The sequence below is a fragment of the Aspergillus costaricaensis genome (genome assembly GCF_003184835.1).
Source record: "Aspergillus costaricaensis CBS 115574 unplaced genomic scaffold BO79scaffold_26, whole genome shotgun sequence".
NCBI lineage: Eukaryota > Fungi > Ascomycota > Eurotiomycetes > Eurotiales > Aspergillaceae > Aspergillus > Aspergillus costaricensis.
In genome coordinates this window covers 1-527022 of record NW_020291826.1, presented here as the reverse complement: position 1 = coordinate 527022, position 527022 = coordinate 1, and the positions used below count along the sequence as shown (strand labels likewise).

Sequence of the window (527022 nt, the reverse complement as noted above, 5' to 3'; positions counted from 1 at the left end):
TATAAATAAGGCCTCGTAACCTCCCTCTCCTGTATATTATAACCCAGCAAGATTAGACCAAGGTTCTCCCCCCCAGAGTATCCAAGTGACCTCAACCCTTGTCTGAGGGTTCGCCGAAGCTAGTCCGACAAACGAGCTTGAAAGCCTCATGATGTGTCTTTGAGATCCAAAAAGAATTCTTCATTCCAGGAATTATCAATTTTCTTTTTCAAGATTGCAGAATCTTTTGACAACTGATATCTGGATCCCGCTCATGCTGTTCGACAACATTCCCGAGTTACAACATGGGCATGAGGAATAGGATCGGGTGCACGATCAAATCTTAACTAGCCACTTCCACTTCCAATCCAGTAACGCCCAACGCGAAAGAATCATGCTAATCAACCCCACGAGCAATACTGCTGAATAGAATCCAATCAACACTTGGGGGCTGGTCGATTGCAGCAGTTGCCCGCCGACGGGCACCGTCAACAAAACTCCAAACGAAGCCACACTGTAAATGGTGCCATAGAATCGACCATAGTCTTCCGTGCGGCAGAGCTGCCCTGCACAGACAGGGGCCAATGATAACCACGCGCCGGAGCCAAACCCAAATATGGCAACCACAACGTATAGTGTCGCTGAGTCTTGATCCCCAATTGGAAGCCATACGGCCGCCATGACGATCAGCGTGACACATACCATTGACAAAAGCGTGTTGAATCTTCCAAGCTGATCAGCAGCAAACCCTGGAATAACCCTTCCGAATAGGCTCATCCCGTTTAATAGTGTCAGTGAATAGAATTGGACGTCCTCCGACATGCCTGCATAGCGCACATATGTGGGCAGTAATGCAGCGCAGCCAAAGATTATGAACTCAAAACAGAAAACTGCAACGGCGAGGAAGCAAAGTCGTGGGGAAGCGAATGCCTTGAAATCAATAGTTGCCTTGGTCGTAGCTTTGGTGGGGAGTCGCTCCTTTATCAGCAATACACCAAGCATATAGCATCCGAGGGCTACGAAAGCAACGATTCGTATGGACCATAGCCAGCCATATTTCTGGAAAAGAGAGCGAAGCATTAAAGGAATAAGAGCCCCGCCAGTTGATGATCCTGCCATGCAAATCCCAGATGCAAAACCACGGCGTCGATAAAACCAATGGCTTAAGACTGCGAGAGAAACCGTGGTGATGATAGCGGATGATATACCCCCCAGGATCCCCAAACAAAGCATGAAGTGCCAATATTGGGAGCACTGTGCCAGCAACATGTAACAGAGAAAGTTGCCTAGGCTCCCAACAATGATCAGAAATCTCGATCCGTACCGATCAAACAGAGGTCCAACTTGAACCCCAAGGAAGAGAGTCAGAAAGACCAGAACTGCAGTGATCCAGCCAACTTCACTGACGCTATAGTCTGCCAGTTGATGAGTATCTATATAGTCCTGAACAGATCCAACTTGATTTGAGTTAGCATCTTTGCCAGCCAGATAGGAGTGGTCTAGTGCATACTGGCAGTCTGAAAGCCAAATGATGGAAACATCATCAAAAACGAGCCTAGGAGGCATGACCATGCCTGTAGGCTATTCTCAGGAAATGAGCGCTTGTCATCTTCGTCATCGGAGGAGCCTGGGCCTTCTGTGGTCTCCGCAGACTTATCGCCGATCGGCTGCTGGCTTAAGGACGCACGAGACTCAAGCAACGTCGATCGCCGCATGATTCTTTACTTTTCCTATGAGGAATGAATGTGATAAGCAGGGCCAGTTCTGCATTGGCTTGGGGGTCCATTTGGAACAAAAACCTTTTGAGTTTCGTGACGTGAACAGTTCGGAAGGGCCGGCGATAAGCCTATACGGCCGGATTCGGGTCTCGCAAATGAGATCGCAGTGATCCTTCTCGCTGAATGCTAATAAGGAAGATACAAGGCTGGTCTCCAAATCGTTGACTTTGGCAATCGAATAATTTTGCTGGTGAGAAGAAATGAAGCGGCACAGACTTTCTGGACGAACGTTCGAAAACCTTAGAGTGGGGCATGTACTCAGCTGCGCTGTCATTGGTCTGGTCGGTCTTCTCGCCACGAAGCCAATCAGCGTGCATTGAGGGGTTGGGTGGATCGCGTTGTCGTGCTTGACTGTTGGCAAGCTCAGCCTGAGGGTTGCTCGGTCCCGATATGGAAGTATGGCCACAGTCAAAGACGCATCGAGAGTTCTCTCGTCATATGACTTGAAGCATCTGCCCGACAGTCATAGTGATCATGTGATAGGCCCTCCCTGACCAGATCGCTCTCCTTACTTTGACAGTCCTGTCTTCAATTCTAGACCAATGAACATCTTTCCCGACATCTACATCCTGGGTGTGTTGCGAGGATTCTATCATCTGCAAGTTTCGTTTCTATCACCATGCCTGCTGCGTCACCGAATGTTTCTCCTCGAGCTCCATGGAGGGATATTCTGGATGTTCATCTACACCAAACTCCGGGATATGAGTTTACAATCGCAACAGTCGGCAGGAATGAAAAAGGGCAGGCAGTGCCTCGCGTCCGTGTCTGTGGATTCCGTGGATTCTTCCCAGATCTTGACCTACATCCAAGTGGGAAGGCAGACTTGGACGAACAAGTTGCCAATGGCAGCAATCTGCCCTCTGTCGAAAGCGACATGTTCACTTTTACAACCGACTCTCGAATGGAGAAGTTGAAAGAGCTTCAGTCATCGAACCAGGAGATAGAAGCACTCTTCTGGCTCAAAGAGGCTTCGTCACAATGGGGTATACAGGGCAAAGCGTGGGTGCTCGGAAATCCGTGCGGTGAGATGGACGCTGCAGAGAAAGAATCCAGATCCGCGATCGAGAAGCAATTACAACCAACAGATCATCAAGGAGTCGGAGACACACCCTTTGACTGGGATTATGCCGTGACAAAGTACTTCGCCAACCACTCCCCGTTAATGAGAGGTAATGTTCTTACCGCCCACCAGTACATTTGCTGGCCAGAATTCCGTATCGGTAAAATGTCGTTTGTATTGACCAGAAGATTAGGCTCTTTCAGATCGCGCTCCCCGGGCAAGCCGAAGCACTCTTTGCCTGATGATTGCCCCGGGGCTAAGGGGCATCTTGTCACCGATCTCTATGACCCCGAGGCGCGAGAAAACTTCCGAGTCGTTGCCATTATCCCGGAAATCGTTGAATTGCTCGATTTGTCAGACAGTAGGAAACTGCAGAGGTGGAAGTGGACAAAGGACCATAGCCCTCACTCTCAGTGGATTCAGACTGAATTGTGGCCTTGAAGCATTTGAATTTGATCTTGAACATCCAACCGCATAAAAGTCTTAGGAAAGCCTTCTTTTGTTTCGCTGCTTCCTAAAATCGAAGGTTTTTCCACACTCAATATCAGTGCCCCGCAACTGATATCCAGAAATGGGATTTGCCTAAGGCTTGAAGTTGGCTACCACTTTGTCCAGCTCTTTCCTTTCTGTTACCGGGCTATCCATCTACCAGCCACATTCTCAAATCCAGCGGTCGTTTCCCTGTTTCCTTTCCAAGTCCATGATTCAAGTGAGTCGGCTTCTCAGCTTCTTCTGATTCAGTCAGACACCTGGGTGCCCGGAAGGATATAATTTTCAATCATTTTCTTAAAAGTGGTCTTCATACATCCATCTAAAAATTTCGTCACCAACGCCGGTTCGCCCGTTCGGCTAGATACCTAAAGCTCCGTGATTGGCTCTTGCTGTCTGGTTACGATCCAACCAATCAATCTACAACCAACGGTTCCACTCTCGGGTACCTGCACCCGGATGGAAATAGATCGGATCATAAATTTGTGCAATGATGCCTCGTAATCTTGACATGGCGTATACTCAAAAATATCCGGTTACGACAGAAATTTGTTAGTTAGGAGGTTTTTCCAACTTGACTCTTGGCTATCTTTAGCGGGATCAACAGGTTAGTGTACTTTCCAAATATACCATCCGATTGTAGATTCTAACTGTTTCATGGATCACGAGCCCTTTCGAACGCAGGCTATCAAATATGAAATCATCTCGTCTATCTTTTCTGAAAAGGTCGCCCTTGAAGACTGTCATACGCCTAACAAAGCAAGATGCAGAGGGCAGGCATTTTTATACCACAGGAGATCATATCGACGGAGTGGCTTCTGTGATCACGAATAAAGACATCGAGATTGAAGGCATACAGATATTACTACAGGGTATTTCAACGGACTCAATTAAATGCCGAATGAATATTGAGACTGAATTATTAACCAGGTGTTTCGCAAAACAATACTGGAGGTTCTGGGTCATTGTCAACGAAAGCGAAACATGTCTTTCTCTCGATGCACCAGCCAATGGAGAATATGGGAATTCCTATCCCTAAAGTGTTGAAGACTGGACGGGTCTACAGCTTTGAATTTCAATTCACCGTTCCCGATCGTCTACTTCCACATATTTGTCGACATATCAAACAGAACCGCCATGTCTCCGAGGCCCATCTTCTTCTACCGCCATCTATGGGAAAAACAAGGTCTAGAACGCATCCAGCTTCAAAAGACGGCCTGAGCCCCTCCAGCGTTGAAACGTCCTATTCCATTTGTGTCTCTTTATTCACGCCCTCCAAGAAAGGCCATCCATCTCATAGACTATCCTCTATGACCAAACCTGTTTGGATCATTCCAACGGTCTATGAACAGCCACCAATCGGCCATTCTGATAGTCTACTGTACTGTGTACACAGAGAGATTGTATTAAAGCGTGGACTTTGGAATGGTATTTCCGGGAGGCTTTTTGCCTCAGCCCTGCAGCCCAACTCACTTTCTTCATCGGCGACGGGGTTAGGAATGGAGCGGAAGTTTGAGGCTATGGCATCTCTGGAACTTGAATTCTTCTCGCACGCACTGCAAAAGCCCCCGGAATTGAAGTCAATGGCGGCAAAACTTGTGGCAATCACCTTTCACAGTTCGAGACAATGGGAAGACTTTCCCGATGCGTCATTTGGAGAAGATCATTTCGGCCTTGAGGATCGAAACGTTTATCGAAGGAGCATAAATCTCTCGGAAGTGTGTCTCAAATCCCAAAAGTGGGCCAAATCTACCGGCGACTTGTCTTCAAATTGTTACAAGACTGTCGTACAGATCCCTATTACAAGCCCACGAGATAGGCTTCTCACGCCAACATTTCACTCCTGCTTGGTTTCTCGCATTTACTTGATTGAACTGTCTTTGTCATACTATATACCAGGGGCAGTGGCTCTTACCTCCAGCCTCAACCTCCGAGTTCCCATTCAGGTCACAAATTAATTTGTCACAATTTAAAGTAAAGAGTGAAACATAACAAAATCTAATAATCACGTCTCCTTGTAAATGACAACCCCGAAGAGCCCAAAGATTAACTGATCAGTCTACGCGGCAACCTGATCTCTTTCCCAGGAGTACCAATAATTGAAGACAGGGGTATAAGTTTAACCCTCTTCTTTGTCAATAGATCGCAACAATTCCCCTTGATCTATTGTCCACGTGCATCACCGCCTAATCTAAATTATTTTCTGTTTCTTGACAGCTGTCTGTCGGCAACACTGAGATTCCATTATAGCACGACTCTTCCTATAATACCCCACTAGTCGCAAAGCTCAAGCAATTAAATATTGCTAGAGCAAGCCCAGCTTCCATGGGATGAGCCTTCTTTTATAGCTCGTCCTGACACATAGAGACCCATGCCGCACTAAACGCAGTTCACTGGTCAGTTTATCACTAGAGAACAGCATAGGCGACACATTCGCTTACAATTGCAAACGCGATGCCAATTATGGCTATATTGACCATCGTCAAGAATATTTTCGAAGCCGATGCGTTGTAACTTCCTCGATTCATAGATAGCCAGAAAATCGCAGGGAGTCCGTCTATTCCGGAAAAGAGTCAGTGCCCCTAATTCGTTTGTCAACTCAAAGTTGAGGGGTGTCGTTGGCTCACAGCTGAAGATACTTCCAAATAAGGAGCTCTGTGAAAGATTATCAATCGTCAATAATCATGAAGGCTGTTAAAATATGAGAATAGACCTACCACTAGACTGAGCAGATCGTTGAATGCCGGGATTGATTCGGCAATAATCCATGCAATGGTCCATATAATTAGAGCGATACCAACCCAAAAGCCCACTGATACGAAACTCCGTTCATGCATACGGTCAGATCCGCGATACATACGGACGTAAACATATTTTGAAGCGACGTGACCGAATACCACGCCAGAAATAATCACCTGTTATCCAGGGCAGATTAGTTCACTGGGATAAAGCTTCTGACAAGAGTAAGATCCATAAGGATTTGGAAAACAGAGAAAGCAAAACACACCGTCGGAATTGCAAGACCGTACGCGACCTTTCTCATCAAAGGGCCTGCTGATGAAAGGGCTGGAGACTGAACATCACGTCCAACGTATCTATAGATGAGAAGACCGGTAATTAGATACATGGCTGTGTCGACGATCTGGAGCATCGCCAGAGATTTTGGGAATGTGTGTGGCTCCTCCATCTCAGAAATGAACCCAAAGAAAGCAACATGAGCGACTGAATTGTTAGTTACGGCATTAATCCGCGAAGAATGAGTCTCACTGTAAGCAAAAATAATATTGGTGACAGCCAAGAAAGCCTTGTAAAAACTGACTTCACGGACAGAGTCGAGAGCAACCGGCTCCTTGGCTTCAATACCCGTTGCGATAATGGTGGCGATGGTAGCAACCAGAATACTGAGGAAAGCTAGAAGAAAAGAAAGTTCAGCTGCGATCTTTGAAAAGACAAAACCCCCCAATTTGAGGCATTTGAGTTCCTACATGCGATCGACATCCACACGACCTTTTCCATGGTGCGTGGCAGGGCGCAGAGAAAGCAGATAAACAACCCAATCAAACCAAATACTATGCTGCAGGTTCTGTGATTTGTCAGGGTATTCATCAATATCGTGAAAGTAACGATATGGGATCCCATGATGAAGATTAGAAGTAATAATTGCCCGATCCCAATAATCTCTCGTCCGATAGGGTCGAAGAGAACATGGCCAGCATCCGCCATACTGTGTACCCAAGGGTGACGTATCTTGAATTGTCCGATGATAATTCCAGTGTACCATGACAAAGCAGAGATGAAGACGACCAAGCCGGCAAACCTGGAACGCGGCTTAGTATTCGATCTCGATAGGGGGGTTAGCTCGAAGAAACGTACGGTACCATTCCAAGCGTCGCAACTGCAGATGGCAGAGAAAGAATGCCTAGAGATATGTTCTCCGCAACCATCACTATAGCCAGCTCGGTTAGAACATATAAATACCAGCGATTTGATGTAGACTGACGCGTGCCACATTGCCTGTATAAAATCAGAATGTCGTCCCTGGGAGGAAGAGGGTTGGAAATGTCATTTACCACCACTTCATTGTACGGTACTTGACTTCAGCCGTTTCTTCATTTCCAAATGGGTCATTGTCGGTGTTGATATCAGGCTGATTCTGGTTTTTCTTCTTGATTCCGTCCAAATCATGCTCATGTCCAAATTCCAGGTCCGCTGCCTGTTGATGAGATTGATCCGAAGTAAGCATGTTTTTTGCTTGGAACCCAAATCAGATCCTTTTGTGGGGGGGGGGGGGGGCGGTAGAGAGATATGTAATTAATTTCAAAAGTGATGACGGGACGAAGAACTTTGCTTCAACCATGAATTAGCCCAGAAAGCTTGAAGACAAATGATATGAAAATATATATGTCTTGGTGTCTTCTCAGAGGCCGGATGGAACCGTCCAGTTGTTTATATCTTGTCCATCGGGACACATGAGCAGCATGGCGCCTAGATTTCCCCGCATGATTAGGTACCCACAATGGACGCCCTTGGCTAGAGTCTCATGTTCCCTCACTGGTATTGTCCAATCAACAATTTGTTACGAGGTTGCCACCTGAAGTAGACCTAGACACAAGCGGCAGTTCGCCCACAAAATGCGTACCGGCTAACTCGGGAATCATGATACAAGAGATGCCTCTCAATATCCGAGATATCCCGTGCATATCTGTCTGAATTCAAAGATGGTACACAATCTAAATTTCTCAAATCAGCGGCGCCCTCGCTGGCTTAGTGGTGTTTATCAACGATTATGCCTTAATTCAGGGTAAGGGGTTATCATGAATATCGCAATCCACCTTCAGCTATCTTATTGGACTTTGTAAAAATAAACGAGCCAGCCAGTCAATGAAATGTTTAAGCTCATTTTGGAGTCAAACGCAGTGACTGGTTTCCACCCAAAAATCCTCCAGCTAGTCTGCATTGAATTACATTGAAGGGAGGGTTCATGAGATTTTCTGTTGAATAAAGATGGAATTTCCGAGTTGAGAAGGTATTAAAAAAAAACCATTGCTGGAAACAGTTGAGATCCCAAGCCAGGAAAAGCAAGGGATTTTTCACAGCGTTCAATCGCAGTCCTCTTCAACGTGGTTCTATCACACGGCCGTACATAAGATCGAAGGATTTCAAGTCAAAATATTGAGTTCCTCGAAATGAAAGTGTTGAGATGATTTGACTGATATGAAAGTAAATCTGGTTCTACACTCCACCCTTCGAAATGTGAATTTGAATCCCAAGCAAAGCCTTAATCAAACCCAAATATTTAATTAACGCTAGGTATAATGTTTTTTGAACTTACCAAAGCCTGATATGTGCTACTGTAAATGTCTTGCTGACTGATAGCACCCACGTGCATCATGTGCAGGCCTGATAACAATCATGCATGGATTCAACCGAGCTCAACTTGTGAATGCATTTGGTATCCCGCCTATAGCCATATATGCTTGGGATGCGGATTAAAGTGGCCGTCAATTCAGATCAACTAAAGCACCTAGGGAGTGAAGTGCCGATTCCAATAGTGTCAGTCTTAGGTATTGGGTAGTACTCAAAAGTACAAACAGCTATATAAGTTACCTCTAATTCTTAGATTGTACCTACACTACCTATCAGTCCTCTCCACAAACATGAATTTGCATTATCTAGGTTGTCCTGTGATATGGGGCCCCGCAACCACCATACCTCCAATACCACTAGCAGACACACTAGCGCCCGGGCTAACCAAAACTTCTCTTACCTATATTGATAAATTTAGTCGATTTAATAAATGATGTGATAACGATAGAGGTACGTAGCATTTTCATGTTCCCCGCGTTGTGGGATCACTAGCTTACCTCCACATCATGATCATGTTCGATATGGGTGGAGACCAATTGACTCAATATGTGATATGATTGGCTAAATATTTTCAATCCGAGCGCGCCAATCGGAAGTTGATCATTTTATGAGTAGGATCGGAGACCCAAACGGGTCGCATATACCAAATAGTATGTCATGATTCGAAGACTTATGACACCAGAAACCCTTGAATTCTGAGATTTCTTTTGCCCGTCCCATATCTAGATCCCGAGCGAGATCTCTGATTTGCTCCATAGCTGGTTTAGCGATCAAGCCAACAAACTCTCCGGTCATTGAGTTTTCCTCTGATTACATAGGTTTTTTTCCTTCAATTCGATCGGTTCCCCCGCGAGGTCTTTTTTAAAACGAAAGATAAGCAGAGGGGGTGGTCTCTTATTAACTCACACATTTCTATTACTCGGTCTACTGCGTATCCGCCAACCCAGAGTCAAACCAACCTGGCATCTCCATCTCTTTTCTCTCGCACAGGGCAATCCAAGCCCTGTTTCACGAAATGACAAAAACAGTCGGCTTAATCGGTGGGATGTCTTGGCAGACCACAGCGGTATACTACGAAGCAATCAACAGCCATGTCCGTTCTGTCCTCGGCGGCATTCACTCTGCCAGTCTGCTCATCAACTCTGTAGACTACGCCGACATTGGCCATTATGTCACCAGCGGAGACTTCAATGGTATGATAAAGATACTCTCCGATGCCGGTCAGCAGTTGCAAAACGGCGGGGCACAATCTTTGGTGTTGTGTGCAAATGTTGCCCATAAAGCTGTGGACGCTCTCGAGGACCGAACCGGCCTGCCAGTCTTACACATCGTTGATTTTACCGGGCGAGCAATCGTTGACCATGGATTTCGAAAAGTCGGGTTAATCGCAACTCGAGCTGTCATGGAGGAGGACTTCTACAAATCACGACTCGAGAAGCGATATGGACTGGAGGTGGTTGTGCCCCGCAAGGAGTTTCGCGATAAAGTTGATGGGTATATTTTCAATGATTTGAGCAAACAGCCAATTGAGGAAGAAGTGAAAGCTCAATTTGAAGCAGCTTATATCAACTTGGTGGAGGAGCACCAAGTAGATTGCATTGCACTGGCCTGCACTGAGCTCAGGCTTGTTTACAATATCGATGAGATGAGAGTGCCAGCCTTTGAGACTACCTCTCTCCATGCAAAAGGAATCGCGGAGTGGGCACTTCAGGTCTAGGAGAATGATATGTCTACTCTTATTCTCTACGTCTGTACTTGTCTTCGATTTATATTCCTGTTCCAAAGCAAAGTAGTCGTGTCATGACATGAGTGCCATGCCTGTCACTGAATGAATGTATGTTGGGACAGTAATTCTCTCCGTCGCTAGTCTGACTAGACGCGATATATCGTTTTTGGTCTAGCGGTTAGTGCGCCGACAATGTATATAATTGTTGACGGAAACGGGGCTCCTTGGTAGAATTTGCTAAATCATATTGTGTTGACTTTCTGGCTTCCGTTCTCGTACGTTTTCAGTAATTCACCTAAATAATGTCTCTTTGCATTGAATGCAAAATGATCTTATCTTTCGCCTAAAATATTTGGCGCTATGTCATGACTCCCTGCTGGTGGGCGCCAGTCTCGACAAAATGGCCCAAGGCCGAGACGAGGCTTTCCTGCGCCGTAATCAGATCACGGTCTTGGCATACGCTAATCATCCCCACGGAGCATTGCGATATTAGCCCCTTCGCAGCACGGCTTGGAGGAATTTCTATGGACTACGAACTTCCAAAACTCTGTTGTTCTGAGAAGCTTTCTCAACGCATAATCTGCCTCTTACCTCAGAATGACTGGTTTCTGTTATACCAGCCACTTAGAATATTTTTGTGTCAGAAATATAGATAGCTGAAGGCTCATACCTTCCAGATTGAGATAAAGCCATTAAGATCGAATATCTTGGTAGATGCCAACTCTATATTTCCTTGCGGGACATGCTACCACCTGCACTCTACTAGTAGACACTTGTCCCATCTACGATGGAGGATTCTGCTAATGCAAGCGGGAAGATGAAGGCTATAAAGGAAAGTCACATTATTCAGGCGATCCCTATGTACATTCGAGGCTCACGAGCTGTCAGACTTCTAAGAATTCTCAAATTGCCTAGGCCGCTCAAGCACAGCTCTGTGCTTAGTTTTGGACTTTAAGCCAAAGCAGTGACATCCATCTCGAATTCAAGGTTGAGAGGGAGTCGCGCAACCTGAACAGAGGTACGAGCCGGCTTCGAGGTAAAGAACTCGCCGAAAACCTTGTTAACAGCGTCGAAATCACGATCGATATCGGAGAAGTAGATCTGAATTTCATCATTAACTTTTATTTTTGATGACGGATTGGCACATTCCACTCACGGTGATTTTCAGAACTTTCTCGAGGCTGCTGCCAGCGGTCTCGAGCATAAGCTTGGCGTTCTGGCACATACGACGGGCCTTCTCGGTGGTGTTGTTTCCAACGGGCTTAGCAGCACTGTCGGTAGGGACCTGGCCGGCCAGGAAGACGAATCCTCCGCCACGGGTAACTTGGGACTGAAAGGCATTCAAAGTTAGGAGTTGATCTAAGAAAGAAAATTCCTATCATTGTAGGGTAATATGAGCTCACGTAAGGGCCAATGGCTATGGGATTGTTAGCAAATTCGAATTCCGAGCGCAGACAATGGATAAAATTGGATAACATACGGTGGACACCATCCTTGTTGAAGAAAGTCTCGACAGACATGATGAATAGAGAAGAGGTTGAAATTAGAGAATTTCTTGAGAAGAGAAGTAGAACAGATAAGAGTGATGAACTGGTTGATTGATGTCTCTATCTACCGAGAGCCGACTGCCTTTAAATAGACGATGCTGGACTGGTTGTGGAGTCACATCTGCGTAGCTTTTTATTGGCTACATCGCGATTTCTTGATGATAACCAGCAACGGGGTGCTCAATAATCATATCATACATAGTCTATGGATCGATTAGCATGCAGAAGGGCGATAATGGTCAGTCAACCTGGCCTGGACAAGCGGGGGATCCCCGCTCTAGCCCGAGGCTAAGGGAACCTAGATAATCATACAAAGCTAGATGTCACCGATTTGGACTCCGAAACACCATATCTCAGCAGCGGGGCAGCCTTTCGCTTTCGCCCCATGTGTCATTTGCTGATGCCACTCCGTCAGAGACTGAAGCTACCATTGGCCAGTGCGGAAGCTGTTGAATAGAACCTATGATTATTCCTTGGCCTGGGGTAGAGGACTCCACCTATGTCCATATGGGCCATTCACAATATTTACTACTACTCCCGTGGCCCATTATTACGATCACGGAAAATGCCTCATGGCAATCAAGATACTGCTCGCTCAAACATGGCATTCATGCAACCTCCGGCTGAATCCTGTGTTACCCGATCCATGATCAGCAACACGGAGAAGGCAAGTGAAATTATTCGAAAGCATCTCGGGCATTCTTTGATTGGCCTTGAACCTATAATCAAATCGCTGTCGTGGGTGCTCCCATTTTGCAGCGTCACCATAGGATAGAAATCTTCGCTACATAAAGATAAATTTGAAAAAGATGGTTGTTCCGCCGAGATACGACTGTGAGTGAATACTCAACAGTGGCATGATCTGCCAGATGACTGTATTCATTGATAGGCAGTGAATCCTTCAAAGTTCACCCGGGAGTGACCATTGCAGCAAGGCGACGAGCCAAGAGGGCGTTCGGCTGGGTGGCGAAGCGCCAACGACTCCGACGCCACGCGGAAGCGACGATCTCTGACCGTGGAGCTAGAGGACTGGGGTGCGAAACATTGTCTGTTCTCTGGATCTTTCCGAAAGCCTCGAATCTCCAGGGGGTGGTGGGTCTCGCTCCGACCCACCCATCGCCAATCCACAGAAACACCAATGCAGCACGAAGGGCGCGCAGCTTAATGCCCACCGCTGATAACGGCCGCTATCGGGCCCTCGATTCCCATTGGTTTAAGCTCTGTTTTAGCGAGGCATCGAACCGAAATCGCAAAGCGTCGGCCACACCATATCGATTGGCAGCATTGAGGCCCTCGTATATGAGTCCCGATGCTGCCAGGAATGGCAACGATAGGAACGATATTGTATTACTTTTTTGATCACCATTTTGTCTCAGGCTCATAATGTCGACTTCGTTGCCTTCTGAGATCCTCATCATTGGAGGTGGTGTTATGGGGCTAAGCACAGCCTGCGCCCTTGTCCAGCGTCCTCACTATGCCAACTCTTCCATCACCCTCCTAGATGCTGCCGCGGAGGTGCTAAATGGGCAAGGCGCGTCGGTGGACACTAGTCGTATTCTGCGCGCCGACTATGCAATCAAGTCGTACACTCGGCTTGTCTCAGAAGCTCGGGAAAAATGGCAGGACGTGTCGCCGAATGGGTGGGGTGGCCAAGGAAGATACCACGAGGCCAAACTCATCCTGACCGCACAGCCTGGGACTGAAGGGCATGTGGACGGGTATCTGGAGGAAAGTCTGGAGAACTTGAAAGAGCTTGCACGATCTGGGCAATACTCCTTCAAGCTGCAGGACCTCAAAGAGCTTCCCGACCGAGATGCGGTTGCCAGAGAAACCCTTGCTCCCGGGTCAAGTGGAGATTTTGGTTATGTCAATAATCAGTGCGGCTGGGTCAACGCTGAGGCCTGCGTCAAATACGCGCTGGAGAAGGCTCAGTACCTGGGAGGAGATCGGGTCAAAGTTCGAACAAATGCCCGAGTGAAGAGACTTCTTTACCAGACAAAGGCCAAACATCTGGGTGGCGGTATTCATTGCACCGGCGTGGAGCTGCTGGATGGTTCTCGCATGTATGCAGACCTGGTGATTGTCGCAGCGGGCGCGTGGACCCCTTCGCTGGTCGATGTCGAAGGGCGTGCCGCTGCTACAGGCCAGGTTCTAGCATATATGCCCATTAGCTCCTCCGAGCAAAAAGCCCTGGATGAGAGTCCGATCTACTTTAATGTCAGCCGAGGGATGTTCATGCTTCCTCCCCATGATAATGAAATGAAAATGGGCCGCCATGGATACGGATATCAGAACCCAACAAAGATGATGATTCCACGACCCACGCTAGATGCGCCGAATGCATCGACCGAAACCACCGTGAGCGTCCCGCGCACTGATCTGCCAATCCCCGCGGAAGCAGAGAAGGCTTGCAAAGACTTCCTCGTCGAGATGTTCCCGAGCTGGAAGGGTCGTAGCTTCTCCAAGACGCGAGTGTGCTGGTACTGCGACACGTAAGAATCCCTTCGCACATGGCTTGTTTTGCAGCTTCGAAATCTGATCACTTCACAGACCGACTGGGGACTTCCTAATCGACTATCTCCCTCATGCAAGTGGCCTCTTCGTCGCAACCGGGGATAGTGGCCATGGGTTCAAGGTTTTCCCAATCATCGGAGAGAAGATTGCAGATGCCATTGAAGGACATCTTGATTCGGAGTTGCAAGATCTGTGGCGATGGAAGCCCAATGCTCCAAGTACTTTTCAGGGGACGGACGATGGAACACGCGGTGGCAGACGTGGGATGATTTTGGAACAAGAGCGGCGAGATACCGGTCGCGTCACGGGGCGCCTTTAGGGCTGTTGAACGACAAAAAATTGTATAGCTATACGAATACCACCGGAATTTAGATCAATTCAACTCAGAGGGCTTCTCTGTTGCCATAATCAATCGCAAATAAACCGAGCTATCTCTTTTTCCCTTCCGCTCATTGTGTGAACGGAAGCTTGAGGCATTGTAGGCCTGACATGGTTCACTTCCTTCATTCCAGCTATGCAGGGAGCTTTGCGATAACACAAAGGTAAAATACGTTAAAACAATCTATAAGACTGTTGATTTTCAACATTTTATTTTCCAGTAGGCAGGCTCTTCCTGTGAGTCAATCAAGGCTTGAGGAGACCACGGATTGAAGGAAACTGAAGCAATAAGATTCAAAACCCCAGAACACAGAATCAGAGAGACAAAGTAATCTTCTATAATTAGTAAAATACAATTTCCAGCCACAGAAGGAGAAAGCGTTCGAAACAACCGGGAGATAACTGCTCATTGGCCGACCCGGACTATTCCCAGTCTGCCACTCGGGATTTGGCATTAGGCCGCATTTGTCGCTAAACGGCATCTAAAAGGTTAGTTGGGAGCTCGCCGAAGAGACATCGAAAGAAAGATAATTCCCGATTGGCTGGCTCGGACACCAGTTCCTTGCCCCAGCCAGCGTTATTCCAGTGGCTTATCTCGATCGCCGTACTGGGCGAAAACGGTACTTCATCTGCGAGCCTTGCCAGATAAGCCACTAATCACTCAAGTGCTGGCATCTTTGCCACTTTGAAAAGATTCCAGATTGGGACCCCGAATGTTTAACCTTTCGTTTGAATCGCCTTTTTTTATTGAATCCTTACCTGCGGAATCCCGAATTGTCGAGACTTTCCAACCCCACTCAGACTTGGGCTTTGATCAATGTGGAACCATTGTCATGGTCCACTATATGATATCCCGGTCCTTTCCGCAATGGTGCAGTGAGGTGTGCGACAGTCCACTTTATTAAGCCCCATTCAGCTAACTCTTGGTTCATTTGCTTTGACACTCTAAAATACGAAATATCTCAGGAATCTTGATCTTCGAAATCGAAATCTCCCAAAATGTCATTTCACAAGGAGCTTTTTATTGATGGACAGGTAGGAAACCCCACTGGTTGTTCATTTACACTCACTTACCGAATGCAGTATGCGCCGTCGAGTACAGGAGCAACAATGAGAATTTTGAACCCATACGATAACTCCGTGGCGGTGGAAGACATGCATGTTGCTAGCGAGGCCGATGTGGAGCGAGCAGTCCGAGCTGCTAAAGATGCCTTTCCTTCCTGGAAAGAAACCCCCGCCACAGTTCGAGGAAACGCAATGGTCAAATTTGCGGAACTTCTTGAGGCAGACGCAGAAAATCTCGCTCGCCTTGAAGCTATCGCCATGGGGCAGCCCATTTCGATAGCGAAGAGAATGATTCTTGCCTCAGCTGGAGTGTGGAGGTATTATGCTGGTTATGCAGGGAAAGTTGCTGGCGAAGCATACTCACCGGAAGGCGATGGGACATACAAGATCGTCCAATATGAGCCACTGGGAGTCTGTGCCGGGATTTGCGCGTGGAATGCTTCCCATATCCTGTCGGCATGGAAGATTGCACCTGCCATGGCTGCTGGAAACACCTTTGTCCTTAAATCGAGCGAGAAGTCGCCGATCTCTCTCGCACAGTACGGGGCTTTAATCCAGCGTGCGGGCTTCCCTGCAGGTGTGATTAATATTCTTACAGGAGATGGAAAAATCGGAGCGCTACTTTCCAGTCACATGGAGATTTCCAAAATTGCCTTCACTGGATCAACTGCTGCCGGGCGTGCGGTTCAGATCGCGGCGGCCAACTCCAACCTCAAAAAGGTCACACTGGAGCTCGGAGGGAAATCACCTGCGTTGGTGTTCGACGATGCCGATGTTCCAAACGCAGTTATCCATTGCTGCGACGGCTTTCTTCGAAACTCGGGACAGATTTGCTTCGCCTCATCCCGGGTTTTAGTGCACGCAAATATTGCCGTTAAATTTATGAAGAAGCTTCGGACGGCATTTGAAGAGGCAGCCCAGAGAATGGGAGATCCACAGCTTCTTGGAACCGATTTCGGTCCATTGGCAGACCAACTACACTTCAACCATGTCATGGAACTCCTTCATCATGGCGAACAAGAAGGCCTCGAGGCGCTTGTCGGGGGTGAACAGCAGGGGACTAAAGGGTTGTTTGTCCAACCAACTGTGCTACTTGGACCCGACCGGAACAGTAAACTCTGGAAAGAAGAAATATTTGGTCCAGTCATTGTCCTCAAAACATTCAGAACTGAGGAAGAGGCTATCGAGCTCGCAAATGATACACCATATGGTTTGGGTTGTAGGCACCATCTTCCTGTCACTGTGGCCCCGGCTAACCATTCTTAGCGAGCATTTACACGTCGGATATTGGCCAGGCACTTCGTGTAGCGGGAAAAGTCCAGGCCGGAGCTGTTGGCATCAACGGTGCATTTGCTACGAGTCAACATACCCCCTTTGGTGGTTGGAAGCAAAGTGGATACGGTCGCGAACTAGGGCTTGAGGGCATCAAGAACTACCTCCAGTCGAAGACCATTCATGTCAATATGAATGTTACCAAGAGATAGCTTAGAAGCTCCTTTGAAGATGGAGTAGACTTTGTCTGAGTAATTTACGCACTCGAAAATATTCTACGTCAACTGCTGAAAGGGGTTGACGGATATTCTTGCTCACAAAATCAAGTCATAATAGTGTCTTAGATTCATTTTTTTCAATTCTAATTAAATTTATGGCTGAGCGTAAATAAAGGATATTAATCAGGATAAGTCAGTGCAAGCCTTAGCATGGAAACGATCCTGGGCCTCAAAAACGGTAGTGGGTGATTTGCCCACGAGAGACTCGTATATATCGGGGTCGGTTGCGCCCTCCAAGCCGAAGATGATGACTTGACTGTTCTCGTCTAGGCCCAGACTTTCACGAAGGCTCGAATTTGAGACTGATTCCAGCAGCACACCCATACTGGCAGCTGACGACTCACCACAGACGACGGGAATATCACCCTCATCACCATTAGCCAACGCCTTCATACCCTCCACTGCAATGGAATCAGGAACCGCGAGGAAGTCACTAGCCAACCAGTTGAGGAGTTTCCACGCGGCTGGAGATGGTGCACGACAAGCCAGACCGGCCATCAGCGTACAAAGCGTGCCTTTGGACTGATAAGCCGTGCCATTCTTCGCACTCTGCAGGAGACAATCTGCCTCCAACGGCTCAACAACGACAAAGCGTGGCAGTTGAGCAGGTGTGTTCTTGTCACCACGAAGATGGGTGTAGAAGCCTTGAAAAATAGCAGCCGCAATACTACCAACACCACCGCACACAAAAACATGAGAGATGCGATCAAGTTGAGGGATCAGTGCAATCGCCTCTTCGAGGACAACCATGTAGGCGTTCATGACGTGCTGAGGTACGTCGTTGTCGAAGTCCGACCACGAAGTGCTGCTGACAAAGTACCAGCCATTCATGCGAGCATCCTCTTTAGCTCGAGCGACTGAAGTCTCGTATTCCCCGTTGATTCGAATTACAATTGCACCCAAGTCCATCATACGCTTGGCACGACCGTCGCTGACATGGTTGTGAATGTAGTCAACGCAGTGACAGCCGAAAGTCTTAGCACCATATGCTAACCCACGACCTTGATTACCGTCCGTTGCAACGCAAACGGTGACAGAATTTGTGATATCGCGGTATTTGTCGGTGCGAAGCTCGGCTGCCGAAGGCCAGACACCCTTTTTCGCATGTACTTCCTCTGCCAGGATCCTATACACTGAATAAGGTGCACCCAGCGCCTTAAAAGAACCCATCCCTGTTCCAAAACGTTTGCTTTCGTCTTTGACAAAGATTTCCCGGACTCCCAGTTTGTGCGCAAGGTTAGGGAGAGCGCGCAGGGGCTGTATGGTGTATTCTGGCCAGGTGCGGATTTCGTCAACAGCGGGCATCCAATTGGAAAGATTCCGCATACAGACAGCGGCAGTGGCCTCCGCCTGTGATGACAAGCGTTCCGTATTGTGGTGATATGAGTACTGCATTTTGACTAGTCGAGAAATCCGCATTGAGGAGGCCTTTGCTTCATCCACTTACCTGTGCCAGAGATATCGTTGTTTTATACTGCCCTTGTGAACTGGGTCGGCTAAATATCAATATCTCTCTTTAGTATTCAGATCAGTTATGTTCTATCACTCTCCACCTCAATTCGCTCCTCTCCACCGCTTCGGCCTCCCAGTTAGGGTCCCGGGCGGCATTCAACTTGCCAAGCCTCGCTGGCAAGCAGAAGGGGAATCTTGATATTACAAAGACCCACTAGAGACTGTGAAAATTTTGGTTCATCGGAAAACACCACTTCGATTCGCTTGATATCATACTAGTTCATACCATTATCAATCACCTTGTTGTCTGTCCCTGCTATATACGGCCCGGGCGGCACCTTCGTTCCAGACGAACCCACACGTGCAAGATCAGCCTGCATCAGCGGGTTCCACAATTCTATTCCGGACCCATCAACGATGGTCTCGGGATCAGCTCACCTACGCCGTGATTGGCTGTTTTGTCTCCGTCCCGGGTCGACCAATGAAATTCCACGTGCCCGACAACGAACCTACCTTATGCTGCCATAAGGGGTACATTACAAGATTGGGTGAGGCAATAAGATACTCGAACGTATTGTACAGAGTCCAATCAAAGATTTCACACTCGTGAAACTCAAGCCAGTTATTTTGCTCATTGATCTGTCACAAATGGCGAATTTAGGTCCATCAAAAAATATCACCTGTGGGCCAGTACAGCCCTTCCTGTCCAGTATGATCCCAAAACGCATTCAGCTGAGTCAAACTTTGTTCACTTTGGAGAAATGCCTCAATTGAAGGTTCTGCTAATGCCATGTCTGATGTCATCAAATATCGTGGCTGCAGGAAATGCTCTTCTTGAGTCGGGTAGGTGGTGGCGCTTGTGATATCGTGTTGGAAGCTTTGCGCTTCTGTACCTGGTAAGCCAGACCAGAATGAGCGAATATCTGCGTTCAGCTCTTCAACATGTCGACAGAATTCCATGGCAGTAAAACTCCCCGAGTCACGTAGCTTTTCAAGGAGTTCACCGGCGAACTCAAAATCCTCATAGTCCTTAGCGCCACCAGGACCACCGAGAAGACAAGAAATAGCCAGAACTGTAGCTGCGGAAAAGAGATTCCGGGTGTTAAAGTAGTCAAAGGTTCCGAAATTCCCTTCAATCCAAGATTCGACAATGGTAGAATAGGAGTGCCGAGCACACCTGATGCAGGCTTCTGCTAGACTTTGAACGTTGCTTGAAACGATTTGATCCGTTTCAGTGGGAGTTTCCCGATTTGAGTCTTTGTGCATTCGGAGTTTGTGAAGCAAAACGGGCCGTGTCGCAAGAATAACAGACTGCATCGGTCAGACGGGCCACAACTCCGGGAGATGAGATGGAAATACCTGATTGAAAGTGAGGTGGAGAGACTGAATTGGTCGTGGTTTCAAATGTGACGGTTGTGTACCCATCTGGATGTCCCTTGGTAGATCATTTAACCATTGCTTGAGGTCCCGAAGGGCATATTGCACCCGTTGCAAGAATGACTCCTTTTTTTGCCTGCGATCGTAGACGGACTCTACTGTTTTTCTTGTAATTCTTGCCAGGTGCACCCTTGCCAAAAACCACTCCGTATGTGCGAAATCACTCTGTCGTTCATGTGCTACGTCTGGGGTAAATGAGAGATCGACAAAGATGTCATTGTCTGAAATAGACACCAGTTGGCTGCTGATAGATGCACATAAATGATCCAGCACATATGATGTCCACCACAGACGTTTGATATGCTCTTTCAGCTCAGGGTCATTCAAATGAGGATTGGGAAAGTCGAAATGCAGCCCCATAACAACAGCACGGCGAATGGCTGAGCTTGCTAAGAAGTATGCTGAATGACGTCTATTGATACAAAGAGCGTATAGGCACTTTATAATTGTTAGAGGCGCTACCTTGAGGCTGCGAAATAGACGGCTCACCAAGATCAATGAAACCTCAATTGAGTCCAAAGAAGGTCGTTCTTCGAGCAGCCCATGAGCCCGACTGGCATGACTGCAGTACGCAAGGCCAGCTATTTGGGCTTCCTGATTCTGGAAACGGTTCGAGTGAAGCTCCCCTAGGGCAAGAAGTGCAAAGATTTTGCAGGTCGAAAGTGAATCGAGTGATTGGGGTGCATGGAGATATTTCTCTAACAGAGCACAAACAAGGCTTTTGCGAACAATATGGAACGATCCCTCCAAATATTCTAAAGCGACTCGGAGGAGAAATCGAGCACGGGAGGGTTGAGGTTGGGGAATTTCGGTCTTCGCAAGCTCTAAAATCTGGTCATGGCCCGGATATGTGACACGGGGGATATGGCTCAGAGTCTTGCCTGTGATGAGTTGGCGAAGACGGGTTGCAAACACAGCATCGGCAACTTCTCCTATTAGAATAGGGACCTTGGAGGAATGAACAGGCAGAAACCATGGTTGTTCATCCAGGAGAGGGTTCTGGGACGGCTGGGAAGCTTCATCGATAGCGTCAAGAGGTTGATCAAAGTCGATCACGGAGTTGTTTATTTCAGCAGCCTGTTCAGAGACTCGGTGATCACGAGCTTTCAATTGCTCAATCTCACGCAATAAACCTTCGACATAACTAGTGGCCTGATTAGTGTAAGCTTGGAATGATAGTAGAGGAAACCCAACCTCTGGTTCACTTTGATCTGCCGATCACGTTTTGGATACGTGCAATCGTCTACACATTCCAACTGAACGCAATTCCGACAAGGTTGGCCACCTGAGCATCTAACTTTTCTGGTGTGGCATTTTCGACAGCTGGCAAGGTTCAGCGATACAATGACTGTGACGGTGACGACTCAGGACGAACGCTATCGGTTTCGCCCGTATTAACTGGGGTGCTTGACTCATGTTGCTAGGTCTTATATTCCTCAGATGGGCGTCTTGCAGGCGAGTAAAGGCTCGTGCACCGGACGTTGCGGATGCACCGTCGGCACTCCTTCAGGTTGATGCGGGGATGAATACGGAGCCGGAAAATCAATTCTCCTGTGTGACTATATCACGTCGAGGCCATGTTTGTGTGATTCCAAGTCGCGTCTATTCCCTCCCTTGAATGTCTTTCTTGTGAGAATCCGTAACCATCATTCCAAGCCCCTATCCAGCCTCATGTTTCGAGCAAAATTCCACACAGAGCTATGTACACATTACAGAATGCGGGTGCTGCTTGAGATGAAGTCTACGGAGCCAGTGATTTGTCATCAATCATGATCATGACTCGATCCATCTAACTAGTTATCTGATAGTTCCTCTTTCCTTGCAAGTCTTTCATACGTTTCAAGGTCCCGTTCGCTGTTCAGCGGATGATCTATTGAGTCGACGAGGCGTTCAAGGCGCGCAACTGTCCGGAAATAGGGGAGAATGTTCATTCGTTGCTTGGAGGTAGCTGCAAATTGAATCGTATATTTCCTGCTGCACAGCTGCACAATCATTTCATGAAAGAAGGAGAGCGCGGCAAGAATTCCCTTAGGAGCTGGGATCTTTCCGTTTCGTGAGAACAAGACGGGGTTCTCCCCACACGCAACGGGTGGGAGAGTAAGTTAGAGGAGGCTTGAAGATGTTTTATCAGGAAAGTCTTTCGAGTAAACTACCTGTTTTGCGCTTCGGTTTGTCGTCTCTCTCCCTCAGCCCGTGTCCTCAAATTGTTTCCTCTTTCGAACGATTCCTTGTAATTGGATGAGTTGCTTTGATCATGAGCTTTCCAAACAAAGTATTGCAGCGGCGTTGTTACCATCTCAATACCATTGAAGTAGCGAAGGGGTAGGCCGGGGCTTGGGGACCGGACAAACTTACTGACCGAGGTCTCAGGGTCGTTTCTGACGGTCGATGACTTGCGACTCAGTTGTAGATCGCCTCTGGCTCGCGGGATCTGACCGTCAAGCTTTGGGATGCCACGATGGGTGAGTGTCAGAAGACACTGGCTGGCCACTCCCACTATGTCACCGCCGTGGCCTTCTCTCCGGGTGGAAAGCAGATCGCCTCTGGCTCGTGGGATCAGACCGTCAAGCTTTGGGATGCCACGACGGGTGAGTGTCAGAAGACACTCGCTGGCCACTCCGGCTCGGTCACTACCGTGGCCTTCTCTCCGGACGGGAAGCAGATTGCCTCTGGCTCGGACGACAAGACCGTCAAGCTTTGGGACATTGCCAAATCCCTGAAAGCCTCAAAACACCTTGGGCAAACTTTTGCCAGTCGCTTGAAGTTCCGTTCATGGCAGGAAATCAAGACATCAGAATGGATACGCACCATCAAATTCTCAGGAGACAGCCGATATCTGACAACCAACATTGGTACAATCAAGCTCGTAAACCCCGCGGATAGGCAGACGACTACCTTTGAGTCAGTACAGGATATCTATGTCAGAAATCAGTGGATATGCTATGTGGACATGCCTCTCGTTCGGATACCATCAGATTTTACCCCATCATGTGCTGATGCACAAGGCGATCAATTGACTATTGGATTTGAAAATGGTCGAGTTTTGTGCTTTAACATCGACCAAATTAGCTTGCAGTCCAATAATGGGAAATCACTCTAGACTGCTAAATCATCAAAAACGGCATTTTTTGTTTACAGTACTGCACCCGGGCTTTGACCACTGACGTTGTAATTGTGCCTATTTTCTAATATCTACTAAATGTCAAGGAAAAATATAGATTCCTCCAAGCTTGACCCATCTGTTCAGTCGCCAGAGATAATATACTTGCCTTGGGACACGCATTAGAACAGGTTTCCTTCAAATGATATTGCACATAGTAGGTGTCAATCATGTGCATTCCCTTCCTCCCTCTATTTTCTTATCTCTTTGTAAAGAAGGGCCTGGGAGAAGAACGCACTTGATAGGGCTCAACTCCACAAGGTTCCAAAATCCATATAGTAAGCCAGTCCATTACGTCGTGATTCCCTGGAGTTCCATATTGTCAAATCAACGGCTAGATCTGGAAGTTAAAGCGGGTAATTGTGCCTTTCTGCCCACCCAAAGCGGGAAGCGCTTTGGGAAGCGCTTTGGGTGGGCAGAAAGGCACAGATAAAAGGGAAATCATCCTCCACTGAAGGGCATCCATCGTCTTAAAAGTGGGTCCAAAAGGTGGCGGTAAGTTCCAGGCCGCAAGTCTTGCCTATTAACTTGACCCGAGATGGACCCCAGGGAAACACCAGACCCTCTGCAATGAAGCAACGAGGGATGGAGGAGGGAAGTTGACACCTTGCCAACGGTCACTAGTTTGCTCGGTTTGCATGGAGCCTTCTAGTTAGGGATGGTTAGTGAAATTTCAAGTGTATGAAATTTCACAAATTTTGGCTGAAATTGAAGTGAGATTTTTGAAATTGAAATCCACACCAGCTTTATTAGGCAAATCTAACTTAATAAGGAAAGGAATATGCAGATCAAAACTGAAATTGAAATCGATATTTTGAAACCATTTCGAAATGGGTTGGCCAATTTCGAAATTACACCATCCCTACTTCTAGTTGTCCATGCCCTGTGAAAAGGGCTAGGCCCTGTCAGCCATCTGGAATCGGAACATCTATGTTCTAATCTATTTGGTTCTAGATCTTGACCTGGAAATATCTATAAAAAAAATAGAAATCTCTAAAGTAAATAAAGAAGTTTATCAGAGTTATAAAGAAAAACTTTTAGAAGAGTTATCTATAAGAAGAACTAATCTATTTATAAATTAAATAATTTTTTCTTTAATAAATTTAATTTTTTTATTAATTATTATATTTTATATAGTCCTTCCGGCTTCTTAGTTTATTATAATTTTAAATTTATTTTTTTTTAAAGTATCTATCAGATAACAGACTGGTAATATATAATAATTATAATAAATTAATAAATATTTTTAGTTATTATAGAGGTACTACCCAAGCTGATATTATTAACTAGTTAATTAAATATATTAAAGAACTAATAATCTAGAGTATAAAAATATAATATATTATTTTCTAATAAAGTATAATAATAGATAATAAGATTAGAGCTAGTCTTAAATAAATTAAGTAATTTATTAATATCTAACTTCTATCTTCTCAGGTATTTATTATAGTATTTTTATCTATATTAATATTAATATCAATATTAATACTAGCTTAAGATTTAATTAATATAAAAAAATTAAAGTTACCAACACCTGTAAGCTTTAATAAAAAAAATAAAAATAAATTCCTGAGTTGGCTTAATAGTATATAAATAAAAATCAAGATTAACTAATAATTTATTAATATACTAACTAAATAAATCTAGTATATATTTATATTTTTAGACAGAAAGATTAAAGTAAAAATTAATTTATAAATAAAAATTAATTATAAGACTTTATTCTTCTCAGCTACAGTTTTAATTAATTATTTTAAATTAATTTATAAGAATTTAATTTAATAAAAAAAAGTTATCAGCAAGCTGTCTATTTTTAAATAAGAAAATTAAATAATTAATAATTTTTTAATAAAAATTAATAGCCTGCTAATCAAGGCCGGAGAATATAACTAAAAAAACTTAAATAAAAAAAATCTTTTATATTAAGTCCTGAATAACAACATCTGCTAATAAATAATAAATATTAAATAAAAATTAGATTTTAAAAATTTTTATTAATAAATTAAACAGGTAACTAATAAACTTATAAAAATAAACTAATTTTTAAGAAAATAATTAAAATATTTTAATATCTAAATAAGTAGCGCTCTTAAGAAAGTAATTATAAATAATATTATAAATTAAAAATTTATAACAGCAAGTACAGGACCTGCTTAATAAGTTTAATAAATATTAAAAAAAATATTAGTTAAATACCGCGAGACAGGATTCTGCTTATATTATAGATTTTTAAAATATTATATTATTAGATACTTTTATCTACTATTATAATATTTTTAAGACTTAAAGAGTAAAATCTATTAAACTTTATTTAAAGATAATCTAGTTAGTAAAGCCAGCTAAATATTAAAAAGCTTAATTATTTAATAAATTCCAGTCCTGGAAAAAATATAGCTTCTCTAGATTATTATCTAGAAGAATATATATTAGTTAATTATAATTATAAAGAATTTAAGAAAGAGATTTAAAAATTTAAAAATTATTATATCTTTTCTACATTAGAATTAGTTAATAAAATTTATTTTATAAATACTTTAATTAATATTAACTATATATTTTACAGGATAATCAGCCAGAATTTTATAAATAAAAATAAACTAGAGTATATTTCTATCAAATCCTGAAATATTAAAGAATTCAAGAAGAAAGAAGCCTGTATAACTGAATTAATAAAAATATTATTAAATATAGATAAAAATTTATAAAAGTATATATATCTCTATATTCTATTATATATATATAAATATAATATTATATTAAGACTTCCATGGATAAAATATTAGAATATAATATTTTAAATTAAAAATTTTATATTTAATATCTAGAGCACAGAAGTAGAAATATAATATAAGTAAAAATAAAATTATTTTTTAATATTATTTATAATCTTTACCAACGCGTGGTACACTTAGAAGAATTAAAAAAAAAAAAAAAATTTAATAAAATTATTTATAATAAGCCTGGTAGATATTAATAAAGTCTTTTATAAATTTAACTAGTTAAAAAATTCTATAAAAATAGAAAGTAAGCTACTAGATTTCTACTATAAGTACTTAGATATTTTTAATAAAATAATAATAAATATTTTATTATTTTATTATCTAAAAATGAACCATGCTATCAAGATAATCAAAAATATTAAAAAAAAAAAAAAAAAAATCTCTTAGAATTCTCTTTACTAGATAAATTAACTAGAACTCTTAATATTATAAAAGACTTTAATTAATTTCTTAAAAAAAAAATTTATAAAAATTAATAATTTTCCAGCAGCTGCGCCTGTGCTATTTACTTTAAAACCTAGTAATAATCTATATTTCTATATAGATTACTAAGTACTTAATTAAATAATTATAAAAAACTAATATTTCTTACTACTTATTCAAGAAACCTTTTAATATATTTTAAAGATTTACTATTATATTAAACTAGATATTATCCAGGTCTTTTACTGTATCCGGATTAAAGAAGAAGATAAATAAAAAACTGTATTTTATATTTATTTTAAATTATTTAAATAATTAGTAGTCTTATTCAGGCTTATTAATTATTTAAATATATTTTAATAATATATTAACTAGATCTTACAAGAATTTCTTAATAAATTTTACTTTATTTATATTAATAATATTCTTATCTTTATAAATAGAAACCTGGTTATATACTATATTCAGATATAATAAATATTAAAATATTTATAGAATACAGGCTTTTAAATAGATATTAATAAATATAAATTTAAGATAATTATTACAAAATATCTGGGATTTATTATTAAGATAAAGAAAGAGATTTATATAGATTCTGTTAAGATCTAGATTATATAAAATTAAAAAATATTAAAGATTATCTGTAATATTAAAATCTTTTTAAAATTTATTAACTTTTATTAATAATTCTTCAAGAACTGGAAGACCTATTTAAAACTTTTAATATAATTTATTAAAAAGAATATCAAGTTTAGCTAGATACCAGAGATCTAAAAAATATTTAAAATTTTTAAAAAGATTTTTACTACTGTTCTTGTTCTTATATATTGGGACTCTGAATAAGAAATACTAGTAAAAATTAATTTTTCTAGATAATATATAGAAGAAATACTGTTCCAGTAAGATAATTAAAAAATTCTCTATTTAATAATATATTTCTTAAAGAAAAACCTGCCCGTAGAGTATAATTACTAGATTTATAATAAAGAACTACTAATAATTATTCAAGTCCTGCAGGAATAAGAGCCAGAATTTATTAAATTTTTCTATTTTAAAATTTTTAGTAATTATTAAAATCTAAAATACTTTATAATCCAATAATAGCTTATAAAATAATAAATATATTAAGTCCAGTTCTTGAATTATTTTAACTTTATAATTAATTATTATCCAGAAATAATAAATACTTAATTAAATATTTTATCTTAAAAATTCCAGGATATGCTCAAGAAAAAAAATAAATATATTATAAATTAAAAAATCTAGTTATTTTATTCTATATCTGAAAAAGAGCTTATTTATATAATACTTATTAATAAAACTCCTGATAAAAAAATCTCTGTTAATCTAAAATCTAAAAAATTAATATTAGATAACTTATAGGAGCAAGCAGAACAGGTTAATAAAAATTTAAAAAAATATTATAAAATAGTAGCTGAAGACAGGCCTAAGCTTTTTAAATAATTAAAATTAAAAGTTTTTATTATAGAATACCAGCTGAATGTAAGTTAATACCTATTTTTCTAAAAATAAGTTTAAATTTTTAATTTAGAATTCTTATAAACTTAGATTATTTAAAAAATTTATAATAATATAATTACTGGATATCCCGGACAGGACTAGACTTATAAAATAATTATTTATTATTATTATTAACTAAATATAAGTAAAGATATCTACCAGTTCTACTATAATTATGATAACTGTAAAATTAATTATATTTAAAAAAATTATAAATAAGATTTTTTAAAATTGCTACTGATCCCTAATCAACTTTAATAAAATATTATTATTAATTTTCTGGTAGACCTTCCGGAGTCTTAAAATTATAAAAATATTATAATTATTATTAATTAGTTAATTAAAAATATTATTATTGAAGCTGTCCTGAGCATGGATATAAAAAATTTTATAAATATATTTATTTAAGTATTTTATAATTATCATAAAATATTCTAGTTAATAATTTCAGATTATAACTCTTAGTTCATAAGTAAATTATAGATAATCTTGTATAAGATACTAGATATTAAATAATATTTTTTTATTATTTATTATTTTAAAATAAATAATATAATAAAGCATTAAATTATAGTTATTAAAATCTTTTTATAATATTTTATAAACTAATAATAAATTAATTAATAAGAATTATTATCCCTGATACAGCTAATTTTAAATAATTAGAATTTTATATTAATAAAAATAAGTCTCTTCTTCTTACAGTATAGCTTTTATATAAAGTTCTTGGATTTAAATATTAAAATAAATTTTTTAAAATATAATTAAGCCAGGAATCTCTAAGAGTAAACTGAGATTATTCTCAGTAAACTCTAAGAAATCTAAGATATTATTAATTTAATAATAACAGCAGTATAAGAAATATAAGAATAATATATTAATTAATAATAAAATCCTGCTCCCTGCTATAAAGAAAATAATAAGATTTAATTAAATTTAAAAAATATTATAATTAATTAATTTAGTAAGAAATTAGACCAGCAGAATATAAAGTTTATAATATTAGAATAGATTAGAATATATATATACAGACTAGATATACTATCTAGAATTTATTTAATATTTTATATTAATTTATTTTAATCTACTGCTACAGATCCTTTACTTATCTAAAAAATAACTGATTAGTAATTGGATATTATTATTACAGAAAACAGTACTGAGAAATATATTATTAAAAAGATTATAAATAAGAAAAATATACTTTAAGAAAAATATAATTATAAAAAAATATTTCTAGTTAAATAAAAAAAATATATTAAATTTATATAAGAATTAGTAACTAAGCTTTATAATATTAAAGTCTATAAATATTAATATAATTTTATTTATTTATTTTATTTAAAGAAATCTACATCAACTCAGCTGCGTCACGGTGGGAAGAATAATAATTAAAAAAAATTAGATTTTATTAGTTATCTGGAATCAGAATATCTATATTTTAATTTATTTAGTTCTGGATCTTGATCCAGAGATATTTATAAGAAGAATAGAAATCTCTAGAATAAGTAAAGAAGTTTACTGGAGTTATAAAGAAAAATTTCTAGAAGAGTTATCTATAAGAAGGACTAATCTATTTATAAATTAGATAATTCTTTCTCTAATGAATTCAACTTCTCTACTAACTATTGTATCTTACGTAGTCCTCCCGGCTTCTTAGCCCATCACACCCTGGTTCTGGGTTGTTAGGTCCCCAGGTCGCCAGGTCATACGTATTTTTGGTTCTTACCAGTATAGGACCTGGTTATTACTAATACTGATTATTAAAAAAATGTGATAGAACAACCCAACTGTCAGAGCCTTGGGCATCGAAATGATGTATTAAGATGGTTATGAGAATCATAAGATTATTAATAATGGTTCTATATCTTATTAATACTTATAAAAATATTAATTCTTCTGTAAGAGATTACTGATCTTTTAAAGATTAATCTATTTTATAAATATAGACTACCTTTATCTTTATTAAATTAATTTATTATATTTTGTAGTAGATTTCTTATCTAGTTAATAAACTTTCTATTCTAATAAATAAATTTTATTATATTCTGATTTTTTTTTTTTTAATTATTTAAGAAAGATACCACTCCTTAAAGATAATAAAAAAAAAGATATTTAGTAATTATATTAATCCAGAATTATTATTAAATACTATTTCTACTACTAAGAAAATCTAATAATTAAAAGATCATGTTTATTAATTAGAATAGATTATTAATTTATAAAAAAGAATAACTTATTTCCAGAAAAATAATTCTCTGAATAAGATTTTTTCTAGATACTATTAATTCTTTTTTAAATTAGAAAAAGATAAAAAAGAGATTAAGTTTAAAAATATCTTCTATTTTATTTTAAATTTTAATCTTTAAAAATATTAAGAATAGATTATTAATCTAAAATATATATTTTAAAAAATTTCTAAGAAATATTTCTCTGAGAAGTATAAGATATTTATTATTATTAATTATATAGATTCTATATATAAACAGAGATAATATTATTTTATTAATAATAATAATCTAGAAATAAGATAATTTCTTAAGAAATTATAATTTTAATTTAAAAATTAGACTTTTATCCTAATCTAGAATATTATTATTTTTTAATCTAATATTATAGCTTAACTTAAATAAGCTTACTAGTAATATAATTAAAATCTAAAAAAATTTTATATTTATCTTAATATTTTAAAGTAATACTTCCCTTGTTAAACAGAGAAAGAAAAAATTTTATTATATTTTATTAAATTATTATCTAATTTTAATTATTATATTTAAGAATATGTTCCCCATCTACTAGAAAAATAAGATAAAATAATAATTATTATTATCTATTATTATAAATTATAAAGTAATAAACAGAAATATAAATAAAATAATAACTAATTTAATAATTATAAATTATATAAATATCTTCAAGGTCATCCTAATAAATTAATTAAAGAAGATATATTGAACTATAAGAAAAATCTTATTAAAAAAAATAGTAATTAATTATAATATTTTATATATAATAATATCTAGTATTTTATAAATTAATATTCTCCTAGAAACAAGAAGATTTAATCTATTAAAATCTATTAATATTCATCAGACTCTGAGGGAAAAGTAGAGAAATTAAAATAAATTCTATAATTTTAATTTTTTTATCTAAAGTAGGAACTATTTATTATTTTTATATTTTTATTTATATTTAAAATAATCTTGAAATATTTACAGACTTAGATAATTATATTAAAATAAATATTATTAATTATTAATTTATTAAGATATATTATCTTTAATATATCCTGGTTATTATATCTAGAATTAAAGCTATTAATTAAATTATTATTTTTATTTATAATATATAAAAAATTTTTATTATTATTACTGATTTGCAGGGGAGCACCTGTACTTTTAAATAATATTATATAAAAATTAATTAAGATTCTTATTTAGAAAACAGCCTGATCTTATTATTAATAATTATATTTCAAGATTTTTATATTAACTTATCAGTATAAAATTAATAATAATAATTTAATATATTATTTATTTATTTTTTATTATCTAATTTAATAAAGTAGTCTAGAATTTAATAAAAATATATATTATTATCAAGCTTCCTGAAGATATTTAGCTACTAAAAAAAAGATCTTATAATTTATCTCTAAATCTAGAAATAATCTTAATTAAATTCTAAGAGTTCTAAGATATATTTTTTATAAATTTTTTTTAATAATTTCTTTTTATAGCCCTGTAGACTATATTATTAATATTTAATTTAATAAAATATTTTCTTACAGATTTATATATCTTTTATTAGAAGCTGAACTCAAGATTTTATAAAAATATATTAAAAAGAATCTGAAACTGAGCTAAATTTAATTTTTTAAAAATCTTATAAAAGCTCTTATTCTTTTTATATTTAAAAAAAATAATAATTTATATCTTTATATAAATTACAGGAGTCTTAATAAGATTTTAATAAAGAATTATTATTCTTTATCTCTTATTTCAGAAATTCTTGATAGAATCTTAAATAATAAATATTTTTTAAAAATTAATATTAAGAATATCTACTACTGAATCTATATTAAGAAAGATAATAATTAAAAAATAGTATTTTATATCTAATATAGCTACTTTAAATATACTATTATATTATTCAGACTAACTAATATCCCTATTCCCTATAATATTCTAAAATTATATATATATAGTACTTTATAGACTTCTTAATAATTTTTATATAATATATTTTAATAATATCTTTATCTTCTTATCTGATAATAAATTTTATATAAAATATATTTATTAAGTGCTAGAAAGACTCCAAGAAGTTTAATTTTATATTAACTTATTTAAATATTTATTTTACTAATCCCAAGTTGAATTTCTAGAATATATTATTAATACTGATGGAGTATCTATAGATTTTTAATAAATAAATAATATTATTTTATAGTTAATTTCTAAAAGTTACTATAATATCCAGATCTTTCTAGGATTCTATAACTTCTACTATTAATTTATTTAAGATTATTTATAAATTATCTTATTTTTTATCTCCCTACTTTACAGAGTAGTTAATAGTTAAAAACCTGGAAAAATCTGTTTAAATTTATATAAATAGCTTGCTTTTTACTGTTTAATTATTATTTTTTAATAAATATCTTTATTAATATACTTTAATCCTATAAAATCCTGATATCTAGAAACTGATGTATTAAAAGAAGGAATAAATAATATTTTATTTTAATTTAATAATAAAAATATATTTTATCCAGTTACTTTTTAGTTTTGTAAGTTCTCTGGTACTGAACTAAACTATAATATTTTAAATTAAAAATTATTTATTATTATTTATTCTTTTAAACAGTGGTAATAGTATTTTAAAAATATTTTTTAAATTATTAAAGTCTTATCTAACTATTTAAACTTATAATCTTTTATATATTAAACTAGAATTAATAAAAGATAAGCTCAATAACTTATAAATTTAATTTCTTATAATTTTATTATTAAATATAGAATAAGAAAGTTAAATCTTATAAATAAACTTTTTAGAATATCTTTAAGATTTTAAATAGAATCTACTCTACAAGAAAAATTATTAATCTTAATTTAAAAGTAATTTATAGATATTTTATTCCTAATAATAAAAGACTTAGTTAAAAAAAAATCCTAGTTTAAATCTTGAGATATATAGGATTATCCTGGATTCAATACCTGTATTATATTAAGTTTAAAGGATTCTAATAATTAAGCTAGTATAAAAATAACTGACTAGACTATTTAAAAAAATATATTTAAAAAAATATTTATTTTTTAATCTATAATAATATAAGTATATACTACAGAAGTTTTATATTTAAAAAATAATAATCCTGAGTTATAAGAAATAATCTTATATTTATAAAATAAAGATCTAGAGATATAATAATAAAAAGCTGCTGTTTAATAAAGACAACTAGATTAAAAGTATTAGATAATAAGAACTACTAATTATCTATATTTTAAAAATTATTATTATATTTCTTTCTTTAAGATATTATACCAGGTGCTTATCTATCTATATTATAATAATCTATTAATAGAATATTTTAGAAAAATAAGAATAGAAGTATTACTATACAGAAAGTTCTACTAGAATAGATTATATTATAATATAATTGAATATATCTGAACTTATTTAATATATTAAGATAATATTACTCTAAAGTATTAATTATGTGGAAGCCGTTCAAATGGTCAAATTTGGTGTTATCTAACAAAAATTTCTAGTATGAGGAAAGAAAGGAAGAAGCTTAGAAAGAATATATAATTATATAAAAATAAATAAACTATATAAAATAAATAAATAAAATAAATAAAATAGAAGTTATATGATCCTGAGATATTATTTACTATTATATTATTTTTTTATTTAGATCTGGCTGTTCTTAGCCAGAGATAAATTATTTTTTTTATAATCTAGTATAAATTTATTAGTTTCTATAGTTATTAATTATTATAGAAAGTACTTGGGGGGTCTGGGATAAATAAAATATTTTATATAATAATTTTAAAAATAAAAAAAAATATTCTTGAAATTCCCTGCTGGATATTAAATATGATTAGTTATATTAAATACCAGCTATTTAATTTTATATTAAAAGTAACTATATTATAGATAACTAGTTAAAATATTTTTAATTTTTTATTTTATCTAATTATTAATTTTAATAAGTACAGCAGCGTTTTAGATCTGTTTTAATAATAAATTAAATATATTATATAGATAGAGCTTCTTGGGATAGAAAATAAAATAAATATATATATTTTTAAAAAAATAAATTTTATATATATTATTAATCTTATTAATAATAGATATAAAATTATATTAATTTTTTAATAATTTTTATAAGAGCTGGCCCTATCTCCAGTTATAAATATTAATAAAGATTTTATTACTAATATTGAAAATAACAGGGTGGTGGAATTAATTAATTTATTATATTTATTAATTTTATATTTTCTAGATTTTATCTTATATAAAGATCTAGATTTATTCTATATAATAAGTAAACTCATGGGCTTAATCTTAGATAATAATATATAATAATAAATCTACTAGAGAGATCTAGTTAAATAATATTTAGAATTTATATTTTTTCTTAACTATGAATAGAGATAATCTGGTAAATTTATAAAATAAAATTATAATAATAAAATTAATAAATAGTAGTAGTTCTGACCAGTTATTCTAAAAATAATTAATAAATAGAATAAATTACTAAACTATATATTAATTAATGATTTTTATTTACTTATTAGTCTGTGGATAATATATTATTAAAAATTTTAATTTAATCTATAAGATTTAGTATAGTTTATTTTAAAAATCAGCTATAAATTAATTTTTTTAATTAAAAATAATAATATTAGGGGGCCCTGTCCAGGTATAAACTTAATTAATAAATAAATAAATTATATTTTATATAAAGATTTATTTTATATAAAAAATAAATACTGTGTGCTTATTAAGATAATTTATTATTATAAAAATAATATTAAATTTATAATAGTTCTTTAGAAAAAAGCAGAAATTTATAAATATATATTATTATAATTAATCAGGGATTAGAAGGAGTTAAAATAATTTAAATAATAAATCTTAATATATATTTTTTCTTTTATAAATTAAATAATTATTTATATAATATTGGATATCTCTGTTTTAAGTATTCTATAAATATTATTATTTAATTAATATTATTATCTTTATTCACCCAGGGTGAGCTAGTGATGGTTATTAATAAATTTTATTTAATAATTAAATCTATAAATTATCTTTATTAAAAATTATTAATTTATTTTAATATAAAAATAATCTATTTTACAGGGAGTAGTCAGTTTCTTATTAATAAATTTATTTTTAAAAATCTTTTAAAAAGACATAAATATAATTTACTCTTAAAATATAATTAATAATATAAAGATTTTATTTTACAGGAGCTATCAGTACTAGAGTAAAAATTATATTAAATTTTAGAGACTTAGGCTTTAGCAGTATTTAATAATAATAATTATTAATTATTTCTAAGTTAGTCTTTTTCTATATAAAATAATTAGTTAGTATATTATTTTTTTCTAATTAATATTTAATAATAAAATAATATTAAAATAATATCTCTGCCCAGTGGGCCTACTAGATATTAAATTTTTTAATAATTATAAAATATTCTAGAACTTAGTAATCTGTGAGAATTATAAATTTTTTTAATTATTATAAATTTTTTAATTCTACTTTTTATTCTGTAAGAATATATATAATAACCAGTATTTTCTTATTATAAATATTATAATTATATTTAAATAAAAATATAATCTTTGAGTAATAAGTTACAGAATATTATATATTCTTAATCTATTAATAAAGAATTTCTGTAATTATTCTATTAGCTATATCAGTTTTAATATATATAAGTCTAAATAGATTATAATAGATTAATATAGAAGCTGATATCAGGACTTATTTTAAAATCTAGAAAATTATTTTATAAAACTAGTTCTAGATAAATAAAATATTCTTTTAGATAAGCTGATTTATAAATTTAATAATTTAATTATAGTTTCTTATAAAATATTAATAGAAATTATAGAATCTAAGAAATAATTAGATTTTTTTAATAGTAATCAGATACTGTTATTCTATAATTATAATAATTTTTATAAGATTAATCTAAATATCTATAGTAGTAATAATAAAATCTAGAAATCTAGTTTTTATTATATAGAACTTATATTTATAGATTACTACTTAAAATCTAGCTGTTTAAAAATATTTAAAGATTTAATAAATATAAAATTTATATTTTATCTTATTTTTACTAAAGATTAATATATTATTTATATATACTGTGATAAACTTATCCAGGAAATTTATAAAAATCTTATTAATAAAATACTGGAAAGCTGCTGGCTTATTTATAAATTTAAATAATAATATTTAATATTTAAAAGCTTTATAATAAATTTAAAAAATAGTTAAATCTTTAGATTTAGAATTTATATAAATATAATAAAAGTCTTAACAGATATTAAGCTTTATAAATATTTTTATATTTTAGAGATAGTCTATTATCTTATTAATTAAAAAAATAAAATAAGAATCTTTATAGATTAGAATATTAAGCTTTTAATAATTAATATATAAATATAATTCTTCTCTAGACTTTTTTATTATTAAAATAAAAAAAATAAACAGGACTGTATTAAATATAATAAATCTTTTTTTTAAATTTTTAATAATATAATTACAGATAGCTTTGAGTTTTTCTAAAATTATCTTATAAAAAAAAACTATTTTTAATAGATTATTTATTTCTAGTTAGATATGATAATCATGGAATCAGAAGATAGATAAAATATCTAATTTTTTTTAAAAAAGATATTTACTAGATTATGATAATATTTAGAAAGAGTCTATTTTATTTTCTCTTCTTTAATTAAATTAGATGTTTTATTATCAGAATCTATTTTTTCTGTAATAGTCTTTTTAATTATACTTAAAAATATAATAAATATTTTTAATTCAGAGTTCTGAAGATATTTATAAAAGATAGTAGTCCTGATAAGAATTATCTTAATTTTTTTTAAAATATTTCTTTTCTAGGGACTCCGGGGGGGCTAGAGTGGGTATACCTGACTGTTATACCTGACTATTAACCTGACCGTTAACCAGCAGTCAGATTAAGATATAAGAATCCCTTTAATTATCTGGTTAAGATCAGGTTATAATTAAGAGATTATCTTAATAATTATTAATCTTTTTTAATTACAGATCAGAAAGATTAGATATAATAAATAAATTAATAATTATAGATTAATTTATAATTTTTATATACTTCTTACAATATTATTATACTAAGAATAAAATTATATAAAATATTATATTTATAAGATATCATAAGTAATATATTACTTATTAATTATATCTGATATTATCGGCTAGTAAAAATAGTAAGATAGATTTTATATTAAATTTTCATAGAAAGTCTTAGTTTTTAAAAAAAAAATTTTATTATATCTATACCAGTTTTAGAATACTAGTAATATAATTATAATTATTATTTATTTTATTCTTTATATTGTCCAGGGCGGTAATTATAATAATAAAAATATTATATAATTTAAATATCTATCTGTATCTGGATATATATAATATTAATTAATTTAAATAAAAATAGATTTTTTAATAATTTATCTTTTATATTATTATTAAGATTATCTATATTCTTATTATTACTAATATATAAAATTATTGTTAGCTTGTTATTATTATTTTTATTAATTATAAATATTAGATCTGAAATATAATTATTCAGAATACTCTGATACTCTTAATTTATAATAAAATAATTAATATATATTGGGAATATAAGTATCTTAATAATTTTTAGAAATAGATAATTCTAGTAATAGTAACAGATATCTTGAGAATTATTAAATAAATATTTAATATTAATATTATTAATTATGACTGTTAAAAAGTCCCTGGTTATATAATAAAAAATAAAAAATTAATTATAATATAATTTCTAATAAAAAAGAATATTAGAATATTCTGTTATTCTTAAAAGAATTTAATATATTATATTTATATTATATAACTTATTCTAAAGTCTAGAATATTATTTTTTATATATTTTTAATATTAAAATAAGTCTTAAGTTTCTTAAAAGTCTCTATATAAAATAAAAGTTTCTAATATTTTAAAATATTATAAAAAGTCTTATCCAGGCCTGAAAGTATGCTAGAAATAATAAATAATATATTAATAATAAGATTCTATTAGTAATAGAAGTTAAAAATATATTTAAAAATAATTTAATAGTATTAATATTAATTAATATTATTTTTTAATTAGATACCTGTTCTGAATTTTTCAAGTTTTAATATAAAATTAAAAATAATTATAATTATATAAAAATAATTTTCAGGTCTGTAGATACAGCTATAATATTTTTAAAATTTTTTATATATTTTTTATAAATCTTGAAGAATCTTCTGTTTTCAGGATATTTATTTCTATATTAATTAATTAATAAACTAGTTAAAATAATTAAATAGATTATTATAAATATTATAAATCTTATAAACTGTAGGCTCCCTATTCTCTAATAAATATAAAATAAAAAAATAAAATAAATATAAAAGCTTAAGAAAATATTCTAATTACTTTTATTTTATTAAGATAAAATATAAATAATTAATATTATTATTCTTTTAGTATTAGATAAAGTACTTAATTTTCTAGTATAATTTAAGAGTATAATAAATTATTAGATAGATTAAATTTTATTAGGTCTTATAATTAAGGAGAAAAGAGTATATTAATTAAATATTTAATTATTAAATAATCTTGAACTTTTATTAGTATTAAAAATTAGTATTTATAAATTATACTACTTTTCAAATCTATAATTAAAGATTAGAATCTATAATATAGTTTTAGATTAATTAATTAGATTTCTAGATATTTTTTATAAAATTTTAATATATAATATAACACAGGGGGTTTCTGTATAAAATTTTTATAAAAAATATTTAAAATCTTTTATTTAATTATTCTAGAATATTCTAATATATATTTTTTTAATTATTTATAAAATTCTAAAAATAGCTTTAAGTTACTTATTACTATTCTTCTAGATATAATTAATATTTTTATTAATAATTTTAATATAGAGTTTCTGAAGTAAGATATTAATAAAAAACTGAATAATATAAATAAAATATAAAATATAATACTGGTTCTGGATGATTTTTATAAGATCAGGATTTATTAGAAATTTATTAAAGTAGGAATTACTATTAAATTAATCTTAGAAATTAAAGATAATAGTATAAAATATAATATTATTATCAGTTATATTATTAGTAATTATTTTTAATAACTAATAAATTAATTAATATTTTTATAAGATTTCTATGACTAATATAGCTAGATTCTTATTAATATAAATCTTTAATACTATTTAAAATTCTAGTAAAATTTTATAGTAATCCAGATCTTTTATCAGAAAATATTTAGTTAAAATAAGAAAATTTTTTTAATTAGAATTAATCCAGTAGTTAACTGTAATAGATATTCAGTTTATATCTAGAAATCTTGATAATAACTATATATATATTTTTATTAATAATTTTAAAAAATATTTTTTAATACTTTTTTAATTAAATATATAAGATTTTTAAGAGAGCACTGAAGCAGTAAAATTAATTATTTATTAAAATTAAATATATTTAACAGTATGAAATAGCAGGTGGTAGATAATAATAAATTATAAAATTTAATTAAAAAAATTCTGATTATTATAGATTATAGATTTCTAAAATCTTAACTAAAGATTAGCTTTTAAAATAACTGATAATAAGAAAATATTTAATATAAATATATCTGTATTAATTCTTCAGCTAATATCTGTTTAATTATTTATTTAAAAATAATTAATCTTAGATTTTTATAATTTTTATAAATATAGTAGTTTATAGAACTAGTTCCAGAGTAGTTAACTCCTGGATACTATAATATATATAAATATAAAATATAATAAATATAAAAAATTTTATTTAAAAATAATATATTTTTTTTAAAATTATCCTACACTGCTGTCTTCTTTTTATTTTAAAATTAAAATAATAATTTTCTGGCCTGTAAGTAAGCCTGACTAAAAAATATATTTTATTATTAATTATAAAAAATAAGAATCTTTTTCTAAAGGACTAGATATAAAATAATTTTATAATATTTTTTAATATTTTTAAAATTAAGATTAGAGAAGAGTACAGCATGAAATAAAATATTAATTATAATAGATAAATAATTAGTTATTAAAAAAGTCTGAGATACAGAAGAAGAAGATTTAATAAAATTTTTTATAAAAAATAAATTTAATTAATTTATTATATTAAATATATCTATACAGATAATACAGAAGAGAAATAAAAGAAAGAAAAATTTTATATAAATTATATAATATATATTAATAAATATCAATCTATTATATAATATCTTATAATGATATATTATAACTATAATTTAATTAATTATATTAGATTATTAATTATATAATATATTATATATTAACTTACTTCTTACTTTTATTTTAATTTTATATATATTTTATTTATTAGATTTTATTTATTATTCTCTTACTTTAACTTTACATGTGCTTTACTTAGTAGATCTTATTTATTATTTTTTTATTTTAATTTTATATATATTTTACTTAGTAGATCTTATTTACTATTTTTTTACTTTAATTTTATATATATTTTTCTCAGTAAATTCTATTTACTGTTCTCTATTTTCTAGAATTTAACTATATTTTTTTTTATTTTTATATAAATTTTTTTTTCTCTTTCTTTCCTCTCTCTTTTTTAATCTATTATTAATTTCTTATTTATTATTTCCTATATTCTTCTCTTATTATTTATTTTTTTATTTTATTTATTATTTTTTATTATTTATATTCTGTGCTTTTTCTTAAATATTTAATTTTTTATTTATTATTTTTTCTTTATCAAGCTTATTTTTAGTATTTTAAATTATATTCTTAAAGTATCCCATGTTCACAGAATAACTAAAATAAAGAATATTTTCTAGAATAATAGAATATTTAATTTTATAAAATATTTATAAAAAATTTTTAATTAATAAATAACAGGTCCAGGTTCATATAATATATTTAAAAATAAGTTAAAAAAACTAGATCTTAGAAAAAAAAGATCTGGTCTGCAGTATATCCTGTTTTTAATTAATTTTAAAAAATAAAAGATTTAATTAACTTCTGAATTAGTTAAACTATTCTAGATTAAATTTTAGAATACTGAATAACTATTTATTTTATATTAATAATTATAAAGATAGTAAGAAAAAAATTAAACTTAATTAAATCTAAGAATTACTACAGCTTAGAGAAAAGAGAAATTAATATAAATATTTTTAATCTATTAATTATAATAAAGATAAATAAAATATTAGAGATTATCTAGCTTGTTTTTTTTATTAAATAAAAAATAAAAACTTATTATTTAATCAAGATATCTTTTATAAAAGAAATATTTCTGACTCAGATATAGATCATATAGTTTAGACTTTAAAAAAAATATTAACTAAAATATATATATCTAGTTAAATTAATAAACTAATAGAAAATATAGCTATCTTTAAAATTTAAAAAAATAAGAAATAGCTTTAATTGGTATCTTTTAAAAAAAATTAATATAAAATTTTTTTTAATAGTTAATTCTAGTAAATATAAAGATAATACTTATAAAAATAAATATTAGATTAATAAATATTTTAAAGAGAAGATTGTCCAAGAGAAAACTGAGAAAAAAATAAATAAGATTATTTAATAAATATTTAATAAAAATCTTAATAAGTTAGCTGTATTTTTTAATAATAATAATATTATAAATTTATAAGATATAGCAGAAGATAGCTCTAGTTATAATTAAATTAATAAATAAACTAAAATCTTCTTCTGGCTTAATAATATATTTATATTAAAGTAAATAATAATATTCAACTATAAATCTATAATCTATAATTTTATTAAAATATATTAGAAAGTAGTGTATATTAATATAATTTTTTATTTAATAATCTATAAGAATAAAAAGATTAAGAAATTCTCTGAAAATAATAAAGTAATTAATACTGAGCTAAAAGATAAAATAATATAATTAAAGAAAGATATTAATAATTCTATTTTTAATAATAATATTTATAAGATTTTTAAAGACTTTAAGATTCCAGTAACTATGGCTCTTATTAAAGAGATTTTTTTAAAAATAATACTGGAGAATATTAACTACTTATATAAATAATAGAAATAACTAGATAATAAAGATTTCTAAGTAAATTATAATCCAGAAAAGCTTATTTAAATTAATATTAATAATATAGCTAATCTCCGGGTATTAAATATAATTTATAAATATATTTTAAAATTCTGGCAGAGACCAGCTATTTAAAGATTTTAGTATATTTAAAATAATTAAATAATAAAAGATATGATTTTTATAAATTTTATAAGACTTAAAAAGATAATTAAGATTATTAACTTTATTTTAATAGTAAATAAATTTTATAAAGAATTCTGGTATTAAATAAATACAGCTAATATTTAATAAATTATCTGAGAAAAAAGAAAAAAGCTGTAAGATAAAAAGAAAATCTCTAATAAATTAATATTAATTATTATATTTCTATATTTAATAAAACAGTAATTATCTGAGCTCTATAATTTATCTAGTAAATTAGATATATATATTTATTATAATAATAATTAACTATAAAAAAATAATTCTTTTTATATTTATAATTATCTCACCAAGGATTATTTAATATTTATTAAAATTAATAATTAATATTCTGTGGTTCTAATAATATATAATATTTTAAAAAAAAGATATAGATTTTTAGCTGTATCTGACTAGTTTAAGTTAAAATATTTATAAAAATTTAAATTAACTAATTCTATGCCAGCCAACTTTTCTTATAAGCTTAGTAAATATTTTAATTTAATTATTTATAATAAGATTTATTACTTAAGAAATAATATATTATCTCTTTAGCTGTAAAATAATTTAAAAATAATTTTAATTTATTAATTATTATTATTCTCTTTTTTAATACTCATAACTTAGATTTTAATAGTTATTTTTATTTATTATATAATAATAAATCTATTCCTGCCTATCTGATTGCTGAATAAATAATATTTAATTAAATATATTTATTATTTTTTAATTCTTTTTAGAAATATGTTTTTCTACAGATTATTAATAATATAATTAATATAATTTATATACAGGCTCTTCTAAGAGAGTTAATTATATATTATATAATAGTTTTAGCTATTTCTGTTAATAATAATTATATTATTAGATAGAATATCTTTCTGGTTATTAAAAAGATTTTTAAAGTCTTATTTTCTGAGGAAGAGCTAGAGGCTTATAAGATCTATTTAAAAAAAATAAAGAAATATTAATTTTAGATTATACAGATCTCCTGGTATCTAAGTTTTAATAAATTATATAAAATTTATATAAATTAATATTAAAAAACTTTTAATTAGAATTTATTATATTACAAGCTGAAGTGACTATAAAAAATATAATAAAAAATATTAATATTATAAAAAAAGAAAGCTTAATCTTGATTTTTTTAGTAAAGCACTAAAGCTTAAAAAGTAAGAGATAATAATTAAAAATAATAAAATATAATAATTTTATTAATAATTTATAAAACTATCTAAGAGTAATCTTAAGTAGGATATAATAAGGCTAGCTAATATATTTAAAAGATTATTTAAAATATAGTTTATAATTAAAATTTTACATGATTAGGTTTTTATATAAAAAAAGAAGGTATTAATCTAAATCTTCTTTTTTAAAGAAAAGATTTATATATATATAATACTGAAGTCTATAAGATTTGATTATATAATATTATATAATAACTTAGATAATAAGAAATATCATAAATTAATAATCAGTTTTAATAAAAAGTATGATTTTAATATAATACTTATAATATTATATATAATAAATTCTATTAGATTAAATCTATAAAAATATTATAAAAATATTTATCTTTTTTTAATGGCTCTTGCTCAAGCTATAATTAAATAAATAATTAATTAAATAAATAAAATAAGATAAATATAGATAGTACAGGTCTTTAATTATTAAGTATCTGATTTTTTTTAGATTATACTGAATGATTAAGTAATTTAAAAGACTTTTTTAGAAATAATAATAAATATATTATTCTTACTGTCCTCCTTGCTAGAACTGAAGAAGAATTTTATTAAAATTAATTATTAAATTATTAGAAATAAATAATTACTGTATTTTAAAAATATTAATAAAAAATAGGAAAATAATATTAATAATCTAAAAAATATCTTAAATATAATTATAGCTCTACTAAAAAATACAGAATATAATTTAGAAAAAAAATATTAATATAAGAATAGAAAGTCAAGATATTAGTAAATCTTATATAAGAAAAATATTTTTACTAAAATCTTACTAATTAAAAAAATCCTGATTAATACCTTGAATAAGATTACTAAAGATAAGATTATTAAAGATAAGACTTTTTAAAATAAAAAAATAAATAAAAAAACTATAGACAAGGACAAAAAAACTGCTGGAGAAGAAATATAAAAAAAAAATATTAAATTTTTTTAATAATAATATATATTTAGTTAAAAATAAATGAATTAGTATTTTATTATTAAATTAATTATATAAGTCTTTTATAGAAAGTCTTTACTTCTTATATATTAATATATATTGCCTTATTAAAGTATTATAAAATATTTTTAATTTAGAGAGAGTAAAATATAAATAAGATAATTTTTATATAAATAAAGAATATATATTAGAAAAATATATATTATCTTAATATCTTAGATAATATATTAGATATAGATATTACTTTATAGACTAGTTACTTAAAATCAGTAATAAAAATAAATAATAAATATTTTTTTTATTTTTTTATTTCTAGTACAGAGCAGGGATTTATTACTTATAATATTAATATTATAGATAGTAATATTATTCTCAGAAATTAATTAATAAGTATAGATACTTTTATCTAGATTTTAAATCTAAATATACTAATAAACTCACCTTGATTAAGATAAATTATAATATTATTAATTAAAATTTTATATATATAATTATACTGCAGGCTGCCTGTATAAGTATCCCAGATTTTAATTATATTATTCTTTAAATTAATAATTATCTACTTTTTCTTATAATAAAATATAATACTAATTATATTATTTATATAATTATTAAAGACTATGACTGGATTAAAATTAATAAATTTAATATTATATAATTTAATATTATTATAACCAGTAGCTGCTAAGTACTATTTATCAGAGATAATATATAAATAATTAATCTAGAAATTAGAATATTTTATAATATATAAGTATATTTCTAATAAGATCTTTTAAAAATTTAGTTAGATTAATAATAATAATTTAGAAAGTATAAATAATACAGTACTAACTAATTTTTTTAAATTATATTAAAAATTATATTTCATAGTCAGAGTTATTAATAATTAAAATAATATAAATCTAATATTCTAGTTTATAAAAAAATACCATCTAATAAAATAAATATTTAAAATAAATTTAATTTATAATATTTACTTTAAAGACTTTTAATACTTGTTAAAAGTATATGTTAATTATTATAAATCAGAAAATTATATAAAATCTATAATAAGTTAAGTAAATTACTTATATAATATAAAAAATATTATATAAAATATATACTGTCAGAACAGGATTATATATATATATATAATATAAATATTTTATATAATAAGCAGAATTCAGATCAGAAAAATTAATTTTAATTAATATTAAAGATTATTTTAGATTTATTAAATTAATAATATATAAAAATAGTTCTTCTGTTTTTATTATACAGATTTAATAAATTATAAATATTAATTTTAATATACTTATAGGCAAAGATATAAAAAGATAAATTAAATAAAGATTAATTTAAGTATATCTTAACTATATTAATATTTAAATAAATATAATGGACAGGTCTTGGCGCTAAGACTAGTTAAAATAATTAATTATTCTAATTTTAACTGTACTATAATCAGGTATAAGAATTCTCTTAATCTGATTATTAACCTGATGGTCAGATATAAGAATTTCTGATAACCTGACCTGACCTGGCTATTGCCCACTCTAGAAATTATAACTAGATTATTAAGTCCATGAATTAATTTATCCAGAAAAATATTTTATTTATCTAGAACTAATTTTATAAAATAGTTTTTTAGATTTTAAAATAAGTTCTAATATTAGCTCCTGTACTAGTCTACTATAATTTATCTAAATTTATATATATTAAAATTAATATAATTAATAAAATAATTACAGAAATTCTTTACTAGCAGATTAAGAATATATAATATCCTATAGTTTATTATTTAAAAATTATATTTTTATTTAAATATAATTATAATATTTATAATAAGAAAATATTAATTATTATATATATTTTTATAAAATAGAGAGTAAAACTGGAGAGCCTGTAATAATTAAAAAAATTTATAATTTTTATAAATTATTAAGTCTTAGAATATTTTATAATTATTAAAAAATTTAATATCTAGCAGGCCTGCTGGGCAGAAATATTATTCTAATATTATTTTATTATTAAATATTAATTTAAAAAAAATAATATACTAGCTGATTATCTTATATAAAAAAAAATTAATTTAAAAATAATTAATAATTATTATTATCAAGTATTACTAAAGCCTGAGTTTCTAAAATTTAATATAATTTTTAATCCAGTACTAGTAGCCCCTGTAAAATAAAATCTTTATATAATAAATTATATTTTAAAAATAAACTATACTTATCTTTTTTTAAAAGATTTCCGGGAGTGAGCCTGCTGGTAAGAAATTAATTATTTTTTATAAAATAAATTATTTTTATATTAAAATAAATTAATAATTTTTAATAAAGATAATTTATAAGTCTGGTTATTAAATAAAATTTATTAATAATTATTATTAGCTTACCCTGGATAAACAAAGATAATAATATTAGTTAAATAATAATACTTCTAAAGTATTTAAAACAGAGATATCTAATATTATATAAATAATTATTTAATCTATAAAAAAAAATATATATATTAAGATTTATTATCTAGATTATTTTAATCTCTTTTAATCTCTGATTAATTATAATAATATATATTTATAAACTTTTATTTCTTCTTAAAGGACTGTCACAGATTTAATACTATTTTTATAATAATAAATTACTTTAATAAATATATAATATTTATTTTCTATATAAAGTAGATCTCTATATAAAATATAATTTATTTATTTATTAACTGAGTTTATACCTGGACAGAACTTCTTAATATTATTATTTTTAATTAAGAAAATTAATTTATAATTAATTTTTAAAATAAATTATACTAAATCTTATAAATTAAATTAAAGTTTTTAATAATATATTATCTACAGACTAATAGATAAATAAAAATTATTAACTAATATATAGCTTAATAATTTATTTTATTTATTAATTTTATTATTACAGCTCTGGTCTATAAATTTACTAGATTATTTTTATTTATAATTAAAAAAAATATAAATTTTAAATATTATTTAATTAAATTTTTTTAATAAATTTATTATTATATATTATCACCTGAGATTAAGCCCATGAGTTTACTTATTATATAAAATAAATCTAGATTTTTATATAAAATAAAATCTAAGAAATACAGGACTAGTAAATATAATAGACTAACTAATTTTATTATTTTATTAATTTTAATATTAATAATAAAATCTTTATTAATATCTGTAACTGGAGATAGAGCTAATTCTTATAAAAATTATTAAAAAATTAATATAATCTTATATTTATTATTAATAAGATTAGTAATATATATAAGATTTATTTTTCTAAGAATATATATATATATTTTATTTTTTATCTTAAGAAGCTCCACCTGTATAATATATTTAATTTATTATTAAAATAAATCTAAAATACTACTGTATTTATTAAAGTTAATAATTAAATAAAATAAAAAATTAAAAATATTTAAGCTAGTTATTTATAATATAATTATCTTTAATATAGAGTTAAATAACTAATATCTAATATAATTAATTATATCTGGTATTTAATAAAAAATTTTAAAAATATTTTTTTTTATTTTTAAAATTATTATATAAAATATTTTATTTATTCTAGACTCTCTAAGTGTCTTTTATAATAGTTAATAATTATAAAGACTAATAAATTTATATTAAAATATAAAAAAAATAATTTATCTCTAGTTAAAGATAGTCAGACCTAAATAAGAAGATAATATAATAATAAATAATATCTTAAAATTATATAATTTTTATTTTATTTACTTTATTTGCCTGCCTTGTATAGCTTATTTATCTTTATATAATTATATATTCTCTCTGAGCTTCTTTCTTTCTTTTCTCATGCTAGAAATTCTTGTTAGATAATACCAAATTTGACCATTTGAACAGCTTCCACATTATATAAATATTTATATATCTATTTTAGAATCTTTGTATCTGCTGTAATTAGAATATATATATATTTTTATAAATAAAATATAATATAATATAGATTAGGTCTTGTTTTAATAATTAATTAATTTAATTTTTTTATAAAATTTTAATATTTATTAATATTAATTTTCTTAATTAATATTATAGTATAATCTGTCTTGGTATAGATAAATATTATAAATATAATAATACTCTGATATAATTATATACTTATAATAATAAAATATTTCTCTATATAAATAGATTACCTGAGTAAAATAATACCTGTCTTATAATTATATAAAATATTATAATTAAACAGAATTTTTAATTTGCCTAGTTTCTTAAATCTAAATATCTTATTAAGATAGTATTTTACTAAGATTAGATCTACCTGCTTAGAGCTAGTGATAATAGAATTATCTATATAAATAATAAATTATATTTTATTATTTTTATATATATATAAATTCTCTAGTAGAGATTTAAATCTAATTTTCTATAATTTTTTATTAAAAATATAATTTTACAGGTATACTACCTGCTGCAGACTGTAAAAAGTTATTTTAAGTAAATATACTTATTTAAAAGAATGTTTATAAAATCTAGTTAATTATCTTATATAACCCTGCTTATTTTTTATTTAAATATATAAATAAATAAAGATAATATTATATTATTTCTAACAGAGGCTCTTTATTATTATATTAATTATAAATATTTTAAGAATAATCTCACTTGCTACTGGAGTAAAGGATTTAATATAATTAATACTAGATATTTAATAATTACTGTAAACCATTCAGTGTATATAAAATTATATAATAATTTTTTTTATATTAATCTTCAGATTAAATATTTATTTATTTAAAATTATATGGATACCAGCAGGGCAGTTAACTATCTTATATATATTTATTAATTTAATCTTATTAGTTTATATAATTATAGTTGTTTTCCAGTACAGGATAAGCAGGGATAAGATGGCTTTTATATAAATATTTAATATATTAATCTTGTATTATTTAAAAGTAAATAAAAAAAAAAATCAGATTTAGATTTCTACTCTAATATAATTATTTATTTATTTTTTAATTATAAAGAATTTTTTTTTATAATATATCATAATCACCTCAGCACAGTCACTGTAGTGGTAGAAGGTTTAGATTTAATAAATTAAAAATTATATTTCATATATTTAGTAGATAATATCTTATAATTATAAGAATTTTTTATTAAATAAATTAGATTAGTAGATGCAGGAAGGACAGATATAATAAATTTAATTAATATAAATATAATCTTTACTTTTTTATATATGGGATTAGTAATGTTATCTAGTATAAGAAAAGCTTTATTATAATTAATTATATTCTATATATTATATATAATTGTTTTATTAAAATTGATCCTGGTATCTTGTATTAATATAATTAGACTCTTAAAAATAAATATAAATATAATAATTATATTATCAGGATCTTCATGATCATTCTTATATATATATTCTTTATAGAATATTATATTTCTTGAGTATTTAATCTTATTTAAACCAGGATATTATATTAGATATATATAATTATAATCTTTATTAAATCTGATAAAATAGCTAGTATTAATATAGAAATTTATTTTTTTAAAGATAATATAATTCTCTACAGATATATATTAATAGTAATAATATCTAAATATATATAGAAACTTAAGCAAGACATATAAATTCAGGAGGTTATAAAATAATCTACATAAATAAATAAATATTTATTTAATTTTACTTTCTGCAGGAACTAGACAGTTAAGGATTTATATAATAAATTTTATAGTAAATAACTAGAGTATTACAGATAAATCTAAATCAAAGATTATGATTTTGCTTATCTAATTAAATAAGCTACTATAATACTTAATAAAACTATTTACTTTAGATATTCAGAAAAATAATATAATAATATAAATTTCTTAATCTTTAGGATATATTTATTTCTTGAATCTATTAAACTTATAGTTTTTATTAAAATATCATAAAATAATATATCTATTAACTATATTCTTATATTTATTATTTATCTGAATTAGCTTTATAGAGATATTATCTTTCTATTTTAATATAATTATTCTAACTAATTAGATAATATTATTTACTATTACTAAAAAATATTTAAATTTTTTATAATTAATTAAGGTTACCTGCTGCATGTCTGCATATTAAAATTATATAAGATTAAAGATTTTTAAAATAAAATTTCTTAATACTAAATATTTTGCTTTTTCTAGAAAGCATATATTATAATATAGATTCTTATAATATTTAAGTTTAATCTGTTAATTCTTTATAATAGAGATAATTTTATAAAATTCTGCGTGCCTGTATTACTAATATAATAATAAAAAATAAATTATAATAAAAATTATTCTTATATTCTGAATATATATAAAAAGTATATTTTTACTTTCTTATAAATATTTTATTATTTTATTATCAGTCTTCCTGCGTAGGGTCAGGTCTAATATATTTATATATATTTTAAAATTCTTTTATAAAAGAATTACAGATAAAAAACTATAAATAAGATTTAATTAATAAAATACTTTAATTTTAATCTTATAATATTCATTATTTGCTGATAAGATTAGGATTTAATAATTAATAAATCTAGTAATACTGATTTTATTATTAACTATTCTGTATTTATAGTAGTTAGAAATATTTAATTTATAATAATAGTCTAGTGAAATATAGTCAGGTATAAGATATAAAGAATTATTTATATTATAAATCTAGTATAGTAAATAGTTAGTAATACTTTTAATTACTATTTTTAAAAAAATTAAAAAATATATATTTTTATTATCTGATCCTGTTTTATATAAAATAATATACTAAATAAATATCTCTGTTATCTGTTTTATAAATATAAATATTATTTTAAAATTATTTTTTAAATTTAAATCTAATTTTTCTTTATTATAATTTATACTAGTTGGTGCAGATCCTGAAGAACTAAATATTTAAAATATATAATTATTATAATTTTAGATATGAGATTATATTAATATATTAATATTTTATTTAATTATAGTTAGAATATTTATAATAATTATAAACTTTATTAATATATTCAGATATTATTTTTCTTATTCTAGTAGTGTACTTTTTATAAAAAATATTTTTTATAAAATATATAGTTTTCTTCTACTCTTCTTTAATAGTATTTAGCTTATATAATAATTTCTAATCTTTTTATATAATAACAGCTATTTTTTTCTTATAAATTTTATTATATTATTCTCTCACATTCCTACAGATTATATAAAAATTACTATTATTATAAATTATATTTTTATTATTTAATATTTTATTTTCTATTAAGATAACCTACACAAATATATTATTCTATAATTTCTGAAGAAGTAGTAATATAATTATAAAGAAAAATATCTTATAATATAAATTTTTAGAAAAAGTATAGTTTGCTTAGTAGTTATTAATATATTTAATTATTAAAATATATTTAGATTTTTTTAATTTAATAAAGTTATATACAATGCTCCCGCAAAGTATAATATTATTATTTAAAATAATTTTTTAAAATACTTAATATATGTTATCTATCAGTTCTTTTATATTAATATAATCTATAAATAAATTTAATACCTTGCTTGATAAGTTCTGGATTAATTATAATTATATAATTATTAAATAAATATATTAGATTTTATATTTTATATAATCTTTTTCAAGTCTAGTAAGTTTCTTATTAATTATATTTTATAAACTGATATTTTTAAATATCTGTTATACTTAGAAATTTTATTTTAATTAATTAATATATTCTTTTAATATAAGCAGCAGTTCTAGAATATTATTAAAAATATACTTAAATAATTAATCTACTTATATTTTAGCTGGAATAACTATTTTTTCTTTTAAAAAGAGATTTTTAAATAAGATTCTATATCTAATTTTATATATTATATTAGTAGCTTAATATACTTAATATAAATAGATAGATAAACAGGTAAGTATATTTCTTAATATAAATATATAATTTTATTAGATCTGTTAAGCTTGCCAAGACCAGTAATTTATAGAATATTATATTTAATAATAAATAACTAGCTGTAATAAATCTGAATAGCTTTATAATATAAAGACTAGACTTATAATTTCTTAAAAAATACTTCTACAGAAGCAGCAACAAAAGTAAAAATAAATAAATAAAAATAAAGATAAAAGAGTAAATTAAATTCAGCTATCTAGAAGAGCAAAATAAAGTAACTAGAAGAGGTGCTTTGTGGGCAGTCCAAGCACAGCATGTGACTAGCCTACATGAATGCCTCGACAAAAGGCCTAGTCGAATAGGTTGAAGGCTCATCCCTGGTCTTAGTCCAGATCTTCTTTATTAATGAAATGGGGCCTTAAATTCAACAAGGATAGCCCATATCAAAGAATTCCACATGAGTGCCAGTTTGCTTCTTAAGTCTGCGTTCAGGTTTTAAATGTGCTATCAGGGTTGAGTATCACAGGTGTTGACGGACTTGCGAAGGAGTGTAGTAGTAATCTCAGATTAAGTTATTGATACGAAACGAAACAAAATCGAGATGGGAACAACCATGTCATCCATCCCGGGTTAATGTTTCTGGTTAGAGGTTGAGTATGTTGGACGTTCGCGCGGTTATGTTCGTATCGGTCCTCCAATGCGGATTTATGTCGCAGGCCTGTCAGAAAGAGGTTTTGGAGATTAAGAGTCATTATTGCTTTCCCAGAGAACATCATATGGCGCGATAATTTAGGATATATTGAAAGTGTAATTGACGTGTGCACTTACGTTGCGCGCACCGTGGTTGCGGCCCTTACCTGACAGAACGGGCGCCGTTTGCGGACAATAACCGGAGGTCAGCGGGGCAAGATCCACGTAGCTATACGAAAGTTTGCCTAATCCCATTCATGAAGTTTTTGGCATAGAAAAATGCAGGATATGCTTATTTTGAAGGGCAGATTCTCTAAGTGCCTAGATGCTAATGGGCCAAAGTCTACCTCGTTTCCTGCGAGCGACCAAGTCTCTCGATATGATGCGTTCTAGGTATAATTTCAGTGGCATCGGGTGGCACAAAGTTCCGACAAATGCGGATGTCGATATTGTTTGAGAATTCACGATTTCGGCATGGCTATGGGCCTTTTACTTTTTGTAAATATGGTGTGTTATCACTTAATAGCTCGTTCGAACAGATGTCTTAGATACTAGACATACAGAACCCTGGTTCTTGAAAAATTCCAACTGACCACTGCTGTATTTAAGACAGGCCGGTTCTACTATTACTCTGGGGGCTCATGCCTTATTCAAGTTCGGCTCATGGGTGCCAGATTCCAAACATCTTTTCCTCGCGCCGCCCCTTCACTATGACCGGTATTGTAGACTCTGCGCTGGCAGAGCAAAATATGACGCCCGACTACGAGATCAGGCTCTTACTCAACCCAGCCAAGGTCCTAAACCCTGAGAATGAGCTAATGGGCACCGTCCTGTCCACCTTCGGTATACCCTCGACTGCCACTATGCCCCAAACTGCCACCAAGCTCAATGTCCAATTCCTCGACACATGCTCTAAGGAAATATACACAGCCGGCTGGAGCATTCGTATCCGCAAAGCTGAAGGCGACGATAAATTCGAGTTAAATTATAAGAGGCGGTATGCTATAACTGGCGGTGACATCGACACTGCTCTTACTATAGCTAATAACGATGGTTTTAATACCGGCACTACGAACTACGAGGCGCAAGTCGAATGGGGATACGAGAAGCAGACACTTTCTATCAGCCGTAAGAAGAGAGCGGCTTCTGATGATAGCGGAACAGACCTACCGGGAATAATTGAATCTCGAAGAATGCTTATTGATGAAGCACCGGACAGGTTTAACAACTTTAAATTCAATGAATGGGGCACTGAGGCAATAGCAGTGTCACGCATCTTCGGCCCAGTCCTCTTCAGTCGATATATTGGCTCGTGGAAGAGAATACCGCTATATATAGAGGTCTGGCCCCTCCTGAACTCCGAAGGAACGGACATCGAGCATAGCGTGGAGGCTTCTTTTAAGACAAAAGATCGTGCGACAGCCTCGACTGGGCAGGAAACGTTAGTCGCCTGCTTAAAGAATAATGGGTGGTTTCTCGCAAAGGATTCTCTCAAGACAAAGCTTATTATGGAGCGCTACTGATATGGACTGTGTTGAAGGGGAGCGTTACATTTCCTTGTTTTTTGTACAGTAATTTGGATTATGTGGTAACTTGGTAACCGCAACACCGGGTACCAGAGATAGTCACGGGGGACTTCAACCTCCCCCAGGGAGTGTGCTAGTTCAATTCAATTAACCATCTTATCCACTTAACGTTGGTTCTGCTTAATCTTATAGTTGATAACATATACTAAGCAATCCTGTATCAACTTCATCTGATTGGATGTTATTGGATCCACGAGTGGTTCCTGATTCGGCATCCGCAAAGAACCTTTGAAGCGATGAATTATTGGTTGTAGATTCAGTACTATAGCCACAATATATAAGTTCATGGGTGACACAAGGAACAGCTATCATACGACGCTGACCCCGAGGTATTGAAATGATCAACGAGATATATATACTAGTGACCTAGTGGTGGGTGACTGGGACAGTAGGCGATGGCCAGTGGGTCCCCAACACTAGTGGAGCTGCTGGGAGCCAAACATCCGAAGAATTTTATGTGTTAATATAGGGTACACCGTTTATATGTCATGACATGTATGCTCGAACTGAGGCATGATTGATCTTTGAATGGTAACTGCACTGGATATAGGGGGTTGAGAAGCTGGTTAGGAATGGAAGCATATATCCGTTGTCCTGTGGCGAGAGATCGATGTCAAAGATCAGAGGCCGTGCTGCTTCCAGGCATGATGGTTTTGTTTTAGAATCCTATTTTGCGGTATAGTTTCTCTTCTCCTCTTATTTAGATCTCACTTTTAAGGACCGCACACATCCGCACCACGTGGGTAAGTAGGTAGGCCCGCACACATGGCAATCGGTCAACACGGGCCTTGGCGGGGTTACAAGGTCTCTTAGGAGGTCGTAAATGGCACATTTGTAAGTGGAAATAATATCTAATCGTTGTAGTCTCCAATTGCCGTTCACAGTTAGCTTACCTAGTCGGACCGCAATACGGAATTGGACCCAGTCCAGTGGGTTACGGGTTATCATCGAGTTTTGATGAGGGCTCATAGTAAACAAAGTAATCCATCCGTCGCGCCGTATTGTATAGATTTTGTATCCATCAAGTTGGGGAAAGACAAGACAGTGCCAGAGGCCACTTTCGGCATGCAGGCCTGGTCGTTAGCCAGTAAGACACTATAACCTATCTCGTAAAAGTTTATATGAAACTGAAGGAGCAAAAGAGGGTAAGAGGCCGCAGTCTAAGATAGGGTTATTTTGAGTATCAAGGAACTCTAGATGGCACCTAAACCCAATCAATTTGGATAGATGACCAACGCCGATCATATATTCAAAGCTCACATCGGAATTTGCGACTGCATCGTGGTTATCACTTTTGCCGTGAAACATATCCTATGTCAGTTAGAAACAACACCGAGGCCAATGATATCAATATTAGGAGGAGCCTGGTCACAGTCTACTCTAACAGTAACGTTCAGGTCCCATTGTATCTCGGTAGGTGCCCCAGGAAACGCGAAACTTGCACTGGTGGTCGTTGTGTCTCTTTAATTAAAGATCCTGCTGCAGCATGAGCTCCGCCTATCCGTCCATAATCTGGACAAAATACATCCGTGACGAGTCGTAGGTGGTGAAACGCATGTAAAACTTGCCGGCTTTGAGCGGATGGCCATCAACCACCGTGGGCGTTGGAAATGGAAAGCGAAGCTGTCGCTCTCCATAATTCAACGTAATAAATGCGCAGTCATCCTTCGGTATGATGGCTAGGGATTTTTTTCCTGCTCGCACTGTGTCGCCGTGAACTTCGATTTCATGTTTGATATTCTGCTGAATAGCAATACTTGGAAATATTTTCCTGAAGTTTTATATTTATCTGATTGCTCATTTTATATTCATTAGACAATAAAAAGTCTATAGTTTGAAAGATCTATAGTATTTAATATTTATAATAATCTGTTCAATTATCTAGACTAGTTAATTAATCATCGAATGTAGAAGGCTAGTAGCGGATACTCTGGAAGTAAAGGATATTGTAAGAGTTAAACAAGAGTCAAGTTATGGTTTAGTTGAAACGTTCAGGTATAGCCACTCTAATCTAGAATATTATATCTATATTACATCTTCAAGCCAGTCAGATCTATTTTTAGTACAGTAGTTACTATTGCATCATTTGCCTAATAGATGGATCTGCACTGGCTTGGCGGTCATCGGGTAGGCGAATACCGGCATTATCTGGTTGTTCAGAAGAAATGCGGTCGAATGGGTCGCCACTATGGAGAGCAAGCTAGCTAGTGAATAGACATTGCTTCGTGGTTATTTTCGGTGGATCTCATTCTCTGTTTGTTCGGCATATGTTGATTGAAAGTGTATAAAGAAACTCAAGTATCGGGCGTATCCGTCCTCGCTTGCTGCACCAATCAGTCGTAATTGTCCAGTGAAATGTAGACTGTTTCCATAACAGCTTGTTCTCACAGTGTTATTCCGTATTGGAAATTGATGTTGAGGCATTGTGACGTGACGCATTAGCAGCTTGTTTCATTATTTTAGTGTTCATTTAGCATGAATATGCACTGCATTGGGTGTACAAGTTATCTCCAAGTACCCCGGCTCGGCAGTATTAGCCGACCCCGCTTATCTCAGTGGAACTTTTATGCACCCGAACCTGTGTATAATCACTTTATCTGAATCTCTGTAACCAACTCTATCGGAATCCAAGCCTGATCTGCACTAGGGGGTCACACTAATGCGCCGATAATGGACAGCATACCACGTAAGCGATGGATCCAGAATACAGAATACAGGATGGGAAAAAGAGAAAAATGCCTCAACGCGCCCGTCCGTACATAGCGCCCTGTCCCTCAGGTTATTTAAAGAGGCAGAAGTGCAAGTATCGATGCTATATCTTCCAACGATTATTTCCCTTTGTCATTCCTGTGTATAAGCACAGTCTGCAATCAAGGCACAAAGCTTCCATCCAATTGACGTCCGTTTCAAGCGACCATGGTCGGTATCACCAATTCAACACCAGGAGCATTCAAAGCTCCGGGAAGGCTTCTGGTGACCCACGTCGATACTATTGCCAAGCAATCCCCTAATAGACGATTTGGCCTGATTCCAAATGGCACCGAAGTCGGCCAAGGATTCCGGGAGGTGACTCTCTGGGATCTCTCCCGCGCAGTCAATGCCATGTCCTGGTGGATCGATGACACTCTGGGTAAGCCGCAACCGGGAGAAACGATCGCTTATCTGGGGAACAACGATGTGCGCTACATCATCTTTATGCTTGCGTGTCATAAGACAGGCTATACGGTTTGTTATCCGGATGCCAAATTTACGAGTTGCGATTAACCATCAATATTCGGATTCACTTCTAGATCTTTCTACCTTCCACTCGGCTGTCGGATGAGGCATATAACCATGTTCTCATGGAAACAAAGTGTTCGCACCTACTTTTCAGCCAAGAAAAGTCCCCAATTGCTTTCAGATTGGAAACATTGGACTGGAAGATGCAATTCCAAGAGGTGCCATCTGTGGCGGACATCCTCAGGAATGCAAGCGACACGAGTCACTTTGAGTTCTCCAAGACCTATGATGAGGTGGTAGACGAGATTGCCTTTATAATCCATAGTTCTGGAACAACCGGTGCGTATGAAGTGGCTAATCCTCAAAACAGCTTAAGAGATGCAGTACTAACGATCTCAGTAAGGCATGCCTAAGCCTGTTCCTCTCACCCATGGTTTTCTGGGCACGATAGATTTTGCCGCATCAATTCCTCGTCCTCCGGGGCGGTCCTCCGCTTTCTTAAATGACTTGGCTTCTGATGATCCCAACCCCAAGGACCTTGTTCTCTCATCCACACCGTATTTCCACTTGATGGGGTTGGTTTCGTTCTTTGAATCTATCTTCCACAACATCCCCTTTGTTGCGAGCCCTGAAAGGCTGCTTTCCGTGGGGTTTCTGACCGATCTAATTCGCCACACAAAGCCGACAGTCACAATTCTTCCACCATCAATACTTGAAGACATGAGTTATTCTGACGAGGCTCTCACGTGCTTCAGTACTCTGAAGTTTGTTTGTTATGGTGGGGCTCCTCTTTCGCCAGAAGTGGGCGAGAAGCTTGGTAGATACACCCAACTACGATCGATCATTGGATCCAGCGAGATGGGGGTCATATGCTCCATGGTCCCCGAAGGAGAGGATGCCTGGGGGTATTTCGAGTGGAATCCCTCCTATCCAATTGATATGCAACCGATTGGGGACGGGCTATACGAGCTGGTTATACCACGGGTGGAATATTCTCTTGTGGTGCATGGAATCTTTCACACGTTCTCGGGTCTGAAAGAGTATCGATCCAAAGATCTCTACACCCGACACCCAACCAACCCGAAGCTCTGGAAGTATCATGGACGCTTTGATGATGTGATTGTGCTCAGCAACGGAGAGAAGCTGAACCCGATCTCGTTGGAGAAGATCGTGGAAGGCCATCCTTTGGTTCATCGGGCTTTGCTTATCGGCCAACGCAGATTCCAGACATGCTTGTTGATTGAGTCGGATATCGAGAAGGTTGCCACTCCTATCGAAGAGAAGGAGTTTGTGAACATGATTTGGCCAGTGGTTCAGGCGGCTAACAAGACCGTTCCTGATTATGGCCAGATCCTGAAAACCATGATCCGCCTTTCATCTCGTGAGAAACCCTTCAAACTCACCGCCAAAGGTACTACACAACGGCATACCGTGAATCAGGACTATGCCGAGGAAATTGAGGAGATTTACGCTTCCCAAGATAGGCAACTGGTGATGGGCCTGCCACCAGCGATCACCCCGGACACTGTCTGTGAATATCTACAAAACATTATCTGCAAGCTCACTGGAAGGAAAAGCATCAGACCCAGTGACGACCTCTACAGCATGGGCCTGGACTCACTGCAGGCAATTCAGTTGAGCAAGATTGTAAAGAATTCGGTCTTCACCTACAATCCGCGGTTGAATACCGAGCATCTCAATGTCCAGCAGATCTATGCGCACCCAACTGTAGAGGGACTCACTAATCTGTTGTTAGGGATCCTTGACAAAACATCGTGTCCAATTACCACCGTATCTCGTTCTAATAAGATTGCGCAGTTGATCGCTAAGTATACGAATGATCTTCACAATCGGAAATCTGATATCCTTCCTCAACTGCCTGCCCTATTCACTGTCATTCTCACTGGATCTACCGGATCATTGGGCAGCTATATTCTTGACGACCTACTGCGCAATCCCCAGGTAACAAAGGTCTACTGCTTCAACCGAACCGAAGATTCTCAGACGCGACAGAAGGAAGGCTTCCAGGAAAAAGGACTGCAGACTTCTCCTCTGGACGATCCAAACAAGGTCGAGTTCCTGCATGTCCGCTTCGGAGAACCCCAATTTGGCCTCTCCGACCGACAATACAAGGAGCTCCTCGACACGGTTGATGTGATCATCCACAATGCATGGAAGGTCAACTTCAACCATCCCGTGTCTTCCTTCGAGGACCCGCATCTCAAGGGTGTCCGGGAGTTCGTGCGCTTCAGCCAGAGGAGCCGCTACCAGGCCCATCTTGCCTTTGTCTCCTCAGTCAGCACGATTGGGGCCTGGAAGCCCAGCGACGAGGTCACGGCCGTCCCCGAAGTTCCGATGGAGACGGCGGAAGCCGCGCTAGAGCAGGGATACGGAGAGTCCAAGTATATCGGGGAGAGCATCTGCGTGGAGGCTTCGAAGACGGCCGGCGTGCCGACCAGTATCCTGCGCGTGGGACAGATCGCTGGTCCCGACACGCGATTGGGAGTCTGGAATCCGCACGAGTGGATCCCGTCCTTGATCAAGACATCGAAGGCGACGGGTAAAGTGCCGTCTGATCTCGGGGGGTACCCCATCGACTGGGTGTCAGTGGTGCGCACCTCACCCTATCTCCTACTGTCTAACCCACCCGTAATGAATGTCACTGACTAAGTTAACCAGGATGCCCTAGCGCAAATCGTAAACGAACTCGTCCTCGGCCGCCGCGCCTCGCTCGCGGATACACGCAACGCAGTCTTCCATCTGGTCAATCCATGCCGGACCACCTGGGCTTCTCTCGTCTCCGCGATCCAAGAGCGATACGCCGTTTAGCCCGTTCCTCTCGTCGATTGGGTCGCCGATCTCGAAACCATCCAGGATCCGTCCGATCGCGACGTGCAAGATAAACCCGCACTGAAGCTTCTAGCCTTCTTCCATGGCCTGGCGGACAACGCAGATGTCTTGTCTGCGGACGTCAGCGTGGAACGGTCGAAGAAGGGGAGTAAAACGATGGCATCACTCGGTTCGGTGTCACCAGCTCAGGTGGTCAATTGGTTGAATCAGTGGAACTTTTAGATCTAATGCTAGGGTGAGATCGTGGGAATCAACTCGGCGATTATCTTGACATCCGTTGCTGCTTATGAAAAGATCAGTATAAGACAGACTAGGGCTAGAGTGACTTCACAAACGTCGGTGTTCTACGTTTTGTAAATAGAAGGCTTCCCCATACCTACATTCAGCGTGCTTGATTGGCCATATGTACCCACGGGATAACAAAAATCTCCAAATCAAACATTAGGGGTCTGTATCACCAATAATACACATACATGTCTCCAATTTGCTTTGTAACACTCGCTTCAACGCACCTCTTTGTTTTTTTTCCACCTTTGTCCCTGTTTCTCTCCAACACTTGCTTTAATATATCTCCTTAGATTCTTTAATCTTTATCTCTGGTTCTTTATAATACTTACTTCGATATATCTTTCTTATTTTCTTAATCTTTGTCTCTGTAACAGATGATATGTAAACCTTTTTGGATTGTTTTATATATGAAATAATATATGGCATAAATAATAAGTATATTTCAGACATGAAAAGTATGATAATACATACTATTACTCTATTGTTTCCATGTTTTTCTTAATTGTACGAAGAATCAATAGACTTTCACAATATAAATATCTCGAGTCTGGTAAGTCTAGTTCTGGTAAGATATCGGTTTATAAGATAACAAATACTTCAAAAAATGAAATGTTTTGAATGGATTACTTTTCTCCCTGAGAGAATTTCCTTTCAACTATTGGATGCTATTAGTATTATCCCTCTGGCACAGGCAGTATATTTAAGCATTTAATATATAATCTACAAGATTATACAGGACAACGAAATATAAAAGATAGCCCTTATATATAAAGAAAATCTTTATATCAACCCAAGGGCAATTTCAGGAGGCCGTCTATAGTCCTCCTCCCACCAAGAGCTTGCTCCCAAATGAGCGCAAGCATATACTTGAGCCATATCATAGCACACCTTCATCCAGCCAACATCTTCATATGTGCATCCATGTAAAGGCTCATAGTCATCATCCTCTATCTTCTCATCAGATTCCTCTATACTAGCCCGGTCCACCTCATGCCTACCATTAACAAGAATCACGAATCCGCTGTTATTCCATTTATTCAACGACTCAAGCGGGATGTCCAGAACAGACCTCAAAGATTCCTCATCCACCATGATGCAAAGTCCGTACCGTGCCGTGGAATGCCACCGGTAGTCAGTAAGTGGAACTCCTTGCTCAGCTTCACACGCGGTAGCAGACCACCTATTGAAATGATCCCGTACACTGTTCGGAGTCACCCCGTCGAACTGTGTCTTGTCGTCCATCACTGTCGGCCTGAAGGAATCAAGCAAGTCCAGACCATCGTAAGATTTTAGTGACGTCCGAACCTTGTGGAGAAAGCGAGACAAGAATTCTTCCCAGTCAGAGTCGCTCTTGTAAGTGCAACGGTAGATAACAATACCCCACGTCTGGAAGCCCAAATCATGCATATTCTTCTCGATTAAGTCGGCATCATTCCATCTAAGGGGCCACCATGGAGTACGTTTAGAGTCTTGAGGACCAAGACTAGTGCGCAGTAATGTTGATAATAAGAGCCTAGAAGGAAGTTGGAGCGTCTTCTTCTTCATGTAAGGTTGTGGAGTAGTGTTATAAAGTGATGACCGGTGACCATGCCAGATAAGTGGCAGGGAGAAAGATGAAAGAGTTCTCGAGAGGGGATTCGGTATTTGGTATGTATGCCTGTTAAGCATAATGCTAGCATGCCAATTAAGAAAAGCCATTTTAGCAATCTGGGCATGGGCTTTGTGATATAGGCTTAGCAGATAATGAAAGAAAAGTTGCGTGGAATGGAAAGGGGGTTCGGGTATGCCCAAGTATTGAAGTCACTCCGTAGTACTATTACAGTTCCCATCACGTGGTTACGGCCTAGTTTCTGAGTTGGTACTTGATTTAGAACTAATCTATTTTTTGGTGATTTCAGCCGAATTACGTGCTAGTTAAGTTTTGGAATCCGCTATATCTGGACTAAGTCCTGTGCGGCCGGGATCCCAGCGAAATGGATTTGGGTAGAGAGTGCGGTTAAGCGCCGTACTGGGGAACGGATATAGGATGAAGGCATTAGATGGGATTGTATAGGCGCTAATAGGCAGGTCAGGTCCAGTGTTGCGCGGTACCGCTGTATATAGCTGAGCTTGATGGAGTGTTTCGCGAATGTAGAGATACAGCTGTGGGATTTAGGACTCCCAATGCAGCAGGGGGGATGGATGATAGATCCTATTTATATCTTTCTTCCATAAAGCTAATATTTCTGCGTGCCTTCTAGGTATATGTCAAATCTTGGTATGTAATAATCTGAACCAGTTTGGATCAAAAGCCTGGTATAAGAGAAGTTATCTGCCTGCATTTACGACAGGTTTTGGCTTGTTGCTATTCGCCAATGGAATCCAGTCATTGTAACTGACAGGTGGTAGGAGAATATTTCATTTTAGACAGTTCTATAGCATATCAATTGTTCCTGTGGCTCGCGCTGCGGCCAATGGCCGGAGCGCGCCCTTGTGTACCAGGAATACGGCGGACGATAGCCAGGACCACACGCAAAGAGGTGACCATAATTCTAAGAATCGGAGGAGGCAATTACATAGATGATTCTCTATTTCGGGTTCACGTGTCATACCATTTTGGTCTTCTATTGGCGCAGGATAATGGAAAAGATAGACAGATCACAGCCACATAGTGTGCATGATGTCTAATGCTCACTACAGCACAATCATCCCGATATCACTATGCAATAAGATTCACAAGAGTCAGTAACATATGGAAAAATCACAAGTTCTCCCTCTCCCTTCGAACAGCTGTTCATGTCCGTAACACATCTCGAAAGGTCATAGATAATCGCTCTAGTTCCTTGATGAAGAGCCACTTTCTTAGCTCTGTTCACCGAACGGGGCTTGCTTTAGTAGCCTGTTATATAGGGGCTCAAATGATTCCACTATTACTTCTACTGGAAGCTGTAGAACACCACGTCTCTCCTGCCCTACGAATTTGACTAGACTGTGACCTGTTTCGTTGGCGCATCTCATACTATGTTTTACAACCATCTAGTATGTCTGCCGGTTCCATCAGGTTGTCTTGGCTGATTGGGATCGTTGTAGGAATATACTGAAGAGGGAACTTCAACAGAAAAAAAAAAAAGGGAAAAGAAAAAGAAAAGAAAAGAAAAAGAAAGAAAAGAAAGAAAAAAAACCACTCGCCTACCGTGCCTTAAATAAGACCTTTGCGGTCTAGTCACAAACCAAGTCCTGTCTAGTATCCTTTTTGGCAAAGCGGGAGTTTCCATCGGGGAAGCGCCAGTCATATTTCAGGGCAATGTGTGCGAGAACGATGTTGATCTAATGTGTTGCGTGAGACTTACCGGGACAGGCGCGTACCCCATGTTTAAATCTACAATTCTCTGCACTTGTCTTTAAAGTTGGTGTTTGCTTTCATGGCATAGATCTTGCCATATTCGAAAAGACTGGTATCTGTTGTAAATATGCGCAGTCGGATATGTACACTTTTCTTGTTAGTGTGGGCGGGGACAACGAGGGTGATCTTCTCCATCGCATAGCGGTGCAGCCAAGCGGAATAATTATAGGACAGTTAGTATTGTTTCCAGTGAGATTGAGTGTAGGTCGAGAGTGATAATGAGGAATGTAATAATCGTGGGGCTACGCACTCTGGTCCGGCAGATTCGATTGTTCACTTCCCTTTCTCAGACTATCCAGGAGCTTCATCTTGTTCAAGCTGGTCTAGTAAAAGCTACCGTCGGTCTAATACCAATGCCATCCCTTCGACAGAAGCGGAAGGTACTCCATATGTCCTGCCACGTTGCGAGTAAATTTTAGAACAGGGTTAGATACGTGGGGATTGTTATGAAACCTGTCTGCGCTGTAGCCATATGCAAGGGGTGACCAGCTGTAATGTCGTGACGCCATACTACTATATCTGGCTGCCTGGCCTTCTATTGCTCTTTCTCCTTTTTATTTCTTGGTGGATAACCTGGTGTTCTGCTTGTATACGCTGTCATAGCCTCTGAGGTGGTATTGAAATATAGTGAATCACAGGTTTTAAAATAGATAATTATCTTTTCTGTGCAGTTATTGCTCTAAAAATATCTAAGGTATAGTTTATTTATATATTATACCATTTTGTATCTTGATATAATTTCTTTTTTAAGAAGACTACAGTCTATAAGTGTATAATAATATAGAAACTTCGCTGATATAATAATAGAGCTTCCAGTCTATATTAGCCAAGTATTAGCTTATTAGGATAGGCGGCGAATATATTAATTGTAATGGTTAATAATCTGTGGGTTGGAAAATATGTTTTTCAAGTATTGAGGCTGTTTCTTTTACTACAGGAATTATGTAAATCTCTATAGAGCGATTTTGCTGTGGCTATGGAAGGCTACTGTGGCATCTCTTACTTAGAGTATTTCAGTTAATCACTTCCAACAGAAAATATTGGATTTCTCTGCCTTGAGAGGCCTTCAATCCTAGATAGCTCCCTACTGGGAGAGACTAGCAAGTGGCGTCAGAACACGCTCGAGAACCTGTTTGCTCCAAATATTACCTCACCAACTACTTCCTAACTTTATCTAAGTACTTTTGGATGAAGCACTGACATCGGCCCATGGATATAATGCCAAAAACGTTGTTACCCAGCTCTGGCCGCGAACATGTATTGTAGATTAGCCTTCTGGTCGAATAGAGGCCACATGCGCGAGCCAAAAGCGGTAATTCTGGAGTATGGGAGATAGGCAGAAGGTGTGAGCTATGTGTCGATATGCATCTGCATTGTCGGAGGACATGAACTCTTTCGAGAAAGGAACTACGTAAAAGGTGGCTGTAACTTGATCCACGCATATGGCCATGCCAAATGATAGGGCTATGGAGGACAATCTATGGGGGCCTGGAGAGGAATGTCCTCACAGCGACCGGCACTGCAGGGGCAAATAATACGCGGTTATGGCGGTTTTGAATGCGTCAGCTCCAACCACTCTTTAATCGATCTTTTAGTAATCTTTCATGTCACAATATCCTTTTGGTTCGTCGATACCTTGGGTCAGCATATTAGACTTGCTGGAAAACAAGAAGGGGGGTATCCAATATCTTTACTTTGGTCATGAACGCCTGTAGTTGCAATGCCGCTCCGGCGCGCCAATGCGCATTCTTTGTTGAGACTCTCGCGCGGATGATGCAACTGCATATGGTTGCTTCGTGGAGGGAGTTCCGTGCCCACCTTGTGCTATACTTCTATCTCAAATGATGTTATTTGGCGGCCTTGCAGCTTTTCAGGGATAACCTGCTGGTGGCACTCATTTAATAATACGAATTTCGCCGTGATAAGCACCCCACACTGGTATTGACTACCAACTCGACAAGCTCAGTGAAATGCGATTGCTTCTTCCTAATATTTATATGCACGCCAGCGGGCCGCAGTATTCGAAATACACCCTTGGCTACGCTGGTATATGTTCTTGAATAGTTTATCAGAGCTTATTTCACGACTCCGGACTTAAATTGCGGCTTCTGCCTCTCCTTTGCTTGTGACAACACAGAAAACCGACACATATTTTATGGGACTGACACGCCCAACGAACGTGGGAGAGGTGTGCTTAAGGAGTGTAAGTGTAACTACTTAACCTCTCGTGATTGATCAGTATTAGGCTTGTTTGCTAGAACAGTTTAAAAGGTCGCTTTTGAGAAAGGAAGTATGAATAACATGTATCTCTATATACATAATACTATGCCATCGCAAATATAGTCTTATTTATATAATATAGCCTCGCCTAGTTCCCTTGACAATCATATACAAGATGAATGTAGATCAACCAAACTTCTTGTAGCCTCTCTAGCTAGTGCTGCCGGAGCTTCTTACTTCAAGCAGAAATTCATGAATCTTAATAATTTCTTCCACTACTTCTACAAAAGTACAAGGTGACCCAGGAACAACTGCTATTATTACTCTACTCCTAGCACAGCAGGACATAGTCTCGTGAAACAGGGTGGCAGTTTGATATCTGAGTAATAAGCATGACAAACCAATCCACTGAAGATGCCTGCCCTAAATACAGATAGAATCATAATGAAAGACTGTATTAACTAGCATCCAATGTATGAGAACTCATAGTTCAGACATATCTAGTATGGACATATTCAACGACATTACAAACCAACGCATGTTAGGTTTCTTACTGTGTTCATTCGATCATGATTACCAGCCACTATGTCTGGGAGAATACTGATTAATAATATAAATTATAACAGTTAATTAGTATTTGAGTAAATGTGGACCTCATTCTTTGTCCTACACTCATCAATAACAAACCCCGAAAAAAAGAACATAATACATTACGGCAATGTAATACTAATACGTCTCGATTTAGACATCTTCGTCTTGGCTTGATTACCTCCCGTCAATTGGACATTGATCGTAATCCGGAATAGAGCATCAGACTTTGGGTGAACATTTTGAAGATCAATATTCTTCCGGGCACCCTTCTTTCTGAACGTCAATCGGGTCATACAATCTGATAATAAAGAGGAGATTGCCAAGACTATAGATATCCTCTTACCGTCCTACTAAAGGTAAAGCGTGCAGTATGTGATAAGTTTCAATACAACAGCCTCCATGGGGTCGCGTGTAAGTGCCTTATCGGAAGACTTAGCATATAAGGGATAGGTTTACCCAGCCCGAACGATCAGAATTTTACTTTTCAGTCTGAGACCGTAACTAGTAGGTAGGGGCATCTGAATAGGCATCTGAGCCCCCTGGTGGAAATCAGTGCTTCCTAGTATCATCTTCAAACAGGGTAATACTTGTATGTTAACCGGGCCTACATTCTTAGTTTCGTCTATTTCGTCTACCTGCAGCATAGCTTAAGGTAACAAAATGGTATTTGGATGGATGTATACCGTCACTAGCACGCGGAAAGCCTGCTTTTTTCTTACTTGTAGATTGGATGACACAGACTTCCTGGAATATGGCAGCATTTCCTGGTTTATATGGTTCCTCATTGACATCATTTCGCCGACTTGATATCACAAGGGACACAGCATGGTCGTCCATGGGTTGTACCACTAGAAAAGCAACCCATATTGGCCATCTGATAGTTTATAAAGACCGTGCCTTGTCTCCTTAGTTGCTAAGATTTGGAAGCCAGAAATCCATTGACGTTTGCTAGTGAACGTGTATTTCGATCGTCCATACCAGGAAATTGAAAACTTGCAGCTTCAATTTCTAATTTCAACTTTCCCAACGTACATATTCAATATGATCTTTAACATGACGCGAATGTATCTCCACTATATCAATCAGAATGAGGTCCCACAATACTAATGCATATTTCTCACAGGCCTGCTGAGGAATACCTCCTCTGCTCAATCAAGCAGCAAAAAAGCTTTGATTCATTGGAGCTACAAGGTGTCTTCGATTATCTACAAGCTGTAAAGCTGGAAGTCTGCTCGGTAAATGGGAGCTTTACTTACTCTGAACTGGATACCCTTCAGAGTCGGTAGCAGAGAGACTACTATCTCTTATCGAGGTTGTCCACTCCAATACGTCCGTGACAAAGTATTCACTGGATGGTGAAACAAGGAAGTCGCTTCCTGATTGGGGTGACATGTTTGTGAGTCTTCGCACCAATTACTGGTCCTACCCCTTACATGCCCCCTTTTGATTATTGCATCTTTCTTGACCTCAACTGATGTCTGAATGGCTGAAGCTGTCAGAAATCGTCTATCGCGGTGTTTGCTCTACGGCTATGATATATGATGATTATCCACGGATAGATTATCTTTGTTATGTTAATGAACACATTATTGCCGGTGCGCACTGGTCCAAAAAGGAAGACGAAGCCGGAGTGTTATATTTCTATCTCACCAAGTGTTAAGGGGTAAGACCTGAGCGTTAGTCTTTTTGGTCCAATTATCCTCGATATATCGTGAAACTCTAGTTTTATGGTTTCTTTCGCTTCACTTTACCATAGAATGGAAACCTGAGCTTGTTAATATTGCATCGGCCGAGTCATGTTCTTGTCTGTATTCTAATAGCCCCTTTTTTCCGCTCGAGGTAGAACATGCCTTCATGGCTTTGAAGTATTTGTCAATCGGTGAGGCTTGTATTGTGCCTTCTAGTCGTTTGCGCGTAACATGCCTAAACCATCTGATTGCTGGATGACTGGAGGGCGCTTTGCCAGTATTGCCTGGGGATATGAGCCATTTACGTAGTCAGCACACTGCAGACTTAGTGAATTACTCATTCTGAACCTAACCAATTGCCATGTTATATCCTGCAGATTATCTATGAGCTTCCCATTCTGGCCGGGTACATAGTGCAATACATGCAAGGCCTGGTCCTCCTGGCGTCCCGTGTCATACCCTTTCATACGAAAGTAGACCATTAATAATAAGATCTGCCAGTCTATGAATTAGGCTCCTATTTCACGTTCCTGATTTTACAGCAGTCTTATCTGCTATTCTATCATAGCAGGGTATCTTCTATCTATCTTAGTATTACAGGTCTGGCACAGACAACAAGTGGATAATATATATATCTGCTGGGAAAGTAGAATAATGTCATCCTATTGTCACCTTGGCCACATTTACTTGATCGGGCAAGGTGTAGCGCAATTTATGGCAACAATATTTCAAATGCTTGATATTTATATAGACTAGCTAGCTAGCTATGCAAGAAGGTGACTGGATTGCTAGATCCGAGATCATGTCATGTTCTTTTACATTATTAAAGACATACCCAGCACTGTGGTGCTCTAGGACACCAATAATTTTCTTAGAATTGCTCTAATTTCATCTTTATTTGTCTAAGGTATTGAGTAGGCTGAAACCACGTGACCAGCAGACTTGGCACTGACCTCAGAGGAGGATGGTATACCGCGTCTCCCTGGAGACAGTGGAAGAAACATGGTATGAGTATTTGCCACTGGCAAGATCCCAGGACTGGAATTTCCTTATTATTTTTATCTAGGTCTCGCGAGTTAGGTGGAGATTAGTTATGAGTTGAATCTCTATAGAATTCAGAGAGTAAGGTAGTTCTGGTGTTGGGTGCGCCTTTGGGGACTCAGGCATCAAGGTTGTGGGGATGTAAACCTTAAACTTACTCCAGTTGACCCCAGTAATTTTGTTAGTATGGTGGAGTGGTGCAGGGGGTTGAATCCTTCTAATTCTGCTATTTGTATAATTATTAATGATTATTAATACTTTATATGGCTATTTTCTATGTTAATTATTATCTGGTATCTTACAGGTATACTATTAATTAAATTATTTAAGAATATCTTTGGTAAAGCATCCTACACAGCTCATATAATTTCATATAATTAATTATATAATAACTATTTATCTTAAAGAAAATATTACTTAATCTAGTTTTTAATCCAGTTCCAAACAGCTTTAATTAGGTTAAGATCTAGTAAGAATACTAGCTAAATAATTAGAAAAATTCTATACTTATTAAATTTTTAAATAGTAGTTTTACTTACATGACTAGAAATATTATCTTATATTAATTAAAGTTATTATCCATTGCATTCAACCAAGTATATAAAACTATTAATAATAGAAAGAATATATTTAATATAGTTTTTAATATTAATATTTCTTTATTCTTTCTTTTAAAAGAGGCATAGATCTTTAATATTACTGTAAAAAGAGATTTAAAATATCTAACCATATTTATATAATAGATTTATATAAAAATAGATTTCATTAAGCTCTTCACCAGGCTTGTAAATTATATATATTTATTTATAAAAATCTGAAGTTATCCAGATTTTATTAGTCCAGAGTATTTAATTCTATTAATTCTATATCTAATATAGATGTTTAAAAGTCCAGACTAATCTTATTTATTTATTTACTGATAAAAGAAATAATTTTTAAAGTATTTTACAGCATATATAGCCTTGCTTTTTTAAAGAATATATTAAAATTATTACTCTAATAAAAAATTCAAGCTCTTTAATAATATAATAATATAGTATCCAATATGTATACTTTAAACTTAATATCTATTATATAATATAATTAATTTCTTTATCTAAGAGTTTTGGTGTATTACCTTTTACTTTTTAAAATATAACTTATTAATTTTAATATATATATTAAATTTAACAATAGCTAATCTATAACTGATTAATTATTTATTAATAGATAAAACTAATATTACAAAAAACAAGAACACGGATATAATTATTATGATTTAAATACTTTGAATTTATTGGTTTTAGAGAGGTAGGTTCAAGTATAGAAAATATCTTTAATCTTTAAAATATTAAGAATTAGTATACTATATCATATTTCTTATGTTCGTAGGCTTCAATTTTAACGCGTACTAACTGTATTAGACAGGCGGTGTTAGCTAGAAGACTTATTACTGGAAGGATTCAACCCCCTGCACCGCTCCACCATACTAACAAAATTACCGGGGTCAACCGGAGTACAGCTTAGCTTCTTAATCGGGTCTAGTGCAGTCATATAGTACTGTATTCATATTTATATTCATATTCTTATACCCGATTGAGCTGGTGTAGTGAGATGCTAGCTATGCAGGTGCTTCATTGTTTAAAGCAAAGAATATATTCTGTAGAATCTTCTAAAAAAGTATTTAGTATAACCATAGAATCCCTAACTATCAGGGAATATTATAACTACTCAAGTATACTCTTCTGTCTATGACAACAACTGATAGTTATGTAATATATAGCAGTCATAATATTATAATTACTCACTTCAATCTATACTATAAAATCGTCCAGAACCAAATTCATTGACTTTTTAATTATTATTATAATCTTTCCCTTTTAAATCTTACTAAGATATTATCCACAACTCCAACCGGCCTACAAGATACTGTATAAGTGAGGTATTTATTGTTGGTTCCGGCTAACCAGCAACGGTTCCCACCTCGCGGAATATACTGGATGTTCAATAACTTAAAATATATAAATTATATAGAAGCAGGTTATATAAAGTATTTAATACTGGTTACCCCGCTGCACAAATTATAATTAAAAGGAATATAATTATATATCCACATTAATTCAACATTCAGTCCGACTCTCAATATATTATCTGTATTGTATTAAGTTACTTGATTTTAAATCTATCATTATAAATCATTAGGCAGAGCAGCCAACTGCCGGCAGCTCACCCCAGCAGGTCATTATCCGATTATGTTACTGATTATTATCATTATGTAATCTTACCGCAATATGAAATTATCCCAGTGGGGCTTGCTACGCGACTGTCCCGAAACAACCTAAATAATGGTGAGTCAGAAGAGATCCTCTGGGTTAACTATCGCAAAAGTCTGCACTGTCTGTTGGTAGCTTCTCGCAATCCTGGTCTATTAATTTCTCCTTCTATTTCTGGGCATCCGGAAATCCTGAAAATGCCTCCCTCTCTTGCACCGTACGGCAAATGGACAAGCCCACTCACCGCGGACCGGTTGGCAACTGACAGCATTTCGCTGCACGAAGTAGTCGTTGATGTATGTGCTCTGTTCAATCAAGCTTACTTGGTCTGTCGCTAACAGGTACAGGAGTCAACTGGTACTATTTACTCGGTGGAGTGTCACCCTACCGAAGATGGTCGCTTTGCAATCATCCAACATCTCAACAGACAAAGCCGGGACGTCTTACCAAGAGATTACAGTGCACATGCAACGGTGCAGGAGCTTAGAGGCGGCTCCATTATGATGAGGCCAGATGGAAGAGTTCTCTTCTCAGACAAGAAATCTTGCAGTCTGTATTTATTAGACCCGGCATCAAGTGAAGTCGTTCTCGTGCATTCGACAGTCCAGGGCATTCAATATGCCGATTTCTGCAATCATCCCGTCGATACGCAGTGGGTGCTTGCAATCAAAGAAGACCACCAAGATGCAACCCCCGAGACCCAGGCAACCGACGTGCACAACACTTTGGTGGCGATTGACATTCTTTCTGATACAGAAGTCACCATTACTCAAGGCGATGACTTCTATTTGTATCCTAAGTTTGATCCGTCAGGCAAACATGTCTCATGGATCCAATGGAGTCATCCTGACATGCCCTGGACAGGAACTGTGCTTTACGTAGCCGAGTGGGCGGGTGGATCTCTGAGGAATATAACCAAGGTCGCTGGGGAGTACCAGAAAGAAAGCATCGCTCAACCGAAATGGGGGCTGGATGGAGCACTGTACTTTGCATCCGATTGTACTGGCTATCTGCAGCTCTACTCATATAACGTACACGATACTTCGGTTAGCGCTCTATATCTGGAGGGCCTGGCGAATGCAGACTTCGCCGCTGCCAAGTAGGAGCTGGGCAGGTAACTCTTCCGTCGTTTGTCAGTTGATCAAGGAAACTAACATTCACAGTTCCACCTATATATCACTCGACGAAAAGACTATGGTGGCGACAGCTATTACTCATGGCACCAGTGAGCTTGTTCTTATTGACATCCCCAAATTGTCGGTCCAAAAGCTGGGGCTTCAGTACGTGGACATCGGAGTTCGTGCCAATGGTATTTTCCGCGCTTCATCCAGCTCCTTCGTTGTCGTCGGCGCCTCAACGAAGTCTCCCCAGGAACTCAGTTTGATTTCGCTTACCTCTTCATTTGAACCGATTACAACCGTCATGAAATCAACAGCATCATTCAACCTGGCACCAGATTACGTTTCTGTCGCGAAAGAATACACTGCACCTCAGAAGTACGGTCCTAGATGTGACGGAAACGTACACATGTTTTACTTCCCCCCTTGTAATCCCGAGTTCGAGTGCGACGGACATCTTCCACCTCTTTTAGTGTACGTCCACGGCGGACCAAATGGATGTGTCACTCCCGCGCTGAACCTAGAAATCCAATACTGGACCACGCGCGGATTCGCCGTCTGTGCCCTCAACTATACCGGTTCGACCGGTTTTGGGCGGGAATACCGAGAACGACTTTCCGGGTACTGGGGCCTCGTGGACACAGGCGATGCAGTTAGTGCCGTGGAATTTCTGGCTAATGAAGGGTTGATCGACAAAGCCCGCGTAGGGATCTACGGCGGCAGTGCGGGTGGTTACCTTACGCTGCAGGCTCTGCACATGTATCCTGATGTCTGGGCAGCAGGAGTCAGCTCCTACGGCATCAGCGACATGAGGGCACTCCAGGCTGATTCCTATAAGTTTGAGAGTCAGGATGTGGACCGATTACTATTGTGCAAGACTGCAAAGGAAGATAAGGAGCAGGAGCTCACAAATCGCAGCCCATGCAATTATGCCCACAAAATGAAGGCCCCACTGCTGTTGCTGCAGGGGACGTCGGATATGGTGGTTCCTGTGGCCCAGGCAAGAATGATGGCTAACGCCATGCGTGTGCATGGACGTGTCGCGGAAGTGGTCGAATTCAAAAATGAAGGCCATGGGTGGGTCGGCGAGAAGACCATCTACGAGTCCTACAAGCGGAAGGAGGATTGGTGGACACGCCATTTAACTTGAGTTCAAAATATTGCGTGACATGCGATGAATCAACGGACTTATTCAGTGATGCACTTTCTGGGTAAAAATCTCTTTAACGGCCCTATCCTTATTATTGAGTGTGGCCATCACTAGTGCTGATAAGTAGAATCTCCATCTGGTGATGGGTACGATCAGCGGCTCCAAAGTACTACTCTTTCGATGAGACTATCAAGTCTGTTTTTGTCCACCTTCATATTTTCCTTCTAAAATTTCCAGGGGCCCTGAAGCATATATGTGACGAAGAATGTGCTCCAATCAGATCAAGCAGCTAGTAAAATCTCTGTCAAGACTATCAAGGCGAGATGCGCCGTCTCAAGATCGTTACACAGCCACCACCCTCTGACCATGACAATGGAATCATCAGCGTCATCCTAGGTAGTGAGAGAAGCCTTGATGACCCAGATGACCATAAAACAGGCCATGGGATAGGCCCAATCAGACGGATGCCAAGAAGCAGCCGCTGGATTAGAGGAAGATTGCAGCCTCCACAGTGAGAAAATGATACGCAGGGTCCAACCAAGCACTTTGCTGTTGGCGGAAACCTTCTCTCCAGGGAATCCATCCGAAATTGCCAGAACGCCAACACGGCGCTGCGAAGATCCCTTCAATATGAACAAATTAGTGAGCCCACCAAACACGGGGGCGGGAGGATTAGGCTGGCAATGGGTCCCTTGAGCCCCAAGAAGGTGGTCGATCCCAAAACTAGAACCTCTGATAGAGCCGCAATTTGCCTGGAGACAGTTGTCTACCGACAGCGCAACGTGGAATATGAGCTCTGGCAGCCGCCAGTTATTCTAGTGGCATATGGTTGGCTGGCCAAGAGTACCTCTTGCAGCCATGGCTTGCCTGGGCTCCAAGGTAAAGGATTGGGTGTTCCATGATATCGAGATGATCATAGGAATTGACGACGGAATGGATTGTCTTGGCGTGGAAGGGCAACACAGGATGGAGCTTGAATACCACACCTCCACCGCATAACATTTTGGAAATGATGGTATATTTTCTGTGTAGGTGCATCCTCTTCGTTATACCTCTCGTCTTCCATCTCGTCCGGGAGTTGAGACCACCGCAATTGTTTAAGCTCTCTAATCCTCACCCCTTTTCTCACCCCTTTTCTCACCCCTTTTCTCACCCCTCTCATTGATACACTCCCCAGCCTTGCTTGATGTGCAATTTCTGGACCTGCAATGCGCTTCTCCTTCTGGCAGGGGTCGTTCCGGCCGATATCTCCCAACGAGTGAATTTATTTCCGGCACGGCTCATTGAGCGCAGTGCGCGGTCGTCAGACAGAATGAGTTCCTCGTTCTTCGCGACGTCTGCCTGGGTTTAGGCGCCTTTGGTCAGCCGCTGTCGAAGAGACAGAACAACTGTCCATCTACCGGTGACACCTGGTGTAAGGATGACACCTGCGTTAATTTCGCTTTAGCGATGTTTGCTGTGGCTGATATTATTGCGATGCGGGCGAGCAGTGCAGTAACGACGGCTTTAGGATATTTTGCAATTGATTGGAGCAGACAGATTTCTCGCTTTATATCGCTTACATCTCTTCATACAATGTCCAGCGAATGAAGTTATTCCAGAGTCGTGCAGGCCTTTTCTGACTCAGGCATCAAGGCTGTGGGGATGTAAAGCTTAAACTTACGGCTTGGCTTCCTTATCGGGTCTAGTGGAATTGTTGAATATCGCATGGCATTACGATTACTGAGACGCTCATATCGAGGTGCGCTCCCATTGTTTTTGCATCTAGTCTTTTTGCCTGGCGAAGCGTACGCCTTTCAGTTTGATTGATATCTCCTCAAAATGATCAACCCTCATCTACATCTTGATACGCCCCAATCCCACATCATCTTCATCCGCCCAGGCACCGAACCTCATACATTGCCTTTGTCGGGTTCTCTTGGAATTTCGAACAAGGTTTTCTTAGACCTGACACATAGCGCACCCAATATAACGATTAGTCTTGTTCGGATAGTCAAATTCGATGATCATGGTTCATCTTGCACACACATCAAGGGTCGCCGGCGGAATCCTTTTCGACATGGAGAGTCCGCGACAAAGCAGTTGACAGTACCGGCTTACGAAGAGACGGTCCTTGATTGTATTCTTTGGTCTGCATCTGACAACATCGCGTCACGTTGGCCTACAAGCACGGGAGATAGCCTGGTATACTACTTTGATATTCCAGTGCCAAACTGCCTCCCTCCAACGATGAAAACAACTCTCGGTACCGTCTGTTATGATCTGAAAGCCACGATCAATCTTCCGTTTGGACGGACAGTGAGCATATCCAAGCCCCTTGCCGTGCTTTATCGTCTTATACCACCTGTCCTTCCCCCCGACAACTATTTTCGACGGTTTACTGCCTCCCCACTGGTGATCCAAACTACGATATCACAGCAACGACCAAAAGACGCGACTACCAAAGCCATGTTCTCCGTGGAGCTAGCAATTCGGAATTTGCTGACACCAGGTGCCCGAGATGGTGAAATGAAATATATAGCTATCTCAGCAATCAAGTGGAGGGTCGACGAAGTAGCTATGCGCCGTAATATAGCCCATTGTGAGATGCAGGCTCTTGCTAACACTACAACGACGTCGAAACGGTCATTGATAGAAGGAAAGCTCGAACCCCGATGCCCGAAAGTCATATTGAATTGCTCGGATCAGAGCTGCCTGCGTTATGGCTGCTTACGGGTCGACTTCGAAATCAGGATTCCGGAAAGTGCAAATGCTGCAGACGAAATCTGTGAGAGTTACTGTGGCGGTGACGATCCACGGAATATTTTTCCACTGGCCGATCTTCCAGGAATTGCTATCAACCACGAATTGAAGGTCGAGCTTATAACCCGGGAGGACACCTTTAGTGGTAGAACGAATAAGAAACTGGACCGGAAACCCATCGCTAAGTTGTACGGTGCAATATTCCCGCTGCGAATACACAAGCTTGCCAATGATGTCGACGCGATGGAGACATATTGTCTCGACAAGCCTCCGGCATTTGATGTGATCCAACAGATGCTACCCCCGAAATACGAACCATAAATCGATCCACAAATCGAAAGATTCTTCAAGAACCAGAGGGAGTTGGGGAAGTGGGAAGATAGAATACATGGATTGCTTCAGTCAGCTCAATAAAATTTCGAAGCATCCTGATGGTCATTGAGTAAGCACGATCGGATCCTCACCCTTTACAGACAACCTCAATCGCAATATACAAGGAAAAGTTACATGTCATTGCAAGAGTCATGAGCAGTTCTAATGCTGAAGTTCAATCCAGTGGGCCCCGTTGAACTCTCTAAAATCGCCCCTCAAGACCTCAATCCCATCGCGTCTTACTTCCGCTACCAGGTCCTTGATTTTAATGGCGATGCGATCTGGCACAAACCCGAAATGAGCATATGCATCCTTCGAAGGCAAACTCTTTCCAAAGTAGTTCATGGACACGGATGCATCAGCATAGCGCTCCCATCCGTTAGACGGGTAGGCCTCAATCACGACGGTTGGCTTGCCGGCGCGAGGCTTCAATACAGAGTGCTTGTATTCCCGAGATTGTTGCTCGAAAAGCCTTGTGCAAGGGAATGAGACAATCCGTGCGCGGAGACCATATTCCTTAATAAGTAATTCGCGGGTTTGCATCGCATATACCATTTCTGAGCCGACTCCGATGATGGTGACGTCAAAGTCGTCGCCCTCTGCCTCAGCAAAAACGTACGCGCCTCTGATTACACCTTCGCGTGAGGAGTATTGTGGATACTGGGTCAAACCCTGACGGGATAGTGAAATGACAGTCGGCGTCTCAGTCGCGCTAATGGCGGCGTTGTAAGCGCCTGCAACTTCTTCTGCATCGCAGGGGCGGATGTAGAGTAGGTTAGGCATAGCACGCCATAGCGCAGCAACTGCGATGGGCTGGTGCGTAGGTCCATTCTCGCCGACTCCGATGCTGTCGTGGGTGGCGATGTGGATCTGCTGGAGGCCTTGTAGTGCGGCCATGCGGATAGCGGCAGCGGCGTACAAATGGAAGACAAAGTATGTACTCGTCATGGGGATGAAGGTGCCTCTGTTAAATGCAGCAAGCCCGTTGGAGATAGCGCACATGGCATGTTCCCGGATACCATAGTGAATGTATCTACCGCTGTAGTCTCCGGTCAGACCACACACAGTTTGGAGGTCAGGCTGAAGTGCATGTAAGCAACCGGAAGTGGCATCGGGAAAGGAAGCTAGTGGCACCTACAGACTGGAAGTCGACTTTGTTCTTGTAGGCGACATTGCAGGAGGGCGTAAGATCCCCAGTCCCGATCAAGAACGAATTGATGTTCTTTCCCAGGGCATTGGTTATCACACCAGCAGACTTCCTGGAGGCAGTGGATGCAGTAGGCTGCTCTTCCTTGTTGGGAATGTACTTGTTCCAGTCTTCTGGAAGCTTTCCTGCAACACGGCGCGCAAATTCAGCGGCTAACTCGGGGTACTCTTCACGATACTTGTCAACAGCCGCATGCCAACTCGCTTCATGAGCCTCGCCACGGCCAGGGATATCACGGAAGAAGTCATAGACATCCTCTGGAATGTAGAAGTGTTCGTTAGGGTCGAGGCCAAACGATCGCTTTAGGTTAGCCACTTCGTCGACACCCAGGGCAGATCCGTGTACATCAGCCGTGCCGGCCTTGGCGGATCCAATACCAATGACGGTGCGGACGTTTAAGAATGTTGGCTTATCGCTATGGCGAGCGGCATTGAGCGCGTTCACGACAGCTAGATCGCATTAGCACGCCCTTCACATCAAGTCAAGGGTTTGGGAGACCTACCAGCAACATCCGTGTCCCCATTGTACACGTCTACCACATTGAAACCAGTAGCTCGCATCTTCATGTTCATATCCTCAGTGTTAGCAACATCTGCACTTCCATCGCACGTAACGTTGTTATTATCGAAGATGACACATAGATTGTTCAGCTTCCAGTGGCCAGCGAGTGAGAGCGCTTCAAGACCGACACCTTCCTGAAGGCAGGCGTCACCGACCATGCACCACGTCATGTTATTTACCACCTCGTGGCCAGGTCGGTTGTATGTAGCGGCCAGACTTTTAGTGGCCATGGCGAGTCCAACGGCATTAGCCACACCCTGGCCAAGAGGACCCGTTGTGACCTCTACGCCTTCAATCTCGATTTCGGGATGACCGGGGCAGAGCGAGTCAAGTCTCGCGGAGTGGTATGTCTTGAGCTGATCGTGTGTCATGCTCGGAACACCAATAAGGTGCATAAACAAATATTGCCATAGGCAGGCATGGCCTACAATAAATTGTTTTAGCCACAGTTTGAGTAGCGTCAGACAGCTCGGCCGGAACAACGCCCACAGACTTACCATTTGAGAGCACAAAACGGTCGCGATTGAAGTAGTTGCAGTTCTTTGGGGAATACTTCATGACATATTTATACAAGGCGATACCAATGGCAGCCATACCCATTGGGGCTCTGTTGAGCTTGGTTAGCGCCGTTCCCATGTTGTCAACTAAGATATACAGGATATGGAGCTGACTCACCCAGCGTGGCCTTCTCCATACTGCTGTGCAAGATCGGCAACGAAGGCTCGAAAGACATTCATCACACGCTGGTGCTTCTCTGGGCTTTCTAGTCCGATACCGACACCGCCTGAAGCTCCATTGCGAACACCAGAGACTGCTTTCGTGGGCAGACTTTGGATGGGCTTCTCTGTAAGTTCTAGTGCGGGCGCCATAGCCGGAAAGTGAAGGCTCTCTGCGAAATCAAGAGTTTCTTCTGCAAGAAAATGTTCTATGGTTGTGAATTTGAGATTGTTAGGCCAAAGACATCGAGATGGCGGTATTCTTATACCTCATGCCATTCATCCCGATATGCCATATGCCCCAGATTTGAGGCACTGACCAGGTAATGGGGCATGTTGATTCTGGATCGAGACGATGGCAGTCACCTGTCATTGAGGCCACTGACTATAGGATAGTCAGATGTTATTCGCAGTATCAGTATTTCCATATGGTTCTGAGTGCTGGCCATCGTCGGAGCAGTGCCTCGCTTCGAGGCCAGTGACCCTCGCCTCGATGACCCCTCGGCTGCGTTCCCGCGAGTAATGTAGTGCCCCCACAATGGTCATACTGCCTCATAAGCATAATTAGTCATCTCGACATATCTTTGACAAATTCACTACTGATGACTGTAATGTCTCGAAGAAAGGGTGTACTCCCACAGGTACAACAGAACATGAACTTGGTGTATACGTTTGGAAAAGAGGTGATATGACAAAGACCCATGAGTAGCTTATGGGGTAAACTCACTTCCTCTATTGTCTAACAATGTTATCTATGTACATTCCAAATATGAAGTTTCAGGTCTACGAGGCCCAAGGTTCCCGCCCTTCTCTGTCATCATACACCAAAGCTAGGCCATAATCATCAGTGACGCGGATAATATTATATGGAAGATGCATTTTCAACCATGTCGACTGTAGGAGCACTTTCCTTCCTTCCATGTAGAACAGCGTCAGTAAGCGCCGAAGCATCTTCGGTGATTTTGGCCATCTTCTTCTTGGACTGTGGGCCAATAAGCCATTTAGGATTGTTCTCGAACAAGACATCAATATCTTCAAGAGACGCCTTGCAGGTTTCCGGAACTGCGGTGTCAAGATTGTTAACAAAGGGTTCAAATTCGGGAATTCGGATCTGTAGCGTGCGCCGAAGGAAAGCTTACTGAAAAAGTATATCACTGGGATAAAAGACAAATTCGTACATGCCCACAAGATGTAAGTACCATACTGAATGCGAGAGATGAGCACTGGAGATATCATAACAACAAAAAAATTGCAGAGCCAGAAAAAGCCGGTGGAGATGGCGACGGATGTTCCACGCGTTTGCAGCGGAGTTAACTCCACGGGTAGCAAGAAGGCCAGCCCGTTGGTACCGATGGCACAGACAGTGTTGAAGATGCTAACATTCAGACATTAGCAATATAATAAAAGAACATTCTCTATAGACAAAATGACTCACAAAACACAAACTACGGACACGTATCCGCATGCTTTATTGCCTGGATACGCAACTGTGGCGGCGAGAACAGCCATGCTGACACACTGCCCGACCGCCCCGAAAAGCAGTAAGGGCCGACGCCCAAGTCTGTCGATGAGGGGTATTGGAATGAAGCTCGCAATCCAAAACTCCAAGCCGACAAAGCCGGACATCAGCAAACTGAGATGTCTGGAGAACTTCAGTGTATTCTGGAAGATAACGGGGCTGTGGTATTCCAACAAGATGTGGTAAGCGAGTGATCGTCAAGATATATTTCAAGAGGTGAGGGTTTCAGGACAACAGATCAACAGCAGGACTTACACATAATATGTGATAAGATTGACGCCAGTAAGCTGGTACATGCACATCACAAACGCAGATAAGATGAGACGCTGGAAAAATCGGGGCCTTCCCTGGGTGAAGATAGCCTGCCATTGGGAATCACTTTGGGAATCTTCTTGGAGTGCGTTCTCAATCAAAGACACGACTGTGCACTAGATCAATCCCATGACATTAGCGACTCCGTGTATCAAAGGATATTATCACTGCATGTGGTATACGAACAACTTCAGAAGCGCGTGTAGCAGGGTCTTCTTCCAACGACAACATATCAACAACGTCGCGTGCCTCATCAACTTTTCCGTTGCGCATCAGAACCCGCGGGGATTCTGATATATCAGAGAATTGCGCATTAGCCTTCCGATACACTGTTTGAACACGAGGCTATTACCACTTACCCGGAAGAAAGAGTGCCAGAACGATTGTCACAGCCGAGAAAGCAGACTGCAGCCCCAGTGGCAGCCTCCATGCCCAACCATTGTTACTGGTAAGAGAGGAGGCTGCCAGGCCATAGTCGACCCAGTATGCTAGGGCAATCCCGAACTGCGGAGATTAGCTGATGATTTCTTGGAAGGTGCCATAAATGCACCCTGACATACCAGGTTGATGTTAAGTTGCCACATGACGGCTCGACCTCTGTTGTTAGAACGAGAGCACTCGCCATTCCAAGTTGGCAGAATAGCAGCTGCCATACCATTTCCAAACCCGGCTGGGAGCAGAATGGATCAGTATTCCGCGATATTAGGCACTCGGAAGCAGATTGGAACATACCGACAATACGGCCTACTATCAATCGGGCCAAACTGAAAGAGGAAGCCTGAAGGATGGCACCGAAGATGATAATCAGCTCTCCCACCATGACGGTCAGCCTTCGGCCGAACTTGTCACCACTGAATATGACAGTCAAAGCGCCGGCTGCACATCCTAATTCATAGACCGCCACCTGTTCATGTTAAAAGCACGTCCCTGGTAGGTAATTTCCCTGAAGAGCCGAGCCCCATCTTCACGTACCGCGAAACCTTGGAGGGTAGAGTTGCCATTCGAGATGGAAGGGAATGTTGCTTCAAATGATGGGCCCGTGAGAAGACTACCCATGACACCTTGATCGTAGCCGAAGAGCATGTTCCTACATGCCGCAGAGGCGTGCGTTAGACTCCGTCTCGCGTGTAAGGCTGGGGGTCATACTCACCCAATGCCACATGTAGCTGTAATTAGGTACTCGATCCATGCTGATCTAGCCCCTCGGCCTCTTAGCCGCTTGGTGAGAAACGCATAGGGAGTTGTGAATGGTTTCATTCTAATTTTCGTCTCGCAACTGACTTGGCAACAAGTTTCAATGAGGAATCAAATCTCGCTTGCAGGTAGGTTGAAGAGAAATGTATTTCGCCAAGAACTCCATGAGACTAAGCACTGGGTTTGTTATAATGAATTTCTTTTCTACTGGATCGGCGATAAACAGCTTGGAGGATTGGGGTATCTCCGGATTCCCCGCATTGTGGGGGGTCTCCCTGATTATCGCTGCTGAAATTTGAGGCTTCCTAAAGCTACGTTTGCCATCGTCTCGGGACCGGCCCAGAATTGGACAATTGGTTCGAAACCTTAAACTGTCATTGAGCCACACGGATAGCCAGAATCTTAAGCTTCCCGCTGCATTCGACGGCGTCTGACCCCAGTAAGTTGCCGTTACTGGCAAAGCGAAGGCGATGAAGTCGCCACATGCAGGTTTTTAACCTTCCCAATTCTGGTGTTCCCGATGTGGTGTCATTGAGGGCTTTATCCCACCGGTCGCCAATCCCACCCGGTAGCTCTCGATGCGAGCCCCTCGCCCCTCGCAAGCCAACCGGGCCACATGAGCATCCTTTTGCCGGCTGGTCTCATCATCATAGATCCCATGTACCACTTGTGGACCCTGAACTAGCATCAGTATGCTGACTACTGTCTCCCTATGCGGCCGATAGCTCTGAAGGCCGGGGTAGCTATGGTACATCCGCCGACGGGGAAGAGACTCGAATCTTTTCTCCAGATTCTGGGGTTAACGGCAGTCCCACATCGCGGCAGCGCAACACATCCGCAAACCAAACTTACTCGGATCGAAGACCATGGTCTCGTGTTATCTCGTGTCTATGTGTTCTCTGCCTTTTCCATATGCAATCAACAGCATTCCAGATATTTGCTATTGCTTCTTGGTACCATTACGATGAAGGCCACTTTCTGTAAAGGGTCTCGAACAGTGGATCGGAGTCAGGCATCGCCCCAAGCTGACCATGTAGCCACCGGCAGAGTATCATACGATAGCTGCACATTCCAAACTATGATATCCACGTTCACATGATCTTGGATCGCAGAAATAGACACTAAGTGTAATTTGCTCGTCGATAGGTGGCTTCGTGACGAGAGTTAATTACCCCCTGTCCCATCACCATGACTCCTATTTATCGCACATAAGACTATAAATATAGCTGTGCCTGCCATTCGAGCTGATTACAGCATGATCTTACATGCAAGAGAATGTGTATATACTAGGTATTACTACCACTAAGCAATTTTCCTTCCAAGACAATGTCATTCAATATGTTCCCTTGTTCGAAACTGGATTCCTCCTAGCTAGCCAATGTCCGCTACGGTCAACTGCTATCCACCTCCACGAGTACTGCAATACACCGCCTTTACGAATGGCGTCAATGGCGCAAAGAAATGGTCCCGCAGTTGGCCTCGATGCGAAACCCTTCGACCCAATTGCTCATTGCTGTCCGGGGTGTGGGGAAACCCCAAGGGGCGCGGAGAAAGATTGTGGAGGCGGATACGGTCATGCTTAATCCGGGGCATGACAGGTGGCCTGATGGCCGCGGGTTTGTCTGACACCGAGAAACTTGGACATACTCGAAGTAGTTAGCTAGCTTTGTATATCTCGGGCACAGTGGTGGGACATAAACCTGACAAGCCCACTACTCCAGCCCTTGACGCCTTTTCTCTTCGACTACTGTCCTCGCTGTATTTACAAGCCATCATGGACACAGTCGACATTAACGAGGGACAGCTCAAGGATGCCTCATCGCACGAGATCGAAGATGTAGATGCGACTGAGGTGATTTCCTTCACGCCGGAGGAGGAGAAAGCGCTGGTAAGAAAGATTGACATGACCCTTCTACCTACCGTCTGGGTGATGTATCTCCTATCCTACCTGGACCGGACCAAGTAAGTGCGATTATGTTTTCATCTGTGGTTGACCATGTTTCAGGGGCTAATGGTTGTCTCTGTGCAGTATCGGCAATGCCAAAATCTCCGGGATGCAGGTCGACCTCAATCTGACCTCAAACGAATACTCCATTGCTCTAGTTGTCTTCTTTGTCGGATATGTGGTGTTCGAAGTTCCTAGCAAGTATGGCTTCTCTAAGCACGTGTATTCCACTGAAACTATAATAACCAAGTGTTGTTTGCGAACAGTTTGGCGTTGGGTCGGTCACGTCCATCCATCTTCCTCTCTACCATCATGATTCTCTGGGGCGCATTGACCTGTGTCATGGCTGTTGTCAAGGACTTCTCGCATCTGGTAGTCCTGAGAGTCATCATTGGGTGCATTGAGTCTGGCTTTGCTCCCGGAGTATTACTGGTCTTGTCATCATGGTACAAGCAGACCGAGCAGTCCAGGAGATTCGGCGTGTTCATCTCGGCGGCCGTTCTATCAGGTGCCTTTGGTGGACTCATTGCGGCCGGCATTGTCGATGGGCTTGAAGGTGTGCATGGTATCAGGGGCTGGCGATGGCTTTTCATCATTGAAGGTGTTATCACCGTTGGTTGTGCCCTGATATCTCTTTTCGTCCTGCCTGACTTTCCTGCTACAACGCGACGACTGTCCGATCGCGAGCGGCAGATAGCTGTGGCCCGACTGACCAGGGAGAACGTCACGGCAAGCACCGAAGATACCGAGCATTTGAGTAGCTTGGGGGCGTGTAGAGTAGCCTGCAAAGACTTCCGCACCTGGGCCTTTGTGATTGGATATATGGTTCGTTTTTTCTTTTGTTCGGCTTACATCTTCCAGTTTACCTCCACGATAAACCGGATTCTCTTACTAAATTTGTCTCTTGAGATTTAGGTCATCGTTGGGTCAAGCACTCTAACATACTTCTATCCTACCCTAGTCAAAGGGCTCTTCGGCGACGCGTCCACCGAGAAAGTCAACTTCCTGACCGTCCCGATCTACGGCGTGGCCTTCGTCGCCACAGGCATCACGTCCTACTGCGGTGACAGGTTCCCCACCTGGCGTGGGTTAATCATTGCTGGCTGGCTGGCATTTTCCCTGATCTGTTCGGTCATTGTCTGTGCCGTGTATAACTTCACTGCTCGATATGTACTCCTGGTTCTTATGGCCGCTGGGCTTTGGTCCACCAATGGCGGTACACTGGCGTATGCCTCCTCTGCCTTTGCTGGAATGCATCCGCAGGCTAGGGGTGTTGCTTTGGCGATGGTAAATGCGCTGGGCAATTTAGCACAAATTTACGGATCGGTATGTGTTTAACCCCAACGTTGATGTTCCCTAGTGCCAGAGCTGATTGAGATGTAACAGTATCTTTTTCCTGACAAGGACAGCCCGAAATACATCATGGGGTTCTCTGTGATCTCTGCCATGCTTGCAGTGGGCGTGGTTGTCTTTCTGGTCTTGCATATCTGGTTCCGTCGCCGTCTACGGTCGGGGAACATCCAGTGATGGTGGCGTGAATGCGGGCAGTTGATGAACGGCATAATCACAATCCATGGTTGTTGTGAAGTTATCACACCACTAGTTAAGGCGAACTCTTCTCACACAGTGTTCAATTATAGGTAGAGGTCGATCCACCGACTCATTGAAAGACAACCGTCTCCAACTGTAGTAGCTTTCCGTAGACTGGCTCATAATATGACAGTAAGCATGTCTCATCATGCTAAACACATTTTATATGTGTTGCGGAACTGATGTGGAGTATGATGTGAAACATAGGGTCACAACTCCTTTGGATAATAAGGCATAGAAAAATAAATACCGTCAATTGAGAGGACAATCGTGAGCATGATGTTGTCATCAATGCATATACATTGTTCTCTAGCAACAGGCCTGGGCGGAAACAGGAGAGAGCGTCGATAGTGTGGCCAAGGACAAAAACTGCAACAAGCGAGATACCGTGTGGAGATACCGAGATGCGCCCCGACCACCGCTGATCCGGGGTGGCCTCGAAGCGAGGCACTGAAAGACCCACCGGCCCATAGAATATTGCATGCAGATCGCAAATTGACTTGGACTCGCTTCGGCAACCGAAGACCATCGCAATTGTGTCCCATTGGCCACATTCTTCCCCAGAGAACTGAGGCAATGGCCAACCCGTGGCAGCACGAGCATGTCCCCAGAGAGCCATGCGACGCCTGTCTATCGAGCAGTGCTATCTTATGGACCACCAAGTAAAATTGGAGAAACTTAAAATAGGCAAGTCGCCCCCTGCGAGAGGTAGCCAACCTTCCAATAATCTTAACATCACCTAAACACATCTTCCACTATGCCTCCAAGTATGCTTGACACCCCAGCGACCAGCGCCAACGGCAATGCAACCGCATCCAACACGGCACCAGCTTTTCTCGACACCACCCCAGGCCCAGACTATGACTGGAAAGTGTCCTTGAAGGGAAAAGTAATTGGAATTACCGGAGGCAACAGGGGTATTGGGCTGGCTCTCGCACAAGTGTGTCTCGCCAACGACGCAGAGGCTATCTATAGCTTAGACATCTTTGAGCCCGGCGAGGAATTCGCTGCCCTTCAAAAAGCTCATCCCAAGCGACTTCACTACGTCCACTGTGATGTGACATCCGAGGAGAGCGTCAACACTGCCATCGACGCTGTCATCGCCGCACAAGGTGCCATCCACGGTTTCATTGCCAATGCCGGCATGACGAAACACCAGCCTGCCTTCGACTTCAGTCGCGCCCAGATCGATCAATTGTTCAACTTGAACGTCTTCGGCGCTTACTTCTGCGCTACTACTGTCGCTCGTCGTTTCATCGACCTCGGAATTAAGGGGTCTATTGTCTTCACGGCTTCGATGACTTCCTATCGCCCCAACCGTGCAGCTCCTTCCGCTCCCTATGGAGCCACCAAGGGTGCCGTGCGGAACATGACACACACACTGGCCATGGAGTGGGCCAAGCATGGGATTCGCGTCAACTCGGTATCGCCAGGGTTCATCAAGACGGCCATGACTTACTTTGTGGATCAAGCCCCGGACTGGGATCTCAAGATGCAGTATTATGGCGGTATGCCCAGGTTGGCGGATCCCAAGGAGCTGGGCGGAGCTTATGTATATTTGCTTTCTGACGGTGCGTCGTATACAACGGGCATTGATATTCCCGTGGCGGGCATTGTGGGGGCGTGGTAGAACTTAGACTCAGAGATAATCTCAAAAACATACTTTATGCATTGTGCGATCGTTGTACCTTGAGATGTTTTGTTTGAAATCACCAAGAACTTCATTGTAGTCTTTGAAGTTCTCTCATATGATACATGTGCTTATATGGGCTCTGTGAAATACATCATATTATATACAAACATCTTCCATCCCTGGTCGGGACTTCACTCCTGCCACACCCTCTGCAGTCGCGCAACAAGACCTTTGGCGGGAAACTTGCTTATCCGTAACATGTTGTCCAAAATGCGTAGCAGCTCCTCTCGCATCTCCGGCGACCGAACAAACTGGCCAACTTGTATGATGTTAGTCTTGAAACAGAACAGGATGGGTGTGACTTACCTCCAAATAACGCCTGGACATTGATGAATGCCATCGCGCAGTCATGCTCCTGGCACGAATTGGCAATCCCACAGACCATTTTGACACTTTCCGTCAGCTGCTTATCACGAAGCAGGTAGGCATTAAGTCCGCCCAGTGTGGGCTGGTTCAGCAGGACTGTCGCCTTGGCGAAATGATACATCTGCATGGCACCTGCATGATTTCGCGGATGGATCCATATCGGAGGAAAGACGACGCTTGAACCACCACCCCCAGCAACTGCCACGGGCTGGTACGATGCGGGCAGGATATGATACCACTCGTCGAGCGCACTCAGGAGTCGGTCACCCTGCTCAATTCGTTCTCTCGGATCCTGGTGTGGTGGGATTGCAGCCGAAGCGGCATATTTCACACACTTCCCGCAAAGGTAGACAATTCGTGTAGCTAGCTCGTCCGAGTTGAGTTCCTCGAGAGGTTTGCGTGCACGCCAGAAGGTGATGGTGGGCCGGCCCGCCTGAAAGGCTGCCCAAATGTCTTGTCGCAACCAAGCCCACCATACGGCCTGTCGCAGACCATCGGCCGACTCGCCATCATTATCCTGAGACCGCTGGATCCAGAACGAGCCGCGCAGATGCTGCTCCCAGACACTGCTATTCGCAGCGCTGTCCGCATCAAACATTTCATATGTGCTAATCATGGTGGCTGTCGCCAAGATCTCGTGGGAGTCGGCATAGGATGGATACAGTAGTGTTTGTGAGAGATAGTGAAGGGTTTCGTAGTAGTACTGGGTCGCCATGTGGGTTGGAGCGGAGTCTGATTCTGTCGACAGAACGGTTGCGGGCAATGAAGCTGGGGTACTCGCTACGTGGCCATCTGCTGCATCTCCATCCCCTCTATGCCGAAGGCATAAAGACATGTGCTTGGCGCCCACTGCAAGGATAGACTTCAAGAGCCCCGTGTTTCGTAGTGCTAGATGGGGCACAACATTGCTGAAATGGTGAGCGGGATCAAACAAGTCTAGAATCGGCCCAACCACCTCGATATAGTACTGAAAGAAGGTGAGATCGGTTGGCGATAGTTCTAGCCTACTTGTGGTGTTCCAAGGCTGGGATAACTGCTGATAATCTGGTAAGGGTGATCCAGTGCAGCCGTCTCCATGGGTCAGAGATTGTCGCTGCTGCTCATTGTACCTCGCCTCATGCTGAGGCCGAGCCCCGGGATGCTCAGGGGCGGGTGACTGCCTACGAGAGAGTGCAATCTCAGGAAATCGCCACCTGGGGTCGCCGCTTGACGTATCATTCAATCGTTGGATGTGGTTAATGGCATCCCGCGCTAGCAAGTCGTACCACTCGAAGGGGGAGATATTCAGCAGGGAGATTTGACTGAGCGAAACTGGCGACGTCGGGAACGCAGGGTCAAGGCTGGGCAATCTCTGCTCATTGTGTTCGTGCAAGGGGTCGAAGTGCGGCGACTCGAGTGAGCCGTCTGAATGCAGTGGTACAGCGGCCTCAGGGATGACCGAGGCGGTCGGATGAGACGTCGATGCTGCCGCAACATTCGAGAGATGTTCGTGGGGCTTCGGCGAGTTCTCCCCGACAGCATCTGGATTGCTTGCCCTGTTGCCCTCGGCACGGACCTCCTGGCCGCCCGTGCCTTTGGGACTCGAATGCGCCCTGGTGGGCTCCCGGTCGGCCGCAGGGGGAGCTGCAGCTGTAGCTGCATGTCTCTGATCAGAGTGTTGTGTCGCGTCTGAGGCATACCGACAGATGCGAGAAGACTTGGAGCATCGCAAGCACGTCGGCTTACCGTCATCGCACTTGACGCGTCTCTCTCTGCAGGTAAGGCTGTCTGGTGTGTAAGCGAGCTTGATGTTCGCTTAGGTGCCATTGTGAAGATGGCAGAGCAGTTAAACCAAGCAAGAGAGGGTCCACCTACCATCCTGTCTTTGTTCTCAATCCACGTGAGCGTGAGGGTCTGATGCGTCGATGCGGCTTCCCCGTGGCGCTGCCCCTCGTCGTTGAGCGTTGCGATGATGATTTGCCACCGACGTTCATGGGGATGCATTCTTCCACTATGGAGTCGCAGTTTTGCAGTTAGGGGAGTGGCTTTCGTCTCGAGGGCCTCCCGTCCGTTAAATACCCGCTCGTTACCCGGAACCATTCTTACCCCGCGTTTGGTCTGCCCCACTTCGATGTACGTATTGCAACAAAAGAAAAAAAGTGAATCTTTCAGCCACTATTTAGTGGAGAATGAAAAGGCAAATTCAGATTCAAATTGGCGATAAGATACTGTTTAACAAAATAAATTTTCGTATGAACACATCTTTGACGTCTAGCCAAGTTATATAGCAACTTCGTGCCTGAACAGGGTAGCTCAAGATCTACCATTTGATGAATTTTAAAAATATCCATCCCTTCTCGATTCTCCACTAACCGATCCCTATGCCTGGCTACCAATTTGACGCTTTATGAGGGAAGAGACCCAGACTTGTAATGTATGGCTCTTGTATAAGCATCTATTTGTCCATTAGAAATTCCCTATGTTATCTAGAACCTGGTGGCTACTGAGGGCTGAAACCCGACTTATAGCAAAGGCAGTTATTTACGTCAAGAAAAGTATTAAAACGACACGAGCATCCCAACTGCGCCCCAATACAGACATGGATGTTGGTCCTAAAGTATGTATTCTACACTAATTGTGTCAGTCGTTCGTCCTTGCATCCACGGGCTCATCATCGGCCGGCTCATAGTGGACGCTCACATCTACCATGACTGCTTTCTTGTCGCTACCAATACCTGGCATCCAGTGGCATTCATGATTCCTAATACCACGTGGCTCCCACTTCATAGTATGGACCTTTTCTGTCTGGATGCTTTCTCAATTGAACGACATGACATAAAGCCGCATTCAAACGCTGTTGCAGCCTAATAAAAGGCCCCACGATACGAACTCGGTGAAGTCCGAATAGTCGGCCTTGGAACCGCCGTGGCAGGCGTATATGAGCGTATAAAAAGCGTTCTTCTCGGTCGATGCACAAAGCATGGTGTATTATCCCCTTTACAATATTCACACAAGTTTCCAAATTCATTCTAGTGTTTGTCTGCTGTACCACGCAAGAGGGCTATGGTGGTCATTTCGAATAAATCTTGCCGTCCCACTGAGTACACTCGGAAAATGCTAGCAGATGTCGTTTTGTTGCCCAATAGACGTGTAATTCCTACGTAGGTGCTTGTTGAAGGGTTCAGAAAGCTCGGCTCAGTTTCGCCTAGTTTACTACGTACGATCTCAGGAAGATCATGCCACCATCTCGTGAGGTCTTTTAAAATGCGGACTTTAAGTTTCTTCTCTATGTGCGTTAAATTCAATGTGAAATATAAAAGGGTATTGAGCAGAAGGTGGCTGCGGACCAACGGTGGATATATCGAGTTGGCGGATGATCATGCATAGGGAGAACGAGAAAAATGGCTCTCATTCATTTCCTTAATTTCACCGAAGTTTCTCCATTACAGGCTGGTTTTCACGTCCTACCTGGTCCATGTCGTTGGTTTGGTTATAACTGCCGTGTAGCTTCTAGCCAACATTTGTTGTGATAATGAAAAAAATGGATTCTATACAAGGTCATTTATAGCATCACTTTAGCTAATGCTGCGTGGCGGTAACCATCGCAGGGCAACAGAAACATCGGGGTGAGCATCGATAATAATCCCCTTGTGGAAACCAGCCGGATGATGGGGTTTCAGCCACTCACAGTTGACCCGAATTTACAAGAAGGGTTTTGAGAAAGGGCCAAATCATCTTTACTTGTGACCGCCATTCCCGCATTTATCACTGTAACCTTGTTTGTCACTAATCTTAATTGCGGAAAGTCACAGTTGCCAAAGGTAAGGATGTCGCTATCTTGGCCGTCAGCCATGCGAATAGCGTTTTGTCATTGAGCGAGGGGTGCGCCAACCAACCAAACAAATTCTACATGCTTGGCGGAGGACAAAGGAACATTCATAGTACATATTGCACGAAGCGATACACCTTCATCCACACACTAGAACTCACCAAAAACTACTAGCGTTGTACGTAGTGGTGTTTGATTTTCGTCTTTGTCAAATGTGTATTAATCATTGATTAGGATTCGAGTTCATATTTGCCCTCCTGGGATTAAATTAACTTGATGTGACATGATGTATGTAGCCAGTCGTCACATAATTGTCCCCACATGTGGTGAAAGCTCCGCCTGAATCCACCTGAACAATCGCTCCTGGAGATCACGGTCGCGGCTCAGTTTGGATCCATTTTCGGCCTTGCCTATAGGGCCGTAATACTGCCCGTGCTTCGCTTCTGGGCTAACGGCCGCAAAGACTTGAGAGAGCGCGCCTTTTTCCACCGGCGTTGCAGCAAAGTGAACCGCAGCGTGGAGGAAGGGTCTAAGGAAGATGCCAGTGGACGAATGATGAAGATTGGTTGCCACCATCCCGGGATGAACCGAGATAATGTTCACCTTTGTTTCCCTCTCAGCCAACGCTCTGGCATAATGGAGATTGGCGAGCTTGGACGTGGTGTAGCGCTGAGTAGTGCGGCGGTTGGCAGCGTTCGTGCGAAGTTCATCGAAGTTGTACACATCACTGGGCGCCATGGCATGTGCAGCCGAGGAGAGCATAACCATGCGAGTTTGGCTATTGACCTCTGCTGTTTTGCGCAAAGTGGGCAGCAGAAGTTGGGTAAATAAAGCAGGACCCAGCACATTTGTGCCAAATTGGATTTCGTATCCGTCCGTGGTGACATCTTCTGGAGTCATCATTATGCCAGCGTTGTTTATGAGGATGTCTAGGCGCGTCTCTTGACGAAGGAAGTCTGCAGCAGCTTCTTTGACGCTCTCAAACGAAGCCAGATCCAGTTGGAGGAATCGGATCTCGGTGTGTCCTGGGTTTTCCTGATTAAGCTGGGTTATTGCTTGTTCGGCTTTGGTTCTAGATCGAGCAGCGAGATAGATGCGGCCTGGGTTGTTCTTGCCGAGCTGGCGGATGGTTTCGTACCCTAGACCCGCATTGCCTCCAGTGACAATAATGACCTGGCCGTGAAGGTCAGGAATGTCCTGGCTGCTGAACGTAGGCATCTTGTTATAAAGGCAGGTTTCACTCTCAGTTCTGTAAATACAAAGGCCAGGCTGATCCAAAATAGAGGCTTGCAAGATAGACCGGGGAAACAAGAGGGAGTAGCCTGATAACAAGACTTGGATCGAAGTCGCTAGTTGAATGAGAAGAAATGAGCCCTTATGTAGTTTCAAATTGCTCTGCTCAAAATTGACGAAGATCTTATGCCGACACGTTCTGTTCCCGTTGCCATCCAGGAAAATTGGTCTGATGCTTCATGGCTTCGATCATTGGTTGAGAAACCGTCATCGGGCTGTATAGTATGAAACTCTTGGTAGTCATACTAGACCCACTTTCACGATGAACCAAAGATCTGTAGTGCGGTAATTGGCTGTAAATCCGTCATCCATGGTCCACCCGCCCGGGCATACCCCTGCGATTGGAGGAGAAGTTGATCCCAACTGGAACAATAGCGTTTTAGCGCAAAGGAATTATGGTTATCAACACAGCCATTTACTAGATTTTTGTTCAGGACTCTCAGGGGTGGCTTCAACAATTTCTCTCAATCGTAGAGGTCTTGGCGCTGGTAGGCAGGTATATAAAGCACATAAAGTACCTCTAGCTATACCCACTTGTGTTTTCAGGTATCCTACCAGGTTAAAGGGAGTTCACTATTCCAATTTACGAAGGTAAGAGGAGTAGGAGACATGTCTCATAGTCAGACTGAACCACTCCTGACCTTCAATCATGCCTTCATGTCTCGCCTCGGTCAATGCTCTCTGAGGTCTGTAGCTTTCCCTAAGATCTGGATGCTTTCATTACCCTCTGGCCTCAGTAAAGGCCAGCTAGGTGGGACTGCTGCCATGGCTGCGCTCACCAATAGTTTCATTGTGTCGTCGAGCTCGTTATGAAATATGTCATTGAGAATCTACCGTGAGACAAGCTGTGGGATACTATACCAGTAAGCACTTCACCAATAGGGATTTGGCTATCTAATAGCGCATCAAGATATTATACTGGTATTTGTTGTGAATGATGGCAGTGCTTCTGGAGAATAACCGGCGACCTAGCGTTGAGTGCTTTGAGATTTATATATATATATATTCAAATCGCAGGACTGATGTAGATTTAGTGATATATATATTAGGTATGATAGGCTATGCTAGATCTACACGCAGAAATACAGGCCTGCAACGTTGTACGCGAGAAAGAAAGCATCGAAAATCCTGCACTAAATTTGACGGGGGCCGAACAGATCACGCCTGCGAAATGTGACTGAGGAGCAACTACGGACTAACCCTTACACATTTTTTCGCCTTAGGAAGTACAACTAATGTATGTTTTATCACATACCATTCTATTTTTGGTTCATCTAGGAATGTAACCCTGATCAGGCCTTCAGCAAGCAACTACAAGGGCGCCCGGATGGCATGACAGGACAGTGTGGGGTTGTCCAAGCCCAGCCACCTGAGCAGGGCCCATCAAGAACCTTGTCAGTGGGCGCTTCCAGCCGTCCCAGTAGATGTAACTGATCGCACAAATTTCCCCAGCGTGGTCAGAACTCGTGCTTATACTACATTCCATCTTGCTGCGGGATTAGCTTCTCATATTCCACCTCGCTTTATGGTTCGCGTTATTGTACGGCCAGAGGAAATAGTCCAGCGGTTCATGTTTATGACCGGACGCAATTCAGTGAAACGAGTGCTCCATGCCGCCCGTGTTTCTGTTTGACCTTTCATTGCTAAAGCATGAAACCGTCCTGTAGAAACAGGATTCTCTTACGCTGCCGCAATAGCACCAGCTGTGCGGGGGTAGACCCCGCCCGTGATGCAGATTCAGCTGGCGGTGGCAACACTAGTGATGCGGTGTCGGGTTTTATTTACGTCCCGCAGCCCTAGCAGTATCTGGGTAAGAAAGGAAGATTACTTGAAGGATCAAATAGCTGTTACTCTGCAGATCACATTGGCTGGACCTCAGCTCCCGCAGCCATGCTGTAAATATCCTTATTTGTTCAAGGATTTCTTAGTGGCATAAATCACATTTGAAGTCGAAGTTAGGGATCTTTGTTGCATTGCCCGTGTTATAACATTTAAAATACCATATCGCCTTCATCCCGTCTCAAAGCCCATGCTTGACGGTCTTCAATTAGTTTACCCTTGTTGCATTCAATTCAATTCAATTCATATTCTTATTCCCGATCGAGCTCACTAAGTAAGATGCTAGCTATACAGGTACTTCACCATTTAAAGCAGGAATATAGCCCCGAACACCATCAAATCCCTTAAAACTCACATTAAACATATAAAGCAACGCAATCCATAACATAGAAAGATTATTGCCGCGGTTAAACATAACTAAATATAATAAATACAAAGTAACATAATATAATATAAAGCAAAGTTATATAATAAAAATAGTAAAAGAGTATTATAACTAACTAATTAATTACTTATAAGCTACTATTTTTTTATTCTTTATTCATATTCTTACTTTCAATATATTTATTTCTTCTAGTATACTTGTCTTCCCTGCTAACTTATATAAAATATATATAGAATTTTCTATTTAGTATCTTCAATATCTATCTCTATAGTCCGAAGACCTACGTGTTCCTGGTCTAGATTAAATTCTAGTTTAAAATCAAGTTTAATCTAGTTAAACTGCCTGAGCAGACTTATCTATAATATAAATTTAATAATATAATAAATTATTTACAGATCTGAGATAAATAAATTATAATTAATAATCTTATCTTCTAGATCTGTGTATATGGTAATCTTATTAAATATTTAATTATATAATTTTATAAAATAGAAATATATAAAAAAAATATACTTAGAGATCTATAATCTCTTTCTACAGTTATATTAATTATTTTTTTATATCTTAATCTTATACAGAAAATAAGCTAGTCTGATTTTCTATATATATATCTATATAATTATAGATATATATATTTTAAATAAATTTTTATATAATTTTAAGATTTTCTTAGCAGAGATCTTAACTAGATATTTTATAAGTATTACTATATATTTTACTTTTTATTATTTAATCTATCTATTCAGAAACTTGCTGTAAATAGTTCTTTTAATAATAAAAATAAATTAGATTATTTATTATTTTAGTTTAGCTCTATATTTCACTACCTGTTTTATTTTAGAATTTATAATTTTATTTTCTTTTATCTTTATATAAGCAGATATCTAGTAAATTATAAGATTAAAATCTATATCTTACAGAACTCTGAATTTATTATAAATAATTTTTAAATAAAATTATTTAAAAGAATAGCCAGAAGCCTTTACTATCTAGATTATAATCTAATTATTAATAAATATATATATTTTACTAGAATTATATTTCAGCAGAATATTTTCTGTAAGAAAAAGAATTATTTTAATATTTTTTAATTCAGCTATATATATAATTAAAGCAGTCTTAGTACTTAAATATATTTTCTAGATTTAATTAATATAGATATTAATTACAGAGACTCTAATATTTCTGTAATAACTACTGCTATTTATATATAGAATAATTAAGTCTAGTTTTATATAATAAAGCTAGTTATATTTAATCAGTACAGCTTTATAAAATTAGATATTATACTGTATATATAGCTTCTAGAAAATTAATATAAATATATTATAAGCTTTTTATACTTTCTCTTATTATAGAATAGGGGCAAGGACTATATTCTTTATTTATTTAAAAATTTTAAATAAATTTATACTTTTTAATTTAAATATATTTTTCTAATATTTATATATTAAATTACAAGGTCAGGTGATTTCTAGTCTTATTTAAATTTTTAAAATAATCTTTTTAATTATCTGTTATATAAGTTACTTTATTAATAATAAATAAAGCTTAATATTAAGTACTATTACTATTATATTTTTAAAAACTTTATTAATTAGGATAATTATATATTTTTAAATTTTAATAAATTTTATTTTTATACAAGTCTACTACTTAACAGGGATCCATCTATTAACAGGATTATATTATATAATAATCTTATATAATAATTATAAAATCATGATTATATAATATATATAATATATAAAGATAACAGAGATACTTTATATAAATCCTATAATACTTTAAAAAATTTTAAGACTTCTACTAGCCTTAGCAACAGCCTTAGTTTAGTAAATATTAAATAAGAAAATCTTATTAAGTTAGATACTAAAATATTAGATTAATTCAGAGAGACAGATAATAATCAGCAGGCTAGTTAAGTCTAAAAAAATAAAGATTATTATTAATAAATAGTTATAGCCCTCCCACTCATAGTATTCTTATATATTAATAATCTCTGGCAGTTTATCTAGCTTGTTTAAATCAGGATTAGAAATATAAGAATTTCTAAAATAAATTAATTTAAATTTATTAAATATAAATTTTAAGACATGGTAGCTTAACCATATATTAATTTTAATAAAAATATTTTTAAGAAGCTATTTATTAATAATATAATTTTATAATATAATTAGTATAGTTATATTATTAATCTAGTTAAATATCTAGAACTCTTTTTTTAAAAATTATTTTAAGCAGCTGTAGAACAGAGAGGCATTAAATAATAAAAATAAAATAAATAAAATAAATAAGTTTTATAAAATATTATTTAGTATTAGTAACAGCTTATTTATATAATTCTATATTCTAAATTAAATTATATATTTATACAGAAATACTATTATCTATAAAACAAAGTAGTCTAGTTTTACTTACCAGAAATTATATAGGAAATAAATATATAATATATAATTATATATTTTTAATATATTTAATAAAAATAAATTTATAATATAATCTCTTCCCCAGGCATTATAGATTTTATTAAAAATTATTTAAATTATATAATTAACTAAGATATTCTTACAGTTTTTTAAATATTTATAAAAAAGTAAATTATAGTCCTCCACCATCCACATAATATATATAATAATAATTAATTTTAATATCTTATCCAGAATATTAAGTAGTACTATAGGCCTGTATAACTTAAGTAGATAAAAATCTTAGGAATTCTTCTTATAAAGAATTATTATAATTAATTTTTAAAAATATTTAAGATTATATCTGATCTGTACACAGGTATTAAAGATTATAATAAATATATTAATAAATATCTTTTTATTCACCAGTACATGTCACACGCAGTTAAAAATAATATTAATACTAAATATCTTATTTATTAAAATATATTTAATAATATCTTATACCTCCTGGCTTATAATCAGAAAAAATTTAATAATCTTAAACTTTCTGATTATATTAATATTAAATAAATCAGCTTTAAAAGACTCCAGAAAGAAGATATATTAGAAAATCTTAATTTTTTATTTTATAGTTTCTGTATTATTAGACAGATTTTATAAAATTAAAATAATATTATTATCTCTGTTTTTATTCCAGGCCCAGTAAAAGATTTATTAAATATTATAAAATCCTTTTTTATTAATTTTATATATAATATCTTAATAGATCCTCTGTATTACTCACTTAATAATCTTTATTTTTTTATTTTTTATTATTATATATTTTTTTTATTTTTTATTTATTTATTTCCTTTTATATATGCATCTTATTTTTTTTATTACTTTAATTATATTATAGTATTCCAGAATAAAACCAGAATTAATTTATTTACTAAATTTAATTTATAAGATTAATTTTATAATAGCATACTATACCATTTCCATGAGATAGTTTATAATAATATTAATCTGAGTAAAAATAAAATTTTTATTTATATATTATTATAGTCTTCTTTCTAGATTTATCTTTATAAACTTATATATTTTCTTTATATTTATAATTTTTTAATTTCTTCTTGGAATCAGCCTTACTAATAATATATCTAGATTAATAATTATAATTATTAGAAAGTAATCAGAATTAATATAAATAATTAATATAATTTTACAGATAATTATACAGCTTATAAATTTAAAGATATTAAAGACTAGATTAATAGTAATCTGTTATCCTGTATATTTCTAAATAATAATATCTAATTTAAGCTAAAAATCTAGATTAATATTATTTATAAGAATTAATAAAAAATTTATCTTAAAATCAGATTTAGCAGTTTTTCTATCTTATATAAAATAATAAAAATTAAAATTATCCAGTACAAGCTAGTCTTTATCTTATAATTAATTCTTATTAGATAATATCAGATTTATTATAGTAATCATGGCTGTCTTGTTATTACTATTATATATATTTAATAAATATAAAATCTAGTTATAGTTATTACAGAGACAGAGTTCCTGCATATTATATAAATACTTTATATATTATTATTTATTCTTATTAATCTTATTAAATATGAATATGCATATCTATACCCTGCTATCTATAACTACTAGATATAGTAGCTAGTGACTTTAAATTAGGCTATATATAGTATCTGAGAAAAAGTTCTCCTAGAATTTCTGAATAGTAATGATATCTACTATAAGAATTTAAGAATCCCATAAAAAATATACTATTACTTAATCTTTTGATTTATTTATATTATATTAAATAATCTATAAAAAGATTTTATTTATTAAGTATAGCAGAAGTATTCCTTAAATCATGATATTCTATAGATTATTTACTATTTAAAAAAATCTCCAGCTGGAGTATCTCTATATAGCATTATTTTTTTAAATATATTATTATACTGGGTTTATAGCTACTGCTAAATATCTTACTTAATAATAATATTAATAAAATATACTTTACCTGCTTTAATTAGAGCTGAAGCGCCTATTATAAAATATTTAGACTATTATTATATTATTTTATTATTAGCTATATATTCTCTAGCTGTGTGTCAGGGTCCCTGGGAGCTTATATAAAAATTAAAAACTCAGAATTACTGGAAGTATTAGTATAGAGAATTCTTTTTATACATGCAGATATGATACTGCTTATTTTTATAACTTATAATCTGGTATATTATATAATTAATATAATCTAATCAGATTAGAAATTAAATCATAAAAATACAGGCTCTGTGGCTTTTTTTATTATTAGAGATTCTGTATTAATATCTATGATTTAGATATCTTTTTCTATATTTTTTCTTTCTTTTCCTTCTTCTCTTCCTTCTTCTCTTCTTCTCCTGGCCTTGCTCATTACTTTTATCACTATATATACCTCCGCGGGCATTAGATTATCTATATTATAATCAGTCCTCTCAGTAGAGAATACAGTAGGATCTCCAGGGCTGTTACTCCCAGAGGCAGTCTCCCATGTTATTAGTTTGCTTATAAAGATTATTCTTATTAATAAAAAAGCTGCTCAGAAATAGAAAAAAATAGAATAAAAATAACCAGAAGATCTTTTAGCTAGTTTAACTAGAATTTATTATATTTTCTTTTTATAGACCAGGCAGCTTCTACTTTATATATAATATATATTTCTATAATTAACATACTTTAATTCTTCAAGAATATCTGTAATCTTATATAAATACTTATAAATCTAATAATATTCTATATAATATACACAGACTTTTTTATTAAAGTAGATACTTTCTATATAACTATACTATTAATAATTATAATATTAATATATTTATATTATTTAATTATATTTAACTGCTACCAGAAGCTCTAAATTCTATAGAATCTTATATTTAATCACTATATTTACAATAACTAAAAAAATAAATTCTATTATTAAAATAGATAATTTCTTTTCTTACAGACTCTGGGGAGGAGCTGCTAGTTATATTATATATATAATTTAAATATTATTTTAATAAAATATATTATTTATTAATAAGATTTTAATAATTTTCTTTAACTATGCTATATTAACTGATTTAATTTATATATTATAAATTATTATACTTTAAATTAAAATATAAAGAACTATATTTTTTTATAATTTATATATTTATATTAAATATAAATAAACAGTCTCTACCTCTACAGCAGAATAAAAATTAAAATTTAAATTATTTAACTTAAGCTGCTATACTATAATAAATTTTATAATAATTAAAAAAGAAAAGATCTTAATTTAATAGATCTAGATATATATTTTCTTAATTTTTATAAGAATATTCTTTAGAAATATCTTATAATATCTAGTTATATTATTTAAATTATTAAATTTAATAATAATCTAAGTCTCCTTCATCAGCTCTGAGAGAGAGATATTTATTAATATTAATTTTAATTATATTAGAATAGCTGACAGCACACTTTCTTAAATAGTAATATTAATTTAACTATAAATATTAACAGAGAAAATTAAGAAATTCTTTAAAATAATCTCTAGTAAGTAAAGACATTTCTTTATACTCTAATATAATATCTTAATTTTTATATAAAAAGCTTTATATTTTTACTACCAGGATTACTCCAGAAGATTCTTTAAAAGATTAACTAGAAATTCCTGTATATTCTTAATATAATTAATAATTAATTTTAATACCTGGAAGCTCTTATTTCCTTCCAGATATCTTAATAATATATTTATATTATATTAGAGATTCAAAGCACATTCCTAGAAATATTCAGATTTTCTTATAAAAATAGTTAAACTAGGCTAGTCAGTCATCTTCAATATTATTATTATAATAACTAATTAATATTAATATTAATTAATAGTGATAAGAGTTACAAGAAACTTATCAAAGTTTAAAGTCTCTAGGGCGTGGTGTTGCAGCATGATTTCAAAAATTAGATTCCTGTGCAAGTTGTTGTTTTACCCTCGTTGCATTAGCCTTGATTGATCGGCCGGCACTATGCATTCTCTGTCACCTGTGGCTCGTCAAGTACTCTCTACAAACTCTTGTGATAGAACCAAGTCTAACGATTGACATCCCTGTTAAGACCGGTTTAGGAGCAGCTCCGCTGCAAATAGGAAGACTCAACTCCATTTAGCACCATGCACAAAGCCAGCGTGCGGGGTTCATTCAAGGGCGGAAGTCCCAGTGAACTGCTCGAGGGGAAACTTATTTAATGTCCAACCCAAGAAAACTTATTCCGTCCTTGTGTAAATCAAGATTCTGTGTGCGTTCGGACGTTATATATATTTTGACTACTATTACTGTCTTATACGATGTCCATTGCTCGTGGAGAAGGTACGAGACTAGTTGTCGCGTCCGTCATACTCTGGACCCTGAGTACGATTGCCGTACTACTGCGAGTGGTTTCAATTCGAGTTCGCAAGACCAGCTGGAAGAACCATGATTATTTGACCACCTTGGCGCTGGTATGATGCCTCCGCCCTCCCTGTGCCTCAAGACTGCCGCTTCTACCTCACCAAAATATATTAGAGATATTGACAAATCATTTCTGCAGTTTGGTCTCACCGGTTTTGTGATAGACGACCTTGTTGGTACGCCAATACTCGGGAATCCTTTTAAACATTGCTTGCCATTTCTTGACTAATAGAGACTAGGGGTTTTGGCGGGAGCATATGGCTGGAACATTACCAGCGTCCCCATGGACAAATTGACGATTTCTTTGAAGGTCTTATTTTCATCGCAATGGTTCTTCTGTCTGGCGGTAGCAGCCTTTCGTCTGGCCATTCTGTGTCTGTACCTGGAACTATTCCGAGGCGACTGGTTCCGCCGGTGCACAATCGCAACAATGGCGCTGGTTACGCTTTACTGGATCGCATCGGTGTTGACGATCGCTCTACTCTGTCGGCCTATAAATGCCAACTGGGATATCACCATCAGTAGGACATGCGGAGACATAACCAAGGTGGAATTTGCCTCAGGGAGCTTCAATCTCACGGTCGACCTCTTGATCGTTTCGTTACCGATGCCGGTTGTATGGGGCTTGAACATGCCCAAGGAGAAGAAAATTGGTGTCACTACGGCCTTTCTACTGGGTTTGATGTAAGTACTGCTGTTGGCTTTGAGTATCCGTCCACCTTGCCTCTACACTGCTTCTCGTTTCGACAAAGAACCCTCATGGGAATTGACCTAACGCGAAGTATAGAACGGCTGGTGTGAACATTGAACGGATTATCCAAACCAAGACATGCGATGGGGCCAACATAACATATTGCGCACTGGATGCGTCGATACTGTGCATGGCCGAAATCACCTGCGGCATTATGGTTTCCTGCGCACCGACCTTGGGCCCGCTCTTCTTCCGGTCCCGCGTCCAGATCGCCAAGCCCCCCGAAGTGGCTCGGCGAGGCCTCCGAACATTTGGGTCTATTGGGCGATCTTTGTCACGTCGGAAGCAACGTTTCGATACTGTCGCGCTGCTCGGTTCACTAGACGATGAGCTCGAACGGGGTGGTGAAGGCATCCGCCCCCAGCAGATGGCACATCTTCCTTCTTCAGGTGTTTTTTACCAGACCAACCCGAGTCAAATCACGATGCCGAATAGCTTGTCGGGTTTGCCGAACGTTTCTGCAGAAATGTTGGTATAGTCGATTGATGAATCTTTTGCTGAAATTTCTCGCTGTATATGTGCTTCCTGCTCACTTAGGTCGCCGACAGGGATCTTGGAATTGGTACCCTTATAAGCCAGTGTATATATTTCTGCCGGACCTTTTGCCCTCTTTGGGAAATAAAAGACTTGAATTCTAGAAGGAAATGAGATGATTATTTTAGTGTAATGGACAATCGCCAGGTTGTTTTGTGCCCGTGATGGGACTGCAGTGGAACTAGACTGGGTTGAGCATGAGTTTATTAGTCTAACCCTCTCAGGTACCAATAATAATGAGTCCGAAGCTGCTTTTGTTGATAAAACTTCCAGTGACAGTATGAGGCTTTCTGATGTGGAATTGTGAGATCACGAAGACGTGCGGCATCACGTCGCATGCTTCATGTAATTTTCTCGTAATAAGCGACAGCACGGATACTTTGTTGCCGGTTGCCTCCCCTCGCCTAATGCTTCGGTGGATCATCGCACTAAAATCTGACATTGACAAGGCTGGGCCTACCTTGGTGTTGCCACCGTCTGACTCGGCTCAAGGCTCTATCGTTTGGCGGCAGGTGGAACGTACTGCATAGTCAAGACACTCTGACTTCATCTACGAGCAGAGCGCATAGAATTTTAGGCTGACGCGTATATAGGAGCCGCAGTTCTCCCCTATATGTATTGAAACCTCGGAAGACCCTTCGTTCCTGTTCACCAGCAACAGGATTCTCATCGGGATCACCGATCGGAATCACCGGAACGGCACGGTTCCTTCGACGTGTGGCTGAATCCCCCACCAGGAATCCTTCCTGGTCCATGCATTTACTCTGATAGTTGCAACGTCTCAGCTTCACAATTTGTGTTACCATCACTCGCCTGTTTTTGTGGGTTGGGGACGTGCGAGCGGCTGTGCCGCGTTGAAGTCAGAGATACTAAAGAACGGTAGGAGCAGGTGCACCTTTCGTCCGAAGCGGAGCAGCTCAATTCGAACGGCTGCCCCTATCTATCTATCTGTCTAGTGTCTGGATATAACTGGTCTACATCTGAGCGCAGCCACTGGCGCCGGTCGAGGTGATGCAGGGGGACTAATACTGCCTCACCAATCTGGACAACCCTCATGATGGGGACGGAGACATAGAGCCACGCGTAGTGGGGCGGAGCGCGAGATGGTCGCGGTCAAGGCGCTTCAGACAATTCTTACCATAGCTGCTGCTGTATCCACTATCCAGACTAGTATGTCGACAGCTGGGCTTACCATCGTCTCCACCCACATGTCTGGTTCTGAAAGTATTCGTGGACCTAGCTAGGGCACCAACCTGAAACTTTGTGATTATCTTTCTTCTCCTGGGCCACGCCAAACCAAGAGTCCGACATCTTGGGTGATCCCGCTCTTATTGTGTGCTCTTTGATAAGGTTCAGGAGTTACTCGGGTATCCAGTTATGTGATCAGTACTCCATAAAGGTGCTACTCGCAATCCAACTCTCATGGGGCCCGGGAGGTTGAGCCCCATTCCCCCAATTTAGTGATCATTACCAGACGTTGCGGCTAGACTTGGGGTATTCTTCCCACCAATGATCTGATGCACTGTGTACTAATTGTATCATTAGGTTCAACTGGCTTGAGAAATCAATCCAATTGGACAGAGCCTTGTGTGCTCTGGCCTGCTTTCATCGCACCAATGGCACTAGGAGAACAGGAGCAAATCAGCCTTATCGGATCATGACTGGGAAAATTTCATATTGGTGGGGGCCAAAACGCGCCACAATCTAACTATATATTCCGCCGTCCTTCCTTTGTCATTGTGCGATTAGTTATATTGTTCCCTCCCAATTATTTTGTTGAATCATCAATACATTTACATCCGCCTTGCACAACTAAACCAAATTTTTCGAGTAAGCCGGATCACTATGGCCACCAACGAGACCGCCAAATTAGCAGTCGTCATCTGCACAGGTTCCTATCATACTCCGGCCCCCTATGAGCTCTTTAGGCAGTCCCTCGAACGCAGAGGGTTCGAGGCTTATTGCCCCCAGCGCCCGACATGTGATCTCAGCCAACTCAACGTGGGGGATATTAATCACCCAGACTTTGACTTGGGTCCTCCGGTTGAGGGCTATCCCACTGACTCGGACGATGTTGAGGTCGTTAATCGGCTTCTTGAAAAGCTCATAGTCCAAGGGGGCAAGGATGTCATCATCCTCGGCCATTCGTCAGGTGGTCTCATTGCCTCTCAGGCTGCTGTCCCCGAATTACAGTACAAGTCTCGTCAAGCCAAGGGTCACAGGGGGGGTGTGATAGGGATCTTCTTTGAAAATGCCTTTGTGATACCTGTTGGGGAGTCCGTACATACCTTCTTCCAACCCAAGGAGGGCCCGATTGTCACGCCGCCATTCATGCGATTCCATGTAAGTTGTTTCTTCGCACATCCCATCTTTAAATCAACCATGATTGACGGTAAGGTTGTTAGAAACATGGAGCCGCTGGCTTAGGAACCATTGTGGAAGCCCACCGATTCATGTTCAATGACCTGGAGGCGGATGAAGCAGCCAAATGGGCCGCAACATTGACAGCATCGCCCATCAACACAGGCGTGTTGACCCATGACGTTTACTCATCGTTGCCCTGTGCATACCTAGTCGCGGATAACGATGCGACACTGCTTCCGCAATATCAAGAAGCGATGATCGCATTGCAAGCTCAGAGGGGAATCGCATTTACCGTCTATCATGCGCCTACGGGTCACTGCCCGCATCTGAGCTGGACGGAGCAATTCGTCAGCAAAGTGGAGGAGTTCGCCGAACAGTGCCGTCAACAGTGCCTTGCTTGACTACTGAAGTATGAGACATGACATGTATATAATCTCAAACTATGTTCTTGACTCTTCATATAGGGGATTGACTGAAGTATTCAAGGTTTCCGTGTTCACCACGATTTGACTTAGATGCTTAGCGAGATGATGCTATGTTTTCTTTCCATACCTCTGCCTAACAGATTTTACTCGCTGTTGACCCCATCACTGCGATGGCAAATTATCGGACTTTCCTATCTTATTGTATGATTGGTGTGCGAGAGTATCTTAAGCTCCCGGCAGAGGTTTATGAGTGTACATGAAAAACATCAACTTGCGCAGGAATCAAATTTTTGAAATCATACTGCAACACCACACCCCAGAAGCCTCAAATATTGATAAGTTTCTTATAACTCTCATCACTATTAATTAATACTAATATTAATTAATTATCTTAATAATAATATTAAAGATAATTAACTAGTCCAGTTTAATTATTTTTATAAGAAAATCTGAATATTTCCAGAAATATACTTTAGATCTCTAATATAATATAAATATATTATTAAGATATCTAGAAAGAAATAAAAACTCTCAGATATTAAAATTAATTATTAATTATATTAAGAATATACAGAAATTCCTAGTTAATCTTCTAAAAAATTCTTTAAAATAATTCTAGTAGCAGAAGCATGATATCTTCTATATAAAGATTAAGATATTATATTAAAATATAGAAAAATACCTCCACTTACTGGAGATTATATTAAAAAATCTATTAATCTTTTTTCTTTTTACTAATATCTGCAGCTAAACTAATATTACTATTTAAAAAAATATATTATCTATTATTTTATTATAATTAAAATCTATATTAATAAGTATATTCTTCTCTAAGCTGATAAAAAAGACTTAAATTATTATTAAACTTAATAATTTAGATAGTATGACCAGATACTATAAAATACTTCTAAAAAATATTATTATAAAAATTAAAAAAATATATATCTAGATCTACCAGGCTAAGATCTTTTTTTTTTTAATTATTATAAAATTTATTACAGTATAATAATTTAAATTAAATAATTTAAATTTTAATTTTTATTTTATTATAAAGGCAGAGACTGCCCGCCTATATTTTATATAAATTTATAAATTCTGGAAGAATATAACTCTCTGTATTTTAATTTAAAATATAATAATTTATAATATATAAATTAAATTAATTAATATAATATAATTAAAAAAGATTATTAAAATCTTATTAACAGATAATATATTCTACTGAAATAATATCTAAATTATATATATAATATAACTGGTAGCTCTTTTTTAAAACTTCTAAAAAAAGAAATTATTTATTTTAATAATAGAATTCTTCTTTCTGATTATTATAAATATAATAATTAAATATAAAATTCTGTAGGATTCAGAGCTCCTGATTATAATTAAATATAATTAAATAATATAAATATATTAATACTATAATTATTAGCAGTATAATTATATAGAAAGTATTTATTTTAATAAAAAAATCTATATATATTATATAAAATATTACTAGATTTATAAGTACCCATGCAGGACCACAGGTATTCTTAAAAAATTAAAATATATTAATTATAAAAATATATATTATATATAAAGCAGGAACTACCCAGTTTATAAGAAGAAAATATAATAAATTCTAGCTAGATTAATTAAGAAATCTTTTAATTATTTCTATTCTATCTCTTCCTGTTTCTAAGTAATTTTTTTATTAATAAAAATAATCTTTACAAGTAAACTAATAATACAAAAAATTATCTTTAAAAATAGTAGCCCTAGAAATCCCGCTATATTCTCTACTAAGAGAACTAAATATAATATAAATCTAATACCTGCTGAGGCCCACGGGGCAACACAGATAATAAATAAAATAAAAAAAGAAAGAAAAGAAAGAAAAGAAGAAAATATAGAGAATATCTAGACTATAAATATTAATATAAAGTCTTTTATAGAGAAAGAGACAGCAGGGGCCCCAGCTATATAAGATATTATATTTAACTTCTAATCTAATCAGATTATATAAACTATATAATATACTAAGTCATAGGCAATAAGAATAAGCAGTATTATATCTATATATATAAAAAGAATTCTCTGTATTAATACCTTCAGTAATTCTGAATTTCTAATTTTAATATAAATTCTTAAAAACCCCGGCATACAGCCCACAGATATATAACTAGAAACTATATAATTAACTAATATACAGCCAGCAGAGAAATAAGATAATAATTTTAATATTTTATAATAAATACTGTAACTTCAATCCAGGCAGATAAAATATATTCTGTTAATATTATTACTAAATAAAATATTTAATAATAATTATAAACCCAGTATATTAATATACTTAAAAAAATAATACTATATAAAAAAGACCTTCCGGCTGGAGGCTCCTCCGAATAAAAAAAATATATTTATTATTATTAATAAATATAAATAAGGACCCTCTGCAGATTATTTAATATAATATAAATAAATTAAAAAATCTAGTAATAAAATACTTCCTGCAGAACTCTCAGATTCTAGCTGCTAATATTATAATAATTCAAGAATTCTAGAAAAATCCTAATTTAAATACTATATATAATCCTGCCTGTAATTACTAATTACTATATCCAGTAATCACAGCAGAAAAATAGACACAGGTATATATATTTATATTTAAAAAAATTAATTTAAATAAATAATAATATATAAAGTACTTACAGAATATACAGAAACTCTGTCTTTGTAATAAATATAAATAAATTTTATATTTACTAAATATATATAATAATAAGAATAGAATAATTATAAATACTTTAATAAACATGATTCTCTCTAACAGTAAATAACTAAAGAATAAAGACTAGCTTATACTAGATAATTTTAATTTTTATTATCTTATATAAAATAGAAAAATTGCCAAATCTAATTTTAAGACAGATCTCTTACTAATACTTATAAATAATACTAATCTAGATCTCTGGCTTAAACCAGATATTATTACTTAAAAATATATAAAATAATAAATTATAATTAACCTAGTCTTCAGTATCTCTAAGTTTATAAATTATATAATTATCTATAAAATTACATCTATTATATATACTGATTCTGATTATTTTTTAATAATTATAATTATTAACCTAGATATACTATTAACAAGACTAATATTAAGGAGAAATTAGAAAACTATAAATATAAAGAAAATATATAATTATATAAAAATAAATCTAGAAAAAAATTTATAACAGTATTTAAATAAAAAACTAATTTTTATATAAATTAATACTACTACTAATTATCTTATAGAAATAGTATAATATATTATTATAAAATTAATCTTATAAATTAAATTTAGTAAGTAAATTAATTCTAGTTTTATCTTAGAATACTACAAGACAGTAAAAATAATAAAAAAAATAAGATATATATATAAAAAGAAATAAACAGAGGATAAATAATAAAAATATATAATAATAAAAAATAAAAAAATAAGAATTATTAAAAATATAATAAGAAAGATTTATCAGAATACTATATATAGAATTATTAAAAAAAGATTTTATAATATATAATAAATATCTTACTAGACCAGAAACCACAGTAGAAATAATAAAATTATTTTAATTCTTAAAAGTCTATATAATAATGCAGAGACTATAAAACAGAAAATAAAAATCTTTAAATATATTTTTTTTCTAGAGTTTTTCAAGATTAATTTATTTAATATTAATATAACCAGGAAATCTAGAGCCCTTAAATTCTTTCTAATTATAAATTAAAAAATAAGAAATATTATTAAATATATCCCAGCAGATAAAATACTTGATATTAATATTATTCTAAACTATATATAATATATGCTAGTTTATAAGCTAATAATTATTAAGATATTAATTATAATTTTTAATATCTATATATATACAAGACATAATCTGGACTACTTCTAGTAGTTAATTATAATAATTCTCTGTAAAAAAAGCCTCCATAACTTTTAATTATTTAAATTATATAGACTAATAGTACTACTCAACTTCCTGGATAAGCTTTTAGAATTAATTATTATTATATATATTATATAAATAATAAAGAATTATAATTTATTTTTCTGTAAACACCTAGAAGACTGCAAGAATATCTTTATTAATTATATAATCTAGATAATCCTGGACAGGATCCATGATATTTAAAAAAAAGATTATATTATAAATATATTATTATTAAATATGTCAGAGATATATAATTATATATTATATATATATCTTCTATATAATCTCCAGCAGATAAAACTAAATTACTTTATTTTATAAATAATAATATTCTTATATAAACATATAATCCAGCTTAGAATATAGAATTATATAAATAAACTATTACTAATATTAAATAATATTCTGCAAGACTTATTTATCTTATTTATTTTATTTTTATTATTTAATACTTCTTTACTTTACAGCTGCTTAAAATAATTACCAGAAAAAAAATTCTAGATATTTAAATAAATTAATAATATAATTATATTAGCTATTTCCAGAAATTATACTACTAATAAATAACTTATTAAAAATATTTTTATTAAAATTAATACATAGTCACACCACTACATATCTAAATTTATATTTAATAAGTTTAAACTTATTTATTTTAGAAATTTTTATATTTTTAATTCTAATTTAAATAAGCCAGACAAGCCACTGGAAGTTAATATCTGGAAGTATTATAAATAAAAAAACTATAATTACATATTTATCATAATTCCTATTTTTTCTAGATTAAAGTTAATTACTATATAATTCTCAGAGTTAGTCTGATATCTTAATATTTAACTTAATAAAATCCTCTTATTTAATATTTATTAAATTAAGATAGTCGCTAAAGCCAGCAGAAATCTTGAAGTTCTCTAAAATATTATAGAATTTATATAAAATATCTTTATTATCTTTATATATTATATATATTATATAATTATAATCCTATAATTATTATACAGGATTACTGTATAATATAGCTCTACTAATAAGTAGATTTTTATTAAATAATAAGTCTATATAAAAATAGAATTTATTAGGATCTAGAGATATACAGTTATCTTAATTAATAAAATCTTTAAAAATATAGTAATAATAGTATTTAATATTAAGCTCTATCTACTACTAATAAAATAATTTATATAATAAATAATTAAGAAGACTACTCTTAGAATCTAAATAAAATTAAAAATTATTTAACTCTGTAGTCTAATATATAAGTACTAAAAAAATATATTTAAGCTAGAAGATATAAATTTATTTAAAATTCTTAAATAAATAAAATATATAGTTCTTATTCTTATCTTCCAGTAAAAAAAAATATAGAAAATCTATAATATATTCATACTGACCTTCTGAAAATTATATATTTAATATAATATCTAATTTTATAAGATTATATTTACCAGACATAACTAATTTTATTATATATAATTAATTTTAGTTATTTTATATATAGACAGCAGTAACTATTATAAGAATATTAAAATCTTTATAATCAGTATTTATACTAGATAAGCCTAGAAAATATATCTAGATATTAAAAAAGATTTAACTATATATACAGCTAAATTAAAGAATATTAAAATAATTTTTATTTTTATAGAAAATACTTTATTAAAATACAGCTTTGAAAAGGTTTATATATTTATTAATAACTAGACTATAATTTAAATAATAAAAATCCCCGGCTGTCCTTCTAGATAACTTTTTTTAAAAATTATCTATAATAAATTCAAAGCTTTATAAAATATAGATCTTAATTTTATGATTTACTAGATTCCTGCTTATATAAAAATTAAAGAAAATAAGATTATAAATTTTAAAATAAAATAGATAGCAGAATATAGAACCAGACTAAAATAATAAATAATCTAGCTTATTTCTACTACCAAAAAGATTATTTATAATAAGTTTCTAAATAAATAAATTAAATAATAAAAAATAAAATATATAATAATATTTATAAGACACCTAGTCAAAGCCTTTTTAAGAAAGAAAATACTAGTATTCTATAAGAATCTGTTAAAAATATATATATTTATAATTATATAAATATATATATAGAGAATTAGTCTTATATATTTTCTTTATAAAATCAAGATACAGAAGAATAACTAATATAATTATAAAAAAAAATTATAAATTTCTAAGTATATCTTTCTTATATACCTCCACTTTATAAAACTATATAATTAAATATTTAATAAAATCACCGCACGTATAAATCTAAGAAATAAGATAATTAACTATAATTTATTTATATTAGACCTGCAGGCAGTCTATTATATTATTAAATTTATATTATAAATAAACCTACTCAAGCAGTTCAGCTAAATCAAACTTAATCTTAAAAAATCTAATCTAGATTAGAAACACATAGGCCTCAGGGCTATAAAAAATAAATATTAAAAATATTAAATAAAAGACTCTATATATATCCTGCAGGAGTCAACAGAAAAGATTATATATATTAAAAAAAATAGATATATTAAAAGCAGAATATAAATAAAGAACAAAAAAATAATAACTTATAAATAACTAGTCAGCTAGTTATAATACTTATTTATTCTTCTTATTATATGACTTTGCTTTACATTACTTTTATTATATTTAATTATATTTAGCTGTAATAATAATCTTTCTATATTATAAAATATATTACTTTGTATATTTACTGCAAGTCTAAGAAATATAACAATATTCAGAGCTATATTCCTGCTTCAAATAGTGAAGCACCTGTATAGCTAGCATCTTACTTAACAGGCTCAATCAGGTATAAGAATATGAATTGAATTGAATTGAATTGAATATGAGTGTACATGCTGGGTGAGTTCTCTATTCTTGCCAGTAACATCATTTATTCAGCTCGGATATGTAGGTCTTTCGCAAGTTTTCTTCATGGGATATTACATTGACCCGTCTTTATCAACATGGTGCTGGATCTTCCACCGTCGAGCGTTCCAAGAAAAGATCACATTTAACCCTCCTAAGCCTGTTCACTCGCATCTTCTTGTCTCTTCCTCTTCAGTACCTGGTAATATTCCTCAGTATACTCATCTGGGTCCCATGCCAATACCCTACTTTTCATCTCGGCAAGCTTCTTCACTACCAGCTGCTCCATCTCATCTCTTTGGCTTTCATCTAAGAGCTTGACCCTTTCTTTCCATGCCTCACTTACGTCGTCAGTCTCGGTGGGTCCATAATACCGTTTGTCAATCTCCAGCCAGTAAATCGCATCGAACGCAAAGCTATGCAAAACAGCATACACCACCCAGAAGTCGCCGGTGTCCCAACTCATTTTCATTTCATCCGATAGTCGAAGCCCACTGGGCAGACCCTCGGCATCCTCACAGTGCCGTAATGCCGAGAGAAATGTCTTGAGACGATGATCAAATATCCGTTTCCAGTCCTCGATCCCATCAGACCATTCGTCTGGATTCTCAATCAGAAGCCACCACGGCGGTGCGAATGAGAACTCGACCGGTGCTGCATAGGTAAACTCCCAGTCCACCACACCGGTCACTCGTTTATCGTCATTTAGAAGAATATTACCTGGTCGGAGATCATCACACCAGAGCCTGAATGGCCCATGCTCATGGCGTGCGCTGAAGAGCCTCTTTTCCTTAGCAAGTTTGTAGAACAGTTGCCTTGCAATGTACTTCCGCCGACAGTCGTCGGCGGATTCGACTGCATCATTCCTTTGATGGATTAAATGTTGGATGTTGAGCTGTGCTAACGCCTCCATGTACGACGACGTAGTCTTGAAAGTGGCGTCGGGTGGTGGAAGCTTTGACCGAGGCAATGTTCCCAAACGAACGAGCTCGTTCATGTTCATTGATAACGGACGACTGGCTATTTCCCAAGTACAATCATCTATCTGCACTAGCGACCCTATCAAGCTGAATTCTGGCTTGACAAGCTTGAGAAGAATTTTAGCTTGTTCGGCGTAGAGCTTCCAAAGAACTTCTTCATTGATGTCTGGATTAAGATACCCTCGCTTCTCCACCGGACAGCTCGGTGCATTCAATGCAGTATACATGTTTGTCGTGTGTTCAATATGGCTCATCATAATAAAAGGGCTGAGTCTGAGCGGACACTCATCTCGTGTCCCAGAGTGAAGAACAGAAGGGACCGGGATTGATGTCCGATTTGACAGGTATCGCATCAAAGCAATTTCGTTCCTCGTCTTTTCCTCGGGGAAAACGATTGCTCCAGGTTGCGGGAAGCGAATATCAGTCGCCCCTTGCGTGTACTTCATTTGCAAGATGATGTTAAACGAGCCTTTTCCGATAATACTGAATTCGGGGTCGTCGCCAGAATCATGTGTGAGAATAAAATGCGCAATTGCTTTCTTCACCTCGATGTTAAGGAATTTATTCACCCAAGTGTCCGAGATTTCGTCCGACTGCTCCCATGCCACATCGTCATAGCTCATTTGAGGCTTCATATTCGTAAATCCAAGCGGTATATTCGCTCCCTGGTAAGTCTGTCAATTCGGTAGGTTACGGAGTGTGGGTGACAAAGTTTTGCTTGGATACCCCATCTGGTACAATATATGCGAGCGTTACCCGACATCGGGGATGAACCTTTTATACCATTTGCAAAGTCGAGGGTTGGGGCAAGATTTCAAGGAATATGCCGTCGAATAAGCCACGAGAGACAAAGTTGGCAACGGAATCAGCCGTGGTTAATCTATCACAACATGACAACCTAGCAGTTCATCAAATGGGTCTGAATATATTCCTGATTCGCGGAGATTATCTACAGTGTATACGAATATTAATGCCAACGATCGGAGATAGCCCGGGCTATACACTATCTAAGTTATGTTACATGATCGGAAATCCGGCAATACTTGAAAGTAACCACTTCAATTGACCTTGTTTGCATTCAGAATCATCAAGGCAAGCTATTGAATTCCCAACTATACTCGGCATACATTACTCGTGGCTATTATCTGGGATGAGGATTCCGGAGAACAGGCTGGGTTATTCCGGTGGTGGCACCTTGGCTTTCTCCCCACCCTTTTCATAAATCTCAGCAGTTTGGGGCAGTCTTACCCTGGGCTTCTTGGTCACGAAGTCGAGTTTGGTTGACGAAGTCGCCTTGGGTGGTTTTTTCGCACTTAGTAAGGGCGGATTTTCGAAGCCCTTCGAAGACGGGGTTTGCGGGGCTTTTATACAAATGAGAGAGGTCCTAGCTGGTAATATGACGACTTACTCGTGAAATTAAAGACACTTGGGGTTTGCTCTCCGTGAAAGGGCTTTGTAGTTTGTGATTTAAGATTTTTCACTTCTTGCGGACTCGGAAACAGTGACGACTGAGTCGTCGATTTTGCCCCTGTGACTGGCGGGCAAATGTCCTGAAAGTCGATTCGTGGTTTTTCCAGCTTTTCAATTGAGGGTGGGCCACTCAATGAAGGCTTTTGTTGAAGGTCTTGAGAGTGCGGAGACCTGCCTGCAATTTCTCGACCTCACTGGCCAAACGGTCTCTCTCGTCGCTAGTAAAGGATGGCTCGGAGGCTAATTCTCGGACCTGGTCATCGTGCATATTGTTAATTACCTGGCTAGTCAGAATCCGCTGTAGAGGTTCAAGAAGACAATTTTCGATGCCCAGAGTTGCGACGTTGTCGACGAAGGTCACTATAGCAGTCTGTGAGAGAGAAATTAGCACGCGCCATATTTTTTTTCTGAAGCTAGATCTTCTGCTGTTTCGTTCTTACATCATAATATGCTTGCATTTGGTCGATTATATCAGCCGCCGCATATTCATCGCGGTTTAATTCCATGTTGGAAGTTGCTTCTTCGATTTCTTTCATCGAGAATAGCGCTTCCCCCTCAGACATATGACTATTACTAGACTTGAGCTTTGTCTTCAACGAGGATAGATGCCGTTCGCTTCGCGCCTTTTGAATCTGTGTGAGGAAGCTCTTGCCCACAGGCAGCGGGTGGCCCCGTTTTGTGTATGCAGTCAGCTCATCGAGCTTGGCCAGCAAGTTTTGCCTCAGCTTGTCCAATGCGGGCTCAATAATTGATCCAACCAGCAAGGAGAACGTATGGTCGTCGGCTGTGTGCTGCATCACAAGTAACGCAGAATACCGCACTGATTCCCAGGTCTTCATGAGGTGCTCTTTGGCAAGCCCTTCCCATGGAAGGGACTGATCGCGAAACAGGCTACCAACGAGGAGCTGGTTGGCGCTGCCTGGCAGCTCAATCCCTCTGTTTTTCCGAGCCTGTTCGGCGACCTCCTCTTCCAGATTTTTCCGAAGGACATAATGTGGTAACTTTCCACATAAGTAAGGATTTTTCAAGTCGAGTGGCGCGGATTCCTGACCGAACCCAGGGAAACGATCTACGATGATCCGCCGGGACCCTCGAGTGGCCATAGCGTCAGCGAAGTATTCATTCAACTGCCTGATGACGGCCCTGAGTCGCCGGAAATCGTGAATATCACTTATACTCTCAAATGCGCCAAAGAACTCGTCGGCATAAAGCCCGTGCAACGCTTGCCCTGTGATGCGCTCAAAGCTGGTGCTGATGTTGAGAAGATATCCCCTTTGCTGTTGTCGGGTGGTGCGTGGGGAGCCCAGCTTTGAGAGCGCCTTCTCCCGATTCAGAAGCCTTTTCTTTGATGTCGGCTAATAGCCCGGGAAGGTTACGACGAATTGAATAAACAAAATACTGCTGAGGCGCCGCCGGAGACTCTCGATTCCGACATTGTTCCTTGATAGAGATGACCATCGGCCCTGGTTGAAGAATTCCTTCTCTCTTGCATCGCGAGCGTCATCCGGGATTTCCCGGGTTTCAAAGGAGCGATTGCGCAAAACGTGCCATCCTAACTGCAATCGAATCTTTTCATTAGAGACAAACTGGAGATACGTCTTCTCCTCCTCTGAGTCGGGTTCAAGAGTATCCGGTTGCGTGATGATTCCGAGCGTGCGCTCCCGCTTTGAATCAAACCGTTCAGCAATGTTCAGAACCTCCTGGAGATGGTAGTCGGCCTTTGCGCTGATGACTGCAAGGATGATGCTTCTTTTGTTCTTCATATACTTTTCCGTCAAGGTTCGGACTACCCTGATTCCTTCCAAGCTCTGGTCCTGGCTCACAGAGTAATAAAGGCCAGGCAAGTTCACCAAGGTCAATTCTGGCTGATCAGGCCCCAGAATCTCGACCTTTAGAACATCATCACTAAATCCAGAATGGGCTGTTTCATCTACGCCCATTTGGCCTTTGGCCTTCTCGATGACAGTTGGTAAATCATTATCGGCTGGGGATAGCTCCTGTGCAAACGCCTGCAGAATTGCTCGTTCTCGTGCATCTTTACGCGATGGCCCCGGTTCGATGGAGATCTTAATTGTGGGTGTTGGGCTTCGGCGCAGGATGACGTCGGTCGCGAATCTCGTACAGATGTTGCTTTTCGCTGGGAATCTAACTCTGGAGATAGCTTCAAGGACGGAACTCTTCCCACTTGATTGGTTACCGCAAACCACCAGCTGAGGAAGTTCCACGAGGCTGCCGACTCCAATCGCTCGTAGCTCGTCGATGCCATCTAGCAGCTTAGACTGTTCTCGTTGCAGCTGATGTAACGCCTCTTCCGCGGGTGTGGTAGGCATGACGATGTAGCTTTGGTTAAGTCAGATAATGGGACATGGAGTATTGCGACAAAGCGAGGAATTACTTCTGTCGCGGCAGGAGATCAGATTAAAGAGGCGATGCCAGCTCCAGGGACATCACCCATCTACTCTAACCGCCCATGTCCCTTGAAACCGAGCAATTATCTGGCACAGCGACCTTGCATTAGCGTCTGTAACGTGATGGGTAGCCGGGCAGTCTGTCTGGTCGGCCGGTCGAACGCTTCGGCGCTAATGAGGGCTCGGTGGTTCAGGCGTAGCCAATCTCGCTTTCCAGAGCATAGCATAGCCTCTGTCTACATATCCAAGGGAGGCGGAAAGAGCACTTTCTGCGCATGATGTGAAAACTTGAGTCGCACTTAGGATCTTTTGTTGCTATGCATCCCGATTTCTGTCCACAGAAGCACTGCAAAGATTATATGACTTGCCCAGTGGCTGTATTGTATCCCTGCATCAACAAAAGGGAAGCTGGTCCCGAGTCAGAACCACCATTAGCTTCCCCCACTTGGCTCCTTGATCGGCTAGACCAACCTATCACGAGTCTAAGGCTGCCCGCTAACGTCTACGGAGGTTTTGCGGAGGTCTTTATCTTTTCCCCTGCACTGCCTCTTGTGGGAGAATATCTTTTCCATTCATCCTGCAGATGGTCGCGAACTGGTGCTTTTGAGAGTCCTGGTCAGCGCGTCGACATTTTCTTCTAGGTATATTGTCAGCGAATACGGGCATCTGGAGCACTAATTAGCTGGATGCTGTTTCTGACAAGAATACCTACGTCTAGGTGCTACCGCAAACCTAGAAATGTAGATCTTTCGCAGATGTTGACATCGGGGATGCTATCGGCGGGTGGCCGCAGAAGTCGACTCCACCTTTCCGGGCGGTGCGGACCTCCGTATCATCCGTTGCGCCTTATGTACATGCGTGCATATGTTCAACTCAAAGGCACTGTCACTGTCTGTGTGCTATAGCATCAAGTCTGAGTTTATTATTAGGGTCGTCCATCTGATACTACTTGGGGAAGATTGGATTTAGTGCCTTTTGATCATCATACCAATTGAATTAAACTGACAGTGTACTAAGGCACACGATTTGGCAGTTAATATATATATCCACACCAAGTTACATTATGTGGAATTACTAGTAGCAGGTGAACACACTGAAGATCGGACTTCTGGTAGTATGCAGAGTAGCATGGAAGTAATAATTCTCGTAAAACTAGTGGTAGTAAGTGACAATTGGCAGCATAATTTCCTGAACATGGTCACCTTGTAGGACCCACGAACACTAAGTAGCGTTTGTGACTTCGTGCTCGTAAACAGCAGACTACTAGTAGTGGGAATCCGAATTGAAGCCTTGTGTGGGACAGACGACTAAATCTTACTGAAACTGAATCTACAATAGTCATGGATCTCCGATAATACTTAGAAATCCTATCTTCAGGTATTACTCCGTTTAATTGGAATCTTCTGTCCTGAGAATCCAGCCGAGGCAACTGAGTACACGTGAAAACAATTCCGGCTTCGTGTATGATATAGCTGACTATGTCCAATTCATATGATACTAACTAAGATACATGGTAGGAAAATCCAATCGTAATGTTTGTTGTGATCCTCCCATTCCGCCACCATCTACGAACTGAATACTTTGCATCTTGCTCAATGTCAAGTCCAGTGTTGAGGGAAGCGGAGGATTGACGGGGGAGTGGATCCATCCGTGTCCAGTTGTTGGGGATAACCCCAAATCCAAGAATGTTCGGTGGAGCCCACCAGCCGCGGCAGAAGGCAGTAGTCTAGAAGGCGTAGAACTCCCGGGCGGGTTGCCCGGCGAGGCAAGCAATTATTATTGACACGAGTAATGCATCCTTGCCGACCGGCGGGCCGTGTCGGAGCCCTGCGCGATGAGGCAGAAAGTCTAGAGCATCCCTTCCAAAGTCTAGAACTGCCTCAAGGGATAATCATTGTGTTTGGGGTTCCGATCGGAGGTCGACGGAAGAATGATCATCTCGCGGAGCAATTGATCGGACATCCGGAGTTACGCCGATGCCCCCAGCGTAATGGCATCTTTACGACTTCTCTCCCCTTCTTCATCATCGGGATGTAGAGCGGGCTCGCCCCGCTGCAGATAGTATGCGATCGGACGACGTCTACGGAGGATAAGGCGGGTTGCTCGGCGACTTTCATACTCTTAAACCTGTCTGCGAGTCCGACGCTGCGGGATCTTGCTTGGATGTCGCCCGAAGTTCTTTGCATGCAGCTCCGATCTTGTCAAAGTCTTCTACAAGTGTTAGCTGGCAGTAGGATCTGTTTTCCGTATCCAAGTCACTTTCTTCCAGCCGATCCGGTCTCCGTCCATTGCGAGTCTGTGATGCTGGAAGGGTGGTTGACGAGAGTTGTGAATATCACCTCTCCTCCGCTAGTCCATCGACAAACCTCTGGATCCTTGGGAGATGTTTGCACAATCCATTTCGATAAATGAAGCTGGCTGGGAGGGATTTTTATCCAGGTCATTCCGAGGCGACATGGTTGTCCTGGCATAGTTGTGGCGATTGTGAACCGGCCACTGCCTTGGCGTTGTCGGTGTGACGCGGTTTGCTCCGTGTCCATCCCCATCTTCTACCGAATATCTGCGACGTGATGTGATGGGATAGGTTGAGAATCATGTTGTTGAGGTTGCACTGCCGACTGCTTGGTGTGATTTATCTGGCATTGTGAGGGTCCAACATATTATCCACATCATCACCCCAGTGATAATCTTCGCCTGCATCGTGCCCCTCAGCCCTGCCACACTGTTCTATTCTTATCGATATCCTGCATTCCAGCTATTCTTAGCACAGTGCATCCCACTGGGCATTGACAGGTTGCTGAGTGCATCGGCAATGAATGGTGACAGATGGTGATGCGGTGTTCAGCTGCACCAGCCAGCACATCCCGACTGACTGCCGCTTGGAATAGAAACATCAGTCGGACTGCCTCTCCAACACTTCACTGCGGTCGCATCCGGGCAATAGTCATAATAACACAACAACTTCTCTCGTGTTCCCAATAAAGAAGCCAGGAGGCTTTTAGTGCCGATAAATTGCCCTGTCCTCGATTATCCGATTTGATCCGGTGATCCGGCTTGTCCACCTGCCGCGAAGGATGAACAGGATTCACCAGGGCCACCCTATCCCACTGTGGCTCCATGATCGCCATCCCCACCCGGCCTGGAAAACCCCAAATGATGGACGTGGCGCATCCGAGACATGCATGCAGTGAGCCGTCTCTGTACCCAGCCTCCCCTTCAGCCCCCAAAAGCTCCCAGCCTCAGCGCCGTCCAGCCCCCGCCTTCGATCGATTGATTGTAAACTGGGCCGGCAGTGGACTTTCGCTCAACGGCGGGAACTGGGGCAACAAGAGGAAGAAGAGTGAATGAATTGAATAGCAGAGATAATTATACGAGTGAAGGCATTTTTAAGGAACCCCAAGGGCAGAAGAGAAAAAGGCAGAGCTTGGAAAGACGGTGAGAGGATTCGCCGCTATTAAGGTTGCAATGGCATCATGAGAGGGTCCAACTCGGCTGACGGACGGCATCACTTTTGGTCTTGAATGGCAGGGATCGTCGAGGCAAGGCGCCGATCTTTGCCCCCGCGGATGCGCGAAATCCCCAATTGACGAAAGTCTAGGCTAACACTAGTAGCCGGTGGTTGTTGTTGCGGGGAGACCGATAACTGGGGCCATTCACGCTGACTGACAGTCAGTTGTCTATAAAAGAGGGCATGTACCTGCTACTTTTCTCTCAATTATCAACAACCTCACTCTTCTAAACCTAATAATTCATATAAGCTTATAAAACTTACGACTATTATCACCCTACTACATCGAGCAATACTCCTCATCTCCAATCCTATTTCAACAGCCAAAATGCAATTCACTCTGCTCCTCTCCGCTCTGATGGCAATGATCATCTCAACCCTGGCCCTCCCTACCGGCGACACTCGTCTCGCTCAACTTCGCCTGTTCGGCGAACCTGGCTGCTACAATGAAAACATGGGCGAACTGGGCATTTATCGATCGGCTCTCAACCAATGCAAAACCTTCCCTGGCAACCAGACCATCGAGTCTGTTAGCTTCGAATACAATGTCGCCGGCTGTGGTGGTAAGCTTTTCTCCTCTGCCAAGATTATACAATTTCGCGTGCCTTGCTAATTCTGTATACAGTGCAAATCTTCACTGAAGACGATTGCTCCGCCGGCCAGCACAACGTCACCCTGGGACAATGCCTCCAAGGCGATGCCGAATATGTCAGCTACAAGTTGGTGTGCAACTAAGGGATTGACTTCATGATATTTTCTACGATAATGTCGATGATATTTGAGTGGATGGTGTATAATGAATGATGGAACAATGTATAGAGGAGAGGAATGGCCACCTTCCCACGCAGTCTCGGGAAAATAATAATTGTGTCTATACGGCCAGATGATGACGATGGATGATGGGACTTTATGACATGTTACGGTCGCGAATGCTGTACCTAATATTTACTGCCTATACGAATGATATGCAATCATGCTTTAATGCAATTGCATTATGTGTGCAATAGACGTTTCAGTCTTTCGGCGAGCTTGGTAGGCTGCTATATAGCGCAGCACATTTTACTTGGTCCCCGAGTATTGAAGGATACACTGTAGATTCCGTTACCCATTCTATCTATGCCTTTACCTATCTTAACGGGACAGCAGAAGTTAACAAACCCCATTCTAGAAGAAAGCTTGGTGCTACTGAAGGCACCATTAAAACATCGAGGCGAATACCACGCTTGATTGCATATGAAAAGCAACACATATATAACGTCCTGCGACCCTGAAAGCTCAGATTATGCTCAAGGACTAGCTTTGCATTGAGCTCAGCAAGTATAAATAGCAGATCAGCATGCTACATATGGTCAGACCGGAATTTCCTTGCGAATCCCGTTCTCATCTCGGGCAACTCAAAACGCCACACCATCCACTGCTCCATCAACACAACCGTCGCGCAAAAGGGGTGAAAACAAGGCGACTTCTGGAGACTGCGAGAATCTTTGCCCAGTTTTTAAAAGCCTGGAAGCCAACACAGAAGCCTGCTCATTGCTCATCACACTGCTCGAAGTAAGCACCTGTATTTCCCACGTTCGCTCATCAACAAATGAACGAACTCGCAGCTGATGCGGCAAATCGCCCCGGCCGTCCATTGAATATTGCACAACTTCGGTGTCTTTGAATGAGAACGATGGAATACTTTGCGTAGGGAAATGATTCAAGTAGCAGCCGTAGTCACTGCCTGCCGACCAGTTAGTGCAATTAGCAATGATGTCGGGCAGTTCGACGTATCCGTGACGGGAGGCCGAGGTGCAGCTCTCCTGTAAGCTCCGACAAAGGTCAAGGACCGTCCAATTCTGCTGCAGTTGCACTCTGATGGGACTGCGGTTGAAGCAGGGCCCAAGGAGAGTCTCCACTCCTGGGATGGGTCCACGGGCGTTCAGAGACAGTCCATATGTTACGTCGTGGGCTTTGGCCGTCTCGGCCAATGTGAAAGCGAACGCTGCATTGACAAGAATTGCGAGCGTGGTTCCTGGCGGTGGTGAGGGGAGTTCACCAGCTACGATTGCTTTCACATCTGTAGCTTTGGCCTCTCCTGGAAGGGTGGGGTCCGATAAGGTGGTCAGACGAGATCCTCGCAGATAGTCTTTCCAGAAGCTGAATGCCTCTGGTGAGCGGTATTTGGCAGATCTATATACATACTCCGCGAAGGGTACTGCTATTGGTGGTGAGAGTTGAAAGCCATTGTAAGCTGACTCCAAATCAGCGAAGAGGAGCGGCAGCGAAAATCCGTCGTACTGTGCATGAGACAACCGGACAACGAATGTGTGGTCTATCGGAGACTGAGAAACGAGTTCAAACTTTGTAAATAACTTTGTGGGGACATCGGAAGCACCGGAATCAGCTTCATCGTGAATTGCACCCCCGACCGACTGGTAGGTAAATGGAACGTTGACAGCTCGCAATACAACCTGAACGAATCTCCGTTCGAGTTTCATAAAGACAGTGCGTAATATACTGTGCTTCTGTATCACTGCAATACAAGCCCTTCTAAGCTCATTCACATCGACCTTGCCATGGATATTAAGGCGCATGGAGACTGGGGTCCAACGGTTAAGGAACCAAGCTTGTGTGTCCGTGACAGGAACTACATCAGCTACTTCGGTGGGATTCAGTCCGGTTCTGACAAGCTCGCTCGTAACGGCAGATGGGAGACTACCTCCGACAAGCGAGAATGGCGCGGAGCTCGAGGTTGAATTCTGAGAGGCGGGGACATCGTGTGTCGAACTGCGCCAAGATCGGATCCTTTCCGCCAGACCGGCAGCAGTTGGACACTCGAAAATATCACCGACTTTCACATCAGTATGGAGGCTTTGGTTGATTCCAACAACCAACTTTACCGCAGTCAGGGAGTGTCCTCCGTGGTCAAAAAAGCTCGCAGATATGCCGATTTCTCTGCCTAGCACCTTCGTAAATTCGGCAAGCAATGCACGTTCGACATCATCATGCGGGTTTACTCTAGCTGTGATGGTGTTTTGGGATGTATAGACAGCAGCCATGCTTGCCAAAGCCTTGCGGTCAACCTTCCCATTGCTGTTGACAGGGATTTGCTCCAATACCCTGACCATTCTAGGAACCATATACGGCGGTAATTCTTTTTGCAAGACCTTCCGTACCCAGTTACCGATATCTCGATTAGACGCCTGTTGTAGCGGATTGTTGCTCAATTGGCGAAAGGGTCGTTCATAGTGGTCATTTGGGAACCGGAATAGCACCCTTGACCCCCTGCGGTCAGGCTGGATGCGGTGGAAAATGACGTCCAGTCCGCCGCGTTGAGTGTATTGTCGGGCCCAGCTGATTTCGACTTGAAAGCCAGAATCCTCGGCTAGCTTGATTATATCGAGTGGCGCGAGAGACGGAATTTGTCTGGCGGTTTCACCGAGTGACTCAAGCCAGCCAGGTCCACCAACCCTGTCGACCAATCGACCCTTCAACTGGTCTACAATGAGTCGCTCCAGGATAGTCTTCCTATAAGGAATATTGCTTATTGCCACCACAGACGCATCATTGGTTCGTTGCTGCAGATATTCCAAAAGGGACGCGTGGGTCATCTCCGTCGCAGAAAAGTCAACCCATTGACCCTCCTCCACGTCGTGAATATGCCGCGGCTGAGCTTGTCGGTGCTTCGTGTGCAAGACCGCGGCATACCGGTAACAACTGAGCTCGTTGGTGGCTACCATACGCTTGGGAAGAATTTCCACATGCTCAATAAGCTGCCGGAATCGGTCTGGTAAGGATGTGAAAAAGGCCGGGTCTACCAACAGCTCCTCTTCCATGTGGACGGTTTCCGCCATCTGTAATCGGAAATCATCTGGGGTGAGTAGCTTTTGCCTATCACCGGCGAGAGCCTTGCTGACTTGAAATTCTTCGTACAATGCATACGATCGTATATCACCAAGGAAGATGCGTTTGGCGCCTTGCAGGCACACGAGGTCCTCCACAACCTTGAGCAAATATTCAGGGGAAGGGAAATACTGCGCCACAGAGTTGATAACGGCCACATCAACGGAGTTAGGCCCGTCAAGATTGCTGATATTGTCGGCTGTTCCCTTTTCCAACCGGACTTTGCCTTGCAGACCAGGAACAGTCGTGACAGCCGCCCGGACAAAATCAACTGCCGTGCTTGATGGCTCAAGCGCAGTGTAGCTCTCTAGCCCCGCCGTGATATTGAACAGGATCATGCCGGTGCCTGTTCCGATCTCAAAGACATGGCCTGGTGGGCCTCCATCAAGAAGTGCGTCAATAGCGTCGTCTAGCCATTCAGACATTTCGGCAGTATCAATCAGGGCACCGGTATACATCGACTTCCACCCGACGAAGTCCCTCCCAAGCTTACTAGAACAAAGGCAGGAAGGGTCGTAAATGTTTTTATCGAACAGATCTTTCCAGGCTTCCACTTTCTCCGCGTCGTCCTGGGTCTCTACCTCGGCCAGGTGCAAATCCTCGCCTTCGCTAATTGTGACGAAGCTGACCAACTCAGGATCCTGGGCAGTTTCTTGCCGGAAAATTGTCACAGCATCCTGGATGAAATCGTGCCCGAGCAGTGACTGATCAATCTCAGCCAGCTCCACGCGATGGCCACGTATCTTCACCTGCTGATCCATGCGACCAAAGTATTCAAGATGGCCATCAGTGGGCCGATATCGAACAAGATCCCCGGTCCGGTAGGCCCGTATTGGTAATTGCCCTGGGAGATCCAACATCACAAAGCGATCGGCATCGAGCCGTGAATCAATATACCCTTTAGCCAACCCGTCTCCAGTAACGACAAGCTCACCTATGACTCCCACTGGAACCAATTGGTTGCCCGCGTCCATCACGTAAGCACCGGAGTTGCTAATCGGTTTACCAATAGGTACACCATGAGGGTAGATCCCCTTCTCCGGAACGCTGTAGATGGTGCTCACTACCCCGTTCTCAGTTGGCCCATAGGCATTTATAAGCTCCCCTCGCACCAACGCGCGGGCTTGGATAGCATCAGATGGATCCAGTCGGTCTCCTCCGGCAAATAGGATCTCCAATTGACTTATGATGGATGCGCATTCAACCAAGCATTGTTTAAGCATAGCTGGCGTTATCATAGCAACTTGGATTCTCTCCCGATCAAAGGCCTGAGCGAGCAATCTGTAGTCGAGTACAGTCATACGGTCGATGCAAATCAGTGTTCCTCCATTGAGCAGTGCTGTGTATATCTCCCACACTGACATGTCAAAAGCAATATTGCTCATATGTGCTATGTTCGTAGCAGCATGGTCATGAGTGATAATGTTAGAACACTGTGTCAGCCTGACTATTGCCTTGTGCTGCATTATAATTCCCTTGGGTATTCCAGTGGAGCCAGATGAATACACGACGTATGCGACACTTTCGGCGCTGGGCATATTAGTCTTCACCGCATGCGGACTAGGTGTCTCAGCTTGGACCGTTGTAGCAAGAATATCTGAGATGGAAATAAAGTGAGGGTGGCTCAGACTGATACTTGGGGGCTCAATATGACCGCCCAGAAGGATAAGTCCGCAGGCTTGAGTGGATGACAAGATGATGTCCAGGCGGCTGACTGGGGATTTCACATCGAGGGGTAAGTAAGCGAGATTCGCTTTCAAGATACCTAGAAATGCGGTTATTGTCTCGCATCCCCTGTCCGCAAAGACCCCAATCACCGTTTCTGGAGCTAGCGACCGGTTGGTCAGAAAAAGGGCGACTTGATCTGATTTCGAGTCTAGCTCATGATATGTGAGCTGCGTGGAGCAGTCTTTGACAGCGACTTTGTCGGGGCAGCATCTGACTTGCCGTTGAAACACATCGACGATACTGGATTCCCGTGGATAATCTGTTTTCTGCATTTCGAGGAGGCCATACTTCTCCAGAGAGGATTTGGCGTTCGTAAACGGCATCAAATCAATAGGCGTAGTAGGTTGAGCTAGGCCGTGTTCAAGGATGTCAATGAAAACCAAATGAAGCATGCTTATGGTCTCAGGGTGGAAAAGGTCGAGGGAAAAGAGGATCTCCCCTCGAAAACTGTCTTCTGCCTGGTAGAAGTGGAATTCCATGTCAAACCTGGAGGCCGATGACAGAGTGAGCCGTTGAGCCTCCACACCTTCAAACGCTAACTTGCCTGAGTCGGATTGGGAGTGGACAGCGAAGACGATCTGAACAAGTGGGTTTCGGGAAATATCACGCTCTTCTGTTAGCTTCGACACAAGTTTCTCGAACGGAAGATCTTGGTTATCGAATGCCATGCTCAACTTTCCCTGAATCTGCTGAACCAGTTGATAGAATGTCGTACACGCATGCTCAACCTTCGTGCGGATACATTGCAGATTGACAAAGAATCCAATGAGTGGCTCCAGTTCTTGGTGATGCCGGCTGGCGAATGGCGCCCCGATAATCACGTCCTCAGCACCGGTAAGACGATATTGCGCCGCCCTGAAAGCCGCAAGCAGCACGGTGTAAGCGGTGACCTGGTGAGCTTTGCAGAAGAGCTTTAGTTTCCTGTAAAGTGCTCCACGTATATCAACCGCTTGAAGTCCAGCGTCACCGGAGAGGATCGAGGGACGTGGCTTGTCACAGAGCAGTTCAGCGGGCTTGCTTCCTTCGATTTCCCTAATCCAGTAACTGACTTGCGATTGATTCTCATCTTCCTGCTGCCGTTGCCAAACTGAAAAGTCACGATAATTTGTTGAAAGCGGGTCGATTTGGGAAAGAGGTGAAAGTCCCCGTATTGCTGCAGAATAGAAGACATTCAACTCCTTCTGAAGAATATCCAGCGACCACCCGTCGGAGATAATGTGATGCATGAAAATTGACAGCACATGATCATCAGCTCCCAGGCGATAAACTAAAGGTCTCCATCCCGGCTCAGCCTTCAAGTTGAAGGCGGTTCGTTGTTCCCTCTGCAGAGCCTCGCAGATGTCCTGGTTGTTGCTGATAGTCATGTCGACAATCTTGAGCTGTTTTGGCTCAAAGGAATGAACCACTTGCACCCCAAGCCCATGCTGGTCTTCGAACGTGGTGCGCAAAGTCTCATGGCGCTCTACTACTGCATTCAAGGCTACCTCCAGCGCGGCAAGGTCGAGCTGGCCGCGAAGTCGTATAGCGAAAGGCAGGGCATACCATGTTGAGCCGGGATGCAATTGGTCCAGAAACCATAGGCGACCCTGTGCAAATGACTGTACCACTGGGCCAGTATATGGAGTCTTCGGTATTAGCGAAAACCCCTTGAATTGCGATTCGAGCCCTTTCGCGAGAGCAGCTATTGTTGGAAACTGGAAAACCTCTTCGACTGTGATATTAATGCCGAGACGTCGATTGATTCGGTCAGCAAACTTGGTAGCCATTGTAGAATCAACGTCATAATCAGTTAGACGATCTGTAGCACTGATGCTGACTCCGACTGCAATGATGAATTCCTCAAGCAGGACAGATTCGCTCACTCTCTGGACAGGCCGTTCGGTGGCCCGCTGCTTACTGACTGGTGTGGTAGATGATGCGTTAGTCTTATTGCACCAATCTAGCTGCAAGGCAAGATTGGCCACCGTCTGCTCTTGAACGATATCTTGCATTGTCAAGCTGTAACCCATCTGACTACAACGATTAGCCAAACGCATGGCGCTGATAGAATCCCCGCCAAGTCGTATAAAGCTATGATTGATGCCAAAGGAAGATGACTCGATATTCAATATTTCCGCAAAAAGCTGATGCAATTTGGTCTCCAACTCAGTCACTGGTGCCACGGCAGGAGATGTCGGTGTCTGGTCATCCTGCAGTTCCTGACGAGTAGAGGTGGAAATAATCTGACGCAGTGCCTTTCGGTCGGTTTTTCCCGTTCTGGTCAACGGAACAGATTCGAGTGGGAGGTATATGCTTGGCCACATGTGGTCGGGCAGAGTTTTCTCCAGCGTCTCCTTGATTGTGTCCACATATGCTTGGAAATGTAGCAACAAAGCCGGCTGGTCTTGAGAGTACAAGAAAGCAACGACGATCGGTGTATCGCCGCCCTTTGGGGCAGCAGCTTCCACTATGACCTTCTCCACCGATGGGCTGGTCTGACGAATCTGGTACTCTACCTCGCCCAGTTCGAGTCGTTTTCCGCGGATCTTCACCTGCGTACTTTTGCGGCCGATGTACCGGAGTTTGCCGTCGGCATAGTACTGCGCCAAGTCGCCCGTTTTGTAAAGTCTAGCTTTAGTATAGGTTCCCGAGGCCATCGCATGGAGCCACCTTGGAGGATCAATGAATGTAGATGCCGTTTGAGATTCATTGTTGAGATATCCCTTTGCAAGTCCGGGACTCTCAATCAGCACTTCACCAACAGCCCCGACTGGTGCCAGGCGACTATGATCCGTAGGATCCACCAACCAAAGATTCCCTGTCGGCGAGGGACCAATGCATCTGATATCTGTCGCAGAACGAATGGGCTGAGAGACACAGACACCTGCCCATTCAGTGGATGCGTATACTAGGAGCATATCTACCTCGTCCGCCAACTTATGGAAGAGGTCGCTGCGCATGGGCTCACCAGCGAAGGCTAGTGTCTTCAAGGACCCTAGAGGGGTTGCTAGTGATAGTGCTGCTGAGGGGGTGAGTACCGCCCAGTTGACCTGCATTGAGTCTATCGCGCTATTGAGTCCATTCATGCAATCTTCCTTCGACGGGATGCAGACTGTAGCGCCTACTGCTAGTGAACAGTGCACCTCCATCAGGGACGCCGCAAAGCCGTGCGAGGCAAATTGCAACACCCGGCTCTCGGCTGTAATTCTGAGCGCCTGTGACTGGTATTCCACATTTTCCAACGCCCCATGGCAAACAACGCAACCCTTAGGCTTTCCGGTACTTCCAGATGTAAATAGCACATACGCCGTGGTATCGGGGGTGATCTTTGGCCACTGAGGATTCGAAGGGGCGTTTGGCAGGCTTGATGTTGTTTTCGCAGATACAATAACAACATTGTCAACGAGACTTGATAGAATTGGTACCACGTCCGGAGACGCAAGCGCAACCGTACTGTTTAGCTGTCTAACCATGTCCTGCAGTCGACTTGTCGGTTGGGTTGGCTCAAGGGGCACAAAAGCGCCACCGGCTTTCATGATGGCAATTTCTGCCACAGTCATCCACCGAGGGTTGGTCATCATGACAGGGACCATGCTCTGCGGCCCAATTCCCAAAGATTGAAGACGGGTGGCCCATCGTGTTGTCAAGGAGTCAAACTCAGAGTAGGAAAGGACCCCATCCCAAGCACAAATAGCTGGGTGATGAGGCCGCTCGCATGCATGCTGATGGATCATCTCAATCAGAGATGTTGCTGGACCCCGACTATTCTTGAGGTTCCATCGTAGAACATGGGCGCAGTTTAATTCGCTGAATAGCGCCAGGTCCATGATGCGTCTATTACTGTCGGCCAAGATCTCCTGGACAACCTTCAAGACGGTGGACGAAATGTTCTCAGCAAGGCATGGTGAGAGGGCTGAACTCTTGTGGACTAACGATAGTCTCACCAAGGCTGACAGTTCGTTTACCTCACCCACCAACGCAATGCTATAGTTCCACTTTTCGGCCTATAAATTCCCATTAGCACCCAACCTTACCCAGTCTGCTGCTATGTGGGCGGATATCAAGACTCACCTCCATCAGAAATTTCGATTGATCAGATTCTGAAATTTCTCGAATCAGGGCAATGGCGGTATTATGAGCTGGAGGGCACTCGGCACAGAGATCCTCCGGCTCTGTACCGAGATCCGACTTGAGCAGCTCTATCAATGAGGCATCGGGTAGTATGTCTGATTGGATGACTTTCTCGGGGCCTGATGCCAGGTGTGGAGAGCTATCGCGATAGTCCCGATAACCAATGCATATACGGTCAATCTCCAGAAATGGCCACATGACAACTAACCACACAGTCCTTATAAACAATGAGGTTGCAATTCCAGTGTCGTGACAGAACTTCTCAATGTCCATAACTGGAAGAGGGAGAATATCTTGCGCCCGGATGGTGCATTCTGCCTCTACACTGTCGTTTAGGCTTGGAAAAATGCCGTTGATGTCCCTTTTGGTCTCCATTATGAGATTTGCTAAGCGATGTGAGACTTGAACGTTATAGTATTGAACCCAGCCAGCTCAAAGTGATAGGTTATGACTCAAGAATTCAACCTGGGGTGTGCTGATATACTGCGCCGTGTTCAGATGGTAATATCTTGAACTCAGAAACTGTTGGGGCTGGACACAGACTCGAACTTATACCCAGTTCGGACCGTGAGAGACTCCCATTACATGCTGAAATCGGAGCATATCCTCGTGTCTTACTGGACAGTCCGACTGATCCATCATATCAAATGTTCTACACCGTGCAGCTGCTGCTAAAACTACCACGCTATGCATTGTATCTCGCATTTGACAGAGGGACACACCGCTAGAACCTCATGGTGGCTCCAGTTGGTTATGGGTGGTAATGAAGTGGTGGCTGGCACACCCGGTCGTGGAGGAAATGGTTGTTACCGGTGAATGTTGATGGTTAGTTTATCATCTCTCTTCGGTCAGCCATGATGTCTGCACACCTCGCTGTGGATAGTTGCAGTCTCGGTCTTCAGGATATAGTCCTGGCCTGGTTCTGAATAATCATCGTTATGAACGGATTAGTAGGTCTGCAGTAGGGGAAGGAATTGAATGAGGTGGCCTCAGGCCACGTGGCCACCGCCCTTCCTGTTCTCACACACCGACCCAGCCCGTGAAGTATCACACAATGTTATACATCCTATGGATATGTCAGGAAAACTCTAAATGCCCTTGAGATGCTTACTTCTTCTTGGGATGTCTGTTGTGATCTTCCTCGGACAACCAGTGGCAGGAACTGACGTATGTTGATGAATCGACGATTACCTACACCAGCACCATTTGACCTTGGGATCGGTCTCGCTACGCCGAAACTAAGGGCCAACATTGAACTCCTAGGATAATATCACCAATTCCATTAATCACATCAATTGGGCTAATGTTGAGTGATTTAGCTCTGAAAGATACATGGCTTGTCTAGTATCCCTCATAATACTTCCAATCATCAGTAGGGCCGTTAACAGACTTTCGGCATCGAATGAATGGATTTCAACCACGCCAATTAGTCAAAGTCCAATGGATCGGTCCTTTACACACCCTGCCCGGTCATGAATGTTTATTCTGCAGTCATCTCCCCATGATCCATATTCTATTGCAGCGATGCATTAACTACTACAAAGAAAGAAGCCACCTACTCAAATCACAACGATATGTGAGAAAGAGCTGCATGTTACTTGTAGGCTTAGAGTTGTTGTGCACATGAAGAGGAGTGACCGCAGCTAACAGTGGATATAATACCCTCATTACTGCAAAATCAACGCACAATAGCCAACTAGATGCCTGGCCCGTTCAACGGCCTTAAGTTGACATCACGTACTGACACACAGCCCCAAAAGTAAGCTACTCTCGGGGCTGCTGTCAGGACACTTTATGCAGGTTGGTTAGATCCTATTAGCGGTCAGATCCACGGTAGCAGGCTGACCTGTTGGAGGTTGGAGGATCGGCAGTCAAATACATTTACTGACGCCGCAGACCCTGATCGGTGTTGAGATTTGACATTTTGAGTTGGGCACAGTCGATGACTCGTACACAAGTTGTAAATTACAGTCCTTCACGGAAAACCAATGCCTTTGAATAGTCTTCACTGCTGTTTCATATTGTAAGATATGAGGTATGATTTGCTTGTCGCTAATGGAGAGATGGCTCTCTTGGGTACTAGGAGCTTCCAGATGATCGCTTGTGACTCTCTCTGGGAATTATATTTTACCAATAGTATTACTCAAGGCGATCACACGCGACACAGTAGACTAATGTTTATTTTCCTATGATCTGGTGCCAAAGCCACTCAACATACTAATGCGCAGGACTTACCATGATCTTGCGTCGTGACCTGCAATTCTTGAATAAATACTTAAATCCTATGATTGCCCATCAACTACCTTTTAAGAAAATTTATAAAACCCGGCTTTTCCTTTACCTCTTACCATCGTTTCTTGGCCTGCTGATATTTTTGTCGGCTTTGAGAGTCGTGCGCTTTACCATTTCCTGAATACAAACTGTAGCAGTTGCAATTGTTTCCGTCAATTGAGTGCCACCGACTGCTATCCTTTACAACTAAATAAATAATATCAACGTTTGATTATTAGTGTATGTAGTAGTGAGCCGGGTCTGGCCCTTCAGATTAATTTAGTGGATAGCAGATACAGCCAGCCGCCCCTATGATGAGATCCCCATTCAAGCATGTCTGCCCAAGACAGGTCTCTGTGATTCGGATCCCATTATTGACGCCTTCTCCTCGAAAATGGTTGAGCACTTTTCAAGACGAAAAGCCATTTTAATTGATCATTTATTCCGACCGCCGCTTGCAGGTCACCGAATACTCGGTCGCCATCATGATAGCCGGCTCGGAATTGCCATTCTCTTGCTTAGTCTCCTCGTGGAGACTCTCAATATCCTGGGTACTCTCACCCGCGTTGGTTCCTTTGATCGTACTGAGGTAGTCCCAGTTGCGAATGACCTTCTTGCGCGCCGCACCGAATGTATCCTTGGCATCGGCAGGGCGGATGGGCCTGACTCCACTGCTGGCATGGCTGCCAAAAACAGTGGGGAAGAACCGGATGAGTAGAGGCCGCATCACCGGCAGGCACGAACAGATGATACCCACGTTGATCTCCACCATTCTGTGTTTACGTGTCAGTTGAGTGCCCAAATGAGGGTCGAAAAGGCACGATTACTTACGCCCACTTGGCTAAAGTCACCTTGTACCAGGTAAGATCCATACTAGAGACAAAGGGCATCATGGTCACAATCCGGATGATTGCAATCACACACGCGCTGTTTACGAAATCACCATATTAGCTTAACTAGGGAGAGTGATGACCATACGTGAGACACTTACAAGGAACCCATCATCAGCACTATCATCAATAGCACCCGCTGCTTGAGAGTAGTCTGAAGAGACCAGCAGAGTCGAATGGGTAGTGCCAAGGTGATAAGATCGGAGAACAGGTTGAAAGCCGCATTGGCATAGACAAAGGAGAGTTGGTCAACACATTTGGCTGTCGGCATCAAGGTCACATCCCAACTAGCCTGCACCGGTATACAGCCAAGGGTAAAGACCAGCAAACTGATGATATTGTACAAGGCAACGAAGACCATGATGCCGTATGTCATTTGCCGGAACCGCTTTTCGGGGCTCAACCGCAGGTAGAACAACAAGATGGACGTTTTGACCAGCCAGATTCCGACAACGAAGATGTCCTCGGCCGCAAGATCATACTGCAATTATTAATTGCGGCCCGCTATGTGTGGGGCACGCCTGTGAAACGTACCTGCTTGAAAGGCTTGATCTCACTGAGGTATAAATCCCAAATGTGGACCCCATATCCGTTTCTGATATCTGCCCATATTAGTAATGCCTTTACCGTACATCTTAGTCTTGATACGTACTGAGCATGCACAAGATGGCAAACAACCACGCACAAACTTGCGCCCAGATACAAAACCCTGCGAGCCCATCAGTAGGGTGTCCTCATGATATGTTCGGGATGGGCACTCACAATCATCAACTCCGATGGTCTTCTGGAGCTTACCACGGGTGTACAAGCGGAGGATCAAGACCGCCGTGCCTGTGAGGCAGAGGGCGATATTGATAGAATAGATCTGATAGTTCTGGTTCGGTGGGTTCACAAAGTTGGGCGTCACGCCATCGGGGGGCGGAGAGGCGGGGATCTGGTTGAGGTCGACCGACGGCATGATGGGAGAGGCTTGTCTTTGCGCGTCCGTGAGAGAGGAAGATTGCAAAAGACGCTGGCCGTCACCTCGCTACTTATCCTTCTTGTTCATGGTGCCCTCCAACTTTCCCTGGCTCGGGCGCGGAGGAATGGACTCGTTCGTATGCAGGCCGGAGCGACTACCGAGAGACCATTCTCACCTGCATCGTATAGTTTGCGATCTCCGGGGAACAGAAAATTGCCGTCACTATCCCATTGAGGAGACGCCACTGGCCATCAAACTTCCCTGTCTGGTTGGAAAGGATATGGGAGAAAGCTTCCTGTGTGCCTGGATCGTGTGACAACGAGGCTAGTCTGGGATATAGTGGTCCGATTATCCCTGTCAGGGGCATTGTCAGTGATCCCGGATGCGCATCTGTTGCATCTGTCAGATGCAGGGGTGGATGGAAATCTGGGCGGAACATGACAGGTTCGAAGACCCTGGGGTTGCCCCAAGAACCTGCCGGGAGATATCACAAAGCCAGGCTGACTGGTTCGACGGTCGTACATAATTTGGTGGAGCCGAACAAGGAGGGGAAATTCAGCTGAGGTGGGAATGTGAGGGGGTGAACGGATGATCGGCGGAGGAAGTGAGTTGAGTGGGTTTGGAATATATCTAGTCTCGTCGAGCTGCTATCCGGGATGATGGGGGAGAACAGTGGTCGAACGGAATGTGTGTGAGGCGAGCACAGGCCCTGGCCCTGGTCCATCCACAGCAAAGTACAGAGGCTCGTCCACCAACCATGATCCTTCGTCTCTACCTTGAATCCGGATTTTGTCGTACCTATTGGAGGGTCACCTCGTATTCCTGTCGGCTGTTTCCCCGACTTGGCTGAGGAAGCTGGACGTATCGGCTTATGGCGCACCGGCGCTGCCTGGACGCCGTCTGGCGCTATCGCTGCAGGTCGCGTTGCCTATCCACTCGCTTCCCGCCAATCAACCTGGCAAGATCTCAATGTTCCCCCTGATGCTGGAGCCAAGTGTGACAAGTATAATAGGTAGGTCGCCCTGGTCATTCCCAACGGAGTGGTTCCATACTTACTACCAGGGACCCCGGTTACATACCCTTGTCTATACTTCTTACCAATGGCGCAGTTTGATCCCAATCTTGAGCAGATTCAGCAGTGTCTGGCCGAGGTCACGGCCGCGGTCGACCAGTATCGCAGTCAAGCGACCACTCCGAATAGTCAGGATGCTCGCTACCAGTTGATGGCTCGGGCCACTCGCTTGGTCAATGCTGTTCGGGGCCCGGCCGACCTCGTCTTTGCCAACTTTGAACATGTATGCACCAGGTTAACCCCAGCCATCATCGGTCAATCTGGAATACACCATGTAGGCTAACGATACACTATGGCACGCTATGCTAGATGGTTCGAATAGGCGCAATCCGGACCCTGTTGGAAGCCGGGGTGTTGGATGCCATCCCGACCGGTGGACAGAGCATCTCGGCCTCGGAAATCGCCGCCACAACAGGGGTCGACAAAGAACTTATCGGTAGGCCATCCTTGGGTTCCTGGATACCCCCGGTCGGCGTTGCCGGGGGATTCCCTGTCATTGCCTAATTGAACTGACCTGGTTCCAGTACGCCATATGCGCGCCCTGACTCCATTGGGACCCTTTCGCGAGACAGGGGAGGAATTGTATGCCCACACCGCCGAGTCGGAAATCCTGCTGGCACCCCAGATGCGGGCGGTTTTTAGTCTAATGTAAGTGCGGCGGCAACCCCCTTCTCTGGGTCTTGAAACATGTCCGACGGCTAACTAGAGCCACCTGCTGGAACAGGGTCGACGAGTACTCACCCGCGATGCTGCGGGGTCATGAATATTTCGTGCAGCAGGGCTGGCAGCATCGCATCGAACTGCGCCGCAATCCCTTCACTTTCGTGCATGGCTGCGATGGACAGACCATGTTTGAGTACGTTTCACAGAGCCCGGCCCGTGCAACCCGGCTGAATGATGCCATGGTAGCGGAGGATTCTCTCCTGGCGGAGATTGGTCTATATCCCTTCAAGTCTACGCTGGGGCCACTTGCACAGCCAGACACTGCCACTATCGTGGATGTTGGCGGGGGTCGCGGGCATATTCTTCGTCAGCTCAAGGAGAGCTTGGCAGGAGTCCCCGGGCGGTATATCCTGCAGGATCGTGAGAGTGTCATTACTGATAATGGTCCGGAGATGGAGGCTCACGGAATTGAGCCGATGGCGCATGATTTCTTCAACCCTCAACCTGTGCAGGGTAAGCCGTCCCCACCATTCCCACAGCCCCACTATCGGTCTGAATGACACATTGATCATATGTATCAGGCGCCCTCGTGTACTTTGTGCGTCGCGTGCTGCATGACTGGCCCGATGAGGAGGTTCGTCAGGTCCTCGCACAGCTGGCGGTCGCGATGGATCGGGAGCGGTCGCGAATTCTCATCACGGAGACGATCATCCCTGAAGTGGGCGCGACCGCAACTAACGCGTATATGGACTTGACCATGATGACGTTTGGTGGGAGAGAACGGACGGTGAAGGATTTTGCGCACCTCTTCGATCTAGCGGGGTTGCAACTGGCCAACGTATACAAGGCACCCGGAGTGCCCATGGTGGTGTTGGAAGCTTGCCTGAAGTGAACTTTAGTGTAATAATAAGCCACTCGGAGGTGTGAAGGGGGCTACCTTGACAGGAGGGGCATTCATCTTGTGTTTCTCGGACGTGAAGATGTTGGTTTCTATCAGTCTCATTGTGTAGCTGGTAGAATGCAATTATGACCTCCTTTCTCATTCCCCTCTAGGTTAGCCTGCAATGCACATATAGATTTAATTTGGATGGTTTAAGGTAGAGGAGATAGTAGATTAGATTGTGTTGCTTAGACGAATAGCTGGCAAGAGGAAGCTTGACCAGAGAAGACAGTATTACTAATAGTAGTATAGGAGGACTGTTATTACTTAGGTACTCACTACTTACTAGTACTGTAGAAGGCAAACAGGGTCAGGTGCCCATTGAGCCTGTGCAAATAAGGCCAACCGGTCAGCCGTCAGCGTCCAGCTTTCTCTTTCTCTCTCTCTCTCTCTGTTTCCACTCTTCCCTCGCTTCCCTCTTCTCTCTACGCTTGACAGTCGCTCAAATAATATTTTCCACAAGATCATTTTAGTGTCATTATATACTCTATAAAGGGCAAACTTCTCCCCGTTCAGTAGCCCACATGTTCTTCTGTGACATGGAATGACCTCTTGATCCGAACAGACCGACCCTTCTTGAACTCGGCCGCAAACGTTGGCGTGAGGGGACTATTTAAACTCGCCCGGAAAGCTGAAACCACCGTGGTGGTTATGTTCCGCGTTGTATCAGGCTGGGGCGATTGCCACACGGCGGCATCTTCAGGGTCAGGCCGGGTCCGCGTATACTCCGTGAAGCTGGTCAGTGGCATGCTTCCACGGCTTTTCTTGCCCTTGCGGTCAGGTGGGTCCCCGAGAACTGCACGAAAGAGAGGTCGGAGAGTGACCAGACTACCTGCTGTAATTCCCAAGCCAACCTCGATAAAGGACCAGATGTCGATGGAAAAGGTCGAATCTGTCACACATGTAGATTGAGAAGACTTAGCCGTCTTGGCCATGTTTGACTTGAAAGGAGCAACAACAAACAAAACATGGATTATCGCAGTAGGTATAATGAATTAAAGGGGGGTCATGAGGCATGGCACTTACACAAGAAATCGATATCCTTGTAGAAATGCAGGCAAGGTATCCGAAGAATAACAGCCGTACTCGCCCTGGACACGCCACATGTTAGCTGCTGTACCAACAGCATCGGTGGATTTACGTACACACAACCTAGACTCAGGGTCGCGCCCAGCGCTATCTTTGTCTTGAGAGTGGTTTGCAGCTGGCGAACGAGATCAATGGGCAGAAGTCCCAGCGCAAAGTCACAGACGGCGCAGATTCCACTGTAAACGTACGCCACCCTAATCAGCGTATCGGTGTTCATGCAATTGCCCGGTCCTGTCCGCTCCCAAAATTTTGAGACAGGATGGCACTGAAAAAGCATAAAGAACCAGAACACCAAGCTGACACAAATCGATGCTCCCATAACGATCCACAGGGTTATGCGCTGGTACGTGTGAACCGACAGTCGGAGGAGTGCGAGCGCAATGGATACTTTAGCGATGCCGGACGCCCAGATATAGATGCACTGGCCCAGCCACCACCACTAGACAGGCCATTCAGTATCTCAACAGTATGTTTGGGGATTTAATGACTCTTCTTCACGTACTAGCATGGCATGGTGAAATTCATCGAAGCTGTGGAAATTACTCAAATGTCGGCCAACGCCATCCTTGGCACCAGCGATTGCGCACGCGGTAAGCACAATATCAAGGGCCTTGGAAACATGTTAACGATTCATCATCCGAAGAGCTTTGGCTTAGATATCAACCCATTCTGGTTGGATCGGGGAAAACGGAAAACTCGAGGGGGTTTCTCACCATTGCAAGAACCATCAATGTATCGTCCCATCCAAATGCTTTGAGCATCCGCCATCGCACGAAGCATCGAAAGGATACTGTCAGAAGCGATATAGCCATGACCACTACAGAAACAGCCACAAGAACCTCGCTACGTGCTTCCAGTGGCATTTTTGCGGGTGGTAGCTGGTCAGATGGCACCGGGCAGAAGAAGAACTGATTGTCGACTAATGTCCTTGTCGACTAATGTCCAGTTATCTAGCTCCTCTCGTCATCTTATAGGAACGCCCCAGATGTCGAAGGAGTTCTCTTTCAGGGCTAAAGCTATGGTGGGCACCCGGTTCACTCGTAGCGGCGCAGATCAGAGCCTATCACTTAGGCCACTTAGGCCATTACGGTGGTACTTGGGCGTGAGGCCGTGATGATGACGACGAATCACACATGAGCGATACAGATAGCATGGTGCAGAATCAACCTCTTGGACCCTGGGCTATGAATTATGATAGCTCGGAGTGGTTCCGCGCTGAAACGGCGGCGGTAGAGAACTGCACGATACGATCGGGACGATCCACCAGCCTGAAACTAGATCAAAGCAATGAAGGTGCAGGGAAGGGAAACGCCCCGTGTTTCGTGCCTTCACTCAGAGGTGACTAACATCTTACCAACACCAAACCCACAACCGCTTCTCTTTCCGGGTAAGCTACTCCAACATCTGCATTGTTTCTTTATGGAAGTCTTATTGCCAATCCATCCATACTTAAAATTTCGATTAGCCAGATCCATGTACACCGGTAGCATCCATGGCCATGTTACAGACTCGTCCTACAGTTTCTCCATCATGTCCTCATGTGTGAATGGAGAATGCGTCACAGCTTCGCAGTGACCCAATACTCGTCATGAAATCGTGGTCAGGAAGAGAGTTGTATAATGATGCCTAGTCGCAGTACCTTGACACAATTCACATTTCACGCGCCCGTCAGGGGACTGCGAACTGTTTCTTGTAAGCTTTCCGTGAGACAGAAATAGAACCAAGCTGCCTGACGGAGCCATAAACCAAGGTTTAGGGTCATGCAGGGCAGCCCTGTCTTGAAAGCTTCGGGTCGAGTTATCTGTGTGGTGACAGCTGGATGAGGTATCCGGAGCCCACACAGGAACCGTTGGAGACAAGCGGACGAGTTGATTGGAGTTTGAGAAGCACAATAAGGTTTATGGCCCACCTATTCCGAACAACGATGGGACTCCAAAAGCTAAATGGTCTAGAACGGATGTCGGCCGATAGAGGGACCCAAGCCGTACAGGAGATTGTTAAGACATAAAGTCCAAAAATCCAAGGATTCGTAGTGGCTGATTTGTTTTGTCCTCATGGTCAAGGAATTTGTCATAGGAGACCAGTCCTCCAACATCGTGTCTCACTAACGTCTACCCCGAAATTCCGTCAAATAATGTCCGTCCGAGGCACAAACACAATCCCACCGTGTGTGAATACTCTCTAGGCTAAATCAAAAATCCCACGTACCATAGTTGACCTTTACCATAGCAGGGCCAATCCCATGATAGCCTGGGGCGCAAAAGAGGGCAGATCTCCGTGTTCTTCTCGAAGTGTCCCATCTGAGACGATCTTCGCGGTCGTTGCACTCGATAGTACGGCCTGGACTGATTCCTAATTCCTAACTTGGTAATATGTTGCGCCGGTCCACCAGGCTATGCGCCAATGGAATGGGCTCCCCATCCCCTCCCCGGCAATGATGGAGCGGCCTTACGTGCCGAAACCTTGAAAGATGCTCAAGGGTTGGATGCTTGGACGCCTTATATTATGGCAGGGACCGAAATTGGAAGGTACTTCGACACTATATAGGCTTTTGACTATGAACCCAGAAAGGAAGTATAGACGGATGGAGGAACATGGGGAAAAGAAAGAAAGAGACCAGAGAAAGGTAAGCAGAGGAACTGCTTACCGCCTACCGCAAGTGTTACTCACAAGCAGCGGCAGAAACTCGCGTACCGCCTTTCTAATCCGCCCACTTCCTCCCTCCAATCCGGTTATATCACTGTTTCATACATCCATGTGTGGGCTTCAGGCATAAACCAGCTTCCATACGTAATTCGAACTATTCTATCATGGTGATGAAGATTTGTACTACTCATCCCATCTTAGCTGGCCCATTATATATATCCACTATTCACCTTGTCCGCCTCATTCGGTTCCAAAACACTACTAACTACCTATTTATGACTACATGCCATGATAAAGTTACTACTGGATCAATCGCCAAGTTGTTTTGGACACTGCCAATGACCGGCCATTTAGTAAACCGGCTTCCCCGTGTTGTATCGCAATAACGGTCGAAAAGGCTACTCTTACCATCAACCAGTAAATACCCTTTTTTGTGCAGCAAGTCATGACGATATCCCTTCTCCAGAACATGAGAACCCCGGCTAGCACAGCTCTCGCCGAGACCGAAGATCATGACTTTCTTTTGGGTTGTCGCTAATTGGTGTGCCCCAACGATCACTGGCAAATCACGATTGGAAGCCAGATGCTCCCTGGCCAACTTTTTTCAGATGTGAGTGTAGACCTGAGGCGGTTGCATCCAGAATCAGCAGTGAAGTTTGCGTAGCAAGACACGCACGATACACTGATCCACAGTTCAAGCTGCTTCTGACTGCCGCTTATGGCTGCCGACAAATGCAGTATGCGTAACAGTCCCCAGCACAGTCGGATAGCCAGCTGACAGCCATGTGCTGGATAGATGAAATTTGTGTCTTCACACACTTGCGTCATTTCGTGACTAGAATCCCCGCTGAATGTGTTTAATGTTCTAGGCCAGGCAGGGAGCTATGTCTGATGGTTCCAGCAAATATCTGGGGCCATGGGTGACTAAAGGCGGAACTCGATGGTTATATGCCAACTTGATACGGCGTTTTTGCGTCACCCTAAGAGGATGGTCCCCGAGATTGGCTCTTCGAATGGTTCCAGCAACAAATTAATTGTGGACTTGCCGCCGCGGGAAGCATCCGCAGAGGCACAAACGACCCACTTGCAATTGTCAGGTTCGAGTGGACAAAGGTGGGCGTCATGGAGCCAAAAGGCTCGAAGGCAACGCCCTGAAACACCAGATCTGCCGTCAAGCCGCGATCGGCAGAGTCTAAATTTTCAGTTCCTTTCTCCTTTGTCATCGCACCTGGTATGTTCCCCTCTTCGGATATCGAGTTTTCCGAAGCCTTGGCCTGGGCGATGTTTGGGCCGAAGCTGAAGAGCTGAAGACTTGCCCATGAGAATGTCCCGCCTGGAATATTGCAATACACTCAGCGAAGGTGACGGTGTCGTGTTTCCCCAATGCGATGATTCCGCCCCCGTACGAAGCGCTATCGATGCGATCGGCGTTTCCATTTCTTAAGCAAAACTGCGCGGGACAGAGGACGTCAGCGCTATGGTACACAGTGCCACGTTAGCCAAATACGCAAACACTAGGATGCCAAGCCACGCCTTACGAACTCCTTCTGCTGCTGCCCCTTCAGAAGTGCGGAACATCGGAGAATCGCGTTGTTCATTATCAGGACGGTCATCTTTCCGGGCTCTTTACCGACCCTGATATCATTTCGAAGCTACTTGCAAAAGCCTCCGCGTTCCTCCGGTCATACATGATTTCGTAGCGGATCTTTTCGAGGCCCGCGAGCAGGAGAAAACCCACCATGGTCAAGAAGATGATGGCTTCCAACCTTCAGCCGAAAGCGGATGGAGTTTCATGCAGCCAGCGTTACTGAGTATGGAAATGAGCGAGAAGACGCTGGTTGGTCCAAATAATCCATGGAACTGCTTGGTTCTACAGAGGAAAGGGAGACCAGGCTTCCGGACGAAAACTTTGCATTTCTAAGTATGATAGGAGCTTTCGCAACAACTTAGGGAAGTAATCCTGCCGGTAAGTCGACGCCACAAACTGATGACAATCGGTTCTCCTCTCCTCGAAAGTGCCTCTCACTGGTTAGCCTTATTCCTTTGATGTACATCTATTTCGATGCCACCCTTAACACGCTACAGCAGCCCACCAGGGCAAGGGCTAGAGTGAAGAACATCCAAGACTAAACTTGGGCGCGTCAAACAACCTTGAACCTCAACAATAGAACATCTTGACCAGCTTCGCGACGAGCCAACGTTGGAGCGAGAGGCCTGCTGTGTCTATCTCAGGATAGCTGACAGACCATTGCAGAGCTCAGAGCGCTACACCAAACACACTTCGTGAGATCTACGACCAATAGAAGCCTTTGACCACTTTGGTTGCTTACAACAATATAACCTCCTTCAGAAAGCATTTGGTCTAGTAGCGAATGTCTTCGCGACCTTTTCCCAAATCCACGCTGATTACTGGATACTTGTTGGCTTGAAGCTCTTTCTTCTTTCTTCTCTCTCTTCTTCTACATTACCTCTCTAGCCTTGGTCATCGGATTCAATTTCTGCCGTGGGCTAGGTATGATAGACTTTGCCTGAACAAGAACTAGTTATTGGGTGCTTTGGCGGGTATCCATGCCTTGTCACAACACGATGATATAATGCCACGAGAACCGTGAATAGTTTATGGGTAATCGTGATCATTGAGCAGCCGGTTTTTGCATGGTTCACTGTTACCTCAGCCAGATTCTCGCCTGCGGCATTAACCGACCCCGTGGCTCGTCCAGGACTAGGATCCATGACTTTTCTCCATTCTGCGCGCAATGACAAGGTGTTAGCGGTGACCTCCACTGATACTGAGACCTCTTTCATCAACAATAATGCAGTACCCCTACATCAAAAAAAGGCTAGACTAGACAATTATAGGAGTCACACCTCTCCACAGGAAATAACCCATCTGCGAAGGCTGCATTATAGGCCTGAATCAATGTGTCCATGTTCACGTTGTCTGGCTGTCTCCTGTCGGTTCCACCAAATACAATGGCGGGAATCTGAGTAACGGACAAGAGGATTATTGCTGCACATTTCCGATATCGTTCTCCCGCCACTTTTTGTCTGAATTATAGAGGTGTGAGCATCGACCATGATCTTTTCAGGGTTGTCTTCATCTTGATTGTCAACAGATTCCGTCAGATTCCACCACCGCTCTCAAAGTGCAACCATGGTGGTCTTCCTCATTCTGAGGCTCCGATAACAGCAGTGATCATCCCTCTTCGAACTCGGGCAATCAGCCCACATAGAATGAGCTACAGGCGTCGTATGAGCCAACGAAACATTGCGAAAAGGTATATCAGCCGGCATGGTGCGTTGATATCACGCAGGCCGCTGTGGGCGATGCGGAGCCAATCAATCATTCCGTAAACTTTAGTGCAGATACCTGGCGCCATGGTTATAGTCGTAAGCAGAGTTCCAACATTTTTCAGGACACTGGCTATCTTTGGTGTAGAACAGAAATCCTTGTCTACATTTAGCATGTCTCTGTCTCAAATTACCTGCGGGAAAGCCTGGAAACCCGCGTAATGACCGTTTTATTTGGGAAATGTGCTCGACGCGATAGAGCTTCAGCCCAACCAGTGCAGCAGGGAGATTCTGGCATACAGGGCAATATGCGCACCTGCTCTCAAGGGCATTTTCATGCCCCTTCGCTGGGATTCTTCGGCCCAGTGACTATACCTGCGTGTTAGAAATGCCTCAGCCCGAGTAGAAGAAGACCGTACGGATTAAGATGCATTCACCGAGACCAAGTCATGCTGGTACATGCTTCGATTGGCTTTGAATAAGACAGTAACTGTGAGACTGTGTCTTATATCACAGCTGATAGTTATACTAATTACCAGTGTGAGGCACGAGTACGGTAGGGCAATTGCGTAGGCAAGAATTGAAGTGCAGGAAGTCTGTTTAACAGCATTGCACAGCCCACCGATAGCATTCGTGATGAAGCCATCGGCGTCTCAATTGTGCGGGTCGGCTGCGCAATCAAGGCCTCTGCATATTCCAATCTCAATGACGCTGATGCACGAAGATAAAGAGGCCGATAGCATATCTATTAGCGCTGCCTTGACCAGGCATAGCTCGGCAGTATATGCAACGGAAATCCCCACAGGTGATTATATAGTTTAAACGGATTGGATTAAATTGATTTGATTATAGCCTGCTCGAGTCACTGGAGTGTCATCAAGTGAGTAGCTATGCAGACTCACAACAACTCAGATACAGGGGCTACCTCAGTATGTAGGTAACTATGGAAAAAGTTATAATTCTTGTTTTCCAAAGCCCCTTGTCATAAGTATAAGCAAGTAAAATCTATATGTAAAATTTCAAAAATCTACTTATAGATGTCAATTCTGTTCAGTATGGATAGAGTGGTCAAGAGATAAGTATTAAGAACTATACTTCATATTGTTTCAAATCCCTTCCTGGTACTTCATATATATCCAGTCAGCCTTCCTCCGATACGGTTGATTATAGTCACTGTAAAGCTTCAACCCGCTGTACTTTGCTCTAAACATGCATAAGGTCCTCTACCATTAGAAATCAATCCAGTAGAAGTCATAATGATCACCACCTACACCCTCCGACGACCGACCAGAGAGATATCCATGAGGACAAGACCGCCCATTTCCCGCATTCCATTGCCATGCATCACAATGATCTTCGCAATCTACAACCACAGAATACATTGATACTCATCCTGATGATATAGTTGAGTACTATGAGTGCAGTTTGCACAAGGCATTCACCGTGCTTACTAATACAGGCATATCTCTCTGCTCATGTTTTATGAATCCATCCGGAAACAGAAACTCTGTGGGTTTCGTCCTTCGCAAATTGCCGAATGATTGGTCGGACAAACGAAATCTTCCTGCCAATCGGACGAGAGACTATAGACCTGCCCGATTGGGCAATGTCGATCATGACCGTCTCGGGATGGATAGGAACCGTATGAGTAAGCGACCCTTGAATTGGGGACCCTGAAAAGACCTGAAGATGATGCGATTAAGCTGTCGCTTGAGTAATTGTAGCATGATGTAAAACAAGGAATGGTGTAAAAAAGGTGTTAATGTAATATAGTCGGCTTACTTGGTAGTGGTGCCAGTTACAACATGTAATGAAACATACTAGTGCTCTCTATCATGTTGGTGCAGATTTGGGTCTCGGAAGCCGAAATATATATACTATTCCTCGGATGGACCTACTCGCTTTCACGATCACATCATGTACGATGATAATAACTATTGGCCGGCTAAAGCATTACCAAAATGCAGTGATGCTGCTGCAAATAATGATAATACATTGGATAGAGATCTATGGTTATGGCAAATTGAATTGGTCAGAAATAAAGTTGACCGTTATGAGGCCTATCATGGAAATATGGCAATGTGATAGTAGTTAGTTTTCACCGTAAAGTTAGCCTGTGTATAACCGACTAGCAACACTAGTAGTACTTTATTCTTTTATTAAAGACTCAACAGTGATGGATTTCTAGACGGTCTTCTAGGGCCTTGGCGGACAATGGTGGCCGTTACCATCATCACTAGTGTTTATCGTACAAGACATCGTTAGGCTAAGGTCCTGGTCCCACTGTGATCGGCAACTCTATCTTCCAGACGTGCAGATCTTATACTCTCTAGTTTACTGACGAAGAATGAGATTATATAAATTACTATTTTTTAACCCAATTAATCCAAACTCAATGGTATAAGCGGATGCTGACGCTTCCGGTTTGTTATCTACCGCATGCTCTGCCGTTCCATTGCGCCCTCATGTACGAAATACTCCCGTGTCACCGAGATGCCCGCAGTGGGATCTTCGGCCGACATATTCTCCTTAACCAGCTCATCTTCCGAGTCATGCCGCGACAGCTCGTCCGCCCCCCCGCGCGATACGGACACCGTGGTATGCTGCTTGCTGGCCAATCCCGCAGCTCCGGAGTTGGACAGCTCGTATCCTCGACGGCCGCTGTACGTGCCGGTGCGTGAGTGGGAGCCGAAGACCAGCGTGCGTAGGACAGGGAGGCACGATGCGATGATTGCAATGGCAGTTTCGATCATGGAGACCGTGCAAGTGATCATCTGCTCGCCCAAGTGCGAGTAGATAGCACGGATAACTGGTGTCGTTAGCCTGGCTTTGACTTTATGTGATGTGGTGAAAACTAACTGCTAGTGATGACGACGATGACACCCAGCAGAAAGACGGAGATAACACCGAGCTTTTGCTTTCTCGGCATCTTGAGACGGGCTACCTGAGAGATAGGAAGACAGATGACTGTAACGTTAGTTCACTATTTAATGAGCTCGTTGTCGGGACTTGTCTTACTGAAGACATCACTGAAGATGTTGACTAGGGGCATGGTTAGCTGTAAGTTCAACAATACACAAGACACGGAAGGGCCCATACATAGGATCGTCAACCAGTAGTTAATCGTCGACTGTTTCGCCGAACACGTCACTAGCAGCTAGTCAGTAAACATCTACTGGAGCATCCTGTTACTCTCCAACTCACAATCCGGATTCTCAAAGCTCTTCCATTGGCGATCTGGCGGATAGCACTTGAAGACGATGTCGAAGAACAGCACCAGCCAGGCAGCGGCCAGGACACCCAGGGTGATGTTATAGATGGTCTGATACTTGGTGCGATCGGCCAGGCGCTTGTAGAACAGCACCATACTGGCCTTGATAAGCCAGAGCGAGGTGACATACAAGGTGGACCCGGGAATGATCAACTGTGGCAGGGGGAGAACAGAGTCAGCAACGGGCGGAGGTGTGGATGCTTGGGAATGCAGATCCCGATCCTCATACTGACCTTCTGCATGTTGATCTTTTCGGCCGTGGTTGTCTTGGCCATCTCTGACATGCCTGTGGGTGGGGAGAAACGGGTGGTTAGACGTCGCACGGAGCACTAGTAGGCGAAAGAAAGGACAAACCCTGGGTGAACATGTAGTGCTGAATGCCCAAGTCACCGATCAGACACAACGCGGCGGCAACAACGAAGAAGTCATCGAGATAGAGCTTTTTGAGGAGTCGCCACCGGATGATCAGCCGAAACACGAGGAAGATGCATGCAGCGACCGTGCAGATATACCATGCCACCTAATCCGCGAAGTAAGAGCACCAGAGGTTAGCTAAAGGCGAGAAAGACCGACATGTCTCAGAAATTGACAGTAGGAGCTCATACCACTTGGCCAACGTCCGGACGAGCCATGGCGATGGACGTGCGATACTTCGGACGCTCACGACAACAGCAGAGACGTGCAAGGACGAAGAGGCATATTTTGGATCTTATCTGGGGGGCATTCTTGCTAACCCAGGATTAATAACTATCGGACCAGGGGAAAAAGGTCCTTGTCGCCAGGCAAAATTTCTCGGCCACTCGGTGGTGGTTGCTGCTTGTCGCTGAAGAAGTTTAAGTTTAGCTCAACCAGAACCAGGGCCTGGCAAACCCAAACTGTGAGGGAGGTACTATGGAACTGTGCTGTCTTGCATTTGGTCCGCCAGTCATTCTCAGCGATGTGCCTGGGTTCCTGGAAATGGGGCCCGTCTAAGACATTCCAGATGAATTCCTGGGTTCCAAAACAATTAAGTTCGATAGTGGTTCCGCAATGATCCACCAGATCAATGCTGATTGCGGCGCTGGGTGAACTTCGGCGGATCAAGTCCCCGCAATTTAGGGTTGCCCTCGGCCATCGTCCGCGTTGCACCGCGTAGGCTGGTAGTGGTGTTCCTGCAGGCCTGCAGGCGATCGTCCAGCGCGAGTCACGATCCGTTCAGGGCCAGGGACGGGGAGGAACACAATCGATCCAGTCCCAACGCCAACAAGCACGTTCCAAGTTTTCTGGAAGACAGCAGTAGCAGTGAAAGGAAACGGATTCCGCCGACAGCCAGCTGGTACCCGAGCATTGCAGCCTACCAGCTGATGGCGCAAGCCTGGAGCCAGCCAAGGTCGGAGGCATTCTAAAACGAGCTAGTGCCGCATTCACATTAGGTCATACAATGAAATTTAATAGTCTTAAAACACACACGCAAACACACGGAAATGAAATCATTATATGAAATTATGTCTCGTAAAATGAAATTAGTTTACGGAAAAGTGCACGCCCCACGGCGGCGTAGCTAGTCACGTCGTCACGTCGTCTCCATCCTCTATGAATCCAGCAGCACCGGGTTCTGCACCACCGGATACTTAGGGAAGTTAGGCTTGTATACGGCCTGGCAGCGTCCGTTGTAGGCGCCGGTAGTGCTCATCTCGATCGCCAGCTCGTTGCCTGGAACTCCCAGGCGAGCCAGAGGACCGTTGACGGGTTGAGCTTGGTCCCATCCGGGGCCGGAGCTGGGCTCCTTGATCCAGGCCACGAACCAGTCGTTCATGTAGTCCGCCAGCTCCTGTTCGGCGGTGGTAACGTCGCTCAACTTGGAGAAGCACTCATTACCACCGTGGAAGAAAGGCACCTCACTGCCGTGGGAGGGGCCAATGCCGGCGACGCCAAGCACGTTCGAGTAGTTACCAAACCAGCGGTAGATCCAGGTGGGCTGCTCACTCGAGCGCACGTCGACAAGGTAGTCAGTTGAGCAGAGGAAACGGGCATCACCGTAGCAGGCGCCGCTCTCAAAGGAGACGGATGAGTAATCAGAGCTGTTGTACGCATCCAAGAGCTCCTCGGACGGCACCCAGGCGACATCCGCGTCGAAGGTGTGGATCCACTTGGTGAAGTTGGTGTTTTCGGAAGCATAGGCATAGGCAAACAGACGGCCCTCCTGGTCAGAGTTACCAACCATAAGAGGCAGAGACTTGGGGTAGTGGCCTTGAGCAAAACGGTCGGTGTAGTTGGAGAAGCGAGTGATGTTGTCGACAATGGGGGAGAACCAGGTGTTGGAAGTGGAATTGAAGTAGGTGGTCTGGAAGGCGTAGGTATCAACCTCGCGCAAGCAGTCCAGCGTGTAGTTGCTGGCATCACAGTCGAGCGTCACGTTGGCCGCCAACATATCCTCAACGACCTGAGCCAGAGCCACGCCGGCCGGGGCATAGGCCGGACCGGACTCAGCGTTGGCCGACATCTCCACGGCGCCAGCCAGGAAAGTCTCCGGGTGATTCCAGAGGTAATGGTCGACATGCACACCGCCAGAGGAGTGACCACCCAGCACGATGTTCGACTTGTTTCCTCCGAAAGCTGCGCCGTCGGTTAGTAACAGTGACTCAATGGCAGTGGAACTAGAAAGCATACCTTCGATGTTGTCATAAACCCACTGCACGGCCAAATCCACATCCATGATGCCAAAGTTCTGCGACTGGCCCTCAAGTTCCGGGGCATTGGGCGAAGCGTAGATGCTCTCGCGGTAGTTGAAGTTGACATAGATGACGTCTTTGCGGGCGAAGTTGTAGCCCTGCCACTGGGCGTTACTGCTGCCACCAGTAACCATGGCTCCGCCATAGATATAAACGAAGACGGGCAGATCACTACCGCTCAGCGGAGTCCAGATGTTCAGGCTGAGGCAGTCCTCGCTCTGGGCCGTGATGGCGGTGCCAGACATGGCCTGGGCGCACGAGGGGCCATAGGTGGTAGCATTGAACTCGCCTCTGGCAAAGCACGACAGAGCCTTGGGGGCCTTCCAGCGGTTTTCACCAGCGGTCGTCTCGGCAAACGGGATGCCCAGGAAGACATTGGTGTCGTTTTTCTCGAAGCCACGGACGAGACCCTGGGAGATGGTGACGGACGGGGCCGTGGCCTGGGCGGCACTGACCAGAGCCAGGGCGGTGGCGGTCAGGCCCAGGGCCTGGTCAGCAGTCTTGCGCATCAAGCCCATGATGGAGAATGGCAGTGTAGGAATTGAGGATGAGGCGTGCAAGAACAAGAGCCGGCATGATGATGGCCACGCAGCAGGGGGTCCCTATTTAAACGGGTCGCGGGTGAAGAAGGGAAAAGCCGCGCCCGGAAGGCGTGGAATTTGCTCCGAAGGAGAGATTCCATGGTTCTCCACCCGCGCCGCCGTTCCGCTAACTGGCACCACTCCACCAGGGCGAGACCAGGTCTAGCTTGATTGGTACGGCGAGTCGATGGATGCGAGACGAGGCCAGTCAGAACCAGCCGATTCAGTGGAGGTTAGTCCATGGTGCCATTCCTGGATGCTGTGTATCGAGTATTCTGTCGTCCGGGGGGGTCTCTCCCACGTGGTGGACAGAGCTTGGCGTGGGAGGCGCAAAACTATCGATTCTCGAGTCAGTCAGAGACTTCCTATCAGGCCACACTGCTGCCTAGATGCAATGGAGGGGAGAGCAGACCAGGGAGGATTGTGACTAATGGATATTGCTGGGGATGGGTCGTGCAGAGATACGAAGTATGTTTTGCTGGGGGTTCCGAAGTCCCTAGAAGCAATACCAGAGGGGTGGAGAAACAAGAGGTATCATTGGTGGTACTCGAGTCAAGAATGGTGAATTAGTACTATAGTTGAGGGGGGGAGTTGGAGGTGATGAAGAAGCAGCTGGAGTTGATTGTGATGTTGGAAGTTGGAAGGTGGAAGGTGGAAGGTGGAAGGTGGGAAGAGGGAAGTCAGTACCAGTACCACACGTGATGGAGTTGTTTACTCGGCCACGTGCTGCTGGCCACTTCTTTCTCCCTCTGTTTCTTCCTCATTCTACTATCGTGCTTACACAGAGGATTCCATTCAGAGTGTTTACCGGGAGATCTGCCGACATACACATCTCAGTCCTAGTCAATCCAGTCTTTGAGGTCTCCACCATGCAAGGAACCGGCTGTTAGTCCCATTGCCATGTGGTTCGGTTATCGACCCTCGACATCCACAAACATCCACCCCAATAAAGTTTTAGAAAAATCATAATGTTGACAAATACTTCCAAAGGGTTATCTATTAGTTCGTCGACCGGCCTGCCCGCCATGAAGTGAACGATAAACAGAGTCAAAAAAGGGAGAGGGTCCGCGCACCTCGCGGAGTTTACCCAATTCGGTATTCGCCGAAAACAATGCAGCGAGACGAGGTCAGCCACACTGTTATTATACTTCATGGCAAATCTGCGAACGATGGAAGAGGCAGCCATCACGACGTGATATATTGGAGATTAGAGATGAAGAGCTTTACACGATTTTGCTAGATCAGAAGTAGACGTCTTTTCCGACCCTAGCGGGATTCAACTATTTTTCGCGACCTGTACAAGGGATCACCCATTTGTGGGACCTCTTGCATCCCATCGACCTGGTTCTGGAACGAAAGAAAGCTTTGAAATGATCCATTCACTCTACAAATCCTGGAATATTAACCGAAGAGGAGTCAACAACAATCACGCAAAGCGTTTTCAACTTAGCCCACGAGGCTCACCGAGATGTTACCGTTCGTGACAGCCATGAGCATGTTTTCTAAAAAAGAGAGGAGAAAAGGTCACCCACCCCGATAAAAGAATTGTTCAGCACACGAGATCTATAGTTGTTATTAACGGGTTACTCCTGTAAGCGATCACCGGTCATACAGACCGAACGTGTGGCCCCCGAATGTTACCAAGCCTTTTATTTGGTTTGCCCAGTAGTCAACATGGCGTCTCTCAGGATTATTCATTCAAAAAGCATTGCCAGTCCTGGAAGGGAAACCCCTGGGAGTTGCAGTTAAGGCAACTTATAAGCTGGTGATAAGATTAGTAGGGCGCCTTTACTTCTTTCATCTCCCTATGAGGCACTGCGATATGGCACAGTATGCCTCAGGCAGCACCTGTACATCGCGATCCCACATTCAGCTAGAGAGTCTTCATTATTAATTCCAGTCGATTATCTTCAATCTTTATTCGCTGTTATGAAATATCCGTCGCAAGAAAGGAAATTCCAAAACTACAGTTTCATCGAAAAGAAACATGATATAGCTTGACGGTCAAGTAGGATTACTTTTCTAGTCGTCCTTGTCGGAGGGGAAAAAGTGTCGCAACCAAGTGGGTATTCACGGGCTCGGACTTTGAAGCATATTAGTTGATAGTGCATTCTTTGACTAATTAGAACGTAATGATTAATTCGACGTAGCATCAAAGATTCTTTCACGGTCAAAGAACCAAAACATGACTGTCTGTCATCTACTTCGCTTCGTTGATGTGGCTGGTCGCACGGCAAGATTTCTCAACCACCGAGACGGACACAAGACACGGAATGAAATCTCAAGTAGGTTCATTATACTCGTGTAAGTGTTCTAAAGTCCACTCCTGATCTCATGAAATAATATAAGGTGGGGACGAAACAGCATGAGAGAGAAAAATCTAATATCAAACAGCTTGCTTCATGAACTCGCAAAATCCACCTCGACTTCGATCGGACATGCGGTTCAATGTATGTAGATGTAAAGCTTGAAGCATCATAAGGTTTTTAAACTCATATACCAAAACCGGAGAACCTTCAGGCTGAGATCATCGATTCATCACCACGGCCACTCTAGCCTATCTAGATTTGGCGGCTTAGAAAAGCGACGCCAGAGAAGGGAAACCGCCAGACGTAGACGAGCCCAGGCCAGATAGACCACTCAGTCCACCCAGTCCTGTTGCGGATGAGGACTCCGAAGAGGAATCACCGGTCGAGGTGCTCGAAGAGGTACCAGATGAAGACGAATCAGTCAACGAAGAAGTGGTGGTGTCGCTGAGCTTAGACTCCAGCCACTGAGAAGCTTCACCCGTGTTCATGACGTAGGTGAAATGCGCGGCGGTGACGATGAGGGTACCATCGCAGACAAGATCACCCATGGCACAGTAGATCTTGACCTTGTCCTTGGGGAAGTTGCCGATTTGACCTCCCTCCTGGGCATTGCGAGTGTAGCCAAACAGAACAACGCCCTTGATCTTGTCCTTGACGTCGTCAGAAAGCTGCTTGATGGAGTCGTCCATCACGGCTGTTCCTTGACTGTATGAAAATTAGCATGTGCATAAGGTGTGGTGGAAGGGTATGGAAGAGCCACTAACCTATACCCACCAGCCAGGATCTGGCTGTTAGGGCACTTCGAAGCAGCCAGCTTGAAGAGACTCTCCGCCTCGCTGATGGCAGCCGGGGAAGTGTTGTCAGGAAGTGCATTCGACATGAGATCAGCCGTATATGCGGGCCCCACGCCCTGGCAGAGGACCTGGCCAGCTTTGGCCATCTTGAGATCGTTGCACACAGCAGGACCAGTGGAGATACCCTTGGATTCTCGTCAGTATTTCGAGTGTTTGATCAGGTGAGAATGACCGAGTTACTTACGAGCAGGCCAGGCTCAGTAGATGCTCGGGCAAAGATGAAGATAATGGGCTTGCAAGAACCCTCGCGCAGTTCGTTGCCATCGGAAACTAAACAATTAGCCGGGGTCGCTGTGATCATGGCATGGTGGTATATGCTTACGTTGACGTTCAGCAAGTCCCATGGGACTCGCAGCAGCAAGACCTGCCAGCCCGAGCAGAATGGATAGAAGCTTCATTGCGGTGTTCACTTGGTGCTGCTATGAGAAGGAACTTCACTAATCGATGCCAATCGCCTGGGCAGCAGGACTGAAATTTATCCTTCAGGTCTATCCCACTCGCCCAGCACATCACATGGTGAACCCATTAGTGTGCCGATGCCCAGAGAAATAGACTGTTTTCATTGTTTCAGGCAGAAGCATTGATATAGAGTATATAGACGCTCAGGGCAAAGGGACCGACCAATTTTTGCAAACCACGAGCCAAGGACCCTGGATTAGGGGTCCTGTGCCGGCGCACCAACGGCGTGTTACATATCCCGACCATGTTTTTGGGTCGCCTACTCCAGGACCCTGACTTCGAGGTTAAGTTCGCCGTGTTTGTCTTCGAGAAAACTCGACAGATCCGATTGCCAAGCAATCAATGCATGGTTTCCTCGACGATAAGTGGTTTCAAGTAAACAATGTCCCTCGGACCCAAAAATCAGCCACGGTCGATCAACCGGGCGATCCGACCACGCCCTCGTCTCAGTGGACGGTTCAGGGTCGCAGAACATGGAGAAATGCGAGCCTAATGCTATTAACGTTTCGTTCGCATAATAAACTTTGGGATTCAGGGACGGGTAAACATCGTTGAGCAAAATTCACACGCTGATGTCATTTGCATAGGGTCGTTCCATGGTCGATTTCTTTCTTAGACGGTGAAGAGTCCAACTATGACTACCATCACCATAGTCGCTATCGTTTGATCTAATCACCCCCTGTCGGAGCCTGCCGACACTGCAGACCCTTAAGAGTCAACGTCGAACTTATTTCAATACCACAATGATGGTTCGCTTCAATTCGCGCGCTTTCGTGTAGCAGACAGAAACCTCATTTACCCGAGGTCCGGCCGAGCCCAAACAAAGTCTGGCACCGGGTAGATATTAGTAAGTATGGCAATGGTGCAACTAGACACATCTTCTTTACGCTTTTAACAAGAATAAAATGCATTAGTAACTGGTACTGGAACATCGAAGTCTATTGTTGCTTTAAACCAATGCCAGAAAACAGATTATAATTTGTGTGCCACGAAACGCTTTATCGCAAGCGAGAGAGGAACTAGGTAGCAGCAACTGATCACCGAATAACATCATATCTAAAATATCACACAATCATCGGTGCCCAGTATACACTCACAGTGAGTCACGTCCGGTACCCCTCCCTATACCTCCTCCACCTCAGTCGCATGAGCCTCCTTTTTCTCCTCGAGGACAAAGTCACCTGGCGCTCCGGGGATGTCATAAGCTGCAAAAAGATGAATTAGTCACATTGTTGCCTAACAATAAGCAAGGGGGAATATTTGTCATACATTTGAAGCTGCGGGCGGAGACACCATTCTTGAAGAGGATTTGTATCTCTTCCAACGTGCGTCCGGCCGTCTCCGGAAGCAGAAAAAATATCCAAGCCGTTGCTGCGACCATCAGGCTACCGTAGATGAAGCCGACTCGGGCGCTCAAATTGGCAGCATCGCTGTCGAAGAGATATGGGAAGGTAAAAGTCACCATCCAGCTGCAAAACCAATTGACTCCCGTCGACGTAGCCATCAACTTGCTGCGGTTCGGTCCGGCAGCAATCTCCGAGGTAACGACCCAAACGGCGGGGCCCAGGGAAAGATTATACACGATCATGTAAATGTATACCATGGCGACAATCAATCGATCGAGAGTCATAGTTTTATGGGATGCTGTTCCGGCCCCGCCGACAATCAGAAGCACGATGGCAACAAGGACGCACGAAAGAAGAAGCATAGGGCGACGGCCAAAGCGCTCGACGCAGTACTGGTTCAGCCATACCGCGGGCATGGGGACCAGATACAAGCCCATCTGGATCAGGAATGAATTGGTCATCCCGATAGCCGAGAAGAAAACGATTCCGTAGCTGGTGATGAAATTGATTCCAGAGGCTTGTTGCCATGCTGATGGGGAGAAGACATTTAGTATCGGAAAACAATAGAAGGAGAAGGGCCTTCCATCTTACCTTGTAGTGCCATACCCAAGTATGCTTTGCGACCATCCTGATGCCAGTGTAGTAGCTCCCTCCACGAGCCTTCAGCGCGACGTTCTTCTTCGAGTGTCCCGGATATGTACAAAACTTCGCTCTCGATCACGTCGGGTCGATTGCCGTGCAAGCGACGGAGAGCTGCACGGGCTTGCTCCGTCTTCCCCTTCTTCAAGAGCCAGCGAGGTGATTCAGGGGCAAACAAGATAAGCCCCGGGACCAAAATAACTGGGAAGACCAGCTGAACCGCCATGGGGATCCGATAAGCGCCGCTGTCGTTCCGATTCTTGGTCGCATTGTCCACGATGACACCCAGTAGCAGTCCAAGACCAACATCGAATTGGTAGAGAGAAACCAGAGCCCCACGGAACCGGGCCGGGGCACAGTCGGCGACATATAGCGGAACCAAGCACGAAATCAGACCCACGGCATACCCTACGCATCGGTTAGTAACAGTTGCAACGTATCGGCGACTGCAGCGGTGGTACAGCCTCGGTCAATGAATAAGTACCGACCTAGGAGTAGCCGCCCAACAATTAACAGAGCAAGTTTATCGGCGGAGACCTGAAAGATCACCCCCAAGACAACAAATGTGCTTGAAACAAACAAGCCCCCTCGGCGACCGATTCTGTCATCGACAAGGTATGAGGATACGGCTCCGACGAGCTCACCGACATTGATGATACTGGTGGTGAGGGACTGAATGCTAGAGCTAAGGACATAGCCGCCGGTTGCACTGTCATAATGTCCATAGGCTTTGATGAAGGGCTCCATCACCAGTATACCTATAGGGATGTGTATTAGTGTACTGTAATCAAAGCAGGTCCGCCAGTAACATGGTCTTCAGCGGGTCGCTGGTCAGCAGAAGGGTTAAGGCTGCAGACGCACCAGAGTAATAGGATGAGTCGAAGCCAAATTGAAAGGCTGCAATGGTGATGAACAGGCAGATTGCAATGGCACGCCAGTCAACTCGGGCGGCAGCCGCAGCTGACATTGGAGCCGTCATAGTGAAGAGAGTATTTAGACAGCCAGACGGATAACCGACTTGATCGCACAAGGAGAGAGCAAGACATTGTGCAATGGGCGCTGTCAGGATGTGCTTTTTATAGTGAGACAACTTGGGGATGAGTTTATCCTTTTCACCCCAGATTTTTCTCGTCCCCAAAGCCGGGGTTGCGGAGAAGCCCTGTCAGCCGACCGAATGGATGAGATCCCAGCCGTAAAGAAGGAAATTGCCCGAATACTAGCAGCGTAATTCACCGACTAGAGTTCAACGGCGCGGTCAGAACAGCGATGCTGATTGGATATGGGACGGATTAGCTTGGGATGCGGACGGCCGCGAACAGCAAACGGAAACAAGGGGGATCCACCCTAGGGATGCAACTCCACGATGGTCGATCCCGACAGGTATAAATCATTAGCCGCGCCGACCATGTTTCTCGGGACCGCAAACACCTGTTTATTGCTATTCCCTCCTTCAGACAGACACTATGGCTGCTGCAGTGCGTCAGCTTCGGGTGCCCGAGGATCCTGACCAGGCTCCCGCCTCGTCCAGCGACCCAGTAGTCGTCATTGTCCCAACGCAAACCTCGCCCTCATATTTTCAGCGGGTGATCGGTCGAAAATCACCCATCTCAGGAATCGAGGAGTTTCGAGGGATCCCGTATGGGATTGTGCCGGCGAGATGGCAGCATGCATTGCTCCGTGATCGCTTACCCCGGGATGAATTTGATGCAACACGAAACGGGTAGGTCGACTTGATGCTTCGGGGTGTGCAGGACTATAGCCCGCTAACTTTATTACCTGTGCTTCAGTCCTCGTTGCCCTCAGCCGCAGGAACCTAACAACACCGACGAGTATCAATCTCATCTCGAGTTCCCGGCCGACGTAACAGAGTCGGAGTTCGACTGTCTCAATCTGTTCATAACAAGACCCAGTGCTGCGATCCTTGCTGCAGCCGGTTTCAACGCGCAGGGAGTGAAATTGCCAGTATACGTGTATATTCATGGAGGAGCGTATAGCTTCGGTGCAGGAACAGACCCGATGTGGGGTAAGTTGGTAGCTTGAGGATTAGGTGTGATCAGCCACAGTACCACTGACTGCCTAATAGATCCGGCTCGCCTCGTTAAGAAATCAGTTGAGCTAGGCACTCCCATCATTGTGGCCACCATCAACTACCGCCTCAACATGTTTGGTTTCGCGGCTTCATCCGAGATCATTCAAGCCCAACCGGAAGATCAGAGGAAAGGGTGCAACTTCGGCCTGAGCGATCAGCGAACCGCCATTCGTTGGGTGCGTCAGAACATTGGTGCTTTCGGCGGTGATGCCACCCAGGTCACCGTCGGAGGTCAATCAGCGGGTGGAAGCTCGTCGCATGCCCACGTCCTGGAGGCTATTATTGGCAGAGGCGAGCCCCTGGTTCAGCGAGGAATCATTCAATCGGGAACTCTTGGTGTGCTCGGTCCCATATCGATGGACGTCTCCAACGCGCGCTGGAATGCTTTCTGTCAGCATGCAGGAGCTCCCGCAGGCGATACTATTCCCCGAATGGCTTTCATGGCTAACCTTCCGCCAGCGGAGATCCTGCAAGCAGCTGGCAAGTTGGGCTCCATTGTCTGTCCCTTAGTGGAAGATGGTCTTACAATCTCACAAAGGCCAAATGGTCGCTGGAAAGTTCACCTTGATGGCCCCGAGAGTGAATCTGTTACAGAAATACCGGCCTCGGGGACCGAGGTCATTCCGGTTCTGATCGGTGATACCGATGTCGAGGTCAGTCAGTCCATCGCACCGGGTCAATATCATATGCTTACAGAGAACAGGGACTTTTACATATGAACGAGGTAAATAAAATCAGAGATTATGAGCATCTGAGCGAACAACTATATGCAGGGGTGGAGTCGAGGGAGTTCTTGGAAGAACTATACCAGGCCTACGGCTTCCACCCAGACATTTCCCCGACGGAGCTTAGAACACGGGTGCTTCAGCTGTTGACGGATATACAGTTCGGGTATCCTGTGCAATGTGCCAGACAAGAACTAAGGGATTGGGAAGCGTCCAGAAATAAGCATACAGAAAGTCCTATCGTTCCCCGTCCTACTGCGGTGCACTCGTATCGCATGAGTGTGGGCAACCCATTTCCGGGACCCAGGCAAGGGATTGCCCAGCATTGCGTCGACTTGATATATATTTTTAATTGCTTCGCAGATGCAATAAGAGTTGCAGACGAGGCCCTGCCAGCCGAAGCACCGACAAACGCCGCCCTTGTCGACCGCGTTCAGAGAGATTGGATCCGGTTCATCACAGCCCCATCTCCCGATATCGAGACTGGTAACGCAACTGTCTACGGCAGTGGCCGAACCATATCAACAGTCCACATGGACTCGGATCAGACTTGGACGGATAGATTGCACAGATTCCGGGTCCTGGGTAGACATTGGCGTTCTGCCCAGCAGGCCATACAAGCCATAACTGGACCAAGCCATATTATATAAAGCTCTGGTAGCCTAATGGCAATTGTTAGACCCCTTATAACTCTTCGGGAAGGCCTGGCAGTGCGGGTTTCAATACAGATGTGAATAGACGGTATGCTTGATCTATTTTCAGCTAATTGGGCCAACCCACAATCCATTATAGCCTGGGGCCCAGCGGTAACGAAGCATTTCTGGATCCAAAGATAATTGCGGGACACCAGTAAATCCTGGCATCGATTGACTATGGTCGGGGGCAATATCCCCGGAAGATTCAGCCATATTGAATGACAGTGTCCGGCGCAAGAGCTTGGCAAACATGCGTTGGTAGTCCATGTTTGTCGCAGCTACAAACATATCCAAAACCTGTAGATTTATAGAACAATTGCGTAAGATCAAGTCGTCTGATTGCTTCCCCAGCTTTTGTGCCAGAATGAGAAAGATGAATGAAGACTGTAAAAAGTAGGTCCCGAAGAATCTATACATCAGAGACAATTGTGGATCGATCCGCAATATGTGTCGGGCAACCTTCATCGAATTCATGTGAGCAAAGGTGTGTACTAAAAGATAGAACGTCGGGTTCTTCTTCAGAATATGCCAACGCAATTAGTGGTGACTCACATTTGCACAAGCTACAGCATGCTCGCCGGCTGTCAGAAAGTCGGCAGAAGACTGCCATGTAAGGTCTTGATACATCCGCACCACGTCCATTGGACCATGTAGTAATACAAACATGCAGTGGTACATGTGAAATCCATAGTAGGCCACTGGTGGGACTTCTGCTACCGGACATGAATGGCAATCTGGCTCAGCAATCGATCTGAACTCCGAGCCTACAAGAGCCTCAAAAGATTGATACCACAACCTGAGGTTCTGCAAAATATTCGTTTGCACCGTGTTCAAAAGATCAGGGCATGTGTTAAATGTTGAATGGTCGCTAAGGAAGCGATATTCCAAGATTTCGCCCAGAATCCTGCACTAGATTCAGATACGACGGCATGAAATTGGCGAACCACAGGAAATCCTACCTTGAAAGAGGCAGGAAAAGCCCTAGCATATCCAGATTCCCAACATGATAGCTAAGTACTGTTTCATGCGCGCCTGGCTTTTGACCCTGGGGAAGTAATGGGCCAGGCTGATTCCATAATGCATCAGGGCGTGGAATCGGGAGAAACAGACATTCATTGTCGGTGATTCGCGGTCGTCCGTTGAATGACAAAGCCGCATGTCGATCTATGATATAGGTTGCCCACCATAACCTGTCATGATCTCAATATCAACGACCTTGTGGCTAATGTATATTCTGGCATTAAGGACAAACCTCCTCCGTTCCTCTTTATCATCCTGACTAAGATTGGGTACATCTTTGTGTAGCTCCAACTTTTGAACAACAAATCTGAGAAATATAAGCCAGTATTGCAAACTCGACTCGACCGATCTTTCGCTCGGGGCGATACTTGTCATAATAAATGCCGTTAAGGCGTCATCGAGCACATGATTAGTATCGGGTAATGTCCTGGGGTGAAAATGCTGTATTAGCTTGTCAAGGAGATAGCGTCCTTGAGCCATCCGCTGATTAACTGTTCGTTCGGATACATAAAGTGACTGCTCCGCCGACGGCATGAAACAAGCGACACCTGTAGCGTATAAGATGGCTGAAGGTTCATTGCTCGGGAGAAGTCCGTAATCGTACATAGGATTGAAAGTAGCAGGGTTGGCAGTATGGGCCTTGGGGCACACTGATCTAGGAGTCTGCATTTTCGGATGAGTAAGGCATGAAATTCTTGATTGGGTGAAGCATAGAAGTGCTCCAACAGACGACAGGCCTCGAAACGTGAAAGTTGAAGCGGGGAAGCGCTATTGTCTGTGGTGAGCGTGATAGGCTCCAAGGCATGATGGAAGTGGGGGGAATACCTGGGCGTGGCTTGTTCCGACGTCAAAATCTGCAGACTGCAAAGACAGTCCAATACAGGATAATCAGGTGCATCCTGCAGTCGGGTTCAGCACATCTGCACATAAGCCGGGGGGGGGGGGGTGTCATGGGCCGCACCGACAATGGATGTTCCGATAGTTGAGGAGGTATGACTGGGGGCGTTTGTCTAGTTGGTCGCCTTCCGCGTCTCATAATCGGGCGACTGGAAGTGCAATGTATCCCTAATCCTGGGGTTGATCAGAAATGGCCGGGTGAGGCAGCGGGAAGTGGAGGCGTACGATGACAGCGGGCGCATCCTTGGGATCGAGGAGAGCATTTGAGTTTATGGCGATGGCACTGGTCACAAGCAACCACGGTCTTCTTCCCTTTATGATGGGACAGTAAAAGAGAACGCCCACTGGTGTACTGCGAAGGATCTGCAGTCATTGGATGGATAGATTAACGAATGATGAGTTCAGGCTAGAGGCAGAGGGTAGAAGGAGTGGAGAGAATCGAGGCAGCGCCGGGGAGGCAGATCCAGATCCTCACCTCACCGCCTCCGGAGGGTCACTGGAAGTACTAGCGAGGTCTAGCTAATTGCACCTTTCCTTAAGTCAATGTTTTCGCTGTTAAGTGGGCCAAAACAGTATACTGTGAGTATCGCTGTCAGGCTACACCACGCAGACGTGGCGACATTTTAAACAAAAGCCGACAAGAAGAAGACCTTGTAAAGCTATCACTAGCCACGAATATCCTGGTTACTAGCCGGCATAACGGCCGCTAGCAGGTTGCGCTACTTCCTCGTGCTTGACATGAACCTTTGAATAGTTCTCCAAGCTGATTGTGAGATGGCTGATCTCAGGATCTTAGTCAGATTCGTTGCTATGATCACAGGTGCTAATGTGCTCTGAAGTGCTGAGATGTATCACCAGTAGGGCATCGTATCCCAATATTTGGATGATCATAGTGGATATATTTTATAACATGGTTCAAGCTGATGATACAATTTCGAAGTGTGCATAGAAAGAAGTGCCATTCAAAACAGATTTTAACACAAATCATGCGGTGGAAATACCAAAACCAGTGGCTTTTTCCAGTCCCTCCTCAACCGAGTTTTGGACCAGCTCGGCGACATCACGGGGCATGCTCAAAAAAGGCGAATGAGAAGAGTCCAGGGTCCGGGTCGTAACGGATTCCATTGTGGCGATCATGTTCTCCTGCATCTCCAGTGACAGAGCTTGGTCCTGCTTGGCTTTGATATATGTGCATGGAATATACTTCCACGGCTCGTAAGTGTTGGGTACTTGGGAACACCCCGCTGTTATGGGGAGGAGCTGAGAGATCCAATAATCCTGGACGTCGCTGGGGAGGTCATTGTAGAAGAGGTTGGCCGGATCGCTGATGGTCGGATTGTTGGCATAGATAAAGTCACCCTGGTCCAACAACTATTCAGAATCGATCACGCAGAATGGCTCAATTAACTTGACAGCACCAACCTTAATTTCCCAGAAGGATGGGGCAACACCACCGAAATAACCGAGAATCGTTTGGCCTTTAGGGACTACAAAGGCTGCAAGGTATACGATCATAACGACCCCACCTGGCTTGCCAGCCGCACGTCGCTCGGCGACGCCCAACCCTTCAGATGCGCCCGAGGTAACTGCACCTCCATAAGAGTGAGCTACCACAGTCACGTAATGGCCGTTATCAGCGAGTTCCTCGATGACGGCATGCAGACTCGCCCTGTCATCCACCAAGGTCTTCAGCGGGTGTGAGGTGTTGCCAATGGACGGGTGAGCAACAGTGATGGCGTTTAGCCCCCGGCCTGTCAGTTCATCCTGCAGCTGGCGCATGCAGGACGGCTGATGCCAGGCACCAGGGACAAGGACAACGGTGGAAGAGGCCATGGTGGATATTGGACTGCTTGAAATTGAGAGGGGAAAGCGAAGAAGCAAAGTTTGCAACAAATAGGCGTAGCGGGGTAATCAGGACCAAAGCCAACTTAACGCAAATGATGAGTTTTCGAATGGCTGGGTCATCCCGATTTACCTCTCCACCTCAAGGCACTAGCATTGTGGTCGTTATTGCGGCTATCCACGCACTAGTCCCGCGATTCCCACCAAGGATGAAACTAACTTGTTGGTGTGATTGGGATGATAGGAAGCTTTGTCAGACCATGCGCGAATATTATTAACAGCCTAAAATCTTGCAAGAATTAGCAAAATCCGGACGATACTACTGACAAGATGGTGGTGAGAGGACAGGGGGATATACTTTTTGGCACCTTTCGAGGCGTGCATAAAACCATGGATGCCTGCATGCCTGGCACTTGCAGCGCGCCTTTCCTTTTTAGGTCAGCGACGGGCCAATCAATCACCCTTTTGTTAGTCAGTAACTTAGATCTCGGGCAGATTCTCGAATCTCGATCGATTTGCAACTCACCCTTGCTCAATAACATCACGCTATTATAGCCAGTTCTTAACAAAACTGGGCCTAAGGCTACTAGTTCACCTTGACCTAACTAAGCCTTACTTTGCACCCGAGAAAATAACCAAACTGAATGATGGCTTGCTATACAACTAATGACACTACCGACGTCTATTGCAATGTTCGCCTTGTCAATCAAGTCGCCATTGTTTTGTATGAGTAACGTAGTCCTTTGCATGCCATGTACTCAACATTGGGTTTGATTATTCCACCGTGCAGCATGTCTGGGACACACTGATAATGGCGGTCATCTCAACGGACAAAACGACAACCCTTACCTTCCCATCATCTGGCACGTGTTTTTGAAGTGTCTCACGTTAGTTCTCATGTAGTACTATACAGTGTCGAGATCCGAATGGATATGCTACCCTATGAGCTGATATATCTGGTGTCTCTGTTATCCCGCATACGCCTACCATGTCTCTCTTTCACAGAGAATCGATTGCCTTGTCTACTTTTGCACAGCTGTTTCTGGCTTGCCCGGGAAACGAAACAGTGACTGCTAGCTAGTGAATACTAAACTCGCACATCTTAATGGCCCGTCTTTCTTGCGCTGCTGCGTCAGAATACTATCTCATTGCACAACAAACACTTGATCGCCGAACCACCTCTACCAAAGGCTGGTTCGCCTTGGTGCGTCTCAGCTGGAACACAGAATAGCTCCTATATCTTGTCTCAAGACTTTCTCCGCTCCGGCTACACTTAAACTACCTCGCACTCTATAACTTCTGATACTCCTCACCTCAAGCTCTCCCCTTACATCACATCCGAGCCAATCGGCCATCAACCATGCGTTGGACCCCAGAAAATGAGGAACTGGTACCGTGTCCCTGAACAGATACCCAATCATCACTTTACCTAACCCAGGAAACACCAGCTATGGCGGACCATTTTTGAAACCCAGACTCTGACTCTAGATTTGGACAAGATTGCCGAAGGCTGGCGTAAGTCCATTTCACCTTCTGCCCTCATATGAACAAATATCAGGAAACAATGGATGCTAACTGCAACAGCCGGTGATGATAAACCCACGGCAAAGGCCCTGAAGGAGCACCTAGCCAAATATCGCAAGGGGATCAAGTCCGGTATTTCATTCAGTATGAATGGGAAGCGCCCTGCCGATGATAGCTCTGCTACACCAACCCCCAAGAAGAGACGCCTAACCAAGAAGGTTAAGGAAGAGGAGGTGTCAGAGGATGGGCCTACCACACCGACCCCTAAGAAGAATCGCCAGACAAAGAAGATGGTCAAGGAGGAGGAGGTATCGGACGATTCTGGTGTTGAGGCTCATATCTCGTCTGCAGCGAAGGACAAGAACTAGGGTGTCATGGCTGTGGGTTATAATCCCGTCTTGACCTACAGGCTGACTGTCCATAGAGATAATTTGTTTATCCTAGGTCGTTTTTGATGTCTTTACATGGCGACGGAAGTAAATTAATCGTGGAATCACTTAATCGTATGATGCAGTGCTTATATCTTCCTATTGCTACTATCTCCATCCATCAAGCAAGGTCTATCCCACCAGCATTCTCCTGTCCCCGTATGTAGATCAATACAAAATGCCGTCGCCCAGACATCCATAGGAAGACATAGATAACGGCCGAGCCTTAGCAGACCATCATTCCATAGGCTCATTCTTAATTTCTGGCTTGACCTTGATTTCAGCCTTTCCATCCTCATTGACGGTAGTGGCATCATCCTTCTTGACCTCCGATTTGGCAGACGCAGCAGCAACTGTCTTGGTCTTCTTCTTCGCAGGGGTGGCTAGACCATCTCCCTTACGCTTCCTTGGGGTTGTAGTCGGGGTGGTATTAGCAGTTCCACCACCAGTGCCAGTGGACGCTGCTGGGGATGCGCTGGCTGCCTGCTTCCTGAGCCGTATCATGCGCTGCTCAACGGCGCAGGAGGTGCAATCTATGTTGGTCAGTATATATCCTTCATTTAAAACTGAGAAAGGGCAGAAAGTACCTCCGCCCATATGCGTAGCTAGTTCTTGATAGTCGAGCTTCAACTTTCCGCGCAACTGATTCAAGACACCCACGAAGAGCTTGAAAAGTTAGCCTTGTATATAACCGTGGCACACATTATGTGAGGGTAACTGGCTTACCTTGGCGTCTGCTTCCGATGACCAGATCATCTTGGTACCGTGGCTGAACTGTACGCAGTAGTAGAATGGTGTGGAAGTAGCTAGTGATGGGTGAAGAGGTGAGGAGTATAGTGGAGGATCCGAAGCTGTGAGTGAGGATAGACAGATGAAAGGAAAGGAGTATATGAGTGGAAGGGCGAGGGCTTTTCGGGAAAGTAGGGTTGTGTTACTGGTCAGATTTGGATAACAATCACACTGCTACCAGGGCGACTGTTAGAGAAGAGAGTCTAGATGTGAAGAGCGAGAAGCAAACGAGAGATCTGGTAATGGAAACTGGTGTTAGTCGCCGTATCTGCTGAATTCGTCACCAGCTGGTCGGTGGGCTCGTTTTCACACTTTATTCACTTCAGAGATCTCTTAGGCTATTGAGAGAGGTAAATATGAGATATACTTTGACATGGCTAGGTGTTAGTAGCGGTTCATGGTGTGCAAAGCAAGCCAAGGGCAGCCTTGTTATGAAAGATACCTGAGCTTTATTTCCAGACTGGCCGGACTCTACATGTATGGTCGTCCTGCATTTCCATGTTCTCAAACCATGACAACTCAATGTTATCTAAAGTCAACATATCATGACTGACGTCAAAGCAGCTCTTAGTCCATATCCTATAGTATCGTGTATCACACGTGATATTTTCCTGGTGCCTGAATGCCTCCATCATGCCTTACATCTCAGGCAGGTTCCCCGCATCACCTGGCCCGATCAGGCAAGGGTCTCCTCTTTCTCCGCATTCCCCCAAGCTTTCTTTGGATTTCCAGTCTATCGGCCAATTGACAGCTACCCTTGCCCTCTGTTGATTGGTAAGCTTGAGGTTATGATGAAGTCGCGGACAACACAGTCAAGTCCTGTGCAAGGTGCAGAGGTACGTTCCTTCAATCCCATTCCAAACGGTGATTGTTTACCTGCTAACACCGTGGAAGATCATCATATTCGCTGTGGGGACCTTTATGGCTTCACACAGTTGGAAATCCGGCTGAACTAACATCTAAGCGCAATAGGCAGCGGCGATACACCATGCAAATCTTGCAAATGGACTGGAGCATCGTGCAACCGTGTCGCCTTGGTGCTTCGTTTTCGACCGACGACTCGTCCAAAACAGGCATACGATTTTTCATCTGATCACACATGGGTTGGCTCCAGCAGCAAGTGTTAGTGAGCCACATCACATTGTATATGCGCTATCCCTATTCTGACTGCCTGCTCATCCTCTAGGTCGGTTGACGTATGTCGACATGACTCCACGCGTGAAACAGGTTCATACGCGTCCCGAGGCATCAACAACTCCGACAATAAATTCACGCACTATTGAGGGCGGAGAAAAACCTACTGCTCATGGTAGTTTGAGTACCAGTTCTTGCCAGCAAGACGAATGTCGAAATAATCTTCATGGCTCTGGCCCCGAGGCGAGCAGTCCCCAACAAGAGGATCCCAAGTCGCCCACTACGCCAGTCCTAGCGGACACCAGTAACTTAGGAGTAGCAAATGAACCTCACAAGGCGTTTCCCGATCCAGCTGGTGAATTTGAACGGGCCGATATCCACTGGGCCATTACATGGCTTGCCCGACACCGAATCAGTCACTGCCTATCTCAGCTGAGAGGAGTCCTGCTTGATTCGACACTTTACGGAAAACCTTGCTCAGTAGGTAGGTTTGTCAATAGACCCCCTAAGTGCCTCTTCTGACATGAAAGGAGTTTGAAACCAGCGATTGCAACCGTCATTTTTCCCTAGTCGTCCCCGAACGAGCGATGTTTTCCCATTTCTATCCTACGCCGGGTTCACAGCATCAGCCAGGCATTTGACTCGGCTTGCCTCGTGCAGAAGAGGGAAAGGAGTAAACCTGGCTTACGCTGTCTCATTACGTCTGAGCACTGAAGCAGCTATCCTGTATCACAGTATTTGCATTTCGTACTTGCTTGAGATATCGAATGACCCCCGTGAGGAATATAATGAGGATGTTCTGACGGCGACGACTATTCTACGCTTCTACGAGCAAATTGAGGGTACTTACCATTTGATACCCTTCATTGCTGCTATAAGGCTGAGTGATGATTAATTGAAAGGCTAACTTCAGCTACAGACCCCTCGATAGGTCACTCTGATACATATTTCAATGCTATCAAGTTCATCGTTAATACACAAGGGATAAAGGCTTTCTATATATACCAGAATATCCAGGGCCCTTCGTCCAAATCCCCACGTTCACTGTACACCGTCCCTCTCCCTTCATCATTCAGCCTGCCTCAGTGCTTTACTCAAAGAAAATTGGAGTGCTCTTCTGCACCAGCGCCCATTTGCGTTCCCTATTTGCTCGAGCAATAACTATAGTCTTTGCGACATAGCAACTGAATCTATCTGGGCCAATAGAATCTTTGTTTGGGTGGCCGACTTCTTGATCATATGCTTTGGCAACCACAAGCTCCCATCCAGAGCAGACGGATGTGTTGGCGTCTGTGGTGCATCGGTATGACTTTGTGCTGCCTTCTCCGGAGTGGAACATATCTCGCCATGAGGCAATTTGAATCCGGGCGAAATGCCGATGAAGATCTGGCGAAGGGGTATTGCGGAGTGAACCAGCTGGCTGCGAGGAATTTGTATATATCTGACAGCGGTAGTACTCGGGTTGTTGCTATTCCGTGCTTCTATCATTTCGCCTTATATATTAGGCGGGGTCCCAGCTCCGCTAAAAGAAGCCTATCAATGACTTAATCGGGATTTATTCATTCCGCATAGTATGAACGTAGCAGTTGCATCGGACCGCAGTATAATTTGGCGACATAAAGCAAGTAGATAACGTTCTCCACCCTCTCATCTCCCATGCGAATCACAATAATTCACAACTTATACAGACTGCATATCACTACTATCGACCCAATTTCCATGCAGACCGGGCCGAAGCCGAACCGGCAGAGGAATAACCGCCCTGGCCTTGCTGAAATCCGTCAAATCCAACAGATGCAGCTCGCTTGTCATCGACTCGTAGTTATTAACCAGAGCCATGAGGTATCCGTCTCCTTCGATAGAAGACCCTGCCTTTGGAATGAAAACCGGTTCTTGCACCAGATGTGTCCGACCAGGGAAGTAGATCTCTGAGATCCCAGTATGTAAATCCACATGAGCTAAAGCATTATATAGAGGGTACCCGCCACCGAGACGAGGCCCTATTTTTTCAAAGTCAGTGCCCAGGGAGGGGTCCATGAGATCAAAGAAGCAGTGTTGATGCTTTTGTGTGGCGTAGCGATCGTCTATTCTGTAGAATTCGCTATTGCCGGTATGGAGGACCTCGGGGTCAGGCAGTATTTCACTTGTTGTGTTCGGGTCGATTGTGAATCGCATTAATTGCGACGTGATTGTGCTGGGCTCGGGTGCTGACCCCTTGCTGTCTGGCCACCAAAAAAATACGTTCTGTTTGCTGATACCGAGGTCGAATATAACGTGCCCATCGTGGTCTTCGTACGCGTTGAGAGTATGTCCAGGAAAGGAATTGTCCCATCGGAGCCACTGTTATAAGTCAGTGCGCTGTATGAAGAGTTGCATCGAATGGCAGCCACCTTAATGTCTCCAGACTTTGGTCCTCGTCGAGGGATGACGCCAATATACAAAGGGGTCTCGGGACTCCATTGCCAGTGTTCCCCGCCTGCCTTGAGGCGATCGATGTCGCATAATTGGGGAATAAGCGGGAAGAGCACCTAGTGGTGTAAGTCTTTTATCGAGATCTAATTGGCTTGACACTCACCCAATTCTCGGTCACCGCAAAGTCATGTATCATGGCACAAACAGGCGCCACAAACCAGCAGATGTCGGAGAAAGACCCATCCGGCCTGACCTGGTAGTAACAAACATCTGGTGTGCCATCACCCTTTGCCTCATAGCCGAAACAGACCATTTCGCCGGTTGCGGGGTCAAATTTGGGATGTGCCGTGAAAGTGACACTTGGAATTTGTCCCTCAAAGTCGTACAGACCTTTTGTCTCTAGGGTAAGAGGGTCTATCGCATATGGTGGGGAGTCCTCCTTTAGGGCCAACAGCTGCCCATTGAAGAAGACAATGTTGGTGTTTGCTGTGCTACGGATCTTGAACCGGACGGCATCCGTGAACTTATTCCGATATTTTCCTGTACCGGTTAGCGAAGCCCAGTAGACAATAATTGAGAACCGGCATACCAAGAAGGGCTTTCCCTGCTTCTCTTTCGCGCACGAATTTCTCGGTACGTACGAACTTCTGCTGCCACGATACGGAGCCATTCTTTATCCGAAAGGCGCTAACATTCCCATCGCCATTGAACCACTAGTTCTTTTAGCACATCCGGTACAGCATACCAATGGGAAAGTGAATACAAACTGGATCATCTTCGATGAAGGGTGGCATCTGGGGATCAGGCATTACCCGAAAGAATGTGCCGTCGATATCATTTGGAATATTTCCATAGACCTCTAGATTGTTCACCTCGCCCTCAACCCGACATGGCTTCATAAAAGCCGAGAACTGCGGCCTCTCGGGGAAGTGGAGAGTCTTCGGAAGAGACATGGAGGGAGCTCTGAACTTCCAACACTCTGTATAGAGAGGCAAATATCACAATCCGGTACTGTTAGACAAACTTCTGCTATGCTTCAAGAAAGTGCTTCTCTGCATTTTATTAGCAAATACAACTGTTGAGGCGCCATGGCTAACTTTATAGGTAGGCGAAGCATTGCCGAGTTGCGGGCTGCGCGCATCAATAAAGCCGATCATGTTGACTCAGCGGAGAACCCCCACTCCGGGGAGTGGCAGGTCTTATACTAGGTCTCAGATGGATCAATGAATCAAGTCATCCCAGGGGAGAGACATGGAAAAACAAACCAGATACTAAGAATAGAATAGAGGCCGGGGAGCAGGAGATGGGTGATGACTCAGCGGAATGGAAATACCTCCGAGCAGCCGGGACGGGGTGGCTTAGTCGTTATAGTATCATTTCATACTAAGTACCGATCATCTGTGAAGCCCCTGGACATCCTCGACAAGATGAGATGTCTTCATTTCTTGACCGTCATGTCATAAGTCACAAGCACGAGCTTTGTGCGTCACATGAGGACTGTAAGGAACCCCCCTTAGGAATATATATACTATTGGATAATGCTGCCAGTAACTGCTACTGAATGCATACTAATTAGTAGTAGTACTGCATCATCAGTCAATTTAGTCGCAATCTGTAACTTGAACATGAGCATCACTGACATTCGTCCACTGCCTCCCAAGAACATAACAGATATTCTTGGTACTACAGTCTACATTACATGTTCAAGGTTCTCAGCCTTGCTAGAGTTGCTGGTACTGACCGACGGCCTACCTCAATCTGCTGTCTGGCACAACGGATGAAAGAGGTACAGGACGATATCTCAAAATTGAGTACGATACAATCCACTTTTGAGATCAGCAAAATATACCAGTTTTCAACATGTGATGGACTACCGGGCTACCCAAGGGCAAGTGCCAGGGCGACTAGTGTCCTAGCCACCACGGATTAGATACCTAGCAGGGTGGGCAACGACAAGGACTGGATTTAACTTCTCAGTCTGGGGATCAAATTAAGTAAGGCTGCTCTCGTCAAAATTTCGCTGGGTTCTTGTTTACACAGGGATACTAGTCATTCCATACGTGAGCCTCATCAACAATGTCTGACCACCCATCTTCCGAGAAGCGAGTATATCTGCAATCATCTTGCCGATAAACCTCTGGCGTACGAGATAATTTACGACAATCTGGGGAATATACAGAGGTCGAAACCAGGCAAGTGAGAGAGCATAGTGCATGAATATGATCTCGGACCCAGATAACTCATCAAAGGCAATCTGGGGGAACCTCCAATACAAACTACGCAGGCTGGTGACCCAATTGGCCTGACAAAATTGGTAGGTTAGTTGAAGAAGAGATGAAAGCATCCATCATGACTCCATGCCTGACTTGTCAGTGACGCCAAGTCGGGCTCCACCACAGTTGCAAACCGCGCTGTTAATTGGCCGATCCGATGTTTGGCAGCATTACCTCATGGGGAAGTATTGCTGCATTCGGCGAACAGCGAACAAGGCAAGATGGTCCGTTTGTCAAGTGGGAAGCATTGCCAATGGAGACAAGACAAACCATAGGTTGCTCCCCGCAAACCTCCAGCGAGGTCCAATCAATGATGCCCCCCCGGATCGACACCCCAGGTGCGGGGCGGCGTCTCAATTGCTGGCATCGAGGAGGCGGCTCACGAGGATTATACCCATAACTACTATCCGGACCTGTTACGTATATAAACTCTCAGAAGTCATCCTTCTGCCGTGGAGCACGTATTTATTTCATTCTTGACAGGAGGAGCTTTCTCAATAGCACAAATTTTCCAATGACCAAGAAGGAACACCCCGAAGAACTCGACAAGAGTTCGGCAGTCCACGATGAACATGCCGACACCAGTGCGCTTGCTCTTCTATCCTCGGAAGTGAAGTATGACGCCGGGAAGCTTAGGGACCTCATCCACAACCCCTACGTATTCGGTGCTGCGTTGTTGGCATCATTCGGTGGTTTCTCATTTGGCTACGGTATGTCCTTTGTCCACCTACACTAGGTCCCAATTAACATGTTCTAGATCAGGGTGTCATATCGATCATTCTCGTCATGTCCCAATTCCGACAGCAATTTCCCGAAACGTCCCCGGACCATGCACACTATGGTTTCAATGTGGGACTTATGACTGGGATGCTGGAATTGGGGGCTTTCATCGGTTGCCTGTTCTTTCCCGCCGTCGCCGATTGGATATCTCGAAAATGGGGATTGACTGTGGCCACATTCTTTTTCGTAATAGGTGCCACCATTCAAACAGCCGCGCAGAATTATGCTACAATCGTGGCCGGTCGATTTATTGGGGGGATTGGCGTCGGCACCTTGGCAATGGGTGCTCCATTGTATATATCCGAGATCTCCCCCCCTGCATGGCGTGGATCATTCTTGGTTCTGGAGGCAATCAGCATCGTCATCGGAGCAATTATATCGTACTGGATCACTTATGGAACAAGGTACATTGGAACAACAAGTGTCGAACGTCTCTTTAAGCGAAAGGCTGACGTGGTTATAGATCCATCCCCAGTGATTGGGCGTTCCGGCTCCCGTTTCTCCTCCAGATATTTCCGGCCCTTGTTGTGGGCATAGGCATCCATCTATTTCCCTTCTCGCCCCGCTGGCTGGCGATGAGAGGTCGGGATCAGGACTCTCTCAGCTGTTTGGCGAAATTGCGCAAACGGTCGCCGCAAGAGGAGAAGGTGCAATTGGAATGGAAGGGAATTTTGTCGGAGGTCCGATTCCAGCAGGCGCTCCTCGAAAGGGACTATCCTGACCACGCTTGTCACCCGCTCCTTGTCGGCTTTAAACAGTGGGTCGATCTCTTTCGACCAAGATACCTCAGGAGGACTCTTGTTGCCTTGGCCATTCCGTTCTTTCAGCAGGTATGGGGCCCACTGATTGCGATGGTACTTCCCCATGCCTTCAACTCCTGACCGATATAGTTTTCGGGGGTCAACGCTTTTGTGTATTATGCGCCCACATTCTTCGAAGCCCTGGGACAGAGCGACAATAATTCACTGATTCTCTCAGGAATGGTCAATGTCTGTCAATTCGTCGGAGGCGTTCCGATGATGCTGTATCTGGATAAAGTGGGGCGGCGTAAACTGGCCATCTACGGTGGAATAGCCATGGCAATCCCGCATCTCGTAATGGCGGGGTTAATGAACCGATTCAGTAGCGATTGGGCTTCATATCAGGCAGTGGGGTGGTTCTGTGTGGCCCTGATTTGTAAGCTCTCAGCCTCGAAGGCTTCTGCGCAGTGACCACTGACACGGGTGACAGACCTATATGTGCTCTCCTACAGCGTCTCGTACGGGCCATTGGCATGGGTCCTTCCTGCGGAGGTGTTTCCTAGCTCCAAACGTGCCAAGGGAGTTGGTGCCGCTACGGGGATGATTTGGTTGGCCAACTTCATTATCGGGGTTGTCGTGCCGGAGATGCTCCTTAAGCTCGGATGGGAGACGTATCTCTTCTTTGGGATTTTCTGTGTGGCTGCTGCCGTATTTTCATTCTTCCTCGTTCCAGAGACATCAAACAAGTCGTTGGAGCAAGTTGCCGCGGCATTCGGTGACGAACTCATTGATGAAGAGCGGAACCTGCAAAGCCGCATTGCCGGCGAGGTGTGGCATGGCTATGGCAGTCATGCGGAGAAGGAAGCGCGGGTGTGAGCGGGGTTACCTCGCTGGATGGCCGCGGATATTGTTCATTGTGGTCCCCACCACGTATTATTACCACATTTTGCGCATAGGAGGCACAGTAGCACCGTTAAGAGGTGATAGAAGCACTAAGAAGGAGTGATATCACCGCGTGCATCTGACCATGTTTTCCTATCCCTGCAAATTGTGGAGAGGGACAACTAGGGGGACAAAACACATGGAGACGGAGACCCACTGCTTATGGAGGCATGAGTAACATTCCATCATGCCGTCCCCCCGCATCTCCGCAATAATATGTTTTCCACCCAGGTCACTGCAGGGCATCGTCAATCTTTTCCATTAGTAGTAGATTGGGCAGCGCTGGTGGGTCCGGGGATGCCCCGGATTTCGATGACAGCAGGAGGGATGCCGGGGTCGTCCCACATGGTTATGAGCAAAAGACATGGGGGTATCAGCTACGGCGGAATACTTGGTAAGCATTTCTAAGCAAGAGAGGATGGAAGCTAAAAGAAAAAGAGAGTGTGTGTGAGAGAAAGGAGAGAGAAAGAGAGAAGAAAGTGGACGAGGAAGAACAAGAACAAGAACAAGAAAGTCTGCCGTGACCGCCACACTATTCCCTTTTTGGGACTCGCACGGGATTAAACTATCCAATGAAAGGTCCAAAGACATCTAACAAATGGGACCGGTGTAGGTAAAGCTAAGCCAAACTAGTGCCCATCTTCCGATGATGGAACATGTCACAACATTTTCCCGATGCCAGCTGCATACATCAGAGGCCAGGAAATATCAACATCTTGGTAAAGTGAAGATACTCCGTCCGGTCCTCTGTACTCCACGTATCCTCCTTTATTCCTATAACGGCATTCGTTATAGATTCGATAACAAGTTCTTCTCTGAGCGGTGAAGCGATGGTGGTGTGCGGTGTCCGTATTACAGATCGAGAAAACTGCGTTTGCAAATCTATAGGTATTGCAACGGGGAGAGATGGATGATGCTGCCGGTGGTAGAAGTAACTGGGTTGGCACAATTCGGCCGCACAGTTCGCTGACGCTTGCCCAGGGAGGTACCGTGTTTGAACATGTCCCCTCTTCTAATGTCTCTAGGGTCGGATGGTAAATATCGATGCCGGACGCAAAGTATTGGTCTTGCTGGCTGATAACAGTAGGTTCGGGCAATTCTGTGCGAAATGTCGTGGTAGAAATAGAGTTTGTTGTAAACGATAGGCGGTTTGAAACGGGTTCATAAGGATGATAGGAATGAGCGTGTGGGAAGCCCATCAATATGGTCGGGATCTTGACGAGGGCGACGATGAGGCAGGCCAATGTCAATAGGGAACACTGGGATCGCTCCATGCCTGATCAAATGTCTCAACCTGTCGGATTCAAGCAGAGTCTTTTGAACAGTCTCAGTGTCGGTAACAAGGTGAGTTTCCACTTCGGATGGAGGTATTGTAAGAAGTTCAGAAAGAAGGCGAACTGTCAATATCACCGTGCCCAGGCCAGTAAGGCGGTAACCGAAGGATGGTTCTACTGAAGCGGTGTTGTCTGACATGGTGATGGTGATGGTAAAGGTGGTCGACGGGCTAAGGTTGTGTTGTTAGGCGAGGGGATGGGGCAGGAGGCAAAGGAAGAAGGAGCAAGCAAAAGAAAGAAGCTGTACAGTGAATGCGACGTCATAATGTGTTTTCAATTAACGTAACTCCCGGCCGCGCCGGCCACCCACCTACTACACACCCAACGCGTTCCTACATACAAACACCCTCCCCCCTCCTCTCTACTTGAAGCTATTCAACCACTAACCATGCCACCAAAACAGTCTAAAGCATCAAAAGATGCAGCGGAGCAGGAGGGCAGGATTCTACTTACTATTAAAGCTATAAAGAAGCATCAAATTGACAGTATTCACGGTATTACATGCTTTTTAACTGTCCTATACTCTATTCTACAAGATTAACTATACGGCACTCCATTTGTTCAAGAGACTCCTAATAGCGCTCAGAAATTGACTTCTAATGAAAAAGAATGCCTCATACAATGGATTTTATTATTAGATCAGCGTGGAGCACCTCCCCGCTGCAGTAAATACTATATAATTAGCCACAAAAGAAATCAGTGTTCAAATCTCCGTAATAAGTAATAATATATAGGCTTTGCTAATAATAATGTTGTTTGAATAGCTTCATTCTTGCTTGCGTTGGGTGTGTAGTAGGTGGGTGGCCGGTGCGGGCGGGTGGCCGGCGCGGCCGGGAGTTACGTTACATAGACGTGTATATACAATGACGAACCCTATACTACTAGTAGTAGTACCCTCTATCCGTCAACCCTTGGTTACGATAGCGATACTGCCGCTCCGCTACGCCTGAAGTATAGGCAATATCATCATCTTCCCCTCAATGGGCACACAACGTTATCTTTGTTTTTCTTAAACCCTCTGCATCATCACTGATGATGTGCTCTTCTTGACTACCCCGCTCGGTCACCTTGCAACCCGGTCTAGGCGGATGATGCCTCGAACGGACTTGATTCCATCACACACCATCCGATGCCACGCGCTCGTCTCGGGGTGCTTCATCCTCCACTCATCGCTGCGTTTTGTAGACACAAGTGCCGATTTTCTGGGCCGATGAGAGAGTGGGAGCACTTCCAATCCTTGGTGCGGCATGAACCGTCCTCTCTAGGCCAGCGACCCGAAGAATAGGGCTCGTCGATTATCTTCCGGGGCCCGATCGCATATAACAAGCGTTGAACCTAAATCGTGATGCCCAGCAGCTGATTGGCTCTTAGTAGGAACAACAGGAGACCAAGCACACTCGGACCTACCAGGCCTCATGGATGACGCCATGCCATATTCCTGCGGTCAGACGACCGGAAAGTATAATAGCCTAAGTGCCTAAGCCAAGCCGGATGTTGTATGGAGAAAGAGAAATCTTGATTCGCCTCATCCACGCGCAGCTCTGCACAGTACGCTCTCTCTTTCGCCCCGTACCCTAACCGGGGCATGTTCTTACCCTATATGACGAGTCATACCCTGCATTTCCCCGGATTTACTCCACTGCAGGTGGGGACTTGTTAGAAATTGTGGGACTCCTACAGCGGCATTTCTATCCCTCTACGCTGCCGGAAGTGGAGGAGAAGAGACGGCTCGCCTAATGTTACCCCGAAAAGGCTTCTATACTCCTCCTCTTCCCATTTGCACCTCGCATGACATGGTCTAATCACACACCATTTGTATTCTTTTGCCCGATGTTTATCCGCTAGTCTGGAAATCCCGCAAGTATGGGCACCGCAACTACACATTCACAATGATACATTCAATGTCACCCATGCAAATGTGAGGGGAAAGTGGCATTTAAATACCACCATGTGGCCGGTGTGCAACATGACCTGGCAGCAGTCAAGACAGCATCGCCAAAATGCACAGCATCAGTGCACTTCTCAGCTTGCTTGGGAGCCTCGCGCTCTCCAGCGCTGCTCCGTCACAGAACATCACTAGCGACACTTACTTCTATGGACAGTCTCCCGCAGTCTATCCGTCTCGTACGTGGTGTTTCCCCTTTCCAGGCACAGCCTTCACTAACGCCTGGCCAAAGCCGAGGGAACGGGTACTGGGTCATGGGCTTCCGCCTATGAAAAGGCTAAGGCCTTCGTCGCTCAATTGACGGACGACGAAAAGGTCAACCTCACGGCAGGAGTAAGCTCCAAGACTGGCTGCTCGGGCTTTATTGCTGAGATCCCGCGCCTCAACTTTCCCGGTCTTTGTGTCAGCGATGCAAGCAATGGCCTGGTACGTATGGCCTTCATACAAGACTGGATATGTCTAATTTTCGCAGCGGGGAACAGACTATGTCAACGGTTGGTCTAGCGGTATTCACGTCGGTGCCAGGTAACATTTATGTCAACGAACGTCTCTACTGTTTCTAAAGCTAACATACTGATGCAGTTGGAATCGAACCCTTGCCCGAGACAGGGCCAAGTACATGGGCCAAGAGTTTCACCGGAAAGGAGTGAACCTTCTTCTCGGTCCTGTTGTTGGCCCTCTTGGTCGGGTGGCAGAGGGCGGCCGCAACTGGGAAGGGTTCTCGAATGACCCCTACCTCACCGGAGCACTTGTATACGAAACAGTGCAGGGAGTACAGTCCTCTGGTGTTGGTGTCTCAACGAAGGTGAGAACTAGTCATTCATTGAGCGCGCACAGTATGGCTTATGGTTCAATAGCATTACATCGGCAACGAGCAAGAGACAAACCGAAACCCGGGAACGGTTAATGGTGTTGACGTGGCTGCCGTCTCGTCTAACATCGATGACAAGACAATCCACGAGCTCTACTTGTGGCCTTTCCAGGATGCCGTCCTGGCGGGAAGTGTTGCCATTATGTGCTCATATGAGCGGATCAACAACTCTTACGCTTGCCAGAACAGCAAGACACTTAACGGACTACTGAAGACAGAGTTGGGTTTCCAAGGTGAGATTTTCCAACACGGTCTCTACACAACGGTCTCTGAATATCCTAGGTTACGTGATTACCGACTGGGGAGCCCAGCATGGTGGAATCGCCTCGGCCAATGCCGGTTTGGACATGGTAATGCCTGAAACGACGCTCTGGGGGTCCAACCTCACCACCGCTATATCCAATGGCACGATGGAGGCATCAAGACTGGACGATATGGCGACTAGGTGAGCTTCGTAGCTTACTTTTCCAGTACGGCTAAGCTGATCGAATCAGGATTATCGCAACGTGGTATCAGTTGAACCAAGACACGGACTTTCCCACCCCTGGCGTTGGTATGCCAGCAAGCGCCCAGTCGGAGCACCAGGCTGTTGTTGGAACGGATCCCGACGAGAAGAGCACGCTTTTGGAGAGCGCAATTGAGGGGCACGTCTTGGTGAAGAATACCAATAATGCTCTCCCTCTTCAAACACCCCAGCTAGTGTCTGTCTTTGGTTATGATGCCAAGGTCATTGATTCTTTTGACCTTGATTCTACCATTTTGAGTATCAGTCCTCTCTTCCAAAATTACACTCTCTGGGTGGGCGGTGGCTCAGGATCGAACTCACCGGCATATGTCATTGCGCCACTCAATGCCATTCAACAGCAGGCCTACGAAGACGGCACATCCGTGCTGTGGGACGTCAGTGCTCAAGATCCAGAGGTGGATCCCACTTCTGAGGCATGCCTCGTCTTCATCAACAGCTATGCCACGGAAGGGTATGACCGCTCCGCATTGACGGACGACTACAGCGACACCCTGGTCACAAATGTGGCAAACAAGTGTAACAACACCATTGTCGTCGTCCACAACGCTGGCATTCGCTTGGTGTACAATTGGATTGATCATGAGAATGTCACTGCCGTCGTCCTGGCACACCTGCCAGGTCAGGACACCGGACATGCCTTGGTAGATATTCTCTACGGGCGGGCCAACCCCTCGGGCAAGCTTCCATACACCATCGCCAAGCAAGCCTCGGATTATGGCTCCTTGCTGCATCCATCGGAACCACAGACGCCTTATGGCCTATTCCCCCAGTCAGACTTCTCCGAGGGAGTTTATATCGACTACCGGGCATTTGACAAGGATAACATCACCCCGCAATTTGAGTTCGGATTTGGCCTTTCGTACACCACCTTTGATTATTCGGGGCTGAGCATCGAAAAGACCAACGAGACGACCTCCGAGTATCCACCGTCGGCCACTATTCAAGAAGGAGGAAACCCTCGACTGTGGGATAAGTTGGTCACAGTGACGGCCGAGGTGCAGAACAGTGGATCGGTTGACGGGGCGGAGGTGGCCCAGCTGTATGTGGGGATACCCAATGGGCCGGTCCGTCAGCTGCGTGGGTTCGACAAGGTGCTTCTCTCCGCGGGCGAGACAGCCCAGGTGAGCTTCTCGCTGAATCGGCGCGACTTGAGCACTTGGAACGTGGAAGCGCAGCAGTGGCAGCTGCAGTCGGGCACGTATCAAGTGTACGTGGGACGGTCGAGCCGCGATTTGCCATTGACGGGGGAGTTCTCTATCTAAGATAACCAAGATGATCATGATTGAATGTTAGCATAAATGTGAGCAGCCCGCTCGGGCGATCTGATATACTGCTGCTTATGTGTCTTCTGTCTCGGGAGAAGCTCGCCTCAAATGATCAAGCGGGCGTTCCGGGTCATTAATTGTTGCACATTGTCTCGGCGTACCACGAGCACTTGTAAACCAAGGGATGTCATCCAATCGCCCACTTGATGCCCTGATAACCGCCACAAAAACCCCCCCTGCCGTAAGTGTAACGTGGCGCGCATCCCGGAGCGGGGTTATCACCAGTAGAAAGCGCAGCGACTAGCCAGGGTCAGCATGCCGGCATGAATACGAATGGTTGAGATTCTTCTCCCCGACAGTTGCGGGGTTCTAGCCCGGAGGTCCACGGTTGCCCTGCTGACCCTATTTATAAATTCCTTTCCCCTCTTTCTCCAAGACCACGATGAGATATTTCTATTATGCATCGCAACAATGCCTTCTGACTCCCAGCAGGACTCAAGCGCTCTACGCCCCGAAAGCCCTAATGGCAACAGCCTGTCGTTAGATGTCCTCATTGTAGGAGCCGGATTCAGCGGCATCTACTGTCTACATGAATTGAGAAAGCTGGGACTCAAGACTGTCATCTTCGACGCTGCCCCAAACCTTGGAGGCACATGGCAGTGGAATCGCTACCCCGGGGCTCGCGTGGACTCTGAAGTGCCTGAGTATCAATTTTCTATCCCGGAAACATGGGTCAATTGGACCTGGTCCACCAACTATCCCGCCTACGACGAGATACGCCGGTATTTCGAGCACGTCGAGACCGTCCTCGAAATAAAAAAGGACTGCTCTTTCAATACGGTCGTAGTATCGGCAGAGTTTAATCCCACAGCTGGACGATGGAATATCACCACAGCTGATGGTCGTCACGCATCCGCAAAATACTTCATTGTCGCGACCGGATTTGCCGCCAAGCGACACGTCCCTGAATGGCCAGGCATGGACTCCTTCCGTGGAGACATCCACCACTCTGCATCTTGGCCCGAAGAAGGAGTTGACTTCCAAGGCAAGCGATGCGCCGTGATCGGCACCGGCGCGTCCGGTGTCCAACTGACTCAAGCCCTGGGCCCCGTCGCCAGCTCCCTCAAGGTGTTCCAGCGCACACCTAACCTCGCCATCCCGATGCGCAAGCGACCTCTCACCGTCGAAGAGCAAGAGCGCCTGAAGCCCCTGTACCCGGAGTTATTCCGACTACGGGAAACATCATTCGGCGGGTTCACCTACGACTTCATCGAGCGAGGAGTCTTCGACGAGGACGAGAAAGAGCGCGAAGCATTCCTCGAGGGCCTCTGGGAGAAAGGTGGGTTCCGATACTGGGTCGGCTCCTACGGTGACTATCTCTTCGACGCCAAAGCCAGCAGGGTGATCTATGACTTCTGGGCACGCAAAGTGCGCGCTCGTATTGACGACCCGATTAGCCGCGACCTGCTGGCCCCGTTGGAGCCACCACACCCGTGGGGTGTCAAGCGACCGAGCCTGGAACTGGACTACTATGACCAATTCAATCGGCCGAATGTGGATATCGTTGACGTGCGCAACAACGCCATCGATTCGTTCACCGAAAAGGGTATCCGTATGACTGATGGCACGGAGCACGAGTTCGACGTGATCTGTGTCGCGACCGGGTTTGATGTCTCCACTGGCGGACTCACCAATTTGGGTCTGCGCAGTACGAATGGCACGTATCTGAAAGATGAATGGGCCGCGGCAGTACATACGTACCTCGGACTCGCTATTCACGGGTACCCAAACCTCTTCTTTACGTATGGACCGCAAGCAACAACGGCATTATCTAATGGGCCAACCACGATCGAGCTCCAAGGGAGATGGATCATTGATGCGATTCGGACGATGGAGCGGAAGGGGATTAAATCAGTAGAGCCGACTTTATCGGCTATTCATAGCTGGAAGCATCGGATTGAGGAGCTGTCGAATTTGACGTTGTTGCCTACCACGCGGTCGACGTATATGGGAGGGACATTTCCGGGGAAGCCGTTTGAGCAGTTGAATTATACGGGTGGGATTCCGATGTACAAGGGGGAGATTAGAAGGGCGTTGCCGGGTTTTGAGGGATTCAAGGTTGTGATGCAGTAGTATACTAGGCTTCATGGACTCTTGAGGTTATAGAGATGTAGATGAATGAAGATGGCCAGTCAAATGGTTTATGGTGGTCGTATTGAATAGTAATTGCAGCTCTAGGATCTCCGTGAGACTTGTTAGTATCATTCCGTGAATCTGGCCATTCCCAATTTAGTATTGAACCTTCCAGGTGACTATCTGTCATTCATCAACGGTCATCATCTTCACCATCATGGCTTTCTATTAAAGGCCATCATCTTTCGGAATTCTGCTTCTTACCATATTCCACGATCGCCTATACCCTCTAAGGCAGGACATATAGAGACACTTCAATTATTGTCAGGCCTCTGCGAAGCACATCAAATCAAATATATCACTTCTTCTCAAATAAAAAACAGAGACATGGCGAAATAGATCCCCATAATATATAAAGAATTACCTTAGTCCGCGGTCTAAAACAACAGACTAGATGACCAAGTTCCAGCTATGCAGCGGAGACCGTTGGCAGGTGTATAGTCCTAATTGAAAGCGCCTCCTCATATCAAATCCCCGGCTTTCAATGAATATATGAGAGGTATAAATTGGGTTTGAGACTATCCTCAAACAGACTATATAGCATCGCACAATCTTGTACCTATGCCCTCCACACTATCAGCAACACCAGTGAAGCTGTCAGTAGCTATGCTTCAGCAAGACGATATAGGCTGCTTCGGCGTGGTTTCATCACATGCTACGCAATTATTCATTCTTGAAGATTTATAATATCTCGAAAGCGAAGCCTGAATAAGACATATGGACTTCTTAGTTTCCTCCCGGTTGACTCCAGTCTGTCCAATCTTGAGCGGGATGAGCAACAAGGGCCAGCATGGGAGCTTGCGCCGCTAAGAGACCCCAAACAAGGCTAGTTTTTTCCGTGATCCGGAACTCTTCAGCGTCCTTGGCCAACTCAGGGCGGACGCCCGGGTGCTCTTCGTTGGTGATCACAAGCAGTTGTCACCTCCAGTTTTTATTTATCCTGGTGAGGAGGCGTGGGCCAAGTCAGCCTTTGAGTGTCTGGTAGGCAAGAACTACAACCAGACATTTCTGGATGTAGTCTATAGATCCTGTCGCCTTATATACCAGCAGACCTCAAACGCCTATTATCAAAGCAAAGTTCAATCTTTCAAGAATGAGCCTACCAGTACTGTTAAGATAGGCCAGCAGAAGCCCCCGCTGGGAAGGAGCCGAACATCTGGTCAGTACCGCCGAGAAGATGATGCGAACGACAACATCCTGAAGAGCCGGTATTGAGGTCGTTCAGAGAGCGCCGAGGCAGCCTAAAGAGGGTCACGAATTTTCCCGGGTGGTCTTGCCTTGGTAGTAGCTCGTTTATCTCATGTGTTGCCTGCTTCCCATAGGCGCACTTGCGACGTCGCGCGCTACATGGTTTACGCTGCGCTTTAATGCTAGTATTTGCTTCTCATCTGTATTGGTAGCCGACGTAGCCTACCCTTCGTTTTGCGCTACATTCTTTGGCACGGCCTGGAGATACGCTTGATAATGTCGTATAGATCATATACAAATATAATAAACGTCATCTATTCTCCGTTATATCCTAATAGTATCATGTAGTGGGGACTAGTGATTCAAACTTTTACCGTTGGAACTGAACAGACTCCCAATTATTTCTACCGTATTACGTGTTCCAGCCTGAGGCAGAAGGGATGCTGCCTGGATGTAATGTAGCGAATCATAGCTCGGGCGCTATCAGATGGTGCGATCAGATTAGATAGGCCCCATCCCGATGATCACGAGGTCCCTGGCTTCAACTGTGCTCATGTATGTCCGACTGTCCCGTTCGGGAGTATTCCTCCGAGTTCATTTCGAGGTTCCGTGTAGATATTGGTTATCACAATGGAACATTGAGACTATGCTTCGCTAGTCAAGGCACCGGGCTTTGCTCCTGTACCATACATTCCATCTCTCAGGACCACGTGGGTCTCAGACTTCGCCCCCGGCCGGACTCGGTCGGAGGGTACGGGCGACTCGGTCACGCCCCACTCGCACTCAGCCATCTCCGAGCTTCGTGACTCTGCTTGTCTTTCCCCTCTTCAATCATCACTCACCCCATCTGGATCCTCGATGCCATGCTGTCCACCAGCTGGCTTCTCCTCCTGGTATACTTGGGGCTGGCCTGCGCCGGTCGGCCGCCAACCGACGAGGGATGCGTGACGGCGGTGTACACCGCCCTGGGTTATCTCTCTTTTTCCGGCGACCCGACCCAAGGAGCCTGGGAGGCGCGCTGTCAGAACCGGCTGAAAGTGACTTCCACATATGCCTCGGCGGATGTTTACTGTACGGAGGAGGAGCAAGCCGCCGGATTCGCTCAGTTGCAGGGCTACTGCCTGGAATATGGCAAGGTCGAATTGTTGCCTCGAGAGCAGGTGGCCGAGAATCTCACCCACGATGCGCTCAGTCGCATGCCTGTCGTTGAATATGGGCAGATTCCAAAGTCGCAGCGCATCCCTACTGCAGTTCTCATCTCTCCGACCTTCTATCGTCGGACCTTTGACACGATTGTATGTTCTTAGTGATGATTACAACCACTCTTCTAACCATCATCTGCGCAGGATACTTGGCAATTCGAGGTTTGGTCGCACAATGCATTCGGGTAAGAGAGCAATGCTCCGTCATGCGCAACAGTGATACTGACCGAAATAGCCTATTAGGATATGCATTTTGGGCCCTCGTTCTCGCTGTTGGCATCTTTCATCGTCTCGTGCGACACATCTTCCACGCGCTAGACATTCGGGCAGGACAGTGGGCGCGATCTCGTGTGAGATGGCTATGGATACCGCTAGATGGGACGTATCACTGGTTGCAAACTCATCTAGTGGTACCGGCCCCATTGTCATCGCCACGGCGGAAGCTGCTTTGGTGGACGTTTCCTACACGCATTGAAGCAGTGACCGTTTTATTGTTCTGGGTGTTGAGCGTCGTCGTCTGCACATTGGAGTACCGGCCAGTCGAGGGAAATCTCTAGTACGTTCCTCAATATATGTACACGATGCGTCATAACTGACGGTATCCAGTTGGCCCTCCATACCAGATCAGATTATGCGCTATGCCGCTGACCGAACGGGTGTCTTGTCTTTCGCCAATCTCCCGCTAGTGTGGCTCTTTGCCGGACGCAACAACATCTTCATTTGGGCGACAGGATGGAGCTTTGGGACGTTCAACTTGTTTCATCGACATGTTGCGTGGATTGCTACTGTCCAGGCTGTCGCACATACCCTCATCTACCTTGTCATCATGTACCAAAGTATGCTACTCACATCGATATGGTCTCGGGCATATTACTGACAACATTAAAGAAGGCAACGTGATCAGGAAGCTCCACAAGCCGTATCTAATCTGGGGAACACTGGTACGGCTTCACCCAAACCACTGTTTGTTCAAGACTAACGATTTGTAGGCAACCGTCGTGATGGTCGCCATTCTTCCCTTTGCCGTGCAATGGTTCCGCCACCGGTTATACGAAACATTTCTACTACTACACATCCTCTTTTCCATTGCTGTTCTATTCGGTTGCTTCTAGTCAGTTCCCCCTTACCTTTGCTCATCAACATCCACTAACCACCGTCCTAGCCACACAATCATCTTCGAAGGCCACGACTACTGGAACTACCTTTGGCCAGCAGTAGCCATCTGGATCGTCGACCGATCCCTGCGCCTAATCCGCCTCATCTACTGCAACATCCACGTGCGAGCCAACGCCGGAAAAGGCGTCCAGTATACGCGCAGCACAGCAACCTACGACCCATCATCCGACGTCATTCGTCTAGAAGTGACCCCGGGATCAGCTCACATCCGCCCCTCTCCGGGAGACTTCTACTATCTCTATCAGCCCTTCCGACTAACCGGTTGGGAAAGCCACCCATTCACCCTCGGCGCATGGTCTTACGACACTCATGAACCTCAATTCGTCTCAACAAAAGACAACGAAGTAGACATAGACGTCACTCAAGTGCCCCTCCTCTCCGACCCATCCTCACCAGGCACAGCCACCCCCGACGAAACACAACTGAAGCACCCACAAAAGCACAGTCACAACCGCCATGTCCAGCAGCAAATCCCCAAATTCATCTTCTGGATTCGTCCGTACGACGGCTGGACCCGCTCCCTTCGCCAGCAATGCATCAACTCCACCGATCTAACCACCACCACAACCGTCCTCCTCGAAGGGCCGTACGGTAACCACTTTCCACTGTGGAGCTACGAATCTGTCCTACTTATAGCGGGAGGAACGGGCATAGCAGCCGCGGTACCGTATATCCAGGATCATATGGTGCGGTCATCTACCGAATCAGAGCAGCTTCCCTCGTTGAGTAGAAAGGACAGCAACACAACACAGACAAAGGATATGCGTCTGATCTGGGTAACCCGCCAAGAAGCATTCGCGCAGCAGGTGGCAGGGAAAGAATTAGCGCCTGCGTTGGCGAGGGATGATTTCCGGGCGGAGTTTTATTGCACTTCGTCTTCAACTCCCGCTCCCCCCAGATCTGTCGGTCACGGCGACGACGACGACGACGACGACGACGACGGAAGCGATACAGATACAGACCGACGAAGTAGCCGCGACCATCTTTGGAAGGGAGGCTCTGGGAACATCAATTTCCTTCCCGGTCGGCCCAATCTAGAATCACTCGTGCTTGACCACGCGCACGAAGCCCAGCTCAGTGAATCATCTGCTGTGGTACTGGTATGTGGGCCTTCCGCGTTGGCGGATGAAGCGCGTGCGGCGGTGCATTTGGCTATGAGACGGGGATATAGGCGGATACGATATGTGGAGGAATCATTTAGTTGGTAGGTTACTGTTCAGGATGAGGTCACGAGGTTATGAATGTTGTTGATATATTTCATTGCAATGGAGTGCAAATGTACATAGTTATGGGCTCGTAGATCTACAACATGGCGTTCATAGACTGAATTTCAACTGATGGCTCAACTATCCATCTATGACATGTATCTCTGACTCTAGATCTAGGCAAGTACATGCTATGATTTCCACTGGGCTGTTGATACATGTCGGACCGTATGCGACAGCCGAATCATCATGAAATATTACATTCTCATTGCATATCAATCTCTACTACTTGCTTTAACCCATAACTGAACAATAACCCAAACCCACATTCACTAAAAGCCCACAATACACCCAACTCATAAACAAACAGACAGCATCCCTACCAACAAGTCAACGTCACCTTCTCATCCACCCACCTCTCCCCACCCCCAACCACCACCTCCCGAAACACCCATTCGCCGACATCCGCCCTCGGAATCGTCCATCCCACTGCAGGCTTCTCCCTCTCCGTGCCCACACGAACCTTCTCAACCCCATACCCAGACCCCAGCATATGATCCCCGGTCAACAAACTCCCCGGCCTGACAATCACCACTCCCCGAAGCAACTCCCTCGCCTCCCTCTCGGCCAACATCTCCTCCATCGCCCACTTATCCGCATGCGGCACATGCAGCAACCCATGATACACCCGGCGCAACAGGAAGGGTACATCCATTTGCTTCTGGCTCGGATCGACGCCCATACCAGAGAGAACGGTGAGGAGCGGCCGATTTGTCAAGTTCGAATGGAGTAGGGACTCCGGGTATGTGTTGTAGATATCCCGCAGGGCTGTGAGCAGCGCCCGTGTCGCTTCTTCGCAAATATGCGGGTGGTCGAATTCGAATGCCCAGCCACGAAGGTGCCCAGTGGCACCGATGCCGGAGATGATATGGGAGACTAGGGTTGGAGTAGAAGAGGATGGATGTAGGAAAATTGTGTTCTTCACGGCCTCTGGGTCGGTCACATCGCCGGTTATTATACGGAGTCGGGAGTCCAGAGTCTCTTGGTTTATGTTTTGGGTGCGGAGGAGGGCTATAAGTTTGGACGGAGTGCGGGCTAGTGCGACGGCGTGGTAGCCATTCTGTAGGGTGTGGGCGAGGCAGGCGTTGATGCAGCCGCCTGTGGCGCCGAGGAAGGCGATGGTTGGTTTGGACATTGTGTGTTTGTCTGTGTTTGCGTAATGGAGGATAATAGGAGAAAACTAGTGAGTGAACCAATGATGAAGGATGTGGAATGGAGGTTTCGAAATGTTGACAAAGTCAGTCGGTGGTGGGTTTATATCTGCGGCGAAGGATCAGAAAGTCTCCGTTGCCAGACGGAACTGAAGGAAGAAGATGCGCTGGGACCATTATTATCCCGCAGTGGGATCGATGACCGTGGTTGAAACCATCCACTTGGGAAGCAGCACGTTGGTTTTTGAGAGGTAGTGGTGTGTTTGCTGTGATGGGCCGATACAACGCTTCTGCTACTTGTGTGTTGTGTGTTCTGCGTTCTATGATATTTAGGTAGGGTTCGGCGGTGCATGTGAAGCCTTCTTGGTCCACCAACATAGGTGTCAAATGCATGGTGTATAGCATACCTAAAAAATTTCTATCGTGCTTATTAACTTGTAACCCTACAACTGGTGAACAATGTATTTGATAAATTCAATGCGTGTCAATGTATTCCCTCATGGCCGTGATATTTGCGGATACTCTTGTTTTGAGGTCATGCTTGGTTATGATTCGGAGGTAGAATTTCGAAGTGTAGTTGCTTATTCTATTAGATGTGGTACTTGCATGTTTCCATTGGTTATCCAACGATATATTTAAAAATGACATACCTGATGTTACAGTCTCCGACGGCAACCGACAGACATCACCGTCGTAGTATGACTGGAATTGGTCCGTTGAGATGTGAGCGTCCGTCTCCCCGGAGTACTACGCAACCCTAGATAATGTGACCATAGGCATCGCTAGCACAGACAACCATCACAGCCAGCAGACCACCCGAGCCGGAAACCAGGCAGCTAGTTACATGGATGCCTACTCAACTAAGGAGTGCCGCCGGAACCAGTGACTTTAGCTGCGTATAGCTCCTGTGCACTGCTAATTGTGTACTCCGTATAGTGTCGCTAGTCGGCAAAGTGGAGATGATGTATGCAGTCTGCTGGCTTTGTTGATGCACCCAAAGTGCTAGTTAGTCGATCTCAAAGATCTATCTGCATTGTTGAGGAAATGATAGTCACCAGGTGGTCAGTGCTTGCTGTTGAGACAAACATCTTTCTCCATGTTGCGGACTATCTTGGGACTGACTTGCGGACCCACAACTGAGCACTATTCTTGAATGGAACCCCTGTTCTAAAGCTTTAACTTGCTTCTTTTAAATCGAATATGATACTTCCCAAACAATTCAGGAAAGTTTGTCTTGATTCTCTCTCTCTTCGTGGTGCTACCGGGCAGGTGCTAGAAATAGATATTCGACTCAATGATCTGCCACGAACACTGATGTATTGATCTGACGAGCATGCTTTTGATCGCAGATATCCCGGAAAATAGCTAGGATAATTTGTTATTGATCCGAGGGCGCATTTCTGAACAATTGACTCGATTTTGCCTTCCAGACAGTCTTTTTGGGTGATTTTCTGTGATATCAGACTCATCCGGTGGGTCACACATGAGATGTCACGAACTCATATGTCTTCCGGATACCACTATCGCATGAGGTTCGGAACAACATCTGCTGCAAGTGATATGTCATATATATCCCCTGAATATCATGCATCTCTGTGGGGATTTGCCCGAACCCAGCTCACTAATTCCGAAATGTATGCAGAGGTTGCATAAGCGATTCATGCAGTAGTAACTACGTTGGCGAGGGCTTCGCTACACATATTCTGGATATCACTTGAATAGTCTTTGATGATCTCTCTTCCGAGAGACCTTCAGCGCTGTAGAATGCGCACTGCCACCACCAAGACTATCCTCATGCAAGGAGTTAGTCTGATTTCTAGACAAGAGTGCGTTGAATCCAAATCGGCGGTTGAAAGCTTCATCATCGCAGAGGTTTTCGGATGGCCGTAATATTGCATAAAGACCAAAGTGCATCCAGGTGCAGTCCAACAACTATAAAAAGGCATCTCGCGGCCATCTTTTCAACCCATCAACAACACAATCCGAGCTTTTCTCTTGTCTCTCTCACACATCACTCAAGCAATCTACTACTCTTCTTTCCCTCTATCCAACCAGCAATCATCATGAAGTTCTTCGCAGTTGCCACCCTCGTCGCGGCCACCGCTATGGCCGGTGCTGTCCCTCGAGGCTACCAGTGGATCAGCCACAACGACCACTCAGAATCAGGGCTCAGCAGCTCTCATGCTCAGAATACCTGTGGAACGAACAATGTAAAGTGCTGCCAGGGTTTCAGTCCCGAGCATGGGCTGTCCCGCCAAGATGAGAGTCGCTTCCGGGCCGGATTGGGCGAGGGTGTACCCGGCGAATTGCAAGGTGGAAACAACTGTGGTCCTTGTAAGTTGATCTCCTTGGAGTGTTTGCGAGGTATAGAAGCTGATCAATTTATCCAATAACAGGCGGCAATGAAGAAGGAGCTCGGAGCGTTGCCTGCTGCTCTGAAGGCGTGAGTGACCTGGATTCCTAACCAGGTCAGATGAAAGATACTGACAATCACCTTGACACAGAGCAATAACCTCATCAGCCTCCCATGCATTGCCATTGGGCGCTTGATGTAAATGTCACTCTTCGCTGCGCGGACATTCCGGGGAGAGTATCTCAGCTAATGCTGGATAATGTACATTTGGGTGGTATTATTGAGGTCAAAAGATGATTTGTTGATGTTTGCGCGTCATAGTATTTGAATGTTTTGGAGTTGGTTACTCTTTATCATTGGCTCTTTCTTAGGCAGTTGTTGTGTACAGAAAATTTTCGGTCACTAGGGAGTCCGTTTATTCTATATAACCTTGAGTTGATCGAAGCTTAGGACTCGACATACCTCGCTTTGTTGATATGGTTTTGAGCTTCCGTGTTGAATTACTAGGCTGGGCTTTTGATATTTGCCCAAGAGCTTCAATACTAGGAAGCAGGGCTCGAGTTGCGCAGAGTTTGAGCAGGACATGCCCTTGGAGAGTATAAAATATTTATCATCTGACCGATTGGCCTAGTGGTTTTAGGGCGTCTGTCTTACATAATTGAAGCTCACAGAAGGTCCCCGGTTCGATCCCGGGATCGGTCATTTGTTTTGGTTTTTACTCACATGACTTTTTTGCTCTCATGCTTCTTTGATAGACTTTTATATTGACAGGTCTTTCTTTTGCTAGTCTGGCTGGCATTATGGAGCTCTTGATTCAATGTTTCAAGTTTTCCTTCATCACTCTGTGCAATATACTTGCTGGGACACTTCGGGAGCCATTCCGGGCCAACAAAGCCCGCCTATAGTCAGTCAGTCCACTGCAATCAACTTACGCAAGTACGACGAACATGATGTGCACATTGCGTGAACCTCGACATGTTGGAAATTCAATACAGCAGGAAATTAGTTTCCTTCCCTCAATACGAGTTCAGTAATCCGTGGCTGGCTCATGTCAATTTAGTCATCCGGCCTCCACCGGAAGAGATCCCGTTCCCCACGACCCCGGATTTTCTTCCTTCTGCATCGCCCCAACTACTTGCTGTATCTCCGGGGTCTTCTGTCCAGGATCGCATGACACCCCAGATCCCTCCCCACCATGTCTAGCGTGCAAGACTCTCATGTTCGTCATTCCGACAGCTCTGGTCGCCCCAATAAACGTCGCAAAGTCGCAATTGCTTGCGACGAATGCCGTGCTCGGAAGGTCCGCTGTGACGGGAGACAACCCGGTGCGTATTGCCTCACTTGTGTGACTCTTCCGAGAGACCCAAGTTACGTCGCTAATCTCTGAGTGCCCAGTCTGTGGGCCGTGCGCAAAACGAGTGGACCAGGGAAGCCAATGTGTTTACACGGGGGAATTGGAGAAAAAGCGAGCAGTTCGCAAGTGAGTGCCCTTCTGGCTGCCTCAGGCACTAACGGGCTCCTTCCCGATTTGTCCACTCGAACTAACGCTCAATTCATAATGGCAGTTACATCGAAAGTCTGGAAAGCCGGATCAAGCATCTAGAGAGTCCTCGTTCCTTCTATGACAGTGGAGAAGGAGGGCTTGCGCAATCTTATGATGGCTCGGACCAGTTGCAGGTAAGCTACTCCTTGCTCCGTTGCCTTCCAGCATCCCAGAATATACCGCCTGTGAGAGTAGTAGTATGTTCAGGTCACACTCACACTTTGCAGCATCATGCCTCGCCCTCTTTGGAGGTGCCCGTTCGCCAAAACCGACCTAGGAGCATTATTTCTACAACTACGACGAATGCGGACCATCTTTCTCCGGCGCGAAGCACCTCACAATGTTCACCCAAAGGGAATCCCCATCTTGTCACCAGGCACACTACCTATCAATCACCAGCCTCGCTGGATCAGTCGCTTCGACTGAAAGACCCAACGGACAGTGTCAATGCCATGATGGGTGCCGTGGAGGATGAACGTCCCACACAGGGCTTTTTTGGTAGCTCTAGTGCTGCCAGCTTTATCCGTCAAATCAAAACTGCCATAGATAAGAAGGTATCCTCGCCGAACCGCCACACTTCGGATTCGATTCTTGGGGTCGGTCCCCCTCCCAGTTTGATGGCCACGAAGAAGCCACGGTTATCCACAGTCCCCAACTATGTCCTCCCTCCACGAAAGACGGCAGATAGCCTCATGGGGGTTTACTGGGAGTTTGCTTTCCCACTATATCCACTCGTTGACAGCCTTCAGTTGAGAAGAGAGTATGAGATGATTTGGACTGGGGAGGCTCTTCAATCTGATGAAAACATGCTTATGTGTACCGTCAATGTCATTTTTGCACTGGCCTGTCAACTGGCTGACTTTATCCCACCAGAGGAGCGAGAGGCTTCTGCAGATGCATTTTTTACTCGTGCAAAAGATCTTCTTCAATTCAACCTCTGGAACACAGGCTCCGCTGCTCTGATTCAATGTCTGCTTCTAATGGCTCAGTATTTGCAAAGCACCGACTCCGCCCATCAGTGCTGGATTGTCACCGGGCTGGCTATCCGCAATGCCCAAGGCCTTGGCTTGCACCTTCCCCAGACGATCGCTCGTCTACATAATCCCCAGGAGCAACAGCTGGCTCGCAAAATATGGCACGGATGTGTCCTGATGGATCGGTACGTGACCTCAATCCAATCAGTCGTTCTGTTCCAATATTGACATCGTGTAGAGTTATATCAATGACATTTGGGCGCCCTGCCATGATCTCCAAGGCGTCATGCGGATCGGTCCCTCTCCCGGCTACGGTGGATGAGGAGTATATCCCTGCAGTGTCTGGGTCCGAGGTGACTCAGCCAGCAGACCGACCATCAGTCATGGCATTCTATGCAAAGTCTCTTGAGCTTTATGAAATCCTGAACGACATCTTGTTGAGTCTGTACAGTCCGACAACCGATGAAAGCCCAGAAAACATTTATGACTATTACTTCAATAAAGAAGCAAATCAGGGAGAGCGGACGATATTCGAACTCGACCGGGCACTTACGAAGTGGTCCCGAAGCCTACCATCACACTTGCGAGGTGAATCTCATCTAGGGGGCGGATATACAGTTTTCTACCACCAAAGTGTTGTATTGCGTGCAAGGTATGTTGCCTAGTATGTGTTAAACGGTCAATTGCCAAAATGGTCAATTGCCAAACTAACCCTCTTGTAAGATTCCTTCACGTAAGGATGCTTCTCTTCAGACCCATCCTGTCCAGATACTGTACTTCACGTGAGATCGGGATTGCGGATCCGATGATTTCCCTGCAAGACTCTTTTCCTCAGCGAGTTGCATTGCAATGCTCGACCATTTGCGTCAAGGTCGCGCAAGAGGTTATCGGGCTAATACACAGTAATATGCCCGCCGATGGAAGTTCAGGCCCTCTTCCTGCTTGGTGGTACAACATACTGTGTGAGTAGTCTAGTCCTGGTGAATAACTGTCAGCGAAGCTCATGATGTACAGACGTTTACACCGCTGCCACCGTCCTCATAGCCGGTCGTCTCTGTCCTGCTATATTAGAAGAGGTGACTGAAGCTGCAATCACGCAGTCGTGGGAAAACGCTTTGGAGGTATTGCAAAGATATCATAGCCACAGCACGTCCGCCCGGCGGTGTGTTGCAGCTCTCGAAATTCTCTACGAACGGGTAGTATCCGAAGGGCCTCCACTTCATGACCACCAAACGAGCGCTTTCTCCACGAACCCTGCGTTTAATGGTCTCGGCGATCTCTCTTTAGGGGAGGGTGTCAATTCAATACTGTTGGATAGCCTTGACTTCCCAGACTTTCAAGATATGTCATGGTTGAACAGTGTTCCCAGCAACCTCTTCTGAGCGGGCTTCCTGATGGTGAATTATTTTCTACATACGCAATTTGCAGAACAAACTTTGTTTCTCGGTCTGCTACACGAGGGTGGATTTTGCGAGTTATTTCGAGCTAACCGGCTAATTACACCATGGCATCGGTCTAAGCAAGGCAGCTGTGGAAGAACGTAATGTCCTTTTTTTTTTAACCAAATTTACGACATATCCAGGCCTGTAAGTCATCCAAAACATAGGTGTTCGATTTTGCTGTTTAAAGTTGTACATCACTAACTCTATAGTATAGATTATTCCATGCCATGACCATATCAGTCAGTAACATCATCTTGCATCTTCTGGTCTGCGCGCGTAGCCACGAAATGTATGGCGATGATTGAGGGAAGTGCGCAGACTCCGATGATTGCACACATGACACCAGCTGCACCGCCCAGACCCAAAGTCTCGAACATGTCAGGGAAATAGAAAGGACCGATCTGAAACCATTAGCAAAGAACTACTAACGCTTGGTGCTCTTTGACTTACAAAACCATACACATGTCGAAAGACATTGATGCACACGCCGATACTGGTCGATGCTTCCTTATAGCTGTCGATGGCGAACGAAATCAGAATTGTAGTTATGATTTGGTTCCCAAAACTGGCGATTGCTGCACCCACACACGGGGTCACGTTCCAGCTGGTAGCCTTCTGTAGCTGGAAGCCCCATACGAGAAGGCCAGCAATGACAGTGGCAAATCCAATGTATGAGAGCCATAGCCGGTCTGCGGGGCGGTGATATCCTCTTCTTTTATGCATGACTTGCAGAAATCGGTCTGACATAGGACCACTCAACTGCTCGCCGAGGACACACCCGATAAAGATAGCAATGAACTGCAGACCGATTTGCTGCGAATCGAAGTCAAACTTCTCACCGAAAACGATTGGCATTTCAACAATCAGAGCAATGTTTCCATAGCAAAACACTATAGAATGAGCGCATGCAGGAATCAGCACCCTAGGCAGCCTCGTAAAAAGAAGTGGCTCGATGAATTCGCGAATCTTAAGGGGACGAGGGTTGATCCGGCGAGGGATAAACTCCTGAACGAAGCGAGATCTCGCCACCGCTGCTTCAGAAGGACCACCGTCGGTCGGAATGTATAGCGTTTCTTCACCCAAGAGCAGGTAAGCGATGAACTGCCCGAAGTTCATCATGGCGAATATCCAATATATCCACTCAAAACCAATGCGCTTTGTGACAAAGCCCATGATGAATGGCCCACCTGGAGTTCCAAGGGTCAACATAAGTGTCCACCATCCAAGTTTCTGCGCTCGCTTCTCCGGCTCACACAGCTCCGTGATCACACCGCTGCCTATCCCAATAGGAGGAGAAATGAGGACTGCAGTCAGCACTCGAGTGGCCATTTGCGTCCCGTAGGTAGTACAACGAGCTCCGCCGATATTGCAAACCATACTTCCAAGGACCGAAAACAGGAAAACATGGTATCGTCCGTAGGTAGAGGTAATAGGTCTCCAGAAAAGGGGACAAATTCCTAAGAGCAAGATCTGTATGGATGATTGAGGTGAGTCGGGCGATCCTTTCAATATAAATGGGGAAGGAATGGACTCTGTCAAGGGAGGAAGAAGTGAAGATATCACGGACCTGGACAGAGGTGAGATAACTGGCTTGTGGCACGGTTACGTTGTACCTTTCAGCCATAATGTCGTAGGCCGGTATAATGCCGGCCGCCATGAAGGTTGCAGCCATCGAATGAAAGGCCACCATCAGGATTTGGGCATTCTTCTTCCAGACAGGCCAATTCTGAGGATTGGTGGGAGAGGTATCTGTCCAAGAGCTCCCATTGGGCTGCTGGTCAGGTGGCGTGGAGGATACATTCTCAAGATAGACCTCTTCATGGCCGTTCTTCTTCAGTGTGTCAGAGCGGGCCATGTCGGTGCCCATGGATACTTCTTCTGTCATGGCTGCAGAGAAGAGTATGCTGGGCGCAGATCGAGGCGTCGAGGTATGGGTGGTAAAAGAGATTAAGGCCAAAGGCAGCGGTGTTGGTGAGGACTAACACTACCAACAGCTCTATGCAAAGATACTAGTCTTCAGCCTACTTTATATTTCGGGCAGCCCTGCACCGCGGTGTGCGTTCCGGTCCCCTTGCAGGCCATGACCACGGGACTGGAGCTGAGCCAAGCTGAACGCCATATCAACAGAGTGCACGGTCCTTGGGCAGCTGGATGCCAAGGAGGTATATCATGGGGATCATCACCAATAGACCACTGATGAGAGGAATTGATTCCGAATTCTGAGCTCAATAGTGTCCAACAACCTGCTACCCGAGGTTATACACTGCAGACCCAAGCCAACATTGACCGGGATGGCATCCGACGGAATGTTCGGTGACGGGCGTCGGATGCGGGTCCGTTGATCTTCGCCCAACTTTATAAGACCCTGGTGCTGTCGCGAGTCTGGGGGAAGCTAAATGCTAGTATGTACCGGGGTTCAGGGGGTCTTGATCCGGGGTACGGATGGATCCCCGCATTTGACTGGCTCCAGATCTAACTTTGCGTGTCGGAAGTTCTATCGGCTAGATTCACGGAAATGGCTCTGAATTTCGGATGTCGTCTTGGCTGGATTGATCATGTACTGTATGGACGTGTGGTTAGTTCTGTATTGAGTCCAGGGGTTCAAGGAGAACTTTCAATGAAGACTGACGCGACTGATAACACTTTGATGGACTATCCGGCAGTGAACACGGCACTTACCATCGCCATTGACTTTGGTCGTAGGGATCTCCTTGGGGAGTGTGCTTTCCGCAAGGACATGTCTTTGGTGCCAAACCCGGCTACCCAGGATAGATGTGGATGCATGGCAGAAACATTACTGATATAGTGCTCTGCTCACAGCAGAACGGAACCCTCGATGCAAGTGCCTTAGTTGTAACTCATGATAGCTTACCCACAAAGACAGTCTATGAGGGGATCAAAGCTAGAGAAATCATCGGGGCAATACTGGCCGAGCTATTTCTCCGGTGAATGACTGGCAACAATTTCTCCGTCTCGCTTGGCTGCTAAATCCCCGCGATTTACCCCAGATTCTAAGCGACAGCCTCTGCAGCCATTGACGGGCACTTAAACACCCTCATGTCACTAATTTCTTCCTGTCATGCATCCCACACACTTCTTGGCCCTGCACAACAACATGTTGTCAATCTCCTCATTCGGGGTAATGCAATCCGCACCTCAGCACTCTCACCACCACAAAAACTATAAGATGGCATACAATCTAGTCTTCTCCACAGAACCCTCCAATCCCACCTACAGGGTGCATATCCATCTCCTCCAGACAGCAGCAGCAGCACCACCACCACCACAATGCGCCTCCTCCACCCCCTCATCCCAACCTCCCTCCTCCTCACCCTCACCACCGCAACCCTCCACACCACCCAAACCAACACCACCATAACCCTAACCAACAACCGCCTCACCGCCAACTTCTCCAAATCCCAAGGCCGAATCACCGACCTCTACCTCGACAACCAAGACCTCCTGGGACCCCAATCCGGCGACACCGGCGTCGGCCCCTACCTCGACTGCTACTGCATCCCCTCAGGCTTCTACACCCCAGGCTCGACCTCCCCAACGCTCCAACTTCTCACAGGCGTCGACAAATCCGGAACCCACTATGCCGGTGTCCTCATGGACGAGACCTACCCGCCGACAGGCCAACACTTCCAGCAATACTGGTTCCTGCGCGACGGCGAAACAGGCCTACACACCTTCAGCCGATTAGCGTATTACAACGAGACGACGCCATACTTGCGCAACCTGCAGGAGTTTCGCACGCTGTTTCGGCCAAACACGGAGCTTTGGACGCATTTGACGTCTAGTGAGGTGCAGACTGCGCCGTTGCCTAGTACCAAGGCTGTCGAGGAGGAGGTGGTCGTGCAGGATGCTACCTGGACGTTTAATAATACTCCTAGTGATGCGTATTATGTTCAGTTTGCGGATTATTTTACTAAGTATACGTTTTCGAATGGTGTGTTATCCGTTTTTTATGGATGTGGTTTTTGGGGGGATGTGGCTGACTTGTGGTTTTTACTAGCGTGGAGGGATAATTCCGTTCATGGCATGTATGCTGATGGGAGTACCTCGAATGGGAGTACTTTTGGGGCTTGGTTGGTTATGAATACTAAGGTATTTTGTATCCTGGAATGTTTATTGGAGTCGTGGCTAATGAGGCAACCTGTGTTTTGTTTAGGATACTTACTACGGTGTATGTCACTACGTTCTTTCAGCTGGGAGAGGAATATACTGACAACCTGCATAGGGCCCCCTGCACTCGGATCTCACGGTCGACGGCATCGTCTACAACTACCTCGTGTCCAACCACCACGGCGAAGGAACTCCCAACATCACCTACGGCTTCGATCGCACCTTCGGCCCTCAGTACTATCACTTCAACGGCGGAAAGGGCTCCACTGCGTCCCTAAAGGAGCTGAAATCTGATGCAGAATCCCTAGCAGATCCCAACTGGAACGTCGACTTCTACGACTCCATCGCCAAACACGTCGTCGGGTACGCCCCCTCCAGTCAACGCGGCAGCGTTCAAGGGAAGATCAAGCTTCCCAAAGGTGCCACTAGACCTATCGCAGTCCTGACCGTGGACGGCCAGTATTTCCAGGACAACTCGGTGAACTCATCCTCATACCAGTACTGGGCTGAGATCGACGACTCCGGGCATTTTAACGTGGACCACGTCAAAGAGGGACCCTACCGACTCACTGTATACGCCGACGGGATCTTCGGCGACTTCGTACGCGACGGTGTACAAGTGAAGGCCGGCAAGAAAACCACTATTCAAGAAACCTGGGAAGCAGAGTCCGCAGGCACTGAGATCTGGCGACTAGGAACACCCGACAAGTCTTCCGGGGAGTTTCGACACGGCGTTGCGAAGGACCCCACTCACCCGCTTCACCCTCCAGAGTACCTGATCTACTGGGGCGCATATGACTGGCAATCAGACTTCCCGGACGGAATCAACTACACAATCGGCACCAGCGATCCCGCAACCGACCTGAACACAGTCCACTGGTCAGTGTTCGGGCCGACACCGAACGATCCGCGCGTCGAATACGATACCACGCACGACTGGACGATCAACTTCCCTCTGAGTGAGGACGATCTCGCAGAGCGGTCCAAGGCCACGTTGACCATTCAATTAGCGGGAGCGAAGGCAGCATCCGGCAACACAGACGTGTACAATGCGTCGGAACCATATGCCAATCTCGCCTTGGAGAGTTACATCAACGACCAGGCGGAGCCCCTGACCCTTCTGGTCGGGTTCAACCAGTCAAGCAGCTGCATTGTGCGGTCGGCTGTGAGTTGCTATCAGGTTCGCTCGCGCATGGAGTTCCCGACGGATTGGCTGAAAGTCGGCAATAACGTTTTGACCTTGCATCTTCCGTACAATGCGACGGATACCGAGACGGCGATTTTGCCGGCGACGGTGTATGTGCAGTATGATGCGCTGAGGTTGGAGGTTTCGTAGAGGGGTAAGGGTGTATAGTATAGACTGTTGTCGAACTTTATAGGCAATCTGCAGGTAGCAAAGAGACCGTGATGGGTGCTGCTTTTAGTGCGATAATTTGAAAAGAACAATCCCAAAAGCGGAAAAGTCAGAGAATATAGGAGTGATAACTCTATAGTAGATTACTATCAGCTTATCATCCCAATTCTTATCAGGCGGTGCATGTTGTAGACAGCGGCCATTAACCATAATAACTGTGTAAACACCTGTCTCCGCAGTCGATCGCGGCCAGATTCCTATCATCCTGTCTGTCATTGGCTCTGAAGAAGCTCGAGCCACTCAGCTGTGTCAATTCTCATAATTGAGATCAGACGCCACGCCACCAATCTGAGCCAGTGGTGGTCCGTTCCAATGTCAGCATAACCGAGGCAGTTCCGGGTAAATTGGCCGATTGCCTGATGGTGAGCATCACGCGCCGTTCTGCAGATACGACAGGTCATTCACTTTGCTATCACTGCTTCACATGCAGTGTGCGATTGCGTCTTGGATCTTGCAATATTGACTTCTTTATTTGGGACACAAGTTCGAATTTCTGTAAGGTATTGACAATAATGAGAAAGGCGAAGAGGGTCCAAAGCTGAAGCTAACCGTGGTCTCGGTGAACTTTCAGATGATCGGCCTTGTCCTAATATGGTAAAAGCCTCGGCCCATCGGGGCATGCTTTAAGGGATACTAATCCACTCGCATTGATTGGCAACAATGACTTAAAACCAGACCGTGGACGGATTTACTTCCCCGCATTCTTCTTCTGCAGCTCTTGTTCGATTTCTGCAAGGCTCTGAGTTTCTTTTTGTTTGTTGTGGTATTTGAAGCTGTGACATAGCAACAACGCGACCATGTCGAAGACCTTCACCCGCGCCGAGGTTGCGCAGCACAACACGGAGGACTCTGTTTGGTGCATTATCGATCACCGCGTGTACGATTTGACCGATTTTATCGACGCACACCCCGGTGGCAGTGTTGTTTTGAACCAGGTCGCAGGCACGGATGCCACGGTCGATTTCTATAATCTTCATCGACAGGAAGTCCTCGAGAAATACAAGGGTCTTTGCATTGGAACGGTAGCCGGCGAAACCCCGGAGATCGTCACCCCCGAGCCCGGCAGCCTGAGCCAGGTTCCTTACGCCGAGCCTCTATGGCTGCGTCCGCAATTCAAGAGCCCCTACTTTAATGACAGCCATCGCCGCCTTCAGAAAGCTCTCCGGGAGTTCACGGATCGCTATATTACCCCTGAGGCACAGGAGAAGGAGAAGGATGGCACCTATATCAGTCAGGAGTTGATCGATCGCATGGCGGAGGCAGGAATTCTAGCAATGCGCTTGGGTCCGGGAAAGCATTTGCACGGGCGGAAGCTTCTGGGCGGTGTCATCGATGGAAAGGAGTTCGATTACTTGCATGACATGGTGCTCTCCCAGGAGTTGGTGAGATCTAATGCTCGAGGTTAGTTTGCTCTTCACGTTGGCCTGGGCCGGTGGGACATTGTACTGACTGTTGGCAGGCTTCCAGGACGGTAACATGGCAGGCATGTGTATTAGTTTGACTGCCGTCCAGCAGTGGCTTCGTAATGAGCCTCTTCGGCAGAAGATCACAGACGAGGTTCTGTCTGGAAAGAAGAAGATGTGTCTGGCGGTTACAGAGGCATTCGCCGGTAGTGATGTCGCTGGTCTTCGCACAACCGCGAAGAAAACCCCTGATGGCAAGCACTTCATCGTGAACGGAACCAAGTACGTATAGCTCGGTCCGTCGATCAGAGGTACAAGAACTTACGATTATTCCAGGAAATGGATCACTAATGGCATGTTCTGCGACTACTTTGTCACTGGCTGCCGAACCGAAAAGGGTTTCTCGGTGCTCCTGATTCCCCGCGACGAAGGAGTCGAGACTAAGCAGATCAAGACCTCCTACTCGACAGCTGCTGCCACCGCGTTTGTTCAGTTCGAGAACGTCAAGGTCCCTGTGGAGAACCTTCTGGGTGAGGAGGATAAGGGTTTCATTGTGATTATGAGCAACTTCAACCACGAGCGCTTCATGATGTGTTGCAGTGTGATCCGCATGTGCATGACGGTTGTGGAGGAGTGCATGAAGTGGTGTAATCAACGCATCGTCTTTGGCAAGAAGCTGATTGAGCAGCCTGTTATGCGGCAGAAGTAAGTTTCCGACGTTGTTGATGGGTCTCTAACAGGCTAACATATCTCAGACTTGCCCGAATGATCTCACTTTGCGAATCGAACCAGGCCTGGCTGGAATCTATTGCATACCAGATGTGCAACATGACCTATGCGCAGCAGTCGGCTAATCTGGGTGGTCCCATCGGCCTGCTGAAGTCTCATGCTACCCGCTCCGCACAGGAGATCGCAGACCTTGCGACCAACATCTTTGGTGGACGGGGTTTGACCCAGTCCGGCATGGGTAAGGTCATTGAGATGTTCCATCGGACATACAAGTTTGATGCCATCTTGGGTGGCACGGAGGAGATTCTGGCCGATCTGGGAGTTCGTCAGGCGATGAAGAAGTTCCCCAAGGCGATGTTGTAGATATTGCATTCTTAATCGAAGGCCCTGCGGGACAGGGCATAGTTTATAGTCATCGGGTATTGGTCATTTGCCTTTCGCATAAGATTTGATTGTACACAAAGGTCATTGAACCAATCTGATCCTCGAGGTCGTGCTATCATCGTCTGTCCATCATAAGCATTTAGATAAGCGTTCGTACTTCTGAAATGGGTTCGAGGAATTGATAGATGCCGCCACCAATAGCAGTCGGCTTATGGCACAGGTTCCTGCAGGAAGTAAGGTTATCGGACTTTGAGACATGCTCGGAGAGTTGTTTGGGTTTTGTGATAAAGTTGAAGTTGTAAGTCTTTAAATAGCTCAAGCAATATTTTTTGTCGCAGCTGTCCGATCGTCCCTTCTCTATGTCAAGCATGAGATTCTCAAAGAGAGAAGCGAGTAGTAGGTTCACTGCTTTGGTGGATGTCATAATCACTCTCTTGTGTCACCCCAAGCAGCCTTGTCGGCTAACGTAATCGGGTGCTACCCCCCTATAGTATCATCGGCAGATCCTCGTACGAGCATGTTCTGTAATCTGTCATGCTTATAAGCAATACTCTAATAAGGAGTAAATGCATGGTATGATAGTATCTAATCAGGGTTCAAACTAACAGTGGTTGATTGAATCAGTTCATAGTAGTATGCATGTGCAGTGAAATATATATGTACAGTAACAACTAACTAGAATGATCACTAGACAACTCCGGCCAAGTCTATTATGACATTCAGTGACTTACCAAAGCGTTCAGTAGGTCAAGAGCTAGTAGTAGTTGTATTCTAGATGTACTATGACCAATTAATTAATATGTGAAATGATAAAACTGATTGTAGTATAGTAGATGGTGGGTGTTAATTCTATCTGGGAAGGCGCGATCCTGACTAATCATAGATTACGAGGTTCTCCGCAGGCTGCAATGAAGTCGTAAGCGCCCTCAAGTCCCCTCTTAAATACAGACATTTTCACACTCACATCTCACTCCTTCTCCTTTCCAGAAATCATCTTTGTCATCCATCAAGATGGCTGAAAGCACTGGTTCCTTAAGCTCGGACAGTGTGTTGGCGATCGCCGCAACAGCTCTTCGCGCAGATGGGGCCGCGCCGCCTAGCCTCAAGACGCCGTACGAGGCGATCGCTCTAGTCGGCCATGCGTCCATGACAGCAGTCGGCTTCCGCTTAGTTGGACTTGAGGAAGACCATACGCTAGGTACGTGCGATGCGAACACTGCAAGGTATTTAAAGTACGCCTTACTGATGATTATCAACCTCTCAGAGAACCAATCCGGTAGCCCCTCACTCCCCGCAGAATGGAACGCCAACACGGCCTTTGCTTTCCGCTACGCCCACTCACAGTCATCGATGCAATATCTGCTCAAGATCAGCCGACTTGGAAATAATGCTGTCATTTTCGCCTTGGCTTTGGGCGATGACAGAACGACATCCTTCGATCTTCCGGTGAAAGACTACGTCTCCGAATCCGCGCTTCCCTTGCCCCCTACCGCCGAGGATCTCCCAGCAGCACTTCGCGAAGCATTTATATCTCCCTCTCGTATTCAGGACTTGATCGGATTATTCAAGATCAACGTCATCCAGAAGCTGGCGCCTGGACTGTATAAAGAAGGCTACGAAGATTCCGACCAGCCACAGGAGACGTTGCGCGAAAGAACTCTGGAAAGACCTCCACGCCATGATCCTCTACGAGACGATCCGATGCCCCAACCCGCTCGCCCGTACCCATTTGACGACCCCCTGGCGGTGCCTCCCCGACGACCCGTCCCAGCTGGGGATTTTCCGCCACCAGGATTCGAGGATGAGTTCGAGATCCAGAGACCGCCTCGAGGATACCCGGGAGGTATGGGAGGAAGAAACCCGATGAACATTGGAGACCGAGATTTGTACCCAGCGGGACTAGGCCCGAATGATCCTTTGCGAGGAGGTATAGGCCCTGGGCTGGGAGGTGGCGGCGGTGGTGGCATGCACCCCACGTTCGATGATCCTCTGTTTGGTGGACCTCGTGGACAAGGGTACGATCCTCAAGCACCACCAGGATCGCGGTATGATCCGGTAGGACCCGGACAAGGGGCACCGTTTGGACGAGGACAGGGGCCATATGGGGGACGCGGGTTTGGCGGAGGGTTCGGGGGATTTGGTGGTGACATCATTTAAGCGCGGCGGCTGAGGCTTGGGGGGGCGGAATTTTTGCAGACCAAAGTTTGTTTGAAAACTACACGGTACATAACTAGTTAGTGCACGACGTGATGACACAGAATGAGTAATGATATGATTTTGTATGTATATGAATGTTGAGATTAGTGTTATTCTGTTATGAGACAATTGATATGGTTGATCTCGTGCAATTAGTAAATTCAATGAATGTGTTGTTGTTGTTGTTGTTGTTTCTGTTCCCCTCCACACCAATGCTTTTTGTGGCGGGTACCATAGAAAGCTGTAATGATTTCTGGGGCAAGAAAAGGGCGAAAAAAGAATAAGAACAGGGTAAGTGTGGCTGATGCACAAGCTGGAAGGGGAAGGCGGGCGGTGTGGCGCACGGACTTGGGAAGCCCAGTTTTGGGCGAGTTTCGCACGACCAGCAAAGAACATACTGCTAGTTGTACCTCTGACCACCACCACCACTACCAGCAGCAGCCACCACCAGCGACCACCGCCATCCCAGCTCACACCTCCCTTTCCTTATTCTCTCTTGTCATTCCCCTCCCCCCCAACCTTTTCCCTTCATCTCTTCCTTCCCCCCCCAATCCCTCCACATTTCAAACCCCCCTTATTTGCCCCTCTTATCTTTCTTCAATCTGTGGGTGACAGGGCTTGCTGTCCCATTCTTGGTCCGTCGTTCAATTTCCGTTGGTGCACCGTGTCTCGTCCGACCGACCTGGTTCCCCCCCCTCTAAGAAATCCACGCCCTCCCTCACGAGACCTCCCCTCTCCAGTTGGTCCCGCTCCACCAACCCCCCTCGGTTGCAGTCATCTTGAATTCGCTCTCTTTCCCCCCCACCACCCTCATCTTCGCTCTTGGTGGTCACTTTCAATGGACAATAACATGGAGATCGATACGGCGCGGTCGCCCGAACCTCACCACCTCTCCCCGACCACCGACCCGGGGTCCATACCCACCCTCGATGGATGGATCGAAAGCTTGATGACCTGCAAGCAACTAGCGGAGGAAGATGTCCGGAGGCTTTGTGATCGGGTGTGTGCTGCTTCTGCTGGAAATTCTGGGTGTATTCGGGAATGAATAATCCTAATCGTGGTCGTGTTTTTCTACATAGGCAAGAGAGGTTCTGCAGGATGAGTCGAACGTGCAGCCCGTGGTATGTGATTGACTTTTCTGCTATTGTTGTTGTTGTGGCCTGCCTTCCCGCGCTGCCCGGCCCTGCTCGTGGCCCCGCGGCCGTTGCGACCGATCGGGACTGACTCTTCCCAATCTATAGAAATGTCCAGTGACTGTGTGCGGTGATATACACGGTCAGTTCCATGATTTGATGGAGCTGTTCCGCATTGGTGGCCCCAATCCGGATACAAACTACCTGTTTATGGGTGAGTTGGCGTGTTACCGCTTATGCCAGTCGTCCCCCTTGGCTCACCCGCCCGCCCACTAGGTGACTACGTCGACCGTGGTTACTACTCTGTAGAGACCGTCACGCTCCTTGTCTGCCTCAAAATCCGTTACCCCCAGCGTATCACCATCCTGCGAGGAAACCACGAGTCGCGCCAGATCACGCAAGTCTACGGCTTCTACGATGAGTGCCTGCGCAAGTACGGCAACGCTAACGTGTGGAAATACTTCACCGACCTTTTCGACTACCTCCCCCTCACCGCACTTATCGAGAACCAGATCTTCTGTCTGCACGGCGGTCTGAGTCCGTCGATCGACACCCTCGACAACATCCGCTCTCTGGATCGGATTCAGGAGGTCCCGCACGAGGGTCCCATGTGTGACCTTCTGTGGAGTGACCCTGACGACCGATGCGGCTGGGGTATCTCTCCCCGTGGTGCTGGATACACATTCGGGCAGGATATTTCGGAGGCATTTAATCACAACAATGGCTTGACTCTGGTGGCACGGGCGCACCAGCTGGTAATGGAGGGTTACAACTGGTCCCAGGATAGAAATGTGGTCACGATTTTCTCCGGTATGCTGCACTGCAGAATTTGGCTCACGTCACGCGTGATATGGCGGACATGGCTAACTATGTCTCTCCAGCTCCTAACTACTGCTACCGCTGCGGTAACCAAGCCGCAATTATGGAAATTGACGAGCATCTGAAATATACCTTGTATGCGGTGACCCCACCATTTCAATCGGAGAAAGTATTTACTGACGCAATCTACAGCTTACAATTCGATCCCTGCCCGCGCGCAGGAGAACCCATGGTCTCGAGGCGCACACCCGACTACTTCCTGTGATTTGATTTTTGTGATAGACATAACCGGCTCACCTCTGGCAAGTTGAGGTTCTCCGACCCTTCGAAAGGGCTCCAGGGACGTTTGGCAACAGAAAGACACAACCAAGGCGGTCTGGCCTAAATAATTGTATGTCCGTATTTCTGACCGTGTTGATACCAATTCATGAAAATAAAAGACGTTCCGAGACTTGCTGTTTTTTCTGTACCGTCATAATACATACAATGTGCATTATGGTTTCTTGTTGCCACCCGGTGGGGTGATGTGATGCCCTGTGTCGCTGCCTGAAAACCGGTATGCGCCTCAGGTAGACATACACCACACATGCGTTATGGGCTTCGAGCCCAATATGATAGACCAACCGTAGTCATTAATCATTTTCTACCCATTTGTCATGATTTTAGGCATACCTGAGCATTTGGTGGTTGTCCTACTTTGTTGCCCCTCTATTCTGAGCGGTGAGCTTCCTAACCCTTCTCTCTAAATCCCTCAACGAATGCAAAGAACTGGTGAATTATGTAGATATGGCATTCTACAAATGATGGTACCTGAATAAACTATACGTCATGCACACGTCACAATTCTTCAGAGAAACAATAAGAGTAATGTTGGCATATGCGACTAGTGTCTCAAATATGTACAGACAAGACATCTAGTAATACAATCATGACAGATCACAGGCATAATAAACAAGGACACGCACACACAGAAAAGCAATGGCTAAGCTCAAGGGAGAAAAAATAAAAAACAAATACAAAACAAAGCATATATCTGCTATTCAAAATTTAGATCTTCATCCCCTGAGCCTTCTTGGCCAATAACTCCTCGACTTCCTTCTCGTGCTTGGAGAAGTTGTCGACGAGGTTATCCCACATCTTAGGCTCGTGCTCGTGGCGCTTGTTGCTTGTCCAGGCGTAATCGGTGATGGTGAATGGGCGACTTGACTCGAACATGAATGCCATTGAGGCTTCGGAGATCCGCATGGCTGGCGGGTCGATTTCTGTGGCGGCTTTGAATTCTTCGTAGGCGACGCCGTGGGGGACCACTGTTGATGATTGAGTTAGATGGATGATCTATCTGGGTCGGGATGGGGGTGATGCTTACTTCCACATTCGAAGGAGACACTTCCGGGTTGGAAGGCGTCGGAACGACCGCCGTAGTCGCCGTAGATGAGACCCATTAGTTCGGAGGCGGCGTTGCGGTGGTAGTATGGAGGTCGGTAGGTGTCTGTTATTGTTGTTGTTAGCGAGGTGGGAGAGTCAAGTGATATCAGTTTGTGGAAGGTACATACGTGATGCGACGTCCCAGCGAGGAGAGAAGATGAGTAGATCGGCCAAGGGAGCAGTGGGATCCCGGGACTTGGCTGTAAGGACGCAGAAGATGGAGGGGTCCATATGATCAACGGAGATGGAGCCGACGTTGACGAACTTGGTCATGTCGTACTTGTAAGGCACCTGTATGACCCATTAGTCTACTTTTGGTTGGAAACAAGCTGGACAGGGGAGTAGCATACATAGTTGCCATGCCAGGCAACCACGTCAAACGGACTGTGGTTTTGTGTGCTCTTGAAGAACTTTCCGCCCAGCTTGTACACAATCTCCCAAGGCTCCTTGGAGATCTCATACTTCGCCGTGGGGTAGAGAAAGTCTCGTGCATTGGCAAGTCCGTTGGCACCCAAGGGTCCTAGCTCAGGGAGTTCGAATTGACTACCCCAGATTTCAAGGATGTAACCACGAGAAGGCCCATCGGGAAGCTCTACGCGGAAACGGATGCCGCGTTGGATAATGACAATCTCTCCAGGCTGGACGAACAAGGGACCAAACTCGGTCTGAATGTCCAGTGCACCCTGTTGGGGAACGATGGCCATCTCACCATCCGAGTTGACAAAAGCCTTCTTGGTCATGCTGGTGTTAGCAGTATAGACGTGGGTGGCCAGGCCTTCCCGGAGGGTTGGCTCGCCCGAGCCAGCCACGGTCTTCAGACCAGAGACAAAGTCTACTTCGCCATTGGCTGGAATGTCAAAAGGGTGCCAGGCAAGCTGGGTAGGGGAGACATGGACGCGGGGGTTCAGAGGGAGAAAGTTGGATTCTGTGTCCTTGTTATCGGGAAGGTCGGTCTATAGTCAATGTTAGTAGGTAGCAACCCTAGATGACAGCTGCAGAACATACGAATCCCTGGTGGGCAACCGCCGGACGGGCACGGTACAGCCATGCCTTCTTGTTGCAATGCCTCGGGGCAATGAAGGCCGTGGCCGTCATCTGCTCAGCGTAGAGACCAAAGCGGACATTACGAGGGCTGTTTTGGCCCTGTGGAAGGGTGCCAGGCACAGCCTCGGAGGCGAACCTAGTAGATTAACTACATCAGCCAGTTGAATCGCTAGATGCAGGAGAACGCTTTGACATACGAGTTGCCGAATCCGGCTTGGTACTGTTACGATTGAGTTAGCGACGGTAAGCAGAGGATAGGCATCGGCACAGAACACTTACTTCATACGGATCATTTCGTCTGGTAGCGAAGGAGGGAATGGTGCCATCCTTCTGTGTCTCTGCCCAGTGGAAGATCTTCTGGTATTCTTTGGGGTCGGCGAGGTCACTTGTGGAGGGCATGATGGGTGGTAGGTCTCAGGAAAGGAGCTATTGTAGGAGTAAAGGGGGGTTTGAGAAGAGGATAGTGCGTTTATAGAGTCATGGATCGTGATATATGGGGAGGAGAGCCGGGGCAGGTTCCAGCAGGCTCATATACTTGAGCTGGTGGAGTCGGTCCAAGCGGGAAGCCATTATGAAGCAATTAATCAGACCGCTGGCCATCCGGATATCCGGGCCAGCTGATTCCAAGACAGCAAGTCAGGATGGATGGATGAGACCAGAGTTTGGGAGTATTGGATGGGTTGCATACAATATGGGAAGTTGGCAAGTAATTGGGGGACTGTTCGGCAGATGTCGAGGGGGTAGTGTTGCCGAGAGCAGTAGAAGCCATGAGGAACTCAGGCAACATCAGGCACCTCAGGCATCAGCCAGTGGAGCGACCCCACATGAGTCAGGCCTGAGTAACGGTGGGGAAGTTCGCCCGCCTTTGCGCTTGCGGGGACACCCCCGGGTAGCAGTCATCGCTGGAATTGCCGATGTATACTATATCCTCCAAAAAGTAATATCTACTTTGGATTCAATAGCTCACAGCTTACGGTGACACAAACAAAAGTAATAATAGTATAGGAAGTGTTAAAGGCATTGTATTTGAAAATTCTTCTATATATCGCCATCGAAATTATGGAGTAGATCGCCGTCTAATTCAACAAGCTAATCTTGCCTGCCGTCAAGGCAAATACAATAGGCATATAGACACCCATCCCAGCCTCTCTAAGAGCTTGAACATGCTCGACCCGTCTTCTGGACGCAAACTGCGCTTCAGAAATCTCTCCACAGCTCCCCAAAGGTCCGTAGGCGAATCTTCGCTCTGTAGACCACGGACTACCCCCGTTGACGAACTGTACCCAACGCTTCCGCATCTCCTGACCGACAGCTTGTGCAGCAGGGTTGAAAGACAGGTCAACGCCATCAAACAGGAACAGCAGGTCAACGGCATGATGGGCTCGGCTGGATGCCTGCCACGGGTTGGCCTGGTCAACCACATACTTGTAGACTCGTTTCCCTGTTGCCTGCAGTTTCTCGGCTACGACCTCCACCGGCAGCGTATAACGGACATCATTCACAAGATCCAGTGCACCCAGCTTGCAGGCGGTTGGTCGATCAGCCACAACCTGATACATTTTGCGTAACTTTGTGCCCCATTTCTCATCCTGCTCAAACGCTGCAGTAATGGCTTCTCCATCGAATGTCTCGATTCCGTTCCTCCAGATGACCGACTGCACGGAGATAAGTAAGTGATTTCAAATACTGCGATGAAGGATCACCCACCTCATACTCCGTATCACCAATCATGAGTTCTTCCACCAACTCCGACTTGCCTTCCCATCCTTGAAAGTCCTCATCCTCTTGTATCCACATGGTGTTCACATTGCACTCCTTCAAGGCCTGCAATAGAGCGGGCACCGACGACAGCCGGAGCGACGGCTCGCCCAGTTCCTGCACCTTGGCTTCCAGCGCCTTGATGAGACCTTGACCCTTCTCAACCGGCAAGGGAGAAGAGAGATAGAGGGATCCAGAAGCCAGAACAGCCCTCTTAACGGGTGTACCAGTGACTAAATGAGCATGAGTGTATACCGCCCCAGCACTCTCTCCAGCCAATGTGATGTTGTTCTGTAGGGATACCGATTAGCTTTAGTAGACAGACCACCACGCGCCGTAGTACATACTGGGTCGCCTCCAAAGGCGGAGATGTTGTTCCGCACCCATTCGATACCCAGTTTCTGATCCTTGACAGCAAGGTTCTTCTCCTTGCCGTTACCAAAGCTGAAGATATTGAGTCGGTAGTTGATTGAAACGAAGATGATAGGCTGGCCGGTTTTTATAGAGTCCGCGACGATCTTTATGGGATCTATTGACTCTGTTGTCAATTCCTGAGGATGGAACCCTCTCGGCTTCACTTACCACAGATCTTCGATGCAGCTGAGCAAAACGTCACCACCTGGGATCCTCCTGTACGACGTATGAGCAATTGCTTTCTAGACAGTATAGAAAGATCATATGACTTTACGTACCGTAAATCCACAAAAGCACAGGAAGAGGTTCCTTAGCAGAAGACACCGGAGGACAGGTAATATCCAAGTTCAAACATTCAAACTCATCCTCAGGCTCTTTGCCAATTGGAAAGTCCTCCGGGATGCGCAGCAAATGGCGAACGTCAACATCGACCTGTGGACACCTCGGCCTACCCAAGATTGAATCCAATATCAGCACTCATCCACGCGTTCCCGTCCAGCATAGAAAGGATTCAGAGCAGTACCCATATTGAGAAGCATCAACCACAGCATCCCCAAAGTCATCCACCGGCTGAGCCCGCTCAAACCGCGCGGGGACAGACGCGTACTTGATACCCCGAAACTCATTCACCGTGACTCCCTCCGACCCCCTCTCAATACCCGTAAACGTTGCACGAAGACCCTGATGTTGCACTAGCGGAGATGCCATTTTGCCAGTACTTTCATAGTATGCTACACGCGAAGAAGAGGAAGTATGACCGAGGTCAATATACAGGACAGTCCAGCCGGAAAGACAGGCGGGGATGGTGCCACCGGCTCGCCAAATTTCCTATGACGAAACATTCTAGCTCAGCTTCGTCTTCGTCAGTGATTTCTCAGCATTCATCCCTTCTGATCCGGCTCATGATTCACCAGGAAATGCCGATATCCGAGCTGTCTGGCTGGGTGACTGGCTGGATTGAGGGCAACTTGGGGCTGGCCGTCGCCCCCCCCAATCCGTCATGAGGTGGGGCTGTTGCGGGGAGATCCACCCGCTGCACAAAGTTGGGTCTTTCTTTTCTACTTTTGGTCGATCTTTCTGGTTCCTGGCTGGTCTCGGTTCGAAGACACGGAGGCGGGAATAGTTTTCTTGCCGTTTCACTAGTACTTAGTCTCACTGATCTGATTCTCCGAAACGGGCAGTTGAAACCGGGTTGTCGTTCCTTCTCTTTCCACTCAGAACGACAAATCCTGGCAATTATCTATCCTTTACCTCAGTCATTACCATCTGCGATATGCTTGTTTCCATGAAGAGTCATGTAAGTTCATATCTATTGAGGCGAGACTATTTTACCAGACATTACCACTATGTATATACACCATTTTATGCTAAACCGCTTAACCCCATTTCTTTCTTTTCCCCTTCTTCATGGTCAATCACTCTTCCGATGCAGCCGTTTCACTTCGCTTCTTCCTGAACAGAAACCCTCCCAAGAACAACAAAATCGGCACACCAGATACACCAGTCAGCAAGGCCAAAGCCCACGTCATGGTCTTCCAGCCCGCATTTTCCCGGATAAAGCCTGCAAAGAACGGACCAACAATGGTTCCAGCAGCATACGCGGAATTGAGGATGCCATATGACAAAGCCATGGCACCACCCTTACCGAAGATATTCGGGTCCTGTGCTTCCTTTTCCTCCACAATGTATGACGCCTCAACCAACAGGGGAGGCATCAACGAGGCTATACAAAAGCCGATGAGGACCAGTAATGCGCATAACAACACTTTCTGGCCAATGGAGTCGTGCGTGACAAGACGGAGCAGCACCATGAAAGGTATAGTGGAGAACAATGCTCCTGCCGCCATGTAGCGTCGTGCATTCACAAACTTGTCGTTGATCCAGCCGAAGAATGGATCGGAAATATGAGGGACGGACAAGGGCACGAAAATCAGCCCCTGGCCTGTCTGGTCCCAGCCAAAGGTGTCCTCGACAAACAGAGGAAGGACGCTGTCAAACGAAGTCAGGACCACGGAGACGATGAAGTAAGCCCAGATGGTGACTATCATGCGCTCTGAAGCAAGAAGAGTAAGAACAGCGCTTCTAGTCTTCTTGGGACTCGCATGTCCAGCACTTTCAGCAGCCTGCTGTCCGGTTGCAACCGGTTTCTTGGACTTATCATCAGATACACCAGTGGGCAAACGATCAGTAACATCTTCCACATCAGAGCACTTCTCCGTGGTTTCAGACGGCGAAATATCCGGATCTTGTTCCTTCTCCTGTTGCAACCACTTCACAGCATGCTTCTTCTCGATCATAACCAACCGCAAAACAATATCCACACCGACGAGAGCAAACGCCAGAGCAAAGACGGCATAGTATCCGCCACGGGCGTAAATAACACCACCAAGAAGCGGCCCACCCATGATTCCAAAGGTCATACCCATGCCGATATAGCCCATTGCCTGTCCAAGGCCATCTTTTCCCACCGTGTCGACCAGCAACGCGGCTCCGACCGTCCATACAACCGCTGCGGATGCGCCCTGGAAGATACGGCCAATGATCCAGAGACTAAGGTGAGTCCCTACACAGAGTAGAGCCGTGGAAGCGCCCAGCGCCAGCAATCCGACAATGAGTGGCCACCATCGAGATTCAAAGCGGTCGGCGATGTAGCCCGCAACGGCTGAATATTACAAGGATTAGCATGAACATTCTTTGAAACGATATTGCAAGGGTGATACTCACGCGATGCTGCTAATAGCGCTGCGCCATACAATGCTAACAAGATAGACGTCCATGATTGTTCTACCCCACCCTTATAGTCAGCATCAAGTCACCATCTATATAACAGAAATGGTCAACTCACCCTGATCAACAGACATCCCGACCCTTTCATGTAAAGCGGTAGGAGCCACGGGGACAATCTACGATTGACTTCAACATCAGTAATCTGAACCCAGACATAGTTAATCCAATGGTATGGTACATCAAGCCACGTACCAGTCCATAAAGTAAAACATCCTATCCAACATCCGATAGTTAGCAGGTGGGTCAAGATACCAAGCCAAATTAAGTAAAGAAAAGCAAAGCATACCGTGAAGACAGCAAAAACCACCACGAAGATAATAAACGCATTAGATGACCTCCACTTCAAGAATACCGGTGGCTTGGTGTCATCCTGCCCTGGCACTAAGCCACGCAGATTCCAGGTCATGTTATAAGGCTGTATGTATGTATGTACTAGAACTGCTTGGATGGGACTGGGTCGTTCTGCAACATCGGGACCGACTGACTTTCTGCAATGCTTCGGCGGGTATGTGTGGTTTTAACAAAATGTTTTAGTGTAATGCAGATCAGGATGATTACTTAATACCAGTAGATTAACTAAATGAGATTTACTTTGTGTCAGGAGTTGAGGTCTAGTTATACGTGTACGAGGGAGTGGCCGATCAGGGTCAAATCCTGTTGCTATGCGATCTGCTCGGCGCCCGCGGGACCCGAGCCCAGTCTTATCGATGGGTCACAGGCTCACCAGCGGGACGGGTTGAAATATCTACATGTTATTACGAATACAAATGGTCAGAATATGAAGTAATAATGGTTGACCAATTGTGAAGTGGCGTATTGATTTTCGTGACTCATGGCATAATGCTGCCTTATGGGGGCTACTGCAGGTTTCATATTCGCCACCGTCTTCATAGCTTGTACATCTCGCTGCGGCTGCGCACCCCGTCAAAAATGCAAGTGTTATCCAAGGGCACATACTGCCTGGTAATTACTTTGAGCGCCTCCTGCGCGACTAGTCCTCCGGTGAGCGAGGAGATGTTGTGTAGTTCACCGCCTTGCGTCCTCCGTAGCTCCTGTGCCGCTTGTAGGATTCGCTCCCTCGCGTCTCCGTCCTCAATAGTGGATGCACCTTCAGGGTGAAGCGCACCAAGGATGCGGTCTATTGCAGAGTCCCACACCTTCTCATCATCCAAGGCCTCCTCTGATATCTTGCCCGCTTGGATGTCGGTGATTATGTCATCCAGGGCCTGGAAGGCAAGGAAGGTCGGCACAAGGGAGTCTGGAATATCAATGTTGTTCCGAATCGCCTTTAGAGTAGTTGCCTCCCCATCCACTATCGGAATATCGCGGCCATGGATAACCTTGATGTGAGCCGCATTCTTGCAGAAGACCTCAATATCCTTGTCCGAAGCTGGGGCCGGGCGTGGTCCAAGCTGTGCTTCAAGGCTTCGGACGATCTGAGTAACTTCTTCTATGTCCTTGCGAGCCTTTGACTTGTAGATGTTCTGAAGAGAAACATAGTCGGCTGATTGAGCCTTCATGTCGGGTAGAGAGCCCGGTAAAGGAAGTAAACTGTGTCTATGGTAGTATTCACGGATGGCCGCCGCGATAATCCAGAAGTTGGCCGAGTCCGGGGCTGGGTGCTTGCATTCTTCCATCTCGAAGATCTCACGAAGGGAACTGCGTAAGCTGAATGGGTTCAAGGTCTTCAAAACTGCGGCAACAGCCTCATCATAGTTCTCCTCTCCACCTTCGGGGTTGCTTGTTCTTGCACTCGACCGCACCAGTTCCCTGAATTCTGATTTCTCTTTGTAATTCGATGGCACCTGGCCATCGTGCGCTTCTTTCCATTGTTCTAGGTGGTGCAGAAGAAGCAGAATGTACGGGACATGGCCATGCTGGTGATCATCCAGGCTGTCCAGGTTGCGAATGCTAGCACCGGCCGCTGCCAACTCAGGCCACGGGTTTAGGAGACGGAGATCCTGTGTGCTTTCAGGATCTGGATGTGTCTCTACTATAGGGAATGCGGCCGGGAGCTGGAGAGAGAAGGTGGAATAGAATCCAACCGAGCGTGTGTAGATTACTGGGATGCCAAACTCTTTAGCAGCCTTGCAAATGGCCTCCAAAGAAGGGCGTTTTACCGGTCCAGACACCAAGACCAGCTTGTGCTGCGGAAGAAACTCAGGGTCCTTCAGCAGTTCTGAGATTGACTTGTGCTCAGTCTTCGTTAGCTCTGCAACAGGATCGAGCAGTTGGGGTGGATGAAGTCACCTTAGTATAGAAGCTTCCATCTACGTCCGGGTTTAGTTCTCGTAGCAATCGACAGGTCTCCTCGGCTCGGGACTTGCCCAAGCTCTCTTCTTCCAAGAAAAAGTTGACCCCGAGGTCCGGCTCGGTGACAACTGCAGGGTCCACAATCGTGAAACCTCCGACTCCAGGAAGTACAAGATTCTTAAGGGTTTCCACGCCGACTACACCGGATACACCCGTGTTGTGCTTGCCCCAGGGTTCGTCAGAGTTGACGAGAAGCACGCGGGACTCTTCTAGAGCTTGCTGTCCACTTGCTGCCCACAAGCGCAATTGGCGATCATATTTCCTCTCTTTCGAGGACGGTCCAACCAAAGCACTCGGGAAGGCCTCTGCCATGAGGGGCTAAAGCGGAGAAGAGACGGAGATAGACAAAGACGAGTTAGGTCGAAAGGAGGGGAATCGACAAGCTGGAATAATGTTCCGGTGACTATCCCTGGTTGTAAGAAGATGGAGCAACACGATCACAAGCACCCGAATGGACCGATGACTTGTTGAGGTATTGATATTCCGATCAAGTAAGAGCGATGGAATCCATATGTTGGCTGTAGTCACATGATCGATGTGATGCACGGACCCACAAGAGCTGCTGGTGGCCTTGCTGCCTGTATGCCTGAGGCTGCCAATACTATGACGACACAAACCCCGCCGGAGGAAAAGACGCCGAACAACAATCTGTCACTCGCTGCATTTATCAGACGAATCTACGACTAGTAACTAAGTTAACTACTCTGTAAGCGGATGATATAAGCTGTCAAGATCTCAATTGCTATGCCATGAGATTCGCACTTCCGCGTGGCTGTCTGTCATCCCTGTAAGTGGTCCAATCCTTTTGCTGGAAAACTTTCCCTGGGCTTGTCGCATCTCCCCCCACCGCGGGCATCCACTACATTTGACGGTTCCTCCCCGAATTTGCAGGGGCTCGATTCGAGGGTTTCTTGTCCCCGGAATAGTCCGCCTACTAATCTTAAACAACAGATCCCGGCTCGGCAGTTTCCCCTCATCTTCTATTTATTCTCGTGTTCGTCTCTGCTTACGACCAGATCACTCGTCTCCTCCCGTTGTGCCCCTCTTCTCCCTTCCCAACGCTACCTTTCGCTGTCATTCCACCATGGCCAGCGTCGTCGAAGCCGCAAAGCGCGCAGCCGGTAAGGCTGCCGTCGAGAACCACTACCCCAAGGACGCCAAATACGTCGGCATTGGCAGTGGTTCGACCATTGTCTACGTGGTCGAGGCCATCAAGGAGTCCGGAATAGACACCTCTGCCACCAAATACATCCCCACCGGCTTCCAGTCCAAGCAGCTGATTGTCAGCGCTGGTCTGACCGCGGTGGACTTCGATGCCCTCCCCGAGGGCACGGTTCTGGATGTTGCCTTCGATGGTGCCGATGAGGTCGATGATGAGCTGAACCTGATCAAGGGTGGTGGTGCTTGTCTCTTCCAGGAGAAGATTGTGGCTCTTCAGGCCAAGGAGTTCATCTGTGTGGCTGGTGAGTATATTATACGCCGATCGATAGTGTCTGGAGGACATGCGCACTAACTTCCCGTTGATAGACTCCCGCAAGCTCCAATCCCGCCTGCTCACTGGCTGGAAGTACATCCCCATCGAAGTCGCTCCTATTGCCGCCCGTCGCGTTCTCGGTGCTCTCAAGGAAATTGGCAGCATTGACCCCGCTATCCGCTTGAACTCCGACGCCAAGCAAGGCCCATTGAAGACCGACCAGGCCTTCTACATTATCGACGCTCCCTTCAAGACTCTGCTGACCCAGGCAGACGTCGCTGCCGGAAAGGACGGTAGTGGCAAGGACGGCGTGTGGGAGGTCCACGCCCTCTCTCAGGCCATCAAGCAGATTCCCGGTGTTCTCGACGTGGGTATCTTCTCTGGCGTGACGGGCCCTCAGGCGCAGGCGCTCGGTGGTGTCGGAGGCCAGAAGCCTATTGCTGCTTACTTCGGTATGCCTGACGGCTCGGTGTCCGTCAGAAAGGCCGCTGCTTGAATGGGACTGCTCCCTAACGCCATATACGATACGTCAAGAGATTAGAAGAAAAGTACAAGTACAAATGATACCATGTAGACTGTTAGCACGAATCGGACTATTTTACGCTTTCTATAACCTGGTGCCTCGTAACTGTGATATCAACGAACCAAAAGTAAGAACAAGAACACCAGTCTCCGCACGCCGGTCATCAAGACAAAGTAAGTTAGTTTCATGAGGCGACAATATACTCAAGCTTATTTGGCGCCCTTCCCCTTCGCTTCCGTCTCGCCAAGCTCACGTACAAAGATCTTAACCGTCCCTTCGACAACATCATCTGTCCCATCCTCGAAGCCCGGGCTGATCGCGATCGCGAGGTACTTTCCATTACCGCTAAAGTCCACGGCAGCCACACTCGACGGGTACTTTTGGTACTGTCTGATTCTCCTCTTCGCGATACCATCCCAAAGCGCGACCACTCCATCACCACCGCCAGAGGCAAACGTACCATGAACCGGGTGGAACGCCAGCGCATTAACAGGGTAGACAACGTCGACATCATCTGCCGTCTGTCTGTGACACTTGAAGGCATATTTGCGGGCCTGCGACTCAGCAGACGGATCGAACCATTCGACCGCAACACGGCCCTCGATACTGGATGACGCGTATCCTGCATCGTCAGGCATGCACGCCACCGAGCGAGTCATGAACTTCAAGCTGCTCTCCCTTCGCTGCCAGGGCTCGATTTCAATCTTGTTGGGGCCCGTACCCTCCGACTGAGCGGTGAGCATAGCCAATGCTTTCAGATCGTAGATGTGTAGGGCGCGGGAAGCCATTGCGACGACGAGCTTCGTAGCGGTAAGAGACATGGAGAAGGGCTTCGAGGGGAGGGGAATGATAGCGGGGGCTGTGGCGGGATCGTTCGTCGGGTGCACATGCAACGTCGAGTCCCAGGATGCGGATATTACTAGGTTGTGTTCCTTGCTGAAAACGACGCTGCGCACGCCGGCCTCGTGGCTGCTGAGGACAGTCTGGGTGGATGATGCTACATCAATTCTGTTTGGTGTCAGCAGGGAATGGGATGAGGATGCGCCGATTGGTAACGGACGTGACATGAACTCACTTCTTGACGTCCCAGTCCAAGCCAGCCGTGTAGATCTCATCCTCGGTTGCGCCGAAACACACATCCAACACCGGAGCACGATGCTCGAACTTCTGTAACAACTTTCCTTCTCCGACGGCGCCATTCTCGTCGCGCAGGTCGTACAGATACACGTTCTTATCCCATGAAGAAACAACGATTCGCGTGGAGTCGGGGTCGGGCGAGAACTTCAAGGCGGAGATAGCATCCGTCGGCGGGGACGCGACAGAGAATTGATCTGGTACCTGTCAGTGGAGGATGGTTGCCATATATACAATACGCGACTTACTTGACGCCATATTCTTTGCTTGAACCTTCAACGAGCCCAAATGTATATCGTTGTTGATCGGCCCGTCGTCATGGAAGCTTCACCTTCAGACCATTTTCTGCCATCCGCCACCGCCCTGGAATATTCTCCCCGCCATCATCATCGATTGATTGCATTGACGTCGGACATTCTCTGGATCGAACACATTCTTGTGCGCAGATCTTCATCATGCCGTTCGCGCAACTCGTGATAGGGCCCCCCGGTGCCGGAAAGTCAACCTACTGCAATGGCATGCACCAGTTCCTCGGAGCTATTGGTCGCAAATGCTCCATTGTGAATCTGGACCCCGCAAATGATAAAACATCATATCCGTGCGCGCTGGACGTTCGCGACCTTGTCACGTTAGAGGAGATCATGAGTGAGGATCAGCTGGGGCCTAACGGGGGTATTTTGTATGCGCTGGAGGAATTAGAGGAGAACTTTGACTGGCTTGAGGAGGGACTGAAGGATCTCGGAGGTATGCGCATTCTGCCGTGAAGATGTTACAGGAACAAACGCTAATGTCTATATACAATAGAGGACTACGTCTTGTTCGACTGCCCAGGCCAAGTTGAACTGTTCACACACCACTCTTCCCTCCGGAACATATTCTTCAAATTGCAGAAGATGGGCTATAGAGTATGTTCTACCCGCCCCATCCGGAGTTACATGCTATGCGAATACTAATATCGAACGTTGCGCAGCTCATCGTGATCCATCTCATTGACTCCTACAACCTCACTCTACCCTCGATGTACATATCCGCCCTTCTCCTCTCCCTCCGCGCCATGCTCCAAATGGATCTACCTCACCTGAACGTCCTCACCAAGATCGACAACCTATCGAACTATTCCCAGCTGCCATTCAACCTTGACTACTATACAGAAGTGCAAGACCTCAGCTACCTTCTACCGCACCTCGAAGCCGAATCGTCACGGCTATCACACGAAAAGTTCGGACCGCTCAACAACGCGATCATCGACCTAGTGGAGGAATTCGGACTAGTAAGCTTCGAGACGCTAGCCGTAGAGGACAAGAAGAGCATGATGAATCTACTGCACGTTATCGACCGTGCCAGTGGCTACGTCTTCGGACCCGCCGAGGGTGCCAACGACTCCATCTGGCAGGTTGCTGTCCGAGAAGGCCTGGGACAGATGGACATCCGAGACGTGCAAGAGCGGTGGCTCGACGCGAAAGACACGTACGATGAGCACGAGCTAAAGCAGCTGGAGGAAGAGGCGAAAGCCAACGAAAAGGCAGCCGAAGAAGCATCAGCAAAGCAACCCAATATGAACTTCGATGATGACGACGAATACGACGATCTGGGCAGGGGGTCGATACCAGATGGCGGCGTGAAGGTTATACGAAAATCATGACATGACATGGAATCTATCCCAGCATCTATATTCCATCCACACACACACTGTATAATATAGGGTATCTCTAATGAAAACGATCAAGACCAAACTCCCAGCACCTAGTCCCATGCCCCATCCTGAAACATAACTCCCATCCACATCAGCCCATCATCAATCATCATCCTCACTCTCCATCACCACATCCACATCCACACCCAAATCCACATCCCCCTCCCCCCCAGTACCCGGCGTACTCACCTCCCCACCCACATCAACCAACCCACCCAACAACCCCTCCAAAACCCCACTCTCCTCCGCCTCCCTCAACCTCACAATCTCCCTCCTGGCCCTACGAATCGCCTCCTCCTCCGCCTTGCGCATCGTCCCCGACACCCTAATAACCCGAAACACACAAGCCCTGGTCGAACTCGACCTCTTCGATGACCCAGGGTCACTAAACCCAGGGACCTGCGACATGCAAGTCAACGCGGTCCAGACAAGCCTGAACGACGCGCGAGGACACCGAATAATCGCCGTCGAAGTAGCGGGGGAGAGATATTTCACTATACACCCACAAACCATCCATCAGCCTCACTATCACAACACATAACAAATAGAAAACACAAAACAAATCAAAGATAGAGGGGGAAGGAAACAAACATACCACTAATACCCCCCGCGCCAGCACCACCTAATCTACCAACACCGTAATCGCCAAACATGAGGGAGACTTCCTCTCGCACCATCTTTGCTAGGAGACCGGGTGTTAGGGCGTCGGATGTGGGCGAGTGGATTTGTAGCTGTGCTTGCGATTTGGATTTGGATTGGGGATTGTTGTTATTGTTGTTGTTGCTCTTGGTGCGGGAGGTGGCCGCGGGCCATGTTGAGGGGTCGGGGTAGAGGATGTCGAGGAGGATGTAGCGGTGTTTGAGGCGGACCATTGTTTAGTATTTTGGTGGTATTTGGAGATATGGAGGAAAGTTCGAGGTGGTTGTGTTGTAGTGCTGGTAGGTTGATAGGTGGTATTTGGTAGGAGTTGGTTTGCGGGATGATTTCTGGGGCGATGATTGTTAGGCGCTACCTCCTGGTAGAATGCGCGTGTGGTATTATCGACAATTGGGCGGTGGTCTAAATGGGAAGTTTGACGTCGATTGATTATGTTTGAAAGCTGGAAGATGGCAGTTATATTGAGCAGATCGGCGCGGGCAGAGGCCGTTTTTCTGCCGCATGTGGGCCTGCGCTGGATATACCGCCTACTCAGATGAAGAAACATACTTTGGGAACCGCAGATCAACTAATCATGCATAAAACAGTCCACTACAGCAATACATCTACATTGATCTACGATTTTGATAGAATGCACATTTCTTTAATCGTTGCGTGATATTCATCAACCTTTAACAGCGAGTCATGCCACATGTGCCACTACAGATTGTAAGTTGAAATAGATGAGATATGAAGCGAACCAAACCGATGCAGAAAGAAACATGGGTGAAAAGAAAACAGGCCATCACAACTCCGACGTCAACAATGACGGATTTTATGACTAATCCATGAGATGTAAATGTATTAAGTAGAAAATTAAACGCTGACCTCGACACGGCCCTCGGAGCCACCCTTCTGGAGGGCGGGGAGAAGGTAGGTGATGTCATCCCAGGGGTGTCTGTACAGACCAGTGCGGAGTCTCTTCTGGTCGAGGTAGTGGGCAATGAGACCAATGGAACGACCAAGGACGAAGAGACCGTTGAGGACACCCATCTTCATGTAGTCCTCAACCTCCTCGGAAGAGAAGGCACCGCAGTTGCGCATCAGGTCAACGAAGCAGACAGCGACGCAACCGTCGACGTTGAGGATGAGGTTGTCCTTCTTGGAGGTGGTGACAGTCTCGACGGCAATGGCGTAGTCGAGCAGCTTGGTGCTGGGGAAGTGCTTCTTGGCGAACTCCTTGACGAGCTCGACACGGAGATCGGGGTTGTTGCGGGACTTGACACGGTGACCAATACCGGGGACTGTGCATAGTTAGCGAGGCTGTTCGACATTACAGGTACGATGAAGGTTCACTTACTCAGCTTGTTCTCCTTGCGCATGGTGTCAACGAAGTCACGGGGGCTCATGCCCTTGTCGAAGGCCTTGGCGAACTCCTCAGCAGCGCCGTCCAGGGCACCACCGAAGCGAGAACCGATGGTCAGGAGACCAGAGACGAGAGCGCTGATCAAGTCCTTGCCGGCACGGGTGGTGATGATGGTGTTCATGGCACCAGACACGGCAGGGCCGTGGTCAGCAGTAAGCATGAGGACCATCTCAAGGAACTTGCTGGCGTAGGCAGGGAGGCGGCGGCGGAACCACAGAAGAGACATAACACCACCAATGCCAATGTCCTCACGGAAGACATCAGAGATGGGCATACCGGCGTAGAGGAGCTCCTGGCCACGGTCGTCGGAGATGGTGGAGATGAAAGCAGCGGGCTTACGGACGAGACCCAGCTCCTGAGCCCAGGAGTAGTCGATGGGGATCTTAGGGACGACAGGCTCAGGCTGGGGCTGGACGATACCCTTCTTGACCTGGTCATCGTAGACCTCCTTGAGGGTCTGGGGAAGGTCCTCGAAGGTCTCGGGGACGAAGATACCGGCCTCACGCATGGCCTTGTTCTTGGCAACAGCAGTCTCGAGGTCGGAGTTGGCGGAGGCACCAGCGTGACCGAACTGAACCTCGGTCTTGAACATGCTAGCGCAGGTACCGATGGCCCAGGCGACGATGGGCTTGGTGATGGTGCCGTTCTTGACGGCCTCGATGACGCGGTACTCCTCAACACCACCGACCTCACCCAGCAGAACCAGGATCTTGCACTCGGGCTCAGCCTGGTAGCGGAGCAGGTGGTCGATGAAAGTGGTACCGGGGTAGCGGTCACCACCAATGGCAACACCCTCGTAGACACCGTCGGTGGTCTGAGAGATGATGTTGTTGAGTTCGTTGGACATACCACCGGACTTGGAGACGTAACCGACGGAACCCTTGCGGTAGAGCTTGGAGGCAACGATGTTGTCCATCATACCACCAGTGTTACCGATCTTGAAGGCACCGGGCTTGATACCACCGACGGTGGCAGGTCCGATGATGGTGATGCCCTTCTCCTTGGCCTTGACCATGATCTCACGAGCGCGCTGGTCTGCTGTTAGCGGAGAGCAACATGGTGTCTCTGATTTGCAAAACTTACTCTCTCGGGGACACCCTCAGCAATGATGGCAATGGAGCGGATCTGGGGGCACTCCATGAGCTCCATGGTGGAGCTGTAGACGGAACGGGAAGAGGCGAAGTTGACAACGGTGTCAACGTCAGGGTGCTTGGCCATGGCCTTGGAGACATCCTGGTAGACGGGGAGAAGAGTCTCGCTGGTACCCCAGTACCTGTAATTGCATCAGTATCTCAATTCAGGATATGGGACCTGGTTTGCCGTACATCTTGCTCACGAACTGGCCACCGAAGGTGTAGATGATACCGGCGACGGAGGGAGTGGAACGCTTGCAGATGAAGTCGAAGTCAAGCATACCCTGGACAGCACGGGGCTGCATACCACTGTGGCAGGTTGTCAGCCAGAGCAATTGAGCACGGCTATAGACCACAACTTACTATACGAAACATCTCGTCTTGTTGTGGAAGAGGGCGTTGCTGAGGGGAGAGCGCACACGGCTGGGGGGGTCGAAGCGGGTGATGTTGTCGTTGGCGGAGGCGCCATTGGCGGTGTTGACGAGGGGAGCAGAGGTAGGCATGTTGGCTGAATACTCTGTGAGATCGAGCAAGATGTCAGTGTCAAGAGATCAAGAAGGTTTTCATAAAGCGGGTGCTGTGTGGGAAGAATCCGTGGGAGGGGAATGCATCCGCCATGGTAATAACAATATATTGAACAACCCACATACCTGTCAACAGAGTTGAGAATAGGAGAAAGGATTAAAGGAGGATATTATTAGGTAGGTATGGGAGATAATAGATAAATGAAGTAGTGACAAGCCGCTTCGTGAGACTGCGACCTGAACACAAAGGAAGTGTGGTTTAGGGATGGTAGAGGGAGAAGGAGGGAGAAGAGAAGAAAGAGTAGGAAGCTGGAAGAGCGAGGCAACCAGATGGAGAAATGAGAAATTGGAGGGAGGAGGAAGAGGAGGAGAAAGGAAGTGGACTGATGGGAAAAAGACGGGAGATGAGAGAAAAACAAGATGTAAGATAAAAAGAAAATGGAACGGACAAAAAAAAAAGTAGCTAAAGGAGGGGACGATATCGGGAAGCTTGATGGGGGGGGGGTAGAAAAATTATGGGGCCAAGTGAGGAAAGAGCAGGTACATAGTACAGAGTTGGTATGGGCGTATGAATGGGGTTCGTATCGATGGTACCATACAGTATCAATGATCCTGGCGCAGGCAACTCCTGGTCCGAAACAACCCAGTTGGGGAAATCTCGACAAGGATGGATCACAAATGGGTCAACTTCGCTAGAATAGTAGCAGCTATGGGGGGGGCGTTTCACTCGACCGGACTAGTGGCGAGCAACCCGAAATGACATTGCGCAGTCAGAAGCCGATTCTCGTCTATAGTTTTGAGATTGGAGATGGAGATGGAGAGTGAAAGATTGATCCTTACGGAGTCCGGAGTCCGGAGTATAGTAGTACTATGCTCACAAGACGGGTGAATCAAGCGATTAGTGAAAGATTCCAACGCCCAACAAACTCCGTGGGGGATTGATTGACCGATCACTATACTACTACTGTATCTACTAGGAGAGGAGTCGGAAGGACCTAGTACTCCGTAGTTGTTTACAACAAACTTGGTGACTACTACTGTCACCTGTTCGGCTAACTAATCGGAGGACTCCGTTGGCTGCCAAAGAGGAGAGTTGTAGGCAAGAATCGGAGCATGCAGAAATGTCTTGAATCAGTTTAGTATATGTTTAAAAACCGAAATAGACCGTCTGAGCAACACCGAGACCACGGTTCTCCGTATTACGGGGGCAAGGGCATTCTGATTGATACTGCGTACACATCGAACCGGGAGGTGGTTCTGGTGGTCTGGTTGGGGCTAAAGCGGGTGGATCCTACATCCGTCTGCTGGATCAGCAAACTGGAGGTCCCAATTGCGGCCAGGGACTGGGCCGATGCGTATGCACGAGGCCCCGTAAATTCAAAGGAGGTTTTTCTTTCCATTTCGCTGGCCGCTCACCGAAAGATCAAACGGCGGTATACTACGACGGATAATATTACTTGGAAAGTATGAAAAGTATGCTTCTGGAATCATACGGGCACCTACCCAAGTAGGTATATCGCCCTTCCCATCAATCTGTGGTATGTACCTTAGGTTTAGGCTTCCAGCATATTGTATGTAGATACTAGATAGAGTAGTGCTGCCATGTTACCATCCCCTCTACTACATACATGACAGTTATAATACTACCACTACTACAGTCGTAGATAGCAAGCAGGGGTACCTGAACCCAGAACTATCCAGAACAAATTACTAGTTATTTGGTGGGAAGAATCGTGGTCATTCCCGTAAAGTAAAGTAAAGTATGGGGAAATGTGAGCCGGGGAAGTAAGAAAACCACAAACCCCATTACATCATCGAGCAGGACACGTTATCTAGTTTCAATGTGATCAGACATGTTTAGGTTGTCCAGCTAACACATCTGCCACTATCATTGCATTATTGGAGGTTGTAAAAAATCCTGGTTACGAGCCATTTAGCCATTCGGGACAGGGGGGGGGTGATGATGATGGTGGTGGTGGTGGTGTCGTCAACAAAACGAAGAGCGTCAAGCAAAGTACCCAACAAAAAAAAGACGCAAGAGTAGAACAAGCCATTCTGGTGATTGTAGGGGGGGCTTCAGTATTGAGGCTACAGCGTAGGGCAGATACTGCGAGTCAAATACTCACGAGAATGGCTTCCGAGGATCCCCAACGCCGCCAATCCCGGCTGACAGGATGGGTCTTGGGCCGACCCGCTTTTTCTTACGGCGGCTCCACCGAATCTCAACAAAGTCCGCTGGCTGCAGCATCGCAACCCGCTAAGCCCCTTGTATTGCCCGAGCTCGGCCCTGATCGTACTCTGTATCATCTGTATCAAGGCGGTTTTGGGTGGTTTTTGGTTTTTACTGTGGCTTCAGTTGATCATTCCATCCCAATCCTCACTCCATCTTCGGACCCCAAAAAATTTGCTTCGTCGAAACTTCTCCTCCCCTCCCCCCTCCCCCCCTCCCTCTTTCCTTCCTAGTACCCTCCTTTCGCCGGCCGTCACTTATCATCACCGACTAATCGGCGCGCTTCTCTTGCAATACTCCGTTTAGGTTCTTTTTTTTCCTTCCCGCTTTGTTTCTTCTTTTCCTCCTCGTCCTCCCCTCCTCCCATTCTCCCCCTCTTACTCTTTACTTCCACTCCATTTTATTCTTGCTCCCTCCTTTTGGTTGGTGATTTCTTCCAGACCTTCCAAAAATTCAAACACTCCAATCCCTTTCTCCTTCTCCCTCTTTCTCTCTATCTCCCTCTACATACATCTTCCTCTAGGTATACCTCTCATTCATACCGGGATTCACCTTCCCACCTCCACAAACCATTGCTCTGCAGCTTCTTACATGTCTATCTAGTATAATTATACCTCTCCTCTTTCACCTATACAATCATCATGTCCGCCAAGTCGATCCTCGAAGCTGATGGCAAGGCCATCCTCAACTACCACCTCACTCGTGCTCCCGTTATCAAGCCTACTCCCCTCCCTCCGTCCTCCACGCACAACCCTCCTCCTAAGCTCGCCTCCCTTTACTTCCCCGAAGATATTGCCGTCAAGGATGTCCTCGACCAGGCTGAGGTCCGCTACCCCTGGCTGTTGACTCCCGGTTCCAAGTTCGTGGCCAAGCCCGACCAATTGATCAAGAGACGTGGAAAGAGTGGCCTTCTGGCCCTGAACAAGACCTGGGCCGAGGCCAGGGAATGGATTGAGGCCCGTGCTGCCAAGGACGTTCAGGTTGAGACGGTCACCGGCGTTCTCCGTCAGTTCCTTGTTGAGCCTTTCGTTCCTCACCCCCAGGAGACTGAGTACTACATCAACATCCACTCCGTGCGTGAGGTAAGTTTGTTTTTTCTCCGCCGTTTGATCGGCGCCCTCCGTCGCTGCGGGGTAGCAATGCTAATGCACCATGTTAGGGTGACTGGATCCTTTTCACCCACGAGGGTGGTGTCGACGTTGGTGATGTCGACGCCAAGGCTGAGAAGCTTCTCATCCCCGTCAACCTGGAGAAGTACCCCTCCAACGAGGAGATCGCTGCTGCTCTCCTGAGCAAGGTGCCCAAGGGTGTCCACAACGTCCTCGTTGACTTCATCTCCCGCCTCTACGCCGTCTACGTTGACTGCCAGTTCACCTACCTCGAGATCAACCCTCTGGTTGTCATCCCCAACGCTGATGCCACCTCGGCTGATGTTCACTTCCTCGATCTGGCTGCCAAGCTCGACCAGACTGCTGAGTTCGAGTGCGGTACCAAGTGGGCCATTGCTCGTAGCCCCGCCAACCTGGGTCTGCCCACCCTTCCCTCCAGCGACAAGGTCAACATTGACGCTGGTCCCCCGATGGAGTTCCCCGCTCCCTTCGGTCGTGAGCTGAGCAAGGAGGAGAAGTTCATCTCCGAGATGGATGCTAAGACCGGTGCTTCCCTCAAGCTTACCGTCCTCAACGCCAACGGCCGTGTCTGGACCCTCGTTGCTGGTGGTGGTGCCTCCGTCGTGTACGCTGATGCCATTGCCTCTGCTGGCTTCGTCAGCGAGCTCGCCAACTACGGTGAGTACTCCGGTGCTCCCACCGAGACCCAGACCTTCAACTACGCCCGTACCATCCTCGACCTGATGCTGCGCTCTCCCATCCACCCCGACGGCAAGGTCCTCTTCATCGGTGGTGGTATTGCCAACTTCACCAACGTTGCCTCCACCTTCAAGGGTGTCATCCGCGCTCTGCGTGAGGTTGCCCCCGTCCTGAACGAGCACAAGGTCCAGATCTGGGTTCGTCGTGCTGGTCCCAACTACCAGGAGGGTCTTAAGAACATCAAGGCTGTTGGTGAGGAGCTTGGCCTCAACATGCACGTCTACGGCCCTGAGATGCACGTCAGTGGTATTGTGCCCCTTGCCCTCCTCGGAAAGAAGACCGACATCAAGGAGTTCGGTTCCGCGTAAAAAAAGAAAATACAGGGCACGTTTCACTGAATTCTAATTAATTTAATTTCCTATGAGAAACCTTTTCATTTCTTCTCAATGCATGGCATGATATGGTTGTTTACGCTATCTTGTTAACTTGTTTCTTTTTTTTTTTTTTATTGACGGTACAAACGGTTTGCCCAGCTTTACACTGCAGGGCAAGTGGAAGAGGGGATACTCGTTCTGGAGTTGATGCTGTTTAGACTTAAGATAGTCGTTAATAGAACGATATGATCTATGACTGTCATTGGAGTTATGTATTCGACACTTAACATATGATCGTATGCAAGTAATAAGGCATTGATACGCTCGTAATTATCATGCTTCCGTATTCTTCAACCCCAGAACGCACAACCCCTCCCTCAATTATCCACAGTATAGACACATACTTAGTATATGGGAATTAAATTACCCTACCACCCTCCCCACCTACCTCACACGTGGACTGCATATACAATATGACACATCACAACCGCACAACAACACCAATAACAAAGCTACCCTAAAACCAACCAGCACAGCAAATAAGGCACACACGCATACACAGACAAGACAGCACCACGTCCACCTCATGCACACGCAGGTCCCAACCAAGGAATCAAGTCTACAACTTACATATGTAAGTAAATATGTATGTATGTAAGTAAGTATAATAAATACACAATACATAACATACATACATACATACAAGTAATCCTCCGTAACAAAAGGAAGTTGAAGTCCAAATAAACTACAAACCCGGTGCCACACCTAATCTCTCTCACACGGAAAGCCTAAAAACCCCAGATCCACAGGGCTGCAAGGGTAAGAAAAGGAAAAAAAGAATAAGATAAGATGAGCTTGATTTCTCGCGTGGCCAACACTATAATTGGAAAAGGATTTTCCTTAGCCAGGGGGGAGGGGTGGTGGTTGTGTGGTTGTGTGTGTGTGTGGCTTCCGTACGTCCGAGACGGGACGCGGATGGATGGAACGAATGTTTAGTAGTAGTACTTAGTATGATGGATGGGTAGGTGCTGGTGGTGGACGGATAAGCTTACAGCCTATGAGATGGCATCGATTAGAACGGGACGGGCCTTGCCTTTGCGTGATGGAGAATTTTACTTCATTTTGGGGACTTTGGGGGCCTTGAGGGGCCGAGGATGGGTTTTAATTATTAATTTGTACGTAGTTGGCTTGTTAATTAGATTGGATCTTATCAGTTTCTTCTTTTCTTTTTTCTGTTGGGTTTGTGTGTGCTGTTTTGAGTAGGTGGTTGGGTTGGGTTGTTTATTACTTACTTCTTTGCTAAGTACTGAGGTAGTAGTAGCTAACTGATGGTGGTATATAAATTCAACTCTTGTTCGTGATGTAGGATCGGGGATGTTGTTTTAGAGGCGTACTATACTTTAGCCTATTTCTGAAGAACAAGTTGATGCATGTTCATGGCCGTTGGAAGTGCATCACGATGTTTCGCGTCTTTTATATTGTCGCGTTTGGTAGGTCCGTGTATGCGGGTATATAAATCCGCACTTTGCTTGTCAGTTTATATATCGCTACCAGACATCATCCACCAAGCCAGAGTATTGAACCTCACGAGGTGACGAACACTCTTGAAACTGCACAATAAGTAGTCAATCGTTCAGGTGATAGAAGAGAGATATATAGAGCAACTACTACCTTGATGACATATGAGCAGAATCCGTACGAGTTATGCAAAATACTACAGTACGTGAGTCTTACCAAGTCATTTGTACACGTCTTCAAAAGTTGATTTCTATAACTTTTGTGCTGAGTGACATAGTACCAATTCATTTTAATCATGAAGACCAGGAGAGTTATTAACCCCTCGACAATCCATCAAGCTTGAGCGAGCTTTTCTAGTCACTAGTTACTGTGATTCCTAGTATGATTCCTACTACTACCTCCGTAGTTAATTAACTATTCAGCATCTCTGCTGACTGGTCTCCACCATCCCCAGTTTGATCCGCGTTGGGCCTGTTACACCACCCGATTGTTGTTCTATTAGAACGATGCAGGGTTCTGTGTCTGACATTTCTTCCTAGTATTTATATTGTGGCGGTATCGCTGATGAAGGCGTTGATGATGGTGATGATGGTTAGTCTGTCTGATATTACTACATCTGATTCACCCATATGTCATTACCCTTGCTGACTATTGCCGAAGTGGTACTTTTCAAATGCTGAATGATAGTATATTCTCAGGGTTACCTACGCGTGTCTTCTCATGGGGTTTCTAGACAACGAGTCGATACAGTCTGATATACCTATTCAGCTGGCCATGAGTTTGGATTACCGCCTGTTTTGGGATAAAGATAAAATGAACATTTAATTTACGAAGAAATAATAGTGGTCGAGCGGCTGCCCTCTGACTTGACAATACTGGAAGGTCTATTCTTGTTGGACGGAACGGTAGGTTGCAGATAATTCTACCCAGCATTCGGTCGTGCTTTATATGAAAAAATAGCAGAGAGGAGATTATCATATCTGATTACTTGCCCTCATCGCGCCAGACAATGTAGGACAGGATGATTGCTATATTTAAAAGTACATCGTGTGGTATGTAAACAGTCATTTCACGCTTTCGATAATAAATGCCAGACAAGACGTTAGCCCAAGATGATTAGGAGGGACGACAGATCCCTCCTGATACCTCTTCGGTGGTTCTTTTTTTTTTGATTATGAGTTTTTCCCGGAGTTGGATGGTTGAAGCTCATGATTTTGCGTAGGAGGTATAGTACAAGTGATTCGGCCTTAACCCGTGAACAGAAAGACAACGGAGCTGAATATCATTTCACTCGTCCAATTTACTCTTGGATCTTGGCAAGGATCCTGGTAGCATATGTTAGTATACAGGTTCATCCAAGCAAAGTAGTGTCAAGGGTGTGCATACTCATGGTCGCGGAAAAGAGTGTACTCGTCCTCACCGACCTTGACGGCGCTGCCACCGAACTACATCACAGACTCGTTAGTATGTTGTGTTCATCAATAGCACATCAATCTGCGCGATGGACTAATGCTTCGCTTCTCGCATCGGATGGCCACGGATCGGGCGGTCGACATACCTGAGGGATCAGGACACGGTCACCGGGAGCAACGCTCATGGGGAGGCGCTGGCCGTTCTTGTCGAAGACACCGGGGCCAACAGCGAGGACCTTGGCCTCGTTCTGCTCCTTGACGCTGCTCTCGGGGAGGAAGATACCGGAGGCGGTCTTGGCCTCGGGCTTGACACGCTGGACCAGGACGCGGTCGAGGAGGGGAGCAAGGCTCTTGACGTTGCGGAGGAAAGACTAATCAAGCAATCAATACATTAGTAATGGTCAGAGATAGGTAGATTGGCGATTAGAGATGGCGATCCCGTCGGAAGGGGATGGACGTTGATGGGTGAAAAAGTTCATTCGGAGCTCTACAGCATCCGGTATCAATTGCAATAACATACCATTGTGATGAGAGTGTGTATAGAAGTGCCGGGCACGAGGAACAGCGTAGATTCAAGCGGGAGCGAGAGGAAATGGAAGCAAGTTGGGGACGTGGAGAGCAAAAGAAGAAGAGGAAGCGGCCGGGGAAAGAAGATCTGATCTGGACTCGCGAGAAATTTCCAGAATGCCAAGACCGACAGCTTCCATCCTCTCTGCCGAGGGTATCACCACTTCTTCGCTCTTCTTCCCTTTCATTCTGATCACAGCGTGCTCTTTTCCAATGTGCTTAACTCGCTTGACTATTACAGATGAATATTGATTCTTTTACATGAATGAGTGTACTCGGTCCTGGCGTCTGATGATGAGCAACAATACACTGCACTCGATTAGTAGCTCCCTTTCCCCGAGCAACCCGACCCCAGATCCGCACAAGAAGCTTAGCCTTCGGGAGTAATTCATTTATGAATAAGTTTACTACTTTTCTAGGACTCTGCTCGAATCGCCAATGCTGAGCTTTCGACAAAGTATTCGTCATTATAACAAGGTCGCAGCTTCAGATATCCCTAGCTTTACCATCTTCTCCCGCGACCCCGACCAAAGCCGCCTCCGTATCCCATCTGAGGCTGGCCACCACCTTGCCCACCAAATCCGGGTTGACCTTGTTGTCCGCCGCCTGCGCCGGGTTGCCCACCCATCATGGCCTGCGCATGCTGCATAAATGCCATAGGATCCATGGATGAGGGGTCCAGACCTTGCGACATCATGCTCGTCAGCATGCCTTGCATCATCTCTTGTGACATATCCGGCATTCCAGGCATGCCGGGCATAGGAGGTGGTGCGCTTCCTGGAGGCCCTCCAGGTCCCGGAGGACCGCCGGGCATCGGCGGAAGCCCCATGCTTAAGAAAGCCTGCATATCATCCAATTGTTTCTTCTGATCTCCAATTTCCTTGCGTAGCTCCTGTTGCTTCAACACATAACTGGCCCACGTGAACTCGTCAAACCCGTAATTGAAATAATCTGTAATGTCGGAGCCTGGCCGCCTCCAAGGCTTGTCGTCCTCTGGGAAGTCGGTGTCCATGTCTGTTAACATGATCGGTTTACCGGTCGCCGGATGGACAGGGTTCGCGTGGACATCGATGTTCGACGCATGGACTGGAGGGTAGGCGGAACCGGGTTTCTGAGGGACCGCAGGCCTTGCAGCAGCAGGCACAGGGGTAACGGATTCAAGCTTAGGGGTAACGGTGGGCGTTATGGATTTTGATATCGTAGAAACATCTGCAGAAGAAGAAGGTCTTTGAGACTCCGCGCGGAGACTGGCGTGACGAGGATGTGGGCTGTTCAATGGTTAACAAGGTGCAGTGTGTTGAACAGAGGTAGTGGACTTACACTTCTGGAGGGGGCGCATCTGCAGGTGCTTCGGTGATGATATTGAAGTCATCCTAGGTGAGAGTAAGAGACAGTAATAGGATCATTTATCTGTCCATGCGCATACCTCATCTTCTTCTACCTCTATCTCCTCCTCTTCCGCATCATTGGAGTCCTGCGGTCCTGAATCTGCGGGGGGATGCTGGGATCCATTTTGATGCTGAGTTACAGGCACCGCATCGGCGGGATCGTAGAAATCATCGTCTTCGTCTTCCATCATCATGTTGGAATGTGCGACCGAGTAAATGTAGAAGGGTAGGAGATGTGACGGGATGCGTTTCTGTCGGCGGCGATCCTGCGGAGATTCGCAAGTCGTCGGCTTTGATTTGTTTGTTCTTGTGCTGCTGGTTGGCTGGGATACTGAAGTCGCGAATCTAAAATTATCAGCTTCTTAACTCGCAGAGCCCCTTCTGCTAAAAGAAGTGGAGCAAGAATGTAGCACAAAAAACAACAATTGACGAGAGTACTTCTTTTCTCAAGGCGCAGGCAAGTTGTGGTTGTTCCCGATCCGGCAATCTTGGACATCACGTGCCAGTACGTCAGTCGCATTCATGTGAGATTTATCGCCAATTTCAACGTCTATTCCTCGATACTCTCACCACATATACGTTATTAAAATGTCACAATCCGAACAGCCGAGCCATAGCTCGACCCCACGCTCGTTTACCAGCCAGACTGCGTCAGCAGAAGATCTGCTCAAGTCGCAGACAGTTGGTCTCGTCCATCTTTCCGACTTCCGCAAACGTCGCGCCGAGGTCTTGGAGCAAAAAGAACGCGAAGCTCATGACAAATCCCTAGGGAGATTCACCTCCAGAAGTGCAACTCCATCTACCGGTGAAGTGACTGACGGGTGAGTCAAATCGCATCTTCAGAATATCCCGGCTTGTAACTGATCGCAAAGCGTATAGCAACTCGACGCCACGAAGCGAGGGCCCGCCGAAGAAGAAGAAAAAGAAGCCTATCGCCAAGAGCAAGCTTTCATTCGGCGATGACGATGAGGAGGAAGAGAACGATAGCACCGCCGATGCAGTCGCAACGCCGCGGGACTCGAGTGTCCCGCGTTCTGCTTCCAGAACTCCTGTTGACGATAGCTCTGCGCCGTCATCACGCCGCATAACACCAAACCCAAATGCCCCGCCTCCTCCCAAAGCAATGACGAAAGCCGCCTTGAAGGCAGAGGCAGAGGCACGGGATGCGCTCCGCAAGGAATTCCTTGCCATGCAGGAAGCTGTGAAGAATACCGAGATATTGATCCCCTTTATATTCTTCGATGGGACCAACATCCCAGCGGGAACTGTCAGGGTCAAGAAAGGTGACCCCGTTTGGTTGTTCTTGGACCGATGCCGAAAGGTTGGAGCAGAATTGGGTGTTGGTGGTAACAGCGGAGCATCCAAGGCTCGCAAAGATAATCGTCGCGAATGGGCTCGAGTTAGTGTTGATGACCTAATGTTGGTCAAAGGAGAAATCATCGTTCCACATGTATGTATCCGAACTATTTCATATGGTTGCATACGCTGACTGGCACAGCATTACGAACTCTATTATTTCATCGCCAACAGTGTACCCGACTTCACCAAAGCGGGTGGTCTGTTGTTCGATTATTCCAACAAACCACCCCCGGCACCTTCGACAGACGATCCTTTATCGCGCCCGGAAAGCAACCAACTAGAGGGCGCTGATAAAGATCCATCCTTAACCAAGGTGGTTGATAGACGGTGGTATGAGCGGAACAAACACATCTTTCCGGCCAGTCTCTGGCGAGAATATGAACCAGGGCCTGAGTTTGAGGAGAAGATGCGGACGACAAGGCGTGATGCTTCTGGAAATACGTTCTTTTTCTGATGCACATTTGGCTTGAAGGTTATGGCGTGGCTGATATAAATAAGAGCGTTGAGACCATAGATGTTGTATATTCCTGAGATACCCAATAAAACCATAGCTTGCTCGTATACCACAGTAGCTTAGTCGTACTGTCTGCCTGGTCTAATCTGTGTTGAAGTGACTGGGGTGATACCGCGGCAATTTCCATATTGAGCCTTGGTTTTATGTGTAAGGCATCTTAGCTCAACATTCATCCACCCTTGAACATCTATCTGACCAACTCTGCTGGTTTTCTTCACCGAAGATAATTGATATCGAACATGGATTTCTACCTCCGTTGCAACTCTCTAAAGTGCCGAGAACAACTGAAGGACAGGGCAGTCGTCACCACCTGTTCGTAAGTATCCCCCCTCTGCTGCATCTTGTTCTATGACTGTCAAACTCAAGAACAACACGCTGAGCAACCGAGACACATCTTCTGTCTACACTGTGCAGGAAGCCTTGGTCTATCGCATCCCACGGCAAATGAGCGAACCTGCCCAGCCTGTCAGACTGTTCTCGTGAACCCCGACGACGCGGTAGCAACGGCCCTCAACCCAACGGAAGACTACAAGACCAGTGTTCTAAGCGGACTTGACCCGAATACAATCATAGAGTGCGCCGGACGGGCGTTGCTCTTTTGGACATACCAGACTACACAGGAAATGTGCGTTAATTGGTATCGTGACTGACCTGGATGCCCACTAACAAGCTCCAGCTTCTACCAGGAGTACCTTGCAAAGACACTGACAGAGAAGTACACCAATCTGAATACACAAATGGACAAGGTCATACACAACGCGAACTCGGAGATATCGGCCCTACAAGCGAGAATATCAGGTCAGCCCGTCTCCAACACGGGACTACTGAATGAAACCATCTGACAACTAAGCAGATATGCAGACAGCACAGGACCAACTTCGTAAGAAGAACCAGGAGCTAGTCGACATGTATCGAGATAAGTGCAAGAAATTCACACAAATGACAAACTTATACAACATACTCAAATCCCGAGCGATGCGATCCCAAATGCAGACCGCTGCAACAGATACTGTATCCCAAGCGCTGGATTCGCTAACAGCCTCTCGAAACAATCTATCTGAACTTGAACCCAAACACACAGAGACATCGAGACCGCCACAAACCCCATTGTCTAGGCAATCCAACGTATATCCCGTCAACCAGGAAGGCGTGGAACAACTGCATCGTCATCAACGGAGCGGAACTGGAAGTTCAAAAGGTCGCAAAGAGAGGACTGATGTCGCTGCAATGCCACCGCCTAGCCGTCCGACAGACATTCGGAGCAAACGTATGCATCTGGACTACAAGCTTACGTTGCACGTACTGACACTGTATAGACAATCAGCCTGCCGCAACACCACAACATCGAACCCGTCTCGTGGGTCCTTCACGTCCTTCAACGGGAAGAACGCAGCTCCCTCACGACCGTATAATGCTAGAGCGATTTCAAGCCGAGGCTGGCCCAGCTAATGCTCTCCTAGAAACACGAGGTACAATGAGAGGAACGGATGTCGGCATGCAACTTCCTAGCCAGAGACGAAGCCCCACAGAACGTCCTGGACTGGGCTCTTTCTTTGACAGTACGATCATATAGCCATACTAGATACTCTTACACGTTGCGAGAAGGAGGAGAATGCGGGATAATGGCGATTGTCAAGAAGTCATCAAGCCGGCCGTTTGTGACCGCCAATATACTAATAATACCTTCATCGTGGCAAATAGAATATATCGTGGTACTGAGCTGGAACAGCCATTGACAACCTCACCATGATCATAATGGCATTCCGTCAATATAATAACTTATTCTCCTACGAGCACAACGCTATATATTAAAGGATTAATAACTGAATCTAACTTTGCCCATCCGTAGTATTCAAGATATATATTCCCTATGCAGTCCAGAACCAGCGCAGTACCACATACATCGCTATTCATTACGTACTCCCAGGATAAAAGTAAACCAAACAGCTACCAATACTACTTGCAAGCTACTAACTTTGTTAAAATCTCTTGCTTTATCTTTAGGCAGCACTTCTGAACCACGCTCATCTCACCGAATTTGATTGCTTGACAGCCATACAGCCATACCAAAGAGACGTGATGAAGTGCGCGTTATGAATAGGTAACAGTGATTCACTAGATGAGACAAATGCAGGTGAATAAGAACTAGGTAACAGTAGTTATCTATATTTAGACGCTGGAGACAATATTTTTACTTTCCTTTTTTATTGTCTTGGTCGAAAAGATAATGTTCAAAGGACAATCAAAAGAAAGGGAACTCCTGGCTACAGCTCAAATTGAATTGTGCACTGGCTACTATTCTACAAACGGAAGAGAGAAAGGGAAAAATTGGGCGACAAAGAAAAACAAAGATATCAATAATAAATAAAGAAAACAAAGTACACCTCAAAAGAGATCAATCCCGTGAATTCACAGATTTACTAGCAAGCGCAAGGATCCAGCCTGCAATGGTATCCGGGGAAGAAGGTAGCACAACAGGGTAGATATTCAGGTTAGACATAGAGCTACAAAAAGCAGTAAAGGCGATCAGAGATGAAAGCATGATTTTATCGATGGTGAACCCATTATCTGATAAGTTTGATGTTGTGCCACTGCAATGAGAAATAAGAACATATATGTTTTCGTACTTTCTCGCAAGACGAAATACGCGTTCTCGTAGAGGAGAGTTGACGCTTGGAATGTCTTTCATTATTGATGACCTGTGACCTGGGAGAAATAGCTGCGTTGTTGCCTGTGAGGTTGTCAAGATGATACCAGTGTTGGGGGCGACCATTATATCAGCTTCGTCCTCGCAGTTCGATGGAAATGTAAAAGTGCGTTGGATATGACTTCTAGGAGCCATTGACCAGCTATTAGCACCAGACTCCCTGTAGACGATAGATGTGGCAGGATATATTCTTTCAATGCACTGGACTATGCATAAGTGGCTTTTGAGAAGTGATGTTGACAGGGAGAGTATTATGGGTTCGTGTTTTTGGGGCAAACAGCATGGGATGGCCGATTGATTGAAGGAGATGATCTCAGATTGTCTGCGAGCTGGGGTGTCAGTTGGGTAGTTATCGGATGTTTTCGCAAGCTGCGATACATCGTGCTCCTTTCCAGTCGTCTCTGTGGACTTATTGTTAATAAAATAGTGGCTCTGAGTGGCTTCTTCTGGTATGGAAGCCTGCCCTCTAGTCTCCATAAATCGTGATAGGGAGCCAAGGCTCGTGGTCAGGTGTTGTATCGAAGGTGCTTTCCCTTCCACAATAGGCGACTTGGCTTTGTGATTTGCACTGTCGGACTTGTTACTATCATCCTGAGTGTTATCCAACTTTCGTTTCCGCACCAGTGATGTATTGCTTTGGCTAATATTATCATAGAGCTGGGGTAGAGCTTCAGGAAGACAGGAGGCTGCTGAGGGATCATCTTCTATCGTTGGAGTGATTAGGTATAAATCTGGTACCGAAGTCTCAGATATTGACTGTGCTGAACAGTCTGGAAACTCCTGTACGTATGCTTCCTGATGAGACGAGCTACATCCGGATGGAATTGGAGAGTAGCTTGTTCGAGAGGGAAGATCCTTGACGATAGAGTTATTGTACGGAAAACAGTCAGATGTTGCAATGTTATCCGTAATCTCAGTGTAGGTCACTCGCGAAGTAATGCTGCTCGGGCTCCTGGGTATTGTCACAGCCATGATGACTTGCTCAAAATCGGATGCGAATGCCTTTTCGTTGGTCATGTCCATATCCGCAGGGGACATTCCATCAGGTGGACCTCGCTCGTTGGGGGATGACCGACTTGGAGATGGATCATGCGACAGTTGCCTGTCTGTTCCTTCGAAGACCTGGTTCTCGAAATCACTTTCTAGTATTGAAATCGTACTCCCTGGGACATTTTCGGTTTTAGAGCAGCCTTCATAGTGCACGGTATCGATGTCGGTTGGTACCTCACCTGAATCATGGCGAACGGGACTCAATAGGCGGTGGTCACTTGAGCTCAGTGGCGGGCTATCGCAAGAAAAGTAGTCGTCATCTAGAGGCAAAAGGGGTGGGGACTGAAGGTGGAACCGATCTTGCTGTCTTCAACTTCAGCGAGAAGAATGAGAGAAGCGCGAGATGACCCCAAAAACATACCTCAGCCACGTCTTCAAGGGGACACAGCAAGTCATCCAAGTCCAGAGGACGATTCCCAGCCTGCCATGCACCTTGAATAAGAAGCAAAGCGTCCTTAGAACAATCCAGCTTTTCATTGCCAACTCTTTTCTCGATTATATCTGCCTCATGTATCAAAGGGCTCAATAAATTGCTATCGTAGTCGCTAGCAAGTCCCTCAAGTGAACAGAAAAGATTATCATCTCGAGAGTATCGAAGCGGCTCAACTGGGAGTACCAGATTTGTATCATTGTCAGAGCTGAAGAGAGGTGGTTCTAACTTCAGATCATCATATTGATCCCACGAAGGAAGGACTTCATCCCAGCAGTCGTCGATATTGTCTCGTTCAATGTCGCGAAGAACAGAGGATAGAAACTGAACGCTTTCTTTTCTAATATCGAGCTTTTCGGGATGTAGGTTCTGCTCGATAACCTGCTGACTAGATGCGATAGTCTGCTCAATAACCGATGAAGTGTCGTCAGGTGGGTGAAGATAATCGGGAGGGATATCACAAATATCGTCGATATGCTGAAGAGGGTCAAGATCTGTGTAGTCAGTAGCTATGCCATGGAAGCGGGCATATTGGAATAAAGACACGTCGTTTGTGTTTGCCATTGATTTATATATACTGGTCGTATTGTTGCGACAAACTTGTGAAGGCCTTGCTAGAAGTAATTTGGTACTAATGATGTGACAAAGAGAAGCACGTGGATTGAATGTGGATTGAATCAAGGTGGGAAGACTTGACTAGTATTAGCCCGAAATTATGTACGCCTAATTTCTAAAACTCCGTAATGTATCGCTAGTTATTTAATTATCAGCCCGAAAGTACTGAGAGCCAGCTCTCATATTCCCGCAAAACCCTTGAATCACGCTAAGCACCCAGAATATTCAAATAATTTGCCAAAGTCTTGGTAGATCAGTCATTGTAATTAGACTGGCGAGAACCATCCTTGTTAACAGGCGGAAGGTTGTAAAGAGCGATGAATTCCTCTTCTTGCGATTTTCCTGCCGGATCCAAGACGGGGCGCTCTGCGTGGCAGCAGACGCGCACAGCATGGCGACGATGAGGAGCGAATCCATAAGAAGCAGAGTGGTTCTATCAACAATTAGCTTAAAGCTTAAGTGTACTAGGACAGGACATGATACTCACAGTGGTTCTATTGTCCCAAATCGCGACATCATTCTTGTTCCACTGGAACCGCGCGTGCATCTCTTGAGTTGTCGCAATAACTTCTGTGAGGTATCTGATGATAGCATCGCTTTCGGTCTTCGGGATTCCCACGATCTTTGTGACGAAGCCCGGATTGAAAAACAGACTGTTCCAGCCAGTGACAGGGTTTGTCCGGATGAGAGGATGTTCTGTGGTAACCGGATTTCTACGGACAGGTCGACCAAGAGCATGCGAGTCCGAGGCCTGCATATCCGCCGAGTGTAGAGCAGTCAGGCCCTTGAGGTATGTTTGCATATGAGGCGATAGCGCATCATATGCAGCGTATTGAGATGTCCAGAGCGTATCACCGCCACCTCCCCGTGGCGGGCCGGTCAAGACCTTGAGCGATGTGTATGAGGGAGGCTGGACTTCATATGTAACCTAATATATCTCATCAGTCACATGTTCGGTATCACAAGCAAGGGTAGCCCATACATCTGAGTGCCAAAGGAAGCTGGGTGTGAACATTGCTCGCTGGTCAGTGGAGTTGTCTCCAGTGTAGACGACGTGAACGTCCTCCAACCCCTCTCTTCTCGGGACAGACGTGGTCGCGTGCTGAAAGGCAATGGCATCAGCAAGAATGCACATCGTATGTATATAGACCCTTCATACCTTGTGCAGCTTCCCGAAATGTCTACCCAGGTCACGCTGGGCATCGATATCCAAGTCATCCTGTCCTCGGAAGAAAACCACACCACGAACAGCTACCAAACGAGCCAAGTCATCCTTCTGTGCGTCATTCAGCTTCGCCAGATTCACTCCATGAACCTCAGTTCCGATCTTGGGGGTGTAATCGAAGACGTCTGTTGCGTCTTGGAGTAGATTCCGGAACTTGGCGTCTCCGTAGATACCCCTATCCTCATACGGCGTTTCCTCTAACGGAGGCCAATGAAGATCAGGAAAAGTAGGGAGAAGGTCTTGGTACTGGTAGTTGTCATGCTTTTCCACGACAGTTCGGCCTGGCTGGTAACCAAACTTGTTGTCATCTGTGACTTCCTTCTTACTTATGGGAAGGCGGCCGACTGGGTGGGTTACCACGGGGTCCACGAGTGAAGGCGCCATGGTTTATGCGGCAGAGATGACCGTGATGTACGAATGTGCTGGTGGAAACGATACTAACAAGAAGTGTTTGTATGGGGACTTGTTTGACACAGAGACTGGTATTCGATGCAAGATGAGATTTTGGGTTTATATAGAGATAGATGCACACATAGAGGACGAAGAGGCCACATCCTCCACTCCATTATCAAGGGGAGAGATAACCGGACACAACCAGGCATTGCCCCAAATTCGGGACAGGCGGGAATTGCACCATCGCTGGAGAATATCACCCAAGCGGCTGATCAAGCAACTATGTATCCATGGGACACAGAACGGCGTTTCGGAGGAGCCTCCCCCCAAAACAATAGCGGGTCCGAGGATGGTGTCAGCGAAGATCGCGTCATTCGAAGGCAACAGTTGTGGAGACATTCTGTGACGCTTCGCGTCGGGTCAGATCTCCCGCTTATCTGGGAAGACCCGGAGGCGTCACACCGCTTCCTTGAGCTAAGTTGATCTGTCGCGAATCACATACGTATGTCGGGTTCTAGAATGCCACTAGATGGAACCGGATCAATATACCGTATTGGGGGGTGCGAGAGTGAGTATGGGGAAACACCCCACAGGAAGATCATGTTGAGATAGTATGATGGAGTATGCCAGGCTGTCTTATGAACCACATTCTAAGGGTGGCCATAACAAATACTTTATCGTAAGCTTAGAAGATCTCAGCAGAAGAAGAAGAAATTCTCAGCGGGAATCAACGGACTCCCCTGCCTCAAGGGTCAGCTCCTTGGGGGGAAGGTCAAGCTGGAAATCGGGGGAGCATGGGGTGTGACGTTAGCCGAAGGATTAGGTGCGATCACGCCAGTCTGCCGTCCTCTTGCGTCTTGCGCCGAACAGGCAGCTTGGCATTCTTCACCCTCACCGCCTTCTCCAATACGACCCCTGGCGAGCCGCATCAATAATCTGTCATGGTAACTACAAAGTACGAAGTGTTGAGACATGAGTCACTGTGATGCTTATTGACGCACTCCGTATAAATAACTCATTTTTCGAATCTTACATCAAGCATGCCATGCTACAGTAATACTATTCAAATATGACTCATTGGAGCCTTAAGTATGCGATTTGAACTAGCTTTCTATGGAGCCTATGATAGTATCCTCAGTGGTCATGATCCAGGTGCCTTATATCCAGTTTAGCGACGCCTTTCTGCGCGGTCATAGGCAGGGTAGTCGACGGGTCATTGTCACTAGCGGATAGCCGGATCAGATAACCTGGCAAGGAGCCGAAGTTGTATAGTTTCGCATCTTGTAGCGAGATTAGGTATGCTTCATCAAATCTAAATCCATCCGTAATCTACATGAAGACGATGTGATATCACTGCACAGACTTCCAGACATTCATGAAACAGAGGGCGGGCCCAGAACCACCTCTTGCACTTGCTCGGTAACTCCACCGAGACGGCTGGCCACGCCTAATATGCCAGCCTCAACATCGCCTAGAACGGTGGCAAGCTCGCTGACGATGGACTTCGGGGCTCCAGCGGCTGCTCCATCTCGACTACGAGATGTCACAAAGTCATGGATCTGTCGTTCCAAAGTCGCCTCAACTCCGTGAAGGTGGTCTTCAATCTCTTTCAAGTTCCGTGTGTAGCGTTCCAAGACCTCTCCCATCTCGTCCGAGCGCTGAGAGAAGTAGTCAACCAAGTTGACGGGTACTCCGTTCACCGATGTGGCAGTGGACGGGTCGCTTTCAACATCGTCCGGGAGAGCTAGAGTGTTCTTGCGCGTAGATCGCAAGGCTTGTCCATCTGACATCTTCTGATCCTGAGACCACCATCCAGCCCCACCGGTAGATTGATATTGCAGTGGCAACTTCAAGGTATCAATCGCTCGGAATGCAACTTGAGCCTCAGCTGCGTCGCGAGACACAAGATTACGAAGCTGATCAATGTCACCTGCGTCATTCTCGAGTGCGTGCTGCATCGTCTCTAATTTTCCCTGGACAAACTCAACATCATGTGGAATCGTCTCTCCCTGGCCGGCTATAGTGGGTATCATGTTCGCAACCTCGTTGCATATCTTGATCTGGTTGAGGACGAAGTTATCAAACTTTTCCAACTCCGATTTGATCTCATCTGCGCAGCTCTCGTATTTCGTTGTAGGAAGAATGTTGCTGATATCGACCTTGACCCCAGGGATGACCGTTGTCCCGGCCGCGGCCGTGGGTTGTGTCGTTGGTTGTGTTGTGGTATTCTGATTTCCGAACAAAGATAGAGTAGGCTTCTGTGATTGCTGCTGCTGCTGCTGCGCGCTGGTTTGGTTGGCGCCGCCACTGTGATAGTTCGCATGAGCCACGATTGATGTTGTGAGCAGGAAATTCACTTACAATAGGCCCCCTCCGGTAGCCGTAGAGCCCCCAAGTCCACCAAAAAGTGGCTTTGATTGTGTCTGGTTTGCGGTGTTACCGCCCAGATTGCCGAATAGGCCCCCACCAGTGTTCCCGCTCTGTGTGTTGTTGGTCGTGGTGGTGGCTCCTGAGAAAAGACCACCTGTCTGTGGTTGCGAAGTTGTGGCAGTAGAGTTTCCAAACAGACCCCCGCCAGTTGAAGTAGTATTCGACTGCTGGCCGCCTAACCCCGGAAACAGACTCGAACCGGCAGGCTGAGATTGCTGTGTAGCGCCTCCTGCGTTTCCAAATAGGCCACCGGCTGGCTTTGACTGTGTGGCAGTATTCCCAAGATTACCGAATAACCCACCGGAGGTAGTAGTAGTCGCCGGTGTTGTTGTAGTGCTAGTCTGCGTATTGGTTCCAGAGCCACTGATAAAACAATACTGTTAGCTTTTTGAGGCTCCAATGAAGGCCAGAAATTCGAAGGGATGCGACGAAGCAATTGCGGTTTGAGCCCCTCATACAGGCGTGGACCAAGGTGACACCATGAGGCCACTAACAGATGCAACAGGAAAAGCCTTACAATAGAGAATTGGCAGAACCAGTGTTGATGGACAGGCCGGTTGATGTGCCGGCAGGCTTTGTACCGAACATGATGGACGGTTTAAATGGGAGATAAAAACGAGGGCTCAGGTGTCGAGTGAGTTTCGATAGTGTTAACGCGACAAGAACCTTTGTTGCGCCCGTCAAGAGGGTCTTGTGCCAGCACAATGTCCACAGGAGCTGGATCGAGTTGCGACGTCGGAAAACAACAATCAAGACGATCCTCCCCGGCTAGTGTTGGATGGGGAAAGATTTGCCGGTCCGAGATTATTCAGCGTTATCGATAAGGACCAACTAACTAAACGCAGTATAACCACCAATCAATTGAAGAAAGCACTTCAGATCGATTATCAGTTACGGCTTTTCAGATTTAGCTCATTGATGAAGAAGCTAAGAGAATATCTATCAGCCCCACAGTAACATCATTGTACACTTCATTGCAGGTTGCTATTTCTCTTGATTCCCATTTGCAGGCACTGTAGAAGCTAATTCACATATGTAGACGTGATAACCTCGTCACTTGGCTTTCTTCAATTGTCGCCTCATTGGCTCTATTCCACAATACCAAATTGACTGTGCCTCATGCTACAATATACTTGAATCCAAGGCATTTGGCATTGAGAACAAAGGGTAGCGAATGTCAATCCTTTGCTCCACCCACTGCTTCACAACGCCTCCAGCCATTCCAGTTTTTGTTTATTGTTGCAACCTGCTACTATATAAGAAGCCTCAGCCCCCAGAATGGCCGAAGAACAAGAGCCCATATGTGTCGCTTCTACCCTTTCTAGTGGCGGCGAGCATAGTTCAGGGTTTGGCAGCCCTTCTCTGGAATCTCAAGGCTCCACCTCCTTACAGCCAAAGGAGGACCGCAGTCTCAGCCAAAACCCTAATACACAATATTTCAAGGGTGCAGAATGGTAAGTCTCTTAATATAACTATCAGCGCTTGGCTGATCTTGGAATCCAGGTCGGCGGATGGAACCACTTTATTGACGGATTCCTCCGACCATCATATCAGAACTTGGATCTTGTCAGTAAATCCCATTCAGCTATTGTTAACATAGCCTTGACTAACATTCTACAGACCACCCGATATGCTAGAAGAAACGACCTACCCCAGCAGTATATCGCCATACTCAGTCTTGCCGTCGGCAGAACCGACCTATGCAACTGCCATGTACCCTTTTTTCTCCCTTCAAGACCCGTCGACTACATTATTTCTCTCATCTGTTCGAGACCATCCAATCAGATTGACATCTGCTCTTGCTCCAACCTCAGTGGCGACATATTCTCTGGTAAATCCAATGACAGAAGCCTTCATAACGCCCCATTCAATCATTTATCCATCTGCGTTGGGAGGGAGCCAATTTCTCACTGGCTCTGACAGCCTGATTTGCCTCTTCGATGTATCTCGACCCGGCAACGAAGGCCCTATTACTTCCATGCCCACAATACCAAGCAAACGAAAGCAACTGGTGGGTGGGGGCGTGGGAATGAAAGGAATCATCTCTGCCATGGCCTTGGATCCCACCGGGGCTGGTATTTTAGCGGCCGGAACCTTCACCAGACATGTTGGGCTTTATGGTGCACATGGAACAGGGGAGTCCTTAGGGACATTCAGCATATCGAAAACAGAAGCGCACCGTCATATTGGCGGTCGTGGAATCACTCAACTGCTGTGGAGCCCCTGCGGAAGGTACCTCTACGTTGCTGAACGGAAAAGTGATGGTGTCTTGGTATATGATATCCGAGTCACAGGACAATTGCTTGGATGGCTGCAAGGTCGCAAGGCTTTCACAAATCAACGGCTGAAAATCGATATAGTTCCCAGTGGAGAAAACGGCTCCCATGAGATCTGGGCTGGCGGAACCGATGGATGCATGAGGGTGTGGCAGAACCCTACACATGTTAGTGGTGCTCAGGATCCAAAGTGGGAATGGAAGGTTCATAACGGTAAGTATGCTTCCAGATGAAAGACAAGGACACCCAAGCTAATATAGAATGATAGATACTGTGAGTAGTACTGTACTGCATCCAATGGGGAATATAGTAGCTACAACCTCAGGTCAACGGCACTTCGAGAAAGACATCGACAATACCAGCCCACCACCTGTACCCAATATTGACAACAGCTTGAAGGTGTGGTATATGCCATTTCTAAACACGAACAGCAATGACGACTGAAAAAGGGCTTGTCGGAGGTCATGCAGTGGTTCATGTTGTCTCTGCGCACCCCGAAGGTTTGAATTTCTCCGCATTCCTTATCCGTCAACCTGCAAATCCCTGTGCTGGGGATCTTAAACATAAAGGACCCGATATATGGGTACATGAAGCGATCGGGGGCTAGTGTCTTTAGGCCGGGTTCCTGCAGCAGCAGCGAATAATAGGCCATGCCGCTATAGAGTGCTTGCATCTCTGCCGGCCGAGGACATACTTGACATATCACTCTGGAGAAGAATAGGTGACCAAGGGACTTTGGGTTACTGGTGCCAGAGACTAAGACAACCCAGAGATCTTTTTTGAAAATTGGATTTTCCCACAGGATGTCAGAAATTCACAGATTCACGCTGTTTCATCTCCACTTTGTGAATGCGTGAATTCAGGCAACCCCTCCACCAACGTGAACGTGAATCTGTGAACCGGGATCTGTGAACGTGAATCCTGTGAATCCAGCCACCCCTACCAATATGTCTACCAAACACAGATAGAATCAATTTGAGCCTTCAACACGATTATTTTTCCAAATTCAGTGTTCTTGTTGCCTGGAGATGGGGTGGCTTGGCCTGGATCCCACTTTTCGGCCTTTACTATGGATTTTCCTACAGCCCAGTGGATCCCGATTCCCTACTCAAAGGCAAGTGTGTTAATGTGTTTGTGATTCCATTCACAGGTAGTGAATAGCATGCAAAATTCACAAAATGCCTGAGTTTTCACACAGTACTTAACTTCTCTCCCCTTCCATCCTCTCTTCTTTCCATATTACTCGTGTCTACAAATCCTCATTCCTTAGAGTACAGAGCTTCTTGTGATCAATCAAGCATCTTACTTCACAGGCATAGTGTAGCCCTAAGGACGTTGGATTTGCTTATTTCATCTACATCAACACTTTGGTCAAGTTGTCCTTGTTTATTCCTGCTTCTGGAACTTTCAGAAACGCGTTCAGGAACGAGTCTTGGGATATCTCGTCCAGCAAAGGACCAGTGTTGGTCATTTTCCGAAATGGCTACCTTTTCTCCTACAGGAGCACTATTGAACGATGTGTCCTTCACTGAAAGCGGAGAGTTCGATGCACTCTTTGAAGGTTGCATTGCCAACGGGTAAGTATCCATTCATTTGTTTCTGTACTTTAGTGTCAACCGCACCTAACTTTATATACTAGTTATAACTACGTTACAGCACCAGAAGGGCATACTAACAATGCTCAAAACTTTTCAGTTCAAGACCTCCCAAGCACCGCCATGGCGCAGGACGCTGGTGTTTTGGGGGATCTTTCTGATCCTTTCACTACGGGAGAGGATATAGACCTGTCGGCATTGCCTCCATGGGATTCAGAGCACAGTCATTCTGCAATCCTCGACAACGCAGTATCGCCTGAAATTGGGGATAACCAAGCCAACCCTAATGAGGATATTGGGAGTTCAGATCAGACTGCGGCTGTCCAGAACATGAATCCCAGTACTACTGGGCAGTCCACTGCTACGGCTACACCTCAGCCCGGAACCATGTCTGGAGACCTGAACCCTAGCACTACTGGGCAATCCGCCGCTACGGCTTTGATGCATCCTGGATCTGTGCCTGTAAACCAACATATGGGAAATCTGGCGCCTCCAGATGCCCGTGTATTTGCTTCTACTTACTTCACTGGTGTGATTGGCCCTATCATGGGTCCTATAAACGGTGTTCAGCAAACCACCTTGAAGCAAACGCGCGAATCATTACCAAGCGGTTACTCTACCCTGCCTTGTTATGCTCTTGGGGCTGGTGTTGCTGTCAATAACTCGGGTGTCTCATTTACTGAGGCTGACAATGAGGACTTCTTTAATCGTGGAAACAATTACGTGAACAACGCTCCCAGCAACCTCGTGGGAAATGCCCCTGGCAACCATGTGAATAACGTCTCGAGGAGCTCACACAACGCCACCCCCACTGACCAGGCCGCAAGCATGCTCGGCAATGTAACCGGAGTACAGGACGTCTCTTCAAATAGTTCTCAAAAGAGTACTCCACCTTCGCAGCCAGTCTATGCTGCTGGTGGGCTTCAGGGAACTACTATGCCGGCAAACCAAGTGGATAGAAACCGTTCTAGTTCTGGTTCTTCCGGCAATTCTGGTACGTCCCAGAAGTGCAAAGCATCTTCGCCTGGCGATCAGATTACCGGCAACCCTGGAAGCCAGTTCACTGGACATCAGAACACCGAAAGCCAGCTCATCGGACATCAGATGGCTGGAAATCAGTTCACTGGAAACCAGATGGCTGTAAATCAGTTCGCCGGAAGCCAGATGAATGAGCATCAGTTCGTCGGAAGTCAGATGGCTAGCATCGGAAATCAGATCACTGGATTTACACACCAGCAAGGGACTCAAGTGTATCAGGGTATCTTCCCTTCTCAGCAGGTTGCCTGCCAGAACGGCACTATGATCCAATCTTCGCCGGAGACTGGATCTGAACCAATGCACTCCAGTCCAGCCGAATACCTCCCTGGCCAACTTGGGGCAGTCGAGGAATTCAACCAAGGCATATCATCTGGAAGCAGCAGAAACTCTGTGCAGCAGAACAGCCCCTCTGATGGTCATTATGCGCCCCCCGGTCAAGGCGAAGCCACCTTCCCGATTGATATTTCTGGCCAGCCGGTCATGACCGCCCAGGCCCCTGGTCATAACCCACAGCCAAGCCCCGTATCACTGATGGACCAGCTGATGAACCCGGAAGCTTATAATATAGACTGCGGTACGCTGTACTCGTCAGTCGAGGAAGCCAGGGCAGCACGCCCGGTGCAGGATGGCGTTCGAGAGGACTCAACCCTCCCCACCAACGATCTGCAAAAACAGGCAATTGTTAGGGCCCTCACCAAGGCGATGCTCAGTTTCAAGAACGCCGAGGATAACCCTGGAATGATCAAGCCATTCAAAGAGGGCAAGTATAGCGCCGAGAGAGTCGAATGCGTGTGCTGGGAGATATTGGTAAGTCGTGGAGCCAGGCGATACTGTTGTGTAGTGGATTTAACGTTGCTATTAGGACTGCGTTATTACCAGACAAATCTCGGGTTCATTGTTGGCAGCTCATGGACTGAAAAGAAAGATTACGAGCGACTTGCTGACGTTCGCTGAACGCATGACTAAAGTTCTAGATTGTCTCGAAACCCAAAAAACAATTTGCAAGCATCTACTAGATGCCCCTTACATGCATCAATTTGTTGATGATCCGCAGGCTGCTCAAAAGCGTGTCATTGCCAATAAGACTTTGAACAAGCGCAAAGGTGAAGTGATGAACGCGGGCAAGCAAGTTCTCGGAGCCAGAAAGGCAGCTGAGTCTAGCACCATCAACCAGCCGGTTAGGGTTGCAGCGCCTACAATGTCCACAGCGTCTGCTATGCCTACCATGACTACCGCGCCTCCAGTAAACAACGCCGGTGCTGCAATGACCCCAAACAACACCCCTGGCAATATTGCAGCGACCGGAAGAAACCCTCCCCCTGCCACTCCATCCAACGCGTCCCAGCAGATGAATATCATGGCCTCCACCAACAAAGTTAGATACCAAACGGCGATGAGCGCAGGAACCCCTACACCTGTTCCACAAGTCAGACCAGGCCCACAGGGTTACCAGTCGGTACCTTTGAACAGAGTTGCCGCTGCTCAAGCTTACAACAACCGAATGATGGGCCCAACCTCTCACCCAAGACAAAATGCTGGGTCCGTCACAATGCCTCCAACCGCCCAGGCGTCTCCTCATCCGTACAATCCAGAGCAAACAATCAACACCCTGTTGGGACGGAACTTGATGGTAAATTACAACCAGCTCGCTTCGCAATCTCATCCATACTCACAGATGGGATACCCACAACAGATGGGAAATCCAGTCCAAATGGGACACCAACCTCGGATGGGCCACCAATCCCAGATGGGCCACCAGCCTCACATGGGACATCAAGTACAGATGCCAGGTCCTGTTTCAGGTACACGTAAGCGCAGAAGGGAAGAAACGGACGTCGAGGACGATTCTCCTTCGGCCAAGCGGCAGCATTAATTGCACCTCAAACATAACAACCACTCGTCGAAAAGATCATCGAACAGGCTCATACGATAGAAAAGGGACCCGACGACACCAGTTGCTTGTCAATTACACCACTTAACGAACAATTGAACATAATAACAGACCCTACATCCGACAGCAACGCGAAAAGAACTTGGTGCTCGTTATGATACAACTCTCAAACCACTCTGAACAGAACACATAATATCTACACGCAGAAAGCGCGCGACAGCACAAGTTGCTTGTCAATAATCTACTTTACGAATATTTACGACGATAACAGGCTTTTACGACAGACAGGAAAAGGACAACAGGACTTACGTCTTACGAATACATCTCTCATCTCGATTTATAAGAACATACAACTCCTCATAATACAATCAAGACCGACATACCATCTACTACATCTAGTTTGGTCTACGAATCTACGAGCCACGAAATCTGTGGAGGTTTTTGGCAGTTGTAGTTGTTTTGTGATACCCCAGTCGATGATACCCAACTCCGACTCGCTTTCTGGCGTTGCCATTGGAATACCACCCATCTTCTTTCTTCTCTTCTCTCGTGACTGGAATACGTTCGCATTGGCTCTACACTCAGGATCCTCTAATACATTGCTTCGAAAGATCGCGTTCAAAAGGTGCGCCCTTTGGGAAATTGAGGCTAATGTGTACGACAATTTGGTCGACACTTTTGATTAAATCGGCGCTGAGCTGGTCTCATGCACTGTTTTCGCTTCAATTTGCTTCAACATTTGTTTCTTTTTCGCTTTCCTTCAGGTACATGCCTTTCCACTTTTTGTATGAGTTCGGGGGCTTAATGTTTCCTTTTTGTTTTCTTTCATTTTTCTAATATGGTGGATTTCGCGGGAATTTGATTTTATTTGCTGCTTATGGGGTTTGATTTTCTGCTACGGTTGTGTTCTTACACATTTGATTTAATTTGAATTTTCTGCTTCTGAGATTCTTTTTTTCTTTTGCTTCTGCGATATCCTTCGGGGTACATAGTCTTTTCCTATTTTCTCACGGGTATCAAATCTTTGCCTGACGTGGCTGTACATTTCTAGATTGCCAGAAACTTCATGTCTATATAGCCCGGTAGACAAGAAATGAAATCATGCAGGTTTAATTCCATAACGCTCATAAGGGAATTTCTCCAAAGAAGGCAACAACTCACCCCATCTATCACCGATCTCACCGGGCTTACCGGCACTCTTCAACCGACCGGCGACCAGTTCATCGGCCTCACGCTCCGGCTCAGTCTTCTCCTCTTCCTTATGTTCCCCAGTAAGCCCAGCCAGCACCTCTTCCTCACGCCCCTTATACGACTCCAACAATCCGGGATGCGGGACCCAAACAACCCGCATACCGGCCCTCCGACCGGCCTCAACGCCAGGCACCGCGTCCTCAAAGACTAGACACTCCTCAGGCTTGATCTCAGTCTCTCCCTTCTCACGCAGACTCGAATTGATAGTCTCCAGCGCGAGCAGGTAGATATCGGGAAGCGGCTTACCCCGTCCCTTGCCGATGCGGGGATCGTCGCCCAGAACTTGTTGGGATTTCGGGAAAGCGGAGAACAACTCGCCCAGATGGCTGGCCTTCAGCTTGAAGTTGCGGCTGTGGGAAGAGGTGGCCAGGGCAAGATGCACGGGCTGGTCGGTGGTTTGGGTGGAAACAAGCTTGGCGAGGAGCTCCCTGACTCCGGGGAGGGGCTGGGATTGAGGGAAGAATTTCTCCTGAAGGGCGGATTGCTTCGCGGCATACTCTTCGGGAGAGATGGGGAGCTGGGCCCATTGATGGAAGATACGGCTGGCCTGGAATGGACAGTCAGAGGAATGAATATAGGAGATGGGAAGGAGGGTAGAGGCATATAAAGTGAACTGCAGCGGGGAACTGGGAGGATGGGGAAGGGAGTGTACTTACATCTGGTTGAGGACGACCCTGCAATTGAGCCTTGATAGACCACGGGAGCAAAGGCTTTCCATATTCCTGAAGAATGGCATTGGTGATATCCGTGTATTTGTCCTCCGAGTCGATGAGCAGGCCATCCATGTCGAAGAGACATGCCCGCACGCGGGGTAGACTGGGTATCAATCAGCTAATTGAGAGGCATTTACGGGGGGTATTCAAGCCATACTCTTGGGCTGAGCTAGGCATATTGCAGATGGTTGCCTCTAATATCTGAATGCGAGGATAATGCGTCCAGCGTTGATGGTAAACAGCAAATATGCACCTTGACCGTTAACGATGAATGGATATCGGAGATCGGCAGGAGGGGAAATCAGTTGCCTTAGGCAAAGAGGGGCAGCGGCATCTCCGACTCCGACTCGCCGACTCCGCGGAGCTGCAAGTAGCTTCTGGAACCACCAGAGCAGAGCAAACCACTAGTGGACTACAGACACTTGGTGAGCCTACAAACTATCAGGACAGATATGACAAACGACGCGAAGCAAAAAGCCGACAATGCGGCTAACAGTGACGGTGAAGAAGAAGAGGACGTGTTTCACGATGCGCGCTTCCCCGCCGAAGAAGAAACGGTGAGTGAGCCTAGCTTCTTCCTGCCCCTCACTACCAGCAGGATACTGATATGGATACGGAAACTAGCGACTCTTAGAAGAATCCCATACCATCAAAGCTGAAGCCAATAAACTATTTACCGCAGCGTGTTATGACCAAGCTATCTCGTGCTACGACCGCGCCCTCGCCTCATGCCCCAACTACCTCGACTACGAAGTCGCCGTTCTGCGAAGCAACATGGCCGCATGTTATCTAAAACTCGAAGACTGGAAAGCGTCTGTCGACTCAGCGACAGCATGCATCGATCGCTTGGATAAGGTGATTCCTCCTGCGACAGGGGCAGCAGATGCGGAGGGTGTCAAGGGAAAGCAGCCGCAAGAGTCGAGTGGCGAAGACGCCGTAGTCGAGATAACGGGTGATGATGATGAAGCCGAGGAAGAGCTGAAGAGGTTACAAAAAGAAGATGAGAGGAAACGGGATGTGCTGCGTATTCGCGCAAAGGCGCTCATGCGACGGGCGCGGGCGAAAATGCAGCTCGGCGGCTGGGGGAACCTGCAAGGGGCGGAAGAGGATTATAAGGAACTGGCTGCGATGGATAATCTTCCACCGGACGATAAGCGTGTTGTGCAGAAGGCTCTTCGGGAGTTGCCTGCGAAGATCGGTCAAGCGAGGGAGAAGGAGATGGGGGAGATGATGGGGAAGCTCAAGGATGTAAGTCGATGCGCTCCAAAATTATCTAGCGACGTACTAACAGACTATAGCTGGGTAATGGATTCCTTAAGCCGTTCGGGCTGTCGACAGATAACTTCAACTTTGTGCAGGATCCGAAGACGGGTGGATATAGCATGAACTTCCAGTCATGAACTTTCAGTTGGTTGATGTGCTGATAGATTTGCTCTTTTTGGTGCATCGCGGAGTTTGGATTCATGATAGTTGAGCGTCATATAAATTAGTCGTAATTTCACGCCAGACATGGAACTTTTTGGTAGACGATATCTACAAGTCATTGACAGGACAGTAGGGGTCTGGATTACTACTGTTGAAGTCGTGGTCAAGTAGCAGCGGTTGGGCCATGCCTTATGTTGACCGCAGCAAAAGCAACGCGACAGCCATGGTCTGATTGAAGTCGCTTAGCAGCTGCAGCATCGGACCGAGTGTCAACAGAGCCGGGGGCAGGGTGATACCAAAAAGAGTCAAGATGGACATGGGGATCCCCGCATATCCGCACGGGGGGATTTCCGAGGGGTTGCTATATCCTTAACTCCGGACTGCCATCAACTCAAATCAACACCATTCCTCTCCACGACTACATCTTTCCTCTCTCTCATTGTTTATAAATCAAGACAATGTCAAACATAATCCAGACCACTACACATCTCGGTGAAATTCGCGGGGAAACCACGAATGGTGTCACCCAGTTCTTGGGTATCAAGTATGCCACCTTGAAGAATAGACTTGCAGATGCAGAAATAGTCGAAAGGCGCGCTGGAGGCGTTCTTGACGCAACTAAAGATGGGTAAGTCATTTGATCATTGAAAGCTGCACGACTTCTTGGCTTCTCTTTTCAGTCACACACTAAAGGAGGTCTTTATAGGCCCACCGCGATATCACCCCTAGGTGGTTGTGACTTGGAACTCAGCGCGATTCAACACACCCTACCCAAGAAGGAGCTCACCCAGTCGGATGTGGACTGTCTGAACCTGAATATTGCTGTCCCTGCAGGCACTTCTGCGCATTCGAAACTTCCCGTTTTTGTCTTCATCCATGGCGGTGGTCTCATGATTGGGGCGAATTCCTGGCCTCAGTTTGACTGCGAGCGTTTCGTCAAGTTGTCCATTGAAAGTGAACTACCAATTGTTGCGGTATCAATCAAGTGAGTAGATATATTGTGGCTATACACAAAACAAAAATTACTTAACAATCGTCAAGCTATCGTCTAGGACCATTTGGATTCTTGACCTCCGATGAACTGCGCAACGCTGGGTATAAAGCCAACAATGGGCTTCGGGATCAGGGGGTGGCTTTAGAATGGGTAAGCAGGCACATTGCAGACTTTGGAGGGGATCCCGAAAACATCACTGTCGCTGGGATGAGTGCTGGAGCAGGTAAGCCTTCTCTCGTTTCTCCTCTAAAGGAAGGGAACTGAACAGTATAGCCTCCGTCACATTCCATCTCGACTCCGAAACACCGCTATTCAAACGCGCTATTTTGATGAGTGGCTCTCGGTTCTTTGTCCAGGCTCTGCCATACGACGCCCACGAGGGAAACTATCAACACGCGATGTCGGCACTTGGATTGCAAAATGCTACGTCGGACGAAAGGATCAAGGCCCTTTTGGAAACACCGGGCCAAGATCTGCTTGCTAAACTTCCTCCATCTGTTTTAACTTCTCCTGCGGTTGATGGAGATATGGTTCCGTCTGCCGTAACATATGCACAGGTAGCTGATCAGACAAGCGATATCCCCAAGGGAAAACAGTGGTGTCGCGATTTATTAATTGGTGATGCCCAGTATGATGTGAGTGGTCGGAGATTACGAATATTCAAGTATTTTGAACTTACACTTACATTTCTAGATCAACATTCTCGCCATCCTACTGCCTCATTTGAAGAACGCATGTGCAGGGCGATTTGCGAAAGCCATTCACTCCGTCTTTCCCTCCAAGCAAGAACTAGCGACACAGATATTGGCAGGATACGGGTTGACTGCCGAAACTACGGACGATGAGGCTTTCCCTGCGGTTCTCAACTACCTTAACGATATCTTCATATTGGCGCCAACGCTGACATACACGCGTGGGTGGAAAGGGCATACAAATGTCTACTACTTCAACGAGGGAAATCCTTGGGATGGACCTTGGAAGAGCAAGGCTGGCCACATATTGGATGTCGCTTACCTGTTCCAGAATTTTAGAGAGTTCTTGACTCCTCCGCAGCAGAAGATAGCAGCTGCGTTCGCAGTTGATTTCTTCAAGTTTTGCCATGGCATTAGACCATGGCCTGCCGTGATAGACGGCGACATCGAGAAAGGATTTACGGCGCGAGTCTACGGGCCCTCCTCTGAGGGAGAGACAGTTGCACAAGTAGCTCAAGCCTTTGGTGACCACACCCGACGAAGGCCGGTTTTATTCGATCTATCTGACGGAGCGTCCTTGGATGAACTGGCAAGGGTCGCTGCCGTATTTATGAGAAGTTAGTACTGCAAGATTGGAATGTATGAGACGTGTAACTTGCAAGGGAAATACCAAGGTTGCGACTCCCTTATTGAACAGGATGAACGCCTAGACTTCATTTATTATTCCTTTCTCAACAAACCAACTCTACTACTTTTTCTTCCGCACACGGACCTAAACATCCTAATTATTCCTATTGTCTCATTCTTATACTCTCCTATAATGCAGCAGAGAAGAATGCTCCTTCCAGGAGAACCTGTACCTTACGACCCTTCACGCCCATGGTTTCCGCAATATGGTGCCGGCAATGGAGAAGGGTAGGTGACTGTCACCATGAAACGCACAGTTTGATAACCATCGAAGGACTCCCTACTTCCGTGGCAACATTATAATATTGAATTCCGTCAACTACTTCCAAGGCCAGCCAATAACATTGACATGCCGAATTGTGGACGTGCATAAACCCTTTTGGAAGGCGTGTGCGGTGACCGTCCAAGTCGAGGGACCTCTGGGCACTTTAGGCGGAACACTACAGGTCAGAATGTTCGACAGACGCTTTACACCAGGCATGCGATTGAGGTTTGGCTGTCCGAATTGGTGCCATGCCATCGAAGCGGGATATCGGTATTATGGGTCATGGCCAGCCATGCCGAATGCACAGCCATCAAGTAATCCTGCAGGCAGTCAAGATCCACAAAATACTCTCAGCTTGAATCAAAGAGAAGAGCATCTCCAAAGGGCCATGATGTATTACTACGAGACGGAACTGCAAGCGTACAACAATCTTCGTGACCTTCAAGTGGGACATATCCCCAAACTGCTTGGTACTGTTACGATGGCATGGCAAGTAACGAATGAAATGGGGTACACCTTCTTTGGATCTTGCCCTGGATTGATTTTCGTTCCTCTCATCGGAACCCCATTCCTCGATATGCACTACATCTTACAGCACACATGGCAGTTCATTTTCAGGGATCTTTGCAACATCAGACAGATTCTGCAGAGTCGAGGCTGGCATAGAATTGATACGACCCCGAGGAATCTTCTCATCGTTCCATGCCATCCCTGGGGCCTCTTCAAAGTGGTACTGCACAGCCTGCAATTGAACGACGGGCCTGGTGAAACTGGGACATCGATCACATTTACACCTTGACGAGCTGTCACGCTGGTTCGAGACGTTGGCAGACTTCAAACTATGCTGAAGGAATCATCCCCAGATGACTATTGTTAGTAGAGATAGTGGGGTGTTTCAAGTTGCTTGCGGCTTTTGGAGTTTTGATTACGATTGATGCCCTCAATACTTAACTTATGTAGCTCATTATTACTCTGCAATTCTGAAGATTGGCTGCAGAAGACATATGGAAGAGAAACCCAATCGACTAGACAAGTGTATCAAATGGAAATTGGGTATGGGCAATCCAGCGCCAGTCTGTCTTCAAGATTATTCATTTTCATAATCACAACTAGTAACACACCAACACTCCCAACCACAACACCGGACGAAACACCACCCCTCCCCCGCACACATTTTAAGAAACAGTCGCGTTAACCGTAGTATTAAGGAACCCCGAGCCCAGCTTCGTCTCCGTAGCCTTAATCAGCGCCTCGACAGCATTATCAAAGCTCGAAAACATCTGACCCACCACCGACTCACCACAGGTACTCTCCCTGGGATTCGTGCTCGTATCCCTAGTAGTGATAGCATCCCGCTTCTTGAAGCTAATCCCAGGGGTAATCTCCACACAATTATACTGCGACTCAGCAGCACGCAACTGACAGATCTCATCCGTCTTACAATCCCCTGTGCAGTCGGAGACATCCCATCCACGACTCTTACGGGCATAATAATCCTGGAAGACGGAGTCATCGTTCTCGAAGAGCACCGTGACATTGTGCCAGAAAGCCGGGGTTAGTTCCGCGGCACTGTCAGTAACGGGCGGGTCAAGTAGCGATCCGTAGGTCTCCTTAGCAGAGTAGTATTTCTCCCAGGTGGGGTTTGTCTGGTATGTTGAGCTGGACATGTTGGTGATGTATTCGGTGAAGTCGAGGACGCCGAAGGTGACGGGGTCGACGGAGTAGACGCGGAACGCAGGGTTACCGGAGGTGGGGGTCATGGCGGGCATGATGTAGGACATCATGGATGCGGTGTCAGCGGACTGGTCTGTGTAGTTGGAGTAGGCGAGTTCGAACTCGTCTTTGTGGGTGTGGCCGTAGAAGACGGCGGCGATGGTGGCGTCGTAGCGCTGGATGATCTGGTTGAAGTAGTTGGAGGCGTCGTGGAAGGTGTCGCCGGATCCCATTGGCATGTGGCCCATTAGCCAGACGCGTTCGCCGGCTGTTTCTGCTGCGGAGAGCTCGTCGACGAGCCAGGCGAGCTGGCCACTGGGGTCCTTTTCCATGGTTTTCTCGTAGAGCCAGAAGTTTTCTTTGTAGTAGAGGTTGGTGTTGAAGGAGATGAGGCGCAGGTTGCCGCCGGAGTATTTGACTGAGTAGGCGCCGTAGTCATCGGCTGTGCTGGCGGCGGTGGATCCGATCCATTGGCTCCAGTCGGAGGAGAGGGTGTCGTAGGCCCACTGGCTGGAGATGGTGGTGTCGATATCCGCTGGTGGGAAGGAGTTTACAGGGGCGCAATCGTGGTTACCGGTGACGCCGTAGACAAGGTCGAAATATTCGGCCATTCGGGAGTTGTAGGCATCGTTTAAGTCGTTGGTTACTTCGGTTTCGTTGACTAGCCAGACGGCACCTTCGACGACGTCGCCGGTGAATATGACGAACGAGGCGTCAGGAACGAGGTCGTTGATAGCTGAGTACATGCTCTCCTCCAGTGTGAGGGGGGCATCGCAGTTATGGTTTCCGTATTCGCCGGCCGGGTAGTCTGTCACACCTGGGTCGTCGGAGGAAGTATAGGGACGGCAGCAAATGGGCTTGGTGCAGTTGTAGCTGGCAGAATGGTTAGTTGTTGTCTTCCCACAGGGGGTGAAGATCGCATACTTAGCGCCAGTCTCGTACGAAAGATCGACGTGGATGTCGCTGATGTGGACAATTTGCAGAGGAGTCTCTCCGCTTGGTGTCGGACGTGACGCATTTGCGGGTTTGGCAGATGGGAAATCCACAGTATATTCGGCCACTGCAGGGTAATCGCACAGCCCGAAAATAGTTGTACAGAATAGAACTGCTGTCTTTGACGGAACGTCCATGTTGCGCAAGTCATGAGCCAAGATTGGGCCTTCACGGGCAATTGCACCCTCACAGACATCGTCGTCATCAACCTGGAAAATTTAGCCTGGTTCAACAGAGAAGTGATTTGGAAGCCTACCCCAGCTAAGATGCAGACTTCCGTGATCACATCGACAAAGTCATCATTGCCCAAGTGTGCAAGGGCCTGCAGAACAACAAGAAGAGCCTACGAGTATGTGCGAAGAGTGAGCATCAAGCGCTGTTATCAAATTACCCAGTGGGGCGACAGACCTCACATGCCGCACAGGTGGCAGCATCCTCGATATCAGTCAAGATCTCGCTGACTGTCGACCTTTTGGCGATCCCAGTCTCGGTAGATGCGAGAGCAACACCGGCAAGGGCCCCAAAACACAATAAGCCTGAAATTCTCATTTAGCCTATTACCAAGATTGGTGCAACAGACGGAGTTGCTGTTCAACAGCCCAAAGCCAAGGGTTTGTTGCGCGCCTTATATAGGTTCGACCATATAGGACCGACGATCATAGCCCATGGAGGGTGGTGCCTCTGCCAGTACCCCCTGATCACCTGTTCAAACGCATATCGCATAGATCATCCATATGACACTAAATGGATGCGGATGAAAATGGTTCCGCCTTTCTGCACGTTCTTCCGAGCTCCGCAATGATTGAATGGTGGGTAAATAGCCGGTGGAGATAGGGCAGCGTGGGCTCCATGACAGCGAGGGCATGCCGAGGCCCTCGTGCTGCCGATTGGAGGACAGGCTTGCGTCAGGCCCGGATAGAAATTAAGACCAATTTAGCCCTGCAGGGGCAATGGATGAAAGCCGGATTGTCACGGAATTGGTTGCACGCTAATGTGGACAAGTGATAAGCAATCTGGTGAATGTCTCGGCGATGCCTTCCCGTCCTAGTTTGGTATCGGACGCTATCTCCTGTCACCTTATGCACGACAATATGCCCAAATTTTGTACATCGAACCAGGAATCTGAGCAGAGACGCATTTTCCACTTTCCTCTGATTAGCAGATGTAAACATCCAATAGGGTTCAGCAACTGGCAGATTCCTTGAATGACACATAATCCAATTATCGATAGGCCAAGGCTCACGTTTCATATTTGGGGAAGCCCTGCTGATCAGTCTCAAGGCGAAAGCGAGACGCCTGCCAGCTTTTCTATGGAGTCAAGCTGGGAATCACATCCAGTAGTACTCAATCCTTTAGTGACAAAGGCGACGTTACTGCTGCGAAGGAAGAAACAATTCCATGCCTTCTCTTTCAGGTCTCTATGATCTCCTGAAGCAGTCGTTTTCTTGTATGAAATATAATCAAACATTGTAATATGTCGTCCGTAAAAAGTCGCTAGCCCAGGAAATAACTCTCGGAGAGAAGATAAAATTGCTTTTGATACGACACAAGTACTTCACGGGGCCATTGGCGCCAATATTATAGGCATGGTAGGTGAGATACATTTGTTCCTGGCTTTTCGTGACAGCAAGATCAGCCCACATTTGTCCAGTTTTTAGGTCTGCTACTAAATCGAGTCGCACCAACATTGACTTACGATATCAAATCAGATAGGCTGTGGGATGCAAAAGTGATGCAGGAACGCGATCAAAAGGTCAGCGAAAGTACACTTTGATGAGCATTATACGCTGCGGATCATAGTGTTCAATACCGGCAACATCATGTGAGCTTGTCGCGCTCGCTGAGACCCTCAGATGCTGCACTGCGCTGCTGCTCAAGTACTAGCGGTCTTATCACTCTGATATTGTCAGTGTCTGCAAGGGCTGTCTGTTGCTGAATCTGTAATCTTGTAACATTGCCGTTCGGAGGAAGGAAGGAGTTAGTGAGTGGCAGATGCGGGCCCGATAGAAGGACGTTATCTCTTCTTGGTTGGCACCCTTCTGTGTCTATTCTGGACGCTCTTGGCGAGCACTCATCGGGGCTCATTGCAAGTCCATCTGGAAATAAATACGTTACATTGATAAGCACTCCGTAGGTGGGAAAGATCATATTAATATATATATATACTAGTAGTGTCCAGCTCACGGCTACATGGTAGTTATGTCACCCCGGCTTACAGAAGCAAAGTTCCAAGAGATATCGTGTTTCATCAACCAGTTAAAGCCTGGAACCTCCGCAGGAGATACTGTTGCTCATCCTCCGGCATGTGGGCTCGATCTGTTATGGCGTATCCATCTCTGAGTCGGGCAAGAAGGATCGCCTTCCCTGTCTTAGACCTGACGGCTGCTTCAATTGTTTTCGCGATGCCTTGAAAAGGGTACGCGACAAGCCCAATTCCAGCTATACGTGGATACCAATCAGCGATCATTCTATACGAGGTGGGCATCTATTCGGAGAATGTTGTACTTACCCGAAGGAACTTTAGTCGCCAGTCCAATGGTCCCTTTTGCGAATCCTTTAACGGCCCCTAGCGCCCCCTCTTCCCTCGCGCCTTTGATGGGCTGAGAGAAGAACCCCTTAAATCCATCTGTCATGCCATCGACAAAGTTCTTGCCGCCCATAGTAGCACCAGATTTCCAATCACGAACTGTGCCATACTGCTTAGGTTCCTCTCCATAGAGTCGAGGAACCTGTCTGAAACCCTCAGCAGCAGCATAGGGAATGTCTACCACCACGCCTTTGAAGTATGCTCCGGTGAACTTGCCAAAGCCCTTCAGAGAAGCTCCAGCCATACTTCCTGCCGTTGATAACGCGTTTTTATTGGGCCCATCGTTGGTAGGAGTATCCGTATGCATCAGTTCAGAAGGCCGCCTACTTGCCTCGGAAAGAGCCGTGAGAGATCTAGAAGACGACGATGTTATAGTTGTAGAAAGTGCAGATCCACTCCGTGATATTGGTGGCTTTGGAGAACGACTGGATGTGTATTCCTTATATGGGTTGTATAGCATCTCGCCGGTCGACTTAAGCATTGCAGATCCTGTACTTGTAGAGGCAGAGAGAATGCCGGTTACGGGGTCCCGGCGACGGTTTTCGATATGTATCGGATTGATCGCATTGCTAGTACGAACCTCGAGTCAGCATATGCCAAATTATTTTACTAAGGCCCAATTGAGAAAACATCGCTCACCCCCGAAGCTCCTTTGCATTGATTTTGCCGTTGTCGATTAATAACTGAACGGCAACTTTAGAAAGGCCTATGCTATTCTTGGACCGCTTGTAAGTCCAAGTAGCAGGCTGATTAGGTATCAGGGAGCAACGCATCCTGTTCAGCGGGAGATGGCGATGAAAGGATCGAACGGCTGCTGCTACTCCTGACTCACGCTGCATCTTCAAAGCAATGTCACGAGCGGAATCTGCTGCGGCTGGTCTCAGCGAGAAAGCGATAGCCCCAGCCAAATTCTCTGCGTTGAGTGAAGCATAAGGGATTGGCTTAGCTCCAGCGCCAGATCTTGCCACCATACTGCCCCAAAATGGTTGGCTTCAATAAGTTAGCATTCAGATTGGCAGGAAGTACTTTTCTATACAGTACTTACTCCCCAAAAAAGGGCACAACGGTAGTCGGTCGGCCGTTAGCAAGACCACACGCGGTTGTCCCAGCACCCCCATGGTGCACCACAGCAGCAACGTGCTTGAAAAGCCACTCATGAGGGCAATCGTCAATGTAATAGACATTGGAATTGGGCACACCACCTAGTCTGCTCCAGCCCCGTGATATGATGGCACGTACGCCAGTTCTCGCGATCGCTTCTAAAATGATCTCTGTCATTTTCTGAGGGTCATCAATCACGATGCTGCCGAAGCCTATATAAATGGGAGTCGCTCCCGACCTTAAGAATTCCTTCAAGTCAGGTGGCGGTTCGTACGATGGCATATCCCTGAAAAAGAAACCACAGACATCTAATCCATTAGTTTTATAAGGTAATCAGTAGCAACAACTATTCAACGAGTGCTTACCAATATGAGCTGGCCAGTCCCGCGGCCTCGGGATCAAGGCGGGTGACCAACAATAAGTGAAAGGGATCTTCAACGTTTCAGCCAGCCTGGGGCCTTCCGTGGTTGGAACCGGTTCCAAATCGATGGATGCCCGCCATCGATTGACTACATCTCCCAACCTATGCGACAACGTTAGTCATGAGTTCTTACCGATCAAGTGTTTGCACGCACCCTTGCCATGTAAGCCATTCTACCACACCATAAGAAACCCAGTTTGCTATATTTGGATTCATATCAGAGGAGCTCAGGTTAGCAAGTGGGTGAGGGAAAGCCTTGGTACTAGTCCAAGGCATGGTGAACATGAGGTGAACCGGAATACTCAAAGCCTGCGCACAATGGACATGGGCAAAGCTAGGTGGATTTGCAATGATGGCATCTGCGACGAATGGGATCTTTGTAATAGGGTCATCTTCGATGCAAGACTTCCAGCAGCCATGAAGCATCTCATTTACCATTGCCCTCTTCTTCTGGACTTCTCCAGTGCGCAGGCTGCTGATTTGAGGTATTAAGCCGGGGTTCTTGACCATGAAGGCCATCAGCTCTGCAGGATCACCTCCGATAGGATAGAACTCAAGACCTGATTGAGTGACAAAATCAGAAAATACATCGTGTGTGGCGATTCGGATACGATGACCGTATTTTTGTAGCTCGGTCCCCAAGGCGATGAATGGTTGCACATCACCTCTGCTGCCCACAATTTGTATCACGATATTCAGTTGGATGTCAGGTTGCAGCAGCTCATCCTTTACCGGTTGACCCTCGGAGTAATCTGGAGGTGGGTTTTGGAGATCTTCCTGCTGTAGCTCAACGATCGAGGCTAATGTTCTTGCCAAGGTTGAATCTAAATCGACATTGACGCGGCCATTGGCTTTGTTGATGGTTAATCCTTCTTCAAACTGCTATGCTCATAGTCATAGAAATGATCTGCTCACCCTGTACGTCTGCCGATTCGACCACAAGTCCACCATCAGTGTATGGTGAATAGGGCGGCGGTGCCTGGTCATATGATGATGAACCAGGGTTGCTATAACCCAGCCGTGGGTCTTTTTCCATATCTCAACGGCACACCCAGTAGGTTGGAGCAACTTCCTATTGGAAGGAAGCAGCATTTGAAGAGAAAACTCCATGACATCTTCTGGGAGGAGAGATATTTATGGTGATGAGGGACAGGCAATAAGCTTTGTGCAACCCCTGGTAGTGAGTCCCTGCTGTACTTCGTATTCGTTTTCCTTACGGGAAGTGGACTAGTGTGACACTGAATAGTCCACAAGTAGAACTACAGGCAAAATTCATCAGCTTGGCATGATGTTGAACTGCAATGGTACATTTCTCTGAAAGTAGCTATGGCAGCGAGTGGCACTAAGGAAAGTAGTACTAAGAATCTACTACACATGATGCGTAGCAATATAACAAGGACTGAGCAATCGATGCTGGCAGCGGTGATGTGCGGGTATAGCCTTCTTTTCTTCCTTCTAGAACACAAACCACAACTGTTATTGACATTGCTAAATCTGGAGGATTGATCCGCGCCGCTACAGCAAATAGTTGTATTGAATGCATCGATTTCATGCAGAGAACGACAATTACAAGCAGAAAGAAGGAAGTAACCGCGGGATGATGCCGGGATGGCACGTGCAAATTCCGTGGCAATTACCTGATCCGGTTAGCGGCGGATGTCGGGGAACGGACTGGAGAAGGCGGGTTGCTGATGACGGTCCAAGATAGACCGACTTTAAATCGAACTACTTTGTATCTTACTGCTGCCTCTCCATCCCCAACACACCTCGTTGTATGTGGGACTCGCTGTCCAACTCACTCGGGGGAAATGATTCCAGATATGCCATCGGCTTCTCTTGGCATGCTCGATATCTCCCAGTGATACCGGATCACCCTACCATTTACGATCGCCCCCTCTCCGTCTCCTCGCATCCGCGCGACACACTTGTACCCACCATCCCACGGATGCTTACGATTGAGAGATTCGCTTTCCGGCTGAAACCAGATCGCTCAGGCATCGCTTCTGCTTCCTGAGCATCAGTCATGTCCATACTTCCATCGGCCGCTTCAGCCGCAACAGCTTCAATAACTGCTGCGCAGTCCCTGAACACCACTGCATCGATCGCCGCTCATTCCTCATTGTCCTCGTCATCGCGCGAACTCCTGTCGCTTCCATTCCGCGGACTCTCCCAGGCAGAGGCCTTTACATTCTCTACCGTGCCTAAGCAACTCGCCAAGCTAGTTGGACTGCAGGATATGGCGACGCGATTTTGGGGGGCAGCTTCTGGGACGGGACTGGAGCCTGAAGCAGTACTGGCAACGCAGACAGCCGCTGAAGCTGTCAGAGACGGCGTGGTTGATGCCGCTGCCCAGGCTGACTCCGGTCTCCATTTCTCCGACATCCTACAGGCCGTCATGAAATTCAGTGGTTTCTTCTCGTACCTGACGAGCCGGTGGTCTTTAACTTGCTTTACCGTGGTAAATACTGATTTCCCCGGCTAGTCGCTTCGTGAAAATGGTCAGGCTAACCTATCAAGGCTCTTATATTGAATAGGATTACAATATATGCCTCCACTAGAAGACACCTTAATCTGGATTGGACTAGGCGATTGGCTCTGCGCATCGTTCCTATTGTCCTTTTCATTACTCAAATCTACGCACTTCTTCGGTCTATCCGTTGCCAAACATCCCCGGAATACTCTACCATACGCTATGGCACGCCGGGTAAGCGCTTGCTATTCGATCATTCTGGCGGAGGAGGCTTCTTGCATGCCCTAAGCTCCACCCTTTTACCCTGGGAAACAGACGAGCAGTCTTGCAGTGCGGTGCACATGGGCCGTCCTGTAAATGCATCGGACATATCATATGGCTCTTTCCGACTGCTCTGGCCAGTTTTCATCCGCCTCTGCCTCAGTCACTTTGTCGAGACCGTCTCTTGCGCTTTGCAGGGACGAGCAGTTGTCACAGAAGCTGGCATGTCTATTTTCGAACACTCGCTTGCCTTTGCAGAGGCAGAATCTGTAATCAGCCAGACTCTTGGTCTTGGTATCTTTGGCTTGTCAAAGCAAAGCAGTGCGAAAGATGTCGCTGGAGAGGGTGGGCAATCTACCCTGCATATCCTGACCCGAACTCAAGCTTTGGAGCGAATGAATGTCACTCCCGAGCTATTGCTAATCGCGATGATCTCGTGCTGCAACAGTCTGACCTCAAATGTTCTAGATGTCATTGGCAGACAAAGTCGTTACCGCTTGGTGAATACTGCTTTTTGGGGCCTTTGCTTCATGTCGGCTATGGCATGGGGCTTGTTCGGCGGTTCTCCAGTTGGGAGCGACAGTGTCGTTTTGAAATTTCCGACTGTATGTATTGTAGGGTTCATTCCTCACCTGCTCATCCTGCTGGGAATTATCGCCTGTGTCTTTATATACATGATTGCTCTGGTTATTACAGCGTTCTCGCTGCCTATGCAGACATCGGGCTCGTTGACACTTCGAGAAAGATTCTCCCTTGCACATGAGAATATGCAGGGCGCCAGCCAGATCCAGAATATCCGTATTAACTGGCATGAGGATTTCTACAGCACGCTGCTGAGGATCGGTTACACGGCTTTGACGGCTGCCAGCGAAGCAGTCTTTCTCAATGAAGGAAGGCGGGTTTCCGCGCGCAGGATGACTTGGTTGGAACAGGATAGGCTGGCCGAAATAGAGTCTCATCGCAAGCAGTCATCCTGGAACCCCCGCGGTGATCCTTCCGCGGATATGTGCTCTGAAAATGGGGAGTTAGACTTCGATATCACCGAGTCAGCCGTGGAATGGGAGAGCGGATACTCGCGCGAAAAGAAAATCGAGAAGCCCAAGCCAGGCTCCAGGCCTGTTCGTCCGCAAAATGATGCAGGTGGTGTGGGTACCTTCAGGGGCGTGGTTCGCTGTTACCATGGATTTGCGTTCTTCCGAGGCATCTTCTATCTTGTTCTGAAGTGGATTGCTTACGGTCTGGACAAGCTTCTCTCCCGGATGGGCATAACTGCCCGGCCCCAGTGGTTGAAATCCGCGGTAGGGTCACCAAAGGACTCGCAGAAGAAGAGAAAGGGCAGCCGCATGGATACTCTAGACTTTTGGATTTTGACAGATGATGGAGCTTTAGAGTTACCCGACGACCATGAATTTGATGTAGAAAGAGAGATGCGAAAGAGGGAAAGAATCCAGGCCGCTGGTTGGGAGGAATCCGATGAACGCCGACTTGACGACAAACTCTACGGTTGGTGGAAAGTGGGAGGCTCATGGGGCAATCAGGACCAGAGCTCTGATTACGCACCTTCTTTTGATGACTGGGAAGACACTACGAGTGTCATATCGATGTCGACAACGGCCGGCTCCGAGTGGGAAGGGTACGAATCCGACGGTCGTCGCACTCCCACTCAAGAAGACCCCTTTCCGGGTCGTTTCTCCCGAGAAAGTACTCCAGCTCAAGAACCGCTCGTGGACATCGGCGCCTTGGCACGACTGCTGGATCCTCGCGATCAAGAAAGCAGACACGAAGCGCGCATATTATCTGCTCACCTGGCTGCTGGCCGTGAGGGTCGGATAATGACCCGTCGGCAGTTCCAAAAACATGTTGAACGGGACCGAGCCCAGATTCTGTTTAGCTCACGATTAGCACAGCCCTCCACACATGAGTCTACTGATGGCAAACGCAAGCCTACCTCTGAGGAAGAAGCCGAGCTTCTCGAAAACCTCATCCTCTCGCGAAGAGCCGAGATGCGGTCCGCTCCAAACGCAGACGAGCAGACGTGGGAATCGGGTGCCTCGGGTCTTGGACCCAGCGGGCCACCGTGCGTCATTTGTCAGACTAGCCCCCGTTCTATCATCACTTGGCCATGTCGGTGTCTCTGTATTTGCGAGGATTGCCGTGTCAGTCTTGCCATGAATAACTTTGGAAACTGTGTGACATGCCGCCAGGACGTTGCAGGTTATGTCCGGTTATGGGTCCCATAAGTCTTGTTTTCTTTTCCGCATCGGCCTCACGCTTCACATATCGAGGTCTTCATTTAGCAACATTAGCGTAATTTGAATGCAAAGCGATAGATAGAGTGATTAATGTACATTGTACCATCTAGGATAATATTTGCAGTGCGGATATAGTAGTTTCCATCCTCACATTACCTATACCATTCCTCATAAACTACACAGTACCTAACCACATCCAGATATCATCATGAATCAGTCTAGCCCCAAATTGAAACCACCCATTTTAAGCCCTCTCTCCCTAAGCCCAACTCCACAAGCTACAAGGACCCAGCACATCCATCACACCACCTTAGTCTTTCTCTTTCTACATTAACACACAGCTGTTCACCCACTCACCCAACAACGAAAGCAACAAGCGAAATTTCCACTCACATTCAATACCAGTCTCACACTCTAACACACAAAGATGCTGCTGACCCAGTTTCGAAACGCGCATTCACTGACCCAGCCCTCGTCACATACATACATGCATCGATCGCGTAATGTATACTTCTTCACGTCAACACCGTCATCTACTAATACGGATCTCTTCGTTCTATTTCGTTCTCTCGGCGTTATCGCAGCATACTCGTTTCTTCTCGGCGTTATCACAAAATACGCGCATTCTCACATTCAGAAGTTCTAGGTACCATTCTTCCGCTATCGACAGAACTGAACTGAACTGAAAAGACTAATAATCATTTCGAATCCAGTAAGTGATGATCTGATGGCAGTCCATTCCGGGGGATTGCTTCTCGCTCAGTTAAGAGGGAAAGAAAAACAAAATCACAGAGAACTGACTATGGATCAATCCACAGATAAGGTTGCTGTCGTTGGGATACAACAGTAAGACAGATTCAATCTGAGAAATCGGGGAGAGAGAAAGAGAGGATAATCAGAAAATCTGACGAGAAATACCAGCGCAACCATGGCGTCGTCCTCTGATCATCCTCATGACAGAGAAAATAATTACGACCATAACAAGCCCAACAGACCGGCCCTGAAGATCGACACATCCATCACCGCACGTACTCCTACTAGTACCGCCGGCGCCAGCGGCGGCACTGAGGTCCCGTCTAGAGAGACGTCTTCCCCACCGCAAAGTGCCGTTAGCTCGATGTCGACTGCATCATCCATTCTGTCTAATTCGTCGAGGGAGTTCACGCTGCAGCTCGTTCATACCAATGAGGCTGGTGGTGGTGATCCCGACGACGATATCGTCATTCTGATGTGGCCTGTTACTCCTGTCTCGGCTCCAGCTCCTGCACCTTCTCCGGCTTCGCCGGTCAATGAGACTGCTCCCGCTCAGGATCAGGATCATGTCCAGGAAGTGGGTGATGGGGGTGTCCAGATAACTTGGTTCAACCAGGCAACTGTGGAGGATATCGTTACAGCTATGGCTGAAAGTCTGATCTCCAATGTGCCGGGCGTTGATTGTGACGAGGGTAATGTCGACCAGATGGATCAGAGTACGTTTTCTGGTAGTAGTGCGTTAACCAGTTAGGAAACTATGAAGAAATATGCTAATGGAGTCATGAAGCACTCACTAATAGCGAGGGAGTCAACGACGACATCCACCAGGATACAGCGGTTATTGAGCCCTGCGACCCTGAATATGACGCCGACACTTCGACTAACCTGGACGACGACAGTGACTATGAGATCGTCCATGCCTTCTGGGAAAACGTTGTCCGCGACGGCCACGATGATGCTGTCGAGCACCAGGAGGGTCATGGGCATTCCGCGTCGTCGTCCGCTCAAGAGTGACTGATTGATGAATGAACTCGCCCTGTCAGTCAGCTACCACCTCCTCAGTCCCGATTGAGGAGTGTGGTAGCTGACTGACAGCGAGGATCGCGTCTCGTGAAAAGTTCGCTCTTTGGCGTTTGGTTTTCTTTTCCGTTTTGGGTTGAGCGTGGAGTAAAGGGAGTTAAGGATCAGAAGAAGGAAGAATTTTTACAGACTTGCTTTATTTTCTTATGGAGTTGGAGTTGGTGGTGTTGTGTTGTTCAGCAGGTCTCGGTTGGTGGTGAGGGAAAGAAGAAAGGATGACAGGAGCTCGGAGGGTCTGCCCTTTATGTATGCTGAGGTTGGAGCTAGCGTACGGTCGTTTAGTGTCGCTTACGATAATAACGAGTTAATGTTGTCATTTTTGAAGGCTTCTCCTGATACTGAGTGTTCCTGGGCTCATTTTGAATGTGAGCATGTGGTGCAGTCGCCGTGCATTCAATTGGATGTGGTTTGTAGGTGTGTTCCGGACCCGGTTGGGTCAGATTCTACAGTGATACCCTGCACACTCCAGTGCACTGCTGGGTTTGCGGGATGAGGAAGTACGTATTAGGGAAAAGTGGTAGTACAATGCACAGCATAGCAACAAGATGATTTCAAAGTCAATCAAAAGCTTTCTCTCGAACAAGACATAAATATTATTAAGACCATGTAGAGACATGGATGGGGCTCAGTAAGAATCCATATTGGGGAGTACCCAGTGGAACAGAAGTAAAAATAATAACCGAAAATTATCCGAGAGAGGTCACCAGCAGCAAAATAGCAGAAGGAGAGACATGCTATACACTTCTCATACTCCATGTAAGAATCCAACGGTCTGACTTGCTACACTGTAAGTCCGTCTATAGCACGCACACTGCAGCTGCAGCAATAACTATAGCCCCAGCTACACCCGCCTTGATAGTCGACGCAGAGCCAGTTGAAAGGGGAGAGGATGGAGATGCTGTGGATGATGCATGACCAGACTGACTGTGTGAGCCCGGCGTTGACGGAGCGTGGGAGCTAGATGCCGACGCTGATGCAGATGCGGACGAGGAATGCGACACCTTGGAAGATGATGCAGCACCTGAAGAGGATACAGTCGGGAGGGTCGCTGAGGCAGCGCTCGATGAGACAGCTTCTCCATCAGTAGTGGAAGTCCTGGGCATAGACAAGGTCGTAGTCTCGAGGCCACCGCCCACTGGAGGGATAGAAATAGGATGGCCTGCGATGGAACATTGTCGGACGACTTCACTAGATACGGCTGGCAAGATATTAGTTCATTCCACTACTCAAGATAACAATTTGGCTCCTACCAGACTGGTCGGCAACGTTGCATGCTTTTTGGACGCAGGGGGTTATGGTGGTAGGAAGATCTGGCTTCTGGCAATGGCAAGCAAAGTCTGTTAGCTGTGAGCATCCATCATGCTGAAATGCACTGATGAAGCAGTTTATCTAAGGGATGAGAGACGATGTCAGTCAAGAGGACCTCATCAGCTGGGCGTTGAAGCTTACAGAGCATGAAGGGATATTTGGGAGTTGTGCAGTAGCAAGGGTGCTAGCGAGCAGAACGAGAAGTGTGTGGAATAGCTGCATTGTTGAGGTGCTTGGCTTTCTATTACTCGAAGTTGTTGTAGCTTGCGTCGAAAAGAAGGTAAGTGTATGCCAGGGAGCGATAAACGATGGCTACCAGACAAGCAGATCAGAACCAACGCATGGGCGGAGGACCTCGCTTCTTATAAGCTTGTGCCACTGTTCCACGAAACTTTAGAGCCGGTATCACATGCATATAGTGCTCCCATTGAGGCATATCGCATTGCCCCTTTTTCATGTAGATTGAGGACATGCGGTGGGAGATGCTCAATCCATGTAGGAACCTCCGGCCTATTGGAGTGATCGGGCAAATATCATTTTCCAATGCGCACGGCCAATCAACTAAATGTCTTATAATGTTGGCCGGTCGTCTTTTTGACCTATGCATTGGGTTGTTCTTGGAAGGGCATGTATATAGACGGATATCACTGCCGAATGAGCAAATTGCGACGTAGGACGGGTAAAATTGCACGTAGTTCGGTGACACGCGGATTCCTGTCCAGAGCGTGTGACAGTCGCTGTTGTACTAGTACTATATTGAGACCCTCAAATTAGAACCGTTGTAGAACCAATGGCACTTCTTGTCAAAGTGAGACCAAATAACAGGGAGCAGACTTCACTAATCGGATTCGAGGAGGATTCAACGACAGGCATCAGCTATGGAGTCTGGAAACAAACGGCTGCAGTCATCTGGTGCGATGAGCATGCAGGAAAGACAACCCCTGGAAGCGACGAGGTCCAAATATAGTGACACCCAGCTCTGAGCCTACCTCTGAGCGTAGATTGGCCAATGCAAGGGCTTCTTGGACGTCTCGAAGGGAGCTTGCAGTGAACGTCCTGTAGGACAGTGATAGTAGACCAATTGTTTGGTAGCACTGAAAGGGGCTTTTTGTTCAACCAACCGAGTAGGAAGAGCTCAAACGCAACGTCTCCCGGAGCCCAGACATCTTCGGGTCCTTTACGCGGAAGCATCCAACCCTCTTTGTGAGATACTGTGTGACCAGAGTGGTCAGGTTTAACTTCAGAGTTGCTGATCAGAACTTTCTTGAGTGGCGTTTTGGGAATTACTAATAATACAGTCGCCCAGCCATGCAGTTCAGATGTTTACTTATGTACCTTGATACCTGTTACTACGGTGTTTGTGCATAGTTTGAGTGGCGACTTGTGTTCCACAGTGTCTGCAGATAAAGAGCGTAGACTGGTGAAAAATGAAGGTTGGCAATCAAAGCAATGTAGGTCATTTCAAAGTAGTAATCCAAAGGGTATGCGCAGAGTTATCCCAAACGCCTGTCCCACAAACACCCGTACTCCAAAATCTATCCCACGCTGGTCCATGGGACAGAAATATATATTGCGCAGTGTCCCACCAAAAGCATGCTCAAGACATCAGTTCGTCAATATACGCCCTCTGTTTAGTATCCTCGTCTGGTTTCAACAACACTGCCAACACCTCGAGGGGAGGATTGAGGCCTAGCGTATGCGCACGTCTCCATCGCTTGAGTCGAGCAATTCCAATGCAAGGCTAGAGTGATAGAGCGTTAGTTCAAGCAAACATGTGGTGTACAAATAAAGACAGACTTACCCCGTATTGGCTTGAAAGGTCGAAGTTGCGCAAAATCTTCTCTCGTAAATCGAGGCCCTCCTGGTGAACTGGTGGACATGATCAGCGTACTTATCACAGGAGTTGCCTGACTGGGATGTGTGACTCACCTCTAGGCCCTTGTCTCTTTGCCTCTTCCTTCTTCCAGTACTGTTGCAGTTGCCTTTCGGTGATCTTCTCCGCCTTAGCATCCTCTTCTGACCGTGGTTGCTCAATCTCCGCCCGAGCCTGCTGCCTCACGGCAAGCTCTGCCACATGGGGCTGCGAAGGCTCCGTGGAAGTAACAGAAACCTGTTCTGCTTCGGATACATCGTCTACTGATGGAGTATTTGATCGAGAAGCGTCAATCAAGTCGAGATCCTTGGCTTTTTGACAGCGTGTGGATGGCGCTGCTGATGGCTTGGTGACTCTGGATTTAGAGCCGAATGAGAGGGTTGCCTGATTAGAACGAGAGGCGGCAGTATTACCTCCGCGGCGACGAGTGGGGGGCATTTCGCAATTATATTCGGATTGCTTCGTCTATTAGAAGGTGTATAGATAATATGCAGCAGTTTGATGAACCGAGTCCAGGCTGAAGGAAAATCCAGGACTACGTCTGGGCCAGGCTTGGTTGAGAGTGTGGGGGAGACGATGTCATCATTGGTTTGTTGCACATGGCAACCGCCGCTACCGGATTTACTTCCACCAACCCCAATCCAGTTCTATCGCCCCTGGAATCCCAGCAGAAGCTGTTCTTGTTTGCTTGCTTGGATGGTATGTTTGAGTATAAAATAACGTTCTTCATGGATTTTATTAGCTATATAGATTTATAGCAAGTCAGCCTGTCCGCATGTCTCACGTAGTCAACCCGCCGGCTTACTGTACTATTGGCCTGATAACGAAGAATATTGCGGGGTAACTACTAGATAAGTAAGTACTTACTTAGTAGTGGTACCTGAAATTGGTGGATGAAGCAGCCTCCCGGCCTGCAGCTGACCAAGGGCCCTTTTTCAAATTGTAAGATAGTAGTATCCACTTTGGTGGTTCGATGGGGATATCCTGTAGAAGATCACATTTAAGGTGAAACTGCGCATGCCACTACGTTGCAGAAATCTGCACGTTTATCTAACTATACTAGTGGATCGATAGGTTGATTTTACCTGCTTTGTTTTGACTGCGGTTATAGTATTGACAACGTTCTTTCGTCACTAAGTCAGTACTATTCAGTATGGTGGTTGTGATTGATAATCCTTGATTGGGAAGTGTCTACCTGCTTATCGCTAGTATGGGTCAGTCACATGGCATCATCGATAAGAAACAAGACCTGCAAAGCGGGAAACCAACGAACCAACGAACCAACGATTGACCGCTTTTTGCAGGGGAGCTTCAAGTGGAATCCATCCAAGCATGGATCAGCGCCATGGAAAGATCCAGCTCTATCTATCTGTCTGTTAGACAGAATGCATGAATTGAACTTAGTTAACCGAGTTCACCGTAAGCAGATTGATAAGAGTCCATACACAGTAAGGAAGGAACATGCTCAGGAGCGGTCAGCTAGGAATACATCCAGGATGCATTTGCTGTCAGTACTTCGTACAGGAGGATGATTAATAGACCAGGCGGCAACCAAAGCTGTTAGTACTTAATATGCAATCAATTTGCCGCCCAGAATGGCTTCGTCATTTCACTCTGCATAATCATCAACCAAGCCCCGTTTATTGAAAAACGACGATCAATAGTTAAATGTTCTGCCTGGTGGACAGCTCAATAGTTTAATTAGCACCAAGAGAAGTTGAAATGTGTTCTTAGCTGTCTTCCGAAGACTGAGTGCCCTGCTCGTATTGACAATATGCGGATGATCTGACAGGGGGATGGAATCGGGGATGAGTTAATAAGTTGGTTTTGGTAGTTCCTTCGTTATACTCCGTACTGCGCACAAGAATCGCGGCTGGCTGGTTTGACAAGGGTCGGGAAGACGGTCCAGTTCAAGTAGTTCCGTGGCTGCCGCTGGGAACTTAACCTGCTTAGCCGCCGCAGATGTTCCCCATCACCTTCTCCCCTCCCCACACCAGCGCTTGTAAACAACCCTCGATTGCTTCACCAACGTCGCACCGGCTTTCTCTCGCTTTCCACCATCCTTCCGACTCTAACCCCGTTTCCCTGCCTTTGCCGCTTCCGAATTCCTGTCTGACGCCGCCCGCACTCGAAGCGGTAATCGCCTAGCCTCGCCCAGACTGGGTCCGAACTTCACGTTCCATAGCAACGAGAGGGGTGTACCGCAACTGCGCCCTCACCATACCTTGGGTGCAGCGCTATCAAGCGGGATTCACACACCATATTTGGCTTCTCTATGAGATTACCGCCGATATATAGCTCTTCGAGGTCGCATATACTCCGCCGAATCCCCGGGGCGCATCCCTCTCACCCGCCGCGTGCCCATGGTGGTGCGGTAGCAGTGCTCTCAGCATGGCCGCATTCGTGCGAGTGTCGGGGCCGCCGAATGGCCATTTCCTGATCGGCTACCCCGGTATATCTGCAACAATGGTGAGAACCGACTATTCTCTGGTCTATCTCCGATACATACAGCCCTTGCTGACCTCCAGAAGCCACGTATCGAGGGCAAGGTTGAGATCAGGCCTAGCGTCGGCATTACAGCTCCCGTCAATGTGTCCCTCGTCACCATATCCCTTCATCGCCGTGAGACAATACATCCCTCCGCCGACTCCGTGACCAAGAAGCACCTCGCGCCCCCTAGGAAAGAAATCACGGATATTGTGGGCAAGGAGATGCTCCTCTTCCGTTGCCCAGCGGGTCGAGAGTACGAGGAAGTGATATCCATGGATTTGCCCTTCGTCCTTTTCATTCCATTTGGGCGCGGAGGGCCGGACGCTTCGAGGAGAGTTCCACCCGCCAGTTTACAACTGCCTAGTCGCACCGCAGAGACATTCTATGAAATAGTGGTCATGGTTCAACAAGGTCATTCGGATCAGCGAAAATACACGTTCCCGGTTCCCATCTCACGCTATGACACACTCTCCACGTTTGGCATGTACAACCGACCTGAGTCGGCGGAAAGGGTGTCGGACCATCTGGTCACCTTGGGCATATCTTTGCCTCGGTGGTCTTACGGCCCCCTTGACCCTGTGAGCGTTTACGTCAAACTATCGCCCAATCTCGACTGGATAGGCAAAGCTAGGAAAGTCACGATCAACAAGATTACTATCGGTATTGATGAGGAGATTATATACAACCATGAAGGTGACGAGCCACAACGGAAAGTGAGGACCTTGACGAAAAGAACAGAGCCGATTGGAGTAAAGCTACCCCCGTCGGGCTTTTTGACGAATCTGGGTTTAGTATTTCCAGCCAAAGATCTTCGAGACTCCAAGGGTATTCTTCCCAGGAGCGATATGGCTTTTCCGGCTTATGCTGTGACGGGGTTTACGACAACGGCGAGTCTTTATAAGATCGAATATTATCTCACAGTAAAGGTTCGTCTTCCCACTGCATGTGCAGTCGTATGACTTTGGCTAACAATCATACCACAGGCCCACTTGACTTCCGCCAGAGACATTGTCATTCGACAGCCGATAGTTGTATGTCCTCTTGACCATGCTGGTTGTAAAGAGGAAATGGATGCTATCGAACAGGCTGCCCGCGAGGCGGTACATATCAATCCGGATAATCCCATGTTGCCGCTTCCCTCTATCGTGCGGCCCAACGATCCCAATGCTCTTCGTCATCTGGGTGTTGCTATTGTCGGCAATCAAAAGAAGCCCTTAATAGACTGAGCCACAGTTGCCAGTTCGGACTCAAATGTCCACCATTTCCAACGAAGCATGCCCAGGCTTTCGGCTGCGGGCTAATCGGGCCAATTCACAGCGCCAGCCCCAGAACAACGCCTCATACGCGCCGATAGAGCCTGATCGCGTCGTATATTTCTTTTCTGATTCGGCGTGCTTGCTGTGACGCAAGAAGCGTCATTACGTCTTACGAATGCATGGGCTACGGAGTTTTGTCGTTGCATGGGTTTCCTGGTAGCCATTTCGTTCCATTTTTTGTTGGCCGGAGCAAAACGGGGTGTTTGGGTTGCCTTTGCTTCATACGGAGGAAAAGGCTGGGGGGAGAGGTTCCATTCTAGTTTGGTTCACGTGCTTTCCCATGCATGTTCTAGTGGTGCATGCACAATATAATATGTAAGATCTACCTTTTCACGGCTCAATTTTGGAAGCGAAAGAAAAGGAACCATTCTCAGCAGCACAACTTGGATTCAACATGTGACAGACAGGGCAGATAGATGATCCCGTCCGCATAGTTCACAATATTTCTTGCTTATCACGCAAGGCCGATTATCTGGAATACTATATAGCGATGCTAATTCCTTGAACGAAATACAACGAGAACCAGACACAGCGAGGCGAGAGGCTCGTATATTTTCAATCATTTACGGCAGCGCCAGTATTCAACACATTCCAAATTTGTAGGGTATTCGTTAAACATCGTAGCATAATACATGAAGGCACTTCCGGCCAAAACAGCCATGCAACACGCTTGTCAAAAGACTCGAGTCAAAAGGTCATCAGTTTTCATACCGACAACCAGCAATCCAACCCCTCTATCCCGTCTCATAGTCCAAGTCATCTCTCCTCCCCAATCTTCAAGAACTCCATAGCAGTGCTCAACATATCCGGATCAAGCTCGCGACGATTGCGCTCATTCATATCCTTCTCCACACGTCTCATAAACTCCTTGAGCATCTCCACAACACACTTGTATTGTGGTGAACGAGGACCGAATGTAGTCAGTGTGTTGGAGAGATTGACGGTGATCTAAACTGCGTTAGAGGGGCAGGTCTACATGATGATTGTATGTGCCTAACTGGAAAACTTACCTGAGTGAAGATCGCCTTGTAGTCAGGACGAGGATCTTCCATTTTGGAGAGATGGGCACAAAGGATGCTGCTACTGGAGCAAGGTCAAGAAATTTTATGATGGTGGTGCGGACCCTTTTTGAATTTCAACCCCGCGGTTGTCGGATCTGATAAGCAGACTGGAGAATGCCTGTTGGGCCTGAGGTTTAGGCGTCAGTTGTCAACGCTGCGCACAAGAGCGGTCTATGGGTGTGTGACAGGGGCAGAATTGCTTGGTTTGAGTGTTGTGAATAGGTTTGGCTTGATTGGGTTACTATCTAGTAGGGGTGGTGAATACCCTTCTCTCTTGAACATGCAATAATGTACTTCAGAGATATATCGCACCGACTACTACAGTGTAATAATCAGTACGATAATGACATCGAGCTATACTAAATATGTAATATAGATACACTCAAAGTAAAGGCAGTGATGGTATGTAACGTATTATAGAAAAGCATCATGATGCGCTACCTCTGGTTCCCATTATCGATGTCCATTGTTCGGTGTTTAGCCATCAACCGATAAGAAGCTGCCTAAGAAGTTCCCCGCAGAAGGGATACCTTAGTATACTAACGAAAAAAAAAAGAAAGCAATTAATTTGGACGCCCCAATTGTTTCACCAGAACTGGTTGGAAATGCAAGTTGGAAGGCAGACCGCAGGCTAAGCCCGAAACTAAACCCCCCCCGTGCATTCAGATTTTCTTATCGGAAGTGGATATCGATCCGCCCGCGCAGCTTAACTTTCTTTCCACTCTCGCTTTCCCCTCACGCGCTCTGCCATCCCCGACCGATACTACATGCTCTCTGGATTGGGTCATTGTCAGCTGGAATCAAAATGGCTGACATAGACGAGGCCGTCATTCACATGCCCTCGCAGGATGCGAGCGCTCACATTGACACCGACCTCTCCGACGAGACTCAGGACTTCCGCATGCTGAATAGCATTTCCTTGTCAGTGCTACCACGCGTCTATCTGCACCCTGCCCCAATTACAGCTTAATGCGCAAATGGCATACTGACAATGGAAGAAAACAGCCTCACAGATGGTTCCCAGCAAAGTCTTCCCAAACGCGGTGAAAAGGACTTCGAACCGAACCCCACGCTCTTCCAAGCCGACATTCTCTCTGCCTCGCGACAGGCCATGCACAATGCCCTTTCATACCCTCGTCTACACCACCCGAAGACACAAGTCGTTGGAATATACTCTCCCAATGGACCGATCCCGCTGCGATCTGCCCAAAAGCTAGATACCATCACAGAAGAATCAGAGCCCTCGAAACCCGCAGGCACGGATATAGGCGTCCATCCCGACTCGTGTGTCTATGTTCCCGCCCCGAAGGGACAGTACTTCAAATCGATAGGTCAGGCTGATCGTTGGAACCGCGTATGGTTACTTCCGGAGGAGGCTCTGTATCTACTTGAAAGAGGGACCTTAGATATCAGGTGGCCGTGCTCGGAGGTCGGCTGTGCTGACGATGAGGGGACGGACGACTCTGGTATCCCGATGAGCTTACAGGCTGCTTATGCGGCGTTCATGGGGCGGAGCGGTCTGACTAGTGAGCGGTACTCGGTTTATACGGGATTGAGGCGGTTGGGGTATACGATCATTCGTGCCCCGGGGTGGCACGATGCAGAGGAGGGCGCGGAGACCAGCGAATCACAGCAAATAGCACTGGAGAAGCCTCAGGGTTCGGGTCTTGGGATTGCTGGGGTGTTTAGGCAGCTTTTGCAGTGGCTGTACAAACCTGGTAGCGCTACAACTGCGTTGGGACCGGTTGTGGGTCTTGGGATTCATCGCAGTTATGGTACGTTTCCTGCTCTCGCAGCGCTTGCGGTTATACTGACGATCTTTCAGATAACATATATCAGAAACTCTCTATCATTCCCTGGTATGACCCGACTGCTTCGCCATCTCCATCACCTCCTACGACACCGCCCTACCGTGTAGTCTTCCATATCTACAAGCCATCCACACCATTCAAGAAATCCGCCCCTCCGACCCCCGACTTTAGGCTCGCCGTTGTGAATGCACGCACGCACACCACGATCCCGACATCAGCTCAGCTTGGGGCGTTGCTCGAGAGCACACCGCTCGACCCACCAGTGGGCGAGAAGATGAGTCGCCAGCTGTACCAGCGACTCCGGTACGGATACAGGAACGTGATCCTGGCTGTAGTCGACGAGGGCGTCGTGAGCTATCTCCGAATTGCAGACTCGGCATTTGGCAAGGAAAAGCTTTACAAGCAGCAGAACACGAAAGGAAACAAAGGACCCTGGCGTCCACGGCCCAAAGGACGCTGAGGGCTTATCAGATTCCATTATACAGCTCATGCTAAATACAGCCTCGAAGGGATAAGAGCATCTCTCCCCTGGAATAAGGCCCGAGATCCACCAGAACGGACACGGACTGAATAGAGGGGATGGTAACAATCTGCCATCATCTTTAGTACACCCGTCCACGGAGTGAAAGGACGGATATAGATGCTCCGATGGCGAGCCAGTGGCGCTAATAGCCCACTGACGAAGTGAGACGAAATGTGCAGTGGAGGGAGTCCCTAAAAGGGACAAGAGACAGCAAGATATCCATCTATTCTTCCAAGTTATATACCCAGATTCTAACGCCACCCTACCATCTGTAAAGAAGCTGAAACCACGACCACCAAACTCCATATGATATACCATAGAGACATAGAGCCATCATGTCGCGTTATTCGTAAAATCCCAAGCCATCCCACTGCAATAAAACTAATGCCACAATCAGTACAAACCCCGCACCAACCAACCCAACTCAATCCACTTACCTACACTATACAAAGAATGACGGACCAAATCAAACCAACCCACCTCAATCAAGCATCCAAATAATCCGCCGCCATCAACAACTCCAAACACAACTCCGGCGGAATATCCATATCCGGAACGTACGTCTGGTTCTTATTTTTCTCATTGTAGCAGAAATACTCGCATACTTTTTCTAGCACGATGCCGCTGATATTCTCGAGGACGCATCGACCGGTAACAGATTCTGAAAACCGACCTATAGAAAAACCAACCAGTTAGCAAAGATGTCCACCACTAGCATGCGAATGTGAAGTGAAGAGAGAAAGAAAACTCACTAGACGGCTCTAACATGCGACGTATCGTCCCGGACACACAGGCTGTGCTGCGGGGGATGACGAATTCGAATCCATCGCCGGACACCAGAGTCACGTATTCGGACTGTGAGGAGGAGGAGGGAACTGAGGCGGACATGGTGTGAGGGAGTGGGTGGCGGAGATGTATAAATAAATAAGTGAGTAGTAGATGGAGCAAACGAGAGAGATGGAATTGGATGGAAATATGGCAAAGATAGTACGAGACGCGGCGCGGTGCGGCGGGCGATAAGTGAGTAATAATCGGCTTTGGTTCCGCGATTTAATTTAGGCTGCGGTTACTTGATAGGCTCCAGTTTCGGGGTGGTCCGTGCTTAAGCTCCGATGCCGATGCTGTCACTTCTTTTGATTGTCTAGTTAACTATCTTTATTCTGGTGTCTGTTGTGTAGAAAATTATACACAATTAGTTGCAGGTTTGGGAACAAGGGTTCTGTTAAGTAGGGAGTAGTAAGTTGTGCAACATTCCTCTACAACACATCGACTAATCAGTTGTAGTATTCTCTCACTCTGTGCAAAACTACCGAAGGAGCCCGGTATACCTTAAGACTATACACTTCTTCCGCTCCTAGTACAGATGCTATAAACCCATTTATCACACCATGAGACATCAAAGAAACATCCTACGCCTTCCTGGCGTACCCCTCAGGCTTCAGGCACCTCACAATCACCTCCCACACCTCCACCTCTCCACTCAACGAGCATACTCCCAATTCACCCCCTCCAACCGCCTCTCCAACCGAACATGCATGATCACAGGCGGAACATCCGGCATCGGATTCGCCATCGCGGAGCGCTTCCTCCAAGAAGGTGCTTCACGAGTGATCCTAATCGGACGATCCTACGAGCGACTCTACAACGCCGCATCTCGCCTTCAAATCGACTCACCAGCCATCCCCTCCACGGAACCCTCCCAACCCATCACAAACCCAGAGAAACACCAACTCCTCGAATCCTCGCCCAGAATCAGCCTCCTAATCGGCGACATCGCCGACGCAGGGTCCTGGACGCGCGAGCTCGAGAAAGCAATGGTACGTACATCCTCCTTCACCTCCCTCCCTACAATCCATACCAGTATGTTAGAGAAAGACCATCCTCAAATAACACCATGAACGAGCACCACAGCAAGCCACAAACCCGGACATCCTCATCAACGCCGCCGGCCTCTCCATCTCCTCCATTCTCCCGAAATCCGAACCAACGGATATCTCACGTATCCTGCGCACGAACCTCGAAGGAGCCCTTCTCACTTCTCGAGCGTTCATCCGCGCCTCGATCCGCAATCGGATGAAGAAATCTACCCTCACCACTACCGCCACCACCAGCACTAGTGGAAATCCCGCATCATCAAAATGCATAATCAACATCTCCTCCCTGCTCGCCCACAAATCCGGAACCGGCGCGGTTCCCTACGCAGCATCAAAAGCCGGAGTGCTCGGTCTGACGAGATCAGTCGCCGTTGAGGCGGCGGCGTCGCTGCGTGATGTGGTGGTTAGATCGAATGCGATTGTGCCGGGGTATATTGAGACGCCTATGATTTCTGGTATGTCCTTCCCTCATATTAATCCTTCATTGTTATTTATAGTGAGGATGGATTACTGATGCTTGGTGCGAGGAATAGATTTCTCAGATGGCGAAACGGCCCGGTTGAAGGAGAGTATCCCCGTGCGACGATTCGGGAGACCGGAGGAGGTTGCGGATGCGGCGGTGTTTTTGGCGCAGAATGAGTATGCGAATAATTGTGTGTTGAATTTGGATGGGGGGTTGAGTGCTATTTAGTATCTTGATGGGGTTGGAAGTATGATGAACTGAACTGTAATATGTGTGTACGATATTTAGATGTGGTGACTTATAACTAATAAGAGCATCTTCTCCATCAAAATGAGCTTAATCTATCCAGCATTTCACAGAAACAGAAACAACATAGCTAGTAATCATCCATTCTATCGAAACCGATCATGCGGGGTTTGTGTATGCGAAGTAGCGTGATAAAGTATTTTACATGAGAATAGTAAACAGGAATAACACAAAAGCAACAAAACCCAGATCAATCATTCATGCGCCAGATCTGCAAAGCCAAGAGAGCAAATAGTAAATGTCACTATGTTGGTCGAAGATGCCGAACCCCAATTATCTACCCACCTTGGTATCATTTTAATCATCATCAATCAGGATTGCGCCGCCGTTTGCCTCGTCCAGGACGATAGGATTGGCTCCGTCACCATCCGCGATAGACATCGCTGCCACTCGCTTGGCTGGGTTGTCGCCGTTGCTAAGTCCGGCTTCGTCTGCGTCGCGCTTCCGCTTGCCTGCTCCGTTGACGGGCTCGGACTCGGCCTCGGGGGCTGCAGGTGCGGGTGCCTTTGGCTTGCGAGGGATGTCGGGAACAGATTCCAGGGAGGCGGGTTTCTGGTCTTCTGTGAATTGAGAGGCCTCGGTCGCGAGCACAATAAGTTCGAGGTTGACGCGGGGCTGGTCGTCCTCTTCGTCGATGACGGTGATGAAACTCTCGTTTTTGACCCCGAGGTCAGTCAATTTCTTGGGCAGGTTGTCCTCTAGATCGGGGTCGTAGATGGTTCCTAGTTCGGTGTTGATGGAGAACTCTTCACCGTAACCCAGCTGCGATCGGAGGATATCCTGGACCAGGTTCTCCAGTGTCGCGCGCTGAGGATCGATCTTCAGCCTGGCGTGAGTCACGGAACACACTGGACAATTGGGGTTTGGAGGCTGCAAAGAATCGGAGTTGATCGCACGAACACCGCTGCGTTCGAGGAAGACCATCTTGGCCTGATCGTACTCCCCTCTTAGAACTTTGTAAGCCTGCAAGACACAGAGACCAGCCGTCATGGCGTTGGTGGTTGCAATAGCTGGGATGATGTTGCCAGCCATCTGTTTCGTGTCGAACTTGGACTTGGGATCGATCTTGAAGATGCTGGCCCGCAAATTGGCAGTGGCGGCGACGAAGTCCAGAGTGTCGACGTCGTCCTTGTCGAAGACTAGTATAGGCTTCACGTCACTCTTCGTGGTGTCCTGCAGGGTCTTGAGCCGCTTGCTCAATCGATCTAGACTGTCCTTGAAGACGACAAAGTCCTCAGCAAGAGTCCAGACTTTCTGGTCATTGCAGGAAACCACAGGTTCGATGCCCGAAGACTCCTCTTGTAGCTTGTGGAAATCCAGAGGCTCCGGGGGGTCTCGCGTCTTCCACATGTCTTCCATGCCTCGTAACCGATCTATGTCCTCCTGAAATACTTTTTCGAATACTTTCTGCGCAAATTCATCGGAGCCCATGGATTGACGGATCTCCTTGAGGGCCTGAGCCTCCCTGCGGAGGTTCTCAATCTCTTCGGCTAGTACGCATTAGCCAGTGTCAATCAACGTCGCAATTCCAACTCACAGTTTTCGGCATCTTCCGAGTGATCAAATTCGCTCGAGTCATCCTCGCTTATGCCGAAGAGCTCACTATGTACATTAGCAATTATGCATGAGGTTGCCGCCTGATGACTTACGGAAAAAGGTAGCTCTTGGCCCAGACGATACAGTGGATCGGCTGACTGGGTGTACTGCGGATAGTGCAGACCGGGAACGACTTGGGGACCTCCTTGGAGTTACAATCGTAGCATTCCGTGACGCCCTAGCAGTTGTCAGCGGTCGCGCCTAACCAGTCGTAGAGACACAGAAGGTAGGGACTTAACGGCGCACCTTCTTGATGACCTGGACTTGGCCGTTGAACCCCGTTGTTCCACTCTCCACTAGCGGCACATTGGCTGCCAAGCACATCCTATTCACATGGCGTCGAGCATCGAGGTTGTCCAAAGCGTTGAAGACGACATCAAATGTCGCAAACCAGTCAACGTTGAACTGGTCATCCTTGATGTTCGCATGGTATGCTTCAAGCTTCGCACCGGGCTGGAACTTGTGGGCGACTTCCTTCGCAACCTAGATATAGCGCCACCAACCGTCAGGATCTCGTTCGGAAGGATGGAAAGGACGGAAATGGGAGGGGATGTAGGTAGTAAGACGTTCGGAGGGATTTGACGCACCAATGCTTTGGGTTTCTTGATGTGTTCGAAGCGGAAAAGGAATTGGCGGTTGAGATTGCTCAGATCGATGGTGTCGAGGTCGATGATATGGATTTCGCCGAACCCGGAGAGCAGGAGGTTCTTCAGCAATTCGCATCCGATGCCACCAGCACCCACGAGAAGCACACGCGACTAGAAAAGCGAATCAAGGAAAATAGTTAGCACGGCTATGCGCCAGCTGAGCTTCTTGCTAAAAGAGAAGCGTCAAGGAGAATAAGCGTGGGGGGTGATGGGGAGCGGTACCTCTTTGATTCGTCTGGCTAGAGTCCCGAGCGAGCGCTTAAGATAAGTCTCCCGCGTCATGGTTGCGGCGCGGAGACGGACAGTAGATCGAAACGGAGACTATCGAAGTCAGAGCGGACGAAAAGGCATCGCCGAACAAAGGAGCTGTTTGCAAGGCGCTAATTGAGGGAATGGAGGTAGGCAGAAGACAATGAGAGGCAGAAGTGAAAGTAGGAAGAAGCTCCGGCGGAGAGGAAGAAGTCCGGAAGCAGTTGAGGAAGGAAGGTTGAAGTCAGGAAGAATGAAGTAACAATCCCGAGCCCACTTCAACTTCCCCCGAATTGCAGTACTTCTTTTCCCTTCAACCCCATCATCACCACAGGGTGGGGGATCCCAGGTGAATCAAATCCATGCCCAGCAACAAACCCGATGTTTGACTGCAGGCTGATGCAAAAATAAAAAAATACAAAAATTAAAAAAGAAGTTCTAACCCTCCAGCTGTCCGTCACATTTGTCTTGTCCAATGCAACCAAAGCGGATCGGCCAGTCTTGATGGCGATCGTCCCGCATCCGATCGCATTTCCCTGTTTGTCGCACCAACACGAGGCCATTTGAACTATCAGTCTGTCGATTTACTTACTCTCTGCTGCGTGCTTGTGTCCTTGTCAGATGTTGCTATCAGGTACTTTTCACTTACTTGCCGCTCAAATGTCGCCAACCCTCAAATGCGACTGATGCATCTCACGAGCCCAGCATGTGAGAGCTCACATTCCTACCTTTTACTCCTCCACGATGGTTGGGCGACTCCTGCACGGTATAGAACTAGCAGGGGGGGTTCTCATGCCGGAGCTGAGTACCCAGCGCCAAAAATCAGACGTTGACAATGTACTTTGCATGTTCTGGATCTTTCATAGTGGGGGCTGTACTTGATGGATGTCGGGCTTTTCTACGAAGTATCTCTAGGCCGTGGAATTTATCGAATCCCATCCACGTCGTACTGTATGGCCAGGCCATGAGGCTGACAGATCGGCAGAGCTCGAAGACGTACAGTCCTACAGAGTGAAACCTGAAATACAGCCGTGCGAAAGTGCCAAAAGACTGTCTGTCTTCTTTATTCGCGGCGCTCTCCGTGATATCCTTGGCCTTACCTAATCATCACTAACCACAGCTAGTAAATTCATCATAAAGACGACCAGTTAGGTGGGACGCCACGGGCTTTCTATGGCCCGTTGTTGGGGGGTCGCAGTCAGCGAAACATCGCCAAAGTTGTAGGAGACATTCGTAGGTACTTGTCTTGCTCAGCACTAACGCGCTTTGCGGAAACGCAGAATCAACGTCGGAAGCAGGCTGTCTCTTCAACAGGGGGTGGATGGATACAGAAGCATCTGAGTCAAGTAGCAGGTCACCTTCCACAGCTAACTGTGCTATAGAGATAGCTCACTTTCCGCCTCAGAATGTTGCGCACACGTCTACTCTGTTGTTGTACAATCGCACAACTTAGTGGTAGCATGTCGACTAATACGGATTTCCGGGCTTAGATCCATAATGAACTTTAACGCAGTATACTAGTCTACCAGTAGTTGCTGTCTACTACAAAGTATAAGCATTGACGACGGGCTTTTTCATTGGCGGAACAAGGCCAACGTCTGAATGGAGTCAAGGATGGGGAAAAGGAACAGTGGCTGGCTTTGCTGTGTAACAACCAACCAGGCCAGCATACTTCCATGAATCCGACAGGCTCTTCCGGGTATGTGTGTATCCGAGCTTCAACCCCAAGATTTTTCCAAGGAAGATTGGTGGTCGAACCAAGACTAAATCAGCAAGACTTAAACTAGATTATCGCATTGATTAATTGACTGTCACCAAACGTCTTAAAAAAGTGGTACCCGCAAAGGAGATAAGATACCCTTGCTTACATAACCAGCACTTATCGGACCAAAAAGTTGAAGCTGGAAATTCCCGATAAAAGAATTGAGGGACATGAAAATACCAATAAGCAGGACTTTGTTGACGGGGTCGATTGATTAGGACACCGCTTCCTAGACGACATTGGAGAATTACCTCCCGTAGATAAATAACTTGGTAGTGCGTGAATTTCCGCTGGGAGATTCGCCTTGGAGCCTGCCTTTGGCCCGATCGCCCTTTCTGGCAACAACCGTCTTTGATCCAAAGACAGTCGCTCGTGGGGATTTCCCATTTTCAATCCGTTTTCCTCTTTCCCTCCATCTCCCTCCCCTTTCCTCGCTATCGCCTCTGCCGTGAGCCCGGAGTTCGCTGCTTCTCCGTCTTCTCCTCGCCAATTTCGCTCTACACTTCGGTTGGCACCTAACCGTGCAAAAAAAGTGTCATCGGGCAAGACCTGTCCCCCTGGAGCTATGTCGGACGACGAAGCAGACCCCGAGTTGATTGCGCTTCTGCGCAAGACACTGGGACTAGGAGGCTCTTCTGATCCTCGAACCGCAGAGACAAAAGTGTTGGAAAATGCACAATACGCTTTCGACAATGCTATCGACGTCGCATTAAACCCCTCCAAGACGAAAGAAGCCGCGGAGACGATATGGAACCTGATGCAGAAGAAAGAATACTCGACGCAAACATGGTCGGAGCACGAATTACACCCTAAAGCGAAAGACGAAAACACCGTCGACTTCATTTTCACCATGGATCTCCTCAACTTCAGTTTCTGGTCGGAGCTCCCTAGCGAGAAGCGCTTCGCGATTGAGTACCGGGGAAGGAAGTGGACAGGCTACTGGAGCTTGGTCGCTGCCTTGCAGAGAGCTTTGGATGAGGGTAGGTCTATTTGCGGCACGCTAAGCAAGAGACGCCAGAATCTGACTGTTATAGACATTCCGATCACCACGCCGGAGTTTTGGACCAAGGAAGATGAATGTACTGAGGAACTCATCAAGCATGTCTTCCGCTCGGCCACCGATGAAGAGATTCCTTTGCTCCAGGAACGTCTTCAATGCCTGCGAGAGGCAGGTCGAGTTCTTTGCAGGGTATGTCCTTCGCCATTTACTTCGCCTGCGCCGGATGCTAATCAATTCCCCATCTGCAGGAGTATGAAGGTAGTTTTGTCAACTGCATCTACAACTCCAACTACTCTGCGGCTTCGCTAGTCAATTTGCTGGCAGAGAGCTTCTCCTGCTTCCGGGACGAGACAACCTTCCACGGGCGGAGAGTGCGGATCTACAAGCGGGCTCAGATCTTGGTTGCGGACCTTTGGGCTTGCTTCAATGGTGAGGGGTATGGAGAGTTTAACGATATTGATAAAATCACCATGTTTGCAGGTAAACCTCTTGACTTCCTTCCTGCACACCTTGCTTGAACTCTGGCTCATATTTTATAGACTATCGAATCCCTCAGATGCTCCACCAACTCGGCTGTATGTCATACTCGCCGCCCTTGGAAAGCCACATACGCAGGTTGCAGCCGATCCCTAGCGGGTCCAACTGGGAGATTGAGCTTCGAGCAACCAGTATCTGGTGTGTCGAATTGATTAGAAGGGAAATCGAACGCCGACACCCAGAAACCAGGGTGAACCCGACGGTGAAGCTCAACAAAGACAAGGAGGCAGAAGAAGACGAAGACGCCGAAGATCACCAGCAGAAATGCTCAACCCAGAAATTTGTCAAGAAGGAGACCGTCCAAAAACCCGCTGGGATGGGCGTGAACGCTATCTTGATAGATTTCTTCCTCTACGACACCATGAAAGAAATCGAGAAGACCGGACAGGAGTCCATCCCGCATCATCGGACAAGGAGTATCTGGTATTAGACTGGCGGCAAAGCATATCATCTGCGTTTGTTTTTGTCTCTATCGGCTTTTTCAACACTATACCCCGTTGCTTAACTTGGCCACGCATTGCATTCAAAGGTTGCTTTTCGGGTGGGTGATGGGTATAGACTTGCATACATTGTGATAATGATACCATAGCATTGCTTTTTAACTTCACCCTTACTTGTGGGCTTCTGTACACCATTTTTAATCATTCATTACAACCCACTGACCCAATCAAACAACAATATTGTTCTACCCCCAAAGAACCATCATCTCACTGCATGGGTATCTCATCTGTATTAATCTATATCATTCCAAATACTCCTAAACAGCCTGAGCCGTCCTCTCAATCTGCTCAATCCGCGCCAGCATATCCGCCTTCCACTCGAGATAATCCTCCCTGCGATCCTCACTCAACCAATCCACCCGATCCTGCATCATCGTCCCCAACCCTGGAAGCAGTCCCCGTCTGGAAGACTTGCCCGCAACCAAAGCCCCCCTCCCAGAGACCATCAACCTGCCCCTACCCCCATCCTCCTCGACAACCCCACCCACCAGCTCATCCCCCAAAGCGCCTTCATCTCCATCCAACTCCCCAGCCAACGGCACATTCTCAAACCACTCCTTCCCATGAGCCCACCCCTGCTCCATAACCAATGCAATCCACTGATCCACATCCTCCCGATGCCGCCTCTCCGTCGACGGAAGGCCCAGACTAACCAGCGCAGTCTGCCGCATCTCCGAGAACGTCTTCTTATCCATCTTCTTCGCCTCCGCTGCCTCCTTGGCACTATCATCGCCCAATGACCCCGGTTGTCGGCGACGAGCAAGCACCAGGAAATACACAGCAACAATCAACGCATTGATGATTTCCTTGAAATCTTCATCGTTCTCTTTATCCTTCGCTAGGATAACTGGTTCGAGGAACTCCATCATCTCCTCGTCGATCTCTTCGTCGTGTTTCGCCGTCGCTTCGGATATCAGGTAGAGGATGGTAGATACACCGGCGAAGATGTGAGGTGGAAGGGTTCGAGAGATAGGTGGTCGAGACCATGTGCTCATGCGCGGTGCGGGGGTTGAAAGCGTCTTGCAGACGGTCCGGATGGAAGTCATCACCCAGCTAGGGGCGTCGGCGATGATGGTTGAGCCGGAGAGGCCATTTGCACGGAACTTGGGGATTTTCTGGGGTCGAGGTGATGGTGAGGGTCTGTCGGCGTCGGTGTGTGAGAGTGCGCGCTTGAGAGGGGTGGATTTCGTGGGTGTGTTTTGTTGGTGTTGCTGTATCCCTCGCGGAGTAGCAGTTGCGGTGGTCTTTGATGGGGTCCTCTGCGTGCCCTTTCTTGGTGTTGAGGGTGCTGATCCGGCGCGAGAGGGTGTCCCTGGGGCTGAGGCGCTTGCGCGGGCATTTCCGGTTGAGAGGGATCGGTCCAGGAAGGCGTAGAGCTTTTTGTAGGCGCGAGGGGGGCATGGGGGGTGGCCGAGGAGAGGGGGAAGTTTGAGAGCGCGGGTTAACCTATAATCGTGAGGGTGTAGTTAGAATCAATGCATATAGAAGACTGGTGTATGAGAATGGCAGACTACACACCTCTTGCAAGCGATTTCAGCGCACGCATACGGCCGAGCGATCTCTTCTTCAGGCTTCAGGCTGCTGGAGAAGCTGCGCGATTGGGCGACGAGTGATATGGCGAGACTGAGGAGCTCTTGAGGGAGGTCTTGCGCGTGTGTAGGCAGTAGCGTGGCCAACGCTTGCTCGACAGGCCTATTGTTCATGGTGGTGAATAACAGTAGATTAAGATGCGATGATGATATGTTGTCGAAAGGAATTGGGTGTGTCTAATCGCAAAATAAAACAGATGGCATATGCTGAGAAATACCCATGTACCGTATACAGCAAAACAAATCGTAGAGTATATTGTGAAGTTGATGTAGGAATGGGATGTGGTTCTGCTGGATGGAATATCACGACCGTCATGTGATCTGCAGATAAATGCGCTCCGCATCGATGATCGCCGCAGCTCTCCGTCGTTCATTGCGCCTGCACTCTATCAATCGATTATCAGCAGATAGCACAGACTCACACACCATGTCTGTAACAGTGAGTCCATTCCCCCAAATTACACCACCATCAGTGCCAGCAAACACGACTAACCACCAACTCCAGCTCCACACCACCCACGGCGACCTCAAAGTCGAGCTCTTCTGCGAAGCGGTCCCCAAAACAGCAGAGGTACATACTTCCCTCCCTCCCTCACTCGCACACCTCACTCCACATCCCCAAATGAGCCCAACTAACCACCACACAGAACTTCATCGCCCTCTGCGCCAGCGGCGCATACAACAACACGCCCTTCCACCGCCTCATCCCGGGCTTCATGATCCAAGGCGGCGACATCTCGTTGAACCCCTCCCTCACCTCCTCCTCATCCAGCTCTAAACCCCCTCTCCCCTTCGAAGACATCCCCAAAGGCGGCACCTCGATCCACCACCCGCAAGCTCTAAACCAAGAGATCCACCTCCCAGCACTAAAGCACAACACGCGGGGTATCCTCTCAATGGCATCCCGCCCCGTGAAGGATCGCACCGCACCAGGATCGCAAGGCGCCACAGGGGCAACTATAAACGGAAGCCAGTTCTTCGTGACGTTTGCGCCGGCGCCGCATTTGGATGGCGCGAGTACGGTTTTTGGGAAAGTGCTGAATCTGACGGCGCAGGATGAGGGCGGGGATGTGTTGGGGAGTTTGGAGAAGGCGAATGTTAAGGTTGATAAGAAGGGGAGGGTGGTGCAGCCGAAGGAGGGAGAGGAGGGGGGTTTTGAGCCGTTGAGGATTGAGAGGGTTACAATTCATGCGAATCCGTTTGCCAAGTGAGGTGGGGGTATTTGTGGTTGGTTGATATGTTTTGAAGAAGGGTTGGTTGGTATGGTCATGGCCATGCTTTATGTCAATTGTGAGATGTGAAGACGCCTTGCTTGATGCAAACTGGAAACTATATGCGTCATAGGTGTCGCTCTTGCAATGGCTCAGCTCGCCTCACTACTTAAGGCTACCAGCGTCGCTCGATACCTCATACAAGGTCCGTGGTGGACTGAGGTTTGAGCTGATAGAGATGCTGGGTCGAATCAGATACAGAGCGATAAACCGATTGGGATCGCCAATCTACTACATTATAATGATAAATGAAACTGACAGACGGTCATCTATACATGGTTCGTATATGATATCTCTAAAAGCACACATCATCAATGAACTTTTTTTCACAACCCATGGATATCACCCCCAAACTATGAGTAACAAAAAGTGGAACACCCCACAACCACACCATATGACAATGCCAACATGCACCGGATATCTAAAAGCAAAACAAAAGAAAACAAGGCCAAACGTAAAACGTCATCGCAATGCATATATACGAAGGGGCCAAGCGTGTGAAGTTCATGCACATCGTAACAGAGACAAGACCAAGGTCATCAAAGAGAAACGCGAAAGCAGAGTCTAACGGGTATAACGGAGGTATTTATCACTGCTGCTCATCAGCAGGCTTGTTCTCCGCGTCCTGCTCGTATCCCTCCGTCTTCATGTCCTTCAGACCGAGCTCCTCTTCCTCCTCATCAGTGCGGGTGTACTCCTCCGTCTTGATCTGGGGATCAGCGGCAGGAGCACACAGGTCCTGGACGTAGCTGTTGGCCATGGGGTCCTCGAGGGTGATGACGAACTTCATCTCGCCGCTAATAGCAGCGTCGAGACGCTTGAAGAAGCGCTCCCACTTCTCCTTGTCGGAGGAGGCCATGCTGTCTCCGCCGGAGCCGGTGGTGTCGTCGATGTCATAGATCTGACCGCGCAGCTGGTCGCGGATCTCGGTGAGAAGACCCTCGACGGTGGTGAAACGACCACCCAAGGTACCGGGCTGGACGGTAACCTCGAGCTGCTCACTGTAGAGCGCGCAGGTGTCGGACTTAAGGATATCACGGGCAAGATCGGTCTCGTTCTCGACACTGAGGGTGATACGCTTGCCCTTCTCGGGGACCTCGCCACCAGTCTTAACTTCACTGGTGCGGTATCCGCAGTGTTCACAGGAGGTACCCCAGACGTACACCTCCTTGAAGTAGGGGATGTCCAATTTCTTGAAGTTGGTAAAGCACTCCTTGCTGCAGCCAGGGCATTCGGAGGGCAGGCTATAAACTTTTCCTGCGATAATATCGTCCTCCTCGGCTTCGGCGGTACCTTCATGCTGCACAGCGTTGGGGTCGGCAGCGATACCAAGCTGTTCATTCTGCTCGTGGGTACGAGGGTAGTCGCGGCGCTTGTACTTCTTGACGTCATCGGCGGTGGTGGGAGCAATCCAAGAGTTACCAGTAGGGTCGTCGAGGGAGACAGTGAAGGGGTATCCCTCGCGGTCGAGCATGCTCTTGAGCCTATCAATGATGGGCACGAGGGCATCGTGGAGTTCAGGGGCCTGTTCCTTGCGAAGAGGCTGCTCGCTGGAGAGAGACTCGTAAATATTCTGGATAACACCCTCGACGGTGGTCATCTGGCCGTCGGTCTTGGGCATCTCGATACCCAGAGTCTCGAGCTTGAAGATCGAGGTATCACTGCGAATGACCTGGCGCTGCATGTCGGTCTCGTTCTCAACTTCGAGGGTGTACTTGGCGCCCTTCTCCTGGATCTGGCCGGCAGACTTGACGGAGTTGTTCTTGAAGTGGCAGTGCTCGCATTCGAACGATTCGAGGATAATGTCACGGAAGAAGGGCACACGAAGGAGCAGGAGTCTGGTGGTACCCTGTTTGCAAAGTTAGACTCGTCATCCACGACAAGAAACATGATGTATTTAGAGATCACTAAGGAAACACTTACGTTCTCGTGGCAGTTGGTGCAAAGACTCTCCAAGCTCATAACACCGGTGTCATCATTGCGCTCCACCAGATCACCGGGCTTCTGGAATTGCGACTCGGGCTGAGTCTGGTTCTCGTCGGCGGACATTGTGAAGGGGGTATAAACACTGGGTTGGAATTACAGTGATAGAGAGGTGCTGAAAAGAATACAAAGATCAAAGGACCGTTTGCGCCAAAGAACACAAAAATGAAGGCGACAGGAAAATTTAAGCAGCAATGGCGGGAACGTTCCTTTACATTCCACTATCGCCGTGGCGGGGCAAGTTTTTTTTTTGGAGGGGCACCCGAGTATTAGTCAGCCGGGGTTATTGGGCGCCAGAAATAGCATGATTTTAAAGATATTATAGATGGATCCGCGATTGTTGCAATAATATCCTAGTATGCTTATTAATAGTATATATTGTGGTCATGTAGACATAGACATTTCCGCAGCCATCTCCTGAATTCTATGCAGGACGTTGCACACATCACACCCAACCGTCGGCTAAAAGCACTGTATGCTTCCGCCCAATAACCCTGCTGTAGTTAGCCAAGCCAACTTATGGGGACTGGGGAGACTTATATGAAAAAATTGGGCCGTTCCCCCGAAGAGGAACGGCGGGTTCACCGACTAAAAACACCCCGGACTGTTCGGCTACTATACTTCAGGCAGTACATCCTCTCCCTTTCCTGTACGGAATCCCGAGTTCCATTGCAGTGCCACCGTGAACATCAACAGAGCGCCTTCTCTTCGTAGCTAGCTCAGCCCGATCCTGAAAGAAACACCAGCATCCAGGCAATATGGCATGGGAAACAACGCGAAATCCAAGCAGACAAGCCTAAACTTTGATCCCCGTCAAGAGGTCCCGCAGAGAATTCCCAGTACGAATCCCAAAGCCCACAATGCTGGAAGATGATGCTTCGACCAAAAGCTGGCTCGATCCTGAGTGTCGCGACGGAGAGGAGAAGGGCTCGCTCGGTTTAAAAGGCAGCGACCGCTGATCATCGGGCTGTTTGCGGGAGCAGTGTAGCACAGAACCCTTGGCAAGTAGTTGAGCAGTTGAGGAACGCAATCGTCAAGTGAACGCGGTTTATGGCATAGGTATGCCTCACAACCTCCGAGGAAATCGATCCTTTACCTATCCAAGGCATCCCAGTCGAACCTTAGATCAAACGCACCATCTCCCTATATATTTTAGACATGTTTCCTGCCCATCAATTGACGTTCCAGCGCCACTTGATCTGACTTCTTGTGTGTGATACAGTACCCCCAGGGACAGGTTTTTGTTTCCTCCCCGCAGTACGAAACATTGGGGGGCATTCAAAGCGGACAAAGAACATCCCCAAAAGCCGCTTTCTTCTCCCCAAAGGGAGGGACCACGACCGAAACCGTAGTCTGTACCAGCGCCCATCATCTATTTGCAACCTACATTGCAAAGAGACGGTTAACACGGGCGATCAGGACCTTCTATAGAAGCGCAAATCAGTGGCTGGTGCCGCGATTTGGTGCCACCTAGCCTCCGAAGTGGACGAAGTACAGGAAGTTGCAAGGTAGAAAGCAGGTACAAGGGTCCCAGGCCCCTCGAGATTGGAAGCATGTACGAGACAGCACAGAGCCCAAGACCGTGGACGACCGACAATGCCTGCATATTGAGCATCACCATTACATGCCAAGACTGATCTGGTGCCGGAATGTGACAACAAGCCAAAGGTCGGATGGCATTGCATAGAAGGCAATGACCAAGCATAAGTCATCCTGCCCGACAGTGAAAATGGACCTCGCTGCAATATAATCACTACGGACGTGCCTGGACACAACCGAGAGATTATATTGGTTCTGACGAGTGGATCCATTGACATATCGGGTTGATGACAGTGTGTGGGCAGTTTGCTGTATTCAAGATGATCAACTTGCACATGTAATGAATGATGCCCGCAGTATTGCCCTCAAAAGCACGGTATTACCACCCATAGATTGCTCCCTAAGACAACTCCCAAAACAGAGTTGCCCGACATGCTTCGCCTGCTTTCTCTCCAACTCCAGTCTTCCAGGCATAGAGTGACAATCCGTAGTGATCAACATGTAGCGCCCAGCATTGGCAAACCGACGCGTGCCCTTTTCAGGAGCTTGTAATAAACGCATGATAAGCCGTCTTTGATCGCCTCCGAGGAAGCTCTGGACATCGGATTCCTTTCATATCGTCGATCCCACCAGGGATCGAGCCCACTAATCGGTGCATCCGCCATGCAACACCGTGAAACTGATACCACCGAATGGCATCGAACTGATTGGTGTCTATTAGGGTTTAGTTCCCAAGCTTCCTCTTACCGCCTGCTCCTAGCAGAACGCGAAAGACAAAACTTGAGACGCCGTTGGAGGGTAAGATCTGTATAGACGCCCGAAGCGGGCGGAGAGGCGAGATCAAGCGGCACTCCGGAAAGAACAATGAAAAAACGACCACACATCTTTAAGAGTATAGGGTCCAATAGAGATTTGAGCTCCTAAGAACCAAGATTGACTGGGCGTCTCGAACAAGTAGGAACCGATAATTCCTTGGAGTTGGTTGAGCCAGCCAATGTCACAGCCACTGTGTTTGGAGAAAAGGACGGGACGGAGATGATGCGCCTCGATTCGAGCCTCGAACAGACGCGACGCGTCATCACGTGAATACCAGCCGCCTGCAAAAGGACTGGAATGTCCTCGCACCCAGTTATCCATATTTTGCATTCTCTAGCTGCTTCTAGCTGCTTTACAGCTAATTGATTTTGTCCTGTATTGTTTTTGCCTGGACATTACGCCTTTTAAAGCTAGCTGTCAATGTACATATCTGAGGAACATAAGAAGCATCCTTAGTGCAGTGACTCCATGACGTCATTCAATACACCTATAGTTAACCACTTGACCCGGTAGACGATAATCACCCCAATTCCGCTTCATTCCTAATGCCCACAAAGGTTCACTATACTGTGGACTTTGGTAAATTCCACGAGTGGCAACTTGCTTCCACCGAATATTTCTGCAGCTTCTTTTCCCGCATTGCCGATTCAGCATGGCTGGATGGCCTTCCGATTGGCATCTTAGTTGCCTTTGGGCTCCAGGCATACTCGTTCCGGCCCGCTGCTATGGTTGCTTGCGGAAGGGCTGGCTTACTTGACCTTCTAGTACTCTCCCGATGATTGAATGTGTGCGCCAGTGTGCTACACGGTCTGAAATGCGAATATCGACACGGTCTTGATCGTGGGGGACACTAGGGACATTATCCAATAAGGTGTACACAAATCCTCGCAGGACTATCACTGTCGGGGTCGAAGATCACACCCCTTGTGGACCCGGAAGCCTTGAGCGGTATGAAGGCGAGAGCACACCATGCCGGGGTCGGTCCCATTTTCTGGCTTCTGATCTGTTAATGACGACATTACACGACATTAACAGCCATACATCTGATCACGAAGTCCACATGGTCGCAGGCCATGCAGCAATAGTAGCATGGTCATCGATGAAAAGGTCATATGGCTGGATAGCATCTATTTCATTCTCTGACCTGCCCAGAAAATCCTGCATTGTCGGTTCTAAGAATGCCATCTCGGTAGTATAGCCCGTAGCTGGCACTATACTAATTGCATGAGGATCTGCGGCCGGGCCTCCAGCCGATAATGACGCGAGGGAGTGTCTTGGTGTTTGACTGCGACGCTCATGGCTATCATTAACAACTCCAGAGTTGGTTGCCAAAGTTTTCTTGACACGCTTGAGGTTCTCGTAGAATTCAGCAGCAGCAAGATTGCCGTGTTCACTCATCCTATGCAGGATCTCAATGGCAGTATCTAACGACTCCAGATCTGCCGGGTTTCCGATCGTTGGCAAAAGACTTGAGATCACCAAGGCAATGCAAGATGAAAAGAAATACTGGGCGTAGAAATAGCCGTACATAGGCAAAGAGCCATTGACCCACTCTTCTATTATGAGTGCATGGGAGTGTCGTGCAGCATGTATGCAAGCTTCACTAAGAGTGATGACCGGCTGAGGAAGGTCTTCGCTATCATCACGGTTGCTGTGATGTAATAGAGCATGGAGTAGGATGGGTCGAGTGGCTAAGATCACGCACTACGTACTGTTAACGCAAAGACCCGGCGGAGATAACCAGGAAACTGACCTGATTGAATTGGAGATGTAATGATACGATATGCTTTGGCGGAGGAGAGTCCTCTGAGCGCAACTTGATATGTTCTGGGAGCGATTTAAGCCAGTCTTGTAAAGCCAGCAAGATCTGCTGCTCCCGCTGGAGAAATGACTCTGCATGCTGTTTGCGACAATATATCTTGTCAATGGTCTGACCAATGATCTGCGACAGTCGAATACTGGCGACAGAGTAAGCTGTATCAGAGAACTGCTCCTCAGCAGCAGGGCTGGCAACGTCGGTAGGCATATCGACATGGATATCTTCATCGCGTATCTGTAGCGGGAAACCAAATTTTGACGTATACATGCGGTCGAAGACATAGATAGCCCACCACAGCCGAACCCGATGCTGACGTTCTATAGGATCAGTGCATTGTCGCTCAGGGATATTATGATTGAGCCCGAGGATCAGGCCCAGACGCATGGCGCTTCCGACTAACATATAAGCCGAGTGTCGTCTGTTGAGGAAGTACGAGTACAGCGACTGATTGATGCGTTTAGCAATAGCTATGATATGCTGAAGAAGCAGTTGACTTACCAGTAGCAGCAGACTTTCCACATGGATGACACCTGGTCTCTCGGGCAGAATCGGAATTAGTCCCATTGCTCGTACATAGTACAACGTGCCTGGAACTCGACCCGTTGATGAAGAGTTGGCCCGAGACGAATAGACCTCGCCCAAGGCAAAAAGGGCGAAGAATTTGCACATAACAGCCGGGTCATCGCGTAGCGATGGCGTGCGGTATATGGATTCGAGGTGTTCGATGGTCGACTTGCGTAGAAACAGATGGTAGACGCGACTCAACTGGTTGAAAGCAATACGAACCAGTAGACGAGCCTGTGCTAGACCGGGCCATTGAGTGGCGCCCTCGAGTAAAGATGACTCGGGGGTGTATTGCGTTCGAGCAACATGCGCCGTATTAGGATCCCCCGTAAGGAACTGGCGCAAGCGCGTCGCGAACGCCGTGCATGCTGCATCACCCATGTATATAGGAGGAGCAGAAGGGTCGTATGGGTAGAACCAAGCCCGTTCTCCGAGGAGAGGGTTTTGCACCGGCGGGTAGGACTCTTGTGGAATAGACCCCTCGGCAGTAGTGGCAGATGAGCTCTGAGGGGTACTAATGGAGCGTAGCTGTTCTCTTAATTGAGCGTTTTGGGTAAGAAGTTCGTCGAGGTAACTGGTGCATATCAGTATCCGAGACGGCTAAGCAATATGTAGATGATCGAAGATGCCTACCTCTCTTGCACTTTGAGCTTGCGATCACGTAGAGTGTATTGACACTCATCATCACAGCCAGCCCTCCGACACCTCGAACAAGGCTGTCCGCCAGAGCATTTAACTTTATGGGCGTGACAACGGTGGCAGCTGCGGGAAGGGAACTAGTTAGCGCACTTGCTAAGGAAGAAGCCCGAATGGCAACGCACGCTATAGGCTTCTTATTATCACGCTTGGGTTGTTGCTTAGTGACAGGCATCGGTGAATAATTTATTTCAGACTATTGGAATGACCTGCATGCGTTGATGTTGTCGGCAGTCTGATCCTTCGCCGAGAGGCAAGACGAAGTTCGCCTCTCTTATTCATCCTTCGGCAATTTGGTCACATGCCGAGGTCTAACCTTAGCCAAGTATAACTTCCACTAGTATTAGCCCCGCGGCGCCCATAAGCATAGAACAAAAGAGGTGGGTGAAGAGAAAAAAAAAAAGTTAATTGTTTGTGCTCTTTTTGAGTGATTAATGAAAACATCTGCGATATGTATCCTGATTGCCGATATCATACTATTGTAAGTCTGTTGTAGCTGCTTCATCCAGTCACGCTGTTGTAATCGGTGCCGTGACGGCATGCCGACGGTCCTATGAGCATATAACCGAACTATATAATTACGCAGAGAGAGAAATCCAGAGCTTCATGGCTTTTTTTTTTTTAAAAAAAAAAAATACTCCAGCAGCCCACTGTCTGAAAGAAGGAGCATACTATAAAGCATTATACTTTGGTCCTACTCACAATGCTAATCCAAAGACCAAATTTGGATGTTCAGTTCCAACTGGAGCATGGGTCTGCCGATTTCAGTGTCGGAGATGACATTAAGGGAACGGCTTTCATTATCCCACGAAAGGGTATCTCTCCACATCAGCTAAGCATTTACCTTGAAGGTATGATTCATTCCTGTTTACAGTTGCAACTCGTAATGATTGTTCGTCAGGCAAAGTCAAAATACAGATTGACAGGACCGAAAACGCGGTGCCACTTCCACCGTACACAGCATGCCAAACTTTTCTTCGCATAGAACAGCCGCTCATGCTTAAATCATCAACAGACTCGGGACTACTGCAAGGAGGCTTGAGACACGAGATACCATTCGGATTCACGGTTCCTCCAAGGATAAGAGGTTCGGTGTGCCAGCAATTTTGTCACCATCAGCAGGTCCAGGAAGAGCATTCACTCCTTCCTCCGAGCATAGGGCAAGACGGCATGACTCCCAGCGAGATATCGGTCGAATACAACATAAAGCTCAGCTTGACACGGGGTATCAACCGAGACGGGATGCCAGCAGTAGCTGAATGGGCATTTCCATTGTTTATTGGTTCGCCGCGCATAGAAGAGGCACCCTTGCTGGTTCCAGAAGACAGCAAGCATTACTGCCTTAGTAAAGAGAAATTCGTATCCAAGTCACCGATATCTTTCTCTCGGATTGGAGCGCTGTTGGCGCGGACGGCGCAGCCAGCCGCTATTCAACAAGCAAAAGCCATGGTCAGATACTTACCAGTCGACTTACAGTTCCAAGCAATATCTGGACCACATCTGCCACAGTTATCATCAATGTGTGTCTCATTAAATGCCATCACCACTTTCGGAGAAAAATCAGAGATACATCTTCCAGCAGCTATAGGTTCTTCAGCATGGGATCCTTATCGTCACTCTCATGTGCAAACAGTATCTCTAGGGACTTCGACCCCGAGCCCGTTGGAGTGGGAAAAGTGCCATTTTACCGAGGATCTGGATTCATCCACGACCAGCATCGCATCAGGGATAATCTATAGTACCTCAGTAAAGGTGCCAATCAAGCTCCCGGATGGTCTGAGCTTGCCGCCTACGTTCAGCTACTGTCTTGTTTCCCGAATATACTCTTTGACGGTGACTCTCCGATTCCACATTTCAGGGCAATGGAGCCGAACGACTAGCCTTACCTTGACAGTTCCACTTCAAATATGCTAGCTTATAGCTAAAATTGGACCCACTGCTAGTTCTTGACAAACCAGAGGAGTAGAAAGGAGACATGAAGCTGATATAGTATTCAAATACGTAGTGTGTGAGAACCACCTTTGCTAGACGGCTATATGACGGCTACTTATAGTATATTTGCTAGTTTAAACCAAGAAACCTGCTTGAGTTGGCATCATACCTTGGAAAATAACTTTCTGACTTGAACGTATTTGACTTAGCATCGTGCAAGATTAGATTGATTATTAGTGAGCGAACAGATGTAGGTATTGGAGTGTTTCATATATTGGATGTTCGTGTAGTAACAAAAGTATACTACCCAAAGTAGCAGCAAAATCGAAGTTGCCGCCCGGCCCATTACGCGCTAGACCACATTCGAACTAGCCACAAATCATGTGATACGCAACTCGCAGGCATAATGTGATTAGGTAATCACTTCTAATCCATTCTCTGGACTCGAAGGAAATAGGCGTAGAATTGTAAATGCGAGTATTGGGGTAAAAGAGAGCTCTCCATGATCGAAGGATGAGTGAATCAGTACGGGTAAAAGAGGCATTTGCTGCCGTGAGCGTGTTTCTCGAATCTGTTCTTCAACGAGGTATGCACTGCTCGATCCCAGAGCCGTCTGAATGTCAAAGCTAACCGAGAATTTAGATAGCGTTCAGAGCCAAAAGTTGCGGGGGCAGTCTCTAGTAGAGATTCTGAACGAGACACTCCGTGACGATGAGAAGAATACTGGGTCTGTGAGGATGGATGTTATCTTCAAAGCTTTGAGCCTACTGTCTCTCATCCATACTGCTTTCATCACTCCCTCCAGTGCTGGCGATCAGCCCAGCCAGACCGGCCAGGAAACCGAAGACGTCGCCCTTGAAGATGCAAAAAGGCGCAGGCTACTTCTCGCTCTATTGGATCTGATTGCTGTGGAAGGCATCTACCCGTCACTTTCGAGAGGTCTTGGCCTACCTCTGCACCAGAGGGTCTTCTCGGCTCTGCCTGCGGGAGTTATTGCCCAACAACAACATCATGCTCAGGAGAGTCCCGAAGACGAATATCTCCTCGAAAGGATATGGGTCACTCTTTCGAACATCATATTCGATACAAAAATGAGCGTTCAGGATGTCATCCGTGGCCGAATCCTTAGCGACATGATCAGTGCGGCTGCAGACCTGGCTTATAACTCAAAGAGCCTCTCCGACGATAAGAAGGCTATCTACCGTCAGGAGGTGAGAAGGCTGATTGAGGAGTATGTTTCTTATAAACGTCCCAGCCACAGCTACTGACTTGCTGCAGAACTCCCAGCCCTGTGTTGCTACCTACATTGTCCAGTTTCCTGCAGTCAGATCCTGCTCCGTGGTTCAAAGCTCTGGTCTCTAGCGAGCTGTCACGAATTCCACTACGCCCCGGTGGTGTACTTCAAACTATGGTCTTTCTGGCTTCTCAGTTTGCCCCGTCTCTGGGAGCCGAAGCTCAGGCCCAGGCATCGAATGGCCCAATTTTCACAGTGCAGGGTATAATGCAAACGTCCCGCCTGCTGTCTTCAGTTCCAGAAGGAATGGACCCGGTCAAGTACTTTTCCACAATAGCACCGCAGCTACTGGAGTTGCTTGACGGGGATGACCCCGATCTCATGAAGACAGCAGCATACGTTATTGGAAACGGTATCTTGGGTAAAAGAGCCTACGGCGCTCCTGGTACCGTCGGGCACTCCATATTCTTGGAGCCTATCTTTAAAGCGCTTACTGCGGGGCTTGATGCTTCCTCAAAGAAATGGATAGCTGCCGCTGATGAGTTTGACCGTGGATCATCCGAGCAGATTCAAGTAGCCGAGCCGACGATAGTATTAGCAGTCGACAGATTGCGAACCTTAGTCCTCCAACCTCCGAATCCGGGTCTCGTGAAGCGCGTCGTCCACCCCATTCTAGTTCCACTCTGGGGCCTAGCTTGCTATACAATGGAACATCAAAATATGGCACTGCATGAGAAAATCCTAACTATCCTACAGACATATTTCGGAATATCAGTTGGACTTCAACCTTTACAGAAACTCGTCGACAACCTACTCTATGATGGCGGGGCAACGTGGACTTATGATTCAGACTCGAAGAACAAAGTCTTACTGCGGAAGCGCAACACGTCAGAAACGAATCGCAACATTGTCCGCCTCGTCGACATATTGCAGTCTCGCACGAAACTCTTCGTCAGCTTATTGGGCGCAGACCCCAGTAGCGAAGAGCGGACAGCTGATATCTTCCTCTACGTCAGTGAAAGCTGGCTGGTAAAACCTACCTTGGATGAGCGTTCGATGGATAGATTGCGACTATCCCCGGAGGAAGACAACTTCAAGATCATCATGCAGCAGTTGATCAGTGCCAAGGTAGCGGAAACGCTACTCGACAATTTCAAAGACGTCCTTTCCCGTCGACCTCTACGCGTGCTCGAACTCATCAAGCAGATAATCGACAGTGAACTGAACAGAGCATACGTGCGGAGCAAGAAGACAATGGGAACACGGTCAGGCAAGGTATCCCTATCGTCACTGGCCAACATCGTCGAGCCAGACGACACCGGAAAGGAAGAAGCAGCAGCAGAGACAGACTCAGCCGAATCACTACCAGCCGTATTCAGCCTTCTATCTACTGTCCTCGCCTCGCCCGATTTCACCATCTCACCTGAGACCCTCCCAGTGCTCGAAGCCATCAAGTCAAAGCTCGACGATCTAACGCCCCATCTCCCATCCGATCTCTCCAAACCAGCAACCACATCATCAATGCTCATCGAAATCCACCTCGCCAACCCCGAAGGCGAGACCCTCACGACGAACAAACCAACCACCGAAATAGCCGACTTCGAAACCCACCGTCGCGCACTATCCAACCTAAACTCCGACCTCGCCCCCATCCAAGCCGAAGGCTTCTCCCTCCTTTCAAACCTCATCACCAAAGCCTCCCCCGTCCTCGACATCCCCTCCACCCTGACCCTCCTTCTCTCCATCATAACCGACACCTCCGAAACCCACACCACCGACGAATTCATCTACCTAAACGCCATCAAACTTATCGGCACCCTCGCATCCCGACACCCACGCACCGTGATCAAAACCCTGGTAGACCGCTACATCGACAAAACCGAAACCCACACACTCGACCAAAGACTCAAAATCGGCGAATCCCTCCTCCGCACCGTCCAGGACCTCAACGACGCCCTAACAGGCGAAACAGCCAAACTCCTCGCCGAAGGCATGATTGCCGTCGCCGGCCGACGCGCCCAGAAACCCCAAGCCCAAAAGACACGCAGACAGCAACTCGAGAGAGAGAAACGGAAAGCAGAACGCGAAGAAGCCCGCCAGAAGAAAGAATCATCCATGCCTCCAGGATGGAGCATCTCCACATCTACATCCAAAATCCAAGAACTATCAGACCAAATTCAGAAGGAAGTCGACGCCTCGGATTCCGAAGAAGACGAAGAGCAAGCCGCCCACTCCGCTAACATCATCTCCGCCTGGGCAGCAGGCGCAGTATCAGACTCCGAACCAGAGGATCTCCGCGTCCGCGCATCCGCATTATCCATTCTAGCTAGCGCCATTCAAACGAATATCCTCGGCCTCGGACCCTCGGTCATCTCCTCCGCCGTGGAATTAGCGCTCGCGACGCTGACACTAGAACCGGAGGTCGAGTCCGCTATCCTGCGACGCGCGAGCGCTATTCTCCTTCTTGATATTCTCAAAGCTATGGATACCGTTCGCGAGAATCGCGGTAGTCAGGCGCTGGGCTTCGGGTTCTCACTTTCAGATGCGAAGTCTGGTGGAACAGAGGGGGGAGCAGCGACAGTGGGGAATATTCCGCATATGTTGTCTTCGCTAAGGTTCGTGGAGAGTCGGGAGACGGATTCGATTGTGAGGGGTCATGTAAGGGTGTTGGTCGAGAGTTTGGAGGCTTGGTTGGAGAAGTCGCTGTTGTGGGGAATTGGGGCGAGAGGGGAGGATGAGGAGCCGAGGTTGGAATTGGGGGATCGGATTGCTGGGTTGAGAGTTAGTCCTCTTGCTGGTAGGGATGAGGGTATGAGGCCGAGGATTGAGGAGATTGAGTAGTGGTCATGGTTACTTAGTTGGGATGGTGGTTACTGAGTTTAGTTACGGTTTATTCAGTCTTTACTTTACTGTCTACTACTGCGCGAAGGTTATGCTTCATGCTTTGGTTTTTCATTTCCATTATCTGTACTGTGATCCAGTAGGAAACTAGCTATTTCGTGAACGCGTCAAATGTACTGAGTAACTCGGGGGTTACCGTAATTTCAGGCATAGATGACAGAAATTGAAGGTCGACATTCAAGGAACCATTCTCTGTGAGAGACATCAATGAGATGGGTAGAGTTGGTCTCCATTTCGATTAGAGTGTCAGATAGAAAAGATTAGAAGTGTAGTTTGCAGTGAGAAATGAAATAAAGACAAATTCGATAGATAGCATCGTGGAATAGCCGATTCGATGAGAGAAATATGAGAAGAGGCAAGTGCCCAGCACTTCCTCATCCGCTGTGCGTTCTTTTCGCTGTGAGCAATACCGCACCTCAGCTGAAGAGCAACCGTGTCACAGATGGAGCCAGCCTTTGATCAGCGAAGTGCAACATGGAGAATTGTAGAATCAGTAACGGTTGCCGCGTCCGCGACCTCCACGTCCGCGACCCCGTCCAAAGCCAAAGCCTCCTCGACGAGGACCACGGCCCATACCACCTCTGTTACTACTAGGACGGGGCCCTCTGGCCATTCTAGCTTGGCGTTCCGCGTCGCTCATGTCGAATTTGTTTTCGATGCCGATCAAATCGCAGAACTCCGCGGTCTGAGGATTGGTGTACTCGATCGGCATCTCCTCAGTTGTCAGAGGTACACTGGGATCGTAGATGGGCGCAGTTTGAGTGAAGTTCTCAGGGACGACAAGCTTTCCAGGCTTCACGACATTCTCCTCGACCCACTTCTCTTCTTCGAGGATCTGGGGAAGGTACACGACGTCGCCCTTATCCGCAGAGGGTCTGGCGTTGGGATCCCCAAGGTGGAGGTCGTTGGCGAACGCACGTGTAATTGCGAGCCATTCTTTGTCGTATTCCAAGCGATATGGGCGTTCGACCTTCGCTCCATCCGGGTCAGAGATAGGGTTTATCTCCAAGAGCTGGAGAAACTCGCGGTTTGGAAGACATTTGTCCAACGCAAGAAAATTGGTCACGTTGTTTGCAATGGCTTCCGGCAAAGGGCCATTGACCGGATAGGGATCAGGCTGGGGGCGTGAAAAACTGGCAGGCAGCTGGTTCCGGACATCCTGTGAGACATCAGCCGCTTTGGCTGGTTCTGCTTGAGGCGTGATATTGTTTCGTTCCAACTGAGTCGGAGTGGACGTCATTGCGGGAGAGCCACTATTTCCTGAAACTACCGTTTCAGGCTGTGCCTTACTTGAGGCTTCGTCGGACTCGCTGTCTAGATCCAAGTCGATCTCATCACTATTCTTCACAACATCCGAGCCATGATCAACCTTCTGTTTCTTGGGATTCTGCTGTTCGGGACTGACATCCCTCTCGACGCTTGCAATTTTCCGATTTACGCCGTCCATATCGGTCTCCACCCTTTTCCAGGTCAGGTTGTGCTTAAGTTCATAGGGGTTCGGCCCAGGATTCTGTGCCTTGCCCGACAAATAAAGCTCGTTCTCAGCCGCTTCATTCCGGGCAGCAACGACGTGGAAGTTGTTCCACGCTGACAATTTAGTCTCCATGGTGCTAGCTGCTTCTCCGGCCGATACGTCGGTTTTGGATGGCTGATGAGCAGGTTGTCCACTCTCCGACTGCAGCTGAGAATCTCCGGTGCTTACAGTGTTGCTCTGACTCTGCTTAGCAGAGTTGGCAGTAGAAGCGGAGGCCACAGGTTCATTCAATGGGTTCTGGTTCTCTTCACCGAGGACCAACGAAGTGAATACCGCACCATCCAGCGCAAATGGAGCGCTTGAACGCTGACCAGCATCAGTTGCACCGGCAGCAGCCTGTCTCTTGGCCGCTGGATGCTCTGGAACAACATATTGAGCGTGCTGCACTCGGGCCGCGAACTTCACGTGTAAGTGGGCCGAAAACCAATAGGCTGGGCGCAGCCGATCAAGAACATGCTTGGCAGCCATACTACCAAGTCGACCGTTTTGAGAATCCTCGCGGAACCCATTCTTTTTATTGAATAAGGTTTCAAAGTCTCCGCTACGCTCGACCGTCTTAGGCCAGTCGTGGGATAATCCCAGATCTACTTGTGTGCGGATTTGCAGCAACTTGCGAACATCGAGTTCCCTCACGTGGTAGATGCTTTGAACGTCATCGCTGTTGTACGGCAGTCGTTCAAAATGGGGTCTCCGGTAGTCGTATCCCTTCCAGATACCAGACATGCCGGCGATGCGAAGGGGCCCACACCGGATAACGTTGGCTGCACCGAGGTAGTAGATATTGGGGGCTACCCACCCGCCGTAATACAGCTCAAACAGGTGATTGCTCGCCTCGTGGTTCCCTCCCACAAAAATGGTCAGGTATGGAGCAACACGCTGCCCACTGTAGTATTCATGAAAGTCACCCAACTCTCTGTACTTCATCGGCACTGACATGCAGGCCAGATCATTGGCATTTCTGACAGCCTAGTTTGAGGTTAGCAGGAGAAACAGGCGAGTTGACAGGGGCAAAAACAGTCTTACCTGGAAATCGCCGCCAATGATCAATAAATCGACACCATCCCACCCTTTTAGGGAGGCAGCCTTATCGACTGACGCATAGATATCATGAAGACATCCGTGGCCCTGGAGACGTATCGGTGGTCAGCAAGATAAAAAATACAGGGTAGAAGATGAGAATTTGACTTACACATCCTTCAAACGCGACTCGAAGCGAGGCCGAGTCTGAAGTTGGCATCTCCATGATTCTGGAAAATGCCGCGAAAACCGAGCTGATAGGGAGCGATCCGGCGACGAAGTATGAGTTGCTCGCAAAGTTTGAGACGCAGAAGATGCCAAGGATGATAAGGAACAACGTAGGAGACCTCTTATGCAAAAGTGAGGATTACTGGACGCAGAATATTTGATTCGGAGAGAGAGAATAGAAGATTGCTAGAGGTGAAGAAATGAGAAGAGAGGAACTGGGGGGAGAAGAGAAAGATGAAAAGTAGAAGCAGAGTAACACCGGGAAGATGTGAGTTGATCGTGCGGCGGGAGAGTGTTTGGTTGCTTTGCTGCCGAACAGCCCTTTTTTTTTCTCTTCTCGGCATCAATTCATTTTCATGCTCTCCCGCCAGGTTTTGAGCAGGTTCGGTCTTCTTATATATTCACAACCGATCTAGATACTTGGAGATTGTTATCACTAAAACATGCCCCTTAGTGATCATGCGCCCCGGTTGGAGTTCCTCAAGGGCTCCGCCAGCGCTCTCAATGCTCTCAGTCCATCAACAGCGGCCTACTTGATGACCGTTCACAACGGCATTCTCCGTGATGAATTCAAGCCATTAAACCAGCGGCTCCAAGAGACATCGTGCGGTGCATGTGGCAGTGTCAGGAGCCCGCAGTGGACCAAGAATATCGTCATCCAGAAGAAAAAAGGCAAACAGTCGAACGCAAGCAGAGCGAGCAAGGCAAGCTCTGATGGAGCTACAATCTTAAAATGTCTCCGTTGCCGGCGACGGACCATCAAGCCAGTTCGCAAGGATGCAGCTCGTCCTGCACTACCACCAAAAGTTACTTCTACAGCGACATCTACACCTGACATTCAATCATCTGCAACTACAACGCCCCAGTCCGAACCGGCCACCGAATCAGCGGATTCCAGCCGGGTGAATAAAGCGGCCGACAATGCCAACAGCAAAAAGCGGGCCAAGGCTCGCAAACAAGGTGGACTGCAGGCCTTGATGGCATCCAAGCAACAATCCCGCAGCAATTCATCCTCACTTGATCTCTTTGACTTCCTTCAGTAGTGAAGGCGACCTGCCAAAAATCTAATTCCCTGCTGCTTTTGCTTTCACTGCCTTGGAGTGCCAAGACCGGAGTCTCGGCAGTTTCCTCCGAGATGGATTGGGCCTAGCGCGGGGTCACGCTATCGGAGCTTCCAAAGAGCTGCGGCTGTTGATGTTGGAGCTCGCTCGATTATCCCCCAAAGCATCCTCTGCTGCTATTGTTGTTGCTGTTGCTACTGCTTCTTGGCTTGCGCTTTGGTTGCATTTAATTTACTGCGAACTCCTTACCCCTTCGACACAATGTCGTCTTACGATGACGAGCATGATCCTCAGGCGGATGAACTCCGAGAAACCGCCCTGGTCACCCTGGAGACGTTGATCAGCTCTTGCAACTCTCAGATGCAGCCATACATGTCCAACACCATTAACTCAGCCCTGCGATTTCTCAAATACGATCCCAACGTTGCCGAAGCCGAAGACGATGAAGAAATGGGCGGCACTCAGGATGATGGCTCTGAAGATGACGTAACGGAGGAGCCCGATCTGGACGACGACGACGACGAGTTCGAGGATTTCGAAGAAGAAGGAGGCTACAGTGATATTGATGATATGAGCTGGAAGGTCCGCCGTTGTGCAGCGAAATTGCTCTATTCCGTCATTTCGAGTTACACCCGCGGCCGAACTGCAGACGATGCGTCCTTGTTTCAGCAAATCTCCCCCGCTCTTATCGCCCGGTTTAACAAAGAAAGGGAAGAAAGTGTCAAGCTCGAAGTCGTGTCTACAATGACTGCACTCGTTCGGAAAACAGGCGAAGGCGCCATGATAATTACATCCAACGGGTTCCTTGAGTCGGTCGGGGGTTCGAAGAATTCACGGAAGAGGAGACGCCAGGATAGTGATGCTAGTATGATCGACTTCGAGCCCAGCATTGGCACCTCCTCTGCTGTCAGCACCCCCGTTGTTGCTCCTTCCTCGCCCAAATCTGGTCCACAGGCGGAGCTGGCTCGCTCAGTGCCGATCATCGTGCAGAGTGTGGTCAAGATGTGGAAGCAAGCTTCTGTACCTCTGAAGCAGGCTATTATCGTGCTGCTCAAGAGCCTTGCACTCGTTCGCTACGGTGGTCTTGCAGATCATCTCCAACAGCTTGAAGACCCCATAGCGGATGTCTTGAAGTCCTCTTCTCTCTCAGGCGGTTCATCTGCACCCGTCGGGTCTTCGGCGAGTGCAGGCACCCTCCAGACCGAAACCCTGGGACTCATTGCCGCGATTGCTGAAACGCATACGTCTGATGCACTGTTGCCCTTCCTTATCGCGTTGATTCCCGGTGTCATTGGGGCTGTCAATGACAGAAACTACAAGGTCAGCAGCGAAGCGTTGGGAGCCGTCGAACAAATCGTGAAGGCGCTTACGCCGCCGCGGGTCCCCAACGCCTCTCAGGACCTTGCATCGCACCTAGGGAGACTGTATGACGTCGTGCATACCCGCATCACTGATACGAGTGCCGACCTCGAAGTTCGCCAGAGAGCTATCCACGTGTTCGGCGTGCTGTTGGCTCGGACAGCTGGGGAGAAAGGTTCTTCTTTCCTTCCGCTCGATCAACGCTCCAAAGGGCTTTCTGTCTTGGTGGAGCGACTGAAGAACGAGACCACGCGGCTCGCAGCTGTCCGCGCCGTTGACGATGTAGCCGTCCTTTGCACTCGTGAGGTGGATGTCGCACCAACCTGGGTTAGTGAAGTCACTGCAGAGCTCGGCGCACAGCTGCGCAAGTCAGACCGGGTCCTTCGAGGTGCCAGCTTGGAGGCTCTTCGCAGCCTGGCTATGAACTCCAACACCAGAACTCATTACGATGATAAGACCATGAAAGAGCTTGAAGATAGTCTTCTACCGCTCATCAGCGCAGAAGATTTCCATTTTCTCGCACCGTCACTTATCATCCTGGCCAAGCTGGTTCCAGGCAATGCTCAGCTTCTTGTAAACGAGAGCTTGATCTCTGCGCTGTGTTCTGTTGTTCTCTCGTCACTCGTTGGAACGGTACTGAAAGCCCTGCTCCTATTAGTCAAGGTCATTGGAGAAGAGGGAGCTGGTGCAGCATTGATGAAGAAGCTTCTTCAGGATGTTGGCATCAGCGGCGACACGTCAGTTGTCGGTAGAGCGATTGGAACTCTCTTGGTACACGGTGGTCCTAAGCTGGGTGTCAAGATGGAAGATTTCATGACGGAGCTGGAGACTGCGCAGGATGCTCAACGTAAATGCCTTGCGCTCGCGATCTTGGGAGAGATCGGCCTACGAATGGGCTCCAGCTGTTCGCTGACCCCTGAACTCTTCATCACCCATTTCAACTCCAAGTCCGACAAGGTCCGACTGGCTGCAGCCACAGCTCTGGGTAACGCAGCAGCAGGCAACGTCAAATCTTACTTGCCTATCATCCTGGGAGGGCTTGAGAAGGGCAACCCGCAGAGTTACCTGCTCCTCCACTCCGTAAGGGAACTGCTCCAGCACCCCGAGATTGTTCGGCCGGATGTAGCCCCATCGGCCGTCAAACTCTGGCAAGCCCTTCTGGTCGTGTCAGAGGAGGAAGACAACCGAGCCGTTGGTGCCGAATGTGTCGGCCGGCTCGCCCTGATCGATCCAGTCGCTTACATTCCTCATTTCCAGGTGAGTCCAACCGCCAGCAGTATGTCAATAGTCGCAACATGTGCAGCTAACACAATGTAGGATTATCTCTCCAGCAGTGACCCGAGTATCCGCAGCGTCGTCATCTCCGCATTCCGCTACACCCTCTCGGATCCCAGAGACACGTACAACGATGTGCTGAGGCCCGTGATCGTACCTCTGCTGGTCAACATGCTGAGCGACCGCGATCTTGGCAATCACCGTCTTGCCCTGACGACCTTGAACTCAGCCATCCACAACAAGATGGAAATCCTTCTCCCTCACCTCAACGAACTCCTCCCGGCCGTTTTCGGCGACACCAAGGTAAAGCCAGAACTCATCCGCGAAGTGCAAATGGGTCCATTCAAGCACCGCGTCGACGACGGTCTCGAGCTCCGCAAGGTCAGTACACCCAACCCCCTTCTTCCTCCCCACACACACAATCAAAGACTAACCCCACCTCCAGAGCGCCTACGAAACCCTCTACGCCTCCCTCGACTCGGCATTCTCCCTCAGCCACATGAGCGAATTCTTCGACCGCATCCTCTCCGGCATCGACGACGAACAAGACATCCGCACAATCTGCAACCTAATGACCTCCAAGCTGATCCATCTCGCCCCTGAAGAGACGCAGCGCCATCTCGACGCGCTCTCAGAACGCTACAACGCCATCCTCTCCTTCAAACCGAAGGAAAACGCCGTGAAGCAAGAACTCGAGAAAGCGCAGGAGGCATCATTGGGCGTACTGAAGATCAGTCGCGAACTGAGCAAGGCGTTCCCGAATGCCGAGGTGGCGGGTGATCATCACAAATGGAAGGCTTATATGGAGTTGATTCGGAAGACGTATGGTGCCCAGCTTAAGACCTTGGAGGCGGAGGCTTAGGTTTATGCTTAGGCTTGAATGGAAGGAAGTATGTCTTTCGTACTACTCTAGCTAGCTATCTGTGGTTTCAGGTGGCGGTCGATTAGACGGTCTATTTCTCTATTTCAGCCTAACTTTTACATACGGGGGGGAGGGGAGGAACGTGAGATGGAAAAGCGAATGCATCATGTTGTCGAATGGTAGTTATTGATGTCAATGAATGATGAACGATGATTCATGCCTTCAGTTTAGTGCATTGGCCTTATGTAGTTACTGTACTAAGCTAGGATGAAGATTAAGAAGAAAAGAACAGCATCAATGCATTATGACGATAGAATGTGCACTGGATATGATATGGGGGGAATAGTCCGCTTGAAGTAGAATACAGAAACAGCAGTGTGTGATGAGTTTCCAGAACTCCTGGTATGCAGCCAGCCCCCTTCACGTAGCCGTTAAAACGCCAATCAACAAACAGCCAACCAACCATCCGCTATGTAGAAGCAAGAAACAAAATAACAACAGAAAGCAAGACAGTGATCCAACCCAATGATATCAAAACTCCGTGCAGCTACACCCCAGGATATCATGAATCATGCAATGCTAAATAAAAAACAGGCAACTTATGCAGTGATGGCTTTCTTCTTGAGCACACCGAGCTTTTCAAGCTTTGCCCAGGCCCGGTCCATGTCGGAGCCTTCGTCCACAGAAGGTCTCAGCTCCAAGCCGTCCAGAAGGCGAATCGAACCCCCAGTTCCGGCGTATAGCATAAGCTCGAAGACTCGTCTACGGAGTCGCGTTGGCTCATCCAAGTGGGATAAGTATCTTTGATCAGCCAAAGGATCGGCGAGCGGAAGAGTGTAGGGATCATCAATCTCAATCTCCTTGGCAGGGTTCGGCAATTTCTCCTCGCCTAGAGTAGCTGGGTGCGTGACGTCTCCACTGTGTCCAAATTCAGCCAGGGCAGAGGGAAGGTCCAAGCCGTCATGGCGTCGTTGGCCATGCTCCTCTTTCGCCTTCAGCTTCTTCACATTCGCTTTGCCGTTGCCAATAACAGCAGGGGGATAGAACCGGACGGTGAGGGGGTTGCCACGGATGTCGACCTTCTGCAGAGAGCAGGCCCTTCCTTTACTGGTCCTTCCAATATGGCTCAGTACTTGACAAAGACGCCGCAGTCGTGTGATGTTGTTTCCTGCAGCTGCTAACCGAGCAAGGCATTTCAAGCCCGATAGTTCATTGAGACCTGTCAGAGAGTTGAAGTTGAGATTAAGGACCACCACATTGGGAAAGCTCGAAGCAAAATCCACAGGAAGCCCCTGAATGCTACAGGAGGCTATGTCCAGTAGCTGCAAGCTTAAAAGGGGCGAGGAAGGCGAAAGGCTCTGCATAGAAAGTCTGTTTGACGAAAGGAACGCCTTCCGAAGATCTTTCACCAGACCCAAATCGATGTCGAAAATGCCACCATCGACGTCTCCATTCATTTGTTCTCTAGCAGAGAGGACCTCCAATGAATGGCATTTATCGAGACCAGAGACACTGCGCAAGAAATTTTGGTCCACATAAAGCAGGTGTAGGGATGGGAAAGCCCCGACGTCGAGTGTGCGCAGGATGTTATTGGAGAGCTTCAACGACTGAAGACTAGGTAAAGAGGCTGCGGTTTCAAGTCCGTCGAGCTGATTGAAGCGGAGATCAAGGGCAGACAAGGAGGGAAGTGAGTCAAGGTTGCGAATGGACGAAAGTTGGTTATGGCTAAGATCGAGATCATGCAAGCGAGTCCTGTTTAGATGAAGAGGCGACCGTTAGATATGAATCAGGGAACGGGAGCGGGGTGTACTCACAACTCTGCTCGGCCAAAGTCGACTGCGGTCAAGCCGTTGTTCCTTAATTGCAAGCTCAATAGCCCGTCCAAGTCGAATATGCCTTCAATGTTCGTGATGTTATTGTCGTTGGCTTTCAGCTCTCTGAGATGGATGAGGCTGCTGAAACCATCCAAGCTTTCGAGTTCGTTCCCGGATACATCGAGATACTGCAAGTTGGTCAAATGGCCCCAAGCAGTGAGGTTCGAGAGACAATTGTCCTGAATATTCAGTGTCCTTAGGCTAGGAGGAACACCTCCAAGCTGACCAATATCATTGCCGGTCACATCCAATTCTTCCAGTCGGGGGCAGAAATCACAGAGCTTGTGGAGGGTGATCAATCCCTTATGCCGTAAGACCAGGCGCCTCACATTTTCCCAGTATGGTTCGAATGGTTCGGCTTCGGTGATATGCTTCACCAAATCCTCAGTCGCCAAGGCGAATGTGCCGTGAACCTGGCGCAGCGATGTCGGTTGAGTCCGCTGTGCCACATAGCTGACTTCAAGATGGAGTGGTTGGTCAATCTGGTCAATAGTGAAGTCGGGCAATGGGCTGAGATGGAAGCTATAGGTCGTGTCGGGTCCTAAATGTTGGAAGCGAACCAGGGAATTGTTGACATTGCTCTTGTCCGGCGTAGATGCCACAGATCCATCAGATCCTCTTCGAACTAAACTCAAATCTCCTCTGCCATCAAGGTCCGGTATCGCACCAGGGTCCAGGGACTTCTGCTCTGGTAGCAGGGTATCCAGTGGACGACTGGAATGATCCGCCTCGGCACAGGCAGGGCCATGCTCAGACTGGTGGGTCTCTTGATTCTGTCGGAGTTTGGTGGGGCTTTCATCTTCATCAAATGCGATCTGTGAAACCAGTGGCGACGAGAAGCTGATGGTGACGACCCGAGCTTGTTGGCGGTGTTCCTGCTGGCGCCGTGGTAGCTTGGACAGGCGGCCTTCGTGAAGTTGAATTTCATGCTCGACCTCGCTGGTTGATTTGCTCGTCCTGCGGGCCTCGGATCCCCAAGAGGTAGCTCGGGTCTCCGAGTTGGAAAATCTAGACGTAAAAGGGGTGGTTTTCGACTGAACAGAGCTGATATTGACTGAGGGCTCGCCCTCCTTCGTTTGCGGGCGCCGCTCTGACTGATGGGAAGCCTTTCGTGGGCTGGGCGAGCTCTGGCGCGCGTTTTCTTCACCGCGGACGGAAGAGCCTTTGGTTTTATCGGGAGAAAGAGAGCTCTGCATCCTCATCATCTCCTGAAGCTCATCCACGCTAAGATCAGGGATATCCTCAAACGGATCGTCCTCGCTCTCCTCACCTTTGGGCTTGCCTGGAGACTTCTGAACGGTTTCCTTAACCCATTGGTTCCTATAACGGTCGTATGTGAGGCCATTTACTTGCTCCGGAATAAGGTGGGACACGATGTCTGACGACAGAACACCTTTTGCATGCGAGCTCTGTGAAGAAGAGCCTGTGGGTATGGAACGTGCACTGAGGCTTTTGCCGGAGAAATGAGTGTTGATAGTTAGAAGGTCAGGAAGATCATCGTCTTCTTCGCCGTCTTCAGTCGGAGCGGACGATCTGCGTGTATGCTGCTCAGCATCCAAGTTTCGGGTTTCAGCGTCGGCCTTATCGTTCTGCTCATTTCCTTCGCCTTCGTCCCAAATCGAATTGGCACCATCGGAGTTGGTGTCATCCTGATCCAAGTTCAAGGACATATCGGACCCGTTGACTTCAAATTCTTGATCGTCATCCTCTTGGAACTTCTTCAAGTGGCTCAGTATACGAGGGTTTGGCTCGTGGGGCTCCCTTAGCTTCCGCATATCGCCCCCCTCCCGGCTCGGAGGGCGCGAGAATTCTTCGCGAGTGGACTCGTCTTCATAACTACCGCTCTCGTCCTGGTCCTCAGCATCGGACTCCTCTACACTGGAAAGTCCGCCAGCAGACCGGCCCTTGGATCGGATAATATCCATAATCTTAGTTGCCTCGTTGAGGAAATCTTGCGTAGTGATTGACCCCTTCCGAATTTCCGTGTTGACGCCATTGACTTTCACAATCGGTATCACATTGTCCGGAGGGGAGAACGTCTGAATGCCATGGTCATCATGCCCAAGACGATTATGATTTCGGCTTGACGATGGCCTTTTCCTCGAGAGCGATCTTACTTGACTCGGAGTTGGGGTGTTGGCTGGGTACGCTGATTGAGACCGGAGAAAACGTTCAGTGTCCTCCTCCGTCACACCGTGTTGCATCAAACTTCTTTGTAACAACGTGAGGTTATCTGGAGCCTGACCGGTGACCTTCCCAGATCCAGCATCATCTGGCATGAGACCGTGAGATTGAAGAAGGGTTCGACGCCTCTTTGGATGGGGGTCTTTAGCTGGGGAATGCGGCCTGGACCCCGTTTCGGAGTGGTGGAACTCTTCGACTGTCCATAGGCCCTGTTTATCAGGGGCATTGGCAGTCGAGGCCGACTCTAACGTCTCTGTTGACTTGTAATTCTTTGTAGATCTGTTTGACCCACCATCAAGGCTCTGCTTTCTATACGAACGGCGGCCCAGATAACCCCGTTCGACAGAGAGCCTCCGCGAAGGGGGCCGCTGATTAGAGCCTACAACTTCGTTATTGAGCAGCTTTGGCTCGTATGGGCTGGTATCAGAGAAGTCAAAATGGTCCAGCTCCCCGTCACCGAATCGGTTGAGTCGAGGGTTCGGCGTGTTTCGCGATCTCGGCCGCTCGTGTCTTCTAACGCTGGCTTCACCCAACGCGTCTTGTTGTGCGCTCATGAAACTCCTCGACTCGCCCTTACGCCGCGCTTCTTCTGAAGGGGACACGGGCTCATCATCCTCCGAAAAGCCTCCATAGGTCTCTTCAAATTGGCTCATCCGTCGCAATAGCCTGTTGTTTGTAAAGGTATCATGGTTTCCGAACAGCTTCAAAGGGCTGCCTGAAGACGGCATGACGTCGGTTCTTCCGGTTCCGGGTCGAGCAGCAATATGCGCAGACGATGGTCGAGGGAGCGTCGGGGGATCCGTTACTGGATTAGTCTTCTGGTAGAAAGGTGGTGAGCTCCGGATTCTGTGGTTGGAAGGCAGGAACGGTGACAGTCGTTCAGAGGGAAAGGGCGGCGGTGACAGATGTAGCTTCTGGAAAGAGCCTTCGTTCAGATAGTCGTCTCGTCGCAGGTGCGCAAAAGCTCCGCGGCCCCGGAAATCCAGCGTCCCCATGGAGAGGTCCTTGGGCAGAGAATGACTCGTAACATCTAGTAGATCATCTTCCGGTAACGGGTCGACGGGGGCCTCCGACGGTTGATTTAGCAGGAAGCTATCACTTGCCGGAGAGTCGGGCCGTTCATAGGGCGGCAAGTGTAGTCTTTCGAGCTTGTTCGTCACTTTCTTCAATGCGGACCTTATTACTTCTGATGCAGCGTTTCCGTCCATTGTATTCGGCTGTGAGAAGGTGATGGGCGTGAAATCTTCATTTCGCATATCTTCCAATCCACTAGCCGATCTCATTTGCGTGCCATTCCAAGAATCCTCATGACCATCACCTTGGTTCAACACAAATTTCGTAGGCCCTTTCTTCACATCCAGCATCCCGTTGCGCGATCCTCGGGGGCTTCCTGGAGTCGACCGGAGTTCTCCTTGATCTTGACCCGACGACTTGGTCGGGGATCGGGGGCTTTTCGGAGAGGAGGAATGGCCGGCACCCTCACCAAACTCATGTTGACCATCACCAGGAGGTCCGTTCGAAGTGGCATTGTCGCGTCGGTCCGAGGACGTGGAGAAGTCCCAGACGCTATCCGAGTGTTTCATTCTGGAAAGGGCTTCATCTTGCGTTTTCTCGGTTCCGGGGGTGGGTGGCTTGAACACACTCTCGAGCCCAATTGGGGCGAAAAGATCGCGCTGTTCACCGGAGGGGATATCTCCATGGACCAGTCTCCTCCGCCATTCCGGGGTCCCTTCGCCGCCCTTGGCCTTCTTTGGTTTGATTTGAACAGTGCTTTGCTGGACCGACTGACCGGAGGCGTTCGAGACCGATCGCAACGGCGATCTCGTGTCCATAGTGGACGATTGTTTACGCCTGGAGGACGGGTTCCTGGACGGTGGGTTTGGTCGCGGGCTCTTTTTCGTCTTATCGGGGACCGGAGATCGCAACTTGGACGGAGTCTTGGGGGTACGAGGGGTCTTCGGCGTGGGCGGCTCCCTTTTCACGAAATGACAGGGCCGAGAAACCTTCTTTTTATCAATAGGCGATGGCGACGGGGCGACAGAGCGACGCGCGGGAACCGGAATGCGACTAGGAGAGTTTTGTAAGCTGGACTGGCGGGAATGAGAGATGGACCGAGAGGGGACCGGGCTGGTTGGGGTTCCAGGCACAGGGACGGGCACCCAATCGTCGGAGAGTTGGTCCAGCCATGGTGGATTGTCGCTCATTTTCTGGATCGGAGGGGAGAGGGGGGGGAGGGAGGGTGGTGGTCGCAGAGGCTGAAGCTCAGGTCGGCGCGCGTCGCGATTCACAGGACGCCAGGCGGGATGCAAGCACAGCGGAAATTAGCAGATGCAGGCGGACCATGGAGCTGAAGGATGGTGGAATGGCATCGGGGGTGGACTGTGGTGGGTTGGTTGCAGAAGGCGATGCGCAATGATGGGGGGGGGGATGTATGTGGAGAGAGTATAAGCAAGGATCGAGGAGTAGCTTAGTTACAGAGGAATAATGAATGAATGGGAGGGAATATGTAAGTAAGATTGGGGGAAGAGGGGAGAGGAGGAAGAAAGAGGGAATCTACAAGTCGATAAATTGTTATTCTTGGGCGAGTGGAGATTCAGCGGCACGGGTTTAGTTGGATTATTTAGTTGGTTTACTGGGTTTTAGTGTCCATCGATCAAGTCGGGCTGGGCGGGTGCTCGGGGCAACCCTCCCCAGTCAAAATCAATCTACGCTGGAATTAGTTAGTGGTTGGCTAGCTATTCTTTTTTGTTGACAAGTATTTTTTTCTATAACTGCCCAACTCTAGTTCCATTGTTTCCTTGTTGTCTCCCCTTCCCCACGGTTCCTTGGTTCCAGAGAGAGAGGGACCCGGACTCATGGTTGATCCCCCCGTGTTTCCACCGAGATCGTGCCTCTCCTGAAACACCTGCTGCTGCACCTGGAGGATGGAAAAAAGAAAATAATAATAATAATAACACCTTGCGTCGGAGCTACACATCGAAATAATCAGAACAACAACAACAACAACAACAATAGTTGATAATAACGAAAATATTATGGGCCATCGCAATAGCCAGCCCAACCAGACCCGCAAAGCACAGCTAAAATTGCAAACACAATCAATCCCTTAACCTGAAGTGGACAATTGCAGTCTGAGTTGGCACTGGATCCCTTCGCCAGCCAATTGCAGTACTTCTGCCAGTGACCGACTCCATCCTCTTTACGGAGTAGAGTCTACTTAGTCTTAAGAGAGTCTGAGCATTGTGGATACGTAGTAGGGAAAAAAAAGTACCCAATTGTCGCCCACCGTCGATCCCTTTAGGGATTCATTCGATATTAATTTTCGCGACGCAAGGAGCACAGGCTCCCTAGTAAGTACTGTAGTACCCAGTGGACCAGTCTTATCCGTCACGGTCTAATCTGCCCGAGTCGTCGTGTTTTCAACGCCAGACCCTGCAAGGCACGAGCCTGGTGTTTCGGGCAAATTGGATTGATAACCACTGGCTCGTGTTCGTTGCGATTATAATCCCCAAGGTTTGAAGTTGGGGTGAGCGCTGCGATCGTCGAATTAGAAGTAATTTGTCGGTATCGGCGGATAGTCGGAATGGGAGTCCTAGTATAGAGCAGTAGTAGTAGTAAACAACGACTATGATCATGATATATTATCGTCGTATAATCCATTAGCAATTCTGCACGCTGCGGAGCACTACTATTCTTAGTTCCTCGTCGATTACTGGCTTTTAGAGCCCGCAATTAAGTGTATGTCTTTCGTAAACAAACCAATCGCCTCTCACTCAAGGAATCAAACTACTAGTACTACTCGGTAGTGCTGGTAGTATGCCAACACGCCTCTGGGGTTTCCATACTGCTTCAATTTCACACCTGACCATCATCTGAGTACTACCGGCAGTCCATAGTGTTTCCTATGTAGGTAGCCAAGCGCGTACACCCTTAATGAGCAGCCAATTTCCCCATGTCCTACTATTACTACTAGTGACGCGTACTATATCTATATACTAGAGTAGTACTAGCAGTGGCAAATGGGAAATCCAAATACACAATATGGAAGTGCCCCAACAAACGGCTGGGTGCAGAAGTGATGTAAGGAAGAGTTTCAGTACCAAACTCGATAGTGAGTCCTCCATACCTATAAACAGAAATAGTAGATATATTTATACTCCGTACTATCCAGACACATATCTTGTGTCACTGGTGTAACTCCTGCGGCAGAGCTATCACATCTGAGCAGAGTCCTCCCTGCCAGCCTAGACCGCACACTCTTGGAGGAAAAGGAACATAACGCTACAAAGTAGTAGACGCAAAAGTTAGATTGGCAACTCTTTGGTGATCTAGCTCGCGATCATGGACGATAAAATACAGTAGCCTTCGTCAAAGACATAAGTGGACTTTTCACATGTATGGCCCACGGTCACTTTTGATCAAGCCTGGGGGCGCTCGGGGGAAACGGTCCCCTTCACCTTGGCGGTTTCGGTTTCGCCCTCGCCCTTTGCGCTCTTTCCAGGCTCGTTCACATACGGGTTGTCCGTGTTGGTGTTAGAGAGACCCTCCTGCTTGCCAGAGATGGTCGCCGAATTACCAGTCTCCTTGCGACTGGAGGGCTACATTCGGAAAGTAGTTAGTCGAGCATCCTTTCAAAACAAAGGAGTGAAATTATTGCTACTGCCGGGAGATCAATGGCTTACCTGGTCTACATCCGAGGGCGGCTTTCCGTCCGTTGACGGCGTACCCTCCGCAGAGGAAGACGTATCTGTCTTCTGCTCTGCATCGCGATCAGGCTGAGGAGTAGCTTCACCCGCAGGGGCCTTCTCCTCCTTCTCGACGTGGCCAGCGCCGTGATCCTCGTGGCCGTGATGAGGGGTCTTCTTGGGTCCGGACTGAAGCAGGTAGAATGCTGTTGGGACACCAAGACCCAGAGATGCGATGAGCCTAGTTGAATTGCGTCTTTAGTCCTGTGCCCTGAACCAGTGAGACTTGACTTCAGAGAGAAGATAACTACCATGGTAGATCGGAGGACTTGGGAGCGTCATGCGCTTGGGCGTAACCCCTGCGAGCGAATTGCTGTGTGGGAGGACGACGAGCTGCGACGCCGATGCCGGCACCGATGGCCCTAGCAGATGTGCGGAGGATATGAGGGCGTGCGAGAACCATTGTGAGATGAGTTATGGCTAGGGGAGAATTTTAGAAGACGATATAGCTCAGCAGACACAGTAGCAATGGGATGCAATTGACGGGAAGAAGAAGAAGGCAGCGGAAGAAGGAGGAGAAGAAGTAGGAAGAGAAAGTATGAGGGGAAAGCAGGAGGCTGGACGGGGATGGTATGACCTAATTGAAGGCAGTCCCGGACTGGCCTTCGTTACGTTGCAATTCCATTCCTGGTCACCACTTCTTCGGAGCGGGAGCTGCCGGAGTGGCTCTCCTTCCTTGCTGCTACGGTCATTTTACCGGTTACTTACTCGCTGGTTTACCTGGTACTTAGCGTTGCTCACTATAGAGGAGCAAAGTACTCCCCATGTCCTACGACCTGTAATTACCGCGGATGATGTAATGGCACCGTGCGGGGAAGAACTGGCTCTTGTGGTTCCGTCTCGCATGGACCGCATGCTCAACATCTGAAGGTTATAGCCACTTATCTTCCTTAGCATGGTAAGCAGGCAATATGGCCTAGACTAAGACCTTTTACGTTCTTCTCAATTGGCCCTGTCAATGCACGTTCTTGAGGTCACTGCGTGGTGCTGAATCGGTCAAGTATGAAACATGCACTAATAGTCTCAAGAGCCCGCCGTAGGAGCTTGTTCATGCCTGAGGCTGCACAAGCAGCTCCGATAACAAACACCACTCTAACTCTATCTCCTCCCCATTCATCATCCCACTTGTTGCTTCTTCGGTGGTTCTTTAGTCCCAACTTCATCCCTGATTTCGTTGCGTGACAACTTATACCGACTATTGGAGATACACTCTCTCTAAGGCTCCCCACGCTTTACCTTCAGGGGTTCTCTTTCTTCTCAACTATCCTGACGCCGAAACTCACTGCGGGGCTTCAACATGGCGGACCGGCAGTCGGTGCAGCACAGCCTTAACAGCCTGCTCTCTAAACTGAGCGACCCTGACCCGGACATGCGATACATGTCGCTAAATGATCTACTTGGCATATTAAATAATCCTAATTCCACCTATCTGGCTCACGACCAAGTCTCCTCATCAAGACTGGCTGAGGGCTTATTAAAGGCCTTGGATGACCAACATGGCGATGTCCAGAACCAAGCCCTGAAATGGTTTGTCAAAGTCCTGTCTTGAAATAAGTTAATCGGACTAACTCGATGTACATTGTCTAGTCTTGGTCCTCTTGTCCTTCGACTGCCCTTCGAAAGCCTTGCATCTCTTCTCGAAAAGCTCACCAACCTGACAGCCTCGCAAACCATTGACACATCCGTTCCGAATACTGCTCTGAGATACATTGTGACAGCTCTACCTCGGCCGCAACCGGGTCAGCCTCCAAGTCAGGATGCGACAATGGCATATTCGGCCGTCTCTCGCGTCCTCATTCCCCGATTGACTGGCCCGACTCCATCCCCTACTAGTCGGCGTGGCTCGATCGTCAAGGGCATGTTGGAGAAGGATCCATCAAAGGGCTTCAGCAGTGATGCTATTGATGTACTCATTCAGGTTGTCACTTGCTTTGGCCCCCTGCTGAAAGAACCCGAATTGACTGCCTTGCAAAACTCCGTCCTGTCTATCGTCGATAACGATACAGCTGGCACCGTGGTCACCAAAAGGGCTCTGACGGCCATATCTGCCCTCGTGCTCCACTTCTCCGATGCTCAACTTAGCGCTTTTGTCCAGGGGCTGGTCCAAAGATTCAACTCCCCACAACTTAGTACAGTCCATCGGCGTCACCTCATTGCCACTGTCGGTGGTGTAGCGAAAAGTGCCCCGGCCAAGTTTGGTCCTCATCTTCCTACACTAGCCCCTTATGTCTTTGCTGCTGTTGGCGAGGATAACTTAGCACAAGTAAGTCGGCAACGATCCTATCTCACTTCTATAACCTTGCTCACGGCCCGGCTTTATAGTAGTCAACCGGATCCCAATATCGCTTTCCGTAGGCTCGATTGCGTGAGGGACATGATTTTGTGCTGGTAGCCTCAAGTTTTATTACCAGAACGGCGGCTTCCCATGTAATTAGGACTCGCCTTATAGACATGATGAGCCTTCCAGTTCTCTGGGTGCCATGACCATACCCTTAATGAAAAGAAGAAAGCAATGCAATGCAGCGTCCCCCCAGTGCCCATCAATGGAGTTCCACAGCACTTCCTAATCTTGGGAATAGTAGTCGAGAACATTTTCATCCAGTCAAGTCAATGATCTATGAAATAGGTTAGCGTTCCTTTCTAATCATTGCCTGTTCTAATTCAGCCGGACCGTCATTGCAATATCTCTTCGACTGATCCTTATGAATAAGCTCCTTCCGTCGCAATGTCTCAACGCATTCGCCGGCAGCTTCTTGCCCTGCATGCAGGGTCGTCACTTCCATTTACATCAGAAAGGCCCGGTCGTCTAAGCAGTTCTGCTACCTTGCAACCATCTTCTTCTTTTCTCCCACAGCATATCTCATCAACTGTACAAGTCTCACTGTCTACATTACTCACAGTTTACTCTGAATTACATCTTATCACAATATACTATCTCAAAATGCACATGCTTCGCTTGGTTGTTTCTGGGCTTGGTCTTGTGGCATGCACGACTGCGCGCAACATCTTCAGTTTGCAGCCTAACCGTCAAGGAAGTCATCTTCTGCCCCTTACTCACGGAGATGCTCCTGATCACAAGCTTGTCGAGCGTGGTTCTAGTCCTCGCTGTGGCCCTGATCATGGCAAGTGTCCTGAGGGCAAATGCTGCTCAACTGCTGGTATTTCAACCTACTTGTAGACGAGTTAGCCAGTACTGATAGCTACAGGTTATTGCGGGGACACCAAGAACCACTGCAGCTCTCCTGACTGTCAGATCGACTTCGGTAATTGCGACGCCCACACAACTCCAGGAGGCCCTCCTACGGACAAGATTCCTCGGCCTCATGTAGGCAACGTACCCTACGGCCCAAAATTCATTCGGTCTTGTACCACTCCAGGAACCATCGCCCTGACCTTTGATGATGGCCCCAAGGAATACACTCAGGACCTTCTCGATCTCCTTGACAAGTATGAAGCAAAAGTGACATTCTTTGTTACAGGAAACAACAATGCCAAGGGCGAAATTGATAGTCCTGGGATGCCTTGGGCATCATTGATTCAACGAATGTATCGCAGTGGCCACCAAGTTGCCAGCCATACTTGGTCACATCAAGACCTTAGTAAAGTCACGCAAGATCAGCGCCGGGTTCAGCTGCTGTGGAACGAAGTTGCTCTACGCAACATTTTGGGCACAATCCCTACTTACATGCGTCCTCCGTATTCCAGCTGTACCGCGGAGTCAGGCTGTCTGGAAGATCTTGGCTCGCTTGGATATCATGTCATCCTGTACGACATCGACACTGAAGATTACAGTCATGATAGCCCGGCTCTGATCCAACAATCCAAGGACATTTTTGACCGCAACTTGGCCTCACGGACGGATTTTGATAGGCCTTGGCTCGTCATCGCTCACGATGTCCATGAACAAACGGTCCACAACCTCACCGAGTACATGTTGAAGAAGCTTATCGCAGAGGGCTACCGCGCCGTGACGGTTGGCGAGTGCCTGGGTGATCCGCCTGAGCTCTGGTATCGTAAGGACGAGGCCTTCGACGATCGACAAACGCGAAAGTCTAAATCCAAGAATGATGTTGCCAAAACTGTATCAGTTGATGGCATGTGTGGTGGAAACATCACTTGTCTTGGGTCGCGGTTCGGCCCTTGCTGCAGTGGCACTGGTTTCTGTGGCAGCATGTCTACATTTTGCGGTTCTGGATGTCGACCTGATAATGGTAATTGCGGCGACAATGCTGGTACCGTCAAAGGCGGTGGTGCCCCCAATGCTGGTTCCGGTAAACCAACGAAGCCGGCGAAGTCAGAAGGGAGGGCTCTGCAGCTAAGCTCATCGGTGGCAATTGTGATATTGTTGTTCCTCGTGGTGTTGATGGATTAAGCTGATATGGTGGGCGGAAAGCCTGACCTTCTTTATATCATACAACGGCTTAGCTGTGTATACTACAGTCGGTCACGGAAGCGCATCATCTTACGCAGTGAGGTGCTTTAGAAAGAAGTGTTGGTCTGTACTTTCATTAGACTAGTCTTACAATTTGACTCATGCTATTGGCATGGCACATGATGCTCGATAGACTTGTCCCCAATATAGCATCACATCGCATGACCCGATGAGCATAGAAATAAAAAAGATAATCCTTCAATCAATCGATAAGTGAATCCACAACGCCAGATGGTATACCGCGCTCCGCGCCGTTCATAGCTCATACCCCGATAACTACTCATGCCCCGATAACTATCGCGCCAGTCATAACCGAACAAACTAGTTACAATGCAATGCACCCACGACTCATCCGTCCACAGAAGACAGAAATAATATAGATAAACACATTGATTACAAAGGGATCAGACTCCTCAATCGCAAACCACAAACTCCTCACCGTACAGCACATCACCGTCTGACAATCTTCAACAACGGCGCAATTCTCGCTCGCCGACTCAACCCAACCCGATAAGGCACTTTAGTCGTGGACGATATGGGACTGTGCTTCGTTGGGCCTTTACTAGGTTTTAGGGGCGTAGAGGGTGCTGGATTCTGTTCTTGTTGGGGCTCGCTCATGTCCTCGTTCCCCTTCTCGGCCTCTTTCTCTTTCTCTTGAGGTTGTTGTTGGTTTGGGTCCTGCTGTGGTTTTGCGTCGTCATGTGGTGGTGAGTTGGGGTCAGGTACTTGATTGTTCTCTTTATCTGATGATTGCTGGGGATCTATAGCTGGTGCGGGAGCGGGTGGTTGTTCTTCGACGGGGTTCTTTCGTTTGCGGCCGCGCTTTTTGGGTGCTGGTGCTGGTGCTGGCTGTGGTTCGGGTTCTGGATCTGGGTTTTGGATTGTGGGAGTGGTCTCTTCATGTGCAGGGATGTTGCCGGGTTGTTGTGTTTCTGCTTCGGTTTGGGGGGTGATTGTTGTGGAGACTGGTCGTTCGTCTACCCAGATTACGTCGTCTTCGACGTCAGATTCATACGTTTTTGTTAGGGTTATGGAGGTGGTTTTGCCGCGTTTGAGTTTCTTCTTTTTGGGCTCTTTGGCTTGTTTCTTTTGCGGGGGTGGGTCGGTGGTGGTTGTAGTGGTTTGGTGTTCTGTTGTTGTGAGGGGGTCGGCTGAGGTGTCGGTGGTGGTGGTGTCTGGAGGTATAGGGAATGCGGTGGTGTCGTTTGATATCAATCCTGGCTGGTCGTCGTCTTCGTTGCGTGGTGGTTTGGGGTTCTTTGGGGGTCTGCCTGGCTTGCGCTTTTCGGGTTTGTTATTGGTAGTGTTAGTGGTAGTCGGGACGGTGGTGATAGTGGTTGTTGCATCTTGGATTATAGTAGGGGTGTGGATCTGGGCTAGCTCGTCGTCTTCGTCGTGCTCGGGGATGCTTTGTTTCTTCTTGCGGCCTCGTTGTTTCTTCTCCGCCACGGGGATCTCGATGGTCACCGGGCCGTTGAGCTCATCGACGCTTTGATGGGATTGCTGCACTGCATTGTCGCTTTTCGATCGGCTGGCTTTGGGGGATACCACGGAGGAGAATGGTTCTGTGTCGTGTGGGGAGAAGGGGACAGGTGGGACGGAGTCGCATCGCCGAGTGAATTTGTATGCGACCTCGGTGTCGACGGTGCCGGTTGCATGGGTAGGGATGTTATTCTCTGGGTCAAAGCTGCCTGATGGGCGGAGAGACGATTCGAACATGTTGTAGGATGCGCCTGTCGTAACCGAGTAGTTGAAGCTCGTATGATCATTGGGCTGCGCAGTTGGCTCGTGGGTATATAGGTTCGCTGCGTCAAGCGGGTGCTGTCCGGTTCCGTAGGGCAGAGTATCGGATATATCAGGCTGCGCTTCAGTATATAGAGGCGGTTGTTCTGAGTAGCCATGGTGATGCTCATTAGGTACTAAGGCGATATCGTCATGCGGGGGGAATTCTGCAGCTATTTGTTCCTCAACAGCTGCCGATTCCGTCTGCGCGGTGTCCATGTCACCGGTGTACTGATATCCAGTTTGTTCTGTATAGTGTGCTTCATCGTCGTCAAATAGTCGTTGCTGTGCAATTCCGATCTCCGTCATCATTAACCCTATGGATGTAGGTATGCTTGTCAGTGGTTGAACAATCCAATCATGGACTTGGCGTATCCCTCACCAATCGATCCGCCCCCCGCATCGGCCGGTATCCATCGAGATTCTCTTCGTTGCTGGGAGGATGAGATCCCATAATTTGCGGAATCTTGCGATTGCAGGAATTGATCGAAATTGACATTCATGTGCGAGTCATGGCTGGTCTGATGGGCTTGATAATGTCCTGAACCCGCCCGGATGTCAAGGTCTGTGTTATCGACTCTGGGTCGAGGGGAGATGGGCCCCGCCAAAGGATCGTCTTCATCGTCCGAGTCCTGAATCACACGGCTAGAGGACATTGGACCGGTCTAGTTATACGTCTGGAAGATAGAATTGAAGGAACACGCGATCTGGTATCATTTAAGGCTATGAGTCTGGCTGATGGTTCACTCGCGTCCCGCAAATCCGGGGAGCGGAGCGACGCGAAAGCACGTGCTGATAAGCATTTGGTGCCTGAGGTATAAGTTCTCGGAAAGCGGGTAAAACAAGAACAGAAAACAACATGATGCATCTACATAAAGGTATCTTCCAGTTCATTACATGCCTCATCATTCCATAGTACTTTGGGGTCGCATCACGCCCCGCCCGAAAAACTCGCTGACCACCCCAAATCGGTCCTTGGAGCGTTGCAGTTCACCCTTGAACAGATCGTGCTGGTCAGCAGACTCGACCTGTCTCTTCCGAATAGCTTTGATAGTGGAGTTCTGCGGTGCGCAAGCAGGACATTCAGCGTCTTCGTCCACTCGGTTCAGACACCGTTGGTGGAATGAATGCTTGCAAAGGAAGTGCACCGTAGGAAGGTCCAGGGCGCCACCACAGGACATGCACCGACGGGCCTGGAAGACAACAGGCTTGCTACCCAGTTGTTCAAGCTCCTTCCTCTTGTTCTCCGTTTCGGTGCTGTAGCTAGATATCAGGCGGCGGTTCTACATTATCGTTAGCTTGAGGAAGTCAATGAATGCGGAGGCAACCAACAGTAGAGATCTCCTTTCGTTCCCGCTCAATGTTGTCACTGAGGTACTTCTTCAAGCGACCCATTGTGACAACTGCATTGTTGCTCAGAGTCTGAATAACCTGAAGTGGTGTCATGAGCCCTCCCTCGTCAATCTTCTTGAGCACGGCGTCCAATTCATCGCCAGCTTCTTCCAGAATCTGCGGGCTCGAGGCGAAGTACGTAAGTGCATCCACATATAATTGAGGCTTCTCAGGGCCATATCTCTTCAACGCTTTGATGGCACCCTGAGTATCCTTTGCGGAGGTGAACGACCTGAAAATGTCTGACAAGAGGCCTTCTTGCTCCCGTACGAGCGTGGAGCCCTCACGGAAGCCAGAAAGATCAGAAAGCAGAAGCACACTCGATGTGGAGATTGGTATCTAAACGGATATTAGCAAACTTTAGCAGAAAGAAACAAGTGAGTCTCCTTACATCCTTGCCTTCAATGAGCTTCTTTGCTTTGTCCTCCCATTCAACCTTCTGCGCGGCATCTTTCTGTCGACTTGCAGTATCCAGATACATTTCAAACAGAGTCGTGTAGAGGTCTATCTTATCATCCTCTTTCAAGTTATCTTGCTGAATGAGAGCTTCCAGGAAGGAGATGAACTCATCCGGATGGCCCACGAACGCCGAAAATGCTGTTCTTGGTTTGGGTATCTGATACTCCACCAACTCCTCGGTAGCCTTGTCTTCGACTGGCGGTGCTTCCACTTCCGGCTTTGAGCCCGCGCTAGCGTTGATCAAAGACAGGGGGAGGAAAGCAGCTAAGCTCTGCAAAGTACTGGTCGGCTGTGCTTGGGGTTCCATAGACGGCGCTTCGACCTCGGTCTTGGGAGTATATTGGCCCTTATAGTACTTGATGAAAAGCTCTGTGGTTTTCTCAGGGCAGTTGGATAGCAGTACTCGGGCATATTTCATTAGATTGTGGTAGGCCTGGAATTGTCAGTGACCAAAGTAGGGTCGAATCGATGAGCGTGCACGAACCAATTCCGGGTCTAACCTCCAAATATACTCGACAGCTTCCGCATACTTCTTGGAGTCCTCGATCAGGATATCGACCACCATATCATTCTCGCCATACTTCGTAGCCAAGTACGCCGCTTGCTCATAGTAGCCACCTTGCCTACACATAGCAATTGCCGTTTCCAGGTCAAACTTCAGCTCACCAGGAGCTTTGATGAACGCATCAAGTTTGCCAGTGTCCTTCAGCTTTGCGTAACAATTGAGGAGCAGGGTAGTATGATCGACTGTGGCCCGGTCATGATCGTGAAGCTCTTCAAGGTACTCGATGAGATTGTGTATCCGTTGGGTATCCAAGTACTATGTAACCATTAGCGACAATTTCTTCTGCTAATGCTGCGGAGGATACAACCTTCCGAATCACTTGAGATGGCTCCGTGTTATCGATCGCTCGAAGGTATTGTTGCATTGCCGTGTCGTAGTCGCCTCTTTGATACAGGAAATCACCGTATTTCCGGTAGATCGCATTCTGCTGGAGTGTATCAACGCCGGTCTTCTGTGCCAAGTTGATCGCTAAGATGTATAGGTTGCGCTGGTACAGGATTTCGAGCTTCTGCTGAAGGCTTTTCTCACGATACCGATACAGCTGATTCGTGTGAGCCATAGCTATGACACTCAATGATATGAACATACCTTTCCATCCGTAGTGAGGAGAAACAAATCTCCCCATTCAACGAAGATGTTCTTCACGGAAGATACGAGGGACTCGGAGTGCGCGATGAACTTCAAATCAGTATCGAGCAGGGTGAATGTGGTTGTCTTGAATATGTCGTCTGCCTGCCCGACGCCAATGTTTCTCAGAGTGTCAGGCTTGCTGGCCGTTTCTCTAGGTGGGCAAACTAGAGCCACATAGTCCTTGAAAGTGGTGACGGAGTCTTTACGACTCTCAAAGGCGTAACTCGGGCCTCGGCCATGTGGTCCGTACGTATATATCGCATCCTCCCGGGCGACAAGAACATCGCCCGTGTCTCTATCCAAGCTTAGGCAGCCAACAGCACATCCCATATCATCGAGTACGCGAGCCGGTTGTCCCTGCCCCCTTCCTGAGATAACCAGGGCCAGGATGCGATTCGTAGTCGAAATGTACAATGTCGATACGGGGCCACTCTGCACCTCCAGTCCCGTTATTGGCTCCTCCGATTCAAACACAATCCGCTGTCGGGCGCCGCGGTCGTGGATCAGATCACCACGAATAATCGTAACGGATCCATTCGCGAAACCAACTGCCACCTGCGACAGATCATCGAGCGCCGCGAAAGCAGATACCTGCCCCGCAGTCATTTAGTATCAAGCCGACAAAGAGGGTAGCGCATTTCGAGCTATTATACGTACGGGAAACATCCGTCTGGCGTTCTGGACATGGGTTGTCGATAGGCATCGAGGGGCACCGGTTTTCTTTTCGGACTTGTCGAGGGCCCAGACCTTCAGAGCTGCCTCACTGGGGAGATCCTCCGCTATTGTTACCAACAATGAGGTCCCTTCTATCTGCTTGATGTGCGCGATCGATCCAGTCTCCGATGCCCTGAATGACCGGACAAGCTTGAAGTTCGTCGAGATGATATGGACAAAGCCATCGCTGGAGCCGAGGAAGATGTTCGCAGAGCCGGTGGAGAGGGAGATAATGTCAGACTAGTGTCATTCCAAGGTTAAGTGTGAGCGCGACGGACTTGTGTAGCGGAGAGGCCAAGGGAGGGAGGGGGTACATTGAAGATCGAGGAGCTCTCCTCCGGCAGCTTCACTGCGGAGACGTCGAAGAAGTTGAACGCTTTCCACTAGTTCCACGTGAGTCGGGTTAGTTGAGACCCAATCGCATTCAGCATAGAATGAATTTCCTTACTGATGTCAACGCCATCTGGACGTGGCCCACCCGTGGACCAACGACAACGATAGCAAGGATGCGATGAGAAGCAAGCTGCGGTGACCGTTCGGCGGAGATGCTGGCAGTGGATGAACTCCGCCGCATTAGCGCCGCCTTAGTGTCCCCAACTCCCCTGGGTCTTCCGACGTCATCAAATCTATCTAGTATGAAAACAATCCATCATCTCCAGCAGAAATCAAAAGCGCTTCCTGACTTGTTACAGTCAGTGATAATTTTAAACTGGAATTTCCAATTGTACCTAAAGTCTTCAAAGGATCGCAGGACAAGAGCGACCAGGATTATTTTCTAGATAGCTACTTACTTACGCGAAAAAGGTAGAATGCCGATGATACTAGGCAGTATATATACATAGTATACTACCACCAGACTTTTAAAGTATGCCACAACTACTACTCTTATGCTTGTAGAAGTAATTGTGGCTGACAAATGGTGATATATCCAGCTAAGCATGTGACATCCGAATTCGGCCAAAACAAACCCCAGGAAGCAATCAACTTGACCACCAACCCACCATGGAGCCAAGGTGACAACTCTACCGGATATATAAACAGTACCACTCATCTGTTTGCATACCAAAATATTCATCAATTGCAAGAATATCATATATAAGGCCAAGCGCGCGCACTATAACTGATCTTCGGTCCCGCTCAGAACCCCGAGTCTTCCCCAGTTCTGGATGGGAGAACATCGAACCTTCTTTCCTGGTTGAAGAAGAAAATATTCCAACTTATAAACTCGAGAAGTTCTATCCAGTTCGTATTGGTGAAGTTTTCAACCATCGATATCAAGTGGTCGGCAAGCTCGGCTATGGTTCAACTGCGACAGTGTGGTTATGCCGTGATCTCTTGTAGGACCTACTGCTTTTATCACACGGTGAACTCGTTCTAACCAGATAGGGGCCATTGTTATGTAGCACTAAAAGTCTACATCACTTCAACATCCGTCTCTCAGAAACTTGAGATTTATAACCACCTAAGAACAATACAGTCCGATCACGCAGGCCAGTCATGTCTGCGACCGTTGATTGAAACGTTTCAGGTTCGGAATCCGGATGCGCATAGAATTCATACATGTCTTGTGCATCCGCCGCTGGGCATAAGCCTCGACCAGCTCGCACCACTCCTCCCTGGTAAGGTCATGAGTAGCTCTATGGTGAGAACCACTATGCGAAATATCCTCGCGGCTCTAGACTTCCTTCATACCGAAGCACAAGTCATACATACAGGTCAGTCACTCAGTTTTTCACGCGAGCTATTAACCTGCCACGGTTAGACTTGCTCTTGGCCAAAATTGACTGGTTTTGCAGACACCCAACCGAATAATATTCTTCTTGGTATCAAAGATACTTCAATTTTATCGCGTTTCGAAGAAGCGGAGGTTGAAGGTCCTGTACCTTGGAACGTTGGGATGGTGGTAAGTGACTTATTAGCTTGGTACCGATTTTTGATGAAAGGCTGACAGCAGCCGAAGATTTGGGATCTTTCAGAACATCGTCACCTTTTCAAGGCCCGGAATGACGAGGAAAAGCTGGATGATGGACAGCATTTAGCAGAAATGCAAGCTGTTCTAGGAAGGCCTCCTGCAGAGTTTCTCGCTCGAAGCGGGAGGTCGCTCCAATTTTGGGATGCCAACGGTTTGTACAACCCTCCCATGCCCGAAGCCGTCGTGTAAATGCACTAGAAGTAATAACGCCATTTTTGCTTCTAGGCCAATGGAAAGGTCCAGTTCCAATTCCGGATCACGATCTCGAGACTCTGGAAGAAAGACTTGAAGACAGCGAAAAGGAAGACTTCTTGCGATTCTTCAGGCGCATGCTTTGCTGGCTACCGGAGGAAAGAGCTACTGCGAAGGAGCTCTTGTTTGATCCCTGGTTGATGCATGGTCTCTTCAAGTGAAACATTTCAACCTATCCTTTGTCTTCTTGGCTTTTGTGCATTTTAGCAATTGAGAGAATCTTGACACTTTGTGTACGCACCCAAACTACCTGATGTTCTGCTTGTTACATAGTATCTGCCCGGTCATGCTTGCCGAAATTCGGAATCTGCCATTAAATAGCAGTGTTAGGATCATAACCCTCTTGGACTGGGTCCATGGAGCATTAATAACATCAGTGTTGTAGGTTTGTATAGAAGGCACTCCCCGCTACTATGGTTTCCGTTTGGAAATAATAAAATACCTGCTACAGAGCCGTCTCCACTAGACACCTTTTCGATGCGGGAGATACCAGTAAAATTGATCATGTGGGTGAACAGTATCTTTGCTACCGAACTTCACAGCCAAGCCTATATATGCTAGCATTGAACAGTTCCGATGCAGATTTCGCAGAGTGGCTCTCACCTAATTGTCAACAACAATATAATACAACCGCCACGCTGCACATACGAATTCACGCATCCCACTGACAACTAAGTACCCATTCAAAAAAAGTCAAATGTCTGCTCCAATCGATAGTTCCTGCACAATGCCTCCGGATAACGGTATGGTTCGCCAAGTTCTTGACAAACTCTATGAACATGTTCTGGAAATTAAAGATAGTGTGCCTGATGACGGCCACATAGATCCCCATGGCCTCGAGAATGTTGAACATATGATAGACTTTGATTTCGAGCATTTGGACAAAGAACTGGTGCCCCCATTCTACTTTGAACCGATGCAGTCCGCCGAGTTGAAAATGTTTCCACCTGATCCTGTACATGCGCGCCGCATGTTCAATATAGACGAGGAACAGACCCACGATGGATTGCCAGTATCGACTTCCTCCCGTTGCCGTCAGATTTCCAAGATCATTTCAATCCATGCAACCGGCAAAGCAATATCTCATCAAAACCTCCAGGTTGTTGTGTAAGTTTATCTTGAATTACCTTGAATGCATTCTATAGCGGATGATCCTCCTCTCTAACAAGATATTTATAACATATCAGGCAGCCTGACACTACCTTCTTCTTGGAAGCGAACCTCGCAAGACCTTACGGTAAAACAGGTTGGTGGAAAAATCCTCTTGCGGTAGAGCCCAAACCTGTTAATGGGAATGAATACCCCCATATCGCCCTCCACCTTGTTGAAAAAAGGGAGGCTCGCGAAAACTCAATCCTCTTTTCTGAATTCAGTACATTGGTTAAAGCCATGCGAGGTCGCGCACAACAACCAAGGATCGATTCAGAGTCAAAACGAAAGGATTCATATAATCGAGACGAGGCCGGAGAGGATTACAGAGACATCTTACCCCGGCCTTGGTTACTCACTTTTCCTGATGAGGAAATATTTCCTGTTCTGCTCATTTCTTGTGTCCTTCCACAACATGCCAGAATTTTCGCTGCGTGTATGTACCAGGGGAAGTTGGTGATCAGACAGTCGAAACTTTACAGCTTTGAATGGAGGGATAAGGCACCGGTTGAATTATTTACTCGGGTTTTTCTCAGTAAGCCGGTGGATACCAAGGGCGAGACTGGCCTTTCATGTTAGAGACTTGCTGCGCTGGAGTAAATGCCTTTTCTGTGAATGGTAGATAGTCGCCCTCGGTGCCTCATCGCGCCTCTGTCTGTTTCAATTACAAGAACTGGAAGATTTGGCTCTTTAACAAATTGGAAAATGATGATACTGACTTTATATTTGATGTCCAATACTGTAAGCACAAGTGTCTAGTAGCCGTAGGTTTATCCTCTGTTATTCTGCTTATGCACAAATGAAACATCTGATTGTCCGTGTCGGAGACCATCTATGACCTAGTATATACAAGGATATCAATCGCGCTGCCCCAAGTAAAAAAGAAGACTGTCCAAACTGAAGCGAGCTAGTGTAAAGCTAGGACATAAAGGCTTGTGACAAAATAAACCACAAAGACATATATATACCCACCCCTTAGTAAATAATAAAATTGTAGAAACCAAAGCCCAGTACGCCTGCTATGCATGTAATAATCTCCGTCCTTCACCTATCCAACGTTACCGCCGAGCGACTAATTCCCGCCGAAGACGACGGTCTCGACTTGGCGCTGCTCTTGCACTGCTGGATCTCATGATTGATGTCGAAGCTCTGCTGTAACCAGCTCCCCGCGTCGGCGATTGCCTGGCTTAGGTTGAAGCTGTCCGGGCCAGGGGCGACACCTTGGCCGTCTTGGATGGTGGTAGGATGGGAGTTTGACAAAGCTATTGGCAATGCGCTGCTTTGTTGGGTGTCGTCTGGGGTTTGTTGTTGGGCAGCGGGGGATTTGAGCGGGAGGATGGTTGGGTCTTCGCCTTCGTCTTCATCCTCGTCCTCGTCTTCCGATTCCGAGGATGATGGTGAGCCTGTGTTAGGGGTGGCAGTCCCCCGATCTATCCTACTCGACGATGGCATCTGGGGAGAAATGAATCGAGACCTGGCTTTCTTTTCTGTGCTAAAGGTGAAGGGCGTGACGGCGTCGATGATGCATTGAGTGCTCATCGGCATATGTGCAGTTCCTGGGGGTCTTGCTCGGGAGTATTTACCAACTCTGCTGGTATTCATTCGATGGAAGGGGGTAATGTCGTTGGCGGGTGATGAAGGTTGGTTGTGAGTTTCTCCTGGGTTGGGAACTTGGCTTTCCAGATCATTTTGGAAGGATTTCTGCGCGTGGAAGAGCGCTGCCTGTGTGTTGAACTGTGGGTCCGGAATGGTGTCGTTATCGCATTCTGAATTGGGCTTCGCCGCGGAGATCGTTTGCAGTGAGGTGACATTTTCAGCCAGAGCTGGATTTGCCGGCACTCGCTGGGCAGAGGGGTATTTATCGCTGATATTGACACCTTCAGCGGTGGTGGTTGATGATACTTTCCGTGACTGAGAGTTTCCCGGGTGATCAACAGTACCAGAACGGTCGGATACGATTGGATTATGCGGATTGTCTTCGCTCATATGCACATCGGCTTCAACGGCCTGCATTGAAGTTGTGTTTGGAGGTACTGGTGCGGGCTGACTTGAGACCCGGCTGTCTTCGACAACAGTTGTCTGGTGAGAGATCTGTTCATCCGCGTGCACCGGGACTGGCGAGGTGGTGCCATGTTCCGGATCAGCGGAGCGTTTCCTACGACGGAATTCAAACTTGGATAGGTGGGAAGTTGACGAGAGTACACAAATTGAGTTCTCATGATCCTCCGTCTCTAGTCGGACCCCAGGATGTCTGTTGGTGAGTTGAGCTTTGACACTGTCCGGCACACGACTGTCAAAGGTAGTCTCGTCTCGAGAGCCTGTACGAGCTTTTATTAAATTCTTCGTTGTGACTCGATAATCTGTGCCCGGAACTTGTATTGTGTAATGCCCTCCTTCCCGATATCGAGACGATATCGTAGTTGTAGGAGAAGTGGGTGGATCAACTTTCCGGAAGTTGATCTCTGCACGGTCCCTCTTCAGCCAGCTTTGCTCTGTATGCTGGAATGGGGTCAACGCATCCGAGTGTCCACTGGTCTCAATTGTCCTCTTGTGCAGTGCGACTGGCTTTGGTGTATTGTTCGAGCTTGATGTCCGACCACGGCTATCTCGTGGCCGTTTGGCCGACCGTTCACCCGTAGTGCCAGCTTGAGACTCTCTTTTCTTCGTGGAATATGATGGGTCGGAAAGAGGAACAGCAGACTTCGAGCGAGATATGCCTAGCGATTCGCGGTATAGGGGCCGTTTCTGCGGCACTGTCTCTGGGATAATAGGTCTTTCCGGATGTTCCAAATGCTTCCCTCCTGTCCGTATATGGCCACCAGTCTTTTGCCTGTCTTTCCTCCAGGGGTTGGTCCATCCGTTGTCGAAGGGTCCGCGAAGTGAAGCGGACAAGATGAAAAGTGGGGTGCCATGGCAATAGGCCTGGGCCAGCTTCTCTATGCGCTGATCCCGAGCAGCCCGGTCGCCTTCTTCTAGATCATCGTCGGAAGCGATAAGAGGATCGGAGTCGAGGTCTGGCGGGGAAGGCGAGATTGTTTCCAAGGAGAGCGGGGAAGCGGGTTGACGGAGTGGCATCGGGGAGACAGCGGTGATGGATCGGGGAAGAGGAGGGTGAGGATTCCAGGGGTGCAGCAGTCGAGGGCTGACTGCATCTGAGCTTGAGCAAAGAGGAATGTGGCGGATAGATCCTCATATCTTCTGGAGCAGGCAGATGTCAAATGTCAGGCATCATCAGCAGCATCGTGCATGATCCAAGTTGGACCGATGCGGTCAAGATCGATTCGCGGGCAAAAACCACTTAACGCGTCCACCGGCGCGGCTACCCCAGCAACGGAGCTTCTTTTCTCGGTCAGCCCCGGGTTACTTTCATCATTGACTGGATATCTGCTTGTGATTGTTCTTATTATAAGATGTTTGGCTGGCTACAGATGATATACATACAAATCATTGTTCGGTTCGATTTACAAGCCAGTGCGACTGAAACAAATGGTTGACCCCCTTAGCACTTACTACTCGATTACCCTCTTGATTAGGGAAAGTGATCTCCACTCCTGTCTAATATTGAGTCTAGTCTGGCATGCGACTGCAGAATTTGTCGCCGCAGTTGCAGATCTAAGTATAGTCGATGCGGTATACCGAGGCTGACAATGGTTGTCGGTGACAAATTGGAGATGAATTCGCTGTTCGCTGTCGCCGACAAGGCTGGTTACCACTCCCTGGATCCAGAGGCTGGGGACGGAATATTAGAACTTTGTAGATAACCACGCCGTTGTGAACAGGCTCCGTGATAGAGGAGAAGGCTGACTATGCGAGCCAAGCTGGAACTGGTATGGTTCTCGTAGACTTTCGATTACGGAGGATTTATCCGCTCTAGACCGGCAGAGGCGGTCGTGAGTTCTGCTTATTTTCGTGTTGTATACTATAAGTCACTCGCAATGAGGCTTAGACAGTGTTCTTCGTTCGTATGTCATCGTGGCCTTTCTCCCTGGAGGACACGTACATTCATCTCCTCAACCCCAGTCCATTGGTGAAACTACTCCATACTCATCGCAAGGTCTTCCAGTTCGGGCCAGCCAAAGGATTTGGCGAGAATACGACTCCGCACGGAGCAAGGGTGTGGCGGTGGTAGCTTATCCTGGAATTGAAAAGCCCCCCTATTTAGGTAGATTTTAGTTGCACGGGGATCGGGGGCTAGTACAACAAACAAATCTTGCCTCAGATCCAAGGTAGCCTCGATGGATCCCCAATTCGGTCGTATTCGTTCCGTTGCCCAGACTAGAGGATACTGTGTTGTGAAAATCCCAACCCCAGTATTTGATACACCTAAAACATTTCATGTGTGTGTGCGTGCGTTATTATGCAAATGCGATCATAAAATAGTGAATGCTTATGATTCGCAAGCTAAGATGAGAAAAGGATGATTTGGGGATGGTCCGGCAAAGCCGACGATCATCCATGGGCTGGTTGGGAGGAAGAGAGAGGAGCCGGTGGAGAAACAAGAGAAAAAAAAAAAAAAAAAAAAGAAAAAAAAAAAAAAAAAAAGGGAACCCCTGGCCAACAGAAAGTGGATCCTTCGCACGACTGACATCAACCCGCTCAACTCTCTCTCACTCTCACTCTCTCACTCTCCTCGCTGTCGCTCTCCTCCAGCCTGTCTTTTTTTCCTCTTCCCCCGTCCAATTTCTCACTTCTTTTTTTCTCTATTTATTCGCTTCGTCGTCTTCTTTTTTTGTAATACTATTTGTCTTGGGGTTTTATTCGAGTCCCTCCCTTTCATACCCGTCCGATCCTTGTTCAATTCGATCGCCGAGGTTCTTCTACTCTCGAACCTCGTTTCGCCCATTCCGCTCCGCTCGGTATCTTGTCCCGTCTCCTCTCTTCCCCTCCCTCGCTCTAATCGATGAATAGTGAGAACAGCGACTACTCGATCGTCAAGAACAATCAACAGAAAATTTGGACGACACAATCATGGCTCGTGTACGGAGAAGGTCCAGTAACCTGGGGGCGGATATTCGGGGAGACACCACCGCTCCCGCCATGTCCACCATGAACGAAGTCAGCCCCATTGAATCCGAAGCGCCTAAATGGGACAAGGTATGAAGCTCTCACGACTCGAAGTCGACTTTCGCTGGGGTTCTCCATTCCCCCGCTCACTCCTCCCCCAGGCCTTGCAGAATCAATCCGCCGAGAAACTTTCCAAGCCGCATACGAAGCGCCGCAAGAAGTCCCCGCTCCGTCGCTTCAAGGATGCGTGTCTCAAGCATACTTGGCTTCTGCCTCTCCTCATGCTCGTCGTTCTTCTGTCGCTCTACGCCATCAACCCGACCGAGTCCAATCCCATGCATAGCGCCATCTTCTTGTCTTATCCTCTGCCTCCGAAGGTCCCCGGTGGTCCGATCATGTATGGAAAGGGTCCCAAGGATATTACCTTTGTTTCGTTCTACACGATTGTTCTGTCATTTACTCGGGAATTCCTGATGCAGCGCCTGATCCGGCCTTTCGCCGTATACTGTGGGATTCGGGGCCGGGGTAAGACTGCTCGTTTCATGGAGCAAGTCTACACTGCGATCTACTTTGGCATCTTCGGTCCATTTGGTCTGTACGTCATGAGCCGGTCGGATATCTGGTATTTCAACACTACGGCCATGTTCGAAGGGTTCCCCCACCGGGAGCATGAAGGGTTGTTCAAGGCATTCTATCTGCTTGAGGCTAGTTACTGGGCCCAGCAGGCGATTGTCCTGATGCTGCAGCTGGAGAAGCCGCGCAAGGATTTCAAGGAGCTGGTGGGACACCACATCATCACTCTGGCTTTGATCGGATTGAGTTATCGCTTCCACTTCACTTACATGGGTATCGCCGTCTACATTACGCACGACATCTCGGACTTCTTCCTTGCTGTGAGTAACCGAATTCGAAGTCTACACTCCTGATCTTTGTGCTAATTGAGTTGCCATGCAGACCTCCAAGACCTTGAATTACCTCGACCACATCATCACTGTCCCTTACTTTGGTATGTTTGTGGGGATGTGGATCTACCTTCGCCATTATCTGAACCTCAAGATCCTCTGGGCTGTGTTGACCGAGTTCCGCACGGTTGGACCGTTCGAGCTGAACTGGGAGACTCAACAGTACAAGTGCTGGATCAGTCAGTACATTACTTTTGCCTTGTTGGCTAGTCTGCAAGCCGTGAACCTCTTCTGGCTTTTCCTGATCCTGCGCATCCTGAAGAACTACATCTTCACCAACGTCAAGAAGGACGAGAGAAGCGAAGACGAAGACTCGGAGGAGGAGGAAGTCCCTGTGCCGGACACGAACACCCACGCCACCCTTGCTACCGGCGTTGAGGGAACCAATGTGACTGCACGTGGCAAGGAGAACCAGACTCCGCAGGTGCTGATCAACGGCAAGCCCGTCAACTCCAAGAACTGAACTATCATTTCAGGAGTATCTCCATTCCTGTGGAGATTTATGTATCTCCCAATCCACAATCCACTACTCACGTGGACTGTATGAATTTTCTCATCATGGGGTTTGTTTATATTGTATGAACGGGAACATTTACGACAGCTTTGTTTGGACCTTGTTCAAGACAGAATTTTAACATCTTCTTTCCCCTTTATTACGGAGTATTTATTTTATTACATTTTTTGTCCGGTGCTCATGTCTACTCGGCATCTTATGTATTCATTTCCATCATCCTTGTTGTTTTATTTTTGCCCTTTTCTATTTTAGTCATTCATATGAAAGCATCATGCCCAAGGCTGCAGCATAGCCAGGAGTGAGACGGGTCAGGATGGACATTATAAAGTTAACGAGTGTTTCTCATCATCGAACCATGATTGATCGGGGTTGATTCTGCGGATCCCTGCCACTTCATGGACATAATATAATAATAGATCATTGTGCTGATTTGTCGACAAAAATAAATAAATCAATAAATAAATAAAAGATTAGCCAACATCCTCTCTTCACAGTAATTATAATTAACTATACAATTAGTTAGTAGTGTAGCCCCTTGAACCAGCCCCCTTCCATCCATCTATCCATACATACACACTACATCATGCATACATGCATGCATACAGGACAAGTAAGTAACTAATTTAAACCAACTACCACATGTACGGAGTACATTCTACATGACCAGTCACACACACATCATTGAGAAAAAAAAAATACAGTGTATCTAAGCCACAACCCCAGCCCAATCCCAATACCCAAAGTAGTGTCCTGCAGCAGCGCACGTCCCTCTTTCTCTCCCTTCCCCGCCCCCTCCCCGCGCTTCCATTATGATGACATCAAATCTACTTTGCAGCCAGTGTAGCTAACTAACTATATACGTGCATTCAACTTGAAGTTAACATGTCACTTTCGCTGGTGTATCTGTGCCAAACAAGGGCGCGGTAACCGTCGCATAGTCTGTGTTTCAAGTGGTTTCGGGGGTTTTGTTTTGTTACCTACTTAACTTACTATATTCATGGTATTAGGGGGGGTGGCATATAAAGTAGGAATTCTGTTAGGAATTACTTACTTCGGGGAAGGACAATATGCCACTGGATTAACTACTATGTAATATCATGCATACTGGTTCTCAAATGAGAGTTAACTGAGGGATTTAGTACTACGTAGCAAAGGAATTTTCAGGGTGGAGATGCCACTACTACTACTATTACTACTACCGTTTTACAGTTTGGGGACGAGAAGAGAAGAGAGCAAGATGGATGGAGGTTAGGAGAATAATAGTACGTGGTATACTGTCCAAGTCCCAAACAAGGCGCTACCTACTAACTTACTATAAAGGCAATGGATGCTTCCCCTACAAGAACAATATAATGCAAACGGTAACGGCACTTTTCATTTCCCCAATAAACATATCCCAAGAATTGTATCCAGGTTGATCCATCAGTCATCGCCCAGCAGTGCTGATAGCCTGAAATTTTGTTAGATTAGCCAATACAGTACAGAAATGGTATGGTATGGTACGGTGGTATCGAATGCTCTATTCATAAACTGAGGTAGTATGTTCCCATCGTAAGCGTCATGATAAGAGAAGATCATGTGTCTTGCATATTGTAGTCTTGGAAACCAATCCACTTTACAGGAATGGTTCTCTGTTCTTGAGCACCTGGGCTCGTCACGTCGACTGCCCTAGAGCGTACTGCTTTGCAGCGTGATCGGCAGGTTGGTTCAACGCGATAGCGGTGTCAGTAATGCTCGGTTTATTGTTCGGGGACAGACTTTAGTAGGTCGTCCGAGAACAAACAAAATGTGTGCGCGTGAAGCATGTCAGAGATCGCTGGTATAATGGCACATTTAGGACAGTTGTTTGTAGTCCAGCAATTGCTGAGAGTAAGAAAGAGGGCAAGCTTGCCAGGCCATCATGTCCCCATCCACTTCCAGAGCAGACGCATTAACTGTTTCTGATGGATGGGTTTCCCGATATGGTCGCTCATTCCCTGCTTCATATAATGCTCTATATCTCCTGGCAAAACGTTCCCTGTAAGCGCAATGATGGGCATCTCTAGTTCCATTTGCCGGATCTGTCGTGTCGCCTGTACACCATCCAGCACCGGCATGCCGATATCCATAAGAATGGTATTGTAGGATAAAGGCTGCTGCTTGACCAGTCGAACCGCCTCGGCTCCATCCCATGCTGTATCAACCCGCGCGAAGCCCATATTCTGGAGAAGCTTGAGCATCATCATTTGGTTAACCAAGTTATCCTCAACCAGGAGAACGTGTTTGTGAGGAGCAATGTCATGGATCTTTCGCTCGATATCACCAACGTCTTCAACGAATGTCCCAGTCATTCTAGCGGGCGGCGTCACGCTCACCCGATGCATCTTGGCTGTGACCCAGAAGACACTGCCATTTCTCTCAGGATTGGGCCGGTATCCGACACTGCCGTCCATGAGTTCGGCCAAACTCTTGCAGATCGATAAGCCGAGGCCCGTACCTTGATACCTCTTCGAACCAGACTCGGCGAAGCGTGTGAACGGTGTGAACAACGAGCCCATAGCATCTTCGGGAACACCAACTCCCGTATCCGCAACCTCGGTCCGGATGTTATATACACTGGGATCCTCCGCATCTTCGGAGAAAGTTGTGTTAATCTTGACGTATCCCTCCTCGGTGAACTTGACTGCATTGCTGATAAGATTCTGGAGGACCTGGCGATACCGCAACGGATCACCCTCGACCTGGGACGGAAAGTTGGGTGAGATGCAGCTGGTCATTTGAACGCCGGGTTTCAGAGCGCCCTTGCAGTTACGCACGACCGCGTTTGTGATACTGTCGACACTGAAAGTATCGGGATGTAGAGTGAAAGACCCCGAGGACAACTTGGAATAGTCGAGGACGTCATTGATGACTTGGAGCAAGACGTTGGTCGAATCTTCGATGATAGAGGAATATTCGTGCTGCTGTTCGTTCATGTCCGTGGCCATCAGCGATGTGAGGGCTAAAAGCATGCCGTTCATTGGCGTGCGAATCTCATGACTCATGTTGGCAAGGAAATCAGTCTTCAACCTCGATGACTCTTCAAAGGCCGCGATCATGCGGGCTTCGGCTGCATTGCGTTCCGTCAAGTCGCGAGTGACCTTGGTGAAGCCAATATGGCGGCCCAGAGCGTACATAGGGGTGATTAACACGTTGGCCCAAAACCTAGAACCATCCTTGCGGTACCGCCAGCCTTCGTCTTCCACTTTGCCCTCCCGAAGACATACCTCCAATTCTTTGCCGGGCTTATCCGCCATGCGATCCTCCAGGCTATAGAAGGTGGAAAAGTGACGTCCGATGATCTCCTTGGCCGAGTACCCTTTCAGCAGGGCTGCTCCCGTATTCCAAGTTACAATATGGCCACGTGTGTCGAGCATGAAGATGGCATAGTCCTTGACCGTGTCAAGCAGAACTTTGTAGGTCTCATTGGAGTAAGACCCATGGGATTTGGACACTGATTTAATCTGACGCTTGGTGATATCAAGTGCCTCCAGGACAATGTATAACAAATTAGAGTTTTCAAATATGGGGGTGATGCGAAGAGTATAGCAAGCGCTAGCATCGTCTATACAGATTTTGTCGATCGACTGGACGTCCTGCGTCGTGATGGCGGCGCGCAATGCGCCAAACAGAATAGCAATATCTATGGCCGGCAGTATGCGTGGACAGACGTCACAGATGAACCGGCCGAGTAACAGGTCCCTCGATAGCCCGGCGAACGCCACGTGGGAATTAGATACCTCCACTACATGTAATGAAGGATCAAGAATGACGCTGGGAATGGGGGTATAGCGATATATTCGACCTAGAGCCGCTGGAGGTTGCTGCACATCGGTATCGGGCATGTTCTTTTCACGGGGATGGGGCTTGTCATGCTCGTGAGGAGATTGCTTCGACTCGACCTTGAGTTTAAGATGATTCACCTCGTCATCATCCTCATCATCCGGTGGCGTGGTTACCATGGAGAAGTTGAGGGGTTGAGCTTGGGGCTTATTCTCGATATTGAGATGGAACAGGCGTTTATTGAGATCCATGGCCACCACATTTGGCAATGAAGACTGTTGCTTTACTCGATCTTGAGATGGTGGGGAAAGGGATCTTGCAACATCAGAACCGGTCAGGTAGGAATAGGGCATGGATTTTTTTGTAAGAAGAAGAGAGGAGAGGGGAGGAGGGGAGGAAGACAGAGAAAGGTAAAGGGAGAAAAGATGTAAGGGAATAGGAAATATGGAAGAGTGATGAATCCGGAAGGGGTAAAGGCAAGAAGAAGAAGAGAAGGATAGAAGGAGAATGAACAAGACGTTTGACCTAGGATTGGGGATGAGAATGGTATGGTATGGTTTTGGGTGTGGCTTTTTCTGGTGTGGAGGAAAGGCAGAGAGAGAGAGAGGATGCGGTGGTGGTTTTACTTCACTTTACCTTTACTGTATGGATGATGGTGTCAGATGGGCAGTGGGAGGCCCACCGGGATGGGACGAGGCGCACCATCGACGTCAACAGGGAGGGAGCAGAGGATGGGATGGACCAACCAGTGGACGGAAGGTTGGGCCGGTTGTCGCGGGGGAAAGACAAGCTGTGCTCTCACTGGCCACTGCGATCAGCCGCCAGCCCGTGGATCCTTTTAGCAGCAGCAAAAGAGGAGCCAGAAATGGATTGAAGAAAGAATGGGAGAGGCTGACTTGAAACTGTAAATCAAAAACAATAATCAAAATAAAATGAAAACTGGAAAAATTGCCGTCTTCTCCCCCTTGTGCCTGCCTTTCCCGGGGGATGCGCCTCATTCTGCTCCTCTTGTTTTTTTTGTCCCCATCCGTTGAGGTTTAATTACGCCCTCCGCCTTCTCCGGTAGAGACAGAACAGAGAAAGAGAGAGAGACAAGCAAGTCTAGAAGGTTTAGACAGGATGGAAAATTCTGCGCTCGTTCAAGATTCCGGTTTCAGGGTCTGGAATGCCTGGGTCTTGACCAAGGCAGCGCCCGCTCTTAGCTCTTTTTTCTACCACTAGGCGCCCATTGTTGGTGTACTTTTGTGTTTGTGAATTTGCTTCTGGAGGGCTGACCTCATACCATCCGCCCGAATGTTGATTTGAGGATGCAAAGATGATGTTTTTTTTGGAAGCGGGAAGGAAGGAACCTGCGAGAATCTCCAATCCGCAGCAGACCGCTAAACTACTTACAATCTACTATTAGTAGTCAGTTGAATAGATACTACTCCGTATTATACGGACGACTTCCGGCTGGAGAAATTCCCCTTGCAGTGTGGCGTCTAGCAAGTAGAGAAAGTAAATAGATGGTATGTCATCGGTCGGAAGATTGGAAATGATTTACTAGTTACTTACTTTGTACAGAGTATGTTCTGTAGTCTTAATTCACGTCTTAATTAACTTAACTATCTATAGGTAGTTGGCAAAAGGAATCGTGCAGAACTTCCATAATAGAAGAACTTATGATTTTAGTATCTAGGCAATCTCTTTCGACCTCACTAGTCCACTGATCATGCAACCCAGCCCGGCGCCTTTTAATCTATGTCAGACTCACCTACACTCCCCGCTGCCTTTCGTTCGGCTTCAGTGGCTGCTGCACTGCATCGGGATCAGCGACCGGGAAGATCCGCCGATAGAAAAGCAGAAAAAGGGCATTTTTAAAAGTACATCGTTTTGCTTGACAAAGAATACAGAGCTCGATGCATGCATGCATGCATGCATGCATGTATTGTGCACCCACTCGGTGCGTGAAATTATGTCCGGACGGCCGACCTCCAATCCTGGATCGGTCGCTATATAGCAGGTTTCACCAAGCTTATCGTCCCCTAACTTGGATCTTGTTCCAAGGGACGAGTAGAACTTGCAATCCCGGGTCAAATCCCGCAGACATTCTACTAACGGCACTTCGTAGTGGGTAAATAGTAGTATGCTATTATTGTCCAGACCTAAAGACAATGCTTTGGTTTGTGATCCAGAGGTGACACATGACCGACCCAGTTTTCTCCCATCTGCTACAAAGGACTTTGATCAGGCTTCATGAGCTCGACAACACACACTAACCGTACTAGTTCAATGCCATCATGTGTACATTGCAGGTAGTTGTCATATTGCCAACATACCCTGATGTCATCCTATGTCTATTAAGAGAAGTCTCCCTATGCGCCCGGTGGCAACAACAATAAGCAGTAAGAAACGGTTATTATCTATACTATAATCTACACAGTACACAGTATATGGCCCTACGGGATTGTTACTGCCTAAGTCCAGACTCCACAGAATGTTCATTAAATCATTTCAAAACTCCCGAGCCGTCAACTTCCAAGAATTGGGGGCATGCTGGCACCCACTGCTCCAGTATTGAAGGGACGGTGAACAATGTTCCGTGTTGCATGGACGAACCTCGGACCGAGAGACTTCCGTCTACAGAAAAGATCTCGGTTTTCCGCTCTGCCCAGTTAGTCTTTACTGCTCAGCATTGTACACAGAAGTGGATTGTGGTAGTACAGTGTCACAACTGAACGGGACATTGACTTTGTCGTGTCTTGCATCAGACAAGGGGGCTTTATATATGTTTCATTTTGCCAATTCTCAACTGGAGCCTATGGTGGCGCAGAACTCAGCCAGGACCACCAGTTGCCCACATCCACAATGAGCAAATCTGACAATGGCGTTCATGCAAGCTGCATCGCTATCACACTCTGATCCTGATCAGATCATCGCCCCCTATCTATGCTAAGCTCGGAGTAGAATAGAGATAAAGTATGGGCGACCATCTGTCCCATCCCATAGGACCCAAGATCCGGGTGGCACTGGATAACCGCAATAGTTGGTGGAGAGGGAGTGGAGCCGGCGTGGCCGAATTCTTTGTGATTGTGCGAGAGATTGCCATCCCGGACGCCTGGAACCAGCCATGATGGGCTTCGAGTCACCAAACAGACTTTTTCCCCTTTCTTTTTGGGCGGCGCGAGGGTACGTCAGTGCCTAGTGGGAAAGCCTGTCTTCTCACCGTTCCCCTCGCTCGCCCCAGAAAGAACTCCAGCAGGGGAGTTTATCCCAACTTCATCCTCATCTTTATAGCCTCCAGGCGTTTTATCCACCCAGGAGTGCCATTTGAACCGCCCATCTCCAGAATTACCGTCTCTGGCAAGCTAGGGTGCCTGTTAGTGTCGGGCCAGGCCGATGACAAGCTTGCTGGTCGTTGGTTGATTGCAGCGGCGCACTCCACCGTCTTTGCGGCCGATGCTCTCCGGACCAGCCAGAGCCCCTATCTGCTAATTATCCAACGCATCATCCGAGCCGGTCTCGCCGGGGTGCTGTTCCATCCCAGCTTCTAGACGCTTAGCTTGTCTCTCCCACCAGCGCATCTTGATTAATCCGGGGATCCTTCAGAAGAGGAGAAGGAGGGGATGATGGGGCTGCAGGACACGATGACCGATGAGAAGAAGTCATCGACGATCCAGGTGGGCTAGACCCATATTTCCTTGTCATTCTACATACTATTCATGGTTTACTACTATCTACATCTTCACTATCTTGATCGCGACTGGTTTCATTTCATATTGGCCCGACTGCTTGTCATCTTCCCCGGAATCCCTTCACGTGGTGTCCCCATCTATATCGTCCGATTTACCCCCCACCTGCATCGTGCATTTACTTTTACGTGAGACATCATCACATCTGACACATCCACCATCTGCTGTTATTGGCTCTCATCTCCTTCTCGGAATCTGCAATGCTGATGATCGTCTTCGTGCTTTGTCTAGGAGCCGTCGTTGAATGGGACTAGCGATGCCTCCAGCATCCTGAGCGACACACGCGCTCAGGACATCCTCCCCTATGAAGCCGACGATTCCCCATTTCCCGAAGTGCGCGCGGTCGTCAAGCCGGTTGACGACCGGCAGCTCCCCGTCAATACTGTTCGCATGTGGGTGATTGGTATGGTCTTCACAATTGTATGTACTCTCCCTCCGACCGTGATGCTACTGCAAATTGGGGAAGTAAATCGCTCATCAGTTATAGGTCGGAAGTGGCTTGAACCAATTCTTTAGTCTGAGACAACCCAGTGTGACTATCAGTGCTCTCGTTGCCCAGCTCCTAGCATTTCCGGTCGGATGTGCGTGGGCGCAATGGGTGCCCCTGGGCTGGTTCAACCCGGACCGCCATTTCAACATCAAAGAGCATGCACTGATCACAATTATGTCCAATGTCTCTTTCGGGTCGGCAGCTGCAACTCAAGTGATCGAGGCCATGGTTAAATTTTACGATATGCCCTCTCATGGAGGATTTGAGATCTTATTGATGATTACCACGCAACTGTTTGGGTTTGGTCTGGCGGGGATGGCCGCACGCTGGCTCGTGGGTCCGGCCACTATGATCTGGCCGCAAGTCTTGTCGAACGCCGCTTTGCTTTCGACCCTGCATTCGCGCCAGAATCTGATGGCAGATGGCTGGGTAATTAGCCGACTTCGGTTCTTTATGATTGTATTCGTGGCTGGGGCAATCTGGTACTTCGCTCCAGGCTACCTTTTCACAGCCCTAAGTACATTCAGTTTCATCTGCTGGATCGTACCGGACAATGTGGTGGTCAACCAACTTTTTGGCCAAAAGACAGGGTTGGGCATGTCCTTGTTGACCTTCGACTGGGCACAGGTTGTCTACGCCAACCAGAGCCCCCTTTTAGTCCCATTCTGGGCAGGCCTTAACGTTATCGGTTCGTTTGTGCTCTTCTACTGGATCATCTGCCCGATTATCTATTATACCAACACGTGGTATTCGGCCTACCTTCCTCTGCTGAACCCAGATACGTTCGACAATACGGGCAAGCCATATAATACAAGTCGCGTAATGAACGCAGACGGAACATTCAATGTGGAGGCATACCGCAACTATTCCCCCATGTTTCTCCCGGCCGGGTATGCTATGACGTATGGTGTGGCTTTCGCGAATCTGACAGGTATCTTCGTCCACGTCGCACTGTATCACGGGAAAGATCTGGTTGAGCAATGGAAGGGTAGGAATGCGAAAGACGTTCATGCCCGGATCATGGACACCTATGAGAGTGTGCCGTGGTGGTGGTTTGGCGGCATTACGGTTGTAATGTTTGCGCTGAGCATAGTGGCCAACGAGGTCTGGCGTACGGACCTCCCGGCGTGGGCGGTTCTTCTGGCATATTTGCTACCCATCATATACATCATCCCCGTTGGTATCATCAAAGCGATCACCAATATATCCAGCAACCAACTAAATTTGATTACCGAATTTATCGGTGGCTATGCTTTCCTAGGACGACCAGTCGCAAACATGGCGTTCAAGTTTTACGGCTATGCGGGCGTGTCGCAGGGACTCGAGTAAGTGTCTGCATGGTCTGCAGGGAGATAAGAGCTGACCGATGTATAGATTTGTGGCCGACATGAAATTGGCGCACTATCTCCATATCGCGCCACGAACGCTGTTTGTCGCGCAGGGAATGGCCACATTGGTCGGTGCCGTTGTTCAGTGCGGTGTGACTGTATTCATGATCACTCGGATCCGCGGGGTCTGCACCCCTGAGGCTGAGGGAGGCTTTACCTGCCCTCATGGCCAGGTAACTTACTCGTCATCCTTGATCTGGGGTAAGTGTCGGCCCGACCACTAAACTTCGTGGCTTTTCCGTTAAAGTTTTTGTCTAGGTGTTCTCGGTCCCGATCGAAACTTCAGTCCCGGACAGATGTACGGGAATCTGCTTTGGTTCTTCCTTGTTGGACCCGCCGTCGTGGTGATCACATGGCTCCTGGGCCGCCGATGGAAGAAGGTCAACTATCTTTCTTGGCCCGTTGCGTTTGGTGCCATGAGCCTCGTCCCTCCTGCGACGGGAATCAACTTTTCGTCGTGGTGGTTGGTCAATGTGATCTTCAATGGGGTTATCAAACGGCGCAAGCCTGCCTGGTGGTCAAAGTATAGTAAGTGGTTCTTGATCGGTCTTGCTCGCGGCCAGTTGCTAATGGAGTTGCTGTAGACTATGTGCTTTCTGCCGCACTCGACTCCGGGGTTGCCGTGTCGACCGTCATTATATTCTTCTGCATTATTTTACCAGCTGGGTCATTGAAGTGGTGGGGCAACACCGTGTATCGGAATACAGCCGATGCACACGGTGTGCCATATAACAGACTTCCCGATTCGGGATATTTTGGCCCTGCAAAGGGGACCTGGCAATAACAGATGAGGGCTTTGAGGCGTTTTGGTTGATTTCAGTAATGATTTGATTTCGGTCGGCATAAATTTTATCATATATAAAACTAGAATTAATGCATTAATTATTTTTTATCAATTTCGTGAGTAAGTCCACAAGATAGTGTACGAAGTTTGCAGCGTAGGAAATTTAGGAAATGTAGGGGGCGGATGGGTAAACCGGTGTTAGCCCCGAGCCTTGGGTTTGTCTGCGAGTCCTTCGTGTTAAAGCATCATAACCAGGGAACCTTGAGGGGAGGTGGGTTAAGGTTCAGGGATCGGGAGGTTCGGGCGGCGGTGTAGATATCCTCCTAAGCAAACTGTGACTGCAATTGCCCGCATTGCAGTTTAACAAATGTGGTGCACCCGTCAAAGTTTGGAGGGAGGGAGAGAGAGAGAGAGAGATAAAAGAGTCACTGGCAGGATTGATCGACCATTTGGGGCTGAGGGGATAAAGACTAATAATAAACCTTTTCCCTTCCCACCATTTCTCTCTCTCTCTCTCTCTCTCTCTCTCTCTCTAACTAAGGACCAAGACCTCCCTCGGGTGGATACGCCCCTCTCTCCCCCCGGCAGCTCACTAAGACTAAAGACCGAGCTACGGCTGCAACTCCGTTCACTCTCGCCCAGTTCTTTTCCCATCAATCCAAATCCATCCATCTCATTCCCCCACTCAATAATTCCTCCCCCCGGTATGGCCTGCGGTTCGAGCCGCCTTCCCTGGCCTCCTTCTCCGTCCCTTCCACCACCATGACCAACCGTGACCCCGAGTTTCGGCATCAGCTGGGCAAATTCCGACTCGATCCCCTTCCGATTCCTTCTCATCCTGCATCGCTTCCTCCTCCTCCTCCTCCGCCGCGTCCTGCTCACCCCAGTTCCGTCCCTTCTCCGCAGTCACTGCCGCCGCCTCCATCCGTACCGCTTCAGCAGCAACAGCCACTCCCAACAGCACCACCGTCACTCCCTCAGTCTCATCAGCAGCAGTCTCAACCAACCCCGGCCTCATCGCGATCCTCCCCATCACAGATTCCTCATCCTCGCAGTAAACGAGTATCCACAGCGTGCGACTTTTGTCGAAAACGGAAGAAGAAATGTGACTTCCGCTACCCGAACTGCTCCGCGTGTACTCGCGCCGGTGTCCGCTGTACCATCCCTCCGCCGGGTCCCCAGGTCGCTGCGGCGTCTGTTCCTCGAGATCAGTTGGAGAATCTACAAAACCGGGTACGATGGCTGGAGGAGCTCTTGCGCCGCAAAACAGGCATCTCCGTCGCCGACCGGCCTACGGGGACTGCGCTGGATGGCGAGGGCGACCCGGACTGGTGGTACCAGGTACCAGCCTTGATGATGACTCGCGGGAGTTCAACACATTCAACACCCACAACAACGGCAACAGCGCTGTCCAGCAGCCCTGCTCCTAGTTCCACTGCGGTAGGCACCGAGTTGCCTAACGTAGGTGAGTTGTTTCGCGACCAGTTGGAGCATCGACGACCCTCCATCGCGCGTCCGGTAGCATCCGCTCCTCGCGTGATGCGACTCGCCTCACTTCCAGAGGCGAAATCAGTGGCATTGCGATACTTTGATAGTCTAGGGTACCAATATCCTTTTCTCCATCGGGAGGAGTTTATGGCTCATCTTGATCGCATCTATGCGGGGGAGGTCCCCGCACCGGAGGTTCATCACTCGTATCACATCACCATCGCTACGGCCTTGTTGATCGGATCTGCCGACGAGACACAGGCTGCCGAGTTCTACAATGTTAGCAATGAGACCATGGCGTTGGCGTTACAAAACGAAGATTTGGCAGCTGTTCGAGCCCTTTTAAGCGTCGCAGTGTATACAATGTTTGCGACCACGGGCCCCAGTGTGTGGCACATCCTCGGGACTACTTTGCGTCTCGCCACCAGTCTTGGGCTGCATAAAGCCCGTCCAACGGGGAATGTGATAGAAGAAGAGATGGCCAAGCGGGCGTTCTGGAGTCTTTACAATCTTGATCGACTAATCGCCAGCACCCTTGGAAGGCCACTTGGAATTGCAGACGAGGACATTTCCATCGGCTTGCCGCGGGAATTTAATGACAACTGGACAGAAACCCCGGGGGCTAGTGCTATGACTATTCCTTTGCAGGTGGTGCGCCTGCGCCGGATTTTTTCGCGCATCTACCGCTACTGTAAGTCTCTTCTAACCTCTATGGCGCTCACCGTGTCCAGTTCCACTGACCGTGACAGTATTCAACAACCAACCGCCACCGCCTCCAACAGAGGTTGCAATCACGCTCAGTCATTTTCGCCAGGAACTAGACGACTGGCGACAGGAAGCACCGGTGTATGCACCCGCGCTTTTATACTCAACAAGTTACTACGACTATCTTTATGCGACAACCCTGCTCCTAATGTACCGACCTAGTCCGCGTAATCCGACACCCGATGCCACGAGCATTGTGAGCTGCGGAAACGCCAGCATCCAGGTCATTCGGTCCTATTGGGACAGCTATTCGCAGGGGAAGCTGAAGTGGATTTGGTTGACCCTCAGTCAAGTTTACTTCGCCGGCATCACAATCCTGTGGTGTCTAAACCACAATCTCCAGTCCGTCCGCGAAGGCCGCGGTGCTGCGTGGAAGCCCGAGGATCAGAGCATGCGACGGGCCATCCAGGCAGTAGTTGTCCTGCTGGAGGAATTTGGCAAGCGACGTCCGGGTGTGGACCGACTGGCGGAGACGTTCCGCAACCAGAGCACGATGATCTTCAGCCATCTGGCGTATCAGCAGGAACAGCAGCAGGAGCAGGAGCAGCAGCTTCAACAACAACAGCAGCCACAACCACCACCGCCTCCACCGCAACCACAGCCACCAATGCCACGACATCAACCGTTCCTTGAACAGCAGCCGCAGCAACAACCACAGCAGCAGCAGCCACAGCATATTTTGGTAGCACCACCGGTACCCCTAGCGCCGGTGCTGGATGACGTTCTCCTGGTAAATGGATCGGGGAATATACCCATGATTGACCCGCAACTGGCGGAGCAATTATTCTATTCCTATGATTGGTTCCAGGAGGAGATGGCGACATATTATACCCTTTAGTTGGATTATTATGACAATTTTGGAGGCAGATTTCTGTATTTGAGCTTACGGCTGTTGTGGTGTAGAAAATGTGGAGGCGCATTGCTACCCCGCTGTAGATAAAACCCCTAACAACGCTTATCTTCTGTCAACTCCACCACAACATCTTCATTATAGTCATTGTCAATCCCCCCAACTATTACCGTGGCCACTCCCCTCATGGCTTCTGAAACACCCAAAGCTCAAGCCTTCCATGGCACCTTCATTCACACACTCAGCTCTAAGCAACTAGAGATCCTTACTGAGACTTTCATCCTCCTCTCACCCACTGGCACCATCCAAGCCATCCACCCATCCACCCCCACAACTTCCATTTCAGATCTCCTTGCAGAATACCACTACTCTGAATCTACTTGCACAGTGACCATCTTGCAGCCTACCGAGTTCTTCATCCCCGGCTTCATCGACACGCACACTCATGCGCCCCAATGGGCCCAGCGCGGCACAGGGCGGGGCATCGATCTACTTACCTGGCTGGAGACCCTTACCTTCCGCCACGAAGCCAAACTCGCCGATTTGGAGTACGCCAAGTCGCTTTATGCGTCCTGCGTCCGCGGCGGACTCAAACAAGGAATGACGACCGCCTGCTACTACGGTTCCCGTCATGCACCGGCATCGGTCATCCTCGCTGAGACCTGCCTCACCCTGGGTCAACGCGCGCTGATCGGGAAGTGCAATATGACTCGTCACGCCCCGGACTGGTACCGGGATGCGTCGGTGGAAGAATCCCTCCGCGAAACGGAAGACTTTATTGCTCAAGTTCGGAAACTTGATCCCACACATGGACTAGTGACACCGGTGATTACACCGCGGTTCGCAATATGCTGTGAGGAAGAACTATTGGCTGGGCTTGGGGCTGTCGCAACTCGGAATTGCGACTTGCCTATTCAGACACATTTCAACGAGTCGCGGAGTGAGGTGGACTTTACGAGGTCCCTGTTCCCCAATGATAAGAGTGAAACGGAGCTCTATGAGCGGCTTGGGCTCCTGAATGACCGGAGCATACTTGCTCACTCGATCTATCTCTCCGATGCAGAGATCGAACGTATGGCGGAGCTGCAGTGTGGGATCGCTCACTGCCCTATTCCCAATGTTACGATGGATGAGTTCATGGTTGCCCCCGTGCGAGAGTATCTTCGTCGGGATATTAAAGTCGGGTTAGGTACGGACTGTGGAGGAGGCTATTCAAGCTCCATGCTCGACGTGATGAAGGCTGCCTTTGTGGTGTCGACGGCACGGTGTACAATGACGCAAGGACAGGACCAGCCTCTGAGTCTCACGGAGGGGTTCTACATGGCTACTCTGGGCGGAGCGCGGGTATGTGGACTGCAAGAGAAGGTGGGGAACTTCCTGGTAGGCAAGGAGTTTGATGCGCTGCTTGTTCGGACGCAGGAGGAGGGCGTAATGGCGCCAGTGCAGGAGGAAGACGGAGTGCCGACGGTGTTTGAGAAGTTCTTGATGACGGGAGATGACCGCAATATTGGACGTGTGTTTGTCAAGGGACGGGAGGTGCATACTGCGCGTTGAAATAATTGTCGTGTATTGACTGCTATATTTATCGATACTTGGAAAGCATTGCGTGTACAATCTCATTGTGAATGGTTCGTTCCTTATAAAAGTAGAGAATCGGGTGGAGACGGGGGTTTGATCCACACCTCAGGCACCGGTAAGGCTGAGCCCGTTTCCGGTTTTGTTTCACAGCCTCGTCCACTGCTTCTCCCTCTCCACTTTCTGAGTCTCTCGCTCCCTCCTCTGCTTTTCCCCCTCCGTGGCAGGGGTTTTAAGTCTTAGCCTCCAACCCTCCTCCCTCAGGATTCTGCCTTCTTTCGTTTACCCACATCTATCCTTGAGGGAGTCTTCTTATCCTTATTTCCTTTCTTTATGGCCTCCTAATCATCCCTAATTCTAGTCACTCGCGATCGCCGTGTCTTGAAACCCACTCCTCGATAACGGTTCCCTAACAACGGCCATTCATTCGCTTCACCCTTTATTTTCTCACCCACGAACTTCTTAAATTAATAGCACCATGGCGGAAGAACCTCAGGTCATGTCGATCCAGCAACGGATTGCGGCACTTAAACAAGCGCAAGTTGGTCAAAGCTCAGGAATCGACACCAGCGAGCCTGTGCTTGTCCAGCCCACTCCAATGCCCACCCGTCCAGCTGCTCCCCCGCGACCCAAGACCTTCATCACCAACAATACCAACGACAGTTATAATAACCATGCTGCTGGCAGCAATGGCTCCATCTACAATCGTTCATCCGCCTCAAATGATGCGGGCCCTCCTAGGCCTGTCCCACGTCCCGCTACTGCACCAGCACCGCCCCCAGTGAAACACAAGACACCCCCTCCTTTGCCTGCTCGCAAGCCCTCCGACCAACAACGCCCAGCACTACCACCGCGGAGACCGACGCAACCCTCTCATAAAGGCTCATTGGAGTCTATGGCCTCAGATATATCTAGATCGACAACTACAAGTACCGGGAAGACATCGGCTAGCTCAATAAGTGCAGGCCCTGGCCGCTCCCTGCCCCCCGCTTGGGGCGAGGCTGAGTTGCCTCCATTGCCCCCCAAACGCCAGCCACAACCACCACCGCGGCCGACGCCCACTACGAGAAGTAGTAGCAGTAGCAGCAGGCTATCTCCACCTCGTCCGTCTTTGCCCTTGCGACGGAAATCCAGCCAGAACAACTACTCTGTGGAAAGCAACGATTCGCAGGCTTCCCGGCTGCCTCCTCCACTGCCGTCTAGGACAACAAGTGACAGGTCGCTGACTGTCAACGAAGAGGAGGAAAAGAACCCACCGCTACCAGTTCGGAGGCTGCCCCCGCCCCCGCCGTCTACCGATACGCTGGGTAAGCTCAAACAATCCGGATTCGCGGCGATCAATAAATCTTTTGGCAGTACCAATGGAGGTGTCAATGAGCCCAGCTCCAATGGCGTGCCCCCGCCTGTCCCCCTGGCATCGCGTCCGGATCTCTCTAAAATCCAAGCTACGAAGCCTCGTTTGTATGCTTCCAATGCGCCCACAGTGCCAACACCGGTTGTGTGCCTGAAATGCCGCGACTTCTCAGCTGCCGATGCCCATGCAGCTCGATACCCGCGCACGTCTCTCCCAACACACGATCTGTCCTGGCTGGCGAATGAACTCACGGCACCGTTTCCGTCCCACACGGACAAAGCGCGTGTCATCTTCACATGGCTCCACCACAACGTCGCGTATGACGTAGAGGCCTTCTACAATAATCGGGTGAAGAATCAAACCCCAGCCAATACACTCGCGACAGGAATGGGTGTCTGTGAAGGGTATGCGGGGTTGTTCACTGCGCTTGCTACCCGTGCAGGTATGGAGGCGAAGACCGTCCACGGTCACGGTAAGGGTTATGGATATGTGGCTCCTACTCCTGGATCTCCGCTACCCCCGGTTCAAGGTGGCCATGCTTGGAACGTCGTCAGGATCGACAACGGGCAGTGGAAGCTGATTGACCCCTGCTGGGGTGCTGGGTGCGTCTTTGGCAAGGGGCAGCCTTACCAGCCAAAATTCGACCCGGCCATGTTCACGGACACTAATGATGAGCTGGGGCTGAAGCACTTCCCCGAAGACCGAACGCAGTTCTACCGTGACGATGGACGTCCGGAGATCAGCTGGCAGGAGTACCTTCTGGGTAACCCCAGTTCACTGCTGTGCGTTGAGCAGCCGGTGATCTTTGGGGAGGCGGAGAAGCACAGCATTGGAGTGCGGTCCTACCGCCCGGCTGCCAAGCAGATATCAGTGCACCAGGGAGGACCGGTGCGCTTCCAGTTCAGTCTGATCTGCGAGCACTGGACGCTGGAGTATCACACGCGGGCCAAGCCGGGGTTGTTCCTACTGATGGTGAAAGGAGTGGACGGGCAGAAGGAGGAGAGTCTCGTATTTACACACGTACGGGGATCGAACCCTAACGGCGGGGGAGATTTGTGGTACGTGGACGTGCCGGACTCCAGAATGCTGGGGGCGCCGGGCCAACAGGTGCCGATAGTGGTGCTGACCCGGTTCGGGGATCGAGCGGACTGTCGGGGGCTGACAGCGGAGGAATACCGGACGCGGGTTGGTCGGGTGCAAATGGAGTTTGTCTTCATTGCACAGTGGGATCTGGTGTAAGATGCGGCAAAGGGGGTCGGCATGGGCTGCCGGGTAATTAGGGTTGGCTGCCCTGCATGGGCTGAGTGTCTAGTAGACTAGTGTTTCTTCTTTTGTCTCTGCGTGGCTTTTTTGGCTTTTCCTTCCCCTCTTCTCCCGGCTTGGGGAGGCTTGTGTCTCACCCCCGACAGCGGACATGGTTTGTCCCGACATTTTCCGTAATGATAATGACCCTGTTCGTATATATATACACATATACCGCACATGAAGATGCGATTTTGGATTTGCAGCCACCAGCCTTTGATTGCATTACTCACATTACTTGGTACAGCGGGGACAGCCTGGCTCTACTAGTACTAGTAATAGTAGAATATGGGAGGGAAGCCATTGACGGGCGGAGAAAATCCACGAATCAGCCAAGGGAGCTTGAGTGGATGAGAAAAATTCAAACGTTAGTAGCCAACGGTGCTGGAATCCAGCACGTTAGAGAGTCCTTGGCGAAGGCTAAAAGGAGGGTACAATGTCGGCTAAATTCCAGTCCCATGTCATGGTTTAGTTGACCAGGAGTACTACTAGTAGGTAGCTACTTACTAGTATCATGTTGGGGTGACTGGGGTCCCCGCGATTGTTGCATGAGGGATTTATCTACTTGGTCATTGGGGAAGCAGATGGAAGAGAATTTCATAGAGTGGCTCAATAACATCATAGCCGACAGGGAATGAGAATCTGGCAATATGACTGGGGGTAGTAATTAAATCCTTGTAAAGAAATGATACGGGGGGGGCCGGGGTGTTTCCATTACCCAAAGCAAATCAATGTTTTCCTGTTCCTGTGTTATTGTGACTGGTTGTGATAGGGTACTTTCCGTAAGATACCCACCCATACTAGCCGGTCTAGGAAAGGTATACCATGGCCAAGACCCTGAAAGTCGAGATTTAAGCCTAATTAGGCTCTGAGCCGGGCGAGAGCCTGATTGCCTGAGAGTCGAGTCATGTGCTCTGGGGAAGCCGGTCGGTGTCTCTCCGCAATCTCAAGTCCCCCATCCTCTTCTCCATTTCCCCCCCCCCCGAACTGGATCTCGTTTGCTCGCCTTCACCGAATTTTAGCTATAATCGGTTCATATTAGATAACACCTCTGCATCGAGTCAGTTATAGTTACACTGTCGCTGCACCGTCCCCGCTGGCATTGCGTTGCTGGCCTGCAGGAATTTCCCAATCTACTCCGGACTGTATCCCGCCTTGGCCGGGAAAGGGAACGACAATGCCGATCCACCCAATCCCCGGAATCCTCCACCTCCACCTTCTCTGCCTCCACGCTTACGCTGGATCGCGGCCTCCGACTCTCGGCTGACCCGTCTTCGGTCTTCAGCCTTCAGGGTTGCCTGCCTTGCGTGTCCGATGGCTTTTCTGAACGTGCTGGCCGGCTTGGACCGCCGCCCACGCTTTCAGCCACCTACCCGACTACGGTCACATTCGGCCATCCCGATAAAGACATACCGCTGAAGTCGAGATAGAACGTGCCGTGCATCGTTCAGGTCGGGTGGATTCTGGATCATTCTCTCGCCCCCTCCCCTTCTGCTTCCTGATGGCTCGTTTCATGCCCACTCGACCCTCCAGACCATGTGCTTGCCCCGGTTTTTTCCCATGCGACGGATGGGCTCACGGCCAGCCGACTGACCCATGGGCAACGCCCCCCATGTCAGCTCCTGGTGGACCGCCTTTTGCTGCATGCATCCAATCGCTAGTCCAGCTGAACCTTGACCTAACCGGATATGCCTGTCTCTCCGCTAGTCAGAGGTCGGTCTAATCTCGCCTGGCATGGGTCTGCTTTGCCGTGCTAATCGGGTCGGAACAGTCCCTCTACCACCCTTTAGGTTTGACAATTCAACCGGCCATCATGGCGGTTTTCTGTGTCGACCCCGCGGCATTTGCTCTTGTCTCACTGTGGTTCATTTCATCTGGTGCCATCCGTTCCCGGGGTTCGCTTTCCTTAAATCCCCCGTCTTTTCCCCGGCTTCTCCTGCGTTCTTCTTTTGCTTTCTTCGGTGGTTTCCCGAGGTTTCTTTTTTCTTTCCCCCAGAATCTCCTGCCGTGAGAGGAACCAGCTGGCATCATGGCCATCGGCAATCTTTACTTCATTGCGGCCATCGCCGTCGTCGGCGGTGGTCTGTTCGGTTTCGATATCTCGTCGATGTCCGCCATCATCGAGACCGATGCCTATCTCTGTTATTTCAACCAGGCTCCTGTCACTTATGATGATGATGGCACGAGAGTCTGTCAGGGTCCCAGTGCTAGTGTGCAGGGTGGTATCACCGCCTCCATGGCTGCTGGTTCCTGGCTGGGTTCGTTGATCTCGGGTTTCATCTCGGATATCCTTGGTCGTCGTTCCGCCATTCAAATCGGTTCCGTTATCTGGTAAGTGCCTGACATCGCTGCACCTTTGGCTCGACTAACCATGCATGGCTGCATAGGTGCATTGGATCTATCATTGTCTGTGCCTCCCAGAACATTCCCATGCTGATCGTCGGTCGTATCATCAACGGTCTGAGTGTGGGTATCTGCTCCGCTCAGGTACCGGTGTACATTTCGGAGATTGTATGTCGATCCTATAATACCTCCTGCTGCATGTGGTGCTAACATTTTAGGCGCCTCCAACCAAGCGTGGTCGTGTCGTCGGTCTGCAGCAATGGGCTATTACCTGGGGTATTCTGATCATGTTCTAGTAAGTTCTTGCCCACCATCAGTTGCCGTCCCTCATCTCACACATGATTCAGCGTCTCCTATGGCTGCAGCTTCATTAAGGGTACGGCGGCCTTCCGGATCCCTTGGGGTCTACAGATGATCCCTGCCGTGCTACTGTTCTTGGGTATGATGCTCCTGCCCGAGTCGCCCCGTTGGTTGGCACGCAAGGACCGATGGGAGGAGTGCCACGCTGTCTTGACTCTCGTCCACGGTCAGGGTGACCCGAACTCTCCCTTTGTGCTGCGCGAATATGAAGAGATCAAGAGCATGTGCGAGTTTGAGCGTCAAAACGCGGATGTCTCTTACCTTGAGCTGTTCAAGCCTAACATGCTCAACCGTACCCATGTGGGTATCTTCGTTCAGATCTGGTCTCAGCTGACTGGAATGAACGTCATGAGTAAGTCCCTTCCAAGCCTGTACGGGTGGGTAGCGATACTAACTGTTCGTTCTAGTGTACTACATTACTTACGTCTTTGCCATGGCCGGCCTGAAGGGCAACAACAACCTGATCTCCTCCAGTATCCAATACGTGATCAACGTGTGCATGACCGTGCCGGCTCTGATTTGGGGTGATCAGTGGGGCCGTCGCCCGACCTTCTTGATCGGTTCCCTCTTCATGATGATCTGGATGTACATCAATGCCGGTCTGATGGCCAGCTACGGCCATCCCGCGCCGCCCGGTGGTCTCAACCACGTCGAGGCCGAGTCTTGGGTCATCCACGGCGCGCCCAGCAAGGCTGTCATTGCCAGTACCTACCTCTTCGTAGCCTCATACGCCATCTCCTTCGGCCCCGCCAGCTGGGTGTACCCCCCGGAACTGTTCCCTCTGCGTGTGCGTGGCAAGGCCACCGCCCTCTGCACTTCGGCCAACTGGGCCTTCAACTTCGCCCTCAGCTACTTCGTTCCCCCGGCCTTTGTCAACATCCAGTGGAAGGTCTACATCCTCTTCGGTGTTTTCTGTACCGCCATGTTCATTCATATTTTCTTCTTCTTCCCCGAGACCACGGGTAAGACCTTGGAAGAGGTCGAGGCCATCTTCACTGATCCCAACGGCATTCCGTACATTGGTACTCCCGCCTGGAAGACGAAGAACGAGTACTCGCGCGGTGCACACATCGAGGAGGTTGGCTTTGAGGATGACAAGAAGGTTGCTGGTGGACAGACTATCCACCAGGAGGTCACTACTACCCCGGATAAGATTGCTTGAGGTGAAAGATTAGTGGTCGATGATGATGGAGATGGGTGAGGGGGAGAGGACATACATGGTAGTTGAAGTATATACAAAAAGGAGCTAATTAGACATGTGTCGGCTTAATGCAAGATCAATAACAAATATAATTGTCCACTCGACATACTTGTGCAATATTCTTTGAAAACTTTCTATATTTTCAGCACTTCATACTAGATACTAATACCCCTAGTAAGTGGATACTATCGTGACCCTGAGAATCAGGTGATGGCTTCGCCGACCTAGGTAAGCACAGCATCACTCCAGCTAACTTCTATGTTGTGCTCACAACTTTGCACAATCCTGCACAATCCCCCAACTCAAACTAAAGAACATCAGTCAATCAGCTAATAGTAGCAGAATTGATCTACTTGTCTAATGCAATAATTCACTTTTGCATTCTGCTTCCAGAATAAATCAAGTACCTGCCTCCAGTGATGTCATTCTGTGAAACTTACCAACCTATTCTCTGCCCACCAGGTGGAGAGGATTTATTGACACTATGGTTCTTGAGCAATGGAGACATGACTCACCAATGGAGATAAAACGGACTAGACTATTGCTTGTTCACGGTGCGCGTTGATAGACTCGTCTGAATAATCACGCTGGTCTTACTAACATATCCCTGACAATATCCCTGACAATTATTAGCTAGCTTATGACAAAATGTCATACTTCCGACCCAAAATTCAACAAGCCACATCAAATCCTCCCCAACATCAATCAACGAAGAAAAGGGGGTTATCTCCCCTGGCTCTATCAAGAATAACTCAAGCTTTCCGCGTGGATTGTCCGACTCCGAAGACAAGCTTTAGTGTCTGGCGCTGATCGCCCGTCGTGGAACCACCACTAGTGTGAATGGTTTACCCACACACCCACGGCTTAGGCTTTACAGCCCGCTATCTATTGCTCTTGTGCAGATCAGATAATTGATTGTGTGTAGTGCTTTATTTTCCCGCTATGGTTGTGTTTTCTTTTGTCGGATTGGTGATAACGGTTTGGTGGTGGAATGAAACGGTTTGTTCTTGATTGATTATTGGGGGTTTAGTCGTTGAGCAACATCTTTGTCGCTTGCTTGGTGAAATCAACGAATGTGCTCTGCTTGCGGATGTCCTGAACAGCCTTTGGCTAACGACAATAGCACGGCAATTGGTGCTTGCACGGACAGCGGGTCTTGGTCAGGCTGATCCAGTGTGATCTGCACTAGTCAGGTTCCTTATTGGTGATGAATGTCGATGTCCCTTATCAGGGTTCGTAAGTCGATGCCATACCCTCTAGGCAGGGGTTTCTGCCGTTGGGATGTTGGAGTGCAAACGTCAGCGTGTCAAAGTGAAGTGATGCGAGTCAATGGGATCGGCAGCGTTATGTCAACTAGCATATATTTCCCGCAGCTCCCACCGTTTTTGCGTGATGTTTTGCACGCCACGCTTATTCTGTTGCTGCTGTCAACATGCGTGCCTCACTTCTCCTTTTCGGTGTTACGGCCGCTCTGGCTAGCCCAACGCCTCGTAACTATGTCGTTCATGAGCGGCGCGATGCATTGCCCAGTATCTGGGTTGAGGAAAGCCGGTTGGACAAGAGTGCTATGCTGCCTATGCGAATAGGGCTTGCTCAGTCCAACTTGGATCGTGGTCACGATTTATTGATGGAGCTGTATGTTGTCCGATCCCTCACTGGGACCAAGCTGATGGTTTAGATCTCATCCACAATCGCCTCGCTACGGACAGCATCTCTCCAGTGAGGAGGTGCATGACCTGTTTGCTCCGTCGAATGATGCCGTGGAGAACGTCCGAGCCTGGATTGAGTCCGCTGGCATTGCTCCAAGCCGTATCTCGCAATCCTACAATAAGCAATGGCTGCAGTTTGATGCCCATGCAAGCGAGGTCGAGCAGCTTCTCCAGACGGAATACTACATCTATTCTCACGCCGACACGGGAAGCTCCCATGTGACATGCCACGAGTGAGCCCATCTTCTACATGTCATGACACCGCTAACTGGTCAGATACCACGTGCCCGAGGCTATACAATCACACATCGACTACATCACACCAGGAGTGAAGATGCTGGAAGTGCGCGGCATGCCCTCCAAGAAGAGAGATACAGAGAAGCGCTTCCTTGGCGGTCTGCCCCCGATTCTCGCTCCACTACCAATCAATATCACCAAGATCTTCGACGACCCGCTAGCACACTGCGATTTGGCCGTGACACCAGACTGTGTTCGAGGTACGTTCATCCACCCGACTCCATGACCCACGCTAACGGTCCAGCCATGTACAACATCACCAAAGGAACAACATCCACAAAAGGCAACGAGCTCGGCATCTTCGAAGACCTAGGAGACATCTACAGTCAAGAAGACCTGAACCTTTTCTTCTCCAACTTTGCCAGGTCCAACCCCTCCATCCACCCCCTAAACCACAACTAACACCACCCAGCGAGATTCCCCAAGGAACCCATCCAACCCTCGACTCCATCGACGGAGCTACCGCACCGACAGACGTCACCAACGCGGGCCCCGAATCCGACCTCGACTTCCAAATAGCCTACCCGATCATCTGGCCCCAAAACACCATCCTCTACCAAACCGACGACCCGAACTACGAAGACAACTACAACTACAAAGGCCTCCTCAACAACTTCCTCTACGCCATCGACGGCTCCTACTGCAACGAAACCTCCTCCCTAGACCCTCAATACCCAGACCCCTCCCCAGACGGCTACAACTCCCCTAAGCAATGCGGCGTCTACACTCCGACAAACGTAATCTCCATCTCCTACGGCAGCCCCGAAGCCGAGCTCCCCATCGCCTACCAACGCCGCCAATGCCACGAGTTCATGAAACTCGGCCTGCAAGGCATCACGGTCGTGGTAGCATCCGGCGACTCCGGCGTTGCCTCCAGCACCGGCGCCTGCCTGGGCACCTCAGACAACATCTTCGTTCCGGACTTCCCAGCCACATGTCCCTACCTAACCGTAGTAGGAGGCACATACCTCCCGCTAGGCTCCGACGCCGCCAAAGACGAAGAAATCGCAGTCACCCGCTTCCCCTCCGGCGGCGGCTTCAGCAATATCTACGCTCGACCAACATACCAGAACCACTCCGTGGAAGCCTATTTTTCCACTACCTCCGACGAGCTCACCTACCCCTACTACTCAGAAATAAACTACACAGACTTCTCCAACGCAGACGGGATCTACAACCGCATCGGACGAGGATATCCAGATGTCTCTGCAATTGCAGACAACATCGTCATCTATAACCAGGGCGAAGCCACATTAGTGGGTGGTACCTCTGCCGCGGCGCCGGCGTTCGCGGCCATGTTGACGCGCATTAATGAGGAGAGGTTGGCGAAGGGGAAGGCCACGGTGGGGTTTGTCAATCCGGTGTTGTATGAACATCCTGAGGCGTTTAAGGATGTGACCGTTGGCGAGAATCCGGGGTGTGGGACGGATGGCTTTCCGGTTGCGAAGGGGTGGGATCCTGTTACGGGGTTGGGGACGCCGAGGTTTGAGAGGTTGATGGATTTATTCATGAGCCTTGATTGATGGGGGGAGTGGATTATGAGTGTCAGTTGGATCTGCTTTATGATAATGCTAGTATAGAAAGTGTTGTAATGCATGTGCTAGATGTCAATGTCATATGATATAGAAATAGAAAGAAAGGTCCACAATGTAGGAGGGGCTCGAGCAGACCATGAACCAATAAAGAGCATATAACATATAGATACTGATGCTACATAGCGGTCAAATAAGGAAAAGAGTTAACCCCCAATCTAGCAGGTACAGTCGTGGGAGAAGAGTTCACTACTTCAACTATTTTTTTTATTGACTCCAACTCCCCTCTTACATTGTTTCGAACAAGGCTGTACCCCTTCCACAACAACTTTCATTTAATGATCACTATCTATTCGCCAATTCCAGAACAGACAACCTAGTATTAGTGTCATCAATCAACGAATAACCCTCAACGAGACTCAGCACTGACGACACCATCCTAACGTGGTCATGGCTGATCGGACACGATATCCCTGCCTTCATGTATAAGTAAGGCTGTCAGCTGAAAAGCCCTTTCACTATAGTATCTACCAATTATCACGAAGGTAAGCAACATAAACTGCATTGAATGTGTAAATCAAAGATTTTTCTCTATCTGTACCCCTCCCCCGCATACCTAACCCTATACCCCCTTACAGCCCAGTACCTAACCTATACCTCCATCCACCGAGCGAAAGGCTTTTCTCTCCCTCTCTCCTCGAAAAACTTACACACAAAAAGCCAGTCATCTGCACAGAAATCTACCATCTACAATGTCCTCTGGATCCACATTCCGCAACCACTGTGTACAGATTGCCTCGCTTCTCCGGGCACAGATTTCAGAATCGACTCCTACCACCATCTACAATGCCTTACAAGAGCTCCAAAGCAATCGAGACAAACTTGCCGCGGCTACCGGAACGGCTGGAAGTGATCTCTCCCTGTCTGACATCATCAAACAAGCCGTTTCCGACTTGAACGAACGGAATAGCTTGATATCAGAGAATCAGCGGTTGAAGGACGAGTGCATTACCCTTCGCACATTATGCCGTGGTTTACAGGAGACCAACGGGGACCTTGAAGGTGATGTCAATCGACTACAGCGTGAGCATACCACGGTGAACGACAATCTTGCGGGAGCGTTGGGTCTAGGGGAATCTAGACCTGAGTTTTTGCTGCCCATCAAAGTACAGTTAAAAAAAATAAATAAACTAATGAGTTAGCAATGCAGACCATGCGCAGTCTATTACCGATGAGCTACAAAGCTGGAAGATTCACGCGAAAGAAACAGCAAAACGCGCAGAGCAAAAGCAGAAGGAGGCCGAGAAACAAATCGCCAAAGCACGAGAAGATAAGGGCTTGGCCAAGAAAGCTCAAAACTTCTATGATAAACTGAAAGTAGCAGTTTCACTGTAATATCAGCTACTACTACTACTATTACTTACTTCCCTAGTCTCATACATTCCCGCCAAGCTAACCCCTACACAATAATCATCCATAGGAAGGGCGAATTCGACCTTATCTGGAAAGACATCCGGAAGCACTGCGATCGATATATCGGCTACAAGGGTATGGATGGATCCAACAAGCAGATGGCTATACATGCTATCTGGGAATATCTCTGCAGGAACGCTTGGCGCGACGACAAACCACTGAGACATAGCAACAGCAGTACTCGGGGTAGATTCTTCGGGAAGAAAAGCAACCCTTTGGAAAGTCTCTTTCCTAAGGATTATATGTACAAAGGAAGGCCAATGTCCGAAGCTCTGGACGAATTGGTCGATTGGGCCCAGGATCTGCAAACTGAATTGGAGAGCTATGGGTTTCGAGCTCACATTGATCCAGTGGGACAGCTTGACGAAGGTTTGCCACTGTCTATAGACTCCGGAGTCATGATTTGTGTGAAGCATAGGAAGGATGGATGCCTTGGGTTTTGGTAAGCTGGGCGGAGGAGGAATGGCAGGGGTTCTTCTGTCATGTTGGGGGCGTTTCTAGCAAAAGTTATCATTGGGTGTTTTGGATAGCTGGTAGATGGCTATTTGTGTATGAGTGTTATATAGACTATTGGTTATGTCTCAAGTATAGATAGATGGGCATGAAATTCTTGTGGTTGCTTGTCAGCTTTCTTGTTTTAGCAAAGATATGTGGGCATGTAACTGCAGCAGTTAGTTGACTTGGCTCCAGAGCTTGAAGTTCTTCCTGGGGTCACACAGTGCTGGTAGCGTAGAGTCACTGACCGAGTAATCGTTTTCCAATTTACTTTCTCTGGTAATATAACTATAATGTCAATGCTCGTCCCGTCTACTACCTACTTAGCAGACATCTATTCTCTTGTTCCATTTACCCAAGTGAGTATCAGCAGTATGGAGACCAAATCTATTTTCACATTTCTCTATCTCCTACACAAATATATAACCCATCACATAATCGTCATCATCATACAAGCGAGAGTTCCCAGCGACCAGCACTTTAAACAATCACCTTATGACCAGCAGGCTTCTCCTCCTCCTCACCGAAGATGTCAATATCCCAGCGAGGCTTGTTAGCAATGTAAGGAGTGTTGTAGCGTCTGCGGTCCTTGCCAAGCTCGGACACCTTGGCGATTTCCTCGGGAGTGAGCTCCACCTCCTTGAAGTTCTCCTGGATGCGGGACGGCGTAACCGACTTGGGGATGACACTGTGGCCGCCGACCTGGGACCAGGCCAGGACGACCTGAGCGGGGGTGACGGTGGTGCCGAGGCGCTTGGAGGCAGACTCGGCGACTTCCTTGACTTCGGGGCGGGTGACGAGGAGGGGGACGCCGAAGCCGTTGTTTCCGAAGGCCTGTATTCATTGTATATTAGTCTTTGTTTTTGGAATGATTGTGGAGAGGGTATGGAGGGGGGGCGTACAGAGTAGGCAGTCACGTGGATGCCCTTCTGCTGGCAGTATTCGATGAGCTCGTTGCTCTGGAGAACGGGGTGACGCTCGATCTGGTTGACGGCGGGGACGACACCGGTGGCGTTGATGATGGCCTCGAGCTGTGGGAGGTTAGTAAGTGTTGATGAGCAGTGGGTATGAAGCGACTTACGTGGTGTTTCATGTGGTTGGAGACACCGACGGTGCGGGCCTTGCTCTTGGGGAGCTGGGTCATGGCCTTCCAGGTGTCGACGATGGAGATGTTGTCGTTGATCACGACATCACCGCCCTCAACGGAGCTGTCCTTGACGAGGGGGAAGAGCTCGGAGCCGGTGGTGAAGGAAACGGGCCAGTGGACGAGGTAGAGCTGGAAGATGTTAATGATTGTTGGTGATGTCGATTATCAAGGTACGCACATCGAGGTAGTCAAGCTCGAGCTCAGCAAGGCACTCGTCCAAAGCCTTCTCAACAACGGCGGGGTCGTGCTGGGAGTTCCACAGCTTGGAGGTCTGCGGGGGTTAGTATAGGCAGGAGGTGGGATGTAGGGAATGTGCTCACGATGAAGATGTCCTCACGCTTGAGGCCAGGGACGTCCTTGTAGGCTCTCTTGATGCCCTCGGCGACCTCGCGCTGGTTCTGGTAGCTGCGGGGGTTAGCTTGTGTGATCGATTTGGTGTGTGGAGTGAACCTACATAGTAGCCAGATCCTAGATCGTGTTAGTGACTGGTTATTCACCGAGTACAATTCAAATATGTGACTTACCAAGTGGCGGTAACCGGCCTTCAAGGCCTCGTAGACGGCATCACCGACCTGACCGGGGGCAGACTGCCAGGTACCAAATCCCAGCTGGCTAATTGGGGTCAGCAATTGCGATTGCGCAAGCAGAGACAGGAAATACATACGGGATCTGAGCACCGGAGTTGAGAGTAACCTTCTTTCCGAGAGACATTGTGTAAGAGGATGGAATTCACGAGGAGAATAGAGATAGGAGAGATGAAGAAAGAAGGAAAGACTGAAGGAAGAAGAGGAGGGCGAGCGCGACAGAAATAGGGAGCGCTTCCAGACGGCCGAGGTCCTCCGGTGGGGGTCACATAGCATGGCTCTAGTCCATCATCGAAGTCGATGGAGGAGGTGCCGCGACGATGAGTGGCTGATGATGCTTTTCGAGGGGAAGTTTACCCCGCCAGCAGTAACTGGGACCCCTCGGTGGGGCGTGCGTGGGATGTTCCCATTCCCATTCCATTCATCTTCTGAGATACTTCTCGGTCTGTCGGTTAATTCCGACCCCGAGAAGAGGAAACCATGGTCAAACATGCCACTTATTTCCCGAGAATTGAGGTTGCAATGGTATTCTGCCAATGGCTATTGTGTTTTCGACTTTGATGGAGTACACACCTCCAGCAGTTGATGGCAGTCGAGAGAAACTCAAAGACAGTCAGTGATGATGTCAGGCGGCAGACATTCCTCCGAATTCTCCTCCCCACCAAAACACGTTTCCTCTTTGGGACCCCTACAAATAATTTTCCACCAATCACTGCCCTTATAATATTTTACTCATGCCCCATTACTACTTAACATTATCTGCCAGGCACATGATCTGAGAATTGAGATTTCGACTCAACGATTTACATCTCGTTTGAGAAGTGCCATGGAATCTGGAACATCTCGCTTACACATTTCCTTCTGCATCATTGCATCTCTGCGGGGTCAGACTTCCCCAAATCACCCCCAAATCATCCGCATCAACCCGCTTCCCGCACGGATAATTGCCTCGTTCAGCAGTCCAATCATCCGCTCGGCTTCCTCGCCGACCTCCCCGGCTAATTCTTGAGACGTGCCGCGCTTCCAGTTTCCAGTTCGGTTGAATGAGAAAGTCTAACCACAGTTTTTGTCTCAAGCTGATGTTGATCACGACTGCATAAAGCATGTCGGCCACCTGAACAGATTCAATGCCACCTGCAACTGCCATTATATGAATCTCCGGGGACTGACCGGTAGACTATGTTGTGTCTCCATATTAGCTTTCACAGCGGGGCTGAGTGCTCAGCTCACCAAACATGCTAATGAACGCCCAAGTATAGCCATAGCAGCACGTGAATCTGGATCGTATCAATCGTGCAGTCAATTTATCCGCAACACTATCTACAACACCACCAATCCTGTCCTAGTCCGACATCCGTCAGGGACAGCCCATGGGCCGAGCTGTACGTCCGGGCCTAACCTATGCTTAATGCTGAGGCTCGAAATCTAATCCTGACGTGGCTGCTCTGGTTCTGCAGCTGTCAGGTGCCCTGTGCTTGCTGCAATTGCTGCAAGGAGGTAGACCGGCTGAAGACATTAGCTAGGCACTTATAGTTCGCAATGCCTCATCAACCTCCTTTCTTCGCCCACCAACTCGTTGGGTGGGTGGAATCACCATCTGCTGGAAATCAATACGGTTTTGAGTCCTATCGCTTACTGTTCTGGGCATGGTAGATCATTTCTCCATATTCCGTCCACACTCGAGCACGGCTGGTACTGGCCCACCTTCATTTGCGGGAGCAATAACAGTCAGTATACGTACACCATTGCTGGATGGTCCACACCTGTCATGTTGTACCACCACGTGGCTTAATCTTGCTTCTATTTAGGGGCATGTGGGTTGAGTTTATATTGAAACAGATATCTACTACTAGGACAAAGCTTATTACAACAGGTCAACATAACTATCCTTCAACTATAGAACAGAAACCAGATCAATGTTACCACCATACGGACCATAAGCATGAAGACCCTTATACTAAGTACTGTAAACTACTGTTAGGTCTGAAGTACACTTCTGATTCTTCTGCGTCACAGTAATATCACCCATCACATCGACAGACGCGCGTACTGCATAGTGCCGGAGGATATAAGCAGTGGTGGCTCAGGGCGGCTGCACGAAAATGATATATATTCGCCGGTCATCAACGATGCGATCCACCAGGAGCCGTCCGACAGCTGCGTGGCATATGCTGCGATATACCGACATCTGCATGTGTCCGGATGGGCCCGACGCGCCGGAAATGACCCGTCAAGCATCATTTGGTCGTAGTCCTCATAGGGTGACGTACTCCGTGACGAGTGGCTTCTTGGCCCTGCAACGAGATAGGCAAAACAGCTGGTTCCAAACCAAACCGGCTGCTGTATAACGAGTAAGCATGTTACTGTGGACCTCATCCCTCACCGTCAGTTATTGTACACTGCTCAACCCTTTTCCTGCCTCTCTCCACGACCGTTCTCGGTTGTTCCACCTCCAGATTTCACACTCCAGGTGTATCTGCAAGTAACGTGGCCTAGCTCCGAACGGGGCATGGCTGGATGGCACTAAGGATGGATCCGTCACTAGCGGTTCTTGGGCCGGGGGCAGGCGACCAATAGAGGCGGGGGAACCTCCACCACCAGGAACATCGAGACTCCACTGGGGTTACACTCAACTTCAGATCCTGACGATTAAATGGCCGGAGAAGGGCCAGACTAGCCCGGATGAGGTTAGAGGCGTCGCCAGCTGCCCCTTACTGCGTATTGTGTGAGGCCATGGCGTCCAGCCTGGATCCACCCGAGGGGGCCCTTTTTGGCTTTTCGGCTGGCTGGCCATCCATTTCCTTTCCCTGAGTTACCCTTTCTTTCCCGTCGCTTGAGGCTCACTCACTCGCTCACTCACTCAACTTCACTCCAACTTTGACTTCTTCCATCTCTTCTCTCGTTTGGCTGCGCGCAACATGGCTGATGACGCGACTTAATCTTCGTCTCATGTCTTGATTTGTGACTGCCTTATTGTTCCATTCCTCCCCCTTTTTAATAGCGCCTCCCTCTCCCCTCTGCGCCCGTTTATATTGCTCTCCCGTCCCGTCGCCTCCCCCTCTCCGTGAGGCCCATCCCCAATGTCTAAGAGGCGGCTATTTCGCTGGCCTGCCCGCCGCACTGCCGGCCTGGGATGTCTTGCTCTCCTTGTCACCTCCATGGTATCTTGGTATCTCTACGGTACACGGCCCTATGAACCCCAACCAGGTATCTATACTTTCTCTCTGCAGCTCACGTGGTCCGTGTGCATCATCACCGACATCATGCTGACCCGACCTTGTCTCACCAGTCCACCAAGAATCTCCCAACAACGACCACGACATCGTGACATCCCAACTGGCCCAACTTACCAGTACTTACAGCAATGCGACAAATGACATTGGCTTGGTATTGGCTGCGACCGTGAAAGAGGATCTCACCTGGCTTCTCAACTACTGCAAAGACCAGTACGATCCTACCTAGCCACCAGGCGATAATATACTGATATACCTTGTCCAGCGGCTCAATCCCCTTCATCTACACGACCGACCAGCCCCCTGCTCCCTACCTCCTTGTTCCGCGTACTATTCGCGGCCGCGAAGCCGCCGCCTACCTTTCCTTCGTCGTCGACTTCTACCACCAACTTCCGAAGTATACCATCTTCATCCACTCGAATCTCGACCAATGGCACAATGACCTATTCGGTCCCCACACCAGCCCCGCGCTGAAGAACCTCCGACTTGAGGCCGTCGACGCGCAGGGTTACGTGAACCTTCGGTGCGAGCACGACCCGGGATGTCCCACGAGCGTGCACCCTTGGAGCCCGACACAAATCGACATTGAGAAGGACGACATCCGCGCGTTTTTCCCGGAAGTGTACGAGACGATCCTGGGCGTACCGGCTGAGAAGGTGCCCGAACACATCGGAAATGTGTGCTGCGGACAGTTCGCCGTCAGCCGGGAACGGATCCTGGAACGGCCACGCGAAGATTACGAGCGCATGCTGAAATGGGCGGAGGAGACGGAGCTGACGGATAGCTTTGGTGTGGGATGGGTGTATGAGAAGATCTGGCATATCATTTTCGGGATGGATGTGATATAGTAAGTTGCCTACAACTCGGTGGGGAGGAATGCGGAGAAATGCTAACGGGTATAGTTGCCCCCGGTATGAGCAATGCCGGTGCGACACGTACGGATGGTGTGGACCGTTGGCGTCGGGTGAGACACTGCAGGCAGTGCGAGCGAAGAAGTCATAATCTAATGGATGATTGTTAATGCATGATGTATACTATCATGATTGGGGATATCGGTTGCATTTGGTTTGGTTTTCTTTGTTATGATTCGTGATCTAATGTACAGTTAGATATTCTTATCTTCGTGAATCTTTTTGGACTATTGACCGCTCAGGTATATACATTGGATATGCAAATCATAAACTGCAGCGCGTGCTACTCATGGTTAATAGGTTGCTGATGCGTTCCTCGCACGGGCCCTGCATCTAGCTCAAACATCGGCCGTTGTACTGGACTTCCGGGCGCCTCATGCACGTCACCACTATCCAGCAACGGCACATCCGTCTCCGACGGTCGCCTCCGGGGAATCGGATGCAGGAACAGTGATCGTCCATCCGCATCATTCGGCGGCGACGCAGACGAGCGATCTCCTGGGACCAACGCAGCAGGGAGGGGCGGAGACGTCGACATGGACACCATAGATTCCCTGTTCATCTCGTTCGATGGCGGTGGCGGCGATATCGGTTTCCGGGGAATGGCACTAGCCGCAATAACAGGGTCGCTATTCTGCCTGAGTACGGCGGGATTCGGGACTCCGGTAACAGGCTTCTCATCACCAGCTGCCGATTCCTCGTCTCGATTACTACTACCACCGCCGCCCCGAAGGCCGACCCCGACAGGCGTATACATCATTTGGCTCTGATCATCATTCCGTCTTCTGCGCCGTTTCCGCTGTTTCCGATACATCATCCACAAACCAACAAGGATGAGAAGGACCAGTACAATCACGGCAATGGCGATACCGGCTTTGGCGCCCGCACTGAGTCCGCTGCTGGAACCGTCGGTGCAGGTGTAAGATCCTTGAAAGGCGCCGTTGTTGTCGTTGTCGCGGCGACGGCGGGTATTATTATCGTCGTCATCGTCGCCATCACGAAGAGAGTTGAGACTCGAGCACCGAAATGACCCGCCATGGGAATTAATCACCGTTTGTCCTTTGACCTTATCGAGATCCTCGAATTTGATCCTGCCCAACGTTAAAAAATAATCCATCATAAAGCAAAGGAAACGGAAGACCCACTCGTTAAAAGTCCCCTTTAAAATCAAGCTCCCATCGACGTTCTTCAAATCTTGGAATACAATATCCCTCAACTCCTTGTTCCCCTCGATATCAATCTCCCCGGGAACCTTTTCCAAATCCGGAAACGACAAATTCGTCAAGTCATCATTCCCAGAGATATATATCTTGCCATTCACTTTCTGTAGATCTGATGCCGAGAACGACGTCAATCCGGATACATCCTGGATGGTGATGCCGCCATTGATAGTCTCGACATTGGAGAGGGAGATACTGCCCGTCGCAGAGGAGGAGATAGTCAGGGTACCGGAGAGGGTATCGCACGAGGAGAGCGAGTCCGCATCGGATTGGGAGGATATCGTCGAAGTGGAGGAGCCTATCACATCACATCACCCACTGATTAGTTGCCTGGGGCTTCTATCACGAAGGTTAAGGACAGCACAACTCACAATTAGAGTTATCATCCCCCGCCACAAGCGGTACATGTACCTGCAGGAGTAACCCCAGAACAAGGAGCAAGTAGCGTATGCGTGTTCGTGTTTGGGAGGAGGAATTGAGGTGGCTGTGTAGTAAGGGTATCATATCATCGGAACGCAGCACCACCACCAGTGCACCAAATCGTCAAGAAAAGAAAAGTAATTGAAACCAGGGTATATCCTCGTAACTCGGAACTTTAACTAGCAACCATAAACTCGTCAAGTGGGTATATAGTATTTTGAATAGGTTAAGGTATCAATACATCATTCGACAAGGACCGGACGCATCAACACGAGAAAGTAGGCAGTAGGCAGTAACTCGAGGGTGTAAGTTGTAAGTTGTGAGTGGTATGGGTGGGGGTGGTGTTGAAGAAAAAGAAAGTAAGTAAGTCTTAAACTAGGCTCCTACAGAAGAAGACGGGGATAAGTGCGGAATAAGTACAGCAGACAACAACAATACTAGGTAGTAATTAGTGTTAAGTGGTTAGTTAGTGTAGCATGCATGCAGAGACACCATCATGCAGATTGGAACGGACGGCACACACACACACACACACACACACAGCGCACGGGTCGGCACTCTTCGAGACACAGTAAAACTACTAGTAGTAGAATAAGTCTGTGGGGATGGGTAGTAGCTAACTGACTAGTTGGATGGGGTTGATGTTTGGTTCTTACTTAATAGTGTGTTTGTGATATTATTAGTTTAGTCTCCGACTAGAATTAGGATAAATGGTTGTTGGAGGTGAGGGTGAGGGTGAGGGTGTAGGCAGATAGATATCTAACTACTAGGACTATTCTCTTTAGGGGAGGGTCTAATTCATTATGTAGTGGTATTTAGTGGTAGCGGTATCCCCGATGCAAGTAGTAGCAGCTCGGATGATCAGCTAATTAGCATTAGCTAGAAAGATACTGTGTAAATAGGTGGTTTGTTTCACCTGTTGTGTACATACCTACTGCATCTATTCCTCAGGATAGATAGATAAGTTACACAATAAGGCAATGGAAATTATTCCATGTTATCAAGGCAAGGTAATAAAAAAGCAATTCTACGATACCAGCCAACCCCGAAGAAAAGCAAGCAAGGAAGGGAGAAAATCAAGAAACCCCCGATACTACTACTCCAACTCTCAACACCGCCCCATTCATTAATCTTAATGACCCACTAACGACACCAAGAAAAAAAATCAAGCACAAGCACAAGCATAGAGCAGAATAGAGTGGACTGACTGATCACCACGATATCATCTCATCTCATCTCATATCATATCACTCATCATACCGTTAGCTCAGGTAAATTATTGGCATCTTGCATAAGTGTACACCGCAACCATGACACGACACAACTTCACGGAACCCTCAACCAGTCTACGTCCTGATTGATCGATACTAAATCCAATCAATAACCATAACATTGAACCCTGATTTACCACTTACTATCTATCGATAATCTAAAAATAGTCCACCCATCACATCACAACTTAATCATTCATTCATTAAATTCAGGCACCAGAATTTCCAGCGAAGGAGAAACCAGAAATGAAGCAAGCAAACCCTACCCAGTACGGAGTAGATGGGAATGAATGATTGGAAGCGAGGGAAAAGCGGATGGCGGGTCGGAAACAACTAACAACCTCCCCCGCTTTTGTTTTGTTTGTAATGTTGTGTTGGAGTGTTCAGGCAGAAGAGATTCGGGATGCCCGATTGGGTAGTGATGTCCGATTATCATCATCATCATTCTTTTTCTTTTATATTATTTTAGTATTAGGTTGAGGTGGTGGGAGGTCGGAGATAAACAATTGTGGTGGTTGTATGATTTTATCTTATTCTTTTATTGATCTTATTCTGTTATTGATAGAATTGGTTGTTATTATTATTGTTGTAGGAGCATTGTAGGAAAGGTATGCTGTCGGACATGGATGGTAGCCAAGACACACACACGGGTCACACCCGCATCTAATAAAGTGCCGAGAAGCTTAGGGATGGTAGAATCCCGTCATGGCATGAGGGGAAAGGGGATCTGTGGTCCATGTAGGTACCACTCATTCCAAGTTACTATGGAAGGGCCCTGCAGGCAACTCAATTAATGACTTGCTGGTTGATCGTCTCTCTCCTCGCGACGGCGGATGATTTTCGACCAATTATTTATAGCATGATTTCGGCGGATAACTGAGACATTGCGGTTGAATATTGGCTTTTATTTTTATCTACTGTACGGAGTTCTTAAGTATGCGATTCAGTTTGGACCCTTAGGCAACCCTGATACTCCATACTCTATGGAACATGTGGAGTGTGAGACATAACTCCCCATCGATCCATCTCGGCTAATTCTATATCAAGCACAGCTAAAAGAAGATGCATCATTCGGATCTCCACCAACATAGGTGAAGATCTTCGGATAAGGACAAAGATACGCCGTTCGAGTTGAGCTGCTGTTCGAGCCAGCCACTGCCACAGCAGTGGCTTCCAAGGTATCAGGCACCGTTGAGTTCTCAACCCATGCTCTGAGCGTTTCAAACACATAATCATTAGGATCGAATCCATCACCCCCCTCGCAATGAGCAACTCCAGGTGCTAGGAAAAAGCGGTAATAGTCTGCCACACTGGGATCCAACTCCATCACGCGGCTGTAATAATCCACTGTACCGTTGGTCGGAATCAACTCGTCTTGCATTCCATGCCAAGAAATCATCTTTCCTCCGGCAATTTTGAACCCTGTCAAGTCAAGATTGCGCGTTCCAATAACAGAAGCATATTGGTCAACTGATTCGCGGTAGAGATCGTCAAAGTCTTGTCGCGTTAGGCCTTGAACACTAAAGGATGAGTTTCTAGCCAAGAAAATCCGGGCCCAGTCGGCGCTGATACTAAAAGGTGTCACAGTGCAGTTATCAACCGATGTGCAGGTTGTCGTAAGGAGGGCTGTTAGATCGGCATCATAACCCAGCCCATACCACTCGAACTGATCTTCGAGTGATACGGGTCCATCCCACATGCCTTGGACTAGCTCAGCCATCTTGTCCGTAATGGTAATTTGTCCATCCGATTCGCTGCAATTTACTGTCTGGCCGACAATCGACGACGCTTCATAATGGCATTGACCTGGAAGAGCAATGATTCCGTCCTTCACTCCGTCCAGCAAATCACAGGCCTCGATGGCAGCATCCGTAAATGCCTCGAGGACACATGCAGGCGGCTGTGTATCTGTGAGATGGCAATTAGCATAGATCCTAGAACTCATTGATAGTCAACACACCAAGAAGCTGCGCCAGGAAAGCAGGCCAGAACTCAGCCAGTTGAAATTTGTCCCAATTGATAGCCGGCGAGCCTCCCACAATACCATCAAAGTAGGTCGGAAATCTCTGGGCCATCATGTGTCCCTGTCGACCGCCAGTAGAACATCCATTCCAGTACGAGTACTTGGGCGGCGAACCAAAGTAGATTTCTGTAGCCAGCTTTCCAAGTACAGCCGCCTCGCCTAGTGCCACACTGGAGAAATCCCACAGTGCCGGCCAATTGGTATTACCTTCGCTCACAAAGCCCCAGTCCGCCGTTGAGGCGGTACTATTGTGTCCCCCATCGGTCGAGGAGGATGAGTATCCGGCAGCGACGGGAGCTATGATTTCATCAAGCCCTCCAGCTACCCATCCACCACCCCCGTCCATGAGAAAGCGTGAGTTCCAGCTGCTGGCATCGAGAGGGAGTCCAATATAGGTATTGACAATGTCGTTCTGGCCAGGGTGTGTGTACTGCAATGACACGATGCACATGTCCACTGTCGTCGGCATTTGACCTACGGGTGCTGAGGTGGTCCCACTAGTTAGTGAAGCATTGGTCGCGAAGTTGTGTTCAGCGGTGACATTGAGCGACAGTATATCGATATTGCTCAAGTTGAGAGACGAGAACGTCTCTTTAGTGCAGGGACTTGAAGCTGCGGCTACCCCAGACAGGGATAATATTGACATAGAAGCCCACGACATGGAGCGGAGAATCATGTTGACCGATTCGATGCGTTGACAATGTCTGCGAGGATTTAGTTTGTTAGTATGGCGAAGGACGACGGATAGGAGAACTGCAGACCAGATTTTGCGACAACGATCGCCGCATGTTACCCGTTATGTCGGATGCCAGCTGCAGACCGATTTATAGGAAGAAGGAAGCATCCACCAGCTGCTCTCATAAACAATCTTAACGATGCCCGAGAAGATGATCTTCCTTCGGGAAAGAACAACGGCAATCATAATCCTCCCCCGCAGCTCGCAAGCTCCGGAGAGAAGTCCAGATGATCTGGGAGAGAATAGGGACGTCATCGGTGGACCGACATGACCATACAGAGACCCGCAATATTTGCGAAAGTTCTTTCCAGTGCAATATTCCGTGAAACAAGCGTAGTACTGGTATCACTCTAAAAGAGGAGTAGTTCAGTCTCCAAAGGAAATGCGGAGAGAACATTGGTCAGAGCCAAACGTTATGAAGCCGGATGAAGAATTCGGCATTGATTAGCGTGGTTCGTGCACATGCAAAGGCAATGTTTGCAGACATCTGCACTCGCTCTCCACATTTCGCTCAACTGGTTTGTGGGGTAGATAGTGTTTCCCCGGGCGCGGGGAGGCTCAGGTGGACGGGGGAAAAGTGAGGGGTATTCTGGAGACTATTCAACCATCGTGATATGCTGTTGTGGTAAGGAAAGTTGTGTTATGTTGATGATGCTTCACACATTGCCTCAACAAGACTTCAATAATACCTGTATCTTATTATTCTTTCGAAGGGAAGGATTGGAGTGCAGTTGATGGTGTACCGGGAGGGTTGGTTTCGGTCGGAGAGAATCCGCTCCAGTATTGCTACACACCTTACCTAGGAAGGTTAGTGTCGATTATGTCTATAAAACATGGTTAGTTAAGGGAATTTTAGGCAAAGATCTCACGTAAGATATTTTCGGCAATCACTCTGTAGGCCATACAGACATCGATTTGCCGGTATTAGCTTAGTAATGGGATCCCCTTTGGATGCAAGAAAGCAACAGCGGCAGCTTTCAGTCAAATATAGCTGTTGGTATGAATCATGTGATCGAAATGATTTGCCAGCTGCACATCCCTGTGTAGACGACAAGCCTTGCCTACTGTGCATTAGTGCCAAGAGCCGTTCAAAGTCTAGATTTCCTAAGGTTGTTTACAATCAGGGAATATCGGGAAAGGCGAATATCCTTTTGAATGATTCTTTTTTTTGGATCCAGGTGTAGGTTGTATCGGGGTTCTCGGGGTTCTCGGGGTTATTACCTGGGCTACTACCATCAGATCTACTACCGGACCTGCTATGGAGGCTACTATTATGAAGCGATAACAGGATCAACACCTTGGCGCGTAGCATGCAGATCACTTAAAACCTGGAATAAAACAGCAGTAGATATACCTGTCCAGTATGATTTAGATAACACTGTTCCTCAGTTAAAAGATGAATCGTTTGCTAGGTCGTGTATTACGAATCCCCGGCACTCCCTTCTATGTACATTAGTCGGTATAATTTTACATCACAGCTAGGCCAATTCATAACGGATCGTCTTCGTCGTTTTCAGCTCCTGGGGCGGCAGCTCCTGGGGCGGTTGCTCCATCGCAGTGTCGGTGTCCATCTCCGGGAAATTGTAGGAGGCAGCGCCCTGGGGAAGCTCCGCAACCTCTCGTGGCTCGAGCTCCGCAGCCTGATAGCCGCCTTTAGAGTCAGTGGTCACACTCTTCTCCGGTGTTACTCCGGCTCCACTGGCGGCTTGCTTCCTCTTCTTGCGGAGGATGAGAAAGGCCACAGCAGCGATCAAGGCCGCGCCAGCAACGGATCCGACTACAATACCAGCAATGTCTCCGCCAGAGAGCCCACCTGAGCTTCCACTACTTTCCGCGTCCGTGCTTGTTCCGTTGGTGCTCGATCCCGTGGTGCTTGAGCTATTGGAGCTCCGTGACATCAACAAATTCGCAGTAAATGCGTTCACGGCGCTCATCGAACTGAAGAAATTGGGATCCTCATCATACGTCGATTTGGTCCAATCGGAACCACAGACAGTGCCGTTGCTCATGCCGCTGCATTGCTTCGCAACAGCCTCTGCAGTGTTCCGGAGGAGAGGCTCAATAGTGTCCACAGTCTCTGGCATGAGGCGCGTCACCGCCGCAAGGCATGATGCCAGGAGGCCCTTCAAGGCGTAATAAGTATCATCGTCCATATTCGAACCCGTGAAACCTGTGCCGGCTTTCCATTTAATTCCAAGTTCCTGTATCACACCATCGTCAATAAACGTGTTCATGATGGTATTCAACAGCCCTTCTGCCCTTTTCTTCCAAACAGCTGCGCCGGTCTAGTTTAAGCCCACATGATTAGCCATAATTTTCTTGCACACCATGGTGGAGCCTTTGCAAACCTACCACACTATACATGTATGCCGCTGCGCTCATGTACAAACCATAGGCATATGTGTATTGTCCATTATTCGTAGTCATCGCCGTACAATCTCCTGAGGCGGTCGTATTCGTCACCAGAAAATTGACGGTCCAATTTGACTCCACCACCATATCGTTATCCACACACCAGTTCCAAATCGTGACTGCATCGTCTGCATAAGCAGATTGGTTATCACCCGTGGTAAGATATGCTAGTCGCGCGGACAATTGCAGGAACTCTCCGTTGCTCAGGGCGTCTTTCATCGACTCGTTCGCCGGTTGTAAAACACTATTGCCAGCTTCGAGGCCACCGTCGCACACAGTTGAAAATGTGAATGTACTCCTCATGGTCCCCTGAGCCTGACTCGCATAGGTCAGCCAAGACTTTTTGGTAGAGTCGGCTGGGAAGCCCATTTCAGCCGCTGTTACAGCGCCCAGTGCCCAAGCTCCATGGTTCATGTTGGTATCATTGTCGGATGCCGCCCATCCATCTCCGAGTTCCAGTCCTACCATACTATACATGCGCTTGCTAATAAGATTATTGTAGCTATCGTTTCCGGTGAGATTCCAATACGGAATCAGAGTCGAGTATAGCCACGCCTCCACGGTGGAGGAGTTAAATAGCCACTCATTAGCATCACCATACACCGGATTGACATTTCCACTGAGGGATGAGTTGGTAAGCGTGTTTTGAACTGTTACTGTTGCCGCATCTTTGATTGATTCTGAATACCGTACAGAAGAGGGTTGGTTAGGTCAGCGCCATTCAAGATAGTACCCAAAAGGAACCTTACGTGTACTGTTGATGTCCAGGTTCAGCGCTGCTACAGTACCGGAAAGCCCTAGAAGCAGACTTATCCAAGCCTGATAGCACATTGGGCGTAACATGACTTCTCAACAGTGATAATGTACAGCGGCATGAATAAATACGGAAAGAGGAAGTGACGACACCCGGACTAGGAGCGAAGTCCGAGCATTTATGCCTCTAGGAAAATGAAATTTGAACTAGAAATGCCTGCCCTGGACAGTTTAAGAGAAAAACAGCTTCGATTGGCGGGACGTGCTAAAGCAACTCGGGCGCAGTAACGAGACACCACCGCATGCGAAGATATTTAGCCGGTCCACTAAAGCGTTTTCTGTGACTCCAAGACCCTCAATGTCTTTGGAACTGCTCATTTAGTAGGCTCGGCTTCAACGGCTTCTGTATGGCTGACCCTATCTGTTGGTCGGAAAGACCCCGGTGATTAACTTAGCCCGATGGGGATCGGACAGGGATCGTGGACAAAGAATCGGCTCACACTAACTCGTTAGTACGGAGTCGGCGATGTGCGAGCAGACCAAGATTGACAAACGACAGAGAAGTCGTTAGTCAATTGCCTCTGCAAAGTCTCCATCATCATTATGAATCGGTCAGAATGATTATTCAGTGAACTGGAATGTTAGTGAAACCCCATGATAGTAGTGAATGGGGTAGTTGTTCTATTGAGTTGAAGTGGAAGGAGAGAGAGGGAATAAGGAACTATCCGCCTCACCCACGGGACTAGTCTACTAGCGAAGTGACTTAACAGGAGTGGTAATTTCCCACCCCTGCTAGACCTTCCCCACTGCGGTTCCCGAAGCCGGGGTTTCACGCGAAACCAGTGGTGAACCTAAACGAAGCTAAGGCCTAATCCTGGTCAAGTCTTGACACCGTCCATCGCTGATCCGTCTCATCCCTCCCCGATCAGCTCAGCGTCTTGCTTTCTAGGGAGTAGTACGGAGTACTCCATACCAGTGCGCTTTCATGACCTGATTCGGTGGGATCGCGACTCAGCTGTGACTTGTTGGTCCATCACTTCGCTAAGCATGCGCTATTTGCGCTGTCAGAACGCCATTCCGATTAGCCCCTCGACTGTGTTGTTCGGAGGAGGTTCCTTGCTTGCCCGGAGATAAAGCGACGCTTGTCGGATGCTGCCCTGCCATTTCCTTGGCATCATTCAGCCGCTTGAAGATCGTCTCAGAGGCCGATGAGCTCAGGTGTCCTGTATGGAGTAATTAGAAATCCATGGTCACCAAGTTATGCAGTGATGAGCAAGGATCTATATTCATGCAATCATGTGAGACCATGAGATGTAAAATCATAACAGTAGTGTGTAAGGCTGTGCATAAGCCACAAGCTGCACCGCCAACCAGAGTGGCTGACTCGCTTACGGTCTTTGGGCAACGAGGCTCTTTGTTGGGCAGCGGCCTCTATCTTGTCAGGCTACAGCTGGTGAAGGGAGCTGAAGCCGTTCCTGAATGAATAACTAGAAAATCTGAGTTCGCTTACTCATTGCGCTACCTACGCTTTTGTATCACATACGTCGATGGGCTGCACTTGGATAAGCATGGTTCGCGTCTTCTGAACGAAAGAATACAAATTATGCCCACCAAGGAAATTAATCTAGATGGAGAGAAAGTGTAGGAATACCCGATAAGGGGCATGACTCGTCTGTAGCTACACTTACCACACCAACGAAAGCTTTCTCATGCCTCTACCATGAATGTTAGATCATGATAGAGAATCACTAATCTCTTTTGTGTGTCAACTACTACTCAGTAGTAGTCCAGTACCCGTCCCCCAACATTTCAGTAAACACTAGTAGTAGTAGTAGTAGTGGTGGTGGTGGTAGTTGAAAGTCTACTTAGTAAGTAGTCTGCTTCGGTTAACCTCGGTTTAGCAATCGCATCTTCGGCAAGAGAAGGCTGCTTATCATTGTCATCAGTCAGTGCCTCCTGCACATGACCGTGTGTTCAGTCAGGCAGGTGCGTTTCCTGTCCGGCTCACCACCACCCTTCTTAGTACCTTCTCTACTTTCCTCACTTCCACTGGACTGTGCCTTTCCATGTTGTCCGACTCCTGCTTTTCGACCAAATGAGTGCTCCTCAGCCGGGCTCCGAATTCTTCACGGCCTGCGAGGATATCAAAAAGGACCTAGAGAATAATACTAAGCGAAAATACGAGCTTCCCAGCCGGTTCGTTTCGTATCAAGATCTGTTGAAAATCTGGCAGACGAAAGATCGCATCCACAAAGTGCTCTATACCGACCGCCGCATCGATGACGATATGCAGAACATCCAAGACAACTTCATTGCCATCCTTTCCACTCTCGTATCAATCGACGCCACACATTGCCTAGCAAACTTTCGGAGTTTATTTCTTACTGGGAATATCACCGATAAGGATCTTCCGCTAGAACGAGAGCAAATCGAAGCTTTCCTCCCTGATCAATCAGAGCTAGTAGACCAATTCGAAATCATTCAATGCGAGTTTTGCCCAACAGTGATCTCTTGCACAACGCCCCTACATTGTGTTTCTTCCAAGCGTCGACTACCATTTGAGATAAAGCCTGAAAAGCTGGGCATCGGGGGCTTTGGCGAAGTGGAATTGGTGACTATAACGCCACGGTACTGGGAAACAGATAGTAAAAGTTACAACAACTTCGCCTATAAAGTTGCCTGCAAGAAATTCGACCTCAAGGAAGCTTTTCTCAAAGAACACAAGAATCTCACAATTTTAAAGGAGAGTTTGACAACACAGCATCACATTCTGCAGCATTACACGGCTGTGGACCATGGTCCACACAACTACTATATTCTCTTCCCATATGCCGAACATGGGGATCTGCACCACTTTCTATATGGTGGTGCTGGGAGCTATGAAATTCACAATCAATTTCCTGGCATACCGGAGGAAAGTGATACAGCCATATTCAAGCCATTGTTGTATCAATGCTGGGCTCTGGCATGCGCTATTCAGTGGTTGCACGACTCTATTCAGGTTGATGGCGAGCACATCATGTGTGCTCATTTAGACCTCAAGCCGGACAACATCTTAATGAGGAATGATGCAAGCTCTGTTGTAGGGAAGTGGATGATATCTGACTTTGGCATTTCCGTGCTTGAACCCCAGAAGCTTGGTTCAGGCCGTCCACTCAGTGTCAGAGGCTGTTACCAGGAACCGACCATTGAAGTGAACCCTCACCGGGGAAGAGGGACCTATCGACCACCGGAAGCTATTATCCGAACAGGGTCAACAGTTACGGCTAACAAGATAGGTCGTCGAAGTGATATTTGGGCTTACGGATGCATTTTCACTGAGGTACTCGCCTGGGCAATCGGACGACGCGAAGGTGTTCGACATTTAGCCGAGAAAAGGCAAATTGAATCCACAAATGACTATTACTGGGATGAACAGTTTGCTCAGAGCTTGTCGCCTCAAGCGACAGGTTTTAAAGTACGAGATTCGGTTGTCCGATGGCTTGAGCACAATCAGAATTCTACTGAGAGGGTAGTAGGCGAATGGGTGAAGACAATCAAATACATCCTTATCATAGACAAGAAGCACAGGCCCAAAGCGCAAAAGCTTGTGGAATACGTTAGAGGTGTGTACAAATCATGCGACCTGCCTCAAATCCCCGATTCGCAGCCACTCAAGTCCCCAGCCGAGCCTTCGTTCAGGCAGTTAAGCAGTTCATCATCTAGTCAGTCTCACAATCGATCAAATAGTCGATCCAGTGAGCTACGCAGTGAGCCATTCAGTCAACCACCCAGTCCCTCACCCAGTCAGTCATCGAGTCAACTTTCCAGTCCATTATCCAGTCAGCCATCCTATCGAATGCCAGAACCCCGAGAATTTCTCAGAGAGTCAGGCTTGCAGGGACCGAGCAAGCTACTACCACATGGCAAAAAACATATCATTAACACCTATATGTCGCGGACAAGTTGCCAAGGCAAGGTCCCAATTGCAGTAGTATCCAATGACAAAGTTGAAATACTGAACTTGGACCTTACGCAAAAAGAAATCGAAGAGGTTGGATTCTTATCACTGTTTGGAAAGTTAGGTAATGCCGAGGTCGTCATCGAAGGCCAGTACCTCGCAATTTGGGGTTTCTGCAAAGGTTCCCGTAAGGGAGAAGGGAAAAGAATGGTAAGTTTCTTTGTACAGCTTACGGGATTGTACTAATGAAACTAAGCTTCATATTGGGGAGGTTAATTCAGGCTTCGAGACAAGCCTACCCATAGTCCCGGAGTTAGTTCTATCGGTCGCCGTATCTCCGCATGGTCTATTCGCTTTAGTCCAGGACAAGGAAATAATACTACTCTCTTGGTCGTCCCAATCGTCATCAGATGTGCGGCGCACACTAACCTTGCCCATCTCGGATCAATCATTTACGCAGGCCATATTCAACGCCAATGGTAAATTCTTGTTTGTGTGGGCAAGGAGTTCAAAGCATGAGTCTCTGTACGTTTGGAAAGTCGAGGGGATGACAGATGAACCAGACTTCGCTGTTCACTATTCTCTGGTAGGCCATACTACAGCCGCCCGTGTTAGATGATGCGAAACTAAGCATATATAAAGCAGCATCGATTCCACTGGAATACTTCAGTTATGCCTTATAGTTCTGGTGAAGGGTGTGTCCTTGCAGATGACCAGAACAGGTACACAGCTGTTACTCTGAATCAGCAGCGCAGTGGGACACATAGCGTTGAACCAGAGCGCATCGAGCGCCCATTTGATACTTTGAATGTGATAGTCAGCTGCATGATTGGTGATGAGTATCTGCTCGGGCTGGTCAAAAGCGGTCATCTAATTACGGCACGATTATATCTACATCGCTTTGAAATCACCCGCCGAGAAAACCAAACTCATGCCTCAATTACCCGGGGCAGTGAAGTCCTGGAAGTTCCAAAGAGCTTCAAGCAGGCCAGCAAAGTACGGGCCTATGAGCAGCTGGGGGTAGCAACAGTGGTATTATGGAACGAGACCAGCTTCTTCATATCTGACCTACCTCCCAGTAATGGGCATCATTGACGCATGATATTTAGCCTAGACTGCAAAAAGAAAAGAAAAAGAAAAAGAAAAAGAAAAAAAGAAGATAAGAAAACGAAACAACGACTACCAGATTTATAGTACACCTCACTCACTTGCAAACTCCTTCCCAACCTGCATCTCTGGTTCACTCATGTCTTCCTTCCCCGGACGCTGGAAAAAGCGGAACGGCTTCCTTTTCCACCAGGCATCGAACCATACAATCAACACATATATTAATCCTGTGACCATGGTTAGCGGTATCCAGGTGGCGAGAAACACCCAGAAGTCCTTGGCAATAACAATTTGGCGTAAGTCCTCATCGAAGACGAAGAAATTCATTCCATATAAGCTGACGATGAAAGAGCCGGGTAAGTAGATTGCCGACACGAATGTGATTACTTTGACTGCGGCGCTGTCATTCATGTTGTCCTCCTGCAACCGCTTTAAGCTACTGGTCAGGTCGCGCAGTTCACGGTCGACTCTTGCTGTTTCAAGTTGATTGTGCAGCGAAAGTGTATAGCCAGCCTGTGTTGCGTTAGCATAATGCCCTTCGATTGACAACACAGAGGATTTGGAAGCCAACCAGATCAATCGCGTTCCTCATCCTTGGAATCAGCTCTTCACAGCTCTTTATGTAGCCCTGGAGCGCTAATAATAGTGCTTCGCACCCCGGGAGAGCTTGTCCCGCGGATTCCAATGTCCTCCTACGCAACGAAGAGGCAATGACGGGTTTCAGGGCGCTAATTAAGTCCAGGTTGCCACGACAGCATATATGTGCGCGCAGGGCAAAGTCATTCAAATTGCGAAGCTCTGAAACCGTTTTATAGCTCTCTCTAGGAGTGGATTCATCAGGTAAGTCCACCAGAGCTCTGTCATTCTGATTTAGTGAAAGCTGTTAGCCCAACAGTCATTGTGCTATCATGAAAGGCCTGACCAAGGGAGGTAAGATGGTCAGAAACTCGCTGAGAAATCGTGAACCCTACATATTCTTCGAATCGGTTTCCGAGATAACGAAGATACCATCTCCAGTTGCAAATGAAGGAGGAGAGAACTAGCGAATGAACCAGGATTGATTGGTCCCTGGCTTCGTTTCGGCTTAGGCCTGGCTGCAATCTCGAGTCTTCAAAGATCCCAAGCCCGTTCAGGATTCTTTTGTCTGAGATACTATCTTTATTTGGGTGAAGGAGAATGAAAAAGTCGTAACCTTTTTCATTCTGACTTGGTTGGCGACGGTGGTGGTACACCCCAGTGTGGCGCCATGACCACGGTATCAGCCTGCGTCCAGTTTTCTCAACATAGTTGAGCTGGTATGAAACATCTACCCGTCTCGTGTTACCGTTTGTTCTCTTGATGTCGTAGACGAGAGAAAATATCAGGACTCACAGGTGTCGTTGTCTCGCTCGTTCACACACAAAAGGCCATTCCCTGCTTCTGAAATATGAACATTTCTCCCGAAAGAAAGCAGCACTTGAATAAAGGATGGATGTACGGCATATCGCTCTAGCAAGAGTGCCATTGACAGCGGAGTAACTTCTAGGGGGGCAATGGCGGCTGGGGAGTAGATGGACCTATTTGATCCCAATGTTGATTAGCACCTTATTATATCAATGGACATTGGCCAAGGACAATGTACACATACACAATCCTGATATTCAATCCATCTGGTATAGCCGATTCTGTTGTCAGAAAATCCTGAAGCGATTTTGAATTCGTGTGAAGTTTTGTTGCACGATGATCTTGCGAGACATGGGCGTGAGTTTGTATGCTGCCACAGAAGGGCCATAACGGTACCCACCATCGTAGACATCCGTTACTCGGACGTGCGTTTCGTTTTTGCGTGTCAATACCCGCGGGACTCCGTTTAGAAAATGGTCCTCAAGGTTGGCGAGGTTGACCGAGGAAGGGTCGTGGTGAGAGGGCAGTTGCTGCAGGTAAGGGCGCCATATCTGGACCGGGTCATCGTCCACCGTCATTGTATTGGCTGTTTTTCTTTCCCTTCTTCTCACAACTTCGTTCCCACTTTCACCTAGCTTGAGATGACAGTCAAACTTGTCTTTATATTGAAAGCTACATGGAAATCAGAAAATGTTTTTTTTCTTTTTTTGCGAGTCTCTCGGTCTTCGGGGCCACGATGCCTTCAGAGTTTTCGGGTAAGCCTTGCCGACCAGCGTTCAACAAGGCTGAGGGATGAGACTAAATCATACGGATATGTATGCACAACGCCTCAGCCAGACTGATTGGCGGTTATCTACGGTCAAGGCTGACTATCTAGGACTAGTCTTCCAGCAAACAACGGCATAGCCTGTCTGCGCCACGCCCACCGTCCATTGAAACACACCCTCGCCCTCCTCATCACGTATTCCGAAGCTTGCCACACTGGTACAGCCGCCCAAGCTAATGCATTGGGGCCAGCCATCAAGATGTTCCTATCCATACAGACGCCCTGCTTCTCGTAATCACGCGGCCAGGTGCGCTGTGGTGCGGCTTCTTAGTTCCAGTACCATTTCACTATAGTGGGAGGTGGCTCAGGTCAGCCGGGCGTCAGTGGATTGATGTTAAGACACATACTCCAGTTCTTCCTGTTGGTCAGTAAGTTAGCCTCTTACTTATCCTCTTGCCATCAGAAGATGCACAGCCATGACATACCTTAGTAAATCTTATGCTAGCCCAAACACACCATCGGTCATTGCGAAACTGTGGGTTCAATGATGGTCATTAGCGTCAGCTGGTCCATCGCGTTGTATGTCAGGCTTGATGGTCGACAGGAAACCTACTTCCACCTTCGTCTGGACCTGGTTGTCATATCGCTCCCTCACATAGCTTGTTATTTCCTCGTCCATTTCGATGTACGATGATGCGGCTGAGGTAAGTTCGTGCCGATATGGAAGGTTGGAAGAAGCCATAGAGACTTCAAGATGAGGGAAACCTGAATGGCTGTGGTCGCAAGGTTGTAGCCGCTGTTCCCCAGAGTTTCCAATGCCAGTTCCAAGCGCTAGTTATATACAATGAGCCGAATCCTCGTGTACGACTGCTAGCATTCAAATATTCTGTTACCACTACAGAGCGCCATGCCCACCAAATGAGGCTCTCGAGGTTTATCTGCGTGCCACAATAGCACTGGACGAGGGAGGAAAGCAATCAACTAAGGGCAGCCTTCTCTCCCCGCCCGGTGCTGTCGCGTCCGACGAGGCTGCGGGTGTTTTCTTATCACCAGCCAATCATTTGTTGAGATACACCATGCAAGACTTTCAAATTACTAGTAGTTCTTCCGAGTCAGGATTAGCCTGATCTGGTCATGTCCCCGATTCGTGTGAGATCCCCCCTTCTCGGTTGCCTCGTGATTTCCCCCATCCGAGAGATGCCCGGCCTAGCGTCTTTACCCATTATGCAAGTCTATCTTTACCAAGTTTATTTAGATGCTCTGCTTATTTATTTGTTGGAATCTTCCATTCTACATGTCCGATTTCATCGCACAGAGTGTACAACTTGGAGTGGGCGATGCCATAGCCGAGCACAATGACGAACCAGGTGGACACTTCAGAAAAGCTTAAGTATGCAATATTTCGGAAACTTTGACGATATGCTGACGGGGTCTAGGCAGGAGCTTTTTGGGTTTCAGATCTTTGTATGCATGATGCTTCCGTTGACTTGGTCGTTGCTAATAGGGCTCAGTTCATCACGCTCAGTGTTGTCATCGGAAGTGGCATATTCACCAACAATGGAATGGCCCTCGCCATTGCGGGACCAATGGGCTTGATTCTTGCGGTCCTCATCATCAGCATAGTAGTTCTAGCAGTCAATGAGTGTATTGCCGAGTTGGCTCAGCAATTCCCGGTTTACAATTCGATCGTTGAATATGTTCGCACATTCGTCGATGAGGACTTTGGCTGGGTTATCGGACTGGCTTATTGGTAATATTTTTTTGATCTAGCACCAAGCACCATTTGGAGCTAACGGGGAAATAGGTATGCATACGCAGCAACGTTTGCCAGCCAAACCTCCATGGCTGCGACTCTCCTAGAGTACTGGGGCCTGGCAACGGCGTGGAGAGTTCTTATCTGCTACGTTATGGTTCCAGTCATCTTATTCCTTCTCAACATGACTGGAGTTTTCGTGAGTTGTGTCGTCGAATTGATGGATACTTAGCTGATAGGAACTCAGTGGTACGGTGTTGTGGAAACGATTGGTGGTTTCCTAAAGCTGGTGATGATTGTGGCAATTTCAATTTATCTCTATACAATTGCGGACGATGGTAAGTGACAATCCCAAATGGCACTATTCTAATTTCGTTGCCATCATTGAGGCTCTAGTAAGCTCACTTGTTGTAGTGTCTTCTCCTAGCTTTGAACATGGACAAGGTTTTAGCAGTAATGGCCAAGCCCAGTGGTCAGCTCGCCTCCCCCTTGCCTATTCATCTGGAATGCTAAGATGGTACCAGCTATGCTATCCCACTCACAGCATACGCTTTCCAAGGCATAGAAGTCTACGCCATGACGGCCTTTGAAGCTCGAGACGGCCATGCCCTTCGCTGGCCGGCTCGCTGGACTGCGTATGTAGCGGTAGTCGTGTACATCATGTGCACGTTGGGAGAGGTCATCAACGTGAAGTGGGATGATTCTGCTCTACCGAAACTCCATGATGGAGTTTCAAATAGCACATTATCAGCTACTTCTAACCCTGGTTCGTCAAGTAGCATGATCGTCATAGCCGCGCTGAACACCAAAAACGGGTCAATGGCTGGATTTCTCAACGGCTGTTTACTCTTCAGTGTCTTTTCTGCAGCCAACACTTCACTGTACGTTGCTTCCCGAACCTTATGGGGTATGGCGAAGCACTTTCCCAGATCTTCGACAAAAGAACTCTGGGTCAAGAAGAAGCTAGCGATTCTAAGCGAGGGCACCAAAGTTCCGGTTGTATCCTTGCTGGTCTCACTTCTAGCATTCTGCTGGGTCCCATTCCTACAGCTTGTAGATAGCTCTGCAGTACAGCAGGTGTGTGGGTGTGATAAATTTGCTCTGTGTATCTGCTAACACAGACAGGTGGTCCAAGTTATATCCATCTCCTCCAGCACCGCTATAATGATCGTATGGGCAGCTATCTGTCTCGCATTTATTCGATACTATTACTGGTTCGTGTGTCTGCTCAACATGCAATAGTGAAGAGATACTCATTGCTAGCGCAGGTTGAAGAAATGCGAACCCCGGCTTCGATACCACAACCGTCCTGAATACATCCGACTAGATGAAAAGTACATTGCTAAAGGCAGTCTGCGTATTCTACAACCACTCCAGGCCTGGATCGGACTGATTGGGTGTATCACCATATTCGCATTTTCCAGCGCGACATGGTGGAGTGAAACCGCAACTGTCACCGAAGTTGCCATGGCGTACGGGCCGGTAAGCCAACGCAACAACTGAGCACTTCTACCCATTCTAACTCTGTACCAATAGCATATGGTCCTATTTCTTATATTCATCATCTCGAAAGCGTTCAGTAAAAACAAGGGGTGGGTCAAATTGACAAACGACGAATGGGTCCTGCGGAATGCCTTGGATAGACTATGGATTCGCAAGATCGATCATCATGAAGAAAGTGCCTCAGAGCGCCTGAAAAGTGTTATGAAATCGCTGTTTTCCAAATTATGGGAACGATTCAGGGATAGGCAGAACAGCCAGCAAGCGGATGGGGATGTTCATCATCGGAGTGAAGGTTCCACGTCTGCGGAGACAAACAGGCAAGAGTTGCTAAGTATTTCGAACGACCAGCCTGTATAGGAGACCCAATCCTAAGTCTATGCCTTTGTCATATATATACTCTGGACACCTGTCATTAATGATACTTGTAATGAAGAGATGAATCTACGAGCCTCTATATGCTACAATTTAGCTCCATTGTGAATGCCCTCACTACAAGGAATACACGCCGTGCCTGACTGCCACACTGATATCCCACTACCCGAATAGCTCGCTCACACATTATCAAAACGTGATTATAGAGCAATTGCCATTAGCAACACGGTATAAACTCATAACAAGCTATTCACTCCAAACAACCGACCAAGTATGAGATAAACTATAGAATAGGCACCGAGGAAAGGTAATATCGCAGATTCGCAAGCCCTTGCATTAACTAAATGCCTTCAATGCAGGCAAAAGTAGATGTAGTTGCTACGCCGATGAAAGTCTGATTCGTGAATTTACTAATTCATGCCTCACAGCTCTTCACCGAGCAGCTGTAATATAAAAGAGGTCTCCTCAGCTTTAGATCTTCCTTCTTCTTCTTCTTCTTCTCTAATTATCTTCTCTAATATCTCCTCCAATACATGAGGAACAACTGAATCAAACTAGTCATAGTTCCAAGTTCTTTCTATCATCATTGGGCATTATACCCATGGCCATCATATCTTCACCACAATACCACCTCCAATATAGACTGGTCGATCGACGCGTTCTATCCATCGTTGGGTATTATCTCTATCATCATCAGCAAGTACTCGACTAAAGTATGCTAGAGACATCCATCAAGATCAAACCATTCATGAACAACCAGGTGTCTGACTAACAGCACTTCTGATAAACAGACACCTCAAAGAAGAAGAAGAAGAAGGCATACAAGATGATCGCTATATGATCTCAAGATACCAACTACAAACAGACACTCGAGTCACTGGCGTGGTGGATGGCGCCGGTCGCCATGGCTCGACATGCCAAGCACGCATTGGTGAAACTCGAACGAAGGTACCAATTATAGCGATGCCAGAGCATCGGAGAGCCATTTCTCAAAGACATGTTGGCGTTTGCATCGCTGGGATAAGAGCTAAAGTTCGGCACGGATTTTGAAGATTGACTGAGTAAACGGTCATTTTCACAGGTTCCTGTTAGTGCCTCGCATGGTTATAATGGTCAATTGAGGTGAAAAGGAGGATTATCGACAAGAAGAAAGGAAAATTGTGTTATTCAATCTTTCTCGACAGGAATATCAAGCTGAATGTGTCACGTTGATGTGGCAAAAGTTGGAATGTGGCTTGGGCACCTCCATGGGGGAGTATAGCACGTTGTCTCTCATCTGAGCTTGATGTCACAGGACTTTGAGCGAAAGTCATATGTGGACTAGAAGAGGCGGTTCTTTATGTGCGTTCAGAAAAAGCTCGACTCCTGTAGCAAGATTTGATGTCTTGCCAAAGTGGCCCTGGTGTATGTGCTGTCTGAGGGATTGCAATCAAGAACTTTGAGTCCGAGGAAAAGGAGCAGCAGAAAGCCTTCAAGATCAACTGTGTGCTTGATGCGGAGGGTTCGATCCTGTGTCAAGAGTGTTTCGGTCGTAGCGACGGCTGTGAAGCGGTATGGATTCGCAGACTTCTTCTGATATAGAGAGCTAACGCCATGCTTTGGCCTTCCTTCTCGAATGGACCCTTGGAATGGCATCGCTCGAAAAGAATGATGAAGACTTATCGATCCTTATACTGACGGTACTATGAAGATAGAACGATCTTTCTTCAATCAATCATAGTAATCTCAACTATGATCAAGGGATCGATGACACATTCAACACAAGTGCCACAGAAAAGGAATAAATCTGGCAGAAACTGTTGGCTTGGGCAATGGGGCCTGAGAAATATACATCGCCGAATAACACCATTTGGTGTTCTGCATTTGTTTCTGGCACTTGATACATCACCGGTCTTCCATATCGACTGGCGTCGGTGCCAGTTATTCTAGCTCAGGGGCTGACGAGTGGATAACCCTCGAAGGTGGTGTGCTTGTCGATAGGCTCCAAAGGTGGCCTTATGGTACCACTCTTCAAAGCTTGGGCAGATGCGAGCTGCTCACATCCATCGCGTCTAGATATTGGCAGAGAAAGGACTCTTTTCGTGAATAAGCGTGGATTATTTGGGATTCGGTGTCTTAATACCCCCGGGAGTTGATCTTTCTCTGGTCTAAGAGCTGTGTTGTGTAAGTAGGTTTTCCACTTGAACTTTCATGAGTTTGTTTAACTAACGGTATATAGTGATCGCAATGTACGTCTATTAGGTTCAAAGCACAGTGCAAGCCCAGGTTGGATAAGGCCAACTTATAATATCGATCTGCTCAGGGTGAAAGAGACCGCCGAGCCCACGTTACTTCCGTGGGATGCGAATCGGCGTGGGACAAATGCGGCTGGGAGTGCGAAGCATTTATCTAGACGCAACTGCGCAAGATACTCACAAGCTCACTGCTGACATTGCGCGTGTCAAGGTTGCGAGGGTTATAGATGCTGGAATCATGTCTGGTGCTCGCGTACAGGGAGTATAAGGCACATCGACAGACACCCAAGCTCAGTCAATATCTTGAATGCCTTGTGGAAGTACCCAATGGGTATGGTGACACAGATGTGGCCTGGCCCGGCGATTGCTGATACTTATTAACGCTCTGACTACGAAATGTGCGCATGGTCAGCCGACTGAGAAAAGAATTGTCGGCTAAAAGATTCGAAATCATAGACAACATGGTCCACGTACAATCATACGAGAGGATGATCGCGGGGATACGCAATACAATGAGCAAAATGAAGCAGCTAAGACCGAGCGTCCATGATATCACATAGGTGTCCAAAACCTCTCATCATATGGAAGATAAATTAGGTCACCCTATCGGACGAGAGGTTTAATGGCTGACAAGATCGAAGCCATAGACATTTGTGATGGCTTAGACTATAGCGGACAAGCCTGACCAGCCGATCGAAAGAAAGAGACAATGGTCAACAACGTCAAAGCTATAGACATTCGAAATCGCTCATACTATAGCCGATAAGCTGGACCAGCTCATCAAACGGAAGAATCAGTGGCCGACAAATTCGAAGCCATAGACAATACGGTTCTCGCAAATCGCACAAGAAGCACCTGGGACGGGGACTGATACTGCAGTCAGCACTCACAATCTGGTGAGCAGGATGGCATGTGGCACGTCATATCGAGCGCTATACTGGATAGCCTGAATACCTACGAGCCAAGCACGTCAACTCGATACTCGGAGAGTGAAATCTTCATATATGCAAATATGCCCATATATCTATGATGCATATATGAACCAGATTCCAACAACACCGTCTCCAAAAGAAACATCGGAATCGCGCCGGCTGCGAGATCCTCGCTCTCATCGCAGCCATTTGCCTCTTTATGCCCACGTTTGGGCTGGGTCGTCGACATCCAGAGCAGGAAAGGCTTGATGTTTCTGCAATTGTCTGCTGCTTTGCACGTCTTTCGATGTAGATTTACCTATCTTAAATCACCATCTATGTCTTTTGACCAGGTCCCGCTACCATACGACTCATAAGCCCGATCGATGGTAGGCAGTCCATCCAAATACTCAGCTTACTTACAACATGGTCATATCTATGAAGGCCTACCAGCAGCACGTGTAACGCTATGAAAGCAAAAAGCTTATAAGATCCGAGTCAAGCTACATAAATTAAGACGAGTCGATGTCTTCTTCATCGGGTCCCGTTACCACACAACTCATAGCCTCCATCGCAGGCAGTCTACTCAGATACTTGGTTTACTTCATACATGATCATCTCTCCCAAGACCGACGCGACGAGGGAATAAGATCTACATAAAGATACTTATTATAGGACCGATATCTCTCTCGAACAGGTCCCGCTATCATACGACTCACCCCAGGGGCAGGTAGCCTTCATCCAGATACTCATCTTATATGTGAAAGCACAATTAGCTCTCTGAATACCTACAACCGGTGGGTGCTGACGTTCTGAAAGAAGCCAAACACCCGAATCAAGCAGAAATGACACTAGGAGGTGGTTACTACTAGCCAGTTAGCCGGTTGACAGTGAGCCACAAGACTCAGGTAGCCAATGATCCCTCTACCGGTATATACTTCTATTTCCCACACACCTACCTTGACGAAAGAACGTCGTTTCGATCCGGTCGACTAGACCTGTGATGGGTGTGGCGAGTAGTTGGTGACTCTGGCATTGACGCAGTCGGCCGTTACATAATGGCTTTCTTTGTATATAAGTACTATTAGCACTACCATGTTTCCTACCGCGAACGATGTTGCTGGTGCTGGTGCTGGTGCTGTTGTCGCTTTAGGGCACAAGTGTGCGAGGTGGAGCTGAGCTGCGTAGCAGATCCGGGTCATCCCGCCCAGCATGATTTCTACATAAAACAAGGAAAGTGGAGACTTAAGCCAGGGTCAAACTGGGTCAATTGAATTGAGGGGTTCAACTACGACTATTACTACATGAATCATGGAGCGATTGGTTAAATGGATATACCTCGTATCACAACTAAAATATCACTCAGATTAAATATAAGAGTTCAGTGTTTACAAACCAAAGACATAGGCATCATGCTTCATCATTGTAATCTATATAATTCATCATAAAGCAATAACATAACCGATCATGTGGTATAACGCATCAAAACGCACCAAACTACCTATATGCATTCGTTTAAATTGGCACTTTTGTTGAACTTTCGTCTACACACTGATTGTCTTGAACACACTGTTTGATAGTTAGCTTTGTGTCCATATGAGAGGAAAGAGTGGAATATGACTTACCCAAATCCAGCACCACCCGTAGCCATGATCGTACCGGGCATCTGGGCCTGCCAGTGGATTTCCTTGACGGATTCCGTGTAGTGCACGAACAGTAGCTGTGGCGGAACTTCCTGCATTCCCGCCTCGCGGTTCTCCTCCTCGTCCAATTCCACGGCCAGATCCCACAGTGTGACCGTGTTGTCGGCGGATCCGACTGCGACGACACTGTCGTCGGTCGGGTGCCATTCAATACTCGTCACGGGCTCGCGGTGGAAGTCGAACGAAGCGACAGGGGAGGCTGTGGTCTGAGATCCCGCGGCATTCGGCTTCCAGTGTCTCAGATCCCAGACAGCCCACTGTCCGTCATCCGCACCTGTCGCAAGGAGGTGGAAAGTCTGGTTGGACCAGCTCATGACGTTGACGTCGGTGTTCGAGACCTTCACGTCGACAGCAGGCTTGCGCGACTTCGAGCGAACGTCCCATACCTTGACACTGCCGTCACTGCTGGCAGAAGCGAAAACGTTCTTCTCGTTGGGGGACCACTGCAGTTCCTCAACAGACGACATGTGGCCGGTGAAGGGACGAGTGTCGGTGACCCAGCCACCACCTTCGGTGCGAGTCGTCACGTAGATCAATCCGTCGTTGTCACCGGTCAACAGCTTGCCGAGGGGCTGCAGCGGGGACCAGTCGAGGGCATATCCCTCGGACTTGTGCATGCGGAGAGTAGACAGGGGCTTGTTGGCGGAAGGAGGGAGGATAGTTCCGGGGACATCGAAGCTGGTGAGATGGGGGGTAACATCGTGAATCACGACCTGGGAGTTCTCGAGCATCGTAGCGGTGATAGTCTGCGGGGGCTTGGAGTAGTCTCCGGACTGGTTGGGGGTCTGGTGGGCGCGGATACGGTTGGTTGTCGATCCAAGGGGAATGCTCTTGTGTTCGAGGATCGCCTCGCTGTCGTCGTCCGAATCGGAGTCGCTGTCCGAGTCCATGCCATCTTCCTTGTCCATCTTGCTCATGCCGCTGAGCTTCAATACCATCAGTTCGTTCTCCTTTGCCCGTCTGCCCTCAGCTTGTGTGCCCGTCACGGCGTAGACAGTAGCGGGGTAAGTCTTGCGGTTGTCTCCCAAGGAGTCGCGCACGATATCGAACGATAGACAGGGCCACGGCGTGCTGAGAGTGTGCAGCATGTCGTACGTAGACGGATCAGGAGAGAGGACCTCTCCGGGCGCCAATTTTGTCCTTCCGGGAATGAAAGTCTGCTTGTCTACCTCCATTGCATCTGAAGAACCAGTCGGGGTCAGTATGGCTGCCGCAATCGAGGATGGCAGTATGCGATTGGCAGGACCCGTCGCATTGGGCGCATAATCGTACCTTTCTCTTCCTCCTCCCGTTCGGCATCAGGACGACCATCTACACCAGCCTCGAGAACCTCATCTTCACTCTCGAACTCATCCTCATATTCGTCCTCAAACTCCCCCACCTCATCGGGAGGGGCATCGACGACGGGACGCTCACCAGCCTTGAGGGCGGCGTTCTGCTCGTCGGAAACGTCGGCAGATCTCTTGGACATAATGAACCGGTGGGACGTGTAGGTTTCGGGGGAATTAAAATTAAATGTCGGTCGTCCACAAACCCGGTTGAGGAGCAGGATACTGACTGAATTTCCTGACCGCGAGAGTCGGGGAACTTTTTTTTTCTCTGTTCGCCAGGCCGAAATTCACGGGACAAGGGCGCTAAGCCTATCGGGGAATAGACCCGATCGGAGACTGGCGCCCGCTTTTTGCTGGCTTTGCTTTCTGGAGAGCTGCGGCTGTGTTTGCTTGTCTTGCTTTCTCCTCCAAGGGGCTGTTCCTCATCCCTCCTCACTCCTCAGCTGGCCCTGTCCTTCTTTCCCTCTTGTTGGTGCTGCTCTGCTGTTGCTCCGTGGTTGGCACCGCCTTCGTTTCACTCACACTCTCTGGTCTCTGCTTGGTGCCGCTAAGTTGCTTCCTTATCGCCCCCATCATTCCACACCGGCTAGTGCACCTGTCACATTGTTTGGTTTCTGCAACAAAAGGTGCATACCACCACTACCCAAACCCATCCTACCCGCTCATTGCTCCAGACTGGGTCCCAAGCTATAGAGCTTGCATCCCAAACATGATAACTGACAAATCAGTAACCACCTAGATCATTCTCTCCCTCCCCTTTGTCATCGTCCGATTTTGTTCCGTTGGATGGGTTCCGGGAAACCGGTGCTGTGATCCCAAATCCTCAAATTCGGTTGGTCTCAGCATCCCCGCTCCACCGGACTTCGACCGTGTTTACGCCTGGGACTAATCCACACCACCCACAGATACCATCCGAACCCAGCATCTGTCATCCAAATATGGATGCCTCGCAACTGCCCGTGGCCGGCGCTTCGGATGTCGCAAATCAGGCGCATCTGGAGCAGCCCCAGAGCCTTGATACACCCGCTCCCGCGAGCCTCGGACTGGCGGGACCAGACGAGTTCACAACCTCAAATGGCTACAGTAGCGACTCGCGCGCCCACTACTCCTCCCACGAATTCAACTCTCCGGCTCGCGATTTCCACAATGAAAACGACCAACCTCGACAGAACTTCTCCCCGCTAACCCATCAGCCGCAACCCTTATCGTCATCCCGTCCCAGCTCCGAAATGTCCAACAACCTGCCCCAGCCTACACACGACATCAGCCAAAAGCAACCGTCGCAAGCAGCCAAGAACAGTGTGGTGATCAAGGTGGGGATGGTCGGAGATGCCCAGATCGGAAAGACCAGTTTGATGGTGAAATATGTGGAGGGTAGTTGGGATGAGGATTATATCCAGACTCTCGGTAGGCAGCAGATTCTTGCGCGGTTCAATAATGATAATGCTGACCGTGATGTCAAGGCGTCAACTTCATGGAGAAGACTATCTCCATTCGTAATACGGAAATTACGTTCTCTATTTGGGATCTGGGTGGCCAACGGGAATTCGTCAACATGCTTCCCCTCGTGTGCAACGATGCTGTCGCAATTCTGTTCATGTTCGATCTCACGCGCAAAAGCACACTGAACTCCATCAAGGAGTGGTACCGACAAGGTCGCGGGTTCAACAAGACGGCTATTCCCTTCCTGATCGGTACCAAATATGACCACTTCGTCAACTTTCCCCGCGAGGACCAGGAGGAGATCTCAATTCAGGTGAGTGGGATTGCATGTGAGGTGTCTTAGCGCGCACTGACCACCTATAGGCGAAACGGTTTGCCAAGGCCATGAAAGCCAGCTTGATTTTCAGCAGTACAAGTCACAGCATCAACGTGCAAAAGGTATGTTCAAACTCTATGCACTACATATCTGTTGTTAGTGCTGACAACATGGTAGATCTTCAAGATTGTCCTGGCCAAGGCCTTTGACCTCAAGTGCACAATTCCCGAGATCGAAAATGTTGGCGAACCCCTACTACTGTATAAGAACGTCTAAGTCACGACCAAATGAGTGGGATGAACGATTACGTATAAGGGACGACGTGATGTTGATGATCGAACTTTCCCTACTTTGGGCTGTAGGATACGGTGATCTGGTGCCAAGTCCTGGAATCAGAAGCGACTGGTCTGTTGGTGTCCTCGCTACTTTCTTTGTCTATTTCCGTCTGTGTCTTTTCCTCATAAGCATTGGGATGCGCTAGGATTTCCTTCGTGTTGATCACTTCTCTTTGTTCTTCCATTTCCTTTCGCTTTCACTGTGTTAAATTCCCCACATTGTTTCTACTTTTCTCTTCGTTGAGCCCGTCAGCCGCAGGTGACAAGTCACATAGCGTGCCTGCGGCGATGGAGCAGGAGTGCTCGGTTACGGCATTGGCCTGATATATTTCTTTTACTTCTATTTCTTTTTCTACTACATGTCATTACAGCCACAGTGGATACTGTTTCTTATGTTCAGATAGCTCTAATGTGACCTGAGGTATCATCTGCCTCTGCAAGACTACATACTTTATCCAGCAGGTCTTCCCCCCAGGCAGTAAGTATTTCAAATTAATGGTTAATAGTTCGAATCCGGTAAGCTTTTTCACTTATAAAACTGGGTTATTTGTATTCATCATTCCCGGTAATAGTAACTATGGCGATGGATACGGGGTTAAGGAACCGATATATAAGATACTTTGTTAAACGCCTTCGATGTTCTTTTTTTTATCTTTTCATAATACTATCACGTCAGCTCTTGCTCTTCTATTGTGTCAGTCCTTGGCTATAATATGGTATGGAATTTCAATAATACAATACGACTACTAGTCTAGCCCTTGAAGTTAGACCACCAATGGTTCGCTCCTAGAATGTTTCAAACATGTATTAAGAGGCCCTAGTAGGGGTTAATAAACTTCGTCACGATCCCTAAATAGCCATCCTTCTTCCAACAGCCGAATGTCTTCCTCATCCCCTTCCGCACTCGCTATTAGTGCAGACTGGAGTTCCGCAACTCTCTGGACAGTCTCATCATAGCGTTCGTTACTGACCCATCCCTCTTCGGACACACCACCGACTTGATCATACCACTGACTCACCACCTTTTTCAGATTGAGCCATGTTTGTTCTTCATCGTGAAAGTCATTCAGTTCTTCCGCTGAGAACTTTACAGGGTAGTGCTTCCCCTCTGTATCAGGTAGGTGAGGCCAATATTCCACCATCCGGACTAAAGCTCCCTTCAAAGTGACTAGATTTCCACTCCACTGACGGCCCGCCGTATCAACGAGATGCTGCCAGGGAAGCAGAATGGGGTCACGTGAAGCTTCAAGATGGGGTTTGTTGTAATGACCGTTGAAGATATGGTAATGATAAAATAGTAAACGTCGCCGGTAGAGTTCATCCGCCTCGGCTTTTTACTGTGACGACAGGGCCACATAGTCCGAAGGAAGCGAAGGTTCTTTAAGATCAGTTGACTGTTAGAGATCGGGGTTTTCAAATGCGCGCGGATAGCCAGCTGCCAACAGGCGTGGCTCAATGAAGGTGTGCTGCCAGTCAATGATACAAGACACAGTACCAGACTCTGGTAAGATTAAGATATTGTTTGGGTTCATACCTTTGACTTATTAGAATGAACGATGGCACACCACAGTTTGAACACTTACCAGGATGCCGAAGTGTCAGTTTATTGAGACGGCTATTTGTGTCCTCCGGAAGCAGAAATGGAACTAAAGCGAGATACTTGTCCAGAAGTGGCAAGTAATCAGCCGGATACTTCAACCCAGGAAAGACGCCATTATATGGGAAGTCCAATTCAACTGGTTTCCCAAAGCAGCGGATCCATTCAGCCTCTTTTCTAGCAATACACGCTAGGTACTCTTTATGGTTGTTCCCTGTGCAGATGAGAAAGTGGAGGAATCATCATGTCCAATTATAGAAACTCACAGGGTCCACGATTAATATTCAGAGCGGCTCTTCTACCGTACCAAAACATGTAATCCGCTGTTGGACTAATACAGAATACTTGAGAGTCTTCGTTATGTGTTACATCTGGAGCATATAGTGCAGTCTGATGGTCCTGCTTAATGTCCGTTTTGAAGTAAAGGCTCCCGATAGAGCCAAAAGGGATGTTGAAGAACTTCCCCTCAATCTCAACGAAACTCGATGCAAGCTTATGCCGATCACGTTTGCTCATGCCATGCCATTTATTCTGTAATCCAACACCCATTGCCTTCTCCATTAGGATGTATTCCGCACCGACAGGGTTATCCTCTGAAGACGAATACCCATATAGCCGGGGCACAGGGATGCCTTTTGCATGGAGGAAGCATAGGGTAGCAGCTTCGCTAGCAGTGGCATATTACTTGTGACCGGTAAAGCGATATGGTATCTTCGCAATAACCTCGAATCCGTCATCCATTGTTAGGAGGAAGACACGATTGAAGCCACCCTCTGCTAGTTTAGTGATGTAAGTGGCATGCCCATGGTCCCTGCCGACGAATTTTCCGGTTTCTTTTAAAAGAGCAATATGATCGAATTCAACGTAGCGCTCGTGTAGCCAGAGTGATTCGTTGAAAAGAAATCTACCAGATGTATAAGAGTACAGGTCGTAATTTGCCGCAGTCCCAGAATGGAAGCTGCGGGCCGCGTGTTGCTTCAGTCCCATGAAGCGGCAATGTGCTTGCTAGGGCAAACGAAAAAGAGATGTAATATTGAGATTGATTCGTCTAGGCATCGGAGAGATGGTTTGGGTTCAGGGTCATAGGATTGCTGCCCTGTGATGAAATTCTCTTTCGGAGGACGAGAGGATTAATTTCTATTGACGTACAGACACTCGGACGGCTCCTTGATAAGCCAGTCCGAACTGCAGCCCGACAACACAATGCGGCAGCCCACCTGCTTCTCTCCTATACAATACAATCTTATTAGTACAGGATCGCCTCTTTCAGTTACAAATTGTACTGGAAGATAATCTTGGTCAGCCAAGTTGCAGAGAATAGATAGAGTCATATTCCGGGTACGCTGGCTTACTCTGCAAAACCATCTGTAGCATCAGTGTGTAGGAATAGGATAGTTTATGAATTTTTTTTTTTTTTTTTTTTTTTGGTCGGATAGTAAATAATGAGTGGTCTCAAATCAAACAACTTTCAAGCATTGCAGGCAAAGTATCATATATAGTACGTTACTAAGACAAGGGGTAAGGCGTTGTACGATAAAAATAGGCAGTGCTAAATTAGAGTAATGCAGACTAATGCTACTTACTATGCTACACTAATACCCCGCTCGCTCAAGGAAAGACTCTTGTTTTAGTAGATCTATGGCTAATTTGTCTTTCGCAAGGTCCGAGGCCTAGTTTAATCAGTCTACTCCTCAGGCCGATGAGGTATCCCAGATAACACTGTACAGTAGTTATAGTAGTTCGCTGATTCGTATATAGTTGCCACCAATGCACTAGTAGTTGAAAACTAATTAGCTGAAACGCCGCCACGATGACTCAACGGGGAGGTGTTGGGCTTCAATAACTACTAACCTAACGTAACCCACGGTTAAGCGGCCCACCACGGTTAGGCGGCCCAGGTGTAATACCATATAAAAGACCCTTTTTAAACATAAGATATCTCAAGTATTATAAGACTAGAAGACTCGATATTGCATAAATAAGTTATGAATTATATTAATAATCATCTAATACTTCTTAAAAATCTATATAAATATAAATAGTATCTTATCATGTTACAAAATTTATAATTTATCTGTAATTTTAGATACATTAATATAATTTATATAAGAAAAATTTGAAAAGTTTTTAAAAAATCATATATTATTCTTTATATTATCTATTATCTATGTATGAAGTTGGAACTAATTAGATGCAGTATTAGTTGAGATATAAAGATTTAAAAAATAAAACATCTTTTATATGGGATAATCAGATGGGCCGCCTAACCGTGGGTTACGTTACCTCAACCCCAACCCGCTTACGTTGGGATTACCTTAGCTTTGTAATCTGTTCTCAGCTCACCCTTTTAACTTGAATATATAGCCGCCTCATCACTCCCAGTGCAGAAGAACTTTCATAAGGCACATTTCAGAAAAATACTTTCTGTATATAATATCCAACAACCCATACTCTGACAATGACGACAGGCAGCTGCTTCTGCGGGAATGTCCAAATTGAGCTTAGTGGCGAGCCTATGATAGTGGTTAGTACCTGACTAGGTATCTACCCTCCTTCAACAAGAATAGTTCTTTTAATTGAGAAATAGGCCCTCTGCCACTGCCATGACTGCCGCAAAGTCACAGGCACACTGTATTCCTACAACTTCGTTTTCAAAGATGACAACGTGAAAATCACGGGGAATCCCAAAGAGCTACCCAAGACGTCTGACAGCGGAGTTCGGATCGTGAACCATTTCTGTGGTGACTGTGGTATGTGGATATGTCGATCACTCGATTTCTGCGAGTTACATCAATTGACCTATGGTGCTGGTAGGTACGCCGCTCTTCGGATATAAAGTAAATGCCGATGGAAGCGCGGGTGATTTCAGGGTCGTGCGTGCTGGTATTTTCGATGATGAGACAGTAAATAGATACAAGCCAGGACATGAAGTCTTTACCAAGAGACGGGTATGTTGGCTTGATGCTACGGAAGGGGCTGAGCAGTTTGAGGGGATGGCGCCTCTGTGAGGCATAAAATGTTGCGGTGGGACCGTAGGTAGCTTACGAGATAAGGCTGAATGGGTAGTGTTTCGGCGTTTCATTGAATGGATTATCACTCACTGTTACCCAATGAACGGACTTTTATGCATACCGAATAACTGTTTTCTAAATTCTTACTGAAAAGCTTAGCATCAAACCTGCCATGTGGAGACTGTCCAGATCTATGAAGATTGGGGTCGACTTAAAGTGTCAACGTTAAGCTTGCAGCTTCCGGGCGGAAAGTGGAGCCGGGGTCTGGCTACAGGGTACCATGTCCATGGGACTCAAAGTGCAAATAGATCAAGGACCTTGGTAGACAGATCGATGCCATATCATGTAGTCTCATACAAGGGGTGAATGGTAAGCGAGCCACGTGCACTGGTTGTCCCCCAATGTATCTACCGATCTAACTTTATCTGTCCGCGTATGCAAGGGATAAATAATAGTAGATCTAATAGACAATCATCATATTTATACAAGGTTGTGATCAAGAGAAGCAATTATACCATTCTAACATACTTCTAAATCCTTATTGCACAAAGATTCATCTTAAGCTAAACAACTAAATTCGTGACACCCTCGGCCCATGCCGGTTCTAAGAACCCGGACACCGACCGGTCCCCATGCCGTCTATATCCGCCCCTAACGACTAGATGCAACGCAGGACCCGGCCTCCATACAATCTCCGACCGGATGTATATACAAAGTCCGAGTAGTATACTAAGTATACTTCAACAGCAGCTTCACCATCACCACAACCTCATCCCAACAATCAATCAATCAATTTCTCTACACACACTGACATCACAAACCAGACATCTACAATCAACCACAACCACCCAACGACACAATGTCCCCCCAAATCCTCACCATCCTCCCGGCCACCAGCCAACAAGGCCTCTCCATCATCTCCGCTATAACCAACCACCCAAACTTGCGAACCGAATACACTCTCCGCGCCCTAGTCCGCAACCCATCCTCTCCAGCCGCCCAATCCCTCACCAAGCAAAGCATCGAAGTCCTCCCCACGGACCTCAACAACCCAGCCACCCTCACCCCAGCCCTAACCAACACGCACACCCTAATCCTAATAACCCTAACGGACTACTCAGCCGCAGACCTCAAACACCAAGAACTCACACAAGTACAAAACGTCATTTCCGCATGCCCCAGCAGCCTCAAACACATCATCTTCAGCAGTGCCGTGCCCGCGCACCCTCACGGGCGGGAAGTAGACGTCTTCGACTCGAAGTTCGCTGCTGAGGAGGCACTACGCACACTCTCCTCATCCCACGGCATCAAAGTATCAGTGTTCTATCCGGGCATGTTCATGCAGAATTTCGAGACGTTCATGAGGCCTCTTCCTGATCCGGAGGGAAAGGCGGACTTGGTTGTGTATAATGTTATGGATGGGGGGAAGAAGATCCCGCTGATTGATGCGGTGAGGGATTTGGGGAAGTTTGTGGTTCCGATTCTGACGGGGGAGACTGAGAAGGTTTATGCTGCTAGTGGGGTTTGGTCGTTTGAGGAGGTGGTGGAGATTATGGGTAGGGTGATGGGGAAGAAGGTTCGGTATGTGAGGATGGAGGAGGAGGTGTATGCGGGGTTCATGCCGGGACAGAAGGGATGGCAGGTCGTGGATATGATGAGGTTTTATGAAGAGGTTGGGTATTATGGGGGGGATGAGGAGGGGAAGGTTAGGGAGACGTTGGGGTTGGTGGAGGGGGTTAGGGGGTTTGAGGAGTTTGTGGGGGAGAAGTTGGTTGAGTTGGAGTAAGGGGCTGATTCATGTTTGATGTGAGTAGTGCTGTACTATCTATCTGTTTTTGTTTATTCATTTTCTGGTGGTGTTGTTCCGGTTGTTCTAGAGAATAGATATTTCACTACTAGCTAGGGTTGCTACTGGACGAAAAAGATACATACGCTTCCTCAACAGGCGTTGCAACTGCCTCCTTAAAGCGCTTTTCTGTCCAGTCAAAGACATAGTCATGGCTGAATCCCTGCCGCTTGAATTCGGCTGCGAATCTCTGCCGGAGCTTAGAGTAGTTCGGCCGCTGGTTATAGCGCAGCGATCTCACGTGTTCAAAGTATTGTTTGAACACTGCTGGGAGATCTTCGCACAACTCATCCAGAGTGATTCGCCTTTTCTTGCTGCCCATCTGCTGTTCGGGACTTTGCCCCCCAACAGTAGTTGTCATACCACTCCAGGGTAATTTATCTTTGAAAAGGTCAATGAGCACGTAACCAAAGCTCTCCATATCATCACGATACGTCTGACCTATACTACTGTTAGTATACTGTAACTACTAGCTCATAGTCAAGATGGTATTAGGGGAAAACACACAATGCAACTGATGCGCAGCCCTAGGTGCATAATCGTTCGTACCCAGGAACGAATTTGCCTGATCTCCGTTATAATTCATCGGATTGCCAGGTGCCAGCACCTTCTCATGCGCAAGGCCCATATCCACAAGATAAATCTTGTTTCCCTCACGGCCTCTTCCCATGAGGAAATTATCCGGCTTCAGATCCCGATGGATAATACCCTGGTCATGTAGAGACTTCAATCGACAAATCGCTTGGTCGGCTATCAAAAGAACTGACTTGAGGCTTAATTTTCCCCCGCAAAAGTATCTGAGGTCCCAGAGACTGGGGCCTAGAAGTTCCATGCCCATGACGCGGTACTCATCACAGACGTCGGTAGGGAAGTGGAGTTTAAGCATGCCGGTGGATTTGCCCTTTTGGAGCTTCTCGTAGAAGAATGACTCCCTGGTGAGGGAATCAGATAACTTTGTGCGTTCCATTTTGAGCGCAACGCGCTCTCTGGATTTGGTGTTGAGGTCGGTTGCTGGGATGGTTAGTCTGTGTAAAGGGGGAAAGAGAGATGGGGGGTTACCTTCATAGATTTCGCCATAGGTTCCTGAAGAGATGTAATTGACTAGTTTGAAACGGTCTGCGACGATGATATCCTGTTCTCAGTCAGCCACTGTTTCTTGTGAAAGTTGAACTCACTCACGAGTTGTTCCAATTTTTCCATTTTGGATTGAATCTATTGAATGATGCTAGGGATGTGTACACGAGAGAGAGGGGGAAGGTGGAGAAGGCATAGCTGCTTATAGTAGGCTATGTGCTTATAGTAATCTATCATAACAATAACAATGATCATAAAGGAAATGGGAATGCTTTGAATGCTTTCGCTGATGTTTGTTTGTTAGATATTTTTGAATGGGTTTGAAGGTGTGAGACTTTGCTGGCAGTGTTTGAATAGCATAATGGGCGTCTAGGCAAACAATGGAAGTCATTATGGAGTGTTTCAGAAATAGAAAAGTATAATGAGCATTATACGTCAGGTATTACTAGCCATCTGAACAATGCACCTGCCTTAAGGGTAGAACATGATGCTGTATATAGATACCACAGTATTACAAACAAGGAAAGCTCTTTCTATTACGCAGTTCACAATACAATGTCAAAGACCTCTTGAACACCCTTTTGCCTGAAACTAGTGAACAAAGTCCATAGCACTTGAACTAGACAATAGACCACTGTTGTCAGTAACACCACACCGCTGAAACAAAGAACCAACACAAGTAAACAATGAATCCGGAGTTTACAATGCACTGTGCAACCAACCCACCTATATGTAGAAGCAAAGCAGAACGGGGCTCTCAAGATGTGTCATGGTCAAATCCAACAGTTCCTACAAACAGACACATCAACCGCACTGTACCACCATGGCACAAACTCCGCCAAACGACAACCAACTCCACCAAAAGGCCAGCGCAAAGCGTGTCAAACGCGAGCTAAAATCCCAGCACACCAGCCCTCCGCAAGTATCCCAACCAGCTTGCCATCTAAACCTATTGCCCCTGAAAGGAGGAATGGCAAAAACGAAGAAGTCAGCTGCCCGTCGAAGGCAAAGAAAGCTTTTCAGCCAGAAATACTGGGATGAGCATCCAAAGATCCATTTGACTTACAGCGCACTTATGGAGTTCCGCCACCGCGAAGGAAAGATCAGATGGGGAAACGGTCGTGACGAGACACCACCTTTGAAAACTGACTGCAAGTCTGTCGAGGACTTTGCGAGAAGAGGCGGGCCTGATCTGACGCACCTGTGTGATGTAGGTTTCTGCCTTTCATTATCAGCCAGATTCATTACAAGCTAATCTTCTGATCTAGTATCAACATCGTAACAATCGAAACCGCGAATTCGACGTTCCCAAACTCAGTATGCCCGCTATCTACGACATGAATTTAGAAGGCTATCTGAATCATAACGGGGTCGAGAAACGGCTTGGTAGGGAGCGCGAGCCGTTCAATATCGGTGATCTTCGACGGATAATGATGCAGAATCGATCCGATCTGGATAATTTTGGTCCTGGGGCAGCGCGTGGCGTTGGTAATATGTGCAGGCAATATAAGACTAATAGCAACGTGCTGCCAGGCATCTACCTGAACCTCTTCGGCGCCCGATATGACAGCACCACGAGGCATACAGATGGGCCGTTAGAGGGAACGATAACAGCACTCAAAAAGCATTTCTACAATATGGATCCCATAGTGCCGCACATGATTTCGGCCAGGCCTGATCTCGTCGATGGAGCCGATCCGAAGGCCCTTGTGGGCCAAGTGAAGGAGGAGAGTTCGGGAAGTGAGCCTGTGTGGTCGGGCAAAAGAGGAATTGGGCAGGGAAAGGACAAGGCGACGGGAAAGGGGAAGGGGGTAGACAAAAGCACAGACCAAAAAGGAGACCAACCAACAATACACACAGAACTTGAGGGATATATCACCCCCTATCACCTCCTGGAAGGTGCGAAAGAAGACAAAGAAGATCCTGACATGATGATCTTGCCGAATTTCTTCTTATACAACATATGCAAGCATGACGATCGACTTGCTGGAGAACGTGCTGCTTTGCATAGTGGTGCTCTTGGAGCACGGGCACTCTTTGAGTTCGAACATTATGGAAAAGACTATATTGAATTTAGCGGAAAGGCGCACACATTCGTTGCCGTGCTTGCGACTACCCATATGACTATCTACGCTATTCATGCTATTCCTCCTCAAGAAGAGGGGAGAAGGATGGACTTTCAGATTACGGCGATTAAGGCGTTCAAGTTATTTGATAGGGATCTCGGGCAAGATCAGCTCGTCGCAGTTGTTAAGAATGGGGTTACTGCATTGAGGAATCTCAGGGAAGAGGCACATCGCTATCGGCAAAGGCTCATTCGGAAAGCAAACGGCGACGATGGCGACGACGATGACAGCAATGATGGAAACAGTTCCCAAAGCTATAGTGGATCAGGCAGAAGTACTAGAGCAGGTAGCAGCACTGGAACTGGCAGTAATTCTGGTGGTGAAGGCAATGGTGGTGATGGAGGCAATGGTGGTGATGGTGGCAATGGTGGTGATGGTGGTGATGGACAAAAGCAATATGACGGTAGCATGGAAAATGGCAGTGACAAAGCTGACAGAAAACAAACTCTGAGTGGATCAGCGACCGAAGGGAAGGCGGGAGCAAATGCTGGAATAAGCCTTCTAGAATCTATGTACAAACTCGTGGGACGACGAGCACAACCGTGACGACCTGACTGAATTGATTTTTATGCATCATCATACTTTATATAGCTCCCATATTAGTACATACTCATACATTGGTTCTACAATCTCACCTTTAGCATGCAATGGAAAGTACCGCTCAATCAGACCATCATGACAGTAACACAAACCCTGAAGCCACAAAAGTCACGCCCCCAGCAAGTAGTATAAAAAGTCAACACAAGTATGATCTATCAAATTTTCAGTCTTCAATCTCCCAACCCCACCACCATCATTACTACCGTTCCCACACCATCAAGCCCATCCAAAATGAACCCCCCAAACCTCCTCCCCCACAACTACACTCATCATCATCATCACCACCAACCTCCAACCCTAACAACCTACCTAACGCACCTCCCCTTCCTCCCCCTCCACGACCGCATCACCTCCCTCCACCATCTATCCCAATCCCTCACCCCCCAAATAACCCCCACGGGCACACGCCTCATCACCCACCCATCCTTCACCGGCCCCGCACCCCTAGACCACCTCGGCACCATCTACATCACGACAGGCCGCGACTGCGTGGCCAACAACGCCGACCTGACCACACGCATCCTGCACGCCGACGTCGGCGCGCTTCTCGAATCCATCTACGAAAAGAGCAGGGAGTTGCTGGATGCTGGTATCCAGGACGGGAGTGTCGTCTTGTCCGAGGAGAATAAGCTCCGGGATGGTGCGGGGGCGTGTTGTCGTGGTGAACCGGAGGTGATGTTCCAGGAGGGGTGGGCGGTCGAAGAGGCGTTGTGGTTTTATAGAGTGGATTTTGAGAGTAGATGGGAGGTTGCGGATCGGGATGGGGAGAGGGTGTTGTTTAGGGCGAGTGTAGGGATGTTGGAGAGGGCGGCGGAGTGGGAGGAAGATGGGGAGGGGATGTAGGTGGTGGTGGTGGTGGTGGTGGTGGTGGTGGTGTGCTACGTTGTTTTAGTTGGATGTTTGGATAGATAGCTAGGAGCTAGTATGGCTTGTTGATCTGCCGGGTGGATGTAACCTGATAGCAGTATGGAGGAATAACTCTGTGCTCCCATGATCTGTTTGCTGGGATGGGTGGTGGAGTGGAGTATCCGGGGTAGATCTACAGTGGGACAAAATGAAAAGTATTTGTTTCGTAGTTTAGTTGGGTGTATGGTGCTCGGGAATGAATTATCCCCTGTTAATGTCGATAATGGTACATATACACTATATATTTTAAAATTAGAAATTTAGAGTACTGTCCCTGCATCAAGACCCTTTATCCGAAGTTGCCCCTCCGATGATCGGTGCGGGGAGAATCTGAGCTCATCGCGGGGTTCCGGATATACCCTCATCCCGGGTTATAAGCCGGCTTTTCCTACCATTTATTAATCACCATAGATAGTTACTTTCTATCCATCACCTCTACACGCATTCATTCTACATAGACACACCATCAGGATGCCTCCCAAAGTCGCCATTCTCGATGACTACCAAAACATCTCCCCCCGGCACTTTGCCCACCTGACCTCCCGCGTCGACATCAGCTACTTCCCCGACACTCTGAACCCGCGCGACCCCGCCCAGCACAAGCAACTCATCCAGCGCCTGTACCCATTCGAGGTTATCGTCACTCAGCGCGAACGCACTCCCTTCTCCAAGGAGACCTTGTCCGCGCTCCCCAACCTCAAGCTTCTCCTCACCACCGGCACGCGCAACCTCGCCTTGGACTCCGCCTACTGCGCGGAGCGGGGCATCCCCGTCGCAGGCACAAAGTACCGCCTCACCGGTGTCCACTCCACGGTGCAACACACGTGGGCACTGATCCTCGGAGCAGCGCGACACATTGCGCGCGACGACGCAGCCATCAAACGCGGCGAATGGCAGGGATCACTTGGTCTGTCGCTGGCAGGCAGAACGCTCGGGTTGCTTGGTGTCGGGAAGCTCGGGGCGCAGGTGGGGCGGGTAGCAGTCCAGGCGTTCGGGATGAAGGTGATTGCGTGGTCGACGAACCTAACGCAGGAGAAAGCGGACGAGCAAGCAGAGGCGATGGGATTACCTGCAGGTAGCTTTGAGGCCATTCCCCAGAAGCTGGACTTCTTCCGGCAGGCGGATGTGGTGAGTTTACATAATGTTCTGTCGGAGCGGAGTCGGGGGATCGTGGGGCGGGAGGAGCTCGGAGCGATGAAGAAGTCGGCCCTGCTTGTGAACACGTCACGCGGCCCGTTGGTGGAAGAGACGGCGTTGTTGGAGACGCTGAATCGGGGTGGGATTGCCGCGGCGGCGTTGGATGTGTTTGAGACCGAGCCGTTGCCGGCCGATAGTCTGTGGAGAACGACGGCGTGGGGGAAGGATGGGCGGAGTGAGGTGCTCTTGACACCGCATATGGGATATGTGGATGAGCAGATCCATGGGTGGTATGAAGAAGTGGCCCAGAATCTCGAGCGGTGGTTGAATGGACAGGAGTTTACGGTGCGGTTGAATTGAGTTTGTGCTGGTTCTGGTCGTCCTTTGTTTGGATGTTCAATAGAAGCGGGGATGTGTGGAATGGCGTGGAATGATGTCGATATTTCAAACTAACTAAATACCTAGTTTATTGAGCCCAAAAATTAGACTAAATAACTCATGCACGCATCAAGAATAGGACTGCACTCTAATGCAGGCAACCCAGTACTATTACGTGATGTACCTCGGCTGATCCACCAGATAACCATAAACAAGGTGCCTGTTCCGTGATCATTCCCGCCCTCCCACTTTAAACTCCATGACTCTGCCAATAGTCCTGCGTCATCATCTGCTGCCAGATCCACTCGTCCGTAGACATCCTCGGCCGATGCAACATGCTGGAGGTCCTTTGCGCCGATACTTAAGGAGGGAAAGAGGTGTCCGTCGGTACTCCCAGTAACGCTCTTAACTTCTTCCCACCTACCTAACTATCTACCTACAATACAACCTATATTACTACTACTACTACTACCACCACCACTATCACTACTATTTCTCCATCTACCTCTCCTCCAAAATGGCAACCACAATGACAACCACAACCACCACCGCTACAACAACACAAGAACCTACTCCCACTCACCCCCACCTAATCCAAGTCAACCGCAGCCCGATCCCCTTCGCCAGCGGGGCATACAGTCTGGTGTCCGCACCCGCTGGCTCCCTGCTATGCAAAATCACTGGGACCACACCGTCCAAGAAAGCCTACACATCTGTGCAAACGGGACGGGACAGCCACATCGAGTTGAACTCCGATCTGGTGTACTGCAACCACTCGTGCGATCCGACAGTTAACTTCGACATGCACAACATGGAGGTGCGGGTGGTGGATAACCGCGACTTGAAGGCGGGGGAACCGTTAACGTTCTTCTACCCGTCAACGGAGTGGGAGATGGATCAGCCTTTTGAGTGTACGTGTGGCAGTGGGGAGAAATGTAAGGGACGGATTGATGGTGCGAAGAACTTGAGTACGGAGGTGTTGGGGGAGTATTGGTTGAATCCGCATATTGCTGAGATGGTGGCTGAGAGGGAGGCGGGGAGGAACTAAGGAGTGAGTTGGTGAGGGGCATGCATAGTGGGGGGTGGGGTGGTGTGATAGTAGACTAGAGGCTTGATAGACTTAGACTTTGGTGTATATATGATGAGTGGGTGGATTTGTTGTGCTGTTGGCTTAGATGTATAGAATTGTTGGTGTGTTTAGATCTGAGCGTTTTGTATGAGTGGTGGGAATAGATGGTGGAAATCAGATCTTGTGATTGTTGTTCTGATGGTGGTGTTGCTATAGTGGGGGTATTATAAGGCTGGATGTTTCACGTGCCGAGGTAGAGAGATAAGAGGAATCAATACCATTGTGATTTGTGTTCAGGGGCACCTTAGCTTATTGTCACGTTAGGAATCTGAGCTGGTGTATCTGGATAAGCTCTCGTAGAATATGTGGATTGTAGCGCCATGTTTACTGACGGGTTATAGTATACCTAAAGTGGAAGGCGGGGTAACCACACCACTTGGTAACAGTCATGTGCCTGAGCTCTCAAGTTTCCTATGGTTTCACTCTTGATCCCCTGTAGTTGTCTAAAATCAACAATTGCCAACTCGCTTTTCCTTTGTTCTTCTGAAAAGTCTGTTGTTTGCCGTGTGATTCTCTCAATACTCTCTATTGCCTCACAAACAGTGTGATAGTATGAGAACAACCAAGGTCTTTTATCTCTATACATACGCTGCTTGAGGTAATACGATGCTGATAAAGTACTCATGCCCAGATAGTTATTGGCAATCAACCGCCTGCGAGAAAGCTGTTGACTATTTAATATGGTCAGGCCAGCACTGCGTTCCCCCTTAGCTCATAACATTCTACAGTTCTACAATGATCAGAGAAGTGAACTATTCTCCGATATGACCTGCAAACATGAGCCTGCTTCTCCTACCCAAAGATTCGATGAAAGGGCTAGCTGGAGCCTACATTTCTATCGGATTGACAGATACATTTCATTCTGGCTGCGTACTTGCGGTCTGAAGTGATGGTATTCATCTAGGAATCACTGCGTAAGGGATAACTGGCACAAAGTACTGCCAATGCAAAGGGTATGATTTCCCCTTGATTAGCGACAGCGAAAAACCATCAGTGACTACAGGATTGGAAGACAGCGTATTTTAAAAGTTATCCAGAGTCTTAAAAAGTGCGCCCACAGCGAAGAGTACTATCTGTATCAATGGAATTGCCCTATATGGCGGCTATTATCGATCTCCGATACCACATTGAACATAAGGTTTCAACAAATTGCTAAGTCCGCAATCCCCTATGTCCGATTGCACTTCCGGCTCAACGGTCGGATTTCGCGTCTTCGGTGTCCGGAGCTTCAGATTTACCAATTAGGCTGTTCTGGAACAGCAAAATAACTCCAAAGGAGTGACGTGGGATTTTAGTCACACCACCTATCCGAACACGGAAATTGAGCTCCCTAGCTTCCCCGCTCGGTGTCATCGGAACCAAGGGAATACTGTTGTATTAATATCCCGCTTCACGCAGATTAAGTTTTATAGAATCTTCAAGTAATTGTCACAAAATGCCTTCCACGATCTTGCTCCAGAACGCGACCATCCTCGTCCCGTCCGGGGATGATGTTACACCACTCCGCGAGCACTCTCTGTTGATTGAGGGGAACAAGATAGCGCAGATCTCGTCGCATATTGCACCTCCATCAGCCAACACCCAGGTTATCGACTGCACGGGCAAGATTGTGTCGCCTGGGTTTATTGATACGCACCATCATCTGTGGCAGACACAGCTCAAGGGACGCCATGCCGACCATACCTTGATAGAGTATATGCCGACTGGTCAGTCAATTTCTTGAACTTGGTGCTATTAGTTGCTTATAGATGTAGGGAACCTTCAACAAATCAATTATTCACCCGAAGATATCTTCTGGGGCCAGCTGGCAGGCTGTCTAGAGGCCTTGGATGCCGGCACCACAACGGTCGTAGATCATGCCCATATGAATGTCACGGCCGCTCATTGTAAGTTGAAAGACACCGATTATTCCAGCTTAAGGCTCACCTAGTATAGCTTTGAATGGCCTCCAAGCCACGGTCTCATCCGGAATTAGATCAATTTTCTGCTACACCCCCACACTCACTGTCAAGTCATGGAAGCCGGAGATCGTACCTGGCGGGAATTTTCTAGATGATTGGGTGGTAAAGCAGCTGAATGATCTCGCTACTGCAGCTCCATATGGAGACGGCAGAGTCGAAATAGGGTTGGGCTTCGATGGGGTCATGCTCCCGAAGGATGTCGTGGTATCACTGTACGACAGAGCCCGCAAAGCAGGCACGAAGGTTATAACTACGCACTACGTTCGGGGGCACTTCAGTAGGTTATCCTACACGGAATATGTACAGAACTAACCAGAACAGGTGATGATTCACTTGTTGATCTTCTCGATAGCTATGGTCTGCTCGGACCAGATATCATCCTATCCCACGCAACAAATCTCACATCAAGCGACGTCGAGAAGCTGTCCAAGGCAAAATCATGGGTCTCTTCCACCCCAGGATCGGAACTGCAGATGGCACATGGATACCCAGTCTGCTTCCAGGAGGGATGTAGTAAGATAAGTTCTCTTGGGATCGACTGTCATAGCAGCACCTCTAGCGACATGGTTACCGCTATGCGTCTTGGGTTACAAGCAGAACGAGCTCGTCGGAACGAAGAGGTCATTGCCCGTGGAAAGACTCCCCGCTCGTTGGACCTCTCCGTACAAGACGTTTTCCGTCTGGCAACCATTCAGGGTGCCCGTACCCTACATATGGAAGATAAGTTGGGCTCGATTGAAGTGGGGAAGCTTGCCGATCTAGTCATCTTCGACGGAACCAGCCCGGGGATGGTGTGCGCGAGCGAGCAGGACCCGGTTGCAGCTATTGTCCTTCACTCATCAATTCGTGATATCGATACCGTCATTGTCGACGGCCAGGTGCGTAAGAAGGATGGTCGACTGACACCCGTGGAGATAAGCCCGTCGTTTTCGGAGGTCCATGTGCCCAAGCAGAGGGTGGAATGGGGTCATGTGGCGCAGAAATTGATTGCCAGTCGGCAGAGCATTGAGGAAGCCAGGGTAAAGACTGGTGCCACTGACTTGGATTTCATGGTTTCAGCATCGCTCAAGCTATTTCACGCAGATCAGGCACGGTTTGTATGATCACGCAGCTGAGCCTGCTCGGTCCTGCAAACTACATTGCTGATGCTCCAACGAGGCTAGAAAGCAGTGAAGAATGCAAAAATCGTAGCGGTAGGATATAGCCGTGCTTGAGCAGCTACACGGTTCGGATCTGACGATCCACCCAGATACAGTGTGGGGAATCGGCGTGTTATAAGTTGGGACAACGTTGGGAACTGTCTGTGGAGCAGAAGAAATAAACGTTGGGTGGTTGACATTATGCCGAGGCTCCATTCCCGAGATTACAATATCAGAACCAAACTTCACTCCTACACTACAAGCAGTACAGAAATTGATGAAATCTGTTGCCACAATCATTTTATGCAGCACAGTAGACAAGCTAGCAAATAAAACAAATACATCAACCTTGAGAAACAAGCTTCCTACATGCCCAGACAAGGGATATTTCGTGGGAAATGACACCCCGTCGATCAAGCAAACGAGTAGGACGGCCCCGTCTAGACACCACCGCCGCCACCACCAACACCACCGCCATCCTCTCTCCCAATCGTCGCACCCAAGTCCGTCGTGCTCAGCGCACATACCGACTCAAAAAGGAAGCCGTGTTCCGAAATGCGATCGACAGAGCCGAGCAGCTTGAAGCGAGATTCCGCATCGTCAGGGAAGAGGTAGCAGGGCTACTCGCTGATGTCGCCACTGAGGAACAGCAACTACATCCTACAATCCATACTCGCTTGAAACGACTTCATGAGATTCTCCTATCCGATGACGGTGATAACACACCAGTCGCGACAAGCACAGACAATACTACACCATCATCCTCATCCTCATCCACGTCCACAGAATCAGATTCATCTCCCCCGGTACAACACCACCAACAACCAACATACCCCAATAACAACCACCCTCTAATCCCTAACCAACCACTCACACACCTCCCAACAAAACACCACACCTACGCCTTCCACGAACCCCGTTTCTTGCGCAAACTCCACCGCTACACCCTCGAGCACGCCTACCGCCTCTTCACCGACCCGCGCTCCAACCCATCCACCATCTACCGCGTCTTCCGTCTCGTCCCCTGTATTCGTGACCCGCAGAAGACACAGCCTCGCTTCAAGCAGCTCTTAACGGGCGGGTGTACCGATCCGCTAGAGGTACCGGGATTACCCTTCTATGGTATCGGCGGCGCGGGCACGCACTTCCGGGGTGTTGACGGGGATGTACCGCGGAATAGGAGGATGCCGGGGAGGGTGTTGGGGGTGATGAGCAGTAGTAGTAGTAGTAGTAGTAGTAGTAGTAGTAATAAGAGTAGGGGTAATGTTTTGGAAATGTATGGCCTTGGAGGGACGTGGTTTGATTGTCGTGATGTCGAGGGGTTTTTGGGGTTGATGGGGGTGGATGTATCGAATGGGGGGATGTTCTTGAGGTGTAGTGGGTCTGGGTCTGGGGATTCTGTGGGGGAGTATGTTTTGGATGTTGAGGGGTTCTTTTCGAGTAAGTGGATTTTTTTGATGGTTCCAGTTGGGGTTTGGGTGAAATGCTGATGAGTGATGTACTAGGGCTTCTTCCTGGGCTTGTGATTCTGGGTCGTGCGCCGGGGTTTAGGGAGGTGGATGTTAGGCGGGCGTTGCAGGGTTCGGTGAGGAGGGTTGATCATATATGATTTAAGTAGATCGCTTTAGGCTAGTTTTTTTCGGCTCGGGCCTGGTTTGTGTTAATTATAATATCTTGGTGGGGATGGTTACTATGTTCGAGGTATAATGAAGGATGATAACTGCTGTTATCACTCTTTTCACTTGAACCCAATACTACTGAAAGTAATATTTATCCATAACAAAATAATTAGAAAGGCTTTGGTCAGTATATGATCTCGCTTCAGATCAGGAGGAGATAGTATAGAAATCAAAAGACATACAAAAACTAGTACCGCCCCCTCGATATATAGTATCACACAGTTCCTTCACTTTGCACCAAGATGATCCAACTTCGCCTTCGAAAACGGACACATCGCCACTCCCCTCGCCTTAATCAGCTCAATATCATCTCTCATCTCCTCCACTCCCTTTCCCTTCTGTGGCTCCGGTCCAATCGTCATCAAATCATATCCTTGTGGTTGATACCGCTCTCCACGCGAACCAGGTACCTTGCCTCCGAATAACCTGACTAGCAATGCCCCAGGACCCCATTTCGACCAGACAGTAGGTCTGATATACCACGGCTGCAAGACCTTTCTTTCAAAATTATACAACTTCGTCTCCTGATTCGGCATTTCATGTACTAATTTGACGGCACGGAAAGTCGGACGCGGAAGGGCGAGATACCGGAGGAATAGTTTCCGTGAGGTTTGCACGAGATTTATCACAAATAATAAGAAGTATCCGGGGGATTCAAAACTAAAAAGATCTGTTAGCGCAGGGCGCAATGAATAACAGTTGTCGCCACAAAACAAATTATAAAACCCACCCCAAACTCAACCTCATAACCTCATCCAACCCAGCACCCAACATCCGCCTCACCACAGGCCTCACCAACCCCGGAAGCGCAGAATCCACATAAACACGAACATACTGGTCATTCGTCTTCGTAAACCTCGCAACCCTCTCCTCATACTGCACCGTCCAGCGATTCAACTCCATCGCAAACTGCACCCCATCCTCCCACCCCTCCGCCTTCGACGGAAGCACATCAAACGGGATCCCCATATCCTCACCCAGATTCCTATGAAATATCCCCAGAGCACAGATCTCCACGTCCGTAAGACCTCGCCACTCTTCTCGCTCAATGACGTTCAGAATCTCAGCGAGTCCATCGCCGAGTGTATGCAGGAGATCATCATCGGTGATTTTGTTCGCGCGGCGGTAGCGGGCGTGACTATAGTGGTTAGTCAGAACAAACAGGTTCACTAACACCAATGAAGGTATGTCACACATACAGATAATTCATCCTCGCCACAGCAGTCGCATAGCGATCCGAATCTCTCCGCTGGGACTGCGACTCCCGGAGAAGAATCTCCGTGTCGACGGCGCGTTTACCCGCGTTTCGTCGGTTATTCTGGCCTGTGACGGCGAATAGCTTCGACATGGTGGGGATGCCTCCGGCCTGGGATTAGTTAGCTTGGTCGTAGAGTCAGGGGTCTATGCTGTGTGTGGTCGTGCGTACCTTCAAAAGAGCCATACGACGAGCCTTGGCAAACGCATAGGGGAATTCTAGCTCTTGTAGTTGGGTTATGATTGCGTGTGCTTCTTCGATGGTCATGCTTGATAGGGGTCTTTTGTTGGTTGTGAATGGGGCTTCTATTGCTGTTTTGCGTTGGTAGCGGAGGTGTTGGACTAGGGTTAGGTAGATGGTGAGGGCTAGTATGGTTATTGAGATGGTTAGGGGGTGGATGGTAATCAGCCGTGGTTCTTGTAGGGGGTCGGTGGTGGTCATTGTGTTGTCTGGCTGTATGTATTGTGAGAAGGGGTCGTTGTTGTTATTATTCAGATAGGAGATAACTGGCAGATCCAAGATAATTCGTGCTAGGGGGCCGGGTGAGGTTATATATGTCAACAACAGACTACTGACTTCCAACAAGACTCCCAACAAAAAGAAAGAAAAAGAAAAATTAGAGACATATGAAAGAATTTTTACGAATTGTTGGTCCCAGATTTCCCCCAGCGAAGGGATTTACTATTAGTATGACCGAGATATTGTAATCCAGGGCTTGCGCCGAGGCTGCTCACTGACTCACCCCAACACTACACCATTGCGAACTCCACATGGTAGAGTATTATTCATGTGTTAAGCATAGCATCATCTCTGATTTCCATGTAGATGGGAACAACATGTGCAATCACATGGATGCTGTCTGACATCTTGAATGTGAACTCCTAACAGTGCCATCGAGTATAGGGCCTAAACAGGGCAGTACTGTATCAGGCCTAAATTGTTCCAAAGAAAGTATGAAACAGTCAGTGTGGCCGAGTGGTTTGAGTAACTGTTATTAGTTTAGTACTATGTGGATTACCATCTCAAACACTATACAGTATGTGGCTCTATTGACCATCCCTTGTACAAAATGATACGGGGCATTGTCAAAGAACAACCTAAGAATGTTGCTACTACAAGACCAAAAAAATTATCTTTACCCGCAGCTACCTGCGAACCAGTAGAATTAGGCTTATTTAGACAGCATACATGGACACGCGGAAGCAGGTGATTCATGACCCACTAGATCTATTACAAAATTATATTAGACTGTGTCATAGAAAGGGACTATAAAAGATACTGTAATACTACTTCACAATTCTGAGATTAAGTTGTATCAGGATTTAAGAACCTACAATAAATTTCACTATACTAAACATAGAAACAGTGAAAAAAAAAAAAAAAAATCATATAAATCACACTAATCCTCCTTCATAATCTTGCATCTGGGGATATATTAAATTTATTCTTCTCCGCAGCATCAGATATATAGTATCCAATCAATCCCTCATCCCTCCTTTATCGTAGCTAGTCAAAAGCAGCCGTGGAAATCCGGAACCTACTCTACTATGTATTTTAGCGTAGACTAGAGAAATCTCATATTAAATAACCGTAGGAGTACCATCCGTGGTAACTACCACTGCACCACCCGAACACTCATCACTCATGATGAGAAAAATAGTAAAAAGATGACATCATTGCATATTAGGATAGTAGAGGAGTACAATAAGCGTTGACTTCCGACGACCAGGGTCTGATCATGACGTTTCCTTACAGGGATATACTTGTCGGCCAATTCCGACAAGGAAACTTCAGAGCATATTACGGTTGGCCCAGTCGGGTGTCCCGGTTTGTCGGAACGAAATTTGGGCGTATAGCCGGGATTTGCATACGGTTCTGTACAGGAGATTACAGAATCTCCATTATTTATGTATGCAGTTCTTGAAAGTGAGTTGGTTCGAATATGGCTAAAGACTATCCCGGCCTGCCAAATCTCAGACCGTTGCAGTGCAGTGTTAGAGTACCTGCGGCTGCAGTAATCTGCAGCGATACCTCTACCACACCAACACAGTTAACCTAACCAGGCAAAGGAATAAAACCAGGCGATCACGCTCGCTCGCCGTTGGCTCATACCCTCAATGTAGACTCGATGGAATAGTCGGAGCTATGACCCACCCCGGAAAGTCCGAGCAACGCCACGCATTGACGGTTCCTACCGAGGGGACCACCGTGAGCCTTTAGTCTCTGCAGAAGAGCTCTGAAAAGCCAGTAAGATCCCTCAAGTGCAAGCCTGACGTGGTCGTAGCCGGAAAAACGACCGTGGCCCAATCTGCATTCTGCATGAATCATACTTTTGTCTTGTGAAACAGAAAAAATGACAGTAAAAGCGAGGGTTGATCCATCGCTTGTTCAGATAGGCCCGTGAGCCGGCAAGTGATCAGTTATGCAGATTAATGTGCACGCCAGACAGACCCAATCATAGGCTGACCTGCATATGCAAGATTTGCTGTCGGTGACCCAACCTCAACCCTGAGCGTTTACCAGCGCGCTATTTCGGGCCCATTGATCGACATATGCTGGGGGGTTCGTGAAGAATGGGCTTATGTAGCCATGATGCCTCTTCCGACGCTCGAGTGCTTCGTCTCCGTTGCTTCCGGTGCCAGAAAGATATGCACCGTGAATTCCACCACCTTTCCCCATCGTAGTCTCCAGAACTGGCTACTTCATTGTTCTCAGTATATGTGGCGCTTAAGAGACCTTCATCCACTCCCACCATAGTAGACAGACAGCACGTGACCTGCATGGCTGGTTGTGATGTCTTAAGTTGCATAGACAGGTATCGAAACGAGAGGGCGAAAAGGGCCAGTTCTCAGCCATCCACCCAACCATGCCAGAGCCACCATAGGAGAAGCGAGGAGACGGGAGGATATGGAGATGATAGGAAATCTGTGGTTGGAAGCCTGGCAAATGTATGTTCTCACTTTTTTTTCTTTTAACAGTGAACTAAGGGAATTATATTACCCTTCACATAACCTGGCCCCTTTTCCCCCTCCCCTCGTCCCCTTCACCGAGGCCTCAAACGTAGCTTCTTATATTCTCGTCGAATAATATGGTAAAACGTGAACCGGTACTGTCGTCGCGTGCTCATGTCGGAGTCGTAGATAGGAAAGGTAAGTTGGTCATCAATTTGATATATATCGTCGCTGGTGATAGGTTCGTTTTATTTCTCGTCATTGGGTAAACCATCCGGCCTGGAGCTCGTCGGCGTGCTGTTGTTGCCGTCTGTCGCCACGGAATCCACCCCGTCAGGAATATTTATCTCATCTTTCGGTGCGGAGCGAGCAATAACGGCCCGGATTTCATCATGAGTTGCGCCCGATCGGATGACGTCGAGAATGCCGTCGATGGTGGAACGATCACCAGATCTTAGCGCCTCAAGGAGTTGTTCCACAAAGCCACGGTAATATTTCAAATCCTCCTGGGCACGCTTGGCCGCGACTTTACGTCGCTTGTCGGCGAATTCATCGATCACGCACTCCCGGTCGTGAAGAGCACATTCAGCGCACGGCGTCCCTGTTGTATCTGCACTACACTGTGATACGGCCAGCCAAGTCAGAGCAGAAAGAGTGAGAAGATAGAAGAACTTAATGGAGGGACCAAATGAACCATTATGATGCATCATAAAGGAAAGGAAACCGCTAGAGTGTACTAGAAGAGCCAAGCTGGGGGGGGGGTTTTCACCTTCGTTCGACGTCGTTTACATTCCCCGCAAGCCGTAGAAGCGCGCTTTATTTTCCCCTCCTCGGGCGCAGCAGCCGGGGTTGGAGGCTCTGGTATCCTTCTTGGGGCAATGGGACGAAAAGGTTTCCCAGACCCTTGTTGGGCCATGACTTAAGAAAGAGTGTGTCTGTATATGATGACAGAGAGGAGAAGAAGCAGCGACGGGAGAAAACAAGAGGCCCGTGGGAGGGGGCCAGCGAAGTGCCAGATAAGATCGCGGGTAGAAAGTTCTAGGAGCACTCGCCTCACTAGGAGGTGCATCTATGCCGGACAACCAGAGAAGGCCCCATGTTCAACGGACTAGCCAGGTCCTGCAGCGTTGTCGCACCGGCGTACCGCGGGCGGTCGAGACGAGCAAAAGTGAGTGGGTTCGAAAAGCACCATCTGCACACTCAAGGGGGAAAATCCCAAAAAAACTCAAAATTACGGCCCAATACAAGTAGGGGGGGGATAGGATCGGTGTGTGTTGTGAATTGTGACACATCGGGGCCTACGCAGGCCCACGGGCCGTCCCCAACGCTGTGGCTCTCCTCCAGTCGTTCCAGGAACAGCAAACCCTCGGGCATTTATGGCCAAGAAGCCAGGTGCAAGAAGATTGTGCCAGCGAAGGAGAAACCCCAGCTGGGAGTGGTTGAGGAAGATGTGCGAGTCAGGTCGACGGGATCAGTGCATGGAACATCCAGCTGGATGGTGACAACCGAACGATCCACCAGGATGGGAGAGTTTGCGATGGCAATGGCTATCAGGGACAGCCCAGCCTTCGCTTTTTGGACAGACCCAGCAGCGGTCAGACAGGGAGTTTGGTGATTAGGCAGTCTCAATAGTCACCAACACGGCGATGCGCAGCTAAAATGCCTAAAGGGCCCATCCGTCCTTCTCCCTGAGTAATATGGTTTTCCCACCACCACTCTTTGGATCAGACTTCGTTCCTCCTTTCCGTTTTGAGCAGCTCTACCGGCGTTCCCCTGTCCAATATTCCTCGGGTATCTGTAGAATCTAGTTTTGTTGAACCTTTCCTTTCCCTGTTTCTGCTGTAGGCGATTGTCTGGATGGGATGGTTTCCTCACGCCCCTTCATACACGCTCGAAGAACCTCCCGCAAGGGGGTTCTTCAGTGGAAAATTACTGGGATTGTGCGAGCATAACTTTGACCGAATCAACGGAGGACCATTGGTTGACTAAAGTAACGGCCGGTACTCTGCACGAATTCGATGCCGGCCTGAAGCCGGATATTTTATCCGTCAAATTTGATAGGCCACGAGGAGATCAAATCGACGGAACGAACAGAGGACCCAGGACCTTAGTCCGCTGGGTCGATGTCTTCGTCAACTACCTGCTTCCAGAGGATCTTAGCCACAGAGTGACCACCCACGTATGCGATGAGGAAACACAGACCAAGAGCGGGTTATGCCCCGATTACTGGTTCTGCAAAGCTTAGGTGTGGATGCAGTTCTATGCACCGTGGGCAAGCTGAGTGCCTGGTTTTTGCCCCCAACTTTAGTTTCCTTCATACACTGCAATCCAGAATCCGGGGACTGGGGGAACCAAAGAACGCCGCAACGCTCTAGAAATCCAGTAGTACCGTCACCCAGCAACAGAGGAAGCGCGATTATAATTGAGGATTGAAGTTAAACCAACTGCCGGCTGTTGAGGAGGAGATCAGCTGTCATCGCAAGGCAGGCGCTCACGTGCCCGGGTGGCCCACCGCCGCTAGTCCCGGTCGGACTTGGCCTGGTTTGGGAAGTTCAACCCAAGTCTAGATTTCCACCCAGTGGAATGGAGGAGCATTGGGTTTCCTCTAATACATGAGCAGGAAGACGTTGGTTGTCGGTTTTACTTTTTGATAGACGTCAGTCACCCCTGATCTCTTTCCTTCTCATCATGGCTGACTGAGCTGATACGAGCTCACCCCAAGCAAAGGTCCTTCACTCTCTCCTCTCTCCTCTCATTTCTAGTTACTCCCTGTGGCAACTTATTTACTGATTAGACTTCCAAATATAAACCTCCAGGGACAAAATTCTACCACCTACGTACTGCCCACAAATAGCCCAGTCTCCGGAACTACGCTGCATCTATAAGTATCTTCTGCTTGCCAATCACATATTGATAATCTAACCCCTTCGAGATAGCCGACGCGACTAAAGAATCAACCCTATGGGGTCGTGCTCGGGACCCAGATCGCTAATGCAGTTTTACTAGTTCACAATCCACTACGTGGCAGAATAAGTAGGTAAGTGCGAGTTATCGTCTCGAGGAAGCTGATAAATATGTAGATCCTAAACCGCCCACTACATCCGCTGGCGGCCGAAGCTCGGTTGCGGGAGTGGGGAGTGCGAGCGTTGCAACATTCCAACTAGTATAGGAGCCCGTCAATCGTTGCTATTGTAACCACGGCTCTCTCCCTCTCAATGCGGATGATCAGGAGTATCAAGCGCTTGATAGGCTGGCATCTATGCCGTGGCTGTGGGGTCGTGTGATCGCACACAAGAGTCGGTTCGGTACGCCACCTTGATGTCACGAACCAGAGTTGCCTGGTGACGAACCTAATCAACTTACCCGAACTGCCCATCCTTGCTAGATGCATGCGTTCACTTCATGTCCAAGGTGATAGCAACATACCGAGAGAGCAAGGATGGGGCAATGGGGGCATCTCGCATGGCTTCCGTGCGCCACCTCATTTCGGAGATAAATTCCTGCGCCAACTATTCGTAAGTTCGTAAAGCATTCAATTAACCTGTGGATTCAACAGGTTTTGGAGCAGGCGATCCACACCGCCAAAACATTGTACGAACAAAGTGCAGCTGAATTGGAACACGACGAGCAAAATTGACTGCTTATTTCAAAATCCTGAACTGCAGGGGAATCCTAATAGTGTATACACGAAGTTGGAAATAATGTAGAGGGCAAAGTATGATTTCCAAGAAGGGAATAAGGACGAAACAGAGCAGACCTTCAGTAGATAGGCCTGCCCTCATCCCATTTGCGCAATTCTCCCGGGCTCTGCGCCAGCGTGGCCTCTCCAACGGGCTGGTCACGGCTTTGCTCGGCAGTTAGTGGAGAGAAATGCACCTTACCGCTCTCACGGCCTGTTGCAGTGCTACTCTCGATCTCGCTCCGGACACTGCCAATCCCACCGATCCACTCCCAGACGCGAGCAACATCCCCACCACGGCCCTCACGAACTGAAGCGCGAACGTTCGCATTGCCCTCCACTACACTGCGAACTCGCTTCCACAATGCTTCACGCCGACTTCCGCGCAGCTCTGAACGGAGTACGTCGTCGCGCAATTGACCAATGGGAATATAGGGCTCGCGAGCAGCACCCCTAGCGTGAAGGGCAGCCTGCGTCGCCAGGCGGTCGAGTGTCGTAGCGACTAATTCCGGGACTCGAGCCATATCAGAACGGCGAGCCCGGACTCTTGAGCGTGCGTAAAGAATTACACATGCGCACAGAGCTAGAACCGAAAGAGGGAATCGATACGCGACGAGAGAGAGTCGGATGTTGCGGCGGAAGGCGCATGTGAGAGGGAGACGGCTGACGGAGGTCGAGGTGAGGGTGAGGACAGAGGATGGTCTGTAATCATGTTGTCGCCTCTGTTAGTTCCGTGAAAACACGTCAGAATCTGATTCCTTCGGTGCCACCATAGTGTCCGGGCAGGTGTGATAGAGCCTCTCCAGATTAGGAAAGTTGATCGACTTACTGCTTCATTCTGGTAACAACCTCCTCCCTTCCAATCACCTCACCCAGAGCTCCCTTCCAAAGGTCATCAAACTCTGTGTCACTCATGCCTTTCCGGCGCTGTCTCCCCACTTCCTGTTTCAAATCGGATTCGCTGATTTCTGCACCGACGGTGCCTTCCTCATCCTGCGCCAACTCCCCACACTCCCACTTCGCCCTGCGATCACGCAATGCTTCCAGAGCCTTATCCGCGACAGCCTTTACACGACGTGCTTTCTCGCTGTCTGGCTCACAGGTTGGGGGCAGCGGAACCAACCCTCCAAGAGACAGCGGATGCGCCTTAAGCAGGAAGTCGTGTTCACAGCGAGCTTCAAAGTTAGGGTAGCAAAATGCGTGCGGGGGGCATGGTTCACATTGAGGTTCAAGGACATTGGCCCATTCAGGGACCCTGGTTTCGGCCAAGGACCAAGTGGGTTTGCCAATGCCGCAGAATCCGATCTCAATCTTCTCCTTACGCCACCAAGCACCGAAACTGGCGAACAATACGACGAGGATAACCCAAGGCGCTGCACGGCTTGCAGTTCCCTGTTTTTGTGGCCGCCGGCTTGGAACACTGTACATCAAGTCGGCGTGCTCCCTCTCGAGCGCCAACTGCTCGTCTGGTGTAAATTCCTCGCCTGCACTAAAGTCGCTGTCCTCCTCATACTTGATTGGATCAAAATTCTGTGGAGGAGTTCTCATATTTGAGATGGGGGGCTCGAATGGTGACCGCTTTGATGGAGTAGCACCATGCTGATCGTGCAGATCCGCTGGCGTGACGGACTTTCTTGACCGCAGACCGCTACTCAAGGCAGGCGATTCAAGCGAAAACCGCGAGCTGCTCTTTCTTTCCGATTTATGACTAGACGGCCTCGGGCTCTTGTATTCCCAACGGGCTGGCGATCCACTTTGGAAGGGATTATCATCGGTGAAAACGCTCTCCTCCTTTGGTTCGAGTTTAATGGCAGAAACCGGGGGTTCGGGGTTCACAGATGGTGTCATTTCGCTGCGTCTAGGTTTTCTGGCAGTGGACTTCCGTGGTGTCATGGTGTCAGTTGCCACAGGTGTTGCCAACATATCGTCCTGCGGCTCCGTGTCTGACGTGCGGTATCTTCTCGATTGCGATCTCGGGATAGATTTCCTCGAGCTCCCCGACGGAGTAGCTGTATCATTTCTTTCCTCAGTGTCGACTGTCGATGCTCTGACACTTGCTCTAGAGCGTCCCCTTCTTCCAGTGGCTGTCGATACCATAGACGGTGTAGGCGGGGGTGGCATCGAGTCTCTCGCCGGAGTTCCGCGCTGGTCGTCATAGTCACTAACAACTGACGTCGCGCGACTTCCCATATCTGTAATACCCTCGCTGGTTCTCCTGACTCTCTCGCGCTCTCTCAAGAGCTTTCGCGCCTGGGGCATAACTTCCGCCTCCAGGATACTGATGAGTTGAGCCTTTTTGGCCGAAGCAGGGTAGGGAACATCGTGGCTGACAAGGATGGATCGCAGACGCGGTACGGTGAGGGAATTGAGATCAAAATCCGGAGCAAGATACTCCAGAGCGTCCGCCATGGTGGAAGCGATTCGCGTAGCTTATCAACGCCACGAAAACCGATGTTTAAAAAGGAAAAGGCGGATGGAGGTTTGCGGAGAGGGAAAAATTGAACGGACGGATGGGAAGGAAAGATCTTCCTGGTCTCCGCTCTTTTGGTGAGAACCTTGATTATTGTGCAGCCCCCAGCTCGTCAATGACGGAAGTAGCCGTTAATCGATGGTCACCAGGGCAACCAAGCGGGGCCGTGGCAAGAGAAGCCAACTGGCCGATTGAGGGTAACAAATAGGACCGGGTTCGATATACCAAACCTATCTAGAATTAAAAATGATAGGAATTCGATTCGAGTCTGACGGGAGTGATGAGAAGGGGAGAGAAGAGAAAGGGTCAAATTGGAGCACGGATACGGCAAGATGAGCAAGCTGGCCTTGGCGCCCCCGTCATGCAAACAAATCATAACAAACGCTGGTCATCACGTGAGCGGGAGGCAACGCGCCTGAGGTCTCCACTCGTGGCGCATGTCTCCAGACAATAGCTACTTAGATCTCCTATATAGTGACACTTTATATAGTCGATAGTGCTATCCGGTTAATAGCAGATATTCCCAGGGTATTGCACATGGTGAATATGCCGATAAATGCATCTCACCAGGCGTCAAGACTCATCGTCTAGAGGCTTCATACAGTTATCAGGCGCAATGTTACGATCCGCCGTACTCGATATATAGCTTATACATTTACGAGGTAGCCACCAGATAAAATGAGAATTCGCTTTTACATTTCCATTAGATGCACAGTAACCAAGAAGTTGGGGAAGAAAGATACCACCAAGAAGGAGATAAAAGGGCAAGAAAGACGAACCCCACCCTTCCAAGGCTCCAGCCTATGCTGTGAATTCACACTTCCCACCAACCCAAGAGACGCCGCTCTGCAGTAGAATAAAAAGAAGCTAAAAAGAAAAGTGCAATGAATACAATAGAGATGTGAAGAATGTAACCCTTGCCAGAATTATAATCAGGGTGGATTTCAAGGACGAGGTCCGCCAGGGTTATACTCGTCAGATGGCGGTCCCATATGAAGATAGGACGACGAGGCAGAGTCATAGTTGCTCTCACCGTTGCTATACTGGGGGTCGGTGTATGTATAGCTAGTTGCAGTGCCAGCACTGGCATCAATTTGCTCCTTTAGAGCTCGGAATTCTGCGAGCTGAGCTTGTAGTTGTTGCATCACGTCTGTAATCGGTACAGCGTGGTCATTGAGCTGGTCGCCTGGCCGGAAGGGCCGCATCATGTTTCGAATGAAGAGTGTAGTGATACAGACCTAGGGAATGTCAGTGCATCTCGCATATAGTCTAGATATTTGAGCCATCGTGTCACTTACCTCGATGCGAGTTACCTGCTGCTCAACTAGGCTTATCACAGTCGAGTCTGCAAGCTCACCACCATGGTTTTTGACCACATTGAATAGAGCTACATTCGGCTCCTTCAGTCGAGCTTCACCCGGGTACTCCAATGCAGCGCAAAGCCTCTCCAGACGAAGAGTAATTTCCCACAACCGCCAAATCAAATCCGTTTGGATTTCCAGTTGAGAATGCTTGCTGATAGTAGTTGGGGCAAGCTCATTGCTTGCGTCTTTGTCCAACGTCGTCAATCGTCCCGACAAGCCATGCGGATAGATGAGATAGAGCGGTTCCGGATTTTCTAGTCCCTTTAGCTTGCGCTCACCCTGGTCCTTTATCACGAATCCCTGGCTGTTGAGTTGCTGCAGCTCCCGACGAATGTTGTGCCCGAGGGTATCATACGCATAGCTTTCTTCCGAACCTGTCGACGCAGCCCGTTCGCTATCGGCAAATATCTCCAGGTTGCGTTGAATATCACTCATGAAGTCCGACGATACGAAAATTTGGCCACCATCAGCGACCGCGGAGATTCGTGATGCTCGGTTCACCATTGGCCCAAAATAGTCCATACGGTTGGTGACAGGATCTTTCTCACAAACAGGTTCGCCCCAGTGAGAGCCCATCCTGACGGACAAACCCCTGAAAATGATGTTGTTTTCCGTATCATAGACCACTTGGCATTGGGGCTGCTCAAGGATCTCCGTCGGCCATTCGGCGTCAAGAAGCTGTGTCTGGCAGTTGAAGCACCACAGCAAAGCAGCTGTGGTGGTAGAGAAAGCGACCATGAAGGCATCACCTTCAGTCTTCACTTCATATCCCCCTATGATACCCAGCTGTCGACGAAGGATGTCGTTATGGATCTGAATGGCCGAACGCATCGCATCAGGACAGGTCTCCCAAAGACTGGTCGACTTCTTGATATCAGTGAAGATGATTGCCAGTTCACCAACGGGGGCGTCCACGTAGTTGAATCGAGCGAGCCGGGAGTCACCAGGCGCATCACGCGGCTTCTTGGTGCGCTTGGTACTGGGAATAATCTGTTCCTCGGGGGGCCCAACCATCGAAAGACTTGGCCGGGTCCTAATCTTCTCCCGTCGCTTGAGATCACCCACACCTAGAATCATCACCATTAACTTGTTGGTCGCACCAAAAGATATGGCCAGGTCTCTGATCTTCTGGGCTGCGATCATGAGATCTCTTCGTTCAGCCCTGGTCACATCGACTACCAGATCCGGCGTCACGTAGTCCCACAACTCTCTAGATGCGAGGATGACCATCTCATCCTGCTCTGTCAGATTTACGTGCATGGTGTGAGGAGCTGCGATGACAGCGGGCATCATTGGGAAGTGTCCAAAAGCTCTTGACACGGTGAGGACGTCGTTCAATTTGCCGGTCCGGGAGACAAACCCTCCGGCGTCGCGGATTCTTGCCCTTTCATGTGTTTCGGCAGGATCATGGTTTTGAGTCAGGTGTCTCAAGGAGCCGTCCGCTTTGACGAGGATCGCCTGGGCATCGCCAACATTTGCGACATAGAGGTCCATGTTATTGAGGTACATGACGGTCGCAACGCCGCCGAGATCAATGTCGTCTTTGGTAAGCCGAACTTTCCTCTGATCGGTTGAATCTTCCTGATACTGCCGGACATCCTGATCTAGCGACTTGTAGCAAGCGAAGGCCATATTCTTATTCAGAGTCAAGAACGCCCTCCGGAGCGCATCAAGCGGTGTCTCGTGCTGCTCAGGGCGCATTCTTTTCAACTCAGAAGAGAAAGTATGGATGAAGTTCTCGTGAAGGAATTTGGCAATTCTTGAACCTCCGCTGGATTGAGTCTGCCCGTCAAACATACCCACGACCGTTTCAACCTTGTCCGGCTTCAAACGAGGCACAATCATATCGAAGATAGAAAGATGCTCGCTTTTGCCGAGAAAGTCAGCCATACCGTATGCGAGTGAGCCCGCAAGTGAAGCAGACGTCCTGACCCGACGATCTTCGTTTTCCTCAGGGATCGTTGTAATTGTGAGAGTGACATCCATCAATCCCAGAACGCGCAAATGGGTGAGAGAAGTGAAATCGGTGAGGTTTGTCTGATGCTTTGGTTGTTGCTGTTGGTTCGACAGGGAAGAGCCAGGAGGTTTGATCTCAAGCCGTTTATTTCCCGAAAAGTTGAGGTATTTGAGGTTTCGATTCCAATTCCAGTTCCAGTCATAGGGCCAGTTGGAGACATTATACTTCAGAGAGTTGCTGCCAACGTCCAGAATTGAGAGTTTGCTGACCTTACAGAGCTCGGCGGGAAGCACTTGGAAGCGATTCGCGTTGATGTGAAGAACCCTCAGGCTGCTTCCTTCTTCAAGGTCATCGGAAGGAAGCGATGTCAGTTCATTGCCAGAGATGTACAATTCGGTCAGCAGCGGCCAACGTCTCAGCAGTCCCTGGGGGAGCTCGGTCAATTCATTGTACGACAGGTTAACAATGCGCAGCTCCGGGATGAGTGAAAGTTCACGAAATATGTCGTCTTCCAAACGATTGTCAGCCAGGTACAGATTCCGAAGTGACCCGCCAAATGTCGTCGCCACATGCTGAGAGAAATTGGAGTCCTTGCGTGAAGATGGACTGCCGTCAGTCAGTGAACGAGATGCAGCAGAGACTTTCCTGCCTTGGCCGAGGGAGGATGCGACAGAGGGCTTCCGGTAAGCGCCCCCGTTTGGAGAGCTTCCGGTGCTAAGCACGCCGCCCGATGTTTGGCTTGGTCGTCGAGCCTCTTGCTCCTCCAAAGCACCTAGCTCCTCATAGCTAGGTGTTGTCGATACGCCAGGCGTTGCGGCGGGTGTGCCGATCGGTTCGCTGGGGACCTGAGGCTGCGGGCTTCCATGCTTCGGGAAACCTTCAAGGACGTTCGAAGAGACGTTCAGAGTCTCGAGCCTCAGGCAGTGCCATATTTCTGGCGGTAGCTTTCTCAGATTGCATTCCCTCAAGTTGAGATACTTGAGCTCCGTCAAGCAGCCAATGGTGGCGGGAAGAGCAGCGAGGGGATTCTTGATCATGCTGAAGTGCTCAAGCTTGCGCAATTTGCCTATGTGAGGTGACATTGAAACAAAGTGATTCTTGTCTAGAATAACCTTTGTCAGATTAGGTAAATTTTCGAAGAAAGTATCACGCAATTGAACAAGCTTGGCAGACGCAATATTGAGAGACGTCAATGTGGGTATAGGTGCGTCGATCTCGAATTGAGTCATAGGACAATGGTCAAGTGCCAAAGTTCTGAGTTTTGGGAACGATCCCTTGAACTTCGATATAGCATTGTGTCCAATAGCTACCTGCTCCAGGCGAGGGAGAACACACAGTGTGTCAATGTTCGTGATTTCATTGAACCTTGCGTCTATTTCTTTCAAATTGACGAGATCTCTGAAGGTATCGTCTAAAGCACCTCTGACTATGTTGTTCGTCATCCAAATCCGCTCGAGTGTCGCGAGCTTGCCGATTTGTGGCAATTCTGAGATATTATTGAAGCTGATGTCTAGATCAACGAGACTCTTCAGGCCGCAGAGGAGGTCAGGGAACACCTTGAAGTTGTTCGACGATATGTTGAGGCTCCTCAAGTACTGGAAGTTACCGAAGTAACTGGGCAACTTGGTGAGCCTATTGTTGGCCATCTTTATGCTGACAAGTCCGTGCAACCTGTCAAGGTTGGCATGAGTCAGATCCTCCAAGAAGTTATTGGACACGTCCAGATATGTCAGCCGACTTGCAAGTCCAAAACTTGCAGGAAGTCTAAGAGCCTCATTCCCAATGAACTTGATTTCTCGCAGGTTGATGCATCCCTGAATAAAGTCCTTCGGTACGTCCAAAGCCAGATTCTTCGATAGGTTTAGCGAAATAATCTCGGGCGCTTTCTTGTAAAGACCAATGGGGATCGTAACAAGGCTTCTATTCGACAGGTCCACATGGCTGAACTTCTGCTGAGCTTTGCCGAGGGGATCATTGCCATCGATGATGTAGCCAGTGATCCTGGCCGGTAGAAATGTGAAGCGCAGAATGTAACTGTGATCTTCCCGGCCGACCTCTTCGATACGGTCTTTCTCAGTATAACCCACTTGTTCGAGCATTCGTTTCTGCATGAGAATGGGCATCTCCGTCTGGTCAAGCTGTCTTGAAAGGTCATTCTTCTGCATGACTAGTTCGTAATTACTGATATGTTCGGTGAGGAAAGACTTTCGACTGAGTCCATGAACCAGGTCTGCGACAGTGGCGTATAACCCACCCGAGAGCGTAGCGAATGTAGCATCTGGACGGAAGATCCGTATGTACCAATTCGGTCCATCCGGCTCGGTAATCGTAGGGCCAGGTTCAGAGGTGTCCTGGGGGAGTAAGGTAGACGGCTCGTTCTGCTTCTTCACATGCCAACTTTCCGGAGCGTCCCAATTACCCGCGGGCACCGCATCACGCCGTCTTGTTTCCTCGGATCGAATGGAAGCACCATCAAACGTCTTGCTCTTTGCGCTCGGTGATGGTGGGTTTACAATACCTTCCATGTGAGTGAGGTCTGTATCGAGCTCCCACACATTGGATCTGTCGGGTTGTCTGATTTCCTTTCCGGGAGGAACCTCATTGGCATGACCTCGACGACCCCTCAATTTCGCAGAGCTGATGGCTAAGCCTTTGCCGTCCCTTTTGCGCTCGTTATCTCCCGAATCGGCCAAGCGAGAGGATGTTCCGCTTTCGATACTGCCCTGCCGTCCACGCCTGGCAGGCGATGCTTCACGTCGAGACAACTTCGAAGCAGCAGCTTTAGTGGTCTCTTGTACTGCCTTCGACCCGGTGATGTTCTTCAAATGACCGTGTTTCGGACGGCGTATCTTGTCGAGGAAAGACCGCTTACTCGTCTGTGCCCCAGGCGAATTTTGGCCCTGTTCTCTGGAGTAGGCACTTTGGACGCTTGGAGTTGGACTGGTTGAACGGCCAACAAGTGTCGTTGTCGAAGTCATCGGAGTTGGGTAGTTCAAGCTGCCTTCTCTAGACGGCCGAAGACCCAGAGATAGATCGTCTCGTCCCGTTGCTGGGCGATTAGAATAGCCTGCTAAATCACCAGCGGCTGTCGGTTTCTCTTCCTTGCTTCGTGAGTGGCGGTGGCCGCTGAAATGCCGGCGGGATTGGTCTCTCTGGGATACCGACCCGCGTTGGCCATCAGCCGTCGTTGTGGGTGCTTCTCGGACAGGAGCTTCGCCATACTGGGGTATATCCTGAGATAGTTTTACATTAGCTTCCTGCTGCCCAAAGGATACCAGTCACGTAATATACAGCGAGCAAAAAGATGACGGGCTGCTGTATAAGAACGAACAAAAGCATACTAGGCGCCGAAACTTACGTTAAAACTTTGGTATAACCACGGAGTGATTTCGCTCGAAGGGAGAGGGGTATGAGGTCTCGCTTGATTTGGAGCCGGTGAAGTTCCTGGGTTTCGGGAGCCATCGGAATTGGCTCTCTCGCGTGCTCGGAATTGATCGAGGGAGGAAGGTTTCGTAGCCGAATTTTGAGTGAAATTGTCCGAGTCATGTCTCGGATCTCCATTTCCAACATACTCGTCGCCGAAAAATCCTTGCAACTTCTTTTTGAAAAGCGCACCGGCACTAGACTTGGAACCTTGGCTACTGACAGTCATGGCGCTGGCGACTGAAGGCCTTCGGTGATCACCGTTGTAGTCTAACTCTAGAGGTTCGCTCGCATATGTCTGGGCCGTTCCTGGACGGAATAAGTTGGATGCAGGAGGCGCATCCTGCTCCGAATAGTCGTTGAAGAAGGTTGACGGACCATCATTAGGTGCTACCGTAGGAGAAGAAGCAAGCGAGGGTTCTGCGTCGTGCTGAGGATTGTCCGGTGGATTAAGATTTAGTTGTGGCGGCCGATTATTCGAGTTTGCTGTTGGTGAAGTGCCGGGATCCTCAGTTCCCAGCAAATTCATGGCCTTTCTGTGACTGCCAAACTGAGGAGGTTTACGTTGGTCTTTTGGGGCGAAATCTGAGCCCCAAGAAAAGATGGAAGAATAGAGGTCATTTGGATCTTTTATTGTTGGTGATGTGCAAGTCTGTGGATCTGGCCTGGTAGTAAGTCAGTAAACTGTAACCAGAATTGAAAGTCATCATGAGCCCATCGCTTTTCTGTAACTTTTCAATCATCCCATTAGATAGCGCTATGCGTGCGGTGACTGAGGCAGCATTCACCAATACGGTGAGTGAAGTAGGGTTCCAGACACATAACGACGGACATGGTAGGATATATCTAGAAGAGATGCCGAAGACAAGCCAGCATTGCACGTGGCAACGGCAGCCACCATCCGTTCTCCGTCGCCGAAAGTAATGACAGCCACATGACGACTATATCTGTAGCCTCCGACCAGAAGCAATATGAGGGAAGGAAGAGCGAGGAGGATAATGTTGCCTACCTGTCCGTATCTCTGAATCCCGATAATGGAGAAACACTGCGCGCGTTCGAAGGTTCATGATTATGCTGGGGTTGGTGGGTTCGACCTTCTCTAACAGTCTCTTGCGACAACCAGCTGTGCGCCCCTGAGCTCTCCGAGCTGCGCCGCCCTCCGGATTGATCACTGTTTCGATGCGACATGCTTCTGACTTATGAACAGTTGTTTAGGGAGGGGGCGTGGCGAAAAAGAAAACAGACGGACTGTCACCTGAAGCGGTTGCCGAAGAGGGAAATAGGGGGAAGGAGGGAAAGCATTAATGAGATCGATATCGAATTGATGGTGACCAAAAAGTGAGGGAGTTAATTATGAGCTCGTGAAGGTGTCGTGGGAGGAACTGCTGGTAGATCCGATCGGGGGGCTGATCTCGAATGGCGTGGGGATATAGATACTGCGTCGTCGGTATAGGCAAAGATTACATAAACTCTGAAAGTAACCCGAAGGTCTCAGCGAAAGATGTACCACAGGCAAGGGAAGGCTTGCCACAGGCAGTTATCACAGTACGAACAGTATACGAACGTGGCACGGGGTTTAGCGTCGGGCGCGACGGTGTCAAGACGTGCTTCATGTTCTGGAGGGTGAGCGGCAGCGGTCAGGAAACGCCATCGCACATTCTGGGACGAGGACAGCCAGGCCTGCGACAGGCTTCAAGAATGACGGCAGGTGGGGGGTAGGGAGAAAAGGGGGCGGGACGGGAGAGGAATAGAAGAAGTTCAGGGAATTAATAAAAGAAGAGGGGAGAAGAGGGGGGAGGGAAGGGGAATGAGAGAAAGTCAGAAAACCACCAGCATGAACCGAACAGGTGAGGTTCGCATGGATGGGGAGTTTAGGTGGTGGTTAAAGTGGTGGTGGTGACGGTCGGCGGGAGGAGTGAACCTGCGCAGAGTTGGAAAGGCGTTGAGGCTCTGACCACGAGCAACCCGCTAAACCGGACCGAGCAGCAGCAAACAGCAGCAGCAGCAGCAGTAGCAGCTCCCTCTTGTGGAATTTTGGGGAGGGGGAGTGGTTCAGATTTCTGGTGGACCGCTGCTCGGAAGCTACTGTAAGCTCCCTCCCATGAAAAGTCCCCAACTGGTTTGACCGGTGGGCATGATGTCAAGATCCGACTGGTCTACTTCTCTGTCGCTCCAAAAGGGTCGTACCGATTGGGACAAAGTCCCGATACCTTAGAGGCTTGAGTTTGCATTTCCGGCATGAGAAATCTTATTATTAAGATTTAATCCGCCAGCTCAGATTCACTTTGTTGAACCATTTAGGGAGCTTTCAAGGGTCATTTCCGGGGCATGCATGGTCCGTGAGGATGTCCGTGCTTCAACAGGATACATACACTACGGCAGATAATCACAACTAGCTTGCGATGCTACTTACTACTACTGTAGCACACACAAGTGACACAACACCTTTTTGGAAGCCGGGATACCCGGCAAAACTTCCACGGCCCTTGTCCGGCAAGTTTTTAGTCATCCCAAATCCTGACGGTTAAAGCGGCATTGGTTGGATAATGGGCTGAGATTTTGAGCAGCTGATGATACTTGGTAAGTTTCAGCTGTCTATCCAGACACGCCTTTTTCCTTCTCTTTTTTCTTTTTCATAAGCGAACGGAGTATCTACGGTCAACACTACCGGGCCTGTCCTACCAATCAGATCTCATGTCATCCCACTCCTGAGCAAGGACTCCTGCACATGAGCGATTGTGGCGTTCCGTTGATCGCCAGATCATTGCACCTTTAGCAAGAAGTCTAGGGAGTACCGGACGCAAGCATGCTATTTATTTACGGTTTAATCTCTCCAAGTCACCGTCGTTGAAAAGCCGCATTGTACTCAGTACTTTCTAAATATAAGACACCTTACTAGTAATTTTGATGGACCCAATTAATGGCTTGGTGGTCCATGCTCTTTAGGGATATTGTTCCGAATATGCAGCAAATCTTTGATCCTTGAACTGCCCCCACTGGCTCAACCCCACACCGTCACTTTTCATTCTTTTGCGCCCGTCCTTCCCATTGAGGGGTTTCGGAGCGCTCGCTTAGGTACGAGTTGTCTGCTTAGCCGGTATGGTTTGGGGCACTTTTCTGCGAAAGAGGGGGGGAGCTCCTATGGCCATGGCGGTTTCACTCTGGTTACGAGAGAATCGAATATGTGTGCAACCAAGAACCCTCTGAAACATACTTGTTTGTTTCAGGAATTTCCCTTCTAATATGACCCTTTTACCCCTTGTATAAAACGAAGAGGCATGTTCAGGAGCGGTGCAAGGTGGATGAGATGGAAAAGACGAAATTAAATATATGTTGATCGACCTGGACGGATGCGGTATTGGATTAGTAGTTACTGTAAGTAAGTTTCGGCGACACTCCTACCCTTCTAGGTTTGCGGGTGTACAAAACAAATGACACATCCCATATCAGTAAGGTTAACCGAGCTGGGCAATTGCCAAAGATACAGCACTAGCCAGTGACCCTTTTAGAAGGTGGAAAGCAGATTCTCAACACCTGTTCAACAGAATTGCTTTTGTCGTACAAATAAGCAATGTCGAAATGGGGGCCATTGGGTATGGTTCCACTGCCATATTCTTGCTCTTGGACAATGTTCGAGTAGTATCCGTTGACCTATAGCGCCACAGATGTTGGGTGCACGCAGTGCACCACACTGTTTGAAGTCTTCTGCCTATATATTCGAAGTGGTGCTACTATCTAACTATTAGAAATACCTTGACGGTATCGAAGCCTGAGTAATATGCTGAAAATATATATTACTATTATCCCGGGGTATTATCATTCTTAGGGTTTCGATTTTCGCCAATGGCAACAACTCTTCGAATCTTCAGGGTTAGAGAATACTATATATACAAAGTATGCTACTATTGGCCGGATAGTATCTATACCATGGACCGATTGAAAAAGGCACCAACCTGGAGCACTACTACTTTTAGCATGCAGGCAGACATCACAGTTGACCCGCATAATGGGGCGCAGTAGAGATGCATTCTCCATGAGGAGATCGGAAGTGCTACGTAGTCGGGTTAATAATTCCGAATGGCACCTGCAGGTCACTGATGAAGCAAAGAGCACCCCTCGAGAATTGTATCCAAGTAAAGAGGGATTACCTGATGCCTATGAACGGCTCTGCCTGATCTGAAACCATTTTACATCCTACTACGGGCATATGTAAAGTGACAGTTCCCACGGTTGGATGTCCTGGACTGTTCTAGATGCGCTAGAAGAGAGTGTTCGTTTGGCTCAGTTACTTGTTAGGGTGCGACGATGTCATACTGCCCAAGAACATAGTTGACGCTCGAGAGATGGAATTTGATCATACTGTATCTGGTTGAAAGTCAATTTTTTGCGATGGTTCCCCAGAAAACACATATACTTCGCCATCGCCAAGCCACAGCGTCGCTCTGATATCAGCGGCTAAGCGGGCCATGTCAATTAACCATGGTGGCTCTACAATTATCTGTGAACAAGGTTTGGGTAGACAGGGGCTGTGTCACCTGAACCCAGTGAGATAATTGATAGAGAGCAGAATTCTGCTCTACGTGAAGCTGCTTCCCGTGGTGGGTGGAGCGTAAGCATGAATCGGACATGGCAGAGAGGCCCACGAGAAAATCCTGCAGCAAAGCGGAATGATGTATGCCAGATAGACTAGCCAGGAGCTACTTCTTATAAAAAGAGATATTGTTGGGTTGTGGTTCTAGATCACCAGGGTCCCGAAGGCCTGATAGGTGCCGATGGAAAAAGAGGAGGCTGGGGGTGGAGCGGACGGGCGGTGATCGACTCCAACTCAGGTGGCGGTTGATGCTATTGTTGGAACGACCGCCGCTGTCCTCAAGCGGTCGATGGCTGTATAGGACATGCTGCAGAGCACGAAATCTCAGGGTGTACTACGGGGTACGGAATACTTATCTGCCGTTTAATATGCGAAAGGTGTCAAGTGATGGCCTGTCCTGGTATTGTGGTTTGGACTGACGGGTAGACAGCTTATTGCCTATTCAAGTAAGCAAAGTTACTTTGGTGGAAAGTGGGCGGCGCCTGCCGCTGAGAATGTTAGATCCTTCATTGATACATCTTGTATCAAGAGCAGACAACATTGAAAGCTACTAAACAAAGATTTGAGAGAATTGCTATCGAGCTGATAGGTCCATCCCATTCCTTAGGGATAATACTTTTGCCTATTCGATACTCCACACAGAGAGATCATTCAAACTCATTTCCTTGTGGTCGCATCCTCTACGTAAGGTACAGTCATGGTCGACAGTCCTGAGCCAATCAGCGGGGCGGATGGGGCGGTGATGAGGCCCCATGAGCGACCCGGTGACTGCCCGATCGGGCATAATGGCGATGACGGGCCCGAGATGGAGCAACAGCAAAAGCGAGGAGGCTGGACCAAGAAAACCATCAGTCCGACCTTTCGATGGAGTACGAGGAGTCGGAGCTGTCCACACGGACAGTGAGAAGTGCACCTTCCTCCGCAACTAATTTCGTCTGTGCCTTAAATATGATTACGTCCCTACTCTTCGCTTGTGAATGATGGCTGCCTCGAGTTTTGACTCCTCACTACCACCACCGGCACCTTCCTGCGCCGTGACTTCGCCGGCCAAAGTGGTCTTGCATTAACCTAGGATTGATCCTCAGTACCTGCCCATCCTCCTGTTTAATATCCCTCTCATTCCGATTCCACCCCTCCTCTCCTCCAAACGGAAAGATATACGCAAATACATCACTGGTTATCGAACTCTTGTCTGCCCTCTCAATCTGTACCCTGATTGCAGTTGACGACCCCAATTGAGTGAATCACCGGAATATTTCGTTCCCACCATGAGACTTCCGCTTGTTAGCTCGACAGTCGCTCTTCTTTCCAGCGCCAGCTTAGTGGCAGCGCAGACATATACCAATTGTAATCCACTGAAGAAATGTAAGTGCCCAAAATCGTATGTTTTGATGGGCAGGCGCAGCTAATACTTCTAAAGCATGTCCTGCGGATCCCGCACTGGGGAAATCTGCGAGCTATGACTTCACTCAAGGCAGTTCGTCCGACTTTACTGCAACCGGCAGCCCGACCTATGGTGACAATGGTGCCGAGTTCACCGTGGCTCAACAGGGAGATGCGCCATTGATCCAGTCCAACTGGTACATCATGTTTGGGCACGTCGAATACGTAATCAAGGCTGCCCCTGGAACTGGCATTGTCAGCAGTGCCGTTTTGCAGTCCGATGACTTGGATGAGATCGACTGGGAATGGCTTGGAGGGAACGACCAGCTTGTGCAAACCAACTACTTCGGAAAAGGAGATACAAGTAGTTACAATCGTGGAGCTACCCATAATGATCCTGGGAACCACGACGACTTTCACACCTATACCGTGGACTGGACGAGCAAGCAAATCGTCTGGCAGATCGATGGCACAACGGTCAGAGTGCTTACGCCGGATACTGCTGACACGAACCAGTACCCCCAGACCCCCATGGTAGTCAAAGTAGGAATCTGGGCTGGAGGCGATCCCAGTAACCCTCAAGGTACAATCGGTGAGTACCTAGCCATATGTCACTGCAGTACTTCCACTGGTGTGCAATATGCTAATGTTTGTCTTAGATTGGGCCGGAGGTACGACGGATTACAGCGCTGGACCCTACACAATGTACTTGAAGTCCCTCAAAGTCACGGACTATTCCACCGGATCGTCATACTCATATGGTGATGAGAGTGGGGACTGGACGTCAATCACTGCCAACGGAGGTCAGGTTAACGGAAACATTGGGGCCGATACAATGACCTCAATTGAGTCAGCACCCACTGTGACGTCGACAGTTGCCAGTATCCCTATCCCTTGGAGCGGCACTCATCGTGAAACATCGAGCTTTGTGACTCCAGATGTCTGGCCTTGGGTTGCGACAGCAACATCGACATCGCTGCCTTCTGGCTGGACATATTCTGGTTCTAGACAAATCCAGCCGCCTAGCGCGGCTTCTGTGAGTGAGCATTTCCCTTAACAACCTTTTATACAAACTTCCGGATCTCACGCTAAATCGGTACTGCTTTTAGTCTTCCTCCCAGTGTATATCAGCCTGCTCGCAATCTCGGCCGGCTTCATCCTCCCCCTCCGTCTCTAAATCCCTCTCAAGAACTCCAAGTTTGACTGCTTCCTCGACGAGTGCTGCTGGCCACACTAGTTCCGCCACTCATGCTGGTAGCTCCACCACGACCAGACATCTCTCTCCTACTTCAACCAATCACGCAGCCCCAAATGTGAATACTGCGGGAAGACCAGATAGGATTCACATTGGCATGAATGTGATGTGTGTGCTTATTAGCACAGTGATCATGCTCTGATACCCTGCGCAACGACTGTTGAAAAATTGATCAGGTCTAAACGGTACCAGCACCGCTACTCGACGACAGTTATGCTTACGAAACGACGACTACTATAACACGACATTACGACGAAGTGTATATGAATGAATGGCCCCTTTCCTTCTTCCTTGTTTATGATAGAGATCTTCATGAGCTATGTACAGCATAGGTTTGGCGTTGAATCACGAAACAGGCGAGTCAGACGAGCTCGCTAATTGCACCACGTGCTGTGGCTTAATTGGATGTCAATTGGCGTTGGTAGCTCTTAATCAATAATATTGCTTTTGTTGACACGGTCGGTGTTTCTTGTAGCCCATACTAATTGTGATGTTGAAGGTTCTGAAGATTTGGCAGAAGAAGAGGATAAATGATAACAGTGCTTGATCAGACCTCATTGAGCAAGTCAGTTGATTTGAGGTATCCTTCCCCCGCGGGAATAGTCAGGTTCATAAAAAGTATACTAGGTCACTTCATAAGTCGTTCGACGGCAGACCCTCCTCATGTTCGTCCCAAAAATCCCACTTGAGACGCTATCACAAAAGAAGACAGACGGCCGAACAACCGAGTACTTAGTACAAAATGCACTGTAAATATTCAGATGGCCTACATCGACACCCGACCATCTGACACTAAAATAACCGTATCTGTTCAGAAGGGGGAATTTCTAGCCACTGCAGCATGGCAATGCTAAGACTGAGAATCTTAACCTACAATCGAAGAGGTCTAGATCACGATGAAGCTATAGGGAACAGTCAAGTAAATATATATGGTGTGAAAATAGATAAAAAGGATGTAATTAGGAAAATGAAGATCCAATACAGGTAAAACAGAAATCCAGGCATCATAAACTGTCAGCAAGAAGTAAGCACAGACTACCGTAGTATTCCATAACCTCATCTCTTTTTCAACTTATCCTCAACATCACTCAAAAACACAATTCAACTCACAACCCGGATTCAAAGTGATTTCAAACCTCAACATCGGATCCTCGACCTTATCCTTCCCGGCTGGCGGCACAGCCGTCAGTGACTCGTAAACCTGCAAGATCCTTACAACGGTAAATCCCATCTCAATCATCGCGAACTGCTGTCCCAAACAGATCCTAGGTCCACCATTAAACGGAACAAAATACCACGGTTTCGGCACCCAATCACCCATCCATCTCTCGGGGATCCACTTTCCAGGGTCGAAATAGTTCTTATTACTTCCAGGGGGCGGGTAAAGCACCGGATCCCTCTGCATCATCATGGTCGAGTACATCACCCGAGTGTTGGCACGAACGCCTACAGGTCCGGTGCCATCGGGGCCACCGCCACGGGGGAGGGTCGTGTTCTTCAATGCATAGCGAACGTTGAATGGAACAACGGGGTAGACGCGCATCGTTTCGTTAAGCACGGCGGTGAGGTATTTCATTTCTTTGAGGTCCGTGTATGTGGGTTTGCGGCCGGATGGGCCCAGACCTAGTCGGGAGGCGATTTCGGATCTGAGTGCTTTGACTACGGAGGGGTTGCGGGATAATTCGAAGAAGCAGAATGCGAGAGTCGTGGCGGTTGTGTCGCGGCCGGCGAGTAGGATGGCGGTTAGTTGGTCGCGGATGACTTGGGGGTCTCGGGTGAAGCGGGCTAGGGCGTGGATGAATGTTTCTTGCTTTGAGAGGGACTTGTCGAGTTCTTCGGGACTGAGGGATAGGGCGCGTTGGATGAAGGGGGCCATGAATTCGTTCATTATCCTGAGCTTTTGGCGGAATTTGGTACGGGAGAGGATGGGGTTGAAGGGGCTGGGTTGGGGGTTAGGTTAGTTGATGCTTGGAGGGAATGAAGATAGCAGGAGGGAGGGTGTTTTGAGGGAATGTAACATACCCGTAGCGAAATATCTCGCCCTGTCGGTGTTGTACGTAGCTGAAGGCGTCGGCGAAGCTGGTGGCTGGATTCTGCAGGCTGTTGGTGCCTTCGCCGAAGAGATAGGCTGTCGCAGCGTCTAGAGTGTATCGGAGGAACAGGGGAGTTAGGTCGACGACTTTGTTGCTCTTGGTTCCTGCCAGGAGGGGGATAAGGTGTTGGACGTGATGCTCGAAGAGTTCGGTGTCCACGATGCGGTCCCTGGTGAACATAGGCCGAATGAGTTGACGCGAGCGAGACCATAGTTCGCCATCCGTGACGAAGATACTGTCGCCTAAGAACTCTTTCCAGTCGTGATGAAAAGGCTCTCCTTTGCCATAGTCCGCAAATTGGCCAGTGAGTAAAGCTCTGATGTTCTCGGGGTCCTTGGTGATGATGACTCGGTTTGAAATACCAAAATCCAGTTCAGCGGTTTGGACATGATCGATGGTTGATGTGCCATGGGCAGTCTCCATGAGATTTTGCCAGTGAGTGAGATCCTCACACCTCCGGTTTGCCATCACATAGCCGTAAACATTGTCCAGGGCTGGGGATATCTAGGTTAGCCTATGGATTATTGTGGAAGGGTGGTATTTACAGACCGTATGGCAGCCGGAATCGCATGCGTGGAGCCCTCAGGCCCAGTCGAGAGATTTCCCAAGACACTTGGATCTTACGAACGAGACATGCAAGAAAAAAGATCCCCACGAGGCAAGCGGATGCCTTCATGGGGCTCACCTGGTCAACAAGATATTCAAGCATGGCACCAGGGCAAAGGCCTCGAGAGGGAAGTGTGATGAATTATGGTATAGATAAGGATTGAAAAGCCACGGCGCAGGAATGCATTTGATTATTATGCTCGTGGACACGAGTCATGCACTATTTAGCCAAAAGCTCGACTATATGTCATCCAAGATGCAAGACCCCCGCTCGTTTGATTAAAACTCTCATTTTGATTGCTCCGCTCGTTCAGGACCAGTGAACCCCGCGCATTGCTAAACAATTAGAAGGAGTCACTGCTGACCCGAGGTTCCTGTATTGGAATGGTGGTTGCAGATCGGGAAAATCAAGAAGAGGAATGTGAAGCTAGAGAGCTAGCCGAGTAAAGCAATTTGGCGCATCTGATGGAGCTGAAATGAACTGCTGGTATGGAGTGTGGATCCGGCTCAATTGGTCGGGTTCTTGATCCTTGTACAAACTTCTATGTCCTAACTGAAAAGAGCATATGACCCTCTATGACCCTCAATGACAGCCAATTGCGAGATGACACCACATGTCAAAAGCATTGAGGTGAAGTGGTAGATGCTAAGTTTCCGGCATTTCTCTCTGGGGCAATTCGCAGCTAAACTCGCCAGTTGGCGACTGCGCCACGGCAGTACCTAGCACGTGACTAATGTGGCGCGCGACTTTCATCATCGGCGAAGCAAAGTTCCTGCGACGGATACCAGATCTCTCCCCAAAACATCCCTCCTCTTCCCTCAGCTCTTTCCCTCCGTCCTGTATAGCCTCCGATTCTTGACAATCTTTGGCTCCGGGAAATCTATTATATAAACTAGCGAGTCGTCTCAATAGCGCCTTCTGGGTTCAGTGGCGCGGCGTTCTACGATACCCCGTGCCGTCCCTCCTACATTTCCTCGCCTACGTCTGTGTCACTCCTAGGTCGCTCTTCAGCACTCGTGCGTTTGCATCATGACTACAATGGTCACCGCAGGAACCCCGCTCGCTGAGGCGCTGGGTCATGTCATTCCCCCGAAGCTGGTCGAGATGGGTTGGAGCTCCGACGGTGGCGACGACTCAGCCCTTACCGATTATGTGATCTTAATGCTGGCGAATGGCAAGACTCAGGAACAGATCGCCGGCGAACTCTCCAATGATCTTCTCGGCGGCCTCGGTGAAGGCGATACACAGGCCCTCGATTTCTCGAGATGGCTCTTCGAACAAGTCGAAATTCTCAACCAACAGATCAATGGCGGGGGTGCCCCGGCACCCAACGAGGCTTCCTCTGCACAGGCAATTCCGTCATTTGGTGATCAAGAGTCTGCTCCTTCACAAATGTCCGGCTTTGATGGCAGTGCGCAAGATGCCGATATGAGCATGGGCGATGCAGGCCAAGGCGACTCGATGTGGGTTTTCTCTCCTCCCCATACCCAAGTTGGCGATATAAACTAACCTCTCTTTTTTTGGTTCTAGACCGACGGGACCGAAGGCCATGCGCAATGGTCGTGGTGGTGGACGTGGTAGAATGCTCAACCAGATAATTCGCTCGATGGACCGTGGGGACTCGGCTTTACATCGAGTCCGCGGTCAAGCTGGCGGTGGACGGGTCAACTCCCACGGCCGCGAGCACGGAAAGGGCCGCTTCAATCAAAATGGAGGCGGCAGAATGCCCGGTGGTCGTCAGATGGGTGGAATGAATATGGGCAACATGATGAACATGACTCAGTCGGATCAGATGCACCTCATGTCTCTGCTTGAGGAGCAAGCTCGTATGATGGCGCAGATTATGCCCGGTTTTGTTCCCCCGGCAATCAACCCGGCTTTCCAGCAAAATGGCTCCCAAAATGGCCGGTCTTTGTTCGATCGAGTCGAACGTCAGCATGGCCATCGGCACCGCGGTCAGCGCCATAACAACCATCACGAGCAGTCGGGAGATGTTGACATGGATACGAAACCTGATCAGGCTGGACAGGAAGGGGGCCAGGATGAAAGCAATACCAACACTGTCTGTCGCTTCAACCTCCGGTGTACCAGGAAGGACTGCCCGTTTGCACACCAGTCGCCCGCCGCCCCCGAAGGTTCTCCGGTCGACGTTTCGGATATTTGCACTTACGGGGCTGCTTGTAAGAACCGCAAGTGCACAGGTCGCCACCCTTCACCTGCCGTCAAGTCGGCGCATCAGGCGGAGGAGCTCTGCAGATTCTTCCCCAACTGCGCCAACCCTCATTGTCACTTCAAACATCCCAGCATGCCCCTTTGTCGGAATGGAGCCGACTGCTCTCAGGAAGGCTGCAAGTTTACTCACATCCAAACCCCATGCAAATTCACACCTTGCCTTAATCCGAGCTGCCCTTACAAGCATGCCGAGGGCCAAAAGGGTGCCTTCTCCGACAAGGTGTGGACTCCGGGCTCGAAAGAGCATGTGAGCGAACGGAAGTTTGTTGCAGAGGAGGAGGGTACAGAAGAGTTGATTAAGCCTGACACGGCCGGGGAAGGTTCTCAGAGTCAGGAGATCGCGACTTAGATTCCAGCGTTGGATCAACCTGACCACATTTCTTTTGATGATTCCACATTGTCCAATTCCCCATATGATGCCGGAGAGATCTCATGTATTATTTTGTGTGCGCGGGTGCTTACTTGGGAGGGCGTTCAATTTCGATCTACTTTATGTTATGGTCATGGCAATGGCAGTAAAGAATACTTACGGTGGCTTTGTAAATAGAATCTGGATATCATGAGATTGCTTATGTTCTGCACGACCTAGTCAGTGAGTTGAGTAGTACTTTTCAGCCTTGTAATAGTGATCTTGTCGTTGGGGACCTTCGTAGTAACTGGAGTGCATATGCCGGTCGTCAACTCTTTATTGCGGTCGGCCATCGGAGCTTCTGCTAGCGGCCCCTCCGCTCCGCAGCTCTTCCGCTTCCTCCACCCCCGTTGAGCACCCACCCTGGACACTTGGTTGCTGGCCCCAGTGTCTTTCATTATCGCTAACATGCGGTTACCATGTGCTTCCAGCCGTGCGTTCCGGCAAGTGCGAGCGCCATTGGCTCTCCTCCACAGGGGTCAGAGGCACGCTGTGCATACCAAACAGTTTGACGCTGCGGTCATAGGCGGTGGCATCACCGGCCTCACAGCGGCCTACCAACTATCGCGCGACCCGTCGTGCTCCAAAGTCACGCTTTATGAGAAGTCCTCCCATTTGGGAGGCTGGCTCTCCTCCGAGCAGATTCCTGTCCCTGGAGGACATGTCGTCTTCGAATATGGTCCGCGCACCTTGAGGACGAGTAGTCCCTCGTGCCTTCCCATGATGGATCTGGTAAGCCAGGACGCCAGTACTAGCTTCAATCGAAGCATCTCGGTGGATTGCCTATGGCTAACAATACTGGATCAATGCTGCAGATAATGAACTTGGATTTATTGGATGAAGTTCTGATCTGCGACAAGAAATCGCCCGCAGCTCAAAATCGTTACATCTACTACCCCGATCATCTCGTGCGCCTGCCATTTCCACCCACAGAGGGATTGCTCAAGACAGCCTGGACACTTTTGATGGAGCCGTTGTTCGAGACTTTTCTATATAGCGCTATCTTCGAGAAGCCAAAAAGAGCTGAAAATACCCACATTCTCTCCCGTGACGAATCAGTCGCGGATTTTGTTTCGCGTCGGTTCTCCCCCAAAATGTCGGAGAATCTCGCTTCTGCGGTCATGGCTGGCATTTTCGCGGGAGACGTAAACCGTCTGAGTGCAGAAATGGCCATTGGCTATGTACGAGAACTCGAGAAGAGATATGGATCTATAGTGGACGGCATGATGACCCAGAGGGCGTCAGAAATGCGTGCTATGCCAATGGATGAGTTGTTGGCATTGGAATCGGTGGCGGTCCCATCCCACAGTGATGATCGTTACTGGAAGAGCCTGCGTGCGGTGGTCTCAGATGCCAGCGTTCTTACGCTGAAGAACGGTTTGGGACAACTAACAGATGCTATGGCTGCCCAGCTCCGGAGTTCCAGAAACGTGGAAGTTGTGACGGGAACTGAAGTAACCTCGCTTGGCCAGAATCCGAAAACTCAAGACTTGACCGTGAGTGGGAGCTTACATTCTTTTCTACCGAATGGACTGGAAGGCTGACATGAGTGTAGATCGGGTTTGGTAAGAACGAGTCAAAGACTCACAACCGTGTAATTGCCACCCACGCGCCCTCGAGTCTCGCTCGACAGATACAGAACACAAAGGTGGGTGTCGTACCTTCTGATACAATCCGCGACCTAGGACAGAACAACTACGCAGTGACTGTCATGGTTGTCAACCTATATTACGAGGATCCAGACCTAGTTCCAGTTGAAGGGTTCGGATACCTGCTACCTAGCTCGGTTCCCTTTGAACAGAACCCCGAGCGGGCCTTGGGAGTTATCTTCGGGTCCCAGTCCAGCGAAGGACAGGACACTGCACCCGGCACAAAGCTCACCGTGATGATGGGTGGCCATTTGTGGGACGGCTGGAGCGAGTCCGACTATCCTGACCCGGATAAAGCAATTGAGATGGCCCAGGCCTTGCTTCATAGGCACTTGGGAATCAAGACGGCTCCGTCTGTGGCACGCGCCCGGTTGCTCCGCGATGCTATACCCCAGTACACAGTTGGCCACCTGTCCCGCATGAAAGAGCTCTCGCATTCTGTTCGGAGTGACTTTCATAAGCGACTCACCTTAGCTGGTGCATGGTATGGCACTGTGGGAATTGGCGTAGTGGACTGCATCAGACAAGGTTACCTAGCCTCGTCGTATGGTGTTGGCTCCAAGAAACTTGGCCCTGGAAACAGCCGTCGACCTTGGACCAAGCATGACTTCCATAACTGGGAGCTGGAAGGTGGCATAGCTACTTCCCCGGTTCGGTTCGATAATGTTCACGTTACGGAGCGTCAGCATTACTAGGACAGACCTACACGGGCTTCTGATGTCTATATTAGCATGTAAGATACCAAATGTATGATTATCTGCACTATGCGGAGGAAAGGGAATATGATATCGCTAGTAGTGATCCCAGATGTCAATTTGGTACCGCGAGAAGCTAGTATAAAAACACAGTAAAAATGTAACAATGTTACAGAGTATGTCTTTCATCCGGATTAGGCCATCCTCGGTAGACTGTCACGGATGGCTTATGTCGGGAGAAGGGCTATCATGGATCGGGCGAGAGATCCGCGAGGCCCAAGACGTGTAGCGAATATCTTGATACGCTTTGGCTCTAGTGCTGAGGAAGCCGGGCTGCTTCCAAAAGTCTGGTTTGATACTCCTGCATCGACTGTCGTATGGATTGGTATGCTCTAGCAATCAAGTCACCAGAGACCCGGAATAAATGCCGTTTATGGATGCCAGTGACCGGGATGGCTGTAATGGAGCACCTTCAGAAAGTCGCACAATAGGACCTGATCAATAAGAAGTACGGTTACTTCTGCGAATCGGTAGTTCCCTCTACTCCTTCACTTCGGTGGCCTCCTTCTTGTCTCCGTTCGAATCGAACCCGAGGGCGTCCAGTTGGCGAATCAGCTCCTGAATCTTGATCACCTTCTCCAACTGCTCGGGAAGAAGGGCCTCGCCCTGGGCTTTCTTATCACGCAGGTCGCGAGCCTGCCTCAGCTTCTTCTTCAAATTGCGGGCCTTCTTTTCCTTCTCTGCTTCAGGGTCGACTGCCTCCTCGGTCTGTGCTGCGTCCTTTTCGGCTCCGTTCGATTGCTTCTTAGCCTCTTCGGGCGCACCGGCACGCCAGTTCTCGATGCGAGTCACATCCTTGCCGTTGGTAGCACCATCCTGTGTCGCCTTGGCCTTCTTTCTAGCTTCGCGACGCTTCGCATTCTTGTTGTTGGTTGCACCACCTGCCTTGTTGGCCGAAGTGTCCTCATCGTCCTTCAATCCATCGGCACCGGGAACCCCGCCTTTTCCGCGATTCTTCCAGGCCTCTGCCGCACGGGTTTTGTATAGTTCCACATCCTCAGGAGGGCGGTATCCCGGTCGGACACGGATCTCTCGTCGCTTGGAACCGTCGGCACGGACAGACGAAGGAATGTAGCGTTCCCCTGTGGATTCGTTCGTTGTGATCCCGGAGGAACTGACCGCACCAGGCTTGTTGGAGGCCATGATTTTATTTTCGTTAGGCGGGGTGTTGAGAGTCGGTCGAGTGGGAAAATTGTCAGTTGTGGCCTGAGGGGGAAGACAAGTAGTTCCACGGTAAGAATCACCCCCTGATTTAAGGTTCGAGATGAATGCGTTGGAATTAAATGTTGTCACAGTTATTCACAAGTCAAGCCCGACAGCGCATTGAAATTGTGGACGAGTCGACGTAAGGTTGATTGATTCTCCAGGCGGCCAGTCGGAGGCTCTGCGCAGGTGGTGTTCCGACTGGCCAATCAGCGACCCGGTGATTCCCGCTGTTGCTTTTCGCGGCCGCCAAACCGAACTCGATCCTGACTGGAATCTTCAACCTCATCTCGCCCATCCTCTCTGCCTTGCTGTCTTTCCCCGCTCCCTTCCCCCTCTATCTCTCTATCCATTACCGTCACAATGGCCGGCGCTGTAAGTGTTTTCTTTATATGGGTTTTGTCACAGTTCAATGGCTAACTCCAGGGTGTTCCCGTTCCAGTTCGCTTCCGCTATCTACCAGCATGTCTCCCCTTTCACTCCGGATATCCGATCGATACTTGTCGCCCGTCATGGAATGGTCTTGCTAATTGGAAATCTTTGAACGACTTATAGGGGCCTGATCCGCCGTAACGCGGTCTACCTGACCACCATCTTCGCCAGTGCCTTCGCCTTCGAGCTGTACGTTTCTGTTATCGGGATCTTTCGGGGGTGTGACAATCGCTAAACAATTATCTTTGGAATAGGACCTTCGACACTGCCTCCAACAAGGTCTGGGATTCTTTCAACCGCGGCGTACGTTTCTTCCCTCCCACGACCTTTCCGCATGGGTTATACTGACGGGTTCGTTTCACTACTGCAGCGCCAATGGAAGGACATTAAGCACCAGTACCTCAACAAGGCCGACGATGAGGACGATGAGTAAATTCGGGTATAATACTCGCCGTGTTACATATGAAAGAATAGAAGTGGTGCTAGGGGGTTTAAAATATCCATTCCCATGTTATACTATAGCCGAGTGCCGGGAAGGAGAAGTGCTATAATCCAGGGTGTTTGTACGAGATAGATTCGCAATAACCTGTAACTTTTGTTTTTCAGCAGTCCATCCAGGAGCAGGGTATGCATATGTAGGTCATCCTACCCCGTAGGCCAGGTCAGTAGTCAAGCAACACACGGATGTTGCCCAGCTGGGCGGGGGAAAGGCAACCGGGCGTTCACACGCCGTGGATGAGAATCGCGGTGGCGCCAAGCCCCGGTGTTTGCAGTACCTCGATGTCATGGGCGAACCAACTCTTAGACACTCCTCTTCTCTTCCACATATTGTCTAATACAGTGTCATCGCTTTATGCTTTCGGAACGACATCTCTATCAGGGGTCCTATCTGAATGAGAGAATAGGAAAGTTCCGCTCATGTTATCAACGGGCTACTGGTGCGTGCCGCTGGATACCATAAAACCCGACTTCCCACCCCTTCCCCCCCCCCCACGGTGACATCGCCGTGCCTGCTATCGCTCGATAACTAAGCTTCTTAATTGATCTAGATTTTTTCCCCCTCCCCTCAACCTTACTTGGGATTTACCACCCCAGTAAACCCGACCGATTCAACGCCCTTTCACTCCGTGGCTTATTGCAACATACTTGCCGCCACTCACCCGCTCGATCACAGGCCGAGCGATCGCAGACTGGGAGATCCCAAGCCCGCCCCACGGAGCTCCCACTCCATCCGACCCTCACCATCCCCTCACTTTTCGGACAGCCCGATGAGTGTCGCGATCCAAGCGCAAAGGCGATAAAATGAGTTTCACGGATAAGGAGATGGTACTCGGGCAAGGCCTTCTACGGCTCCCCGCTGCACACAACTATCGATATGGATTCAATGCAGAGCAAGACCTACTTGAGCTGCTCTTCCACTCTTTAACGGGCTTCAACGAGGAATATCTCCGACTACTCTTCCCCAACGGGCCCCCGAAAGGTGTTTGGAAACTAGCGGAAGCTCAGGGAGCAAAAGAAGGAGCAGAATATACCGAAGCGGCGCGGGGAAAGCGATGTGGTCACATTTTCAGGGCCGGCGAGGCTACTTATCGGTGTATTACCTGTGCTGCGGACGATACCTGCGTGCTCTGTAGTCGCTGCTTCGACGCTTCTGATCACACGGGCCACCAGTACCAGATTTCTTTGTCATCGGGAAACTGCGGCTGCTGTGACTGCGGAGATGAGGAGGCATGGCGACTACCGTTGTTCTGTGCGATCCATACTGACAGCGAGGATAAGAAAGGCAAGCAAAGGGCTCAGACTCAGCTTCCGCATGACTTGGTCGATAGCATCAGAACGACTATTAGCGGCGTGCTGGATTATTTCTGTGATGTCATCTCTTGTTCTCCCGAGCAGTTGCGGCTCCCGAAAACAGAGGAGGGGATCAGACAGGATGAAGAGGCGTCCCGGCTACGTCCCGGTTGGTATGGCGATGGAGATCTACCGGAGGATGAGCCGGAGTTTGCTCTTGCTCTTTGGAACGATGAGAAACATACCATCCGGGATGTTGCTCATCAGGTCAGCCGGGCTTGTCGGGAACGGGATCGTTTCGGCAACGATAGGGCCCATGAGACGAACGATATTGGGAGGAGTGTAGTCAAATACTCCAAGGATCTGCAGAGGCTGCTGGCTGTGTCGAAAATTATCGAACAGATTAAGGTCACGGTTACAATCCGGTCTGCCCGCGACACGTTCCGCGAGCAAATGTGCGGGACCATCGTCGAGTGGCTTGCAGATATCTCGGGGTGCAGTATCATGGACGATAACGAGATTCTACGCCACACCATTTGCGAGGCGCTGCTTAGTCCATGGCAACAACGCAGCAATGCCGCGAATGCCGATATCGGAATGAAGGGCATTGATGACCATCAGAGGTCTGAAAATGCTCCGTACCGCACGGTTATGCTCACGGTGTCCCCACAGGGGCAGGTGGTTTTGGCTGCAGAAGAGGATGACGAGGAGGATGATGAGGATATTGATAATGATAATGAACAAGTTGGCGACGGTGATGGAGACGAAGAATTTGTTGAGACCCATGATGATGCTGACGATGAGGACGAGGATATGGATAGGCAGATTGCTTTACTTCGTGAGCAAGCTGAAATAGAGGACATGGCGGATGAGGAAGATATGGTGATGGGCAACACGGATGACGCTTTTGAGATGGCTCAAGCCATTATTCAACTGGGTCGGCGGTCGATGTCTCCCAACACTGAGCAACAACAGGAACGACAGGAACAAGAAGAGCAGCCAGCCTCAGAGAATCAAGCCCCGCCGCAATCTCCCGAGCGCGAGCCGAACTCGAATGACACATGCCAACTTCCTCCCATGTCGTATGTTGCCATCCCCAAGACACCATCTGGTGTGGTAAAACCATCACCTGCAAAGACCCCTAGTCATTGGCAAGTCCGACCTTCCGTCCCGGCCTTCGGGGAGCATGTCCCCCCATACGAGGATCTCTGGCAGCGTACACGCCTGGACTGGATGATCCTGTTCGATCTCCGATTGTGGAAGAAGACCCGTACCGATCTGCGCGATCTCTACATTGGAACCGTGGTCAACGTTCCCCAGTTCAAGCGAATCATGGGTCTACGCCTGTCGGCTCTATACACGGCGCTCGCGCAGTTGTACCTGATTGCAGACCGAGAACCGGATCATTCAATTGTCAACCTTTCCCTCCAACTTCTCACGACGCCCTCTATCACTGAGGAAATCGTGCTGCGCGGGAACTTCCTCACCAAGGTCATGGCAATCCTATATACATTCCTGACTACGCGACAAGTTGGTGAACCTTATGAAGTAAACCCGAACGCAACTCTGGCCTTCGATGCCGGTTCGGTGACCAACAGACGTCTATACCATTTCTTCCTTGATCTGAGATACCTCTTGCAGTCAGAGTATGTACAGAACCGCGTACGGAGTGAAGAGCCTTACCTCGCTCAATTCTTGGACCTCGTCAAGCTTTCCCAGGGTATTTGTCCCAACGTACGTGCCGTGGGAGAGCATGTCGAGTACGAGACCGACGCCTGGATCAGTGCCTCGATTCTCATGCGGGAGATCAACCGGCTCTGCCGGCAGTTCTGCGAGGCATTCCGCAACCCCGAGATTGATGGTGGCGTGAAGCTATTGCGAGCAATCCGGACGGCAACCATCTCTGCAATGGTACATTCTACGGGAATTGAGCGCAAGAGATTTGAGCAGGCGGAGATCAAAAACTATGTGCGGTTCAAGACTTTACCTCCCCTTGACTTCGAAGTCGATCAGCAACGAGTCCCCCGTTACCGTGTTGTAGACTTTGTTGTTGAAAGTGGTTCGATGAGCTTCCACCATGCCCTGCACTACACGCTGTCGTGGCTGCTGGAGTGTGGCCGCAATGTGAACAGTGCTCTGATGCGGGATGTGCTCATGAGTGCTGCTCATGCCGCAAATGAGAAATACATTCACGATAGTCAGCTGACTTCTGAGGATCTGCTCCTCTGCATGTTCGATTATCCTCTCCGGGTCTGCGCCTGGCTCGCGCAGATGAAAGCGGGCATGTGGGTGCGTAACGGTCTCAGCCTTCGGCATCAGATGTCTCAGTATCGTGGAGTGTCGTCTCGCGACTTTGCCTACTATCGCGATATCTTCCTCCTGCAAACTGCGCTGGTGACCTGTGACCCGAGCCGGGTGCTTGCGTCTATCGCAGACCGGTTCGGTATGATGGACTGGATGACCCGAGACTACATGCCACGCCCCGGATATGAAGACAGCCAGATCATCGACGTGGCCGAGGAGTTCGTCCATCTGCTGGTCATTCTGCTCACAGACCGGACCTCTCTCACCGCTGTTGACGACAGCGAAGCCGCAACGCGCGAGAACATGAGCCGCGATATTGCGCATGTTCTGTGCTTCAAGCCGCTTTCTTTCTCGGACTTGTCTACACGCCTCAGTGACAAGCTGCTTGACTCGGACCTGTTCCAGGATGTTTTGGACGACGTTGCGGGATTCCGTCCTCCTGAAGGCTTGAATGATACAGGAACCTTCGAACTTAAGCCGGAATATATCGACTTGATTGATCCTTATAGTGCTCACTACAGCAAGAACCAGCGGGACGAAGCAGAGAGCATCTATAGGGAGTGGATAGCCAAGAAATCTGGGAAGAAGGCATCAGACATTGTCTTCGAGCCGAAGCTGCGCCCTATCACTTCTGGCGCATACTCGGAACTTCCTAAGTTCACAAGGACGCTGGTGTTTGCTCAAATTGTTCACCACTGCTTGGACTACGTGGTCTCCTCGAAAGAGCGTACTCCAAACATCCCGCCTACCCGTGTGGAGACCTTCCTCCAGGTTGTCCTCCACCTCATTCTTGCGGCGTCTCTTGAAGATAGTAGCGAGGATGATGGCTCCTCACCGTCATTCGTGTCGCACGCCTTGAACAAGGCCAAGGAAACGACTCTGGCTGGATCATTAACTATTGTTGGTCTTCTGGAGAAGATCTCTGTCATGAGTGAATTCTCCGCCTGCGGGCCCAAGATCCGTCATATCCTGAAAAGGCTTTGGCAGAAGCGCCCTGAGGCCTACGCCTCCGCCACTGCCTCTCTCAAATTCCCGTTCGATCGGGTCGACACAAGCTCCCCTGCCATTGACACCGACAATGAGAAGGAACTGAAGAAGAAGCAGGCCCTCGAAAGACAAGCGAGGGTTATGGCTCAATTCCAGCAACAGCAACAGAACTTCCTTAACAGCCAAGGTGCAATTGACTGGGGAGAGGAGGACTTTAGCGACCTCGAATCCGAAACCGAGACTGCTCCCGAGACTAAACTATGGAAGTACCCTAGTGGTACTTGCATTCTCTGCCAGGAGGAAACAAATGACTCCCGACTCTACGGCACATTCGCCTTGATCCAGGACAGCAGTATCACGCGCCTAACAGACATCAACGATCCTGACTGGATCAGGGAAGTGATCAGGACACCGACGAGCTTGGATAAGTCTGCGGAGCACATCCGTCCTTTTGGAGTCGCAGGAGAGAATCGCACGACGGTTCGCCGACTGGACTCTACCGGTGGCGAAGTGATTAGCGAGAAGGTTGGATTGAGTAAAGGTTTCAAGGCCACGCACACCCTTCGTGGACCGGTCACCACCGGTTGTGGGCATATCATGCACTACTCTTGTTTTGATGCCTACTTCCTCGCTACTCAGCGCCGCCACTCGCAACAAATCGCGCGGAACCACCCTGAGCGTTTGCTGAGCAAGGAATTTGTCTGTCCGCTGTGCAAGGCCCTAGGAAATGCCTTCCTTCCTATTGTTTGGAAGGGTAAAGAGGAATCCTACCCGGGGGCTCTGAATACTTCTGTGCCGTTTGATGATTTTATCAATACAGAGTTGAAGTCGGTCCTCTCGCAATCGTACAATTACGCAGTGCTCGCGGAGAACAACAATGTGCAGCTACAGCTTTACCAGGATCTATTCAGCAATTACCTGTCGAAGGCCTTGGTTCCTCCACTGGCAACTAAGGTTGATCAGCTCATGTCGTCGCAGTCGTCGTCAACGTCGTCGTCTCTGCCCTCCGCGACTCACTATATACCAACAGCGAGGATGCCGATGCCTGGCCTCTTCCCCTCACAGGACGAGAACTCAACTACAAGTCCGCTGCAGGAAGCTTCGGCCCAAAGCGGAAGCCCCATGTCTGTGCTCATACAGATCTACAAGCGACTGAAGCAGACTATCCGGATGAACCACATCCCATCCACCTTCAATCACCATCCGGACACCACTGACACCAATGACCTGGTGCACACTGACTCCTTGTTCCAGAGTTTCGGCTTCAGCATTGCTGCTACTGAGATCTCTCAGCGCGGAGTTGAGTCAGAGCCAGGGACGACTTTGTTGGAAAAGATCCCACAGCTGACTCTGACGCACCTCCGAGTCTTGGCTGAAAGTGCCTTATCGTACGCTGCCGTCGGGTGCGTATACAATTCTAATGGCCCCCATACTCACAGCGGGGACGAATTTCAAGAGCTTCATCGCCATAAGATATGTCAGCTCTTCATCGGCCATCCCTGCCTGAGTGGCAGCGCACTGGTAAACGAGATGCGTGAGATTGAACCGCTACTGGCTAAGGATACTTTTGTCTTCCTGGCCGAGTGTTCGCTATCCCTGCTGCCGGTGCTGTCTGTTGACATTCGCCACTTGATTCAAGTGTGCTACGTGGCCGAAATTGTCAAGGTCGCGGCCACCTACATCCTCTGCCCGAAGGGTCTGAAGGAGGAGCTGGCGCAGCATCGCAACGACCAGTATCTGTCTGAGTTGAGTCAGACAGATCCGCGATACGAAGCGAGCCGCCACTTCTTCCACTCGATCGTCACCGAATTGAAATCCAACTCGGTAGGCCACGCGGTGGGATCATCGTTCCCTGCTGAAACTGGCTATGTCAAGGACGGCGTGGAAAGTGCAACTCCGGATGTGGTGATCTCGCTGAGGCGTCTCATCTCCAGCTACGCATTGGCTTTCCTGCGCAAGGCGGTCATCCTACTCCATGTTCAGCACGGCGTCGAATTCCCTAACACTGGTTCTCACGACGCGAATGCGTCGGAGCTGGACCGTCTGACCAATCTCCTTCACCTGCCGTCCGTTGACGAAATCTTTGCATCGATCAACCCGGCTCGGGAGAGTGGTAAGCCGTTCGATGCTATGATCTCCGGATGGATCTTCCACTGGAATGCGACTCGGTCGGGCGTCCGGATGGGTGACCTTAAGCTGTGGCCGAGCCTTCCTCACCCGGCCATTTTCGAGCTGGTCGGACTCCCCAAGTACTACGACAGTTTGATCGAAGAGGCCAACCGGCGGCGGTGCCCCAAGTCGAAGAAGGAGCTGAGTGATCCCAGCATCTGTCTCTTCTGTGGAGATATCTTCTGCTCGCAGGCAGTATGCTGCATGGAGAACAAGCTGGGCGGATGCAACCAGCACGTTCAAAAGTAAGTCCATTCCCACCCCCTGTTTGAAGTATCTGGAGAACTCTGCTAACAGCAAGTAGATGTGGCAAGAACATTGGTTTGTTCATCAACATTCGCAAGTGCACTGTGCTCTACTTGCACAACCGCAATGGATCCTGGCACTACGCACCGTACCTTGACCGACACGGCGAGGTCGACCCGGGTCTCCGGCGCAACCGGCAGCTGATCCTTAACCAGAAGCGCTACGACCGACTGCTTCGGGACGTGTGGTTGTCGCACAGCATCCCAGCTACCATCAGCCGGAAGCTGGAGGCGGATATCAACAACGGAGGGTGGGAGACGATCTAGAGAGGGGGCCTGAGGAGTTATCGTGTTCTGTGTTCAGCATTGGTGTGTTGTGATGTGATGTGTTGTATCCTGATTTGGCTTGATGACCCGTGCCAAAAGCTCCTGATGCCTTTGCATGCATTTGATCGGATTGATTATTCTTGAAGATAGTTTACATATATGTATCTACGATGCAGAGGTGTTTTGTCTGGACGATGGTGGTTGATACTATATATTCTATGCCTTTTGCTTGATCTTGATATGGATCAGTCAGTTGATGCTGTCTGTAGTAATGGTTTGGCAGTGTGAACTATCATCTGAATCGTGAATTTTATCTTGGTCATTAAACTAGGCATTGATCTACATGTAGACCTCGATCCGAAACAAGGTCGGCCGTGTGTGACTCATACTAGGGAGCTTTTGTGCCGTGGGGATAACTCTAGCCCTGGTACTAACCCCCATACTGTCATTGGTGATCTGCTGAGACAATTTAAGCTTTCGCTACAGCCATAGCTTATACACAGTAAGATTGTGAAGGGGAAATTGCACTAATCAAGACGATTTCCATCCATCTTTACACAGAGTAGTAGATAGTTCATAATGGGCTACGGCTTCATAGCTCCCATGTCTCTATTGCATAACCGTTCCCTGTAGACACTACTAAGACAGTACCCAGCTAGCGAGCAACGACACATAGTGGTTGGTTAGCACGGTGGAATCCAATCAGCGAATCGGGGTGAAGCCAATTGACATTGCGCATCCACATTGTAGTATCACTAGTAGTATGATCGTCACCCTCCATGACTTCACACGGTTGCTGCAAAGGTTCACCGGGTTGAAACCTACGCGGGCAGGATCGGAGCAAGTCGCTGGATCCCTCACGGACCACAGAGCTCCAGATCCACGAAGAAAAGCAGGATGCAATAATCCCCGCACATCGGAGAGTTGTGTGTAAGTCAAGCAATTAAGCAATTGGCAGCTGTCATCTCCATTACGTACCGTGACTTTCATCCCCCCCCCCCCCCCCCCCCCCCCCCCCTCTCCCGTTGTATTTATACCTGCCCCTCCTTCTCCCCCGCTTCTACTTCTTCTTCTTCTTCTCTTTCTTCCATCATCTCAACAACCATCTACTATCTACTACTTCCACTCAAGTCTTCATCGACTTTCATCACAAGTCATCCTCTCCCATGTTTGTATTACCTGTATAGACCGTACTAACCTCGTCCTAGAAACCTTCCGTGCAATGTAATTCCACCTGCATGGACCCCCCTCCCCGGGGGTCTCGTCTCAATACTTTTTTACACACGATGGAAGTCATGCAATGCCTTTGGCTGGACTCTCTCAATGATCAGGTATCTCAGGTAAATCTTGGGCGTGGACCGGTGTTCGTTCCCATCCAGTGACAGTGTAGCACTGCTGCCTGCCACCGGCTCTGGGTTCGTTCTGAGATTATACGGTTAAACTTGATCTGGATAATACCAGCGAAAGGATCATGCCTTCCCTCGTATCCCCCCGCTTGATGGAATGGCTAACAATTCCCAGTCAACACACCTAAAGCAACATGTCTCCTCCCGCTGCTATCTTCGAGCCCACCGTGGTCCCCACTGGCATCAAGTCCAACGTGGTGGTCCCGGAGGCCGCTCCCGTCACTGGCTCTTCCCAGACCCAGCTGCTTGACCACTTCGCTGGCAAGTGGGACAACTTCAAGTTCGCTCCCATCCGTGAGAGCCAGGTCTCGCGTGCTATGACCAGACGTTACTTCCAGGATCTGGACAAGTACGCTGAGAGTGACATTGTCATTGTGGGTGCTGGTTCTTGCGGTTTGAGTACCGCGTATGTTCTGGCCAAGGCCCGTCCGGACTTGAAGATTGCCATTGTCGAGGCCAATGTCTCTCCTGGTTCGTTCTCCAACAAACCCCCCCACCACCCACCTACTCATCCAGCTAAACCAACATACTGACTCATCCCAGGTGGTGGTGCCTGGCTCGGTGGCCAGCTCTTCTCCGCCATGGTCATGCGTCGTCCCGCCGAGGTCTTCCTGAACGAGCTGGGCGTGCCCTACGAGGAAGACCTTGCGAACCCCAACTACGTCGTGGTGAAGCACGCCTCGCTGTTCACCTCGACCCTGTTGTCCAAGGTTCTCTCCTTCCCCAACGTCAAGCTCTTCAACGCCACCAGCGTGGAAGACCTGATCACCCGCCCCGCTGCCAGCGGCGACCCCAAGGATGTCCGCATCGCCGGTGTGGTCACCAACTGGACCCTGGTCACTCTTCACCACGACGACCACTCCTGCATGGACCCCAACACCATCAACGCCCCCGTGATCATCAGTACCACCGGCCACGACGGTCCCTTCGGTGCCTTCTCAGCCAAGAGACTCGTCTCCATGAACAGCGTCGACAAGCTGGGCGGTATGCGCGGCCTCGACATGAACTCGGCCGAGGACGCCATCGTCAAGAACACCCGTGAGGTCACCAAGGGTTTGATCATCGGTGGTATGGAGCTGTCGGAGATCGATGGCTTCAACCGCATGGGTCCTACCTTTGGTGCTATGGTCCTGAGTGGTGTCAAGGCTGCCGAGGAGGCGCTGCAGATCTTTGACGAGCGTAAGCGCGAGTGCGCTGAGTAAATGTCTCAGTTAACTTACATTTGAGTGTGAGAGATCACATGGAATTTGTTTTTCTTCACTCGTTATGCGGAGGATTCTGCACGTGGTGTGACTAATTTGCATCACACGAGGATGATGATGATGATGTCGCTGGCTTGTTAACGACACTCTTTATGATCAATATGACTATTACTTGTCTATCAATATTTTATAAATTTGTAGGATAGTAGCTCTGCGTAGATAGACACCAGTTTAGAAACTTGATAAGCGCTAAGCCATTGCCCCGGCACTTGAATGCATGCATGCATGCATGCATAAGATGCACAACTTGAACAAAGCATGCCTAGACCCAACAACTACTCAGAGCAACATAACCTTTTTACCTATTACTGCCACCCAAGCATATACACCATCTCATTCCTTTCCAAATTTACATACCATACACATACACAAAAAACCTACTATACCCAATTTTCCCCAAATTTCCAAAAGAAAATCACCCTACTCCACCTTCTCCCCCTTCCCCCCAACCGCCTCAGCAATCATCTTCGCATTCCTAACCTCCCACTCAAACTCCTTCAACGCGCGCAACTCACTCGACATAAACAACCCTCCAATCAAGCCATCCAAAATGCCCGCTCCAAAACTCAACGTGCTCACAAGGACCAAAATGAATGCTACGTATGGTAGATGGTCGCCTGTCCACCACACTCCAACGAAGCAGCCAATGGATATTATCACCGAGGCCAGGAAATGCGCTACGCGCCAGCGTCGTTGAGACCGTTCGCGACGGACGTACGTGTGGATCATGTCGATGATGCGGTCGTAGGTATCGGGTGTGAGGGCGGCGTTCGGGGCTGGAGAGTGGTGGGTAATAGTGGTGTCGTTGGCGGCTTTCTCTGATGGGATGCGAGTGATAACTGCCTCGACGGCGAAGTGGTCGCTCAGGGAGCAGCGGAGGGTAGGGTGTCGCTCTGTCATTGAGAGTCGGGTGGATTCGACGGACCAGCGCGGTGCCGGGTATAATGGGGGGTAGTTGCCGTCTCCGACGAAGATGTAATCCAGGCGTTTGCCTTTGGGACATGGGGCATCCTTGTCGACGACGATGTCTTGACCTTTATCGAGGCGCTTCTGGTCTTCTTTGGACCACCGCCAGGTATTGAACTTTCCGTCGCAGGTGGCGCCGTTCTCCGTCAGGTTGTATTCCGCTGAAGGAACGGGCTTGCCCCGTTTCTGCTCGACGGGGTCAATGGCCGCGCCGACCGACGAATCCGGATGCAGGACCTGCCATGCATCCCGGACGGGGCTGTGTGCCTGGATCAATTGATGCGCGAACGACGACGGCAGCATGTTGAAGTCGCCCAGACCGATAACGAGATGTCCGCGCTCCGCAGCCCCGCGCATAAGCTTCGCGATTTCCCACGCCTGTGCCGTTCGATGACAGATATACGAATCGTTGGGTTCTCGCTCATAGGGGGCGTGTAAATGCGTGCAGAACACCTCCGCGACGTCTTGGACTCCGGGTCCGAAGCGGACGCGCGCGCATGCCACACCTTTCCCGACGTACCAGTCGCCGCGGAAGAAGGCCGTGGGACGCCCGTTGAGCGGGTATGCAAACATGCTACTTTCTTCGATGGGCCATTTGGAGAGAATGGCGAGACCAGCGCCCCAGATACCGCCGAAGTAGAACTTGCCGTAGGGGAGGATGTGACGGGTTTGCTGACGGATGGATTCGTAGTCTTGTTGTGTCCAGCATTCTTGAAGACCGACGATTTCGGGTGGCGGAGAGGCAATTGCGAGCTGGCGGCCAATCTCAGCGAGGCGGGCGTTTCGGTGTTTGGCGATGTATTTGAGACCCCAGCAATTTAGGGTGAAGATGCGGATGTGGGTGGGGGTTGAGGAGGGGGAAGAGGAGGGGGGATCGGAGGTGGCAGACATTGTGGGATGATGTAGTATTGTTGAATTAGAGGAGCATATCGAAAATTATAGTAAGTAATAGGAGATAGAATATGGGTAACGGAAAGAATAAAGGAAGATGATTATGGATGATTAAGGGGGATATAGATGAGGTGGAGATGAAGCCAAAGTAATGAAAAACGATGAAATCATGGTGCTCACCGCCTTGAGGCACATTCTGGGGAAAGGGGCTTACCGCCTTCCCAAAAGCGTCTGATTGTCACGAGGGATGAAAGTCGCGGCGATGAAAGAAATCATCGCGATCGCTGCTTTTCTGCTTTTTCTCCCTCCCTCTCCCTATTTTCCCACAATTCTCTCGCGCCGTTTTTCTGCCTTCTCATGGATGGCTCCATGCATCGCTCCAAGCGACGTCGCCTTGATACCACTCCCAAGCCCCAGAATGGCTTCATCCATTCGCCCGTAGAATCCTCATCCGACGAGCTGGCCGCGGGCTCCGACCACGACGAGGCCGAACGCCGCCGCGCCAGCTGGTCCATACAGAAGGCATATCCCCCACAGCGCCCATATCGCCGCTCGCGCAGCTTCAGTGGCTCCGAGAGCCCCGACGAGCTGGCAGTCGACGCGAAGGAGTACTGGTCGGCGAGGAATCGCGGTCGCAGTCCGTCCTTGCCCTCCGAGCCAAGTGCGGAGCCGTCCTCGGAGCGATATCTCGACCACGACCACGACGAGGCGGAAGAAGAGGAGGAGGAAGACGTGGCTCCCGAGCCTGGACTCGACCCTGAAATTGATCCGGAGCAGGAAGACGGCGGCGCCGAGGGCGATGTCGAAGAGACCGCAACCGCCGCCGACGGTGATGTAGTTGTTGATCAGTCGTTTGGCGAACGGTCGCCCACCCCGGTGCCGCAACCACCGCCGCCGCCGCCCAAACCGGACAAGGTGACTTATCACCAGAAGTATTTACTACGGGGTCATATTCGAGGAGTCTCGGCAGTACGGTTCTCGCCGGACTCTTCGATGATTGCTAGCGGAGGTGGGTTTTATGCTCCTCTCCTTTTCCCTCAAATTTCATATCGATTGGGTCGCTGACAGTGTTACAAGGGGCGGACGGGGCTGTCAAGGTATGGGATACAGTGACGGGTCGGTTGATCCATACATTCGAGGGTCATCTGGCAGGCATCTCGACTATCTCGTGGAGTCCGGACGGTGCGACCATTGCGTCGGGATCAGATGACAAGACGATTCGCCTGTGGAATGTATTGACGGTGGGTTTACGTTGCAAATAACTTTTTGGTAATATTCTCGGAAACTAATACATTGCAACAGGGCAAGGCGCATCCGATCCCCTTCGTCGGCCACCACAACTACGTCTACCAGATAGCATTCTCACCCAAAGGCAACATGCTCGTGAGCGGATCCTACGATGAAGCGGTATTCCTATGGGATGTGCGATCAGCACGAGTGATGCGGTCGCTGCCCGCACACTCCGACCCGGTCGGAGGCATCGACGTCGTCTGGGACGGCACCCTCATTGCCTCGTGCGCGACGGACGGACTGATTCGAATCTGGGATACCGCGACGGGCCAGTGTCTGCGGACGCTGGTGCACGAAGACAACCCGCCCGTGACGGCGGTCAAGTTCTCCCCGAACGGCAAGTACGTGTTGGCGTGGACGCTGGACGACTGCGTGCGACTGTGGGACTACGTCGAGGGGCGGTGCATCAAGACGTACCAGGGCCATGGCAATAAGAAATACAGTCTGCAGGGCGGATTCGGGGTATATGGGGAGCGGGGCGGACCGCGGTATGCATTCGTCGTTAGCGGCAGCGAGGACGGAGCTGTGCTATGCTGGGACGTGGTCAGCAAGCAAGTGCTGCAGCGTCTGGAGGGTCACAATGGGGTGGTGCTGGGAGTGGACACATGCACGCTGGAGGAGTCGCGGCTGATGGTGAGCTGCGGGTTAGACGGGACCGTGCGGGTATGGGAGGAAGCGAGTGCAGAAGCAGAAGCAGCAGATACCACGAACACCTCCACCGCCAACACTCCTCCCCAAATAAACGGAGACGGAGTGAATGGAGACGCGGTCCAACAACCGAATGGGGACATGGAAGTCGAGAAACCAAACGGTCTACCAGAAACAAACCACGACCACAACCTCGAACAACCGAACGGACACAAAGATGACCCGGAACCGGAACCGGAAGACACCGAAATGGGCGAAGCCACAGGCCCAGACGGGTAACACCAATGTACATTATAACCAGGAAACAAAAGAAAAATAAAAGAGAACAAAAAAGGCTGGCTGGCTGGATGGGTGGGTGGACGGACGGACCGGCGTTCAGGAATGTATAATAGACACGAGGGATGATGAGATACAGTACTCGATACATTATCAACTAACCACAACCAATTATTATAATATGAATTGAGTGGATGTCCACATACACAGAGACATCCACTGACTACTGATCTACCTAACCACTTGTCATGACACGGATTCACGTACACTTGGATGCAGAAATGGCGCAACTGGTTGTTGCGGTTCAGAAACCCTACTTACATTGGCACCATATCTCCGAATTGGCACGTAATGGTTAAGTAGTAGCTAAGTTTGTCAATGCGGCAACTCTTCCATTGTATCCGTCATCGTGACTGCCAAACACCACTACATTCAATTAAAGCTCAACCCCCAAATTATCTGGAAGAAATGATTCGTGTTATTTTATGCTCCATCTGTTGGTATCGTTGAAATGTCTACTCAGCCTCAGCGCCGTGTTATACCTCCACGACCTCGGGGTCGACTATTGCTCGGCCCTCGGCCCAGGAGACACTTACGGATTTGTCGTCATACACTCAACAAAGATCGCTAATCAACATCAACATCAACCGTAATATATGACAATATCCCCGCACAGAACCAACTTCATCTGCTCGTTACACGAATCTATCTCAACCATTCTATAGCCTAATCACTCTCCAAAAAGAACCATCATGGCCCGACTACCCTATCCAGAGTCGCCTAAACAGCATGCCAAATCGCATTCTACTCTCAACATCATGAAACTTCTATCCTACAGCACAGCAACTGTGAATCACTGGGCAGGGCTAGGAAACGCCCAATTCAAGCACTTATCACTCCCAGCCAGAGACCGTGAACTGGTGGTTATGTTGACAACGTCAAAGTTCAACTCAACCTACGAATGGACCCATCATCTTCCCGTATCCATGAAGGCCGGTGTGACCAAACAGCAGCAAGCGGCGCTCAAAGCATCTGCGAAGGAGAAGGATTACTTCATCGACAGGAAACTTGACAATGGGGCGGCGGGATTCAGCGACAAAGATCTCGTCCTGCTCAGCTTTGTGGAAACAATTATCCAGCAGCCTGAAGTTAGTGATGAGCTGTGGAAGAGCGTTAAGGGTGAATTCTCCGATAGAGAAATCGTGGAGATCATCAGCCTTCAGGTTAGTAACTTCCTAATCCTCTGTTGTATGTTGTAGATGAGAAATTAAACTCCTGTTATAGGGATTTTATTACTCGTTTTCACGCTTGACTACTGTTCTGCAGTGCGATTTTGATGATTGGGCCAAGTCTAAACTTTGATTTTTTTTCTTTTGTGAATGGAGTGATGGGATATGGGTTGGTGGGAACTATCTTATTATGACATTTACCCTACTCGAGAAGCTCCTATTCTAGCCCCCTACCCACTCCTGACATTGTGCCTGATAGCGGTTTTTCCATTGTTCAGTTGGTTCCCAAACAGGCGATGAAGCTTCTAAATGGCGCCAGAAAACGGAGACTTGTATATATGGTGTTGCTCATTTACATGGAAAGATACACAAGTACTACAACATCAAGAAGAAAGCAATTGTCGTTCATAATTGGTCCAGCTTGATCCTTTCCAGATACAGGCCGAGAAATGAATCGTCTGCAGTATGTCTACTATGATCAATACCATAGCCATCTCGATGGCATTGTAGGTTAGCCCGGACGGAGGGCTGCGAATCAGACAAATTACTCAAAGAGGGACACCAATAATTTCCCAATACAGATTTCCGATAAACAATTATGGGTCATCCAGATTGCGACATTGGATTATTGTCAAGGGCAGGGTGAGTCGTTTCCTCGAGGCAGAGGATGCCGCAGATTCATTGTTCTTGATGAAACATTACATACTAACCTTCCATTGAGAAAATTATGTCAGATCGGTAAGCTTTACAACATAATTCTTCACTATTTAATTCCTTATCTATTACATTTTAATATTTTTTATTATTCTATCCTTCCTACTCTGCATCAACATGACCTATATCACGTGAATCATAGCTAACTAATCCAGCGGCTTACCCAACCAAACCTAGTCAGTCAGTCAGTCAGTCAGTCAAGTTCTACTTACTGCACGGATCAGTAATAACCCAACTATCCAACAACTGCGCCATTTTCTTCCTTGCAACCTAGTACAACCAACCCATTCAACACTATTCCCCTCGAACCTACTAATTTATCTTCGATCTCCCTCGTCTAACAACCCCAAGCAAGAACAACGAAAAAGTAACTCACTAACTGGCCGTTGTTACACAAGTAGCCAAGCAGCCAAGCAGCCAAGCCCACGCAACAAAAATTCCAGACTCTCGGGACATATCACAATAAATCTCACCAAGAAAACCAATTTCCTGAGCCATTGGAACGGAACCAACTAAACCCAAACCCCACAACCACTAAACTACTTATCTCACGATCAATCAATCAATTACTTAAATTGAATCGCATCACAAGGGAAAGCAAAAAGAAAGAAAGAGAAAAAAAAAAAAAGCCAAGCGAGCCCAGACCAAACCCAACATGGTAAAACCTCATGATAATCAACATGAACAAAACCAGATGAGATAGAAAGCCGGAAACCCAAAAATAGCCTTCCAGCCAATGAAGATTCACCACGGGGTGCAATGTCCATGGATATGTAGAAGTCAACGGGGAAAGGAGGGAGCAAGGACCAATGTTGCTGCTTTCTGGGTCGGGGGAGCCGTGGAACGGGGACGGGTTAGTGTGTTTAGGGGGATGTATGTGGATTTTAATTTGGAGGTTCGGTCGGGGTTGTGAATGTGATTTAGTTGTTACAATTTTTGTGGAAAAGTTGTTATTTGGGGTTTAATTTTATTTGACTTCAATTGGACTTGTATTGTATTGAAGTAAAAGTGGGTGGTAAAATGGGATGCTCATCTCTTCCTTTCGAGGAGGGATGGCAGAAGAATGGTAGAATAGATGAAAACGACTCAAAAGGTATCACGGGATAAAAGGCAAGGTAAAGCACATCTAAATGGAATCAAGGTAGTTTGTAGTTGTCTATGCAACGTAGACCTTTCCACTGGAGCTCAACTCTTCCCCGCTGAGCAGATAGCCGTCTGCACACATGTAATACGCATACCGTCCCACGCCACTCTGGCTATCCAACCACGGCAAAACTTCGTCGAGGAAGTCCGCCGCTGAACTCTCATCGCTGCCGGCCGATTCGCCGCTGGTGAGGGCAAACTCCGTCACCCAGGTCTCGTCCAGTCCGTTGTCGTCCGCCACCTGCATGGCCTCCTGCACGAAGGACTTGAACTCATCGGCCGAGGTGCCGTACCAGTGGACTGCCAGCACAGACATGTCGCACTCGCTGCATTCGGACAGGAAGGACTTCATCCAGCTGAGACCCTCGCCTTCGGTGGTGCTGCTGGTGACGGCAGGAGTAACGAGCTTAGCCTTGCCAGAGTAAGGAGTGATGTATTTCTTGTAGGAGCTGGCGGCTTCGGAAGCAGTCATCGAGGCTTGGGAGGAGGCGTCGGGCTCGTTGAATCCCATGATGTAATTGCTACCACTGTCAAGGGCAGTCTCGATGGCGGTCAACCAACCTCCAAACATCTTGCTGCCCCACAGCATGGGCACGTATTCGACGTTGCTGGGAAGGCTGCCGTCGGCGTACATGTTCCAGTCATAGGCCCAGGAGACGGTGCCGTTGCCGGAGGAGCCGGAGGTCAGCGTGTGGACGCTGGAGACAGAGTTGTAGGCAGCGCCACGCTTGGAGGAAGAGCCGCGCTTGGAGGCGACGTGGGTGGAGCGGTGCTTGTGGCTGCCATGACCGTGGCCGCCATGAGGGATGGCCAGAACGGCGGTGGCCAGGGTGGTGGCGGTCAGAAGAGACTTGAAGGAGACCATGGTGTATATGTTCTTCGGGAGTTGTTCGGTTTTGTTCGGAGAGAAGTGATGTGTATGTATAACTTTTGAGTATGAGAATACCGGTTCTCTCAAAGCGCTCTTGCAAAGAGTGGCTGCTAGACTACTAAGAGTCAGGCAATATGTTCAAAGAATGAAGGAATGGCTTGACCGTGCACGGCACAGGTGCAAAGAAGGAAAGGCTGGGGAGGTGAGAGAGGAAGATCCAGGTGAAGAAGAGAGTTTCGAGTAGGAGACAGGGAGGGGAAAGAGGGCGGTTATATAGAGGCCCGACAACGGGCAGTGGCAGTTGCAGAACAACCTAGGGCTGGGTGCTTTTTCTAGGCGCCCATTCGGTTCCGACCAATCAGGTCTCCACAGGGAGGAAGGTTTTTTGCTCTTTGCATGAGTAAAGTCCGACTAGTCACTAGTCGTTGCTTTTTCCATTGTTCGACGACCCCCTCTGATTGCCTGCGTCGGAGCGTTCCTGACCCCCTGCATCCTCACCGCGGCCGACCCATGGAACGTCATCGGGCGGGTACCGTGTGTCGCTCAGGGACAGTGGGACAGAGAAATATTGACGCCCATTATTCAGCCCGTGTGCCTGGCGGTTGGCAGCGACTGGACAGCAAGCGTCCGGGGGGAACCTTGCGGTGGTTGTTCCTGCAGTGGTGCGGATACCTGCAGCTGATCGGTCCAGTGGATGTATCCGACTGATTCCCCTACTTTGGATGGAGGTGTATGTCTACCCAACAGCATCATTTATCTTGTACTTTTGTGCAGCTTTTCTCTCGACAGAATCACTCTCAGCAATCCGGTTCTGTGCTGGGTCATGTCGTCCAACCGTCTGGCAGCGGCCAGACCGCGCCTTTAGGGCAGCACTAGTTTAGTGGCAGTTTAGTTCACCATCTGGCCGGGATGAACGCCCACTGCGCGCCCCCCCCCACTGCAGTCCAGACTCGAAGGCATTCCCCTCGTCTGGGCGCCATGCCTTGTTCCCCTCATGTAATGCCGATAATTTCTGTGCCCTAAGAACCACACCGCAACCATAGTTGACCTATCGTCAAGTGTACCATTCTGCAGAAAAGATGCAGAAACCGTAGACGAGCTACATCAAAGGGAGGTTCTACTGCTTGGCAAATTGGCATCTAACCCCCCCCTTCGAAGGGATTCCCTTTCCTTCTACCCAGCCCTTTCTCGGGGGTGGGATATTTTTGTCCCGTCTGACGTTTGGGAGTTGCGTGGCGTCAAAGCCACCATTATCACTGTCGGGCGGAGAAAGGGCTGTAGGCAGCGACCTCCGCCGTGAGTCGGGCCTTTATTCGCTGGATTGTGTTTGTTTCATCAAGGCAATGGCGTCAGGCACGGAATAAGCAAAGAATCGAATGATTCGCCGAATTTTGGGGGGATAAAGTCGATATACTATTGGCTCCAGATGTAAGCATCACTAGTCAGCTAATAGTGTTGATGCTTGACGGCCGCGATCCATCCTGAAGGGCCCCTCCCTCACTGGCAGATGGGGATGGTGATGCGTCCCGGCCGTGGAGCGTCTCAGCAAGGAACTAATGATGGTGGCGCAACGGCATCAGACTCCACCGATCGATCAGGTTGATAGTATCATGGTCAAAAGCTGAATATTGAAAGGACTTAGAATTTAGGAGTCAACTGATTGTTGTGTTGTGTTGAAAATGAGTGTAGGTGAGAATGCGACTGTGACTGGCTCAGTCTGTTGCAGAAATGAAGAAGATCAGTCACCTGAAACCAAGAACAGCAAAAGCAAAGTGTGGGAAGAGGAGGGGGAGAATGAATGATCATTGCAGACAAAGAGTGGACTCGAATTCGAGTCTGTCTGTCAGTCATTATTGATCAGATCACAGCATACCGGCAGTCTCCACCTGCGATCGCAAGAAAAGCCAACAATGATTGTCTCCGATTTCATCTGCTGCAAAGGCAAACAATGCAACACATCAGCTGACAATAATATTACTTCTTTTTTGCAGTATCAATATTAAAAAGTTATAATATACTTGAAATATTTCAGATACCATACGATGCAATACTCACTGCACTGTTCCAGTCAATCCTTCTCTCTTCCCCTCCCGATCGACAAATCTGCCTCAACCGACAAAATCAAGCAAAACACATGGCACTACCAATTCCATCCCACGAACTACACTATAATCATAGTCAAACCTAATCGCATTCTCATCCACCACTGATCTGAACCATCGCCCTCCCTCCACCGCGATTCTCAAACGAACTCAACTCCCCGTCACCGCCGATCCACCTGCGTTTCAGATTCCCTTCGCTGCACCCAATGACAACCGGCATTTGGCTGCCTGCTCACCGACTGCCAGGTACCCCCGCTCGGATAGACAGGAACAAGCAACTCGCATCCCGGGCATACCACGTACCTTGCAGTGGATCAGTTCGTCACTGCTCGCTATACGTCGGAAATTTCTGCCTACGCAGTACGCACATGCCAGCGCCGTTGCGACGCAATGCAACGTGGTTGTGGATATGTGCCGGGGACATATCGGAATTCCGCTCCACACCGATGGAATAAAAGTACAAAAAGTACTCTAGGCAATAGCAGGTCGACATATCACCGGATCTCGACGGAAATCCTGCAGCTCATTGTATTGCTAGCCCCTTGCCAAACATGTTCATCCTGGTTCGAGAGGGATCACAAGGTAAGGAAAGTGCCAGTCGCTTCACGCCAAAGTTAGGCATTATCGAGGACCAATCTCGAGGCTGTTGGGACACTTTGTAAGGCATCCACTAACTTGCAAATTTGTCGGATCCTATTGCGATCCCTGGTAGAGCGTTCATGTGATGTGAACCACTACGCAGCTTGCACGGTCTGCTGTTGATAACATCAAGGGGATGTCTAGTCCCAGTGATCTGTAAAGGCAGTCAACTCCGCATGCATAGTGCCCATCTACTCATCATTGGAGTAATATTTAGGTCCCGTCTGAGTAAATCCGGCCAGACTGCTTGCCTGAGCTATCATGGAAAATGTGCCATCGGCCTTTGGAGAGCTGTTACACTGCAGCAACGGTCTCTGCACTGGCATACCACGACTATGACTCATACGCAGTCTTGGAGTCAAAGTGTTCAAGTGCCTACACCTGTAAGCCCCACGCTTCCAATCTCGTGCATCTCTGGTTCGAATAGAAACCTCACTCTATGATGTATGGTGTAGTCTCGGGAGTTATTTGCGGCCTCCGAGAAATGCCTCCTCGCATCACTAGAATCTCTGACTCAATCCGTCACTAGCCTGCTCCATCAATTAGGCACCGACGCGTAGTAGAATTGCATGATGGGTCGACGTCTGGACACACACCTTGAAGAGTTTGGTATGGGGAACAAGCCCAGCACTGTCGGGTCCAGATTCGTTAGACCCAGTGACCATACTCAACGGATAATCTTCGAAAAGTCTAGACGCCGGTCGAGTAGTCAAGAAAGTCTAGTCATGATGGTCCGAACGAGTGGACCATATGAAGCCGGCATATTGGACAGAACGGTAATGGGTCAGATAGGGGCTGGATGCCTGCTAGTGCTCGAAGTGGCAAGATGTTCGCAGAGCAGGTATCCCACGAACATCATCACCTTTGCTAACTGGAGGGACCTCTACCTTGCTTATTAACGGACACAATATAAGCTATTTTGCTCATATGGATCAATGAATCAATGAGAAGCCATACAGCCCCTTGATGCCTTGAAGGAAAAATCACAGACTGCATAGCTCCTCCATTAGTTGGAGTGTCTGCTCTCCAGGACTGGGCCTATCGATGCAGACAACTCTCGATCTTCTTGACCACGGTGAATTCTTCGATCATGTCATTGGTGTGTTCTTTATTACAGAGGCTATTGTTGATGAGTATAGGCCACATAGAAAGTCCAATCGACCATTCTTTCCTGATTGAAGAGCGTAGAGTATAGCACCAATTTCCTAGAACGGCAGGCCTATTGCTGACCAAAGAAGGAGCATTTCTCGCAGCACCCCAATTTTCTTGACCATTGTGTGATAGCATATTTATGTCGACAAGTATACTACTATTTTGAAGACAGCATTTCCTTTCCGTCCTTCAAAATCCCTTTCTATATCACACAATGCCTGGTTGTCGGACTAGATCCCTTTAGTGATGCCACTCCAAAGTGGTCAGACGACAATATCGGGAGACTTGCCAAAGCCGACGTAAGCCAACAGTCTGATGGCAGGTCGCATTTCCCTAATAGCTGCCTAGTCTGCTCGACTCTAAAATAGGCTGTTTTATTCTGACTTCTGAATATCAAAGGCAGCTAGTACTTGCGTCCTCTCAAAGCATGTCGAGCTACAGTGTCGTACCGAACTGATAAGAATGTTATATTGCAGTGGTAGCAGCCACCAACGCCGGAGTTCGTCATTGACCATGATGGCGGTTGACCAACAGTATTTCGAGTAGACCTCCCGGACAGCTTCAACAGGGTAAGATCAGTGTTGGGGTGCGTCATAAACGGAGGATGATGTGTGCGTCGCCAAAAATACCCTGCTATCTCCTCATGAAAGTGGAAAAGGTAATCTGGATCAATATTCTGCTATACAATGAAGTATGCTTGCGAACGCAGCATCTTGCATTTCCAATAGCGAACCCAAGTCTTGTTGACTTAATTCCTGAGGCCACTGACAAATGTGAGCCTTGAGGAAGTCCGCACTAACTAGTTCGGGAATCTATCCACCGCATAAGGCCGTATTACTCAGCACCCCAGCACAGCAATCTTATGTAACCGGCTAACCGAAGGGGGCAGCGGATAGAAGCCCGGTGGGGCGCCACCGCACAAACGCGTGACCTCGCAGCGAAACAGCGAAAATTCCACACCCATCGACCTTTGCTCGCAACCCCGACAAACGCCATCGACAGAATCCCTCCTTGTTGTATCTGAAGGTCAGATTTAATCGCCAAGATGGGTAAGGTATGTTCAACTGAGATAATCCCCTCTGCTGAAAATGATGGTTTTGATGAAATGATGGGAAAATAAACTAACATGCTCTTGATTCCAGGTTCACGGATCGGTAAGCCTCGCCTCCTCGTCCATCGACGATATCCCAACACCACAAGACATCATCCATCTAACATGACTTCGCAAATCATAGCTCGCTCGTGCCGGTAAGGTCAAGGCCGCCACCCCCAAGGTCGAGAAGCAGGAGAAGCCCAAGAGCCCCAAGGGCCGCGCCCGCAAGAGACTCATCTACACTCGCCGTTTCGTCAACGTTACCCTGACCGGTGGCAAGCGCAAGGTATGAATGCACCAAACCGACCTAGCACAGATTCAATATTCGACACAGCACGAATAAGAGAGTCTGGAATAGAGGTTGTGTACAGTACGGCTTACATTTATATTTTTCTACTATCTACAGATGAACGCCAACCCCACCCAGTAAACGGCCAAATCTTCGATGAACAACCGCAAAACGACGAACGATTCCCCGGGTTTCATATTGGCGTGATGGGAAATTGAGGGGCTGAGCAAAACCATGTGATGCGTATCTCATCACAAAAGGCGCTTGGAAAGAGGGAGGGAGGAGGCCATCCCTTCGCTTTTTCTCTCTTTTCAAGCGCGGGGGGCCCGTTTAGTGATGTTTTTTTTAAAGCTATTTATCGACTCACCTTTTGTGTGTGGAAACGGGTTTTCAAATGGAATGACCTTCCCAGATGATTGTTTCATGTTTTTCGAGTCTATCGGATTTTGTTTGGGATGAATACCATCGCTGTTCAGTCTCTCACTCATCGTTTTTTATTGGCCTCTGGCTACGGATGTGCTAGACATGTCCGCCTGTAGACTGGGGGGAGTGCTGGGGGTATCTGTCACAGGGTGAGTCACAGTGGCGAGGCTGACAGGCTCGCACTGATGGCTTGGAATGCGCGGGCCAGCAGTTGACAGGCTGAGTCTGAGCGTCTCCTTCGTTTCAGAGGATGTCCAGGGATGACGTGAGATAAGCTCTCGCATCCTTTCAGCCAGCTCTGTTGTAATCCTACGAAGAGCAGAGCTGCAGCACTGTAGACCAAAAGATCTCCCCTCGTATTTCGTAGTAATAGCTCAAAATACCCTAAGCTATCTAATACCGACCCGTAAGTCCTACGCAAGTTAAATTATGGCATAACTATATCCAACTCACATGTTACCCCTCCAAGCTACCCCTCTATAGTCCGTAGTTACTGCTCAAAAGCTCAACTAGCAAATACTCACCCCAACCCTGACCCCATACTCCTTCACCCAATTCTTCCTCTTCCCAACCTTCTCAACCTTCTCCGTTCTCTCCCGCAACACATCCTCTAGTACAGCAGTAACCCCCTCATTCCTCCGCACCTTCACCCTCAACAAATCACACCTCTCCCCCTTCTTCACGATCTCCTCCCACCCCGTCTCAATCCGGATCCGCCACTGCCCTTCCACAACCCTCCCAGCGGGATACACGTCCCCGACCACAACAGCTACTCTCCCCAGATACTGAGCCCACCAGACCTCCTGCGCCGTGACACACCGACTCAGTTGCTTGTGGTACGCCTGGTCCATGGGAGCTAGGTCCCCGGTCCAGCGCTCACAGAGCACAATGGCAATGAGGGCTCGTTCGACGTGGGAGAGACAGTTCGTGGAGGAGAGGAGACCCGTCGTTGTGCTGTGGAGGGCTGCTGCGGAGCGGGATTCGCGGGGTACTTGGGAGTGGGCGTAGAGGAGGTTGGCTATGGCTGCGATTAGGTTCGGGGTGAAGGATGGTGGAGGGTGGATTGAGGTGAGGGGTGAGGGTGAGGTGGGTAGTGCGGACTGGAGGAAGTCTTTGATTGCGGTTGCTGAGGGGGGTGCGTAGGGTCCTGTTGCTGCGAGGAGGGGGTCCTGGGCGCGCACTTCGCTGGGTAGTCGGTTGAAAAGGAATCCTTCGCGGACTCCGCCTTGACAGAACTGGATGTGAGTGATCTCTGGTAATGCGTCCATGATCACGTTCACGAGAACAGCCACAGCGGGGATCTGGGAGGCGCGGCGTTTCGATACGCCGAAGATCTTCTCGTCCGTGTCGGAGACGACGTCTAAGACGGAGACTGTGTCGTGGAAGTCCTCTCTCTTGACGCGGAATCCGTTGATGATGGGAATCGGATACGGGTTGACTTTGCTCTGCTTCATCAGGACGTATCCCCAGCCGCGGAACCCGCCGCCGCAGAGATAGAGGTCGAATCTGCCTCGACTGCGAGCCATCTCTACCAGCGCGTCTGGGACATCCAGCTGGCGATACGCGTCTTGGAAGTTTCTTGTCATCTCGCTTTTCAGCTCCTTCACAGCATCTTTTCCCTGCTTCTGAGCCTCCTCTAACCGTTTCGTCAACGCCGCAGCTCCATACGGGAAACTGAACGAGCCCTTCGGACTCGTCGTAACGGTGCCCTCTGTCTCCATCACCCATGTAATCTGTGTGCTTCCGCCACCGAGGTCCATGGCGATGCCTGCCACGGAGGCAGAGCTGCTCGCGATACCTAATGCCCCGATGCGCCCTTCATCTTCCTTCGAGAGGAGAGCGACTTCCCACCCGGTGCGTTCTTTGATTCGCGCTCTGAATTCCTCGGAGTTCGGGGCCGTTCGTGTCGCCTCTGTAGCTAGGACGTAGATGTTCTCCTTGGGGACTTGGAAATCATCGCAGGTGAGTTGGAATTGGGCCAGTCGGTCGACGACTTGCTCGGTGATGTGGGGTGGGATTGGGCCCCGCGTGGGGCCGGAGAATTGCGCGTCGTAGAGGGAGATGCCGGCTCGGTCTTGGAAGAGGATGGGCATGATTCGCGCGGCGTGGGGGGAGACATCTGTTATGGAGAAGCGGATGCCATTGCTGTGGTTGTTTGTTAGTTTGGTGTTATCGTTACGTGGTTATGGAAAGGAAGGGTTTCTGGGTAGATTGTATACTACTCACCTGCCCATGTCCACGATGCCGTAGAGGTTGCGACTTTCAGCAGTAGAAGCGTTCGCCATTTTGGATGTGAGACGCAGTTACTGCGGATGTAAGTATGTAGTGGAAGGGTATATATGCAACAGATGGTTGAGAGAGTTACTAGCCTAATCAAGGCATTTTTATACTGGTGGGGTGGTAAGCGTGCGCCCAGATTAGCGCTTGTCGTTGAGCGATGCACATGATCGATGGTAATAAATTGACTGTTGGCTCACTGAATAATTTTATGGGAGAAAAGGATGGCCTTTGCCTTCAAGTGCAGTACTAGTACTATGCACAAAACTAAAGTTGTGGTTCGATACTAAGTTCAGTGAGGGAAGGTCTTGGTTGTGACGTCGATATATTTCCGTGGGATTAGTACTACTTACCCCTCCAACATGCTAGTGCTTCCGAATTGAGCACCACTACTAGTGCGCACAAAAGACCTAGGGATCAAATGGCTATCTACTTAAATAGTGCTTTTTCTACGGGCTCACTATTTCACATTGTTTAATTGTACTTTATATATTGCGGGTAAGAAGGCCAAGTACATATAGTAGTTACCAGTCCCAAGAGGAATATATCCAGGCCCACATGAACCATCATCTGTGTTGAAACGGGGATGACAAGGTTCCTGCCATGAGGGCCCCATGCGCTGGCGCGCATGATGTACAGGGACTGTTCATACCCCTGGCATAATTCTTGCTATCTGGAGCGTTTCCAGCCAAAAACCCTTAGCACAGTAGAAACCAATCCAGAGCACGTTCAGACTATGATCAATATCTATGATTGAGTTGGTCGTAGCCATACATCTTGTAGTAGCTGGGCACAATAGCTAAGATCTCCAGCAATACATTCTATATATTGGGGTTATGAGACGAGAGGAATGAGATGACATTTGGCTATGCGCAAGTACTGAACAACATCAACTCCTGGCTCATTTCAACAATAATAACACATTTCCTTGCATGGGGTGTATATCATAGTCTGTATTCTATATACCTTGTTCCGAATACATCATCACGTCATCATAAGTCATATCATCATAGCAGCACCGTCGCACAGAAACACCCAGCAATTACAGCACGTATCGGTAATTTGCTCCATAGTTTTCCTCTCCTAGAATAAGATCTCCCTTCGTGGTTGCCTGGGCAGCCCTCTCGGCTGCAGTGCCATACTTCTTATCCAATTGACGGTTTTCCCAAACAAGCAGTGTCCGTAGAGCCAATGCCAGGATCACGGTGAAGAACATGAAGGCCGCGCAAATTGACTGGCCTCGAACATAGCGAGGTGCGTCACTCGCTGGGAAGACATTGGTTCCCAAGAAAGGCCCGCATTGGCCGATGATGTTCAATATAACAATACCCATACCCCGGCGAGTATCTGAGCCTTGGTTATCTACAATCAAATGTTAGTCACATGATCAAGGTATAGCTGGCGTTGTACATACTCAGAACCCAGGGGAGGATATTGGCGATCGAAGGAAAGACTCCCACTGCTGCCAGGAACACCCCAAAATAGCGAACACCAACGGAGGTGCAGGTGGCAAGCAACACATATCCAATCGCACCAACGAGCGACGACAAAGCAATCACCAAGCCTCGCTGCTGAAGCCGATCGGCCAGCCAGGTAGTGGCGATCGTAACGAGGAACGAAGCGAAGTAGGGCGGCGCCGTCAGGCCTTGAGCATTGATCGCGGTGAAGCCCATGTCTTCCAAAATTGTTGGAAGAAAGACAGGCAGCGAGGAGAAGCTCACATTGCAACTGAAGTACATCAACTACACCATCATTGTCAGTATACCACTTGGTTGGAGAGCCACCGTAACATACCGCAGTGAGCCAGGCCTTCGCATCCAGCAAGGTCTGCCACAGTTCCTTCCAGTTAATGCCGGTCACCCGCTCGCTTTCACCGCTGCGTCGAAGCGACCGGGCGCGTGCCACCTCTTTCTCTTCTTCGGTCAAGAAACGGGCTGACGCGGGATGATCAGGCAAGTAGAACCATGCTAAGAAGGCTGCCACAAGCGACGGGCTGCCTTCAACCAGAAAAAGCAAGCGCCAATTGGCGATCTTTGCATGCCCGGAGGTGATACCATATGCAAGAGCGCCTGCAAATGTATTGGCTAGAGGCGCAGCTGACAAGAACAAACCGCAGCGGAGGCCGAGCTCTTGACGACGATAAAAGAAGGAAAGCAGATAGGGCGACCCGGGTCCAAATGCTGCTTCGGACATGCCGAGCAGGAAACGCAAAGCCATCATCCCGCCCCAGTTCTGTGCTGCGGCTTGGCAGGTCGCAACAATGCCCCTGCATCAGTCAGAAATACCGAGCGGGGCATCTTAATGCTATGGGTCTGTACATACCAAGTCATTACTGTGATAGCTGCCCACCTATGAGGTGGCATTATCTTCCACATTAGAGCCAAAAACTCGAATAGGGTGTAGGAAATATAGAAGATAGTTAGGAGCCATGTATAGCGATTTCCCGTGAGGTGTAAGTCCTCTTCCATTCCCGCGATTTTGGCATTTCTGGCACGATGTTAGGCGACAGGTCACAGATGATATGCAAAGGTTGAAGAAACGTACCCGATATTGCTTCTATCCAGAAGGGAAAGAAGATCTGCACGTACACATCATATTAGATATGCTCCGAGAAAGACCAAAGGTAAAATGTGACAAGGGCAGGATAAGAGGAAGTCGGATGAGCGGTGAAAGTGTGAGTGCGGGACTGAAAAGAATATTGGAACTTACACAAGAACCCTAGCAGCGTTGGAACCCTCAAGTCCAATTTTCTCAACAAGCGCGCTTCAACTGCGGGATCAATGGTAGGTGCGGCCTGAGGGATCTGAGGAAGCGCCGTGTGAAAGTCCTCATCATGAGCGACTTGTTGCTTTTCTGGATCAGGCCCCGGAGCCTCAATGATGGCATCGACATGGCCCGTAGTGTCACCGGGAGCTTCCCTCTTGCCAAAGAACCCCATGACTCACTAAACGGAAAGAAGAAGTAAGAAGTACAGATGCAGAACTCGGACCGAACAAGGACAGAATGCAGGAGAATGAGGGCGGCAGCAAGATTTATAGCATCAGCGCGATGCAAGAGGGGTGCTTCGCGTGGTCTGTCACCAATAAGACCTGTTTGAATGCGAGCCACGATTACGCGAATGTGTTCTCTCCTCTCCACGCCCCGCAGGTGAGGGATAGTGACGTTAAGCAGGGGTGGGAGGGGAGCGGGAGAGAACTACTGGATAGATCGGACGAGACAATTGCCTTTCCAGGGATAATGCCATCGCTTGCTCAAAGCCGAACGGCACTATAGGAGGGCTACACTCTAAGTGCATGAAAAAGCCGAAGGGGAGACGCATGGGCTCGGGTCAATGACACACTCCAAAGGACCCAATCATGACGAGTGTGGAGAGAAATCATCACTGCGCGGTGGGTGGCGGGTCAAAGCTTGGGTCCAATCCAACCGAGTTTTGCGAAAAGGCTTGGTTGGGAAGGTCGCAAAGGCATTGGGCGATGAAGAAGAAGAAGAAGGAGCGGCTGGATGTTTCAATATGAGTCGTTGGATGACCCTTGCCGACTATACTGCATGGTTCCCTCGCATGGACATAACGGCAGTTTGAGTGCGAAACACTGCAAGAATGCTGGATCGGTTAGAAAGATGAAGCAGGACATCAGGTTCCCTTGACGATGGGTCAACTCATTGACTCACTCCACGTAGGATGATCTAGTTAGTTAACTAGTCTGGGGGGGCGGCTAAAACCATAAGACCCCAACATTGCGGGGATGGAGACTCGGATGCACGAATTGCACGCTTGGGGAAAGGATTAATGTGGGCTTTTCCGACGATCTCTGGCCAGCCGGGATCTCGTCTCAATCGGGAGCTATGGCAGCCTGGTGCTTCAGGCAGGTATTCTGCATGATGGGTCTCTCCCGTTACCCGCAGGGGCCATGTCGGGAATCGGCCAGGAACCTCAAATTTCCGCGTCGCGTTGGCCTTCGCTGCTCTCCGTCCACCAGTCTGCGCTCGATTGTCGCCTGTCGGCCATCTTCATCACCGGATGCGCTTCGAAGTTTCCATCCGCTAAACATCCCGCGTGCTAGGCGACCACCTTGATACCCATCTTCCCTAGTCCTTTCACGGTCTCTAATCACCATGGACGACCCAGCGAGCCGTGTTCCCGCGCAGTTGGTAGGTCATCCAGCTGAGACGTGCTGCTGCATAGTTAGAATGTCCGATTGCTAACCAGCGGCGCTTTCACACGCTCATTAGCTGCCGCACATGCATCTGGTGTCGCGGCACCGTTATCCCCTTATGCATATGATGCCCACTGACACCGTCGTCGAATACCTCCTCTCCGCGCCCAAGATCGTCCGGGAGGCGCAACCGATGCATTGGACGTTCCTTGATGGCCCGCAGGACGGTTCTGTCATGCTCACCTGGCAGCCATTGAACCAGCTGGGAACCAACTTTGCTAGCGACGGTTATGTCTGGGCCGACGTCGAACAAGCGTTCACCTTCGAAGCTCGCGGCTACGTATGCGCATCCTGACCCTCTCTCCTACGTTGACACGCTGATGGCTGACACGAAATACTCCAGCTGGTGGAGATGTGGCTGCATCGCAGTGGTTATCACCCACCAAACGAGACCCTGGCTATCCACTGCCGCAGACGTTACCGACTTCTGCCGTCGAAGGTCCCTAACCCGAACGTTCCTCCGCCGGACCCTTCCTTGTGGATTGTTCACTACTCGAGAGGTCCTCCCACCGACCACATCCCCGCGAACCGGATCCCCGTCATGCCTCCAGTCCAGAACATGCTGGCTCAACGGCGGTTCCTCCAGAGCCAAGGCCAACTCGCGCGCAAGGACTTCATGCTACACGATCGCAACAACTGGCCAGCCATCAACTTCCCTCCGCAGATGGCTCCTCAAGGCTTCCCTCAGGTGCCTGGCGCATACCCGAGTGCCATGGTAGGACGCCAGCAGTTCTACCCCCCGCCAGGCCCGGGTGTGCCGCCTCCGGCCGCTGCCACACCCGCCAAGGCCGCGCGCGGGCATCGCGCTTCGTCTGCTGCAGTCAACGCTGCCACAGCCGACTTTGCCCTTGAAGATGAAGACGTTTCGACTGGGGATGCTATGGATTTGCTTACTCCGCGCGAGATCAGCAAGATGAGATACCAGCAACACCACGAGTGGATGGAGGAGATCTTCGCCTCGCCCTACGCTATCAACCAGATCACCCCGGTCTCATTGGGCCTGGGCCGGAAAGGAGAGCTGGAGTCGTTGACAGCGGGATTCTTCGACGCACCCGTTGGACCTGCCAATGGAGAGACGAAGGATGCCAACGCGTCAAGTCAAGCCGCAGAGAAGATGGAGCCTGCTAAGGCAGAGGAATTCGCTGACCGTGTCGCTAAGAAGGTCGCTGACATGACAGCTGAGATTGAAAAGCTGAAAAAGCGCCATGCGCGTCGTATGGAGAAGTTTAACCGCACGTCGCTACTGAAGGACGCAGAACTCCGGCTCCGGGAAGCCGCAACAGACCCTGCAGAGACTGGCACAGAGACATGGAGATTGGAAGGTCGTGTTGTGATGCCTTCGGAAGAAGATGACTCACAGGCTCCTCAAGTAGAGAATCCGGCCAAGTACAAGGTTGACGACATCGTACGGGAGGTGGAGAAATCGTGGCAACGGCAGATCGTACCGGAGCCCAAGATCTCCTGCGTGCAGAAAGGTGGTCTGCTGGAAAAGATCGAGCCTGAGCAAAAACCCGAACCCCAAACGGAAGGTGACATTGATATGGAGAACGCCGACAGCCACTTCCTTGACCAACTGGGCTCTCCATCTGCCGCTGGGGCCGTTCCTGCTGCATCCACCACCCAGGAGCCAGCAGCACCAGCAGCCGCGCCCGCCGTTCCTCCCACAACCAGTGTACCTTCTGGAGGCGTACCCGTGCCACCGCAGCCACAGCCCACCGCCGACGCTACGCAGCAGGGTACGTCTCTCGATATCGACATGGATATGGGCGACGGACAGGCGACGAGCACGGCGGCTGGGGAAACAGGCGACTGGGTGATGGTCAACGACGAGAAGAAGGATCAGCCTGCTGGCGGTGATAGCTCCCTACCGGGCATCAGCACCCCGGGTAGTGGCATCCAAGGCCTGACACCTGGAAACGGAGGGAGTGCCGGAGATTCTGCGCTGGACGGGGCCAACTTCGATTTCACGAATATGGATAGCGCAGGTGATGCGCTTGCAGCGTACACCGAGCAAAACGAAGGGCTGGACCTCCCGGACCTGGAGAACTCGGCGTTCGGCGATGCATTCCACGCATCGGATAATGAGAACACACATCACCACGATGCGGACGACATGGCTTAGGATTGCTGATCGCTGGGTTTCGAAATTCCTTGGGGTGGGGGACACGGTGTTTGTGGTGCTCTTGTAACCAATAATTGGCGCTGGGTTTGCTTTGCTTGAGCCCTTTCCGTGTAGAGGAGGGGTTGTGAATGAGATTGCTCCATTAGCTGTTAAGCAGCATTGTTAATCCTTGTATACTAAAGTAGGTGGAGGTGTCCGATCTCGGAGGTATGAGGAGTAGCCATCTGCACGTCAAAGCTGATTCTGCGCCTTGACTAGGTCGTACCGACGATGTAAAGCCGATGAAGAAGTCACCAGTCCAACTTAGCAACATCATGTACATTGTCCTAACCCATACTTATCCCACTTCCACTTCCACTCCCTCCACCTTCATCCCAATCTTTATCTGTCTACGTCTCTACTTCAAAACCTCACTGCACCCATGACAGACATTCATATAGAAACTAGCACTATCGCAGATAAGATGCGCCCACCCGATACCCAATAACCCTCATATCATCCGCCTAAGTGACGCTATCACCGGGCCCGACCATCCGCATGACAGGTTACCCCGGTCAAGTGATTCCCGCATGGCTATCAAATGTACAAATGTATATAGAAAACATGGGTATCTCCCTCCGAGTCTTTCTCTTTTGCTCTCGTTTTGGAATGACATTACTCTCTGTTTTTGACGACAATGCTACCTACTAGTTACAATTTACATTTCCCCAAGAACTAAGGCCTATCGATATCCTATCAGCTATACTATACATACTATACACTCACCCACACTTCTCCACAGCATAAACCCAACGAACCAGAAGACGAAAGAGAAGAATGTGCCTCCCACCCCTCTCCGACTCCCTCTCCCTCCCCAAACTCCTCAATCTAAACCTCGACTCTTCCTCCTCGCGATCCTCCTCTCCCTCACCACCACCACCACGATTCCACGATCGTCATCACCACCACCATAGTAGCCACCACCACCACCACTTCCGCAGACGACGAAGATCCAACAGCTCATGCAGCACCTGCAGCGACACCACCAGCTCCAGTTCCACCACGACCTCCATCTCCATCCGCCCCCCACCGCGAAGCTACCATCCCCCACAACCGTCTCGCAAGCCTCCGCCTCCACCTGCTCTTCGAGAGCGGGAGCGAGATACTTACCGAACGAGTCGGAGTAAGGTTCGAGATGTCGAGGAGACATTCATCCCGCTGCCGCCGGCGAGGCCTGTCAGGATTGCGAGGCCGTGGCCGCGGCCGAGATTACCGCCCCTGCCTCCGCCGGTGGTGATTGATGTCAGAGAGAGGGAGAGGGAGAGGGAGTTCTGTCGGTTGCCGGATGTGGAGGCGGAGGAGGTGGAGTGTGTGGGGGTTTTTGAGCCTGAGCCTGAGCCTGAGGAGCGGGAGAGGGTGGAGGAGTGGGTGGTTATGAGGGAGAGAGGGGGGTGGAGGAGACCTAGTGGTGGCGGTGGTGCTACAATTATTAGGGAACGGGGGAGGTGGAAGGAGGTAGTTGAGGATGAGGAAGTGGATGAGGAAGTGGATGAGGAGGTGGATAGGGTTGAGGAGGATAGTAGGAGGAAGGTGAGGGTTGAGTATATTCGGGCTCGATAGTGGAGTCGGGATGCTGTATTTATGGTATTTTGATTCAAGTATATAGATTCGTTTTGCATATGCGGTTCATTTACTCAGATATCATGACTCTTGCTTGGCTCCCTCTTGGGGCAGTCCTGTCACTCTATGCACTATGAGATACTCGTTATACTTCACGTCTACTGTATAGAGTTCAACGAGCAACTAACTTCCCTCTCCCATGGAACCATCGCGATGCATCATGGCTGGGCTGTACTGCAACCGGCCGATGACCTCAATGCCCATCCGTGTCCTCCGCATGACGTCACGGTCCTTGTCCAGAGGGCTTTTTATGTTCAGATGCAAGAAATAATTAAACCATTGATCAATGCCATTTATCCCTCGTGCCCCACAGAATTGATCTATCAATGAACCGATGAACCGATCGTGGGTTGATTGGTATAGCTACTGCAACTAATTGTCGATCATCGGATAGGATCTGCCATCCGTCCGTTCCAGAAGAAGTATCATTCGAGGAAGGTGCAATCCTTTTTCTATCATTGTTAGCTCGTCGTACCTGTTTTAAACTACCTTGTGTTACATTGAACTGTGAGAGTTGGCACCGTGGATAACCTAGTTAGTTCGCAATCATGTATATCGCTCCCATCTCTCCACAGACATCTTGTGCATACTGACCAGCTTAGGAATCGCAACCTCTCCCACAGGAGGAGAAGCTCATTGACTGCTCGTCCCCGGTTCCGCTTCTCTACGCTGCGCGGCTTTCAGCAGCCCGAGCTGAGCAAGAAGCTGAACCAGGTCATTAAGAACGAGAATGCTGCCATCGGTGCTCATGAGAAGGCCAGTCGCGAGCGCGTGTCTATTGCATCCCAGTTGTCTGAATGGGGTGAATGGACTGAAGACGATGCTGTCGCCGATATCACCGACAAGTTTGCTGTCCTGATGGCCGAGATTGGCGAACAGGAGGATACCTTCGCTCAGTATCTCGAGGAATACCGCATCGTGCTGAAGCAGATCCGTGACACGGAGAACTCGGTCCAGCCGTCCCGCGACCATCGGGCTAAGATCGCAGACGAGATCCAGAGACTCAAGTGGAAGGAGCCACATAGCCATAAGATTGACACTCTGGAACAGGAGTTGGTCAGGGCGGAGGCTCAGAGTCTCGTTGCTGAGGCGCAGTTGACTAATGTGGTAAGTATTGAGATCGATGCAGCATGGAATATCGCAGAAGCTAAAGTTCGAGTTTAGACCAGGTCGAAGCTCAAGGAGGCATTAGACATCCACACTGCTGCGGTCATTGAACGAAACGAGAAACAGATCTTGCTTGCTCGTCATGCGCGTCGCGTTCTGGAACAACTGGACGACACCCCTGTCGTTCCTGGTGACTCCCCACGCGAATATGATCGCACATCTTCTACAAGACAAATCCTTGAGGAGGCTGAGAATGATCTCCGTTCTTGGGAGAGCACCACCGTGCCTATCCAGAGTGCGGCAGGGGAGCTCCCGGACAGTACCCTTTTGCCAACTGCCGCCCGTAGAGCTACCAATGGTCGCGCATCATATGCGGCTGACACAGCCGTCTCGGACTCTGTGCGGGACGTCAACGGTTCTGCGGAAGCTTCTTACGTCAATGGCGCTGGTCATGAGAGATATACAAATGGCACTGGTGTGGAGCAATATGCCAATGGCACTGGCCAGGAGCGATACGTTAATGGCTCTGGCCAAGAACGATATGTCAACGGTACCGGCCAGGAACGCTATGCCAATGGCACTGGCCAGGAAAGATATGTCAATGGGAACGCTGCGGAGCGACAAGCCAATGGAACTGGCCGGGAACAGTATACTAATGGTACCACCACAGGGGCCTATGTTAATGAAGGCAGTGCGCGATATGTCGAGGGAGTCGCGCCGGAGGAGTATGTGGATCGAAGTGCCACAGAAGAATATTCTGGCCGTGCTCAGGAGCAGAGCGCCACCGGTGTCACTGAAGAGCAGTATAGCAGCCGTGCTCAAGAGCCGGTCGCCGCCAGTGCTGGCGAGGAGCGATACCCCGGTCGTCCTCTAGGACAGGTCTTTACCAGCGCTGCCGATGAGCGGTATGCCACCGGTGGCACAGAAGGACCATCCGTCCCCGCTGTTGAGGAGCAGACCACTCCTGCTGCCGCACAGGACATATACTCCAGCCGGACAGGCGGAGATCAGGTGGCAGATGGATCTGTCCGGGAGGAGACTCTAAAAACAGAGGAGGAAGAGGAAGTGCGACGAGCACCAGATCCACGCCTCTCATACACCTCACGAGGCTCCGAAGCTCCGCAAATAATCAGCCCAGTCCCAGTGCAGGCCCATCCTGTGGCAGTCCCCATCTGAGCTGAGGACTGGGGGTAGTGTATTGGTTTCTAGCTATGCTCGTTATCTGTAGTTGTAGTTCTAGTACGTACGGTATTTGGCTTATATGTGTATACTCCGCTCTAAAACTGGGAGGCCTGACACAATACCGTCAGCAGGGTGGCTGTTATTGTAACTAGTTGAGTAACTATAGGAAATATGAAGTTAAATGCAAAGGAATAGCATAGTAACTAGATAATTGGTGGAGGGTCATCACGTGATCCAGGCGGCCAGCGTGACGCGGACGCCGGCTTGGGAGCTCCAAAGCATCATCTCAGAGCTCCGAGCTGCACCCGCCATCACCATCTCCCTCTTCCATCTTCTCTCTCGCACCCAACATTATCCTCCAGAATATATCTCCTCGTTGCTTCCTTGAATCTACCAACACACCTTGCACAACATGGATAAATTGGTCGCTCAATACTCCCGCCCGCCGCATCAGAATGAGTTCTACTCAGAGCAAGAGCAGCGGGACCTCACAGAGAGCCTTCCTCCGCTCTCTCTGAAGTTCAACCTGCCTCCTGTTGATAACGTGAGATATACACCTTGTGAAGTTGCTTGTATGGGGGTCGAGTTGTGGAAAAGTTGCAGCTGCCTAAGATTGGGCTGGACACCGGACCGACACTCCTACATGCTTCTTACCAATCGCGGAACCAGTGGCTGACATCTTTCTGTATCTCCAGTCTAGAGCCTTCCTTCGTGCCATGACCGATGACCACTCGAATCCCAGCTGCCCCATCAAACTTGCCCACGGAACGACGACACTGGCCTTCCGATTCCAGGGCGGAATTGTATGCCGTCATCACTGCCTCCGCCACGTCTCGCACTGACCATCATTCTCCTAGATCGTCGCTACGGATTCGAGAGCTACTGCTGGAAACTGGATTGCGAGTCAGACAGTCAAGAAGGTCATTCCCGTCTCGCGGTTGAGCCGCGGGGAGGACAAGCCGTCAAATGAACCCACTCCCGGCCTTTTGGGCACCATGGCCGGAGGTGCTGCGGTATGTGCTATCCGTGTGGAGCAATGCGCGCTCTGTGCTAGAGTTACGAACTAGGATTAATAGCTGATGACCGGTTATAGGACTGCCAATACTGGTTGAGATATCTGAGCCAGCAATGCACACTTCACGGCAAGTTCAATCATCCACTATTTCCAAGACATTCATTAACACCAAACAGAGATCCGTCACAAGCGCCGTATCACCGTTGCCGCTGCGTCGAAGATTCTCGCCAACCTGACATATGCCTACAAGGGAATGGGTCTGAGCATGGGAACGATGTTAGCAGGAGTACGTGAACCCTTCCTATAAACACTATGCACCGATGCCCAATCTAACTCACGACTATAGATGACGCCCCAAGAAGGACCCGCTCTCTACTACATCGACTCAGACGGCACCCGACTCCCCGGAAACCTGTTCTGTGTCGGATCCGGTCAGACCTTCGCATATGGTGTGCTTGACGCCAACTACCACTACGACTTGACTGAGGAGGAGGCCCTCGAGCTCGGCCGCAGAAGTATCCTTGCTGCCATGCACCGTGACGCGTACTCTGGTGGTTTCATCAACCTGTACCATGTCAAGGAAGAGGGATGGGTGCACCACGGCTTCAACGACATGAACCCGATATTCTGGAAGACGAAGCTGGAGAAGGGCGAGTTCTCGAATGTCACGTCGGAGTTGTAAGCGCGGGAAGTGCTGATGGGTTCTGTATGGTGGATATGATACTCTTATTTTAGGCCTAAGATATTTATTATGTGATGCTCCTTGATACAGTAATCTCAAGAGTAGTCTTGCAACCATGCCAGAAAGCACCGAGACCAGTACTACCGACATCAATGCAAGCCACCAGCCAAAGGCAACCCTACAATTGCTAAGAATAACAAAACTATTTATACCATGAGAACCAGATGAAATGATCATAGTTATAGAAAATGAAAAATAGATACATAATGCATACATAACATACATACATCCCCAAGAAGCCAAACAACAAGCAATTTTATAGCAAAAGAAAGCAGTGCTGAAAATGCGCCCCCAATCTAACAACGAACAAAAAGAAGGTTTGCTTTTTATATCATCATCCCCCCACACGGATAAAAAATAAAAATAAAATATATGCACCCTAATTATCCACCCAGAACTTCATACGAATACCCATAGCCGCCAATTCAACATCCAAGTACCTCAAGACACCGGGCACCGCCACAACAGTAACATTATCACCACCAACATAGCGACGACCATCACCATCCTCCCAGACATCCGCGCGGGAATCCTCAAAGACAGCCTCCCTAGCACAACGACGACAACGAACAATACTCGGCGCTCCGCTAATAGCGTTCGCACCGGAATGCTGGTTCGAAGCGGCCTTCGCAGCGGCAATACGAGCCTTGCTTGATCCAGCAGAGGACACAGCCACCTGGGTGGAGAGGAAGGAGCCGCAGTCGCGACAGATCCAGGAGCGGGTAGCATCGGAGCAGTTCATGAGACGGTCCTGGAGGATGTGGGCGGCGCCGTGGGCGATGAGGGAATCGCGCTCCATTTCTCCGACACGGATACCACCTCCCTTGGCACGACCCTTGACGGGTTGGCCGGTCAGTTGGTTGACGGGACCGGTGGTACGCACTTGGAACTTGTCGTTCACCATGTGACGGAGACGTTGGTAGTGGACGACACCGATGAAGATGTCCGCTGCGAATTCCTTGCCTGTGATACCGCTGTATAGGGGCTCGTTGCCGAAGTAGTTGTATCCGGCTTTGCGGAGCTGGTGGCCGAAGTAGTCGGCCGCGGTGTTTTCTTCGGAGAATTGGAAGGGGGTGGAGTCTTGGGGATGGCCGTGTAGGGCACCGGCTTTACCGGCCATGGATTCGATCATTTGGGCGATGGTCATTCCTGGTGACGGTTAGTGGGGATGAGTTTGGGGAGGGATGGATAGGGGAGGAGGGGGGCTGGCTTACGAGAGGGGAAAGCGTGAGGGTTGATGATCAGATCGGGCTGGATACCACTCTCGGAGAAGGGCATGTCCACGGCGGGCCAGAGCTGGGAGCAAACACCCTTTTGACCGTGACGAGACGAGAACTTGTCACCGATGATGGGCTTACGGGGAATGCGGTACTTGACGCTGAGAGCCTGGCCGGGCTCGACTCCGGATTCCGCTCCCAGGATGCGCACGCTGTCGATGTATCCTTCTTCGGCGTCCTTGTACTTGACGAAGTGGGTAATTCCGTCAACGTTGACGTAGGAGTCGGAGGCGGCATCATAGCGCACCGTGTGCCATGCGGCGACGAGACTGCCCTCCTTCACGCGGGCACCGATGTGCGGGAGACCGTCTTCGTCCAGAGTGGCACGCCAGTCGGCGCGAATCTCGCCTCCAGGGGCGAAACCGAAGAGCTTGGTGACCTCGCGTCTGGACTTGCCGCGGCGAGAGTCCTTCTCGTCGAGAGAGTGGATCTTGGTCTTGTAGATCGTACCGTAACCGAAGCCACGCTCGTGGGAGGATTTGTTGATAATCATAGCGTCGTCCATGTCGTAACCGGTGTAGGAGATAATAGCAACAACGGCGTTAGTTCCGTTGGGGAAGTTGTCCAGACCATACGCGTTGTAGAGAGGGGGGCGCACAATGGGCGTTTGACCCGTCTGCAGACGGTAAAGCTTGTTGTCCGTACGATATTGGATGGCGGTACCGGGTGTACCCATCGTTTGCTTGCTCATCTGGCACTGGTACATGTTACGAGGCGACTGGTTCTGGTCGGAGAAAGGCGTCATGTTGGCGACGATAGAGAGGATGTTGGTAGGGGTGAACTCGATGTGCGTCGACACGCCGGAGATGAGATCCTGAGGCAAGCATGCAATCTCCATGAAGGGCTGCTCGAAGGGACCAACGTAGTCCAGCTTGTCGAGTCCAAGGTGCTTGACGGGGCGGTACATTCTGGCGGCTTGCGAGAACATGTAAATACCAGGGTATTGACCACCGTTGGTGTTGGGGATGTAGCCAATTTCCAGCTCGCGCGGGATCTTGTCAGAGCCCATGACCTTCCAGCGTCGCAGGGTGTTCGCGATCGCAGAAGCCTGTTTCGGTGAGCAGTAACCGATGATTCTACCGTCAAGCTGGACGGTGACGCTTTCGGTCACAGAGACAGACGAGTCGGAGCGCACACCAAGCTGAACCAGCGCCTTGGGGATGTGAGTGGTGTCCACGTCGCTAGTTGCAATCAAGCACTTGTGCGCAAGATGGTTAAGCAGACCACAGGGCGAACCATCAGGAGTGTGTACAGGGCAGAAGAAACCCCAACTCTCGGGAAGCAGCTTACGGACGGTTGTCGTCTTCAGCTGGGCGAAGAAACTACCTCTGTGAATCATGCGGAAGTGACTGATGAAACGGTAGAAGTTGATCTTTTCCGCCATGACCGTGTAACCGGACGGTTGCTGCAAGTCGAGACCAGTAGGACTGACGAGGTTACCCGTAGACAAGAAGTACTCCAGTGCACCACCGATGTTCTCATTCGAGCGCTTGACGACCTTGGCCAGGAAATCCCTTTCAAAGGCCGGATCGGTGAACGTGGCACCGGCATTGCGGTTGGACCAATCCCTGAGGATTGGCTGGAAGGACCTCACCCATTCCTCAAGTCTTTCCTTCAAGATCATTCCGTAGAGGAATCCACCAAGCAGGATCTCCTGGTTGGAAACAGCATCCGGGTTGTCAGGAGCGCAGTCGCCAGCAACCAGAGCATAGAGCTTTCGGATCATGAACAGGAGCATCTTGAACTTGTCGTAGTCCTGGTTCTCGGTGACGTTCTGGTTCCCAAGGTGAGGCAGAACGACCTTGCGGAGGAACTCGGTACCAGCATCCTCGTTGGACATGTCTGCGGGCACACCGAGGACGGGTCTGAACTTCTCTCCGAGGTAGGCCCGGCAAGCGGCGCGACTGTGTGTGTTGTATGCCTTGTAAACCCGCAGAAGCAGCTCGACACGGTCAGTCACGAAGGTGTTCTTGATTCCCTCGGAAGAAGCGCTGCCAACGATGCCCTCGAAAATTTCGCGGTCATTCGTCTCCACCAAGGCCTTGAGGATCATCATCACCGGGACGAGATACTCGGCCTTGCGCCACGAGAAACGGAAAGTCAGGTTACCGTCGGTAAGGTAGTGAAGGACGTTGGTCTGCGACGTCTGATCCGGCCGCACCGAACGTATTTGAACACCATACTTGGTGTAGGTGTGTCCACGGCGAACGAAGGAACCACGAATAATCGCCATGGGGTAGTTGCGCTTTCCAACGACCAACATTCGAATGAGCTTCTCATTACCGTTGACAATGAAATAACCACCCAATTCCTCCGACTCTTCCTTGTGCTCAACAAGTTCATTAGGCGTGGCCTTTTCCAGATGGCAGCGGTTGGTCTGGAAAATCACGCAACGTTAGACAAGAGGTTTTTCCCTGCATACTCAATCCAACTGCTAATGTAATCGCACTCACCCTCAACATGATGGGAACCTGACCCAATTCTCTGACCGACTCCATCCAATCGCCATTGTTGACGCGCCACTCGAGTCTGGCGCGGAGCTTTCCACGGTACGTCGCATGGCGTTCTCTGCATTCCGAGGGGTAGATGTTGCGGTTGCGGGAAGTGAACTTGTTCGACGGAGGCAGGGCCGGCTTCTCGAGGAAAACCTCGCTAACACGGACATGCAGCTTGTTCCGCTTGGGCGCCTTGCGCCCCTCTGCCAGCCGCGCCTTCTTTTGTTCAGGAGTCTCGGCTTCACCGTCGATGAAGGTCTTGGTGCCAATATCCTTCAGGGCCGCCTCCAGCGTCTTGGGGCCGTCGAAGAGCGCATTGAAAGAATCGACATGCGGCCGGATGGCAGCCGCCAAGGCCGGGTATGCGGTCTGGTCCTTGGGAGGGTTGCGGAAAAGCTTCTCCCGTCTCAGGACGTCGTAATTGACCGACCAGTTCGTGTCTGTCGCCGCGGGGGCCATGGTGAATTATCTCTCAAGTCGTCGTAGCCGGGAGGTCGAATGAGGCGGGAAAAGTTCGATCGAACTTCCGTATCCGTAGTTTCCGAAGCACCGGGGTGAAGATAGGTGCTAATAAGCGGGCCCAATGCTCATTCCCTTGGTATAAGGGATCGCGAGAGCCACGAGGGAGGTAGAGGAGAGGAGATGCGACTCGCACAGAGAGCCGGAGTGCTGGTCTGGAGAGCAACGAACCTCGTCGTCGCTCGACGGGGAAATTTTTCGAGGTGGATCCGGCGGACAGATATCATCACGTGGAGATAGTGCGATATTTGCCTGAGGCATAAATAGCAGATAGAGTCAATTACATAATCTATGCATACGTCACGGGACAGACGCACGGGACAGGGAAGAACCGCCTTAGGCAACAAGGCAAACCCGGAATGCGTCAGTTCCAGCTTAACTCAATTAATCACTCAGTAATGTAACTACTAACTAACTGATTTATCGGAGAAAAATCTGCCTGTTCTCAAATGTGGATACGTAGTTTCCAAACTTCCATTATTATCCTGGACTACTACTACTACTACCTTATTGACCGCGCGCATTTACTCTTCCGGGGAGGAAGATAATTAATATTTGGTGATAAGGCGGGTCTACAGGGAGGCCGACAATTGGAATACGAACTAGTCCGGTAGTTACTAGTATCAATCCGCCGGCGACAGATTACCTGGGCTAAGCCGCGACTATTGGCTGCCATTTGAAAGCGCAGCTGTTAATAATATCATCATTGCTGCTCGGGGACTGTCTCTCCATTTCCCGGTTTGTCAATAATTAATGACTTCCAGTTCCTCGTGCGACTGAGAGCCACCGGTTCCCACTCCCAGTGAGCAACTAACCGTGACTAGTTGGTCCTTTTGATCCCTCTTTACAGATTCCCGGAATATACGAGTGATTGACACGGGACCTGGGCATTAAACTAACTACTCTGAGTAGCTAGTCTAATTAGTTAGTTAGTTAATTACTGGATGCTGAGTCCGGACACAGACAACCAAACCCAGCCAAAAAAATCACTGACAGGGACCGGGCAGGACTAGACTACTAGGCGCTCCCCTCCAGCGCGCGGCGGCGCAAAAGCGAACGGTCATGCGTGCCCATAGATCGGACCAGCTCTAGTTTCACCGCAAAGCGAAGAGACATCAGAAGAAGAAATATTCTTTTCTGGCTGCTGCCATCACTACTAGGGATTAGGGAACAACCAACCCGACCCTGGGGAAATTGCCGCCTTTCTTTTTTCGCGCCGCTTCGACCTCACCCTCTCACCTTCTTTTCCTGCTCAGCTGCTGCTCGGACGTGGGAAACTTGCTACGACCGCCGCCTCTTTTTTCGAATCCACCCGCCCATTATTTCCCCAGCACACCGGTTACTACCACCTACTATTTTCCACTTCGCATCTTTCCATCCAACACTACAACCCACATCTAATTCTCTGCTTTTCCCTGCCCGGGAAAGAGAAGGCTCTGTTGCTCTCCCTTTTCAGCAATCCACTCCACCCCCACTTAACCTTACAAAATCCCTCTGCCCAGGAAGTGTCGATATATTTCTCCCACCCGTCGTCGATCGCCCACCAGCCGAGACAAGCAGTGCGCGCGCGCCCTTTCGACCTGCTTCCACCAAGTCAAGCCTTCCCCCTACTTAAACTATCCCGTCACCCTCGTTGCTCTGATCGCGCAAACGACACAAGGCGCAAACCCTTTCGATAATCAACATGGCGGGTATCTTTCGCACGATCTATGACTGGCTCCTGAGGATGTTCTGGTAAGTGGGCCGCCGTCCCAATAAGTAATCGCTTTTTCTCCGGGAATGGTCCCCCCTCTTCGGCCCGTCCCCGCAGATAAGGAATCATTCGATTTGCTAAGTGCCATTATGATATATTCGCACCCGCAGGGCGACGGAGATGGATGTGACCATGATTGGTCTCCAGAATGCAGGAAAGTCTTCGTTGTTACGTGTGCTTGCGGTATGCCTTTTCCCCCACGGCGACTGAACGCATCTTCCCTCGGCGCTAATCCCGCAGTATAGGGCGGCGAGTTCACTGTAGAGTAAGTTTCCATCCTGTAGGGCCTGGCCTGACAGAGCGACACTGGATTATCTGGCTAAATCCCATTTCAGTTCTATTCCCACGATCGGGTTCAACACGAAACGAGTTCAGAAGGGACATGTGACTCTCAAATGGTATGGTGCCCCAGTATGGAGCTGCGAGATGCCTGTGCGCGATGTATCTAATGTCCAACCAGCTGGGATCTAGGTGGACAGCCACGGTTTCGACCGATGTGGGAGCGATACTGTCGTGGAGTGAATGCGATCGTGTAAGTGTTCAAGTTTGTCTGGAACATGTCTTGGTACCCTGGCAGCGCTAATCGCTCGACCAGGTACATCGTGGATGCAGCAGATCGGGCTGCCTTACCCGTAGCCAAAGAGGAGTTGCACGAGCTGATGAACAAAGAGACGCTTAACGGGATCCCACTATTGGTTCTTGGGAACAAGTCCGACCTTCCGGAGAAGCTGTCGGTCGACGATCTGATCCACGAGATGGACCTGAAATCCATCACTCATCGCGAAGTGAGCTGCTATGGGATCAGCGCTAAAGAGGAGACGAACCTCGATGCTGTTCTGCATTGGTTAATCGCTCGAGCCAGTCGATGAACGGCGTGTCGTCAGCGACTCCGCTTGAGAACCGCTGGGGGGTCAATCCCTCAGACCCTCCTCTCCTTCTTTTCTTGATCCCATCCACGAGATGGATCTCTTGTAGACTGCAAAAACGATGCGGCTCGCAGCCCCGATGTAATGATGTGAACGACGTGAACCAGACACACATTGAGCTTCAGCGTAACATTTGTCCGATCTTCAGCACCTCACCCCTGTCATGGAGTTATTTGGTTTGGTTTTCAAGCAATGATGTCAGTTTCAATGTACTTTTGTGTATTTTATGTTCCTCAGGCCGTCCTTCTCATAGTGGAAAAAGAAACCTGAACCGCGTGGGTTGCGGACATTAAAGAAGAAGAGAAAAAGAACTGCATAGTTAGCAAGTAGCTCGACGATCGAGAATTGAAGCGCCAGCGAGAGAGAGGGAGAAAGAGTCAGAGCAAGAGTTGGGGAGAAATCAATCAATGCCCAATAAGCACATGACCATCCGTCAGTCCAATGTAGCTAGCTGCAAGCAGGTAGCTGAGTGAAGGAACTCAGCACCAAAGTCCGAAAGAAAAGGCCAGACAGATGCAAAGTAGAGAAGAGAGCAAGAAAGAAAGAGACAAAGAGACGCGGCAAACATGAATTATTTGAGGGCCCAAAGAAAAGAAAAATAAACCCCAAGCAGGACCATGGCCAACAGGGCCACACACAGACCAACTGATGCGTTGGCAATGCAGATGCGCAGACGGGAACTAATCAAGCCTCCCCAGCAAATCCCACCCCGCCAAACAACTTGTACTTCCCCCCTCCTCTTTCCCTCCCCGGAGCAGAGCATCTGCGAAGGTTTATGGCTGGTGCGCTTTGCTTTCTTGCTTAGGTCGCTTTCTTTTCCTTCCGAAATGGGGGCTAGTTGTTGAGTTGTGTGGTTGATGACTACTAGTAGTAGTATTGACGGGTTATATGCCGGTTTAGTTTACAGAGTAGTATAGTTATGGTAGTCTGTTTGCTTACTTGTTCTCGGTGTATTTGTTGACTGCTAGGTGGTGGATTGATGGACGAGGTTGAGAAGGGTACTACTAATTCCTAGGTACTTGCATTATGAAATAAGTAGCTGCGCAGTTACGTGTAGATCGGCTGTCTTTTGCTGATATGTGTACAGTAGGTAGTACTTTGAGTTGAAGTAAGTGACTCGCAGCGAGGCGTGGCCAATGTATCTGTCTATCTGCACCGTACTATCTATCTATTCTCGGTGCTCTATAGCGTTTATTACCTCAGGGAGTATCTAGCCTATACAGAAATCTGTCAACTCAGTCCTTATTTGTAATTTGATTAGTAGTAGCTGTCATTCCTAATTAAGCTCAGGTGTATTTGTTTGATCTAAATGATACACGAATTAGCAAAGCAGCGTATATCTGTCTACAGAGTACCAATCTGGTATAGACTGCACTGAGAGATTAGTAGTAATCACCCCCGCCATAAACCTGAAACACGAGCTATCTAGGTAGTAGGCCGAATTAGTGCCGAAGATTGAGTGGGCTGGCTTTGTCTGTCTCCGTTCATCCAGCCTCCATTCATATCATACACGATAAGCACTAATTAAGAGAGGTGCAGCAGGCTATTATAATAATAACAGGCTAGTTGTATAATGCATCTCGCTTAAGTATCGGTTTGAAACTGGCTATGTCTGTGACCATGCTAGTGTGTCGGATATGATACTCTACTGTCGTCGGGTTGCCCATTCTGGACATATACCCTTGAACAGATGCGTGTGTATAGTATGATTGCAGCAACAGAGTAAGCAAGAAAGTAGGTATGACATGGCTTACTGTACCTCTTTTACGTGAGATGAGGGAGTATTGACAAGGAAATCTCAAATAAATGCCGGAAAAGGCAATCCGGATACGCGGCGGAGTGCTCCGAGAGACATGAGACTGGATAGAATCTCTTCCGGTTACTACTTTTGCCTCTAGGCAAAACAATAATGCAATATGAGGATCGAGATCGAGGCCAGGTAATCGGTACAGCAAATATTAGTTAGTTACTGATCTATTGCATGTTAACTGCAAAGTACAAGCGGTCAAGCGGATGATGATGACGATGGTTATGCTGGTGGTGGTGGTGGTGGTGGTGTTGTTCGTAAAACTCGTGGCTGTGACGTGAGTCTTTGGTGAGTGAGCATGGTTTGCATCGTGCCGAGGCACTGAATATCTGCCGACCGTTCAACAATGATACTAATAGGTGCTCTGGTAGCGGACCCAAGATTAAACAAGCACACCGTGATTATGTCTTGGTTGACTTGACTTTTCGGAAAAAGTGAGGAGAAAAGACACGACAAGACGTGGTTAAGAGTGGTCCCAACTCAAAAGAGATGGATGAGTGGATGAAAGAGGCACGCGATGGGAGGAGGAGGTTGAATAATTGGCAAGTTGAGAACAGGCACCCGAATTTTGGAGAGACAGTAGTGGGTGGATAGGATAATTGACTAGTCTAGTGCCGGTGGTTGCAGTCACAGGCTCCACCGAATGCGATCCGAGGTCTTAGATATCCTCGCGCTTTTTGACACTCTTAGTTTAGTGGCTGGTTAAAGTCGTGTCAATCAATATGGATTATGGAGAAAAGAGGTCTCGTCAGGGCAGGAACGGTGGATGAACGCGGTATGTAGATCTAAATGATTCATGAACCATTCATTTACATATCATTATTCACCGTCGGAATTCGGGAACAAACAAACTAAGTTAGGTATTTTTTATTATTATTAAACTTTTATTCCCCTCTCTAGTTCTATTACTATGTAGAAAGTCTGGTTCACTGCTACCATTTGATGTGTCGAGTGGCTACTTGGAAATGGACTACGTACGACACTTTGCCAGCTGTGGGGGTGGGAAGGGCAAAGAATACTACTTACTACGTCAAACACTGCCGAAAGTTGACTTTTGGGAATGACTTACTACTACGGAGTCTAGTCTGCTTAAAGATTCTTCAACGGAAATGGTTGGATCTGTCTAGTCCAACTAAAACTAAGTATTAGGCCACCATCATTCATGTTTGAAAATTCAAGAATAAGACTAGTCAAAGAAATTAATTTTTTTCCCCCTCAAATTCACTATTATTCATAATTAATAAATTATTTCTTTTTCAACTCCCCTTCCTTCCGATCACCTCACCAACAACAAGTAGAAGTTTATTCATCGTTCCCGGGGTGTTTGCCCAGCCACTGAGCCACACTGGCACCGGCTTTTCCAGCCCTACCTTACCCAATCGCCGGCCAGTCCCCATAATAACTTACCCGTGCAGTTCCTTTCGCTTTGCTGCTGCCTTCAGACGCCCAGAAGAACTTCACTGCTTCTTCCCTTTCCCCCCCTACCTTACTCCTGTCTGAATCCCTTCCTCGCCCTGAAGGAGTTACTGAAACTTTGCGATTCTCCTCCCACCGGTTTTGTCTATATTGACCTGCCGCCGCATACTTTCTTTTCCACTTCGCTCTAGACTTACCGTTCCCTGTACCGGCCTGATCGACGTCATCTTCCGCGCCTCCCAGGCCTCCGATACAAGAGGTGCAGCCACCATGGGTGTTCTACTTCGACGTCGAGACTGGTATGTTTATGACTGGCTTATCTGCCTGATCATCCCTGGTTGGAGCGCTTTCTGGGCTGCTTCAATCATGAATGGCCTTTAGTGCTGTTGTTGTACATTAGTTCGGGTGGCTGACCGTCTCTTTCTAGCTATCCCACCGTCAATGGCGAAGTGTGCGATGGCAGCACTTGGTATGATTGGGGTCGTTGGATCGCGTTCGCAGTCATTGTCGCTGTGGCGCTAATCATTTTCTTTCTCTTTGCGTATGCATCTCATCTGCCTGGTCCAGGATCCTGCCACTGTGATTGGAGACTAACAAGTTCGGTAGATGCTACAACGCCCGCCGTCGGCGCAGACAAGGGCTCCGACCTCACCCCGGCACTGCATGGCTTGCCGGCCCTCCTCCGACCTTCCAACAGTCTCAGCAACAAGCACAGCAACAAGGTCAACGACCATACTACGCAGACCCTTACTACCAACAACAACCGCCGCCCCAATACACTCCTCAACCGCAAGCTTATGGTTACTTTGGAGGCCAGCAGACGGGAATCGAGCTACAACAACCGCCGAACGCATACCACGGTGGCGAACGGGTGTACCAGCCACCACCGGGTCCTCCTCCCGAGGGGGCTTCCAAGGTGTAACGCTCCGACCAGTATTCCGTGAAACGACTTCTCTCTCTTCCTCCTCCTCTCTGTCTCCAGATACCCGATCCAAGGGGGTTCCTTGCGATCGACTATTATGTAATTACCCAGGCGTCTATTCGATGATCAATTATTGGGATATGTCCGCTCTCTGCGTCTCATAGCGTTCTGTGCTAGGAGGGATACCAGCGGCCAACGTGTGACGGGTTTATGAGTTTCTTTGTGCCTATTTATTAAGACTCCATGGTACTCGTATCATAATGACTTATCGGGGTAGTGTTTTCTATGCTCTATGACTATGGCGCCAGCATTTTTTTTTATCGTTTTAGATTTTCTCCCTTTTCTCTCTTTTGTTCTTACATTTGTTTCTTCCACTGCGATTATTGTCCTCGGCTGTGTGATATATGAGGTGAAGGCAGCCGACACCAACCAAACGTGAATAGCTTACTACTACCAAGTACAATGTTAATGTTATGGAAGAAGGAACCGTTCCGAAGGATGATGTTTTGTCATCCAACGGTGGACCCGTCTGTCAAAAGCGAGGGCTGCCGATATCTGCCTGTTCTGTGCGAACTTCGTATCCTGTTCGTTGGGTCGAATCCGCGCCTAATCGAAACTAGTCTGTGGAAGGGCGAACGGGGAAGTGGGAAGCGATCAGTGATTGTCCTTCCCCCCTGGACGACCTGTTGGGATACCCCTTCCCTTGGCGGCGTTCAAGTAACTGATAAGTCGCAGAGTAGCAGATAGTACTTCGTAGATAAGTGATATTACATCTCTCGTATTATTCGGAGAATATCTAAACAGGGACCTCAAAAGACGAATCGAAATACAGTGGATTGTGTAGAACTTCGGGAGGCTGAGTGTCTGTCCCAAGAAACGCACCCATGTATACCACCATGCTGGGGTGGGCACCGCGACTGCCAATAAGAATGGGCAGCATGCTGGAACAGCAGAAGAGTAAGAGGAAAAGGCCATGCGATGGGAGAGATCGACAGCAGTGGAGAGGGTCCGGCGAGGCAGGAAACGGGCGGTTTCATCTGCTGGTTAGCTGGGTTCGAGACAGATTAACCCTCCCTGACCCGGTCAGACACTGGTATTACACCCGACCCAGTGGTGAGATTCTATGTGTATAGCAGTGTAAATACAGTCGCTCGCCTGAATTCAATTGCGATGGGCGGACAGCAAAAACTAAAGTCAGTGAGTGGCTCTCCGCAATGCGCGCTGATCTCCTGTTCCTGAGTTGAAGTGCCTGTTCTTCTCCTCCCCAGCCGAATTTAAATCAAATTAAACCCGCTGTTTGTTGCATCCCTCGTTTTCTTCTTGTTTGCCTTCTTTCGGTCGCCCTTCCCTCCCCCATATCCCTTCCCTTCTTTCGGCCTCGGGGACGAACTTTTTCATCCCTCACGACCAGAGTCTTTCCTTTGCTGGTGGTTCGAGGAGGTATCGCATCTGGCGAGTTATTGTGTCCGCCTTGCAGATTCCCTGGCGATCTGCACATGATCCGATAAATCTATCCCAATTCCCCTGGGAGGCTGTGGCGGCGCACTGTTTCGCGGTCCGCACTACCACCACCACCACCACCATCATTAATTTCCACATTCATTGCTTTTCTTTCGTCCATCTTCATCTGACGATTCGGATCTCTCTCTTTCATCCTCCCTGTTTTGGAGGAAGTCTCTCCTTTTTACAAGAATAGATTATCACTATTTCTTGTGTCTCTCCTTGAATCAATTCCGATCGCCTGGTTGAGCACTTGCGCGCTCTCCTCTCCCTCCCTTCCCTCGGTGCGACTGTCGCGCAACGCCGCAATTTGAGCCACTCATTACGATACCGAATCAGTGTCAGAAGGCAAAGCCAGATGTGTCTCTGCTAACCGTTCATTAAACCAACTTACTTCGAAAACCGGATTGAAAGAAATTATCCCTTGGTGCACAGTCGCTTATCTCATACCGTGCTTTTGTTGCATGAATACGCCCGCCGTGTGTCAGGAACACGCTCTATACCGTCTTTGGTCGGCTGTGGGACTCGAAGGATTTCCTGGTGGATCGCGCACGTCTTGCCAGGATAATGAGTCCGGTGGATAAGGCTTCCGTCCCCTTGTGGGCGAGGGATGTCGTGAGCGATCTCAAGTCCGACGCCAGTACGTTCACTAGTTGGGACAAGTGCATGTCCAAGGCTTACTGCAAGTGAGTTCCTGTTTCAATTGCTGCTTGTTGGATGCCTTCTAACTCAGACTACTACCTAGGTGGCCTGTCATCGTCGCTATCATTATCGCCGCGCTGATTGTCCTCTCCGTCATCGCCTGCGTGATCAATTGCCTGTGCTGTGGTGTGCAATGTTGCAAATGCTGTTGTGGATGTTGCTTCAAGTGCTGTCCGGGTTTCAAGAGAAAGAGGAACAAGCAAAAGTACTTGGACGACCAATATGATCAACCGCCCCCCATGCCTGCCATGCCGACCATGCCAGCACCTATGAACAACGCCTATCAGACACCCTACCAACCACAGGCACCGCCCGTGTACCGTGGAGCAGAGGTTGCACGATTCGATACACCGTCGAGTCCTGCGAACGGAAAGTTTGACGAGGATGCGTTGCCCGCCATGCCTACTTGGGAAAGTGCCGTGACAAAGAAGGTCGAGGATGAGAACCCCCACGCGGAATCACTCGAGATGAAGCCTCTGAGCAATGCGAACCAGGAGCCTCGTCGCATGCCCTCTGGAGCCCGGTCTGTTACGGGAGGCTACGGGGGGCCTCCGCCGTTGAGAACCGGAACGCCTGCTGCACCATTGAGGACCGGAACGCCTGCTGCGCCAGGCGCATACCATGCTGAGCCTCGAGGATACGACGGATATGATGAACCGGACGCATATGGCTATCATGCGCCCGGCCCCCGGTCGCCTCCACCCGTTTCTCCATATGAGCACCAGCCTTACAGCGAGTATCCTCACGAGGACCGCTTCCATAACATGTCACCGGCTCCCACCTATACCACGCAACCGCAGTATATGCCTATGGACGCGACTCAGCCTCATCATGCACCTATGGATGGCATGCAGCCATACCAGATGCCCATGGACGGCATGCACCCGAACTATATGCCCCCAGAGCCTGCGCACCCGCACTACATGCCGCAGCATCAGATGCCTCCGGATACCGGCACGTACGGACAGCCGATGCCGATTAACAGGACCTTCTCTCCAGCTCCGACGCTCCACTCGGCCATGAATGCGCCTCGTCCGGTCCCATACCGCCAGCCTTCCCCCGGCTTCCAGGCACCGCCATACCGCAACATGTCCCCAGCGACTCCCACGTCGCCCCCTCCTCCGTTCTCTACGACCCCTGCGCCTCGCGAAGCCAATGAACCGGGCCGGCCCCCGAGTCTTTTGCAGAGCGGACGCAGGCCTACCAACTTTTAAGTCACCTTCGACTCTCAGTAACCACAATACTTCCAGCCATTGGTCTCGTGACCGATGCTGACTCTCCTGCATGTGCTTGGAATGCCCATCCATGGGAGCAGCGTGATGGACATATTGACACTCACGCGTCAAAGCAGGCTTTTAAACACGCCTGCAAGTCCAAGCATACCGCTCCAAGCCACATCGCAACAGCCAAATCTATTGGCTAGATCCGTGATGCCTTTATTCGGCATCTCTTCTTTTCTAGAGCCCCTCTCGCTTCGTCACCAGGTGTCCTGGTGGCTAGTACCCTTTCCTCTTTATCCCGCTTGTACATACAGTTTCTACCCTTCGTATCTCCGGCCCGCTATGACCCAACCAAACTGAACCCTTTTTGCATGATGTATGTTTGAATCAAATGATAGATAGTATAACGAACGGCACCTGTCATGCCTGGATAGGGTTATCCCAGTGGCTTTATTAGAGTGATTTTTGAGAAAATACAAAACCGTTGATTCGGTAGTACTCAAACTTATATGCAGTCAATATTCCTTAACCATAATAAGTAATATGGAGCAATTTTCAATAGTAAGTATATGAAACCAAGCTCAAATCTCAGCAAGATATCCATTGATATATTAGTACATAACACCACACAAAATCCAAGTCACTCACCCGAGTGCCAAATTCCAGTAGTATATATCCTAGAGAATTGAAATAGTAGTATCTACTCCAACGTAAAATCCCACTCCTTAAACGCCTCCTTAAACGCCTCCGCATCCGCTTCCTCCTCCTGCACAGACTGCACATCATCCTTCCAATTAATGCGCTTCTCCAACCCCATCAACTTCGCCATGACTCTGCGTCCGAATTGCAAATCGAACCGGAAGTCCGGACTGAGTGGCAGGAGGAGCGTTTTCTCCTTACCTTTATCACCACCCTTCTCACCATCCTTCCCAGCCTCAGCCTCAGCTTCAGCAGCAGCCTGCGGGGGCTCCCAGATCCACACGCGGAAGAAGTCACCCGGTTCAGCGCTCTCATCACCATCATTAGGTTGAGATGGAGATTCGAATCTCGGATACTTCAGATTCTCGGCCTCGACTTTGAATGCGGCGTCGACGAGACCCCGGTGCACGAGATCAGCAGGCACAGGGAGGAATTGCCAGTGGATGTGGATACCGTTTCCGCGAGAGACTTCCCAGGTGACTGCGCCGAGGGCGTTGTTTGCGCGGTGGCGTAGCATGGAGTGCAGGGCGGAGCGGTAGCGGTGCATTTCGGCGTAGGTGGATTGTCTGGAGGTGGGGTCTGAGATGCTGGAGAGGGTGGAGGAGTGGGAGAAGGGGATGATGAGCATGTGGGAGGGGAAGTTGAGAGAGGAAGAGGCGAAGGTTTTGGAGGTGGGGAGGGGGCCCTTTGCGGTGGTGAGGTAGGCTTCGTCGCCGATGGAGGTGATGAGGTGGGTTGCGATGTTGGGGTTGGAGAGGCAGAAGAAGCATTGGTCTGGGCCTGGAGGGGGCGCGCGAGCGCGTCGCTTGCGGGGACGGTTGTCGTCGTCGTCGACGGCGAAGCGGTGGTAGGAGTCGCGTTGGGATTGGAGGGGTTTGCGTTTGGTGGGGATGGGGGCGAAGGGGGGTGCGGTTGTGCCCGTTGGGATGGTGAGGGCTGGGGGCGCTTTGGGGTCGAGGGTGAAGGCGTACATCCATTTGGTTTTGGTGGTTTTGCTGTAGGCGGCCAGACTGATGAAGCGGGTGAGGGGTTTGGCGTCCGGGTTGTCGGTGTCGGCAGTGGGGAGGTGGAAGAAGGGTTCGCGTTCCCAGAAGAAGGCGCTGGAGGAGGAGAGGTGGTAGCGTGGTTTGAGGGTTGAGCAGAGGTCGGCGATGCATTGGACTTCTGTTGGGGGGGTGTCGGTGGTGTCGGGGAAGGGGGCTTTGGAGCCGGTGCGGATGTCCTTGGGCCATTGGTGGGTGATGAGGATGTCGGCTTGGTGGGCGCCGTAGAGGGCGCGGGCGTCAGATTCGGTGTAGGAGGGGTGGTATTTGTCGGAGGATTTGGACTCGGGGTCCAGAGTGCCTCCTAGGGAGACGAGGCGCACGCCTTCGGAGGTCTTGAGGGTGCCGCGGCGGCCCAGGAAGTAGAGGTTAGGGCAGACTTCGTCCTTGGATTCGATGGCCTCGATGATGCGCGTGGGGAGAGTACGACTGCCCAGGGTGAAGTAGGTGGGGAGAGGCACGACGATGTTGCCTTGGAGCAGGGCGCTGATCTGCTCGAGTTCATGCTCTGTGGAGCAGTCGCCGAAGAGGTCGCCGACGATAATGGCGAAGGAGAAGTTCTGCTTGATATGCAGCTTGGAGAGCTTGGTGAAGACGTCTTGCAGCTCGCAGTTGACGTCTCCGATGACGACGCTGGGAGGGAGTTAGTAAAGTGCTCCGAAGAGTGAGTTGAAGTGGACTTACATCTTCGACGCCATGTTGGAGAAGGGAATATCACGGAGACGAGTACTATGATGCAAGAAGCAGCTTTAACATATTAGGGTGAGATGTTCGAATTGTGTCTGTCGCTGCAACTCGTATATGTCAGGGTCAATATATGGTAGAGGACCCCCTTATAGAAGTCTCAAGAGATCCAAAGATGTATGCCAATGCGCGTTTGCTCCACCAACTGATGCTATTGAACGAGGAATATTCGAGTTATGCCGAAATCGCCAAAAATGGATTCGAGGAGCTTGGGCCACATGCATGACACGTGATGCGTACCTAACCTGATGTGGCTAGCACAGACGCTGCATAAGGCCGGGCGGTGAGCTAATCTCCGCACCGGAACAAGGTTGCCGCGGCCCCGATGAATTTTTTTGTCTATACTAGTACACAGGCAGAGAGGAAAGTTGGAGATATCCACCCCTTGACTTTTGACTAATTATTGTAACGACGCTGCTCGTGTCGTCGCCATCATATTACAAGATGGTCGCAGCGTCGTCGTCTTCGCGGGCTAAGCCCGTGAAGCGTGTGAAGGGTGGCACAGAGACGACCAAGTCGCATCGATTCGAGCCGTTTTCCCAGCGTGTCGCAAAGTTGAAGATCGACCCTATCCATCGTGTGCGCCGACCCAGCTTTGGGGAAGAAGCCGATGAGACCTCGTCCTACTTCCGGTCGGCCTTCGAGCACTGGGTCGAGTTGAATTTGTCGGATAATTTCGTCCACTTTGTCCGTAAGGTGAATCCGCTGTGCGAGAGTTTGGCCCAGATTCTGTACCATGAGGACAAGATAATGAGCCTGCTGGTGGAATTCATTGAGAAGAGGGACAGTTTGTCGATGGAGCCGCTGCTGGGTCTTATGGCCCAGTTCGCAAGGGATTTGGGCGTCAGGTTCGAGAAGCATTTCGCGACGGCGGTCACTCTGGTGGCGTCCGTTGCCGCAAGCCATTCCGATGTCGAGGTCGTCGAGTGGTCCTTCAGCTGTTTGGCCTGGATCTTCAAGTTCCTTTCCCGGCTTTTGGTGCCCGATCTTAGACAGCTTCTTGGTATCATGACGCCGTACCTCGGAAAAGAGCGCCAAAAGTCGTTTGTTGCCCGCTTCGCCGCCGAGTCCATGTCCTTCCTTATTCGCAAGGCCGGCCTTGTCTATTACAAGAATGCAACTCCCCTCCAGCGCGCCGTGTCCTTTCTACTCGATGACCTACGCCAGGCTGCCGAAGACGGAAACAACGTGGAGATGTACAAGGAGGGTCTCATGGCGATGTTTGCCGACGCCATCAAGGGTGTCAAGTACGGCATTCACTCCAACGGAGCCGACATTCTCAGCTGTATCTTGGGCCATATCTCGACCGGCGACGATTTACGAAGCAGTTTGGGACTGGACGTTGCTAGCGGAGTCGTGATCAACATCATCCATTGCACTACACCCGACACATTCGAGCCGATTCTCGATCTCATCAAAACGCATATCGAAAAGAACTGCCGCAAAGGAGACAAGCAGCACGCCACTGCATGCTGCCGGCTGATTTTCCTGTGTATTGCTACTCGCAAGGGAACCAGGGTCAAGAACTGGAAGCCCGTTCATCAGACATTGCTCCTTTTGCTCCAGAACGCTGCAGGTGCGTCTAGTGCATACGCCGAAGCCACCCCACAGCTTCTTACCGCAGTCGCCTATGCGCTACAAGTTTCTCCTATGGATGAGATGCTGCCATTCATGCGCTCGATAATGGACGCTGTGAGCAAGGACGAACTTTCGACGCACTTCCTCGGTTTCTGTGCCACATTTTCGGAATGGGGACCGGAAAGATTCCACAGTGTTGTCCTTCCTTATTTCCAAAAGTTTGTCAATAATTCATGGCAAGATCACGAGCACGACCTTTGCCTGGCATTGCTCCGGCTGAACCAGGCTGGTTGCATCACGTCTGAGGTCTCCAAGCCTGGCTACATCACTTGTCCTGCTTCCTGGAAATCCCGGGTCAAAGACACCTTCAGCAAGTCTGACCACAATGATACTGAAGTTACTCTACTCAGCGCATACGCCAAACTCCCCAGCGCCTTGTCGCTTTCAGCGGAACCGTCTCTCATACCCGAAATGACCAGCACTCTTCATAGGCATCTTGTTCGCGTATTAAAGCAGAAGAATCCTGATACATCCGCTACAACCAAGCTTTTCTTGGGCCAAGGGTTCAAGACTTATGTGGACCTTGCGATGACTGCTAACGAACTCGACAAGACTCTCTGGGACCGCATTAGCAAGGTCGCGGCGCAATACTCTCGCCTCCCGGTCTTCCTCCAGGCCACGTTAGACTACATCTCAGCGTGCAATAAGGATATCGACATTAAGGGCTCAGCCGTCGAAGAATTTGCGGAAGTCTTAATCTCCAATCTCAGCGGTCCCTCCCACAAGCTGCGGTTGTTGTCCTTGAGGATTTTGCGTGAACTCATCTTGGCTTCTGGAGAAGACGCCGAACTTGTCTCTCTGGCAATCGAGATCGAGGAGAGCCCGTTGACCTTGCAGAGCGCTAGGGTTCTGGCAATGCATGTGCGCAAGCTTGCACTGGCTTACCCGCAGGTCGTTTCGCGCAGATGGATGGCTAGACTGCTCCCCAATTTCTGCTTTGGTTTGTTGTCCAAGAAGATGGCGCCTCTGTGGGACGATGCTGCTGCTGCCATGAAGTCGATGTGCGAAAACCCCGAGGGCGAAAAGATAGTTTCGGACTTGGCCTTCCAGTGGCTCCATGAGAGAGGGTCGGGCGACGCAACGACAGATGCGGAGGAGGAGGACCCCGAGTCCTATGTCGGAGGACACTACACTTGCTCCAATGCAGCCAAAATTGAAGACATTTCTTCTAAATACTTCGAAAACCCGGAGAGTCCGGCTACGACTTTGGCTGAAGGATTTGAGAAGGACCACACCTTCACCGGCGTCATTCCGGCATCGCCGAGGACACAGGCTTTGCGTGTTCTCAACGCCGTACCGAACATTGCTGAGAAGAAGTCTCGCCAGGTTATTCCATTGTTCCTTTCTTGGGCTCTGCGTGACGAGGAAGATGTTCCTACTGGTGGTGATTCTGACACTACTGACTCCTATATTCCATGGGGCTTCCATGATCGGCTGTCTTTCCTCGCTCTCCTTGGAAAATTCATTAACCCTCGTGTGCTGTACAAGGCACCAGAGGTCCATGAGGCCCTCATGGGGTTGCTGTGCCACGGTAACTCAGAGATCCAAAAATCTGCGCTCAAAGCTCTTTTCACTTGGAAATCTGCGAGCATCACCCCCTACCAAGAGAATCTTCTGAACATCTTGGATGAGTCACGTTTCAAGGATGAGCTCTCTGTATTCGTCCGCATTGGAGGTGACGATAATTTGATCGAAGAAGCCCACCGGGTCGAGCTTGTTCCTGTTCTCCTCCGCCTTCTGTATGGTCGTATGATCTCGAAGGCTGGTGCAAGCTCTGGCCAGGCAGGCCAAGCCGGCCGCAGAAAGGCTGTCCTCAGAACGTTGTCGCAGCTGCCTGATAAGGAATTCGAGATCTTCATGCAGGTTTCTTTCGGAGCACTCGGAGAACTTGACTTGGTCCAGGACAACCAGGTCAATCAGCAAGCTTTCGAACAAGAACTTGTCAGCCCTAGACGCCAGACTGGTTTGTTGAAGATGATTGAAACCGTTTTCGAGACGCTTCAAAGCCGGATGGTCCCTTACGCAGAGAAGTCTATGCAGGTTGTTCTTTACTGTCTCGTTCGGGCATGCCGCGAGATTGAAAAGGACCAGGCACCCGCTGCCGATTCGCCAGAGGGTCGTTTGTTAACCGTTTTGCGCAATATTCGACACACATGTATCCGTTGTCTGGAGCTTATCTTCTCCAACACTCAGGATCAGGATTGGTCGTCCTACGTGCGCATAATCTATGAGGACGTGATTAACCCCAGGCTCGAGAACTTTGCAACCGAAACGGCTCAGGGAGTGTCAGGTCTCCTCAAGTTGTTCCATGTCTGGGCCTCTGCTCCTAAGTCCTCATTCTACCTTGTCCAATACAACGATGCTCTGCTGAAGAAGGTCGTGGACTGCCTGGGTGTGGATTCGGCCCGTGATGAAGTCAAGGTCTTTGTCATGGACGAGATCTTAGTGCCACTAATCAATCTCTCAACTGGCAAGGAGCTTCAAGAGCAGGAAAAGATGAGCGATATTCCTGCCGACGAAATTCGTTCCGAGGTCTTGTCGCCTTATATCGAGCACACTTTGTCTCATCTTGGCAGGCTCCTCAAGCGCGGTCCTTCCCGGCCCCTCCTGATTTCTGGCGTCCAGACCCTGTCTCTGCTCGCGCCGTGCGTTGAGTCCTCGGAGGAGACAACTAGTCTCATCAGCATCACTACTTATCTACTCCGTCAGCCTCCAGACCGCGTCTCTCCGAGAACCAAGTCTGGCCTGCTAAAATCTTTGGAACATTTTTTGCCTCTCTTCAACCCGCAGGAGGATGCTAATCTGTCCCAAGAAGTGTTCGAAGCAGTGTCGTCGATGTTCGATTATTTCAGGGACAATGCCAACAGAGAAGTTTTGGCCCGTGTCTTTACTGCTTTCGCCAAACGCGATGATGAGCTTGTTCATGTCGCTGCCCTTTGCGAGGACCTCAACTCCATGTCTACTAAGAGACTCGAGGTGGACTATGACCGCCGTCTGTCAGCTTTCAGGGAGGTGAATGAGAACTTGTGGGAGAAGCTCAATGCCAAGCAGTGGCGGCCTCTTCTCTACAACATGCTGTACCAGGTTAAGGATGAGGAGGAACTCTCGATTCGGTCAAGCGCTTCGTTTGGATTGCGTCGATTCATGGAACGGGCAGTTCTCAATGATGTTGAGGCTTTTGAGCCTCTGGTGGCAGACGTCTTATTCCCTGCTCTGCAGAACGGCGTTCGCCAGAAGTCTGAGCTCATTCGATCCGAGTTCATCACTGCCCTTGGTTACTTTGTCAAGCTGAACCCAGAGCGTCCTAATGTTCAGGATATGCACGTCTTGCTTGTCGGTGACGATGAAGAAGCGTCTTTCTTCAACAATGTTCTCCACATTCAGCAGCATCGTCGTCTGCGGGCGCTTCGCCGTCTTGCCAGCGAGGCGGCCAAAGGAAACATCCAGGCTTCGAACATCAGCACGATCTTCATTCCCCTCAATGAGCACTTTGTCTTTGATGAGGAAGCCGACGAGGCTACTCATAACCTCATCGCGGAAGCTGTAACAACTATCGGAGCCCTTGCAGAATGGCTGGATTGGAACCAGTTCAGGGCTATCTTCCGGAGATACCGCGGTTACATGCAGAGCAAATCCGACATGGAGAAGAACATCATTAGACTCCTGGGCAAGATGGCCGATGCCTTGACCAATGCCATGAACCAGCATACGACGATCAAAGCGGCGGCCAAGGATGGAATGGATGGGCTTGAGACCTCTAGCCCTGTTTCTACACTTGCTCGGTCTATCCCATCTGTGGCCAAGGTTGCTACTGAGCTGACCACAAACTTTACCCCCTTCTTGACAGATTTCATCCACCACAAGAACGAGACACAGATGAGTCTGCGTCTACCCGCTTCGGTCACAACGATCAAGCTGCTCAAGTTGTTGCCCGAGGACGATATGTCCATCCGTCTCCCACCTGTCCTCTTGGATGTATGCAGTATCCTCAAGAGTCGTACCCAGGAGACTCGGGACACTGCTCGGAAGACCCTGAACGACATTGCCCTTTTGCTGGGCCCATCGTACTTCGGCTACATCCTGAAAGAGCTTCGAACTACTCTCACCAAGGGTTACCAGCTTCACGTTTTGTCATTCACAGTCCACTCGATGCTTGTGGCGACGACAGATGATTTCCAGCAGGGTGACCTGGATTACTGCTTGCCTGACTTGAGTGCTATTGTCATGGATGACACGTTTGGCACAGTTGGCCAGGAGAAGGAAGCCGAGGAATACGTGAGTAAGATGAAGGAAGTCAAGAGCAGCAAGAGTTTCGACTCCATGGAGCTTCTCGCGAAGAACTCCACAGTGCTTAATCTGGCTAACCTGGTTCGGCCGCTTCAATCGCTTCTTCGAGAGAAGCTTACCTCCAACATTGTGAGAAAGGTCGACGAGCTCTTGCGGAGAATTGGTGTTGGTCTTTTGAGAAACCCTGGTGTTGAAAGCCGCGATATCCTTGTCTTCTGTTATGAAGTCGTCAAGGAGACGTACAGTGCACCGGCTCAGGTCAAGGCACAGGCCCCCAAGTCTCAACAGGCCGAGAACCTGGAGATCGACCTGCGCGGGTCCAAGCGGGGTGAGAAGAAGGGCACTACTTCTTCCTATATCCACAAGTTGACACGCTTCTCTCTTGATGTTCTGCGTGCAATCCTGAGCAAGTTCGGCTCCCTGCTTACGCCGGCTAATCTAAAGGGATTCATTCCCATCATTGGCGATTCGCTGGTACAGGCACACGAAGAAGTGAAAATCTCGGCTCTCCGTCTTTTGTCAACCATCATCAAGCTCCCGATCCCCGAGCTTGACAGCAACTCTCACGTCTATTTCACCGAAGCAGTCAAGGTGATCAAGGAGGCCCCGAGTACAAACACGGAAGCTGCGCAGGCATCTTTGAAGTTGGTCTCGGCTATGCTCCGTGAGAGAAAGAGCACCAAGCTCAGAGATGGACATCTTGCATACCTTCTTCAACGAGTTACCGCCGACATCGAAGAGCCTGACCGCCAAGGTGTCACCTTCAACTTCATCCGGGCTGTTATGGCAAGGAAGTTCGTGGTTCCTGAAGTGTACGAACTGATGGATAGCATCGCTACCATGATGGTTACGAACCAGACTCGTGCTGCCCGGGACCTCGCTCGTGGTACCTACATTCACTTCTTGATCGAATACCCGCAAGCCAAGAATCGCTGGACCAAACAGCTCAGCTTCCTCGCCAAGAACTTGGATTACAAGCACCAGGACGGTCGCCAATCAGTCATGGAGGCAATTCACATGCTGCTGTCTAAGACTGGCGACGAACTGGCGCAAGACATTGTCAGCACCTTCTTCCTTCCGGTGGTCATGGTGATGGCGAATGATGACGCGCCTGAGTGCAGGGAAATGGCGGGTACCCTACTGGGAGAGCTTTACACTAGGGCAGACCGGGAGCAGATGAAGGCCATGCTCACGCCTCTTCATTCTTGGCTGGAGCAAACGGATAACATGCTTCTTACCAGTACCGGTCTACAGGCTATGAGAATTTACTTCGAAGTCGAAGGCACTGAAAAGGACAAAGAGGCTCGCTTCGTCGTAGATGTGCTCCTGGCCATCATGCAACCTGTCCTCAAGGCCGAGGAGACTGAGAGCTGGCAAGCCCTTTACTTCTCCCTTCAGCTCTACACCAAGCTTTGCAAGTCTGTACCGGCAATCGCGCTGGCCAAGGAGCGCACCAAGCTCTGGGCCGCTATCCGTGAATGCCTGTTTTACCCTCACGCCTGGGTCAAGACCTGCGCAGCGAATCTCGTCGGCACATGGCTTGCGGACCTGGCCAAGAACAATGCTGCAAATGGATATGGTTCAATCCCGTTGGCTGGTTCCATGGGATTGTCGCTTGACAAGGACGCCATGCTGCAGCTGATCCGTGCCAGTTTGCGCTCTCTTCGCACCCCGGCAGTCAGCGAGGAGCTCGCCATGCAGTCGGTTCGCAACATCATTTTCCTCGGCCGATGCTGCGCTCAGAACGGCCTTGAATTCGCCAAGACCGGTAACAAGGAACTTGACTCGGACGCTAGCGATAGCGAGGATGAGGCGGAGGACGAGGCTGGACGCCAAACCGGCGCCACGAAGACGGCCATTCACTACATCTTCGAGCAGACATCTTCCATTCTGCGCAGAGAGCTGCTTACCACGCGGGCTGAATCTTTGATTCCGAAGACCGCTTCCATCGGACTTTTTGCCTCGCTCTGCCGCCATCTCGAAGTTGAACAGATCCGTGACTCCCTGCCCGTCATCCTCCTCCCTCTGCAGCACATGACGGATACCAGTATCCCAGCTCCTCGCTCCTCAGACGAGGTCTTCCGAGAGACCTACAAGGGCCTGGTCTCCAACTGCCACGAGGTCCTGGACATCCTGCAGAAGAAGCTTGGAACGACCGAGTACGTGCAGATCATGGCGCAAGTGCACGATTCCATCAAGGAGAGACGTGAAGACAGACGTGTCAAGCGACGGATCGAAGCCGTCACCGAACCGGAGCGCTACGAGAAGGACAAGAGACGGCGGAACGACCGCAAGCGCGAAAAGAGAAAGGAGAAGGGAGCGGAGCATCGCAGCAAGAGACGCGGTTGGTAGTGGAATAGCGTTGCATGTTGGATATACAGGGTTTGTTTATACCAAAATCGCACGGCGTTGGGAGAATAGGAGATCGATCATGTTTGAGATGAGCTGTCTATCTATCGTACATATGATTCTTTTGTCTTCACTTCATCTTCCACCTCCATATATAAAAGTACAATGTATATCCCAAGAGCAGAGTGTACATACTCCAATTCCAATGATGATTGATATCAACCCCAACCAGGACGCCAAACGCTCATCAACTTTTTCAAACCCCAAATACAATGCATAGCCGAGTCAACAGTGTAGTAGTCTAAGCCGACTTGCCCTCCTCCCCTTCACCTCCACCCTCCTTTTTATTAACACTCCCATCATCCCAGAACTCCATATCGCCATCCACATACCCACGAGTTAACTTATCGCCCTGCCGGGCCAAGATATCCTCAAGGGTGCTCTTCTTGTCGAAGAAGATGTTCAAATGATCGGCAATGACATGACGAGCATCGCAAGACGGGCACTTGATCAACACCGTGCCGCGGTGGTATCCGTGCTTAGACATGCGGTGTGAGGAACGTTCTCCGCATGGCTTGCAGGTGAATGTGATTTGGTATGCGGGCTCCTGTTCGCGGCGGAGACGGTTCTGTTCTTCATTCTGGGCTTCGGTGGATGCGTCGACGGAGCGGTCCGTAAGAGGTTTCGCTGAGGAGGAGTTGAATCTGGTGGATGTGAGGTGTGTAGTGACTCGTGGAGAGGAAAGTGTTGGTGTTTGGCGATGGATGAGCTGAGTGAATGGCCGGGAGGATGTTTGAGAGGCGCGGGTGATGGTAGCGCGGGGGAAAGCGGACTGAAGAGAGCGGAGACCGCGGGGGAGGCCAGTAAATGGGCGCATGGTGTATAGTTGTATGTGAGTAGTGAATAGATGAGGAATTGGTAGGTGTATTTGAGGAGATGAAGATGAGAGTTGATGAACTGAAGAATCCGAGAGAAGTACTCCGTCCAAATGACGGAGGAAAGCCGGAGTTTGCGCCGGAATTTCGTTGTTCCAGCTCGGGCCTCCGCGGTCTCGCCGTCTGTGTTACTTCTCCCTCTTCCTCTTGCCATCCCCTCGACCGTGAAGGAAGCGATGATTCGATGAGTGTGGCGAAGCTCTTGATTGTTGAATTGGCGGATACCTGAGGTATTAACCGATAAACTAGCTGTTCATCTGGCTGCATTGTTTGACCATCCGAATACGTCACTGATCTTTGCGGCGAGGATTGCCCCGCGCATCAGAGCTGTCAATCATTTGTCGAGCTGGATGATAATTGCTGGCGTTTGCAAATATGTCTTTACGCGCAAGGAATAAGATCCGTGCTCCACGCAGGGTAGGTTTTTTTTTTTTTTTTTTTCTTATTTACGTTCATCTTATGGCCCGGAGCTTGTGGTGTTGTGTCCGGGGCAAAGTTCCGTTCGATAACGAAATTGGGCTCAGTAAATCGGTATGCTAACGAGAGGAACATCAGGGCATGGCAGGGAGCAAAGGCAACGATTTCGAAACGAGTTGGGCGGAGCTATCTAGCTCGCTGAAGAAGATCCATACTAAAGATGCCTCGGCTTTGTCTTTCGAGGAGATATATCGCAAATCCTACAATATCGTCCTGGGAATGCGTGGAACGGAACTGTACGAACGGATTCAGCAACTGGAACGTGAATGGTTAGATACCGAAGTACACAAGTTGGTGACCGGGGCCATCTCTCCGAGTCTGCTGCTGGCGAAGCAGCTGGTAGATGCGCAAGACCAAGCCAATGAGAGGCGAGATGCAGGAGAGCGATTTCTGGCAGTGCTCAAGGAAGCTTGGGAGGATCATCAGCTATGTATGAAGATGATCACGGATGTTCTTATGTACATGGTAAGTGTTACATCCTCCTTCATCTGCACTGAATCCGCGTTAACTGAAGGATAATCTCATCCATCAGGACCGTGTTATGTCGACGGACCACAGAAAGCCATCCATTTATGTGGCATCAATGGCGTTGTTTCGAGACCATGTGCTTCGCGCCCCCATTCGACCGGACACCACGACGAGCGTATACGATGTATTGGAGTCGACCGTGCTATTCATGCTACAACTGGAACGGTCTGGGCATATTATCGACAGGCCTTTGATCAGACACTGCGTGTATATGCTGGAGGGGCTTTACGAGACTATTACAGAGGAGGAATCATCGAAATTGTACCTCACTGTCTTTGAGCCGGCATTCTTGGAAGCCAGCAAGAAATTCTACCAGGCTGAAGGTCGGCGATTGCTGGAGACCGGTGATGCTGCAACCTTTTGCAAGGTCGCCACAGAGCGTCTCTCGGAAGAGACTGAAAGGTGTATTGACACGCTGTCATCACTCTCAAAGACGAAGATCAAGGATGTCCTCGATAATGAACTGATAAAGAAGAACATCGCCGAGGTGGTCAATCTCGAGGGTACCGGTGTTAGAACCATGCTGGACAATGATCGCATCGATAATCTACGAAGCGTTTACGTGCTCAGCGCAAGAGTCGACAGCAAGAAGACCCCTTTGACTACTGCCGTGCAGAGGCGGATCGTCGAGATGGGCAAGGAAATCAATGCCTCTGCAATTGCATCGCAAGTCTCGGCCAGTGCTGCAGGCAAGAAGCCCGAACCTGGTGAAAAGAAGCCAGCAGAGAAACCGGTGAACCAGCAGACGGTGGCTGCCATCAAATGGGTGGACGATATCCTGCGTCTGAAGCAGAAGTTTGACAACATCTGGGAGAATGCATTCGAGTCTGACCAAGTCCTGCAAAGCGCGATAACCAGCAGCTTCTCGGAATTCATCAACTTGTCTCAAGGTGGAGACTCACGCAGTTCTGAATACCTCTCCCTATTCTTCGACGAGAATCTGAAGAAGGGCATCAAGGGCAAGACAGACTCCGAGATTGACATTTTGCTGGACAACGGAATCACGCTGCTGCGTTACATCAAAGACAAGGACATGTTCGAGGCATACTACAAGAAACATCTCTCTCGTCGTCTGCTGATGAAGCGCTCCGTGAGCATGGATGCCGAGCGGCAGATGATCTCGAAAATGAAGATGGAAGTGGGCAACCAGTTCACACAGCGCCTGGAATCTATGTTCAAGGATATGACCATCTCTGAGGATCTGACGTCGAGCTACAAGGAACACATGCGACAGTCCAGCGACCCCGACCAAAAGCGGATTGAATTGGACATCAACGTGCTCACCAGTACGATGTGGCCCATGGAGATTATGTCCAACGCGAGAAATGACGAGGTTCAACTACCCCCTATCCTTCCCAAGGAGGTCGACAGCGTCAAGCAAAGCTTCGAACAGTTCTACCTTGGCAAGCACAATGGCCGCAAGCTGTCGTGGCAAGCCAGCATGGGCACGGCCGATATCCGCGCAACCTTCCAACGGGCCAATGGCAAGGTCCAACGACATGAACTCAATGTCTCTACCTACGCTATGATCATTCTACTGCTTTTCAACGATGTGCCCGCGGGCGAGTCTCTCACCTACACCGAGATCCAAGAACGCACTCGTATCCCTGACCACGATCTTATCCGAAACTTGCAATCCTTGGCCGTCGCACCCAAGACCCGTGTCCTGAAGAAAGATCCCATGAGCAAGGACGTCAAGCCCACAGACAAATTCGTCTTCAACAACGAGTTCCAGAGTCCATTCATGAAGGTCCGGATCGGCGTTGTCAGCGGCAGCGCCAACAAGGTGGAGAATCAGGACCAGCGCAAGGAGACGGAGAAGAAGATGAGTCAGGAGCGCGGAGCCAGCATCGAGGCTGCCATTGTCAGAATCATGAAGTATGCACTCTCCTCATACATGCTAACGACCCACCACTAACAATGCCACAGACAACGAAAAACACTTATCCACTCGCAACTCATGACCGAGGTACTCTCTCAGCTATCTGCACGATTCGTCCCAGACGTCAACATGATCAAGAAGCGCATCGAGAGCTTGATTGATCGCGAGTATCTCGAGCGAGTGGAAGAGGATCCACCTACATACGGATACGTGGCGTAGCCAATCTTCCTCTCTGCTGGTTTTCTATTCATTTTCACGGTTGTTTCCTTTTGTTTCTTCGGTGGCGTTGAGCGTACTGAGCATGAATGGTCTTGGACTTGAGCGGCGATGGCGCACGGTATGGACACGGAATGAAAGCGTTTCAGCCTACATAGATGTTGGTTGTTTTATTAACTTGATGCGGATGTTTACAAGGGTGGGTGATGCATCAGGACGAGCGAAGTGATATGCAGTGATGAGTGATGCAATGATGATGATTGATACCGAGACTGTGCAGCGCTCAAAGTACTCATGAACGTAAACAAGCGTAGCACTCACCCACTCCCTTGGTCAAGAAGATTCAAATAAATCCAGGTATATGTAATATGCAAAGGTATAATCCCCCCACCCAACGCCTCAAATGCAATCCTCCCTCCCCCTCCCCCAAAACCCACCCTACAAAACCTCAACC

At 47.3% G+C, this 527022-nt stretch overlaps 176 protein-coding genes and 1 non-coding gene across 177 annotated transcripts; 99 read left to right on the top strand and 78 right to left on the bottom strand.

Annotated features, from left to right (window-relative positions):
* Nucleotides 1-12: 12 nt before the first annotated feature.
* Nucleotides 13-1929, bottom strand: BO79DRAFT_199601 (MCT family MFS transporter). Its single transcript, XM_025681430.1, has 3 exons — nucleotides 1779-1929; nucleotides 1490-1709; nucleotides 13-1436 (listed from the first exon to the last, which is right to left on the bottom strand). The coding sequence occupies exons 2-3, from the start codon at nucleotides 1692-1694 to the stop codon at nucleotides 316-318; spliced, it is 1326 nt and encodes a 441-aa protein (XP_025537230.1). The 5' UTR covers nucleotides 1695-1709; nucleotides 1779-1929; the 3' UTR covers nucleotides 13-315.
* A 296-nt stretch (nucleotides 1930-2225) lies between these two features.
* BO79DRAFT_271166 (uncharacterized protein) lies at nucleotides 2226-3258 on the top strand (the record flags this gene model as incomplete). Its single annotated transcript, XM_025687342.1, has 2 exons — nucleotides 2226-2926; nucleotides 3011-3258. Exons 1-2 carry the CDS (start codon nucleotides 2377-2379, stop codon nucleotides 3256-3258), a joined length of 798 nt encoding a protein of 265 aa, XP_025537229.1. The 5' UTR covers nucleotides 2226-2376.
* A 742-nt stretch (nucleotides 3259-4000) lies between these two features.
* BO79DRAFT_153844 (uncharacterized protein) lies at nucleotides 4001-5264 on the top strand (the record flags this gene model as incomplete). Its single annotated transcript, XM_025678730.1, has 2 exons — nucleotides 4001-4178; nucleotides 4261-5264. 2 exons carry the CDS (start codon nucleotides 4001-4003, stop codon nucleotides 5262-5264), a joined length of 1182 nt encoding a protein of 393 aa, XP_025537228.1.
* Nucleotides 5265-5601: 337 nt separating this feature from the next.
* Nucleotides 5602-7549, bottom strand: BO79DRAFT_271161 (putative amino acid transporter; the record flags this gene model as incomplete). Its single annotated transcript, XM_025687341.1, has 10 exons — nucleotides 5602-5685; nucleotides 5748-5863; nucleotides 5934-5961; nucleotides 6024-6221; nucleotides 6314-6528; nucleotides 6574-6717; nucleotides 6792-7123; nucleotides 7180-7252; nucleotides 7307-7320; nucleotides 7377-7549. 10 exons carry the CDS (start codon nucleotides 7547-7549, stop codon nucleotides 5602-5604), a joined length of 1377 nt encoding a protein of 458 aa, XP_025537227.1.
* A 2139-nt stretch (nucleotides 7550-9688) lies between these two features.
* On the top strand, nucleotides 9689-10390 carry BO79DRAFT_230785 (aspartate/glutamate racemase family protein; the record flags this gene model as incomplete). Its single annotated transcript, XM_025684117.1, has 1 exon — nucleotides 9689-10390. The coding sequence occupies one exon, from the start codon at nucleotides 9689-9691 to the stop codon at nucleotides 10388-10390; it is 702 nt and encodes a 233-aa protein (XP_025537226.1).
* Nucleotides 10391-11350: 960 nt separating this feature from the next.
* On the bottom strand, nucleotides 11351-11919 carry BO79DRAFT_289298 (RidA family protein; the record flags this gene model as incomplete). Its single annotated transcript, XM_025688767.1, has 4 exons — nucleotides 11351-11500; nucleotides 11556-11729; nucleotides 11803-11816; nucleotides 11880-11919. The coding sequence occupies 4 exons, from the start codon at nucleotides 11917-11919 to the stop codon at nucleotides 11351-11353; spliced, it is 378 nt and encodes a 125-aa protein (XP_025537225.1).
* Nucleotides 11920-12755: 836 nt separating this feature from the next.
* On the top strand, nucleotides 12756-13305 carry BO79DRAFT_257553 (uncharacterized protein; the record flags this gene model as incomplete). The annotated part of the gene is made up of 2 exons (XM_025686251.1): nucleotides 12756-12780; nucleotides 12836-13305. The coding sequence occupies 2 exons, from the start codon at nucleotides 12756-12758 to the stop codon at nucleotides 13303-13305; spliced, it is 495 nt and encodes a 164-aa protein (XP_025537224.1).
* A 24-nt stretch (nucleotides 13306-13329) lies between these two features.
* BO79DRAFT_289297 (NAD(P)/FAD-dependent oxidoreductase) lies at nucleotides 13330-14779 on the top strand (the record flags this gene model as incomplete). Its single annotated transcript, XM_025688766.1, has 2 exons — nucleotides 13330-14438; nucleotides 14497-14779. The coding sequence occupies 2 exons, from the start codon at nucleotides 13330-13332 to the stop codon at nucleotides 14777-14779; spliced, it is 1392 nt and encodes a 463-aa protein (XP_025537223.1).
* A 1058-nt stretch (nucleotides 14780-15837) lies between these two features.
* BO79DRAFT_289296 (aldehyde dehydrogenase family protein) lies at nucleotides 15838-17414 on the top strand (the record flags this gene model as incomplete). Its single annotated transcript, XM_025688765.1, has 3 exons — nucleotides 15838-15873; nucleotides 15922-17122; nucleotides 17170-17414. 3 exons carry the CDS (start codon nucleotides 15838-15840, stop codon nucleotides 17385-17387), a joined length of 1455 nt encoding a protein of 484 aa, XP_025537222.1. The 3' UTR covers nucleotides 17388-17414.
* Nucleotides 17415-17576: 162 nt separating this feature from the next.
* On the bottom strand, nucleotides 17577-18872 carry BO79DRAFT_153924 (tryptophan synthase beta subunit-like PLP-dependent enzyme; the record flags this gene model as incomplete). Its single annotated transcript, XM_025678737.1, has 1 exon — nucleotides 17577-18872. The coding sequence occupies one exon, from the start codon at nucleotides 18870-18872 to the stop codon at nucleotides 17577-17579; it is 1296 nt and encodes a 431-aa protein (XP_025537221.1).
* Nucleotides 18873-19546: 674 nt separating this feature from the next.
* On the bottom strand, nucleotides 19547-21758 carry BO79DRAFT_247035 (fungal specific transcription factor domain-containing protein; the record flags this gene model as incomplete). The annotated part of the gene is made up of 4 exons (XM_025685620.1): nucleotides 19547-20216; nucleotides 20265-20780; nucleotides 20832-21486; nucleotides 21718-21758. The coding sequence occupies 4 exons, from the start codon at nucleotides 21756-21758 to the stop codon at nucleotides 19572-19574; spliced, it is 1857 nt and encodes a 618-aa protein (XP_025537220.1). The 3' UTR covers nucleotides 19547-19571.
* Nucleotides 21759-22752: 994 nt separating this feature from the next.
* Nucleotides 22753-23052, top strand: BO79DRAFT_100698 (WD40 repeat domain-containing protein; the record flags this gene model as incomplete). The annotated part of the gene is made up of 1 exon (XM_025677860.1): nucleotides 22753-23052. A coding segment is annotated over one exon (300 nt), but the record flags the coding sequence as incomplete, so codon positions are not given.
* A 9052-nt stretch (nucleotides 23053-32104) lies between these two features.
* Nucleotides 32105-32299, top strand: BO79DRAFT_153913 (uncharacterized protein; the record flags this gene model as incomplete). The annotated part of the gene is made up of 1 exon (XM_025678736.1): nucleotides 32105-32299. A coding segment is annotated over one exon (195 nt), but the record flags the coding sequence as incomplete, so codon positions are not given.
* Nucleotides 32300-54276: 21977 nt separating this feature from the next.
* BO79DRAFT_153951 (uncharacterized protein) lies at nucleotides 54277-55089 on the top strand (the record flags this gene model as incomplete). Its single annotated transcript, XM_025678738.1, has 1 exon — nucleotides 54277-55089. The coding sequence occupies one exon, from the start codon at nucleotides 54277-54279 to the stop codon at nucleotides 55087-55089; it is 813 nt and encodes a 270-aa protein (XP_025537217.1).
* A 2979-nt stretch (nucleotides 55090-58068) lies between these two features.
* BO79DRAFT_271137 (putative NRPS-like enzyme) lies at nucleotides 58069-61443 on the top strand (the record flags this gene model as incomplete). The annotated part of the gene is made up of 5 exons (XM_025687340.1): nucleotides 58069-58377; nucleotides 58443-58710; nucleotides 58775-60981; nucleotides 61051-61167; nucleotides 61201-61443. The coding sequence occupies 5 exons, from the start codon at nucleotides 58069-58071 to the stop codon at nucleotides 61441-61443; spliced, it is 3144 nt and encodes a 1047-aa protein (XP_025537216.1).
* An 864-nt stretch (nucleotides 61444-62307) lies between these two features.
* Nucleotides 62308-62976, bottom strand: BO79DRAFT_124165 (uncharacterized protein; the record flags this gene model as incomplete). Its single annotated transcript, XM_025677953.1, has 1 exon — nucleotides 62308-62976. A coding segment is annotated over one exon (669 nt), but the record flags the coding sequence as incomplete, so codon positions are not given.
* Nucleotides 62977-68808: 5832 nt separating this feature from the next.
* BO79DRAFT_230777 (uncharacterized protein) lies at nucleotides 68809-69362 on the top strand (the record flags this gene model as incomplete). The annotated part of the gene is made up of 3 exons (XM_025684116.1): nucleotides 68809-68928; nucleotides 68982-69098; nucleotides 69195-69362. 3 exons carry the CDS (start codon nucleotides 68809-68811, stop codon nucleotides 69360-69362), a joined length of 405 nt encoding a protein of 134 aa, XP_025537214.1.
* Nucleotides 69363-72865: 3503 nt separating this feature from the next.
* BO79DRAFT_247034 (S9 family peptidase) lies at nucleotides 72866-74951 on the top strand (the record flags this gene model as incomplete). Its single annotated transcript, XM_025685619.1, has 3 exons — nucleotides 72866-72979; nucleotides 73025-73782; nucleotides 73847-74951. The coding sequence occupies exons 1-3, from the start codon at nucleotides 72881-72883 to the stop codon at nucleotides 74949-74951; spliced, it is 1962 nt and encodes a 653-aa protein (XP_025537213.1). The 5' UTR covers nucleotides 72866-72880.
* Nucleotides 74952-76772: 1821 nt separating this feature from the next.
* BO79DRAFT_271131 (uncharacterized protein) lies at nucleotides 76773-78014 on the top strand (the record flags this gene model as incomplete). The annotated part of the gene is made up of 1 exon (XM_025687339.1): nucleotides 76773-78014. One exon carries the CDS (start codon nucleotides 76773-76775, stop codon nucleotides 78012-78014), a length of 1242 nt encoding a protein of 413 aa, XP_025537212.1.
* Nucleotides 78015-78227: 213 nt separating this feature from the next.
* BO79DRAFT_271128 (transketolase family protein) lies at nucleotides 78228-80702 on the bottom strand (the record flags this gene model as incomplete). Its single annotated transcript, XM_025687338.1, has 5 exons — nucleotides 78228-79145; nucleotides 79204-79721; nucleotides 79775-80257; nucleotides 80331-80440; nucleotides 80509-80702. 5 exons carry the CDS (start codon nucleotides 80700-80702, stop codon nucleotides 78228-78230), a joined length of 2223 nt encoding a protein of 740 aa, XP_025537211.1.
* Nucleotides 80703-81330: 628 nt separating this feature from the next.
* Nucleotides 81331-83463, bottom strand: BO79DRAFT_271126 (sugar transporter; the record flags this gene model as incomplete). Its single annotated transcript, XM_025687337.1, has 9 exons — nucleotides 81331-81683; nucleotides 81728-81924; nucleotides 81985-82191; nucleotides 82324-82496; nucleotides 82567-82670; nucleotides 82740-82884; nucleotides 82941-83050; nucleotides 83113-83284; nucleotides 83353-83463. The coding sequence occupies 9 exons, from the start codon at nucleotides 83461-83463 to the stop codon at nucleotides 81412-81414; spliced, it is 1491 nt and encodes a 496-aa protein (XP_025537210.1). The 3' UTR covers nucleotides 81331-81411.
* Nucleotides 83464-85348: 1885 nt separating this feature from the next.
* Nucleotides 85349-87132, top strand: BO79DRAFT_271112 (MFS general substrate transporter; the record flags this gene model as incomplete). The annotated part of the gene is made up of 5 exons (XM_025687336.1): nucleotides 85349-85536; nucleotides 85604-85741; nucleotides 85786-86344; nucleotides 86435-86845; nucleotides 86906-87132. 5 exons carry the CDS (start codon nucleotides 85349-85351, stop codon nucleotides 87044-87046), a joined length of 1437 nt encoding a protein of 478 aa, XP_025537209.1. The 3' UTR covers nucleotides 87047-87132.
* A 654-nt stretch (nucleotides 87133-87786) lies between these two features.
* On the top strand, nucleotides 87787-88739 carry BO79DRAFT_271110 (short-chain dehydrogenase; the record flags this gene model as incomplete). The annotated part of the gene is made up of 1 exon (XM_025687335.1): nucleotides 87787-88739. The coding sequence occupies exon 1, from the start codon at nucleotides 87867-87869 to the stop codon at nucleotides 88737-88739; it is 873 nt and encodes a 290-aa protein (XP_025537208.1). The 5' UTR covers nucleotides 87787-87866.
* Nucleotides 88740-88865: 126 nt separating this feature from the next.
* BO79DRAFT_271107 (uncharacterized protein) lies at nucleotides 88866-90974 on the bottom strand (the record flags this gene model as incomplete). Its single annotated transcript, XM_025687334.1, has 3 exons — nucleotides 88866-89061; nucleotides 89109-90791; nucleotides 90848-90974. 3 exons carry the CDS (start codon nucleotides 90972-90974, stop codon nucleotides 88934-88936), a joined length of 1938 nt encoding a protein of 645 aa, XP_025537207.1. The 3' UTR covers nucleotides 88866-88933.
* A 2283-nt stretch (nucleotides 90975-93257) lies between these two features.
* BO79DRAFT_271094 (short chain dehydrogenase) lies at nucleotides 93258-94217 on the bottom strand. Its single transcript, XM_025687333.1, has one exon. It carries the CDS (start codon nucleotides 94192-94194, stop codon nucleotides 93280-93282), a length of 915 nt encoding a protein of 304 aa, XP_025537206.1. The 5' UTR covers nucleotides 94195-94217; the 3' UTR covers nucleotides 93258-93279.
* Nucleotides 94218-103410: 9193 nt separating this feature from the next.
* On the top strand, nucleotides 103411-104587 carry BO79DRAFT_153763 (uncharacterized protein; the record flags this gene model as incomplete). The annotated part of the gene is made up of 3 exons (XM_025678728.1): nucleotides 103411-103534; nucleotides 103598-104042; nucleotides 104146-104587. The coding sequence occupies 3 exons, from the start codon at nucleotides 103411-103413 to the stop codon at nucleotides 104585-104587; spliced, it is 1011 nt and encodes a 336-aa protein (XP_025537205.1).
* A 1819-nt stretch (nucleotides 104588-106406) lies between these two features.
* On the top strand, nucleotides 106407-107745 carry BO79DRAFT_239347 (alpha/beta hydrolase). Its single transcript, XM_025684909.1, has 2 exons — nucleotides 106407-106986; nucleotides 107049-107745. Exons 1-2 carry the CDS (start codon nucleotides 106489-106491, stop codon nucleotides 107406-107408), a joined length of 858 nt encoding a protein of 285 aa, XP_025537204.1. The 5' UTR covers nucleotides 106407-106488; the 3' UTR covers nucleotides 107409-107745.
* Nucleotides 107746-114422: 6677 nt separating this feature from the next.
* On the bottom strand, nucleotides 114423-115883 carry BO79DRAFT_153574 (phosphotransferase family protein; the record flags this gene model as incomplete). Its single annotated transcript, XM_025678720.1, has 1 exon — nucleotides 114423-115883. One exon carries the CDS (start codon nucleotides 115881-115883, stop codon nucleotides 114423-114425), a length of 1461 nt encoding a protein of 486 aa, XP_025537203.1.
* Nucleotides 115884-116421: 538 nt separating this feature from the next.
* BO79DRAFT_239346 (putative dynamin GTPase) lies at nucleotides 116422-119113 on the bottom strand (the record flags this gene model as incomplete). The annotated part of the gene is made up of 5 exons (XM_025684908.1): nucleotides 118095-119113; nucleotides 117159-118061; nucleotides 116909-117088; nucleotides 116657-116858; nucleotides 116422-116609 (listed from the first exon to the last, which is right to left on the bottom strand). Exons 1-5 carry the CDS (start codon nucleotides 119046-119048, stop codon nucleotides 116425-116427), a joined length of 2424 nt encoding a protein of 807 aa, XP_025537202.1. The 5' UTR covers nucleotides 119049-119113.
* Nucleotides 119114-122834: 3721 nt separating this feature from the next.
* BO79DRAFT_177841 (uncharacterized protein) lies at nucleotides 122835-123614 on the top strand. Its single transcript, XM_025679951.1, has 2 exons — nucleotides 122835-123197; nucleotides 123260-123614. The coding sequence occupies exons 1-2, from the start codon at nucleotides 122963-122965 to the stop codon at nucleotides 123367-123369; spliced, it is 345 nt and encodes a 114-aa protein (XP_025537201.1). The 5' UTR covers nucleotides 122835-122962; the 3' UTR covers nucleotides 123370-123614.
* A 414-nt stretch (nucleotides 123615-124028) lies between these two features.
* On the bottom strand, nucleotides 124029-132732 carry BO79DRAFT_271070 (nonribosomal peptide synthase; the record flags this gene model as incomplete). Its single annotated transcript, XM_025687332.1, has 2 exons — nucleotides 124029-132230; nucleotides 132298-132732. The coding sequence occupies 2 exons, from the start codon at nucleotides 132730-132732 to the stop codon at nucleotides 124029-124031; spliced, it is 8637 nt and encodes a 2878-aa protein (XP_025537200.1).
* A 2335-nt stretch (nucleotides 132733-135067) lies between these two features.
* Nucleotides 135068-136585, bottom strand: BO79DRAFT_271064 (putative integral membrane protein (Pth11); the record flags this gene model as incomplete). Its single annotated transcript, XM_025687331.1, has 6 exons — nucleotides 136281-136585; nucleotides 136171-136227; nucleotides 136053-136120; nucleotides 135620-135999; nucleotides 135460-135555; nucleotides 135068-135401 (listed from the first exon to the last, which is right to left on the bottom strand). The coding sequence occupies exons 1-6, from the start codon at nucleotides 136474-136476 to the stop codon at nucleotides 135068-135070; spliced, it is 1131 nt and encodes a 376-aa protein (XP_025537199.1). The 5' UTR covers nucleotides 136477-136585.
* A 994-nt stretch (nucleotides 136586-137579) lies between these two features.
* On the top strand, nucleotides 137580-139106 carry BO79DRAFT_199572 (O-methyltransferase; the record flags this gene model as incomplete). Its single annotated transcript, XM_025681429.1, has 5 exons — nucleotides 137580-137774; nucleotides 137861-137987; nucleotides 138076-138199; nucleotides 138276-138727; nucleotides 138796-139106. The coding sequence occupies 5 exons, from the start codon at nucleotides 137580-137582 to the stop codon at nucleotides 139104-139106; spliced, it is 1209 nt and encodes a 402-aa protein (XP_025537198.1).
* A 560-nt stretch (nucleotides 139107-139666) lies between these two features.
* BO79DRAFT_230756 (cation-transporting ATPase 4) lies at nucleotides 139667-141106 on the bottom strand (the record flags this gene model as incomplete). The annotated part of the gene is made up of 6 exons (XM_025684115.1): nucleotides 139667-140046; nucleotides 140181-140245; nucleotides 140300-140682; nucleotides 140746-140853; nucleotides 140957-141033; nucleotides 141088-141106. The coding sequence occupies 6 exons, from the start codon at nucleotides 141104-141106 to the stop codon at nucleotides 139667-139669; spliced, it is 1032 nt and encodes a 343-aa protein (XP_025537197.1).
* A 2758-nt stretch (nucleotides 141107-143864) lies between these two features.
* On the bottom strand, nucleotides 143865-144467 carry BO79DRAFT_230755 (uncharacterized protein; the record flags this gene model as incomplete). The annotated part of the gene is made up of 4 exons (XM_025684114.1): nucleotides 143865-143930; nucleotides 143963-144185; nucleotides 144242-144364; nucleotides 144403-144467. The coding sequence occupies 4 exons, from the start codon at nucleotides 144465-144467 to the stop codon at nucleotides 143865-143867; spliced, it is 477 nt and encodes a 158-aa protein (XP_025537196.1).
* A 4145-nt stretch (nucleotides 144468-148612) lies between these two features.
* On the bottom strand, nucleotides 148613-150114 carry BO79DRAFT_271054 (uncharacterized protein; the record flags this gene model as incomplete). Its single annotated transcript, XM_025687330.1, has 7 exons — nucleotides 150057-150114; nucleotides 149768-149971; nucleotides 149385-149673; nucleotides 149280-149330; nucleotides 149199-149222; nucleotides 149040-149147; nucleotides 148613-148989 (listed from the first exon to the last, which is right to left on the bottom strand). The coding sequence occupies exons 1-7, from the start codon at nucleotides 150081-150083 to the stop codon at nucleotides 148613-148615; spliced, it is 1080 nt and encodes a 359-aa protein (XP_025537195.1). The 5' UTR covers nucleotides 150084-150114.
* A 907-nt stretch (nucleotides 150115-151021) lies between these two features.
* Nucleotides 151022-152680, bottom strand: BO79DRAFT_153637 (carboxylesterase; the record flags this gene model as incomplete). Its single annotated transcript, XM_025678721.1, has 2 exons — nucleotides 151022-152046; nucleotides 152101-152680. The coding sequence occupies 2 exons, from the start codon at nucleotides 152678-152680 to the stop codon at nucleotides 151022-151024; spliced, it is 1605 nt and encodes a 534-aa protein (XP_025537194.1).
* Nucleotides 152681-155318: 2638 nt separating this feature from the next.
* On the bottom strand, nucleotides 155319-156304 carry BO79DRAFT_153869 (cutinase family protein; the record flags this gene model as incomplete). The annotated part of the gene is made up of 4 exons (XM_025678733.1): nucleotides 155319-155757; nucleotides 155817-156031; nucleotides 156091-156176; nucleotides 156229-156304. 4 exons carry the CDS (start codon nucleotides 156302-156304, stop codon nucleotides 155319-155321), a joined length of 816 nt encoding a protein of 271 aa, XP_025537193.1.
* Nucleotides 156305-157487: 1183 nt separating this feature from the next.
* On the bottom strand, nucleotides 157488-159329 carry BO79DRAFT_199567 (sugar porter family MFS transporter; the record flags this gene model as incomplete). The annotated part of the gene is made up of 5 exons (XM_025681428.1): nucleotides 157488-157570; nucleotides 157635-158240; nucleotides 158303-158758; nucleotides 158839-159108; nucleotides 159212-159329. The coding sequence occupies 5 exons, from the start codon at nucleotides 159327-159329 to the stop codon at nucleotides 157488-157490; spliced, it is 1533 nt and encodes a 510-aa protein (XP_025537192.1).
* A 484-nt stretch (nucleotides 159330-159813) lies between these two features.
* Nucleotides 159814-161814, top strand: BO79DRAFT_153821 (carboxylesterase; the record flags this gene model as incomplete). Its single annotated transcript, XM_025678729.1, has 4 exons — nucleotides 159814-160070; nucleotides 160138-160373; nucleotides 160434-161092; nucleotides 161143-161814. The coding sequence occupies 4 exons, from the start codon at nucleotides 159814-159816 to the stop codon at nucleotides 161812-161814; spliced, it is 1824 nt and encodes a 607-aa protein (XP_025537191.1).
* A 108-nt stretch (nucleotides 161815-161922) lies between these two features.
* BO79DRAFT_199565 (fungal specific transcription factor domain-containing protein) lies at nucleotides 161923-163254 on the bottom strand (the record flags this gene model as incomplete). Its single annotated transcript, XM_025681427.1, has 4 exons — nucleotides 161923-162318; nucleotides 162412-162763; nucleotides 162819-163049; nucleotides 163112-163254. 4 exons carry the CDS (start codon nucleotides 163252-163254, stop codon nucleotides 161923-161925), a joined length of 1122 nt encoding a protein of 373 aa, XP_025537190.1.
* Nucleotides 163255-164760: 1506 nt separating this feature from the next.
* BO79DRAFT_271040 (alpha/beta hydrolase) lies at nucleotides 164761-165609 on the bottom strand (the record flags this gene model as incomplete). Its single annotated transcript, XM_025687329.1, has 2 exons — nucleotides 164761-165135; nucleotides 165199-165609. 2 exons carry the CDS (start codon nucleotides 165607-165609, stop codon nucleotides 164761-164763), a joined length of 786 nt encoding a protein of 261 aa, XP_025537189.1.
* A 1369-nt stretch (nucleotides 165610-166978) lies between these two features.
* Nucleotides 166979-167510, top strand: BO79DRAFT_153690 (uncharacterized protein; the record flags this gene model as incomplete). Its single annotated transcript, XM_025678723.1, has 3 exons — nucleotides 166979-167008; nucleotides 167067-167133; nucleotides 167203-167510. 3 exons carry the CDS (start codon nucleotides 166979-166981, stop codon nucleotides 167508-167510), a joined length of 405 nt encoding a protein of 134 aa, XP_025537188.1.
* A 297-nt stretch (nucleotides 167511-167807) lies between these two features.
* On the bottom strand, nucleotides 167808-168326 carry BO79DRAFT_220031 (uncharacterized protein; the record flags this gene model as incomplete). The annotated part of the gene is made up of 3 exons (XM_025683475.1): nucleotides 167808-168103; nucleotides 168158-168236; nucleotides 168297-168326. The coding sequence occupies 3 exons, from the start codon at nucleotides 168324-168326 to the stop codon at nucleotides 167808-167810; spliced, it is 405 nt and encodes a 134-aa protein (XP_025537187.1).
* Nucleotides 168327-168904: 578 nt separating this feature from the next.
* On the top strand, nucleotides 168905-170388 carry BO79DRAFT_220030 (uncharacterized protein; the record flags this gene model as incomplete). Its single annotated transcript, XM_025683474.1, has 4 exons — nucleotides 168905-169195; nucleotides 169332-169485; nucleotides 169546-169981; nucleotides 170229-170388. The coding sequence occupies 4 exons, from the start codon at nucleotides 168905-168907 to the stop codon at nucleotides 170386-170388; spliced, it is 1041 nt and encodes a 346-aa protein (XP_025537186.1).
* Nucleotides 170389-171173: 785 nt separating this feature from the next.
* On the bottom strand, nucleotides 171174-173113 carry BO79DRAFT_271036 (carotenoid oxygenase family protein; the record flags this gene model as incomplete). Its single annotated transcript, XM_025687328.1, has 5 exons — nucleotides 172673-173113; nucleotides 172495-172618; nucleotides 172069-172445; nucleotides 171884-172021; nucleotides 171174-171833 (listed from the first exon to the last, which is right to left on the bottom strand). Exons 1-5 carry the CDS (start codon nucleotides 172856-172858, stop codon nucleotides 171174-171176), a joined length of 1485 nt encoding a protein of 494 aa, XP_025537185.1. The 5' UTR covers nucleotides 172859-173113.
* Nucleotides 173114-174692: 1579 nt separating this feature from the next.
* BO79DRAFT_153861 (sugar transporter) lies at nucleotides 174693-176574 on the top strand (the record flags this gene model as incomplete). Its single annotated transcript, XM_025678731.1, has 5 exons — nucleotides 174693-174888; nucleotides 174936-175362; nucleotides 175422-175788; nucleotides 175849-176134; nucleotides 176189-176574. The coding sequence occupies 5 exons, from the start codon at nucleotides 174693-174695 to the stop codon at nucleotides 176572-176574; spliced, it is 1662 nt and encodes a 553-aa protein (XP_025537184.1).
* Nucleotides 176575-177656: 1082 nt separating this feature from the next.
* BO79DRAFT_210433 (uncharacterized protein) lies at nucleotides 177657-178132 on the top strand. Its single transcript, XM_025682804.1, has one exon. It carries the CDS (start codon nucleotides 177871-177873, stop codon nucleotides 178093-178095), a length of 225 nt encoding a protein of 74 aa, XP_025537183.1. The 5' UTR covers nucleotides 177657-177870; the 3' UTR covers nucleotides 178096-178132.
* Nucleotides 178133-179974: 1842 nt separating this feature from the next.
* On the top strand, nucleotides 179975-182578 carry BO79DRAFT_199561 (beta-glucosidase; the record flags this gene model as incomplete). The annotated part of the gene is made up of 7 exons (XM_025681426.1): nucleotides 179975-180098; nucleotides 180152-180345; nucleotides 180392-180444; nucleotides 180502-180724; nucleotides 180777-181023; nucleotides 181073-181235; nucleotides 181285-182578. 7 exons carry the CDS (start codon nucleotides 179975-179977, stop codon nucleotides 182576-182578), a joined length of 2298 nt encoding a protein of 765 aa, XP_025537182.1.
* Nucleotides 182579-183045: 467 nt separating this feature from the next.
* Nucleotides 183046-184770, top strand: BO79DRAFT_210432 (flavin-containing monooxygenase). Its single transcript, XM_025682803.1, has one exon. It carries the CDS (start codon nucleotides 183053-183055, stop codon nucleotides 184712-184714), a length of 1662 nt encoding a protein of 553 aa, XP_025537181.1. The 5' UTR covers nucleotides 183046-183052; the 3' UTR covers nucleotides 184715-184770.
* Nucleotides 184771-186825: 2055 nt separating this feature from the next.
* BO79DRAFT_247023 (ferric reductase family protein) lies at nucleotides 186826-189798 on the top strand (the record flags this gene model as incomplete). Its single annotated transcript, XM_025685618.1, has 8 exons — nucleotides 186826-187257; nucleotides 187309-187349; nucleotides 187400-187720; nucleotides 187771-188000; nucleotides 188053-188105; nucleotides 188154-188275; nucleotides 188327-189544; nucleotides 189726-189798. The coding sequence occupies 8 exons, from the start codon at nucleotides 186826-186828 to the stop codon at nucleotides 189796-189798; spliced, it is 2490 nt and encodes an 829-aa protein (XP_025537180.1).
* Nucleotides 189799-189924: 126 nt separating this feature from the next.
* On the bottom strand, nucleotides 189925-190740 carry BO79DRAFT_153733 (uncharacterized protein; the record flags this gene model as incomplete). The annotated part of the gene is made up of 1 exon (XM_025678725.1): nucleotides 189925-190740. One exon carries the CDS (start codon nucleotides 190738-190740, stop codon nucleotides 189925-189927), a length of 816 nt encoding a protein of 271 aa, XP_025537179.1.
* Nucleotides 190741-192819: 2079 nt separating this feature from the next.
* BO79DRAFT_230740 (uncharacterized protein) lies at nucleotides 192820-193311 on the top strand (the record flags this gene model as incomplete). Its single annotated transcript, XM_025684113.1, has 3 exons — nucleotides 192820-193090; nucleotides 193153-193199; nucleotides 193261-193311. 3 exons carry the CDS (start codon nucleotides 192820-192822, stop codon nucleotides 193309-193311), a joined length of 369 nt encoding a protein of 122 aa, XP_025537178.1.
* A 414-nt stretch (nucleotides 193312-193725) lies between these two features.
* Nucleotides 193726-193811, top strand: BO79DRAFT_t179. The gene has a single exon. It is a non-coding gene; the product is annotated as a tRNA-Val (tRNA).
* A 515-nt stretch (nucleotides 193812-194326) lies between these two features.
* On the top strand, nucleotides 194327-197008 carry BO79DRAFT_153862 (transcription factor domain-containing protein; the record flags this gene model as incomplete). Its single annotated transcript, XM_025678732.1, has 8 exons — nucleotides 194327-194438; nucleotides 194505-194589; nucleotides 194675-194786; nucleotides 194880-194994; nucleotides 195082-195811; nucleotides 195865-196278; nucleotides 196350-196588; nucleotides 196671-197008. The coding sequence occupies 8 exons, from the start codon at nucleotides 194327-194329 to the stop codon at nucleotides 197006-197008; spliced, it is 2145 nt and encodes a 714-aa protein (XP_025537177.1).
* Nucleotides 197009-197304: 296 nt separating this feature from the next.
* BO79DRAFT_271012 (MFS multidrug transporter) lies at nucleotides 197305-198953 on the bottom strand (the record flags this gene model as incomplete). Its single annotated transcript, XM_025687327.1, has 3 exons — nucleotides 197305-197469; nucleotides 197519-198538; nucleotides 198636-198953. The coding sequence occupies 3 exons, from the start codon at nucleotides 198951-198953 to the stop codon at nucleotides 197305-197307; spliced, it is 1503 nt and encodes a 500-aa protein (XP_025537176.1).
* Nucleotides 198954-200356: 1403 nt separating this feature from the next.
* Nucleotides 200357-202532, top strand: rglB (polysaccharide lyase family 4 protein; the record flags this gene model as incomplete). Its single annotated transcript, XM_025684907.1, has 4 exons — nucleotides 200357-201020; nucleotides 201087-201178; nucleotides 201243-201257; nucleotides 201312-202532. 4 exons carry the CDS (start codon nucleotides 200357-200359, stop codon nucleotides 202530-202532), a joined length of 1992 nt encoding a protein of 663 aa, XP_025537175.1.
* A 558-nt stretch (nucleotides 202533-203090) lies between these two features.
* Nucleotides 203091-205126, top strand: BO79DRAFT_210431 (acyl-CoA dehydrogenase family protein). The gene is made up of 4 exons (XM_025682802.1): nucleotides 203091-204011; nucleotides 204070-204295; nucleotides 204350-204718; nucleotides 204769-205126. The coding sequence occupies exons 1-4, from the start codon at nucleotides 203408-203410 to the stop codon at nucleotides 205103-205105; spliced, it is 1536 nt and encodes a 511-aa protein (XP_025537174.1). The 5' UTR covers nucleotides 203091-203407; the 3' UTR covers nucleotides 205106-205126.
* Nucleotides 205127-206063: 937 nt separating this feature from the next.
* Nucleotides 206064-207380, top strand: BO79DRAFT_177811 (proteasome inhibitor PI31 family protein). The gene is made up of 2 exons (XM_025679950.1): nucleotides 206064-206324; nucleotides 206391-207380. Exons 1-2 carry the CDS (start codon nucleotides 206138-206140, stop codon nucleotides 207281-207283), a joined length of 1080 nt encoding a protein of 359 aa, XP_025537173.1. The 5' UTR covers nucleotides 206064-206137; the 3' UTR covers nucleotides 207284-207380.
* A 471-nt stretch (nucleotides 207381-207851) lies between these two features.
* On the top strand, nucleotides 207852-209741 carry BO79DRAFT_210428 (serine/threonine-protein phosphatase). The gene is made up of 6 exons (XM_025682801.1): nucleotides 207852-208322; nucleotides 208402-208443; nucleotides 208564-208669; nucleotides 208732-209265; nucleotides 209337-209409; nucleotides 209467-209741. Exons 1-6 carry the CDS (start codon nucleotides 208173-208175, stop codon nucleotides 209537-209539), a joined length of 978 nt encoding a protein of 325 aa, XP_025537172.1. The 5' UTR covers nucleotides 207852-208172; the 3' UTR covers nucleotides 209540-209741.
* Nucleotides 209742-210216: 475 nt separating this feature from the next.
* On the bottom strand, nucleotides 210217-212371 carry BO79DRAFT_270999 (putative homogentisate 1,2-dioxygenase). The gene is made up of 7 exons (XM_025687325.1): nucleotides 212023-212371; nucleotides 211941-211963; nucleotides 211705-211879; nucleotides 211050-211652; nucleotides 210828-210990; nucleotides 210641-210763; nucleotides 210217-210581 (listed from the first exon to the last, which is right to left on the bottom strand). Exons 1-7 carry the CDS (start codon nucleotides 212140-212142, stop codon nucleotides 210322-210324), a joined length of 1467 nt encoding a protein of 488 aa, XP_025537171.1. The 5' UTR covers nucleotides 212143-212371; the 3' UTR covers nucleotides 210217-210321.
* A 448-nt stretch (nucleotides 212372-212819) lies between these two features.
* BO79DRAFT_153693 (putative carboxylesterase) lies at nucleotides 212820-214623 on the bottom strand (the record flags this gene model as incomplete). The annotated part of the gene is made up of 6 exons (XM_025678724.1): nucleotides 212820-213398; nucleotides 213451-213792; nucleotides 213849-214030; nucleotides 214084-214131; nucleotides 214194-214363; nucleotides 214439-214623. The coding sequence occupies 6 exons, from the start codon at nucleotides 214621-214623 to the stop codon at nucleotides 212820-212822; spliced, it is 1506 nt and encodes a 501-aa protein (XP_025537170.1).
* A 624-nt stretch (nucleotides 214624-215247) lies between these two features.
* BO79DRAFT_199536 (MFS transporter) lies at nucleotides 215248-217108 on the bottom strand (the record flags this gene model as incomplete). Its single annotated transcript, XM_025681425.1, has 5 exons — nucleotides 215248-216577; nucleotides 216640-216699; nucleotides 216761-216818; nucleotides 216895-216915; nucleotides 216989-217108. The coding sequence occupies 5 exons, from the start codon at nucleotides 217106-217108 to the stop codon at nucleotides 215331-215333; spliced, it is 1506 nt and encodes a 501-aa protein (XP_025537169.1). The 3' UTR covers nucleotides 215248-215330.
* A 425-nt stretch (nucleotides 217109-217533) lies between these two features.
* On the bottom strand, nucleotides 217534-219327 carry BO79DRAFT_177800 (NEDD8-activating enzyme E1 regulatory subunit; the record flags this gene model as incomplete). Its single annotated transcript, XM_025679949.1, has 2 exons — nucleotides 217534-218891; nucleotides 218953-219327. 2 exons carry the CDS (start codon nucleotides 219325-219327, stop codon nucleotides 217590-217592), a joined length of 1677 nt encoding a protein of 558 aa, XP_025537168.1. The 3' UTR covers nucleotides 217534-217589.
* A 688-nt stretch (nucleotides 219328-220015) lies between these two features.
* Nucleotides 220016-221083, top strand: BO79DRAFT_210426 (ribose-5-phosphate isomerase RKI1). Its single transcript, XM_025682800.1, has 2 exons — nucleotides 220016-220478; nucleotides 220543-221083. Exons 1-2 carry the CDS (start codon nucleotides 220100-220102, stop codon nucleotides 220983-220985), a joined length of 822 nt encoding a protein of 273 aa, XP_025537167.1. The 5' UTR covers nucleotides 220016-220099; the 3' UTR covers nucleotides 220986-221083.
* BO79DRAFT_199526 (WD40 repeat domain-containing protein) lies at nucleotides 221062-222423 on the bottom strand. The gene is made up of 3 exons (XM_025681424.1): nucleotides 222395-222423; nucleotides 222088-222343; nucleotides 221062-222020 (listed from the first exon to the last, which is right to left on the bottom strand). Exons 1-3 carry the CDS (start codon nucleotides 222402-222404, stop codon nucleotides 221222-221224), a joined length of 1065 nt encoding a protein of 354 aa, XP_025537166.1. The 5' UTR covers nucleotides 222405-222423; the 3' UTR covers nucleotides 221062-221221.
* A 164-nt stretch (nucleotides 222424-222587) lies between these two features.
* On the top strand, nucleotides 222588-223848 carry BO79DRAFT_177790 (GTPase GPN2). The gene is made up of 3 exons (XM_025679948.1): nucleotides 222588-222890; nucleotides 222951-223051; nucleotides 223117-223848. The coding sequence occupies exons 1-3, from the start codon at nucleotides 222602-222604 to the stop codon at nucleotides 223786-223788; spliced, it is 1062 nt and encodes a 353-aa protein (XP_025537165.1). The 5' UTR covers nucleotides 222588-222601; the 3' UTR covers nucleotides 223789-223848.
* Nucleotides 223849-223941: 93 nt separating this feature from the next.
* Nucleotides 223942-224922, bottom strand: BO79DRAFT_199521 (Rpp14/Pop5 family protein; the record flags this gene model as incomplete). The annotated part of the gene is made up of 2 exons (XM_025681423.1): nucleotides 224435-224922; nucleotides 223942-224333 (listed from the first exon to the last, which is right to left on the bottom strand). Exons 1-2 carry the CDS (start codon nucleotides 224709-224711, stop codon nucleotides 223942-223944), a joined length of 669 nt encoding a protein of 222 aa, XP_025537164.1. The 5' UTR covers nucleotides 224712-224922.
* A 226-nt stretch (nucleotides 224923-225148) lies between these two features.
* Nucleotides 225149-228007, bottom strand: BO79DRAFT_289270 (putative ATP citrate lyase, subunit 1). The gene is made up of 6 exons (XM_025688764.1): nucleotides 227685-228007; nucleotides 227398-227551; nucleotides 227227-227343; nucleotides 226985-227174; nucleotides 225836-226931; nucleotides 225149-225779 (listed from the first exon to the last, which is right to left on the bottom strand). Exons 2-6 carry the CDS (start codon nucleotides 227535-227537, stop codon nucleotides 225352-225354), a joined length of 1971 nt encoding a protein of 656 aa, XP_025537163.1. The 5' UTR covers nucleotides 227538-227551; nucleotides 227685-228007; the 3' UTR covers nucleotides 225149-225351.
* A 365-nt stretch (nucleotides 228008-228372) lies between these two features.
* BO79DRAFT_270987 (uncharacterized protein) lies at nucleotides 228373-230361 on the top strand (the record flags this gene model as incomplete). The annotated part of the gene is made up of 5 exons (XM_025687324.1): nucleotides 228373-228420; nucleotides 228699-228991; nucleotides 229227-229271; nucleotides 229310-229330; nucleotides 229658-230361. The coding sequence occupies 5 exons, from the start codon at nucleotides 228373-228375 to the stop codon at nucleotides 230019-230021; spliced, it is 771 nt and encodes a 256-aa protein (XP_025537162.1). The 3' UTR covers nucleotides 230022-230361.
* On the top strand, nucleotides 230014-232190 carry aclA (putative ATP citrate lyase subunit (Acl)). Its single transcript, XM_025679947.1, has 3 exons — nucleotides 230014-230311; nucleotides 230392-230870; nucleotides 230948-232190. The coding sequence occupies exons 2-3, from the start codon at nucleotides 230430-230432 to the stop codon at nucleotides 231962-231964; spliced, it is 1458 nt and encodes a 485-aa protein (XP_025537161.1). The 5' UTR covers nucleotides 230014-230311; nucleotides 230392-230429; the 3' UTR covers nucleotides 231965-232190.
* Nucleotides 232191-234534: 2344 nt separating this feature from the next.
* Nucleotides 234535-237260, bottom strand: fip1 (cleavage polyadenylation factor subunit FIP1). Its single transcript, XM_025688763.1, has 7 exons — nucleotides 236894-237260; nucleotides 236788-236840; nucleotides 235974-236735; nucleotides 235743-235776; nucleotides 235047-235271; nucleotides 234875-234933; nucleotides 234535-234813 (listed from the first exon to the last, which is right to left on the bottom strand). The coding sequence occupies exons 1-7, from the start codon at nucleotides 237047-237049 to the stop codon at nucleotides 234789-234791; spliced, it is 1314 nt and encodes a 437-aa protein (XP_025537160.1). The 5' UTR covers nucleotides 237050-237260; the 3' UTR covers nucleotides 234535-234788.
* A 174-nt stretch (nucleotides 237261-237434) lies between these two features.
* Nucleotides 237435-238698, top strand: BO79DRAFT_247008 (FAM50/XAP5 family protein). The gene is made up of 3 exons (XM_025685617.1): nucleotides 237435-237676; nucleotides 237735-238305; nucleotides 238354-238698. The coding sequence occupies exons 1-3, from the start codon at nucleotides 237444-237446 to the stop codon at nucleotides 238666-238668; spliced, it is 1119 nt and encodes a 372-aa protein (XP_025537159.1). The 5' UTR covers nucleotides 237435-237443; the 3' UTR covers nucleotides 238669-238698.
* Nucleotides 238699-238967: 269 nt separating this feature from the next.
* Nucleotides 238968-240301, top strand: BO79DRAFT_153757 (uncharacterized protein; the record flags this gene model as incomplete). The annotated part of the gene is made up of 5 exons (XM_025678727.1): nucleotides 238968-239044; nucleotides 239117-239353; nucleotides 239405-239526; nucleotides 239579-239995; nucleotides 240045-240301. 5 exons carry the CDS (start codon nucleotides 238968-238970, stop codon nucleotides 240299-240301), a joined length of 1110 nt encoding a protein of 369 aa, XP_025537158.1.
* Nucleotides 240302-241123: 822 nt separating this feature from the next.
* BO79DRAFT_257487 (uncharacterized protein) lies at nucleotides 241124-243479 on the bottom strand (the record flags this gene model as incomplete). The annotated part of the gene is made up of 2 exons (XM_025686250.1): nucleotides 241124-242788; nucleotides 242847-243479. 2 exons carry the CDS (start codon nucleotides 243477-243479, stop codon nucleotides 241124-241126), a joined length of 2298 nt encoding a protein of 765 aa, XP_025537157.1.
* Nucleotides 243480-243783: 304 nt separating this feature from the next.
* Nucleotides 243784-245139, bottom strand: BO79DRAFT_257486 (TauD/TfdA dioxygenase family protein; the record flags this gene model as incomplete). The annotated part of the gene is made up of 4 exons (XM_025686249.1): nucleotides 243784-243963; nucleotides 244018-244458; nucleotides 244513-244632; nucleotides 244690-245139. The coding sequence occupies 4 exons, from the start codon at nucleotides 245137-245139 to the stop codon at nucleotides 243784-243786; spliced, it is 1191 nt and encodes a 396-aa protein (XP_025537156.1).
* Nucleotides 245140-246241: 1102 nt separating this feature from the next.
* BO79DRAFT_199506 (nucleoporin FG repeat-containing protein) lies at nucleotides 246242-248280 on the bottom strand. Its single transcript, XM_025681422.1, has 3 exons — nucleotides 248096-248280; nucleotides 247510-247941; nucleotides 246242-247455 (listed from the first exon to the last, which is right to left on the bottom strand). Exons 1-3 carry the CDS (start codon nucleotides 248164-248166, stop codon nucleotides 246522-246524), a joined length of 1437 nt encoding a protein of 478 aa, XP_025537155.1. The 5' UTR covers nucleotides 248167-248280; the 3' UTR covers nucleotides 246242-246521.
* A 576-nt stretch (nucleotides 248281-248856) lies between these two features.
* Nucleotides 248857-250298, top strand: BO79DRAFT_239319 (uncharacterized protein; the record flags this gene model as incomplete). The annotated part of the gene is made up of 4 exons (XM_025684906.1): nucleotides 248857-249032; nucleotides 249082-249144; nucleotides 249199-250067; nucleotides 250123-250298. 4 exons carry the CDS (start codon nucleotides 248857-248859, stop codon nucleotides 250296-250298), a joined length of 1284 nt encoding a protein of 427 aa, XP_025537154.1.
* A 1035-nt stretch (nucleotides 250299-251333) lies between these two features.
* On the top strand, nucleotides 251334-254381 carry BO79DRAFT_270976 (uncharacterized protein; the record flags this gene model as incomplete). The annotated part of the gene is made up of 3 exons (XM_025687323.1): nucleotides 251334-251431; nucleotides 251494-253294; nucleotides 253350-254381. 3 exons carry the CDS (start codon nucleotides 251334-251336, stop codon nucleotides 254358-254360), a joined length of 2910 nt encoding a protein of 969 aa, XP_025537153.1. The 3' UTR covers nucleotides 254361-254381.
* A 942-nt stretch (nucleotides 254382-255323) lies between these two features.
* Nucleotides 255324-256596, bottom strand: BO79DRAFT_210417 (haloacid dehalogenase superfamily protein). The gene is made up of 3 exons (XM_025682799.1): nucleotides 256500-256596; nucleotides 256286-256445; nucleotides 255324-256176 (listed from the first exon to the last, which is right to left on the bottom strand). The coding sequence occupies exons 1-3, from the start codon at nucleotides 256517-256519 to the stop codon at nucleotides 255478-255480; spliced, it is 879 nt and encodes a 292-aa protein (XP_025537152.1). The 5' UTR covers nucleotides 256520-256596; the 3' UTR covers nucleotides 255324-255477.
* Nucleotides 256597-256757: 161 nt separating this feature from the next.
* BO79DRAFT_239317 (tetratricopeptide repeat protein 1) lies at nucleotides 256758-257832 on the top strand. Its single transcript, XM_025684905.1, has 3 exons — nucleotides 256758-256899; nucleotides 256967-257590; nucleotides 257641-257832. Exons 1-3 carry the CDS (start codon nucleotides 256795-256797, stop codon nucleotides 257740-257742), a joined length of 831 nt encoding a protein of 276 aa, XP_025537151.1. The 5' UTR covers nucleotides 256758-256794; the 3' UTR covers nucleotides 257743-257832.
* Nucleotides 257833-258225: 393 nt separating this feature from the next.
* BO79DRAFT_239316 (putative carboxylesterase) lies at nucleotides 258226-261204 on the top strand (the record flags this gene model as incomplete). Its single annotated transcript, XM_025684904.1, has 7 exons — nucleotides 258226-258395; nucleotides 258519-258752; nucleotides 258809-258984; nucleotides 259035-259396; nucleotides 259455-260070; nucleotides 260128-260368; nucleotides 260415-261204. The coding sequence occupies 7 exons, from the start codon at nucleotides 258226-258228 to the stop codon at nucleotides 261202-261204; spliced, it is 2589 nt and encodes an 862-aa protein (XP_025537150.1).
* A 376-nt stretch (nucleotides 261205-261580) lies between these two features.
* Nucleotides 261581-263660, bottom strand: BO79DRAFT_270968 (acid sphingomyelinase; the record flags this gene model as incomplete). Its single annotated transcript, XM_025687322.1, has 4 exons — nucleotides 261581-262991; nucleotides 263043-263320; nucleotides 263368-263454; nucleotides 263520-263660. 4 exons carry the CDS (start codon nucleotides 263658-263660, stop codon nucleotides 261581-261583), a joined length of 1917 nt encoding a protein of 638 aa, XP_025537149.1.
* A 1693-nt stretch (nucleotides 263661-265353) lies between these two features.
* On the bottom strand, nucleotides 265354-268262 carry BO79DRAFT_270962 (putative sterol glucosyltransferase). The gene is made up of 7 exons (XM_025687321.1): nucleotides 268136-268262; nucleotides 267375-268071; nucleotides 267165-267322; nucleotides 266744-267107; nucleotides 266338-266688; nucleotides 265621-266267; nucleotides 265354-265550 (listed from the first exon to the last, which is right to left on the bottom strand). Exons 1-7 carry the CDS (start codon nucleotides 268254-268256, stop codon nucleotides 265360-265362), a joined length of 2529 nt encoding a protein of 842 aa, XP_025537148.1. The 5' UTR covers nucleotides 268257-268262; the 3' UTR covers nucleotides 265354-265359.
* Nucleotides 268263-268967: 705 nt separating this feature from the next.
* Nucleotides 268968-272263, top strand: BO79DRAFT_199491 (putative ubiquitin-protein ligase (Asi3)). The gene is made up of 2 exons (XM_025681421.1): nucleotides 268968-269678; nucleotides 269738-272263. Exons 1-2 carry the CDS (start codon nucleotides 269244-269246, stop codon nucleotides 272189-272191), a joined length of 2889 nt encoding a protein of 962 aa, XP_025537147.1. The 5' UTR covers nucleotides 268968-269243; the 3' UTR covers nucleotides 272192-272263.
* A 734-nt stretch (nucleotides 272264-272997) lies between these two features.
* BO79DRAFT_270944 (uncharacterized protein) lies at nucleotides 272998-274218 on the top strand. The gene is made up of 2 exons (XM_025687320.1): nucleotides 272998-273690; nucleotides 273744-274218. The coding sequence occupies exons 1-2, from the start codon at nucleotides 273132-273134 to the stop codon at nucleotides 273968-273970; spliced, it is 786 nt and encodes a 261-aa protein (XP_025537146.1). The 5' UTR covers nucleotides 272998-273131; the 3' UTR covers nucleotides 273971-274218.
* Nucleotides 274219-274691: 473 nt separating this feature from the next.
* Nucleotides 274692-275643, bottom strand: BO79DRAFT_270934 (CFEM domain-containing protein). Its single transcript, XM_025687319.1, has 3 exons — nucleotides 275486-275643; nucleotides 275287-275425; nucleotides 274692-275234 (listed from the first exon to the last, which is right to left on the bottom strand). Exons 1-3 carry the CDS (start codon nucleotides 275564-275566, stop codon nucleotides 274834-274836), a joined length of 621 nt encoding a protein of 206 aa, XP_025537145.1. The 5' UTR covers nucleotides 275567-275643; the 3' UTR covers nucleotides 274692-274833.
* A 1106-nt stretch (nucleotides 275644-276749) lies between these two features.
* BO79DRAFT_247002 (putative DNA polymerase delta subunit 4) lies at nucleotides 276750-277728 on the bottom strand. Its single transcript, XM_025685616.1, has 3 exons — nucleotides 277274-277728; nucleotides 277146-277213; nucleotides 276750-277085 (listed from the first exon to the last, which is right to left on the bottom strand). Exons 1-3 carry the CDS (start codon nucleotides 277653-277655, stop codon nucleotides 276942-276944), a joined length of 594 nt encoding a protein of 197 aa, XP_025537144.1. The 5' UTR covers nucleotides 277656-277728; the 3' UTR covers nucleotides 276750-276941.
* Nucleotides 277729-279608: 1880 nt separating this feature from the next.
* BO79DRAFT_199486 (arrestin C-terminal domain-containing protein) lies at nucleotides 279609-281426 on the top strand (the record flags this gene model as incomplete). Its single annotated transcript, XM_025681419.1, has 3 exons — nucleotides 279609-279686; nucleotides 279749-280633; nucleotides 280691-281426. The coding sequence occupies 3 exons, from the start codon at nucleotides 279609-279611 to the stop codon at nucleotides 280931-280933; spliced, it is 1206 nt and encodes a 401-aa protein (XP_025537143.1). The 3' UTR covers nucleotides 280934-281426.
* A 203-nt stretch (nucleotides 281427-281629) lies between these two features.
* On the bottom strand, nucleotides 281630-282138 carry BO79DRAFT_289258 (uncharacterized protein). The gene is made up of 2 exons (XM_025688762.1): nucleotides 282034-282138; nucleotides 281630-281971 (listed from the first exon to the last, which is right to left on the bottom strand). Exons 1-2 carry the CDS (start codon nucleotides 282073-282075, stop codon nucleotides 281780-281782), a joined length of 234 nt encoding a protein of 77 aa, XP_025537142.1. The 5' UTR covers nucleotides 282076-282138; the 3' UTR covers nucleotides 281630-281779.
* Nucleotides 282139-282818: 680 nt separating this feature from the next.
* Nucleotides 282819-284616, top strand: BO79DRAFT_37884 (tRNA splicing endonuclease subunit). Its single transcript, XM_025689156.1, has 3 exons — nucleotides 282819-283005; nucleotides 283090-283859; nucleotides 283910-284616. The coding sequence occupies exons 1-3, from the start codon at nucleotides 282890-282892 to the stop codon at nucleotides 284353-284355; spliced, it is 1332 nt and encodes a 443-aa protein (XP_025537141.1). The 5' UTR covers nucleotides 282819-282889; the 3' UTR covers nucleotides 284356-284616.
* Nucleotides 284617-284774: 158 nt separating this feature from the next.
* Nucleotides 284775-285406, bottom strand: BO79DRAFT_247000 (elongin C). The gene is made up of 2 exons (XM_025685615.1): nucleotides 285171-285406; nucleotides 284775-285091 (listed from the first exon to the last, which is right to left on the bottom strand). The coding sequence occupies exons 1-2, from the start codon at nucleotides 285304-285306 to the stop codon at nucleotides 284904-284906; spliced, it is 324 nt and encodes a 107-aa protein (XP_025537140.1). The 5' UTR covers nucleotides 285307-285406; the 3' UTR covers nucleotides 284775-284903.
* A 400-nt stretch (nucleotides 285407-285806) lies between these two features.
* Nucleotides 285807-286983, top strand: BO79DRAFT_153884 (SDR family NAD(P)-dependent oxidoreductase; the record flags this gene model as incomplete). The annotated part of the gene is made up of 3 exons (XM_025678734.1): nucleotides 285807-286235; nucleotides 286330-286747; nucleotides 286820-286983. The coding sequence occupies 3 exons, from the start codon at nucleotides 285807-285809 to the stop codon at nucleotides 286981-286983; spliced, it is 1011 nt and encodes a 336-aa protein (XP_025537139.1).
* Nucleotides 286984-287134: 151 nt separating this feature from the next.
* On the bottom strand, nucleotides 287135-289913 carry BO79DRAFT_289256 (E1 ubiquitin-activating protein ubaB). The gene is made up of 6 exons (XM_025688761.1): nucleotides 289527-289913; nucleotides 289245-289415; nucleotides 288904-289140; nucleotides 288711-288835; nucleotides 288599-288663; nucleotides 287135-288551 (listed from the first exon to the last, which is right to left on the bottom strand). Exons 1-6 carry the CDS (start codon nucleotides 289584-289586, stop codon nucleotides 287359-287361), a joined length of 1851 nt encoding a protein of 616 aa, XP_025537138.1. The 5' UTR covers nucleotides 289587-289913; the 3' UTR covers nucleotides 287135-287358.
* Nucleotides 289709-290270, bottom strand: BO79DRAFT_37842 (uncharacterized protein). The gene has a single exon (XM_025689155.1). The coding sequence runs from the start codon at nucleotides 290114-290116 to the stop codon at nucleotides 289832-289834; it is 285 nt and encodes a 94-aa protein (XP_025537137.1). The 5' UTR covers nucleotides 290117-290270; the 3' UTR covers nucleotides 289709-289831.
* Nucleotides 290271-291747: 1477 nt separating this feature from the next.
* On the top strand, nucleotides 291748-293345 carry BO79DRAFT_239310 (queuosine 5'-phosphate N-glycosylase/hydrolase). Its single transcript, XM_025684903.1, has 4 exons — nucleotides 291748-292295; nucleotides 292350-292504; nucleotides 292564-292795; nucleotides 292855-293345. The coding sequence occupies exons 1-4, from the start codon at nucleotides 291881-291883 to the stop codon at nucleotides 293280-293282; spliced, it is 1230 nt and encodes a 409-aa protein (XP_025537136.1). The 5' UTR covers nucleotides 291748-291880; the 3' UTR covers nucleotides 293283-293345.
* Nucleotides 293346-293609: 264 nt separating this feature from the next.
* On the bottom strand, nucleotides 293610-295186 carry BO79DRAFT_246997 (uncharacterized protein; the record flags this gene model as incomplete). The annotated part of the gene is made up of 2 exons (XM_025685614.1): nucleotides 294871-295186; nucleotides 293610-294798 (listed from the first exon to the last, which is right to left on the bottom strand). Exons 1-2 carry the CDS (start codon nucleotides 295053-295055, stop codon nucleotides 293610-293612), a joined length of 1374 nt encoding a protein of 457 aa, XP_025537135.1. The 5' UTR covers nucleotides 295056-295186.
* A 149-nt stretch (nucleotides 295187-295335) lies between these two features.
* On the top strand, nucleotides 295336-296471 carry cyp5 (putative peptidyl-prolyl cis-trans isomerase). The gene is made up of 3 exons (XM_025684902.1): nucleotides 295336-295380; nucleotides 295447-295512; nucleotides 295589-296471. The coding sequence occupies exons 1-3, from the start codon at nucleotides 295369-295371 to the stop codon at nucleotides 296150-296152; spliced, it is 642 nt and encodes a 213-aa protein (XP_025537134.1). The 5' UTR covers nucleotides 295336-295368; the 3' UTR covers nucleotides 296153-296471.
* A 1-nt stretch (nucleotide 296472) lies between these two features.
* Nucleotides 296473-298396, bottom strand: zpr1 (zinc finger-containing protein ZPR1). The gene is made up of 2 exons (XM_025684901.1): nucleotides 298136-298396; nucleotides 296473-298061 (listed from the first exon to the last, which is right to left on the bottom strand). Exons 1-2 carry the CDS (start codon nucleotides 298259-298261, stop codon nucleotides 296802-296804), a joined length of 1386 nt encoding a protein of 461 aa, XP_025537133.1. The 5' UTR covers nucleotides 298262-298396; the 3' UTR covers nucleotides 296473-296801.
* A 3201-nt stretch (nucleotides 298397-301597) lies between these two features.
* Nucleotides 301598-303804, bottom strand: BO79DRAFT_289251 (Zn(II)2Cys6 transcription factor; the record flags this gene model as incomplete). Its single annotated transcript, XM_025688760.1, has 5 exons — nucleotides 301598-302254; nucleotides 302304-302813; nucleotides 302868-303507; nucleotides 303567-303695; nucleotides 303755-303804. 5 exons carry the CDS (start codon nucleotides 303802-303804, stop codon nucleotides 301598-301600), a joined length of 1986 nt encoding a protein of 661 aa, XP_025537132.1.
* A 528-nt stretch (nucleotides 303805-304332) lies between these two features.
* Nucleotides 304333-305368, top strand: BO79DRAFT_219978 (uncharacterized protein; the record flags this gene model as incomplete). The annotated part of the gene is made up of 3 exons (XM_025683473.1): nucleotides 304333-304480; nucleotides 304645-305149; nucleotides 305263-305368. The coding sequence occupies 3 exons, from the start codon at nucleotides 304333-304335 to the stop codon at nucleotides 305366-305368; spliced, it is 759 nt and encodes a 252-aa protein (XP_025537131.1).
* Nucleotides 305369-306023: 655 nt separating this feature from the next.
* BO79DRAFT_270902 (RTP1/Tango6 family protein) lies at nucleotides 306024-309911 on the top strand. Its single transcript, XM_025687318.1, has 3 exons — nucleotides 306024-306147; nucleotides 306204-306792; nucleotides 306840-309911. Exons 1-3 carry the CDS (start codon nucleotides 306075-306077, stop codon nucleotides 309634-309636), a joined length of 3459 nt encoding a protein of 1152 aa, XP_025537130.1. The 5' UTR covers nucleotides 306024-306074; the 3' UTR covers nucleotides 309637-309911.
* On the bottom strand, nucleotides 309912-312473 carry BO79DRAFT_270896 (RNA lariat debranching enzyme; the record flags this gene model as incomplete). Its single annotated transcript, XM_025687317.1, has 3 exons — nucleotides 309912-312196; nucleotides 312254-312355; nucleotides 312420-312473. The coding sequence occupies 3 exons, from the start codon at nucleotides 312471-312473 to the stop codon at nucleotides 310187-310189; spliced, it is 2166 nt and encodes a 721-aa protein (XP_025537129.1). The 3' UTR covers nucleotides 309912-310186.
* Nucleotides 312474-312918: 445 nt separating this feature from the next.
* On the top strand, nucleotides 312919-313518 carry BO79DRAFT_199457 (ribonuclease P Rpr2/Rpp21/SNM1 subunit; the record flags this gene model as incomplete). The annotated part of the gene is made up of 1 exon (XM_025681418.1): nucleotides 312919-313518. One exon carries the CDS (start codon nucleotides 312919-312921, stop codon nucleotides 313516-313518), a length of 600 nt encoding a protein of 199 aa, XP_025537128.1.
* A 77-nt stretch (nucleotides 313519-313595) lies between these two features.
* Nucleotides 313596-317311, top strand: canA (putative cullin binding protein CanA). Its single transcript, XM_025679946.1, has 3 exons — nucleotides 313596-316152; nucleotides 316213-316551; nucleotides 316616-317311. The coding sequence occupies exons 1-3, from the start codon at nucleotides 313798-313800 to the stop codon at nucleotides 317030-317032; spliced, it is 3111 nt and encodes a 1036-aa protein (XP_025537127.1). The 5' UTR covers nucleotides 313596-313797; the 3' UTR covers nucleotides 317033-317311.
* A 20-nt stretch (nucleotides 317312-317331) lies between these two features.
* BO79DRAFT_289246 (uncharacterized protein) lies at nucleotides 317332-323294 on the bottom strand (the record flags this gene model as incomplete). The annotated part of the gene is made up of 2 exons (XM_025688759.1): nucleotides 317332-318784; nucleotides 318847-323294. 2 exons carry the CDS (start codon nucleotides 323292-323294, stop codon nucleotides 317632-317634), a joined length of 5601 nt encoding a protein of 1866 aa, XP_025537126.1. The 3' UTR covers nucleotides 317332-317631.
* Nucleotides 323295-325246: 1952 nt separating this feature from the next.
* Nucleotides 325247-326360, bottom strand: BO79DRAFT_210403 (uncharacterized protein). The gene is made up of 3 exons (XM_025682798.1): nucleotides 326087-326360; nucleotides 325773-326016; nucleotides 325247-325688 (listed from the first exon to the last, which is right to left on the bottom strand). Exons 1-3 carry the CDS (start codon nucleotides 326236-326238, stop codon nucleotides 325509-325511), a joined length of 576 nt encoding a protein of 191 aa, XP_025537125.1. The 5' UTR covers nucleotides 326239-326360; the 3' UTR covers nucleotides 325247-325508.
* Nucleotides 326361-327132: 772 nt separating this feature from the next.
* BO79DRAFT_230692 (glycoside hydrolase/deacetylase) lies at nucleotides 327133-330207 on the top strand (the record flags this gene model as incomplete). The annotated part of the gene is made up of 7 exons (XM_025684112.1): nucleotides 327133-327362; nucleotides 327423-328098; nucleotides 328158-328159; nucleotides 328547-328704; nucleotides 328736-328993; nucleotides 329042-330046; nucleotides 330080-330207. The coding sequence occupies 7 exons, from the start codon at nucleotides 327133-327135 to the stop codon at nucleotides 330205-330207; spliced, it is 2457 nt and encodes an 818-aa protein (XP_025537124.1).
* Nucleotides 330208-330406: 199 nt separating this feature from the next.
* BO79DRAFT_37758 (uncharacterized protein) lies at nucleotides 330407-332758 on the bottom strand. The gene is made up of 2 exons (XM_025689153.1): nucleotides 332432-332758; nucleotides 330407-332366 (listed from the first exon to the last, which is right to left on the bottom strand). Exons 1-2 carry the CDS (start codon nucleotides 332703-332705, stop codon nucleotides 330718-330720), a joined length of 1923 nt encoding a protein of 640 aa, XP_025537123.1. The 5' UTR covers nucleotides 332706-332758; the 3' UTR covers nucleotides 330407-330717.
* Nucleotides 332759-332913: 155 nt separating this feature from the next.
* On the bottom strand, nucleotides 332914-336302 carry BO79DRAFT_177711 (tethering complex subunit PEP5). Its single transcript, XM_025679945.1, has 9 exons — nucleotides 336258-336302; nucleotides 336124-336192; nucleotides 335753-336049; nucleotides 335054-335686; nucleotides 334773-335006; nucleotides 334385-334720; nucleotides 333833-334333; nucleotides 333382-333780; nucleotides 332914-333332 (listed from the first exon to the last, which is right to left on the bottom strand). The coding sequence occupies exons 1-9, from the start codon at nucleotides 336270-336272 to the stop codon at nucleotides 332955-332957; spliced, it is 2862 nt and encodes a 953-aa protein (XP_025537122.1). The 5' UTR covers nucleotides 336273-336302; the 3' UTR covers nucleotides 332914-332954.
* A 423-nt stretch (nucleotides 336303-336725) lies between these two features.
* Nucleotides 336726-338395, top strand: BO79DRAFT_270887 (kinase-like protein; the record flags this gene model as incomplete). The annotated part of the gene is made up of 6 exons (XM_025687316.1): nucleotides 336726-336822; nucleotides 336951-337146; nucleotides 337196-337524; nucleotides 337606-337712; nucleotides 337761-337932; nucleotides 338007-338395. The coding sequence occupies 6 exons, from the start codon at nucleotides 336726-336728 to the stop codon at nucleotides 338192-338194; spliced, it is 1089 nt and encodes a 362-aa protein (XP_025537121.1). The 3' UTR covers nucleotides 338195-338395.
* Nucleotides 338396-338760: 365 nt separating this feature from the next.
* BO79DRAFT_153683 (uncharacterized protein) lies at nucleotides 338761-339761 on the top strand (the record flags this gene model as incomplete). The annotated part of the gene is made up of 2 exons (XM_025678722.1): nucleotides 338761-339140; nucleotides 339221-339761. 2 exons carry the CDS (start codon nucleotides 338761-338763, stop codon nucleotides 339759-339761), a joined length of 921 nt encoding a protein of 306 aa, XP_025537120.1.
* Nucleotides 339762-340226: 465 nt separating this feature from the next.
* BO79DRAFT_246985 (uncharacterized protein) lies at nucleotides 340227-342374 on the bottom strand (the record flags this gene model as incomplete). The annotated part of the gene is made up of 1 exon (XM_025685613.1): nucleotides 340227-342374. Exon 1 carries the CDS (start codon nucleotides 342255-342257, stop codon nucleotides 340227-340229), a length of 2031 nt encoding a protein of 676 aa, XP_025537119.1. The 5' UTR covers nucleotides 342258-342374.
* Nucleotides 342375-343793: 1419 nt separating this feature from the next.
* Nucleotides 343794-346006, top strand: BO79DRAFT_199437 (TLC domain-containing protein). The gene is made up of 4 exons (XM_025681417.1): nucleotides 343794-344038; nucleotides 344091-344276; nucleotides 344348-345079; nucleotides 345141-346006. The coding sequence occupies exons 2-4, from the start codon at nucleotides 344151-344153 to the stop codon at nucleotides 345609-345611; spliced, it is 1329 nt and encodes a 442-aa protein (XP_025537118.1). The 5' UTR covers nucleotides 343794-344038; nucleotides 344091-344150; the 3' UTR covers nucleotides 345612-346006.
* Nucleotides 346007-347320: 1314 nt separating this feature from the next.
* Nucleotides 347321-349916, bottom strand: fos-1 (sensor histidine kinase/response regulator Fos-1/TcsA). Its single transcript, XM_025689152.1, has one exon. It carries the CDS (start codon nucleotides 349814-349816, stop codon nucleotides 347561-347563), a length of 2256 nt encoding a protein of 751 aa, XP_025537117.1. The 5' UTR covers nucleotides 349817-349916; the 3' UTR covers nucleotides 347321-347560.
* A 2824-nt stretch (nucleotides 349917-352740) lies between these two features.
* On the top strand, nucleotides 352741-355947 carry optF (small oligopeptide transporter, OPT family). Its single transcript, XM_025682797.1, has 6 exons — nucleotides 352741-353122; nucleotides 353426-353614; nucleotides 353682-355009; nucleotides 355059-355273; nucleotides 355331-355600; nucleotides 355657-355947. Exons 1-6 carry the CDS (start codon nucleotides 353090-353092, stop codon nucleotides 355854-355856), a joined length of 2235 nt encoding a protein of 744 aa, XP_025537116.1. The 5' UTR covers nucleotides 352741-353089; the 3' UTR covers nucleotides 355857-355947.
* A 671-nt stretch (nucleotides 355948-356618) lies between these two features.
* On the top strand, nucleotides 356619-360513 carry BO79DRAFT_239294 (putative guanine deaminase; the record flags this gene model as incomplete). The annotated part of the gene is made up of 4 exons (XM_025684900.1): nucleotides 356619-356727; nucleotides 356818-358035; nucleotides 358094-358839; nucleotides 359104-360513. The coding sequence occupies 4 exons, from the start codon at nucleotides 356619-356621 to the stop codon at nucleotides 360511-360513; spliced, it is 3483 nt and encodes a 1160-aa protein (XP_025537115.1).
* A 223-nt stretch (nucleotides 360514-360736) lies between these two features.
* Nucleotides 360737-363395, top strand: BO79DRAFT_210395 (uncharacterized protein). Its single transcript, XM_025682796.1, has one exon. It carries the CDS (start codon nucleotides 361013-361015, stop codon nucleotides 363125-363127), a length of 2115 nt encoding a protein of 704 aa, XP_025537114.1. The 5' UTR covers nucleotides 360737-361012; the 3' UTR covers nucleotides 363128-363395.
* Nucleotides 363396-364598: 1203 nt separating this feature from the next.
* Nucleotides 364599-365001, top strand: BO79DRAFT_37678 (uncharacterized protein). Its single transcript, XM_025689151.1, has one exon. The coding sequence runs from the start codon at nucleotides 364692-364694 to the stop codon at nucleotides 364911-364913; it is 222 nt and encodes a 73-aa protein (XP_025537113.1). The 5' UTR covers nucleotides 364599-364691; the 3' UTR covers nucleotides 364914-365001.
* Nucleotides 365002-365039: 38 nt separating this feature from the next.
* On the top strand, nucleotides 365040-367206 carry BO79DRAFT_246978 (sugar porter family MFS transporter). The gene is made up of 5 exons (XM_025685612.1): nucleotides 365040-365521; nucleotides 365578-365701; nucleotides 365752-365828; nucleotides 365881-366245; nucleotides 366301-367206. Exons 1-5 carry the CDS (start codon nucleotides 365220-365222, stop codon nucleotides 367053-367055), a joined length of 1623 nt encoding a protein of 540 aa, XP_025537112.1. The 5' UTR covers nucleotides 365040-365219; the 3' UTR covers nucleotides 367056-367206.
* A 1320-nt stretch (nucleotides 367207-368526) lies between these two features.
* On the top strand, nucleotides 368527-370623 carry BO79DRAFT_270876 (S53 family peptidase; the record flags this gene model as incomplete). The annotated part of the gene is made up of 5 exons (XM_025687315.1): nucleotides 368527-368729; nucleotides 368773-369036; nucleotides 369080-369300; nucleotides 369345-369465; nucleotides 369513-370623. 5 exons carry the CDS (start codon nucleotides 368527-368529, stop codon nucleotides 370621-370623), a joined length of 1920 nt encoding a protein of 639 aa, XP_025537111.1.
* A 761-nt stretch (nucleotides 370624-371384) lies between these two features.
* Nucleotides 371385-372551, top strand: BO79DRAFT_257444 (uncharacterized protein; the record flags this gene model as incomplete). Its single annotated transcript, XM_025686248.1, has 3 exons — nucleotides 371385-371798; nucleotides 371854-372023; nucleotides 372113-372551. The coding sequence occupies 3 exons, from the start codon at nucleotides 371385-371387 to the stop codon at nucleotides 372549-372551; spliced, it is 1023 nt and encodes a 340-aa protein (XP_025537110.1).
* A 443-nt stretch (nucleotides 372552-372994) lies between these two features.
* akr1 (putative aldehyde reductase (AKR1)) lies at nucleotides 372995-374897 on the bottom strand. Its single transcript, XM_025679944.1, has 8 exons — nucleotides 374412-374897; nucleotides 374272-374359; nucleotides 374202-374215; nucleotides 374068-374152; nucleotides 373926-374018; nucleotides 373682-373876; nucleotides 373503-373631; nucleotides 372995-373434 (listed from the first exon to the last, which is right to left on the bottom strand). Exons 1-8 carry the CDS (start codon nucleotides 374456-374458, stop codon nucleotides 373081-373083), a joined length of 1005 nt encoding a protein of 334 aa, XP_025537109.1. The 5' UTR covers nucleotides 374459-374897; the 3' UTR covers nucleotides 372995-373080.
* Nucleotides 374812-377270, top strand: BO79DRAFT_230677 (uncharacterized protein; the record flags this gene model as incomplete). Its single annotated transcript, XM_025684111.1, has 4 exons — nucleotides 374812-374814; nucleotides 376475-376575; nucleotides 376898-377049; nucleotides 377170-377270. The coding sequence occupies 4 exons, from the start codon at nucleotides 374812-374814 to the stop codon at nucleotides 377268-377270; spliced, it is 357 nt and encodes a 118-aa protein (XP_025537108.1).
* Nucleotides 377173-378701, top strand: BO79DRAFT_177684 (DUF3431 domain-containing protein). The gene is made up of 4 exons (XM_025679943.1): nucleotides 377173-377538; nucleotides 377621-377777; nucleotides 377830-378411; nucleotides 378467-378701. The coding sequence occupies exons 1-4, from the start codon at nucleotides 377412-377414 to the stop codon at nucleotides 378564-378566; spliced, it is 966 nt and encodes a 321-aa protein (XP_025537107.1). The 5' UTR covers nucleotides 377173-377411; the 3' UTR covers nucleotides 378567-378701.
* Nucleotides 378429-380452, bottom strand: BO79DRAFT_37646 (putative GPI-anchored cell wall protein Pst1). The gene is made up of 2 exons (XM_025689150.1): nucleotides 380067-380452; nucleotides 378429-379993 (listed from the first exon to the last, which is right to left on the bottom strand). Exons 1-2 carry the CDS (start codon nucleotides 380197-380199, stop codon nucleotides 378759-378761), a joined length of 1368 nt encoding a protein of 455 aa, XP_025537106.1. The 5' UTR covers nucleotides 380200-380452; the 3' UTR covers nucleotides 378429-378758.
* Nucleotides 380453-382352: 1900 nt separating this feature from the next.
* BO79DRAFT_239288 (tannase and feruloyl esterase) lies at nucleotides 382353-384085 on the bottom strand (the record flags this gene model as incomplete). Its single annotated transcript, XM_025684899.1, has 2 exons — nucleotides 382353-383294; nucleotides 383347-384085. The coding sequence occupies 2 exons, from the start codon at nucleotides 384083-384085 to the stop codon at nucleotides 382429-382431; spliced, it is 1605 nt and encodes a 534-aa protein (XP_025537105.1). The 3' UTR covers nucleotides 382353-382428.
* A 1426-nt stretch (nucleotides 384086-385511) lies between these two features.
* On the bottom strand, nucleotides 385512-387459 carry BO79DRAFT_246974 (glycoside hydrolase family 76 protein). Its single transcript, XM_025685611.1, has 3 exons — nucleotides 387307-387459; nucleotides 386498-387237; nucleotides 385512-386430 (listed from the first exon to the last, which is right to left on the bottom strand). The coding sequence occupies exons 1-3, from the start codon at nucleotides 387398-387400 to the stop codon at nucleotides 385624-385626; spliced, it is 1641 nt and encodes a 546-aa protein (XP_025537104.1). The 5' UTR covers nucleotides 387401-387459; the 3' UTR covers nucleotides 385512-385623.
* A 1877-nt stretch (nucleotides 387460-389336) lies between these two features.
* On the top strand, nucleotides 389337-392508 carry BO79DRAFT_177674 (kinase-like protein). The gene is made up of 3 exons (XM_025679942.1): nucleotides 389337-391460; nucleotides 391507-391836; nucleotides 391893-392508. The coding sequence occupies exons 1-3, from the start codon at nucleotides 389406-389408 to the stop codon at nucleotides 392343-392345; spliced, it is 2838 nt and encodes a 945-aa protein (XP_025537103.1). The 5' UTR covers nucleotides 389337-389405; the 3' UTR covers nucleotides 392346-392508.
* Nucleotides 392159-394493, bottom strand: BO79DRAFT_199404 (uncharacterized protein). The gene is made up of 6 exons (XM_025681416.1): nucleotides 394141-394493; nucleotides 393985-394081; nucleotides 393729-393913; nucleotides 393329-393663; nucleotides 392929-393222; nucleotides 392159-392870 (listed from the first exon to the last, which is right to left on the bottom strand). Exons 1-6 carry the CDS (start codon nucleotides 394316-394318, stop codon nucleotides 392451-392453), a joined length of 1509 nt encoding a protein of 502 aa, XP_025537102.1. The 5' UTR covers nucleotides 394319-394493; the 3' UTR covers nucleotides 392159-392450.
* Nucleotides 394494-394801: 308 nt separating this feature from the next.
* Nucleotides 394802-395451, bottom strand: BO79DRAFT_289226 (uncharacterized protein; the record flags this gene model as incomplete). The annotated part of the gene is made up of 4 exons (XM_025688758.1): nucleotides 395120-395451; nucleotides 394992-395039; nucleotides 394914-394924; nucleotides 394802-394853 (listed from the first exon to the last, which is right to left on the bottom strand). The coding sequence occupies exons 1-4, from the start codon at nucleotides 395246-395248 to the stop codon at nucleotides 394802-394804; spliced, it is 240 nt and encodes a 79-aa protein (XP_025537101.1). The 5' UTR covers nucleotides 395249-395451.
* A 337-nt stretch (nucleotides 395452-395788) lies between these two features.
* On the top strand, nucleotides 395789-398119 carry BO79DRAFT_246971 (amino acid transporter; the record flags this gene model as incomplete). The annotated part of the gene is made up of 10 exons (XM_025685610.1): nucleotides 395789-395896; nucleotides 395943-395970; nucleotides 396018-396256; nucleotides 396311-396458; nucleotides 396507-396597; nucleotides 396674-396731; nucleotides 396784-397336; nucleotides 397385-397473; nucleotides 397528-397741; nucleotides 397796-398119. The coding sequence occupies exons 1-10, from the start codon at nucleotides 395862-395864 to the stop codon at nucleotides 398117-398119; spliced, it is 1779 nt and encodes a 592-aa protein (XP_025537100.1). The 5' UTR covers nucleotides 395789-395861.
* A 4582-nt stretch (nucleotides 398120-402701) lies between these two features.
* BO79DRAFT_177667 (ribosome biosynthesis protein RRB1) lies at nucleotides 402702-404520 on the bottom strand. Its single transcript, XM_025679941.1, has 3 exons — nucleotides 404255-404520; nucleotides 402905-404162; nucleotides 402702-402848 (listed from the first exon to the last, which is right to left on the bottom strand). The coding sequence occupies exons 1-3, from the start codon at nucleotides 404451-404453 to the stop codon at nucleotides 402824-402826; spliced, it is 1482 nt and encodes a 493-aa protein (XP_025537099.1). The 5' UTR covers nucleotides 404454-404520; the 3' UTR covers nucleotides 402702-402823.
* Nucleotides 404521-405251: 731 nt separating this feature from the next.
* On the top strand, nucleotides 405252-406348 carry BO79DRAFT_219948 (Spg1/Tem1 GTP-binding protein; the record flags this gene model as incomplete). Its single annotated transcript, XM_025683472.1, has 4 exons — nucleotides 405252-405720; nucleotides 405777-406069; nucleotides 406120-406194; nucleotides 406250-406348. The coding sequence occupies 4 exons, from the start codon at nucleotides 405252-405254 to the stop codon at nucleotides 406346-406348; spliced, it is 936 nt and encodes a 311-aa protein (XP_025537098.1).
* An 886-nt stretch (nucleotides 406349-407234) lies between these two features.
* Nucleotides 407235-408745, bottom strand: BO79DRAFT_270859 (phosphotransferase enzyme family protein; the record flags this gene model as incomplete). The annotated part of the gene is made up of 5 exons (XM_025687314.1): nucleotides 407235-407737; nucleotides 407891-407941; nucleotides 407991-408218; nucleotides 408271-408666; nucleotides 408697-408745. 5 exons carry the CDS (start codon nucleotides 408743-408745, stop codon nucleotides 407235-407237), a joined length of 1227 nt encoding a protein of 408 aa, XP_025537097.1.
* A 1632-nt stretch (nucleotides 408746-410377) lies between these two features.
* BO79DRAFT_210386 (GFA family protein) lies at nucleotides 410378-411118 on the top strand. The gene is made up of 3 exons (XM_025682795.1): nucleotides 410378-410528; nucleotides 410592-410754; nucleotides 410819-411118. Exons 1-3 carry the CDS (start codon nucleotides 410463-410465, stop codon nucleotides 411010-411012), a joined length of 423 nt encoding a protein of 140 aa, XP_025537096.1. The 5' UTR covers nucleotides 410378-410462; the 3' UTR covers nucleotides 411013-411118.
* A 698-nt stretch (nucleotides 411119-411816) lies between these two features.
* BO79DRAFT_270853 (hscarg dehydrogenase) lies at nucleotides 411817-412801 on the top strand (the record flags this gene model as incomplete). The annotated part of the gene is made up of 1 exon (XM_025687313.1): nucleotides 411817-412801. Exon 1 carries the CDS (start codon nucleotides 411875-411877, stop codon nucleotides 412799-412801), a length of 927 nt encoding a protein of 308 aa, XP_025537095.1. The 5' UTR covers nucleotides 411817-411874.
* Nucleotides 412802-412910: 109 nt separating this feature from the next.
* Nucleotides 412911-414061, bottom strand: BO79DRAFT_230664 (double-time; the record flags this gene model as incomplete). The annotated part of the gene is made up of 4 exons (XM_025684110.1): nucleotides 412911-413302; nucleotides 413369-413872; nucleotides 413921-413993; nucleotides 414041-414061. The coding sequence occupies 4 exons, from the start codon at nucleotides 414059-414061 to the stop codon at nucleotides 412911-412913; spliced, it is 990 nt and encodes a 329-aa protein (XP_025537094.1).
* A 697-nt stretch (nucleotides 414062-414758) lies between these two features.
* Nucleotides 414759-416607, top strand: BO79DRAFT_270852 (uncharacterized protein; the record flags this gene model as incomplete). Its single annotated transcript, XM_025687312.1, has 2 exons — nucleotides 414759-415145; nucleotides 415204-416607. 2 exons carry the CDS (start codon nucleotides 414759-414761, stop codon nucleotides 416605-416607), a joined length of 1791 nt encoding a protein of 596 aa, XP_025537093.1.
* Nucleotides 416608-416892: 285 nt separating this feature from the next.
* On the top strand, nucleotides 416893-417504 carry BO79DRAFT_230662 (uncharacterized protein; the record flags this gene model as incomplete). The annotated part of the gene is made up of 1 exon (XM_025684109.1): nucleotides 416893-417504. The coding sequence occupies one exon, from the start codon at nucleotides 416893-416895 to the stop codon at nucleotides 417502-417504; it is 612 nt and encodes a 203-aa protein (XP_025537092.1).
* A 386-nt stretch (nucleotides 417505-417890) lies between these two features.
* BO79DRAFT_37549 (D-2-hydroxyacid dehydrogenase family protein) lies at nucleotides 417891-419174 on the top strand. Its single transcript, XM_025689149.1, has one exon. The coding sequence runs from the start codon at nucleotides 418039-418041 to the stop codon at nucleotides 419062-419064; it is 1026 nt and encodes a 341-aa protein (XP_025537091.1). The 5' UTR covers nucleotides 417891-418038; the 3' UTR covers nucleotides 419065-419174.
* Nucleotides 419175-419488: 314 nt separating this feature from the next.
* Nucleotides 419489-420132, top strand: BO79DRAFT_210384 (uncharacterized protein; the record flags this gene model as incomplete). The annotated part of the gene is made up of 1 exon (XM_025682794.1): nucleotides 419489-420132. The coding sequence occupies exon 1, from the start codon at nucleotides 419600-419602 to the stop codon at nucleotides 420128-420130; it is 531 nt and encodes a 176-aa protein (XP_025537090.1). The 5' UTR covers nucleotides 419489-419599.
* A 1495-nt stretch (nucleotides 420133-421627) lies between these two features.
* BO79DRAFT_199386 (Metallo-dependent hydrolase) lies at nucleotides 421628-423599 on the top strand. The gene is made up of 4 exons (XM_025681415.1): nucleotides 421628-421917; nucleotides 421966-422097; nucleotides 422147-422449; nucleotides 422494-423599. Exons 1-4 carry the CDS (start codon nucleotides 421647-421649, stop codon nucleotides 423273-423275), a joined length of 1488 nt encoding a protein of 495 aa, XP_025537089.1. The 5' UTR covers nucleotides 421628-421646; the 3' UTR covers nucleotides 423276-423599.
* Nucleotides 423600-423709: 110 nt separating this feature from the next.
* On the top strand, nucleotides 423710-424920 carry BO79DRAFT_257423 (uncharacterized protein; the record flags this gene model as incomplete). The annotated part of the gene is made up of 3 exons (XM_025686247.1): nucleotides 423710-424509; nucleotides 424570-424751; nucleotides 424817-424920. 3 exons carry the CDS (start codon nucleotides 423710-423712, stop codon nucleotides 424918-424920), a joined length of 1086 nt encoding a protein of 361 aa, XP_025537088.1.
* A 297-nt stretch (nucleotides 424921-425217) lies between these two features.
* On the bottom strand, nucleotides 425218-426686 carry BO79DRAFT_257422 (uncharacterized protein; the record flags this gene model as incomplete). Its single annotated transcript, XM_025686246.1, has 4 exons — nucleotides 425218-425650; nucleotides 425721-426128; nucleotides 426190-426356; nucleotides 426417-426686. 4 exons carry the CDS (start codon nucleotides 426684-426686, stop codon nucleotides 425218-425220), a joined length of 1278 nt encoding a protein of 425 aa, XP_025537087.1.
* Nucleotides 426687-429298: 2612 nt separating this feature from the next.
* On the bottom strand, nucleotides 429299-430124 carry BO79DRAFT_239278 (C6 finger domain protein). The gene is made up of 2 exons (XM_025684898.1): nucleotides 429966-430124; nucleotides 429299-429867 (listed from the first exon to the last, which is right to left on the bottom strand). The coding sequence occupies exons 1-2, from the start codon at nucleotides 430110-430112 to the stop codon at nucleotides 429445-429447; spliced, it is 570 nt and encodes a 189-aa protein (XP_025537086.1). The 5' UTR covers nucleotides 430113-430124; the 3' UTR covers nucleotides 429299-429444.
* A 78-nt stretch (nucleotides 430125-430202) lies between these two features.
* Nucleotides 430203-431111, top strand: BO79DRAFT_37507 (uncharacterized protein). The gene has a single exon (XM_025689148.1). It carries the CDS (start codon nucleotides 430293-430295, stop codon nucleotides 430809-430811), a length of 519 nt encoding a protein of 172 aa, XP_025537085.1. The 5' UTR covers nucleotides 430203-430292; the 3' UTR covers nucleotides 430812-431111.
* Nucleotides 431112-431662: 551 nt separating this feature from the next.
* Nucleotides 431663-435612, bottom strand: BO79DRAFT_239277 (putative sister chromatid separation protein (Src1); the record flags this gene model as incomplete). Its single annotated transcript, XM_025684897.1, has 3 exons — nucleotides 433705-435612; nucleotides 433124-433577; nucleotides 431663-431713 (listed from the first exon to the last, which is right to left on the bottom strand). The coding sequence occupies exons 1-3, from the start codon at nucleotides 435282-435284 to the stop codon at nucleotides 431663-431665; spliced, it is 2085 nt and encodes a 694-aa protein (XP_025537084.1). The 5' UTR covers nucleotides 435285-435612.
* A 677-nt stretch (nucleotides 435613-436289) lies between these two features.
* Nucleotides 436290-442618, bottom strand: acyA (adenylate cyclase acyA; the record flags this gene model as incomplete). Its single annotated transcript, XM_025678735.1, has 3 exons — nucleotides 436290-436583; nucleotides 436644-441899; nucleotides 442025-442618. 3 exons carry the CDS (start codon nucleotides 442616-442618, stop codon nucleotides 436290-436292), a joined length of 6144 nt encoding a protein of 2047 aa, XP_025537083.1.
* Nucleotides 442619-446568: 3950 nt separating this feature from the next.
* Nucleotides 446569-447584, top strand: BO79DRAFT_153745 (uncharacterized protein; the record flags this gene model as incomplete). The annotated part of the gene is made up of 5 exons (XM_025678726.1): nucleotides 446569-446617; nucleotides 446829-446918; nucleotides 447009-447088; nucleotides 447111-447126; nucleotides 447376-447584. The coding sequence occupies 5 exons, from the start codon at nucleotides 446569-446571 to the stop codon at nucleotides 447582-447584; spliced, it is 444 nt and encodes a 147-aa protein (XP_025537082.1).
* A 221-nt stretch (nucleotides 447585-447805) lies between these two features.
* Nucleotides 447806-449439, top strand: BO79DRAFT_37450 (glycoside hydrolase family 16 protein). Its single transcript, XM_025689147.1, has 4 exons — nucleotides 447806-448045; nucleotides 448101-448655; nucleotides 448723-449103; nucleotides 449173-449439. The coding sequence occupies exons 1-4, from the start codon at nucleotides 447949-447951 to the stop codon at nucleotides 449238-449240; spliced, it is 1101 nt and encodes a 366-aa protein (XP_025537081.1). The 5' UTR covers nucleotides 447806-447948; the 3' UTR covers nucleotides 449241-449439.
* A 939-nt stretch (nucleotides 449440-450378) lies between these two features.
* BO79DRAFT_239273 (cytochrome P450) lies at nucleotides 450379-452120 on the bottom strand (the record flags this gene model as incomplete). The annotated part of the gene is made up of 3 exons (XM_025684896.1): nucleotides 450379-451258; nucleotides 451341-451905; nucleotides 452036-452120. 3 exons carry the CDS (start codon nucleotides 452118-452120, stop codon nucleotides 450403-450405), a joined length of 1506 nt encoding a protein of 501 aa, XP_025537080.1. The 3' UTR covers nucleotides 450379-450402.
* A 701-nt stretch (nucleotides 452121-452821) lies between these two features.
* Nucleotides 452822-454803, top strand: BO79DRAFT_177636 (mRNA-binding protein NAB2). The gene is made up of 2 exons (XM_025679940.1): nucleotides 452822-453481; nucleotides 453549-454803. Exons 1-2 carry the CDS (start codon nucleotides 453048-453050, stop codon nucleotides 454597-454599), a joined length of 1485 nt encoding a protein of 494 aa, XP_025537079.1. The 5' UTR covers nucleotides 452822-453047; the 3' UTR covers nucleotides 454600-454803.
* Nucleotides 454804-455046: 243 nt separating this feature from the next.
* Nucleotides 455047-457087, top strand: hem14 (oxygen-dependent protoporphyrinogen oxidase). The gene is made up of 3 exons (XM_025681414.1): nucleotides 455047-455391; nucleotides 455475-456155; nucleotides 456215-457087. The coding sequence occupies exons 1-3, from the start codon at nucleotides 455068-455070 to the stop codon at nucleotides 457001-457003; spliced, it is 1794 nt and encodes a 597-aa protein (XP_025537078.1). The 5' UTR covers nucleotides 455047-455067; the 3' UTR covers nucleotides 457004-457087.
* Nucleotides 457079-458375, bottom strand: BO79DRAFT_210376 (putative RNA binding protein Pym). Its single transcript, XM_025682793.1, has one exon. The coding sequence runs from the start codon at nucleotides 458204-458206 to the stop codon at nucleotides 457544-457546; it is 663 nt and encodes a 220-aa protein (XP_025537076.1). The 5' UTR covers nucleotides 458207-458375; the 3' UTR covers nucleotides 457079-457543.
* Nucleotides 457115-457471, top strand: BO79DRAFT_37438 (uncharacterized protein). Its single transcript, XM_025689145.1, has one exon. The coding sequence runs from the start codon at nucleotides 457226-457228 to the stop codon at nucleotides 457397-457399; it is 174 nt and encodes a 57-aa protein (XP_025537077.1). The 5' UTR covers nucleotides 457115-457225; the 3' UTR covers nucleotides 457400-457471.
* A 182-nt stretch (nucleotides 458376-458557) lies between the features above and the next one.
* BO79DRAFT_239269 (cytochrome b-c1 complex subunit 9) lies at nucleotides 458558-459268 on the top strand. The gene is made up of 5 exons (XM_025684895.1): nucleotides 458558-458641; nucleotides 458693-458775; nucleotides 458822-458887; nucleotides 458953-459001; nucleotides 459069-459268. The coding sequence occupies exons 1-5, from the start codon at nucleotides 458630-458632 to the stop codon at nucleotides 459129-459131; spliced, it is 273 nt and encodes a 90-aa protein (XP_025537075.1). The 5' UTR covers nucleotides 458558-458629; the 3' UTR covers nucleotides 459132-459268.
* Nucleotides 459269-459546: 278 nt separating this feature from the next.
* Nucleotides 459547-466761, top strand: BO79DRAFT_289209 (putative ubiquitin-protein ligase E3 component (UBR1)). The gene is made up of 3 exons (XM_025688757.1): nucleotides 459547-459636; nucleotides 459748-466194; nucleotides 466254-466761. The coding sequence occupies exons 2-3, from the start codon at nucleotides 460001-460003 to the stop codon at nucleotides 466519-466521; spliced, it is 6462 nt and encodes a 2153-aa protein (XP_025537074.1). The 5' UTR covers nucleotides 459547-459636; nucleotides 459748-460000; the 3' UTR covers nucleotides 466522-466761.
* An 856-nt stretch (nucleotides 466762-467617) lies between these two features.
* Nucleotides 467618-469310, top strand: thiA (thiamine thiazole synthase). Its single transcript, XM_025681413.1, has 3 exons — nucleotides 467618-467674; nucleotides 467730-468398; nucleotides 468471-469310. Exons 2-3 carry the CDS (start codon nucleotides 468062-468064, stop codon nucleotides 469127-469129), a joined length of 996 nt encoding a protein of 331 aa, XP_025537073.1. The 5' UTR covers nucleotides 467618-467674; nucleotides 467730-468061; the 3' UTR covers nucleotides 469130-469310.
* Nucleotides 469311-469550: 240 nt separating this feature from the next.
* Nucleotides 469551-471153, bottom strand: BO79DRAFT_210372 (inositol phosphosphingolipid phospholipase). Its single transcript, XM_025682792.1, has one exon. It carries the CDS (start codon nucleotides 471044-471046, stop codon nucleotides 469610-469612), a length of 1437 nt encoding a protein of 478 aa, XP_025537072.1. The 5' UTR covers nucleotides 471047-471153; the 3' UTR covers nucleotides 469551-469609.
* A 208-nt stretch (nucleotides 471154-471361) lies between these two features.
* BO79DRAFT_177615 (WD40 repeat domain-containing protein) lies at nucleotides 471362-473270 on the top strand. The gene is made up of 3 exons (XM_025679939.1): nucleotides 471362-472055; nucleotides 472124-472287; nucleotides 472349-473270. Exons 1-3 carry the CDS (start codon nucleotides 471404-471406, stop codon nucleotides 473261-473263), a joined length of 1731 nt encoding a protein of 576 aa, XP_025537071.1. The 5' UTR covers nucleotides 471362-471403; the 3' UTR covers nucleotides 473264-473270.
* A 597-nt stretch (nucleotides 473271-473867) lies between these two features.
* On the top strand, nucleotides 473868-474622 carry BO79DRAFT_270819 (carboxymuconolactone decarboxylase family protein; the record flags this gene model as incomplete). The annotated part of the gene is made up of 2 exons (XM_025687310.1): nucleotides 473868-474483; nucleotides 474587-474622. The coding sequence occupies exons 1-2, from the start codon at nucleotides 474013-474015 to the stop codon at nucleotides 474620-474622; spliced, it is 507 nt and encodes a 168-aa protein (XP_025537070.1). The 5' UTR covers nucleotides 473868-474012.
* Nucleotides 474623-476153: 1531 nt separating this feature from the next.
* On the bottom strand, nucleotides 476154-477605 carry BO79DRAFT_210371 (glycoside hydrolase family 128 protein). The gene has a single exon (XM_025682791.1). It carries the CDS (start codon nucleotides 477209-477211, stop codon nucleotides 476360-476362), a length of 852 nt encoding a protein of 283 aa, XP_025537069.1. The 5' UTR covers nucleotides 477212-477605; the 3' UTR covers nucleotides 476154-476359.
* Nucleotides 477606-482155: 4550 nt separating this feature from the next.
* Nucleotides 482156-482495, top strand: BO79DRAFT_257406 (40S ribosomal protein eS30; the record flags this gene model as incomplete). Its single annotated transcript, XM_025686245.1, has 3 exons — nucleotides 482156-482164; nucleotides 482253-482264; nucleotides 482346-482495. 3 exons carry the CDS (start codon nucleotides 482156-482158, stop codon nucleotides 482493-482495), a joined length of 171 nt encoding a protein of 56 aa, XP_025537068.1.
* An 879-nt stretch (nucleotides 482496-483374) lies between these two features.
* Nucleotides 483375-488130, bottom strand: BO79DRAFT_239262 (putative MFS transporter; the record flags this gene model as incomplete). Its single annotated transcript, XM_025684894.1, has 6 exons — nucleotides 483375-485060; nucleotides 486239-486554; nucleotides 486607-486934; nucleotides 486987-487458; nucleotides 487515-487679; nucleotides 487910-488130. The coding sequence occupies 6 exons, from the start codon at nucleotides 488128-488130 to the stop codon at nucleotides 483425-483427; spliced, it is 3138 nt and encodes a 1045-aa protein (XP_025537067.1). The 3' UTR covers nucleotides 483375-483424.
* Nucleotides 488131-489175: 1045 nt separating this feature from the next.
* Nucleotides 489176-491672, top strand: BO79DRAFT_177602 (uncharacterized protein). The gene is made up of 3 exons (XM_025679938.1): nucleotides 489176-489341; nucleotides 489423-489686; nucleotides 489750-491672. The coding sequence occupies exons 1-3, from the start codon at nucleotides 489306-489308 to the stop codon at nucleotides 491526-491528; spliced, it is 2079 nt and encodes a 692-aa protein (XP_025537066.1). The 5' UTR covers nucleotides 489176-489305; the 3' UTR covers nucleotides 491529-491672.
* A 485-nt stretch (nucleotides 491673-492157) lies between these two features.
* On the top strand, nucleotides 492158-495563 carry BO79DRAFT_239260 (uncharacterized protein). The gene is made up of 4 exons (XM_025684893.1): nucleotides 492158-493108; nucleotides 493582-493647; nucleotides 493790-494294; nucleotides 494352-495563. Exons 1-4 carry the CDS (start codon nucleotides 492345-492347, stop codon nucleotides 495468-495470), a joined length of 2454 nt encoding a protein of 817 aa, XP_025537065.1. The 5' UTR covers nucleotides 492158-492344; the 3' UTR covers nucleotides 495471-495563.
* A 219-nt stretch (nucleotides 495564-495782) lies between these two features.
* pre2 (proteasome core particle subunit beta 5) lies at nucleotides 495783-497250 on the top strand. The gene is made up of 6 exons (XM_025682790.1): nucleotides 495783-496020; nucleotides 496172-496279; nucleotides 496334-496489; nucleotides 496570-496618; nucleotides 496668-496777; nucleotides 496838-497250. Exons 1-6 carry the CDS (start codon nucleotides 495889-495891, stop codon nucleotides 497171-497173), a joined length of 891 nt encoding a protein of 296 aa, XP_025537064.1. The 5' UTR covers nucleotides 495783-495888; the 3' UTR covers nucleotides 497174-497250.
* A 215-nt stretch (nucleotides 497251-497465) lies between these two features.
* Nucleotides 497466-501670, bottom strand: BO79DRAFT_246950 (DNA-directed RNA polymerase I core subunit RPA135). Its single transcript, XM_025685609.1, has 3 exons — nucleotides 500964-501670; nucleotides 498448-500887; nucleotides 497466-498382 (listed from the first exon to the last, which is right to left on the bottom strand). Exons 1-3 carry the CDS (start codon nucleotides 501462-501464, stop codon nucleotides 497613-497615), a joined length of 3711 nt encoding a protein of 1236 aa, XP_025537063.1. The 5' UTR covers nucleotides 501465-501670; the 3' UTR covers nucleotides 497466-497612.
* Nucleotides 501671-503208: 1538 nt separating this feature from the next.
* BO79DRAFT_219918 (ADP-ribosylation factor-like protein) lies at nucleotides 503209-504146 on the top strand (the record flags this gene model as incomplete). Its single annotated transcript, XM_025683471.1, has 6 exons — nucleotides 503209-503258; nucleotides 503388-503460; nucleotides 503523-503542; nucleotides 503613-503675; nucleotides 503738-503809; nucleotides 503873-504146. 6 exons carry the CDS (start codon nucleotides 503209-503211, stop codon nucleotides 504144-504146), a joined length of 552 nt encoding a protein of 183 aa, XP_025537062.1.
* A 2472-nt stretch (nucleotides 504147-506618) lies between these two features.
* Nucleotides 506619-507593, bottom strand: BO79DRAFT_230634 (uncharacterized protein; the record flags this gene model as incomplete). The annotated part of the gene is made up of 4 exons (XM_025684108.1): nucleotides 506619-506693; nucleotides 507347-507376; nucleotides 507418-507502; nucleotides 507538-507593. The coding sequence occupies 4 exons, from the start codon at nucleotides 507591-507593 to the stop codon at nucleotides 506619-506621; spliced, it is 246 nt and encodes an 81-aa protein (XP_025537061.1).
* BO79DRAFT_210364 (resistance to Congo red protein) lies at nucleotides 507460-508796 on the top strand. The gene is made up of 3 exons (XM_025682789.1): nucleotides 507460-507725; nucleotides 507854-507967; nucleotides 508033-508796. The coding sequence occupies exons 1-3, from the start codon at nucleotides 507697-507699 to the stop codon at nucleotides 508346-508348; spliced, it is 459 nt and encodes a 152-aa protein (XP_025537060.1). The 5' UTR covers nucleotides 507460-507696; the 3' UTR covers nucleotides 508349-508796.
* Nucleotides 508797-510136: 1340 nt separating this feature from the next.
* BO79DRAFT_37252 (uncharacterized protein) lies at nucleotides 510137-511926 on the top strand. The gene is made up of 2 exons (XM_025689143.1): nucleotides 510137-510534; nucleotides 510594-511926. The coding sequence occupies exons 1-2, from the start codon at nucleotides 510416-510418 to the stop codon at nucleotides 511762-511764; spliced, it is 1290 nt and encodes a 429-aa protein (XP_025537059.1). The 5' UTR covers nucleotides 510137-510415; the 3' UTR covers nucleotides 511765-511926.
* Nucleotides 511927-512360: 434 nt separating this feature from the next.
* BO79DRAFT_246946 (CwfJ domain protein) lies at nucleotides 512361-514210 on the bottom strand (the record flags this gene model as incomplete). Its single annotated transcript, XM_025685608.1, has 2 exons — nucleotides 512361-514145; nucleotides 514197-514210. The coding sequence occupies 2 exons, from the start codon at nucleotides 514208-514210 to the stop codon at nucleotides 512471-512473; spliced, it is 1689 nt and encodes a 562-aa protein (XP_025537058.1). The 3' UTR covers nucleotides 512361-512470.
* Nucleotides 514211-514647: 437 nt separating this feature from the next.
* Nucleotides 514648-522621, top strand: BO79DRAFT_210362 (putative HEAT repeat protein (DRIM)). The gene has a single exon (XM_025682788.1). It carries the CDS (start codon nucleotides 514701-514703, stop codon nucleotides 522531-522533), a length of 7833 nt encoding a protein of 2610 aa, XP_025537057.1. The 5' UTR covers nucleotides 514648-514700; the 3' UTR covers nucleotides 522534-522621.
* A 171-nt stretch (nucleotides 522622-522792) lies between these two features.
* Nucleotides 522793-523463, bottom strand: BO79DRAFT_210361 (DNL-type zinc finger protein). The gene has a single exon (XM_025682787.1). It carries the CDS (start codon nucleotides 523405-523407, stop codon nucleotides 522832-522834), a length of 576 nt encoding a protein of 191 aa, XP_025537056.1. The 5' UTR covers nucleotides 523408-523463; the 3' UTR covers nucleotides 522793-522831.
* Nucleotides 523464-523733: 270 nt separating this feature from the next.
* On the top strand, nucleotides 523734-526812 carry BO79DRAFT_177576 (cullin family protein). Its single transcript, XM_025679937.1, has 4 exons — nucleotides 523734-523882; nucleotides 524021-524407; nucleotides 524475-526348; nucleotides 526400-526812. Exons 1-4 carry the CDS (start codon nucleotides 523841-523843, stop codon nucleotides 526569-526571), a joined length of 2475 nt encoding a protein of 824 aa, XP_025537055.1. The 5' UTR covers nucleotides 523734-523840; the 3' UTR covers nucleotides 526572-526812.
* Nucleotides 526813-527022: the final 210 nt, after the last annotated feature.

Bases quoted from the DNA above. Each gene is read 5' to 3' on its own strand.
- BO79DRAFT_199601 (XM_025681430.1), bottom strand. From the start codon at position 1,694: ATGCGGCGATCGACGTTGCTTGAGTCTCGTGCGTCCTTAAGCCAGCAG. The intron at 1,437-1,489 runs GTATGCACTAGA...ACTCAAATCAAG, and splicing joins ATTTGGCTTTCAGACTGCCA to TTGGATCTGTTCAGGACTAT.
- BO79DRAFT_271094 (XM_025687333.1), bottom strand. From the start codon at position 94,194: ATGCCTACGTTCAGCAGCCAGGACATTCCTGACCTTCACGGCCAGGTC.
- BO79DRAFT_239347 (XM_025684909.1), top strand. From the start codon at position 106,489: ATGGCCACCAACGAGACCGCCAAATTAGCAGTCGTCATCTGCACAGGT. The intron at 106,987-107,048 runs GTAAGTTGTTTC...TAAGGTTGTTAG, and splicing joins CGCCATTCATGCGATTCCAT to AAACATGGAGCCGCTGGCTT.
- BO79DRAFT_177841 (XM_025679951.1), top strand. From the start codon at position 122,963: ATGCAATTCACTCTGCTCCTCTCCGCTCTGATGGCAATGATCATCTCA. The intron at 123,198-123,259 runs GTAAGCTTTTCT...TTCTGTATACAG, and splicing joins CAATGTCGCCGGCTGTGGTG to TGCAAATCTTCACTGAAGAC.
- BO79DRAFT_210433 (XM_025682804.1), top strand. From the start codon at position 177,871: ATGAGGCAGGCCAATGTCAATAGGGAACACTGGGATCGCTCCATGCCT.
- BO79DRAFT_210432 (XM_025682803.1), top strand. From the start codon at position 183,053: ATGCCTTCTGACTCCCAGCAGGACTCAAGCGCTCTACGCCCCGAAAGC.
- BO79DRAFT_210431 (XM_025682802.1), top strand. From the start codon at position 203,408: ATGTCGAAGACCTTCACCCGCGCCGAGGTTGCGCAGCACAACACGGAG. The intron at 204,012-204,069 runs GTTAGTTTGCTC...GACTGTTGGCAG, and splicing joins GGTGAGATCTAATGCTCGAG to GCTTCCAGGACGGTAACATG. The intron at 204,719-204,768 runs GTAAGTTTCCGA...AACATATCTCAG, and splicing joins CAGCCTGTTATGCGGCAGAA to ACTTGCCCGAATGATCTCAC.
- BO79DRAFT_177811 (XM_025679950.1), top strand. From the start codon at position 206,138: ATGGCTGAAAGCACTGGTTCCTTAAGCTCGGACAGTGTGTTGGCGATC. The intron at 206,325-206,390 runs GTACGTGCGATG...TCAACCTCTCAG, and splicing joins TGAGGAAGACCATACGCTAG to AGAACCAATCCGGTAGCCCC.
- BO79DRAFT_210428 (XM_025682801.1), top strand. From the start codon at position 208,173: ATGGAGATCGATACGGCGCGGTCGCCCGAACCTCACCACCTCTCCCCG. The intron at 208,323-208,401 runs GTGTGTGCTGCT...TTTTCTACATAG, and splicing joins TCCGGAGGCTTTGTGATCGG to GCAAGAGAGGTTCTGCAGGA. The intron at 209,410-209,466 runs GTATGCGGTGAC...CGCAATCTACAG, and splicing joins GAGCATCTGAAATATACCTT to CTTACAATTCGATCCCTGCC.
- BO79DRAFT_270999 (XM_025687325.1), bottom strand. From the start codon at position 212,142: ATGCCCTCCACAAGTGACCTCGCCGACCCCAAAGAATACCAGAAGATC. The intron at 210,991-211,049 runs GTATGCTACTCC...TGGGTCATACAG, and splicing joins TTGCCTGGCATGGCAACTAT to GTGCCTTACAAGTACGACAT. The intron at 210,582-210,640 runs GTAAGCATCACC...AATCATCAACAG, and splicing joins TGTCTCCTTCGAATGTGGAA to TGGTCCCCCACGGCGTCGCC.
- BO79DRAFT_210426 (XM_025682800.1), top strand. From the start codon at position 220,100: ATGGCCAGCGTCGTCGAAGCCGCAAAGCGCGCAGCCGGTAAGGCTGCC. The intron at 220,479-220,542 runs GTGAGTATATTA...TCCCGTTGATAG, and splicing joins GGAGTTCATCTGTGTGGCTG to ACTCCCGCAAGCTCCAATCC.
- BO79DRAFT_199526 (XM_025681424.1), bottom strand. The intron at 222,021-222,087 runs GTGAGTTCATGT...GACACCAAACAG, and splicing joins TTGGACTGGGACGTCAAGAA to AATTGATGTAGCATCATCCA.
- BO79DRAFT_177790 (XM_025679948.1), top strand. From the start codon at position 222,602: ATGCCGTTCGCGCAACTCGTGATAGGGCCCCCCGGTGCCGGAAAGTCA. The intron at 222,891-222,950 runs GTATGCGCATTC...TATATACAATAG, and splicing joins GGGACTGAAGGATCTCGGAG to AGGACTACGTCTTGTTCGAC. The intron at 223,052-223,116 runs GTATGTTCTACC...AACGTTGCGCAG, and splicing joins TGCAGAAGATGGGCTATAGA to CTCATCGTGATCCATCTCAT.
- BO79DRAFT_289270 (XM_025688764.1), bottom strand. From the start codon at position 227,537: ATGCCTACCTCTGCTCCCCTCGTCAACACCGCCAATGGCGCCTCCGCC. The intron at 227,175-227,226 runs GTACGGCAAACC...ATGCAATTACAG, and splicing joins GGCCAGTTCGTGAGCAAGAT to GTACTGGGGTACCAGCGAGA. The intron at 226,932-226,984 runs GTAAGTTTTGCA...ACAGCAGACCAG, and splicing joins CTGAGGGTGTCCCCGAGAGA to CGCGCTCGTGAGATCATGGT.
- aclA (XM_025679947.1), top strand. From the start codon at position 230,430: ATGTCCGCCAAGTCGATCCTCGAAGCTGATGGCAAGGCCATCCTCAAC. The intron at 230,871-230,947 runs GTAAGTTTGTTT...GCACCATGTTAG, and splicing joins ACATCCACTCCGTGCGTGAG to GGTGACTGGATCCTTTTCAC.
- fip1 (XM_025688763.1), bottom strand. From the start codon at position 237,049: ATGATGATGGAAGACGAAGACGATGATTTCTACGATCCCGCCGATGCG. The intron at 236,736-236,787 runs GTAAGTCCACTA...ACCATTGAACAG, and splicing joins GATGCGCCCCCTCCAGAAGT to CCCACATCCTCGTCACGCCA. The intron at 234,814-234,874 runs GTATGCACACCC...ATATGCTACCAG, and splicing joins ACTCTTTTCCGCGACCATGA to GATCCTTGCCAAGATCCAAG.
- BO79DRAFT_247008 (XM_025685617.1), top strand. From the start codon at position 237,444: ATGTCACAATCCGAACAGCCGAGCCATAGCTCGACCCCACGCTCGTTT. The intron at 237,677-237,734 runs GTGAGTCAAATC...CAAAGCGTATAG, and splicing joins ACCGGTGAAGTGACTGACGG to CAACTCGACGCCACGAAGCG. The intron at 238,306-238,353 runs GTATGTATCCGA...TGACTGGCACAG, and splicing joins GAGAAATCATCGTTCCACAT to CATTACGAACTCTATTATTT.
- BO79DRAFT_199506 (XM_025681422.1), bottom strand. From the start codon at position 248,166: ATGTTCGGTACAAAGCCTGCCGGCACATCAACCGGCCTGTCCATCAAC. The intron at 247,942-248,095 runs GTAAGGCTTTTC...TTGTTTTATCAG, and splicing joins GGTTCTGCCAATTCTCTATT to TGGCTCTGGAACCAATACGC. The intron at 247,456-247,509 runs GTAAGTGAATTT...GAACTATCACAG, and splicing joins GCTACCGGAGGGGGCCTATT to TGGCGGCGCCAACCAAACCA.
- BO79DRAFT_210417 (XM_025682799.1), bottom strand. From the start codon at position 256,519: ATGCCTAGCTCAGCCCAAGA. The intron at 256,446-256,499 runs GTATGGCTTGAA...ATTGATACCCAG, and splicing joins ATGCCTAGCTCAGCCCAAGA to TCTACCCCGCGTGCGGGCAT. The intron at 256,177-256,285 runs GTAAGTACACTC...TGTCCATTCCAG, and splicing joins AGGGTCGTCCTCAACCAGAT to GCCAGCCGTATCTTCCATCA.
- BO79DRAFT_239317 (XM_025684905.1), top strand. From the start codon at position 256,795: ATGACAAACGACGCGAAGCAAAAAGCCGACAATGCGGCTAACAGTGAC. The intron at 256,900-256,966 runs GTGAGTGAGCCT...TACGGAAACTAG, and splicing joins TCCCCGCCGAAGAAGAAACG to CGACTCTTAGAAGAATCCCA. The intron at 257,591-257,640 runs GTAAGTCGATGC...AACAGACTATAG, and splicing joins TGATGGGGAAGCTCAAGGAT to CTGGGTAATGGATTCCTTAA.
- BO79DRAFT_270962 (XM_025687321.1), bottom strand. From the start codon at position 268,256: ATGGAAAAAGACCCACGGCTGGGTTATAGCAACCCTGGTTCATCATCA. The intron at 266,689-266,743 runs GTAAGTACTGTA...AACTTATTGAAG, and splicing joins GTTGTGCCCTTTTTTGGGGA to CCAACCATTTTGGGGCAGTA. The intron at 266,268-266,337 runs GTGAGCGATGTT...GGTTCGTACTAG, and splicing joins AATGCAAAGGAGCTTCGGGG to CAATGCGATCAATCCGATAC.
- BO79DRAFT_199491 (XM_025681421.1), top strand. From the start codon at position 269,244: ATGTCCATACTTCCATCGGCCGCTTCAGCCGCAACAGCTTCAATAACT. The intron at 269,679-269,737 runs GTAAATACTGAT...TAACCTATCAAG, and splicing joins CTTTAACTTGCTTTACCGTG to GCTCTTATATTGAATAGGAT.
- BO79DRAFT_270944 (XM_025687320.1), top strand. From the start codon at position 273,132: ATGGCGTCGTCCTCTGATCATCCTCATGACAGAGAAAATAATTACGAC. The intron at 273,691-273,743 runs GTGCGTTAACCA...GGAGTCATGAAG, and splicing joins GAGTACGTTTTCTGGTAGTA to CACTCACTAATAGCGAGGGA.
- BO79DRAFT_270934 (XM_025687319.1), bottom strand. From the start codon at position 275,566: ATGCAGCTATTCCACACACTTCTCGTTCTGCTCGCTAGCACCCTTGCT. The intron at 275,426-275,485 runs GTAAGCTTCAAC...CTCATCCCTTAG, and splicing joins CAAATATCCCTTCATGCTCT to ATAAACTGCTTCATCAGTGC. The intron at 275,235-275,286 runs GTAGGAGCCAAA...ATATCTTGCCAG, and splicing joins CAACGTTGCCGACCAGTCTG to CCGTATCTAGTGAAGTCGTC.
- BO79DRAFT_247002 (XM_025685616.1), bottom strand. From the start codon at position 277,655: ATGCCCCCCACTCGTCGCCGCGGAGGTAATACTGCCGCCTCTCGTTCT. The intron at 277,214-277,273 runs GTGAGTCACACA...CATGTCCACCAG, and splicing joins AAAGAGACAAGGGCCTAGAG to TTCACCAGGAGGGCCTCGAT. The intron at 277,086-277,145 runs GTAAGTCTGTCT...CTATCACTCTAG, and splicing joins ACCTTTCAAGCCAATACGGG to CCTTGCATTGGAATTGCTCG.
- BO79DRAFT_289258 (XM_025688762.1), bottom strand. From the start codon at position 282,075: ATGGAAGATCCTCGTCCTGACTACAAGGCGATCTTCACTCAG. The intron at 281,972-282,033 runs GTAAGTTTTCCA...AACGCAGTTTAG, and splicing joins ACAAGGCGATCTTCACTCAG to ATCACCGTCAATCTCTCCAA.
- BO79DRAFT_37884 (XM_025689156.1), top strand. From the start codon at position 282,890: ATGGCTGACATAGACGAGGCCGTCATTCACATGCCCTCGCAGGATGCG. The intron at 283,006-283,089 runs GTCAGTGCTACC...GGAAGAAAACAG, and splicing joins ATGCTGAATAGCATTTCCTT to CCTCACAGATGGTTCCCAGC. The intron at 283,860-283,909 runs GTACGTTTCCTG...ACGATCTTTCAG, and splicing joins TGGGATTCATCGCAGTTATG to ATAACATATATCAGAAACTC.
- BO79DRAFT_247000 (XM_025685615.1), bottom strand. From the start codon at position 285,306: ATGTCCGCCTCAGTTCCCTCCTCCTCCTCACAGTCCGAATACGTGACT. The intron at 285,092-285,170 runs GTGAGTTTTCTT...GTTTTTCTATAG, and splicing joins TCGCATGTTAGAGCCGTCTA to GTCGGTTTTCAGAATCTGTT.
- BO79DRAFT_289256 (XM_025688761.1), bottom strand. From the start codon at position 289,586: ATGACGCGGGAGACTTATCTTAAGCGCTCGCTCGGGACTCTAGCCAGA. The intron at 289,141-289,244 runs GTGCGTCAAATC...CGCTATATCTAG, and splicing joins TCAAGAAACCCAAAGCATTG to GTTGCGAAGGAAGTCGCCCA. The intron at 288,664-288,710 runs GTAAGTCATCAG...TAATGTACATAG, and splicing joins GCCAAGAGCTACCTTTTTCC to TGAGCTCTTCGGCATAAGCG.
- BO79DRAFT_37842 (XM_025689155.1), bottom strand. From the start codon at position 290,116: ATGGCCTCGTGTTGGTGCGACAAACAGGGAAATGCGATCGGATGCGGG.
- BO79DRAFT_239310 (XM_025684903.1), top strand. From the start codon at position 291,881: ATGTCGGACGACGAAGCAGACCCCGAGTTGATTGCGCTTCTGCGCAAG. The intron at 292,296-292,349 runs GTAGGTCTATTT...TGACTGTTATAG, and splicing joins GCAGAGAGCTTTGGATGAGG to ACATTCCGATCACCACGCCG. The intron at 292,505-292,563 runs GTATGTCCTTCG...CCCCATCTGCAG, and splicing joins CAGGTCGAGTTCTTTGCAGG to GAGTATGAAGGTAGTTTTGT.
- cyp5 (XM_025684902.1), top strand. The intron at 295,513-295,588 runs GTACATACTTCC...ACCACCACACAG, and splicing joins CGGTCCCCAAAACAGCAGAG to AACTTCATCGCCCTCTGCGC.
- zpr1 (XM_025684901.1), bottom strand. From the start codon at position 298,261: ATGTCCGCCGACGAGAACCAGACTCAGCCCGAGTCGCAATTCCAGAAG. The intron at 298,062-298,135 runs GTAAGTGTTTCC...CTTTGCAAACAG, and splicing joins GCACCAACTGCCACGAGAAC to GGTACCACCAGACTCCTGCT.
- BO79DRAFT_270902 (XM_025687318.1), top strand. From the start codon at position 306,075: ATGAGTGAATCAGTACGGGTAAAAGAGGCATTTGCTGCCGTGAGCGTG. The intron at 306,148-306,203 runs GTATGCACTGCT...CCGAGAATTTAG, and splicing joins CGAATCTGTTCTTCAACGAG to ATAGCGTTCAGAGCCAAAAG. The intron at 306,793-306,839 runs GTATGTTTCTTA...GACTTGCTGCAG, and splicing joins GTGAGAAGGCTGATTGAGGA to AACTCCCAGCCCTGTGTTGC.
- canA (XM_025679946.1), top strand. From the start codon at position 313,798: ATGTCGTCTTACGATGACGAGCATGATCCTCAGGCGGATGAACTCCGA. The intron at 316,153-316,212 runs GTGAGTCCAACC...AACACAATGTAG, and splicing joins CTTACATTCCTCATTTCCAG to GATTATCTCTCCAGCAGTGA. The intron at 316,552-316,615 runs GTCAGTACACCC...CCCCACCTCCAG, and splicing joins ACGGTCTCGAGCTCCGCAAG to AGCGCCTACGAAACCCTCTA.
- BO79DRAFT_210403 (XM_025682798.1), bottom strand. From the start codon at position 326,238: ATGGTTCTCGCACGCCCTCATATCCTCCGCACATCTGCTAGGGCCATC. The intron at 326,017-326,086 runs GTAGTTATCTTC...CAATTCAACTAG, and splicing joins AAGTCCTCCGATCTACCATG to GCTCATCGCATCTCTGGGTC. The intron at 325,689-325,772 runs GTAAGCCATTGA...TTCCGAATGTAG, and splicing joins CGCCCTCGGATGTAGACCAG to CCCTCCAGTCGCAAGGAGAC.
- BO79DRAFT_37758 (XM_025689153.1), bottom strand. From the start codon at position 332,705: ATGTCCTCTAGCCGTGTGATTCAGGACTCGGACGATGAAGACGATCCT. The intron at 332,367-332,431 runs GTGAGGGATACG...CTACATCCATAG, and splicing joins TGCGGGGGGCGGATCGATTG to GGTTAATGATGACGGAGATC.
- BO79DRAFT_177711 (XM_025679945.1), bottom strand. The intron at 334,721-334,772 runs GTTGTATCCTCC...ATGGTTACATAG, and splicing joins CATCTCAAGTGATTCGGAAG to TACTTGGATACCCAACGGAT. The intron at 333,333-333,381 runs GTTGGTTGCCTC...ACGATAATGTAG, and splicing joins AACGAAAGGAGATCTCTACT to AACCGCCGCCTGATATCTAG.
- BO79DRAFT_199437 (XM_025681417.1), top strand. From the start codon at position 344,151: ATGGCTCGTGTACGGAGAAGGTCCAGTAACCTGGGGGCGGATATTCGG. The intron at 344,277-344,347 runs GTATGAAGCTCT...CTCCTCCCCCAG, and splicing joins AAGCGCCTAAATGGGACAAG to GCCTTGCAGAATCAATCCGC. The intron at 345,080-345,140 runs GTGAGTAACCGA...GTTGCCATGCAG, and splicing joins TCTCGGACTTCTTCCTTGCT to ACCTCCAAGACCTTGAATTA.
- fos-1 (XM_025689152.1), bottom strand. From the start codon at position 349,816: ATGCCCTATTCCTACCTGACCGGTTCTGATGTTGCAAGATCCCTTTCC.
- optF (XM_025682797.1), top strand. From the start codon at position 353,090: ATGACCGATGAGAAGAAGTCATCGACGATCCAG. The intron at 353,123-353,425 runs GTGGGCTAGACC...TGCTTTGTCTAG, and splicing joins AGAAGTCATCGACGATCCAG to GAGCCGTCGTTGAATGGGAC. The intron at 355,274-355,330 runs GTAAGTGTCGGC...GTTTTTGTCTAG, and splicing joins CTCGTCATCCTTGATCTGGG to GTGTTCTCGGTCCCGATCGA.
- BO79DRAFT_210395 (XM_025682796.1), top strand. From the start codon at position 361,013: ATGGCGGAAGAACCTCAGGTCATGTCGATCCAGCAACGGATTGCGGCA.
- BO79DRAFT_37678 (XM_025689151.1), top strand. From the start codon at position 364,692: ATGGCTCGTTTCATGCCCACTCGACCCTCCAGACCATGTGCTTGCCCC.
- BO79DRAFT_246978 (XM_025685612.1), top strand. From the start codon at position 365,220: ATGGCCATCGGCAATCTTTACTTCATTGCGGCCATCGCCGTCGTCGGC. The intron at 365,522-365,577 runs GTAAGTGCCTGA...ATGGCTGCATAG, and splicing joins CAAATCGGTTCCGTTATCTG to GTGCATTGGATCTATCATTG. The intron at 365,702-365,751 runs GTATGTCGATCC...CTAACATTTTAG, and splicing joins CGGTGTACATTTCGGAGATT to GCGCCTCCAACCAAGCGTGG.
- akr1 (XM_025679944.1), bottom strand. From the start codon at position 374,458: ATGTCTCTCGGAAAGAAGGTTACTCTCAACTCCGGTGCTCAGATCCC. The intron at 374,360-374,411 runs GTATGTATTTCC...GACCCCAATTAG, and splicing joins AACTCCGGTGCTCAGATCCC to CCAGCTGGGATTTGGTACCT. The intron at 373,632-373,681 runs GTAAGTCGCTTC...AACCTCCCACAG, and splicing joins CCAACCACATGAAACACCAC to CTCGAGGCCATCATCAACGC.
- BO79DRAFT_177684 (XM_025679943.1), top strand. From the start codon at position 377,412: ATGTCTAAGAGGCGGCTATTTCGCTGGCCTGCCCGCCGCACTGCCGGC. The intron at 377,778-377,829 runs GTACGATCCTAC...TACCTTGTCCAG, and splicing joins CTCAACTACTGCAAAGACCA to CGGCTCAATCCCCTTCATCT. The intron at 378,412-378,466 runs GTAAGTTGCCTA...TAACGGGTATAG, and splicing joins TTCGGGATGGATGTGATATA to TTGCCCCCGGTATGAGCAAT.
- BO79DRAFT_37646 (XM_025689150.1), bottom strand. From the start codon at position 380,199: ATGATACCCTTACTACACAGCCACCTCAATTCCTCCTCCCAAACACGA. The intron at 379,994-380,066 runs GTGAGTTGTGCT...GTGATGTGATAG, and splicing joins GGGGGATGATAACTCTAATT to GCTCCTCCACTTCGACGATA.
- BO79DRAFT_246974 (XM_025685611.1), bottom strand. From the start codon at position 387,400: ATGTTACGCCCAATGTGCTATCAGGCTTGGATAAGTCTGCTTCTAGGG. The intron at 387,238-387,306 runs GTAAGGTTCCTT...TACGGTATTCAG, and splicing joins CCTGGACATCAACAGTACAC to AATCAATCAAAGATGCGGCA. The intron at 386,431-386,497 runs GTAGGTTTGCAA...GGCTTAAACTAG, and splicing joins CGGCATACATGTATAGTGTG to ACCGGCGCAGCTGTTTGGAA.
- BO79DRAFT_177674 (XM_025679942.1), top strand. From the start codon at position 389,406: ATGAGTGCTCCTCAGCCGGGCTCCGAATTCTTCACGGCCTGCGAGGAT. The intron at 391,461-391,506 runs GTAAGTTTCTTT...AATGAAACTAAG, and splicing joins AGGGAGAAGGGAAAAGAATG to CTTCATATTGGGGAGGTTAA. The intron at 391,837-391,892 runs GTAGGCCATACT...GCATATATAAAG, and splicing joins TCGCTGTTCACTATTCTCTG to CAGCATCGATTCCACTGGAA.
- BO79DRAFT_199404 (XM_025681416.1), bottom strand. From the start codon at position 394,318: ATGACGGTGGACGATGACCCGGTCCAGATATGGCGCCCTTACCTGCAG. The intron at 393,914-393,984 runs GTATGTGTACAT...GGGATCAAATAG, and splicing joins GGATTGAATATCAGGATTGT to GTCCATCTACTCCCCAGCCG. The intron at 393,223-393,328 runs GTAGGGTTCACG...TCACTAAATCAG, and splicing joins GAAACCGATTCGAAGAATAT to AATGACAGAGCTCTGGTGGA.
- BO79DRAFT_177667 (XM_025679941.1), bottom strand. From the start codon at position 404,453: ATGTCCAAGAGATCTGCCGACGTTTCCGACGAGCAGAACGCCGCCCTC. The intron at 404,163-404,254 runs GTACGATTATGC...CTGGTTCTTCAG, and splicing joins ACGGGAGGAGGAAGAGAAAG to ATGCAATGGAGGTAGACAAG. The intron at 402,849-402,904 runs GTAAGTCATATT...ACTATCAAACAG, and splicing joins ACGGGTGGTGCTGGATTTGG to TGTGTTCAAGACAATCAGTG.
- BO79DRAFT_210386 (XM_025682795.1), top strand. From the start codon at position 410,463: ATGACGACAGGCAGCTGCTTCTGCGGGAATGTCCAAATTGAGCTTAGT. The intron at 410,529-410,591 runs GTTAGTACCTGA...ATTGAGAAATAG, and splicing joins GTGGCGAGCCTATGATAGTG to GCCCTCTGCCACTGCCATGA. The intron at 410,755-410,818 runs GTATGTGGATAT...TGGTGCTGGTAG, and splicing joins CCATTTCTGTGGTGACTGTG to GTACGCCGCTCTTCGGATAT.
- BO79DRAFT_37549 (XM_025689149.1), top strand. From the start codon at position 418,039: ATGCCTCCCAAAGTCGCCATTCTCGATGACTACCAAAACATCTCCCCC.
- BO79DRAFT_199386 (XM_025681415.1), top strand. From the start codon at position 421,647: ATGCCTTCCACGATCTTGCTCCAGAACGCGACCATCCTCGTCCCGTCC. The intron at 421,918-421,965 runs GTCAGTCAATTT...TTATAGATGTAG, and splicing joins GATAGAGTATATGCCGACTG to GGAACCTTCAACAAATCAAT. The intron at 422,098-422,146 runs GTAAGTTGAAAG...CACCTAGTATAG, and splicing joins GAATGTCACGGCCGCTCATT to CTTTGAATGGCCTCCAAGCC.
- BO79DRAFT_239278 (XM_025684898.1), bottom strand. From the start codon at position 430,112: ATGGCCCAACAAGGGTCTGGGAAACCTTTTCGTCCCATTGCCCCAAGA. The intron at 429,868-429,965 runs GTGAAAACCCCC...CCCTCCATTAAG, and splicing joins GTAAACGACGTCGAACGAAG to TTCTTCTATCTTCTCACTCT.
- BO79DRAFT_37507 (XM_025689148.1), top strand. From the start codon at position 430,293: ATGTTCAACGGACTAGCCAGGTCCTGCAGCGTTGTCGCACCGGCGTAC.
- BO79DRAFT_37450 (XM_025689147.1), top strand. From the start codon at position 447,949: ATGAGACTTCCGCTTGTTAGCTCGACAGTCGCTCTTCTTTCCAGCGCC. The intron at 448,046-448,100 runs GTAAGTGCCCAA...ATACTTCTAAAG, and splicing joins TTGTAATCCACTGAAGAAAT to CATGTCCTGCGGATCCCGCA. The intron at 448,656-448,722 runs GTGAGTACCTAG...TGTTTGTCTTAG, and splicing joins TAACCCTCAAGGTACAATCG to ATTGGGCCGGAGGTACGACG.
- BO79DRAFT_177636 (XM_025679940.1), top strand. From the start codon at position 453,048: ATGACTACAATGGTCACCGCAGGAACCCCGCTCGCTGAGGCGCTGGGT. The intron at 453,482-453,548 runs GTGGGTTTTCTC...TTTTGGTTCTAG, and splicing joins GCAGGCCAAGGCGACTCGAT to ACCGACGGGACCGAAGGCCA.
- hem14 (XM_025681414.1), top strand. From the start codon at position 455,068: ATGCGGTTACCATGTGCTTCCAGCCGTGCGTTCCGGCAAGTGCGAGCG. The intron at 455,392-455,474 runs GTAAGCCAGGAC...TCAATGCTGCAG, and splicing joins GCCTTCCCATGATGGATCTG to ATAATGAACTTGGATTTATT. The intron at 456,156-456,214 runs GTGAGTGGGAGC...ACATGAGTGTAG, and splicing joins CGAAAACTCAAGACTTGACC to ATCGGGTTTGGTAAGAACGA.
- BO79DRAFT_37438 (XM_025689145.1), top strand. From the start codon at position 457,226: ATGGCTTATGTCGGGAGAAGGGCTATCATGGATCGGGCGAGAGATCCG.
- BO79DRAFT_210376 (XM_025682793.1), bottom strand. From the start codon at position 458,206: ATGGCCTCCAACAAGCCTGGTGCGGTCAGTTCCTCCGGGATCACAACG.
- BO79DRAFT_239269 (XM_025684895.1), top strand. The intron at 458,888-458,952 runs GTACGTTTCTGT...TCTTTGGAATAG, and splicing joins AGTGCCTTCGCCTTCGAGCT to GACCTTCGACACTGCCTCCA. The intron at 459,002-459,068 runs GTACGTTTCTTC...TCACTACTGCAG, and splicing joins GGGATTCTTTCAACCGCGGC to CGCCAATGGAAGGACATTAA.
- BO79DRAFT_289209 (XM_025688757.1), top strand. From the start codon at position 460,001: ATGAGTTTCACGGATAAGGAGATGGTACTCGGGCAAGGCCTTCTACGG. The intron at 466,195-466,253 runs GTAAGTCCATTC...AACAGCAAGTAG, and splicing joins TGCAACCAGCACGTTCAAAA to ATGTGGCAAGAACATTGGTT.
- thiA (XM_025681413.1), top strand. From the start codon at position 468,062: ATGTCTCCTCCCGCTGCTATCTTCGAGCCCACCGTGGTCCCCACTGGC. The intron at 468,399-468,470 runs GTTCGTTCTCCA...GACTCATCCCAG, and splicing joins CGAGGCCAATGTCTCTCCTG to GTGGTGGTGCCTGGCTCGGT.
- BO79DRAFT_210372 (XM_025682792.1), bottom strand. From the start codon at position 471,046: ATGTCTGCCACCTCCGATCCCCCCTCCTCTTCCCCCTCCTCAACCCCC.
- BO79DRAFT_177615 (XM_025679939.1), top strand. From the start codon at position 471,404: ATGGATGGCTCCATGCATCGCTCCAAGCGACGTCGCCTTGATACCACT. The intron at 472,056-472,123 runs GTGGGTTTTATG...CAGTGTTACAAG, and splicing joins TTCGATGATTGCTAGCGGAG to GGGCGGACGGGGCTGTCAAG. The intron at 472,288-472,348 runs GTGGGTTTACGT...ACATTGCAACAG, and splicing joins GCCTGTGGAATGTATTGACG to GGCAAGGCGCATCCGATCCC.
- BO79DRAFT_210371 (XM_025682791.1), bottom strand. From the start codon at position 477,211: ATGGTCTCCTTCAAGTCTCTTCTGACCGCCACCACCCTGGCCACCGCC.
- BO79DRAFT_177602 (XM_025679938.1), top strand. From the start codon at position 489,306: ATGGACGACCCAGCGAGCCGTGTTCCCGCGCAGTTG. The intron at 489,342-489,422 runs GTAGGTCATCCA...CACGCTCATTAG, and splicing joins GCCGTGTTCCCGCGCAGTTG to CTGCCGCACATGCATCTGGT. The intron at 489,687-489,749 runs GTATGCGCATCC...GAAATACTCCAG, and splicing joins CCTTCGAAGCTCGCGGCTAC to CTGGTGGAGATGTGGCTGCA.
- BO79DRAFT_239260 (XM_025684893.1), top strand. From the start codon at position 492,345: ATGTGCCTCCCACCCCTCTCCGACTCCCTCTCCCTCCCCAAACTCCTC. The intron at 493,648-493,789 runs GTTAGCTCGTCG...TGACCAGCTTAG, and splicing joins GCAATCCTTTTTCTATCATT to GAATCGCAACCTCTCCCACA. The intron at 494,295-494,351 runs GTAAGTATTGAG...GTTCGAGTTTAG, and splicing joins AGGCGCAGTTGACTAATGTG to ACCAGGTCGAAGCTCAAGGA.
- pre2 (XM_025682790.1), top strand. From the start codon at position 495,889: ATGGATAAATTGGTCGCTCAATACTCCCGCCCGCCGCATCAGAATGAG. The intron at 496,619-496,667 runs GCAAGTTCAATC...AACACCAAACAG, and splicing joins CCAGCAATGCACACTTCACG to AGATCCGTCACAAGCGCCGT. The intron at 496,778-496,837 runs GTACGTGAACCC...TCACGACTATAG, and splicing joins TGGGAACGATGTTAGCAGGA to ATGACGCCCCAAGAAGGACC.
- BO79DRAFT_246950 (XM_025685609.1), bottom strand. From the start codon at position 501,464: ATGGCCCCCGCGGCGACAGACACGAACTGGTCGGTCAATTACGACGTC. The intron at 500,888-500,963 runs GTGAGTGCGATT...GTGATTTTCCAG, and splicing joins AGGTTCCCATCATGTTGAGG to ACCAACCGCTGCCATCTGGA. The intron at 498,383-498,447 runs GTAAGCCAGCCC...AACCGTCACCAG, and splicing joins CCCTCACGCTTTCCCCTCTC to GAATGACCATCGCCCAAATG.
- BO79DRAFT_210364 (XM_025682789.1), top strand. From the start codon at position 507,697: ATGGGTGTTCTACTTCGACGTCGAGACTG. The intron at 507,726-507,853 runs GTATGTTTATGA...GTCTCTTTCTAG, and splicing joins CTACTTCGACGTCGAGACTG to CTATCCCACCGTCAATGGCG. The intron at 507,968-508,032 runs GTATGCATCTCA...CAAGTTCGGTAG, and splicing joins ATCATTTTCTTTCTCTTTGC to ATGCTACAACGCCCGCCGTC.
- BO79DRAFT_37252 (XM_025689143.1), top strand. From the start codon at position 510,416: ATGAGTCCGGTGGATAAGGCTTCCGTCCCCTTGTGGGCGAGGGATGTC. The intron at 510,535-510,593 runs GTGAGTTCCTGT...ACTACTACCTAG, and splicing joins ATGTCCAAGGCTTACTGCAA to GTGGCCTGTCATCGTCGCTA.
- BO79DRAFT_210362 (XM_025682788.1), top strand. From the start codon at position 514,701: ATGGTCGCAGCGTCGTCGTCTTCGCGGGCTAAGCCCGTGAAGCGTGTG.
- BO79DRAFT_210361 (XM_025682787.1), bottom strand. From the start codon at position 523,407: ATGCGCCCATTTACTGGCCTCCCCCGCGGTCTCCGCTCTCTTCAGTCC.
- BO79DRAFT_177576 (XM_025679937.1), top strand. From the start codon at position 523,841: ATGTCTTTACGCGCAAGGAATAAGATCCGTGCTCCACGCAGG. The intron at 524,408-524,474 runs GTAAGTGTTACA...CTCATCCATCAG, and splicing joins CGGATGTTCTTATGTACATG to GACCGTGTTATGTCGACGGA. The intron at 526,349-526,399 runs GTATGCACTCTC...ACAATGCCACAG, and splicing joins GCCATTGTCAGAATCATGAA to ACAACGAAAAACACTTATCC.